This window comes from Antechinus flavipes, chromosome 1 (genome assembly GCF_016432865.1).
Source record: "Antechinus flavipes isolate AdamAnt ecotype Samford, QLD, Australia chromosome 1, AdamAnt_v2, whole genome shotgun sequence".
In the NCBI taxonomy this organism is placed as follows: domain Eukaryota; kingdom Metazoa; phylum Chordata; class Mammalia; order Dasyuromorphia; family Dasyuridae; genus Antechinus; species Antechinus flavipes.
The window spans coordinates 502,774,479-503,351,194 of record NC_067398.1 but is presented as its reverse complement, the minus strand read 5'-3'; the positions used below and the strand labels follow the sequence as shown (position 1 = coordinate 503,351,194).

At 33.8% G+C, this 576,716-nt stretch overlaps 1 long non-coding RNA gene across 1 annotated transcript; it reads left to right on the top strand.

Moving 5' to 3' along the window:
- Window positions 1-137,187: 137,187 nt before the first annotated feature.
- LOC127543998 (uncharacterized) lies at window positions 137,188-442,960 on the top strand. The gene is made up of 6 exons (XR_007949356.1): window positions 137,188-137,514; window positions 164,158-164,294; window positions 167,866-167,966; window positions 438,146-438,251; window positions 440,706-440,757; window positions 442,877-442,960. It is a non-coding gene; the product is annotated as an uncharacterized LOC127543998 (long non-coding RNA).
- The last annotated feature ends 133,756 nt before the right edge of the window (window positions 442,961-576,716 follow it).

Genomic DNA, 576,716 nt, shown 5'->3' with positions numbered 1-576,716 from the left:
AACTCTCTTTTAAGATCTTTTTTGAATTCTCCCAATAGAGCCTTGTGAAATGATGACCAATTCATATCACCCTTTGGAGCTTTATCTAGAGACAATTTGCTTTTAGTGACGTCAGAGTTTGAGACCTGTTCTTCTCTTTCTTCATAAAAGCTATCTGTGGTTTTTGCTTTTTTGCTCATTTTTTAAAAAGTTGAAGTCTGCTCTTTGGGCAAAGAGGAGCTTGTTCCATACTTCCTCTACCGGTGACAATGGCTTTTCACTGCCTTGGGTCTATTCTGCTGACTTCCTTCCTGTGCTGGGTGAACATGGCCAAGTCCCATGTTATTATTCTGAATTTCAGAGGCTCACTATTTGCCTTTTGTATTTGTATTGGATGTCTCACAGCTAATCTGCTGATCCACTGGCTTCCAAACCAGGAGAGTAGTCCATGGTGTTATATTTTGGCTAAGAGCCTCCTGGTAGATTCCTCAGCATGCATAGTTATACTATCCTGGTTTACTGTTCTGCAGTGAGCTCAGCCACCTCCCCTTCTCCCACTGCCCAATTTAAACAGACCTTTTCTGAAGTTCTTCCAAAATATCTTCTGCTGGGAATTTGTTATATTCAAAAGTATGTCTTAACTTTTCTGAAAGTATCCAGGATATTAACTTGGTCCTCACACATGGGTAATTTTTCAACAGTGACCCTGGTAAAACCTTTTGTTCTAAATTTTCCCGTTCTTTCCCCCACCTCCTCCCCTAGCTAGAAGGTAGTCCAATATATGTTAAATATGTTAAAATATATGTTAAATCCAATATATGTATACATATTTATACAGTTATCTTGCTGCACAAGAAAAATCAGATCAAGAAGGAAGAAAAACAGAAAGAAAACAAAATGCAAGCAAATAACAGCAGACAAAGTGAGAATGCTATATTGTGGTCCACACTCAGTTCCCCTGGTCTTCTCTCTGTGTGTAGATGGCTCTCTTCATCACTGAACAAGTGGCACAAGTAGTGCTAGTTTGAATTATCTCATTGTTGAAGAGAGCCATGTCCATCAGAATTGATTGTTGTAAAGTCTTGTTGTCATGTACAATGATCTGGTTCAGCTCATTTCACTTAGCGTCAATTCAGAGCATCAGAGTAAGTCTCTCCAGACCTCTCTGAAATCATCCTGGTGGTCGTTTCTACTACAAAAAGGGCTGCCACAAACATTTTTGCACATGTGGGTCCTTTTTCCTCCTTTAAGATCTCTTTGGGATATAATCCCAATAAAAACATTGCTGGATGAAAGGGTAGGCACAGTTTGATAACTTTCTGAGTATAGTTCCAAATTGTTCTCCAAAATGGTTGGATCCATTCATAGTTCTACCAACAATGTATCAGTGTCCCAGTTTTCCCTCATCCCCTCCAACATGTGTCATAATTGTTTTCTGTCATCTTAGCTAACTCACAGGTATGTAGTGGTATCTCAGAGTTGTCTTAATTTGCATTTCTCTGATCAATATGATTTGGAGCACCTTTTCATATGACTACAGTTTCAATTTCTTCATTTGAAAATTGTCTATTCATTTCCTTTGACCATTTTTCAATTGGAGAATGACTTGAACTAGTATAAATTTGAGTCAATTCTCTATATATTTTAGAAATGAGGCCTTTATCAGAACCTTCGAATGTAAAAAATGTTTTCTCAGTTTATTGTTTTCCTTCTAATCTTGTCTGCATTAGTTTTGTTTGTACAAAAACTTTTAAACTTAATATAATCAAAATTATCTATTTTATGATCAATAATGATCTCTAGTTTAAATGTAGGTCAATGCCTAGTTTCAGCCATACTAGTTTCCAATTTTCCCAGGAGTTTTTTTTTGGTCAAATAGTGAATTCTTATCCCAAAAGCTGGGGTCTTTGGGTTTGTCAAATACTAGGTTGCTATAGTCATTGACTATTTTGTTCTTTGAACCTAACCTATTCCACTGATCAACTGCTCTATTTCTTAGCCAGTACCAAATGGTTTTGATGACTGCTGTTTTATAATATAATATAATATAATATAATATAATATATATAATATAATATAACATAACATAATATAATACAATGTAATGTAATATAACATAACATAATATAATATATTTTTAGATCTGGTACAGCTAGGCCACCTTCATTTGCTTTTCTTTTTGTTAATTCCCTTGAAATTCTTAACTTTTTCTTCTTCCAGATGAATTTTATTTTATTTTTTTCTAGGTAAGTAAAATAATTTCTTGGGAGTTATAATGTTCGGGCTATCTCCCAGGAAGGCCTCAGGATCAGAGTCAGGATAAATCAAAGTCCTTGGTTTTTAAAGAGAGAAGTGAAGGAGGCAGGCAAGCTGCCACGCAGTTTGCCAAAGATGTATCCTGGATTCTGGAGTCTGGATTCTCCAACCTCTCTCCTCCTTGTCCTGCAGTCAAGTGAGACTGACCTCTCTCCCTCAGCCCTCCTATCCTTGCCTATGATTACCTCACTAACACCCATTTATCAGGTGCCAATCATGAGGAAAGCCATCACATTACCATATCATCTAAATATATATGTATAGAGCCATTATTTTACATCCAATTTACTTTATTTTCAATATGTGGGATAAAGCACCACAATTTTAGGAAGGATATTGCTTAGCTGGAAAGTGTTCAAGAGGATGACCAGATGGTCAAAGACTTTTAGATCATGGATAAAAGAACTAGTAATATTTATCATGGAAAAGAGCAGAGTTAAGGAGAAAATGATAAGTGTATTTAAAGGTGAGAAGGGTTGCAAAGTAGAAGGAGGAATAGATATATTTTAATTGGTCATGGAGGCATATGAGTGAGAATTGCCAAGAGGCAGATTAACATTTGCCACAATAAAAATCTTCCCAATAATTAGAGCTTCCTGAAATGGAAGAAATTATTTCTGATGATATTGTATCCTTCATTCAAGTTCTATAAGCAAAAGGCAGATGACTACTTATTAGATTAGTTGTATAATATAATTCATTGACTATATGATATCTAATGCACTTTCTATTCTTGATATTCTATGATTTTGTGTTACTTCTTCCACTCTCCCTTATTCAGTATATTCTTCATAATGTTGCAATCCCTATATTTCTTGTCTATAGATTCTTCTAATCTTCACTGGATATGGCCCATGGAGTAAAATTCAAAATAATTTGTCAAAGATTCAAAACTTTCCATAATCTGTCACCAGCCTGCCTTCTCAGAATTATCTTATATTACATATTACCCTAGTATTCAATTGAGACTACTTTCTTTAAAGATATTAATGGTCTATTTGCCAAATACACTGATTCCCTCCTCATTTCCTCAACATTTATGATTTCTCTGTAGCATTTGAGATTATTGACCATCCTCTTTTCCTGGACACCATCTCTTTAGTTTTGTACAACACTTCTCTTTCTTGATTCTCCAAAATCTCTGACTATTCCAATATTTGCTGGATTATCATTCAATTGTAGTTGTACCTCAAATCTATGTTTTGCATATTATCTGTCTCTATTTGTCTGTTTCTCGCTTCTGTTTTTTTCTCTCTTAGTGTCCTTATCAACTACCATGGGTTCAATGGACATCTCTTCATAGATGGATGCCATTTCCATCTATAGTTTTTCTCCTTAGTTCCAAGTCCATGTGAAAACTTGCCTGTTGATCACTTCTAATTTGATGTCCCATAGACAATCAATATGTCTAAAAGTGAGCTTATTTTCATTTTCTCCTAACTTCTCCTTCCAAACCACCCTGATTCTATTTAAGGAACTGCCATACAGGCACTAGGTTTTGTTCATTCTATTTTCACAACATCTCACATCTGTCCCTTTCTTTCCCCAGGTATCCCCAAGGACTGCCATCCTACTTTAAGCTCCCATTAACCCTTTACTATATAAATAGCATCCTAATTGTTCTTCTATCCTTAACTTTCTCCAGTTTAATATTCTTTCTACACAGCTGCTGAAGTTATATTCCTAAAATGCAAATCTACCTTGTTACCCCCTAACTTTCAATAAATTTCAATGATTCCCTATACTTGATTACAGTTTAAATTTCTAAGTTACAGCATGAATTCCTATTTGACGTTTAAAGCCTTTTACAATGTATTTCCAACTTCCTCCCCATCCTGATCATACATTATTCCTTTTTACATAATATATAATCCAGTCAAACCGGTATTCCTGGAATTTCTTACACATTTTTTTACATCTTCTTTATTCATTCCCCTGTATGATTCTTCTCAGTGTTGGTATATTCCCTCTTGATTTCTGCTACTTTAAATAGACTCCAAGATTTAGCTCAGATGCTATCTCCTCATGTGATACTTTATCCCCTCAAATTCTAGCTCCTACTACCAAAATGATGTTTTATACACAAACACACAAGTGTAGATATAATATATGTACATATGTTTTTATTTATATATAACACAAAACAAAATATGGATCAATTCTCTGCTGCTTGTGCTAATTTTGTCCTAACAATTAACACCCAGAAGACAGAGGTACCCCAACAGTCAACACTACATACTCCATATGTAGAAGCATTGGTTACCGCAAATGGAGAAATTTTGAATGCTGCAGTTAAGTTTTCTTTTTTTGACAGTGCATATGTTCCAATATCTACATTAATAATAAGGTTGACACATATATTGCCAGAACTAGCTCTGTATTTGAGAAGTTCTGAAATAAAAATCAGGATAGAAAAGGTATTAGACTGACTACTAAACTGAAGGTCCACAGAGCCAATATGCTGACCTCATTGTTGTATGTCTATGAAAACTGGACAGTATAACAACACTATTCTAGAAAACTTTATCACTTCCATTTGAATTAATTTAGGAAGATTCTGAAGATCATCTAGCAGGATAAGATACCAGATAATGAGGTTATTTTTTGAACTAAACTGCCAACCATTTAAACTTTACTGCAGAGAGAGCAACTCCATTAGGCTGGCTATATTGTTTGAATGCCAAATGTACATTTGCCAAAAAAGACTATTTTATGAAGAAGTCCCACAGGGCAAGGGTTCATAAAGTGGTCAGAAAAAGCAATACAAGAACATGCTCAAGGTCTCCCTCCCTCTCTCCTTCCTTTTCTCTCTTTCTCTCTCTCTCTCTCTCTCTCTCTCTCTCTCTCTCTCTCTCTCTCTCTCTTTCTCTCTCTCTCTCTCTCTTTTTCTCTCTCTCTCTCTGTCTCTCTTTCTCTGTCTTTGTCTCTCTGTCTCTCTCTGTCTCTATCTCACTCTTTCTCTCTCTGTGTCTCTCTCTTTCTCTCTCTCTCTTTCTTTCTTTACTTTCAAGGAGCTTGCAATTAATTGGACATGGTTAGTTTGAAATAAAGGCAAAACATCCAAGTGAAAATGATTAACTCTTAGTTAATTAGTGAAGTAGAAAGTTAGATTTTCATAACTGAGATTTCATTTTGCTTCCTAGAAAAAGAACTGAGCAATAAAAATTGAAATTTCTTTTCTTTTCTCTTTATTATTTCTTTTTTTTTTTTACTTTTCCTTTTCTTCTAATTACCATTATTATTATCACTGATGGGTATCAATATTATGCAACAATTTTTTAACATTTCTTTTTAAAACTTTGAATTCCAGATTCTCTCCTTTTCCCCCAATCCCAGTCTCTCTTAAGAAAGCACATCTGAAGTTATGCAAACCATTTTCATAAGTCATGTGAAAGAAAATACAGATCTCCCTCCTAAATATACCTTCAAAAATTAGAGAGAGAGAGAGAAAGAGAGAGAGAGAATGCTTCAGTTTGTATTCAGACACAATCAGTTTTTTCTCTGATATGATTAGGATTTTTCATCATAATTCCTTCATAATAGCTACAAATCATTGTATTTCTAAGAATAATAGTCATTCACAGCTGATCATCCCAGAACATTGCTATGCTTTGAATACGTACATTTCACTTTGCAATTCATGGAGGCCTTTTCAAGTTTTTAATGAGGGCATCTTGTTCACCATTTCCCCAGTCTCTCCTAAGAAACTTAGAATTGATTACATGACATGGGAGACACTGGCACATGACCACCCAGAATGGTGTGCCCTCATCAGAGAAGGTGCTGTGCTGTGAGCAAAGCAAAACTGAAGTAGCTGAGAAGAAATATGCGTTGTTTAACTAGAGAATCCAGCCTAAAGTTCATATGGACTATTTGTGTTCAAGCTGTGGCAGGTCATTCTGAACTCATCTTAGTCTGATCAGCCACAGGCAGACACATTTTGTCTTGCCTCTAACATAGTGATGTCATTTTGTTCCTCTTTGAGAATGAAGGATAACAGCCACATACATTCATACATACATACATACATAGATGTATATTGTGCATGGATACAAATGCATCATCTTCTCTCAATAGAGTGTAAATTCCTAGAGGCAAAGATTTGTTATTTATGTCTTTGTGTCCCCTGCACTTAGTATGAGAACTTGCATAGAATACAATAAATAACTAGTAAATGTTGATTGGTTCATTAGTGGTCTTTCTTGTTCACCAAAAAAATGAAATTTATACTAAATTTGTTCTTCTTCTGTAAGGGGAAATAAACCCCAATTCTTCCTTATCACACCAGTCTACAAAAGAGAATCTGTTATTCTAATAGTCTTTGAAATTAAATTGCTACGTTTTGGAGTACTTAGGAGAAGAGTTGAGTCTAGAAAATATTTGGAATGTGAATCTATAAAGAATATAAGCTTTTAAAATATGTTTCTGATACATAAAGTACTTTACATATGGCATTTTATTTAGGTTTTACAATAATGACACGAGGAAGGAAATATAAATATTATTGTTTCCATTTTATAGGTTGATAATCTGAGGGTTAGAAAGTACACAAATGTTAAGTTATATAGCTAGGGACTGTGCAAAGTTACATAGATAATAAGTTTTACAGCTAAGACTCAACTCCAGGTTTTCTAATCCCAAATTTAAAAAGTACCACAGCTGCTTCTCAATCAACTCCCTGGACCCAGCAGTTGCCATCTTACATCCTGCCACTGATATTTTGGATCTTCTGAAGTTTGGGATAGAAGTTCTAGGGTAGAAAGCTTTTAAAACAAATCTCCAGCTGAATACTCATCTGGTGCAGGTTCTCAAATGACAACTCTTCCCTAAAGATTTATGACCCACAGATGTTCATGCTGTGTTCATCAAGGACACAACTCTGTGTCATGTTAAATTGTTGGCATCCTATCATTGATTCATTCATAGAGTGTAGGAGAATTTGAAATAACCCAGAAACAGAGGGCTTAAGGTCCTGAATCCTTCCCTGTAACTGCAGGAAAGGCAGTAGCAAGATACAATAAGGAAATCACTGCTCTGGTAGTCAGAGGCTATAGGTTCAAATATTTTTTTAATGCTTACAATATGCCTGATCTTCCTGGAATTCAGTTTCCTCTTCTTTAAAATGAAGGTATTGAATTATCTAACGATATCCCTTCTAGATCTTGATCTATGATCCTTGGCTACTTGGGTGAGCTCTTATTTTAGTCCTAGACTTAGTAACAGAGGACTTGCTTTGGTAATAAGTAGGAGCAAGGGCTTTAAGAAAGGAGGAGGAAACAAAGAAGAGAAATCTTTAGGAATCACATTTGCATATGTGTCACCAGCTCTAGCAATGAGACCAAAAGAGATTTCTACCCTTTGGTTTCTGAGTTCTTGAAACCTGATGAAGGGTAGCAAGTGGGAGTGGGAGGAAGCTTGAAATAGCCCTTGATGGGCAAAAAATAGTGGTGATACTTTTCATTAGTGTTCTAATTCAGAACAAACAGTCCTTTTTACAGCTTACTTTATAAAATTTGTGCCTGATTAGTCACCAAAGGTCAGATGAATCATCTCTTGCTAAAAAAAAAAAAAAAAAGTCTTCTTTTCCTTTTGGGCACTATTATGGTCATCTGTGTTTAAGCTGGAGGAAGCTGAGAGTAATGAAATTTTCTTTTAAATTTGGTGTCTCAAACTTAAAATAAAGAACAGAACTGAAGATACTTGGGGTTCCAGTAAGGAGAAAAAGGAAGAATATGCTAGAATAGATGGGAGCATTTTCTGAAGACTCAATAAAAATTATGAAACTTTCAAAATTGTGAATATGTCATTTCTTGCTTCCTGTCTTGACTGATGATAAAACTTACTCATATTAGATAAGCTTCTTGAGGGTAGGGTCTGCATTGTTCTCCAACTTTATTTTCCCATTTTAGGTGACTGCATTACCCATACTGCACTAAACTTTTGTGTAATTGAATTGAATTAAATAGATATGCTCAGGCATTGTCAAGAAGAGAGTTTTTAACATATAATACTCCTGACTTCAACAGAGCCAGATTAAAATGTAATTGGGAAATATTTAACAAAATAAGCAAAAATACTGTGAAATATAAATAATAGTACATTAAAAAAACTTTCAATATGTTCTTTGCAGGGATACTTATGTATTGGATTAGTAGTCTTGTCGACCCCATTGGTACAGGGTCTTTGCCTCATTGATAAGGGTTTCATTCTAAATCTGATGACGTCTATATACATAAGGTATAAAGTCTTATAATAGTAGCTCTATGGACAATATATTTCTATTATGAAAGGAATGTTGTTATTAATCCACCAGTGGTGCCGATTAAGAGAACAATTTATACAATAATAGCATCATTGGTAAGAAGAACTACTTTAAACAACATAAGAACTCTGATCAATGTGATCTGATTATAAGGGGACAATTTACTTACGATATTATCCTTTATGTCTAAGTTATGTTTGATTAGGAGCTTGTCTTGGTATATAGTGTGAGATATGGTCTACATCTAATTTCTATTTAGACTACTTCCAGTTTTCCTAGGGCTTTTAATTGCATTTTTATTCCAGTACTTGTGGTTTATATAGGTTTATCAAACATGATGCTACTTCAGCAGCTCCAAAATGCTTATTATGTAAAGAGCGAGAGAATTCCAGAATATTAGAGCTGTCAGAGGCAGTGGTGATGATTTAGTCCAACATTTTCATTTTACAAGTAAAGAAACTGAAACCCAGAAAGTGGAAGTAATTTGCCTCAGGTCATCCAGAGCTGGTAAATGTCTAACAACGCATTCTCTGGGGTAAATAGTATGTAAGATACATTCTTAGGTTTAATCTGCATTATTAACATTTTCTTCATCACTTTCTTAGTCCAGACAATAAAAATCAAATCAAATCAAATCAAATTCTGGTTTGCAGCAGCCGCCAATTTCTAAACACTAAAAAGAGAACATGACAGACAGTGTGTTCTTAAGGAAATTAATAAAATAAGAGTATCTGGTGATGTGATAATTCCTGCCAAAGGACATAATTGTTATCATGGAAAAATATTTCCACTCAAAGACCAGGATAGACTTTAGAAAAACACTTATCCCCTGGCAATTTCTACAACTTTAGGTGGCCTGTTATATGGAAGGACATTATTGCCTCAGTATTTTGGCAAGTTTTTTGTCGGGAGAAGCATCAGAGAAGAGATTGCCTCAGATGTTTCCAAGCTAAGAAAATGCTGTCAGAGACTCCTGCTTATCCACTGATCAAACTCCACTTGGAACCACTGGAGATGCTTGTGTTAGTCTAAGTAGAAGCACATATGCCCAGAAGGGCAATTCAAACAGACAGAATGCTTTCTTTACAAATCCACACACTACTCAACATTTGTTCATCAGGAGAAAAACATGGGGCATGCCTGGAAAATGTCAGCAGTGTGTAGCTCAGCAGAGCACATTGGGATTCGTGGTGAGGTGCAGGGAAACAGAGCAGAAGATAGGTCAGCAAACACCCTCCAGCCAGAGGCAGTCAAACAAGCAGCTATCATCCCAAGCTGTCCAACTTACAGCCGCCTCAGTGAGGACCTCAATTAACTCCCTCATTGCTGAATGTTGATCTAAGAGTAATAAAGAAGTCAGAAAGAAGTCAGTATTTTGTCTTTGGACTCATTTAACAATAACCCTAAAAGGGCCTATATTTATACAAGTTTAGAGTACAGAGGGAAAAGAACCACAATGAAATTTGTTACCATTTCAACCCTAAATATACTATCCTTCTTTTTACTCCTTTGCCCCACCTTACACCTGGCCCACTCTGTACTACAGATGTAGCTTGCTTCAGCTCTGCTAATCTTTGGTCTTTTAACTTGATTTCTAAGGCCTCAGCTTCCTCACTTGTAAAAATGGAAATGTTGGATTAGATGACTTCAAGGTTCTGAGTAACTATATCAGTTACTTCTCAAAATTCTTCAATGCACTTCCATTGCTTCTAAATAAATTACATAAGTCTCAGCATGGGATACAAAATTCTTTAATCTATAACCCCAATTGATTTTTCCTTATTTATTTCACATTACTCCCTGTATAGTCTTTGCTTCAATCAAAATAGCCTGCTAGATGTTTCTAGGATACAAGTATATCATCATTCGTTTTCATGCCTTTGTATTTATAAGTCTCCCATGTCCAAAATGTGCTCCTTTACTTCTCCTTCTTAGACTTCCAAAAATATGGTGGAGATAGGATAACATATGCAGAGATGGGAAGGGTCTTACAGACCAGTACTAATTTTCTCAATGAGAGAATTGAGGCAGAAAAAGATTTTTTACTCAGGGTACACAGTTAAACACAGATATTCCTATCTCCAAATCCAAAGCTCTACACAATTGTTTGAATATGTGCAATGAGAGTGAGTCAAGGATAACACTGGGTGAGATTATGAATCTGAGGGACTTGAATTGATGGTGCTTTCAACAATAATAGGAAAGTTCAGAAGAGGAGGGAGTTGGGAACAAAGTGGGGAAGAGAATGAGTTCTGTTTTGGATATTTCACATTGAAGATACCTATAATATATGTTTTTCAAATGTTCAACAGGTATTTGATGATGCAGAGAGTAGGTTTAGGTATAGATGCATGCAGATTATCTGCAGAGAGATAATAACTGAATCTGTGGAAGTTGATCCAAGTAAGAACATGTAGAGAGACAAGAGAAGAAGGCATTGGACAGAACTTAGCAGCATACTCCTATTACTTATATGTCATATATGACAATCCAACAAAGAACTTCAAGATGGAGTAGCTTAAAAAGTAAAATGACCCAAAGAAAGCAATGTCATAAAAAGCCAGAGAGGTATGCAGGAGGATTGACTGCCCTAAAAAATCAAGAAGAAAGAGGACTGAGAAAGATTTTGGTGATTAAAAGATTCTTTCTCAATTTGAAGAGAGTTGTTTCTATTGAGGGGTAAGGTTGGAAGCTCCATGGTTAAGACTTAAAAAAAGGAGAGGGGAGGAAGTACTGAATATATCTAACTTTTTCTAGGGACTTGCCTAGAGACATAGAACAATAGAAATGTGAAATACAGAACACAGAACAGTAGAACAATGGTAGCATCTAGTGACGTTTTCTTTCTTTCTTTCTTTCTTTTTTTTTCTTAAGATATGAGAAATTTGGGCACACATGAAGGCTGCAGGGAAAGAAGTATATATTAGGGAAAGAATAAATGGGGGAGAGATAGAAAGGAAAAGAGAGAGAAAGAAAGAGAAAAAAGAGAGAGAAAGAGAGAGAGAGAGACAGAGAGAAGGGGGAGAGAGAGAGAAGAGACAAAGAGAGAGGAGAGGGAGAGAGAGAGACAGAGAGAGACAGAGAGGGAGGTAAGAAGGGAGGGAGGGAGAGAGACAGAGACAGAGACAGAGGCAGAGACAGAGGAGACAGAGACAGACAAACACACAGATATAAATTTGCTGGAGAATAATTGGTTACATGCCTGAATACCTATAAAAGAAGTTTGTAACTTATGTGAACTAATGGTATTTGAATAATTAGACAAAACCCTACAATTGTTCATTTTATTAGAGTCTAATTATGGGATTGAATAGAGATGTGTTTCCCCCTTTGCTCCATCTTCTTTTTTAAAATACCCTTTTGTAAAGACTATTAATCTCATTTCCATATAAAAGAAAATCTTATCAGAAAGAACAAAATAAAGTTTTTATGCTAGCTTCTTTGGTGAACCCAAAGCCAAATGAGTGGTCACTAAGTCTTACTTAATGACAAACTGTTTTACATTTAAACAAAGCCCCAACTCTTGATTCAAGCATCCAAATTGAGAGAGAAAAAGCAAACATGAGGGTAAAAAAAAAAGGCAGATATATTAATGTGAGGCTTTTTCTATGTCTGTTATTGCTTTTGAATAGCCTCATTTTACACCCCCTCTGGTTTTAAATAGAGCCAACCCACCATCTCTGTCTCTGTCTCTCTCTGTCTCTGTCTCTCTTTCTCTGTCTCTGACTTTCTCTGTGTCTGTCTTTCTGTCTCTTACTGTCTCTGTGTTTTTGTCTATCTCTCTGTCTCTGTCTTTGTCTCTCTGTCTCTTTCTGTCTCTGTCTCTCTGTGTGTCTGTCTGTCTCTCACTGTCTCTGTCTCTCTCTTCTCTCTCTGTCTCTCTGTGTTTGTGTCTATCTCTCTGTCTCTCTCTTTTTCTCTCTCGCAGGAGGTGTATGGTGCTATCTTCCTGGTTTGTGAATGATGAGCTCATATGTGATTCTGTGTTCTAGACATAATGGGATGGTGCTTTATGGCTTTTCCATGAAGAAAAACCATGATATAATATTTTTGGTACTGTTAGTCCCAGAGATGCCATTGTCCAGAGCTAACATTCAGAAGAGACACTTATAAATTATTAACCCTGGGCCTATATTTCCCTGAATTGGGTGGTTGCTGAGAAAACAAGAGATCTCTTCAATAGTGAATCAGTGTGGGGTTCAGTCTTTAAAGCATAACACTGACCAAAAAAAAAAAAAAATAGATCCAGGAATTCTTTCTTTCTTCCTTTAAAAAAATTTTTTTTTATTTCTTAAAGGACATTATCTTTAAAGGCAAGGACTGAGTTGTAAATTGAGACAGATTGAGACTACAGGACAAGAGTTTGAACAAAAAACAGAAGACCCACGTTGCAGTCTTTGCTTAGTTAATTAACTAGCTGAGTGACCTTGTGCAAATCACACAACTTTTCTGGAACTCAGTTTTCCCATCTGTAAATTGGATTTAATGACCTGGAAGTTCCTTCTAATTCTAATAGTTTATGAGTAATATTCATAAGATTATTCCTAAGAAGCCCAAGATGACCAATTTCTCAGGAACACAGGATTTCAGAAATAGGAGTGATCTTTCAACCAATCTGATCCATACAATCAATTATCTGGTCTCTGATTGAGGAATGAGGAGGAATCCACACCAAGCCCCCAGTTAGGATGTTTTTCTTAACCTCAAGCTTTAATTTTACTTTTATTTACCAGGAACTATGTTTATTTCCTTCCTATTTCCTACTCATAATGACTTATTGGCATTTTGATTTCATATATGTATATGACACACACACACACACACACATTCACTCTTTCTCACACACACAAACCTACAAAAAAGATAGAAATTAAATCACATTCAAAAGACATTCTGGGTGAGCAATGAGATATAGTGGCAAAGAACACTGGCCCTGGAGGCAGAAAGCTTTCCTGCCACTGAACTTTACTCCATTTGTGACTTTGAATGTGAAATAATCTCTCCCTGAGCCTTATTTTCCTCATCTGTAAAATTATAGGGCCAGACTAGGTGATTTCTAAAGAGCTTCCAACTTTAATATATGACCTATGATCCTTGATTGATAGCAGAAGGAAAGTTAAAATAGCGAAAGAGCAAAGATACACCAATTTTCCTTAGGACCTAGGCTTTTAAGCAGTTGGCTTGGTTACTAAAATGCAATCAAGGGAAGTCTATCACTATGAAGTACGATGCTGTCACCTGGTGACCAGATCCTGAATTACAAGAACATTGCCTTTTTCATTTCCACTGTGATCTTTTGGAAGAAGACTTGGACAAGAACCACAGAAGACGAGAAATCATGGATAGGAGTACCCACAATGATGAGACTGAAGATTTGTTGCAATATTCACATTTTAAGACATTTAGAGATGCTAGAGGGAAAGAGATTCTAGAACTTATCTCATTCTACTCTTTCACTTTAGGGAAGATCTTAGAGATGTAAAATGAATTTATTCAAATGTTATTATAAACTGAGATGGCAAAAAAACAAAGAGTAGAATGTACATTTCAGGTGGTCTAAATTGGGTTGCTTTCCTTAATTGCACCATTCTTCCCATGCATTTGGTTGGAGGTTAAACAACCAAGGACTCACTGATTATAGTCTGAAAATAACTTAACACCTAAACTGGGATTTGCCTCAGAACTTAATTTCTGGCCCTTTAGTTTTCATATTTCAGTAATTCTTGCCAACTTAACCTATGGTCAAATAGGCTTCTGGGAGGGATTGTAAGAGAGTCAAGGGAAATAAATCTTTTACTTACTTGGATTACTTCTGTTTTGATTCAAATGTCTTTATTTTTATTATATTGCCTTTGTTTCATAATATATCCCTTCCTTTTATTTTACCCAGAGATAATCAACATTTATAAAAACAAGTTAAAAAGTAAGGGAAAAAATAGCAATCTAGCAAAATTAAGTTAAATATCAACTAATTTTGACAGTGTATTCAGTGTTCTATATCCATAGAGATTCCTTTATACAAAGACACGTATACTCTTGTATACACTGTGACACAGTGAAACAAACCTCTTGGCTGGTCCATGAACAAGACATTTCATCTTTTAGTTCCAGACATTTTCTCTTTATGTTCCTTATGCCTCAAAAGCTATTTTTTTTCACTCTGCCGATTGACTTCCCTGGGTTCTTTTAAATCTCAACTAAAATCCCTCTTATTATAGGAAAACTTTCCCAATCCTTCTTAGTTCTAGTACTTTCCCTCTGTTAATTAATTATTTATTCTGTATATAGCTTGCTTTGTATAAATTTGCTTGCATGGTGCCTCTCCTATTAGATTGCAGCTCTTTGAGGTAAGGAATCATCTTTTACCTTTTTTTTTTTTTTTTTTTTTTTTTTTTTTGTATCCTCAGAACTTAGCACAATACCTGATATATAGTAGGAACTTAATAAATATTGATTGATTGTTGGGTCTTTGTTTCCTTATTTGTGAAAGGTGAAGTCTGGGCTAGATAAGGTCACTTTTAGCTCTAAATCTATGGCCCTACAGTCTTAAACTGTTAGTTATCTTTTCATATTTTGACATCTTCCATTGAAATACACAGGAAGCTCCTGGAAGACAGGGAAAGAATCCTCTATCTTTATATTCTCCTATAGAAACAGGACAGTGTCTTAGAAGTAATAGATAACTCAGAATTTTTTGTAAATGAAGCAGGTAAGTGCCTGCTCTCTAACAGCATGACAAAATGTTTAATGTATGTTTGAATGCATTTATAAGATTATGTTTGCCTGACTTATCCCATAAGCTCCTTGGAGAAGACACTTGCATTCTGCATAAATGTGAAATAAATTGTGTGAATACAAGCAGCAGCTCCCATTTTTGTTCAAGTACTTGGAAGTCAATAGTCCCTGCCATGTTGCCTTTCCTTTTTCTGCTCCCCACTGGTATGAATGTGTGGAGATGTAAGGAAAACTCTCTTTCTCAGAGAATTGGTTATGGATCTACAAAAAGCAACAATTTTGGCAAGATAGGAATAACAGAGTTATCTCTCTGTTCCTTCTCTGTTAATGCATTCAGATGACTTTAGGTCACCATCACTGTCATTTTTACCCTAATTTTTGGACTCTAGAAAGATAGAAAAAAAAAAAGAGGACATAGGTCAGAACTTTAGGGAAGATTCACATTCCCATATTTAGAAGCACAATATGAATGTTGAGTCAGCAAAGGAAGCTGAGGAGAGGTCATATAGTTAGTAAATGACCTACTATACTATTAAGTACTCTCTCCTTTAGTAATTAGTGTGTTTAGGTGGAAACAAAAACATTATTCAGAAAAGAGGAATGGTCTTTTGTTCTTTAGGGAGATGCTAGATATACTCATGAAATCATATGTGTATTTCAACTCATTTATCTCTTTCTCTTTCTGTCTCTGTTTCTCTCTTTCTTTCTGTCTGTCCCTATGTTCTGCCTCCATCGTACTGTCATAAATGAAGGAAATGCCCTCCATTTGGAAGGCTGTCTTACCACTTGTTTGATTTAAATTCTCTAGTGCCTTTTCAGAAGTTGTGCACACACACAAAAAAATCTCATAGGTAAAAAAAAAAATCCAAAAAATGCACCTCTTGCCAATAGTTCCTTTTTTTTTTTTTTTTTAAATAGAAGCTCTGAAATACATTTAAAATTGGCTATGGATAAAGGGCATCAATCTTCTTCCTGTTGCATCCTTTTGATTAGGAAGTGTGGGAGTGAATAGTTGGTGTTGGCGCTTGTGACCATGATTCCGATGAGTGCTGATGTTGGTTTCATAAATCATCAAACCTTCGAGCTCCATTGATTTCTACGGGCAATGTAATATACATTCAGCACTTAAAGGCTTCATGCTTTAACTAGATTCAGGCTGGTGAATCATCAATGTCTCTTCACATTCCCATAGGATATATGAATTTGATAAATAATTCACATCCTTTAATATGCTAATAACAGCATATTAAAATTTACAAAAAATCTTAATAACCTAGGAGATAGGTATTTAAAATATTACTGTACCCATATTATAGATGCAGTCACTGAGGCACTAAAGGGTTAAGTGATAGGATCATAGATTTGGAGGTCATCTAGTCAAACATCTAATCAAAGTTCCAGAGAGGCTGGGAGTCTTGCCCAACAATACATAAGCACTGTCAGTCAGTCAATATACATTTATTAAGCATCTACTATGTGCCAGGCAGTGTAGTAAGCACTTGGTGGCAAAGCCAGGATTCAAACCCATATCTTTTGGCTCCAAATCTAGCCCTTTCCACCATGTTATGCTGCCTTTCCTAACTTGTTGGAGTTCACAAAATAGTAAATGATAAGAGTTAGATAGTGGGTAGCATTGTTTAATTCATATCCCAAACTGATGTGTTCTATACTGTGATATTCCATCTTTCCTCTTATCCCCTGTAATGTCCTTTTGCTCAGATTCATTCCTGGACAGCTACTACAATATCCATCATTTACAACTTTGGACTTAGTTATCTTCAGCTAAAAGAGTCTGGTGCTTTGTTAGGAAAAGGCATTGACCCATATCCTAAAGTTTACTTTTCCAATTCTGTTTCTCTGCAAGATTCTCTGCAAAAATGTACTTTTTTTTGGCAAGGCAATTGGCGTTAAGTGACTTTTCCGGAGTCACACAACTAGGAAGTGTTAAGTACCTGAGGTCAGATTTGCATTCAGGTTCTCCTAAATCCAAGGCCAGTGCTCTATCTATTGCATCATCCTAGCTGCCCACCTGATCATAACTTCTTTTGCTAAATTTGATTTCAAGGGTTGATACTTTCTCAATGGAACATGCAGCAAAAAAAAATTAATCCTATAATAGGAGTGCTGAAAACCCATCTGGCTCATTTCCTTGCCTCGAGGTGTATACAATTTACTTGACCTAGATTTTGATTCAATTTAATGAACATATATTAAGCCAATATTACATGCAATATATCAGAGAAAGTATTGTGTGTGTGTATTTGCACACACATACATATATAATCACACACATATATGTTATATATATACATACACACATTTATATACACATGTATATGTTTTATGTATTTATATATATATATATATACACATATACATGTATACACACAATATTCCCTGTATTAAAAGGATTTATATTTTACTTTTTAAATACTTTCTTCTATTTTGAAAGACTAGTAAGGCAATTCCCCAAAATCCACAAATTAATATCCATAGAAAAGGCTTTAGATGGTTAATGATTGACATATATAATAAAAGTTTATATAGACAAAAACGTTAGACTTTCAGACTGCTAACTTCTCAATGTCATTATTGTTATTCAGTTGTTTTCAGTTGTGTATGATTCTTTGTGATCCCATTTGGGGTTATCTTGGCAAAGATACTGGTGTTGTTTGCCATTTTCTTCTCCAGCTCATTTTACAAATGGGGAAAGAATCAGAAAGAGTTAAATAGAATCACACAGTATTTGTATTTGAAGTCAGATTTGAACCCTGAAAGATGAATCTTTCTTATTCTAAGTCTGACATCTCATGATTGTCACCTAGCTGCTCCAACTTCTAGATACTTAGTTTGGTACTAGTAGAAGTTGATACCTAGTGGATGGTTATATCTTGATTATGTTCTTTCTCAAGGTTTTGGACAATTAGTATTATCACAGTTATTTATTTCTTTTATTCATTGAACATATATTTATTTAGTGCTTACTAGATAATCTTGCTATGTACATAATCAATAAATGGATAAGGAGGTGACCCTTGGCAGGGTCTTAGAATTTTAAAAGAGGTGATTGTTTAATTGATTCTTGCTAGGGGTCCTATTTTCAGATAGTGGTAGCCTATTTGCATATGGCAAAATATAGAGCATTGGAATAAATGCACTACGGAGTTTGTTTCAGTGATTTGTACTGAAGAATTTGAGAACTTTTAGGTTAATTATTGGGAAAATCTAGAATTGTATGAATGTAGGGTAAATGGATAGCATAAATCTGATTATAGATGGAAGATTAGAATTTGGAAGGGATCATTTATAGAGAAGACTCAGCTGCTAAATCAAGAAAAGATTATGGGAGAAAGAAATACAGAAATGAATTCTTTGGAAGTGATATCACTTATTATTGGGGCAGATTAGCCCAAGGAGAGTCCATCATCTTCTCTTCTATCACCTGTTGCTGAGAAAAAAGAAATAGAGAAAATAAACTCTGATTATGATGACAATGATGATGAAGATGATATTGTTGTTGTTTTTGTTTTGTCATCAGGCATGTCTAACTCTTTGTGACCTCATTTGGGGTTTTCTTGACAAAGATACTGGAATAATTTGCCATTTGTTGCCAAAAAGATAGACAATCATTTTTCTGCATTGTTGCCTGTTGTCTCTAAGTTGTAGAAAAGAAAAAGAATCTTGCAGAGAAACAGAATTGGAAAAGTGAACTTTAGGATATGGGTCAATGCCTTTTCCTAACAAAGCACCAGACTCTTTTAGCTGAAGATAACTAAGTCCAAAGTTGGAAATGATGGATATTGTAGTAGCTGTCCAGGAATGAATCTAACTGAGCAAAGGAACAGCTTGGAAACAAAATCAGAGAAATGCAGATGAGCCATTAGTTCAGCTGAGATTTTGGGTCCACTGAAGAGTTAGTCTCAAGTATAGCTTAGGTTAAAAGTGGAGGAACTTGTTCCATATAGAGGATCATCAGATCTGGGAACTTTAAGGATAATTCATCAGAAAATACTGGCCTACAATTCCAAAGTTGTGAGCTGCTCAGGCTACATGTGTTTTCTACATGTGTTTAATTTTAGGTGTGTCATCATCTTCCCTATTATGTTGTGCATTGGTGGAAGAATGCAATTGACCTTTATGTATGTGATGTTATATAAATATTGTGTAGTCAATTTGAATTTTGAATGCTGTAAATGATTTGGTTAGGATTATTTGCCAGTGACTGATAGGTACTATTGTTGGGAATACTCACCTGCAAGAAGTATCCCTAAGATCCTGAGAGTCGAGTAGTAGCCAGAAAACCATCTCTTTAGAGAACAACTGACTGACTGGCGTGGCTAAAATCAAGAGAAGAGTGCCAAATCCAGGCCAAAGAAAGAAAGAGTCTGGGGAGAATTAGAGATTTTTGCCATACCTGGGCTTTAAATATATATAAATACATATATAAATGGCTCACTCTCCTATTTCTCTTCTACCTGTCTGATTACTTATTCTTAATTTTCTGTGCTGAATCACCACCCTGCTCTGAACCACTAAGTAGGGAGAGTAAGGATTTAATCTCATCAGCTGTCATGGGTTGTTATCATTTCCATGCAAATGCTGCCCAAATCAAAATATTTTGCTGAAATCTCTCTTGATCTCCAATTCTGTATCATAGTACACCCAATGGACACTTGCCCTTTTATGTTTGTATATAGCTCCTTGACAATATGTCCATAGGAGTGTTCATTATCCTCCCATCTCCTTAAACCATTCCTCTTCTCCAAACTTCGTTATTTCTGGTGAGGACACCATCATCCTTCCAATCATTCATATTAAATACCAACTTTTTAGCATTCTTATTCCTTAGGTGCAATTGATTTTCTAGTTTTTCAATTCTACCTTTACAAGATCTCTTTCACTGATTCTCTCCTCCAGCCCCACTCAGTTTCAGTACCTCCTTCCCTTTCATCTATAATATTAGTGCTTCATTTCCTATGTCCCTCTTTTTCTATTGATCTTCTAAACAGCTGCAACATTATTTTTCTAAGGCACAAACATAACCACAATACTCCCCTTTTCAAAAGTCCCTAGTAGTGCCTTATTAGCTCTTAGATAAAGTACAAACTCCTAAATGGCATTTTTTTTAAATCATATTTTATTTTCACCCAGTTATGGGTAAAGATATTTTTTGACCTTCATTAAATTTTTTTTGAGTTTCAAATTTTATCTCTTCTTCTCTCAATTGCTTCTCAAAGGTAAGCAATTTAATATAGATTACATATGTTCAATCATGCAAAACATATTTGGAACTGAGTCTCCCTGCCTTAAATTGTATTCTTCACCTTCAAAGTAACTCTCAGTCTTTCAAGAATTGCTAAAGCTGCTTTTCTCTTGTGTTTTAATCTCATTGCTCGGATATTTTCCTTCAGGATTGTGAAAGTTGTGTAGCATTAGATTGAGGAGAGAAACTATTCCAAGTAGTTGCTAGTTTATGCTCTCTATTAATTGGAAATTATGAGTCCTGATGTTAAACAGTCTAATACTAGTCATTCTTATTATAATCCTAATTAAATCCAGTAGAGAACCTTTTCAATAGCACTTACAAAAATATACCTCAAAGGTGAAGGCAAGGGGAAAACATTGATGTGATTTCTCTATAGCAGCAAAAGCTGGGCAGGAACCATGCAAATTAAGCCCAATGAGATGCAATCTAATTAATTCAGATGTGGATTGTGATCATTCCCACTGTGATTGGGCTGGTTTTCCTTTGCTATCAATTTGTTTGAGCAAATCACATTTTCATAAAGGAAACAAGCCTGTCTTTAGGAAGACTCTTTTCCTTCACGATCATTTAATCATACAAGTCATGAGGTATTTACAAATCACTCTTACCTATTTCTTAAAGCAGGTTCCCTAAGAATTTCTATTAGGGAAGACAATGTTATCATTATTTGTTTGTGGGATTGAAACTCCTTTGCTTTGACAATATCCTATTCTTATAGAACTTTTGCTATTTTTCTTTTAATTAGTATAGTAGTGAGGTTTACTGTATTCATGGAAAAGTGGATTTGAGAAAATATTGATACATGTATATAGTATGACATGAGTCATTGCCTAGAAAACATGAACAATGTTTTCTTCCTCAAAAATGATGTGTTTTACTTTAATTAGTGCCAGACATTTAGAAGTAGTAGGTGGTGTAGAGAATATAGAACTGAACTAGGAAGGAGTCAGAAGAAAGATATGTTTGAATTCTACCTTAATTTAGATAGATAACATCTGTGGTATCCTGGGCAAATTACTTAAACTCTTGCAGTCTCACTTTCTCAGCTATAAAATTAGGTGATTAGACTCAATGACCTCTGAGGTTCTTTCCAGATCTGCCTGTCATCCCATGACTTCAATTCAATTACCTCCTTATGTCCTACTATTTCAAAAAGTCCTCTTTGAAAAAGGATCTTCTTGAGGGAAGATTGAGTGTTGTTGTTTTGTACTTTGTTTTTTTAGAGGACCAATGACATCACTGGGTGATGTCTTGACTCTTGTAGTAATTAAATGAGGCAAAGTTATCAGCCTCATTGTCTCTTCCCAGAGTCACCAAAGTCCAATGGCAAGATAAAAGTCAGGAAAACAGGCAATGGCCTGGGATTTAGTGGATGACCTTGGTGTCTGTGATATCTGATTAAACTCTAAGCCCTCCACAATGCCTGCTTCAGCTGCCTTTATGACCACTGTACAAATTGTTCTCAATTACCCATTCTTCAGGGAAAGTCTTCACACGCTTGAAGCTGACATCTTCTAATCCACTGATGGTTAAGGTTAAGTGTATGATTTCTGCTAGTAACTTTATTTTGTGCTTTAAGGCTCACACAGTTCCTTACATGTAATATCTCATTGGAGTTTTACAATAAGCCTATGATGCAGGTGCTATTATTTTCTCCATTTCACAGATGAGAAAAGTGAGGCTGAAAGAGATTAAAATACTTGTTCAGAAGTCCACAAGTTTCAAGCATCCAAGGTAGGATTTAAATTCAGGGCTTCTTGATTTGTATCATGTCCATTAAGCTCTCTAGTTACATTTAGTTTTGTATGCTAACTGAGCAAGCCTTGGTCAGGAGCAAACTATTCTTTTAGGGTTTGATCTCTTGATGTATGGCCAATTATGGCACATGTCTATGTCTTTAACCTCAGCACCGCAATTGCACATTAATCCAGCACAGTATGGTATCCATTAGCACTATTATCAATCCATCTATCCCTGTTTTTGGCATGAACCAACTTGGCAATCATCCAGTATATGTGGGTTAGAACTCTTATTATCTTATTATTATGAGATGAAAAATGACCTTTGTCTCATAAATCTTTCATAGTTAGAACCAAAATGTTATTATTATATATTTTTGTGCATACAAGGGAAGAGATGCAATATGATTAAATAATGTACTCTATAATAAAGGGTCTTTTAAAATCTTCCAAAGCCTTTTCTTTCATTTCTTTTCTCATTCCTTGGTATAAAATTGCTAGGACTGACAAATATATGCTTCTGGCCTCTCCCCATATTGTTAAATAACAACATAGTTCAGTTTTTAGAAATTTTTGTCCATGAGTGGGGACAGATCCAGTCATATTTCAGGAATAATGCCAGATTCTTAGCACAGTATTAATTGAGATTGATTATATTTACTATACTTATCAATTTTTCAGATAACAAATAGATGAGATAGTACACAGTATTATAGAGTCAGAATTAAAAAAAAAATCTTGATAATTCAGATTAAATAGTTCTCATAATGTTGCTCAGAGATCCTTTACATGGGGTCCACTAGTCCAGTTACTTTTATAATAATACTAATAAGATATTTTAATTCCTAATATTGTGAATATTGTATATAAAACGGATATGGCACATATAAATAAGGTATTTTATTTTTAAGAGTTTAAAATGGTCTAAAATCTGGTCTCAGACACTTAATACCTCCTAGCTATGTGACTCTGGGCAAGTTAATTAATCCCAATTACCTTACCAAAAAATGGTTTTGAGACCCCCCAAAATTGGTTTTGAGACCAAAAAGTTTGAGAACCATTGGGTATTATGGGCCAGAACTTGAAACAAGATACTCTAGATTAGCATGGTTCAGTATGATTGATTTAATCTTACAACAAATAATGGTTTCCTAGTGATATAATGATTGGTTTATACTCAGTGTGGAGCATATAAACAGGGACTGAGAGCCACAAAGGAGAAGCTGACAGAGGCAGAGAAGACAAAGGACTGGAGGCAGAGAAGACAAAGGACTGGAGGCAGGAGCTTAAGCTCTCAGAACCAAGGGGAGAAATTCAATTTGATCTTTGATCTTCCTGGTGACTGGCACTTCCCCACTGAGACCAAGGTCAAACTGAAAGGTTCTCCAGAAAGCTGCCCAGCATCAGGCAAGGAGACAATAAAGGATTTGGACTTTAACATCTGGCTGCTCTTGTGGTGAGTACTGTAAGTGAAATGAAAGCTGCCTCCAGAGACCCCCAAGGAAATCCACCAAAGAACATTACAATTGGGCTAGACATGAGGCTGCATCCAATAAGATAAATATGATTAGGGATAAATATAAGCATTGCAGTTGGGATCAGATATTAACTTCAGAAGTATAATATAGTGGAGGAATGATTAGAAAATAATTTATTTGAAGAAGATCTGTTTTTTAGTGGGCTAAAAAAGTCTTCTTAAATTGTGGGTCATGTCCCTACAATGGATCACATGTTTGAACGTGGAGGTTGTGAAAAATTTGGCAACAGTAAAAAGTATCAAATAGTTCCTCCAAGATTTAATTTTTTATGAAAAATAAACAGGAACATCCATCTTATTGGTATACAAATCTTCATCTTTCATAAATAGTAAAATTATGTATATACCAAATAATTGTTTTAAAATACATTTCTTTATAATTTATTATCAGTAAATGTTTGATTTGTATGCTTATTTTATACACTTCTATACCTTGGTTTTATAAAAATTTCTTCAGCAAAAAAAGGATTATGAATGAAAAAAGTTTAAAAATCTCTGGGCCTGAAGACCAATATAAGACAATGGTGTGACAAGGAAGCTAAAAAAAAAAAATGTAATTTCAGGTGTCATTGAGAGGCATCATGTTCAGGAGACGGGATAAGCTAGCTCTTCTCTATTATGCTATGTTCCAACCATACCTAAATTAAATGGTACAGTGGATAAAGCAGCACTAGATCTAAAGTCAAGAACATCTGAGTTCAAACTTGATCTCAAACATTTACTAGATGTGAAATCCTGAACAAGTCACTCAATCTCTATTTGCCTCAGTTTGGGCATATATAAAATGGAGAAAATAAAAGCATCTCCCCACCAGGATTATTTTGATAAGCAAATGAAATCATGATTACAAAGTGCTTAGGACAGCGGCTGAAACATGGTAACTGCTGTATAAATGTTAGCAATTATTTATTTATTTATTGTTACTATTATTAGCTCCATGTCTTAGAATTAGATTGAGAAGATGAAAAATGTTCAGAGAAGGCAATCATACTTAGCTGTCCCTAAGCTAGACCAGACTAAACCCTGCATTACATTCCTTCTTGACATCTGACTTAGCACATCTATTTCTTTGTTTCTCGGCAGGAAAACTAGCACTCTGAGTATGAAATTTCCAGATAACATGCCCTCAGTCTTTGAGGATATTACTAGGATGTTTTACTACTCCTGCCCTGAAATTTAGCTATATTAAATAGTGAATAAACAGGTGAAAACTTGCATAGGCTGCAATGCAATATCTAGCCCACACTTCCCATCCTACCCAGGTACTCACCAAGACCATGTTGTCATCTTTTGTGCTATTACAGAAGTACTCTTCCCCTTTTAGTTTTTCACAACTTCCCACCTTTTGCTCTGAATGCAGACAAATGATGTCATTGCTTTTGGAAAGCAATGTCAATTAACTGTCCTATAGCTCAATTAAACATTTCTGTGAGTCTCAAGATGAAAAGTCCCTTCCCTAAGCCACTACTTCCACATGTGTTCCATATCCTTAAAGAATTGTCTCACTGTCACTGTATACTAGTGCTGAGTACTGTGTCTGTCACATAGTATCCATTTAAGAATGTATGTACACTTTTTCATTTATTCATTCAATGAGGAATTGGAAGAACTATGAGGTTCTTCCTCATAGAAGAACTATACTATATGAATTATGAGGTTCTTATGTAATAAAAGGATAGCTAGTTTTGACAAGGGAAAAAAAAAACCCTAAAGGAAACATGATAGCTGTCTTTAAGTATTTCCCATGTGGAAGACAGACAGATTTTCTGTTTTAGAGGGCAATCAATGTGAACAATGAGGAAAAATAGCGAAGGGGCCGTTTTCTTTGATGTTAAGAAAAAACAAACAAAAGTAGAATGAGTTACCTTAAGTGAATAGTGGAAGGGGAATGTCATGTGTTCCTTCTTCATTGGAAGTCTTCAGATATAGGTCATTTCTCAGATATATTACAGAGGAGATTCTTGTTCAGGGACTTGTTAGATGGCCTTTGGGGATCCTTTTAATCCTGAGAATCTATGTAATACATTTTAATATTATCATCAAACAGTTTTTAAGAAGCTTGAAGCAAGTCACCAAACTATTCCTCAGGTTACTCTCTGGTGATAAGTAGGTCATAGTTTTATATGTAATAAATTTAGAGAATGGAGTGACCTTAGAAGTCTTTCCTGCAACCCTTTTATTTTACAGATTTAAAAAAATGAGGCTCAGGGAGGGTTTCACTGCTTGAATCTGATATATTATCATTTTCAATTAGTATCCATTGAATACTCATTAAGTAGCATAGTCAGCAATCCTTTTTAAGTATGCAGAAGCTAAACCAGAACACTACAAGTGTGTATATTCCTTCAGGTAAATATAAAATCAATTAAGTTACCTTCTGATTTAGATTGTTATAACTAGAAAGATCTTTAGAGATCATCTCATCTACTTTCTTCACTTTATTGATGAAAGAACTGAGGTCCAAGTATTAAATGACTTACTTGCTGTCATGGCTCTTATTAATGGCAATTCCTTGACCTTTTGACTCCCAGTTTGTTTCTTTACCTTCCTGAATTGGCTCTGTGTTTAGTTATCTCTCTATCTCATATCTATCATCTAAGTATCTATCTGTCTGTCCATCCATCTACCTATTTACAATCTATCTATTCTATTTATTCTATCCATTCATCTATCCATCTATCTAAGGAGGAAAAGTAATATATATGTATTAACCTACTTCCCAGTAGAATAAAAATAATTGGATGAAACTCACATAGAATTCCAGCTCATGAAAAATTATTCCACTTGAATTAAATACAGTCTCTTTGTAGGTAAAAAAAATAATAGTGTGGAAACAAAACCACAGAGGCTAGAATTTCCTTTTTTAAAAAATTAAAGGAAGAAGATAATAGGTAAGACTCAAAAGAAAATATTTACTGCTTTAAAGAAAAGGAAGAAATTCTTGCTATTAATTTTAAGATCATGCTCATTATTGTGTTTCAGTTTCATAGTGAGTACCTGTTCTTTATAAATCTGGAATACAACTTTAATGAGATAAATGTCAACTATAGATTTCAATTGTATGATCCAAGGGTTCTGATAAGGGCCTCATTTCTAAAATATATAGAAAATTGACTCAAATTTATAAGATTACAAGCCATTCTGCAATTGATAAATGGTCAAAGGGTATAAACAGTTTTCAAATGAAGAAATTAAAGCTATTTTTAGTCATGTGAAAAAATGTTCTGAATCACTCTTGATTAGAGAATTGCAAATTAAGACAACTCTGAGGTACCACTTCACACCTCTCAGATTGGATAAGATGACAGGAAAAGATAATGATAAATGTTGGAGGGGATGTGAGAAAACTGGGACACTGATACATTATTGGTAGAGCTGTGAATTGATCCAACCATTCTGGAGAGCAATTTGGAACTATGTGCAAAGAGCTATAATGCACTTTGATCCAGGAGTGTCTCTCCTGAGTCTGTATCTCAAAGAGATCAATAAAAAATGGAAAAGGCCCCACATGTGCAAAAATGTTTGTGGCAGCCCTCATTGTATTGGCAAGGAACTGGAAACGGAGTGGATGCCTATCGGTTGGGGAATAGCTGAATAAGTTATAGTATATTCGTGTAATGGAATATTATTGTTCCATAAGAAACAATCAGCAGTATGATTTCAGAAAGGTCTTAAGAGACTTACAGAGATTTACAGATAAGAGACAGACAGGATACTAAGTAAAGTGGGAAGAACCAAGAGAACATTGTTCACAGCAGCAATAAAATTATGTGATGATCAATTGTGATGAACTTGAATCTTTTCAACAATGAAGTGATTCAGGCCAATTCTAATAGACTTGTGATGGAGACAGTCATCTGCATCTATAGAGAGAATTATCCATAGAGAGACTGAATGTGAATCACAACATAGTATTTTCACCTTTGTTGCTGTTATTTTTGTTTGCTTGCTTGTTTTTTCTTTATAATTTTTCTCTTTTTAATCTGATTTTTCTTGTGCAGCATGATAAATGTAGAAATATGTTTAGAAGAATTGCACATATTTATCCTATATTAGATTGCTTGCTATCTAAGGAAGGGGGAAATGGGAAAGGAGGGAGAAAAATTTGGAACACAAGGTTTTGCAAAGGTGAATGTTGAAAACTATCCTTGAGTGTATTTTGAAAAATAAAAAAATATTATTGAAAAATGCAACTGTTTAGTTCTTTCTTTGAAAAACTGGCTTTAAGGTTTGGGATCATAATTAAGGTTGGAATTAAGTTTGTATTCTAAATACAGCTCCAGGAAGATACTGAATGACCTACATACAACATTACTTATTCTTGCTTTGTTGGGCAGAGCTATATTACAGAGCATTTTCCATTGTAAGATGGGTTTAGAAACTCTATAAGATTGAAAATTTATATGAGGTTAGAGAATATCAATGAATTATATGGTTTCTTGCCCCAATCTGAACTTATGATTTTGGGGGGATAGATAACTCCCCTTATTAGGAACTATTAATGCAGATCAGAAACTGATCATTAATTGGGAACACTGATAGGTCATACTTTGTCTTGAATGACATAAATTGTTGGCATCAGAAGAATTTGAAAAAGAAGTCTATCTGAATCTAAAGCCTGCTCTCTATCCACCACAAGCTATACCTCAACTTTTTATTTATTAGAATAAAAAAGATTTTATTACAATTATAGGCTCCACAATGATTACTATTTTCTCTAGCTGGAATCTATCCATTTTTGAACAGAGAAATTTATTTTGTGATGCTTAATTCTCTATTATGTTTCTTTGTGGATGGAGCATAAGATAAATTATGTTAATAGTGTCAATTTGGAAAAAGATGAGGGGAAAAGAGGAATGAAATTCTAACCTAAAATCCATAAATTGAATAGTGAAGGATTTTTAAGTGTTTCTCATTAATAAAATGCAGCTAAATAACAGGAAAACAATTCTTTTAGAATTTCATAATGATTTAAGATCGCATAGTGTGGTGGGTAGAATATTAGATATGGAGTCAAGAAGTTTAAATAACATATTTCATATACATAGAATTATAGATCTAGTGATAAAATACGATCTATTTTGCACATGTCTCTTTTTAAAGATGAACAAACTGAGGCCAAAGGAGGTTAAATAACTTGCTTGAGGTCACATGGGTAACGAGCATCAGAGATAAGAGCTGATGTTCTCTCTTCTGATTCCAGAGTTATTACTCTTTTTTGTAGTTTCAAATAATAGGAAATTGAAGAGATGCTCACCAAATAAGGAATGGCTAAACAAATTGTGGCATATGATTGTAATGGGATGCTGCTGTATTATAAGACATATTGAGCAGGCTGATTTCAGAAAAACCTGAAAAGATGTAAATGAACCAATGAAAAGTGAAGTGAGCAGAATTAGAATATTGTGATGGTTATAACGGAACAGTAGTATTGCATGATGACTTAGCTATACTCAATACTACACTGATTCAAGATTCTGAAGGACTTAGGATGTAAATGCTATCAACATCCAGAAAAAGAACTGATGGAATCTGAATTCAGATGGAATCAAGCAATTTTTCATTTTCTACTTTTTAATGTATTTTTTCCATTTGGGTCGTATCTTCTTTTACAATATAACTAATATAATAGAATGATTTATGTGACTGAATGTATATAACCTATATAAAATTGCTTATTGTCTCAAGGAATCATTAAGGAGAATAGCAGGAGTCATCAAAGAGAGATAAAATATCAGAAAACAAGAGACTTGTAGAAATGGTCAAGGGTATAAACAGTTTTCAAATGAAGAAATTAAAGCTATTTTTAGTCATGTGAAAAAATGTTCTGAATCACTCTTGATTAGAGAATTGCAAATTAAGACAACTCTGAGGTACCACTTCACACCTCTCAGATTGGATAAGATGACAGGAAAAGATAATGATAAATGTTGGAGGGGATGTGAGAAAACTGGGACACTGATACATTATTGGTAGAGCTGTGAATTGATCCAACCATTCTGGAGAGCAATTTGGAACTATGTGCAAAGAGCTATAATGCACTTTGATCCAGGAGTGTCTCTCCTGAGTCTGTATCTCAAAGAGATCAATAAAAAATGGAAAAGGCCCCACATGTGCAAAAATGTTTGTGGCAGCCCTCATTGTATTGGCAAGGAACTGGAAACGGAGTGGATGCCTATCGGTTGGGGAATAGCTGAATAAGTTATAGTATATTCGTGTAATGGAATATTATTGTTCCATAAGAAACAATCAGCAGTATGATTTCAGAAAGGTCTTAAGAGACTTACAGAGATTTACAGATAAGAGACAGACAGGATACTAAGTAAAGTGGGAAGAACCAAGAGAACATTGTTCACAGCAGCAATAAAATTATGTGATGATCAATTGTGATGAACTTGAATCTTTTCAACAATGAAGTGATTCAGGCCAATTCTAATAGACTTGTGATGGAGACAGTCATCTGCATCTATAGAGAGAATTATCCATAGAGAGACTGAATGTGAATCACAACATAGTATTTTCACCTTTGTTGCTGTTATTTTTGTTTGCTTGCTTGTTTTTTCTTTATAATTTTTCTCTTTTTAATCTGATTTTTCTTGTGCAGCATGATAAATGTAGAAATATGTTTAGAAGAATTGCACATATTTATCCTATATTAGATTGCTTGCTATCTAAGGAAGGGGGAAATGGGAAAGGAGGGAGAAAAATTTGGAACACAAGGTTTTGCAAAGGTGAATGTTGAAAACTATCCTTGAGTGTATTTTGAAAAATAAAAAAATATTATTGAAAAATGCAACTGTTTAGTTCTTTCTTTGAAAAACTGGCTTTAAGGTTTGGGATCATAATTAAGGTCGGAATTAAGTTTGTATTCTAAATACAGCTCCAGGAAGATACTGAATGACCTACATACAACATTACTTATTCTTGCTTTGTTGGGCAGAGCTATATTACAGAGCATTTTCCATTGTAAGATGGGTTTAGAAACTCTATAAGATTGAAAATTTCTATGAGGTTAGAGAATATCAATGAATTATATGGTTTCTTGCCCCAATCTGAACTTATGATTTTGGGGGGATAGATAACTCCCCTTATTAGGAACTATTAATGCAGATCAGAAACTGATCATTAATTGGGAACACTGATAGGTCATACTTTGTCTTGAATGACATAAATTGTTGGCATCAGAAGAATTTGAAAAAGAAGTCTATCTGAATCTAAAGCCTGCTCTCTATCCACCACAAGCTATACCTCAACTTTTTATTTATTAGAATAAAAAAGATTTTATTACAATTATAGGCTCCACAATGATTACTATTTTCTCTAGCTGGAATCTATCCATTTTTGAACAGAGAAATTTATTTTGTGATGCTTAATTCTCTATTATGTTTCTTTGTGGATGGAGCATAAGATAAATTATGTTAATAGTGTCAATTTGGAAAAAGATGAGGGGAAAAGAGGAATGAAATTCTAACCTAAAATCCATAAATTGAATAGTGAAGGATTTTTAAGTGTTTCTCATTAATAAAATGCAGCTAAATAACAGGAAAACAATTCTTTTAGAATTTCATAATGATTTAAGATCGCATAGTGTGGTGGGTAGAATATTGGATATGGAGTCAAGAAGTTTAAATAACATATTTCATATACATAGAATTATAGATCTAGTGATAAAATACGATCTATTTTGCACATGTCTCTTTTTAAAGATGAACAAACTGAGGCCAAAGGAGGTTAAATAACTTTAATTTTATTTAACAACAGGGAAAAATCTTGTCTCTCCTGTAATCAGAGATAAGAGCTGAGGTTCTCTCTTCTGATTCCAGAGTTATTACTCTTTTTTGTAGTTTCAAATAATAGGAAATTGAAGAGATGCTCACCAAATAAGGAATGGCTAAACAAATTGTGGCATATGATTGTAATGGGATGCTGCTGTATTATAAGACATATTGAGCAGGCTGATTTCAGAAAAACCTGAAAAGATGTAAATGAACCAATGAAAAGTGAAGTGAGCAGAATTAGAATATTGTGATGGTTATAACGGAACAGTAGTATTGCATGACGACTTAGCTATACTCAATACTACACTGATTCAAGATAATTCTGAAGGACTTAGGATGAAAATGCTATCAACATCCAGAAAAAGAACTGATGGAATCTGAATTCAGATGGAATCAAGCAATTTTTCATTTTCTACTTTTTAATGTATTTTTTCCATTTGGGTTGTATCTTCTTTTACAATATAACTAATATAATAGAATGATTTATGTGACTGAATGTATATAACCTATATAAAATTGCTTACTGTCTCAAGGAATCATTAAGGAGAATAGCAGGAGTCATCAAAGAGAGATAAAATATCAGAAAACAAGAGACTTGTAGAAATGGTCATGTTTGGGTTTCTGCCACAAATGATCAATACCTTTTTGAAGTTGAGTCCATTAAATCATGTCCAATTCTTTATTGATCCCATTTGAGACTTTCTTGGCTACTGAAATGATTTGCAAATATTCTAGAGTGATTCATTGTTTCCTTCTCCAGATAATTTAAAGATGAGGAAACTGAGGCAAACAGTGTTGGTGACTTCCTGGAGTTACATAGCTACTAAGCATCTGAGGCAAGATTTGAGCTCAGATAAGTCTTCTGACTCCAGGCCTGATACTCTTATTAACTCAACTTTTGTCACTTGAGTGACTGTCAACTTTAAATTGTTTGGGGATCCTGGAATTCTGTGACTTATAGTGAAATTGTATGAAGAGGAAATGATATTAAAAAGATGAGCCTTTTTTTCAGAAAGAAAGAAGAATGGTATCATTAGTTGTGTAATTGTGTAATTTCCCAAAGTTAATTTGTCCCATTTAACTCCTTACCAATTCTGGGTCTATTTCATTATCCAACATATATATTATAATGAACTTTAGATATTATATTATCCATAAAATTCAGGTTGATCTTATGAACAGGACAAGGTGCTTTTGTTCTGTTCACCTAAATTTATCTGAAATCATGAATAGTTTTGCTTGATGCATGATAGAAAATTTGAGGTTTCTCTGTGAAGATGAAGATTAGGGTCAGTTAGATCTGAGAGAGACTTCAAATGTCATCTAATTAAATCTATCATTTAAAAAAGGAAACAACATTTAAATGATTTTCTCAAAGTCACCAAGGGAGTAAAAGGAAGAATCGATTTTGAACACAGAAATGCAAAGCCAATGCTCCTTTTGAGAGAGGTCAGGATTGTGACAATGATTTTGTGGAAGATAGAGGCAAGATAGAGTAGTGGAATGTGTGTTAAATTTTCTATCAAAGAGACCCAGTTTTAATTCTTACCTTAAAATTTGTACTAATTGAGTGGTCCTGGGCAAGTAATTTTCCTTGATGTACCTCGGTTTTTAAAGTTGTAAAATCGGAGCACTATCTAAAGAACCTAGTTCATAAAGTTATTGTAAGGAACAATTGGGATAATGCATTTAAAATAGTTTTTGCATCTTTTTCAGTTGTTCGGTAGTCATGGCTGTATTTGAAATTTTTTTGGCAAAAATTCTGAAGTAATTTGCCATTTCCTTCTCCAGCTCATTTTTACAGATAAAGAAACTGAGGAAAACAGGGTTAAGTAACTTACCCAAGATCACATACCTAGTAAGTGTCTGAGGCCAGATTTGAACTTAGGAAGATGCATATTCTTGATTCCAGACTCGGCTTTCTATCCACTGTCCCACTTAACTGCTCTTTTGTGACTGAAAACAGAGCTTCTTAAACTTTTTTTCCACTTGTTTTTGCCTGAGGAATTTTTATATGACCCCAGATATATAGGTATATAAAATAGGTATACAAATTAAATATTTCATGATAATAATTCATAATATTATGAGGCCCACATTCAGTTATGAGATCTCATGTAAGTTCATGAATCGCAGTTTAAGGTGAAAGATTTATATGATCTGAAAAGAAACCAGACTATATGAACCACAGTTTAAGAAGATGTGACTTAAAAGAACTAAAGAAATGGCATCTATTATTACCTCCTAGTACCCTGCTTACACTATTTCATCTGTTCTCCTTGCCTCAAGACACTGACAGATATGGGAAAAAAGAAACACTGATAGTCATTGAGGAGGGATATGTATACCTTAGCCCTTTTCTCCCAGGAGCTGAGGTAAAAGTAAGTGCAAATGTTCAGTTTTTTTTGGCAAATGAAGAGTACATCTTGGTGGACTACACTGCAAAGTCTCAAGCCCCTAATTAATATCTAGAGTTTCCTAATGTCTACTGTAAATTTGATATTTAAGAGAAGCATCACTTAACATCTCTTCCCTTTTAGCTGGAAAGTGAGCTTTACCTTTCTCATGGGATGATTTATGTATTAATTCTTGTTTGTATAATCACATGAATTATGTACTACAGCATGGTGGAATATTATTATTGGGTTGAAAAAATTAGACCCAATTTTCCTTCAGGCATCTTAAATTATCAGCTATTTTGATATATTCCTTCCATCAGAACTCAATCTCAATCCTTTAATCTTTCAGGTACCCCCTGATTTATAGCAGAAATGGTGATTTTCTTTTCAAAGGATGAATTTTCTTGCCATCAGAGTTATGCACAATAACCATTTATTATTTTTTTATTGTAGCTGTGCCATGAAGAATAAATAATTTTTTTTAAAGAAAGGAGGTATGATCTGTGGATATTATTTAGGGCATAGTGTTGCCTCTTACAAATAACATTATTTTCAAATGGAATTTGTAACACTCCCTTTCTGGAGAATGAAATTTTTTTGGGAAGGACAACTATGATAAACTTTAAGATCTGGCTTGAAGGGATTGGCATCTTCAAATGACTATCACCTCAAGTTTTACTTATTAAATGCTCGACCAGTAAAATGGGAAATAGCTAATATTTTTAAGATTTGTAAGACACTATATTTATGTATATATATACACATACATACATACACATATGCATCTATATTTGTCCCATCGTCCCTCCATCCATCCATCCATCTATCTATCTGTTTATCTATCTCACTTGATGCTTTTAACAACCCTGTGACAGACTAGTAGGCTTTCTAAATAACAATACTTAATTGCTTCAAAAACTACTTTGGGCTAACTGTATCAAGCAACCATTGGGTACCAAAAGGAGCTAAACTGGAGCTCATAAGGAGCAAAACCACTAGCATTGCAGTACAGTGCCCCCAGGCATACATAATATTAAGGAACTTATTATGGAGTTTGAGGATCTATGAGCCCTGTGCTTTGCTTTTCTTTCACTCAATCCTCCTCTTTGGCCACTTAAAGGCAATTAACACTTCCAATGGAAGAAGAGAAGATGAAACTCAAACCAGTTAATTGACCACTTGTTAGCTCTGATAAAAGGTTTTATTGGGAAAGGAGTTTGAAACTGCTAGATAAGATATTTGTGGATTTCAATTTTCTGTAGTATTGCAGTCCCCAAATGCCACGTATAATTGTTTGCTGAGCTTCAAGTCCACTGTAGTTTGCTTTGATTGTTATTAAATGAACAAGGAATGAGAACAGGGTCAGACTTAGATGCACATGAAATAGGATTAAGGAAGACACTTTAGTTCATTTAACTCTTTTATTTTATAGAGGCTCAGAAGGATTAATCATCTTGACTAAAGTTACTTCAGATGATTTCATTAGTATAGGTACTCCACAATTTCAGAATGGAACTCCACATTACAAGGTGTTTGAGGGATTTTGTGCCTGAAGACCAACCTATAGTTTAAAACCCATAATAACTTAGCTCCGTTCTAACTTCCCAGGTCTATTATAAATACTTCTCCTTCACATCCTCTCTTAGTCCAGCTAAACTGCCTTTCTTGTTTTCCCCACAAGATGCTCTGTCTGCTAATTGTGCCTTTGCACAAGGTTTTCCCTCATGCTGAGTATATACTTTCTCTTAACCAATTCCCCTTAGAATCCCTTTTCAAATACTTAGCTTAAACACACACACACACACACACACACACACACACACACACACACATACCACATACACATTTGTGTCAGTGGTAGCCATAGGATGGAAAGTGAAAAAAAAAAAAGAAAAAAATTTACATAACTTTACTATATATTTAATAATAATAGCAAGTTGCACATAATAAAGTTGCAGTTTCATGTGTAATCATCTTTTTATTGTACTATGTTATGGAAATGCTTTTTTATTCCATAAATTTAAAATAAAAAAATCAAAGCAAAAAATAGAATAAAGAATACCTAGTTTCCTTCAAAGCTTTGCTTTTCCTGAACTCTCTGACTGTTTATTTTTGCTCCCAAATTAACTTTTACTTATATAGAAGTACAGATTTTGTCCTTTGAAACGATGATAGGAATTTTAGTTTTTGCATTTATAGTCCTAGCCTTTAGCTAATTTCTTGGCATGTCCTAGGTGCTTAATAAACGTTTGTGACTAATCTATGAGATCTTCTAAGTTAGTCCTCAGATGACATACATCTGGCCCAAAGGCAAAGCAACTTAGCTTGCTTAAATCTACCACAGTTTATCTTCACCATAATAATTCTTGGAACTCTAGGGTATCATAGGTTCCAGAAAGAACCTATAGAAGAAAATTGTCTATAATCCTAAAGATGTTGGGAATTACCTCTTACTCATTTTAAAAAAGAAAACAAAGAAGATTCCCCTCTACCAATCCTTTTATAGGACATGACCTAAAATCCATTTTTGTTTACTTTTTTGATTTTTAATGAATGCATTTTTTGAATGAAAACATTTTTCTCTGTTTCTTCCTTTTCTTCCTCCAAACAGGGAATGAAAAACCCATTCCTTATAAGAAATACATATAGTTGCACAAAACAAATTCTCACATATCCAAAATATTTATATTTCATTTTCTACTAAGTGTAGAGAACACTGTATTTAACCTTTTGATTTTGAAGGCTGCTATGGGAATGTAAATCTTTGTTGATGAAGGTAACATAGTAATCAGATTTGTTGGCTAATATATTCCTTGTGATTCTTTGATGTATGTCTCCATTGTTTATGCTCCTATACAATACAATTATCATCCAGGAAAATTTTAAGCAACTACCCAGTCTTTGTTACTCTGCGATGGACTTAATATTTACAACGTCTCTATCATTTCACCTGGTGAACTGGGGTGTCCAACGTACAAGGATACATGAATGTCCCTTTTTATTATTCTCTATTGACCTCTTTGAGAGTCAAAAAAGCCAAATTCCTACTTTTCCCTCTTACCAAAGACACATTTTTTCATTTGAAACTGATCCATGATCCCTTACTTCTCTTACCAAAATCTACACCAATCCTTCTCTTTTTTCCCCACCTCCACCCATTCCTATTAAGTCTTAACTACACTTCTCAAACTTGAGCTTTTTCTCTAGATTTTTTTCCCTATTGTGGGTCCCTTCCCCAAGAAGATGACATTGGGAAGTAAAGAGGGATCCATATTATTCTTTCCATATGACTTTCTATTCTAAGCCAAATGAAAAACAGTGGTCTCCATGAAGCTACTTGTAGGAATTATATCTGAACCTCCCTGACTAGTGAAGAGAAATTTAATGGGAGGCTTGAAGGAATAAAGAAGAGGTCCAGAAGTTGGTCTCCTTTAGATTTGCCTTTTCCTCACTTTCCATTTAGAAGTGAGAAACCATTGCACTAAGCTTAGCATTATATAAAAGGAAAGAACAGACAGATGAGAGAAATTAAACAGATAACATCATGGTAATTTTCACAGTTTTGACTAACACCTCGTGGAAGGCCTGCCACGAGCACTGACAGATGCTGCAGACTCTATGATAGAGGAAACATTTGCAAAGGGAGCAGCCTTCATAATGCTCACAGGAACCTCTAGTGCCCAGCTTATCACCCAGTCTGCAGAAAGTAAGCCAAAAGAACCCCACAGCTAGGTTGATGAAATTAGCCCACATGGGTTTTATTTAATCAACTGCCAGTCAAATTTTATTCAGGTTGGCCAAATTTATGCCTAGTGAAGTGAAAAATTTATTAATATTTACAAAACTTTGGCCTTTAAAAATCACATTTTGGCCACAAAATAGAGTAATATTTTTTAAATGACTGATCTATGCTTACAATTTCCTTTAGCCTAAGGAATTTGTTCTCTCAGTGACATACAAGGTAATAGTCACTAAAAGAAAAAAGAAAGACTTATGTTGGCCCTTGGAGAATAAATTAGGTATTTGTCTGAACCACTCAGCTCTCTGAATTTAAAGGCATAAGTGCTTAATGTTTGCTTTCTCCCTTGCAGGAATGTAGATTCCTATAAAAACGAATGATTAAGAATTGATGTCCTACGGGATCTCTGGAAAATGCTGTTTTTCATAGTGATTGTAACAGACTCTGGCAAAGTGTATTTGTTTATGATAACACTCTGTTGAAAGAAAAAGATTAGAAATTGGGAAAAGTCAGTAGATTAACTCCTTTTAAGATCTCTATCAGTCTCTCTTTTCTTTCTTTGCTATTTCCTTTAAATATCTTCATCACAATGCTAATGATTCTCAGAACTACTTAGCAACCTAACCTTTTAGTTGACCTCCAGTTTCACATTTCCAACTGTCTGTTATACATCTTGAGCTGAATTTCCCATATACATCTTACAATCAACATGTCCAAAACTAAACTAATCATTCTTTTCCCCAAATTCCCCCCTTTCGAACTTCTTTATTACACCATCTTCTCGGTTTCTCAGACTTGCCCCCTCAATTCCTCACTATCTTTTATTCTTACTCCAACCCATATCCAATCTGTTATCAACACAAGTTAATTTTACCTTTTCAACAACTCTCCAATATGCTCTCTTCTCTTCTTGGTTATTTCTGCCTCTTTGGTTCAGGCTCTTAGTTCCTCAAGCCTGTACTATTGCAGTGGCCTAATGGATTTTGTTTGTTTGTTTGTTTGTTTTTTGGCCCTGAACCAGTCCTCTCAGCCATCAAAGGTTGGCTCTTCTTAAAGTACATTTTCAATGATCTCACCCTTCTATTCAATGAATTCTAGTGCCTCTCTCACCTCCAGAATAAAATATTAAATCCTTTGCTTGTCATTTAAAGTCCTTCATAACACTGGGAAACAAATGTGAACTATTTGCATTTCTGTTTTTCTTCCCGGGTTATTTTTACCTTCTGAATCCAATTCTCCCTGTGCAACAAGAGAACTGTTGGGTTCTGCACACATATATTGTATCTAGGATATACTGCAACATATCTAACATATATAGGACTGCTTGCCATCTAGGGGAGGGGGTGGAAGGAGGGAGGGAGGGGAAAAATCGGAACAGAAGCGAGTGCAAGGGATAATGTTGTAAAAAAATTACCCTTGCACGAACTCTGTCAGTATAAAGTTATTATAAAATAAAATAAAAAAATAAAATAAAGTCCTTCATAACCTACCTTCCTACCAGTTTTTCAGTCTTCTTATACTTTATACCTCCCCACACTCTGTGCATTTTTCTATCTAGTGTTACTAGTCCCCTTTGCATTCTTTAAATGAGATGCTCCCCCTCCTGACTTCAGGCATTTCTCCTAGTTCTTGCCTATGCTTGAAGTGCTTTTTTTTCCTCAGCTTGGTCTTCTGGCTTCCCTGGATTCCTTCAGTTCTTAGTTGAAATCTCACCTTCTATAAGAACTCTTTCTCACTTCCTCTTTATTCTAGTGTCTTCTTGCTTTTGATTATTTGTTATTTTTCTTGTATATAGTTTACTTGTGCATAGTTGTTTGTATATTATTTCCTCCATTAGACTGTGAACTCCTTGAAGGCAGGGATTCCCACCTCCCCACCTTTGTATTTCTAGTCCTTAACATAATTCCTGGGATAAAGTAGGTACTTAATAAATTGCTATTGACTTATTGATCTATATTTATCATCTCTCTCTCTTGTCTGTCTCTGTCTCTCTCTCCACACACACACACACACACACACACACACACACACATACATTTATGTATGTTATCTATGTTGCTAGGTGGAGTGATGGGTATGGTGCTGAATCTAGAGTAAGAAAAACCTTAGTTCAAATCCAGCCTCAAATACTTATTAGGTGAAACCCTAGGCAAATCACTTAACTTCTTTGTGCTTCAGTTCCCATAACTGTAAAATGGGGACAATAGTATCACTTATATAATATAGTCATTGTGAGGATGAAATGAGATAATATTTATAATGGAATAAGAGCTTAAGAAATAGTTGTTTCCTTCCTTCCTTATTTCCTATATAAATTTCAAACAAGTATAAGGTCAGTGTGAGAATGTGACTTACCTTATTTGTATTTCTGACTTGGTGCATTGGAAAGAGCAATAGATTAATGTCAGAGAACTGGGTTCAAACTGGACTTTGGCATTTACTATGTAACCTTTGATAAGTTACTTTTACCTCAATGAGTTTGGATTCAGTGATTTCTGAAGTCCCTTTCAACCCAAAACTCATGATCTTATGACTTGGCAGGATAATAATTACAATCAAAACTTTAAAAGTAAGTCATGCGGAAGAAGTATTAACCTTAGACTAATAGATATTACAGGGGAGCAGAGTTGATCCAAAATGAGGAAAGACTTTCCATTTATGAAAATTATCTAAACATGGAACATATGTCTTCAAAAAGTAATTTACTTCCAATACTAGAGATTTGGAGTCTGGGTGATCTCTTTTAGAGAACACTATAGATCGACTCATGATTCATGTAGGTCATTGGGTAAGAGACCATGTGAGGTAGTAGAAAGAACATTGGATTTGGGGATCAAAGGATTTAGGTTCTCTTCCCCATTGACTTGGAAATTCTCTCCTATTTCTTCTGTCTGAGTTTTCATTTCTTCAAGGTATAGAACCAAATATCCAAAACTTAATTGTGTGAGACTATCCTTATTGATGGAAATTGATTATTCATTGCTCTGGGATTTAGGATTAGATATCCTGAGAGAAGAGAGATCTTTGGTCCTTTGGTTTCCAGTTTTGAAAAGGAAGATATAGTTTGAGAGATTCCTGAAAAGAGAGAAAGACTTTGGGAAGAAGCTGTTGTGTAGAGGATCCAGCATCTTGATCATTTTCCTAACCCCAGTTGAGTCCTCTAGAAACTTTAAGGAATTTCTCCTTGCATTAGATCTCACTCTTGGTTGAACTCCCAGTGGGAGTATACTCTTTTCTGCACACTATTTTGTTTTCTGTTTTCTATTGACATAAATTGTCTTTTTAAAAGTTATTCACCAAAGAGATCATAAAAAAGGAAAGAGAATTTACATGTGCAAAAATGTTTGTAGCAACTCTTTTAGTAATAGCAAGGAATTGGAAATTGAGTGGATGCCTGTCAGTTGGGAAATGACTAAATATAATGGAATCTTATCAATCCATACAAAATTATGAGCAAGCTGATTTCAGAAAATCATGGAAAGACTAATATGAATTGATGGTGAATGAAGTAAGCAAAATCAGAAAAACACTGTACACAGTAATAGCAAGATTATGTGATGATCAAATGTATTTGACTTGGGTCTTTTCAGCAATGTGGTGATACAAAAAAATTCCAATAGACTTGGGATGGAAAATGTTACCTGTATTCAATGAGAGAAATATAGAGATTGAATGTAGATCAAAGCATAGTATTTTTACCTTTTGTTTCTTTGCCTTTTCTTTCTCATGTTTTTTCCCCTTTTGATCTGGTTTGTCTTGTATAATATGACAAATAAGAAAATAAAAAGGATTGTACATGTTTAACCTATATCAGCTTGCTTGTTATCTTGGGGAGGGGGAAAATAAGGGAAGAAGGGAGAAAAATTTGGAACACAAAATCTTGCAGAAATGAATTTTGGACAAAGCCCAGCAGCAAGAGATAAAGAAATTTCATTTAAAATAACTATATGAACACAATTACAAAATACTTTTAAACAACTAGCAAAATATAAATTGCTCATGATAGGATGAGCTAATATAATAAAAAAACTTAACACTTACTAGCTGTGTGACCCTGGGTAAGTCATTTAACTTCAACTGCCTCACCAAATTAAAAAAAAAAAAGCGAGCTTATTAAGAAAATTAATGGGGAAAAATGCAAACGATGGTGGCCTAACTGTACCATACCTAAAACTTTATTATAAAGTAGCAGACATCAAAACCATCTAGTACTGGCTAAGAAATAGAGTAGTAGATTAATGGAATAGGTTAGATTCACATGACAAAACTATGGTAATCTGCTGTTTGATAAACCCAAATACTCTAGCTTCTGGGATAAGAACTCACTATTTGACAAAAATTGCTGGGAACACTGGAACATAATATGTCAGAAACTCAGCAGGGACCTACATCTCACACCCCCAAACAAAATAAGATCAAAATGTGTATACAATTTAGACATAAAGGTTGATACTATAAACAAAATAGGAGAGCAAAGGATAGTTTATTTATCAGATTTTTGGAAAAGGGAGAAATTTATAGCCAAAGAAGATCTAGAGAACATTATGAAACACAAAATGGATAATTTTAATTGCATTAAATTAAAAATTTTCTGTACCAATACAGCCAAGAAGCAGAAAGCTGGGGAAATTTTTTAAAAATCTTTTTTATTTTTAAAACATATGCATAGTTTTCAACATTCACCTTTGCAAAATCTTGTGTTCCAAATTTTTTTCTCTCTCCTTTCCCACGACTCCATCCTAGAGGGCAAGTAATACAATATATATTAAACATGTACAATTCTCCTACATATGTGGGAAAATTTTTTTATAGCCAGTGTTTTTGATAAAGGTCTCATTTCTAAAACATATAGTGAATTGACTCAAATTTACAAGTCATTTCACAACTGATAAATGATCAAAGGATACGAACAGGCAACTTTCAGATGAAGAAATTAAAATCATCTATAGTCATATAGAAAAAATGCTCTAAATCACTATTAATTAGAAAAATTAAAATTAAAACTATTTTGAGTTACTACCTCATACCTATCAGATTGGCTAAGATGACAGGAAAAAATAATGATAAATATTGAAGGGGATGTGAGAAACCTGGGACACAATGCATTGTTGATGGAGTTGTGAAATGATCCAACAATTATGGAGAACAATTTGGAACTATGTCAAAGGGCTATAAAACTCTGCATACCCTTTGATCCAGATACCATTACTGGGTCTGTATCACAAAAAATTGTAAAAAAGGGACAAAGATCAACATGTGCAAAAATGTTTCTAGCAGCTCTTTTTGTGGTAGGAAGAAACTGGAAAATGAGTAGATGCCCATTAATTGGAAATGGCTGAATAAGTTATGGTATAAGAAAGTAATGAAATATTATTGTTTTATAAAAATGATGAACAGGCTGATTTTAGAAAAGCCTAGAAAGATTTACATGAACTGATGCTGAGTGAAGCAAGCAGAACTAGGAAAACATAGCAAGACTTTGTGATGATCAACTATGACAGACTTAGCACTTTATCACTCCTTTTGCCATATGTACTCTCTAATTGCCCTAACTCTATAGAACTTTATAGACATGTCACATACTTTTGAGGTAATATTTTGTACCCATTGTTCTTAATGTAACACCTTAATAATTTATTCCTCTCTAAAGGTACTTAAGATTGGTGGAGTAAACTATTCTCAAGAAGGGAAAACACCAGTGAGGGCTTGAGGAAGTCACTTATGACTTCATAAGGTTTCCTTGTAGAAACCAAAGAGAAGAGATGTATCTGACTTAGCTCTCTAGGAGCTTGATTAGTCAATGGAAATGAGAGCTGGGATAAGCATCTTCAAAGCTTACATGGATCACATTTTATATTTCACTAGTTTTGCATAATAGCATCAACTTCTTAAAGAAAGAGACCATGTCTGATACCTTTTCTGTATCCTTTGAAACTCTGAACACAATGTTGAGCAAATAGAAGATACACAGTAAATACTTGTTATTTGATTGTAAAGAAAAATTGAGTGCATTTGCTGCCAGAAGCAATATTCTTAGACCTTTTTTTTATTTTTTATTTTCTCACAAGCAGCAAGAAGAAAAGTTAGGAATAATATGAAACAGATAAGAAAGAACAAATTCTGTGTGTGTGTATGTCTTCAAACAAGTGTGCTAACCAATATCATTTATATTTCATAGCTTTGGGGAGGAAATACTAAAAACAGCTTATTAAGATAGACTTATTCTTCAAAAAAACTACTTTCACATATTGCTTTCTGTATCATCTTTACAGCCATGGAAGTTGAGGAAGAATACGGTTTTAACCTCATCAATATTGTCCATTAAATTTCTACCCTGGTGGATGTTTCAGGATGGATGTAGAGGTGATTTAGATGATCAAAAGCTCTTCCAGGAGATCCCAAATTCTGACAGTTCCTAACAATTTGAAAAGGGCTCACATAGGGAGCCAATAAAGGACTCTGAGACTAGTCAATCAACTTTCCGATTTTGCTTTTTTTTTTTTTTTAATTAATTAATTTAATAAGGAATTCCAGATGTTATCTTGCAAGCAAGGAAGATGTTTGGAATGTTGGGGAAGCAGAAATGATAACTAAGCCTTTTCTTTATGCTTAAATTTTTACATGCTGTAAAATTGGCTACTCTGAAGAAGTACTTTTTAAAAAGTTAAATGTATTTAGTTTTAAATTTATTTTAATACATTAAAAATTATTTATTTACTCTTTCCCCTCAGTTACGTTATATGTAAGACAATTTTTTCATTTGTTTTTAAAATTTTTGTTTTAGAGTGCTAGAACATGAGGGGAAAGGAAAAGTGGGAAAAAAATCCCTAGACCACTATCCACAGATTCTGCAAGGAAAACACATAGGAATATTATAGCTAAAATTTGAAACCCCCAGATCAAAGAGAAAATATTATGAGAAACAAAAAACAATTCAAATATGCTGAAGTCACAATTAGAATTGTACAGCTTTTATTGGAAGCTACCATAAAAGACCACAGGTCCTGGAATAATATATATTGACAATATAAAAAAGTAGGTTTGTGGCCAAAAGTATCAATATTTTTTTTTCATGAATTCTCTTAATACTCTTGACCTTTTGTTCTTCCAGATCAATTTTGTTATTATTTTTTCTTGTTACAGGGGTCCTCAAACTATGAACTGCGGGCCAGATGTGGCAGGTGAGGACATTTATCCTCCTCACCCAGGGCTATGAGGTTTCTTTATTCAAGGCCCACAAAACAAAGTTTTTGTTTTTACTATAGTCCAGCCCTCCAACAGTCTGAGGGACAGTGAACTGGCCCCCTACTTAAAAAGTTTGAGGACCCCTGTAAAAAATAATTTTGGCAGTTTTCTTGTTACATAACTGAATAAGTACCAAAAATCTGCAAAGGAAAATGCTTTTGCCATGCTAAACCTAAAATTATATTATAAAGCATCAGTCATCAAAGCTATTTGGTACTAAACTTAGTTAATTAGTAGCAAATAGAAATAAAGTGGTGAATCAGTATGTGTGGAATGGAGAGATAGAGTGAAGAACTTACAGGAATGTTTAAATTCTTTTTCTGTATTTTTTTTATTATTTCTATGTCTCTATGACCTGCATAAGTACAGTGTGTGCAAGCCAATATTTACTTAAAACTTTAGATATATTTACTTAACCAGAAATGATGACATTTATCCTTGTTCAATGTTATCAATATTTAGATTATTAAATGCCGTCAGCTCAGTAATCTGAAGTTTGAAGGTTTGACTGATGATTCCTCTGGGAATCAGGGAAACAAAGCATTCTGTTCTAATCTGCCTTTGGCACTCATGTTTAACATTCAATTAGGGGAGAGGGCACCTATTTCTCAATGCTCCCCAACCTATGATGTAATCCTTTGTAACCAAACCTATAAAAACTGTTTATCGTTCCTAAATCTTTAGCCCTTCTACTGCAAGCTTTCTCTCTTTCCCTACTCACAGTGGGATTGCTCATTCTCATGAGAATTTGTTAATAAATAACTTTTCTGCTTTCTACTGAGTGATCTCTGAGTAGTCATTTTGGGTAAGGATCTTCTTCATCCCTCACAAGTGGAATAGATTAAGTATACAAGATACAATAGTAAATGACTTTAATAATCTGCTACTTGATAAATTCAAAGATTCCAGCTTCTGGGATAATAACTCACTATTTGACAAAAACTGCTTGGAAAACTGGAAAGTAGTATGGCAGAAACTAGGAATAGATCAACATCTCATATCCTATACCAAAATAATGTTGAAATGGGTACATAATTTAGACATAAAGGATGAATCTACAAACAAATTAGTAGAGCAAAGGATAGTTTACCTGTCAGATCTTTGGAGAAGGGAGGAATTTTGGACCAAATAAGAATTAGAGAACATTATAAAATGCAAAGTGTATAATTTTTATTACATTAAAGTTTTTTTTTTTTTGCACAAATAAAACCAATGCAGGCAACATTATAAAGGAAGTAGAAAACAGGAAACATTTTTATATGTAGTATTTCTGATAAAGACCTCATTCCCAAAATATAAAGAGAATTGAGTCAAATCTATGAGAATACAAGATACTCCCCAATTATAAATGGGGGATTATCAAAGGATATGAACAGACAACTTTTGGATGAAGAAATTAAAACTATCTAGTAGCTCTAAATCTTGCTTAGAGAAATTAAAATGTAAAAATCTGTATGGGATCACTTCAAACCTATCAGATTGGCTAAGATGATAGGAAAAGATAATGATATGGGTTGGAAAGAATGTGGGACATAAATGCATTGTTGGTAGAGTTGTGAACTGATTCAGCCATTCTAGAGAGCAATTTAGAACTATGCCCGAAGATCCAGCAAACTGTGTTTATTCTTTTGATTCAGCAGTGCTACTACTGGGTCTGTGTCCCAAAGAAATCATAAAAGAGGGAAAAGAACCCAAATGTGCAAAAATAATTGTAGCACCTCTTTTTGTCATAGCAAGGAATTGGAAGTTGGGTGGATGCCCAATAATCAGGGAATGGCTAAATATGTTATGATTTATGAATGTAATGGAGCATTGTTGTTCTATAAGAAATGATGAGCAAGCTGATTTCAGAAAAGCTCAGAATGATTTATATGAATTGATAAGTTTTAAAGTGAGCAGAACTAGGATAACATTGTGTGTAGTAAAAGCAAGATTATGTGATGATCAATTGTGATGAACTTAGCTCTTTTCAGCAATGCAATGATCTAAGACAATTTCAATAGATTTGGGATGGAAAATGCCATCCACGTGCCGAGAGAGCTATGGAGATTGCACATAGATCAAAAAAAACTATTTTCAACTTTTTTTGGCTTGCTTGCTTTTTTCTTTGTGGATTTTCCTCTTTTGTTCTGATTTTTCCTTTACAACATGACGAATGTGTTTAATTTAATTTTATATTTTAATTTTAACTTTATAATTTAAATTTATATACATTTAAAATTATATAAATTTATAATCTATATCAAATTGCTTGCTGTCTTGGTAGGGGGAGGTAAAAGAGAGTGTGAAAAAATCTGGAATTCAAAAATCTTATAAAAATGAATGTTGAAAATCCTCTTTATGTGTAACTGGAAAAATAAAATACTATTGAGAAAAATGTATTTAAATATTGTATGTAAATACTTTAGTATCATGAAATGGAACAAAATACTAAATATGCAAAAAACAATTTAAAGAATAACAATAACCTAAAATGGACAGTTTTGAAAGACATAAAAACTATGATCTACAAAAACAATGCCATAATTCCAGAGAATTGATAATGTCCACTTCCTAATAGAGAGGGAGTAATCTAAATATATTGAATAAGATATTCATTCTGGGACATACTTAATTCATTAGCTCCTATACTGTTATGTGGTTCATTATGGGGTGAAGCTGACCTTGATTTCTCAAAGGCAATGCCAACAAAATACAAGTTGTGTTCTTTAAAGAATATTCATTTAAATTTTAATTTATGGAATTTATTTATGTTGTGTTCTGCCAAGTTGGAAAAGTCTTAGAATTGATTATTTCAATATTGGTTTATATCTATGTGGCTTGACAACAAGCCTAGATAAATTTGCTAAATCTATCACAATATAGGTGATATATAAAGAATATCAATTTTTTTATTATAGCTTTTTATTTACAAGACATATGCATAGGTAATTTTTCAGCATTGACAGTTGCAAATCCTTTGTTCCAACTTTTTCCCTCCTTCTCCCCACCTTTTCCCCCAGATGGCTGGTTGACCAATACATATTAAATATGTTAAAGTATAAGTTAAATACAATATATGTATACATGTCCAAATAGTTATTTTGCTGTATAAAAAGAATTGGATTTTGAAAAAGTGTACAATTAGGCTGTGAAGGAAATAAAAAATGCAGGCAGACAAAAATAGAAGGATTGGGAATTCTATGTAGTGGTTCATAGTTATCTCCCAGAGTTCTTTTTCTGGGTGTAGCTGGTTCAGTTCATTACTGTTCTATTGGAACTGATTTGAAGAACATCAATTCTTAAAATCCATCTCCAAAATCTTGGAGAGGTTCTGATCTGCACAAAGGGAACATATACTCATACCAAAGAAATCACAACTCCTTGAAGTCTTGAAAAAGTAATAGAATATAAATTTAATCATCAATGAAGAATGGAAGAAGCATCTCTGGGTTGTAGAAAAACAATTAATTTCCTCACTGGAGGTAATCATGATCTGAGGAAGCCAATTATTAGTAAGGTTTTGATTTTCATTTTAAATTGCTCAAAAATAAATTTTAGAGTAAAGTAAAGCAGAGTAAAGTAGAGGCATAGCAGTTGTTAGGATTCTAAATTTGGAGTCATGAAAATTTGAGTTTAAATCTCCCTTCTAACATTGAATAGTTGTGTGATCCTGGGAAAGACACAATCTCTATGTGTCCCAGGCAACTCCCTAAGCCCTGATTGCATTTATAATGTCAATATCAATAAATATTTATTAGATGCCTGCTATTTGCCAGTTACTGGGCTAAGTGCTAGGAATACATATATACATATATGAAAGCTCCTGCTTTTGAGGAATTTATAAAGCATTGGGGAAAGACAATACACACAAAAAAGATAAAAGTGGGTAAAAGGAGGGACATGAAGTGATAGAAAAATTATTGCAGTTATAAAAATGAAAAAAAAAACCTTAAAATGAGTGCAGCTGGGTGGGAAATGAGGAGGGAAATGAAGAGATGAGTGTGGTATGACAGAAAGATGCTTCGATCTTGCAGAAGGATGAGATTTCTCATTGGTGGCGTTCTAGGGGCATGGGGGGGAAGTCAAAGAAGTTCAAAATGAGTGTGGCTAGAATAATTAAGATATGGAATCTTTTAGTTAGAGAAATCATAGATCTCTTGTTCCTACAGTCTTCAATAGTTGCATAAAGGCTATGATAGTCATGGTGAGTGATCTCAAGATTTTAAGTTTTCATTTTTAATTTATTCAACTTAGATATTGCTGGACATGATGGCTAGAGAACCAGACTCAGACTCAGTCCTACTTTTTGTTCCATATTAGCTGTGGGAAGCCATCCATGGACAATTTATTTAATATCTCAATGTACCCAGGCAACTCCTTAAGACTATAAACTCCAGACATGTCTCAGTCTGCATTGGTAGAGGAAATTATTTTTTTAATAGGAGCTCATGAATTTTTTACACATGTGAAATCATGGGTTGGTCAAATTTCAAGACAAAAAAATTGATTCTCAATAGTGTCCTGTTTTGATTACTACAGTTTACTGAGAGGTACCATGGTATAGTAGAAAGGAAGACCTAAATCCAAGACACATCGTGACTTTGTGTTCCTGGACAAGTCATTTAATTTCTCAATGTCCCAGACATTGCTCAAAGACTATAAATTGCAGAGCAGTTATGGATATGTATGAGGAAAGAGATTTCTCCATCAGAGATTCTATCTACTAATGAATCCACTTAAAAAAATTCTAATATTTAACAAAAAATGTATTTCCCTATAAGTGATCATAGTAAACATTTTTAATGACAAATACTAAATTGTAAGTTCCTTGAGGGTAGAAATATCATCATATGTATAGTCTCTTGAGTTTTGCTCACAGTAGATTCTCAATAAATATCTATAGTATTCAGTTAAAATTCATTCCTAGGTTTGAAATTTAAAACTGCCAAGGAAGAAGCATGCCAAGTTGTAATTTAAAATGATTAAAGAAAATAGCTAGACTTGAAGCTTCTAACATATCAACGCTTGGAAAGCTTTTGCAGACATTAACCATTCCGTAAGTAATGTGATGGAAGAGTAATGTAATGATGTAGGTATTGCACTGAATGAAAATTATTGGCCATGTTTACTGGGAATATTAAAGACAATTATATCAGCAATCAAAATTTCTGAATTTCCCAGCCAAATTTTCCTCTAGAATCACTTGGCAACACTCAACAAAATGATGTAGGTAGAAAATAGACTGAAATTAAGCTTTGTTTTGATGATAATCAAATTATCCTGTAATTCTCATTCCACACCCCTCTCCCAGTATCACCTCCCTAGAAAATGTTGGCAAGTCAGTTGTATCCACATTGATAGTTATGTTCTTGGAGCCTTAGCCAGGAGGTGGAATAGGCAGCCATCTAGGTTGTATGATCAGCCCTGGAAACTATAACACAATATCAGAGAGATGCTCTTTAACTGGCTAGTCATCTCTAGCAGTAGCAGCAACATTACTCTTTCATCCAGGAAAATCTGAAGAATTATTATATAGGTGATGTAATGTCTCGACACTGATTCTGTTGAGAAAAATGGATCTGATCTAATTGCATCTTTTTGTATTACTAAATGACATCATAGCATTCTTATGACTATAAACTGATACATACATCCACATGTGTATTTGTGTATTTATGGTGGCATTAGATCACCTAAGAACAGATACCAGTCCTAATAGAGGGAGGATAACGTCAGTTTTAATCATGCTAATTTTAACCTGGCAAGTTCTCCCATTCCTCTGGTAATTCTATTTGTAATGTATGTACTCATCATAGACTCTAGATCCTTTTCTTCACTCTCCCTCTGCCTTCTAATTACTTCTTAGAAATCTCATTTTTAGCAGCAGAAACTGCATGTAGTTCATTCCAGTGCTTCATCACCTTTGCAAATTGTTCTGTTTCCCAAAAGGCTCATTTAAACCAAACAAAAACAGAATCATCATTGAAAGAGAACTCAAGGGTTGGGTACAGCCACATTGAAATTGTGAAATGTTTGTGAAATCACTTTGTGAGCTCTAACATAATATTGAAATGTGGTAGTTGATTGTCATAATTAGTGTTGTATCAAGATCTTAATATCTCTCTTGACAGAGAGACAACATGGTCAAAGACAAAAATCACTGGATCTGAAAGCAGAGGACTTTTGATGTTTACTGCTTGCGTGACTTTGGACAAATCCCTTAGCCTACCTGAGCCTTGGTTTACTTATTTGTAAAATGATGAGATTGGGTATCAATAACTTCTGAACTAGTCCTGTTCAGAACTAATCTGATGTTCCTATGATCATAATATCATTTATTATAGCTTTTTATTTACAAGACATATGCATAGGTAATTTTTCAGCATTGACAGTTGCAAATCCTTTGTTCCAACTTTTTCCCTCCTTCTCCCCACCTCTTCCTCCAGATGGCTGATTGACCAATACATGTTAAATATGTTAAAGTATAAGTTAAATACAATATATGTATACATGTCCAAATAGTTATTTTGCTGTATAAAAAGAGTTGGATTTTGAAAAAGTGTACAATTAGGCTGTGAAGGAAATAAAAAATGCAGGCGGACAAAAATAGAAGGATTGGGAATTCTATGTAGTGGTTCATAGTTATCTCCCAGAGTTCTTTTTCTGGGTGTAGCTGGTTCAGTTCATTACTGTTCTATTGGAACTGATTTGAAGAACATCAATTCTTAAAATCCATCTCCAAAATCTTGGAGAGGTTCTGATCTGCACAAAGGGAACATATACTCATACCAAAGAAATCACAACTCCTTGAAGTCTTGAAAAAGTAATAGAATATAAATTTAATCATCAATGAAGAATGGAAGAAGCATCTCTGGGTTGTAGAAAAACAATTAATTTCCTCACTGGAGGTAATCATGATCTGAGGAAGCCAATTATTAGTAAGGTTTTGATTTTCATTTTAAATTGCTCAAAAATAAATTTTAGAGTAAAGTAAAGCAGAGTAAAGTAGAGGCATAGCAGTTGTTAGGATTCTAAATTTGGAGTCATGAAAATTTGAGTTTAAATCTCCCTTCTAACATTGAATAGTTGTGTGATCCTGGGAAAGACACAATCTCTATGTGTCCCAGGCAACTCCCTAAGCCCTGATTGCATTTATAATGTCAATATCAATAAATATTTATTAGATGCCTGCTATTTGCCAGTTACTGGGCTAAGTGCTAGGAATACATATATACATATATGAAAGCTCCTGCTTTTGAGGAATTTATAAAGCATTGGGGAAAGACAATACACACAAAAAAGATAAAAGTGGGTAAAAGGAGGGACATGAAGTGATAGAAAAATTATTGCAGTTATAAAAATGAAAAAAAAAAAACACCTTAAAATGAGTGCAGCTGGGTGGGAAATGAGGAAGGAAATGAAGAGATGAGTGTGGTATGACAGAAAGATGCTTCGATCTTGCAGAAGGATGAGATTTCTCATCGGTGGCGTTCTAGGGGCATGGTGGGGAAGTCAAAGAAGTTCAAAATGAGTGTGGCTAGAATAATTAAGATATGGAATCTTTTAGTTAGAGAAATCATAGATCTCTTGTTCCTACAGTCTTCAATAGTTGCATAAAGGCTATGATAGTCATGGTGAGTGATCTCAAGATTTTAAGTTTTCATTTTTAATTTATTCAACTTAGATATTGCTAGACATGATGGCTAGAGAACCAGACTCAGACTCAGTCCTACTTTTTGTTCCATATTAGCTGTGGGAAGCCATCCATGGACAATTTATTTAATATCTCAATGTATCCAGGCAACTCCTTAAGACTATAAACTCCAGACATGTCTCAGTCTGCATTGGTAGAGGAAATTATTTTTTTAATAGGAGCTCATGAATTTTTTACATATGTGAAATCATGGGTTGGTCAAATTTCAAGACAAAAAAATTGATTCTCAATAGTGTCCTGTTTTGATTACTACAGTTTACTGAGAGGTACCATGGTATAGTAGAAAGGAAGACCTAAATCCAAGACACATCGTGACTTTGTGTTCCTGGACAAGTCATTTAATTTCTCAATGTCCCAGACATTGCTCAAAGACTATAAATTGCAGAGCAGTTATGGATATGTATGAGGAAAGAGATTTTCTCCATCAGAGATTCTATCTACTAATGAATCCACTTAAAAAAAATTCTAATATTTTACAAAAAATGTATTTCCCTATAAGTGATCATAGTAAACATTTTTAATGACAAATACTAAATTGTAAGTTCCTTGAGGGTAGAAATATCATCATATGTATAGTCTCTTGAGTTTTGCTCACAGTAGATTCTCAATAAATATCTATAGTATTCAGTTAAAATTCATTCCTAGGTTTGAAATTTAAAACTGCCAAGGAAGAAGCATGCCAAGTTGTAATTTAAAATGATTAAAGAAAATAGCTAGACTTGAAGCTTCTAACATATCAACGCTTGGAAAGCTTTTGCAGACATTAACCATTCCGTAAGTAATGTGATGGAAGAGTAATGTAATGATGTAGGTATTGCACTGAATGAAAATTATTGGCCATGTTTACTGGGAATATTAAAGACAATTATATCAGCAATCAAAATTTCTGAATTTCCCAGCCAAATTTTCCTCTAGAATCACTTGGCAACACTCAACAAAATGATGTAGGTAGAAAATAGACTGAAATTAAGCTTTGTTTTGATGATAATCAAATTATCCTGTAATTCTCATTCCACACCCCTCTCCCAGTATCACCTCCCTACAAAATGTTGGCAAGTCAGTTGTATCCACATTGATAGTTATGTTCTTGGAGCCTTAGGTGGAATAGGCAGCCATCTAGGTTGTATGATCAGCCCTGGAAACTATAACACAATATCAGAGAGATGCTCTTTAACTGGCTAGTCATCTCTAGCAGTAGCAGCAACATTACTCTTTCATCCTGGAAAATTTGAAGAATTATCATATAGGTGATGTAATATCTCGACCCTGATTCTGTTGAGAAAAATGGATCTGATCTAATTGCATCTTTTTGTATTACTAAATGACATCATAGCATTCTTATGACTATAAACTGATACATACATCCACATGTGTATATGTGTATTTATGGTGGCATTAGATCACCTAAGAACAGATACCAGTCCTAATAGAGGGAGGATAACGTCAGTTTTAATCATGCTAATTTTAACCTGGCAAGTTCTCCCATTCCTCTGGTAATTCTATTTGTAATGTATGTACTCATCATAGACTCTAGATCCTTTTCTTCACTCTCCCTCTGCCTTCTAATTACTTCTTAGAAATCTCATTTTTAGCAGCAGAAACTGCATGTAGTTCATTCCAGTGCTTCATCACCTTTGCAAATTGTTCTGTTTCCCAAAAGGCTCGTTTAAACCAAACAAAAACAGAATCATCATTGAAAGAGAACTCAAGGGTTGGGTACATCCACATTGAAATTGTGAAATGTTTGTGAAATCACTTTGTGAGCTCTAACATAATATTGAAATGTGGTAGTTGATTGTCATAATTAGTGTTGTATCAAGATCTTAACATCTCTCTTGACAGAGAGACAACATGGTCAAAGACAAAAATCACTGCATCTGAAAGCAGAGGACTTTTGATGTTTACTGCTTGCGTGACTTTGGACAAATCCCTTAGCCTACCTGAGCCTTGGTTTACTTATTTGTAAAATGATGAGATTGGGTATCAATAACTTCTGAACTAGTCCTGTTCAGAACTAATCTGATGTTCCTATGATCATAATATCATTTATTCTTAGTTTTTCATTTATAAAATAAAAGGAATTGGGTTTAGTGATCTCGAAGATTTTTTTTTTTTTTCTAGTCTCAACCTATCATCCTATGAACAGTATTGTCACCTGGAATAATTGTTGCCTTTCATTATCTCAGTTCTATAAGATTGATGAGGGGAAAAGTGGAATCTTATTTTCTTTTTTTAAATGTGTGGAAATGGGAGCCCAGAGGGATTAAACAAATGACTTCTAGGTTGTATTCCCAGTATCAGAAAGTGTTAATGCTCTCTGATGGCCTGCTGGCTTATTTTACTTTGTGTCACGGGATTCTGTTGTGGATTTTTCAAAGTCCCAAATCCATTTGAAATTTAGATTTGGATTGGTGAAATGAAAAGGAGGCTAATTGATGGAAGAGAGATTTCCAATTCTCGTTGATAGTGGATGGGGAAGGGTGCCTTAAAAATGACATAAAAGATCAGGAGGTTTTCAAAGTCCCTTCAGAGGACTTTTTGAGACTTTTAAACATCAAATGGTTCTCATGAAAAGAATATAATTTGAAGCTGAAGGTTAGAGAAAGGAGAGTGAAAAACAAGAACTATTGCCAGAGGCCTCTTCTATAAAAATGTAGAAGAGCATGTGATTAGAAGCCTGAATTACTTTAGAATGTTTTAATCCACACTTTAAAATATTTATATGGTAACCTTTTGTTTTTTCCTTAAGGTGGTTTAAAAAATTGAAACTACCCAGTTCTTGTTTCCTGAGTGCATGTATAAGTTATGCATGTATAAGAACAATAATGTTCATTTATATAGCACTTATCCTAGGATAACTCTGAAAGAGTTATCCACAAAGAAGCCTGAAGTTATGTACTTGTATATAACTTAAAAGTCATACAATTAGAAAATGTCAAGGCCAAGAATGAAATCTATATCTTACTTAAAATCTAGTGCTTTCCCCCATTATATTATGTTGAATTTAATGTTGGCATCAGATCACAATTCAACATTGCTTTAATTATAAAAGGTGCCTTTCAATCCTCCTAGACAAATATTGTTCCCTCCTCTCTCATTTTACAGATTAAAAAAAAGGAGGGCAAAGTGACTTTCCTAGAATCACAAAGCATATGCTAGATCAGTAACTTGAACTTTGAACATCTGAATCCAAGACTTTCTCTTCTTGTTGTCATTTTTCAATCATGTCCCACTCTTTGTTACCCCATTTAGGATTTTTTTTTTAAGTCAGTTTTAAACTTTTTTTTTTTTATAATCACTTTTTATTGACAGAATCCATGCCAGGGTAATTTTTTTTTTTTTACAACATTATCCCTTGCACTCACTTCTATTCCGATTTTTCCCCTCCCTCCCTCCACCCCCTTCCCTAGATGGCAAGCAGTCCCATTTAGGATTTTCTTGACTGGAGTAATTTGCTTTTGCCTTCTCCAGCTCATTCCACAGATAAGAAAACTGAGGCTAATGGAACTAAATGACTTGCCCAGTGTCACACAGCTAGTATCTGAAACATAATTTGAACTCAGGTCTTCCTTCCTAGAGATTAAGTTGTATCCATAAGTCCACCTCACTCTTCACTACAACCAATTAAAACCACTAAAAATACCATTTAAATATTACTGACTTTTTAGAAATTTCATTTTACTGGGTCATAGCCTTACCAAGTAAGCTTATTTTCTTCTAGTTAATATGTGACTATAAATTAAGATAGCCTATTATTGAGATTCTATTAAGTCTTCTAGATTTCACCAACATATAGCTAAATGAAAAACACAGAGGTATACATGGAATCAAGGTGCTTTCTCTCATAAAAAATCCATTTTAAAATTGTTATGCCAAGCCATTAAATAAAAAAAAAATTATCCATTTCTTTATCCATGCATTCATTGTAAGTTTTATTGTTGCTTTTTGTTTTTATCAATGCCTTTTGTCTGTCACTTCTGAATATCCCAGAGAACCTTTCCTTATCACAAAGAAAAACAGTTCAGCAAAGTCAGCCTACATGTGACCATGCCTAACAGGGTATATAATATGAGAAACCTATACCTCCTTCTTTCTTAAGAAGATGGAAGATTTGTATACATCTTTCTTTCATTCATTCATTTATTCATTTTTAATACACATTGCTTTATGAATCATGCTGGAAAAGAAAAATCAGAACAGAAGGGAAAAATGATGGGAGAGGGAAAAAAAAAAACAGAAAAAAGAAGCAAACGTAGCATATGTTGATTTACATTCAATCTTCATAGTTCTTTTTTTTTTTGGAAGCAGATGGCATTTTCAGTCCAAAGACAACTGGAATTGTTTTGGATCACAGAACCACTGAGAAGAACCAAGTCTTTCATAGCTGATCATCACACATTCTTGCTGTTATTGTGTACAATGTATTCTTGGTTCTGCTTGTTTTTCTCAATATCATTTGGTTGCCTATTCTTGTTATCAGCAATAGCACTAGGATTGCAATCCCTTTCCTCTCCTCTCCTTCCCTCTCAATATATGTAACTATTATCCTTTAGAGAAAACAATCTCAGATTCAAGCTACTCTGGGAGTCAAAGCTACTCAAATCATAGCTTATAAAGTCATAGTCATCCATTTATATCTACAAGCCATCTAGAGAACACGAAGAATTCAAAGTTACATTTAATTAAATAGCAAACTGAGAAAAGTAGCAATAGTACATTTTTGAAACCAAAATTAAAAAAAAAAATAGCAGACTCGCCTAAAGCAGACTTATGCTGCTCCTCCTTTCACCTTCTACTTTATTTTATCCTTTTTCTACCTCTTTGGAGGTATCAGTCTTGACCTCAGTGTGAAAGGCTCATTGAGGCGCCTTTGGAGGTTTCAATCTTGACCTCAGTGTGAAAGGCTCATTGAGGAGTATCCCTCCTTGTTTCCACTACTTGCTGTCTTGAATATCTCTAGTTAGTCCCTTTGGTCTGCTTTTTTGAACCTTCTTTTAAATTTCCCAGATAAAACAATGTTGGGTTTTTGTGCTGACTAGCTCATCTGAAGACTTTTGTGAAGCCCTTTAATTTTTGTAGCAGAACATGAAACAGTGATTTTGAAAAAAGCAGCTAAGTCACATTACTGATTACTAAATCATTATGGTTGTTAGAATTGGTTGGTTTATTTACTTATCCAAATCAAGGGGCAAATATTTTATTATAATGGTTATGTTATAGCAATTAACAAAGGGGAAGACTAGTTCCCTAGCAATAATCAGGAATAAGATACCATAAGGTGGGATTATACCATTGACTTATGGGTTAAATTCATAGAGAAGTTTATTGAAGATCTACAATAAGAGCAGATCTTTTATAGGAGAAATATAATCCTGGACCTTTCACATAATAATTTGGCTTTCTGACTAGATATAGTAAAGGTACGGTTTCTAAAGACCTCCACCTGGGGTGGGACTGTACAATATGTTGATTTAAAAATCATAAACTGTTGATTTGAATTAGTGTCTAGTCATTGACTGATGAAGGTTGGCAAAGGTGAAATGAGTTTCTTCCTAATACTTGTAAGTCAGATTGAATTGGTCTATTTGGTGACATTGAGAATATAGGAAGGAAAGAGAAATCGTTAATAAAAGTTGGTATTTTCTTTGCAGTCCCAGAATGTTGCTTGGTACCAAGGATATAAACATGTGCAACATAACTGATGATTAAATAAAAAATTGACCAATGTTCTGAGCCTGCAGCAAATATCTTGCTTGTCATTTATTCCTTCCATTCAGGGGTTTCATTTTGATGCTATAGCCCAAATATTCATCTTCGTGTTTTGGGAAAAAAGGAGTCACTGATTTCTTAAACCACATCATACTATCCTTTTTTGAGGCAAACTAAAGGTGGATATATTTAAAACAAACAGAACACCTCAGTCTTTGAAAGAATTTCTTGACTACTTAGTTATTTTTAGCTAGAATTGAGATATTAAATATTTGTTCATTTAGTACTGTAGTGCTGATCTTCTAAGACTGAGTAAGTACGAATAGAATGCCATCATCCATGAGAGACCTATGCAATTGAAAGGTCTCTAGCTGGAAAAGAAAATTGCATCTTAATAACAGATATATTTGTGTTACATCTTAAAGAGGATCTCCTTGACACTGAGGAAATTAAGGAAAAGGGTTAGAATGAATGTTAAATGGGGAGATTTGCATGAATTGATGGAGAATGGGATAATAGAATTGGAAAAACAATATACACAATGACTACAATAATGTAAACAGAAAAGATGACTAGAAGGATGTGCAATTCTGATTAATTTAAAAAAAAGCAATTTGGGGCTTGGGGAACAGATAATGAAACGTATTTCCTTCCTCTTGGCATAATTTTGCATGTTATGTCAGAAATAAATATTCACTGTGTTTGTTTTCACTTAACCATTCTTTTGTTTATGAGGGAAATTCAATTCTGTGGTATGAAGGGCAAGAGTAGAGGTTGAAATAGGCCCAAAGACTGTGTGACATAAAAACAAAGGACTTTTAGAAAGCATTAAAAAAATCCCCCAGTATGAAATGTTCAAGAAATATCATCAGACATTCTGGCAGACCAAGGGATTGCAGTGGGGTGGAATATGCTTATAAGGAGGGAGGATAAGAAGGAAATCAAAAAAATCTTAAAGGTGACTCTTTAGTTAGGGATGTTACTGTTTTGCACATAAACCTTAAGCAGCAGAAGTAAGAGTTATAAGTTACCTTGTCCTTGATGTTAAAGACTAAATCCTTTCCCTTAAGGTTTCTTATTTATTTCTTTCCCTGTTGCTACTAGTCTACTTCAGATTTCTGAGGGAATTTAAATATGCTCTTTGAATCTTGGGCAAAATGCGATTCATTCTTCTCACTGCAATTCAACTGAGAAATGCCCAGGTTTAGAAACTTTGCTAAGGAATTAAGGGAAAATAAAAAATGAAATAAAATTATACATAGAAGCATAGAATCCTCAAGTTACAAATATATAGAAAACCTCCCTTTGTTTTACTTCTAGCTATAACATCTGCTTTGCTTCCTCAGCCCATAGTTTTGGAGCATACTCTCTAGGCACAGATAAGAATGACTTATCACTTAGGTAAAGGTTAGCTACTTTACTGCTAAATAGTGTGACAGCCTAAGATATATTCAGTCAATGCGGCCTAAAAACTATTTTTCTGTTCAGGCTTTTATGTAGTACTTTGTCCTGTGGACAAAGTTTCCATACCTTTCCTCTTCCCACAGATTGTGGAGATCAAAATTGACTCCTTTCTTTTCTAATATTTTATCTCTGAAGCACCCTAAACTTGCATGTGAATCCTTTAAACAAGAGTACCCTAAGTTCAATCTTTCCAAAACAACTCAAAACTAAAGCTTCTGAGCCCTGCTGATAGATTTTCTTTCATTAGTTAGCCAGAGCAGTGGTGTCAAATTCAAAGAGAAACATTGACCATTCATCTATGCATATGGTGTCATATTGGTGTAATTTAAAAATGTAATGTTATCAATATTTGATTGCATTTTTATTTATTTTTGTTCACTATTTCCTAATTACTTTTTAATCCAGTGCTGGCAGCACTTGGGAGTATTGTGGTCTACTTTTGACTACAGGGAGAAAGAAAGGGTGGGAATGAGCATTTATAGTTCCTACTATGTTCCAAGTACTGTGCTAGGCATTTTATAAAGATTATCTATGAGTGGTAAGTATGCATTTAATGACATATCCTAATTAGAACTACAGCAACAAAACATTTTCTCCATTAAGCTGAGGAAATATTTTATTTTTTCCCCTATTTAATAATCTCATTTATTTAGTATTTTATTTTCCCTTAGATGTAAAACAATTTTTAACATTTATTTAAAATTATTTGAATTCCGAATTTCATCCATCCCTCCTTCCCTCATTAGTTAGTTATATTGTGAAAAAAAACATAGATGAAAAACCCCAAGAAAAATAAAGTAAAACAAGTATGTTTCTATCTGTATTCAGGCTCTATCAGTTCTTTCTCTGGGGGTGGATAACGTTTTTCATAAGTCCTTCAGAGTCGTTTTGGATCTTTGGGGAAATACTTTCATTGAGATACTTTCTGAGGGAAGAGAGATTATGTATATTGAAGTTACTCACATAAGGACACATGTGCCCAAAGCATAAACAGAGTGAGCAGGAGGAAGCACGTGCACACTTGTGGAGGGGCAAGTCATGTCTCTGCTGTTGTAAGGCCACGGATGCTTTTAGAGACATAACCACACTGTCCAGTGGGCAGCTCACTAGTCCTCTCAGATGGTAGGTATCCCCACCAGATGCACAGCTATTGCCTGATGCATTCTCTCTTTTTGAGTGTTGCTCTGTGATAGCCTTTAGGGGCTGTTGCACAGTCGTTCTGCTGAGTTCTATAGTTGCTACTGCTTGCTGCCAGGCTGAGCTTCACTGGTATGTTTTTATGCTGCTTCTCTCTACCAATTTCTGGCTTCAGTTAGAGTCCTTGCCTAGGATGATGTCATTACTCCTAAAAGGCTGGATGGGCTTTTCTATATTCTTTTATATTAAAGCCTCGAGGCTTTCTTTGACAAAACTCTACTAGAAAGAAGAAAATAGTTCCATTTACCTGATCACTGCATTAAGAAAAAGTAAGTAAACAAAACCTTCTTAGGCCAGAAAAGCCTTGTCTTTTTCTTCCTTCAAATATAAGTCTATAGCTTTCTCAAGAGCTTTGATTAGAAGATGTTTTCCTCTCCAGGACAGTCTTTGCCACAAGGACTAACACAAGCACACAGAGCAAATTAAAAAATTAAAAAGCCTTTGTACAAACAGAACGAATGCAAACAAGATTAGTAGGGAAGTAACAAACTGGGAAAACATCTTTACAGTTAAAAGTTCTGATAAAGGCCTCATTTCCAAAATATATAGAGAACTGACTCAAATTTATAAGAAATCAAGCCATTCTCCAATTGATAAATGGTCAAAGGATATGAACAGACAATTTTCAGATGATGAAATTGAAACTATTACCACTCACAATGAAAGAGTGTTCCAAATCATTATTGATCAGAGAAATTCAAATTAAGACAACTCTGAGATGCCACTACACACCTGTCAGATTGGCTAAGATGACAGGAAAGAATAATGATGAATGTTGGAGGGGATGCGGGAAAACTGGGACACTAATGCATTGTTGGTGGAACTGTGAACGAATCCAACCATTCTGGAGAGCAATCTGGAATTATGCCCAAAAAGTTATCAAACTGTGCATACCCTTTGATCCAGCAGTGTTTCTATTGGGCTTATATCCCAAAGAAATACTAAAGAAGGGAAAGGGACCTGTTTGTGCCAAAATGTTTGTAGCAGCCCTGTTTGTAGTGGCTAGAAACTGGAAAATGAATGGATGCCCATCAACTGGAGAATGGCTGGGTAAATTGTGGTATATGAATGTTATGGAATATTATTGTTCTGTAAGGAATGAATAGCAGGATGAATACAGAGAGGCTTGGAGAGACTTACATGAACTGATGCTAAGTGAAATGAGCAGAACCAGGAGATCATTATACACTTCGACAACGAAACTGTATGAGGATGTATTCTGATGGAAGTGGATTTCTTTGACAAAGAGACCTGAGTTTCAGTTGATAAATGATGGACAGAAGCAGCTACACCCAAAGAAAGAACACTGGGAAACGAATGTGAACTATCTGCATTTTTGTTTTTCTTCCCGGGTTATTTATACCTTCTGAATCCAATTCTCCCTGTGCAACAAGAGAACTGTTTGGTTCTGCATACATATATTGTATCTAGGATATACTGCAACATATCTAACATATATAGGACTGCTTGCCATCTAGGGGAGAGGGTGGAGGGAGGGAGGGGAAAAATCGGAACAGAAATGAGTGCAAGGGATAATGTTGTAAAAAAAATTACCCTGGCATGGATTCTGTCAATATAAAGTTATTATTAAATAAAATAAAATATAAAAAAAAAAAAGAAAAAAGAAAGGAGTAAAAAGAGAAGGCTGGAATTAGCATGGGGATCCTGACAAGTGTAATTGATCTATTTTGTGATCATGAAAGATAAAAGTGTGTTGGAACAAATTCTTTGGAATCGTCTAAATATCTCAGTCTGGAACAAATCCCTTAGTCATTCTTCCTAAGTTACTTACATCTTTGTAATTATCTCTAGGTTATAATTTTTCAAAAATTTCTGTTTTCATATTCTTCCATCAAATTCTTTTATATTACCCCCTCCCTCTTTACCTTCTCTGGTCTTTGTGAAGAGGATGAAAGTGGAGAAAGAGAAGTATTATGATCAGTACTTTTATTCTGTAATTGAACTGATGCGCTGTTATTCTTCTGACCCTCCTCTATTCACTTAGCCCAAACCTAATCTGTTGGCTATTATATATTTTTCTTTTTTTAATAAAAACACTGTTCTTTCTTTATAATTTGCTTGCCAAAGTTGAAGTTTGTTTTGGTTTCAGTTTATTATCAGACTGTTGAAACAAATACATTTCTCTCCCATTCTTATTTATGTGTTATTTTATTTTCTCTAGTTACATATGAAAATAATTTTCAATATTCATTTTAAAAATTGAGTTCCAAATTCTCTTTCTCCTCCTCCCCCCTTTGAAAAGGTGAAGCAATTTGATCTATAATATACATGTGGAGGCATGCAAGACATATTTTCATATTAATCATGTTGTAAAAGAAATATAGACCAAAATTAAAAACTCAATAAAGTTGAAAAACAGTATGTTTTTATCTATATTAAGATCCCACAAGATGTGACTCTTTCCAACAATGGGATGATTTAAGCCAGTTCCAATGATCTTGTGATGAAGAGAGTCATCTACGCCCAGAGAGAGGACTGTGGGAACTGAACGTGGATCACAATACAAGATTTTCACTCTTTTTGTGTTTGCTCGCATTTTGTTTTCTTACTCATTTTTTTCTTTTTGATCTGACTTTTCTTGTGCAGCAAAATTATTATAGAAATTGTATTTAACATATATTTTAACATGTTTAACATATATTGGATTACTTGACAACTAGAAGGGGGAAGAAGGGGAAAATTTGGAACACAAGGGTGTTTTGAAAAAAAAAACCTTAATAAAAATATTTTTAAAAGAACTCATTAGTTCTTTCTCTGGGGATGGATAATATTTTCATCATAAGTCCTTCAGAGTTGTCTTGGAGCATTGTATTACTGAAAATCACCAAATCATTCAGAGTTTATTGTCTTGGTATATGGTGTTCATATTGTCTTACTCATTTCATGTCAGTTTATGTAAGTTTTTCCAGGTTTTTCTGAGCACATATAACTTATCATTTCTAATAGCACAATAATATTGTATCACATTTATATATAACAACTTGTTCAACCATTCCCCAATTAGTGCGTATTCCCTCAATTTATGATTCATTGTAATCAGAAAAGAGCTGCAGCAAATATTTTTACATGCACACGTCCTTTCCTTTTTGTTTTATCTCTTTGAGGAATACAAACCTAGTAGTAATGTTGTTAGATCAAAAAGTATGTATGATATTATAAGCCCTTGGGCACAGTTCCAAATTGCTCTATGTAATGGTTGAATCTGGAACAGAGAAATTTTAGTAGCAATTAATACTAATGACTTTCTCTAGGCTTAAAGATCCTTTTCTTGGAATTGGTAGTAAAGCCATCCTTATTGTTTTTCCCTTGCTTCTATCATTCATTCTCCATGGTCAGGGAACTATGACAGCATGAGGACTTGGAAATAGTAAAAACAACCTGCTAATGCTCCAAGAAATATGTGTCCAAAGCCTGTTTTATAACAATACAAATCTTGTTTTGTAAAATTTTTGCTGCTAAACTGCTACTATATGGCATCCTCGATTTCACTATCACACTGTCACTTAGCAACAACATATTCTCTACCACTACTTCTGGAAGCCCTACCCAGAGTTCAGTGTTCCAGCATCCTGGAGTCGAGGCTGATCATGTACAACTCTTTCTCATACACTTTGGACTTTAATTCTACATTTGCCCCCTTCCTTCCACCTCCTCACCTCCATGGTTGGAATGCTCTTCTTCTAGTTGTCTTTGGAACCTCTGGCTCCCTCCAAAGCTTAATACAAGTATTATCTCCTTTAAGAATGATGATTTGGTGATTCTCCTAGTGATTAATTGTCCCTCAATTCTCAAATCATTTTTTGTATAGATTCTGTTTTTATTTCGTTGTGAGCATGTTGTATTGTTTCCAGTGAACTGTAAGGTCCCTGAACTTAAGGACTTTTAGCTATGTGTCTCCAGAGCTGTGTGTGCTGCACAGTAGATAATTAATAATTGTTGATTGATTAGCTAGGCAGAGGCAGTTCAACCTTATGAAAAATTAGCAAAGATAAAGGTTGAGAGAGAGAGAAAAAAGACTGTTTAATGGTTTATATTAAATAAAAGGACCCTGGTCATTTTGACTCATCACAGAGCATTCATTTATTAGAAACCTAATTGTGTTAGGGTTTATATGGAGAATTACACAGTTCCATTTAGGAATTTAATAACATAGATATAGACAAATATACAAAAGATGTAATGACAATATGAAAATATTAAAGTAATTCATCAAAATGCAGGAGAGTTCTCATAGCCTATATAGACCAGGGATTAATATATTTTCAACAAAACAAGCATTTATTAAACACTTATTTTGTATAAGTCACAACACAAGAAGGCAAGGGGCCCACAAAATCAGAAACAAAAGAATTTTTGCTTCCATTTGGCAAAAAGGGTGCCGTAGGTAAACGGAAAAAAATGCAAACAAAATTCAGAAAGGAAAGAGCATTAGTAATCTTGGGGATCAGGAAAGCATGAGATAAATCCTCAAATGGTAGACATCAGAGTTAAATGTGACCTTAGAAAAAAGTATTTAGAATATCTTTCCACATTTGGTATCCACCTGCCTTCCAATTCTCACCTGTGGCTCCAAGAAGTTATAATATGTGCATCAGTCACAGTTTGGCAATTGTTTTGGCAGATGGGCTAAACCAGATTGAGGGTAACTGATGGGTCTCATCATAGCCATTGGTGAGTTAGGTAGGTATCTATCACAAGGATGGGAAGATGTTCTTTGATAGAACAATGGATATGAATAATTTGTTTCAATGGCCATGAAGATGTCAGAAGCAACTGCTGTGGGTTACTAGGAACTTGGTTAGTGTTATGGGCCAGAACTCTGAACTTGAAATAATGGGTTCTCACAAGGTACTAAGTCAGTGGAATTGATAGAGACAATAGTTATCTAATTTAGCATGATTCAGTATGATTGATTTAATCCTACAAGGAGATGTTATGGGCCAGAACTTGAAATTAAGTGGAATTGAGGAAACAATGGTTAAATCTAGTTTAACATTGATTTAATCCTACAACAAATAATGGTTTCCTAATGATATAATGATTAGTGTATACTCAGTGGGGCATATAAGCAAGAAGCTCTCAGGGCCAGAGTAGACAAGTGCACTAGGAGCTCTTGGAGCCTCAGCCAGGATTCAGTCAGGGAGATTCAGAAGCCAGAGGAGGCAGGCAGGAGCTCAAGCTCTCAGAACCAAGGCCAGACTGAAAGGCTCTCCAGAAAGCTGGGCTGGGCAGAAAGGAGATAATAAAGGATTTGGATTATAAGAAAGCTAATTGGGCTGCAGGAAAGGAGACAAGACTTGGAAAGAGACAATAAAGGATTTGGACCTTAATCCCTGGCTGCATTTGGGGTGATTAATGAACTAAAAGGAAGGCTGCCTCCAGAGACTGGAAGAAAACCCCAACAAGAGAATATTATATTTTAGAGAGAATAATACAGGTTAGAATCAAAGTTGCCAAGGTCATCCCTTGCATTCTGAGCCATCAGCAATTGCACTGACTTTTGTCTTGCTATTAGACTCTGATGAATCTGAGGGAAAGAATGGGGCCAAGTTGGAACAACTCTGACTCACTTAAATCCAGTTTGTGTACAAATCAAAAGCCAATACCCATACCATTTTACCATTTTTATCTACTTCAGAGTCCTGTGGTGACAGACAAATGACAAAAGAGCAGGTGTGGACACATTGGGAGTTACAGTAAAAACCATGCACACTGGTAGCCCAAGCAATAGGTCACCTTCTTAATGGACCATAGGAGCAGCAGGCTTCTCAGCTCCCTGGATGTCTGAGCATCCATCTTAAAGGCTGCACTGCTCCCCTCTTGGTGGGAGGAAGGAGTTAGAAAAAGAGCCCTAAGTATCTGCTTCACTTAACCTGATTTTGGCTTGATTACTCTGGGAGGTGTACATCCTACTTCAAGGCTAAAATATACACACAAAATAATACTTATGAAGATGATTTACTCACCACTGATACATGGAATGTGTATATACTTAAGGAAAACAAAAAATTCAGTAGGCTTTGAAAGATGAACAGCTCTTGTTGTGAAAGTGATTCCACTCACCACTGATACATGGAATGTGTATATACTTATGAAAACAAGAAATTCAGTAGGCTTTAAAAGATAAACAGCTCTTGTTGTGAAAGAATTCAGCAGGTATCACATATAAATAGCATTTATGAGTGAAACAAGGCTGGAAAATGAAAGTTAGCTTAGTAAAATCAGAGCTAGATCCATATTTTTCTGTAGTGCCTGTTGTGATGGAGAATGCCATGAGGCTGGCAAAGATTTCACAACTAAAAATGATCTAGTCAATGAAATATATATTTTAAAAAGTTTATATTTTAAACTTGAAATATATTGATGGGACTAATAAAAATAGATCATAGAGATTTGGAAATACTCCTAAGATAAAGTAGGATGAGGGAAATTTAGGAGTAGAGTAGAAAAGATTTAATCTATTTTCCTGGAGAAAATTATTGCTTATAATAAAAGCTTTGGATATAACGTTTTGTATTCAGTATTTTGTATTTAAAAAAGCAGCAAATTTTGGCCTACCAAAAGGAGTAAACAACAAGCTCATGACAGTGCAATTGCCACTTGCAGGAAAATGTCATACTACCATTACTATTGCATATGCTCCCACCGTGATAAACTCTTGTGAGGTCAAAGAAAAATTTTATGGAAACCTAGAGATTTTCATCACCAATGTGCCAAAAGAAGATAAGCTTGTACTTCTAGGTGACTTTGATTCCAGAACGACTACAGATATGGCAGGGAGAAATGGAGTTGGAAATAGCAATAACAATAGTCATGAACTACTGCAGACTTGTGCATCTCGTGATCTACTCACTAGTTGGTCCTTGGGTCAGTGCAGTAGCTTTTCCCTACAATTTCTACCCTGATCACTTGTCTGTCAACTGAATTTATGATCTTGCTCTGGAAGAAAAAAAAATGACCCATTTTTCTCTCTTGGCATTTCTGGAGCAGTTCTAAGAGGATGTGATTTTACAGTTTCCTCCAACTCTGACATCTGTGTTGTTTCCTGTTTAAATTTTCTTTAAAGCCTTTACTTCTATAGCTTACTAACCTGTCTCTATGAGATATTCAGAATAATATAGGATCATAAAGTTAAGAGCATGAAAAAATTTTTAGATGATCTACTTCAACCATTCATTTTATGGGAGGAAGGTTTAGGTATAAGTAGTAATTGACAAAATGGATAATGGATCCCAGGTCCTCTGATTTCAGAGCCAATTCTTTTTACAAGATACCATCTTGTGTTGCTTTTTAAGTTATTGTCTAAACACAAAAGTGGTTATCAGCACAGATTTTCTAAGGACACACTCACAGAAAGACACACACACACATACAGGAACAGAGAGAGTCAGAAAAAGAGAATCAGAGAGACAGAGACAGAGACAAAAAGACAGAGAGAGATACAGAGAGAGACAGAGACAGAGAGTCAAAGATAAACAGAGAAACATAAAGAGAAGCACACACACACATACAGAGACAGAGAGAGAAAAGTAATTAAACTACATGAACTAATCATTGTATTCAGAACTCTACAAGTGAGGTTATCCTATTTTTCATGTCCTGTACTAGTTCATTTGACAGAAATATCTCTGGACTAGATCAGGGAAATGGATCTAACTACCTTGGATTGATGGAAACTTCCTTTAAGACAGTTTTTCCGAAAGTAATTTGGCCACAGAACACTTTTAAACTTGAAATATATTGATAGGACTAATAAAAATGGATTTGAGAGATTTGGGAATACTCCTAAAATAAAAATGGGATAAGGGAAATTTAGGAGTAGAATAGAAAATATTGAATCTATTTTCCTAGAAAAAATTGTTGCTTATAATAAGTGCTTTGAATAAAACTGTTTTATATTCAGTAAAAAGGCAGCAAAATTTTCTCATCAAAATTCTATCCACCTTGTCTTTTCTCCAAGTATTTTCATAGTTTGAGAAATATTGCTTGTCCTAATAATAATAATGCCTTAATATATCAAAGGTCCATAATTTTATTGGTGTCATGAGTGTCATTGGCGCGAAAATTTCTTTTACTAAAGTATATTGTAATCAATCAGTGAGCAAGCATTTATTAAGCACTTATTACATCTCAGTCCCTGAAATATCTTTTAATCCATCAGCATGTGGTTTAATCAGTTATTATGGCCAAGAATATTTGTCAGTTTGTCAATTTTTGGGTAACAATCTTCTGAAATAAGTTAAGCAAGTCTTTGGAAAACATAGAGCCCACTTCTGAGCTTTGTACTTGCCAGAGTGGTACAATCTTCTTAAACAAAGGAAGCCTTCTTGGACTTGTTTTTAAGAAGGATCTACATTATGATAAGGTACAAATGATATGGTACTTTAGTACATTAGGTAGAAATGGTTGGTGACAGAACAAAACGGAGCCAGAACCAGAACCCAACCTTCCCCAGGGGTCCTCAAAATTTTTAAATAGGGGGTCATTCACTGTCCCTCAGACTGTTGGAGGGCCAGACTATAGTAAAAACAAAAACTTTGTTTTGTCGTCCTTTAAATAAAGAAACTTCATAGCTCTGGGTGAGGGGGATAAACGTCCTCAGCTGCTGCATCTGACCTGCGGCTGTAGTTTGAGGACTCCTGTCCCAAACCATAACCAAAACTTTAGGAACCATAAGGGCTTATTGAGTTTGTCAGCAAGGGAGCCATGTACCATGGGCAGAATCTCTGAAGGAACAAAAGGACAAAGCTTATATAAGCTTCAATTTAGGTGGGAAGTAAATTGAGTGTGGGATATTTCAAGATTGGACAAGTTCTGTTGTTGGGGATTTAGGAATAGGTGATATGGTTGGTATCCCCTGATTGGACAGAGCCTGGTGCTGAGGCTAGGAATAGGAAATACTCTTTTTCAGGTTAGTTATCTCTTGTAACCTCATCCTAATAAGTGGGACTGTTTTTGCTGCTTCAGCAATAAGGAAGGAGAGTCACCAACAAAGTGGGGGTTGTGATACAAGCAGGGTCAGGGACAAGATAGAGAAAATGAAGACAAAATAGTGTTAGTTTAGCTTTCTCTTCTATCCACTGGAGTAATAATGAACATCATCAACTATTATAGTAACTATTATTCCTTTTCTTTTTGGACAGGGATGTTTATGAATTCATGGAACCTCTTGATGTCAACTTCTACACAACTACAGTATCAGCTCTTATTCTGCAATATATTCTCTTAGAGAATTTTTTCTCAGTTAAATAGATTTGTCCACAGTTTTACAGCCATTATCTATCAAAGGTAGTAACTGAGACCATGTCTTCTTCATTCCAAAATGCTCTTTTTATCTTTTATCACACAGTTTCTTTATCACTGTTATTAATTCTAGGAGGATTACTAGCAGATGATGATGATGGTGGTGGTGGTGGTGGTGGTAGCAAGTAGGTGGTGAGTACCTGGACTTGGAGTCAGGAAGAACTGAATTAAAATATGGTCTCAGAGGCTTATTAGCTGTGACCCTGGGCCTGTCGTTTAACCTTGATTTGTCTTAGTTTCCTCATCTGTAAAATGGGAATGGTAATAGTATCTATCTCTCAGGGTAGTAATGAGGATCAAATGAAGATTTCAAAAACTTATCACAGTTCTTGGCATCTAATAAGTGCTAAAAATTGTTAGCTATTATAGTATTATTATCATTATTATTAACTTATGGTTCTTTCCTCACAAGAACCATATGACACAGAGAGGCAGTGTGTTATAGGGCTGGACTTAGAATCTAAATTTTTAAAAAATTAATTTAATTTTTTTTGTTGTTGTAGTAAGTTTATTTAATTTTAATGCCCATTGCTTTGTGAATCATGCTGGGAAAGAAAAATCAGAGTAACAGGGAAAAAACATGGGAGTGATAAAAGAACAGGAATAAAAAAAAAAGAATTGAACATAGCATATGTTGATTTACATTCAGTCTCCTTAGATCTTTTTTTGGTTGTAGATGAAATTTTCTGTCCCAAGTCTATTGGGATTGCACTGAATCACTGAGAAAAACTGAGTCTTTCATAGTTGATCATCATACATTCTTGCTGTTCTTGTGTACAATGTATTCCTGGTTCTGCTTGTTTCACTCAGCATCAGTTCATGTAAATCTTTCTATAATCAGCTTGTTCATCATTTTTATAGAACAATAATATTCCATTACCTTCATGAACCACAGTTTGTTCAGCTATTCCCCAATTGATGGGCGTCCATTCCTTTTCCAATTCTTTGCTACTATAAAAAGAGCTGCTACAAACATTTTTGCACATGAAGGTCATATTCCTTCCTTTATGATTTCTTTGGGATACAGATCTATATTAATGATACTGCTTGGATCTAGTTACAGATTGCTCTCCAGAATGGTTGGATTGAATTAAATTTTTAAAATTCATTAGTTTCTGACAATTATTTTTATAAGATTTGATTTTCATTCTTTTCTCCCTTCCTGCACTTCCCCTTCTTCTTCTCCTTCCCCAAGACTGCAATCAATATGATATAGATTATACACATACAATCATATTAAACATATTTTCACATTAGCCATATTGTGAAAGAAGAATCAGAATTTTTTCCCTTCCTGACCAGATTCAGGCTTTATTTTTTTCCTGCAACACAGTAATGGGGATTGTACAAATATTGTTCTCTCCATTTTGCAAATGGCGAACTGAAATTCAAAGTGACCCACAAAATCACCCATGAGAATAGAGGCTGCTCTTGTCTTAATATTCCCAGCTTTTAGCATAGAACTGTACACTTAGTGGGTTCTTAATAAATAGAATTAAATGACTAACCATCAAATTACACAGCTAGCAAATATTAGATTAGTCTATATTTTTTGAATGCAGCATCCAGTGCTCTTTACATTATCTGAGTGATGATAGACTAGTGTGATAAAGTGAGTTATAAAGAGCTTTGAAAAATTTGTTGTTTAGTCGTGTTCAACTCTTCATGAGTCCATTTGGGATTTTCTTAGCAAAAAATCCTGGAGTAGTCTGCCATTTCTTTTTCCAGCTCATTTTACAGATGGGGAAACTGAAGCACCCAGGATTAAGTGAGGGACTCAGGGTCATAGAGATAGTGCATGAGTATCTGAAGCCACATTTAAACTCAGTCTTCCTGATTCCAAGCCTGACACTCTCACTGCACCCCTTTGCTGTCCTTGAAAACCTTAAAGAACTTGATGATAATGTCACAAATTCTCTAAAACTCAATTTATCTCATCTATAAAATGAGAACAAGTACTTGTGTGATCTTTGCTTTGTAAATCTTAAGGTGTTGTGGGATTATGAATTGTTCTAGTTATTTACACTGCACTGCCCCTTATTTTGATTGGAAACATAAATTAAACTTCTTGAAGATCAATTCCAGATATGACTTTTTTTGGGGAAAGCTGTTTGGCAGCTCTGGTACAATGTTAAATTAATTCTCACTAAAGAGGCCTTGAATCTGAAAGGTGGGGTAGACCTGCTCAGTTTAAACCTGGTCATTATGCAAATACGTGGGATTTGCAATGTGAAATGACAACAGCTTTTTGAGAGGGAAGAATGAGCAGAATATAGATACCGAACTGTCTTGGTCAATGTAGATGTTCAAAATGCGCTCTCTGGAAGAAATGAAATCTCTATACAAGTTGTAGTGTTGTTTAGTAGTTGAAGAAATCTGTTTTGTTCATGGAAGATTCCAAAAGAAGCTATTAGAGTAATAGACCACAATTTATAGGGCAATCCCTCAAAGGGTCCATACATAGGCAATTTCTCAGATACTTCTACCAGCCCCATTTTCCTCAATTTACTGGCGGGGCCAAGAGGGATGCTCAAATACATGAGAGATTTTTGTGTCTGGATGGTCCATTTATAGTACTATAGCATTGTTGAAGGACTCGGGAAATAGGCAGTACATGAACCAGGGCATTACCACCAAACTCCCAAGTTATTTCCAAGTCAGTTAGTCCCTTTCTACTATAAATTGAACATACAAAAACTGAAAATCTGACTAATGATCGTCTAAGAGGAACCTTTTTTTAGAGTATCTCTTTCTAATAACTTTTCCCTATTTTTCTTTTATCCAAAACACTCAAATAACCTCATTATATGAGTAGAATACCATGTTCCCATGACTTTTGACACTGGAATAACAGAGAGAATTGGAAATGACTTTAAAAAAAAAACACTTTCAACTACACAGTAATTGCTGATTTTGTGGGACATATTAATCACTGCCAAAATTTTTCATGGTCTTGGTACCTGAAACATTATAGACTCTAAGTCTATCACACACAAAAAAAGTTCCAAAGACTTTCATAATCCCAGGGAATACAAGGATACCCATGGACAAAAAGGATACAGAAACATCCAGGAAAAGCCCTCCTAGCACACTAAAGCCTTACTGCTCTGCAAAAATAAAATAAAATAAAATAAAAATTCTGGTTTAGCTTGTTTTCTCTCTCCAATCATTCAGAACGAAACAGTTCTATAACCAAAATAAAATGGGCTATTCCAGAATACCAGCCTAAAAGTTTTGCTGCTTCTTATTTTTATTAGTTTTAGCTGGTAGCTAGAGTCAGCCCTAGTGTGGGAGAGAAAATGGTGCCCTTATTATGGCTATTGGCAGCAGCTGTTGCTTTCTTGATCTGTGTTTTTTCTTATTGTGATTATTAAGAGAAATATCAGGCTACATCCCTGGTTCCCCAAACAATGAGTCCCAAATAAAAGACAAGCTGGTTTTTGGTGCTGAGTGCAGCGCCTGGGAGAATTAAATAAACATAAACGCTTTAGCTGCTTTCTCCTCTCCCTTTCACTTGTCTCTTAATTTCTGTAACAATTTCTTATATAGAAATTATGACAGACAATCTAATTTTTTTTGTTTGAAGGTTCCACTACAGATAAATATATTCCTTAATTATATGAACCAGCCTATGGGACATGAGGTTGGGGCTAGAAGGCTACTTGGTGATGAGCCTCTGTGAATTTAGTTAGTCTAGTGTTCAATCATAAGTTATAGATTCAAAAGGTTTTCCCTCTTGGTAGGACTTTAGTGATCTGTCAGTGGAGTATTTGGCAAACTGAAGAGAAGGAGAAACTAGAGATTGGGATTGGATATAGGGGGAATAGGGATGGATAAATGGGTATAGAGCTAGGCAAGGCAAAAAAAAAAACACAAGTCATGTTAAAAAGCATTTATTTTTTTATTTTTATTTTTTAAAATAACTTTTTATTGATAGAACTCATGCCAGGGTAATTTTTACAACATTATCCCTTGCATTCACTTCTGTTCCTATTTTTCCCCTCCCTCCCTCCACCCCCTCCCCCAGATGGCAAGCAGTCCTTTACAGTAGGACTAGGTTACAGTATAGCCTAGATACAATATACATGTGCAGAACCGAACAGTTCTCTTGTTGCACAGGGAGAATTGGATTCAGAAGGTATACATAACCTGGGAAGAAAAACAAAAATGCAAGCAGTTTATATTCATTTCCCAGTGTCCTTTATTTGGGTGTAGCTGCTTCTGTCCATCTTTGATCAATTGAAACTGAGTTAGTTTCACTTCCATCAGAATACATCCTCATAAGTATCATTGTTGAGGTATATAATGATCTCCTGGTTCTGCTCATTTCACTTAGCACAGTTCATGTAAGTCTCGCCAGTCCTCTCTGTATTCATCCCGCTGGTCATTCCTTACAGAACAATAATATTCCATAACATTCATATACTACAATTTACCCAACCATTCTCCAATTGATGGGCATCCATTCATTTTCCAGTTTCTAGCCTCTACAAACAGGGCTGCCACAAACATTTTGGCACATACAGGTCCCTTTCCTTTCTTTAGTATCTCTTTGGGATATAAGCTCAGTAGAAACACTGCTGGATCAAAGGGTATGCACAGTTTGATAACTTTTTGAGCATAGTTCCAAATTGAAAAAGCATTTATTTCTAAAGTATATACATGGTAGAAAATAGGATGATGGGAAATACAGAGCTGGTAATCATAACTGTGAATGTGATTGGAATGAACTCTCTTATAAAACAGAAGTGAAAAGCAGAATGGATAAAACAACAGAATCCTACACTATATTGTTTCAAGAACCACATTTGCACAGAAAGAGACACATACAGAGTAAAGGTAAAAGGCTGAAACAGAATTTGTTATGCTTCAGCTGAAGTAAGAAACACAGGGGTAGCAATTCTGATCTTAGATAAAATAAAAGGAAAAATAAATCTTATTAAAAGAGATAAGGAAGGAAAGTACATCTTGATAAAGAATACAGTAAATAATGAAGTAGTAAGGATACTAAATGTGTATGTACCAAATAGTGGAGCAGCCAAATTCCTAGAGAAGATTTTAAGTCAGTTGCAAGAAGAAATAGATAACAAAACTATATTAGTGGGGGTATCTCAACCTTCCTCTCTCAGAATCATACAAATCTAAGCGCAAAATAAGCAAGAAAGAAACTAAGAAGGTTAATAGAATCTTAGAAAAACTAGATAAGATAGGCCTCTGGAGAAAATTGAGTAGGGACAGAAAGGAGTGCACCTTTTTCTTGGAGTACATGGCACCTTCAAAAAAATATGATTATGTATTAAAAGCCTCAGAATCAAATGCAAAAAGGCAGAAATAGTAAATGCTTTCTTTTCAGAACACAAGGCAATAAAAATTATATTCAAGCAGGGAAAGACAGACTAAAAACAAATTGGGATTTAAATAATCTAATTCTAAAAAAAAAAGTGAATCAAACAACAAATCACAGAAACCATCTATAATTTCATCCAAAAGAATGACACCAATGACCAAAACCTATAGGATGCAGCCAAAGCAGTTCTTAGGGGAAATTTTATGTCTCTAAATAGCTACATAAATAAAATAGATAAATAAGAGATCAACGATTTGGGCATGCAACTAAAAAAGCTAGAAAAAGAACAAATTAATCCCCCCAACTAAATACCAAATTACAAATTCTGAAACTCCAAGACAGATTAATAAAACTGAAACTAAGAAAACTATTGAACTGATAAATAAAATTAAGAATTGGTTGTATGAAAAAAACAAGAAAATAGATAAACATTTGGTTAGAAAAAGGAAAGGGAAAAAAAACCAAATCACCAGTATCAAAAATGAAAAGAGTAAATTTACCACCAATGACAAAAGAAATTAAAGCAATAATTAGAAGCTATTTTGCCCAACTGCATGGCAGTAAGTCTGACAATCTAACCAAAATAGATGAATATTTACAAAAATCTAAATTGCCCAGATTAACAGAAGAGAAAATAACTGATTTATATAATCCCATATTAGAACAGGAAATTGAACAAGTCATTAATGAATTCCCTAAGAAAAAAATCAACAGGGCCATATGGATTCACAAGTGAATTTTAGCAAACATTTAAAGAACTATTAATTCCAATACTATGTAAACTATTTGGAAAAAAATTAGGTAAAGAAGTGGTTCTGCCAAATTCCTTCTATGCCAAAAATATGGTACCAATGGCTAAACCAAGGAAGAGCCAAAACAGAGAAAGAAATTCATAGACCAATCTTCTTAATGAGTATTGATGCAAAAAATTTAAATAAAATATTAACAAAGAGGCTACAGCAACTTATGAACAGGATAATACACTATGACCAAGTGGGATTTACACCAGAAATGCAGCGCTGGTTCAATATCAGGAAAACTATTACTATCATTGACCATATTGATAATAAAACCAACAGAAATCATATAATAATCTCTTCATATGCAGAAAAAGCATTTGACAAAATACAGCACCCATTCTTAAAATGCTAGAGATCATAAAGATAGAGCTTTCCTTAAAATAATAAGTAGTATCACCCATTATCACTAGTATCATTCAATGTTGTACTAGAAATGTTGGTTTAGTAATAAGAACAGAAAAAGAAATTAAAGGAATTAGAATATGCAATGAGGAAATAAAACTATTAGTCTTTGCAGATGATATAACGATATATTATATATTATATAAAATGATATATTTAAGAGAATCCTAGAAAATCATCCAAGAACTTACCAGAAACAATTCACAGCTTGCAAATATTGCAGAATATTAAATAAACCCACACAAATCATCAGCATTTCTATATATTATTAACAAAGCCTATCAACATGAGATAGAAAGAGAAATTCCATTTAAAATTATTGTAGACAAAATAAAACACCTGAGGGTCTATCTGCCAAGACAAATGTAACAATATGAACACAATTACAAAACTGTTCTCACACAAATAAAGTCAGACCTAAACAATTGGGAAAATATCAATTGCTCATGGGTAGGCTGAGCTAATATAATAAAAAATGACAATTCTGCCTAAATTGTTCTACTTTTTCAGTGTCATAACACTCAAACTCCAAAAAATTATTTTATAGAACTAGAAAAAATAATAACAAAATTCATCTGGAAGAACAAAAGATCAGGGATATCAAGGGAATTAATGAAAACAATACAAAGAACAGTGGCTTAGCAGTACCAAATCTCTAACTATATTATAAAGCAGCAGTCATCAATATCATTTGGTACTGGCTAAGAAATTGAGTGGTGGATCATTGGAATAGATTAGATATCTATTACACAGTAGGAAAGGCCTATAGTAATTTAGTATTTGATAACCCCCCAAACTTTAGTTTCTGGAATAAGAATTCTCTATTTGACAAAATTTGCTGGGGAAACCAGTAAATAATGCCGGAAATTCAGCATAGAACTACATCTCACACCCTATATCAAAACAAAATCAAAATGAGTACATGATTTGGGCATAAAGGATGATATCAGAAATAAATTAGGAAAGCAAGAGATAATGTACCTATCAGATCTTTGGAGAAGGGAGAAAGGAGAAAGAAGAACTAGAGAACATTACAAAAGGCAAAATGGATAACTTTGATTACATTACATTAAAAAGTTTTTGTTCAAACAAAACCAATAGAAACAAGATTAAAAAAGAAGTACTAAGCTGGAAAAATCTTTACTGTCAGTGTTTCTAATTCTAAAATAAATAATTGTGTCAAATTTATAAGAATACAAATCATTCCCCAATTGATAAATGTTCAAAGGATATGAACAATCTTCAGATGATAAAATTAAAGCCATCTATAGTTATATGAAAAATGCTCTAAATCACTATTGATTAGAGAAATACAAATTAAAACAACTTTTACATTTCACACCTTTCAGATTGGCTAAAATGACAGGAAAAGATAAGGATAAATGTTGGAGGGGATGTCAGAAAACTGAGACAGTAATGTATTGTGTTATTGTTGGAATTGTGAAATGATCCAATTGCTCTGCAGACAATCTGGAGCTATGCCCAAAGGACTATAAAATGGCATACCTTTTGACCCAGAAGTACCAAGACTGGGTCTGTATCCCAAGGAAATTTTAAAAGAGAGAAAAGGACCCACATGTGCAAAAATGTTTGTAGCAACTCTTTTTGTGGTAGCAAAGAATTGGAAAATGAGTAGATGCCCAACAATTGGGGAATGGCAGAATAATTCATTGTATGTGAAGATAATAGAATATTATTTTTCTATAAAAATGAACAAACTAATTTTAGAAAAACCTGGAAATATTTATATAAATTGATGCTGAGTGAAATAAATGGGATGAGAAATACATTGTACACAATAACAGCAAGAATTTGCAATAATTCAACTATGAAAAATGATTCTTCTCAGTGTTTCAGTGTTCCAAAGCAATCCCAATAACTTTTGGACAGAAAATGCCATCTCCATCCAAAAAAAGAACAAAGGAGACTGAATGTAAATTGACACATGCTATGTTCACTTCTTCTTTTCTGGTTTTTAAGAAAAATCTCTCCCATGGTTTTTCCATTTTGCTCTTATTTTTTTCTCCCCACATGATTCATAAAGTAATGTGTATTAAAAATAAATAAATTTACTAGGAAAAAAAAAAGAAAATGGTTTTATGTGGAGGAGGATTAGCTAGGAGGCAGTTGATTGAATCTGTAGATATACATCTCATGATTGGCCAATTCTACCTTGGTGTTTATGTGTCCAAATAAGCTGCTTGGTTCTGTCTACAGACATAAATCATGAGCTAGGAAAATGTATCTAAGCAGCTCCTGAGATACTGCCTTTAGTTGAGATATGCTGCAGTAGAAAGAAAAAGATAATGAGATAAATAGATCTGAGCCTGTCTAGACTTCTGTTGCAATGGTGACTCATTGTATTGGAGATGCTTCCCCATTCTTTGATTTCTGTATAATCTTTAGCTTGTAGTTTCTGAATGATGGGTAGTTCTAGAAACACCTGTGACTCCTCAACTTCAGGCTCTCTCTTTGAGCTGGATAATTATATCTCAGCAGGTAACAGTAGGTGGGCTTCCTGGAGCAGAGACTGCATCCTTCAGTACCCTATTGCTACAACTTTAGACCTGCTCTTTTCACTGCTTCTGACTTTAGCTTCAGTTGTTTAGTCAAACAACAAATCACAGAAACCATGTATAATTTCATCCAAGAGAATGACACCAATGACCAAAACCTATAGGATGCAGCCAAAGCAGTTCTTAGGGGAAATTTTATGTCTCTAAATAGCTACATAAATAAAATAGATAAATAGGAGATCAATAAATTGGGCATGCAACTAAAAAAGCTAGAAAAAGAACAAATTAATCCCCCCAACTAAATACCAAATTACAAATTCTGAAACTTCAAGACAGATTAATAAAACTGAAACTAAGAAAAGTATTGAACTGATAAATAAAATTAAGAATTGGTTGTATGAAAAAAAAAAAAAACAAGAAAATAGATAAACATTTGGTTAGAAAAAGGAAAGGAAAAAAAAAACCAAATCACCAGTATCAAAAATGAAAAGGGTAAACTTACCACCAATGACAAAAGAAATTAAAGCAATAATTAGAAGCTATTTTGCCCAACTGCATGGCAGCAAGTCTGACAATCTAATCAAAATAGATGAATATTTACAAAAATATAAATTGCCCAGATTAACAGAAGAGGAAATAACTGATTTATATAATCCCAAATTAGAACAGGAAATTGAACAAATCATTAATGAATTCCCTAAGAAAAAAATCTACAGGGCCATATGGATTCACAAGTGAATTTTAGCAAACATTTAAAGAACAATTAATTCCAATCCTATGTAAACTATTTGGAAAAAAATTAGGTAAAGAAGTGGTTCTGCCAAATTCCTTCTATGCCAAAAATATGGTACCAATGGCTAAACCAAGGAAGAGCCAAAACAGAGAAAGAAATTCATAGACCAATCTTCTTAATGAGTATTGATGCAAAAAATTTAAATAAAATATTAACAAAGAGGCTACAGCAACTTATGAACAGGATAATACACTATGACCAAGTGGGATTTACACCAGAAATGCAGCACTGGTTCAATATCAGGAAAACTATTACTATCATTGACCCTATTGATAATAAAACCAACAGAAATCATATAATAATCTCTTCATATGCAGAAAAAGCATTTGACAAAATACAGCACCCATACTTAAAATGCTAGAGATCATAAAAATAGAGCTTTCCTTAAAATAATAAGTAGTATCACCCATTATCACTACTATCATTCAACGTTGTACTAGAAATGTTGGTTTAATAATAAGAACAGAAAAAGAAATTAAAGGAATTAGGATATGCAATGAGGAAATAAAACTATTAGTCTTTGCAGATGATATAATGATATATTATATATTATATAAAATGATATATTTAAGAGAATCCTAGAAAATCATCCAAGAACCTACCAGAAACAATTCACAGCTTGCAAATATTGCAGAATATTAAATAAACCCACACAAATCATCAGCATTTCTATATATTATTAACAAAGCCTATCAACATGAGATAGAAAGAGAAATTCCATTTAAAATTATTGTAGACAAAATAAAACACCTGAGGGTCTATCTGCCAAGACAAATGTAACAATATGAACACAATTACAAAACTGTTCTCACACAAATAAAGTCAGACCTAAACAATTGGGAAAATATCAATTGCTCATGGGTAGGCTGAGCTAATATAATAAAAAATGACAATTCTGCCTAAATTGGTCTACTTTTTCAGTGTCATAACAATCAAACTACCAAAAAATTATTTTATAGAACTAGAAAAAATAATAACAAAATTCATCTGGAAGAACAAAAGATCAGGGATATCAAGGGAATTAATGAAAACAATACAAAGAACAGTGGCTTAGCAGTACCAAATCTCTAACTATATTGTAAAGCAGCAGTCATCAATATCATTTGGTACTGGCTAAGAAATTGAGTGGTGGATCATTGGAATAGATTAGATATCTATTACACAGTAGGAAAGGCCTATAGTAATTTAGTATTTGATAACCCCCCAAACTTTAGTTTCTGGAATAAGAATTCTCTATTTGACAAAATTTGCTGGGGAAACCAGTAAATAATGCCGGAAATTCAGCATAGAACTACATCTCACACCCTGTATCAAAACAAAATCAAAATGAGTACATGATTTGGGCATAAAGGATGATATCAGAAATAAATGAGGAAAGCAAGAGATAATGTACCTATCAGATCTTTGGAGAAAGGAGAAAGGAGAAAGAAGAACTAGAGAACATTACGAAAGGCAAAATGGATAACTTTGATTACATTACATTAAAAAGTTTTTGTTCAAACAAAACCAATAGAAACAAGATTAAAAGAGAAGTACTAAGCTGGAAAAATCTTTACTGTCAGTGTTTCTAATTCTAAAATAAATAATTGTGTCAAATTTATAAGAATACAAATCATTCCCCAATTGATAAATGTTCAAAGGATATGAACAATCTTCAGATGATAAAATTAAAGCCATCTATAGTTATATGAAAAATGCTCTAAATCACTATTGATTAGAGAAATACAAATTAAAACAACTTTTACATTTCACACCTTTCAGATTGGCTAAAATGACAGGAAAAGATAAGGATAAATGTTGGAGGGGATGTCAGAAAACTGAGAAAGTAATGTATTGTGTTATTGTTGGAATTGTGAAATGATCCAATTGCTCTGCAGACAATCTGGAGCTATGCCCAAAGGACTATAAAATGGCATACCTTTTGACCCAGCAGTACCAAGACTGGGTCTGTATCCCAAGGAAATTTTAAAAGAGAGAAAAGGACCCACATGTGCAAAAATGTTTGTAGCAGCTCTTTTTGTGGTAGCAAAGAATTGGAAAATGAGTAGATGCCCAACAACTGGGGAATGGCAGAATAATTCATTGTATGTGAAGATAATAGAATATTATTTTTCTATAAAAATGAACAAACTAATTTTAGAAAAACCTGGAAAGATTTATATAAATTGATGCTGAGTGAAATAAATGGGATGATACATTGTACACAATAACAGCAAGAATTTGCAATAATTCAACTATGAAAAATGATTCTTCTCAGTGTTTCAGTGTTCCAAAGCAATCCCAATAACTTTTGGACAGAAACTGCATCCTTCAGTACCCTATTGCTACAACTTTAGACCTGCTCTTTTCACTGCTTCTGACTTTAGCTTCAGTTGTTTAGTTTTGTTTTAAAGGCCCAACCTTTACCCTACCACAGGGAAATTTTATCTATTTTTTAAGGTTGCATCTATTAAAAACATAAAGCTGAGACCTTAGTTCTAGAAAAGAATGATAAAATTAAGATTCTATGATGCTGATCCAATTTATCACCAAAGATGTCCTGAACCTTGAGTCAGGAAGACCTTGAGTCAAATCCAATCTTAGATCCTTAGCATTATGACCCTAGATACCCTTCAGGGCTGTTATAAGGATCAAATGTAATATTTTTAAAGCACTTGCCACATAGGAGACGGTATATAAATGCTCATTTCTTTCTCTTCCTCAAAGAAGGAATTGAAGTTCAATGCTCTGGATTTAGAGGATTTGAGTTCAAATTCTATCACTCATATTTGATACCTATGAAACCTTTGGTAGATAATATAATCTGCCTGTGCTCCAGTTTCCTCATCTTTAAAATGAAAGAATTATTTTTGTTGTTGTTCAGTTACTTTTCAGTTGAATCTGATTTTTTGTGATCCCAGTTGGGGTTTTCTTGGTAAAAATACCAGAGTGTTTTGCTATTTCCTTCTCTAGCTTTTTTTTTTAATAGATGAAAAAACTGAAGAAAATAGGGCCAAGTGACTTACCCAAGATCACATAGTTAGTGTGCACAGAACTCAGGAAGATGAATCTTCCATGCTGCAGTCCTTGCACTCTGTACACTGCACCACCTGGTTGCTTAGAGAGTTGTACACAAATAGTTTCAAAGTTGTTTTCCAATTCTAGCTCAATGAGCTTATGGTTGCTTGAGCTGGACATTGATGAATAGAATGTTTGAGGTAGCACACAAAGATGTATATTTAAATCCCTAAGTAGAAAGATAATAATAAGACTGGGAAGAAATACTGAGTCAGGTGTTGAGCTCTGTGAGATGGAAGGGAACTTAGAGTCATGACCAGTATCTATCTATCTATCTATCAATGGATAGTATAGATATAGATCATATATATATTGATAGATATAGCTATCTATTGATAGTATATATATAGATATTAATAGATAGTTTAGATATAGCACATATATATATATCTAGAGAGAGAGAGAGAGAGAGAGAGAGAGAGAGAGAGAGAAGAGAGAGAGGAAGAGAGAGAGAAGAGAGAGGAAGAGAGAGAGAGAAAAAGAGAGAGAAGAAGAGAAGAAGGGAGGGAGGGAAAGAAGAAAGGAGGGAGGGAGGGAGGAAGGGAAGGAGAGAGAGAGAGAGAAAGAGATTAAATAATACATCTAGATGGAATGTACAAAAATCTTTCCCCTGAAATGTGCTGATTTGCAGTGTGACTACCTAAATCACTTACAGGGATGGCTATGCTTTTGATTTCAACATCATGGATAACTTGTCAGCATTCCTGGTCCAGAACACTTTCTTTCAGAACCTTCCCAAATTTTTCTTTCAGATCATAAGCTCTTCTCCTTCCATCTTCTCCTATTTTTTCTTTCCTCCCTCCTTCCTTTCCCTTCCTATCTTTCTTTTTCCTTTCATTCTCAGTCCATTATTGCCACTCTGGCCTCATCTCACTGCAGAATATGACCCTTTAATTATCTTATTCATTGTTACACAGCCCTGTGCCTTTCAGTCTTTTGCCCCTTTCCTAATCATCTCTCTTGCCTTTTTAAACATTAAAATTTGGATCATCCTCACTATGGTCTATTCTGTTCCTACTTAACATGTTTCTGAATGACAGTAAAAGTTATGCTTGTATTATCAATATATTTTATTTATTCTTATAGAATGATTGATAGTATCCTGGATTTGGAAGTAGTGAACACTTCAGGTCCTTCACCAATGCCCCTCATTCTTATGAAACAATTCTCATAGGACCAATTTGAACTAAGGCCTTTCAAAGGCAGTCAGATATTTCCACTATCTCATGTTGCTTCCTTAACTGGATCTCCATAGCTGCATTACAACATATGAATCTCTTAAGACTAACTACTTGTATATTCCCTATAACAACTGTTCCAAACTGTCTCCTCTCCATAATTTATCTATGCTTTTCCCCTCATTCTCATAAGAGATTTTTACCTCATACAAACAAAAGGATTAAATATGGCAAGAAGAGGATCTTTCTCAAAAAAGGAGGAAATAATAGATATTCTCACAAGTTTTGAGATAAAATTATGGAGAAGATGAGGCTCAAGATTCTTGGCTTTTATTTGCTCAGTAAAGTATGAAATAAGGTCCTGTATTGAGGAGGGGGAAAGGTGGTAAGTGTCTTGAGAGATAATAAGGTTTAGAACAGCTCCTTTGGAGAGAGGCAATCTGCAAAGGCTAAAGGTTGTTAGGGACCACTTGGACCCAGTCAATATGACTCAAAGACTTCCTTCAGTGACTTTCAGGACTAGTGGATTAGACACAGGGAAGGGTGATGTTGGGAAGGCTTGGATTTGCAAACAAACAAGCTGTAATAAGACAAGGGAGCAGAGGACCATGAAGCTGAACTATTTAACTAAAATCAAGATCTTGAGAAAGGCCATCCCCCCTGCTGTGGCTTTCTTTTCCTATGAAAACAGGGAATGGTAGAATTATCAGAGGAGCTGCTATTTTTCTTCTTCTCTAGACTCTGATCCTGACTCTCAGACTTTTTCTGCTATGCCATTGCATTCTCATGTTGGAAGTTTATTTTCCCCCTACTAAGATGATCTTGATGAATGGAGGGGTTAATTCTGATAGGAAGAGAGTGAAAAAAAAGTGTTGATTTTTTTTTTTTTTGTCATTCTTCCCCCCACATCCCAGGGTTGATGAAAGGGAGGACATACTTGGGAAAAGCACATTAAAAAACTTGGCCCTTTGAGCAGGGATGTGTGTTCCAAACAAAGGTATTTTTTTGATCTGTGGAGCAAACTCTTAGAAAAATTTTATCTTTTAGATTGAAAAATATATTTTAAAAAATATCAAAAATATGTTTAGCTCTTAGGGAGAGGAGGAAAAGGAAGAAGAAGGACAATACAAATGCTGTATTCACTAGAATGAGGCATCTAAGTCAATCACCATTGATTCTGGACACTCTGTTTGCATATCCTGTCTTTAAAACAAGAGAGAAACCTCTCCGTATTCTCATTTTTCTCCATGCTAGGAATTTTTCCAGCTAAGAATCCTTCAAGCTGACATCCTGAAGGACAAAGTATGTGTGAGACACAGTGGGAAGCACAGAAACCAGATCATATTCTGTGTAACCTACTCTAAATCAGAGGACACAAATATCCCATGCACTGGTTCATGGCAATGACTTCTCTGCATAAGAAGATCCAGGCCGAGCTGGAAAACCATGAACAGACTTTTGGACACTGCTGGGGAGAGACCTCTGGCAGGAGTTGTGGTATGGAGGGACCATGAAGATATATCCCAAAAATATTTGAGGGAAAAATTCAGGAATTAGTGAAATATATGAGGATGGAGAGGGACACTAAGAAAGAAAAAGTCTTTACTTACTCTGATGAAGACCAGTTAATCAATAAACAGTGTCTACCATGAACCAGGTACTCTACTAGGGGTTGGGGATATAAAATGATAGTCTCTGTGCTCAAAGAACTCATATTCCAATGTGAATGTGAGTCTTAGGTGAATAAGAAGATAAATGAGATGTATTCTGGGCCAAGAGAGGTAATGTTCCCTTACTCCCCAGCAAAAAAAAATAATAATAATAAAATAAAATAAAATAAAGAAATAATCAGCAAAAGAAGGAGTTGTGGGTATATGTTAGGGCATGATTTCTTCATAGAACAGAATGATGCAAATGATTACTGACCTTGGAAAAAAGAGACAAACTAAATGCAGAACTGCTGTAGAACTTGACAGACAGATTGGAAAGGAATTATCCAATTCAGAGTCTAAATCTTTAACTTATTCTGAAAATGGATAGATTTTATGTGACTGTGACAACCAAACTGTCTCAAAAATCTGGACTGTTACAAAGCTGTGATTCCTATGGACTCTTTGAAGCTAAAAAGAGAACCATGACATCTGTACCTGGCTGCTCTGGTGAGACATATGGTGTTTACATTATAGAGAATATTCAAGCTGATGTTGCCCAGGTAAGAATATTCATACTAAGAACTTGGTCCCAGTATAGAATTTTTTTAAAGTTAGTTTTGCTTTATTTTTAGCTCTATACTCTCTCATTCTCACTCCCTTTGAGAAAGTATGGAAAACAAAACCCCTTACAAATATATGTGATTAAGCAATACAAATTCCCACCTTGGACATACTGAAAAACAAATGCCTCAGTCTGCACTCTGAGTCAATCACTTCTCTATCTGGAAATAGATAATGTGCTTTATCATGAGTTCTTTGGAATTATGCTGGGTAATTGTATTGAGCAAAATGATCAAAAAAAATTTTTTTAAAGTTTTTTTGTTTTTAAAATATAGAAATTGTATTCTGGGTTCTGCTCACCTCACTGTGCATTAGTTCATGTGATCTTACTACGTTTCTCCAAAACTATCTCTGTTATTGTTTTTTACAGCAAAATGGCATTCCATAACACTCAAAAATCATAACTTATTCATTCATTATTCAATTAACATGTTTCCCTATCAATTTCCAAATCTTTGTCATTACAGAAAGAGCTGCTATAAATATTTTTTGTATATGTGAGTTCTTTTTCTCTTTCTTTGGTATCTTTGGGGTATGGGATATAGGAACAGGATTGTATCACAGTTTAATAGCTTTTCACAAATAGCTCAAAAACAATTCCCAGAATTGCTGGATTTGTTCACACTTCTGCTAACAGTGTGAATGTACCTGTTTTTCCATAGCTCTGCCAACAATTGTCATTTTCCTTTTTTTTTTGGTCAACTTTGTCCATCTGATGGAAGTTGTTTAATCTGCATTTCTCTAATTCTTAGTGATTCAGAGTACTTTTTCATATGCCTAATGATGGCTTGGATTTCTTCCTCTAAAAACTCTGTTGATATCTTTTGACCATTTATCATTTGAAAAATGGCTCTAATTCTTATATATAATTAAATTAATTTAAGTAATATTGTCATTTTTATTGCATTGGCTCAGTCTCCCCATGAGCAATTAGAATAATTTGTATTCATGCTCATGTATTTCCTGTGTCTTAGCAAATGAACTCCCAAGTAGTTTAAACTTTTTATTGTTGATTTAAGGGAGATTCCTCTCTCTCTCTCTATCTCTAGGATTCTCTAAGTGAAATATCATTTCATCTTCAAAAAAAAAAAACCAATTTTGTTTCCTCTTTGCCTATACTTAACTCTTAATTTATTTTTATTATTTTATTGCTGTAGCTAGTATTTTTAGTATTGTATTGAATAATAATGGTGACAATAAACATGCCTATTTTATTTTTGCTCTTAAAGCTTCTTGTGTGTTCCCATGATAGATAATGCTGGTTCTTGGTTTTAGATAGATACTACTTATCATGCTAAGAAAAAATTTCATTTATTTCTATGGTTTCTAGTTGTTGTTGTTGTTTTTTTAAATCTTGTCCTATTCATCTCCCAGTCTAAGTGGGGCATTAGGCTATGTGCTCCTGGGCAGACCTCATCTTCAGTATTCCTTGTCAGACCCTGTTAGAGTTCAAATGTTGGAGTTTGTTCTTCTCAAAGCACAGCCGGTTTAGAGGCTTGGAGCCCTTCGGATGTCTCCAAATCCAAAGGTTCTGTCCTTCAGCCTCTGACTCTGCTTTCTTCTGCCTCCAACCAAGACAGAGATGGAAGGTCTCTCTTATCTCCTTCTGGGGAGCCCAGCCACCAACTTGCCGCGGAGAGAGGGCTTCTGGCGTAGCTCCACTGAAATCCGTCAAAGTGTTCTCTGCACCAGAGTCGTTCCTCTCGAGTCCAGCGCGATCAGCCAGCCAAGAGGAAAAAATGTATTCTGCCATAGATCTCTCATCGCTGGCTTTTTATCTGCCTCTTCTGAGAGAATGGGATTATGGGTTTTCTCCCATAGTGCTCTCTGGCCCAATGACTTTAAGGGAGGTGTGAACTCTCTTGAAGTTAGAAAGTGTACTTTGTGAAGCTAGCATACTTGTGGTCTCCAATGAGTAAAGGTGTGAACACAAGCCTTGTCTTAATTAGTTCTACTTAGTACCTTGTTTCAGGTTCTGGCCAAAACATCTTCTTGTAAGATTAGATCAACTCTAATTACTTAGCAGTTAGTAAGGATTCCAACAAGACCCCATCTGCCTGTTTTGATCCAACAATCTAGATTGGGGAAAACAAATTACTTACTGATTTAAATTTTTTTTTCTTGTAAAGATTTGGTCTAGTACATTTTCCAGATTTTTGTGGAAGAATTATGGTAAGGAAGCCTTGGCCATCATAATTATTTACTTTGTTCCCCAGGTTAGAATTTTTGAAGAGGAAGTATACTAAGGAATATTCATCAACTTTAAAATTGCCATTTTTTGAAGTGCAAATTACCTTTTAACCATCTTTGTCACCATTAGAAAGAGAGGATGACCAAACAGAGTGTACCATGGATCATGAGTTTTTCTGGATGATTTTGGAACTCTTCTATTTTATAGTCTTCAAATCTTTTCAGATACTCATGTGTAGTTTTTTTCATCTTGGGCAGATCATAAGGTCATATGATTTAATAGGATAATAAATCTAAAGCCATGAAGATTAGAGAAGATTTTAAGAAAGTGGATGACAACAGGAAAGCATTTATTTACTTCTTAATGTTTCTTTATAGATATTGTTTAAATGCCAGACTTGTGTACTTCTTTACTCCGCTGGATTCATTAAATATGATATCCTAGATTATTTTATTTGATATAGAATCCAATATGTTTAGCCTAACCAAGAAATATTCCTGATGCTCTATAGTTCCCTAAATTGTTACCCTGAATGGTAGAAAGTTATTTTCAAAGCACAAATTATATGATTATCAGGTTGTTTGAGAACTCATTTTCTTATGGAGAGGCCATCTTATATATAAATTAAGATTTATATATACCTTAATCATTGAAAATTCACTCCTCCAATTTTCACAGTCCAGAATCTGTTTAAATTTGGTCCCAGGGTAATAACTGAAGACCAGTATTTCACTGATCTCAGTGGAAATATACCAACTACATGAGAAAGGTTTGTATAGAAAAAAAAAAACTGAACCAAACCAAACCAAACCAAACCAAATAAACAACAAAAAACAACAACTCTGAACTTGGAGTCAAGGAAAAATCCATATTCAACCCCTAATGCCAAGATTTAGTAGATTCTATAATCCAGGATAAATCCTGGGTCCTGATTTCCTGCTCTTACATTTTCATGAAGTTTGAGATATTTACCTCCATTTTCTGCACTACTTCATACATAAAAGATACTTCACTATGTCAACTTGTTGATCTGAAAATGGAGATAGGCCAGCACTATTTTCATTTTTTCTAACACAAATATATATATATATATATACACACACATATATATATTCTTATATATAGACATGGATATATGCATATGTAGTTGTTATTCAGTTGTTTTAATCATGCTCATCTCTTTGTGGCCATATTTGGTGTTTTCTTGGCAAAGCCACTGAAGTAGTTTGCCATTTCCTTCTTCAGATCACTTTACAGATGAGGAAACTAAATCTAACAGGGTTAAGTGACTGGTTCAAGGTAAATATTTGAGTAAATGGCAGATTTGATCTTAGGCATCCTGACCTCAAACTTGGTGCTCTATCCATTGTACCATATAGCTGCCATATTGATATATCTATGACCACACATGTATATGTATGTTGATATGTATATTGTATATATATTGATGTATTAACACATACATGTATATATATATATATATACTTATATCTATTCATATACATACACACATAAATGAGACATAAGGGAAAGACATTGTAATTAGATCTATCAATAGTGTCTAAAAGAAGAATTCAGCCTGATACCCATTTTATTTCACTTGTGTAGGTTGAGGAATTTGCCTTTGCAAGGAGAAGGGTCATCTTTTCATATGTGGGAAAGAGGTTATAGTGTAAAAGGTGAAGCAAAGTGTTTAGTTGGATGTAAGGGAAATGGAGAAGGTATGAGTGATTTGAGAAGGGATGAAAAGAGGTGGAAAAGTGTTTTTTATTAGCAAAGCATAAAGCATTGTCTTGTTGCAATGTGGGACCAGTTGAGATTATGTAACATAAATCTGAAGTAAATTCAGACAAAATGGTTTTATTATTTGTCTTCCTTGTCATTCAGAAACACATTAGTAGAAGAAAAGATGGTGAGAGTAATCCAAGAGTGGGTGGGGTTTGACAGAGCAAAATTGGTCTCTGAGATGTGAAGGCAGGTGGCTTTAGAGAAAAGATTAGTATAGAACTTCACTGTTTTACTAACAGGTCAATATGGAACAAGAATAAGAAACAAGAATTTTTCTAAGAAAATAAACTGCAAAAATGCCTCATTAGACTTTTTACTATGTAAAGGTTAGGTGGCAATTGACCAAAGATGTGTAATCTGTAAAGAATCTAAATGGTCATCTTGTTAAATTTCTTATTAAATTATTTCTGCAAGAGTCCCAGAAAATAATCATCCTACTTCTTGAATACTACAAGGAATTGTAGTTTCACTACTTTTTATATGAACCTATTCTTTTTTTTTTCTCAGAAAAAATCCAATTGTTAGAAAGATTTTCCTCATAGTGAAATGAAATTTTCTTCCCAATATTTATTGCCCTTGTACATTTGTTCCTCCAATTAGTGTTAAGCAAAATAAGCCTAAATCCACTTTTAGATGTGATTCTTATAATATTCCAAGGTAGTAATAATGTACTATATGCATCATCTCTTTTCCAAGCTAAACATGCCCAATTCCTTGAGTCAATATTCTAATAACAAAGCTATGTACATGTTCTATGTACAATAGAGCGTGGGCTCCCTGGGGAAAGGAACTCTTCTTGCTTTGGCTTTGTGTAACCAGTACACGGGAGGGACAAATTCATATTCATCTCTTTTGCCCTAACATTTATACCAGAGCAGGGAAAGTGTTTATTTGATGCACATCACACTTTAGCTGAAACGGCATTTCTCAGATGTGCTGAGTTTGTTGAACGGCACAGGCCTCCTAAGCAAGGGTGAGCAGCAGATGCTACTTGCTAATTTTTTTTTCCTTTCTCCTGGTGAACCTGGATTATATCTCATTATAGAACAGCTTGTTGAGATTCTGTTAAATCCCCATTATTACCCCTTCCCCCTTATTGGAAGCTAAATCATGCTCATATTCCTATATAAGAGGAGGCATTTAAAACCAATTCAGCTCTATTCTTAGTAGTAAAATCCCACTTAATTAACTCAGAATATTAAAAAAGGAATCTCCCCCCCAGCTATATAAAGTACAATGTTATGTTGATAGTGTTCCTATTAATGGCTAAAAGCATTAAGTAAAAGGGATAACTATCACTTCTAGTCTTTATCCTATCTAATCCATATTCTTAGGATTTTCCCTTTTGTTCTGTACCTCACATGATTTCACATCTGACCTATGAAAGTCAATGAATAAAGGTCAGACTTAAGCTAGGTTTCTGAAAGTATTTACTATACCAGTCACTTTAATTGCTGTTATTGTATTATTGGAAGCTTCCCAGTATAATCTAGTTTTCTCATGATTGATCTAGGAAGCTCTAGGAAGGAATGATATCTAATGATATCCAACTGGTACTGGGGGCAATGGAAACTTATTGAGTTTTTCTTGAGAGGGAAATGAACTACAATCTTAATTTCTTTGTTGAAAAGTGTTGTCTGAGGAAAAAAAAATGGGGTTTACTTAGTTTGTCATTGTCAGAGCTGCTTACTTGGAAAGGGGAAAGAAAGAAAGAATGGTGTTTCTTTGCTATCAAAGAAATTTTTATGATTGCCTTTTCTATCTGAAAGTGTTTGGAAACCCATTTTGGGGGCAAGGATGTAGCTTATGTTACTGTGACAAGTCAAATGTTTGATTTATTCTGTTCACCTGTGTCTTCTGTCAGATTAAGTATCTAGTTCCTAAACTATACTCAATGGATTAGTTAGGTTTCATGTTGGTCTATTTTACTTGTCACTTTTTGACCCTTTGAGATTCTCTTCAATATACAAAGTGCATTTCCTTTGAGTTATTTGGCTTTCCCTTGTCCTTCATTTATCACATTGGAATTCCAGTCACATTCAGGTGATTTCTTAGAATCACCTTCCTCAGCATGAGTATCATTAAGAAGGAACCATTTTTCCAAATCTTGAATAATTTTTTAAAAAGAAGTTACAATCCATTAGATTTGTTCCTTTTAATTGTACAGGTTCCAAGTCATTAGAGTATTAATGTCTGCAATGGAAAGTGTTCTGTGGGCTTTGCCAACATGGACTTTTGGTTGTTAGATGATTGAATGACAAGGACTGTTAGGTAACTGATTTTTCAAGGTTAAAACCTAACTTTTGACTTCCTTTGATGTTCAGTGAGATATTTATGTTTATTGATGGTTCACAGACCACCATTTCCTATTTCTCTCTGAATTAGTTATTCATGCTAGTCTTATCCCTTGGATATTCCTACCAAATTTTCCTGCTCCTCTTGTTATGACTCTAGAATGTCCTTTCTAATGTTAATTGCTCTTGATTTTAAACTTATATTCTCCTCCTAGAATTTCTCTCTCTCTCTCTCTCTATGTGTGTGTGTATGCACATATATATTATATTTTAAAATATATTTTATTTATTGTTTATATTTATTCATTTTATATATATATATACATATACATATGTAATCTATTTTTATGTGTATATTATGTTTTCTCCCATAAAATACTTCTTCACTTCTTGTTGATGACAAAGACATTGATTATGTCTTTGTAACCCTAATACCCAGAATGGTTCTTGAAATATGGTAGAGACTTTAAATGCTTGATGAATCAGCATTGTACAATGAAAAGTTAAATGAAAATAACTAGCTTCAAATCCTAGTTTTGCCATTTACTCTGTATATATCTCAGGTGGGTCTGTTTGTATACCTGAACTTCACTTCTCTGCACCTCAGTTTACTTGTTTGTAAGATAAGAGGGTTGTGTTTGAAGACCTTTGAAATTCTGTTAGCTGGGAATAAAATATTTTTACTAAATAAAGACATCCTATTTAAGCCTTTGAAACACACCAATTGCTTTGACCGCAGCTACTTTTTATAGTCCAGAGGGGAGCCAGCATTCACAGCTGTGGAAACTGAGATACACTCACAGATTTAACACTCATTTGGATGTTCCCTCTCTCTTTACAGTGACTTCCTAATTTCTGTCACCTTTTACCTCAGTTCAATCTCATACATTTCCTGGCTGATTCTATACATTTACCATCTGGCCAAAGATTGAAGTTTCTGTCTGGTACTAAACAAAGTTTCTTTCCATTTCTATGCTTTGTCATCACCATCCAGGACAGAATTTTTCTTTGATTTTCCTTTACATTGCCCTTCAAAGATTTTCAGTCCTGGGAATGATTGCTCCTGGCTACTCTAATATCTTAAAACTCCATCCTTTCATTCCTTCCTTAATTAATTCTAAAGCATAGCAATGGGATTTGCCTTATGAAAGTGACCTGGTCAATCGTTTTTAATTTTACCTTCTCTCTTGTCTTGGAAGGAGCAGTATAACTGTCATTTTAGTATAACCTCCATTAGCCTTCCTTGGTTTAACAGAGTACTGAGTAAATTGAAAGGATCAGGTCAAAGATTAGAAGACAAATGGAGAGTTTCCCATCTCTGTTTTCCTTACTCCCAGGGATGTAACACTTTTCATACTCCTGGGAACCTGTTTTTGACACGTAAGGCTTTCTTACTTTTCAGGTGTCACAGGAAGAATAGCCAGCTCACTGAGTTTTTATCCATCTTTATCCCCTTTCTCTTGGCTCATCAGTCATCATTTATTTTCACCAATGAAGGTTCTGAACTATTTTGTACTCTGTGTGTGTTTAAACAAGGAGAATTATTTTCTCTCTCCCTCTTTTGCAACATTTATTAAATGTTTTCCCAGTGGCAGACATGCTGCGAGTATAGTGAGATTTCCTGGCTTATTCTAGCACAGATTCCCACCTTTCCCTTCCTAATTCCCATCCTCTTTTCTTATGACAATAAACACTTTCTAAAAGCTGGAAAGTATGAGTTAATTCACCCAAACCCAACATGATAGTTATCTTCACTTATTGTCTGAACTCTACTTTGAAAGAATTAAAAAATGAATGAAAAAAAGTTTGTAAATTATTACTAATGAATAAAGTACTGAACCTAGCCCTGGTAATACAAATATACAAGGGAAAAAAATCCTGCCCTTAAAAAGTTTATATTTTTTAAAAAATATTAGAAATTCCTTTTTTAAAAATTATTACCTAGAGAACAATATACTTCAGTGAAGGAAACTGAGTCAGCATAACAATGATAGAACTTATTCTAACAAAGGAGATCATAAATATAAGAGAATAATGGTTAGGGAAGGATATTTTGAATTAGCAAGTCACAAAGAGAAGAGTTAAGTGGAGGCACCAAATGTAGATAGTTATCTTAAAAGAATTTTTCTGGAAGATATAAAATTGATTACTACCAGACATGGTGGGTTAAAATGAAATTATTTTTTTTAGTGATTTCTGTGGGTGATTTTGCTTTTCTTTATCAGAACTGAAAGAGCAGGTAGATGAGATAAAAAAAAAAAAAGAGTAGGAATGTAAAAGAAGGGAGAGTGAGTGAAGATAATTTGTTGGAAAAAAGGAGGAGGTATAATCAAGGGTGCATATGGAGGTATTCACTTTGGCAAAGAGAACCTCCACCTCTTCAAGATAAGAATAAAGAATGAAGTGGAGGGGGGTGGTGGTGGCTGAGTGATTTGAGATGAGGAAGGAAGATGGAAGAGCTCTTAGTGAATGCTTTATTTTTTCATGGAAGTATAAGACAATGTCCTCAACTTAAGAAGATATGGTTGGGAATCCTGTGAGAAGCATGAAGAAATAGGAAAAAGTTTGGAACAGTAGTTATGGAGAGTGTGATCATGAACTGATTAGAGGAGAATGATTTCCTTATTGCAGTGAGGGCAACTGAGATTAAATAATATAAATTTGTGATGAACCTAGTCAGCAGGACTTCAAAATTCCCTTTAGTTCGTTCAGCAGCATATGAATAAGAGAAGAAATTAAATGAGAAAAGTAATCCAGGAATAAATTCCTGCCTCCCTTCCTTCCTTCCTTTCTCTCTTCCTTCCTTTCTTCCTTCCTTCTTTCTCTCCTTTCTTCCTTCCTTCTTTCTCTTTCTTCCTTCCTTCTTTCCCTCCTTTCTTCCTCCTCTACATGAATTGATTTTGATGAATGAGGCAATTATTTTCATGTTGGCTTATTTATTTGTTTGATTTAATTTTGTGAATTCAATTTAACTTTCTAAAGATTACCTGCAAGCCATCCTTTTATTTATCTAGAACTTCCTTCTGGTTTTTGTTTGGTACACTAATGTCAAAAATGGAATGATACAGCTCTTCCAAAAACATTTCCATTTATTGGTAATTGGACAACGCTCTTCCTTTTTAGGTTTTTGTTCAGTACTTTTTCAGTGTCATTCAACTCTTCGTGACATTATTTGTGGTATTATTGGCAAAGATTTCTCTTGGTGTGATTTCTCTTTCTTTCTCCAACTCATTTTATAGATGATAAAGTTGATGCAAACAGAATTAAGTGACTTGCCTAGGGTTACACTCAGAATGTATCTGAGGCCAGGTTTGAACTCAGTAAGGCTTAGGAACAGGATTCTATTCACTATTAGTTTTCAAGTACAAGCAGTCAAATTAAAATATTTTGACAGTCTGCAGGGTATCTGCTTCTTAGCCATTTGCTGTGCCTTTTCCCACTATACTATCATCATCACTTCAATGATGGAAGCAGAATTCATAGGACTGAGGACTACTTTTTAAGTTTTTGCTATATTTGCTAAGTATTGCTGTAAAGAAATAGAGAAACTGAGCAAGACAGAGATAAAATCAATAGTTTATTAAATGGAGAGAGATACTGGGACCAATGGATCCATGCTTGGTCCCAAGGCTGGAGGAGACTATCATCTCAGAATCCAGCCCTAAGTATCACAGAGCAAGCTCTTTTATAGGATAACAAGAACAATGACATAATGGGGGAGGTACCTGGGATGACACAATGGAGGGAGGTACTGGAGAAGCTCCTGATATTCTAATGATGTCTAAAATGGATAATAAACCTTTATCCTGCCAAAGATTAAGAAGGAATGTCTATAACCTAAAGATATAAAACCTTTATCTCATCAACCATTTAAGAGGGAATGATTATAGCCTGGGGTTTTGGAGCAGAGCAACTGAGATAGACCTTTATCTCATCAAACATTAAGAGGGAAAGGTTATAATCTGAGGCAGAATAACTAAATAGGATAATTAGGGAAACTAGGTCAGGACATTGCTATAGCCAAAAAATGTTTCAACACGACATGGCCAACCTACTGACAATATACTTCTCTTATTAGTTAGGTTGATACTAGGAAAAAAGAACATTCAATCTAATCCAGGCACCAGACTCAAAGTTTTCACAAGATGGTAGAATTTCACTTCACTTAGTTAATATAACCTTCAAGAAGCAATGGTCACCTCCATGCCAAAATTAGGTATTGGAGTGGAACTTTTTGGAGGCACACAATAGGTATTTTTAATGTATGTATAACAGGTAAAGGTTTGTTGACTGATTTATAGATTGACTAAAGTTCCTCCAGAAATGAGTGGAGTGTACAGGGTATGTGCTCCCCCATGAGGCACCTCTAAGCTGCTTTTCACAGATTCTATTTCATTGGATTATATTCACATGTGCTTCATGTGCTGGATATAGCCAGGAAAACTTGGAATAGAAGCTATGTGTACAAACACTTGTAAAGAAAGCCACAATATTTAGCTCATTACCTAAATAAACACATTATTAGTATTTTTGCTCAGGAAAAGAAAAACAGTAATCTTGTTTCTCCACCAAATCTCAGGAAATGTAGCTTAAACTCTTCACATATGGATTTTATTTGAGCTGATTTAAAGTCTTATCTGGGACCAAGGAAATCTAATCAAGGGTTTTCTAAGCATATTTCTACCCCTAATCCAATCCTCCTCCTGATTCAATTAAGAACAAAGAAGAAAAAGGATTGTGAGTTCTTAAAGGAACAATCCACAGGGTGGGAGCAACTCAAACTATTTTGTTGTTCAATCATTTCAGTCCTATCTGACTCTTTATGACCCAATTTAGAGTTTTATTGGCAAAGATGCCGAAGGGCCTGTCATTTCCTTCTCTAGCTCATTCCACATTTGAGGAAACTGAGCTTTAAGTGACTTGCCCAGAGTCATACAACGAAAAAGTGTCTCAAGGCATATTTTTACTCAGGGAGATGAGATGACTGGGAGTCAGGAATCAGTGAATCAGGCATCAGTGAATGTATATTTTCCCCTGGCTTCTCCTGTCTTTCTGGCCTTTAGTAGTAGTGTGATCATCTAGATAGTATAGTAGAGTGGCAGGAATAGCAGACATGGAATGACAAATGCAGGATTTAATTTCCAAATCTCTCAATTAGTTATGGCTTACCCAAGTTTACCCACTTTATGTTTCCCCAAATGAAGTTTTTTTAAAAAAACATTTGACACTAGAAAAGTACTTTACTAAAGTATTATATATAAATTATATATTTATATCATATAATTTATTATATAATATTATGTTATATAATATATTATATAAAATATTATAGAAATTTATTATTCACTGATGTGTTATTATTCATGGATCAGTAAACTCACAGATATTTGTATGATTTTAACTGCCTATAGGTAGGAAGCTGGAAGTAATAGTCTCTAAGATTCCTTCCAAGCCCACAATGATGATGTTAAGACATAAATAAAAATACATTATTAAAAAGGTCAGAAGAATATTGGAAAGTCAAAAGCAAGAACTATTGAATTTCCCTTTTTCTTTCTTATATCACTTTAATTCTAAATAGATTCTTGCTTTTACAATCCAGTTTTTACTTTTTTTTTTAAAAAAGAAAGCATGAAAGAAGGGAAGGGAAAAGAAAGTAGGAAGGAAAGAAAGAAGAAAAAGAAGAGGACAGCAGGAGGAAAAAAATTCATCATTGGCAATGCCTATTAATTTATGCTGTATTCATGGTCTCTCATCTATGCCAAAAAACAAAACAAAACAAAAAACAAACAAACTAGGAAGTGAATTTTCTTATCTCTTCTTTCATTTTGTCAAAATTTTTGTTTATTTTTTATTCATATTGTTGTAATCATTGTATATCTATTATTTTCCTAGTGTTGCTTACTTAACTGCATCAGTTTTATATCTTTTTGTGCTTTTCCAAATCCTTCACATTCATCCCTGTGGTTTATTCATTTATGCTTCAATGGTTCCATGATTATCATGTACCAGTATTCAAGTAGTAATTTCTCATTGATAGACATCTGCTTTGCTTCTAATTTGTTACTAAAATAATTGCTGCTATGAATATTTTTCTGTGTGTAGAGTAAAAGTATTGTATTTCACTATTATATTCAAAGCTATTATTTCATGGATGACAAACAATTCAAGGACTATAAAGGATTATTACCATGACTTCCAATTTCTTTGCTATTAAGCAGACTTCTTTAATGCTTTTATTCCCAAGTCCCACTGGCTGGTTTTCAACATATTTTCAAAGACCAGGAATGGTTCAGTGTCACTTATTTGTTGCATAAGGCCAGGACACTCCAGAAAAGAAAATCCAGAGTGTTTTTTTTTATTGCATTTATGACAGTGTGAAGCAATTGTCATAAAACATTACTCAAGTCTCTGAGCTCATTACTGGGCATCTGCCCATGTGTGCCATTTGGGAGATTCTCTAAGCTGAGCCAGCTGTGACACTGGAGATGTGTCATGTCCTTGCTTGCCAGAGCCGAGAAAAAAAAAAAATGACCCATTTCCACCTTACCAAAGAGTAGCAGCAAATAGGATACAATGATGGCTTGCATTAACAAAGCACATTATGGTTTACCAAGTACTTGGCTTTGTAAGTTAGGGAGTGTAAATATTATCATTTTACAAGAATATTGAACCTCAGAATTTAGAGTTCAGAGTTAGGAAACTCAGGTCCAGGTTTTACCTCTGCCACTAACTAGCTATATGATAAAGGGCAAGTTACTACTCCTTCTCTATTCACACTTCCTTGACTTGTAACCCTTAGTCAGAAAACCCAAGAAGAAACATAAATGTTATCCTTTAGTATACCATTTTACCACCAGGTGGGGCTGTTAGTTACTACCTAGATTCTATTAAAAAGGAAAATTCTGGGAGAAAGATGCTCCAATGCTCGATTTTGTACATTCATTCCACTGGATAGAGGTACTGAGGAAGTTCTGAGTTCTGTATTCATCTGAGAAAAGTCAGCAAACTTTCTCAGCTTCAGCTCTCTCTTTGTCTGCAGGGAGGAATAAATCAGCTCTCAAAGGGAAATAGATTATTGTGCATATACCCAATTAGAAATTAACTCTCCATCCTTCATCTCTGACAAAGCCAACATCTTCTCTGGGCAAAGGATGTTCCTGAGCCATAGTTATGTGACTTTGACCTTACAGAGCTGGGTCACCACAGAAGTAGACAACATGACTGACTTCATCCATATGACGTAGATTTGGTAAGAAAATAAACCACATTTTACACTTATGAAACAATACATTAAAAATGTCTCCTGAGAGTCTATACTCCTGTTGTTCTCTCAGCAGAATTCAGACAATACATAAACTACTTCAAATTTATTAGTTCTAGGAAATGTATATTCAGTTTGCTTAGTGCCCTCAGGCCATTCATCCTGCCAATGGGAAATTTATTATAGAAAATAAAGTACAGTTGCTAACTGACGTTCATCTCACATATGGGGGGCCAGAAGGGTGGGAAGAAGAATAATTTTGAAACATTAGATGATTACTAAATACTTGAAGGATGAAATAAGGAAAGAATGTGAAACTGACAAACATTCCCAAAGTGGATAATGGCAATTGCATAGGGAATTATAGAGGCAATAGAGTCAGGTTGGAAAACAAAGAGTGCATACTAAAAGAAAGAAATACATTGTCAAGCAACAACAACAACCCACCCCTCCCCTCAAAAAAAGACAAAGTCCACCACCATATTTTTTATTATGTAATCAATAGCTATATGATACAGTAGATAGAATATATGCTACATATATAATTTCATTTAATTTTTACAACTTTTTCTTGCGATAGGAATTATGGTTGTTATTAGCCTTTACATTTAGTAGAAAAGGAGATTAAAAAATTAGAAAGATTGGATGGTTTGCCCTTATCATACAACCAGTATGTAACACACATAAGATTAAACCCAGATTTGAATAATTCCAAGTCTAAGGCTACACTGCTTGTGATCATCATTTTCTTAGCCATCTAAACTCAAACCTTAGATATTTAATGAACTCCTTCCTCTCTTTTGACTTTATCTCTCATTAGTCTTATATTAAATTTTCCTTTTCAGTATCTTTTATTTCTTTTTCTATTTCTTTCTTTCTTTGTTTCTTTTTTCCAGTTACATTTAAAACAATTTTGTTGTTGTTCTTAAAACCTTGAGTTTCAGATTCTTTCCTCTCTCTTCCATGCCACCCATTAAGAAGGCACACATAAAGTTATGCAAAATATTTCTATAAAAGTCATGCTGTAAAAGAAAACATAGATCTCCACCTGCCCCACTTCCCCCAAAAAAACCCTCAAGAAAAATAAAGTTAAAAAAAAAATCATGCTTCAATCTATATTTAGACACAATCAGTTCTTTCTCTGGGCATAGATAGCATTTTTCATTATAAGTTCTTCAGAGTAGTAATGGATCAGTTGTATTGCTGAAAATAGGAATGTCATTCACAGCTGATCATCCTACAACATTGCTGTTACTTTATATGCAGTACATTTTACTTTGCTTGAGTTATGGAGAACTTTCCAGGTTTTTCTGAGAGCATCATTTTCCATAAAATATTATTCCATCATAATTACATACCACAATTTATTCAGACATTCCCTGATTGAGGGCATCACCCTCAATTTTCAATTTTTTTTTTTTTTTTGCCAAAAAGAGAGCAGTTTAAATATTTTTGTATACCACTTTTTAAAAAAAATCTCTTTTGGGATTCATGACTAGTGATGGTACTTTTAGGTCAAGTGATATACATGATTTTATAGTCCTTTGGACATAGTTCATATCTTTTAATCATTTATGAATTGGAGAATGGCTTATTTTTTTTAGTTATAAATTTACCTCAATTCCTTTTACATTTGAGAAATGAGGCCTTCATGAGAGAGAAACTTGCTTCAAAAAATTATTTTATCAATTACTATTGCTAACTCTATTTCCCCCCCTGTTTATTCTATTCTCTCTTTCCTTTCACCCTAATCTTCCTCAAAAGTCTTTTGTTGCTAATCCCTCCCCAATATATTCTCTCTTCTATCACCTTCTCTCTTCCTGTATCCCCTTTCCCTCCAACTTTCTGTAGGGTAAGAGATTTCTATACTCATATTAAGTCTGTATGTTATTTCCTCTTTGAGCCAATTCTGAGGAGAATGACTCACTCATTCCTTTTCCTCTTCCTCTTCCCCTTCCCCTTCACTGAAAAAGTTTTTCCTTGCTTCTTTTATGGCAGATAATTTTTACCATTACCCTTCTCCCTTTCCCTTTCTTCTAGTACATCCCTCTCTTGCCTCTTAATTTTATTTTTAAAGATATTATCCCTTCATATTTAACTCACATCTGTGCCTTCTGTCTATATATACTTTCTAACTGCCATAATAATGAGAAAGTTCTTATGTGTTACAAATATTATCCTCTCATGTAGGAATGTAAAGAGATAAATCTTATTAAGATCCTTATGATATTCCTTTCCTGATTTCTCCTTATGCTTCTTCTGAGTTCTGTATTTGAAAATCAAAATTGCTGTTCATCTCTGGTCTTTTCATCACAAATGATTGAAAGTCCTTTATTTCATTGAATTCTATCTTTCCTCCTGAGGGATTATACTCTGTTTTGCTGGTTAGGTGATTCTTGATCATAATTCTAGCTCCATTGCTCTCTAAAATATCAGATTCCAAGCCCTCCTGTCCTTTAATGTAGATGCTGCAAAATCTTGTGTTATGTTTATTGTGACTCCATTATCCTTGAATTGCTTTGCAATGCTTGCAATATTTTCTCTTTGATGTGGGAGTTTTGGAATCTGGTTATGATATTCCTCAAAGTTTTCATCTCAGGATCTCTTTCAATAGGTGATTTGTGGATTCTTTCAATTTCTATTTTAACCTCTGGTTCTAGAATATCAGAACAGTTTTCCTCGATAATGACTTGAAAGATGATGTCCAGGTTCTTTTTTTCTTTCTTTTTTTTTTTTTTTGATATGACTTTCAGGTAGACCAATATATATATTTTTATTTACAAGTTACATGCATGGATAATTTTACAGCATTGACAATTGCCAAACCTTTTGTTTCATTTTTTCCTCTCCTTCCCCCCACTTCCTCCTCTAGATGGCAGGCTGACCAGTAGATGTTAAATATATTAAAGTATAAATTAAATACAAAATAAGTATACATGACCAAACTGTTATTTTGCTGTACAAAAAGAATCAGACTCTGAAATATTGTACAATTAGCCTGTGAAGGAAATCCAAAATGTGGGCAGGCAAAATATAGGGATTGGGAATTCAATGTAATGGTTCTTAGTCATCTCCCAGAGTTCTTTCGCTGGGTGTAGCTGGTTCAGTTCATTGCTGCTCCATTGGAACTGATTTGGTCATCTTATTGCTGAAGATGGCCAGGTCCATCAGAATTGATCATCATATAGTATTGTTGTTGAAGTATGTAATGATCTCTTGGCCCTGCTTGTTTCACTCAGCATCAGTTCGTGTAAATCTCTCCAGGCCTTTCTGAAATCATCCTGTTGTAGACCAATAATTTTAAAATGATCTCTCCTGGATCTATTTTCCAGATCAGTTGTTTTTCCAATGAGATATTTCACATTGTTTTCTATTTTTTCATTCTTTTGTTTTTGTTTTATTGTTTCCTTATTTGTCCCTAAGTCATTTTCAAGGAATTATTTTCCTCAGTGAGCTTTTGTACTTCCTTTACCATTTGGCCAATTTTTCTTTTTAAGGTATTCTTCTCATTAGCTTTTTGTATTTCCCTTTGCCCCACTCTCAATTTTCTTCCTAATTTTTCTATTAATTCTCTTAATTGATTTTCAAAATTCATTTTTCCCTCTTCCATGGCCTGAGTCCAATTCTTATTTTTCTTGGAAGGTTTGAATGTAAGAGTTTTGACTTTGTAATCTTCTGAGTGTGTGTTTTGATCTTTTTGGCCACCACAGTAACTTTCTATAGTCTATGGTCTATGGTTTCTATTGTCGGCTCATTTTCCTAGCCTATATCTTGGCTTTTAACTTTTCGTTAAAGTAGGGCTCTGTTCCCAGGGTGGAGGGTGCGCTGTCTCAAGCTTCAGCTGTTTTCAGAGATTCTTCTAGAAATCTGACCACAAGTGCTCTTTTCTGCTCTGGAACTATGAGGAAGGTCCTCACCCTTCTGTAGTTGCAAGATCTAGTGTGGTAAAGAATTTTTCCTCACTGCTGGTAAAGAGATTTCATGTGGGCTGAAGCCTCCAGAAGCTGCAGTTGCCACCAGTGCTCATGCCCACTCCTGGTTTGCTGATGTCCCAACACCCTTTCAACCTACTCTCCAACCTTTCCTGCTGACCTTTCCAAGTCTTTGGTGCCTCTGGGCTGAGAAGTCTGGAAAACTCCAGTGCTGTTGCTGATTCATGGGTCCCTAAGCCTGGTCCAGCTTTTCTGCTGCTGGAGCTGGGCCCCAGACCAGGGTTTCAGTTTGATGGCTGAACCAGGACTGCTTGTTGGGCTTCCTTCCTGGTGCCCCCAATCTTTTTTGTTGACCTTCTAAGTTGTCTTCAGCTGGAAAATGTTCTAATTAATTTTTTAATTTGTTCGGACACTCTAAAATTTATTTAAAGTCATTATTTAAAGGAATTAGGAGCAATTAGAAAAAGAAATCAATGAATGCCTACCTTTATTCTGCCATCTTGGGTCTGTCTCCCCTTCCTTTTCTGTATCTTTATGAATCATTTGTTGTGAATTCACAATCACCTAGTATCTAACTATTGCAAAAAAAAAAAAAAAAAAACCCTCCTAATTCTATTGGAGGAACCATTATCCAGAGTTGGTGTTGGCAAACATTTTTCTTACTCAAATCTTTCTATGTTGATCCTATGTTCAAAGCCTAATGTGACCTAGTGATTAGACAGATGCCTTTAGAGTGAGGGAAACCGGGGTGGCCAAGGGTACATGGTTTAATCTCGCAGTGTCCCAGATAACTCCCTAAAATTGTAAGTTACTTTCTAAGGCTCCTTTGGGGCTCCCTGTACTTATGATATGGCAAGATTGACTAAGAAAAATTATTAAGTTCAAAATTTTCATATGCTTTGGTGCAGAACTCATAGGGAGAAACAGATTCAGAGCTTTAAAAATATCTTAAGAGTTTAGTGTTTTGAAGAATATAATTTTAATTTTAATATAATTCAAATTCAGTTTCTTTTAAAAACTAGAAAAACATGTTGGGGAGGAGTGCAATTTCAAAACAAAATAGAACATTAATAAAACAAGGAAGAAACAGAAAGGTGCTTTTTTAAGCCTGATGATGATTGCTATTTTTGTACAAATGATTTTAAATTAATAAAATCATTTTTCCAGTATCTTATTAGCAAAATCAGAGATCTCGAACCTTGAGTCATCTCTGAAGATTCAATAACAGATGTCAGTTTTTCACCCAAGATGAAAAGTAATTCCATCACATATAGCAATTTAGAGTGTCTAAAAAAAACAAAAACCTTAACACAATTTGCACTTCTTTTATATTTCCTAATAGAATCCTAACATTTTAAACCCAAAAGGGGCACTAGCAATTAGTTCAATTCAATTTCAAAAGATTTTACTAAATGCCTGTGATAGAAAATATATTTATCAGATTTTTGCCTATTCTTTATTCCCTTCCTCCCTGTTCCCTGGAAATGTGAGAAAGCCAGGTAGGAGAAGGGTAAAGCTTAATCTCCCTAGATGCTATATTGATCATGGCCTCCTGGTCCCTCATGGCATAAAAGTTCTAAGATACTTGTTTTATGGACTTTTCAATATGGTGAATTGTCTGATAATCATTTAGCTCATCATTCCTTACCCTGCTGGACAGACTTGTTTCCATATACAGATGAAAGGTGCTACATCTATAAGAATTAAATGCCACTATTAATGTGGCATACCCTTACTATGTTAAGCCTCATTAATTTTTCTTTTGTTAATTATTCAGTGATTTATGATTGCTTCATTTTGTCCCAACATTAAACAGGAACTAATAGGGTGTTAACTTGTATCAGGTACTCCCCTAAGATTATTTTTTCTTTTTGTTTTAGCTTTTTATTTTCAAAATATATGCAAAGATAGTTTATAATATTTGCCCTTGCAAAACCTTGTGTTCCAATTTTTTTCTCCCTCTCTCCCCACTCCCTCACTTAGACAGCAAGTAATCCAATATATGTTAAATATATTTCTTCTTCTATACATATTTCTACAATCATGCTGCACAAGAAAAATCAGATCAAAAGAAAAAAAAAGAGAAATAAAACAAAAGACAAGCAAACATTCACAAAAAAGGTGAAAATACTGTGTTATGATCCACATTCAGTCCCCATAGTACTTTCTTAGAATGCAGATGGAGTTTTCCATCATAAGTTTATTGAAATTGACCTTTTTAAGAGTCACGTCCATCAGAATTGATCATCACATAAGTGAAATTATTTCTGCAAAATAGTAGGCTATGTTCAGGACACAAAGACAAAAATAAAATAATACTTAACTTTTGGAGTTTGAATTCACTCTAGAGTATAAAAGGATATTAGAGGATTAGAGTATAATATGGGGATCATCAATTAATGGTAAAACAAACACAATGTTTTTGTGAGATGGTAGGGAGTACAGCCATAACAACAATCCGGAGAGTGGGATTCTGGGAATGAGAACCATGATCAGGATTCAACTGGCCAACTGGACCAGCATATATCAATGATGTATATGAGGATGTATCCTTAACATGTCCTTGTCAAATAACTCAGCTGTGTGGAGATCCATTCATAATCTTATTATATGACTCAACTGTGTGAGTAATTCAACTACCTGAAATGTCTAATGGTTGTTTCTTCTAGTAGGGAACACTTCTGGGAAGCCTATGGGGATACCTGTACTTAAGAGTCTTCAAAGGTTTTTGGTAAAATTCTCCAGATTGAGAAAATTTCAACTTCCAGGGGAGGTTAACACCAATATTCTAATAGCTATGTAGCTGTGATTAGCTGATGCAAGGTGTTAGCTTGTTATTCCCATATCTTGTAAGAAAGGAGTAATAAAAAAAAAAAATTCTTACCCAGAGATATTTGAAGAGAAAATCATTTAGTATTGGAGTATCCAGTGAAATCCTACAACAGTGTGATAGAAATAGCTGGTGGACAGATTTGGAATAAACACTGTGTATTTTCATAGAGAACAACTCAGGGAAGAATAAAAAAGATTGTCATACTCCATTGAAAATCCAGCTGAGACTAGATAGCATAAATATATAAGGGACCTTTTCCCTCATATCTAGTGACATATGCATAGAAACACAACAGTTAAATGGTAGAGATAATACATTGCTGGGGCCACTATTACTGATGAGGAATATAGTTTGTTATAGAAATTATGACAAATGTTCTATTTTCCATTTGGAGCTCACAAGTCAATTCCATTTATAGATATTCTAGAGATGAGCTGTCATAACACTTGGCTCTCATTTCAAACTTTTTGTGAGCTTCTTTTAATCTCTATTTCTTTCTTCTGTTTCAGAATACAATGTTGATCAAGATCTTTTACCTCTATCTTCATAGTGTTTAATGAGTATATTTTGAACTGGTATCACCTTAGGCTCTTACCTCTTAGCTTGACAAACTCAAATATTAAAGTATTGTGTTGAATTCAGGATTCTGTTGTTCAAAAAGTACACTAATAAACTGGAAATTGTTTCAATAAGAGACACCAGGATGATGAATGGGCCTTTGAGATCATGTTATATGAGCATTAAGTTGAAGGAACTAAGTTAGTTTAAACTAGTGAAGTGGGTTTTCTCCTCATTATTTTAAATGTACTTAGTTTGTTCCTAGCTATCATTTTTTGAGCATTTAAATGACTGTTGTATGAAGAGATTAGTATTTCATTTGGACTTAAAGGGCAGAATCAAGAGCAATATAGTTGCAAAAAGACAAATTCAGGCTTGATGTTTGAGAAGGGAAAATGTCTTAATTAAGGCTATCCTTCATCTCTTCCTCTCTTCCACTACTGGATATTTTCAAAAGAGATTGGACAACTACTTTATAAATATGTCGAAGTTAACATTTCTTTCTATATTCTATATTTCTATAGTCTATTGGACTAAATGGCTGCTGAAATGCCTTTCATCTTTCAAATTCTGTGATTCTGTGAAATATTTACTGGTTCCACATTTGCCATCATCTTATATCTTCCTTATAACTGCTTATTTGAATCAATTAAACTTCTGTAGAAGATCATGATAAGCAAAGTTCATGTCTTTACTTCTTTCCATTTCCTAATTTTCAACATCAAAACTTTTCAAATAGGTAAGGTTGAAACGGTTGCATTTGTTTACAATGTCTTTTTCCTGTCTTTGATTTTTGCTCTAATCACAATCTATTCCATTGATGCCTTTTACATCAGTTACTAATCATTTCCTGTCTGTAAGATATAGTCAGTTCAATTTTAATGTGTATATGTTTCTGTTCAGTACTCCTAATGTCCAGCACCTTCTAATTCTCTTTTTGAAATGTTCTCCTTCCTCTTTCTCAGAAATTTAGAAATAAATTATATAAATTTTGTTTCCTGAGAAGTTAGCCCAGTATTTGGATCAGAGGAACCATTTAATAATTGAATATTTTCTTTCAGTATCTGAAGAGCAATGTCTGAGAACTTGAACCTTGAATTATCTCTGAAAATTCAATAAAAGATGTCAATGTTGGTTTTTCTTCCAAAGTGAAAAATGATTCCATCAATGAAGCTTTTAATTCTATTAAAAAGATAAAATTACATAAAGAAAATTATGTAAAAGAAAAAAAATGTGTGGCTAGTAAATATCTTCCCCCAAAATTATCCAAAGCAAGAAACATACATGCATGTTCACTGTAATATTATTTGTGATGCTAGAAACAATAAAATGTACCTGATAATTAAGAAAAGGCTAAAACATATGTTGTATATGTATGCAATGAAATGCATTCAATGTACAGTAGTACAATAAAAAATGACAAATAAGAATAATTTAAAAATTTGGGAAAACTAGTGTGAATTTATAGAGAGTAAAAAAAAAATAGAACCAAAAGAACAATGTAGACTAAATATACATATAATAAGTTAATTGGGGGAAAATTCACAAATCTCTGATCAAATATAAAGGTTAATACTAATAATAGCATTGGTAAAAAATTAATACACCTGTCCTTTCCTCCTATGTATAATCAATAAACTAATTGATTTTTACAGAAAATTTATTGGGAAATGTCTGTTGTAAAAACCAAAATGTAACAGTAAATTTAACAAAAAATAATTAAAGTAGCTCACATTTTCTCAATACCTAAAGTACAGAATAATTTATTTGGTTAACAGGAGGTTGATTTTATTTTTTTATTTGAGGAGAAAAGGACACCAAGAATCATAGTTTTTAGATAATTTAGAATCATTACCTATTAAACTATAAACATGACATTTCCCTCCCGAATTATGTGACACAATTAGAAGAATTGAATCACATCAAGATTGATGCCTTTTCAAGAAATTAAGTTAAAAAACAATGTAGGGATAGTTTGTAAATTCTCCTTATAAAGTCAAAGAAGTTGCTTGAATTATTTTATTATGTATCTAAAAATCAATCTTTAAATAATTTTTAGTTTATTTAATAAACAAATCATTTCATGGGATATCTAGTCATTTTCCCTTGCATTAATCATAAGTATTTAAGTAAAAGGACTATGCTGTGATATCACAATTATAGTTCATGTATCAACATCTGTTTTAGAGGATGACATTTTTTGAAGAAAAATTAATCAATTAGTATTTGTTAAACACCTACTAGATCCATATACATATATAAATACAACAAATGAAACAATCTCAACTTATAAGGAAGTGGTTTACATACTTAAAATCATTAATAGCTAAGACTTTATTAAGAATTGCAAGGTCCTTTAAATATATTATCTCTTTTCATCTTCACAACAATCCCATGACATAGATGGTATTGCTCACCCCCCCTTTTCCTGGCTAGAAAATGGAAGATGATTAAATGTGACTTGTCTGGGGTCACATAGCTAATGTCTATGAAAGGATCTGAATTAAGTTTTTCAAAATCCAAGTTCAGTATTCTATCTACTGTACATCTGTTTCCTGCAAAGAACTTTAGTATGTATTTGGATTCTTCAATTTGATTGTGTGTATAAAGAATAGTAGCATTTTTTTTTTTTTAGAAAATATGGCTTTTCACAGTAAAAATAGTTTTCTAAAGAAGAAATACACACTATCCACAACCATCTGAAAAAATGTTCAAATTCACTACTAATTGGAAAAAAAAAAGATGACTTAAAGGGATCACTTCACATGCATAAAGCTAAAAATGTAAAGATGAAAAAAGATGAAAAAACTTGTTGGATATCTATTTAAATACTGGAGAATGGCATGAATTCCTTCCTGGTGAAATTCATTATATAATTTTAAAAAATTAGTATTTATAAAGAAAGTTACTAAGGGCCAATATATCCAAGAGATTATTAATAAAAAGAACCCACAAAAATTATACATATATAAACATGTAAGATCTTTCCATATTTCCCTGAGTTATTATTTTTTATGCTTTAAATTACAACAGTCCATTTTATTCACATAGAATATATCATTCAGCCTTTCCTTGATTGTTAGATACATTTTCTATTTGTTTTTAGCTTGTTATTATCAGTAAAATCAAAACAACAATGTGGACTTCTTACTTTGGTTAATTTTTCAGGGATATAGTATCAAAGTTTATAATTCTATTTTTTAAAACAATTAATTATCAGTAAGGAATTAGTATTTTGTTTTTAGTTTTTAAATGGAAATTCAATGATGATTTTCCCCATCTTTTAGCATCTTTACCTTTTTAACTTTATGGGTATAAATTGATACCTCAAAGTCATCTTTATTTGTACTTTTCTTACTGGTAATGATATTGAACATTTTGCAGATGGCTGTTGAAAGTGTGATTTTCTCCTTTAAAAACTGTTACCATTTTTATGTTTCTACTGAAGAATGATTTATAATTTTGCATCAATTTCCTATAGAATTTGGATGACATGCTTCCATCAGAGTATTTGATATAAAAATATTTCCCAAGTCATATAATTTCTTCTCATTTTAGTAGCATTAATTTTATTTTCACACCGTTTTAAATATCACATGCTCAATATGATGGCTCTGAAAGTGATAATTGATGGGCACATAGACAACCTGCAATGATATTCTATGGAAACCAAAATACAGCTTTTCTTGTATATTAGACAGAATCCTTGGTTGAAATATTGTAAGGACATGGATGAATATAACCAAAAAATGGCCAAGTATAGATGGGTCACAATCTGTATCATCTGAGGGAATACCTATGAGGGAATCCATACACAATTTTGCCTTTTTTAAATCTTTTTTTTTAATTACATATCTGACTTGGAGTTCTTGTTACCATTCCATTCTGCTTTTCTAGTATATTCTAGGTATAATAAATATAGAATTATGCTCTTCTTTTTATTGTAATTTTAGAATCCTAGAGCTAAAATGAGCCTCACTATTCTGTCAATTAACATGCATTTATTAATTGCTTACTGTGTGACAGGCACAGTGCTAACTACTTGGATGAAAATATATAACTTATTTATGTAATATATTAACTATATTCTCCCACATATGTTAACTATTAATAGTATCAATAAAGATGCACACACAATTTCTTTGTTATAGCAGGTTTTTTGTTTGCACATTGATTTAATCTCTCTACTTTTTTCCCCTCTGGAAATTCCCTTATGGGGATTTCTTTTCTTTCTCCTCTTTTAGTTATTCCAATTTATTTGACATATTTCTACTTATTTCAAAGTAATGATGTAAAGTTGGATTTATATATACCCCTTTCTCTAGTCAGTTCATCAGAGTATCTCTAAGCTTCTTTAAAAATAATCCCTGGTATATTATTAAGGGTAAAATCTATGTATTTTGTGAATCATAATTTCTCTGTCTGCTCTGTCTTCAGACAAACTCAGTTGTTTTTAGCTTCTCTTCTCCTTTTTTTTCTCCTCTCTATGCTGGAATTAGGTGATTCATTGTATTCCCATATGGGCAAGCCAAATCCCACCTCAGGTGTGATCTGATGGCTTGTAACTTATCTTCACATATAATGCATGTGTTTTCTAATTAAGGGAAAAACTACAAGCCCCAGAAGATATAACATATAAGATATAAGAAAAACAGTAAAGCTAGCTCATAAATGGTAATATTGTACAAATGCATATATCTTTGGAACTGTTTTTTAGAATCATAGAGTTAAAATAAATTCAGAATCTGTCAATCAATATACATTTATTAAGCAATTACTATGTGTCAGGCACTATGCTACCACTAGGAATACAATGGAAAGCAAAATCGTAGTTTCTGTTCTGAAGGAACTCTCATTTCAATGGAAGAAATAACATAAATAACTATTTACCAACACAATATAAACAGTGTGAATGGAAGATAATCTTAAAAAAAGTCACAGGATTCTGAAAAGTCTGTCTTCCTCCTCTTGGTTATATTGAAGGAGGAGATAGTGGAAATCTTATGAGAACCAAGAATTGTGCAAATGTGCTGAGGGGTGGATATCAAGAAGTCCAGAAGTATCTGAACAATTATCAAAGAGTTTAACTGATACTGAAGTTAGCTACTGGGGGAAGGAGGGTAAAGTGTTCTAAGAAATTGAACTTAGTGCCAAGGAAAAGGTGATTATGTGATATCAAAACAGAGACTGGGTAATGCCTACTTTTATATCCTTAATTTTTCATTTTCATATTTTCAAGGGAGAGACAAACTGTTTCCAAATCTTTGCTCCTTAAGAATGTCTTCTTTCTGTCCCATTCCCCCTTTCTCCCCTTCCCTCCCTTGGGAGCCCTTTTCCTGCACGTTTTTACAAAAACCAGTTTGTCCAAACTAATGTGCTTATTTATTTTTTTATTTGGCTAGCTTGTGCATGTGTGTTTCTTTTGGAATTGAATAGAGAAGAGAGGAAACAGGGAGTCAATTGAATAGAATAAAAAGATACCTAAAAGGCATAATGATTAAAGTTAGAAGGTATTCTCTGGCATAATATGGGGGCTCATAACTATATTGAAAAGAGGTATTACTGATCCATATTTTAAAATATCTCAACAACAGAGGAAAAGCCAAACTATAAACCCAGGCAGAGTCTGAACCCAAAGCAGCCTGTTTTGTTTAAAACAAAGCAGAACTAAATCACCTCTTCAGAGACCAGTTGCTTTAGGCATGTTAAGTACTTGTCTCTCCTTCCACACATTGTTTCCCTCTACACTGAGAGCCTTGGGTTTTGGCTAATAATATAGAAACATTAGAAACTAGGACTTCTACTTCTGTCTGTTTTGATTATATATATATATATATATATATATATATATATATATATATATATATATATATGTATATATATATATGTAAGTATGTATGTATGTGTATATATACATATGTATGTGTATGTATGTATATATACATATGTATGTGTATATGTATATATGTATATATATATGTCTGTATGTATATATTGTCTTTACTTCTCTGTGTCCTTATTATATTATCATCCCCATAAATATTCCCAAGGAATATGAGCTCTTTGAAGACAAAATTTGTTTATTTGCTTTTGGTATTTCCAGCACCTTTAATACAAGTTCATATAATTGAACTGAATTAGTTGCTGCTTATTTTTCTGGCACTTCTAACCAGCTAGAAGGCTCTCTAAGATGAAACTCTTAGTTTGAGTTCCTTCTCCTGTTACTCAATTGCAAGCCTCAAATGAGCTGGGGTCTGAGTTGGAGACTCTGCTCTGAAGTCAGAGCTAAACAGCTGCCATTCACTTCTGCTCTTGTCACAAGTCCATTAAGCAGCCTCAGAACCATTCACCATTGCTCATTGCCCTGTTACTCTAAGGGACAGGTTCAATTTTTAATCCACAGTTTATCTGTATGCCAGCTCTTATGTGTATGTACAACAAAGTTATCAGCGGGATCTTATTCATTCTCCCTGCACAGCTGGATTTGGGACCTCTTTCTGCCTAGGGCACAGAAGCAGGTTTCAGTTGAATTCCCATGCAGGAATACTCATGTGTTTAGTGCCCTTATGGCAGAAATAATATAAGACCTTCTGTCTTTTGTTTGTTGACTACAAAAAAGTTGTAGATTCGAGAGAGAAAAATGTCATCTTAAATACTCTCCTTAAAGAATAAGACAACAATAACTAAAGGACAGGTCCACAAACAATGTTTTTGAAGAGTCGTTTTTTATATATTGAAATGTTTACATTTATTGATGGTGTTCAAATTACTAATACAAATAAAATTTTTCTAAAGATATCACTTCTCTTGTATATGTTAACACAAAAATCCTTGATAAATGCAAGAATGATACTCTAAAACATGTGTTCTTAACCTTTCTTTTGCATCACAATTCCCCTTTGGCCATTTAAATGAAGACCCCTTTTCGGAATATTATTACTAAATGAATAAAATAAAATGTACAGAATATTAAGACAATAAAAATAAGTAGTTCATATACCCAAAGTTAAAAATCCTTGTTCTAAAGTAAAGCCTAAAGCAGGGTAGGCAAAACAGTAAGAGGAAGTGTTCTCCATTGTCTCAGAAAAAGTCTTGCTCAGAGTATCAATGGAAGATGAATATTTTTTAAAATAGATAATAAGTTTCTCCATATGATCTCAATTGTATCCAATATTGAAGGAATTGCTTCAGACTGATAATAATACAGGGCTTCCTCAAGGGAATGCATGGCTCCTCGACAGAGTCCATGTAGGACAATCAAATGGATAAACTATTTATTTTCCAATTATGACATTCAGTTATATAACTAGTCTTTTAAATTAGTATATCAATGCATAAATCCAGGACAGGTAAAGAAGGAACAAGAAAGAAAGATGAAAAAAAGAAAGAAAAAAAGTGTTAAGGATCACACCTAAGTGTGAAGGGGCAGGTCAATTCTCCAAAAGCCCCCAGAGCTGTAAATTATAATACACTTGAGGGAATTGAAAATCAGACTTTACTGACACAGATGTTGCTTGTGAATTGGGAATGAAATAAATCGGAGGCAAGATGGAAAAGGAGAGAGGTCAGAGAATGCAACTACTTCTCAGTCTCCTTGTATCGTTACCATCCTCTCACATGAAGGGATCTATCTTGCTGGTCAGAATTAGATACCCAGCAGCCACTAGCAGGTTGCTCCCATAACAAAAAAGGGAAATAGCTTGCTTCAGGTTTTATTCAGACAGTATGAGTTCTTTCTCTGGAGGCAGATAATGTTTCATCATTAGTTCTCTGGGATTATTTTGGATCATTGTGTCGCTGAGAATAGCTAAATCAAACAATACTGCCACATTGTTTACAGTGTACTGTTTCTTCTCACCTCACTTTGCATTAGTTCAAAGTCTTTGCAAGTTTTTTGAAATAATTCTGCTTGACATTTTTTATAACATATTATTCCATCACAAATATATGGTTTATTAAGCCATTTCCCAACTCAAGGGCAACTTCTCAATTTCCAAATCTTAAGCCATCGCAAAAAAGAGCTACTATGAATATTTTTTGTACAAAAATTTTTCTTTTTTTTAATCTATTTATATCCTTTGATCATTTATCAATTGGAAAATGACTTCTATTCTGATAGATTTTAGGCAATCCTCTATATAGTTTAGAAATGAGGCTTTTATCAGAACCCTTGGATGCAAACTTTTCCCCCAGGTTTTTTTTTTTTTTTTTTTTTTTTGCTTCCCTTCTAATCTTGGCTACATTGGTATTGTTTGTACAACCCCTTTTTGATTTAATATAATAAAAAATTATCCAGTTTTCATTTCATAATCTTCTCTAGTTCTTCATTGACTATAAATTCCTTCCTTTTCCACAGATCTGAGAGGAAGACCATCCCTTGCTCTCCTAATTTGCTTATAGTACTACTCTTTATGTTTAAATAATGAACCTTATTTTGATATAGGGTGTCAGGTGTTGGTCAATGCCTAGCTTCTGCCATACTATTTTTCTAATTTTCCCAGCAATTTTTGTGAAATAGTGAGTTCTTATCCCAGAAGCTGAAATCTTTGGGTTTATCAAACACTAGATTAGTATAGTCATTGACTATTCTATCTTATGAACCTAACCTGATCTACTATTCTGTTTCTTAGGCAATACTAAATTGTTTTGATGACTGCTTTATAATATAGTTTTAGATGTGTGGTATGATCAGTTCACCTTTGTTTGCATTTTTTTTCACTAATTCCCTTGAAATTCTTGACCTTTTGTTCTTCCAGATGAATTAAAAAATTTTTTTTCTAGCTCTATAAAGTAATTTATTCACAGTTTGATTGGTAAGTATCTAAAATACTTTAGATTTATTTAGGAGAATTGGCCTTTCAATGAACATTGATATTCTTCTACTTGTTTAGATCTAACTTTACTTGTGTAAAAAGTGTTTTGTAATTGTACTCATATAGTTCTTGGCCTTGTCTTGGGAGATAGACTTCCAAATATTTTATATTATCCACAGTTATGTTATTTTATTTCAGTATTTTATTTTATTTTTTTAATAGCTTTTTATTTACAAGATATATGCATGGGTAATTTTACAGCATTGACAACTGCCAAACCTTTTGTTCCAATTTTTCCCCCTCCTTCCCCCCATCCCCTCCCCTAGATGGCAGGATGACCAATACATGTTAAATATACTAAAGTATAAATTAAATACAAAATAAGTATACATGACCAAACTGTTATTTTGCTGTACAAAAAGAATCGGACTCTGAAATATTGTACAATTAGCCTGTGAAGGAAATAAAAAATGCAGGCAGGCAAAAATATAGGGATTGCAAATTCAATGTAATGGTTCTTAGTCATCTCCCAGAGTTCTTTCACTGGGTGTAGCTGGTTCAGTTCATTACTGCTCCATTGAAAAAGAAATAATGCTTCAATCTATTCAGACAAAATCAATTCCTTGTCTGGATATGGATAGGATTTTTCATTATAAGTGCTTCAGAGTAGTGGTGGATGATTATACTACTGAGAATAGCAAAGTCATTCACACCTGGTCATCCCAGAATATTGCTATTTCTTTGTATATAGCATATTTCACTTTACTTGTGTTTGTGGAGGACTTCCCAGGTCTTTTCTCCCCTGAGAGCATCCTGCTCTTCATTTCCCATAGAACAATAATATTTTATCATTAAGATATACCCCAATTTATTGAGCCATTCAACAACTGAAGTGCATTCTTACAATTTCTAATTTTTTTTTTGCCCTGAGAAGAGAGTTGCTATGAATATTTTTTGCATATATAAGTCATTTTCCTTTTTGTCAAATCTCTTTTGGTATTCATGCCAAGTAGTGGGGCTATTAGATCAAAGGATATGCATGAATTTATAGCCCTTTGGGCACAGATCATATCTTTTGGTCACTTATCATTTGGGGAATGATTCTTATTTTTATAAATTTGATTTAGTTCCCTCTGTTTGAGAAATGAGGCCTCATCAAAGAGCCTTTGAAATTCCTCAAAAGTGGTCAAAAGACCATTTCCTCCCCCAATGTCCATCTTCCTTTCTTCCCATATCACATTCCCCTTCTATTTTCCTGTAGGGTAAGATAGGTTTTTATACCCCTAGTGAGTATGTGTTATTTCCTCTTTGAGACAATTCCGAGGAGAGTAAGGTTCATTCTCTCACCCTCTCCTCCAGTGTAAAGGCTTTTTTGCCTCTTTTTTTATGGCAGATAATTTGTGCCATTCCATTTCTGTCTTTTCCTTTTTCCCAGCATATTCTTCTCTCATCCTTAATTTCATCATTTAAAAAAAGATATTATCTCTTCATATTTAACTCACACCTGTGCCCTCTGTCTATATATACTCCTTCTAAATGCCACAGTAATGAGAAAGTTCTAATGAGTTAAAATTGTCATGTTCCCATGTAGGACTGTAAACAGATAAACATTATTTACTCCCTTATGACAACCCATTTCCTGATGATTTCCTTATGCTTCTCCAGAGTCCTGTATTTGAAAACCAAATTTTCTATTCAGCTCTGCTCTTTTCATCACAAATGTTTGAAAATCTATTTCAATGAAAGTCTACCTTTTCCTCTGAAAGATCATACTATACTCAGCTTTTCTGATTCTTGGTTCTAATCCCAGCTCCATTGCTCTCTGGAATATCATATTCCAAGCTTATCAGTCCTTTAATGTAGAAGCTGTGAAATCTTGTGTTATCCTGACTGTGACTCCACTATATTTGAATTGTTTCTCTCTGAATGCTTGCAATATTTTCTCTTTGATCTGGGAGTACTGAAATTTGGCTATAATGCTCCTGGGAGTTATCATTTTGGTATCTTTTTCAGGAGGGGATTGGTGGATTTTTTCTAATTTCTATTTACTCTCTGGTTCTAGAATATCAAGACAGTTTTCCTTGATAATTTTTTTTTTAATGATGTCCAGGATTTTTTTATCTTGTCTTTCAGGTAGAACAATAATTTTAAAATTATCTCTCCTGGAACTATTTTCCAGGTTAGTTGTTTTTCCAATGAAATATTTCACATTTTTTCTATTTTTTTCATTTTTTGGTTTTGCTTTATTGTGTCTTGATTTCTTATAAAGTCATTAACTTCCATTTGCTCAATTCTATTTTTAAATTTTATCAAAACTTTCTATTTTTAAAACATGCATGGATAATTTCTCAACATTGATCCTTGCAAAATCCTGTGCTCCAAATTATCCCCCACTTACTTCCCTCTTACCTAGATAGCAAGTAATCCAATATATGTTAAACATGTGCAATTCTTCTATGCATATTTCCACAATTATAGTGTTTCTATCCATATTTTTACAGCTATCACATCAAAAAGGAAAAAAAATGAGAAAGAAAACAAAATACAAGGAAACAACAACAAAAAGAGTGAAAATGCTATGTTGTGATCCATGGTCAGGTCCCACAGCCTTCTCTCTGAATGTAGATGGCTCTCTTGTTCACAAAATCATTAGAACTGGCCTCAATCATCTCATTGTTGTAAAGAGCCATCCTATCAATCATACCTATCAATCAATTCTATTTTTAAAGGATTTATTTTGCTCAGTGAACTTTTGTACCTCCTTTCCCAATTGGCTAGTTGTGCTTTTTAAGACATTCTTCTCCTCTTTAGCTTTTTGCATCACTCTCAATTCTCTTCCTAATTTTTTCTCTAATTCTTTTACTTGCTTTTAAAAATCTCTTTTTTCCTTCTTCCATGGCCTGAGCCCAATTCTTATTTTTTTTTTGGAGGCTTTGGATGTAGGAGCTTTAACTTTGTTATCATCTCTTGAATGTGTGCTTTGATCTTCCTTGTCACTTTAATAACTTTCAAAGGTCAGAAACTTTATTTTTTAATTGTCTGCTCATTTTTTTCTAGCCTATTGCTTGACTTTTACTTCTTTGTTAAAGTAGGGCTCTCTTCCAGGTGGAGGGTCCATTGTCCCAAGATTCAGAGGATTTGTGTAACTGTTTTCAGAGATCCTTCTAGGAACCTGACCACAAACATTTTCTGCCTTGGCACTATTAGGAGTGTCCCCACTCCATTATAGCTGTAAGATCTAGTGTGATAAATTAGTAGAGTTCTGCTTTGCTGATGCTGGGGTCCCAAGGTTGGGGCTGGGGTTGTGCTGGTGAAGCCTGTACTGAGACTGCACAACAGACTCCCACCCATTGCCATAGACCCTCTCTGCTGACCTTTGAGTTTTCTCTGGTGTTCCCAGCAGAGAAGTCCAAGAGCCTCTAGCATTACTGATAATTTGGAGGCCCTGCCTTGATGATGCTGGGATCTTGACTGGGGGGTCAGGATAGAGCTAGGACTGGCTTTATGGCTGTTTTGGTGAGGTTTGCACTGGGATAGCAATCTGAAATCCCACCTTAGTGTCACAAACATTTTCTACTGATCTTCTAAATTGCCTTTGGCTGAAAAATGTTCTAGCCCATTTTTTTGGATGTTGTGATGCTCTAAAATTTGTTTAGAGTCATTATTAAAAGAATTTGGGCAATTTGGTGGAGAGGTTGGGCCAGTTCCTGCCTTTACTCCACCATCTTGGCTCTTCCCTTTTCTTCAATGCATTTTTAAAGAAGCTGAACTTTCTAATTCCTAGAAACACAAAATAAATACATCCTGCTAAATGCCCATTTATTTTCTTGAATACTGTAAGTTTGATGAAAGATGATTAGGAATGTTACTTGAATGAAAACAAAAACTAGAGAATATCTCAATGCCAGAGTTAAACTGTAGTTTCAAAATCTCTAATGATGTTACTCTCTGAATTATAAACAATTCTAACCTAGGTTCTTCTATTTTAATTTGCTTCTTGTCATTCACTCCTATCCTTGGTCTCAAACCATATATTTCTTCAAAGTCATTCTCTACCACTGTAGTTCAATTTATTTAATACTTTTTGAAAGTTCTCAGTGGATATTCAACAGAATTTTCCTTTTCAAGGTGATGGGAGAAGCTAGGCCTGTTACTTTTCTTTCTTAGGATATTAGGATCCAATTGGATCTAATAAAAATTATATGCCAGAGAAATATATAATCACAGGGAACTGGCATAATGTAATGGAAAGAATGGTAAGCTTGGAATCAGGAGAACTGCTATCTTGATAACTTCCTTCTGTATCAGCTCTATATTCTCTGAATTCATTAAGTTCCTTGTAACTTTCTTTTCTTTTTTTTTTTTTTAATTCTCACTTTCTAGGAACCAAAGATATTTCACTGTATTCAAATACCATGATTTCTTCAGCTATATTCATTTTATTAGCCTTTCATTCTAGTTTTTTACTACAACAAAAAGGTCTGCTTGTAATTATGAAACTTTCCTTATATCCCTAACTTCATTAAGGTCCATATCTAACAAGAGGGAATTATTGTTTAATATTATTTGCCAAAATGGTTAAATAAATTCATAATTCTACCAACGGTGCTCTAATATGCTTACCTTAGCCTATTTCCTCTTTCTTTTTCTCTTTCTCTCCTTCATCTTGATCTCTGAAACCTCCCAAGATATCTTGGGGTTTATGGATGAGATTTCTTTATAAAGGACCATGCCTTAAACCCAAATCACTCTGTCCCTTACGATTGACCAACAATAGATCCAGACCAAGCCCAACTTGGTTACTGTTTGGGTCCCAATCAGCTCAGAATAAGTGTAAATAACAATTGGTTTTGTTTAAGCCAGAAAGTCTGAGGGTCTTCCTCTCCCAGATTGGATTTTTTTTTTTTTGGACTATGTAAAAAGAGGCCATTTTCTGCCTCATTTCTTACCCAGCCTTAATCACTAATAGGTATTGCCTCAGTTAAAGTGAGACCTGATAAAGACCTAATCTTAAAACAGCCAATGTTTCCCACTGCATCCAGGGCCATCTCTAGCCATCCTGATCTTGCTGCTGGACCCAGATAACTCTAGAGGAGAAAGTGATACTGGGGACTTTGCATAGCTTTCCCTCACTTAAATATAATTCACTTGCCTGTTATAAATCACCTTCCTGAAGTTATGGTCGTTCTCTTCAAAATTGAAGGATAAACAACAAACAATAATCCCATCTCCCCTGACAATTACTGCTTTCTTCTTCTGACATCTTTGCTATTCTAATAAATGTGAGGTAGATTCTCAGAGCTGTTTTGATCTGCATTTTTGTTATCATTAGTGACATGGAGTTTATTCATATACTTTGATTACTTATCTTCAGGGCAATGGTTATCATTTATATATGTTATATACATACAAATGTAGCATTACATTTATATTTGCATTTGTTCTTTATATATCTTGTTAGCCTTTTATCAGAAAATTAACTGCTTACCATCTGATTCTAACTGAATTGTGAAGTTTTCAATTTCCTTGTGAAATTTTTCAATTTTTGTATTCAAACTGTTCTGATGTCTTTGATCATCTCTATCTTATTTATTTAAGAATTCTCTCCCAGCTTCATTATGAAAGTGGTCTTTCTTTCGTTATCTCTTTTTTGAGGCAGACATTAAGTGTTATAAATTTTTTGAGGTGCCTGATTTATGACTTCATGTGTTTAAGGAATGGCCACTAATTTTCACTTATGCACATTGGCAACTTTACTATCTTAGTGAATTGCCTGGGGAATTGCGAGATTCAAATACATCCTCGTGGTCATAGGGTTAGTACATATCAGAGGCAGGAAACCTGTTCTTCCAGCATGTTTTGTGCTCTCTCTCTTCCTACTTGTTAGCCCTTGGGCAACCTCCTGGGAACTCAGTTTCTTTAAGATGTACCATGAAAGAGTTGAATTGAAAAGTATCTACATTCTAATATCATCTCCTATATCTCATTTTATATAAGTGAAAATGAATATTACAATGACTTTAAGGCCATCTAAAATTAAATTGTTCATACCATAAATGAAATAACTGATTCAGAAACTTTTCCCACATAAGCAATGACAGATGTCTTTTGATGCTCAATTCAGTGAAGAATTTGGCTTTGTGGCTTCCAAAGAAACTCAGAGCTTTTGGTTTTGTCATGGTGTCTTACTGATTGGCTTTTCAACCTCAACTTCTTTCTCTTCAAATTGAGAATTAAATATTCATCAATCAACACTCATAAGTATGTTTGGAATAGTCACTGAGAAGCTGGGACTTTTTGGGAAAATACCTGAACTGGCATCATAGAATCATAAAGCCAGAGCTGCAGAATATTCAGAGGCTATGTAATCCAAATCAATTATTTAAATATGGAAAAACTAAGGCCCAGGGAGGCTGAGTGCACTGTCCAAGGTCACTCAGGTTGTAAGCATCAAAGGTAGGATCCTTTGATCTAAAACTTGAAGTTGAAGGAATTGGCAGTGAAGATTACAAAAGAATGGGACAGAAGGAGGGGAATGGAAGAATAGGATTTTGGATAACCCTCCACTTGGCTACAGAATTTTAACTTATAATATGTTTCTAAGCCTGAAGGTTTTTGTTTTATTTTGTTTTTCAGATGTACAGTGACAACATCTTGAATTTAAGACACATAGATTCTAATAGTTTGCCCCCTAACTCATTGTATGATCATGAGCAAGTTTCTCTCTGAGACTCAGTTTCCTGAGGAAATGAAATGAAATGAAGAAGCTGGATTAAACACTCCCAGAAGGCTCTTTCCAGCTCTAATATCCAGATATTTTCAGAGTTTTGTATTCATTGTGCCTATGAGACTTTCTAGTGGGATTTCAGAATCCTTCCACTAAAGACAGATTTCTGCTTGTTCCCTGATTCATTGTAATGTTGTTTTCCTACATACTGTTAGTGGTATCTATCCCTTTCTAACAATGAATAATAATGATGTCATAAAATCAGGAAGACATTGTACTCCTGGGCAAAGAGACAAGGACTACTAGTACAAGTGCCCGTTCAAGCATATATTCTTCCAGACTTAATTCTGCTTCCTGGGTTCCAGTTATATTTTTACAAGAGAGTCTTTAGAACAAAAACAAAACTAAACTAACAACAAAAGAAGCTGTCTAATGGCTTTGAACCAAAGGTCTCAAAGCTGCTTCCACTCATAATATATATTTCAGATCCAAACGAGAGTATAAATAAACCTGTTCCAAATCAATCTTTGTTATAATCTATAGCTGTATATAATATGAGATTGTATATAATTATGTGGATATATATATCTATAAAGAGATTATATTTGTGTATATATATATATATATATATACACACATACACATACACACACACACACATATATAATATATATCCAAAAGATACTTGCAATGTAAGACAGTGATATCCATCTTCCTACTCAAAACTATGCAGGTAGTCAGCTGGCTCTGGAGCCTGACACTTAATGCATCTCTTTTAGTCACAACTGTTCTGTGTCTAATGGGTTTATTAATATTGAAAGCTGTAGATCATTTTGAACTGAAAGGGAAGAGGCTCAGGCCCTTGGGATGCAGGACCATGAAAGTCAAGGTCAGTAGCAGCAGCTGTGACCATGTGACTTTATTTAGAGCAAGACAAGGGACCCAGAATCTTATTCTGAGGCTAGCCACTAGACCTACTTAGAAACTCTCTGCTGACCATGCTGGCATTTGTCTTCATTCCAGCTATCCTTCTCCCTGTGGTTTTCTTGCCTCAGGATCAATCTTCCAAAATGAACCTTGCTAGTAAGTAAGGATGCTCTGGCAAAAGGATGACTGTACATCCTAATAATTCCAGGCTTTTTTTTTGCATTTGTGATTTCCCCTGAAATAGTACTTTTGACCTGCTGGCTTCCAATACCATTTAATAACAGCTAGTATTTGTGAAGAGCTCACAGCTTTGCAGGCAGTTTTTCATATTCATCATTCCATTTGATTTTTATAACAGCTTTGTGAATTAGACAGGTAATGAAATTAATAGTATTCTCTTTTTTTTTTTTTTTTATAATAAATTTTATTTTTATTTAATAATAACTTCGCATTGACAGAATCCATGCCAGGATAATTTCTACACGACATTATCCCTTGCAATCACTTATGTTTCGTTTTTTCCCCCTCCCTCCCTCCTCCCGCCCCCAGGATGGCAAGCAGTCCTATATATGCTAAACATGTTGCAGTATATCCTAGATACAATACATATTTGCAGAACCAAACAGTTCTCTTGTTGCACAGGGAGAATTGGATTCAGAAGGTAAAAATAACTCGGGAAGAAAATCAAAAATGCAAATAGTTCACATTCATTTCCCAGTATTCCTTCTTTGGGTGTAGCTGTTTCTGTCCATCATTTCTCCAATGAAACTCAGTTAAGTCTCTTTGTCAGAGAAATCCACTTCCATCAGAATACATCCTCATACAATATCGTTGTCGAAGTGTATAATGATCTCCTGGTTCTGCTCATCTCACTTAGCATCAGTCCATGTAGGTCTCTCCAAGCCTCTCTGTATTCATCCTGCTGGTCATTCCTTACAGAGCAATAATATTCCATAACATTCATATACCACAATTTACCCAGCCATTCTCCAATTGATGGGCATCCATTCATTTTCCAGTTTCTAGCCACTACAAACAGGGCTGCTACAAACATTTTGGCACATACAGGTCCCCTTCCCTTTTTTAGTATCTCTTTGGGGTATAAGCCCAATAGAAACACTGTTGGATCAAAGGGTATGCACAGTTTGATAACTTTTTGGGCATAATTCCAGATCGCTCTCCAGAATGGCTGGATTCGTTCACAACTCCACCAACAATGCATCAATGTCCCCGTTTTCCCGCATCCCCTCCAACATTCATCATTGTTTTTTCCTGTCATCTTAGCCAATCTGACAGGAGTGTAGTGATATCTCAGAGTTGTCTTAATTTGCATTTCTCTGATCAATAGTGATTTGGAACACTCTTTCATGTGAGTGGTAATAGTTTCAATTTCTTCATCTGAAAATTGTCTGTTCATATCCTTTGACCATTTATCAATTGGAGAATGGCTTGATTTTTTATAAATTTGAGTCAGTTCTCTATATATTTTGGAAATGAGGCCTTTATCAGAACCTTTAATTGTAAAGATGTTTTCCCAGTTAGTTACTTCCCTACTAATCTTGTTTGCATTCGTTCTGTTTGTACAAAGGCTTTTTAATTTGATATAATCAAAATTTTCTATTTTGTGATTGGTAATGGTCTCTAGTTCATCTTTGGTCACAAATTTCTTTCTCCTCCACAAGTCTGAGAGATAAACTATCCTATGTTCCTCTAATTTATTTATAATCTCGTTCTTTATGCCTAGGTCATGGACCCATTTTGATCTTATCTTGGTATGTGGTGTTAAGTGTGGGTCCTTGCCTAATTTCTGCCATACTAATTTCCAGTTATCCCAGCAGTTTTTATCAAATAATGAAATCTTATCCCAAAATTTAGAATCTTTGGGTTTGTCAAACACTAGATTGCTATAGTTGACTATTCTGTCTTGTGAACCTAACCTTTTCCACTGATCAACTAATCTATTTCTAAGCCAATACCAGATGGTTTTGGTGACTGCTGCTTTATAATATAATTTTAGATCAGGTACAGCTAGACCACCTTCATTTGATTTTTTTTTCATTAATTCCCTTGAGATTCTCGACTTTTTATTGTTCCATATGAATTTTGTTGTTATTTTTTCTAAATCATTAAAATATTTTCTTGGAAGTCTGATTGGTATAGCACTAAATAAATAGATTAGTTTAGGGAGTATTGTCATCTTTATTATATTTGCTCGGCCTATCCAAGAGCACTTAATATTTTTCCAATTATTTAAGTCTGACTTTATTTGTGTGAAAACTTTTTTGTAATTTTGCTCATATAATTCCTGACTTTCCTTTGGTAGGTAGATTCCCAAATATTTTATGCTATCAACAGTTATTTTGAATGGAATTTCTCTTTGTATCTCTTGCTCTTGGATTTTGTTGGTGGTGTATAAGAATGCTGAGGATTTATGGGGATTTATTTTGTATCCTGCTACTTTGCTAAAATTATGAATTATTTCTAATAGCTTTTTAGTAGAATCTCTGGGGTTTTCTAGGTATACCATCATATCATCTGCAAAGAGTGATAGTTTGGTTTCCTCATTGCCTACTCTAATTCTTTAATCTCTTTCTCGACTCTTATTGCAGAGGCCAGTGTTTCTAATACAATATTGAATAATAATGGTGATAGTGGGCAACCTTGCTTCACTCCAGATCTTACCGGGAAAGGTTCCAGTTTTTCCCCATTGCATATGATGCTTACTGAAGGTTTAAAATATATGCTCCTAACTATTTTAAGGAAAAGTCCTTTTATTCCTATGCTCTCAAGTGTTTTTATTAGGAATGGCTGTTGGATTTTATCAAATGCTTTTTCTGCATCTATTGAAATGATCATATGGTTTTTGTTTGGTTGGTTGTTGATATAGTCAATTATGTTAATAGTTTTCCTAATATTGAACCAGCCCTGCATTCCTGGTATAAATCCTACTTGGTCATAGTGTATTATCCTGGGGATGATTTTCTGTAATCTTTTTGCTAATATTTTATTTAAGATTTTAGCATCAATATTCATTAGGGAGATTGGTCTATAATTTTCTTTCTCTGTTTTCAGCCTACCTGGTTTAGGTATCAGTACCATATCTGTGTCATAAAAGGAGTTTGGTAGGACTCCTTCAATCCCTACTTCTTCAAATAGTTTATTTAGCATTGGAGTTAATTGATCTTTAAATGTTTGATAGAATTCAGATGTAAATCCATCTGGTCCTGGGGTTTTTTTCTTAGGGAGTTGATTGATAGTTTGTTCTATTTCTTTTTCTGAGATAGGAGTGTTTAGGATATTTACTTCTTCCTCTGTTAGTTTAGGTAAGCTATATTTTTGGAGGTATTCTTCTATTTCATTTAAGTTGTCGAATTTATTGGCGTAAAGTTGGGCAAAGTAACTCCTAATTATTGCTCTAATTTCCTCTTCGTTAGTGGTGAGTTCTCCCTTTTCATTTTTAAGACTAACAATTTGATTTTCCTCTTTCCTTTTTTTAATCAGATTTACTAAGGGTTTGTCTATTTTGTTGGTTTTTTCATAGAACCAACTCTTAGTTTTATTAATCAATTCAATAGTTTTTTTACTTTCAATTTTATTGATCTCTCCTTTTATTTTTTGAATTTCAAGTTTAGTGTTTGATTGGGGGTTTTTAATTTGTTCCTTTTCTAGCATTTTTAGTTGCAAGCCCAATTCATTGACCTTCTCTTTCTCTATTTTATACAAATAGGCCTCTAGAGATATGAGATTTCCCCTTATTACCGCTTTGGCTGCATCCCATACATTTTGGTATGGTGTCTCATTATTATCATTTTCTTGGATGAAGTTATTAATTATGTCTATAATTTGCTGTTTCACCCAATCATTCTTTAGTATGAGATTATTTAGTTTCCAATTATTTTTTGGTCTACTTTCCTGTGGCTTTTTATTGAATGTAATTTTCAATGCATCATGGTCTGAAAAGGATGCATTCACTATTTCTGCCTTACTGCATTTGAGTTTGAGGTTTTTATGTCCTAATATATGATCAATTTTTGTATAAGTTCCATGAACTGCTGAAAAGAAGGTGTACTCCTTTCTGTCCCCATTACATTTTCTCCAGAGATCTATCATATCTAATTTTTCTAGTATTCTATTTATCTCTTTGACTTCTTTCTTATTTATTTTGTGGTTTGATTTATCTAATTCTGAGAGTGCAAGGTTGAGATCTCCCACTATTATAGTTTTACTGTCTATTTCTTCTTGCAGCTCTCTTAATTTCTCTTTTAGGAATTTAGATGCTACACTACTTGGTGCATATATATTTAATATAGATACTTCTTCATTATTCATTCTACCCTTTAGCAAGATATAGTGCCCTTCCTTATCTCTTTTGATTAGATCAATTTTTGCTTTAGCTTGATCTGAGATCAGGATGGCTACCCCTGCTTTTTTGGCTTCACCTGAAGCATAGTAGATTTTGCTCCAACCTTTTACCTTTAACCTGCATGTATCACCCCGCTTCAGGTGTGTTTCCTGTATACAACATATTGTAGGATTCTGGCTTTTAATCCATTCTGCTAACCGCTTCCTCTTTATAGAGGAGTTTACCCCGTTCACATTTATGGTTAAAATGACCAATTCTGTATTACTTGCCATCTTGTTAACCCCGGTTTATGCTTTTCTCCCTTCTTACTCCCTTACCCCCTCCCTTACCCCCTTCCCAGTATTAAGCTTGTGAGCTCCCCTTGCTTCTCACAGCCCTCCCTTTTTCAGTATCCCCCCCCCCCTTAGAGTTCCCCCCCCCCAACTTACCCCTTTCCCTCCCAGTTACCGTATTCCCTTCCACTTAGCTTATTCCTTCCTTTTTCACTTTTCCCTTCTCACTTTTCAATGAGGTGGGAGAAGTTTCACCATAGATTGAATATGTCTAAAATTCTTCTCTTACTGCCAATTCTGAAAGCAGTAAAATACTCACTATTTTCATTCCTCTCCATTCTTTCTCTCAGATTTACTAGGTTTTCTTTGCCTCTTCATGAAATGTAGTACCCCCACTTTCCCTTTTTTCTAGTACAATGTCCTTTCCACAACTAGTTTCTAGAACAAGGTATACATGTATTCTTTATACATCTTTATAGCCGAAATATAGTTCCCAAGATTAATCTTTACCTTTTTAGATTTCTCTTGAGTTCTGTGCTTGTAGATCAAACTTTTTGTTAAGTTCTGGTTTTTTCATCAGAAATAGATGAAATTCGCTTACTTCGTTGAATGTCCATCTTCTTCCCTGGAAAAAGATGCTCATTCTCGCTGGGTAAGTTATTTTTGGTTGCATACCAAGTTCCTTAGCCTTTCGGAATATCATATTCCAGGCCCTTCGATCCTTTAATGTGGATGCTGCCAGATCCTGGGTGATCCTTATTGTGGCTCCTTGATACTTGAATTGGGTTTTTCTAGCCGCTTGCAGTATTTTTTCCTTTGCCTGAGGGTTCTGGCATTTGGCCACTATATTCCTTGGTGTTTTGATTTTAGGATCCCTTTCAGTAGGGGATCGATGAATTCTTTCAATGTCTATTTTACCTTCTGTTTCTATGACTTCTGGGCAGTTCTCTTTGATAATTTCCTGGAAGATAGTGTTCAGGCTTTTTTTTTCATCATACTTTTCTGGAAGTCCGATGATTCTCAGGTTGTCTCTCCTGGATCTGTTTTCCAGGTCTGTTGTCTTCCCCAGAAGGTATTTCACATCCTTTTCCATTGTTTGATTTTTTTGGATTTGCTTGACTGATTCTTCTTGTCTCCTCGAGTCATTCAATTCCAATTGTTCGACCCTGATTTTCAGTGAGGTATTTTCTTCACTCACTTTTTTAAGATCTTTTTCTAATTGTCCAATTGAGTTCTTTTGTTCTGTGGAATTTTTTTCCATTTCGCCAATTTTGTTTTTTAGAGAGCTGTTTTCTGTTTCCAGTTCACTAATCCTATTTTTCAAGGATTTGGTTTCTTTATCCACTCTCTCTTTAACTGACTTCTCCAGGCTCTTTTGCCAAGCCTCCCTCTCCTTTTGCAGAGCCTCCCTCTCCTTTTCCCATTTTTCTTCTAGCTCCCTTGTGAGAGCCTTTTTAATTTCCTCCATGAGATTCATCTGTGCTGAGGACATAAGGTCTCTTCCTTCGGGGATTCACCTGGGGACTGTTTGTTTTTAGTCTCCTCAGGGTTTGGAGTCTGCTCTTTATCTGTATAAAAGCTGTCCAGGGTTAAATTCTTTTTCAGTTTCTTGCTCATTCTGTCTATTTATCAAAGACAAACTATCAAAGAAACAGAAGGAAAAAAAACCCCTTGAATGGAGGCTGCTTTCTTTGGGGGAGGGGCAGGGTGTTCGTGAGGCACAGGTCCTACTGTGCTATGGCGCCTGCGCACTGAGATCCGAGCGGGCTAAGACACTGTGGGGGAGGGGTGGCCAGGTCCCGAGAAACTCCAGCTGTTTGGGATTGTATTCTTCACTCCCGGTGTTTTTAGCTTCTCTGCTGGGCTGCTGACTTGCTCCTATAGCAAAGCTCTCGCCGCAGAGACGGCTGCGATCGCGTCCTACCCCCTTTCCGCTCCACCCGGTTCTGAGCTGCTATCTGTGCTCTGGTTGCCGCTGCTGCCCGCAGACTGCTTCCAAATACCGTCCCCGCCCTCGCGCAAAAACAGACCTTTCTTGACGAGTCTCAAGGATGGTTTCTCTTGGTAAGTAATTGTATGGTTTTTTTTCAGTCGAGCATTAATTCAGAGGCATGAAATGAAATGAATAGTGAGAGAAAAACACGGAGATTACACAGAAGTGTATTTCCTCTCCGCCATCTTGGCCGGAAGTCCAATTAATAGTATTCTCACTTTACATATGAGGTCATGGAGGCTTGGATATATACATAATACATATGTACACACACATACACACACAAATATACAGTGCTGAATAACTAATAAATGATGTGGAACCAGGATTTACAAGCAAGTGCTCTAGCTCCAAGTTCTGTATTCATCCTATCATAACATTATAAGGAAATTGCTTTATCCAATTTTAGATGCAATAATCATAATAGACATTTACATAAGGCTCTAAAGTTTGTAAAACCTTTTGCATGCATTAACTTATTTGAACATCACAGCAATCTTGTGGGTGAGTGCTATTTTTAAGCCCACTGTACAGATAAAAAGGCTGAGGTTTAGAGTGGCTAAGTGGCTTTTTCAGGATCACTCAGCTAATAAGTGCCTGAGGTAGGATATCTGTACTTATTGTCTCCTGTCAGGATGCAAATTCATTGAGAATTGGGATTGTTTTATTCATTGTTTTTTTAAATTTGTTTTTGTTTTTTACTTTCAAACATATGGATGATTCAGAGGAGATCCTTAATTTACTGTTTTAGGATATTTTTCCATAGAAATGTGCATGTCCTGTGACTCAGTTGGTACAGACAGGTACTTTGTGGACCTCTTGCTAAAGAATTTGTGCTACAATTTGAAGAGATGACTGTAGTAAGCACTTATTAATCCCCATGCCTAAGGATTGTATCAAAGAGAAGGGGCTGCTGAATTTCATAGAAAATAGATGCTTGTGTGGGATCCTCTCCTTCAATAGTTTATAAGAAGAACAAGAAGAAAGTGCTTCTAGGTTCTTCCTAATACTTCTTTACGACATTTTTAATGCTTACTCCCTCTTGAACTTCCATCCAGGAGCATGTGTAATGGTAGATAGCTGGAAAGTCTTTTGTTTTCCCCTAGTATTTCTCATATGAATTGGCCTTCTGTTGGATCTGAGATGATCACACACATATAAACAAAAACAAAACAAAACAAAATAAAATATGCATGATAGTGATTCTTTATTCTTAGATGGGGGAATATGTGGAACTGATGAAAATAATTAGTGACAACCTGTGATATCTGTGATGTCTGTGAACCCTTGCTCTTGTGGGATGCTGATGCTGGTGGGTTATTTAAACTCTGGAGATTTGAGGTACAGTAGAATTAAAGCAGATCAGGTGTTCACCATAAAAATGATGTGCTCCCTGGAGTGTATGGGTACCAGGTTGTCTTAAGAGGGATGAACTGGCTCTGGATGGGAAAAGCTTTTGGGAGATGGTCAACATTGGGCAAGTTTGACACAAGATCTCAAGTTTCTGGGAACCTCTTTTATTTTTGTTTCCTGAGCACAGGTTACTGAACAGAGAATCTGAGAAATAGATAGCTCTAGCTTTACAACTTGAGTCTAAGAATTTTTGGATTTCTGAGTTCATGAAAACTGCCAATGGGAAATATTTTGTACAGCCATGCTCTTTCTCCAAGGAGATCATTAAAGAACTGACTGGCCAGAAAATGACTTGCTTACCTTATGATTTACTCAGGACAGGTCTGAGGTGAATATATAACATACATTTCATTGGCCTAGAAAGTTGTTTTTAGCTTGTAAAAAAAAGATAATAGATGTGAAGATTTATCATTTTATCTGCTGAATATTTTTAATGTAGTCTAATGAGTACTTTGTATTTTAAACAATTTTTTTGACTCAGGAAATAGTTGGAGCCATAACTGATGTATATAAAACATGCTATTAATTCCCTTTTGGGAAAATCCTTGATAGGTTATCATCCATAAGTTTTGTTTAATGATTCTTCTCACTCCCAAGTCCCATTCCTTGAATGGGATGTAACAAAATAGAAAAGATAATTAAAAAGCAAATAAATTCTTTTGGGGATTAGGTTTTTTGAACAATTGAACAATAGTCTATATGAATCTAGTGCTTGAGCTCTTGGAAAGGCCCATGGCTGCCAATTAGTTTCAGAGGCCTCTTTGTGCTTTTGCAATTATTTGTTGACTCTCATCAAGATTCTTATTGCTATTATCTATCACTCTCCAGGCCATTCACTTCCCTTTCTCAAGGAATTCTATACTTCAAGCATAGCTTTTCTCTAAACCTAAAAATCCTATTGTCATAATTGGAGACGACAATTATATTGATATGCCTTCAAGTCCCTAACTTCACAGTTCCTTACTCTACTATTTTCCATAGACTTCCCCTCTCCAATCCATCTTCCACTCAGCCAGATCAAATACAAAATGCTCTGGAATTCAAAATCTAGCCCTCTCCTAATTTTTTACTCTTGTTATACTTTATTTCCCGACATGCAGTTCTTCATTCCATGGACACTAGTCTCCTGGCTATTCCATGAGCAAGACATTATACCTTTTGACTCTGGGCATTTTATTTGACTTGGCCCTCATACCTGTAATGTTTTCCCTCGTCAATTCCACCTCCTGACTCCCCTGGCTTCCATTAAATCCTAATTAAAATCAATTTTTTTTGCAGAAAGCCTTTCCTAATTCCTCTTAGTTTTAGGGCTTTCAATCTGTTAGTTATTTCTTATTTATCTGTAGTAGGAAATGTCTTGTTTTGTAAATTTTTGATTTGTAAATTTTTGTTTACATGTTTTCTTCTATACTAGATGGCAACTTTCTTTAGGGTAGCAAATTTCTTTTGATTCTTTTTGTATCCCCAGTGCTTAGCACAGTGTCTAGTGTAGAATAAATAAAGTGTTTAATGTTAAATTGAGTGAATAAACCAATCGTAATTACACATAGAAATGGACACAGCTTTAACAATATTTTCACCCACATATATTCCATTGCTATATTTATGTATTCTTAAATTTATTTATCAGATATGTTCTTTTATTATTAAATCTTTCCCTTTATGACATATATATATCTTGTATTTACATTACTATTTTCATTTCCCCATTAATGTAAGGGCTACCTGAAGACAGGAGACTTTTCTTTATTCTTTCTTTGTATTTGCAGTGTTTGGAGTAATGTCTAACATGTGGTGAGTATTTAACAAATGTTTGTTGACTAAGTGACTGTGGCTCAGCAAGATCCTGACTTCCCCAAAGCCACTTATTTAGCAAACATTAAAGGTAGGATTTGAATTCAAGTCTATTCTGACTCCAAATGCATCTTTCTTTAACTTTATGACATGATTCCTCTTTGAAGAAATCTTTTTAAATGTTTTCATTTTTTTAAAACAACCAAAATATCAAATGAATATTTACATATATTTTCTCTAAGAATATTCCCCTAACATTAATTTTTAAGTGCTCAGCTCAAATGAGATAATATATGTTAAGTGCTTTCCAAAGTTTAATGATATAAATATCAATTCTTGTCATCAACATCATCACCACCATCTCAGTAGGTTCAAAGAAATTATGTTCTGGGGCAACAATAAAAAAACAACTTCCATTTGGAATATTTTAACACAATGACTATTATATTTTTATTGGTAAATATCTGAGTGAGTACAGAAGAGATACATATAGATGTATATTATATAAACACATATGTATATAAGAGAGAGAAGCATTCATGAAGCAAATATTCAAATAATATTAAAAATATATACATATATGTACATACGTAATTCTTTTTAGTATTATAAGTTTTTCTTGGTCATAAGGCCTTTTCCTTTTATCTATTTGACTTTATGTTCTGAGATTTCTTTCATTCAAAATTTTTCCAGCATTATTTGCTATCATTTTAGTCATAGGTCCTAAATACATAAGTTCTTTTTTGCTTTTCTCAGCATTTTTTCTTTAACTATGGAACTATGGATTTTGGCTATATCATTTCTTGGTATTTTCATTTTTTTTCCAGAAGGTGATTGGTTAATTCTGTTTTCACTTTGTGCTCTGGTTTAAAAGAATCTGGTTTGGTTTCTTTTCTGATTTCTTGAAGTATCTAGTTTTTCAATTTCATAATGATTTTCAGGGATTCTGGTGATTCTTAAATTATTTTTCCTTAGTCTGTTTTATAGGGCAGTTGTTTTGGATAGCACATCCCTGACATTTTCTAATTTTTCAGTCTTTTTTATTTTACTCTATTTCTTATAGTCTCATGAAATCTCTAAATTCTTTTTGCTAAAATTGATTTTTCAGGAACTCTTAACTTAGATATGCTTTCCCATCTCTTTTCTTTATTTTTCCTCGAAATATCTAATTTCATCTTTAAAATCTTCTGCTACATTTCTTTTAGTCACTCTCACAATCCTTATGCCTAAATCATTCCTATTTCAAAAGCTTAACTTGTATATGTTTTGGATTTAGATATAATAGCCAATCTAAAAGGTGTGAAGTAGTATCTCAGAGTTGTTTTAATTTGCATTTCTCTAATTAATAATGATTTAGGGAATTTTTATATGACTAGAGAAAGTTTTAATTTCTTTTTCTTTGTTTACATCTTTTGACAATTTATCAATTGGAAAATGACTTTATTTTTATACATTTCACTAAGTTCTTTATATTTTTGAGAAACAAGGCCTTTATCAGAGATACTTGTTCTAGAAATTCCCTTCCTGTTTTCTGCTTTCTTTATAATTTTGATTGCTTTTATTTGTGCAAAAACTTTTCATTTTATCTAATCAAAATTATCTATCTTATATTTTTAAATGCTCTCTATACCTTGTCCTAAATTCTTCCCTTATCCATAAATCTGACAGATGAAATGTTTTATATCTACTTATGGTATCACTTTTTATGTGTAAAATCATGTGCTCATTTTGATCTTTTCTTAAGGAATACAATATGTGATGTTGGTCTATAAATAGTTCTTGCCATACTGTTTTCCACTTTTAATTGCAGTTTTTTTGTCAACTAATGAATTTTTCTTTCAAAAGCTTGTATTGTTGAATTTGCCATATACTAGGTTACTACTTTGATTTACTATATGTGATTTGTATTTAATCGATTCTTCTGACTCACCAATTTATTTCTTAGCCAGTACCAGATTGTTTGGATTATTACTGTTTAATGTAAATTTGAGATCTGCTACAGCTAGACCATTTTCCTTCACATTTTCCTTGATTCATTTTATATTCCTGACCTTTTGTTCTTCCAGATGAATTTACTTATTATTTTTCTAGCCCTTTAAAATGATTTTTTAATAGTTTGATTGTATGGTACCAAATAAATAGATCAGTTTAGATAGGATTATTATCTTTTAGGATTAGGTTATTTAATTTCCAATTAGTTTTTAATCTCTTCTTCCATTTTCCATTATTGAATGCAATTTTTATTTCATTATGATGGGAAAAGGATACATTTAATCTTTCTGTTTTTCTGAATTTGGTTGTGAGGATTTTAGGGGCTTATATACATGGTAAAATTTTTTTAAGGTGCCATGTACTACAGAAAAAGATGTGTATTCTTTTCTATTCCCATTTGGTTTTTTCCAAAGATCAATATATCTAACTTTTCCAGAATTTTATTTATTCTCTTTATTTATTTCTTGTTTATTTTGTTAGATTTATTTTATTCTGAGAGGGGAAAATTCAGGTCTCCCACTAGTATAGTTTTACTATCTATGTCTTAATTCATGTAACTCATTCGACTTCTTCAAAAAATTTAGATGCTATACCATTTGAAGAATATATGTTTGGTATTGATATAACTTCATTGTGTGTGGTTTCTTTCAGTAAGATATCATTTCTTTATATTTTTAATTGAATCTTTTTTTTGCTTTTGCTCTGAAACCATAATTACTATGCCTGCTTTCTTTGCTTCAATTGAAGCATAATAAATCCTGCTCTAACCCCTTACTTTTACCTTGTATGTATCTCTCTTCTTCAAATATGTTTCTTGTAAACAAAATATTGTCGAATTCTGATTTTTGAGCTAACCTTCTATTTACTTCTTTTTAATGTGTGAGTTTATCCCATTCACAGTTATGGTAAATACATATTTCCTTCCATGCTATTTCCCCCTTATTTATTACTATTTTCTTTTACCCTCTCTCCCCCCACTATTTCCTTCCTCACAAACATTTTACTTCTAATCACCACCTTCTTCAATTTATCTTCTCTTTTATCAATCGTCCTTTCCCCTTCTATAATCTCATCCGATTTAGTTGGTTTGTAGAGGGTGGAACTCTGGAGAAGTATACTTGAAACAAGGTGTTAACTCAGTGGAATTGATGAGACAATGGTTATCTAATTTACATATACTTAGTACTTAGCATGGTGATGTAATAGTTGTACAATTGATGCAGTTGTAATAGGGTATTTTAACTGGGGCCAAAGTCAGCCACAGATATTCTATCTTTGACCTTCCTTTTGGTGGCTCTCCTGCTTCCTGCACTAAGATCAGACTGTCAGAATGCTGGCAGAGGAGACTGGGTCAGACTATGACAGATGCAGATTGTGAAGGGGACAATAAAGACTTTGGACTTTATTCCTGACTATTCTCGTGGTGATTATTCTGCTGAGATCAAGGCTGGTCTCAAAGCCCTCCAGAAAGCCAGTGGAACATTACATTGGTTGGTTGTTATCCTTAGTTCTAGAAGAAGAATGAAATGACATCACTATGTTAGAATGGAGTTACAGTATTCGACTGTTGCTGATGAGACCAATAAAAGCTTGGAGTTCTCTGCCACAGGTTGGACACAAATAGTTCATATGAACATATAGGGTGGCTTCTCTAATTTCTTCTGGGATAATGCTTTGCTATTTTTGTTGGCTCTTTCTTACCATAACTCATTTAACTTCTCTGAGAATCTAGATGTTATACTACTTGGTCCATATATGTTTTGTGTTGATATTATTTCATAGTCTATGGTACCTTTTAGCAGGATGTAATTTCCTTCTGTTATCTCTTTTAAATAGATCTATATTTGCTTTTGCTTTGTCCGAGATCAGAATTGCTACCCCCTTCTTTTCTTTTTTTTCTTATTTTTTTTTATTAACTTCAGCTGAAGTATACTAGATTCTGCTCCAGCCTTTTATATTTACTCTGTGTATATCTAACTTCAAATGTGTCTCTTGTAAACACCATATCCTAAGATTGTTTTTTAATCAACTCTGCAATCTACTTCTGTTTTATGGGAGAGTTCATCAAATTCACTTTTACTGTCAGGATTACGTACTTCCATCTTATTTCCTCCCATTTATACTTTTTTCTTTTATCCTATCCTTCCTCACTAGTGTTTTCTTCTGACAACCACTTCCCTTCCTCTGTTCCCCTCCTATTAGCCTCCCTTTCCCTTTCCCTTTCATTTCCCCTTTTCCTACTCACCTGCTTACCTCCCCTGCCTACCTACATGTGCATATTATTCCCTCTTTGAGTCAATTCTAATGGGAGTAAGGTTCAAACAATGTTCATCCCTTTCCTTCTTTCCCTCTATTATCATAAGCCTTTTGGACCTCTTCTCCTTACCTCTTTCCTTTTCTTTCAGTACAATCTTTTTTTATCTCTCCTTTTTAATTTTTTTTATATCATCACATCAAAGAAAACCTATACTTACACCCTTTCTAACTGCTCTAATGAAGATGTAATTCTCAAATTGCAAGTATCATCTTCTCATGTAGGGATGTAAATAGTTTAATCTTATTGAATAACTTTTTTTTTTCCTTTCCTGTTACCTTTTTACATTTCTCTTGAGTCTTGTATTTAAAGATGGAATTTTCTGTTCAGTCCTGTTGTTTTCTCCAAGATAGTCTGAAAGTCCTCTATTTCTTTAAATATTCATCTTTTCACTTGAAATATTTTATTCAGTTTTGCTGGAGATATGATTCTTGGTTGTAATCTAAGCACCTTTGCCTTCTAGAATATCATATTTCAAGCCCTTCAGTCTTTTAATGTAGAACTGCTAAATCCTGTGTAATCCTAATTGTGGCTTCTTGATATTTGAATTGTTTCTTTCTGGCTACTTACAATACTTTCTCTTGACCTGATAAATCTGGAATTTGGCTACAATATTATTTGGAGTTTTCATTTTGGGATCTCTTTCAGTAGGTGATTGGTAGACTCTTTCAGTGACTATATTTTGTTTTTATAGCCTTAGTGACTTAATATGTCATTTTCCTCACTCCTCCCTAGGAAATCATTCCTTATAACAATTGATATTTGAAAAAGCAAGATAAAAACTAGAGCAGTTCAGCAAAATCAACCAACACATTAGTTGAGTCTGACTGTATAGAAAATATTCTACATGTCATCCCCAACCTCTGAAAAGAAGGAAAGAATTTCCCCATCCATTCTCCAGAATAAGTGTGATTATTATAATTACAATGTTCAGACTCATGCACCCTTGATTTTTTTCAACTGCTTCTTTGTATTTTGTGAAGTGATACTGCTCATATTCTTCATATTTTTCTCACATTCTCTATATTATTTTACAAGCAAGTTTGTATTCTTCTCCATTTTGATTGGCTGCCAACTCTTTTCATTTACCATGGGGATCCCATGCTTGCTGGTTAAGCCAGCTTCTAGGCTCCTTTGTTCTCTTTGATAAAGTTGGGCAAAGTTGCTTAGGAAATAGTGACAATCTTTTAATAATTTAATTTTAAAGCCAATAAGTAATTAGCCTTAATTTCATGACAAATTTTGTTATTTTTCTCTTTTATTCCAGCACCAATTTTAATCTCCACTTACATGTGGGTATGGATAGATATCTGAATTTTTACTTTACTTACCTACCTACTTACCTGTCTGATTCAGAAATGGCTCCCACATTGAAAACCAGAAGTTTCCTCTCCATTAATGAATCTGTCTCTCAGTCCCACCCTGACTGAGTTTGTCCCAGCTTACATGCTCTATTCTAATTATATCATCATAGGTGTGAATCTTGTGGAACTATATCATCATAGGTGTGAATCTTGTGGAACTATATTAAGTACTAAGTACATATATTGAACTTGCGAGCTATTAATCACCGTGCTAAACTAGATAAACATTGTCTTATCAATTCCACTGATTTAACACCTTGTAAGAATCCTTGTTTCAGAGGTTTGGCCCATGACAGACAAGGATATCCCATTTATATTATCAATAGTAAAATCCAGGTTTTTTTTTTTTTTTTTTTTTTTTTTTTTTTGTTGTTGTTGTTGTTGTTATATTTAGATATATTATAGAGCATCTGTCCTGGAGTCAGGAAAACCTGATCTGAACCTAATGTCAGATACTTGCTAGTTGTATAATTCTGAGTAAACCACTTAATTTGCTTGCCTCAGTTTCCTCAACTATATAATGTATATAATAATATCTATCTCACTAAGTTGTGAGAATCAAATGGGATATTTGTAAAGTGCTTAGCACAGTGCTTGGGCCATAGAAGATACTTACTAAATGTTCCTTTCCCCCTTACCTGACACTTAGTACTATCTACCCACTTCTGAAATTTTGCTGCAATCATTTCAGAAACAAAAAAGAACTGGATGAAACAGAGAGCCACTTTATTGATTTCTTTGTTTCATAGTTTGCTGTGGACAAAAAATTCGCAACTGATGATCCAATCAATCATTGATAAGCATCTTTATGTTTAATTAGGCTAGACCCTATTTGGAGCATTTCCAAAAGGGCTTCTGAGGATTATATTTAGCAGGTAACTAGATAAGATGAGTTGCTTTTCACTAGGATGAGGTATCAGAATAGAGTACTGAGGGTTATCAGGATGAAAACAAGAGAATGTCAAAGAAGGAGGTATTTTGGAAAGAAACTTACTATAGGGTCATGGGAAGAAAATTAATGTCCAAACAGCATTTATAAAACAGGGAAGAACAAAAGTATTGCAAATACTATGAGGTAAAAGTCTGGTAGAGGAGGCAAGGAATTGGACATGATTATGATTTTAAAGTTAAAAAGTGAAGACAATCCTCTTATTTTACAGACAAGAAAACTGAGATTCAGAGAAATTAATTGACTTGTCATATATAGGTAATTAACACCAAAGGAAGAATTTGAACATGAGTTCTATGAGTGAATTATTATTTTTTTTTTGCATAGTATCATAGTATATGGAATCATATATCATCTCATAGTAAATGGAATCAGACAGAATCTGTCCGAGTTTAGATTGCTGGAAACAGAATAATTTCTTGTAAGACTTAGTCATGGTTGAAATTGGCACTTTCTTTCTTATACTGATTTAGGCTTTCAAGTGTGACCTGTGTGCATACCCTTAACTCCTCAAGTATGTGGCTCACCAACCTTCTCCTTCCAATTCCCAGATTTCAAATCTCTTGTACTTTCAGATCTGCTCCCAGTATTCTCTGCTCTTTACTACTGACCTCAGGAGTCAGGAAAAGCCATTATCACGATTTCCCACATCAGCCCCTGTGACTCCAGTTTTCTTAAATGTCTGCTTCTGGCTTCTCAGTTCCCTGACTTCCTTATAATTGATTTTGTTCATTTGTGGAAGGTTTTAAGTAAACAGAGTGTGACCATTTGCAATAATGCAACCATGCAGGAATAAAAACACTTCTGAGGCACTTGGGACCATGAGGTGCTATAGGAAAGTTTTAATAATGAGAGTGACTCATCTAGGTGAAGTTGAAGCAAAGTAGAGAAACCACACTACACAAACTATTTTCCCTATTTTCTAATGCAAAACTATTACTTATATGCCATACCCTTTCTCCACAACTTGGCACTGCCATTCCCTTTCATAGCTTATGAAAATTGAAGCTATTTGTATATAATTTTTTATATTTATAGAACTTTCTATATGAGAATTTATCAACTTGACTACACCACTCATCAGCATAAAAAATAATCATAGTTTTCAAAATATATTATATTGTTTCTATCCTATCTATCTTCCACCCACCCAATGGATTGGAGACGTTCTCTCATTTTTAAATATTCATTGCATATAAATGTAGCCTTGAGGATATTAAATTGTTCAGAAAGGTAAAAAACACAGGAAATAGAACACCAGACTTGTAGTCAGGCAGGCCTGGGTTCAAAACCTGCTTCAGACACTAACTTTGTGACTGAGGAAATCACTTAATCTCTCTCATTCTCAATTTCTTTATTTGTAAAGTGGGATAATTATAGCAGTTATCATACAAGGTTGTTATGTGGATCAAATAAGATAATAAAAGTAAAATATTTTGCAAACTTTAAAGCACTTTATAAGTTCTAGCTATTATCACTATTACTGTACTGCATGATCAGTCATTGATCAATCTATCAATTAGAATTTATTAAAAGCTTAATTTTTTTTCCAGATGTTAGATGCTGGGAATATTTCCTGTCCTCACTGAAGTGAGAACCAGCTTGCATGTTCCAGCTTGCAAGAAGCAGCATCCCAAAGCCTGAAAGTGAATGCCCACTAGCCATTGCCAATGAATTTGCCTCTCATTCACTTCTACTTTGTCCAGTTTTACCACTGATAGCTAGCAAACCATAACGTTTAATTCTCTCAGTCTCAGGAATACTCAGCTCTAGTTGTTTATGAGTAAAATAGCCCCATCCTAACCATCATGTACCATTAATATTTTAATTTTAAAATTTTTAAATAATAATAATAATAATTTTTTAAAATAATATTTTTATTGACTTCAATCCTACCTTTCTAATGTTCCATTCCAGACCTGCCCATCCTTTACACTCATTGTTTCCATTTCTTCTTTAAGAAACTTCTCAACATTCTAGACTTTTAACTCCTGTGCTATTTCCATATTCTGGCACTCACAGAGAATTGGTCCTTTTCAGATGCCATGGCATCCCTAGCCACCCTTTTCAGTATTTGTTAAATCTTTTTATATGTCCCTCTGACTTATATAGAGGGGAAGCCAATATATTCCCTTCTTCTTACTATAACTTTTAGATTCATCAAAATCCTCCATTCTCCAGCAACAACCTCTCTTCTCTCCCTTTAAGGGGTCATTATCCAAATTTATTGTTAATCTATATCCTTAGAGACAGTTATCTATAGTCCGCCAAGTAGTTTTCCTTCCTTTCTTAATGACTCAATTCCAGGGTAACAATCTTCTTCTCCACCCAAACTTCTCATATTCTGTTGTACACTGCTAAGGTCTTAAACATACACTGATATATTTTCAAAAATCCTAATTTCCTAGTTTCTCAGTCTATTAAATTCACATGAGCTATTCTTCTATCCATTCAGCCACACACAGAGGTGATTAAACCCTTTGTGTTGCCATCAACCACAAATGTTTACTTTTTTTGGTATTCTTTAATCTTATGATAACCCCCTAACATAACATTATTCTTTGCCTTATTCATCCTAAATTTACTCATTACTATCACTCTGACCTCCTTTCTCTTCAACCCTCCATGCTCTAACATTCCTTTTCCAGCTTCACTTCTATTCCTCTCCAGTCTCTTTTCAGGTAACCAAATTTACTTTATGTTATTTTTTATCCTCTATAGAATACAATGGTTCTCAAAAGTGATTCAGGATTCTTTGGAGATTCCTGAAGCCCATTCCAAGTGTCTTTTGTGAAATCAAAAAACTGTTTTCATAATAATATTGCAACATTTAAATTTTTACCCACAATAAATATTGATAGATATAATACACATAAAGAAAAAAAATTTTAGGAGAAACTTAAAAATTTTTTAGTGTAAAGGGATTTCCAAGACCAAAAGGTTTAAAAACTACTACTATAATATCTAACTGTAATGCTCCTTTGTCTTATTATCAATTGCATCTTATGCTTGCCCATTATTGCATATTAAAACATCTTTTTAAAGTAAAATAACATTATTGCAATCTCTAGTTACTTTTCCCACACCTTTTGAAGTGCTACTAAACAGTGCCAAGAGAAGTCTTACACCTGAACCTCACACAAACAAGACTATTGCATTCGCTACCAAATGATGTAACCTATTTGTAAGTGGCCCATCACAGGAGAAAGGAAGTCTTTTTATTCCTTTTCTGATTTTCTATCCCATTTCAAACAACAACTGTTTGAAAACTTTTCTCTTCACAAATCTTTCAAAACATTCCCTTCCCCCAACCATTCAGCTCAACTTCACTAAGGACATAAAGGCACTGGGCTATGAACCCCTTCTCGGTTTCCTTTTTTTCCCCACTTATAACCAATGGAAATAATGCTCCATTTTTCCTCCTGTCCCCAAGTCTTCAAATATAGGTCCTTTATACATCGTCTTATCCTACCTTTTGAATGAAGATAATCTGGATTCTCCAAGATTTGAATTCTCATCTGCCTATGTATTTTACATATATCTATATCTACATCTTATTTTGTCTAACAGAACATAAACTTCTTGAGAGCAATTTAAAAAAAAAATTACCTTTGCCCACAATGCCTGTAATATAGTAGGTACTTAATAAATGACTGGTGATAAATTGATTGACAAACATGAATTAATCTCTGCTCTAAGTAAAAAAGTTAAATATATCCTTCTTAAGTTAAATATATCATAATTATAACTTATACACCATTTCTTGTGAAGAATTTGTTTAGATATGAAGCTCCCTTATGTCAACTGTATTTATCACCCATTGACTTAGTCTAATTTTAAGTTTACTGTCATCGTGCTGTTCCATGATTCTTAAGCAAGAAATATGAAATTAAAAAGATTCTTGATAAATTCTTGTTTATTGCATTAAAAATTAGCTTTTGTGGCACCCAGTCATTTACAATTATTGAAATTGCATCTAATTTTTTGAATATAAATTATCTGATTCCTTCCCCTTCACTTTTATGATTTTCCCCTTGTTTGCCTTTATGTAGTGATACTATATATCAGGGGTCTCTAAACTATAGCCTTTCCCTGCTTTATTTGGAACTAACTGCTAAGAATGGTTTTTACCTTTTAAAATACAATAAAACTTTATTTTAAAAAGTCTAAACTATTCTTAGCTTATTGGCCATGTCAAAACAGATGGCAGGCTGGATTTGGCCCACAGGCTGCAGTTTAATAACCCATTTATAGATGAAATGACTATCCATGCAACTTTGTATTATAGCTTCTGTAATATGCATTCTTTGTTCATGTCATTTATCCCCCTTCCCCTGCCATGGTTGGGCAGACCTATTTTGAGATTTAAAGGTTATCTTTCTTTTTAATCTATTGATAGCTTAGAATTTTTTTAAATTAAAGTCTTTCCTTTATAAAAGATATGCATGGGTAATTTTTCAACATTGATTCCTGCAAAACTTTGTGTTCCAAATTTTTTCCTCCTTCCCTCTATGCCCTCCCCTGTATGGCAGGTAATCCAATATATGTTAAATATGTTAAAATATATGTTAAATTCAATATATGTATACGTATATATGTTTATACAGTTATCTTGATGCACAAGAAAAATCAGCTCAAGAAGGAAATGCAAACAAACAACAACAGAGAAAGAAAATGCTATGTTGTGATCCACACTCAGTTCTCTCAGTCTTCTCTCTAGGTATAGATGGCTCTCTCCATAATAATTTTTTGGAACTGGCCCGAATCATCTCATTATTGATGAGAGCCATGTCAGAATTGATCATCATATAATTTTGCTAATGCTGTGTACAATGATCTTCCCTAGTGAATACTGATGCAAAAATCTTAAATAAAATATTAGCAAAGAGATTATAGCAAGTTATCCCCAGGATAATACACCATGACCAAGTAGGATTCATACCAGAAATGCAGGGCTGCTTCAATATTAGGAAAATTATTAGCATAATTGACTATATAAATAACCAAACTAATAAAAATCACGTGATTATCTTAATGGATGCAGAAAAAACATTTGATAAAATTAACACCCATTTCCATTAGAAAACATTAGAGAGTATAGGAACAAATGGAGTTTTCCTTAAAATGATCTGTTTAAAACAATCAGCAAACATCATATGCAATAGAGACAAACTAGAACCATTCCCAATGTTATTGGGGTGAAACAAGGTGGCCCACTGTCACTATTGCTATTCAATATTTTATTAGAATGTTAGCTTTGGTAACAAGAGAAGAAAAAAGATTAAAGGAATTAGAGTAGGTAATGAGGACACCAAGCTATCATTCTTTGCAGATGATATAAACTACTCGAAACAATTTACAACTTTAGCAGCGTTGTAGGATACAAAATAAATCCATATAAATCATCAGCATTTTTATATATTACCAACAAATTCCAATAGATACAAAGAAAAATTCCATTTAAAATAACTGTAGATAATATAAAATATTTGAGAAGATACCTGCCAAGGCACTATATGGAACTATATGAACACAACTACAAAACACTTTCCCCACAAATAAAGTCAGATGAAATCAATTGGAAAAACATCAAGTGTTCATGGATAGTTCAAGTGAATATAATAACAATGACAATATTACCTAAATTAATCTACCTATTCAATGCCATGCCAATCAAATTTCCAAGAAATTATTTTACAAAGCTAGAAAAAATAATAACAATATTCATCTGGAATAATAAAAGGTAAAGGATTTCAAGAAAATTAATAAAAAAATGCAAATGAAGGTGGTCAGCTATACCAGATCTAAAACTATATTATAAAGCAGCAGTCATCCAAACCATTTGGTACTAAGAAATAGAATAATTGTACCATGGAATGAGTTAGGTTCACAGGACAAAATAGTCAATGATTACAGTAATTTAGTGTTTGGCAAATCCAAAGATCCCAGCTTTTGGGATAAGAACTATTTGACAAAAACTGCTGAGAAAATTGGAAATTAGTATGGCAGAAATTAAGTATTGACTCAACCTTAACACCATTTACTAAGATAAAGTTTAAACTGGTTCATGATTTAGACATAAGGATAGTTTACCTCTCAGGTCTATGGAGAAGGAAGGAATTTGTGGCCAATGAAGAACTGGAGTACATTACTGAATACAAAATAGATACTTTAGGTTATATTAAGTTAAAAAGTTTTTATACAAACAAAACTAAAGTACACAAGATTAGAAGAAAAACAGTAAACTGGGAAGAAATTTTTTACATTCAAAGATTCTGATAAAGGCCTCATTTCTAAAATATAGAGAGAACTGATTCAAATTTATAAGAATTCAAGCATTCTTCAATTGATAAATTGTAGAGGGTCACAGTCAGTGGGCAAATTCTAGGTAAAGTATAAGACCTTTCAGCCCAGAGGGAACCTGCTAACAATATCTAGTTCGGCTCTTTAGCTCCCCAGGTCCCCTAAGGGCTCTTGGCCTTCTTGAGAAGTCAGGGAATAGTGGCAACCTGTGTTGAGATTGAAGCAGAGTGATAGCTGGTGGAAGAATGATACCAGGTGGCAAACTGCGTACAATAGCAAGTTGTTTATGTGGTCCTACATACTCAGAGTTTTTTTTTTTTGTTGTTGTTGTTGTTACATTATAAAAAGGGGAAAGTCCTTATAAATGGACTCCATTTTTCCACCATCCTTGGGAGTCCCACCTCATCACTTCTCCACTAGGAAGGTATATTTAATCACCCTGGTGTGGGGGCTCTAGAAAGCAACAGTATATTTTGTCACTCCAAGTTGGGCTCTAGAAAGCAGGATACACCAATAAATGGTCAAAGAATATGAACAGACAATTTTCAGATGAAGAAATTGAAGTCATTTCTAGTCATATGAAAAGGTGCTCTAAATATTGATCAGAGAAATGTAAAGTAAAACAACTCTGAGGTACCACTACACACCTCATAAATCCTGCAAAAGTTGTAGGATTTGTATCCTGCAACTTTGCTAAAGCTGTGGATTAGTTCTAATACTTTTTAGTTGATTCTCTAAGATTCTCTTGGAACACTATTATATCATGTGTAAAGAGTGATAATTTGGTTTCCTCATTACCTACTCTAATTCCTTTAATCTTTTTTCTTCTCTTGTTGACAAAGCTAACATTTCTAATACAATATTGAATAGTGTTGGTGATAATGGGTAACTTTCTATTATCCCTGATCTTATTGGGAATGCTTCTAGTTTGTCCCCATCACATCTGATGCTTGCTGATGACTTTAAATAGATGCTACTTATCATTTTAAGGAAAAGTCTATTTATTCCTATACTCTCTAGTGTTTTTAATAGGAATGGGTTTTGGATTTTATCAAATGCTTTTTCTGCATCTATTGAGAGAATCATCTGATTTGTTAGTTTGGTTATTGATATAGTCAATTGTGCTAATAGTTTTCCTAATATTAAACTTGCTCTTTTGGTATAAATCCTTTTTGGTCATGGTGTAGTATCTTGGAGATAACTTGCTGTAATCTCTTTGCTAATATTTTATTTAAGATTTTTGCATCAATATTTTTTTTCTGTTTTTATCCTACCTGGTTTAGGAATCAGCACCATGTCTGTATCATAAAAAGAATTTGGTAGCATTCCTTCTTTCTCTATTTTTTCAAATAATTTGCAAAATATTGAAATTCATTGTTCTTTAAATGTTTGGTAAAATTCTCATGTAAATCCATCAGGTCCTGGAGATTTTTCCTTAGGGAGTTGATTAATAACTTGTTCAATTTATTTTTCTAAAATGGGACTATTTAAGTAATTTATTTCCTCCTCTGTACCTCTGTTCTTGAGCAAAAGCTAAAATCAAATAATGACACAAGAATGGGAAGGAGAACTGATTGCCTAGAACAGATAATGGGAAAACCATACTCAAGAACTGAATATCTTGAAATTTAGACTTGGTCAGAAGACATATCAACAAGACAAAAATAGTTAAAACACAATAAACACAATAAAAAATAGTTAACAATTAAAAATAAATAAATAAAACAAGAAAATGTAAGAAAAACAACATGTTTAAATAACCTGAAAAAATAAGTCTAAGAGAGATAAATGAGAATTATTGGACTATCTAGAAATCATGACCTCAAAGAAGATTTTATATCTTATTTCCTTGAACAGAGGGGGACCAAACTTATAATTTCATTAATGTAAGGAGATGGTAGTAGGAAATTCCCTTTATCAGTGTAGGCTGGATGCTTCTCTGCAATTCACAGTCTTAGAAAATTGATGAGATTTGTTTTTTTGATTTTTTTGATTTTTATTATACATTTTTTATTATAGCTTTTTATATGCAAAACATAAGCATGCGTAATTTTTCAGTACTGACCCTTGCAAAAACTTCTGTTTCAACTTTCCCCCTCTTTCCTTCCACCCCTTCCCTAGATGGCAGGTAGTCCCATACATGTTAAATATGTTAAAGTATATGTTAAATACAATATATGTATACATATTTATACAGTTATCTTGTTGCACAAGAAAAATTGGATTTAGAAAGAAGGTAAAAATAACCCGAGAAGAAAAAACAAAAATGCAAACAAACAATAACAGAAAGAGTGGAAATGTTATGTTGTGGTCCATACTCATTTCCCAGTGTTCTTTCTCTGGGTCTAGCTGGTTCTGTTCATCATTGATGAATTGGAACTGGAAATTTAATAGATTAAGTAGTTTTCCTGGGGTCATATGATCAATATATTTAAAAAGTAAGACTTGAACTCAAGGTGTGGTGGCTTTGAAGCTAGTTCTTAACCCACTGTTCTATATTGTCTTTCTCTTTGTACCAACTATGCACTGAACAAATATTTAATGGAACTAAATTGAATCTTTGGTTGCATTTCTAGTGGAATCTGTTAATTATCTTAACATATGTATTAGAGATACTCCTGGATGAGGGCCTTAAAGCTTACATTTTGCTCATATTGAAGCTCATTTTTTATTTTTGTTTTAAATTAGCAAACAACACAGAAGGGTTTTGTATTTTCTTTTTGGCCCCTCTGCAGTAGAGATATTCTTGAATCCCTCTGGAGAACAGGAGAAGGAATGGCATAAATAAAGCATACTATTAGGCCCTGGAGATGCTCAAACTGAAAAGCAGACAGATGTGTGGGAAAGGCAGCACTGACACACAGCTGTCCACAGTTGTTAATTATGTCGGCAAATTCCCTGGTTATTTAGGCATTGTTGTAATGTCTCTATGATGGTTGTGAATGCTGTTTGACAACAAATGCTCATGTTTCCTCTCTTCCTATCTCTCCCCTCATTCTCCATCAGAATGTAAGCTCCTTGAGGGAATTTTTAAAATTGCTTTTTCCTGGTACGCATTAGAAGCCTAATATATGGTATTTAGTTGATTGATGGATAATTATAAAAGATAGACCCCTTGGTTGTGGATTACATAGTATGTGAAAAATATTATTCATAGAGCAATTTAGTATCTTCAGGTTTTAATAGAGGAAAGCAGTAGGAGATAAATCATAGTAGTTTTGAGTGTATTTGTAACTGAAGGGCTCTGAGGTCTAGATATTAGGAGCCTGATGGTTTCTGAGTAAACATGGATCTGGACAAGAGAGAGACTCATATGCCCTCCTGAATTTTGAATATTGAGATTGTGTGTAGCTCTGGGAGCTGGTACTTTATAACAGACATTCATTGTCTGAGAGAAGAGAAGAGTAAGCCTTAAGGGTTCTATTAATAACAGTTAGAACTTGGAGACTGACTGTGAAATATGTGAGTAAAAGTGATCCCATAATGCTTTAGACTCTTCTAAAGGAAGTGCTTGGGTTCCCAGGTGGTTAAACTAGGTAAAGGTTGTAATGAGCAAAGTAGACCTAGATAAGAACTGGCTCATGTCCACAAAAGGTAAAGTCTGAAATTGTACCAGGAAACTTAAAGGGAAATGTTTAAGATATATTCTTCCATCGCCTCCCCAAATTCTCACTTGATTGTATGTGTGGAAACACTGTTTATTTGGGCAAATGAGTTTAAAGAAGAGAAAGAAACTTTGGGAAAAGATAAAGAATTATAGCTCTAATATATGAGACCTGAGGCACCCCTTTCCCTCACGATTTTATGTCAGCTACATTCAGACCCATTTTTCATTTACATTTTATCTTCCATTCTAATCCACAGTTGCAAACTTTCAATGAATTTCACCAGATCAAACTAGAAAAAACATAACTTCAAAGCAAAAAAGTATTTACAATAAAATTCAAATTTGTTAATAAAATAATTTAATATTTTTAATATCGTTCCCAAATCTATTCTTTCTCTATGGATATTGTCAATGGAATACTAACCATTTTGTTTCCCCTGTCCCATAGGAGAGGCATGTATCAGTTTACTTGCAAAAGATGCTAGGGAACTTTGGGATTTTTAGTATAGGGCTATAGGCTAGATCCCAGAGCTTATAGCATTAAAACTAAATGATCACTGAAACTTGGGACCACAGTCAAGATCAAAGTCAAGATGAAAACCTGGAGCTCAAGACATTGGTACTAGTCCCTGTGTGCTAGCTATCCTGAAAAATCAATGTCTCATCAGCTTCTACTTGAGGGATGATCTTAGTCTCTTGCACATTGAAGGCAGCCCTAATCAATTATCACCAAGCTGAGTAAACATCATCATAATGTGGATACTAAAAGCAGTCTGGGGAGAGAATAGAGTCCAGACATTCTCTTAACAAGTGAAGCTTTCACTTATTCCCCAAATCTTCTGGGAATTTTGAAATCCTAGAAAGAAGATACCTAATTATAGATTATAAAATTAATCTTCTGGACTTGGAGACTGAAGTATATTCTTATTCTGTATTCTTTCTGCCTGTGACCAACAAAAAATGATTCTGGGCAAATGATTTCCAAGTTCTAAGAACTTGGGAAGCAATTGAGAGATTCAACAGGAGATCTGTGGTAGGAAGGAAACCAAAGAAGCTGTAACAAGGGTGGGTTTTATATGAATACTATTGTGGGGAATGATTTCTAGGAGGAGAACATTCTTCCTGTTCAATGAAATATTTTAGCCAAACCAGATCGTTTGTGGAGAATGAATGTTTGTTGCCTTTTCTTTTCTTGGTTCTGGCTTCAGAGTATAGAATAATATAGGGATCTGATTTTTTTTTTTTTTTTAGCTACTAGCTAATAGTATGGGAATAAGGTTGCAAAACAAATCATAGTTAAATATTCCATCTCTACTCTTATCCTCTGAAATGCAGAACCCCATATTTATGACAAATTTCCCTCCCTACTCCAGATTATATCTTCAAAGTCCCTTCTCTTAGGCTCCTCCTTAAAATTTATCCAAAGACCCAAGATGTCAACCTTTGTTGTTGAGTTATTAAAATACAGGAACCTAGCATTGTTCTGTACATGATTGGTTGAAGTTTTAGGGGATATACTCCTCTGACATCCTAGTGATAGCCTCAGCATGCTTCTGTATTGATGCTCAGTTCACCTACTCCCTCAGCGTTGACACTTATTTCATCCCTGCATCTTGGATATTCCAATGGCTTTTTAAAGGACAATTTGCCTCATTGTGTCATGCAGTGAGTTTAGTCTGCATCTTCCCTGAGTCTTCAAGCACTATTCATGTCAGCACCTGTATTTCTTGAGATAAAATCCTTGAAAAAAATAATGAGGCTAGAAGTCTTTAAGATAAACCAGAGCTAATGAGGCCAATCTTTAAATACTATAAAGGCTCATCCTTGAACTTGGGCCAACTGCTGCCTAAGCCCTGTCATTCTGATCTTTTCTTGGCTCCTGATTTCTAACCACTTACAAGATTTTCTTTAACTGTTTGGCAGCCATGACAATGTATATAAACAGATTTTTAGAAATATAAGTCAACTTACCCGATCATTTTCAAGAATCTCTAATATTAGGAGCATGAATAGCAGATTTAATAGTATTTATTCATAACATGCATGATGGGTTAAACTTCTGAATAGCCTCTAAGCCTTTGACCCTCTTTATTTCTTAATCTTGAATATATTTTCCATCATATTTTTGAATAGCAGATTTAATATATTTGTTCATAACATGCATTATGGGTTAAACTTCTGAATAGTCTCTAAGCCTTTGACCCTCTTTACTTCTTAATCTTGAATATATTTTCCATCATATCTTTTCATAGTTCATCTCTTTCCTTATCTTTGCATTGAAGCAGCCTAGTAATAGGACACACATTGACATAGTTTTGGGGTAAATTTGTCAGTTTCTTAATAGAATTTCTTTAATTATTTTACTTTAGAAATAGATGTTGAATCATGATGGAATTTCAGCTTATATTCTTCATGAGCCTTACAAGTCATGATGTTCTGGTACTTTCTAAAATGATATTTGTGTTCCCTTTGGGCCTATAATGAAACTAAATCTACCAATTCTATAATTTGCTGCTCTCAGGAGAACCTGTGAAGTGTCCTTCCATTTCGATCTAGCTGTATGCCTTTAGGGTTCATTTAAAGGAACAATATTAATTTAGATGTGATTTAATTCCATTGATAGTGTTTTCACTCATTGCTGGTTGGACAAACATGTCACATTGAGTACCAATGATTAAATTAATGTGTTCAGAAAGTCTTAGAACTGTGATTGTTAGTACCTTCTGCCCAATATTTCACCAATATTTCAATCATTGCAGAAGTAGAAGGTAGATACATGGGATTGAAGTTTACTACTCTTTTTAAATTAAGCATATTTGCATGAGTTTTTAAAAATATTTTAAATTGTTACTTTGGAATGGGGAAGAGAAGGAAGGAGGGGAGAAGAGAAAAGAAGGAGGAAAAGAAAGAGGATGAGGAGAAAGAAAAAGAGGACAGGAAAGAGAGGAGGGAGGGGGAAGGAGAATAAATGTCCATTAATTTAAAAAGGTTTTGCATGTGCATAAATGTGTATGTGCATATATGTGTGTATTCAGAAGATAGAAGCAGGATGAAAGCAGAAGTAGAGGAAGAGAGATAAAGGGAGTCACTGATGCTACTGAATATAGAAATGACAAGTGATTCAGCTTTCATATCTACAAAATTGTTGTTTCTTTCTCTTAGGACTCAGATGAGTTCTCAGAAGACTTAATCTCTGGTAGAATTCTATGTAGCTCTGGAGCTTATTTCTAATGAATTTGCTATTGTCAAACCATCATTGGAGGAAGGGATACTTTTGGAGTTGCCTATATGGTGCTAGTACATCTAACCATCTGCATTCTAAACTTGATATGATCCAGTTATATCTTCTCCAAGGACTCTTATCTTGTGTAAGAAAAAACTAAAACAATGAGTAGATCCAGATAGTGCAGATCTAGAATGTGGTCCTATTTTTCTTGTTCTCAGCTGAGTCCAAATGGAGATGAGTAAGTCCTCATTAGAACTGAAACAAGATTGACTACTGTTTTTGAATGTAGAGTTACATGATTTGAGATTTCAAAACAAAACAAAACAAAATAAAACAAAACCTGGCAAGTCTCATTGGCCAATATTCAAAAACCTATTCAGGGCATCCTTAGCCATCTGTACCCTCCTTTCAGCTTGACCATTGCTGGAAGGGGAAGGCCTGGTTAAGGTTCCTGTGCACATATTGTTTACATTCCACTGAGGCATTTGCAGTCCCATTATCAGAAATGATAGCTTCTGGCGATGAGATGCACGTGTGACAGCTAACTAGGACAGAGCTGTGTGTTTTCTGAAGCTGAGTTTGGGGATAGAAATAGTATTTAGAAATATTTTTGAGAATGTTCTTGCCATCATCAGATTTCCTAGAAGTGTCTTGAAGAGGTAGCATTTAATCATAATTGTTAATTTCTGTATCACAGATTTAAGATTTTCAGAGTTCTATTTTTCAAAGTTCTTTTATTTCATCCTCACAATAATCCATGGAATTAGGTGTTTTTATTATCTTGCTTTAGAGATGAGGAAAATAGATTAGAAAGGTTAGTGACTTTTCCTGGGTTACATAACTAGCAGAAGTCTAAAGAAAGATTTGAACTCAGCTTCCCGTCTACAGGGGCCAGCATTCTGTCACCTGCACCACCTAGCTGCCTCAAGAATATTAGTCATGCTATGAAAAGTATGGGTTTTGGATGAGCTGCCTTAAAATGGCAGCTTCCAATATACTCTGGATAGAATTTCAGATCACCAGACATAGCTTCTGGTTAATTCTTCCATGCACTTTTCAGATGTGCTATTTGTATTCTGGCCAAGACAATGTGACAGCTATAATAATACTGTAATTTTCCCTAACAAAGGCATCTGTTACAAAATAACTTGATTTGATGATTCATGAATAGGTTTAATTATTTAGGCAGTTTCTCTATGAAACACCCCTCCATATGCATTTTAAGACAAGAACTAATATGGGATTTCATGTAGTTGACAATAGGACTAAAAATGTAGGTCAGAAAAGTCTTTTAATTTCTCCATTTCCAATGAAAATAGTGCAACATTATCTGAGAATAGAAGCAGCATGCACTTCATGGCAACTGTATTAGATATCTTCCAGTCTTGTAGACAAAGGTATGATAAACAACAAATAGAAGCTTCTGTGTCTGTATACATGGTAGGCAATTAACATGATGTCCTAAGTCCTTTCCTAGTAGAGCTATGAATTGGCTCAATCATTCTTTTTGAAGTGGAATCAAAAAGACTCATCTTCAAATCTGGCCTCAGACACTTAATAGTTATGTGACCCTGGGCAAGTCACTTAACTCTGTTTGCTTGGTTATTCAACTGTAAAATGAGCTGCCAAAGAAAATGGCAAACCTCTTAATTACCCCTTACAAGAAAACTCTAACTAGGTCATAGAGAGTCAGATGTGATTGAAAAATGACTTAACAACAAAAAATTCTTTTTAAGTGGAATTATGTAAGAAAAGTTACTAAATTGTTCATATATTTTCAGCTATAGAGTCTCTTATAGTCCTGGGAATATATCCCAGGATGATAATTAACAACAAAATAAATGAAAGTGATGAATCAATGAATGAAAAGGCACTATTATGCCTTTTGACATACAAGTACAAAAGAAAGGACAGCCCTCACCCTCAAGGACATTATGGCATTATGTTGTGATGAGAGAGGCAACTCAAGTGGAGTAGTGTCAGGGGGCACATTTTGGCCTAGAAAGTTATAGGACTAGATTGGCAGACCCCTTCCAAGAACAATATAACTTAATTTGATCAGCATTGAAGCAGTCTGTGTATGGGGGGGAGGGTAGGAAGGGATATGGAAATGTAATAGAACTGCAATAGAGTTGACTACACTATTGAAGAGATGACCAGGGATGTTGCATCTGGGACCCTTCCTAATAATGAGCAGGAGAAGAATTCACCTGTCAGAAGAGTGGGGCTCCAGGACACAGACACTACAGGTCAAAAACGTTCTGTACAGAATTTTTCCCCTTAACCAAAAGTGAGAAAATGAATGTGTATCCAATCAATGAGAAATAATTTAATAAATTATATTATTTGAGTATAATAGAATATAAATCATGACATTTTCAAGGAGTTTAAGTCTTTAAATTCTTATAAAAGTACTAATGATAGCTTCTAAACCAAATTAGTCAATACTTACCAATATCCTTTCGAGTACTTAATGATTATAGATTATATTAAACTAGACTTCCACCACAAACAAATGAAATCTTTCTTCAGCTGTATCAAAAGGACATCTGGAGCTGATAAATCCAAAATTCTTAATGCAATTTGAAGCAAAAATTGACTGAAGACTTCTGATTGGAATCCAGATATCACATAGAAACAATGGATAGAAGAAATATGTGATCTTAATGTACACTTTTGGAATTGTAAAATGGACTGCAACAAACATGGAAAACATTCAAACAAAAACACTATATGATATTTAGACAACATAGGTTCATTACTCTGAGGGACACATGGAAAATTAAAGATTTGTCACATAAAAGAAAGAAAAAAGATTAATAGATATTCCAATATCATATTTAAACAAATAAAAAAAAATTACATAACTACTTTAGAATGAGCAAACATTACTATTTCACCAAGCAACAGTAGAAACTGAAAATAGGTACATCCTATTGATTAAACACAAGCAGAATGATTTAGTGTGCTTCTAAAATGATCTATGAAATGGCCAATATCTAAGAATAGAATCAAAAAGCTTTTCATGTACATTTTATGAACTTAGCCAACATCTTGACAAAGAAGAGTTGAACAAAGGGCTGATGCAGTTATTTGTTTATGGGAAAAATTTATGTGGGCAATTTAGAAACATATCATGGGCCACTTGAAATTATTAACTTTTAAAAGTCTAGATGCAATAATCAATAATAGATTATGTAAGCAAAATTAGAAACATATCATTATAGGTTGCAAAGATGTAGCATCTGCCAAAAAATCTAGCAAGATTTTAGACAGAAAAGATGACCGGAATTATTGTATATTAGGAACTTTTATCTATTGTAGACTAGATCCCAAATTCCCATATTATAAATACAAATCTCAAAATATCCTAAAGAAGTCAACCAATAAGCTATTATCATGATCTGTTGCTTACAGAAATCCAGACATAATTTATCCCAAAATGCAAAATTTAAGAACCATTTTAATAGATTTAAATTAAATCCTTAAAATATATAATCTACATGGAGCAAAAAGTTTTGAAACTATAGGGACCCAGAAGATCTCCAAATTAAGAATAGGAATAAATGCATATGATTCCTGTTTTTTTTTTCCTGTTACTAGAATTATAACAAGATGTGTTTAGTGAATCCAGGGGAAATAAATTTGCATCCTACTATTTTGTTCAAATACAAAAAATTATTTTATTAAACTAAAATGTGCAATAATCAATCCATAGAATATTAAATAGAAAAGAATACTAGCAAGATAGCTCAATCCCAGACAATTTCTGTCTGAATTCCATAAAATGATGAAATGAATGAAATAATAGTAATATGCTCATTATGGAGACTCTTAACATCATGTTTTCTATTTTTTAAAAGTGTTTTTATTCTAAGATTTACCCTTTCTGATTTCAGCTTTATTTTTAGAAATAGCTTCATTCCCAACCTTCTTCCATACATGCCTAATTCATGCTCTTAGGACAGGTGGAAGAAGTAATTCCTCTATTGGTAACTATACTACTTATATGTCCTTTAATTTAATCATTAGCCATCTTTACCTAATTTCTAATACTTTGATATTTTTATAGTTTTCTCATGATTGTACTATAAACCAACCTCCTAAGGAATTGTGTGAGGAAGGATTGATCCCCATCTATTGTTTCTCTTTTTATTAATTGAGACATAATTCTTGTAAAAAAGTAAGGTTTTGCCTTTTTAAAGAGAAAGTTGAAGCTAAAAAATATCATTGGAAACACTACTGAGGAGACTTTTTGTTTTCCATCATTGAATCTATCTCATCCTGCAGATTGCTTAACCCCTTCACCACTATAACAAATCAACTATGAAAATATGGAAGCAACACAGAAGAAAATTACAGACTTGGATGACAGATATGATAGAAAAAAACCTTAGAATTTTGATTATAATAACAATTCTAATAGTAGCAAACATTGGAAGGAAATCTGATTAATGTTTTCTAGGAAAATTTTCAAGAACATTTCCCAGAACAATCAAAAATGACATTCTACAAATAAAAAACGAATGGTAGCTCATATTACCCTCACAGCAGAATAAAGAGCAACAGAAGAATGTTACCAGTGATTAAAGTTTATATCTTGGGAATGACTTAACTGAATATGAAGGGCTATTGCCTTCCTGTGGAGGGAAAGTTGGATTTTGGTTATGTTTGCCAAACAAAATTGTTCTTCATTATTTTAATGATTATTATTGAAATTATTTTAGAAACAAGTTTTATTGATTTTTATTGATTTAACATAGGGAGAAGGGAATAAATATTTATTAAATATCTTCTATGTGACAGGCACTATGCTAAGTGCTTTACAAATGATAACTTACATGATTTCATTTGATTTTCACAACCATCCTGTCACTGACATCATCATTGCTAGATGTATGCCTTCTCATACCAGTTCTTGAAATTTAATCCTTCCTTTTTATAAAGTCAAGCAAAAACATTTGCTAAGCAAATATAAACAATACATCGATCAAATATGACAAAAGGGCAACACTTTGACCATGCAACCCATTTCTTCATTTACTTTTTGATACCAACACTAGTTCTTGGAGTTCAATTTCTTCTTAACATTTTCTTAAAATATTATACCATTATAGCATTGTAAATATTTTTCTGGATTTGTTTATATCTCTCTGTAGAGCACATACAGATTTCATTCTCTTGAAAAATTTAAGTTCAATAATATTCTGTTTAATTCATACCATATTTCCTCAGTCATCCCTAAATTGATAAAAAAAAAAGGACCTTTATTTTTACTTCTTTCCAACCACAACAGTGTTGCTATGCATATTTTGGACACAGAGGGCCTTGTTTTCTATTTTCTGATCTTTTGGGAATAAATCAAGCAGAGAAATCTGTAAATCAAAGAGTATGACTAGTTTGAATTTACATATATACCATTGTGGAAAACATTATGGAATTTATAAATAGACATTCATATTTTGAATTATAAATATTACATATGCATATATGGGCATATAAGCATACATACTATATGTGTATATCTATGTATATGTCAATGTAGTTATGTATTGCTTTCTGGAATGATTGGTCCAATTCACAGTTTCTCCAACAATATATTAATATTCCTGTCTTTCCACTGTCCACCAATGTTTCTCTCTTATAAGATGCTTGAGAGTAATAATTTTATTTTTGGTTTTTATATGCTTAGAATAGTGCTTAGTATATATTAGTTTTAGGATGGAACTGTAATTTCATTAGGATAGAGAAATCCCATGTAAGAGATACTTCCTCTACTTGTATAACTCATTACCTTTTCTGAAATTTGAAACATCATCTGAAATTCTGCTCTTTTTGCTTGTATTTATCTCTTGGCTTTCTTGAAGTTGAACCTAAATCTCGCCTTCTCTAGGGAGCCTTTCCCAATCTCTCTTAATTCTAGTACCTTCCCTTGTCAATCACAACAATTTATTCTGTATATAGCTTATTCCAAGTTTTCTCTCATTAACTGTGAGTGCTTTAAGAGCAAGGACTATTCTTTTCCTTTCTTTTATAGCCCCAGCAGTTAGTACAGGGATTGGCACATAGAAAGTGCTTAATAAATTCTTAATGACTGACTGAGTGAACTTATAGTTTTAGTGATTTGCCTATTTAGATCATGAGGAAGTTTAAAAAGTTAAATTGCTCAAATTCATATAGAAAATCATGAGCCCAGATCTTCCTGACTACAACTCAATTGGCTATGTCATTCTCTCAGAAAATGTTTAACAAACAATTCCATTAGACTTGGGAAGGAAAATGACATCCACATCTAGACAGACAAAGCATGCATTTTCACTTTTGTGGTTTACCTTTTTTTTTTCTTCCTTGTGCTTTTTTCCTCTTGTTTTTATTTTTCTTTCACAACATAACTATTATGGAAATATATTTTAAATGATTGTACATGTATAATTTATATCTCATTGCTTGCTATCTGGGAGGGGAGGGAAGGAAGGAGAAAAACATTGGAACTCAAAATCTTTAAGATCAATTTGCTCTTTTATGGTAAAACTTTTAGTTTTTCTTACTGGTTGCCTAGATATTTTATGACATGGATTTCAATCATAGCTCCTTTTCTTTCTTGGCTTATTTTTTTTGTCAACTTTTGAGTATCTTAGATGTTTTCTTTCTTTGATTCTTTCTTTGAAGAGCTTTAATTGTTAAACCCTAAATTAGCCTATTACTTTGATACATTGCTCCCAATTCTACCATCTTAGAGAAACAGAAGCCTAATACACTTACATGTGAGAACACTAGAAAGATTGCTATTGTATACCTTCTAAATCTTTTCTTCCCTAACTAAACACATTCAATTCCTTCAATTGTTCTCATAAGACAAATCCTCAATATTTTTCATCATCCTGGCTACCATGATGTAAACTTACCCTAGTCTGTCAGTGTCCTTTTTAAACTGTGGTACTCACAATTGAACATTCCTCCACATGAGATCTGGAGGAATGGATTATAGTAGAATTTTTATCTATTTATCCTAGAAGCTGTGCTTTCATTAATATAAATCAACTCTATTCTTGGAATTTTTGACTGCTATATCACCTTGTTAACACATTAAATCTGCAGTTCAATAAGATCTCCAGTTCTTTTTCAGAAAAACTTCTAACCATGACTTCTCTTACCTTGTACAGGTCATGCTAAATTGTTATATCCAGATGTAAGGTTTCCTTTTCTACTAAATATATTTATCTTTATGGAATTTCACTTTATTGCATTCAGCCCAGTGTTCAGTTTACTGTCATGTTCTTGTTGACTCTGTCACTCACCATGTTAACTATTCTTATATTTTCCAGCTATGTTTGCAGAAGGAATGAGCATGTCATCTCCTTTTATCAAATCATTGATAAAAAACTATTAAAATATTACCAATATTAACTAGTATAAGATAAAGCACAGTGACCTGAGGTTCTATATTAGAGACATCCTTACATTTGTCATTGAATCACTAGAAATTGCTCTGAAATTCGTTATGTATCCAATTCTAATTGTCTAATTATTATCTTTGAGATTGGTTATGTATCCAATTCTAATTATCTAATTATTATTGGTTTGTTCATATGTCTCCATCTTTTCCATAAGAATAATATAAATAATATAATATTTAATTTAATCATACACAATAAAAATTTTATTAATAAAATAAATAGTATTGCTATTATTGATTATTGTTAATAAAAAGAATAATATGCTAAAATATAGGTAAACTATAGTCACAGCATTCTTTTCATTTACTAGTTTAATAATTATGTCAAAAAATGAAATGAAATCACACTCACTCTTTGTAAATGCTGCTACCTTTTCTAGTGTTCTCTATTGTTCAACAACCATCTCTCGCTTTAATGGTCTGTTCTAGAACTTTCCCAGGGACAAACTATCCTATAGCTTTATAATCTGTTTTTTTATTCTTTCAAAATCTCTGTTTTAAAACCCAGAAGTACTTCCCCTGATTCTTTTTTTTTTTTTTTTCATTGCAGTACTTCCTGAATTTTATCCAATTGAAGAGTCCATGGAGTTGTTTTTCAGGAGATTTTAGCTATTAATTAGTCATTTTCAATATAAGAATTATTTTCCTTTGCAGAGAAAATGGAAGAAAAAATTCAAGAGAGCATTTCTGCTTGCTTTATAATTTCAAGTTATCTTCCAAATATATCTAAAGAAATATTTTTGTTGCCCTTAATTTCTAATCTTAGCTTATTCCAAAAGTTAGTAATCCTGATGCTGTTTTTTATAGGACTATGCAATCCTGTTTAATTAATTCTTAGTTATCTGACCTTACTTTCATATTCTGTATGTTTCTTTTAAAATTTAAATTGGATAGTGAATTCTTTGTGTATCTACATAAGCAACTTCAAACAAACTTTTCCCAAATGAACAGAAATTTTCTTTCCTTCAAACATTTTTCCTCCCCTGTTGAAATTATTTTCCCTTGTATCTTTAGAATTCCTTTCTAGAGCACTTCTTATCTTGTTTTGAGCTAACTTCCTCTTTCACGTATTTGTCCATGTGATCCCACCTGTTTACTTCCATATTTTAAAGTATAAAATGATTATGAAAATAAGAAAAGTTATTTTTGCTCTGCTTTTAGCAAAGAAGATATCAGAATGATTAAATTTTTTTCATCACTACTACTTTTTGCCGCTATGACAAACTTGTGGTACATTTTTCAAACCACTTATCTATTTCTTCTTTCTGATTAAGTGATCTATAACATATTTTAATTACAAAATTATTTCTATTTCTCCCTGCACAAACTCAAATATTCTGCCACATGTTGATGTGGTTCTTATATCTCTTCAAATGAATATATTTTCTTAATATATAATACTATCTCCTATTTTTACCTATTCAGTTAATTTTGAATAAGGTATACTGATCCAAAATCATGAGTTTCATTCCACCAAATCTGAAAGATATCTTTAACGTCAAATTTGCTCTTTTATGGTAAAATTTTTAGTTTCTCTTGTTTGTTACTTAGACATTTGATGCCATGGATTTCATTGAAAGCTTCTTTTCATTCTTGGGATTTTTTTTTTTTTTTGTCCACTTCTGAGTATCTTAGATAATATTCTTCCTTCTTTGCAGTTGTTCTTTATTGTTCCTAACTTGGAAGATATATAAAAGCAGTCTTTTCTCTGACCTAGACCTTATGAGTAAATTTCCAATACACCTAGCCAATACATTCTTACAGACCTTTGTTATTTTATTAAATATACACCAAATCTGCCAGAAATCTATCACTCCTGTATTTCAAATCAAATAATTACACAAGTCCAAATCCTATTCTAAAATACCACCTTCTATCCAACCATTCAATTCCCAAATTATTTTTATGCTCTGGATTCCTTACTCTCAATGAGAAAAACATAACATGGGTCTCTCTGGTCTCCAATTCCTTGCTAAACCTTTTTAAAATCATAATTACTTTTAGTATTATCATTATATTTTTGTGAGTTACCAGAGACAGATAGTTGGCCTCCATTTTGATAACTTGGTAAGTTCTTAAATATGTCTTGAACTGATGCCCTAGGAAGACAGCAAACTTCTCTGGTATTATGAGGTTTAATAAAAAAAAAGTTATTTTAGTATTCCTGGAAATAAATTTCTTTACTAGCAACCCCTTTTTTCTTTTTCTTTTGATTCTTATGGGATGATCTTTCACACGATAGTTACTTTGACAATGTCATTCTTGGGAAGACAAATAGTTTCTTCCAACTCTGACTTGTATAACTTCTTCAGGAAAATCCTTAAATCTGTTTATTTCTTAAGATTTCATTCTATCTTAGGCTTTGCCACCCCCCCCCCCCACATATACTTTCATTCCTTTTTTGGTCACCCTTTTATATTCCATTATCTTTACATGAATTAAGTCTTTTTTCAGATTTTGATTTTTGCCATTAAATACCTATATCTAGTTCCTTTAGAAATAATTAATTTTTCCTAGTGACCCAGATATGAAGAGATATTCTTTGAGTCCTAGGAGAGATATCATCTCTATACTTGGAAGACATAACAATAATTTGGCTATGGCAGAAATATAAATAACAGATACTTATTACAATTCCTTCTATACTTTTCTCTACTTTCCTTAATGATTGAGTTTTTTAGTTTTAAAAATAATCAAATCACTTGGTATCTACAGCTCATCCATAATTATCTAGTTAAAACTTTTACAACCTATGTTTTATATCTCAATAACTTGCCAAATCTACCTGTTGTGAGAATAATATTCTAAAAATCTTTACCATTAGGCTAGTTTATCTGTAAAAGGTATTGGGTCTTGAAGGGAGGGAAAGAATTCCAAGTAGTGAGTTTTGAGTGGGTTGTGGTACTTAATAAATATTCAGTGTCTATCACTGATACTGGCAGCATCCATCTAACTGAAATTTTAAAGTGAGGTAGTTTAATTAATGTCCTTGAGCAACTCACTGATTATAGTAATTATTTCTTCCATTTATAGGAATAAACCTACTGCATAAATTAGGATTGAGAAGGAATAGCCTACCCTGTCAACTATAACACTCATCAGATATAATCAGCTATGTTCTTCCAGTCATTTGGAAACAGCTCCATGGAGTGGCAATCCTAAGGTGGCAGGTAAAGATGTTCACTCTTCAATTTATAAGACATTTTGCTTTGAGTCTCAGTTACTCCTTCATAAAATAAGGATTTAAACAACACAATCATTGATATTGTATAATTTATTTTATTTTAATTTATTGATATTGTATAATTTTATGACTCTTTAAAATGAAATAATAAAAAAAAAATCATGGTTCAAAGAGTGCAGACTGGGCATAAGGAAATCTGGTATCATGACTGATACTTCCTAGCTGCCTGACTATGAAAAACTCGCTGAACCTCAGTTTCCCCAATTGCAAAAAAGGAATGATAATTCTTTTTTTTTTTGCAACATTGTTGCAAAACATAAATTATACTTTTTAAGCATTCAAGTGTTAGAGAAATGTGTCCTTTTTTTTTTAATTGACCTATTCTTAGTTTTTTTATCTTAGCAAAGTTTAAAGTTGACTATTTCAAAGTGAACCATGACCTTGATGTATATCCTTCTGCTGTCTCACTTTTCCTGGATTACAGACTTTCTTCCTCTTCTACCCATCTGCCTCATACAGAGAATGAGGATTCATAATCATAGCAGAGTATACTTAGATTGGTATCAGTATAAATGAAAATATTTCAGTCCGTTCAGCCACTAATTTCTAATTAGATTCCCTCTGACACTCTGAATCAGGAGTATAGTTGTTTTGCTCTTGTGCTGTCCAGGCTAATTAATGAACAGAGTCCTTCATAAGTAGATTAATAGAATTCATCCCATTACCCAAAGTTATTTCCGTCAGGGTTACATTGCACTTCATTAGGGAAGCATGAATTGAGGCAGCTTTCAATTAGAAAACAAAGCTAATATAAGTGTGAGCTTCTGTTTTTCAGAGCTGCTTATTTGTTTTTCTTAAACTTTAAGAAGGGTCTATTGGGTTTTTATGTACTGATTAAATTCCCACATGAAACAAGTTTCTATGAATAATAGTGCTGCAAAAAATAAGGACTCATTTCTATAATATTAAGGAGAGCCTTGAAAGGCAATTTGTTGTGAATTATAGAAATGCTCAGATATGGAAGGTATTATGCATAATGGAGTCAGGAAAATCTGAATTCAAGTGAATGTCTTATATTGGCTTTCTCTCTCAGTATCCCAGCTATAAACAACCTTCTAAGACTAAGAGTTACAGAAATATTGCCCATAATCTTTGGCACAGGGAGTTTCCCCATTGGGGAATCCCCATTGAAATTCTAGGTGCAGTCCAATTTTTAAATGCCATATGCAATTAAATGACCATCAATACATTTATTTTATGCATAGAAAATATATTATCCTAGATCCTCTGGAATAGGTACTGCTGGTCAGGATTGTCCTTGAGTAACTTACATTCTCATTCAGATAAGATAGCTATTTGACAATGGAGATAAAGTTATCCGGTTGTATTTTTATCTTTATATAGACACACGCTGTATTTACATTTTCTTCCTCAATCCAAAAACCAAAGCAGTGTATATATACTGCTGTGTGTGTGTGTGTGCGCGCAGGTGCAAAGCAAGTTTAAGGTTTAAATCACTTTATTTTAAAATAATGCAACTATTCATGCTTATTTCAAGGAGGTGTTTGATCTTCAGAGCTCCCCTCCTTAGACATACACTAAATCTCTAATTTACCTTATTCAATGTTTCATGAAATGGGTTTTTTGAAAGTTTCTATACCCTTGTTGTTAATCTGGAAATTAGCTTCTCAGAACTCAAACAATAGACATTAGAGATAGCTTCCTGGTGTAGTGGATAGATAAATCTTTGAAGACCTATAACACCGAAATTTGGCCTCAGATACTTATTAGTTTTTGTGACTTTGAGCAAGTCACTCAAGCAGGTCTGTTGTCTTCAATTTCATCAGCTAATAATAACATTTACTTATCAGGTTTGGTGTGAGCACTAGATTAGCTAGGTTTTTTTTTTGTTTGTTTGTTTGTTTTTTGTATAGTAACACAATGTCCAGTATATAGTAAGTTTTGCTAGCTTGTAGAGTTGTCACAGCCCACTGATTTAATCTTCAAGAACTTGGACCTACCTCTGTGCCAGGATGTGGTATTGGAGTGGGCCTGCAGCAGAGAGTATCTATTTTTGTACCAATAAAATATATTTAAATAATTTCTGAACAATATATTTTTCAAGGGACAACATTCATTTTCTAAGAAGCTTAATGGGTTGTGGCCAGTCTTTAAAAAGCTTTATGCTTTTTACTGATGGTAGTTACTGAGAAATGAGGGTAACTTCTAACCATGATGAGATATTAGAGTGAGATTTTGTGGACTATTCAGAAATCAGGAAGACAAATGAACCAATGCCTGGACAACTATCACCACACCATAGCACTGTGGATGTCTTATAACTATACAGAGCAAGTTAGACCTGAAAGAGACCTGAAAAAGATCATCTGATTAAACTTACTCATTTTACAGATGTGGAAACTGAGACTCTGAAAGATAAAGTGAATTGATTCAAGAACACACAGCTAGTAAATAACAAGCCTGGACTTCTGAGTCCATTTTCTCATGTAGCATATGTCATTCATATGATGGAGAAATTTTTTTTTCTTTAAATCAGTAACCAATGTTTTTATACTTAACTTTTTGAACTCTAGAAAGGAGAAAAAAGAGATAACATCAATTAATCTCAGTCTGACTCATTTAATTTTATCTTTTCAAGGTCATTTTCAAATAAAATAATCCTTATGCATTAAAACCCTTATGGGTTAAAAAAATTCAAAATAAAATTCCTTCCTTAGCAGAAGCTGAGCCCTTTAAATAAATAAATGGGGGAAAAAAACCTTACTGTGAAAACTCCAGCAGATAAATAATGATAATAGGTTATATGTAACCAGCAAAGTATCTTAGAAAATACTTAGCCCAATAAGATGCTGGCTCATTGCTTTACTCAATTTTCACATAATAATGAAGAATACCCATACTGAGATCACTCCATCCATAATACCAAGGTGAACCTAGTTTTTTGAAACTGCTGTGAGCTAGATGTGCTCTGGTTCAAATGGGAAATGAGCAGTTGTGGTGATTTAGCAGAACTGTAGTTACGCTATTATCAGTGGAGATCACCTTGGGTTCATGGAAAATGATCCAGCCACTTTCAATGCCTGTTAGAAACCTTTCCATTTATTCTAAAATACACTCTGGGTCTCAATGCAGCTTTCTACTGAAAATCTCATCTTATCAGCTTAAGCCATTCTATAGATTGTGCTCACTTTCAACATTCAGGTTTCATCAGCCAGAGAATGAGCTGTTTCAAGCTGCAAGACATTAAAATTCAGGTATTGATGAAAACTAAAAATTGTCTTCAGTGTCTTCGTGTTTGCCCCCACCACATTCTCTTTTATTGACTTACAAGTATAATTCTATTTCAATTTACTAAAGAGCAATAAGAACCGGCTAGCCCTGTTTCTGATATTTTACATTTTTTTAGGGTGCTAGGTTGAAACAAAGGTCTTGTGAGTCTTGAGTGACAGCAAGGGATACAAGAAATCTTGGACAGTGGTGTTGAGCTGGGGAATGCCTAATGGTCCCCATTTTCTCTATGGCTCTGCAACCATCAGGTCTACCTATGTATTTTGCGCTAATCCTAGAATTATTGTTTTGACCTGAGCACCTGCTGAGTAAATTCCTCGTCCTGGGTTTGGGATGCAGAACTGGGAAGGTGAGTAAATACATGATTATTTAAAGTTTCAAGTGCTCTATCCTTTACATGTTCAAGTACTGCTTCCGTCAATATATATAATCTGTGCAATTCTATGTATAGAATGTTATACAAAGAAATTGCATTCCAAGAAAAGTGTGCTAAGACCATGTGTTAAGGACTAAAAATCTGAGGGTGGGGAGAAAGTAGAATGATTATAACCCCCTAACAGAAGGAGGTCTGTTCCATTTAGTTACTACTAACTGAAAATATCCAGACATTTTAAGGATCATGTTCACTCATACAGATGAGAGATGAATGAGGTCTCCTAATAAATATGTTCTTGTCCTATAGCTCTACCCAACTTTGTCTTCAGGAGAAAATGTAATAGGTAACAACTTATACGAGCTATTTGTAATACATTTGTGAAGAATATTCATCATCATTTCATTGTGTGTAATAACTTGCTCTAAAACTTAATGCTATTCTTACTTTTCAATTCATTTAATTCAACAATTTGTGAATGCCTAACAACTTATTATCTTATCATAATATGGATTTCATCTTCAGCTGTTTTGTTTTTCTCTTCATATAACACCTTGTTTTGAATCCTGGCACTCAGCACAGGGCCTGACACCTAGTAAGTGCTTAATAAATGCTTGTTGATTGTTTCAACACTTATTACTGTAACTGTGGGACTCTAGGGAAGTCACAACTTCTCTGAATCTCAGTTTCTTCACTATTACTGTGATTGTCATTAGGCATAGTTGCTGTTGTCAGGGTCATGGGAGCTTTCATTATGAATCAGAAATATCAAGAATTAAAATAATATTAGAGATCAATATATGATCAGAACTAGAACTAGAAAGGGAGATTTGGGGCTTAATAACGTTAGGATCAAATCATTTTTTCAGCTGAAGAAACTGAAGCTTATAATGACTGACTTGAAACCACACAAAATATTTGCAGTAGGCTCCAGATAAGAAGCCCTTTCCAAAATGCATTGTTAAATTTGTTAATTTCTAGATTCTGGAATTCTAACTCAAGGTCTTATGTTTTATTTTTTTCTTCAATATTTAGTAGTCATAATAGCTATGTCAGTAGGAATTTAATGCATTTGTGATAGTATTGCCTTTAATCTAAAATAGTCACAATCACATGAGATTTCAGATATGTGTGTGTTTGTGCATACATTATTAATATATATACTTCACACACATGTTTGTTATATATATGCAGTTAAATTGTATTTATTATTGTAGGGGAGCAATTGCATAAATGATTCAAATGCTATCTAAATCCCAATTTGTGCTATCTTCATATTATCCTTTGTTTAAATTTTGAATGAATTTGTAGTCCCTGAGCACCAATCAGTATGGAGGAGAAGGGAGTGATGGTGTTATAGAAGAATCATTTCCAATTATCCAATGAGTATCTGTTATATACCAAGCAATAGGAGATGCCAAAAAAACATGGACTCTGTTTGAAAGGTACTTATAATTTCATTGGAAAGCTTTTAAAAAATGGCCACAAAGCAATTAATGTCTAAGTATACATGGAATGTTGTTGATTGACATGAATAATGGATGTAACAAGGATTTTAAAAGGGAGAAATCAGTATTAAATAAACTCATTAGGAAATATATCACAGCTGGTTCTGTTGGGCTATAGATTAATGGAAATGGCAAAATCATTAAAAATGATTGATGATCATGATAATGATATCCAGCATTTATAATAGTTTTTAAAGGTTTGCAAAATGCTTTCCATATATTTAATTATTTGTTCCTCACAACAATCCTGTAAGACGAGTGCTGTTATTATTCCAATTTTCTTGATGAAGAAACTGATGCTGACAGAGGTTAAACGACTTGCCCAGAGTCACACATCTAGTAAATATTTGAAACAGGATTCACATTTTAGTCTTCTTGATTTCAGGTTAATTGTTCTAATCAATGCTTATAGATGCTTGGTAACAAGAGTTAGAGAGGGAGTAAAACCAATTCATATCATTAATGAAAGGTTCATATTGAGCTATAGTGGAAGATAAGTCCACCTACTTACCTTATTATAAAAGTAAAAAGAACAGCCTTAGATAGTAATGAGCTTTTCTACTTTAGAAAGCTTTATTTGAAGTCTGTATGACCAATTTACTGAGCATATTGTAGAAGGGATTCCAAGTCAGATATGGATTGGACCAGATGGCCTGTGAGGACCCCTCTAATTTGCAGATTTTTTAATTCTGTGAGCCACAAAACTCGTTTGTGCATATTCTGTGACCACGCCCAAACTATTTCTTGCTCCTTAAGGAAGTATCGTATTCTGCATATAATCTTTCAGGTATTTTACCTTTTTAGAGGTAAAGATTTTACCTTTCAGAAGTAAAAAGAAACGTTTAAGACCATTATAAATAGTGTCACTTAAGGAAGCCTTTAACATTGAATTAAATTTAGAATTGATTCAACAGAAAATGGAGAACAGTTTTTTAAGACTATTCAATCTCTCAATGACCATATATAAATTTTGAAAAATATAATCTTAAAAGTTAAGTGAGAAAATGCCTTATAGGTCACCTAATCTATTGTGCTTATTTTACTACTATGACCTGAACCATCAATTGATATTTCCTATAAACTTTTTTTTTCTTAAGAGACCTACTGCACCATAGGGCTTCACATTGGAAATCTTCCATTGACTTATCACCTTATTCTCCTAGCTTACAGGATTATGCAATTGGAACTGAAAGAGACCTTTGAGTTTATCCTTTCCAAATTTCTCATAGTTTTAGGTGAGAAAACTGTGGTCCAGTGGTTTACTTGAGTTGCCAGTCATATAGATATTCAGTGACAGGGCAGGCTTATAGACCGGAGTCCTCTTTCTTCAGATTCAGTGGCTTTTCCAATATAACCTCAAAGATTTAGGTAAAAAACAAACAAAAACCTTTCAGTTTTATATTGTCAAGTAGAGAAGTATATTATTACTATCATCAACACTAGCACTGGCAGTAATACTAATAATCAAAATAAAAATAACATGATGTTTAAATTTACATTTGAACAAGGAGTTGATTCTTTGAGCTATCTTCAAGAAGACGTATAAAGGCATCTTAGCAAAGTCATTTTCAAAAGTTTCTCCATTGACATCTCTTGGAGCTGCATTATTCAAAAGAGATTTATAATTACCAACACCTTTTACATTAAAATTTTCCTAACTATTTACAAGTGAAGAACTCTAATTATTTCACAATTTCTGCTTATGATATTCAGCAAAAATGCAAAAATTCATCCTTTGCCAATCTCTCAGCAGTCTTTTAGTTCCTGTGATGACTTTGCTAACTACTGACTTTTGTTTTTTTGCAGTTGGGTAGACTCATTATGCAAAGAACTTCTTGGAATATTAATCTCATTTTTATGTATTTTCTGGATAACTTTTGGGTTCATTTTTCCTTGCTATAGGTCAGATGCAATGACTTCACAAACTAGTAATGGTTTCATAGAAACAGCAGGCAAAATTATAATCATCTTGGGTACATTACTTATCTGAAAGAGGTAAGCAATATCCTGGCGTTACAGTAATCATATGCTAATGAAAGACTATTAACCACAGAAAATCAACAATCCTTTATTTCTAAAAATCACATCCACTACAAAGTACAGCATCTAAGGAGGATGCAATCTGAAAAGATGCTCAGGATGACATCCTGAAGAGTGATTATAAAAACTAAAACTATTTTATACATTTATAAAATTATGAACAGATACTAGGGCTCTGCTGAGTCAATTTATAGCTACTATCATTTGTCTGTAGAAATTCCTACTTATTCACATAAAGTTAACATTAGAATCAATCTAATCAAGATTTCAACTTTCAGATAAATTCATTTGTATTCTCCCCCAATCCCTACACCACTCTGAAAAGTTCTTCTAGAAAAAAGTGAAGAAAACAAAATATATTTCAATTATAAAATAGGGAAATATTACTTGAATGAATCTTTCAGGTTTCTGAGTTTTGACTCAACATAAAACATGAAATATTTTTCTTTGCTCATCCACTTAACTTCAATAGGAACATTTTCAAATACCCTACAGATGCTAACATTTTAATGAGGTTCAGTCAAACTTCTCTGGCATCTGGAAAAAAAAATCTTCTCATAGTGTAACTTGGAAGAGAATGTTTACCAAGCACAAATCTAATTAGTTTTTATTTTATTTTTCCCTCATCTGATATTTTCATGTATTAATTGTACCAATGTAACTTTACTCCCTTCTGAAATAAATGACTACCATGTGTACATGTACCTACAGACACTTTCAATATCAATATCTATCTATACATACATATATATGTATGTGTGTAAATAGCTAGATATGTACAAATATACATACACACAACATATATATATATATATATATATATATATATATATAAATATGGAGAAAGAGGCATATACATATACACATACAGAAAGAGAGAGAGAGAGAGAGAGAGAGAGAGAGAGAGAGCAATACAAAACAGATTGGGCACTATTAAAATTCATAGTCATAAAGCCTGTGGTGTTTTGTCATATCCTCATCATATACTAACTGAACTGTCAAGCTATTTTTCAAAAAATTCAAATATCTCAGGAATAGCATATAGGTACAGAATTGCTTGTAGACTGGGAATGACCAGGCTGGGCTGCTAGCTCAGGTTTGATGTTGGAATGGCTCACAAATCATTCAATAGTTGATAAAAGGAAATTTACTTAGTCTTAACATCTAGCAGATATTCATCAGGCTGTAGTACTAAGTTTAGGTAGATGTGGGTGGGACTTGATTCCACACAGAATATGTGAAAAGATATAGTCAGTGAAGGAGGATATAGTGAGTCCTGCAGCCTTGGATTATCTATAAAGTTGAAAGTTCCAAATTCCAAGTGGGCAGACTTCTTGGATATGGCTTGGAATTTCATCTGTTTTTACTTATGGGAAGAGTCACTTCCCAGAATCATAGAACAACTAAGACTGACTAGCACTAAGGATGAACCCCATTTGCACTGCATATTTACATTTTTAATGGAACCAGTGGTCATATTTTACATGTTTACAACTTAAAGTAGTTCAAATTCTAATAAATGAGACCATTGCATAGGATACATTAATGTACCAATCAGGATCTAGCTGTTTTTGAGGATGGGTGAGAATATCTGCAGCATGTAGTCCAATATGTACATTAATGGAATAGAATTTTAAAAAATCCTCTAAATCCTATGATGATGGTGATGATGATGATAACTGTAAGAAATGTTCCAATTTGGATGAAATGATATGAGAAAGAGGGACTTTTTTTTTTCTTTTCTTACTCTTTTTTTTTTTTTTTTTTTTTTTGGCTAAGGCAATTGGGGTTAAGTGACTTGCCCAGGGTCACGCAGCCAGGAAGTGTTAAGTATCTGAGGTTGGATTTGAACTCACATCTTCCTGACTTCAGTGCTCCTCCTACTGTACTACCTAGCTGCCCCAAAAAAGGGACTTCAATAGATGTAGAACAATACTTATCAGATACTCAGCAAGCAATCAATTCCATAGGCATTCATTAAACACTTTTTTTGATGTACCAGACACTGTGTAGTGTTGGAGTTATAGTCAATTCAAGTAAAAAAATATTAAGTGTTTACTATGTACTATGTACTAGCCATTTAACTATGTTAAATGTTAAGGATAGAAAGAAAAGCATCAAAACAAAATAAAACAAAAATACACATTACTTTTAGGAGCTCACAATAAGAGAGAGAGAGAGAGAGAGGGGTGGGGGAAAGGGGAAAAGAGAGAGAGAGAGAGAGAGAGAGAGAGAGAGAGAGAGAGAGAGAGAGAGAGACAAAGACAGAGAGACAGAGACAGTCACAGAGAAATCCAGAAACACATCCAGAGAGACAGAGACAGACATAATGAGAGACAGAGACACATACACAGAGAGACAGACAGACAGATGAAAGAAAGAAAAAGAAAAAAAGAAAGCCCAAAAAATGAAATAAGGAGATATTGAACTTGACCTCAAAAAAGTTATATGTTACTAGGAGAAATTAAGAGATATAATAGAGGATCACAGTGATGGAGACTTTTTTTTCATTTCACTCTCCTCTCTCATTAGAACTCTCTAGAAACCTTTGCATTTAAAATGGAGGATACATGTTTTTAATTCTCCCACTTCCAAGTATTTCCCCCAGTATCCTTCTCTCATGTGTCTTTCCTTTGCTCATCCAATTTGTCACATTTTTTTTCTTTGAACCTGAAGTAAAATTGGATGAGAAAGCACAAAATTATGTGTATTCTATATCTACATGTAGATATAGACTTGCAGGACTAACAAAAATAGAAATTTCATCTATTAAAAATAACCACAGCTGCACCAAATCTCCCTGGCAGAAAGTACTACTTGTACAACAGCAAAATGTCATCATACAAATGTTCCCTTCCACTGTGCAATGATCAGGGTACTCTCTTTCAAGTAAAGCTGACCTTATAAGCAGGCAGAGGAGGTAGCTAACTGTCTGTATGATGTGATGTGAATGCCTTCCTTCCCCTCCCATCTTTCCAACCTTCACTCTCCTCAAAATCTTTTACTAGGTTTTGTCTGGTACCTGAACTTCACATAGCTCTCAAACCTATGGTTTGAGCTATACCCAGTCTCTTTAAAAATATATGCTTGTTAGTTTTTGAGAGACAAAATTCTGGGTCATTGTGATTCACCAATTTTAGTGCAAAATAGTTTCTTACATGACTTCCTAAGAACCAAGGAGGATCCTGAAAAATGGGGACTAAATCAGATAACTTTTTTTAATTGGGAGAATTTGGTTTCCTGGCTAATATGAGAAGACCTGATAAGAGGCTGTCAAAAATCAAGATTTGACTGATTTTATAATTTTGCTCAAGGCTGGCCTGACTTGATTTTATGCATCTTTCAATAGCTTCAGTTTAACATAAAATTCAGTCAGCAACCATAACCTAGATTTGTAAATGCACTCTCCAGAAGATTATGGTCCATAACGTAATTAATGATTCTCAATAATCTACTGCTGATTTTTAAAAACTGTAGCATGTAGTAGAGCTAATTATCTTCCCTGAACAAGGCAGCTGATTAGAATTGAGTAGTTTACATTACAAACATATTCATTTTATTTAACTATTGGAATTTTGAAACTGTTTCTTCTCATAAAAAGACTCTAGCACTTGTGCAATGCAGCAAGGATACCTTCATAAGCCAGACATATTAACAGACATGCAAAATTGGTTTCCTATGTATTCAGGTTTCATCATGTCACCCTTTTTTTCAAAAGTCCTGTTGGCTTCCTGTTCTTATTGAGCCTAATGTGAGTTATTCTGCTATGTCTCATCAAGATTCTGGCCTCCAAAAATCTAATCTTATCTATACAACTTTATTTCTTTTATTTCTCTCCATTCTCGTTCAGTCAGTATGTACAATTAAAACCAATACATATTGATTGAGCTTCTATTGCATAGAAGATAGCGTGCTAAGTGTACAGTATGGAACATGAAGATAAGCAAATATAATACCTACTTTTAATGAGCTTAGAGTGTGGAAAACACAAATAAAACCTCACTGACTAAAATACAAAGCAAACAATAGCCTGTTTTTCAGACATTTCTATTCCCCACACATACATTGAATAATTGTTAATTAAGTCATTCATTTATTTATCATCTATGATAAATTATTTGTAACCTAGTTTTTTATTAAAATTTGCAATGGTTAAATAATGGTGGCTATTTGATATAGTTAAATAGATTTGGGATGGAAAATACCAATCATATCTAGAGAGAGAATTATGGAGACTAAATGTGGATGGAAGCATAATATTTTTATTGTTTTGTTTGCTTTTTTCTTTCTTTTGGCTTTTTCCTCCTTTTGGTCTGATTTTTCTTTCATAACATGTCAGATATGGAAATATGTTTAAAAAAATACATATTTAATCTATATCAGAACTTGGTGTCTTGGGGAGGGAAAGGCAAAGGAGGAAAGGAAGAAAATTTAGAACACAAAGTTTCACAAAAATGTATGTTGAAAATATCTTGCTTGGTCCTCATGACAACTTTGGGAGGTAAGTGCCATTGTTATTCCTACTTTCCTTTTGAGGAAACCGAGGCAAACAGATGTTAAGTGAGTTGCCTATGGTCTTACTTTAAGGTGAAATTTAATTCATGTCTTCCTGACTGGAAGCCCAGTGCTCAATCCAAAGTACCACCTAGCTGCTTTGTATACATAAGTATATAAAAACTCAGTTTTTTTCTGGAACTAAATTAATAATATATTATTTGAAAAAGTATATATTGAGTTCTTATGTAAAAGACACTAAGTGCCATGATATATAATGTCATTTCTACAGTTATTTTTAAACAAAATCTAGAGAATTATAGTTGAAATGAAACAATTTTCATAGATTCTGAATAAATGAATTTATCTTTCAATAAGCATTCACTAAACATTTACTATGTCTCATGAACTGTGCTCTGCCTGTGGAGATATAAGCAGAAATTAAATTCCCTCCTAGAAGGAACTCACACTCAGTTGTGAGAACTGGCATGTATAAATATAAATACATACAAGATATATACAAAGTAAATGCGAGGTAATTGGCTGCTGGGGGAATCATAAAGGACTTTCTATAGAAGGTGGTACTTAAGCTGTTTTTTTTTTTTTTTTAAAGGAAGCTAGTTATTCTAAGAGGTAAATTTGTGAATATAGTACATTTCAAGCTTGGGAAACATACATTTACAGAGACTGGAATTACAATAGGATATGTGACAAATAGCAGTAAAGTCAGTCTAAGCAGACCATAACATGTGGAAAAGGGAATAATGTATAATGAAGCAGGGATCAAGTTGTGAAGGAATAGAAATATCAACTAGAGGTTGATCCTAGAAGCAAGGGAATTATTGGAGTTTATTGAATAAGAAAGTCATGTGATCAGACCCTTGTTTTAGGAAGAGCTCTAGCAGCATTAAATCCTAATCCCATTGAAGCATGTCTAATTTGCTTTATAAAGTTTTAAAGTAATGAGCAATCTGCTCATTTAGTTAAGAGTTAAAAAGCAGGGAGATGATAGATCCAGCTCAAACTGTGTCATTATAAATATTTGTGTTAAAAAATATAGGCACAAAGTTCTGAGCATGATTTCTTTATTAATATAGCTAAAACTGCTAATAAAAGATATCAATGGCCAGAATAAAAGAGATCAGACAGAGATGCTTCTGGTAATTGGAACAACTTTTTATACATTTGGTTACTATGGTTTATACAGTTGCAAACTAAACTAAAACAGTGATTGGTCTATATCAGAAGGAAGAGTGAGCCTGTCTCACAAAAGGGGATCTCTAGGTCCCATGGCAATGGGGAAAACACAGAGCTGTTTAACATCTTCTGGAAAGCCCTATGTGAAGCAATCTCCCTTACTATAGAGTGATCTGATGCTAGACTTATAACCAGGTATAATATCTTATGACCACATTGACTTATCCTCCTTCCTCCCTTCTGGAGTAATAAAGATTGAGTCCAGAGAAATGAGGAAATTAAACTCTTATAAAATCTAATACTTGGGTCTGTAGAATTAAATCTAACTCTAATTCACAAATAGTGATTTTGCTGATTAGATATACTTCTCAATCAGTAATAATAGATTAATAATATAAAATAAACTAGGGTATCAATTTTTAAATTCACAGCTGGAAAGTTGATTGTCACATTTTTCAATGAAAATTGTGGTGAGCTTTTTCTTCTCAAAATGCAGCCAAGTGATAAAAGTTCAGATCTTTTATTATCCCAATATAGCCCGGTTAGCTTAGAGGCCTATCTCTCTGCTTAGTTCCAAGAGCTCTCTCCAAATGTCTTTAAATCCAAAGGTCTGGTCCTTCAGTCTCTGCCTCTGCTGTCTTCAGCCTCCAGCCAGCTCCAGTCTTCATGTCATTCCGGTGAAATCTCGACTTGTAGCTTCTTCCTCTCTGAAGAACACTTCTGCCACCAGCCAGCCAAGTGGAAAATATTCTGCCTTGCCTCGGAGAGAGGGCTTCTGGCGTAACTCTACTGAAATCTGACCGAGAGCTTCTGTCTGTTTCTTTTATCCAAGAGGGAGGAATTGTGGGATACGAGAGAGAGGGATTATGGGTAGTTCTACTTAGTACCTTGTTTCAGGTTCTGCCCAAAACATCTTCTTGTAAGATTAGATCAACTCTAATTACTTAGCAGTTAGTAAGGATTCCAACATCTCCCCCTTTCTTTTGTTTTAAAACATAGGGGGTTTCTGAGGGGTACACATAAATCCATCAATATGGGCCAGAACTTTGTAACAGATATACATGGTATACATAAATCCATCAATATGGGAGGCATTATACATAATTTACAAAAGCACACAGCAATATAACACAGGCTAGTGGTAATGTAACAAATAACATGAATCAACATGAAAATTTAACTACTGCAAAAGTCTCATCAACAATCTCTTAATCTCAGGGTCGTGGGTTCGTGCCCCACGTTGGGCGCCAAAATGTGGTGAGCTTTTTCTTCTCAAAATGCAGCCAAGTGATAAAAGTTCAGATCTTTTATTATCCCAATATAGCCCGGTTAGCTTAGAGGCCTATCTCTCTGCTTAGTTCCAAGAGCTCTCTCCAAATGTCTTTAAATCCAAAGGTCTGGTCCTTCAGTCTCTGCCTCTGCTGTCTTCAGCCTCCAGCCAGCTCCAGTCTTCATGTCATTCCGGTGAAATCTCGACTTGTAGCTTCTTCCTCTCTGAAGAACACTTCTGCCACCAGCCAGCCAAGTGGAAAATATTCTGCCTTGCCTCGGAGAGAGGGCTTCTGGCGTAACTCTACTGAAATCTGACCGAGAGCTTCTGTCTGTTTCTTTTATCCAAGAGGGAGGAATTGTGGGATACGAGAGAGAGGGATTATGGGTAGTTCTACTTAGTACCTTGTTTCAGGTTCTGCCCAAAACATCTTCTTGTAAGATTAGATCAACTCTAATTACTTAGCAGTTAGTAAGGATTCCAACAGAAAATATTTATACCTAAAAAATTAGCAAACCCACTGTAAAACTCGAGGCTTGATTTATTGTTTTATTGATTGTCTAGATTTAAGAAAATAATGGAGAAAATAATAATACAGGTTAAAATTTAAAAGTGTATCACATATTTTTGAAGAATTGGTTGTTAATTTAATTACTAGCACATCGCAAACTCTATGTGAGTACCTCAAAGAAGGCAGTTTTCACATTCTATTATGGAGATTTCAGAGTTAGACTTACATCCTTGTATATCCTTGTACAGGCAAGAAGGTAATTTTGAGTTAGGCATGAAATGCAGCAATGCCTAAAGTAGTCCCTCTTACATCACCCCAGCACTAAATTATGGTGAAATGGCTAAAGACTATGCCATATAAAGAGCAACTGAAAGAATTAGAGAAATAGCCTAAGGAAAAGAAGGTCTAGAGGGGACATGATATAGTTATAGATGGCACATGTTGTTTCCCCAATAGAATGTAAACTCCTTGAGGGAAGGAACTGTTTCATTTTTTTGTCTTTATATACTGCTTAGTATATAATACAAATAAAAAGTATTTTTTTAATTGATGTATTTCAGTGCTTAGTATATAATACAAATAAAAAGTATTTTTAATTGATCTATTTCCTTTGATGAAAGCTATTTTTAAAATATGACTAACTTAAACTTTATAAATTAAGGAATATTTCATGGATATAATTAATGGGTATTGAAAATGCATCACGAAAAACAGTGGTGATTTCAGATTTCTCTAAGAACTTTAATTTTTGCTATTTTTTGGCAGGAAAATTATTAATGAAATATTAAATCTTTTTTTTTTTTGCATTCAAAATCCTTGCTAGTTTATTTTTAAAAGAGAAGGTGGGAAGAACAGAGACTGTACATAGCTATCCACCTCTGCAAAAAAGAGCGGCATGAAACTACAACTACATGACTATCAAAATACTGTTTTTAAAACTCTACAGTTAGAGGAATAATTATATAATTCAGAATGTCCATGGAAACCTCATACTGTGTGACTAAGACCATTCCACCATATTCTTTTACTTTATATGTTGCATTCAAAAAATTGAGTTCTCCCTTTAATGTCATTTGGGAAAAATTGGAATGGGAAAAGTAAAAATTCTGACAGGAATTCTCTTCAGAACTCTATCGATGTATGTGTCTTTTTATGTACAAATTCTTATTATAGAATCCCATGTGATGAATAACAATAACTTACTCTTATTTTTGTGGGGTTTGATTCCTAGAGGACAACTTCTATAAGGCACACTAAAAAGGGAAACATAAAATAAATAAAATATAGTAAACGAAATTTAAATTTTATTGGTTGGCGTGGTTGCCATGATTAATAATTCTGTCCATAAAATTACAGATTTAGAGATGAAAGGATGAGGTCATATACACCAATCCCATCATTTTACATTTGGCTCAAGGAGATTAAATTTCTTGGCCAAGATCACAATGGCAAATCCAGACTTTAAGCTCAAGTTCGTTTGTTCCAAATCCTAGACTCTTCTCACTGTATCAGCATTTAAGGTTGAAAAGAAACTTGACATAGAGCATCTAATTTTAATCTCACAGTTCCCCTGAACATGAGTTGCTACTAATCTACCATTTTACAGAAAAGGAAACTCTGTCTTAGAAAGCTAAATTTACTAGCCCAAGGTAATCCAATTTGCAAGTCTTCAATGTGGGATTTGAAAGTGGGTCTTCCTGACTCCCAGTTTACCACTTTATTAGACTGCTGCCTGTTGAAAGGGGAGGGAGATATGTCAGCACATCAGATTATATATGACAAAACTTTTCCATTTCCTCATTATTTTATATCTAAAGTCCTCAGGGTGATGCATAATTATGCAAGTCTTTTCATTTTTACATGAGTTCAAAACTGGGTAGCTGTTGAAGCAAGAAAACAACAAATGTTGTAAATGTCAAACAAGCATGGTGTTAAGGATGTATTGAATTAGTTGGCTGACTTTAAAGAAAAGATTGTTCTTTATCACTTTATAAAATAATAAAGTTGTTTTCTTTTAAATAAACATTCATCCCATCTTACCTCTGCTTTGTTTCCTTGGCCTCCTTTTTGATTCAGCTCAAATCCCATTTTCTAGTGGCCTTCCCTAGTCTCCAAAGCTACTGATAACTGTTCCTTTGCAATGAGCTTCCATCTACGATGTGTATATTTTGTTTGTATCTGTTTGTTTCTGTATTTTATCACCTATTATTAGAACATGAGTTCCTTATCATTTGATATACAGTATGGTAGAGCTTCCATATTGTAAAGGATAGGGATAAGCATATTCGGTGTAAACCCCAATATAAAAAAGCAAAATGCTGTTGTTTTCAGATTGTGTTTTGTAACCTTAGCTTTATTTGATTACAATTGTATCTATGTTCATAAAAGAAACCTATGTTAGCTGATATAAAGTTACAAATCTTCATTTAAAGCTGACAATTCAATGAAACTTTAAAAGATACAGACTGTTAATTAATAAATAACTACCAAAGAAAAAGATCATTAAAGATTTTTAAATTAAAAAAAAAGTATGTGAGCTCCTTGAGATCAGGACTGGTGTCAACTTTTTTTTTTTGGTATCTTCATACTTAGTACCATACATGACATAGAATAGGTGCTTCATAAATGTTCATTAATTTATTTTTTAAAAAGCTAGACAGTGAGGCATTGTGGTATAATAGAACAGTATAGCAGAAAGTCAGGAGAACTAGGACTTAGTTGTTTTTTTTTTTATTATAGTTTTTTATCTATAAAACACATGCATGGGCAATTTTTCAACATTGACCCTTGCAAAACCTTTTGTTCCAACTTTTCCTCTCCTTTTCTCTCCTCCTTCCCCCCACATCCTCCCCTAGATGGCAGGTAGTCCAACACATGTTAAATATGTTAAAGTATATGTTAAATCCAACATATGCATATATATTTATACAGTTATCTTGCTGCATGAGAAAAATCGGATCTAAAAAGAAAGAAAAAACCTGAAAAGGAAAACAAAAATGCAAGCAACCAATAACAGAAAGAGTGGAAATGGTATGTTGTGGTCATTTTCTTTTAAGGGCTCTGAGAGCCTCCACAGCTGTGGATTATAACATCTGAAGGAGTTGCAAGGCAGCCTTTGCTGACACAGTTGTTGTGGACTGGGAATGAAATAAATTGGAGGCAGAGGGAAGAGGAGAGGGTCAGACAACTCAACAGCCTCTTGGTCGGAGAGGTCAGAGAGCAGCACCTGCTTCTCAGTCTCCTTGTATCATCCTCTCACAATAGAAGATCCATTCTGCAGTTCTGGTTTGGATCTCCAGCAGCCACTGTCAGGTGGCTCCCGTGTATTCCAACAGCTTCTAGTAGCACAACAATTTCCCATAGTTCTCTCTCTGGGTGTAGCTAATTCTCTTCATTACTGAACAATAGAACCAGTATGGAATAACACAGATATAAATATATACACATATATATATATATATAGTTTTTGGCATCTAATGATAGCCATCTCTGTGATGGGGGAGGAGAGAAGAAAAAGAAGTAATTTACATAATAACTGCTTTAAATTTGGAAGGAATAGCAAGTTATATTTGGTAGATTTGCAATTTTTTGTGTAATCATCTTTTTATTGTACTGTCATGAAGATGTTTGTTTTGTTCCCTGAATTAAAAAGTAAAACACAATGCTTATTTTCAAAATAAAAGTTATAGGGTATGACTTGGATAATGAACAAAGTAAAGGAGTGGTCAGATAGGGAGGAAGACAATCAGAGGAGATGAAAACTCAGAGAAAAGAGAGTAGTAGGAGGAGAGGGTTGTCTTCAGTGCCAGATACTACAGTCAAGAAGTGCTAGGTCTCTGAAGAGACAATCAGATTTGACAATTAAGAAATGGTCGGTAACATTGGAAAGAGCAGTTTCAATTGTATGAGGTCAGACAGCAAAGAGCTGAAGAGTAAGGGAGAGGAGAGAAAATGTGGTAAATTTTTCAAGAAATTTTGCTGTAAAAGGAAGGAAAGATAAAAGGAAGCTGGAGAGAAAATGCTACAATCTTGTGACAGCTTTCATTTTAAATAAATGGGAGGATTTGAAGGTAGCATAGAGACTGGCCTCTGCTATTTATCAGGCTTGAGTTAAATTTATTAATTCTTGTTAGAGTCTACACCTTAGTTTGTTTCACTGGAAAATGAAGATGTTGAACTAAATGATCTAAATCTCTAGTCCTTTACACTGTGCACTCTATGATCCAATGGCCTTTAGAATTGAATTATAAGCATATACTTAGTAATTATTGATATTTAATAAGTGTGAGACAAGGCATGCATATAATTATTCAAGTGTCCATTCATTAATTCTTGAGACACGTTGTATGGCAGAACATTGTATGAGAGACACAAAGTTTAGTTAGAAAGTTTTCTTTATTTCATGTAGCTTCGTTGGATCCCAGACACAATACATAAAATCATGGGATGAATAACCAGTTGAACTGGTTCTATTACTGGTGATATTTGCTGTGAGGAATGCCAACACACTATCAGATAATGAAGAGATCCCAAAACATGATTGTAAACATTCAGTTCCACATGGTTGAAGGGGAGTTAACACATGAACATTTAACTGCAAAGTTAAGTTCTACACCACTAGTGCACAGGGACTCCATTACAAATGCATTAGGAATCTCCAAACATGCATCACTCAATTCCCTTCTGACTTTAAGAGTCTATGATAGGAATCTATGATATCAATCAAAGTGGAAATGTGGCCAAAAAACCCCCCAAACAACAACAACAACAACAAAAACCAGGTTTACTATGGCATTTTGGAGACATTGTCCCATCTCAGGATGGTTAAGGCCTCAGCTGGAAATACTCTGTTCCCCAGATTGTCAAGTTTATATGTATTATAGGTGTGGTGTTCTTTTTTTTTTACATAATATAAGATTGTTCTCTCTGTGAGCAGGTTTCTTGGGGAGGTTTTCTGGAGGCAGCCTTAGTTTCAGTTCAACGTAATAATCACTGCAAATACAGCCAGCTGATAAAATCCAAACATTTATTTTCTCCTTCCTTGATCCCAAGAGCTCTTGCAGCTTGTCCTTTGCTTCTGCCTCCGCTTTCTTCAACCTCCAGCCAGCACAAAAGTGGAAGATGGAATGAATCTGATTCCACCTCCAAGAGTAGGCATGTGGGCTTCTGTATCTCACAGAGCACTCTGTGTCTGGCCCTGAGAGCTTCTTGCTTATATGCTGTTCACTGAGTACACACCAATCATTATGTCACTGGGAAACCATTATTTGTTGTATGATTAAATCAATGCTAAACTAGATCTAAACATTGTCTCCTCAATTCCACTTAGTATCTTGTTTCAAGTTCTGGCCCATTACATCTCCTTGTAGGATCAGATCAATCATACTGAACCATGCTAAATTAGATAATTATTGTCTCTATCAACTCTAATGAGTTAACACTTTATAAGGATTCCAACATATAGGCAGGTGTATAAATCAATGAATTATTTAAGGTATACAAGAGGGACCCTATTTATGACCAAAAGCATTATATATTCATATGACATATCATGCAATGGTTAAAAAAAAAAGATAATTGTATTTTAAATGGAAGATAGTTTCCTCTGGAAAGGTGGTGATGGTGATGGGGAAGAAATAGTTATTAAATGCCTATTATGTGCCAGATATTGTACTAAACACAATATTTATAATATTGTACTTAGCTAAATACAAATATTACCTTACTTGGTTGTATATCTATGTATTTAGGCATATATATATACTTTTACACATATATTTATTTGCATATATACACTTATACTTATGCACTTGCATATGTATGCTGGCATATATATGTATACTTACACTTACTTAAACATCTGTATACATGTCTTATTCATACATCTGCATTTGTATATATACTTATACATATAAGTATGTGCATATAAACACTTAAACATGCAGTTGTATATATATTATTGAATACATATATAATATGCATACACTTACATGTCTATATATATACTTTATCTATACATATATATATATTTGCAATATGTTTATATATATAATCATATAAAATAAATGACATATTTGCATTTTCATATACAAATATACAAAAATCCACATAGATGCATGCATGCATATACATGTCTTTTTGGGTCCCTAATATAAATACTTTTATCCTCATAACAATCCTATAAGAAAAGCATTATATGGCATCTTATCTCTATTTTACAGAAGGCAAAACTGGGATTCAGAAATATTGACTTGCCCAGAGAGATATAACAAATAAGTGGATGAATAAAATCCAGATTTTCTTTTTCCCTCCTTCCTTCCCTCCCTCCTTCACTCCTTCCTTCCTTCTTTTTTTCCTTCTTCCTTCCTTCCTTGCTTTCCTCCCTCCCTCCCTCCCTCCCTTCCTTCCTTCCTTCCTTCTTTCCTTGGGCAATTGGGGTTGTGATTTGCCTGGGGTCACCTAGTTAGGAAGTATTAAATGTTTGAAGTTGGATTTAAATTCAGGTCCTCCTGGCTCTAGCACACTGTGGCTTTAATCCATTGTGCCATCTAGTTGCCCAGACTCATATTTTCTTAACTTTATCCATTGTGCGAACACATTTCTTATATAGAGCACATTCTAGTCATGGTAGTCACATGTAGAAGTGTAAGTTTTATAACCACACTGGTCAGATCACTCTTCTGCTCTTTTAAGTTGAGCACATGCCTGCTATATAATATTCTCACCATGTATATCTTTGAAAATGGAATGCATATATGGAATGTTGTACATATGTGCATGTTTGTACACCCTCACACGTCTTGACCACTAAATATTAACCAGGAATGAATAATAGTCTTGATGGACCTATAATTGGCAACCAAAGATATAAACATTTCTCATAGTCATATCCAGTTATAGAAATCTGCTTAGACAAACAGAATATTTCAAAGTTTCATTTTCTCCAGAATAAAGAACTTACAACAATCTATAGTTCCATTAATTATCTTATTCCTTTTTTCAATTGAAGTTTAGAACCTACCTGGCTCTCCATTCTTTTTTTTTTTTAACAACTAAATTAATCCCTTTAAAAATCAAGTTGCTTGTTGATTTCCCCCCTCCCTATTTAGCAAAAAAAGGAATGATACTAGAGTATAAGACATAAGTTTGGACTAACACATATTATTCATACTTCAACTCTCCCAGCACTAATAATTTCATCTGTCTGGGTACTTCCTCCAGTATTTACAAACTATACTTCATGATAAATCCATCATCTAATGACTAACTTGGTGATATGTAAAGGGTTGAAACTATGAAAAGGTGCACTTGAATCAGACAACTGTACACTTAAGGCTAATTACCTATTTGATATAAGACAATGACCCTATTAGCATATGTTTGGGAAAATGGCCCTTCTCACCATTGGTGTTGGCTCAATGTTTGAGGTTAAGATACTTGTAGGCAAGGATTAGAGGGTGGGATGACAGAAGCCAGAGATTCACTTGACTGCAGGACAAGGAGGAAGAAGGTGAAGATTCTGGACTCCAGAAACAAGAGGAGATCTTTGGCTAAACTCCTGGCAGTTTGCCTGCTTCTCCCACTAAAGACCAAGGACTTTTACTTATCCAGATTCTGGCTGATCCTGAGACTTCCAGGGAGCTAGTTTGGACTTAACAGTGATAGACATATTTAGATAACTAAGCTGGTCCTCAAAAACCAGATGATTACTGTGCTCATATTTATAGCCTTTGCCACTTAACATGACCTTCCAGAGCTTCCTCATTGCTGGAATCATCTTTAAGAATAGAGCTTCTTCTGAATTTGAACAAGAGAAAAGATCTATATTTCCTACTCCAATGATTGAGGCTATTTATTGTCAAGAAAAAATAGGAACATATGTACCTCAGCCAGCAGTCAGTCCTGTCTGTCAAACAACCAAAAACTTGCATAAATCATATTATTATTATTATTTTTTCTTTTTCCAATATAACATAGATGAGAAAATAATGGGAATGCTTAGGTAGATGGCTTATTGACACTGTTATAGTTTTTGGTAAATTATAGCTTTCAGCAATGTTACAATGTGATCTTGGGTTTACCTTCAAGAAATCTTTTCTGGCCTTGGCACAGCTTTGGAACCATAGTTTTGAACCACCAGAGAAGTAATCCACAGAAGCATGCATTGCATAAATTTTCAAAGCTGTCTCTAAAATGAGAAATTTCTGGGGCAGCTAGATGAAGCAACGGATAGAGCACTGGCCCTGAAAATCAGGAGGACTTGAGTTTAAATGTGGCCTCAGACACTTAATACTTCCTAGTTGTATGACCCAGCAAGTCACTTAACCCCAATTGCTTCATCAAAATAAATAAATAAATAAAATGAGAAATTTCTGACAATTATATTGCAAAAAAGTTAATAACATCAAATTTATCAAATTTAGCAATTAATGAGAATTTTGAATTTTGAACAAATCAGGTTATAGAATTTTTAGGCAATGATGACATGTATGTATGTTAGAGTTTGAACCCTGATCACAATTTCAAACCAAGCATTCTTTCTTCTAGACTGAATTGCTCTCAGATGAAAAGATAGAGATAGAAAAATAGATGCATGGATAGATAGATAGATGAATGGATCTCTATATCTCTTTTCCACTAAAACGAGTACATGATATAAGTATTATACACATTTATGATATATGTCATATATTATACATATGATTTATAAACAAATTATGCTGGCTTGTTAATAATTACTATTATTGGCAGAAATACAAAGCTTACTGGCCATATTTATATAAATTGTGTGTATGCATACACATGTCTCTGTACACATAGATACACACAAAACATTCTTTTAGTAAATATGACAAAACTGAACAGAGGTTCCGTATGAAGGAGAATCTAAGAATGCTTCTTTTTGTTGTGAAGCATCTACTGGACTAAAGAGGAAAGAGTATTTTCCTCCTAAAAAATATCCAACCCGATAATAAAACAAAGATCTCAACCAGAGGAACCTAAAGCATTTATTACATGTGACTAATCTCCAAAATTTCCAAACAAGAGATGGGAACTATATACATTTCCTTTAGCAACTCCAAACTGTCTCATGTTTGTTATTCAGTCATTTCAGTCACATACAACATTTTTTGTGACCCCATTTGCACTGGGTTTGTCATTTATTTCTCCAGCTTGTTTTATAGATGAGCAAATTGAAACAAATTGGGATAACTGACTTGCCCAGAGTCACCCTGCTCATGTTTCAGGTTAGATTTGAATTAAATTTTCCTGACTCCAGACCCAGCATTTTATCCACTGTGTCACTTTCCTAAGAATTGAAGGACCCAGCTTCTCTCTGGGTCTCTCTGGAATTGAAGACCCAGCTTCACATAACAGCTCTGGACATTAAGGCTCACTTAACCTTCCTGGGCTTCAATTTCATTATCTGTTAAAGGATATGGTTGGACTAAATGACCTCTAAAATCCCTCCCAACTGTGGATCTGTAATCCTCTGTGATCTTGTGGCTCACCTCTTTTGAGTATATGGAGTGAGGAAAAGGAATGATTGGTTTTCTGTTCCTAGAAGAGTCCCATTTGTGAACTGAAGAGGCATTGATTGCCCTTTGTGGATAAGTATTTGCACTAACTTTGTCCACCAAGTTGTGCCCTCATTCTGTCTAAAAGGAGAATCTCCATCCGGTGGGATGACAAAACAGACAAGGCAACATAATTGTACCCTCCACCCTGTGTAATTGCTTCTGTGAGGAGTAATTTGCCACTTTTTACACAGGTGCACATTATTCTTCTTTGAGACACAATTCCCCCAAAGCTGCCAACAAACCCAGGAATACCAAAGGAAAAGCAGAGCATCTCCCTCCCACAGAGCAGTAGAAAGCTTGGGCTTTTGCAGATCCTGTTTCCCTTTCATCACCTGTCAATTTGTTGGAGGCCTAAAGAGACACACCTCCTAACCCTCATTTTCACAACTGCCAAAATAAAAAAGAACAAAGAACATTAGTGATAAAATAATCGGCCAATCCTTCAGAGAGAAAAGGGAAAGAAAATGTACTTTCCTGAGGAAATAAAGTCTCCTATTTGGAGTAAATTGTCATGTGGCCTAAAAAAGGAAATTTACCTCATTTGAACAAGTAATTGACTTTAACTCACTATTTTATTAAGATTTTGGGTGCAATATATTAAGTAAAACTACTCCTGAAATTTTAAAAAGCATAGGATTTGGGATGGGAAAAGAAAGGACAAGACATAGGGAATTGTGATTTTCAATTGTATTTCTTTTAATAATGAGTTTTATAACTTTGGTGAAGACACTTAGCAGCATATCAGGACCTCAGTATCCTCATCAGTAAAAATATGGAAACTGACTTTGCTAATGGCAACTAAATGTATATTTCTCTTGTACTTTTATATTTACAAAATAGTGTATGCTCCAAAATCCTGTGAGGTAAGTAATAGAAATTATAATAATTTTATTTCACAGATGAAGAAACAAACTGAGGCTCAGAGAAAAGAAAGTGTGTTCATGGTAGTCAGAATAGAATTATTGGTCCCTGTCTTTTGATTCCAATCTTGGTACTAGTTGATCTTTAAAGTTTACCTTAATTTGCCTAGAGGCAAATAAAGTTAGAGTACATGGCCAGGACTCTGCAAGATCTGAGTTGGGATTCAGTTTTATAAACTTACTGGGGATTCTGGGTAAGTCACTTAAACTTTGTTTACCTCAGTTTCCTCAATTGTAAAATGAGTATAACAATAATACCTACCTCTCAGGATTGTTGTGAGGATTAAATGAGATTATATTTGTAAAATTCTTGGCATTTCTTGGAACATGGGTACTTAAAAATGCTTGTTTCTTCCCTCCTATTAGCTTTTGAAGTCTGTTTTATCTTCTTTTAGAGAAAATGGGACCAAGATGAGAACTATTCACTCAACCATTTTTGTTGAATTTCATTTTTAAAATACTGAAGTTAGTTCAGATAAGCTTTTCATAAGTGCATATGGTACTGTATCTATACCATATAAAATGGTGTTACATGCTACCATGTAGTAGTTCCATATCAGATGCAATATATCCCTCAGAGTTTGAGAATTCAAATGAGCAATTCATTTTTATTAAAAAATACCTTCAGGTATAATAAGTTCCCAACGCAGTGAAAAAGATAAAAGCAGGTAAAAGCTATTAACAAGATGGGTAAAAGCAATGGACAAATAAGTTTTCTGAGATCTCCCTGCTAGAGTCCTAGAGATGTCTTTATAGTCTCCTTGCCCCAAAGCCCTGAATACCAAATTTGGATACCAGATCAATCAATCTGGGGACAAAGTTTCAAAGTGGCAAATGACTTAAGCTGTGGTAGAAGCCTTAAAGTAGAAGATCACACTGAAACTGCCTCAGGCTTACTCTGTAACTTCTTTGCTCATCACAGTCCTAGCTGATGTTTAGGAGTGTGAAATTAACTCAAGTGTCCCCAGCTCCAGAAATATTTTGATCCACAACACAATATAACTAATATTCACTTGGTTGTTTGATTTCATATTAAAATAGTCTTATTCTTCACTCCTTAAAAGCCTCTACTGTAAGGCTGCTAGATGGTGTAGTGGATAGAGTACCAGAGGACCTGAGTTCAAATCCAGCCTCAGACACTTAACACTAGCTATGTGATCTTGGGGGAGGCATTTAACCTTATTTGCCTTGCCAAAAATAAATGAATAAATAAATAAATATAAGCCTCCTGCCAACTGTAAATGTGTGTGTGGATCTCACTGATTTCAAGAAAATATTTTAGAAACAACCATACTTTCCATTGAATGGATTCCACGATAGTATTGATAAAAGGCAAATAGATAGGAAGTGATAGATTATTATTTGAGATAGATGATGAGATATTTGAAACTAAGCCTGAGAAGATCCTATTTTAGGTACTCTCAAATATTCAAATGGATCTTTGTTTTCACAGATTTAGAAATTCCCTCCAGTAACACTGGTCAGAGAATTTCCCTTCTGCCCATCATGTATTATCCATATATTATTTATGTTTCCATGAATTCATCACAGTGGGCCAATACAATATGCTGGAGACCTCCTATTTCCTTTTGATATTGCAGTTATACCCATGGAGTACAGTGGCCTGTCATCCTTCATCCTTGTCACATGACCAGCATTTCACTGATGACATTTTTATCTTTTGTTCTCTTAAGTTAAATAATGTACACTGCTTATGCTACATATGGCAAATGCATATTGATTCCATACTAAAAAATTGCATCATCATATCAAAATTAGGTGGTTCAGAGTTTTCCTTAAATATAGTCAAGCTTAAGTTTTCTTCTGTAATAACTTGCATATCTCATTGACACTAAATCTATCCAAAATTAAACCTATTCCTCCTTTCAACTTTTCTTTCCTTATTTGTTGTATCAACCATCCTTTTATTCATCTTATTTACACATCAGAAATTAAGTCACTTTGGAGTCTTCTTTCTTTGTTTTTCTCTTCTGTCTTTCAGTCTCTTTGATTTTCTGTCACAATCATTTCTCTGACTCTGTGTCCCTTTTTCTGTCTTTTGGTCTCTATTTCTGACTCCCTGTATATCTCTCTTTATTTCTCTGTCTCTATCTCTCTTTGCCTCTGTTTCCTTTTGTCTCTGTCCCTCTCTCACCTCTAATCCCACCCAGTTAGTAAGTTTCTAGGTTCAATTAATCATATAACCATAACATCACTAATACCCATCTCTTTCTCTCCATTTACATGGTCACTACTCTTATCACATCATCTTATTCTGACTATGGTAACATTAACTAGTCTCTCTCCCAATAACTCTTCTTTTTAACTCATCCTTCACACAGCAACAAAAGAATCATTTTAGTTCACAAGCTTGACCATGCAATTACTGGATCAAAAATTTTCATTACCTTCCCAGTTCTTAGAAGATAAAATAAAATAAAAAGACTCTTTACCCTGAAATTTAGGGTCTTCTTTAATCTGCTTCTAATCTGCCTTTTGAGTTTCATTTCACTATTACTCTCTTGCATTACATTATATATTATAACCAAATTGAACTAGTAACTATTCCCTAAATTAAACATGTTATCTCTTATTTTTGAATATTCCCATGAGCCATATCAGGTTCATTCATATCCCCCTTTATTATCTCCATGAGTCTAAATCCTTTCTTTTTTTCAAGACCCTTCTTAACCTGCATTTTCATGATCTCTTCATCCAAATGTGTTTTCTTTCTTTTCAAATTTTTCTGAGCCATTTCTTCATGTGTTTTATGCCTCTATCACTCCCTAAATTTTATTATACCCACCTATAAGTATTCATATTCCCTTCAATGAAATATAAGCTTCCTGAAACCAAGGACTGTCTTGTATTTTAATATATACAAATGCTAGCACAATGCCTTGTATAAAATTAGCATTTGAGAAGCATTTATTGAATGCATACAATACATGGTAATAGATAAATCATATACATATGTTCATTTGTTGAAAATTTTAAAAAATTTAAATACAGAGTTGAGATTTAAATCAACACACCGGCTTCTCATTTTAACTATGGGTATAATGGCTCATATCAGCCTCAGGGATTATCAACTCCTCTTAGGCAATAATCAACTATCTTAAGAAAGATTGATTTAAAATATGATTTTTAGAGGACCTTTGAAGGTTTCATCTATGTATGTAGTAAATTTATGTTTCTATGGCTACAGTCTGTCTACATCTCTTGAAGAATGATTGAGGAAATCAGAAAACCAGAGACAAATAAATAGCCTTAATTATTAATTTAAAAAAATCTCTATAAGCAATTGAAAAGTATAGTAAGATGACTGAAGAGTTCATATATTTTATACCAACATGACACAGAAATAACTGATTAGGTATGAAATGCTAATTCTAATTATAGTAATGATAACTGAAGATGAAATTCTGAATATTGAATAGCTGGGAGCCTAGTTAATGATACTAAAATTCCGATTGCTTAATTGGTTCATTTTGATTCTAGCATCAGATTTGGACAGTGGCTATTTTAAAAATCAGTCTAGTAAAAAGAGTGTTTAAGTGTTCTATAGCTGTTTCATTTGGAGCTGTCATGATCAAATACACATAAAGCATTCCACCCAGAAATTGATGTACTACATTTTGAGAACTGAAAAAAATCATATTACAGGATTTCCATAAACCTATTGACAAAACTATATTAGAAAGACATTTGTTGCCAAGCAGAAAGTTAATGAAAAATCAAAGCATTTCCCCTCCTCCCCCAGCATTTCATCAGAAGTTTCAGATCTTGCTCTTAATTGCTGCCTTTGCTCTCTCATTTTCATTCTAAGATCCCACACCAATCAACACCCTAAACCAGTGTGCAATCACTAAAAGACTTCAGGGAGTCAGTCTTGACATCACAGGAGGAAACAGCTGACTATATTCATCAACACATGCAATCTACTCCATGAAAATGAAGATAGTGAAATGTCTTCTCATTTTTTTGTGACCTTGTAACTGGTTTTGCATATGTTCTTATGTAGCTTGTTTTAGGCCAGAATGAAATGTTGCTCCTACAAAACATAATTTATTGATATTACCATTTGGAGGACAAAACATGTGCCCTTTTGTTTCAAAGTGATGCATAGTTTAAACTATTACAAAGTGATAGAAGCATTAAAGAAGGAAAACATATTCGATATTTAGATTGTGACTGAAAAAGACATGTAATTTGTCTGTATTTCCTATTTATTTATCTGCATTGTATATATGAAACTTAAACAACAAAAACTACTATGGTAGATGTAACCCATTGACTCACCTGACTTTTTAGTATAATCTGTCAGTGCAATCAAAAAGCTTTTTGTAGAAGGTTCTGTACTGCTTAATGCATTCTCAAAGGCAAAGTAACATTTTTAACACCATCTGTATTCTCCTATCTTCTATTACAATATCATGTATTTTTCATCAGTGATTCCTCTTCCCCCCCGCCAAAAAAAAATCAGTTGCATTCTAGAAGAAATTAGATGGCACAGTGAATAGAGCAGTAGGCCTGGAATCAAGATGTACCCGAGTTCAAATTAACCTCAGATACTTTCTATGTAACCCTGGAGAAGTGATTTACCTTCTGTCTACTTCATTTTCTTCATTTGTAAAATGAGAGTGATAATACCATTGATCTGCCAGAGTTATTTTAAAGATTAAATGAGATGAATTTTCTAAAATTAAAGTGCTACTTAGATGGTAGCTACAATTATTAATGGATTTATTTAAACCTTTTCTTGAACCTATTTATATTTGCTACCTATACTGCCTCTTTGAATAATGAGCAGAATGAGCTAACACTGTTACTGTAACAAGTAATATTGAATTATAAATGTTTGATAAATGTTTAAACAGAAACTCTCCAAAATGTATGCATAACAGACTATCTTGCTGTACAGTCTTTCAGTTGTTCAATCCTATTCCTCATGACCCTATCAGGCTCTTTTATTCTCCACTATCTCTCAAAATCTGTCCAAGTTAATGTTTATTGTTTCATGACAATGTCTGTTCATTTCATCCTCTGCCATTACCTTGTGCTTTTGCCTTCAGTCTTTCCAATGGGTTTTCCCCCCCAAAGTCCTGTCTTCTCATTATGTGGCAAAAGTACTTAAGTCTCGGTTTGAATATTTGCCCTTCCAATGAATTAACTTATTTTAAGTATTGACTGATTTAATTTCCTTGCTGTCCAAGGACCTTTTAAAAGTCTTTTCCAGCACCACAGCTCAGCTTTCCTTATTTGTCAGCAAGGGAATGTCAATGCTTTTTTATACACTTACCAGATTTTTCATAGCTTTCATTCTAAGGAGCTAGTTTCTTTTAATTTCATGCCACAGTTGCTATCTTCAGTGCCTTTTGAGAACAAGAATTTAAAATCTAATGATGCTTCCATTTCTTTTTTCGAAATGATAGAACTGGTTATCAAGATCTTAGTTTTGTTGTTGTTTTTTAATGTTCAGCTTCAAGTCTGCCTTTCAAACTCACCAAGAAGCTTCCTAATTCTTCACTTTCTGCTATTAGAATAGTATTGTCTGTTTATCTGAGATTATTGACATTTCTTCCAGCAACCTTAATTCCAGTTTCTGATTCATCTAACTTGACATTTCAAGTAATGTGCTATGGATAAATTAAATAAATATGGTGATAATATTCAGCCTCATATCCCCTTTTCAATGTTAAACTTATGAATTGTTTCATTTTCAGTTCAAGTCACTACTGCTTCTTAATCTCCATACCTGTCCCTCAGGAAACAAGTAAAATATCTGGTAGTCCCAGCTCTTTTGTTGTGATCAACACAGTAAAAAATTTAGTGTAATTAATGAAGTAGAAGAAGATATTTTTTCTGGAACTCCTTTGTCTTCTTCATAAATTCAGCAAACACTGATAATTTTGTCTCTAGTTCTTCATTCTCTTGGAAAGCCAGATTGCTTTTCTGATAATTCTTGTTTCACATATTGTTGAATACTAGCATAATATTAAACAGAACCTTGTTGGCATGTGGAATTAACATAATTGTTCAGTAATTTGAATTTTCCTTGGCATTGCTGTTCTTTAAGATTGGGACATAAACCAATCTTTTCCAATCTAATGGGCACTGCTGAGTTTTCCAAATATACTGACACAATTGAGTGCAGCATTTTTATTTGTTATTTAAAATTTTTAGAATTCTATTTCTATTTTTTTTAATAAGAGCCCTCTATTTTAAAAATACATGCAAAGATAGCTTTCAAAATTCACCCCTATAAAACTCCATGTTCCAAGATTTTCTTCCTCCTTTCTTTCCACTCCTCCTCTAGACAGCAAGCAATCTGATATATGTTAAACATGTGCAATCCCTCCACACAAACCACCATACCTATCATGCTGCACAAGAAAAATCAGATCAAAAAGGTAAAAAAAAGAAAGAAAAAAGACAAGCAAATAGCAACAAAAAAGGTGGGAACACCATACTGTGATCCACACTCAGTTCCCAATATACTATAACTTATTCAGCCATACCTGACAAATGGGCATCCACTCACTTTCCAGTTCCTTTTGGAACTAGAAAAAGTTCTACAGCAAAAAGGGCTGCTACAAATATTTTTGCACATGTGGGTCTTTTCCCCTTTTTTTGTGATTTCTTTAGGATACAGATCCAGTAGAGACACTGCTGAATCAAAGGATATGCACTGTTTGATAGACCTTTGGGCATAGTTCCAAATTGCTTTCCAGAATGGTTGAATCATTTCACAATTCCACCAACAATAAATTAATGTCCCAATTTTCTCACATCCCCTCCAATATTTATCCTTATCTTTTCCTGCCATCTTAACCATCTTAGCCAATTTGAGATGTGTGTAGTGGTTCTTCAGAGTTGCCCTAATTTAAATTTCTCTAATCAATATAAAGCATTTTTTTCATGACTAGAAATGGTTTTAATTTTTCATCTGAAAATTGTCTGTTCATAGCTTTTGAACATTTATCAATTGAAGAATGGCTTGTGTTCTCATAAATTTGAGTCACCTCTATATATTTTAGAAATGAGGCCTTTATCAGAATCCTTAGATGTAACATTTCCCCCCACCCCCAGTTTTCTTCTTTCCTTCTAATCTTGGCTGCATTGTTTTTGTCTGTATAAAAAAACTTTTAAATTTAGCAGATCAAAACTATCCATTTTAAATGCAACATTTTTAATAGTATTATCTTTTAGAATTTTAAATAGCTCAGCTGGAACTCTATCACTTCCACTAGCCTTATTTATTCTAGAATGTCTAGCTCTTGATCAATGGACCAGGCCATTGTAATTATCAGTAATGTTAAACTCTTTCTTGTATAGGTCATTTGTGTATTCTTGCTACCTCTTCTTAATTTCTTCTGTATCTGTTAAGTCTCTAACACTTTGTCTTTTGTCATGTCCCTTTTTTGAATGAAACATTCCCTTAATATCCCTAATTTTCTTGAAGAAATCTCTTAGCTTTTTCATTAGATTGTTTTCTTCTATTTCTTTGCATTGCTATTTAAGAAAACCTTATCTCTCATTGTTCTTTTCTAAACTTCTGCATTCTATTGATATATCTTTACCTTTCACCCTTCTTTTTTGTTTTCCTTCTTTTCTCAGCTATTTGTAAGGCCTCATCAGATAGCCATTTTTATTTCTTGCTCTTCTTTGTTCTTTAGAATTTTTTGTGTGTGACTACTTCCAATACAATATTGTGAACCCTTGTCCATAATTCTTCATTCTATCTACTACATCTAACCCCTTAAATCTATTCTCTATTTCCACTTTAACTAAATCTTTATATCTTCTTCACCTTTGGCTGCCAAATTTATAATCAGTATCATATCTATATATTACCTTCTGATGATGTTCATATATAGAGTCATCTTTTGGTTGATTGAAAGAGTGTTTGCTATGACCAGTGAATTATGAATGTCTTCCCTACTTTACTTTATATTCCAAGGCTAAACTTGCCTGTTAATACAATAATCTTTTGAATTGCTACTTTAGCACGATAATCCTCTGTTTATGAATGTTTCAAAGTTTTGGTGTTATTTTTAGAAGATGTAGATCTTCACAGAATTGATCAAATTGACCTATCTAGCATGAGTGGTTGGAGCAGAGACTTGTAATAGTGTGATGCTGAATGATTTGCCTTGGATTTAATGAACAAATAGGTGTTATTTGGTCATTTTTGAGATTATATCCCAGTACTGATTTTCTTATTCTTTTATTGGCTATGAAAGCTACTCTACTTCTTCTAAGGGATTCTTGCCCACATTATACACACACACACACACACACACACACACACACACATATATGTAAATGGTTGCTTGAATTAATCTTGCCCATTCATATCTATTTGTTCACTGAAACTCAAAATATCAATGTTTAATATTTCCATTTTCTGTTTGACCATATCTAACTTACCTTAGTTCATAGATCTTAAATTCCATGTTTCATATGCAATATTGTTCTTAGCAGTATTGAAATTTCCTTTTTTCACCAGACATATCCACAAATGAATTTCCTTTTGGCTTTAGCCCAACTGCTTCATTAGTACTGGAGCTATCTCTAGTTGTCCTCCGTTCTTACCTTACAGAGTATTGGACAACTTCTAATCTGAGGGGCTTATCTTCTGATGTCATTTCTTTTCATAATTTTAATATAGTCTATGGGGTTTTCTTGGCAAAGAAACTGGAGTGGTTTGCCATTTCCTTCTCCAGTGGATCATCTTTTATCAGAATTCTCCACTGTGACCTGTCCATTTTTGCATAACCCTGCACAACATAACTCATTGAGACATGCGAATCCCTCTGCCACAACAAGGCAGTAATCCAGGAGAGAATGACATACCATAACTTTCTTTATTATTAACATTTTCTACATCACTTTTCTTAAGTTTAGTCAATCAACAAAATAGTAACTAATTTCCTGATTTATATAGTATTTGACAATTTCTGAGATATAAATGCTCATACTGACAATTAACAACTGGATCTTTTTGAAGCTGACTCTAGCACATCCCTGATTTTAGTATAATTGTATTTGTTGAATTACTCCATGCTTGTATACCCTGTAAGATGTTATAGACTTCAAACATAGCTATTCTCCACTTTCATCTTCCCATACAAAAATTCCCTGATTTAAAATCTGTTATTACCTAGCAGTTTTTTTTTTAATTTTCTGCATCACTTTAGTTGGCCTTTATTTAATTCTATAAATGCCACAAACTTGTAAGAAATTATTATATGTAAAACTACTATATGTACAAAGGTTCCATGACTCTTTTCTCCTCCTAAGACTCTAGAAAATATCTGAGAGAGTACCCTCCAACTTTTATAAGTTGAAGCTAACAGGTTTTTCTCATAGAGTCTGGTGGCCAGAAATGCTCATGGAATTTCAGGTGCACTTCATGCTCATTCAATCTTGCAAGAGATCTTTATTAAAGAACATTGAGACTGTTGGATGATTTCATTTGCACATCATATAAACCGCATCCTGTATTGCATGGTAATATGTAAATATTTCAGATGGAAAACAAAAAAGACTAGTTTCCAAGAGGGCCAGTCAGTCCATCAATAGCTTTGCCACGTGGCACACCAAGAAACAGCTTGAGAACTGGCAACACAGCTGTCTGTAGTACATGCCAAGGAAACAGATGGTGCTAATGCTAGAAGAATGCTTTCCATCACTTGGCATCAGGATCTTGTGCTTGCACGCCAAAGAGAAGAAAGAATAGATAGGCATAAGGATGACTATATGCAGGTCATAACAGAATTTTTTGTCATACTGAATATTTTAAACACAGAGTGATGAAGAACCATTTGTGATCTGTTTACTTCTTTTAAGCAAGTGAAAGGGCCTAACAACTAATGGTCTAGGTGGAAAAATTGAAGAATGAGAAGATGCAGATACAGGATTTTGTGAGAGTCAAATAGGGCCCAAACAAAAGCTTTAACATATTTCCTCTTGTATTAATGTATTTTTCCCTATCTAAAAGAAGTTATCAAAATAGCAAGAAGCAGAACTTGCAGATGTTTTTAAAAGAAGGCCTATTCTTTGTTTACACTTTAAAAGCTATTTAGTCATGGAATTTAAAAAAAATCTGTTTTAATGCTATTTCATTAACATATGATTCAATCTGGTTCAGTTAGTTTTCCATTCAAATTTCTTAAAAGAAGAAACTCTTCTTTCTGTAAAGAAAGAAAAGAAAATTTCTGCAATAGTACAACTTTTTTAAAACTCAGTGACTCAAGTTTTGAATATACTGTCCCTTCTAGACCTCAGAGGAAGGTTCCTTACATCGCCTTCTGAAGGATGGAGGATAAAATATGTTTCTATTTCTATTTGTCCTGGAATCTTTATCAAAGATGCTTTATAATCAACTCCAAAATGATGCTACAAAGGACAAAACTAAATCCATTACCCTGTTACTGATTCCTGGGGAATTTTAAAACAAAGAATGGATGCAGAAGAGGTAGATGGTACAGAATGGGATCTTATATGACAGTTTTTTTGCTACAAATTCAAATTCAGCTAGATAGGACTTAAAAATTGCTTTTCAGCAATGAAACAGCTTGCCTTGTCAATGAACAACCTCTTCATCACTGGAAAGTGAAGATTATTCACTTTATTTATTATTTAAAGAAGATTATTACATGGTACATGATACATAGGAAGATAGATTGGGTCAGAGGTTAGACTAGGTGATGTCTAAATTCTTTTCCAGTTCTAAGATGGATTTTAATAACATGACTTTGAATCCATTGTGAAATCTTGAATTGCACCATTAATCTTGAGGGAAGGAAGAGAAAAATAGTAGCAGAAATCAAATCCTCAAAGGTTGAGTTAGAGGAGTATATAGTGATGTTACTCTCCATTTAAATAGAAAGCTTTTTGAATTTTAATTGTAGCCAATAAAAATAAATACTACCTGTCACTCCAAATAAATCAGAAAAAAAATTTTGAGGGATCCTCATTAATTAGGTTCTGGATATACAAAAAAAAAAAAAAAGAATCCAAGAAAATATTTGGCTCTCCAGTCCAATTCAGTTCAATTAAATAAATGTTTATTAACCACATACTCTCAATAGAACACTTTGCTAAGTTCTGGGAGAGAATGGACACTATGGCTTTATTAAAATAGGCTATTTTTTTCTTTGTTTGACTGCTGTCAGCTGTCAGCTGTCAGCAAAAAGACCCTAGGGTCTTTTTGATAAGACCTATTGTCTAGCCACACCTCTATTATGGTATACTTGTACTGCCCTAGATCAAAATGTTAAACACAAGAAGTTTCAACTCAAAAGATAGGTGAATAGTAAAGGTGGGATGTAGGATTCAAAGCTAAATAGGTTTCAAAAGTACACTTCAACATTTTCTACTCATGCATGTATTTTATACTCATTTAAAGTATATTATTAAAACTGATTAGCTCCTTCATGGTTGATGTTTTTAGACACAATTATTTTCTCATATTTTACTGTGTGCTACTGTAACATGGTTCTTGGACTTCCCAGGGGAAAAGATTTGTACTGTACACAGGAACCAAACAAATCTAGAATGCCAATTAACTACAATTATAAATTATAAGTGTATGTGTATGTACAATTCAACTATGATTTCTAAATTGGGATTTCTAAATGATAGACTATCGCTAATAACTGTAGTGTGGGAATCAATTCTCTCACAGTGATTGAATCTAGTAATTGTCCTCAGTCCTGTTGAGCCTCTCAGTTCTCTATTTAGCCATTCAGCAGTCACTTAAAGGTTACAAAGGCTTGAAAGTGTGAAATTATGTGTCTCTAATTTCTAGAACCATTTTAGATTTAATCTAATATTCAATCCAGATAATAATTTTTCATCTTCTTTGAAGAAAGGAAACAGGAAAAATCATATCATTTAGTTCTCATCCTCTATACACCTATCAGTGGTTGAGTGAATTCATCCAGAAATCATAAGAATGAATCAATTAAGAGGAAGGGGGGGGGGGGAGTAAAAATTACATAGCAGAGAACAAAAGAAAACCAATAAGGAAGCAAAGAAAAGGTGGGCAGCTTTGGAAAAAAAAAATGTATAGTGTTTGTTATAGAGGTTTTCTTGAAATGGGAATTTATTTTATATTGAATTCTTTGTTTTTTTTTTTTTTCTTTTAGTCTTTTCTCATTTTGTATCTAAGTTAAAAAAAAAAACCCTAAAAATAAATAAATAAACACAGTTTTTAAGAAAAATGAACCAACAAGCTATGGTTTATAGTTAATCATAGAAAGAAGCATAGTTAGAGCATGTATTCTTAATATTTTGTCCTAGACCTCTTTGGCAGTCTGAAGATCCTTTCTCAGAAATTTTTAATTAATAATACAAAATACATAAGATTACAAAAAAGTTAATTATATTTAAATAAAAGTCTTTTTAAATCATAAGAAAACTTGACAGAAACTAGTTGAAATCTTAGAGAACATCTAGTTAGCCCTCATTTTTCAGATGAAGAAACTTGGTACAGAGGGGGAAGTTTATCCAAGGACTTAGGTCTTAAATAGGAAACCTGTTCTTCTTTTTCCACATCTAGTGGTGATCTTTCCATTCTGTTATATTGCTTTGACTGATAATTTTATGTGGCAGATTTGTAAAATCTGTATGAAGCAACCAAGCCACTTCACAAGACATTTGAAATATGCTCTAAGAATCTTTTCTCCAGAAACACCTAACTATTGATAAACCTCCCTCCATAGCATGAAGTCTAAAAGCGGTCACAGCTTTCTGCCTGATGGAGCCATCTAAATCTCCTGTGGACAATTGTTCCTACCTTTGGTGTGGTACACAATGGATATGTCATCACAATCATTAACCACCTGAAGACTTTAGTTCAGTTCAAGAAATGTTTACTAAGATGTGCCTTGCACAAAGCCAGATTAAACTTTGTTTATATATTTCCCCCATATATTTTTGAGGAGAAAAACTATTTGCTTTCCCCTTATCATCTCTGCTTACCTCCTGCTCCTCAAATTAACTGTACAATTAAATATTCTTTCATCTGTTTTTGGTGTTCAGAGCACTGTACTAGTCTGGGTCATTGAATGGTCTCAATACCTGGTGGTCAAGAAGTTAATGGCAATAAGAGAGTTGTTAAATATCTCCTTTAAATCAGCTGCTGCTGGTTTAGGAGAGAAAGAATTCACTCATTCCCAAATTATTAGTTGCAAAATGAAAGTTTATTTTTGGATAGAAATCAGTTTACAAGGGACTGATTTCTATAGTGGCAGAGTTCTATTAAGGAAATGGAATTTTGGCATTGAGAATGTTTTCTCAGTGGACAGAAGGGTCCTGGCGGCTGAGCAAGCTACCTAGAGCCATCAGCAAAGACTTTAATTGAGGGAAGCTGTTATATTGGGTATCTTGATGGGGGCTGAGACAGCCCGAGCTGATCAGAGCAAGATTCCTCATTTGAATGAGAATTTAGAATTTCTATGGGAGTTTATTTGCCCCTGAATAGTATTGCATCTCTTATCCTGAAAGGTTTGGGCTCTGTCTCCACTTCTTGGAGCTTGGGAAATCCTGATTAAAGGGGACACAATCTCAGAGTGATAATCTAAAAGGGAACAGTTCCCATCCCCCTTCATGGGGATGATGCAATTTAGATAAAACACAACCCTAGACACCCTGGAGCATATAGAAAGATGACACTAACAAAGAATTGTTAAAGTAACAAATGATATTTGCTTTAGGGAGCTACAGATAAAGTGGGTTGTGAGCTCCAAGGAGGAAAGTCATCAAACAGAAAATCAAAGAAAGCTTCCTGGAGGAAAAAGCATTTGAGTTAAGATAAATTGGCTTTCACTGTGAACTCCAGATATTTGGGTTTTCTAAAGGACTGGCCAGATTTTTGCTTATTATCTTACTGTAGTATCTATGAACTGCACATGCCAAATTCTGCTAATGTTTACCCATTCATATTATTTAGAAAGTTGTTATTTATGTTCTGGCTGCTTTGTAACTTTGAAGACTTTGCTAATAACAGTGGGGTATTTTCTCATTAATCAGCACGGAGGAGCACTGTTCTGCCAAAATTTTTGACATAGCTTGAATTTATGGCAAATGGGTCTTTAAAAGTGATCATGTTCGTTTTCACAGTCTGTGTGTGGGTATGAATATATATGTGTTTTAGAACAGATCTAGCCAACAAATCTTTGAATTTTCCACTAAATAAATAGTGATAGACTTTCGGGAGCAATAAAAATATACTTACCCATATCCTGTTTTCAATGATCTCATAATCAAGGATTTTAGATAAAAAGACATATGTATATGAAAAGTTAAATAACCATTTGTTTAATCATCTTTTTGATCATGTTCAATTCTTTATGACCCATTTTGGGTCATTCTTGGCAAAGATACTGCAGTAATTTGCTATTTCTTTCTCCTGCTCACTTTGCAAAGGGGGAAACTAAGGCAATCAGACAGAGTTTAGTGACTTGCTAAGGGTCACAAAGCTGTTGAAGTGTATGAGACCATATTTGAAGTAATAAAGATTAGTGTTCCTGATTCTGGGTCCAGCACTCTATCCACCCCATCATCTTGCTAGCCAAATAACAGTATAGCCGGATGCTATTTACTCAGTATCTTTGAAGAATACAATTCTCTTATTTAAATCCAAATCATGAGCAAATCAAAACATTGCCCTCATGATGCCATTGTTCCTCTTTGACAGTGAAGGACAAACTACAACTATAAAAATAAAAGGGTGGAAGACAAATACAATATTTTAGATAGTGGAAACATCACATGATGTGCAAATATGCTTTCCTTTATTTTAAAAGTTTTAATGGACATCTAGGAAGAATTACTGAGGCTCTTAATTTCTTTGGCAGAATAGTGCTCCTCTGTGCTGACTAATGAGAAAATACCTCACTGTTATTAGCAAAGTCTTCAAAGTTACAAAGCAGCCAGAATAATAAATAAAAACTTTCTAAATAATATGAATGAGTGAACATTAGCAGAATTTGCACATGCAATTCATAGATACTATAGTAAGATAATAAATAAAAATCTGACCAGTTCTTTAGAGAGCCCAAATACTTGGAGTTCACAGTGAAAGCCGATTTATCTTAACTCATACACATTTTCCTCCAGGAAGCTTTGCTTTTCTGTTTGATGATGACCTTCCTCCTTGAAGCTCACAAGAACGCAGAATATAATGTAAGCATTGTTTGATCACTCAGGTCCATTGTTAGCAACTTAATTAGTGTAAAGAGAACTCTTGGGATCTGTTAAAATGTATAAAGTTACACTACATGGATGATACAAAATCATTTTGCTTTTTGAGTTCCTATAGACTTTTTTTGGGTCTCTTCTACATTTTTCTTCACTCTAACTTTTAGAATCATTACTTTTTTTAGTTAATGTGCTTGCCTTTCACAGTACATCCTTTAATTCAAGTATTAAGCATTGCTGCTTCCCAATGCCATTTGGAATTTGTACTTTCTTATTTACTCTGCCTTTGGAAATGAAATTACCAAACATGCTAGAAGCATATGTAAAGTAATAGTAAACAGGTTCTGAATGAGGCACTTCAATTGTGTTTATGGCTTTAGTGCATGGATTTTGTGTATTTTTTTGTCTGTTAGTGTTAATAATTGTTTATTTCAAGATTTTCATATGTTAATAATTATTGAGGCTCCTAAATAAAAGGCCTCCAGACCAATGAAGTAGGGTTTTACTATGGAAAGGAAATTCATGTCATATACCAAGTGAAATTAAATCAGTAAGCATTTATTAAATACGTAATAGGGACCAGACACTATGTAAAGCTATGGAATTATAAAAACAAGGAAAGATAGTCTCTGCTATCAAGGATCTTACATTCTAATGTGGGAAGACAACACATAAAAGAAAGCTGAAAAGATGGACAAGGGAAGAAATTGAATGGAGGGGATGGAGGTGGAAAAGACCAAAGAATGGCTGGTCAAAGTCCTTTCCCAAAATGGAAATTCTCAAGGAAATTCAATGAGAGAAGGGGACCAAAGGGACATAGAAAGAAGGTATATGAAATATGAATAACCAAATAAAAAGAAGAAAGGAAAATTATGTAGAAACTAAAGGAAAGAAAGAATACTAGTAGCTTATACAATAACTAATAAGAAAATTATATAACATAGTGTAATTGCTTATATTTCAATGTTTTCTCTTTGTTCATTGATATAAGAATAATGGATAATGTAATACATGAATACTAATAAAAATGATTAAGTTTGCCATGTTGTTACAATACTTACTTGTTGTTGTTGACTCATTCCAACTCATGTCTCATTCTCGTGACCCCATTTGGTATTTTCCTGGCAAAAGATATTAACTTTGCCATTTCCTTCTCTAGCTCATTTTACAAATGATGGAATGAGGTAAACAGGGTTAAGTGACTTTCCCAGAGTCATACAACCAGTAAATGTATGAGATGAGATTTGAACGCAAGTCCTCCTGAGTCCAGAGCTAGTGTTCTATCCTCTATACTACTCAGCTTTATACTTTATTTTTCATATTCATACTTTATATTTAAAGGATTAATGCTGTCCCCAGTATGAATTTTCTCTTTCTTAAAACAGCTTTCAATGCTCCTGCATCTTAATAAATCATCTTCATTAGTTACTGTAGGCAGTGATTAGGTAGGAAAATATATAGGTTAGAAAGATAGATAGATGGATGGACGGATGGATGGACAGAGGAATGAGCAAATAATCAAGAAGATAAATAGAAAGATAAACAAATAAATAGTTCATATAGATGGTGACCAACCTTCAGTCACTCAATCACTTGAATCTATCTAGGCTGAATCTTGAACAACTGACACATAGGCAAAATCTAGGACTGTATATATTTTTAAGGGCCTATTAGAACTTGTGCTTCACTAATGTGGCCTTTAAGAAGCCAAAGTTATATCCATGCTAGGATATAACATTGGAGTACTTAGTGGAAAGTCTTTCTAATGTTTAAGAAATAATGCCTAGGAAATAGTTTTTAAAACACACAATCAATGGGCTAATTCTATTCTGTATGAAAAATTGATAGGAATCTATGAGAGTGATCCACATATAATGATTTAACATTTATACAGATAAATTTATATAACATTTATAAACACTTATAATACAGCCTGAAATAATACAGCCAATATGTCCTCTAGCAAAGTCTAGGAGGTGATTATTTCAATTAATCCTTAAATAAGGCAAAAATATATGTTCATCCAAAGTGTTACTATTGAAATGGAAAAGGTTTGTTATTGGCTACAAATGGAAGAGAAATCCCCCATAGATGGTGAGGTTTTCCCAGATATTACTGTTGATGAATAATATTGACCTCGTTGTTGTCACTGATTTCAACAAATCTGGGGAGAGACAGGAAAAGGATTATTCTAGGCAGCCTTTGCTTGATAACACAAATATACAGTTTCCTTATTTTGACATTAAATCTGCATTTTCAAGTAAGTGAGAGTTGATCTTTGATCATCCCACAGCATAGAAAGTCTGGAATGTAACCCTACTAGATACTGATGAAGTGCCAAATCAAATGTAAAGATCTTATTGCTTGACCTAGATAGCACAGTGAACCTAGAGTCAGGAAGACCTGAATTCACATATAGTCTCAAATGTTTACTAATTATGTGACTGTGGGCAAGGCACTTTGTCTCTATTTGCCTCAGTTTGCCCATCTGCAAAACAGGAATAATCAATACCACCTACCTCCCAAGGATGTTGTGAAGATCAATGAAATATTTGTAAAGTGCTTACCACAGGGTCTAGCCTATTGTAAGTACCACATAAATGTTAGTCATCATTCAGTGATCCTCTTATGCGGAATGAACACCTTTTTCGGATCAAAATAATTATGGAATACACTTAATGAGCAAACAAAATAACCATTGCACAGGGCAGGGGGGCTTATAAATCTAAGCCTCGGGGAGATCCCAAAAGACTCCAAGTTGTAGCCAGAAGTGGAGGAAAAACCAGTGGAAGGAAGATATCAGTAGTATCATGGATCCATTGAAGATGCATTGAAGCACAAGATATAATGGACAGAGGCATCTTTCTGATGTTAGAAGCTGATTTTTCATTTGAACTAAGATGGAAGAATCTGCTATTTCTAGATACCTATGTTTTTTCCAGAATGTCTTACCTCAAGTGTCAGAACAAATTGGAACAAAGACCAAGTTGATTTCACCTTTCTACCTCTAGGGCTTTGATTAGTCTGTAGAGGCTTTTCCTTCTTTTTCCTAGATTCCAGCTGGCTCTTTTCATTTTATCTGAAAAAGAGCTGCTTTGCTGAGGCAAGCATACAGTGAAGTGAAGCAGTGAGAAAACACACATCTGCCCAAATATAAAATAAGCTTTGAAAGTCTGAAACATCTACATCTGAAAAATTCTGCATGCATTTATATCTATCTATACATATGTGAATATATATATATAGATAGATAGATAGATAGATAGATACGTATACATATATACACACATACATACAATATGCTATTTCTTGACTAGGATTCATATTCCACAGTTAGACCAATATGTTCATGTGTTTATCTCTTCATATGAATCTATAAACATAAATATACATACACATACACGTTCTCTTTTTAACTAGGACTTTATATTTTGTCTTTTCCCAGAGTATCAAGATGTATAATACTTCAAATCAAGATAACATATTTTTATAACACACTTACCATGTATATTTGCTGTGTAACATTGGGCAAGTCACTTAATATCTCTTTGTCTAGGAGATAGCCAGATGGCCCAATGGATAGAGCTCTGGTCTTACAGTCAGAGTTCACATCCAGCCTCAGGCAAGTCTACCATTGGAGAAGGAAATGACAAAACATTCCTGTGTCTTTGCTAAGCGAAACCCATGAACAGTATGGTCCACAGGGTCATAAAGAGTTGGACATGACTAATCATATGAACAACAACAACAATCCTAGGGATCAGGAATATAAATACAAACAGAAAAATAACCCCCATTCACAAGAACGTCACATTTTAAAGATGAAGATAACATATAAAAGGAATCTGAAAAACAACAGGGTGGGTGATGGGGTGGGCAGAGACATGATAGAGAAAGTCCTGAGAATCAGGAATGCAGCTTTGGAGAAGAATGAAGATATAACTATCCGGAGGTTCTGTGAGGAAACAATGTTAAAGAAAGAGGCTTACAAAGAAGCATCTAAAAAAGAACTGAAACTAATATACACCAGAAACTTTTAGCTAGAAAGGACTTTAGAGATCAAGTTCACTTTACAGAGGAAGGAACAAGCCCAGAGTGTTTATGAGCTGCCGCCAGTCATAGAGCTAACGAGGGGAAGATCCAAGATTACAACCCAGATTTCCTGACCTCCTTTTTCTCATTATTGTCCCCATCAAAGTCCTAAAAGGAAATAAGTCACAAAATCTTTAAATCAGAACTTGAAATGTGTGAAAGCCTTATCAGAGCTTCTCCCTCCCCATTAAAGTAAGTCTTCTGAATATATTATCAGGAGATAAGTTTGGTCTATACCAGGTCTCAAGATACATATGAGAAGAGTGTACCCAAAGGACAAAAGTGATTTTTAATGATTTTATTTTGGGTCACATGCCAATTCAGCCAGTATGATCCTCTCACTTTGTCATTGAAAACATCTTGGTATACTCTTTTTCTTAGGGTCCTAGAATTAGGGTCCTCAATCCCCTTCCTTTTTGCCAGAGCTGTACTGTGTTACAGCAATACCAACATATTGCTTCTGCCTTGCGTAAACGGCATGTTGACTGAAGTGCTGATCGGGCACACATCTTCTGTTCCAGTGATGCCAGAAATATCACAGGAACAGAAGGATGAGCTCTGCCTGTTGCCAAATTTATTTTGTATTTTCTGCATGTTAAAAATGAACACCCACATGACCAGGAGCACTCATTCTTGTGACAGGAAGTGCTGGGAAGGATTGAGCTTGTGGTTGAAAGCAATTAAAAAAAATGTCCTTAGGAGAATAAACTACATTTGGCTTAAATTACTATCTAGATGCAATGTTCTCTCCCAGGACCTCCTACTTTTCCTTTCCCAAAAGGGAGATCAGGGCACAGACAAGTGAGAAATAGAAAGAAGTGTCATTTTTGTTGTTTTTGTTTGGAAAGCAGGAATAAGAAATAAATTAAAGTATGGCAAAGATAATACAAAAATGAAAGTAGAAAGTTGAATTTATTCCTTAGTATGTCTACATTTTTCTTGGAGTATTTTATAGAAGGTAACTGATTAATTCACATAGCATTGCTCAAAATCAGTATGAGCAAAAAATTCCCATTTTGCAGAGTAGCAAAAGGTAGGGTATGATAAGGTCCTCAAGGCAAGGCTCAAAAATCGGGTTGATACCTCAAGGTTCATTGATGAGAGCAGAGAGTATTTGGGGTCATTCAACATGGGAGTGAGAGGAAGACACAGATTCAATGATCCAGATGAAAAAGGGCTGCTTGAGCATGAGAAGGAAGTATCTGAGAAGAGGGTAGGCAAAAAGAATACTAATATGATGAGGACAAGGATCAAATCGTCTTGAGAGTCATAATGAGGCTCTTGTAAGAGGTCAAGATCAAGACAGGCAGACCTTAATGAAGCCTTCTTACAATAAAAAACCTTTTCAAAAAACAAATTAATTGTTTCAAAATATTTAAATATTAAGAAGTTATGAACCAGGCAAATCCACTGAGTTTGTTGCTACTTTGCATCAGAAAGATGATATAATTGATCTAAGGAGAAAAATGCTGAGCACTATGAGTATTAAAAAAGGTAGGACTGGGGTTTGGGGAAGAGAAGTTTCACTTTCCTGAGTCCCTTTTCACAATATGATTTCATCATTTTGCCAAAAGTGCTCCAAGTTTCTCCACTACTGGGTAATAGTTTCAATACTGGTCAAATCAAATGCTTTCTTTCTAAAAGTTTCTAGAACTGACAAAAGCAAGGATCCTGTATTTCATTAGCTTTCCAACTCCTCCAGTGCTTGATATAGTGTTTAGCACATAACAAGAACTTGATAAAATTTTGTTGAATGGGTTGATTGTTGGCTGATTTTACTTGTGTTTCTGTAGCATGAATATGAATATGTACTTATATTTGTAGCTATATTTTGGAGGTTCTCCATAAGGTAATAGAGTGGTCCATGGTGTGTGTCAACAAGCTATTGCATATCATCAATGAAGAATTATATAAGGATTGTGGCTCAAAGGATAAGAATATAAAATAAGAACAGAAAATAGGATAGTGGAAGTAAGGGATGACTAATGGAAAGTTTATGTGTTCCAGTGGTATATACATATATCAGGACATCTAGAGTAAGACCCCCCAGTCAATAATGTAGCTCATACATAGAGAATATATAGAAGAACAGGTGAAAGAGCCACTAAAGATAAAAGGCATGGATAAATTGTAATCTGTAATTCTGGAAGGCATAATTAACTACATTAATGAAATCACAAATCCACATGGCAGAAGAATTTAAATACAGATCATTTAAAATTATTCATGTTAATTTGTGACTGTGAATGTATTTACATATATCCATTATATATATACACATTCCAGTAAAGCATTTTGGTAGATGGAATAAACCATGTTGCGAGTAACTGAGGGGCTACAGATCTATCAGTGAGTTAGTGACTGTGTTTGCCCCAATCATGTAAAGATTTCTACCAGTGGAATGGGCAGATGAGAATAATTTGTTCCAGGGACTATGGAGGCAGCTAAAGTAGGTTCTGTGAAATGCTTGAAGCTTGGTCAAACATTGAAAATGTCAAGGTAATTGCGGTATTCCAGGCCACTGCCATTATCCTGACTTTTGTCTCCAGTGAACTTTGATAATTCTGGAAGAAAGAGTGAGGCTGATGACTGTGCAACTGAGCCTCATTTAAACTAAATTCCACCATGAATTGAGACATTACTATGTGATGCCATTGGTCCTCTTAAAAAATGAAGGACAAACAACAACAATACATATATACATACATATATGTGTGTATGTGTATATGTATGTGTTTGTACATGTGATATATATGGGGATACACAATTCAAAAGATAAATTAAGAGGTCATTATACAAAACTAACATTTTCTAGGCAAGCACCATTTTTCAACTCTTAGAATCTCCAAAGCAGATATAAGTGTCAGAGATATTAAGGGGGATATTGAAAGGTAATTTTGATTTTAAAACTACATTTAAAATTTTAACATATTTTGGAATAAACTAAAAACATCCAATCTTACAAATAAAACAGCTCAAGAAAATGTATGTAGAGTTACTAGTAATTAAGGAGAATTTCTTCTTGACCTCTAAATATTTTTTTAAAATATCTTTTTGGCCAAGTTTGTAATTTCAATACTTCTTAGATTGATAGCATCCTATCCATAATGCTGAGTGTAAACCCAAGCAAGACTTGGATCATAGCAATGGCAGTAACAGAAGCAGAAGCAAGAGCTTATTTGTCCCAATAAGTGGTTCTCCCTCTCTGTTTCTTTCTTCCTCCCTTTCCTTCCCTTCCCCTCTATCCTGTTTCCCTTTCTTTTCCCTCATCTCGCCTCTTTTCTTCTCTTCTCTTCTCTTCTCTCCTCTTCTAGATGAGGCTAGGAGGCAACATAAGTAGATAGATTTAAAATTGTTTAATGACTTAAAAAAAGGTCTTTAATTTTCAACCTGGAATACTGTTTTCTCTTGTCCTTCCCCACCCCCCACCCCCACCTGAGGATCTATTTTCTATAGTTGCTCAACATATCTTTTTACTGACAAAAGAAGGTGTAACTAATATGATTTTGAAATTTTAAGAGAATACAAAGTTAGAGAAGAGAGAGTTTTATACACTGGCCATATTACTGAGCTAGAACCAATACTTCTCTAATCTGATGGCTTTTTTTGACCTCATTTTTCTTGATCTCTGCATTTTTTGACATTCTCACCCAACCTTTCCTGGTGGTTACTCTCTCAAGTTTTCACATTGCTGATTTTCCTTGGTTCCTCCTCTGTCTGTCAAGACCTCCTTAAAGTATTCTTTTCTGGATTATGATCCATACTATGCCCCCTATTTGTTGGTGTGCTCCAAGGTTTTGTGTTGTGCCCTCTTATCTTCTTCATATTCTTCCTTGATTTATTGCATCAGTTCCCTTAAGATGAACTGTGCATTTTGCTTATACAAATGGAGTCCTACAGTTATTTTCCTACCACTCTGCTGTTTCCCAAGCTCATTGCATATCCACTTATTAGACATTTCCAACTAGATGTAATGTATGAATCTCGAATTTAACATCAGCAAAACATATTTTATGTTTTTCCCCCAAACCTCCTATTTTCCAAACTTCCTTTTTTTCTATTGTGACCTACATCTGTTTTTCTAATATTCAGGTTCACTATCAAATAGTCATCCTTGACTCTATTTTTTTTTTTTTGCATTTCCCTGACATTCAATCTGTTGTTATGTCTCATTGTTCTGTCTCCACAATATTTCTCTACTTTCCCTTTTCTGTTTTATCAAAACATTTCTACTCTAATACATTATGTAATCATTTATCACCTGGACTATTTATTGCAATGGCCTGTAGTTTCCTGGCTGCAAAACTCTCCTCTCCAATTAGACCATGATTTCCTTGTAAGTGGGATTTTTTAAAAAACTTTTTTGTATCCTTAGTATTTATCGAGTTGTCTGGCCCACAGTAGGCACTTAATGATTGTTGACTTGACTTTGTTTTTTTTCAATATATCCTCCAAATAGATGCCAGAATGATAACCTTCATATATATCTAATTGTCACTTCAAAACTTCTAAGGACTTTCTATCGCCTTTATAATAAAATACAAACATCATTATTTAACATTTAATATTCTTCATAATATGATTCCAACCTACCTTTTTAGACTTATTATGCATTACTTTCTATTCATAATGTTCTCATTACATAAGCTCTATGTTCCAGTCACACTAGTCTATCAGTTGTTGCATAGGAAACATTCCATCAGGTCTAGATTGTACTCTCTCCTTTGCTTTTACTTTATACAATTTCTAATTGTTTTCAAGATTCAGTTAGAATACCACTTTCTACCCTGATTTTCCTATCCCCATTACTATTGTATTGATTTATCTCCACTCATGTTTTTTCATTTGATAAAATATAAGTTTCTTGAAGACAAAAATTGTTTTGCTTTTGTCTTTGTATCCCCAGTTCTTGGCATACAGTAAGTACTTAATAAATGCTTGTTGGCTGAATAAATAAATATTATAAGGGAGGATTCCTATTCAAGCGTAGGCTTATCTGAATGACGAGAGATCCTTATTCTTCCTAAGAATATGAAAGAGCATGAAAAAGAAAGTTAAGTTCTCTTAACTTTCTCCTGCCATAAAACTTTATAAAAATAAGTTTTACATGTTACATTTGGTTACTTTTCTACTATATTTACTCTAACTTTTAAATAACTGTGCTAATATATAGAAAATACTGTAAATAATACAGAATCATACAAAATTATTATTTGGAATGTATCACATTACATAATTGTTTAATTGTAGCTTTCTACATATGTTTTATGCTGGGTTACCTTTTTAAAATGTTAATTTCCTGGGTGAAGTCACTTAGTTGCTGGGCAAAATATTCCAAAACCAGTTGGAGGAGGATGAAAAACAAATTGTGAAACAAAAGTTTACTACAGATACTCAGTAAACTCTAAAGTCTACCAAATGGGTAAATCAAAGGATTTTTTTCCACAGAGACCAGTTTGGATTTAGTGTCTTCTCCATTATAGTATATATTTGATAAAGAAAGTTTAAGAATATTTTACACCTGAAGACAAGGCATCTAAATACACAAATTATAGACCCCTAACTTGTCATTCTGGTGTCTGTGTCAAACTTCAAAAAAATATAACCAAGGAAAACAGTCTGACAATAGCCCTTGAATCTACTTTTTTTTTTTTTTTTTAAAGCATATTCATTTGGGAATTGAAATAAGAAATATAAGACTTCATTGCATTAGCAAATGCTAAACCAATTGTTGGGATGGGAAGGTGGTGGAAAGTTGGCAGGCAAGACAGAGTCAAGTTTTCCTGATGTACTAATTGTTTTTGTTAAATAGCTGCTCATCTCAGTAGTTTTTGAGATGGCCAAAGAATGAAATTGCTGTCCATGATCTCTGAATTTCAAGGTTCTATAGCAAACCCCTGATTGCCCCACACTAGTTATGGCTGTGCAGCTAAACCATTTGTATTATATGTTTCAATTTTATGAAACTCTTTGTCATTTTCATCTATTTGCCATGATCACCAGTCATTTTATCCCCTTGGTGACATCCCACTCTGTATGAAATATTACCTTGTCCCTTCTACTTTATGACTATAATAATAGTCTGCACTTAGCATCAGAGTTCAATAGAAATAATCAAGAGAACAAGGTTGTTGTTCTGGCTGTCTTATATTGCTTTGAATATGATGATTCTCCTTTGCCTCAGTTTCCCATCAGTAAAATGTAATCAATTCAGCTTTCCTATTTCAATCATAGATATAAACATCTACCAATTAGTCCTTAGAAATTATGGGAGACCTTTAGTAGGTACTCAAAAACTATTAAATTCCATTCTTATGTATCTGTGTGCATGTGTGAACATCTAAGCATGAATTCATTGCAAAATGATAAGAGAACACAATATAATAAAACTCATTCAGACGACAACAGTGTGCAAATATTTAAGTTAATATTCTTGAGCACTTTTTACCCAACAACTTAAAGCACTTTTTATTCCTTGGTATGATTAATCTCATTGTAATTTGTGGAAGAAGACAGTAATGAATGCAATTCTACAAGAGTTTCTTTTTAGAATTGTGTAGAAAAATAATTGGCTTGGAATTTGGGTAAATGTATCTTGGATCAAAAATTCACTACCTAGGCAAAATTAGGCCATCAGGAGGATATAATGAAAGAAAGGACCTTTCTAAAATGAGCACTGTCCCCTCCCCACTTAATTTTCAATGGTATTTTATTTTTCCAAATACATATAAAATACATTTCAACATTTATGCTTGCAATGTTTTATGTTCCATTTTTTTCTTCCTCCCCTCATTACCTCCCCTCCCCAGGAAGTAAACAATCTGATAAAGGTTAAACATATCAAATACTTTTATACATGTTTGTACATATAATATACATTATCCATATTTATCATGTTGTGTGAGAAAATTGAATAAAAAGTGAAAAAAAAAACCCAAGAAAGAAAAAACAAAGAAAGGTGGAAATACTATGCTTTAATCCATATTCAGTCTCCACAGTTCTCTCCCCGGATGTAGATAGCACTTTCCAACCCAAATCTATTGGAATTGCCTTGAATCACTGCATTATTAAGAAGATCCAAGTCCATCACTTTTGATCCTCACATAATTTTGTTGTTACTATGTACTCCATTCTCTTGGTTCTGCTCACTTAATTTGGCATCAGTTCTTGTAAGTCCTTCCAGGCTTTTCTAAAATCAGCTTTCTTATAAGAACAATAGTACTCCATTACATTCATATGCTAGAATTTTTCAGTCATTCTCCAACTAATGGGTATCCACTCAATTTCCAGTTCCTTGCCACTACAAAAAGAGCAATTTTGCACATGTGGGTCTTTTCCCATCTTTTATGATTTCCTTGGGATACAGGCCCAGTAGAGACAGTGCTAGATCAAAGAATATGAATAATTTTATAGTCCTTTGAGCATAGTGCTACATTGCTCTCAAGAATGGTTGGATCAGTTCACAACTCCACCAACAAAGCATTAGTTGTCCCAATTTTTCCACACATCCTTCAACATTTATCATTTTCTTTTCCTATCATTTTAGTCAATCTGAGTAAAGTGGTACCTCAGAGTTGTCTTAATCTGCATGAAATTCAATGTCTGACTAGCAAGTGGTGTTGCTTGGTTGTAAGCAGATTGGAAGGAGCAGGGTGCAAGTAAGAGGAAGCATAGAATAGGTATGTCCAACTAGGATGTAGATAAATAAAGTTGAAAATTGTTGAATGTTGAAGCGGAAAGGAGTGGGGAACTTGGACTGAGGCCTTACATGGTGAAGTGATTTGCTCAAAGTTAAAGAGAGAATTAGTTAACAGAATGGTGACTATAAATCAAGAATTTTAATTCTTCACTGTTCTTTATATTGAGATCAAAGCAAGATCAAAACATGATCCCAACACACTGTTCAAAAATCAAGCAGATACAGAATGGCAGAATGCAGTTGATTTAGGTTTTTGAATCATATTATTATACAAGAATTACATGTTTAGGGATAACAGACAGACATTGGCTAAAAAAATTGCCTCAACAATCCACTGCTCAGAGATATATTTATTTAAAAACTCTCGATTTTCTATTTCCTATTAGGAATAGATTGGTATACTTTTCACATTGGAATGAGGAAGTAGTACATTTTGGATGTGAAAGAAAGAAAGGGCTTCATAGGCCATTTTTTTCCTACAAAGTGAGTCTCAGAGGCCAGATGGCCAAAGTAAGATTCTAGAGGAGTTCTTAGAGACTGATTATCTGAAAACTGAAGGTAATAGTTTAATATGTTTCTGGGTGTTTTTTCCTCTATGGGGGGAGAGACTGAGATATTAAGTGAGAGTAGGGGTTTTGCTTGGGGCCATATCGTACAGTGCATCCTCACTTACATATAGAGAAATTAATATCTCAGTAAATTTTCTTCCCTGGTATGTAGCAAGCTGTTTTAATTATGTTCCTTTAGGCTCTGATGATTAGAAATATGCAACAGAGACAGTCTGGCTTGCTATAGGTATATAACAAAGTGTCTAACAATCTAACAAGCTAAATATCTTCTTTATAATATATGTTATTGTACAGCTTTATACAGCATGGAGTTAAAGGGTTTATAGGACAAAAGACAAACTTATAGAGGAATCAAAAAGCAACTGCTTAATAAAACTTCCTCAGCTTTTTTTTTTTTTTTAACCTTAAATCTGTTTAAAAAGAATGAAGTCATCATGGATGAATGTGTGACTCATGCTCAGATTTTGGTTTGTGAAAAGTTTTTAGTGTTAATGAGAACTGGCCACTCAAAAGAAAAGAAGGAATGAACGGACCTTGGACAGCAACCCCCAGCAGGAGGAAACATGATGAGCCTGACCAGCAAAAGAAGATGGTAGTGATTAAAACCACAGTCAGGATAGATGGTATAAAAAGCAGAACCAAAGAAATCACAAATATTTCTCCCTGAGCATCAAGACTGGTAAAATAAGTGGAGCCCTGCAGGATTTGTTCAGGCTTCTCTTCCAGTAGAGCCTTGCTTCCCTCTTGCTAGAGCTGAACTGTGACAAGAAACAAATAAGCAATGGGTTGAATTGCTGTAGTTGTCATATTTGTGACTATATTTTTCAGACCTCTCAGACCTAACACGTAGGAACCCCAAGGAGGTAAAGGAATATAAAGGAATGATCATATAATTTGAAAAATGAACTTTTTGGCAGAGAGAAGAATGACCTATTTCAGACTTCTGCCCTTTGGGAGGTGGTTTATGCCATGGAACTATGTAGTGTGGAAACTTCAAATACTGGAGCTGGCAGAGACCTAGGAATTCAAGAATCACTTGCTTCCCTTTAGGTATCAAACTGAATTCTAATTCATATAATAACCTTAGCATTCCCCACATTTTTTTTTTTTTTTTATTTACACTAGTTAGCTTCTTCAAGATATTGTCAAGGGAATTCGTCAAAAAAGCTTTTTTTTTTTCATAACAACGTTGCATTTGGGTACATATTGCTCTACTTACATTGTTCCTTGCAGTGATATCCGCCCTTCTCCCCAATCTCTTTGCCAGTCTTTCTCTCAAACACCCCCTTCCACACCCCCACTCTCATTTAAATTTCCCAAGAGCAATGCAAATGCAGACTTTTTCTGAAACTGACATAGGAAAGGGTCCTTCACTTTATCTAATGCTGAGGTATCTAATAATGGTCTTGGGATCTCATATATTTGATTCAAATAAGTGGAATTCATGCTTTCCCAAAGGGTGTGTGCTTTCTGGAATTATTCAAATCATTAATGCTGTTTCAACTGAGACTGTATATCACTTAATACACAAGGAAAATTGCATATCAGAAGATAAGGAAATCAACCAATCAATAAACAGTTATTAAATACCTACCATAGACTCTGGGGATACAATTACAAAAAAAAAAAAAAAAAAGGAACATATATTCTAGCCGAACAATGTCAAGAATGAAAGTCTTGTTGGTATTCATATTGATTGAATTAATTTCCCTCCACTATTTTTAGAAATTTGGTGCTCTTTTGATAAGAGTTGCAAGAATTTCAGAATCAAAATAGTTCCTTCTCTGTCATCAGTCCTTAGGCTACATTGAATTGACCAAAAGAAGAGATGGGGTTTTAACATTTATTTTTAAAAAATTAGAATGTGACCCCAAGAGCAGGAAAAAATACTGCAAGGGAATGGTAGCTGGGCTTAACATTGATTTGAAAGAAGACAAATCAGGTGTTTTAGGATTTATTGTTCATCTCCTAAGCCTTAAAAGGCTGTATCTAGAAGGGATTCCAGAGATTATACAATCCAAATCCCACATTTTAGAGGGGAAGAATCTGAGGCCCAGGGAAATTAAGTGATTTTGCTCAAGGCCTTATAGGTAACAAACATCTGGAAACAGATTTGAACCCAGATTCTTGGATTCCAAAGCACATGATGTAACCCTGTATCATGCTGCCTCCCCTTAGACTATCATCCTCTAATATCAATAATTGCATCAAATGTGTGTGGCTGTTTATGTGTGTTTCTGGGCACAGACTCAATAGACCCATATTTGCATTTCTATAAAACTTTTCTTCCAAATAGCCAATAATGAATGAGGAAGTAAGTATTTTTATCTCAATTTTCCAGAGGATCAAGTGGAATCAGACCAAGATACATACATATATATATATATATATATATATATATATATATATATGTATACACACATGCATCTACATATATGCATATACACATATAGGTTCCCAAGTGTGTGTATGTGTAATGGGCTGAGGCTTGAGTTGATGCACTGAGGTCCCAAGCACATGAGGCTAAATAGTAATTGGACCATACTCTATTAATATATAAGCTTGGAGAAAGAATGGCCCCCACCCACTCTTTGTGCAAGTCCTGATGTGTTGTATAGGAAATGACGATTTTGGTGGGTGGAGGCAGGGGAGTGGAAAAGGAAGGGGAGGAGAGACTTTTGGGATTGCCATTGCCACGGTTGGCTCAGCTCACATCTCTCTCTGTTAGCTGATTTGTTTCTCTTCTTCTTTTTGCTTTTGCTGCTTTCGACAATTTTTTCTGTTTGTTAAGTGTCTGAGGCTGGATTTGAACTCAGGTCCTCTTGACTTCAAGGCTGGTGCTCTATCCACTGAGCCATCTCCTCCCCTTCCTTCAGCTATGTATAATTTGTAGTATCTTAGTGTTTCTATGGTCTTTTGTAGACATGCTTCTAACATTTGTTCCTCAGGTGCACATCCCAATATATCATCCATATAATGTAATAGTATAACTTTTGGAAATGCTTTTCTTATTGGAGCAAGAGCAGCAGCAACATACATTTGACACATAGTGGGGCTGTTTTTCATTCCCTGTGGCAAAACTGTCCATTCATATCTTTTATAAGGCTCAACTAAGTTAACGCTGGGCACTGAAAAGGCAAATCTTTTCATATCCTCCTTATCCAGAGGGATAGAATAGAAACAATCCTTAATATCGATGACCCAAAGAGGCCACTCTCTAGGCAATTGAGTAGGAGATGGAAGTCCAGGCTGAAGAGTTCCCATAGTTTCCATCTGTTCATTTACTTTTCTTAAATCAGTGAGCATCCTCCATTTTCCTGATTTCTTTTTTACAACGAACACTGGGGAATTCCAAGGACTTAGAGAAGGTTGTAAATGTCCTTGTTCAAGCTGTTCCTGTACTATATCTAATAAGGCCTGAATTTTATCGCTACCCAAGGGCCACTGTTCTATCCACACTGGTGTATCAGTTTTCCATTGGATAGGAACAGGTGAAAGTGTTGGCAGGCCTTCAACAGCAGCCCTGCTTAAAAAACCGAAGTTTTTCCACTCCCCTGCCTCCACCCACCAAAATCGTCATTTCCTATACAACACATCAGGACTTGCACAAAAAGTGGGTGGGGGCCATTCTTTCTCCAAGCTTATATATTAATAGAGTATGGTCCAATTACTATTTAGCCTCATGTGCTTGGGACCTCAGTGCATCAACTCAAGCCTCAGCCCATTACATGTATGAATGTATATGTATGTATGTATATATACATTACCTATATAACATAGAGAAATAGATTTACTTAGAGTATCTCTATCTCTCTGCCTACCTACGTTTATACATACATACGCACAAAACAAAATTAGCATAATCAATAAAAATCTGGCTTCTGAGTCATGAATACTTAACTTTAAATTCTGTATTTGCCACATAGTGTCTGGAACCTCTTGGTGCAAGACATTTATATCCTCCCCTTCCCAGCTCTAAGACTATAAATTGCAAGTGGTTGCTTAACTGCCCAATAGAGGGAATTTCCCTACCTCAGTGAAATCATGAATACATAGATTTTTCTGGAGGGTGGGATGGAATCAACAAGTGATGGAGGGGAATCCAAATATAAATATAGCTCTAAAAAGTTTTCATTTTAAATAAATACTCTCTCAGAAATATCATTTTCTTCCATGAAAATATTTTAAAAGTGTGTACTATGTACCTTGGAAATAGTCACCTTTTCATTACATAACATGGAGGGGGTAGTATGATACAGGTACTAGAAAGTGTGCCTCAGAGGAGAGAAAACCCAAATTCAAGTTCTTCTTTTAATACATAATGACTGTATTCATGTGTGTGTACATGTATACAAACATATAATATATATGTTAGATATGCTTATATGCACATCTGTGTATATATTGATAGATATATATTAATGTATATGTGTGTATTTGTACATATGCATGCATATATGTATGTGCATACAGACATGCCTATATCTATAATTATACACTAAGAATAGTAGCACTTATGTATCTCTTTAAAGTTCACAAAGTACTTTATGAATATTATTTTATTTTATGCTCACAACAACCCAGGACGAGAGATAGCATTCTTATCCCCTTTTACAATAGAGTAAATCGAGGCAGAGAGAGGTTAAATGTTTTGCTTAGAGTCATACAGCTAGTAAATACCTGAATTTGAACTAAGGTCTTCTTGACTTCAGGTCCATAGCTATAAACTAGGGTTTATAGGATAAGAATTGGAAGGAAATCCTGGAGCCATCTAGTCTAATTGTTTTACTATACTATTAAGGAAAATTACATATACAACTGTACACATGTATTTATTACATACTCATACATAAATATGTTATATATACATATCCATCTATATACATACAGAGAGACATACACACACAGAGACAGAGACAGAGAGGAGAGACAGACAAACAGACAAAGAGAGCTAGACAGACAGAGATTGAGATTGAAACTGAGAATTCCTCATTCTCAAAGAGCACCAAGGATATCATGAGAATGATGTTTTGACTTTGACTATAAATTGGATTTAAGTGAAGCAAAATTAACAAAATCATCAGATTCACTGAGACACAGACACAGACAGACACACATAGAGAAAGACAGATACAGAGATAAAGAGAGACAGAGAGAGAGAGAGAAGAGAGAGAGAGAGAGAGAGAGAGAGAGAGAGAGAGAGAGAGAGAGGAAACTACCTCTATGAATGAAAGTTTGCCACTGAGATTGTGATTGATATCCTTGGAGAGTTACTCAGAGGCTCTTAGAGATAAAAAAAAAAAAAAGTGTTCATATTCACATAGCTAGTATGTGTTTAAGACTTTATTCAGTAGTAATAAATTACTCTCTTTCTATGTCTCTTCTCTCTTCCTTCACTGCCCTACTGAATGAAAATGAAATATATAGTACAGAATCTTTTTAAACTTTTGCATCTCTATCTCTCTAACTTAAAAGTTTTTTAAAATATGAAAACATTTGCTTTTGTTCATTTTACAAAATAGATCCCAATTCTTATCTGCCTCTTTAAAAACAGAATATTTCCAATTCATATGACTCAAAAGAGTGAATAAATATACTTGGGATCAGAGGAGGAGGTGAGTTCCAGGAAGGAACGAGCTGTAACTATTTTCTCATTACATGGCATCTGGTTAGGAGTGAAGCACATTGATGGAGTGATAATGCAACTTATTAAGAATCCTCAAACTTGAATAAATCTCTGTTTCTCTCTCTTTCTCACACACGTGTATGTATATGTATATGTATATGTATATATACTCATACACATACACTCAGACATATATCATCTGCTGTTATTTCTACAATATAATAATTATTCCATTAGCATCTTTTTTAATTGGCATTTGTTAAGTGCTTACAAGATGAAAAACACTTGTCTAGTCAAGAGATTTATCACACAAAAGATATAACTAGGCTCTCTTCTCCCCTAGAAACTATCCCATAATGAGGAATGCTACAATTTGAAACATATGGAACAGAAAGAATTAGAAACTTTACACAAAGTCTCATCAAAGGGCCACACATGCTGATAAACTAATGGAAACAAAGTGGAATTAAGATAGTGTATTATAGCTGGATTCTTAGGAAAACTTTCTTAAGTAAGGCCCTAAGGGTCATAGCCATATGTTGTCTTCGGAGTAATCTGTCATGATGGAGTATTGTATTTGCTTCCAACTGCTATCTAAAAAGCCTACAACTGCTTTGTAATGAAGAACATTAGCTATCAAAACATATTTTAGTTCAATGCCTTAAAAAGGACATTTATCTTATAGTCATAACACAAAACTGTTTATTTTTGCAATGCTATTTTTTCACAGTCCAAAATACTTTATTGGTCATCTCTAGATAGATATACAGTGTAAGTAGTTTTTGTCCTTCCTACTTCCTCCCTCCCTCCCTCCCTCCCTCCCTCCCTTCCTTCCTTCCTTCCTTCCTTCCTTCCTTCCTTCCTTCCTTCTTTCCTTCCTGCCTGCCTGCCATCTTGCCTTCCTGCTTGCCTTCTTTTCTCCTTTATCTATTACTTGGAAGAAAGAACATGGCACTAAAGGAGTTTGGAAAATATGACCAGGAAAAATGATTCTATGTCATGTGATTAATAGAAGTTTTGACCATTTTTAAAAAATCTTATTATCTAGTAGCAAGACCAGTGATCAGGGAATAATTGATACATTTTTTTCCCAAAGGGGTTGGGCATGAAAGGAACAAATGTATTTATATAAAATGATTTCACTCAAGTATTGTCCTGAATCTTTATGTTCCTTATAAGGCCATTTAAAAAATATTGATTATATCTTTGCAACAAGGTGTGAAGATTGACGTTATGCTAATATGAATTCGTGATTTTTCCTGATTACTTATTGCTCCAGAGACTACAATAGAGATGACACATAGATAATTAATGATTAATGATTGATTAACAGCCAGATCGTGTACCTGATAATGTACCCTTAATTTGTGTATGTGCGTGTGTGTATATGTGTGTGTGTGTGTGTGTGTGTGTGTGTGTGTGTGTAATTTTTTCATGTTGTTGCCTGTAGTAGATCTTGAGTGAATTTTCCATGGACAGGGATGACTTTCTTTGTATCCTTAGTATTTAACAAAATTCCTAGAGTATTGTAAATACTCAGTAAATGTACATTGAATAATGGATTTAATCCTCTCTCACTCTCAGTTTCTTCATTTGTAAAGTTGAAAGTTACTATTAAGACCAAATGAATACTTTGCAGATATTGACTCACCAGGTCAGTGCCAGCTCTTAGTGAGAACTTCCAATACTGAGTTCAGTCCTTGCAGACCCAGAACTTTAGTAATTGGCCAAAGATAACTTTTTTTTTTTTAAATAACTTTTTATTGACAGAACCCTTGCCAGGGTAATTTTTTTTTACATTATCCCTTGCACTCACTTCTTTTCTGATTTTTCCCCTCTCTCCCTCCACCGCCTCCCCCAGATGGCAAGCAGTCCTATACATGTTAAATAGGTTATAGTATATCCTAGATACAATATATGTGTGCAGAACCGAACAGTTCTCTTTTTGCACAGGAAGAATTGGATTCAGGAGGTAAAAATAGCCTGGGAAGAAAAACAAAAATGCAAGCAGTTTACATTCATTTCCCAGTGTTCTTTCTTTGGGTGTAGCTGTTTCTGATTATCTTTGATCAATTGAAACTGAATTAGCTCTCTTTATCGAAGAAATCCACTTCCATCAGAATACATCCTCATACAGTATCATTTTTGAAATATATAATGATCTCCTGGTTCTGCTCATTTCACTTAGCATCAGTCAAAGATAACTTTTTTAAAACAATTTCCATAATAGTACCTTAAAAGCCTAAAAGAGTGAAAACAATATTCAATATCTCTAAGTATTTTCCAGAGTATGATATAGGAAAGAACAAATAATGGTATTCATGGACACACATAAATGCATGTTGTCATCATCATCAGTAAGTACCTTCATTTCTTCAAACTTGCTGTACCTTCCCATTCACTTTCTGCACCTCCCCTCTTATCTCTTTCTCTCCTGTAATGGGCTGAGGCTTGAGTTGATGCACTGAGGTCCCAAGCATGTGAGGCTAAATAGTAATTGGACCATATTCTATTAATATATATGCTTGGAGAAAGAATGGTCCCCGCCCACTCTTTGTGCAAGTCCTGATGTGTTGTATAGGAAATGATGATTTTGGTGGGTGGAGGCAGGGGAGTGGAAAGGGAAGCGGAAGGAGAGACTGCTGGCTGGTTTCTTGTCACAGCTGTTCGCATTGCTATTGCCCTTCACTTTCAATTCTCCTCTGCTAGCTGGCTTCCTGTCTGCCCATATTGCTATCGCAATCCTTCTTCATCTTTACTGAGAATAAAGATTGGAGATTTTCCTCTTAACCTGAATTCCTGACTCCGGCTGATTTTAAATAAATGATCATCACATTTGGTGCCCAAGTGTGGGGACCAAGGACCCTATTTTCACTGAAGAAGTCTCCAATGACTAGGAACTTAGGTGAGTATTCTAATAGACAAACAGGGAACTTATTTTCTTAAAGACTAAACTAGTAACCTTTTTTGGCTGAAATGTGACAGATCCTAGCTAGAGATTCTCCATCCCCACCCCCAGCCCCACCCAGGAGTGGTGCTATAGAAAGCATGCTTAAGCTGATAGAAGATCATATATAACTAGGGAACTGACAGCTAGACTTCTTGGTACATTAAAACGCGCCTCCCCTTGGTTCTTAGAGGAAGAGCAAATCTCTCCAGATAATTGGACATTAATTGGGCAACAGCTCTCCGCATATTACAATGAAAATGGTCCTCATTCAATTTCCATTGAGGCATTCTATTTATACAATATAATACAGTTGGCCTTAAGAAACCGTATAAGTTATAGAAGAAAAGGAAAAAACTCTAGGAATAGCCAAATGGGGAAGCCTGAAATAAAGGAGGAAAACAAAGACCAGATTAATGACCATATCCCCACAGGGCATGGAGACTTAAGTGAGGCTCAAGGGTGTGGTGAATCTGAGGCAGCTTCAGCCCCACCTAAGGAGCAGGTAATTGACTCCCCTCCATCAACTCCACCCTCGGGGATGGAGGGAGGAGGGGTAGTGGGGGAGGCAGTGACAGCACCAGCACCTCCCCCCCAGCATCCAGCCACTCCTATGACTAGATTGCAAAAGGGACAAATTAAGGCCAAAGTGGAAGGGAGAAATGTATTGGAATTTCAACACCACATTTTTCCTGTAATTCAACAGTTTAATTCTTCAGGTCAAGAAAGTAGAAGATGCACTCCTTTTGATATAGAAATCCTCAAAGACCTGAAAAAGGCTTGCACTCTTTATGGGGCTACATCAGCTTATGTTAAGATGTTATTACAGAATTTGGCTTTTGAAATCTTGACCCCTAATGACTGGAAATCTATAGCAAGGATATGCCTAGAACCTGGACAAAACTACTTGTGGCTTTCTGAATATAGTGAGCTCTGTAGGATACAAGCCCAACAAAATAGTCAAAATGGAGTTCATGCTGCAATCACCTGTGATCTACTAACAGGTGTAGGTTCTTTTGCAGACATCACAGTACAGATTAATTATCTTATAGCAGCATATGAGCAAATTGCTACTAATGCTATCAAAGCGTGGGCTTCTCTCCACAATAAAGATGACAAGGATGGGGCCTTCACAAAAAGAACACAAGGGCCAAATGAACTCTTTGCTGACTTTGTGGGACATTTGCAGACAGCTATCACAAGAACAAATGGGGAAAATGCAGTAATAGACATTTTGATAAGGCAACTTGCTAAGGAAAATGCTAATGAGGTTTGCAGAAGAATTATACTAGGACTGCCCAAGGATGCTCCTTTAGAGGAAGACCAGACAAGATATACACCTTTTATACCAATACACAAATTAATGTGTGCTGTGAGACCATCCCAGAGTGGCAAATTTTATTAGCCATGGCTCCAAATTTTACACATGGGTCTCCATTAAAGATAACCAGACTTTTACATAATTGGCAATGGATTCTTGAAGAAAAAGTTTCTAAAGTTCCTCTTAAAGGACCAACTATCTTTACAGATGCATCCAAACATAATATTTGTGCTGTATACTCTCATGACTTAACTATAAAGAGAGTAGTCAGAACTCCTTTTCAGTCCACTCAGCAGAACAAATTAAATGCGATCATGCTAGCTCTCATTTATTACCCAGGAGACATAAATATAATATCTGATTCAGCCTATTAAGTAGGTGTGGTACAAAGAATTGCCACAGCCCAAATAAAATTTGCAGCTTCTAATATATATCAGCTCTTTAAGGAACTTCAAGAGCAAGTGAAAAAGTATCCAGGAAAGATTTATATCTTGCATGTCCACTCACATAGTGGACTTCCAGGTCCTATTTTTGATGGAAATTCAAAGGCAGATAGTCTTCTAACTATGTTAGCCAATATGCCTTTATTTCAGGAGGCCCAAGAATCCCATTCTAAATACCATCAGGCTGCTTGAGCTTTGTGTTTACAATTTGGGATAATGAGAGGAAGCTAGGAACATAGTAAAAAGCTGTACAGCTTGCCTTCCTTTCCACCCTCCTACGCTCCCTCCAGGGAAGAACCCTCGTAGTTTGAGACCCAATGAAATCTGGCAAATGGATGTGACCCATTATAAATGTTTTGCTGCTATATATCTTTTATCCACGTTGTAGTAGACACCTTTTCAGGATTCATTTTTGCAATACCAGCAGCAAAAGAGACAGCCCGAGTGGTCACTGAATTCCTCATTCAAGCATTCGCAATTAGGGGTGCCACAAGAAATATAAACAGATAATGGACCTGCATATACCTCCAAACATTTTGAACACTCTCCCACCTCTTTCTCCTGTCTTTCTCTGTACTTCTGTGTCTCTGTCTCCCTCCTCCCCTCTCTTCCTCTCATTCTTTCTTTCTCTTTGTCTGTCTGTCTGTCTATCTCTCTCTCTCTCATGTACACATACTCTCCCTCTCTATATATACCCACATACATATGTATATACAAATTATTATATATTTATATACTACTTGTATTTATATTTGTATATGCAAATATATATACACATATACACATTTGTATATATATATTTGCATGAAGCTTTAAGGCTTATGAAGTGCTTTGTACCAAGAACCTCATGAAATATATAATTTAAATGTTAGTATCCACATTTACAGGTAAAGAAAAAGCTCAGAGAGGTTCTTAAAGTATTATGTAAATATCAGTGCAGCAACTGATCTGTCAGTCTGTTACTTTTCCTTTTAATTCCATGATTAGTCCACCTCCTTTTCCAGTCTTAAATGTTCTTGGAAATGTCTCTTGTGCCAATTGTGGTAACATTAGGTTATGCTGTTTATCATTCCTTATGGTATGCTTTTAGGCATAGTACACAGGGCTCAAATCTCAAACAACAGATCAATTGCTCTCCACTCCCAATAAGTGTTCCTGTGCAAACTACATCTGGAGTCTGAGCTTCTGTGCTCTCTGTGACTTGTAATTTTCAGCTATCTAATACAAGCAATCTATGCCATTGTAGGGTTTAATCAATGTTGAACCAATATTCAAAACTCTATTGTAGAAAGTGGAAGAAAAAAAAAGCTTATGTTCATATAGTGCTTTGTACTTCCAAGTGCTTTATATAAAATACCTCATTTGATTACAGTTTAAATCTGTGAGGTAAGTGAACTAAGCATTTTCTTGTTTGTTTGCTTTAACAGGGAAGCGATTTAACTTGTATAGGGAACTCCTGATGAGAAAATCCCTTTTCCCAGTGCAAGTTGCCATCTACTCTGCAACTTAAAGTCCAAGACAGAAATGTCAAACTCACAGAAGCTGCAAGCAGCCCACAATGCTTCAAACTATATTAAAATGTAGTATATGTACTATATTTAACATAATTTAAAAAGTAATATTTAAATATCTATAATATTCTAAGATAATATGCAGCTTGTAGGAATATTTATATATGCTTTCATGGCCTTTATTTCTATTTGATTTTGATACCACTGATCTAAGAGAATTGCCTAGACCACTGAAAATAACTTGCATAGTATTGCCCAACTGGTTTATATCAAATGTGAGAAAATCCAGGTTTTCTATGCTTTAAGTTTGGCTCTCTATCTCCTGAAATACTGCCTGCTTCAGAGAACATGCATTATTCTCCCTATTCTATAAATGAAGAAACTGAGGCTCAGAGAGATTAATCAGTTTTTTATTTTCTTCCTTTTTTTTTTTTTTTTTCTTGTGAGGCAATTAGGGTCAAGTGACTTGCCCAGTGTCATACAACTAGAAAGTGTTAAGTGTTTGAGGCCAGATTTAATTCAAGTCCTCCTGATTCCAGGGCTGGTGCTCTATCTACTGCACCAATTAGCTGCCCCTGATAAATCAGTTTTTTTTAAGAGAAGCTGCCTGATTCAATAGGTAACTGGCAATGTGCCAATCACCCTCCTAAATCCTAGGAACATTAATACAAGCAAAAAAAGGAAAAAGGAAAAAAGTAGTTCCTGCACTCAAGTAATTTACATTTTAATGGGGGAAAGACACACAAAAAAGGAGCTGAAAATGTAAGTGGAAGCTTGAAGGTGCTTGCTTGCTTAAGGTCATGATGCTGAAGTTCAGAAAGTCAGAAATACAGTTATATTGGCCAACTTGAGCCCCACTTTAAAATGGAGATTCAATGAGGAATTTACTAAAGGAGGAGGAGAATGACACAGAAACTAGCTACTTTGGGAGAAGAGGCTTCAGGCACTTTGGGAGGTCATCAGGGTGCTCAAGAAGCTTCCCCATAGGCAGGGTATGGCTTTTTTGTGGCTCTATAAATCTGTCTTCGCAAAAATCAGTCTGTTCTTGGATTTCAGTGCCAAGACTGACTCAGGCCATTATAGTCCTCAGGGTACCAAAAACAAGATGGGAAATCCAAAATCCTATGAATCTTCCAAAGTTTCCAAGGTCCTTCTCCAGGCAAGGGGAGAGAGAAGACTGAGACTGAGGCTGAAGAGAGGGTAGTCACCTTCTCATCCTTGAAGTTCTTCCTCTATTGGGGATTTAAAAAAATAATATTCTCCTCTACCAGCATCAATCTAGAAAAACATATTACCTCTAGACCTAGAATAACTTGTGTATTTCCTCACTCCATACCATAGATTCGTAGGGGTGAGAAACAGAGAAGGAAGATAAATAACAAAGCAATACTTCTTGTGCTATAATAAGAATCTAAAAGATAGAATTTTAGATTTGGAAGAGACCTTTGAGGTCCAGCTATTACTTGAAAGAGAAATTATACTTGAATATTCTCTGAAAAGTGCTCATTTAGTCACTGCTTGAAAACCTATAATGATAGTGTCCTAGACCAGGGTTGACACAGACCAGTGGTTTTAGCGGGGGAGTGGAATGAAAGGCATTATCTAGATACCATATAATATTTATCAAAAAATGCTTACTTAGTAATAGCATGGTAAAACTACTCAGTATATTGCGATGTTCCAAGTAGACTGCAATATCTCTTGTCTCAATAATGAAATATATCTGATCAAATTAGTAAATTTAACTATTGGCCTTTTCTTGGAAGAAAATCCTAGACATGTTTTGACTTCAATTCACATCCATTATGTTTTGATTTTTTCAGTTATTTTCAGTCATGTTTGACTTTTGACGATCTATTTGGAATTTTCATGGCAAAGGTACTAGAGTGGTTTGCCATTTTCTTTTCCAGCTTATTTCACAAATGAGGAAATTGAGGCAAACAGGGTTAAGTGGCTTGCCAAAGGTCAGATGGTTAAATGTCTGAGACCAGATTTGAACTGGAGAAAATTCAGTCTTCCTGATTTCAGATTCAGCAATCTATATACCAAACCATTAACTTTATATAGATTGGTCTTTTGTATGTGCTAAATTAATTTTTAACCTGTAATTTGTGTAACAATTTTAAAATGATCTTTTCTTTTTAATTCTACATATATTATTTTATGTTTTTTAAGTAAGTATACTAAGAAAAAAATATGACCACTAAAGTTATAAAATTATTGAAGTTTTCCTCTGATGCAAAAATAATTTGCCTGTGATGAAATACAAATCCCATCTGAGTGTTTCAAATCTTCTGGACCAATGAATTCTTGAGTATAGATTCTTGTTCTTTTAGGTATCTTCTATTCTAGTCTACATGGACCTAATTGATAGTGATTGCAGTATGCAGATAGGGAACACACTGATCCTCAGAAGTAACCCAGGTCATATTTAACAAGCTCTAATATTTAGATACTCACCTTCTAATCTAATATTATAACAATTTGGAAAAAACATTGTGTTATTTGTTCAATGATTTCTCAAGAAAAAACAAATATCAGAAAGACCCATTGGCAATGGAGAAACTTTTCTAATGAGTTTTTCTCCCAGATGAGCTATAATGAATGATCAAAAAAAGGGATTAAAACAAAAGTGAACTGACACATGACATAGACCTATGTATCTGTACAAGCATATCCAGAGAAGTGTAGAGTAAAATGTCATCAAACTAGCTAAATCAGGGATGTTTTAGCAGTGTACATGTGTCTCATAAATCGCCAATAATTTAACAGACATCTAGGAAACACATATGACTATCATAATAGTCAAACAAAAATTCAGGGAAGAGTGATATTGATTTCATCTATATTGAAATTATGGGAAAAATCAGCTCTCCCTAAGCATGCTTACAAAAACTATATTTTGACTAATGACTTTAGGGATTAGAGCTATGAACTTGCTAGACAAACACCATTTTGCTTGCACTTTTTATGATTAAAAAAGATATCAATTATCAGCTTTTTCTCACTTGTTACTAGCAGAATCTATGTAATGATATAATAAGTATTTTGGTAGCAATTTCTTTATTCTTTTTTAAGCTTCTTATTTTCAAAATATATGCATAGATGGCTTTCAACATTCACTCTCGCAAAACCTTGTGTTCCATTTTTTTTTCTCCTTCTTTTCCCCTATCCCCTCCCTTAGACAGCAAATAATCCAATATATGTTAAACATGTGCAAATCTTCTATACATATTTCCACACTTATGCTGCACAAGAAAAAGTAGATCAAAAAGGGGAAGAAAATGAGAAAGAAAACAAAAAGCAGGCAAACAACAACAACAAAATAAAAATAACATGTTGTCATCCATACTCTGTCCCCACAGTCCTCTCTCTGGATGCAAATGGTTCTCTCCATCACAAGTCCACCAGAACTGGCTTGAATCACCTCACTGTTGAGCCATGTCCATCAAAATAATATTCATCATATAATAGTCATTGTATCATATTGTTGTTGCTGTATACAATGATCTCCTGGTTCTGCTCATTTCACTTAGCATCAGTTCATGTAAGTCTCTCCAAGCCTCTCTGAAATCATCCTGCTGGTCATTTCTTATAGAACAATAATATTCCATAACATTCATATACCGTAATTTATTTCACCATTCTCCAAGTGATGGACATCCATTCAGTTTCCAGTTTCTAGCCACTACTAAAAAGGGCTGCCACAAACATTTTTGCACATTTGGGTCCCTTTCCCTCCTTTAAGATCTCTCTGGGATATAAGTCCAGTAAAAACACTGCTGCATCAAAAGGTATGCACAGTTTGATAGCCCTTTAGGCATAGTTCCATATGGTAGCAATTACTTTGAAGAATTATCCAAGAATTGTTTATTATTGGCCAAGTCAAAGATATTCCGTTGCCTGAGAGCTCTCATTTAATTGGCAGAAAGGTTAAATGGAATTAAATTATTCAATTTTATTTCTACAGATTTCACTAATCTAGAGAACATTTTTTTTTTTGTTTCCATATCTTTTTGATCCTGACATAGAAATGCACAAAAGAAAATACTGACACAGGCATCTGGGCAGGCTGAGTTTATTGAGATTTTATCTTTTTAAAGAAATTCTATGTATTCTTAAATTTTCATTCATATGCTATCTCCTTTGGGAAGTCTTCTTGAAAGATCTCTCAGACTTCACAGCCAACTTTATTTTATAATGCTCTAATGCATTTATCATGTAATATAATTTATTATAGCAACTTCCCTATGAAAAATCCTATGTAGATGCTTTATAGGAGGTAGAAAAAGCAGAACTCCAGAATCTTGAAAATGATTCAGAATTTCAAGTAACATATTGACAACAGATAATATCTGATTTCTCAGCAACAATCTAGTTCTTCGTTGTGAGAATCATCACTAACTAGGCTGATCATTTGGTGACAAATTCTCAGAGGGTGATAAGCCATGAAACAAAGAAAAATAATACTTCCTTTACTCCTCCAAAGTCTATTTCTGATTCTATAAAGATGGTACAAACTGACGGGAAAGGAGACAGAATATGCTAAGCATCCTAAAGTTCTTTTAAATCACACATAATCATTAACTTATAACTATTTGTATTATAAGTGTGAATCTCTTGCTCAGTTACATAGTGGATATATTACAGGATAAATTGAATCATATTGATATTGATGTTGATGTGCATTAGGTATTGTTCTAGTTAATATTTTAACAATGACTTACATAAAATTGTATATGATATAGCTATTAAATTTGTATACGCCAAGAAGTTGAAATGAATTGTTAAAATTCAATGAGATCATAACAGGCATTGGAATGAATCTAATAAAATGTAGCCAATAGGGATAAATATAAAATTTTGCACTTGACTATGAAAAATCAGTTTCATAAGTATAAGACAAGAGAGCTATGACTAGATAGATGTTCCTTTGAAAAAGGCCTCTTTGGTATTAGTAAACTCCAAGATAAATAAGTAAGCAGTTCATGATAGCAAAAACAAAGAAAAAAAAAACAAACAAAAATTCTTTAATATATCTTTGGCTGAATTAAGAGGCTTTCACACAGTTTCTGTACTTTGCATGTCTCTCTATTCTAGGTCTCATCTGATCTCATCTAGAGCAAAGCTTTCTAAACTGCATGTTGTGACCTCATATGGGATCATGTAACTCAAAGTGGGAGCCATAAAATTATGACTTATCAGTAAATATGTGATTTGTATACTTCTATATTCAGAGTTGTGTAAAAATTTATTGGACAAAAAGGGGTCAAGAGAGGAAAAAGTGGAAGCCCTTGTCTAGAGTATTGCGTTCAGTTCTGAGCATCACAATTTAGGGGAAATAAGCTGGAAAATGTGTAGCAAATGGCAGCAAGCTTGGTTAGAGGACCTTCTATTTATTTCATATTACTTGAAGAAATGGGCAATGTTTAGCTTTGAGAAGCAACATTTCAGAGGGAGCATGAAAGCCATATTTAAGTATTTGAAGAATTGTCATAAGGAAGAAAAATTAAAATTAGGGTTAGAGTTTTGCCTCAAAGGGCAAAACCAGAAATGATAGGCAGAAGTTGCAAAGGGTCAAATTTAGGAGCAGATTATATTAAATTAACAAAAACTGTTGTTACAAGTCCCTCCTTTGCAAACTAGAGACCAGTGAGTGCTAATGACTGCAAACACAGAGGAAGAATTTAGAGATGTGGAAAAATGGTCATTTTAGGACAACTTTAGGGAATGAGATTCTGCATGACAAAGAAGTGTTATTTGTGTTCCCTAGAAAGGCTTCAATCCTAACAGCCCATCAGAAAGCTATTTCTAAAAGGAGTTTTGTGAAAACTTTAGAAAGGAGGAAAAAAAGACTTTCTAAGAACTGGGTGTTGTGAGTTTGGCTTTTGACCATATATGTAATTCACTATTATTTTATTTTTAAGTTTGAGCCTGCCTTACACAGGTATCTCATTTGTGCATTAGGATAGTCTATATTTAATTTAGGGGTATTCGTTTATATAAATTATTCTTGCTATATCTTTTCAGCAAATCCTTTGCTAAAAGTTAGTTATTACTACCTGCTGATAATCAAAAGGAAGCAAAAATACTAGAAAACTATACCCTTAGGGCTATCCCCATATATCTGAATACAGTGTTAGTCACTTATCTTCTGGGTACTCAACCTGCAAGTTCAAGGTCAGATTGGGGCAGTGGGCCCTGAGAGAAGTCCTATATCTCTGAAAATAAGATACTAAATGTTTGACATCTTCAAAAGGTGGATGAGGCATTATTCTGAGAAATAAAAAGAGTCTGCTTGCTGAATATTGTTTAATGAAATTTTATAAGCCTGCTAACTTGCCTCTAACACAGATTGATGTTATTTTAGTTGGGCCCTAATTGCTGCATACAAGTTCTTTTGCTCTTCTCTCATTGATGTTATAAATAAGTCTCACACTGTTCCAGACCTTCTGGGGCATTGGAAAAAGTCCTGAATTTGGACTTAGAGAACCTGAGTTTAAATCCAGACTCCTGCCACATACTACCTTAATGATCTTAGGAAAGTAATTTTATCCTTAGGGTTTGTTTATTTATCTGTTAAATAAGGGGGATGTTCCACTATCGTTTCAAAATAAATACATGATATCAATATGAAAGGACATATCAATAAAAAATATCCAAGATCTGATCCTTTTACAGCTCCAGTGAGGAGAACATTACTAACTAAGCATGGGATAAATATGATCACAAAAGAAAAAGAGGTAACTTCAATTTTTTTGAAATCATGAAACTTTTACACAGACAAAACAGCATATTTGGTATAGGAAGGGAAGCTATTGATTGGGAATGGAATTTCTCCATTCAATATCTCTGATAAGGATATTATAATGAAAACATATAACAATACAAATATGAAATACAAAAACCATTTCCAGTGGATAAAAGATCAGGAAAAGTCAAATCAAGAATTATGTATAAAATGACATAGCTTCTAGGCTTTATACTAAGTACCAAAAAATGCAAAAAAGGGCTAAAATGGTCCCTTTTTTTCTTCATGGAGCTTGCAATATAATAAAAGATGATATACATAGGACTATGCACAAATATAACATAATATAGAATAAACTGGAGATAATGAGCTAGCATTAAGTGGAGTAGAGCAATGTAGAGGGCAGAACTTTGGAGAAATATACTTTGAAAGAAGTATACTTGAAACAAGGTGTTAACTCAGTGGAATTGATGTGACAATGGGTTATCTTGTTTACATATACTTAGTATTTAGCATGGTGATGTAATAGTTCTACAATTGATGTAATTGTAATAGGGTATTTAAACTGAGGACAAAGTCAGCCACAGAGATTCTACCGTTGACTATCCTCCTGGTGGCTCTCCTGTCTCTCCTGCATGATGAGGGAGACTGGCAGACTGGCAGACTGCTGGAAGAAAGAAACTGGGGACAGTCAATCAGATTGTGAATCAGACTGCTGGAAGAGACTGTGGAGTAGACTGACTGGGAGACTGAAGAAGACAATAAGGACTCTGGACTTTATTCCTGATTATTCTCATGGTGATTATTCTGCTGAGACCAAAGCTGGTCGGAAGGACCTCCCGAAAGCCAGTGGAACATTACAGAGCAAGAAACTGATTTTTGTATGTTTATTTTTTTGTAGGCGGAATTTTAGCTTAACACAAAGAAAGCAGGGAAAGCCAGAGAGAAGAAATTAGGGGAAAAGAGTTCCAGATAAAATGGGTGTTGAGATCAAAGGATATGAACAAAGAATTCTCAAAAATGGGATTGCATAATTGTAGCAGTCATATAAAATATTTTTCTTATTCATAAATACAAAAAGACAAATCAAAGAAACTAAGAATTCACCTCATACTCAGAAATTGTTACAGTTGATAAAAGATAAAAGAAGACAGGCAAACTTATACTCCATTGATGGAACAGTAAATTGTTTAACCATTCTGAAAAAACAATTTGGAATTAAACTAAGAAAGTGATAAAATGTCCTTGTCATTCATTTGAGAGTTTCCATTTCTAACGATATAGCTCAAGGAGGTGAAATACAACAAGAAATAGCAAAATATTAATAACAGTGTTTTTGTGGAAACAATGAATTAAAAAAAAAGTTCATCAATTGGGGATGGCTAAAAAATTCTTGGTATGTTTATATCATAGACAAAATACAATCTATATGAAGAATTTAGAGATACTTGAGAAAATTTCTATAAATTCATTGAAATTTATCTTAGCAGAACCAGGAAAATAACATATAATAAAACACTAAAATATGTAAAAGACAAGAACAAAAAGAAAATTGATTTAAAGTTGTATAATTATAATGACCAAATTTGACCACAAAGAAAAGGTATCTTACTTTCTCCTTTGCAAAAGAGGTGAACAATGAATACACCATAGTTGGTTGTTGTGTTATATGGTTTTAATGAACCTTTTCCTCATTTTGTTATTAATTACAAGGGTTGGACAATGGAGGGAGGGGGGCTATCAATGTAGAAATGAAAGTGAAGTGAAAACAAAAGATATCAGTAAAGATTTTCATAATATATTAGGATGGGAGCCTTACCAAACTAAGACATCAAATCAAAAATTACTCTTATTTGCTGTGAAGTGAGGTAGTTAGGTGATACTGTAACAAGAGTGCTGGATCAACAGTCAAGAAGTCCTATCCAGTCTCAGATTCTTACTTGCTGTGTGTGAACCTGAGCAAGTCACTTAATATTTGTTTGCTTCAGTTTCTTTAGTCATAAAATGGAGATAACAATAGCACCTAGTTCTAAGGGTTATTAAAACTATCAAATAAGGGTAGCTAGGTAGTACATATCTAGAGAATCAGCCCTGAAGTCAGGAGGGCCTGAGTTCAAATGTAACCTCAGATACTAAATAATTCCTAGTTGTGTGACTCTGGGCAAATCACTTAACTCCAATTGTTTCAGCCAAAAAAAAAAAAAATAATTGAACTTCTGTGTATTAACCTTCTCTATCTCTGTATTTGTTGTTTAGATCTTCTAAAGCGTACTACATTCTTTATACATACTAATCTTATTATTTTTTACCCTAAGTTATAATTAGTTAATAACATTTTTCAATGCCCATTGTTCCCAAAACTTTAATGGGTGCTGTCAGAGACATAACCAAAATATAGTCTTCCAATTCTGTGATTATTATTTGACTTTTTAAAAGAATAACACCTCTTCATTTTACCATAAATTTCTGTTTTTTTAAACTTATTCTCACAAGATGAACTTGATGGACAATTTTAGGACAACCCAAGCCAAGCCATAAAAGGTCTCGAAGGGGTGAGTAAAATTGCTGCAAAGAGAAAAGAAGAAAGAAAGGCAAAAGTCAGAGGTCAGTTATATGTCAAAAGTGTCAGAAAGGTCCTGAGAAAAAAGCAATTATGAAATAAAAAAAAAAAAAACTGCTATTAGTGTAGCACTGATCTTGGCACATAAGGAATGTGTTTGCTATATTTTCAATGTCAAAATTCTTGCTAATTTTGGATTTTTCCACCTGAAGTTAAATTGTACTTTATGCCAAATTCCAGTCTCATACCCTTTGCCCAAGAGAGGAAAGTGAAACTGTTACATCTGATTAGCACTGCATAATATACTTCTCAGGTTGTCAAGGATATCAGCTTAGAGAAGCAAAATCTGCCTGATTTATCATCGGGCAGGTATACAACAAATATAAAATCTGTTTACTTAGTATTCCTATTGTAGATTGGTAAGGTGGAAACTGTGTGTTCAACTATTTTGGAACTTAGACTGTCCTTGACTAAAGAAGGCCAAAGGATTAGAGACTTGTACCTTTATAGGTCACTGAGTACAAACTACTCATTTTATAGATAAGAAATTAAAATCACAGAAAGATTAAGTGACTTACCCAGGAATGAATATATATATATATATATATATATATATATATATATATATATATATATATATATATATATATCAAGACTGAGTCTTGATAAAAAAAAAATAGGAGGAAAAGATGAACCACAAATAAATAATTAATCATTATATGATAGTATAATATTAATATCTCTAATTCCTCCTTCGATATACCGAGAGACACTGTTTACTGTATGAATCACTAATTGGTATGACAAATACTTCATCAAAGGTTTTTATAGTTTACCTGTCAAATCTATTGAGGAAGGAAGAATTTAGGACAAAACAAGAAATAGAGAGCATTACAAAACACAAAATGAATAATTGCTACTATTAAATTCAAAATGCTTTGCACAAATAAAATCAAAACATCCAAATTAGAAAGAAAGCAGAAAACTGGGGAGAAATTTTACAGCAACTATCTCTGATAAATTTCTCAATTTCTCAAATTATAGAGATTTGGACTGAGGCCAATTTATAAAAATACAAGTCATTCCTTGTAGAGGGTTACAGATAATGAGGGAATTCTGGGTGAGGTATAAGACTCTCCAGTCCAGCAAGGGAACCTGCTGACATGTCTAATTTGGCTCCCCATTCCTTCTAGGGGTGGTTCAGCCTTCTTGTGAAGTCAGGGGGTGTGACAATCTATGTTGTAATTAAAGCAGAATTATACTAAAGTGGCAAGGAGACATCTACACACAATAGCAAATTGTTTATGTGCTCCCTATCGTTAGCACATATGCAGTGAGCTATAGTTTCGTAAGAGTATTAAGGTATATAAGGCTGAGAGAATTTTGAATAAATGAATTCCTATTTGAGCATCTTCAAGAATTCTGCTCCTTCACTCCTCATCCATAATCAGGATTCTGGAAGGTACCAAAATCCTTTAGTGAGCAGGTCTGGACAATTCTCCAAATAACAAATGGGTTAAAAGATATGAACAGTTTTTAGACAAAGAAATCAAAGCTATCAGTAGACACATAAAAATCTTCTAAATCATTATTAATTAGAGAAATGAGAAATAAACCTGAGATACTACCTCACACCAATTAGATTGACTGATTTGATAGAAAAGGAAAATGATAACTTTTTGAGAGAAAACTGGGATATTAATGCACTAATATAGAGTTGTGAACTGATCTAATCATTGATTCAATCATTTTGAAAAGTGATTTGGAATTTTGCCCAGAAGGCCAGAAAAACTGCATACCCTTTGATCTAATAATACCAACCTTAGGTCTGTATCCAAAGAGATTAAAAAAAAAGAGAGAAAAAAAAAGAAAAGAAAAGAAAAGAAAGGAAAAAAAAAAACCTGTTGATACAGAACTATTTAGAGAAGTTTTTTTGGGGGGAGCGGGGCTAAGAATTGAACATTTAGAGGTTGCTCATCAATTGAGGATAGCTGAACAAACTATGGTATATGATGTAATGAAATTTTGTTGTGTTTTAAGGAATGACAAGCAGAATGACAAGTAAAACTCATAAAGTCTTAGATGAACTGATGTAGAGTAAAGGAAGTAAAAAACATTGTACATAGTAAAAGAAATATTGAATCATGAACAACTGTGAATGACTTAACAATTCTTAGCAATACAATGATTCAGACAATCCCAAAGTACTCATGATGGAAAATACTGTTTTTCTCCAGAGGAAAAAAAAAATGATGGTGTTTGAATGCAGACTGAAGAATATTATTTTTTCCTTTTAAAAATTTTGGAGGTTTGAGTTTTCTTCCATAAAAATGACTAATCTGGAAAGATGTTTTACATAATTGCAAATGTATAACCTATATCATATTGCTTACCCTCTAGGGTAGGAGTAAAGGAGTGAGGGAAGGATAGACTTTGGAACTCAAAACTTTTTGTTAATTGGACACATGCTGCTTCTTTTCTTTTTAAAAAGCTTTTTATTTTCAATACATATGCATAGTTTTCAATATTCACTTTTGCAAAATCTTATGTTCCAAATTTTTTCTTCCTCCTTTTCCCCCACAGCCTCCCCTAGACAGCAAGTGATCCAATATATATATTAAACATGTGCAATTTCTCTATACATGTTTTCACAATTGTTATTCTGCACAAAAAAACAGATCAAAAAGGAAAAAAAAACTGAGAAAAAAACCCAAAATGTAAGCAAACAACAACAAAAGTGAAAATACTATGTTGAGATCTACACTCAGTCCCACAGTCCTTTTTCTGGGTACAGATGACTCTCTTCAGCACAAGATCATTGGAATGGGCCTGAATTAACTTGTGGTTGCAAAGAGTTGTGTCCATCAGAATTGATCATCACATAATTTTGTTGTTGTGTACTTAATTCTTTTTATTCTACTCACTTCACTTAGCATCAGGAACTTAAATTTTTTTTTTTTTTTCTTTTTGGCTGAGGCAATTGGAGTTAAGTTACTTGCCCAGGGTCACAGAGCTAGGAAGTGTTAAGTAGCAAAAACTTTTAAAAAATGGTAAAAAGGCTTTTATATGTAATTGGGCAGAAATGAAATACTATTTTTAAAAAAGGTTTCTAACTGTGAGGCTAAGAGTTTTAATATAATAGGAAATAATGTGAGGAGAAGAGGGAGAGAGATTGGCAGAAATATTGATAGGAGCCACTGAAGCCAGTATCCTTCAGCTACCACTCCTTACAAATAAAAAGCTTACATGGAGAAGAAGAGAAAGGGAATGGCAAACAATCTTTTACTCAGTAACCCACTCTTATTGTCCATTTCATCATTTTATCATATCTAAGAGATAAAATGTCTCATACAGCTTTCTGGTTTCTGAGAGTATCTCCTAATGCAGTTGTCTGCCTTTTTGGAATTCTCTTGAGCATTCTGAAACGGGTGGGGTTTCAGTGCAGCTTCTTCTAGTTGATCTGCTTCTTATTTCAGGTCACCTGGAGACATTTTTTTTTCTTATAAAATCTCTTGCAAAATAGATCTTAATAAAATTCAAACTAATAACTTCAAGTTTGCCTTGCCAATAATCAGGTCATGTAGTAAGAGCAAACTCAACCATATGGCTCTAATAAGAACATCAAATTAGGAACCACTGGACCACAGAATTTACATTTTTCCATATTCCTTGCTGCTCCTGTCCTTATCTAAACTAAATACTTGATTAGATGCAACCCACAACCAGCTGAAGGAAGAATGTAAAAGAATCTAAGAGGATCTGACTTGGGAAAGAGCCTTTTTAGTTATGGATTTGATATTTACCTATGTAGTTATATAGGCTAAGATCAAAAGGGCTTTTTGAATTGATATTTATTCTATCACTATAACTTACAGTATTTATCTTTTTTTCTTGATTCACCACATATTTAAGTCTGATAAAGGTATAAAACTTTAGTTTATTACCTATGTAGTCTTGCGATGTAAAGTAACTAATTGTCATATAGATATATTTGGGGAATTCAAATAACAAAGGAAAAATCAGATGATTCTGAACTCAATTTTTATATTTGACACATGTAATTATCTAACCTTATTATTTCTTAAATAAATTTTCACCAAAAGCAAAATTTTAATCCTAGCTTTTTTATCTCATTATTTATTCTAGTTATTTACTTTTTACTGCTGATTTCCCCACTTAGCTTCAAAATAAAATTCTGGTCCTATAGAGGAGTACAAAGGTAACAACCCTCTCTATGAGTCACTAACAAATGAGACATTGTTGTAACCAGTTGTAACCAAAAGGTGTGATGGGGTGTATTCCAAATTATATCAAAAGAGCTGCCTATCGTAAAACATGTTTAGCTACTATCTTCAAATGAATTAGGTATTACTCTAACATAGATCCCTACATAGATGCTCTCAAATATTCTTTAGAGTCTTGTGTAATTCACTTGCATTCCACAGCATGCTCTCTATATAAATCTTAGTACCATATTAAATAATAGTCCAGAGTAAAATTGGATATCTTTTTAAGATAACAAAAGACAAAAGTCCTTGACCCTTTAGATAGCATAAAAGTGGGGTTCAAGTTACTCCCAAATCCCATTAATAGATTACATAAAGGCTTGACTGCCTACTTAATACATTTTTTTTGAAAAATGTTTTTCAAATAAAAATCATATTCATCCTCCTTTTTATTCTGCTTCTTTTTACAAACCAGGAAATTTAGATGAACAGAGATAAAATAATAGCTAATATATTTCTGCAACTTAAACTGCTACTTGGGGAGGAAGAAAAGAGACAAAAATTGGCTTGCACTTTACTAACAAAAATATATCTGTAGAAAGGAAAGAGAAAAAAATGCTTGGACTATATAAATCTGCTTCTTTCCTTTCTTAGCTCTAAAACAATAAATCTGCCTGTAAGTTATGTAGTTGTTTTTTTTTTTTTTTTTTTTTTTTTACTTTCTAAAACAAATTTCAAAATGTGATAATTTGGGATTCACTACAATAATTAACCATGCAACACATAATTTAGAGAAACCTCACTAATTTTCCATCAGTTTATGATGTGTCAAATTTCTATAAATTGGAGAAAATATCCCCTTCTCTGTCTTTTTATTTTGGCCACAATCAAAAGGCAAAAAGAATCTTTTTAAAGTTTTCTCTTTATTTCTCCTTTAGAGAAAGAGGAAAAAACTTATTATAAATAACATGAGAAAAGAAATGCAGAAATGCCTTTTGGCAAAGTCTTGCTGGTCAAAGTGGTTTAAGACTCTTCTCTATATCTAGTACAAATGAAGCCATACAGAAACACATACCAGCAATTGGGACTGATCTTCAAGTTTTACACTATAGGCACACAGAAAGAAAAAGAAAGAACACATTCAGAGATACCAAGTCTCAGTGAATAAAACTAAAAATTACTTTTCCTAATTAATTCTTTTGTTCAAGGAAGAATTTTACACACAGTTGTCTATTTGGTCAGAACCATTGTTGACCATTGTTATTGGTTGTGATGGTTTTGTCTTATTAGGCTTTGTGCTGAAGTACTTAATCTGACAAGAATCTACAGGGAGACCTATTATCTGACTCAGATTAATTGATTTAAAGTAATTTAAAAGTTTTTTATAGACTTCCTTGTGAAGGCCCATATTTTTCACAGATCGGCAGCTCACTGTTATGCAGCTTGTAGTTCATAGACAGAACCTCACAAAAAATCAAATACTGATGTGGTTAGAGATTCTACTTTATCTCCCTGGTCTTCTTCTGAAGATCTTCATCACTGAGAATATATTTAATTGATGAACACTTTGCGAGAATAGCTAGTTATTAAAACCTGTAGCATAGAGAAAACTCAGAATAGACACAGAACACATACTTCTCAAAAGAAGATCTAACAGTTGAGAACAGTGAGAGAATGGATCTACAATCATAACACAAAGTCCCTCCTCCCTTCCCACCGTGGACAATTTTCCAATGGGCCCAAAAAGATATGGTAGACTTTTCTGAGGAGCATCTGAGGTACAGAGTACAGATACCTTTGTTAGTTGCCAAACTATAATAAAATCCAGAGAGAAAGAGTTTGCAAGTAATTAATAATCAATGTATTCATCAGGTTAGCCAATAATCAATAAATTTATGGTTAGTAGTTTTTCTCTTTAACCAAAGACACCAAAGGAGACTCTGAAACACCTAAAATCAGGTGTATGTCTTCTGAAAAAGATCCTGTCCCCACTCAAAGTGAAACTCAATTCTGATTGGTGTATATTTAATGAGTAAATGAGCTAAAAATCTTCAACTTCTACTGAGAACATGTTTTTATCATGAGACTCATTTTCCTGAAGGCAGTGGACATGGAAGCCATTTTCATCTGGACCTTTCTGCTAATTTTCTCCTTCATGAGCTGGGTCACTTTAAACTTTAATGGAGGGGCTCAAGGACAAGGAGAGGGGAAATTTATCTGAATAAATAAAAAAACAAAACAAAAGAACTAACTAGCAAGAAAAAGGGTCTCAACTCTTAAAATAAAAGCAAGTGTACCTGCTCAGGGAGACAGTATAAATCTGAGATTACCTTATTCAGTTACAACTTTTAGAGATTGAGTGACCTTTTTAGGAGAGAGGTCTTAACAAAATAACAGAAAAAGGATGTCACAAATTAATAGTTATTAAATGATAGTATGTTTTAAATTTTTCTTAATATATAACATTTATACATTTAACACATATAATACACACACACACACACACACGTATATTTGTATATATACCTTTGGGTACATATTTCTGTATTTGAGTGTGTGTGTGTATGTGAGAAATGCTCACATATATGTGTATATGTCTGTATTTTGGACAGATAGACTATTTCTGTGAGCCATATGAAAATAATAAATGGATAACCATTTTGTGAATTCCAGAGAAAGAAATTATTACCATATTTGAAGCCTTTTAGGGTTCTCATATCTTTAGGTAATAAGCAAAATTCCCCCCTTCTGCAAACTGATTCAGGATTTATAATTATATCTTGTAGAAGTTAATATGCATTTCTCTCAAGCCAGTAATGGAGCAGGTGGTCCAATCAAGGGAAGTATCCTTTGGTATGTAAAGTAGAAGTTCCTCATTCTTTTCCAAAGTACCTTTCATAGCCCAAAGGATTTCCAAGGGGACCTCTTCCAAATTCTCTTCTAATTCTAATGATATTTGTTGCAGTTTTTGGACTTGTGACAATTTGTTCTTAATCTTCTTGAGTTTTTTGCCAGGATGATAATGAATTCCTAGTCCAGTTTTTGCAGGTGTAGATTTTCTTCCTCCCACAAGAACTGATGTATTTTCTCATATTCGGATATTATTAACTGTTTAAAAACATGTGAACCTCCTCATACTTTGCCTCTCTTTCTCTCTCATATTCCAATTTGACTTTAAATTCCTCTTCTTTTCTCTGTAATATATTCAATGTTTCCTGGAGCTTCTCCTAGTACTTGGCAGCAATAGTTTCCAAGTGAAGTAGTTGGAGATCCTTGTGCTCTGGGACCGATAATAAGACTCACAAAGGAGTCTCTAGTCTTCCTCACAGAAAAACTTCTTTTTTTTTTTTTTTTAACTTAATTTTATTTAATAATAACTTTGTATTGACAGAATCCATGCCAGGATAATTTTTACACAACATTATCCCTTGCAATCACTTATGTTTCGTTTTTTCCCCTTCCTCCCTCCTCCCCTCCCCCCCAAGATGGCAAGCAGTCCTATATATGTTAAATATGTTGCAGTATATCCTAGATACAATACATATTTGCAGAACCGAACAGTTCTCTTGTTGCACAGGGAGAATTGGATTCAGAAGGTAAAAATAACTCGGGAAGAAAATCAAAAATGCAAATAGTTCACATTCATTTCCCAGTAGTCCTTCTTTGGGTGTAGCTGTTTCTGCCCATCATTTATCCAATGAAACTCAGTTAAGTCTCTTTGTCAGAGAAATCTACTTCCGTCAGAATACATTCTCATACAATATCGTTGTCGAAGTGTATAATGATCTCCTGGTTCTGCTCATCTCACTTAGCATCAGTCCATGTAGGTCTCTCCAAGCCTCTCTGTATTCATCCTGCTGGTCATTCCTTACAGAGCAATAATATTCCATAACATTCATATACCACAATTTACCCAGCCATTCTCCAGTTGATGGGCATCCATTCATTTTCCAGTTTCTAGCCGCTACAAACAGGGCTGCTACAAACATTTTGGCACATACAGGTCCCTTTCCCTTTTTTAGTATCTCTTTGGGGTATAAGCCCAATAGAAACACTGCTGGATCAAAGGGTATGCACAGTTTGATAACTTTTTGGGCATAATTCCAGATTGCTCTCCAGAATGGCTGGATTCGTTCACAACTCCACCAACAATGCATCAGTGTCCCCGTTTTCCCGCATCCCCTCCAACATTCATCATTATTTTTTCCTGTCATCTTAGCCAATCTGACAGGTGTGTAGTGATATCTCAGAGTTGTCTTAATTTGCATTTCTCTGATCAATAGTGATTTGGAACACTCTTTCATGTGAGTGGTAATAGTTTCAATTTCTTCATCTGAAAATTGTCTGTTCATATCCTTTGACTATTTATCAATTGGAGAATGGCTTGATTTTTTATAAATTTGAGTCAGTTCTCTATATATTTTGGAAATGAGGCCTTTATCAGAACCTTTAATTGTAAAGATGTTTTCCCAGTTTGTTGCTTCCCTACTAATCTTGTTTGCATTCGTTCTGTTTGTACAAAGGCTTTTTAATTTGATATAATCAAAATTTTCTATTTTGTGATCGGTAATGGTCTCTAGTTCATCTTTGGTCACAAATTTCTTTCTCCTCCACAAGTCTGAGAGATAAACTATCCTATGTTCCTCTAATTTATTTATAATCTCGTTCTTTATGCCTAGGTCATGGACCCATTTTGATCTTATGTGGTACAGAAAAACTTTTTTTCTCCATGTTGATCAGCGTGGTCAGTGTTGATCCAGGTGGTCAACACTATCATGTTCTGCAGAAAATGAGGTCTGAGTGTTTTGCCAGGAAAAGATTCTGCAGGTTTCTGTTGAGCACCAAATTGCTGTATTTGATGAAACCTCTGTACTTTGGGCAGGTTAATGTTGCAACAACTCACTCCCTCTGATTCCTTCCTTCCCAGATAGTCTTCTCAAGACAGGATAATAATGCTAGCTCTTTCCCTTGAGTTCTTCTATCAAAAGCATTTAGCACTGAGTTGTTCTGGCTCTTTAAAGGATTTCTTTTTTGATCTCCCCCCTTTCTCTGCCCACAAATGTTGTGAACACCTATGTCCTTAGAGGCTTTCAGTCTCTGCCCTGGAACTGAATTGTCACCTTTCTACTTAAGGGCACAAGTGACAATAATGTATAGTCTAGGTACTTTAGACAAGAATTGTCTTACCCCTTATTTCATCTAGTCAATGGGGCCTAGGTGCCAATGATTCAAGTTTCATTATAGACACTGTTTACAATATGGGCATTATTTTTCTTCCCTGCTTCCCTTATTTGTTTATTTACTTTTAAAATTTTATTTTATTTAAAAAACAGAATAAGAAAATAGAAAAACAGAAAAGGAATACAAAACGAAGTGAAACATAAAAAAAGAGAACATGGTCATGTGCCCAGCAGAACATCAAGATGGATTCAAAATATGTAACAACAAATTTCCAATTCATAAAAGTATATATATATATACATATTAGTAGAAGAAATTATATTTATGTGTCCATCTTTTCTTCCTTGCAAATTGTTCTTTTTTTTACTTTATTCTTTCCCCCCTTTTTCATGTGTACTCCCTCAGAGACTATAGTTAAGAAAGGATATATTTCTGCATACATATATAAATAAATACATATCCATACATACTCTCCTCCATACACACATATCTTTCCTATACCTGCTGACCTTTTGTTTAAATTTTGGTCCTAATTAGCCTTGCTATTACTTAACCTCTCCCCACCTATGGATCTCTGCTTTGTCTTCTTCCCTCACCTTTTTGCTTCCCTGTCTGCCCTTCCCCCCACCCGCACCCCCTTATTTCTTCACAGATTTTGGAGGATGCTATTCACTTCATGGCATATATATAGTGTTGCCTATTTAACCCATTCCCAATGTAAATAGGTTTTCAGAACTACAAGCTTTCTTCCCCTTCTAATGCCTCTGTGTCTATTCTTCCTCTTCACCTCATTTATATAACACAATTATAATTTTGACCTTAATTTTACCCCAATCTTTCTTTTGAGCTGCCCTATTGCTAATGTCAATCTTAAACATATGGTATATATTTCCCATGTATAAAAACTAATTTATCCATATTGAGTTCTTTGAAATTGATCTTTGATTTGGCTCTTATGTGTTAAATTTTCTAATAAGTTCAGGTTTGGTTTATAGATAGTCTTGAAAATTTGCAAGTTTCTTGAATGTCCATTTTTAAAAATCATTCAATCTTATAGATAATTTTGCTGGATATAATATTTTTGCCACAAGTCTAATTCTTTTGATAATCAGTAGATATGATTCTAGGACCTGTGATCTTTTATTGTGACTGCTGGTAAATCCTGTACAATTCTAATTGCAGCTCCACTGTATTTGAATTGTTTTTCTTGTCCTTGCAAAATGTTCTCTTTGTTCTGGGGATTTTGAAATTTGGCAATGATGTTCCTATATGTTTTCCACAAAGGATCTTGTTGAGAGATGATGGGTAGATTTTTTCTATTTCTACTTTCCCCTTATCTTCTATCACTCCAGGAAAATTTTCTTGGATTATTTCTTCCATTATTGTGTCAAGGTTCTTTTATTTGAGGCAATTCAATTATTCTTATATGTTCTCTTCCTGATGTCCTACAGATTTGTCTTTTTTCTTATGTTTCACATTCTGTTCTATTTTTTCATTCTTCATTATCTGTTTTATTATTTCTTGATCTCTCATAGCTTTACTGGCTTCCGCTTGCCCAATTCTAATTTTCAACAAATTATTTTCATCTTTGAGACTCTGTATCTCTTTTTCTAATTATTTAGCTTTTTTTATAATCTTGTTTTTCTTGGATGGTTTTAATTTTTTTTTATTCATTCATTCATTCATTTATTCATTCATTTATTTATTCATTCATGTATTTATTTGTTTGTTTATCTATCTATCTATCTATTTATTTATTTATTTTAGTTTTTCCTCGATCTCTTATTTGATTATAAATTCTTTTTTTGAGTTCTATAAATTCTCTCTGGGCAGGGAGCCATTTCACATTACTCATTGGGGTAGAACCCCCTTTTTAAAACTAGTGTCCTCCTCTGAACATGAACCCCAGTCTTCCTGTTCCCATAGTAAGTTTCTATGATGGGGCTCTTCTTTGCTGATTTATTTTTTTAATGAGAGGAATATAAGCACTTCTAATCCTGGGGTGATGGGAAGTTGGTGCCTCTGGCTTTACTTCAGCTTTCTCCTCTGAGCAATTCCAAACCAAGAGGTTCCCTCTCCAGCAAGTATCCACAGCCAGCAGCATCCCTACTCCATCCCTCTGCACTCACCTAGTCTGCTGGTTCCTTCCTGCCCAGAGCCAAGTCCCTGGAGCTCAGTGTGGGGCTGGTGTTTCTAATCAGCTGCTAAGGATCACTCAGTCTTCCTGCACTCAGACCTCAACTTCATATACTGTCTCTAGGAGGGGAAAGTTTCTGTAGTTCCTGCAGAAGCTTCAGCTGTCCCTACTTTTCTGGAGAACTAGCCCAGAGACATTTGTAACTTTACACACATTAATCCAAGGCAGGAGATCTGGTCTTCTTGTTTGTATCGGGAGGATCCCTGTTGTGCCCCAAGTCTTTTTGATTTTTCACTAGTCTATGTTCACTGTGAGGAACAATTTGTTCTATTTGTGGGGGAAATCTGGAAAGCCTGAAATTTACCAACTTACTCCACCATCTTCCCAGAATTCTCCTATAGGCATTATTTTAAAATGCCTTCTTTGATTTAATAGCTCTCTGGAAAAAAAGAAAGGGATGTCTATATGAGAACAGGAGTATAAAAACAGAAAGTAGCAATAAAAAAATTATTTTCAACAATATCTTTCTTCAGTCTATTTCTTTTGCACTTTCCTGTTTCCTTGCTTGTATTTATCATTTATTTATTAGTTTATTCATTTATGTGTTTGCTTATTCACTTTATCCAACATCATTATTAGGTGGTCAGTGCAACAATGCCAAACTAAACAATAGTATTAGTAAAAGAAGTCCATCCAATTGCAGCTCTAAACTTCAATGTAAACTTCAATGTCTCTGTTATTACCTGCCTGCAGACAGCTCCAATATTACAATGGGGTCAGGCCTTCCCAGCTAGTTTTTGGGGCCTAGAAGAATTCAGTACTTTCTCACTCAAGAGTGGAAAATTTTCTATTTCTTCTTCTTTTTTAAAGATAGTATTTTTTCCAGTTACATGTAAACAATTTTTAACATTCATTTTAGAAAATCGAGTTCTAAATTTTTCTTTCTCTCTCCTTTCCTTCCTCACTCTCTAAATTGGTAAGGTAATATATGTTGCACATCTTAATTAATATAGCCTATTTATTAATAAAATATTTTTCTGTGGTAGTAGGACTTCATTGTGACTAGTATGGTCTTCTAACAGTTCTTCAATCTGGATATAAATCTTAAGAAATGCTGTTGAATGGAATCCATTTCAATATTAATTGAATTTGACTGTTCTAGTGCCTAGTACTCTGATCAGCTTTTCAGAAAGGGAATGGGATACAAGTTCAAGGCAGTCTTCTGAGTGATAGAGAACTGTTGGCTTTTTGTCATGGCTTCAGCAAACTCTGTGAAGTTCTGGGCAACTATTACAATAATCAAATTTCTATGAGTGGTGAGGGTAGTGCTGCAGGACATGGACATAAAGTCCCCTAAAGTCATAAGGTAAAATAAGATGGGAAATGTTTCAGATTCCAGAATTATATCACTTTAAACAAAACTGCCCAGAAAGGGTTTTATTCTTTTTCATAATTCAAGGAATTCCTGTCCTCATGGAGCTTTTAATCTGTCAGAGGAGACTTGAGACAAACATTACATAAGAAATAGAGTACAGCATGCTACACATTAAGCACACAAAAAAGTTATACTTATAGATGAGAAGGAAAAGGAAGGGAAGTGCACTTCCAGGAAGAAAGAACAATCTGAAAGATATGGACAGAAATAAAAAGGAAGAAACAAAGAAATGAATGAAGAAAGATAGATAGAGAAGGGGTGAGAGAGGGGGAGGAAGAAAGAAAAAAGGAAAGAAAGGAGAAAGAAATAAAGAAAAGAAAAATTGGAGAAAGGGGAATAAGGAATAAAGTAAAAGAAAAGAAAGAAGAAGCAGAGAGAAAGAGGACAAGAGATAGAGAGGGAAGTAGAAAAGTCACTAAGAATTTTACAATTATTTTCTCATTTGACCCTCAGAAAAACCCTAAGAAGTAGATGCTATTATTATCTGAATTTTAGCAATAAGGATACTGAGACAAACATAATTTTAGGACTTTCCAAGAGTTACAAAACTAGTAAATTCCCAAGATTGCATTTAAACTCAAGTCTTTCTGTCTATGACTTCGACCTCTATGCACTGTCCTCCAGGAAGATTTGATTCCATGTGTTTTCCCTCTCCAGTACCTTATATGCTTCTCTAAGACTGTAAGTTTCAAAGAAATTGCTGACTTGCTGTGGTAGGAGTCCCTCACTTGAGAATTCTCTCCTCCAAGGAAATTGTAGATCCAGTTCCCCTTGCTCTCTGTTTCCCTGTCCCCATACCCATTCTAATGCCAATTTAATCTGAACTATACATTTTTTAATCCATAATACTTTGGGTCACATTGGACACTTATGGTCACACTGTCCTACAGATGGGAGAAAACCCACACTAGTATTACCAGTGAACAGACGAAGCACCTTGAAAATTGCCTGTGTGTGGTTCATTTGAAAAAGAATGTTGTTAAATAAGCTACAAGCTAAATCCAAGTCAATTGTGTGTTTTATCTTTCTGACAATCACTAATTCAGTTTTGGGCTTCAATAATAAAAATATTATTTCCAGAATAAAGGTGGCAATGTCCCATCATAGTTTTTCCTGGTCAGGTAACATCTGGTGCATAGTTTCTGATGCTGAATTATATTTGTGATGTTAAACCAGAGAACATGTGGAAAATGGTGATGGGCTTCAAGACCACATGAATGGCTATCATTGAAATAAACTATGTCTATTAAGCCTGAAGAAAACATGGTTGGGCAAAGGAAAGGAAAGTAGAGTGCATGATAACTGTCTTTAAAATATTTAAATATCTTAATAATTAGAGCTGTCCAAAAAAAGAAATTGGCAGCCTCAGGCAATAAAGAGTCCTCTTTAATGGAAACATTAAAACAGGCTGGATGACCATTTGTCAGGGATATTATAATTTATGTTTCATGCCAGAACTGAATTAAGTGATCTCTAAGGCTTCCTTCACACCCTGGGATTTATGATATTATGAGTAATAGTGGTATTTGCATATGATACAGACTTAGGAAGACTAATAGATATGACAAATGATAGAATTTGGCTTCAAAAAGATCTTGACAGGATAGAGCACAGGAACAAATGGAAAAAAAAGATAAAAATGTATAGTCAAAAATCAATTTCACAAGGAAATAATTAGAGAAGACAAGGCTAGATAGCAACTGATCAAAGTAGAATTTAGGATTTTAATGAACAGCAAAGTCAACTGAGAGTCAATAATGAAATATAGCACCCAAGTAGACTAACAATATCTTCTAGTTAGTGTCATGGGATAAGGAGACAATAGTCCCAATGTTTATACCACATATAGATTTTTTGGGAGTTTTTGATTTTATTTTTTGGTTTATTTTTTTTTGGGGGTAAACATATAGAATGTTTAAGAAGGATATTGACAAGCTGGAAGATAATCAAAATGGTGATGAATTGACAGAATGTGACAAATGAGAGTAGATTAAAACAGGAAACATTTGATTTGAAAAAGCCATTGCTAAGAAGTACATGATATCTGTCTTCAACCATTTGAAGGGTGATTATGTGGAAAACAAGATTAGACATATTCCATAAATATTCTTCCATTTCACATAAGTTGTTAAAATTATTGGTACACAAAAGGACAAAATAAAATCCTTATAATTGCTTTAATTTCATGTTTATTAGTGGTATGTTCACTCTTTTCATTTTTGATATCAGTGATTTGCTTTTCTTTTCTCTTTTTAAAATCAAATTAACAAATTATTTATTTTTTTTCCAGAAAAATAACTCTTAGGATTTTTTATTAATTTAATGGATTTATTACACTCAATTTTATTAATCTCACCTTTAATTTTTGGATTTCCAATTTAGTGTTTAATTGCTTGGTGTCAAAATTAGAGCAAGAAGCAATGTGTACAATTTGTAGGTAACACACTTACAGTAGCTTCAAGAAAACAAATAAAATTTCTAGAATTAGTGGTGTCCAAATATGGAATGCATTGCTTTAGGTAAATGATAAATTTTTCCTCATTGGGACATCTTCAAGCAAAACTGAGTGAATTAACACTTGTCAGATATAGGGACTTTAGTACAGATAGGATGCTTTGTTTGCTTGAGGGTTGCTTAGGCTAGGTGGCCACTGAGATTTTCAACTCTTAAATTTTCTATGAAATTTCAAGTTCTGTTACCTGTGGCAGGTTAATAAAGAAAACCCTATCATGTATGTAGTCATCTAATTTTGTCATCTGTTGTGAGCTAGCTGAAGAACAACAATGTTTTGCTTACCAATAATTGTAGTCACATAAAGGTTACAAAGTCAGGCCATATTTTTATGGCCTAGGAATAATATAAAGAGTTGGTATTAAATAACTTCTACTTTCCTTACGCAGTACAATCTCTTGGGAGAAACCATGAAGAATTACACAATAAGAATTAGAAAAGCTATTCTGCCTTTGTGTAATCTATCATTAGGGCTATATCCTAAGGTTGGTATAAAAAAAGGGATAAAAATCCATTCATACAGTGCTTTTCATTGCACAAAACTGGAGAGGAAAAGGGGAAGTGCAATATACCAATGTGATGGAATATTGTGGTAATGTAAGAAATGACAATTCCAAAGAAAAACAGACATATGGAGAGATGTTTATAAAGGGTTGTGGAATGGAAAAAGCAGACTCAGGAAAAAAAAAATCCTAAAACAATGAATACTCAGTACAACTGAAAACCAATAATAATTACAACAATGAAGTTTGAAAAGAATTCAGACAAAAACAATATTAGAATGTAGATCCAAATCCAGTGTTGGCATTATTTCTTAAAACAAATTGTAAATAGTTCAAGGTTTATAGTTTTATATATGATCTTGTTTTTGAAAATATTTATTTCTTTTTTCTTGGTAACTACATAATTTCCCTCTCTTTTCTCTCTACCAGTGATTAAATGATCCTTTAAATGCCATTTTGAAGAAATAGATTCTTTCAAAAAATTTGAATAAAGTGATCATCAGCTCGTTTATGACTTATATATAGCATTCTGATTATGACACCTTCCATCCCAACTTCTCAAAAGTGCTGAGATATAAAATTTCCTCTAGGGGTTCTTAACCACCATAAGAACTTATTGTTTCTCAATATTTTATAACTATTTCAACACACTTTTTTGGTAATCCTCTATATTTTATCTTATAGATTTAAAACTTATTCTGAATAGGTGTCCAAAGACTTCACTAGACCACCAAAGTGGTCCATTTCTTCCTCTTTAAAGTTATGGTTTTGAAAACTGTTAGTGACTCTCCCTATCCACATGTCCAAACTTACTATTTCCTTCTATCTAGTCTGTGTCCTGAATGGGCTTATTTAAGTGGCCTTCTCATTAAAATATATGATCTTGGTAGACAGAACATTTTAAAATTTGCTTTTGTCTTCCCACTTGGTAGCTGCATTTCTCCCTCTCTTCTCCCTTCCCCCTTGCCCAAGGCAGCAGTCTGACAGAGATTAAACATGTTCAATTCTTCTAAATGTATTTCCATATTCATCCTGCTATGCAAGAAAAGTCAGATCAAAAGGAAAAAAAAAATCCAAGCAAACAACAGCAAGAACAAAGGTGAAAATACCATGCTTTGATCCACATTCAGTCTCCATAATGCTCTCTCTGGATGGGAATGACACTATCCATGACAAATCTATTATAATTGCTTTGAATCACTCCATTGTTGAAAAGAGTCAAGTCCATCACAGTTGATCATCATATAATCTTGTTACTGTGTGCAATGTACTCTTGGTTCTACTCATTTCACTTAGCATTAGTTCAGGTAAGTCTTTCCAGGCTTTTCTGAAATACTATTGACTTAAAAAAATTTTTCATGGATACCAATCAGGCTTGAGACTGGCCATCTATTATACTTCTTCCTCTCCACATGAAAAGCCTCTATTTTTGTGGTCATATATACCAATGATACTTTTTACTTCATTTCTTGCATGCAAATCATGCTTGGTAATCTGTTGGCATCCTACTCATATTTTTTTATTTTTTGATTACTTGTGATTATGATTCCCTTCAGATCATGGAGTTCCATAGTTGATAAGTATATATTATCACCAGGAAGGAGTTGGTTTAAAAAAAAAGGCTTTGGTGGAGCCATGCCAATATAATTAAAATGATGTTAATAACTAAATTAATTTAGATTTAGTGCTATCTCAATTAAATAACCAAAGGGATACTAAGTAGAACTGAACAAAATTCTTTAATAAAAAATAAAATAATTAGTATGGAAAAAATAATGTAAAAAAGTAAGAATGAGAGGGAATAGATCTTCCATATCAACTTTACTTTTACTTCACCATTTGAAGAAAGGAAAGGAGGAAGGGGGGGAAGGGAGAAAGCAAGTAAGGAAAGAAAAAAGAAAGAAAGAAACAGAAAAGAAAGAAAAGAGGGAAAGAAAGAAAGAAAGAAGGAAAGAAAAGGAAAGAAGGAAAGAAAGAAAGGGAAAGGGAAAGGGAAAAATGGAAATGGAAAGGGAAAGGGAAGGAAGAAAGTTAGAGAGCAGACATAATTAAACTCAATAAGCGACTGTTTCATTAACCTAAGAACACAAATTACTTGGGAAAGAAATGGCACTTGAAATGGATTGCTGAAGTTTGGAAGAAATTAAATTTAGTTAGACATTTACCACATTAAGCTCAAAATGGATATGTGAATTTTAAAGGTCATCTCATGAAAAAGAAGTTGAAGTGAACTATGTCAAATACCTCCTACATCTGTGAGTAAGGAGAGGATTATTAGGCAAACAAGGGATAGAGGCACTCACAAAAGAAAAAAAATAGGTGATTTCAATTGCATGAAGTAGAAAAGATTTTGCATGAGCAAAACTAATACAATTGGAAGTGATTAGGAAAAAAAAAATCACTGGAAGAGAAACAAAGACCTAAACAAGACCTATTTGCATCAAATATCTCTGACACTATAGTCTGATATCTGAGATATATAAACAAGCAAAAGAAAAATAGAAGACCAAAAGTCATTCTCCAGAGGATAAAAAGTAGAAGGATGAAGAAATAATTTTCAATACAATTTCAAACTATTAACAAATAAAAGATGAATCCAAATCACTAATGATAATGACAATTCATAAAATTCTGAGGATTCATCTGATCCCAGTGAATTGGCCAAATATAAAAAAAAATGAGAATAGCTAATATTGGAGTATTTGAAGAAAGATAGATAGATATATGTGTATGCTGTTGTTGGAGCCCTGAATTAATTCAACATTTTTGAAGAGCAACTTGGAATTTATTTTTTATTAAATTTTATTTTCATTATAGTATTTATTTATCCAAATGCATGCAAAGATTGTTTTTAACTTTCACCTTTGCAAATCCTTGTGTTCCATTTTTTTTTTTTCCTTTTCCCCATCTTCCTCCCCTCCAATACAGTAAACTATCTTACATAGGTTAAATACGCACAATTCTTCTAAACATTTCCATATTCCTCATGCTGCACAAGAAAAATAAGATTAAAAGAGAAAAACAAACAAACACAATAAAAAGGTGAAAATCCTATGCTTTTATCCACATTCAGTCTCCATAGTTCTCTCTCTGGATGTGGATGGCTCTTTTTTATCACAAGACTATTGGAACTGCCTTGAATCACCACATTGTTGAGAAGAGTCAAGTTCATTCCAGTTGATCATGACATAATCTTGTTACTGTACAATATTTCACTTGATTCTGCTCAGTTAGCATCAGTTCATGTAAGTCCAAGCTTTTCTGAAATCAGCTTGCTCATCATTTCTTATAGAATAATAATATTCCATTATATTCATATTCAGTCATTCCCCAAATGATGGACATTCACTCAATTTCCAGTTCTTTGCTACCATAAAAAGGGCTTCTATAAACATTTTTGCACATGTATGTCTTTTTTCCTCTTTTATGATATCTTTAGGATACAGTCCCAGTTGAGACACTGCTAGATCAAAGGATATGCACAATTATATAGCCCTTTGGGCTTAATTCCAGTGATTTGAAATTTAAATGTTGTTATTATTGTTATTACAATTGTTAATATTTACATAGTATCTTGAGGTTTACAAAACATTTTGCATTTGATGCTTAAAATAGCCCAATGAATCAGGTGATATTATTATACTTGTTTTACAAATGAGGAAACTGAGCAGAACTATATAACTAGTATTTGTCTGAGGAAGGATTTGAATTCAGATCTTCCTGACACCAAATCCTCCATTCTTTCTACTATGCCTCTTATCTGCCTCTAATTATGCTAAGAAAATGATAGGAATTTCCCTACCTTTTGTTGCAGAGATGCCTCTGCTAGGATAATAATAATATTTTAAAGTTTACCAAGCATTTTAAAAATATTTCCTCAACTTATTTACACATTTATCCTCACAATGACTCTAGAAAATTGGGGTTATTATTATCTCTATTTTACAGTGGAGAAAATTGATGCAGAGAGTTTGTGTGACTAGCATAGCATCACACAGATAGTAAATATCAAAGGCAGGTTTTAAACTCAGTTTTTTCCTGACTCCTATTTGCAGTATTAACATTCACTGATCTATCTAGCAAACCATACCTCAGGATGGTCACAGAAAGGGCCCACAGACACCAACTATAGTAGCATTTTTTGTTGCAACAAAGAATTAGAAATAAAGCAGATGCCATTAAATGGGGAAAAGCTCATCCAATTGAGGTACATGAATGTAATTGACAACTATTGCACTTGACAACTATTGCACTAAATAAATTATGCATATGAAAATTTCAGGGAGGAATGGGAAGACTTAAATGATGCAAAATGAATGAGCAGAGCCAGGAAAACTATGTACCTAATGACTACATGAAGAAATGGAATGAATAAAAACAACAAAGTAATTATAATTGAACGAAAATTTGGTAAGTAGGTTTTTCCCCAAAGAAGAGAAAATCTTCTTTGCAGATATGGTGTGTGTGTGTGTGTGTGTGTGTGTGTGTGTGTGTGTGTGTAGGGAGGGAGAGAACTATGAGAGTGAAACAGCATAAAATGTTGGAGTAGGTTGATTTGTTGGTGGATTTTGCTGAATTGTTTCTTCCTTTTTAAAAAAAAAATCTTTTTGTAAGAGATGGCTGTCTGAGAAGAGGAAAGGAGAAGGATATATAGGAATATAGGTTATAAAAATAAAAGCTGTAATGCCAGAGAAACTGAGGCAAGATAGAGATTAGAGAGTTTTTAATATTTTATTTGGATTTCTAAGAGGGAGAGATTTTCTGCGACCAAATGATCCATTTTGGACCCAGCATTGAATTAGACTTTTGTCTCAAAGAATCCAGCATCAAATGTGAAATTCCAGAAATTCTTCTTAGGGTTTTAGTGATAAAGAAGAACAATGACAGAAAGGGGGGAGGCAGAGTGAGCACTGGTCATTCTGATAAGTTGGGAAGGTTTGGAGTCATGATGTCTAAGATAGAAAGTCTTCCTCCTTATCTGGAATTAAACATTTACAGTCTATAACCTTAGAGTAGCCAGCCCTGAGTTATATCAGTCCTAATGGTCAGGAGGGAGGGTGTTGCAACCAAGGGGACTGAGGCAGAACAGGGAAATTGAGTTAGAACAATTGGGGAAACTGAGGTAGAACAATCAAAGGAAACTGTGGCATAACAAAGCTATCATAAAAAAATTAGATGGGCTTAATGACCAGGAGTAGCTTTGGATCATCGAAAACCCACATCACTTCCCAAATGTGATCTATTCCATTCTTAGATTACAGCCCTCACTCACCTGATCATCTTCAGTGCCTACTCAAGGTACTTTTGCTAATGGATTAAATCAATAGGCTTTACAGATCCTGTCATTGACTGGATAATACACATTTTTATTCAATATTTTTCTCTTACTAGATTAGTTTCTTTTGCTCAACCATAAATTTTCATTCAGCTCCATGGGTCAGGATCCTACTCTAATCTTCCTGAGTTCAAATATGGCCTTAGACACTTACTATGTGATTCCGGGCAAATCACTTAATTTTGGTTGCCTCAGTTTCCTCATCTATAAAATGATCTGGAGAAGGAAATGGTAAACCACTCCAGTATCTTTGCCATCAAAACCGAATTGAGGACCCAAAGTCAGATTTGACTGAAATGATTCAACAACAATAAAAACTCAACTTATTGACTGGACTCTTTGTTATTGGACTGATGTAGTTAGCATAATGACATATGCAATAAAGAATTCCAAGAAAACAATGCCATTTCTAGGAAGTACTCTTTGGATTTTATATAGGACACCATTCATGTTAGGGATAAACATTACTGTCTGTCTCCCTGGATATTCATTTGTTTTTAATAATAAATTGTTTTAGTCATGTTCAACTCTGGCAAATATATTGGAGTAGTTTTCTTCTCCAGTTCATTTTACAGATTAGGAAGCTAAAGCAAATAAGGTTATGTGATTTGCCCAAAATTGCACAGGTAGTTAAGGTCTGAGGCTAGATTTCAACTCAAGAAAATGAGCCTTTTGAGTAAATTGTGGTATATGAATGTTATGGAATATTATTGTTCTGTAAGAAATGACCAGCAGGATGAATACAGAGAGGACTGGCGAGACTTACATGAACTGATGCTGAGTGAAATGAGCAGAACCAGGAGATCATTATATACCTCAACAATGATACTCTTTGAGGATGTATTCTGATGGAAGTGGATCTCTTCGATAAAGAGAACTAATTCAGTTTCAATTGATCAAGGATGGACAGAAGCAGCTGCACCCAAAGAAAGAACACTAGGAAATGAATATAAACTGCTTGCATTTTTGTTTTTCTTCCTGGGTTATTTATACCTTCTGAATCCAATTCTCCCTGTGCAACAAGAGAACTGTTCGGTTCTGCACATGTGTCTAGGATATACTGTAACCTATTTAACATGTAAAGGACTGCTTGCCATCTGGGGGAGGGGGTCGAGGGAGGGAGGGGAAAAATTGGAACAGAAGTGAGTGCAAGGGATAATGTTGTAAAAAATTACCCTGGCATGGGTTCTGTCAATAAAAAATTATTTTAAAAAAATAATAAAATAAAATTAAAAAAAAAAAAAAAAAGAAAATGAGCCTGTTGACAAGGCTTGGTACTCTATGTACTATGTCACCTGGCTGTCTCAGATATTGATTAACAGAAATAATATTTTTTAAAAAGTTATTCCATAGAAGAGAGAAAATTTATCTCTCAGTAAGTCAGTGAGTAAATAAGCATTTTAAAGCATCCAGCATGTGTCAGGCCTGTGTTAAGCATTGGGGATACAAAGAAAGTCAGAAAAAGTGTCTGCCCTAGAGGGCAGGTTTTTCCTCCATTATAAAACATTCTGTTTTATAAGAGATGTCTGAATGGGTGGGAACACATTTGGAATATTGGAAAGCTATATATAGTGAAATAAAAATTATATAAAAAAGAAAATATAAATCTGAAGAGGCCTTGTGAAAGACTGGGCTGGGGCACTCAAATTGAGCCCATTCTAGTGACTCCCAGTTTCAGGTCTATTGCCAAATGAATTTTAACAATTAGAAGTTCCTCGTTAATCCTTGTATGTCACCTTCATTAGGGGTTCTATCGAAGATGATTGGTAAATTTGGTAAATTGCCTTTTTACCTGGGCGGGAAGAATCACCTACTCAATGGACTTTAAAAGATGAAACAATTTCTAGTCTCATTCTCTCTTCCTATCTTTTGAACAACATATTTTGGTATTCTAGCAACTTTCCCTTGGACTTCCTGAAAGTCAAAAGGAAGTTTCTCTTTCTTACTATTTACTTATCTTACCATTAACTCCTAAGGTTGCTATGCACAAATGAGAGTGTGTACATGTTCTTGTCTAGGTAAGCCTGATACTGGATCTCAGGTCATTAGCTGACTCTTATTTTGTGTGTTTCTTTATCTGAGTATAAATGATGGAACAGTGACCCTGAGATTGCTCTTCCTAACCCTGATGGCTATGCCATCAGTTCCAGTGCGTGGTAGTTTCCCAGGTTGTGAATGAAGTCTGTAGGTGCTTTCCGCAAATATATTCATCAACAGAAGGATGGGCCAAGCAGACTTGGTTGGCCATATGATTTGGACCTGTATTTGCTGTCCAGACAGTATAGACTGAGAGGAATGAGAAGTCTGTTTGGAGTTAACACAAGCCTCCTGAGGGTTTTTATTTCTTGGGAGTCCATAATACAGGTGAAGAGATGATGTCTTTCGGTAATGATTTCTGGATTTCTGTGAGTGCTTTGGAACATAATTCTCTTAAAAGTCTTTTCTATCTTCAGCACTTCAAAAATTCTGGATTTTTTTGGTGTGGGTACTCACTTCATTAATAAAAATCTTCAACTCTCTAGATCACAAAACATTCTGTGAACTAAGACAGTAAAAATTTGTAACCTTGCAACCAATCTAATGATAAGCCTCTTATAATTGCATTCAGGAATGGTGTAAGAAACAAATAAGAAAAAAATCCTTTGTGTGCTATTGTTCATGATAACCATTCTCATAAAGGAGATTATTTGATTTCTCAGTTAAATCAGTATTTAAGAAAGAGAAAGAAAGAAAGAAAGAAAGAGAGAGAAAATGAAAGAAAGAAAGAAAGAAAGAAAGAAAGAAAAAGAAAGGAAGGAAGGAAGGAAGAAGGAAGAAAAGAAGAAAGAAAGGAAGGAAGGAAAGAAGGAAGAAAGAAAAAAAATCTAAGATGTCTATATGGTATCTCCTTCCAGTTTCTTTTACTAGTTAACTCCCTCTTTCTGGGAATGAAATTTAAATATCCAGAACTCCCGAGGGGAAAGACTCCCCTTGAGTAAAAAGGTCTAATATAAGACAAAAGTCTATGATATAAGAAAGACTAAACTAAAAGGCAGAATAGGTCCAAACAAAATTCACCTTGAATTTCAAGTGCAACAGATAAATAAATAAAATAGGTTGGAAACAAATAAAACAGAGATACACATAAAGCCAAGGATGTTAGCTCAGAGTCAAAGAACATACTACAAAGGGGACCACAATGATTCTGAAATGTTGCTTTTTTTTTTTTTTTTTTTTTTTTTTACTAATATTACTGTTGGGAATATTAAAAAGGCAAAAAACAGTCCCTAACGTCTAAGAATTTACAAATATATACATACACACACACAACAACAACAACAACAACAACAACAACAACAAGCTGTATATAGGACAAAAATGAAATAACTAACAGAGGGGAAGACCTGGAAAAGTATGGCAAGTAGAAGAAAAAAAAATAAAAGGTTGAAAAATTGTTATGGCAAGAAAACCTTTTAAAAACAGAAAATTGCACAGCACTAACCTATAGTACCTGCAAAGAGTAATAATATACAGACCTAGAATCACAAAATTAGTATTCCCTAAGCATAACAGTGAGAAATTATGGTACAGAAAAAAAAAAAAAAACAAAAAAAACAAACAAACAAACAAACAAACAAAAAAAAACCAAAGCTGGTTCTTTAGTTAGATAATCTGGGCTCAAGTTTTGGTTGCCCACCTCTAGTTTGGATCAGTCATTTGCCTTTACTGGGTCTTAGTTTTCTCATCTGCAAAATAGAAGGATCCAATTTAAATGCTCTACTTCTCAATCTATGAGGGATCCTATAAATAATGCAATGGATAAAGACTGTCCTGGGGTAGAGAAGATCTAAATTCAAATACAATCTTAGACATTTTTTAGTTGTATGATCCTGGACAAGTCACTTACTCCTGGTTCACCTCAATTCCTCATCTGTAACATGGGAATACACTAAAGAATAAAATGGTAAATCATTCTAGTATATTTGTCAAGAAAACTCTGTGGACTTGTCTAGAGGGTCAATGGAGTGAGAAAGACTTAACAATAAATAAACTTTCAACAGCTAAGGATCCAAAATAATGAACTCCCACTCATTAGCTACCTTTAAGCCCTAGTTAATTAGGGACAATTCTTTGGCATAATACAGAGAGTTTTCTTTTGTTTTAACACAAATATATGTGAACCAGCACGGGTTGCTCCTTTCTCCTAATCCTACTGACTTCCTTTCTAGGACATAGCCTGTCCACTCCTTGCACTCCATGTTATTTACTTCAGTGGGTGGAATTTGTAGCAAGGTCTCCCTGTTAATCTTTGTCTGATAGAATTTTTCTTCCCAACAATTTTCTGTGCAAAGTGCTTTTAGTTTTAAAAGGGATAGGTGATAGACAAATGTCTGTGAAGTTTGTATGAGCTCCAGCTACAATTCAAAGTCATCATGGTCAGTTTGAGAATGTATTACTTAATGTGCTGTCCCTGATCACAAGGTCATCCCCTTAATACAGCTATGATTTTGTGATACTCACCAAGATAATGAGAAAGGTATCTGTCTCATCTCACCTTTGTCCTTTAGAATGACAGGATCTTAGAAACTTAAGGTGGAAAAAAACTCTCAAAATTCATCCAAGCTAAGCCCTACCTGATACAGGAGTCTCCCATATCCCATTCCTATCAAATGTCCACATCCTCTTCAGGAAACATATAGTTTCCAATAGTAACTATGAGGAAGAAAGCTAGATTTAATAGATAACTTGTTTCAAGACAGCTGTCAATAGTTGTACTTTTTGCAATCACTTTTTTTTCTTTAGAAAAAAGAGCCATATATATATCACATAAAACTTACCAGTCATAAACTAAAAAAACTATATTCATAATACCAGAATAAGCTAGTGAGAAGTGACCTACCTGTTAATAAAACTGTTCAAATAGAAGTTGTTAATTTGAACTCATGGATCTGCAAGTAAATAAATTCAATCTGAATTTATTTTTAACTTTAAATATTTGTATTTTAATTTCCAGATTCTTTTCCTCCCCCATACATTACAAAGGCATGAAATAATAATGTCCATTTTATAATAAAGGCATGCAAATTTCCATATTAGCCATGCTGCAAATAAACAAATAAATGACAATAAAGTGAAAACAAATATGCTTTAATCTGAATTCAGAGTTGATCAGTTCTCTGCCTGCCACTGAGTAATGTTTTTCATCATGAGTCTTATGGAATTATTTTTCACAGATGATTATCATTACAATATTGCTGTTTATTGTGTAAAATGTTCTAGTTTTTATTTCACTTTGCATCAGTTTGTATGAATCTTCCTAGATTTTTCTGAAACTATTCCTCTTGTTATTTCTTATACATTAGTATTGCATCATATTTATATACCACGTTTTGTTTAACGATCTCCCAGTTAATGGGCATCCCCTAAAATTCCAATTCCTTGCTGCTACAAAAAAAGAGCTACTATACATGTAGTACATGTAGGTTCTTTTTCCCTTTATATCTTTGTTTTCACTAAGACATCACAGTTAACTTTTGAAAGGGCAATTCTAGTTGACTGGTGGACCTTGAAACTAGATTAACAGAGATTAGCATGTAAATGGAAGGTAAGAAAATGGAAGCAATGAATGTAGGTGACCTTTTCTCCTCCTAGGAACTTTAGATGAAGTCTAGAATTCCCTCCCCTTATTTAAATACATTCTGAAAAGGGGTCCATCGAATTTATGAGACTGTCAAGTTGTCCATGGCACAAAATAGAGTAAGAATCCATGAATTAAGGATGATCTTACATCAGGGATATTATAGGAGGGAATTCTTTTATATGAGGGCAGGAATGGACAGGAGTGAATCTCAACAATAAGACTATTATTCTTGATTCTAAGGCTTAAATGACTGGGCCTCCTTTTAAAAATTTCTCTAAGATACTACTGTCACAGTCTTTCTCCCCTGCTCCCAAATTAAAAAATATTTTTTCATAATCCCTATTGCCTCTTCCTTTGCTCCAGTAGTTAAAAAAACAAACAAACAAACAAACAAACAACAACAAGAGGGGAGCATTCTACTTGCCAAGGTAATCCCCTTGCAATATCATCTTGATTCCATTTTCATTTATCTCCTTTGGTACTTTCCACTTTGAAAACACATTTCCTGGCACAGAGTAGGTACTAAAAATGTTTGCTGTTTGATCATCCCCTCTCTTTCTTTTAGTCACTTTCTCTTTCCTTTTCACTTACAAATATATCCAGGCATCCTCCATCCTTAAAGAAATTTTATTTGATTCCAATAGTGTTTTCGGTTGTCATTTTATAACTCTTCTCTTTTTCACAGTCAAATTCCTGGGGGGGAAAAGGTCATCTGGACTCATTAATTCCATTTTCTTGCTTTCCATTTACATGTCAGTAATCTAGCTTCAGGCTCCACTATTCAATTGGAAGTGCCCTTTCCGAAGTTACCAAAGATTACTTAATTGTTAAATCCTATTAATTTTTTTGAAGTCTTCATTCTACTCAACCAATCAACAAGCATTTATTAAGCATTTAGTATGGCAAGGTATTATACAAGATTGTTGTTGTTGTTATTTGGCCTTAGTTCTGGAAGAGGATCATACCATCAGGCGGAGATGCTGTGACATACAAGTAAGACTGGACTGTGCAAGGTCACTTGCCTCACTTTTCCCACCAGAACCATGTGAGTCCAGTGACCAGATATATCTCAAGAGGACTGGAGATAGCCCTGGATGCAATGAGAGACCTCAGCCTTTTTAAGTTAAGGTCTTAGGCAGGTCTCAGTTTGACTGAGGTTGCACCCATTCAGTGATTAAGGCTAGATAGCAATTGAAGCAAAGAATATCCTCCTACAGCTAGCCAGAAAAAATCTATATAAATAAAAAAATTCGATGTTCAAGCAAAAAAATTGAAAAAAGAAACTTATTATCAAAAGGCTTCTTTTTGGTTTACATTCTAATGAGATTGTTAAATACATATTACAGACACACACACACACACATATATATATATGATATGTCTACAAATATATATGGGCAGCTAAGTTGCTTAGTGATTAGAACACCAGACCTGAAGTCAAGTAGACTTGAGGCTCAAATCCAGCCTCAGACAATAGCTGTGTGATCCTGGGCAAGTCACTTAATCCTGTTTGCCTCAGTTTCCTCATATACTAGAGAACTGATCAACTCTGAATAAAATAATTGAAGAAGGAAATGGCAAACTGCTCCAGTATCTCTAGAAGAAAGCCCCAAATGGGTCACAAAGACTCCAACACACCTGAAATAAATGAGTAATAGCAATACACATGTATACATACATATGTATGTATTTACATATATATACATTCATATATATGTATATATCATTTATAAAGTTAAACAAATATGAATATTTATAAAATGATAATTAAATTAAATATAATTAGGGTGGGAGGGCACCAGCAATTGAAATAAGGACAAGGAATGGTTCATACAGAAGATGATGATTTATCTTCATCTTAAAAAAAGAGAGGTAGTCTATGATGTGTAAGTAAAGACGATGGTATATTTTATTCTAGATGCAAGAGCAAGTAAGTCACATGATTAGATTTGGGTTTAAGGCAAATTGACAAAAAAAAAAATGAACTGGAATGAGGAGATACCTGAAGTAGTAAGACCAATTTAGGAGGCTATTGCAATAATCTGGATGGGAGTTGGTAAAGGTCTGAACTAAAATGGGAGCTGAAGTGAAGAAAAAAGGAAGTTGTATTGAGAAATGTGAAGGTAACAATGACTATCAAGAATTAATTTTATACAAATAGACACAGTCACTGTGGGCCCTGACATGGTAGCTCAATCAGTGGTATGATCCAAATTCCCCTTGTATGAGTAGTGGTACCTAATGATAAATAGCTGGGTGTATATGGATTTTATATGGGACTACCATCCTACTTTCTGAATTACCCACTGTTCCCTAGAACATGGAAAGTTTTATGCTCCCCAAAGAGCTAAGTGGAAAATATTGGCACTGCCTTTATATTGAGACAATCTGGCACAAAGTTCTTAAGGAGAAAAAAAGATTAGCAGGAAGGGTTGTGAGAGAAATTATTTATCTTGGGGTCATAGCATTATAGATTTAGAACCAGAAATAACATTAGAGATCATCAAGCACAAACCTTTCATGTTACAGAAAATTTTGAGGCACTGGGAATTTCAAAAACTTAGCTAGAATCCTATAGTTCATAGGATCATAGATAAAAAAAGGAGAAGGGACCAGATTCTTCATTTAACAAATGAAGAAACTGAGGCATAAAAGGCTCATAACTATTTAAGGTAAAATTTGAACCCAGATATTCCTGATTGTAAACCCTATGCCCTATCCATTACACCATTCTGTTTCTCACTATGCTCTAGTAGATAAGTTTGTAAGAGTCAAAGTTCTTGTATGTAGTAACTTAAGCAGAAAAGCAAAGTAAAGTAAGATAAAAATGAAAGAAGAGAAGAGAAAAGATCAAAGGAAAAAAAAAAACAACAAAACTCTCAAAACATGACTATGTGCCTATCATCAAGTAGAAGATTAGCCAAAAAAAATCTAATTTTATCTCCTCCACAAATTCTAAAAAATTAGAATTCAAAATAATCTTGAAAGGCTATAAAACTAAGTGAAAACTAATGAAGGAAAGCTTAACAGAAATAAATGCAAAGTCCTCCCCTTGTATCCAAACATTCAACTGCACAAGTGCAGCATGGGGAACATGTGGCGGGAAAGCTCTTTGTAGGAACTGTAAGCTAATGGCAGTCAGAAGAGCTTGCATGATTCAGACTGCTTTAACAGAAGTTGTACCTGCTCTATTATGTCTTGACCAGAACATATCTAAAGAGTTATGTTCTATTTAACATGTATTGGTCTACCTGCCATCTTGGGGAGGGAGTGAGGGGAAGGAGGGGAAAAATTAGAACAAAAGGTCAATGTTGAAAAATTATCCATGCATATATCTTGTAAATAAAAAGCTATAATAAAAAAATAAATAAAAGAAAAGAAAAAAAAGAGTTATATTCAATTGATGTTTTAGGATATACTGGAGTACATGACAATGGAACTGACCCCAGTAGTGAGGGAACTAATAAGTATGCCATGCTAATGTTATTTAAAGAAAATAGCTTGTATTTACATATTCACAATATCATCTTCAAATATTTAAAGGATTGTCTAATGAAAGGCAGAATCTGTATGCTTAAACCCAGAGAGAGGAATGTAAGTAAATGTGATAGGAAAACTGATTTCAGCTCAGTATAAGAAATTTTTGTCTCAACAATTAGACCTGTCTAGAAGTTGAGTGGACTCACTCAAGGATTATTGATCCCCTTATAACTAAAAATATTCATTGAAAAACTAAATGATCAGTTGTCAGGGATTCATGCCTTATAGGAAGATTCAAATAGAGAACTTCTGAGATGTCTTCCACCCTTATGATTCTATGATTGTAGCCCTAGCATATGAGATGCTCAAACTCTGGAGAGCTTCCTGAAAAATGATATATGATTTGTTTCTCTATGTGTCTCTAGAATCAATTTTCCCTTTCCACTTATAATCATTTAGTACACTTCCATCTGCCATTCACATCTTTTCATAGTACCTATATGGTAGATGAGATTTTCTTAAAGGATATATGACAGTTGAAATCTGCAATTGCATTAGGCATTCAACTTCCAGCATAAAATTTAATGACCAAGCAGATGAGCAAAGAGATGATTTTGTTAGAATAAAGCACATAGGCGCTCACATCCTAATTGCACAGCCTACTGTACAGCATAAGCAATTCATACAAACCAGCTGCTCAAAGCAGAGCCAAGGATGCTTCTCTGATGCCTCTGGTTATCAAGTGCTTTGTGCTAACAATTATCCATCAATACACACTTGATTTTGATTGAGATCTTCTGAATACATCGTTTGATAGGACACTTGGCACTATCACACTTTATCCTTTCAAAATGCATTATGTTTGTTGATTGATCAAATTACATCTGTCTCTTCCCTACTGCAAGAGTAGATCTCAATTTTACAGATGTAGCAAGTAAGGGAGAGACTGAACTTAAGTCATACAATAAGCTGGTACCAAAACTAGAATTATAGCCAGGGAATGAAGTGGAAAATATTTACTGTGGGAGCCCTGATATAATTATCATTAAATTGCTCATGTGAGGCTAATGCTACATTTGGCACTTCCGTTTACCAACCCCTGACCCACATATTGGCCTGGAAAAAGCAATGCGGAGAGACATGAGGCAGCAGGAAAGGGAATCAACCAAGTGTGTTAGCAAAGGAAATAAGCCAAACCACCACCACGATGAAGAAAAATCTGTTCAAATGTTTTCAGAGCACACATATATTTTAAAAGTAGATACAAGTAATTTGTGGTACCATAATAAAAGGGAATATTATAATGTAATTTAAATAGACAAGTATAAGGAAATCTGGAAAGATGTGGTTGAAATAATCCTAAAGAACAGAATGAAAAGAAAGGAGTCATGTGAATTAAGTTTGCAAGAATGAAAACAGAATCCCTATGGGAACAGAAACTGAAAAAACATCATAGTACTTGAGTTGAAGTTAGGTAATTTAAATAGGAATAGTTACTAAGCAAGCTTAGCTATTTGTGCTCATTTTCATAAAACATTATATATCTAATAAGTAAAAATCTAGTGATTGAGTGTTTTTAAAGATTAGTAGAATGAAATTGGTTGGCACAGAAGGAAGCTCTACAAAACAACTAGATATTATAATAACCTCATCAGCACTATTTTTCTGATTATTCAGGATTTCCAGCGTCAATGGCATCCTCAGTCCCTCACTCTTATTAATCTTTCAAACAAGTTGGTTTGAAACTAGTTAATTTGGTAACTAGTTGGTTTCCAAATCTTTTCTGCTTCTACAATATCACTTGAATGTATCTTTCTCTCTCTACTAACAGAGTCACTACTCTAGTTCTCATCACATTTTGCCTGGGCAAAATTTAAATTTCTTTTCTCTAAAACACTTCTCCCTCACAGGAAAAAAATGATTTTTAAAAAGTTCAGATATCAAATCCAGCAACTTATTATTTTTAGTTTATAGCTTCTCTGTTTGGAATTTGAAACTCCTCACAACTTGGTCCCACTCTAAAGAATACTCATTATTCTTTTCTATTGCTCTTCTCCCACTCCATAACTCAGCTCTACCAGCTCTTCCATGTTCCTTACACACGGTGCTCTATATCCTATCTCATTACCAATGTACTGGCTGTTCTCTATACTTGAAATGTTCTTCCTCCTCACCTGTCTCACTTGGAATATTGGATTTGTTTCAAACTTGGCCACTATTTGGGACCACTTTTTATATGGGCTATTTGTGGTTGGTAGATAATAACTACCAGAGTCTTGATTGGATTCACCTCTATTCCTGAGTGATAGGTAGAACAGGAAGAATCTGGAAGAAACAATAGGGAACATAGTTAAAATATAACCTCTACTGGAAAGAGTGATCGGGAATACCAGGTCATCAAGAGGGAATCAGTTCATAATAAAAGCCAGATGTAGTGAATGAGAAAAGATAAATTTTAATATGAAGGCAAGTAACTGATAATTTGAGAAGCTTTTGAACTAAAAAAGATCTCCAGAGCACTGGAGAAGGACCTGAATCAAAGTTGAAGGCCAGACTCAGGCAGTTTGGATAGGAGATTGACTTCAGAGTGAAGGGGGTCACAGTCCAGAGGCCTGGATCCAGAGCTTATGTAGGAGTACAGGAAATAACAATATTCTTTCTCCCATCGGTACCTGGCTTAAAATCTCTATTCAAGTTCATTCTAGGGGCTTCAATATACATATTGATAATTTCTCAAATACCCTAATTTCTTGATTCCAAAATCTATTTAGTTCCAGTGGCTTGCTCTTTTTTTTTGTAATTGAAGCTTGTTTGTAATTTTTTTCTTTATTTCTTCTTATTTTATTTATTTTAATTTTAAAAGCTTTTTGTTTTCAAAATATATGCATAGTTTTAAACACTCATCTTTGCAAAACCTTGTGCTGCAATTTTTTCTCCTTTCCTTACCTCCAACCCCTTCCATGGATTCTCAGTCTGATATATGTTATACATGTGCAATTCCTCTATACATATTTCCACAATTATCAGGCTGCATAAGAAAAAGCAAGTCAAAAGAGGGGGGAAAAAAGGAGAATGAAAACAAAAGGCAAGCAAATAACGAAAAAGGTGAAAATACCATGTTGCAATCCGCACTCAGTCTCTAGAGGCCTCTCTCTGGGTGCAGTTGGTTCTGTCCATCACAAGTTCCAATGGCCTATTCTTATAATCTACCTTAACCACACATAGAAATTATCATATTCTTGATTTTCTGTCATCCATAAGAATTCCATTTCCTTGTTCATGAAATCCCACATTCTTTTATCTGATCAGCACTTTCTATTATTTCATCTTTTCCTTTGCCTCAAGACTTATAACTTTCTTCTTTGTCCTCAATATGACTTCAAGTCTCTCTGTCCCATGATTCTTTCCCAAATCATCACCCCTACCATGTCTACACTTTCTTGTTCTCTTTCAATGTTTGAGGAAATGACATTGCCAGATATGTGATTTAAGAAGATTACTTCATAGCTGAGTGAACAATGGACTAGAGCTGGGAGAGACTTAATTCAGGGAGACCTACTACATAATAACAGTAGGCCAATAGTAAAATAATGAGGATCCAAGAGTTTGACAATGGAACTTGTGTGAGTAAAAAGAAGGGGATGTATAGTAGAGATCCTATGAAAATAGAAATGACAAGATATAACAATAGACTAGAAATGAGGGGTGACTGAAATAAAGGCATCCAAAAAATTGGTATTGCCACTAAATACCTCATTTTGAGCTTTAACTTCCTCAACTATAATCATTTTGTAACTCTTTGACTTCTATACCTCTGGATATCTCATAATCCTGCAATATCCAATCCACACTGATACTCTTAATTCATCAGGATAAAACTAATCTCTATTTAAGGGGGGATCCTGGGAGAGACAACTCATTTCATTCCTTGTTGCACTCATTTTGAACTTCTTTGACTTTTCTGGCTGCACTTATTTGGGTTTTCTTTGTCTTTTCCACAATGCCCTAGTAATATATTTTCTCCCCTATTATGCCCTTTCAACTGTATTTTTAAAATTTTCTTTTCGTTTGCATTGTCTTTACTCGTTAACATTGTAAGTTCCTTATTTCTAACATTTGTGTTCTTACTATTAACCACAATGCCCAGCACATAATAGGTACTTAATAAATGTTTATTGACTGACACTAATCTCTTGGTGAATCACATCAAATTTACATTATCCTCTACACATAAGTCTCTTGTGCACTTGACAACCTTAACCTTGGGTTACTCCTATGGTTCTTCACAGTTATTATAAAACCTTTAATCCCTCTACAACCCTCATATAGCACCCTTCAACTTCTCAGCTAAAGATTTTGTCTCAGACTTCACTAAAAAAATTAAGGCAATTTTCCAAGCACTTTTTCTTTTCTTCACATCAAATCATTCAATTAATTTTCTTTTCTCAGCAGCCTACATGCATCCTTGATTCCATTAGACTCAACAGATTACCATCTTTATTATCCCAACTCTCTTACTAATCTTCAATCTCTCCCTACCTAGTAGCTGCTTTCTTTCTGCCCATAAACATATCCATGTTTCTTCCACCCTTAAAACACCTTTACTTGATACCATTACTTCCATTTGTTTCATCTTACATCTTTTCTCTCTTTAATCACTAAACTCTTTGAGGAAGTCTTCTGTAGTTCCACATCCTCTTCACTTATTCTTTTCTAAATCTCTGTATTCTGACTTCCAATTTCATCTTTCAGCTATAAATACTCTTTTCAAATCATTTAGACATGGGGGGATGGCCAATAAAAAGACACAAGAGAGTGGAGATGGGGTTCAATGAATAGTCAGATGGCTAATATTGCTGGATCACAAAGTGTGTCAAAAGGAATAAAATCTAAAAAGTTTGCAAAGTTCTGAAGGGACCAAGTTCTGAAGGACTTCAAAATCCAAATTTCTAGTTGATCCTGAAACCACTGGATGGTAACAGGGTACCACTGGGAGTTTATTGAATGAGATAACAATATTGGAGGGGATGCTATTGTCAGATCTGCATTTTAGAAAGATTATCTTGAAAGCTGAGGTAACAATAAACTAGAATTGGGAGAGACTCAAGTAGAAGGTTATAATAGTAAGCCAAGAGTAAAGTAATAAGGGCCCACAAGAGATTCACAGTGGAAGTTATGTGAGTAGAAGGAGATATATAGAAGGGATACTATGAAAGTAGAAGTGACGAAATGTGAGGACAGATTAGAAATGAGGTATGACTGAGCTAGAGACATTGGGGAAGACACTGGGGATTATAAACTCAGAAAACCGGAATGGTGGTGACTCCTTCTTCAATAATACAGAAGCTTCTAAGGAAAAAGGGCTTGGGAGGCAAAGACAATGCCAAGATTTCATATAGCTATTAATTAGGAAATGCTATTACTGTCAAGGTGAATTTATGTCAATGTGAATTATAATCTTATCATAGGGAGAAAATAAAAAGGAGATACCAAGAATATGATTATGATGAAGCAATCAGGCTGTAGGTCATCTTAGTTCCATTTTTGTGAATGTGTGTGTGTGTATATGTATATACACACACATATATATAAATATATATATATATATATATAAAAGGCAATGTGTTTTTTGAAATACACTGATCTCTTTGGGATGTAAGTCAGGAAAATAAATAGTATGTATATTCTCCACCCCCCAAGGGTAATTAGATGGTATAGATAGAGTGCTGGCCCTATAGTCAGGAACTCCTGAATTCATATCCAGCCTCAAAAACTTTATAGCTGTAAAAGTCATTTAATCTTATGTAGTTCAGTTTCTTCATCTGTAAAATGAGCAGTAGGGAAATGGCAAACCACTTCAGTATCTTTGCCAAAAAAAAACCCAAATGGGGTTACAAAGAGTCAGACATGACTAATCAACAAAACAACAACAATGAAATATCCTCCCTCAATACAGATTGTTTCGTGTGTATATGACTGAGTTTACATGTCTCTCTGAGGTCTTCTCTAGAGTTTGGGCACAGTCAGTGGCAGACATTTAACAATTGTTTGTGATAATATGCTCCAGGTTCAATATAAGTTTCTTACCTATTAGAGCTATCTGATAATATTCTTGCCAGTGAAGAAAACTCAAAAGTGCTGAGAGCAGGGCTGCTGTCTACATGCACCCTTCATCCCATTAAATCCAACAGATTACCACGTTTATTATCCCGATTCGCTTACTAATCTTCAGTGTCTCCCTGTCTACAGCTACTTCCCTTCTGCTCATAAACATATCCATGTCTCTCTCATCCTTAAAGCATCTTTTGAGACTCCTCTGAACTAGGATGTCCCCCAGCAATCCCGGACCTCTTGGGATGTTGTCCCAGGCTAATTCCATGCTCAAAATGGTATCTAGATCCAATTTCACCTGAATTTCTGCATTCTAGTTTTCTGTTAGAGCAGCAACTAGCAATTTTTGCACTTGAGGTAAGTTCAACAGAGATGCGACCACTCTGGGGAGGAAGCCTGCCTTGGGATGTCATGAGCTTTGCAAGCTGCTAAAAGTAGCAAATGACTTTCTCGGTATATAGCCTAAGTGACATTGGAAATGAGGGACATTTGAAGGATGGAAAGAAAAGTGATGCTGCACTCTAAAGGAAATAACATTGTCTTAGAAGTCAAGAAAATAATTCTAAACTAGCTGTAAAAATAGCTGTCACTCAAGAGGGTAAAGTGATGAGGGTCAGTTTCCCTATCTATGAAACAACACAAGAGCTGACATTTCTATCTTGCAACTGAGATCTATCCCTCAGAAGTAGGGCCTTTAGAATAGCAGCCCCGGATTCAAAATATTTCATGACTCCACATTCAGCTAGCTAGCCCCTACCATATATTTGGGTTTTTCTAGAATTAATCATATAATATAATTAGTTCAAGGTTTTTTAATGAAATAGCATAATAATAACAGAAGCAAAGAACAGCTTTCCTTCTGTAAACCTGGAGACACGTTCACATGGACAAGAGTGGGTACACATGGACATATCCCATAGAGAAAGATGTGACTTGTTACAGCTCTGGAAAGGAACTCACGCTTCTGATTGTTGGGAAGTCACTAGTATCTTTTGGAGATGTCACAAGTTTTCTTGATTGACTTGCTTCCTACTAGATATGAATTCTCCATTGGAGGTATTGTTCTACTGGCCCTGTTAAATGAGAGCAATTACTGCCCTCATAGTCTCACCTGAATTGTTCTCTCCTAATTTTAGATGGTCTTGTATTAGCCCAGCATCTGTTCTCCACGGGGCATTGACTTCAGAGACCAAAGTGTATTAATCTTTATCTTGATGGTGATTGAATTTTAATTCTTTAGGAATATCTGCCAGTCATCCTGGGTTCAGTCATCCAGTGTATATCTACTCTGTCTATATCTACATATATGTTTCTGTATAGAGAGATATATAGGTATAAATATGTATTATATGTACATATATTTATATATATACCTGTGTATGTATGTGTTATATATACAGGATATGTATATGTGTTGTACCCTATTTATACAGTTATATATACACATAAAAGTTTATAGCATATATATTGTTTATATCTATGAATATGTATGCATTTGTATGCATACACATGTGTACCATAAGTAGACATTACTTATATGTATATTCATGTATTTATGTGTATACACAGACATATACATATATGCATATGTACATATACATAAATACGCATATATGATAGGCTAGTCATAAAACTTTTCACCACTAGAAGGCTAGTAATTCTTGGATTGTACCTTCTAAATCTAGCTAACAAAAAAACAGATTAAGTCAGAATAAGATTAAGTATTTTCTTTTCATCTCTATATATGGGGAAAAATAATAATCTTTTGTCTGACACAGTCTGTTTCAAAACCAACCAGAAAATTCCAAGGCCCACTCATGAATTTGAGGGCAGCTAGTTGATGCAATGGATAAAGTAGAGCAGGAGTCAGGAATGCTCCGTTTCCTGAGTTGAAAATCTGGCCTCAGACAATTACTAGCTATTTGACTATAGACAAGTCACTTAACCCTTTAGAAGTTGATGGAGATCTTGACAATTGGGAAAATAGATTGTTGTTTGTTTGTCCTTTGTTCTTAAAGAAGACCAATGACATCACAAGAGTGATGACTTGACTTTAGAGTGGATTGGATTTAAGTTAGGCAGAATTGCTCAAAGTCATCAGGCTCTTCTGCAGAGTCATTGGATTCCAATGGCAACACAAAAGTCAAGACTACTGATGATGCCCTAGGATGTAATGGGCAACCATGGCCTTTTTAAATTGAGGGCTTTGGGAAAGTAATAGAAAATGATTCTAGACCAATATATCTAAACTTTAGTAACTTTCTCTTGGTGTGGACACATATAAGCCCATATACACAAAGCTATGATATACAAAATATACATCAGAGAGAAACATAATGCTTCCCTTCCACATGAGCAGAGTATAGAATACTTTTGGCAGACAGAATTCTAATGATTCTACTGACTTTTTAAAAAGTGATTCATAAATAAACAAGCAGAAAATAATAGAGAGTTAGTAGCTGTAGCTGATGAAATCCAGCCAACTGTGTTATATCACCATAGCAACCATACATCCTAAATCTGTACTGGAAATAGCTGAATTGTCTTGGATATGAAACGTCAATTCTTTTTTTAAACCATCAAATTAGAGAAATTGGAATATGTTCCTTTTATAAAAGAGGAGGGAGAAATTCTATATTTTATTGATGTAAATCCTTAAATTAATAGTTATTTTGTGATTTTTGTATATGTAATTAGCTTATTACTAAGATAACCAAATAAAGGATTAATATGATAATATCTATGAAGAATTATTTTTTAAAAATGACATTGTTTTTTCAAAGAAAAGGTATATTTAGACAATGTTTTCTGTTATTTGTCAAGACAAATGACAATTACAAACCATGTACTGTTTCCCTAGATAATTTTATTAAAAATCTAAGTACAATTGAGAACAACATTTAAGTTCTGTTCTGTAGGACAGAAATGGTGTCGATTTATCTTTTGTAAGAGTCATAGAGATCCGTGATATTTACAGTTTGATAAGTGAAATTGATGAGAAGCTTGGGATTTTAAATGAAGCATGTTTTCAGAAACAATTGTCCAAATTGTTATACTGTTTATTGGTTGATGGTTATATAGGGATGAGAGAAAGAGAAATTGGCAGCTCTTTTATACTATGTTTGCCATTTGGATGTCCCCTGAGTATCCCCCAAGGAGAATACATTATATAATATTCTATTGTCTGTTAATTTTTAATAATGAATGCATTGATTTGATGAATCAGAATTGAAAGATAAATTAAACAATTAAAAAAAAAAACATTCACAGCATCTTGAAGTTAGAGTTAATGATCCTTAAGAGTCCAACAAGTCTTAAACTCTTTCTTTACAGGTAAAGAAACTGAGGAGCAAAGAAATTATATAACTTGTCCAGGGTCATACAATTTGTAAGTTTCTGAGATGAGATTTAAGTCAAGTTATGATGTCTCATAGATTACAATAAAGAAATTGAATTGTTTTTGATTAGATCTAGAACAATTTTACAGATTATTCCAAAACTTTATTTTCTACATGAAGAAATAGAAATAAGAAACATTCTTTAGTTAAACTATTTGCTATAATCGTTAATTAGCTGCTTATATTAAGAATGCCTTATGGGTCTGTGGAATTTTAATTTGTTGAAACATTTTTACATCTATTATCTCATTTTTTTCTACATATAATTCTGTGAAATAGGGAAACTATAGAATGTCTCAAAGAGTATTAATGGCTCATGTAGGGATGCACAACTAGGTTTAAAGTTTAGAATTCTTAATTTCCAATTTGAGTTCTTTTCACTGGATCAGATAACTTCTCCATCACAAAAACAGCCACCATATTACTTAGAAGTTTGAAATGATCATTTGTATTTTTCTGGGTAGCTAGGTGGCAAAGTGGATAGTTAGGAAGACTCATCTTCCTGAATTCAAATCTGATTTCAGACTCTTACTATCTGTGTGATACTGGCCAAGTCACTTAAGCATGTTTGTCTTAATGTTCTCATCTGTAAAATGAAGCTGGAGAAGACAATGGCAAACCACTGTGGAATCTTTGCCAAGAAAACCTCAAATGGAGTCATGAAAAGTCAGATACAACTAAAAACAGCTAAACAATAACACACAGACACATGTATATATAAAATAAAATTCACATCCCAGATACAATTCTAAGTTTGTCTTTTGCCTCTTACCCACACTTAGTCTTTTTCTCATTCAGCCTTTAGTCTTCTTTTGGGAGTCTTCCTCAATTCCTTCAGTAAAACCATATTCCTTCCACTACCAAAACTTGCTTCTGGAAAGATTCTTTTTAATATCTTTTTATTAAACATTTATGCAAAACTAGCTTCTTCAGATCTCATTTTCTTAATCTATAAAATGGACTGCATTTAAGAGATTTCTACACCACAAAGACACAAAGACAATATAATGAAGTGGATGGAGTTCTGGACATATGCTCAAAATATAGCTGAATTCAAATTCTACCTCTGATGTGTATAAGTTCCGGCCAAGTTATTTCAACAATTTCCCTTTCCTTGTCTTCTTTTTTAAAAAAATAGGGATAATAATAATAGCACCTTCTTCCCAGAGTTGTTCTTTTGAAGAAAGCCTGAGACAATATTTGTGAAGTGCTTTGTATACTTTAGGATACTATATAAATGCTAACTTTCTTAATCATCATCATCAATAATTAGGACTGTCCAAAAGGAAGATAAACTATGTTGGAACATGGTAAATATCTCTCACAGGTCTTTAAGTAAAGGCTGATTTGGATACTTGTCAAGGATACTATAAAACAGATTTTTTTGCTTGAGAATGACATTGAAATAATATGATATTATATGATTCTGGAACTAGTGAGCCTTCAGGACTTCACAATTTGGGTTTAAAAAAATTATAATGTGAAACTCATTCACAGTATGATTTAAAAGCTGAAAAAGCCTCTAGTTCTATCCTTCCTAGGAGTATTTTCATTTCAATCCAATACAAAGCAATAGTAAAGGCCAAACTGTAGAATCTCAGGCATTGATCAAGGGGAAAGAAATGTTGAATTTTTTGTCTGTTTGTTTTTTATGGTTGGGAGAAGGAATCCTTTCCAATCACATTATCTTTGCATTTTCTTTTTCTGTCCATATAAAAGTATATGTACTGATCTTTAAAGTAAATTTCTCCAATGTCCCATGCCCCTCCTCCACAAGTTTTAATAGGAGGTCTTATTCTTTATCCCAGAATCCTGGGCAACCTTATAAATGGCATTCTTGACCTACTTTATGGGTTAGATCAAGCACATCCTTTTTCTAGTAGTGAACATGCTGAGACGTTAGAAATGGTCTGCCAGATGTGTCCCACTTTGGTAATAAAGCACAACTCTTCCTGCATAGAGTACTGATTGTGCCCAATTAGCACGTGTTAGAAAAAAGAACTTTGAGGGAAATCAAGTACCTCCAGCAAATACTTCTGAATTCATCATTGTCAGTGTAGACATTAGATTTTTTTGGTTGAGAGGAAAGAGTGAATAGATGTAGAGACTTAAAGATCATCAAATTGCTCTTATTTCCTTCAGTCACAAAGATAGAGCTGGGAAACTCTGGTCTGAGATGCTTGAAAGAAATAAGATGGAGAGAGAAAATTTACTCTTTAAATTCATTCATTCCCCTACCTCCCATGCTTTCTTCTCTTACTATAATTCAACCAAGATATCTTTTTATTACTCTGTCTTTAGTTCTCTGAAGTCTGAGTTTTATGGGACAACCATTAGAATATATTTTTGCTGATGATAATAATAACTGATATTTATATAGTGCTTATAAAAATAGGATGTCACTGTGGTGAGAGCATAGAGTACATGAAAAACATAAATATATATTATTTATAAGTGTAGATTGAAAGGAAATAGTGTAAGCCTCTGAATGCTAAGAGTTTAATTATTCAATAGATAATGGGAACCACTATGCTCTTTTGAGTTGAAGGATGACATGACTACAGTCAACTCCAGATTCTAGTGTGGGCTTGATTTAAGTATAGAGTTAAATTCTCTTCCTAAAGTTAGTTTTAGTTTTTCTACCAGAAGATGAATGGGGACATTTGAACTAGGATACTTCTCATGATTGTCAAGCTAATATTGTTTTCTCATTGTTTTAAATCTTAATCAAGGAGAGACAGAGCCAAGATGGTGGAGTAAAGGCAGGAGCCTCTCCCCCAAAGTGTTCCAAATTCCTTTAAATAATGACTCTAAAAATTTTAGAACATCAGAACATCCCAAAAGATGGAGTAGAACATTTTCCAGCCAAAGGCAAATAAGATCAACAGAGACTGTCTGTGACATGAGGGTGGGAGTCCAATGTGCAGTCCGGGTACAGGGTGCAGGCCCCAGCACAGCCCCGGACCCTTCAGCCCCAGCACTGGTCCCTACCTCTGAATCAGCAACAGTCCTGGTGGCTTCCAGATCTCTCAGCCAAGAGACATCAGAGAGGACTTGGAAAATCAACAGAAAAGGGCTGTGGGACCAGAATGGGAGCCCAGTGTACAATTCCAGAGTAGACTGTGCCAGCACAGCCCCAACCCCAAACCCAGTTTGGCCCTGGTCCTGGCCCAGATCGCAGCTCTAGAAGGTGAGACCTCTGCTTTAGCAGCAATGCTGGGGACTTTTGAACCTCTCAGCCTGGGAACACCAGGGAGGATGTGGAAAGTTAGCAAAGAGGGTCTGTGGGAATCCAGTATACAGTTCCAGCCCAGGCTGTGCCATTATAGTTCCTGACCCAATTCTGGTGTTAGCAATTCAGGACTCTGTGACTTCAGCACACTAGAATTTACAGCCACGTAGAGAAGGGGATATTTCTAACAGTTCCAGGGCAAAAAAGAGTGCTTGTGATCAGGTTCCTAGAAGGACCTCTGAAAACAGCTGTACAAAACTCCTGATGTTTGAGACAGGGCACCCTCCACCCTGGAAACAGAGATCTACTTTAACAAAGAGCTAAAAGCTGAGTAATAAGCTAGGAAAATTAGCAGACAACAAAAAAAGTTTCTCACCATTGAAAGTTATTATGGTGACAAGGAAGATCAAAACACAGACTCAGAAAATAACAAAGTCAAAGTTGCTACGCCAAAAGCCTTCAAGAAAAATAAGAATTGATTCAGTCCAAAACCTCAAAAGGGATTCTGAAAATCAAGTAAGAGAGATAGAAGAAAAATTAGGAAAAGAATAGACTGTGATGCAAAGGAAATTCAAAAAGGCTAATGAGAAGAATGCCTTAAAAAGCAAAATTGGCCTAATGGGAAAAAAGGTACAAAAGCTCACTGAAGAAAAAAATTCCTTGAAAAATCTAATTGAGCAAATGGAAGTTAATGACTTTATGAGAAATCAAAATACAATAAAGGAAAACCAAAAAAATGAATAGAAAAAATGTGAAATAACTCATTGGAAAAATAACTGATCTGGAAAATAGATACAAGAGATAATTTTAAAAAATATTGGTATGATTAAAAAAAAAAAAGAGCCTAGACATCTTTCAGAAATTAACAATGAAAACTGTTCTGATATTATAGAACCAGCGGGTGAAATAGAAATCAAAAGAATCCACTGATCACTTCCTGAAATAGACCCCAAAATAAAAACTCCTGGGAATGTTATAATAAATTCCAAAGTTTCCACATCAAGGAGAAAATATTGCAAGCATCCAGAAAGAAATAATTCAAGTATAGTGGAGTCACAGTCAGGATTACACAAGATTTAGCAGTTTCTACATTAAAGATTTGGAATATGATATTCCAGCAATGGAGCTAGGATTATAACCAAGAATCACCTACCCAACAAAAATAAGTATAATCCTTCAGAGAAAAAGGTAGAAATTCAATGATAAAGAGAATTTCCAAGGATTCATAATGAAAAGACCAGAGCTGAAAATGATGGTGGCCTACCATACTAGCCCTAAAACTTTATTATAAAGTAGGAGTCATCAAAATCATTTGGTACTGGCTAAGAAATGAGTAGTTGATCAACAGAACAACTTAGATTCACAAGTCAATGACTATAGTAATCCAGTATTTGATAAACTCAAAGACCCCAGCTTCTGAGATAAGAATGTACTGTTTGACAAAAATTGCTGGGAAAATAGAAAATTATTAGGCATTGACTCACAACTAATACCCTATATCAAAATAAAGTCAAAATGGGTTCATTATTTAGATATAAAGAGTGATATCATAAGCAAATTAGAAGAACAAAGGATAGTCTACCTCTCAGATCTGTTGAGAAGGAAGGAATTTGTGAAAAAGAACTAGTGTATGTTATGGAATACAAAATGGATAATTTTCTTTAAGTTAAAACTTTTTTTTATATATACAAACAAAACTAATGTAGACAAAATTAGAAGGGAAGCAGTAAACTGGGGAAAAAATCATATCCAAGGGGTCTGATAAAGGCTTCTTTTCTAAAATATATAGAGAATAGATTCAATTTTATAAGAATATAAGCTATTCTCTAATTGATAAAAGGATATGAAAAATTTTCAGATAAAAAAAATTAAAAACATTTCTAGTCATATGAAAAAATGCTGTAAATCACTGTTGATCAAAGAAATGCAAATTAAGATAATTCTGACATACCACTATATAACTCTCAGATTGGCTAAAGTGACAGGAAAATATAATGATGAATGTTGGAAGGAATGTGAAAACTGGATCACCAATACATTTTTGGTGGAGTTGTGAACTGATCCAACTGTTCTCAAGAGTAATATGTAACTTTGCCCAAAGGGCTATAAAACTGTCCAGTAGTGTCTTTACTGGACTTGTATCCCAAAGAGAACATAAAAAAGGGAAAAGGACCCACATCTGTAAAGATGTTTGTGGCAGCCCTCTTTGTAATGGCAAGGAACTGGAAACTGAGTAGATGCCCATCAGTTGGAGAATGGCTGAATAAGTAATGGTATATGAATGTTATGGAATATTATTGCTCTGTAAGAAATGACCAGCAGGATGAATACAGAGAGGCTTGGAGAGACTTACATGAACTGATGCTAAGTGAAATGAGCAAAACCAGATCATTGTACATGGCAACAGCAAGATTATATGATTATTTCTGACAGCATGGCTCTATTCAATAGGGAGGTGATTTAGGACAGTTCGTGGCACTTATTAGTTATGTGATATAGCTATATGTGATATAGGGCAAGTCATATAGCCCTGTTTGCCTCATTTTTCCCATTGTAAAATGAGCTAGAGAAGGAAATGGCAAACTTCAATATCTTTGTTGAAACAACTCCATATTAGAGTCACAAAGAGTTAGGTCTAAATGAAACATCTGAATAATAAAAACAACAACAATCCTTTCCAAACTCTTCTTTCTTAGAAATCAGGGAAGAGCCTAGATTTCCCTTTTTATCCCTGTAAATATCTTCACTTTGAAGTTAAAATCTAATTTGGGCTCCTCATTTCTAAGGTCTAAAGCTTGTTTTGCAGCCCATAAGAAAATCTCTAGAAAGAGTTTTTAGTACTCAGTGCAATTATTGGAAGAGCAATAGAAAAAAAGATCATTAGCTGCTATAACTGTTTGAAAGTACCATTCCTACAAAGGCTATCAGTGTGGAGCCCTGAAGGGGATATTTAATAGGATTATTGAGATCTCAGAGGTACTAATTTAGTCTCCATTGTATTTTATTTATTGTGTTAGTACCACCTTGTATGTAGGGAACTCATGTTTAGTAAGGCTGACCTGTTCAGAAAATTATCTCTAATTTAAAATGATAAATGTGAATTAAATTTCTATGATTCCCAAGGAAGCACTGTGAAAGTAAAAGAAAGATCATTAGACTTGGAGTTGGAAAGATCTGAGTTCAAATCCAACTTCTAATGTTTGCCAGCTGCATTACCATAAACAAGTGACTTAATGTCCTTATCTAGAATAGAGGAAAAATAATGTTAGTAATGTGCCATAGTGGAAGGATAGTTAATTTGGAATCAGGAGATCTGGGTTAAATTTTCAACTGTGACATATCATAACTGTGAAAATGTGTACAATTCCTTTGACCAGAAGGTACTTCTGATGATTAGGATTATGCTTTAATAATAATAGTTCCCATTTATGTAGTGCTTCTTCTGTACTAGGAACTATGCTGATTTTTATAATTATTATCTCATTTGGTCTTTGCAACAAAGTAGGTACAATTATTATCCCTGTTTTACAGTTGAGGAAACTGAGGCAAAAAGAGGTTAAGTCATATATCTAAAGCAGTGGTTCTCCAAGGATGGGCCAGAGAATCCTGGGGATCTCTGAAAACTTTTTAGAAGGTCTACAAATTCAAAAATAGTTTTTATTTCCAATATGGTAAATCTCTATAAATATAATCCAAATAAACAAAAACCCTTTGGAGAGATCCTCAATAATTTTTAATAGGATAAAGATACTGAAAACAAAAGTTTGAGAACTACTGCTCTAACGTCTAAGGTCATATATCTAGCAAGTTTCTGGATTTTAACTCAGGTCTGGCACTCTGTCCGTGGCACAGCCCAGCTCCCCCTATTGCAGATGAGTTATTAATCTGCACTGGCAGAGAGAATTTTTTGATAGGGAATTAGTGAAGCTGATGAAATAACAGGTCTACCCCCCCATACACACACACAAACATACACACACATAATCACAGGCACACTCTCAAAAAAGATACCTATTACACATGGGTTTTTGTGAAGAAAAAATGGTATAATATATATGAAGCATTTTATAAATTTTAAGACACTTCTTAAAAACTAGTTATTACCTCTTAGGGGAGAAGCAAAAATGAGTAATAGTAATTCATTTACTTTATTGATATAGTACTTAGGGATTATTAAGCATCTTGTTTACAATGGGCCTATTGAGTGATGAAATTAAATGCTATTTTTCCATTTTCTGGGGCTTAGAAAGGCTAAATGTTTGCCTCTTATCACATAGTTGGTAAGAGGCAGGTACAGGGTTTGAACATGCCTATTGACTTCAGGTATCATATTCTTTCCATTATACCACTGCCTTAGAAAAGCTGCCAATCAAAAAAAGGAGAGAGGTAAGAGACATGGTTATAAATAATATAGTTCCTATTTTAATTTCATTATCTTTTCTACTACAAGAGTTGCTGATCTAAGTTCAATATTTGAAAGGCAATTTAACAATTTCCAGCATCTGGGAAGACCGTATAGCATTCTTATTTTGTATAGTCTGAAAAAGGCTAATATAAGTCATATCTATGAGTAACCAATTTTATGTCAAGTCAGTATTCAACATTTCAAGTGATTTGGTTAGATATTCAAAGTGGTGGAATATTCAAAGAATTGGGATCGAAGGACTCAGACCACTTAGACACGTAGAACATATTTGTTCCAAATGGTTTGTTTTTGTTTTCTTTCTTATTTGGCTGTGGGTATGCAGGCACGTTGCCTAGATTATGGGATGCAATTGCATGGGCAGCTGATTGACTTGAAATATCAACATGTGTCTCTTGAACAGTCATTGTTGATGGATGATGATCTGGATCCTGAATTGGATAGGAGAAGAGGATCAGGCTGAATTGTACTTGGGGTATTCAATAGTATTTTCAGTGATTTATACCTGTTCTGATCAGTAAAAAAACAACTTCTTTAGACAAGTTTTCTCTCAGTGATTCCAAAAGGCTACAAATCATAGAACTTCTGGGAAGAAACACAATTTCAGATGATGCAGAAATGGATTAAAAGATGAGCTGTACTTTTCCCCCTTGTATTTCTAGTAGCTAATAGTTTCAAAACATTGTATTACTTAGGAAAATCAAGTTAAATAAAAGCTTATTGAATGAATGAATGGATGGATGATAGAGTGAATGAATAAGTAATGTTCAAGTAGTGACGTAAAAAATCACCAATAAGGAATGTGTATGATTGGCAAGGGAGAGGAGTGTATCATCTAGTAAGAAAGTATGGACAGTCTTTGTGCTGTACTGGTACTGGTATATGGATCAGAGAAAGTCCTCTATTATACCTAATGGATTGCCAATAGAAAATTTGCAGAAAAGACATGGATAAGATGCTAAGGATGAAAAGATATGAAAAAGTTTAGATATTTATCAATAGAGGAAGTGTTCATATCAATAATATTACAGATTCATTGAAGCATCAAAATTCATACATAGGTAGTAGTCTGAAAAAGAACACAAGGACAAAGTCCATGAGACCACAGAAGGGTATTTTTCAAATAGACCTTGGGAATGGAAAATATGGCATAAAAAGAAAAAGAAATCATTCTGTAATAGGGGTTAACCTTTGAACAGTTCTAGAATACATATCTCAATGTAAAAATCATTGCTATGATCAATTAATTCATTAAAAATATTTATTTTAGCAAAATTGATTTTTCAACATGGCCAAAAGTCTATTACCAGACTTTTGGGCTCATTTGTAGCTTGTCAATATAAATTTCTAGATCTGTTATACATGAACTTGTGTTAAATCACATCTTTCACATCATACAATTTATATCTTTATAACTGAGATATCAACTCAAATTAATGACTTGGGATTTAAATTAAAATTTATGTTTAAGGTTTCCATGTAATCGCATATAATCAATGAGTCTGGCCTGCCATGATGTTTCAGAATTCTGATTTTTTTCCAGACTTTTGGAGCTAAAAGGGAATTTATGTTTCACCTAGTCCAACATTCCTTACTTGGCAGATCCTGAGAAATTTAGTGAGTTGTTCAAGGTCACACAATTAATTAGTATCAAGATCATGACTATAAAACACATTAACTGAATTCCAGGACAATGAAATTTCTAGTATATCAGTTCTACTTGTCAGCTTTGTAACATTAGTACATTTGATAAATGTGTCTTTTTTGTCTTCATCCATCAGAAGTAAAAACTTGAAACAGGACAAGTTTTGAATTGCCACATAACATAAATCTCTTTCTTTAGAATGATGTAAAGCCATTGGTCAATACTCTTTAGTTATAGTTCTTCAATAAACTTTTAAGTTACCAGTTGATATTTCTCCCTTTTGTCAAAAGGAAGTCATGAAAGGCTTTGCCAAATGCCTGGAAAAAATTCAGATGGAGATTTATAGAAGTAGATGAATGTACTAACTAATCTGTAATTCTAGATGAAAATAATAAACAAAGAAATGGTTTTAATTTTGACATGACTTTGTCTTAGTGAACTCAGTGTGGTTCTCAGTAATCAATAAGTTAAGAGACTCAACAAATTTCTCCTTTTACAAAATCATAACATTTACTTATATTCAGTGTTCTGGGATTCAAAACCTCTTCTATTATATAGAGTTCATTTAAAAAAATCACTAGCAGAAGATTAACAACATCTGCAAGTTCTGCCAATATTAAATGATATACTTTTTCTGGGTTTTAAATACTCAATTGATTTTTTTCTAGATATATCTTCTCACAATCTTTTCATAAATATTAGACATATATTCCTTTAAAAAAACTGTATAAAAATCTTTCCTTGATACAGAAAACAAGTAAAATAGAACTCAAATAATTTTACTTTCTCTATTATTAATTAATAGCACATCAAATTGCTCCAAGCCATGATCCTGTCCTTTTATTAGTTATTTTTTTTGCTCCACACAAGATGCAAAAGATTCTCTTAAATTATAAAATTAAAATATTTCAAGTCAATTAAGCATTCATTCATCCGATGAACATTTATTAAATCACTACTGCATACTAAATGCTATGCTAAGTACTTGCAATACAAAGACAAAAATGTTTATTCCAAAAAGAGCTTACATTCTACTATAGGAAGGAAGAAGTAGCATTTGCATAATAAAGAATGTGTGTGTGTGTGTGTGTGTGTGTGTGTGTGTGTGTGTGTGTGTGTGTAAAGCCAAAGGAACTGGATTCAAATATCTCACACTTCTGCTAATGCTGTATAAGCTTAGACAGATCTCTTAATTCCCTTAGAACTCATTTTTCTCATCTGTAAAATAAAAAGACTGGACAAAGGGGTCCCTATGATCCTTTATAGGGGCTAAATCTATAATCCAATGATTTAGTGTCATGTATAAGGCATAGTTTAGGCCATTTTTACTGATACACAGAGTATACAAAGGAGATAATAGAAAGAGAAGATGTAGCCAGATTATGAAAGGCTTCAAATGCCAAATAGAGAAAGGGCATTTGATCCAACAAGCAAAAAGGAACCAAAAGAGATCCTCAAGCAGGAAAATAACATAGCAGCTGGGTAGAGGATGTACTGAAGAGGTAAGAGCCTGGATACAAAAAAGTCCAATTAGAAGCTATTACAACAGCCCAGGAAAAAAGATGATGAGGATCTGATTTAATGCGCTTCTGGTGCAAGGCCTGAGCAAGGACAAATGTGAGAAGTGTACTGTAGAGAAAATTGACAAGAGTTTGCAATTGAATGGATATGGAGAATAAGGGAGAGTGAAAGAATTAAAAATGACTCTGAGGTTGTGGAACTAAGTGAAAGAAAGGGTAGTGATTCTCTTAACAAAAATAGGAAGGGCAAGAAAAAGGGATGAGTTTGTGGGACAGGGTAGAGGGAACAAAAACTAATGAATTCTGCCTTTGAAATTTTATATTTGAGATAAATGCATATGTTCCATCCAACTGGAAATGTCTAATGGGTAGTTGGTGATGATATATTAGAACTGAAGAATGAGGATAGAATGAAGACAATTGAATCTAAATGAGATGGGAAGGAGAAAGAAAAGGAAAAGGAGAAGGAGAAGGAAGGAGAGGGAGAAAGGAAGAAGAATCTTGGACAACATCTTGGAAGATACATAGTATGAGATGTGTGGAAAGGAATGATGATTCAGTAAAACATCATTGGGTGATAGATTTAAAGGTAGATGTCACCTCAGAGGTCACCTATTATAACTCTTTTTACCCCAAATGAATGAAGTGAAGGGAAGGGGGTTATATGACTTATCAGGGTTACACAGTTAATAAGTGATAGAAGCAGGGAGTGAGCAGAAGGGGAGAGAGACAATTCGGATAGAGAGAAGGAGAGAGAAGAGAGGTGGAGGGGAAACTAGAGACATGTCCTAAATCAGTGTGTCCAGGTGTAAAGTAGCATGTCAGCAACAAGAAGGCATGAAGATAGGAGGATCAAAGAGGAATTAGCGAGGTTGAGATCCTGTGCTTCACAAATTGGCAAGTCAGAGGGACCAACAATAGCTACTCCTTCCCCCTGACCTCCAATAATCTGCTGCTATGTTGGGTATTTGTGAGGATGATTCAAAACTGGCTGAATCAGCATTTACAAAGGAGTTCAATAAGGATATACAGTATTTTCACAATTACACAAAATGGTCTTAGGGTTATTCTAGTGCTCTTTGACTGGAAAAAAAAAAACAATTATGATTAACAGCAAACAGTTTATGCATTTGCCTTTTGCAGATTTATATCTTTTTACATGGACTGCCCTGAAGCTCTAAGAAAAGCTTTTGCAGCTGTACAGTACTTTAACTGATTAGCTTAGAGAAGAAATTCTATAAACAAAGATGGATGGACTCTGTGCAGAATATGACATAGAGAGAGAGAGCTTCACACATCTTGGAATTATATCTTATATGTGTATGTTTGTGTTTATCTATATCTATTTATTGTATATTATTGCATATATTGTATATTCTTATAAATGTGTATAACAATATGCATGCATGTATGCATGTATGTATATATGTGTATATATATGTACATATTTGCTTATATATAAATATACAAACCTTAAATGTAACAATAAGGATAGAGAATGGGCCAGATAATTGTTTCTTCCAGAATTATTAAGTTTCACTTTAATCTATTCAATACAAAGTTGATATAGGTCCAGGTATGGATAAATTCCCTTTTCCATTTAGTTCAGAAGTTCATAACCTGAGTCAGTCCATGAATTTTTTAAAAATAAAAAGTTTGGTCACTGAAATTTCATTTATATTTTTATTTTAATATAATCATTTTCTTCACAATTCTATGTAGTTTATTTTATATATTTAAAACATAATTCTGAGAAGTATTTTCCCAGACTGGGAAAGGGTGCCATGACACGAAAAAATTAACAACCCCTAATAGAGATCAGTTTGGAACTTTTCAATTGAATCTTCATAAGGAGACTTAGAAAAGTTTTTAAGATTCAAAAGTATAGAAATAAGTTTGCAGAGAACAGTTTGTTTTATACTCTAAAGTAAAGTGTACGTTTAGATTGCCTTGGCTCACACAACTCATAGGATACCATGGCCCAGTCTATCTTGTCTTGCTTATTAAATAAACCTAGTATAAGGGTTCTAGTGTAAGACAGCTTTAGGTAGAAAGAGTATTGTATGTTGTGGGCAGCAAAGTGGTGCAATCTTCTTGAGTTCAAATCTGGCCTCAGACACTTAATAGCTGTGTGATTCTGGGCAAATAACTTAATTCTATTTATCTCAGTTTCTTTATCTGTAAAATGAGTTGGAGAAGGAAATGATAAACATCTCCTTTATTTGCCAAGAAAATCCCTAATGGGGAAACAAATAATGGGGGATGATTGAACAAGAACAATATTTATGATATGTCCAAACTCTACTTTTTAGTCTTCAGGTAAAGGCTCATAGTGGAGGATACTTATATTTGAATCACAAGTATTTATTTTCTTGACTTCAAGCCATCCTCAATGGACTTTTAAGTTGCCTTTTTTCTCCTATCTGGACATTCTTAAGGCTCTATATCTTGTGAAATTCTGCTCAAGCATCTGGTTGCCTAAATGGAAAAATTGAAATTCTTTACCAATCTGATCCTAGTTTTTTTCTGAGCTTCAAGTCATTGTATACTGACTTTGATGACATAAGTTTCTCTCTTCCTTGATGTCTTTGGGACTTCTGTTCCTGGAAGCCCTAGACTTCCCTCTAATTCTTTAATTTCTATCCTGGACAGTTGTTCTTTTTAAAAAACTGTTTCATCTTCATCAATATACCCCTTCCTCCTCCCTGATCCATCAAGTTATCCCTTTGAGCTAACATGAATCATGTATTTAAAACATAGTCATTTGCTGATTATTAGTGAAATTTAGTTTTTTTGCTTGTTTGTTTGTTTTTTTTACCAGTTGGTCTACTCTAGTCTCTTGATCTGGGCATAGAGTTAGCTGAAAGGCTTTTTCATCTTTGTAACCTGTCTGCAAAAGATTAGTTGTCTCTAATAGTTATCCTTAGCCTGACATATTTTCCTATTCCTGAGCATATGACTTTTAAATTTCCCATAAATTCCTGTTTTTTCTCTGAAAGAATACTTCTAACACCCTGTGATTTACACAACAGTGAAGACTAACATAGCCTGAACCCAATGATTTATCACATCTTTTTTGGTTCAAGTTGCCAGTCCTTTCACTTCTTCTTAACAACTCAATAAGGTACACCATCCTCACTTCTTCCCAACCTCATACAACTAGGGTATTGAATTTTCCTGTTCTAGATGCTTACAATATTTTATCTTAATTATATCATTATAGATGGTTCCCACCAATAGTAAAAGAAGTGGATGCTTATTCTTACAAGCAGAAATGACAAAGTTAAATTATACTAACTAGAATCTCCAACTTCATTAATGATCAGTTATCATTCAGGTCCATTGGTAACTTAGGCTTTACAATGAGAATCAGCCAATCAGTTAAATTTCTCTGTTAGCTACGTGTGATACAGTCTGTGCTGCAAAATCCATATATAGTTTTTAAATTTTGTTTTCACCTTTCAAGAAAAAAGGAACAGCCTGTATCATTGCTGCTATAAACCTTTTTGGAGCAAGCAGCACACTGTGACTGAACAAGAGGAACAGAGCAACACTGGGTGTGCTAATTAGAGTTTTGCCACCAGTGATTGTCACAGCTATCATTAACCCTCTTCTTCCAGGTTGTGGGCAGTGGTCTATTTCAGGGGCATCTGGTAGGATTAGGAAAGAATAATTGGCAACTAGGCTATTTAAGGCACACTGCAGTTTCTGAAGTCTCATTTTAAAAACTATTAATAGGCAGTATTAATAGAAATATTATATCAGCGGGTTAAATTTATGGAATGGGGTAAGACAGAGAATTTTCTTAGTTGGTCTTGTAGTAAGCAAATGCTTCACTGTAGTAATATACAAATTCAGGATACTGATATGGAGTTCAAAATCACTGTGCTAAATAAAGAATTTAACCCTTCAGTCCTGTAGCTTCCTGTCATCATGAAGCCATTTAACAACTGAAAGTCATACTCTGACTAGTTAAGTCTAAGAGGCCATTTTCTCCTTGTTTATATACAGAATGTCCAGGCTCTTAGGAAATACAAGTATGACTGCTGAAATTATCTTGTATTTAAAATAATGTCCTCTCTCCCCATTCCCCAATGATGGTTCATTTTAACTTCTGTTAGGAGATGCTTAGAGAGGAATGTTAAATGTAACAGCCAGAAAGGAAAAAAAAAAAAAGATGAGAGGGGAAGAAAAGGATAGAGACTATTAATGTAATTTGTGATTTATTCTTGATGCCATTTTTATTTTATGGATCAGAATATATTATGTGTTGGTTTTACCCAGATTTATAGGATAAAAAAAAATTAAGGGGAAGGAAGATGCCCAATGAAACTTGCCTTAGGCTTCACATACATCTAAGGATCACTCTGTACATATAAATGTGTCATAACTAACCATTCTGTACCACTCCCCACTTTAGATTTTAAATATTTCCTTCTTTTCTTGTTTTTTTTCCTTTTTTCCCTTATCTCTTTCCTTAATTTTAATTGCTATTTTTAGATTAGACAAGTGTGCCATATTGCATAGCCCATTGCCCATGCTAGAACATACTTGCCTCCTTTCAAAGCTCAGATCAAATGGTATCTTCTATATAAAACTGTTCCTGGTCTCTCTACCTGCTAGTTATTTCTTCCTCCTTCCACAATCATTTCATATTTCTATAACCCATGACTCAGAGTTCTATTTGCATTAAAATCTGCTTATCAGTGGAGATTGATTATTCAGTGTTCCACATATGCATGGTGGGTGGAGTTGGTGAGAAGCAGAGAGAAGAAACATCTTAAGTTCTGGCTTCCAGCTTTGAGAGAGAAAGTGCATGGTTCCAAACTCTCTTCAGGAGCCTGAAAAGAGAGAAGGTTTTAAAAAAATAAGCTGATGTATAGAGAGTTGCCCCCTTTCCATCCTCCCGCTATTCCAATTTCACTATACTAGAAATGTCATGGAATTTTCCCTTGGACTGGATTTTCTCATAGTTGAATTGAGCTATCTCACTCCCAAAAGAAGAGCTACTTCATTCTGTACATTGTCTAGTCTATAGTTGCATATGTATATTTCTCTGATTTCTGTTTTCAAAATGTTAGGATAAATGGACTTATTTGACATTTGCTATGTGTTTTTATTATGGAACTTAGATTTGGTGAGAAAGAATCAACCTTTGCATTTGGAACTTTCCTTTCTTATTAAGGGATAATGATCAGGAGCTCAGCTTGAAACTAAAATTATTTTCCCTAGACTAATAATATTTAAGAAAATAAATACATGTAATTTTAGTCTGGTGCTCCCTTCTCTCTGAGAAAAGTATAATGGAAAAACTCTGGCTCAAATTTCCTGCTTCTTCCCCTGGAAGATATTAAAATGTCCCTTGAAAAAGTTGGGGAATGGGCAAGAGACTCTAGAGATACTATTCTTACCTTTTTATAAGCCATTTTGAGATAATCCCATACACTACTTGAAGAAAACAAAACAGCACATATGCATAACCTACATTTACTCTGTAAATGCTTGTATATGTATGTATTATTTTCCACATTACAATGTGAACTATTTGTGGTCAGGGACTGTTTATTTATTTTCCTTTTCATTAAATTCTTGGCATTTAGCATACTACTTAATATACAGTAGACTGTTAATAAATAATATTTGATTGATAAGTGTCATCACAGAAGCTCTTTCAATGATATTTGAAAGACCTTGTAAAATAAGAGGTGCCATAGGACTTTAGTAGGACAAATATTATCACAATTTTTAGTGAATAGTCTAGTCTGTCAATTATATACCAATAAGAGACACTTTTATTCCTAGAAAGATTCTAGAGAATGTTGTTAAAGATATTGGTGGACATGTAGGAAAAAGTAGTAATCACTAAAAGCCAGTGTAGCTTTATGTTATTAAATAATATTTACATAGAACTTTAATCTTTGTGAAGTATTTTTAATATGTATAATCTCATTTAAGCTTCAAAATTGTCCTGTAAAGTAAATGCTGGAAGTATTAATGTTTGCATTTTACAGATAAGGAAATTAAAGCTCAAAGACATGCAATTCAGTAGTGGTTCTATAACTTGTTACTCTTAGAGCTGAGATTATTATTCAGGTCTTATGTCAAAGTCCTGAACAACATTTTTGAATTTTTTTCCCTGTTGCTCTGTTTCCTTGTACCAATCTTTGAACTGATGTCACTGAGTATCATTACACATGATGATTCACATTTCACAACAAATGTTTATTCACAAGCTGCAATTAGCTTCACTTGTGGTCTTTTACTTGTATTCTTTCAGAGGACTTCAAGACAAAATGAACAACTGTTCCAAAGAATTATATTTCTTGTTTTCTTTATGGACAGGATTACATAAATTCCTTAATTTATCATTTCATTATTCCCTGTCTTTAAGGAGCTTACATATCATAGAGTAATTTAAAAAGATATGTCAGTTTTCTATCACTACCACTACTGCCACAAAAAAATGGGAAGGTAGACATGAGAAATCAGAAAAGTCCTCAAATACAAAGCATAATTAAACTGAACTTTGAAGGAAATTAGGATCTGGGGATGGAAAGATGAAAAAGAAGCACTATAAATATATCCTCTTACATGGCTCTCTTCAACAATGAGATGAACCAAATCAGTTCCAATTGTTCAGTAATGAAGAGAACCAGCTACACCCAGCAAAAAAACTTTGGGAAATGAATATGGACCACACCATAGCATTTCCACTCCTTCTGTTGTTTGCTTGCATTTTTGTTTTTCTTTTCAGGTTATTTTTACCTTCTTTCTAAATCCGATTTTTCTTGTGCAGCAAGATAACTGTATAAATATGTATACATATATTGCATTTAACATATACTTTAACATATTTAACATGTATTGGTCTGTCTGTCATCTGGGGAGGAGGTTGGAGGAAGGAGGGGAAAAGTTGGAACAGAAGGTTTTGCAAATGTCAATGCTGAAAAAATTACCCATGCATATGTCTTGTAAATAAAAATATTTAATAATAACAAAATAAATAAATATGTCCTCTTTCTGAGCTCATTGTCTAAGACACTCTCACAAGCCAGTTTACATTTATTCTTTTAGAGTTCTATTATTGGATTGATCTTAATAAGTTGAATCTTCTACTATTATTGTTCCTAAATCCCCTCTTCAAACCAGTCTACTCAAAGCAATCAATTTACTATCTCCCGAATATCAACTAATTAATTTCAATGAGATCTTACATAAATATGTTGACTGGGAAGGTCTAGTAAGGACAAAAGTAAAAAAAAAATAGTAATAATCAAATGGAGGACATTCTATCTTTTTTTTTTTTTTTTTTTTTTTTTTACTAAGTTTATGGAAGAGGAAAGAAAATTTAAGTATCCACTAAAAGTAGTGAATACAAAATGTTCCACTGCTAAATGAAATTCACAATTCCTCCTGCACATGCAAAAGTCCCTTAGGAAAGTAGATTTATATTTGAAACATAGAGGATACAGAACATGAAAAGAGAATTAACAACTTGTTAAAAGAGACTCCAAAAATATTGAGGAAAACAAAATCTTAAAAAAAAACAGAATTTGCTAAATTGTAAAAAAGGTACAAAAATTCACTGCAGAAAAGAAATTCCTAAAAAGTAAAACTGGCCAAATGAAAGAGGTATAAAAAAGGTCATTGAGAAAATAATATCTCAAAAATTAGAATTGGATAAGTAGAAACTATTGACTATATGAGATATCAAGAAACAACAAAACAAAGTCAAAATAATAAAAGAAGAAAAGAAAATATGAAATATCTTATTGGAAATACAACTGACCAGGAAAATAGAGAAGAGATAATTTAATTATTTATTATTAATTTGATAATTTAATTGGAATGCCTGCAAATGAGCTAGGATTATAACCAAAAACAATCTATTCAGCTAAAACTGAGTATAATTCTTTAGAGGAAAAAAATGGATATTTAATGAAATAGAGAACATCCAAGCATTCTTAACAAAAGACCCAGAAATGAATAAAAAAATTTGACATTCAAACATCAAGTACTAGAGGAGCATAAAAAAGTAAACAAGAAAGAACAATCTTAGGAGCCTCAATAAGTTAAATTATTTACAATTCTATGTGAGAAGATGATATTTGCAACTCCTGAGAACTTTACCATTATTAGAGTAGTTAGAAGGAATCTAAGTAGACAGAGAGGCATTGATTATGTTGGGAAGAAGGAAAAGGGAAAGAAAAATGGGGAAATTATCTCATATAAAAAGTACATAAGGAACAGCTTTTAATGTAGAGGAAAATGGAGGAATTGGCAAAAACAAATAAACTTTAACTTTATGTGAATTGGATAAAACAGGGAAATATTCATATGTGCATCTATATGTATACATGGGTATATACACACAGTTAGATATAGAAATTTATCTTATTCAGTTGGGAAGTAGGGGGAGAAGTACTTACAAGAAAAGGGAAGATGACAATAAAAGGAAAGGTGAATTAAAGGAGACAGTGGTAAGAAGGAAGATAAACTTTTGAGGAGGAACAGGGTAAAAAGAGAAAGAAGACAAAAACAAACAAAAAAAAGAAAATGGGACAGAAGACAGTGTATTGTTAATAATCATAACTGTCAGTGTGAATGGTATGAATTCACCCATAAAATGGAAGCAGATAGCAAAATGAACTAGAAACTAGACTCTCTAACAAGTTGTTTATAAGAAATATAGTTGACAGAAAGAAAAACTCACAGAATTAGAATAAGTTGCTGAAACAGAATCTATTGTACTTCAGCTGAAATAAAAATGAAATGTACTTTCTATTGATACAGCCCTAAATGTTAAGCAAAGTGATGAGTAGAGGGAAAGAGAGCAAGGTGATGGATAAAGGGGAATAAGAAAGGAATCAGGAAATGACAGCTGTAAAGCTTTAAAAACCTTTTTGCATGCAAATGAAAAAAATATGGGTGATTTACAATTTATATGCAAAATTATTACTTACATAACATACTATGTTGTCAGTGGGAAATGAATGATGATTTCCTATGCACGAACACTTTCTCAATTGTTTCGCTTTATTCAAGCTATTTCTGGAGGGAAGATAAGGGTGAATGCTGATTCATTTCCATTTCTAGACTTTTATAGAGATAATAAAATAAAATACCTTTTGAAATTAGTGGAAAGTTCAAATGAGATATTTGGAAAGTTGCTGGTACACAGAGGTGCTTATTAAGTACTTGTTTCCTTCCTTTTTATAACTCATAATTTCCATTATCTTTTCTTTACTAATCACTTAATATAAGCATTATTGTAAAATTGTTTTACTGTTATTATATATTAAAATATAATTAGAATGTAACTTACTTCAGAACTAGTTTTTGCCTTTGTATCTTCATTGATTCTAGCATAATTCTTGAAACATAGTAGACACTTAATAAATATCATACAATAGGACAAATAGAAGACTGAACTTGAAATTAAGAATATCTGAATTCACATCCTGCTCTAAGCAGGAACATGACTATACCATTGATTAGGAGCAATAGGTGTGGTGAGAGGGTGTCTTGTGAAAAGGGAGAGTAAGACAGTGATTGCACACCAAAAAATAAGGAAATTGGGGAACTGGATAGGATTTGATGATGTGATGACAAATTTAATTTTAAACATATTGAGTTTGAGGTATAGGCATAGGCTATCTAGGTAGAAATAGCTTGAAAGCAGCTGGAAATGTAGAACTGTAATTCAAACAATATATCAGGGAAACATCTTCAAAGACTGATAATTTAAACTATGGCAGCAAAGAAGCCTGGGCAAGTAATATAAACATTTTTGCTTTCATTATAGAGATGAGGAAACTGAGACTCATTGTCCCTCATGTTCTCTCTTCAGTAAATAAAAGGATTTGGAATTCTTTTTTTTTTTTAAGCTGGTTTTAGGACACTGGATTTGAGAAAATAGTGACATATTATAGAATCAAAATTCAAAGTAATAAAAACAAAAATTTAAAGGCCTTTAACCTTATTTTTAGCACAGGCATAGATTTGTTCACCCTAAAATTAAATATCTTTAAAAACCACTCAAACATTTCTCACCTGAAAATAATTAGCAATTAAGAAACATTACACTGATGAAACCTGGATCATAGAGGTCACTTTAAAACAAGTAGGGTCAGATTATAAGAAAAGTTCAGCTAAGAGATGGGATATAATTGACTCCAAAAGTGCCTTTTTGACCAATATACAATCTAATAAGAGAGATAACGTGGAAACAAACATAAGCAAAGCAAGATGTGAACAAGATAAATAGGAAACAATTAAAAGTGAAAACATTGGCATTAAGAGGGAATAGAGAAGGTTTCTTTTCAAAAGTGGGATTTTTGTTGGGATTTATAAGAAGCCAAGGAGGTCAGTAGACAGAGCAGAAGAGGAAGAGCATTAGCCAAAGAAAACAGCAGAGCCAAGAAATGGAATGCGTTCATGAAATAACAGGGGGGAGGAGGGGGGGTCAGTTTCACTGTATTGAAGAGTATATGTTGAGGAACAAGGTATAAATGGACTAGACAGGTGGGGAGGAGCTAGGTAATAAAGGATGCCAAACAGAACATTTTGTATTTGCTCCTGAAGGCAAAAGGAAGTCATTGTAGTGTACCAAGTAGGATTACCATGTGATCAGCTGTGTATTTTAGGAAAATCACCTTAGTTGCTGGAGAATGATTTGGAGTACGAAGAAACTTAAGGCTGATAAATCTCCCTAGGAGTTTATTGAAATTATCTATTCATGAGCAATTAAAGCCTGCCCTAGATTGGAGAAAATGTCAAAGGAGAAAAGGTGACATATTTGAAGGGGGAAAATATAAATACTAAATGGATACAGATGGACATGTTATAGAACAGCAGAGGGAAGAAAAGAGACAAGATTGTGGAGTACAATGAGCAATATAGGTGCTTTATTATTTGTTTCTAGTAGATTTAAGTATTTAAAATAAAATCATATGTAAGCTTTTCCTACTAAGGATCTTTCCCCCATACGCCCAAAGCAAGAAATCAAAACAGGAAGATCAGGGAATAATGCAATAAGAAAGAGTAGCAAAGCAATGTTAAATTTTGCTTGCTTAATAATAATCCATGTTTTACATAGTATATTAAAGTTTACAAAGCACTTTATATACATCACAGTGACTATGCTGGTCTCCACAGCCTATAGGCCACATATGTTATGTTTGACTCCTTCTCTTGAGTTCTACAATACTCTTAAGGGATTTGGATAAAATCTAGACTCTGATTGTAGTTCTAGCTCTCAGTGATCATATTGTCCCAACTGTAGGAGTGAGTTCTCTGCATTTCAATTCTATTTAAACATTAACAATGAGATTAGCTTTTACAAAAAAATATTTACTTCAAAATTATAATAATAATTATACAAACACACTCCTCAGCAGCTGAGGACCTCAGTCTCTAGGGAAGGACATGGCATTACGTTCATAGCTTAGTTCAGTTCATAGAATAGTCCTAGTTCCAATTCTAAACACACCTTAGGTTCAAAATCCAAACTATTGGCTCCTCAAGATCTCCCTGCTCAGCTGACTGGCTGCAAGATCCTCCCTGGAGTCTGAGCTCCAATGTTACCATGACTTGGACTTTCAGAACTGGTAAAATTGCTACCTGTACCTGAAACTGGGAAGGACAAATGAAATGTAACAGAGACTCCATGACGTCTCATAGAGTCTCTTAAAGTCACAGGTTAAAAAGCACAGCAAGGGTGCAAAGGCCCTCTCCTCATATTTGCTCTTCAAATTGAACAGAAAGAAAGTGTGTGTCCAAGCTGATGGTAGTAAAGATACAATCTGTTCTGCTGTATAGCCAATTAAAGAGGGCCAGTCCCATCCATGGACAGCTAAGTAATGTTGTAGGTGGAGTACTGGGTCTGAAGTCAGGAAGATTTAGCTTCCTAAATTCAATAACCATAAAACATATGCCCAACCTTGTTTGTTTCAGTTTTCTTATCTATAAAATTAGCTGGAAGAGGAAATAGCAAACTAAGTTTGACAAGAAAACTCCAAATGGGTTCATGAAGAGTTGTATATAATTTCAACAACTGAACAACTTTCTTACTCATGAAGTAGGGAAATAAGAATCAGATCATTCCAAAAGCGGGGTTCCTCCATGTTAGGTGATCCAGGCATATGCAGCCCTTTGCCCCATTATCTCCTTTGACCTTTAGAGAACCCCATGAAGTAGATGCTATTACTATCTGCTTCTTACCGATAAAGGAACTGAGATTCAAAAAGGTTAATTGACATTATCTAAGGTAAAGTTTAAACCTACTTTTTTCTGCTCCAAGTTTCTCTGATCTAGTCTTACTACCTCTTCAAGATCTAAAGATTATCTTGAGTGGTAGTTTATAGATCTCTGGCTAAGCTGCCAATGAAACCATCATTTCCTAATGCCCTTCTAGAAGAATTTAAGAGTAAAAGCCAGATTAATGCAGGTCAAGTTCAAAACTAAGCTTTTTTTATTTGGTGTGTCTTAAAGGCTTCTCACCATCTTGCATACAGTAAGAGATAACAATTTACTGAGATAATTTCTCTCAAACACTCTACTTTATGTCACCCATCTCCTCTTTATGACAATTCAGAAAAACACTAAGTAAAGCAATTAGAAACAAACAGCAGCTGCTTTGGGTATTATAGTGTATCCATTCAAAAGCTATTGTTTTTGTAATTTTCTGCTTTTCATATAAAATTGTTTGTCTGTCTTGCTTTTTCTTTATTCTTCATTTCAGAAATAATCTGCAGTTTGTTTCCTTCAATACATAAGACTCTACTTCCTCTAGACAATATGAGAGTGTTCATAATATATGTAGAGGGCTTTATAAATTATAAAGCTCTTTATACATATTTTATTATTTTTATAATGAAAAATAATGAGATTATTTGTAGGCTAATATGAGTTGTTACAAAGCCACTATAGGTAAAAAAAATTGTGGCTAGACTGGGTATTCCAGACTAGGGGTTCTTAACATGGGGTCACAGAATCCATAGCTAAATAAAGATCAGAGGGTTTATGAATCTGCACAAAAATTTTTTTTATTTTCACTAAATTCTTACTGAGATTTAGCATTTCCTTCCATTTTAATTTGGTAAATACACTATAATTCTGAGGGTCCATCGACTTCACCCAACTGCTCCATGACAACATACCAAATGGTTAAGAACCTCTATTATAGACATAAGTGATGGAGAATCTTCCTAGAACCTGAGCAACTGATTAGGTACTTAATAAATATTTCTTGTTGAATGAATCATAATAAAGACAGAATTTCTTGCCCTCCTCCCCCCACCCCAGTTTCTATGACAATGAAAAGTCTATAAATGTCACTTAATAAACCAAAAACTCTTTGTCCCTACATCAATCCCTGATTGGAAGTTATGGATATGAAAGCTGTATTAATTATTCTGGGACACCAAAAAATAATTTAGTGTGTTGATAGAAAAATATATTAGAAACCACCCTCTGAGATCCTACTAGGATAAAATTCATACTGGTAACAAATGGAGAAATGAGGTGAGACAATATTTGTTGACATAAATACTGGTACATTCCTATTCACAAAGAGCAAATTTATATGTATATATATTCTTCTCTCTCTCTCTCTTTCTCTCTCTCTCTCTCTGTATATATATATATATATATATATATATATATATATATATATATATATATAAACTGAAGAAGGCATTTAGTAAGCAATATTTAGATTTCTCTGTAAGAATTAGCACAACTTTCCCAGACAGGATGCAGTTTAGATACTAGAGACTTCTGGTTTTTTAATATATATATATATAAAATTTATTTTTTTTTACAAAATATCATTTTGATCTAGAGAAGATTCTTCTTCTAGAAGGTTATTTTACTAGAAGGTTAGAGGGATTATAAAACAGTTTCTACATTTTTTTCTCCCTTAATTTCCATTTCTGATCTGTTGGGAACACTAACAGAAAGACAGAAGTAACATTGATCTCACTAACTTTAATCTACCAGCAGTTGTAGGTTCTTTTGTTCCTTGTTCCTTTAATGAATCTCTGATATTCCCAATCAAAAAGGTCTTCTGATATTTTGTTTGCTTAGTTCTTTTTTCTTCACATCTGACTATGCAGATGGGGATATGTTCAATGTGCATTTTGTTGGAATACATTTTCATCAACAGATATACATCTTTTATTCTTTCTTGTCAAAGTTCTCCGTGCTACTAAAAATATATTTTTAGTTTCTTTGGTCCACTCTTGTGGAATTATAACATACTTTGATAGTTCAATGAATCCTAAAGAGTACTAGGAAGTACCATGGATAGAGCTTTGAATTTGGAATTAGGAAATCTGAGTTGCCTTAATACTTCCTGGGTACTTCTGATTGCTCATCTATAAAATGGGGATAATAACAGCATACCTCCCAGGGTTGTCAGGATAGAAGTGTAAAGTACTTTGCAAGCTTGTACTGTGCTATAGCAATACTAGCTATTATTAGTATCTTTTGATATTTATATTTTATATAATATTTATATTTTATGAGTATCTTTTTATATATATCTATAGATTACATTCCATCCATGCCTTTTCCTCCTATACTATATTTTTCCATGTCCTTCCAATATATTCAAGGCCTTAGTTTAAGTCATTAACATGACATGAATTCCAATATAGGGCTTCAGCAGAGTATCTAACTTCCCTCATTCTTACTACACGAGTGGCCACCCTTTTTTTTTTTTGAGCATATATTTCCCTGATAATGTCTTTTATTTTTCTCATATGCAAATTATTATTGATAACATGCCTCAGCCTGTTTATGATCATCAATTATTTCTTCAATGCATATTGAACCATGTTATAACATGCATCTAAAACCAACAAAATGTATTAATGGTAATAGAACTATAAGATAAATGCTGCTGCAATTATTCACTTGAATTCAGGAAGATTGATAGGGAAGGATTCACTTTTCTATAATATCATGGGATTAGAGGTCCAGACCATCATAAAAAGGAAATTAAAAGGGTTTGCTTGAAGTTAAAAATGATGATGTCCAAAAGAAAGAGAAAGGCTTTCACAAGACTATGTGTTCAGAAAAAGAAGATGACATCAGCTCAAAGGTAATAACTACATTGCTTTGTAGCCAACAAGGTTTTAAGAAAAGCAGACTGAAAAACTGAAAAAATCCAGCTCTCTGAGGCACATTGCAAAAGAATTCTGGAGTAAACAACATTTCTAGGGGAATCTGACCAAGAAAAGGTCATTGACCACCTTCATTAAGTTCCCAACTCAATGACATTTCACACAAAGAGCTATATAGCCCATTATGTTGGCCACTACTCAGTAATGGAAATCAACACTGAGAAAAAGCTGCTACCAAGAGCATTGCTAATGATCAGGAGGTGTGGGAAGTTTAACCACCAAAGACATCAGAAGTTGATCTTCTGTTCTATTACTGTTCTATTACTATTCTGTTACTATTGCTGATTAAAGGAAAGGGTTTCAGAATTCAAAAGAACAAATTTGAGGAGTGAACAAATAGTTAAGGTGATGGTGTTTGAGAGAGGAATTTGTATTTCTGAAAGATAGCTTAAAATAATCATAGCTACAGAATTGTAAGATTTGCGAAACACAGGGGCAGCTAGATGGTGCAGTGGATAGAGAGCTTGACTTGAAGTCAGGAGAACCTGAGTTCATATATGGCCTTAGACACTTAACACTTCCTAGCTATGTGATCCTGGGCAACTCTAACCCTCAATTGCCTCAGCAAAAAATAAATTAAAAAAACTTGTAAAACACTTGTATTATCTGGTATGATCTTCACAACAACAATACAAATTAGTTCCTATTATTATTTCCATTTTACAGATGATTAAAATGAGGTAGGTAAACGTGAGCTGATTTGCCCAGGGTCACACAGGTAGTAAGTATCTGAAGCTGGATCTGTACCCAAGTATGGCCCAAGCCTTCTTAACTCCAAGCCAAGCATGCTGTCTTTTGTGACAATAATGTACTCGTAGCCAGGGAAACTCCTAGCTTTCAAGGTGTAATATTGCCTTGTTTATGCAGAATTTTGCCAATCAAATCAATAGTTTTAACCTAAAAATGTAAGGAAAAGGGAAAGAAAATTTCATATATATCAACGAACATAGATAGCATAATAAATAAATGCAATTTAGAAAGAAAAATAAGGAGTAAAGATATATAGGAATCTATGAGACAAAATCCAAATATATGACTATGTGAATGTTTCAAGAATTTGTAATGGGTGATGATGAAAGACTTTTTCATATAAACATTCTGTATGTGGTAAAATTGAAAATCAACATTAACATAAATAATATTAAAATCCCCTTAAAATGTACAAATGCATTTTTTCATGTTTTCATCCAAATTATTTTTCACACTCACTAGCCACTTATTAAGCACTTGCCTTAGTCATAGCTCTGCAGGGGCTATGACTTAAGTGAACAACACCCCACCCTCCCAAAAAATAACTAAGAAAAGTATCAGCACATGTCAAAGATGCTGTTACCAATGACTTTGTGACAATACCATCATTTCTTAGTTTTTTGGTGAAACTTCTGTTTAAGTCGTCTAGCAGCTTTCAGTGAATCTATCACACACTCACAGACACACACACACAATAGTGTCAAGGCTGCTCTCCTTATTGAAAAATAATAGCAAATAAAGGAAATGGGAGCCACGACAGTAACATGTACAAATGGTACATGTCTATAAATCTTTTTTTTTTTTTTTTTGGATAAGGCTCTAATCCCACGTATGTGATCATTTCTAAATGAATATGGGTTTGTACACATACTTACATACAAATGTATGCATGTCTCTGTATGTATGTAGGTATATACACATATATATATATGTGTGTATATATATATATATATATATATATATTTATCTGTGCATGTCATTGATGAATACTGGCCACTAAAATTGAATTTGCTTTTTGTGACTAGAGTTTTGTTCAAATTTAGGTCATTTAGATATATAGGTAGATATACATATATTTGTGCATATATATTATTATATGTATCTTTATATATGTATATATATATAATATATGATATTATTGTGAGGAGTATAACATTGGCAACAGTAGCACCACTATAACTACTGTGTTTGAGTAATTTTAATGAGGAGGAGTAGGGCAAAAGTAAAGAGAAAAAAATCCTTTTCTCCATTAAAGTCATCTACTAATGTTTCATTGAAGTTTAAAAGTGACTTCTCATTCTCTCAACTTATGCTATCAAAACTATGACGTGTCTTACCAGACTGGGAAGCCTTTGAGTATAAGCCCAGTAATAAATTGCATTTCTGTCATTGAGGACCAGCCTAACTGAGCATTCAAAGAAGGTCAGGACCTAAGAGGTAGGACCAGGTGATGAATCAGTAGCACCTCTTGAAGACTATTTAGTAAGGCATACAGATATTATGATCTGCAATTATAGCTATATCCTGGCTCAGAAAATTATGAATCCTTAAAGTATTATAGTATAACATTTCCATAATGAGTATGTTAGCTATAACCTAAATTGTCATTTGCAAATTGTATCTCCATCTTTGGAGGACTAAAGTTCTGCAGCCAAGGAATGTAGCTGGTAGGCATTGAAGTTGTAAATTGGTATGTTGAAGGAACAATATTATTCATGAAAATTGTGCCAGCTGAGCTTCAGAAGTCTCACCAGATCACAGTCTGTAGCTTTTGTTTCTTAGTCAGTGGCCAGATATTTTTGATTAATATGAATACAAATATAGAGCCAAAGACCCTGGAAGAGCAACAAAGAGTTTCTTTGTCAGTCATCCAAACACTCTCTCTGCATTTGCACTTATGAGAGAACAAACATCTTCACTGACCCCCAACAGAGGAGGGAGTGACATCATGACTCCCACCTCCTTAGGCTTCTGACTCCCACAGCAAAATGGAGATTCATTCATTCAAACAATATTTGCTGAACTCATTGCACATAGCATACTGATATACAAAGAGAAAATGGGATGATTCTTAGATGAAAAGGAAAGGGTCTGAATAATGAACATAGCAAACCATTAAAATGTAAATATAAATTATTCTGCTTTGGTCATTCTTCTTGTTCATTTATAATACCCAAGGAAAAACTGAAGTACATGCTTAAATACACACACACACACACACACACACACACACACACATCCATACACACACAGAGAGACACAGAGAACTTTATTTCTGGCTCCCTGGATTGATTACTGAATGTAAGAATAATCACCCAATTGATAACTTTTTCTCTTATGTGGAGGTGTATTTCAGTTATAAAGAAACAAAGCGTAATCTCCAAAGATCAGATTGCTTGAAATGCAGTCCATAAATTTAGTAGAGTCAAAACCTAAAGGAGTAATGTACTTAAAAGCCTCCTTGAGGGAATCAGCAGGCATTTTTATCTTTCCTTTATTCGATAGATTTTTCTTGTGTTTCCACATGTTTATTTCTTCCCTTTCTGGACATTAGGATTAAAATGTCTATTAAAGTTAGACAAATATAATAGACACAAAGGAACATGTAACATACCAGACTTATCCAGAGCAGAGCCTAAAGGAAAAAAAAAGCAATGTAGAAATGTTCTAATAAAACAAATGTTTTAAAATATAATCAGACTATTTCATTCTGGGACCATAAAGCATTCGGTAAGATACTCTTCATCACCATTTCTATGGCTTTGATGATCATATCTATACATCTGATTCCTGATTCAATTAAAAATCATTAAACAGCAATTTTGCACAGCACTCTGAGGGGTATAAATATACAAAGGATACAAACCAAAACTGAAAACAAATCTGCCCTTGAGGAGCTTTTCTTCCTAAGAATGAAATAATTTGGAAAAGCTAGAGAACACTACACATGGTGCATGAGGTAAGTCTTGAAAAAAGATAAAGATTCTGAAAGATGAAGGCAGGAAGGGTATTTTAGTCATGGCAATAGGTTTGTGCCAAAACATAAAATAAGAGGCAGAAAATTCCCTTGAAGGAAATTAAAGATTCAGTTTGATTGGTATAAAGATTATATGAATGTGTGTCATGTGGAATAAAACTGAAAAGAGAGTTCCAGAAAGATGGTTGAGGGAGTGGATATATTTAAGAGATTATCAAATTTCAGTCTAAAAAAAATCTCAGCATTATTGATGTCTTTATAAAAGAGGGCTGAGTACAAAGGATTCATAAATAAATTAAGAAAGGGAGAAATATTAAACACATTATCATAATGGGATACATTATCATAAATAAAAGAAATACAAACAAAAGATATATGGCTAGATAGAGACTAAATAACAATAGCCTTAAATGAAGAATAAGCCAAAGAACAAATCGTGGAAATAATAAATTATTATATCAATAAAGATAACAGTAAGACAACATGATAAAAAATATATGGATTTCAAAGTATTATTTATTAGAACATTTGTTTCTTTAAATAAATACACATTAAATATTAAAGAGAGTTAAGATTTTGAAATATATTTTAAATGGGTAAAACCAACAAAATATGTTAATAACCCATGGATTTATATTCTCTGTAATTTGGGAAACTCTTTCAAACAGTTTAGATCACAGACAATCCATAACTCATAATCTTGTCATAAATAGTCACATGTGTGATTATGTTTCATGTCCTCCCACCAATTTTCCAGAGAAGATGATCTACAAGGTAAGGACCTTTTTGTACTATGTGAATATAAGTTGAGCATATGAATCGATCATTATTTATTCCTTGATCTTCCTATATAACGGCTTACTGTTTTTTGATAATAATCTTTAGGCTGCTTTTCTTCTATAGTTGTCCTAATATGCTGTTGATTATATTTAATTAACCTGAATGTTCTTTTGAAGACCCACAACTTTAATTCTTGAGAAAGCATATTATTCTATAACTCAAAGCCATATCCCCTTTGTAGACTACTGGAAAAAGAGTTGATCTAAATTATCACTAACATTCCTTCCAGCACTAATGTTCTTGGATCAGCTTCTAGCTATAAATTTTGTGATTTTATAGTTATTGGGATAATGTGATATTCTTAAATTTTCTATGACTTCATTAGTGTGGGGAATTCATTTCCATGATATGGAACAAAACTTTTCCATACTATTTTCATCTCAGGAAATTTTTTCCATTGTTTCTATGAATTTTTTTCACAGAAAATCTACCCAATTATATTTCCTCTCATTATTTGAGCATTTTGGCAGTACCAATTTATTACTCGAGTTTTTTTGATTCTTGTTTTTGCTACATGACTGGCATACCTCCTTTTTTTCCACCATGAACATTTTTCAAAATGTAAGTTACTACCAGTAACTTGCTACAGCCAGCTTTATATTCACCATTCATCATTCAAATCACTTCACATCCAGAAACAATTATTTATTAAATGTAAAATGTATCAAGGTACTAGCTGCTAAGCTTCAGAGATTCAAAGACTAAAGGAAATTGCCCTTGTCCTTAAAGAATTTACATCAGTGCATTTGTTCTGAGTTATTTGTAATTTTCATTCTTTTGAGATTGTGTTTTTCCATATTTTGCTGCCAGATAGCATCATTGGGACAATATTAGTGTTGGAGAGATGGGCCTTTTTAGCAATGAGCAGTTTGGGATCATCACAATCACTGTGCACTTTTCCAAAAACATTTTCCAAAAGCTGATTTCTTCTTCCTATTCAATTCTGAGCTCAGCTGATTAGCCATCTGCAATGCTGGTCCAAGATACACCTATTAAACAACTCATTTAATCAACTGCCTATCCAGTTACTTCTCATAATTTAGGCAACACATTTTTAAAATTTACTTGGCTTTTTCAGTACTAGATAGGTAAATAAGAAAGTTAAAACAAATTATGTTCATTAGTAAGCTTCATGCAAATGAGACTGTATATAAAGAATTTATAGTATGATAATTATATTAGTTTCATACTGAGTATTGTTGGGGAGAAAAACAACAAGAACAACAGCAAAAACAACAAAACCTAGAATAGTTTTCAAGACAATATCTGAAATAAAAATAAGATGGTCACAATATAATTATTACAGTCATTTTTAATATCTTAAAATAATCCAAATATTCTGCTCTAATTAGACCATAATAAGCCCCATTGTGAAAACTTGACTTCAGGTACAAGAACATATCCTTCAGTCTAGTTATTCACTTTATAAAAACATGCAATTGATTAAAAAGGGCAAAGCTTAGATTTGGGTTATGCTCTGGTAATGATAGAACATTACAAATTCATGATCATCCCTAAAAACAATGTTCCACAGACTGCACATTTGGATATGAATTCAATTCTATTCCATCTGACAAACACTAGGTACCTTCTATTTGCAAGGCACTATGTTTGTACTGGACATAGAAAGCCAAATCATAATCTCAGCCACCTGCCTCTTGTCTAGTCACCATTTCCCAAACTCATGAAATATAGACCAAAGTGACAGACCTTGCTCAAACTGAGAAGTTTTTATTATTTAATAACTATAATATTAAGAAATCTTATATATTTCCACAGAAGGAAGAAATCACAATACTGGAAGGAATAAAGGTACAATCTTATAACCTTTCTTATACCCTTGAATCTTAATGATTGTGTGATAGATCCTAATTAGAACAAATAATGAATTCTTTGAAGTGATCCCATCATTCAAATTTGTAACTATATCTTCTTATTGGGCTGGAGCCCATTACTATATTTTATGTAATTACAACTTCAGGGAATGTGAATTTGAATATTTAAGGAGATTCTTTATTCACACTAACCAGAACCTAACTATGTTCTTCAATAAGTTCCTCACAATGAATATGTGAGTTGATTACTTACTTGGGTATTCACTTGAATTAGCATGGTACAAATCATTGTCAAATAACCATCTAGTTGATGAGCTTTTATTACTGAATGATGGAGCATGGGTCGGAGAGAATGATCACTTCTCAAGCTTCTGAAATTAGACCTTCAAAAATTATGTGAGAAAGTCTCAAGGAAAATAAAGAACCTAAGTTGAGTCTTGAAGAAGGAATACATAGTTTCTGAAAAGCAAAAATGAGGAAGAAATTTATTCTAAGCTTAGGAAATTGGCTTGTAAGAATGAATAGAAGGAGAATATTAGTTCAGAACATAGTTACCTGAACTATTCAATAGGGCATAGTATTTATTAAATAAAGTAATATGCTATAAACATGGAAAGATAGATGAAGACAAAATTGTGAAAGTTCTTAAATGTCAAGCTAAGGAATTTGTATTTTATCTTACAGGCAATAGGAAACTGTCAAAGTTTTTTAAGCAGGACAGTAGCATTGATAGATGTGCGTTAGGGACATTATTTTGGCAGTCATATGGGGAACAGAAAAGAGACAGAGAGACTTGGAGCTGAGAGACTAATTAGGAAGCTGTTATGATACTCCAGGTACAATATTGTGAAGGCTAACAATAAAGTATTTATTGTGCAAGTGGAGAAAAGGGCATGGATTGTAGAGATGTTATTGTAGTAGAAGTGAAGAGATTTGGCAATTGGTAACATAATGGAGAATAAGAGATAGGAAGTGTTAAGATTACTGTGAAATTACATATTTGGGTAGTGGGGGGCATGCCATCAAAAGAAGGAGGGAAATATAGAAAAATACTAGGAATAGTAGAAGCTCATTTTGTAAGAGATATACAATGGAGAATTGGGAATCAGAATTGTATGGGAAGAATTGATCCTTGAATCTATGGAATCTAATAAGAACACAAGAAAAGAAAACATATGGGAAACAAGTTATTCTGAGAATTATGTTTCTAAAAATCCAATTTGAATAATTTATTATCAAAATATCTGAAATCATAAATATTCTAATTCCTTTCTTTATTCTCTTTCCCCAAAATTTTGTCTCTTTTTTTCTTTATTAAAGTCTTCAGTTTTTCCCGCAAATAGCGTAATTTTGTATATTTCCCCAGTTTTCCCTTTTTCCTAATCTTCATGGTTTTTATCATAAAAATTATTATATGTGCTTAAATATATTTAAATATTTTGCATTCCCCTTTAACCTTTACAGTCAACAAAATTTCTACTAACAACGAAAAAATCTAGGATCCATACTTGAGTCCAACATTCCTAAAAGATGGTTAAACATAAATTTTCTTCTGGAAGTTCTTCAATTATATTGAATATAATTCTCTATAAGGCAATCAAGCCAAAAACAAATCAAATAAGAAAGAAGTTTTTCCTAATATAAAGTCAAAATCTTACTATTTGTAATTTCCATCCATTGTTTCTACTTTTGTCCTCTGGAGTCTACTAAAACAAGGTTAATATTCCCTCCTCATTACACAAGTACATGCTATAGTAGGAAGAGAAAAGGGACTGCAATCAGTAGAACTAAGGTACTTATTTTACCATTTGACAGTTATATGTTCTTAAACAGATCATTTAATTCCTCAAGTTTTTGGTTTTCTGCTCCAACAGATGAAATATTTATCTTTTATTATTTTTAAGATACTTGCTGGTTATAACAATTCTGGAAAATTTCCCACCCAGAAAGTCTCATCTCCAGATTAAACATCCCAATTTCCTTCAATCTATCTTTATAAGAGAAATTCTGTGTTGAAAATTATCTATGCATACATTTTGAAAATAAAAAGCTTTTTAAAAAGTGGTGTTTCTAAGTGAACAAACAGAATCAGTCCAGAGCCACTTATTGCCAAGTACTGTGGAGAATAATAGTTGACATGAAAATTACTTTCAAAGCCTTTCAGCATAATAAACTTCTGGATAAAACCCCTTACAATTACTCCTAGAAATAAAAAGTCATCTCTGCCCCAATAGAACTGCTCTATCTGTGATCTCCTCACTTGGAGAGAAGAAAATACCAAATATTAGACAGTGTCCTACTGTGACATACCTAAATGCATAAAGCCAAATGAAGTAATAAAAGTAATTTTTTTTCTCTTTTTTTCCCACAGATTTAGAGAAGGAAAACAAATTTTTCTGTGAAAAGCAAAATAGAAATTACCAACCTATTAAAAATTCCTACAAAAATGACAAAAAAGAGATTCTGCTCCAGGTCCACCCACTAATTTGTTCTTCCTCCTAGGAATTCAGCTTAATTTTGAGTGACTAAGTCATTTTGAAAATTACAAACCAAATTAACTACAAATGACATATAAATAGATAAATGGAAATATACATAGAATATTTTTACATATATTATACAAATACATATATTTGTGTCTAATGGTAGCAATTTTGGGAGAGAAAGAAAAAAGGGAAAAATCAAAAAGGTTTATTATATATTTTAAAAGAATAGCATTAATGTAATAGATTAGCAATTTCAAATACCATCTTTCCCCTTTCATTTTACTATACTATGATGATGCTTATTTTATTTCTTCAGTGTGGGATTAAATAAATGAAAAACTTTGAATACAGCCTATTTTGTCAAAGTTTTCATCCTAAAATTTCATCCCTAGATATGGATAAAAACTGGATTTTGTGAGAATAAGATAGAAGACATCAAGATTTTAATCTCCTTTTTTCTTCATATAATCCTTATTTGAAAGCACTTCATGAGTCACAATTTAGGCATTTACAGTTTTAGGCCATCTATAGATTTTGACTCAACTTCTGATTCTTTAAATATAAGATATTTGAGCAATAACCAAGTAGATATGATATAGAAAATGAGTCATATTCATGGTAAAATGTTTGTAGTACATGAAACCTAGAAAAATAAAAGAAGTTTCAATTATGAACAGAGATGGCTTGCAGGTTGTCCTTGGAGAGTCAAAAGAATGAGTTGTTATAATTAATTTCAAAGACAACAGGGGATGTTAATTTGTAGAATATTCAAAGATTTCATGTTACAGTACTTGGGACAAAAATCTGCACAAAGATCAATATGAAAATGCATTTATTGCAACTTATGCAACAAATATCTTTTGAATAGAATGAGAGAGAGGAATTTTTTGAAGAATACAGTGTTGTAAGGTCCTTCCAATTAAATGAGTAGAGCAGGCCAATGGCAATGTGGCTAGAATACTAGGCCTGGAATCAGAAAGCCTTATCTTCTTGAATTTATCTGATCTTTGACACTTAGCTCTATGACTGGACACAGAGCTCCTTGCCTTGCCTCCTAGTTGCTTTGTTTCCTCATTTGTAAAATGAGCTGGAGAAGAAAATGGCAAATCATTCTCGTATCTTTGCCAAGAAAAACATGCCAAATAAGGTCATGAAGACTAGGCTATAACTGAAACAACTGAAGAACAATTACTGAATAAACAAATATTTTAATACCTATTGACTTCAGTGGGAATAAATGAATTCTTTACTACCGGTTGACTTCAATGGGACTTCAAGTGAACATGGGAGTATGGTTACAAATGTACTGTGTAACATGTTTCAGGACTTAGAAAGGAGACCTCAAAAACTCATAGACTCTATAAAAGTCTCACATCAATATATCATGAATATTTTTATCTTGTTTCAATAGAGTTGAAAGATGCCAAATGTGGCAAATGTCAAATAATGGCAAAAAACTAAAAACAAAATTAAAAGTGATTTATTTCAATTGAAATAAAATGACTGATAATTGATGGGAATCATTTTTGTGAATGTGTGAAGTCAGACCATTGTATTATTAGGACAAAGGTCTATAATATATTTTTAAAAAGAAGTTATCAGAATTGGTAACTTCTGAGAGTCAAGATGGGGGAATAAGCAGTGAATTAATGTAAAACTCCCATGTTTACCTCTGGGGAACAATAAAATAGTGCCCTAAGACAAGTCCAGGAGTGAAAGATCAGTTAAACAATTGTTTAGCCAAGGAAACTTGGAGGAATTCCCTCTCACTATCAGGAATTCCTGTCACAAAGTCATACAACATAATATTCTAGGAAGCAAAGAGGCTGAGACTGCAACCAAGGATAACTCACCCAACAAAATTAAGCCTAATACTTAAAGGTAGAAAAGGTTTTTAAACAAAGTAGAATGATTTCAAACTTTTGTAAAGAGAAGATCAGAATTAAAACAAAAATTTGACTTCCAATATCGATAGAAGGGTAAAGTGATACAAAGGAAAAGGAAAACATAAGGGATTCAGTGGAGCTAAACTGTTTACATCTCTATACGGAAAAATAAAAATTTTAATTTATAATAATTGTATTATTGATACTATAACCAAAAGGAATACACAAAATTAGAGGGTATGGGTATAAGATGAATTTGGAAGAATGACACAAAAATTAAGTGATGAGAAAGAAGAGTATCTAGTGCAGAAGGAACAGAGAAGTAGAATGGTACAAATTATTTCACATGAAGAAGTCCCCAAAATTGATTACAGTAGAAGGGAAGATGTAAGCATAGGCAATAAGTATCACAAGAATCTCACTCTCATCTGTATTGGCTCAAAGAGGGTTGAATATACACAATCAGTTGAATATGAAAATCTATCTTACTAAACAGGGAAGTAGGAAGGGAGGAGATTAGGTAGGAAAATGGAAGGGGCACTGATAGAAAAAAACACAGGTCAGAAGAGATGGTAGCCAGAAGCAAAACACTGATGTGGATGGAAAGGGTGAAGGAAGTAACTGAATGGAAGCAAAAGGCACATGCAGCATATGATACTTACACAAAAATAGACCAGCTAATAGGACCCAAAACTTCAAAATCAAATGAAAAAGGAAGAAATATAAATGTCTTATTTTCAGATCATAATGCAATACAAATTACATTCAACAAAAGGCAGTGGAAGGATTGATTAAAATTCATTGAAACTAAATAATTTAATCCTAAGAAAAAAATGGGTCAAAGAACAAATCATAGAAAAAAATCATTAGTTTCATTAAAGAAGCAACAATTATTTAACATAGGAATATTTTTATGGAAAAGAAAAAGATAAGTGAATTAGACATGGAACTAAAAAAAAACAAACAAACTTGAATTAGAACACATTAAAAATCCCCAATTGTGCACCAAATTGGAAATAATGTAAAATAAAGGTGAAATTAATAAGATTTGAAGTAAAAACGTTAGAATCCTTACCAAGTGTTAACTCACTGGAATTGATAGAAACAATGCTTAAGTTTACACCTTTAAGAGTTCACACATTGGCTCACACATTAGAGTTCACAAGTCTGGGAGATTCACAAGTCAGGAACCCACAATCCCACTCTCTCAGAGGAGGCGTCAACCTTTGGGTTCATACTTTTAAGAGATCATATATAAGAAGCTCTTAGAGACTCAGTCAGGAGTCAATTGGTGGAAAAGATTCAGAACTAGAGATTCAGAGAGAGCTGAAGCTGAAGCTAGAAGTGACAAAGGACAAGAGCTCTTGGAACCAAGAAGGGAGAGAGGCCTCTAAAAAACTAACCGGGCTATTTTGGAAGAGACAATAAAGGACTGCATTTTAACTCCTGGCTGCATTTGAGGTGATTGAACCTCCCCAAGAAACCTGCTCTACAAAAACAAACAAACAAAAATAAATCTAGGAGTTTGTTGTGCTACTGGCAGCCACCTGACAGTGGCTGCTGGAGATCCAACCCAGCAGAATGGATCCCCTAGTGTAAGAGGATGACACAAGAAGACTAAGAAGCAGTTACTGTTCTCTAACCTCTTGACTGAGAGACCCTTGCATTTTCTGACTTCTCTCCTGCTCCATCTGCCTCCAATTTATCTCATTCCCAGTCTGCAACACCTGTGTCAGCAAAGGCTTCCTTGCAACTCCTTTGGATATTATGATTCACAGCTGTGGAGGGTCTAGGAGAATTGACCTGTCCCTTAACAGGAGCTGACTTTATTTAAAAAAAAAAAAAACAAATAAGATAAAAATTCCATTGATTAATTGGATTTTTAAAAGGAAAAAAAAAAGTTAATTTACAATGTCAAAAATGAGAAGGGTGAAATCACTACCAATGAAGAAGAAATTAAAGCAATCATTAAGAAATATTTTGCCTAATTATTTATGCCAACAAATCTTAAAAAGAGAATGATTTTTTTAAAAAAAAAATAACTCTTTATTGACAGAACCCATGCCAGGGTAATTTTTTACAGCATTATCCCTTGCACTCACTTCGATTCTGATTTTTCCCCTCCCTCCCTTCACCCCCTCCCCAAGATGGCAAGCAGTCCTTTACATGTTAAATAGGTTACAGTATATCCTAGATATGTGTACAGAACCGAACAGTTCTCTTGTTACACAGGGAGAATTGGATTCAGAAGATATAAATAACCTGGGAAGAAAAACAAAAATGCAAGCAGTTTACATTCATTTCCCCATGTTCTTTCTTTGGGTGTAGCTGCTTCTGTCTATCCTTGATCAATTGAAACTGAGTTAGATCTCCACTTCCATCAGAATACATCCTCAAATAGTATCGTTGTTGAGGTATATAATGATCTCCTAGTCCTGCTCATTTCATTTAGCATCAGTTCATGTAAGTCTCGCCAGTCCTCTCTGTATTCATCCTGCTGGTCATTTTTTACAGAACAATAATATTCCATAACATTCATATGCCACAATTTACTCAACCATTCTCCAACTGATGGGCATCCTTTCATTTTCCAGCTTCTAGCCACTACTAACAGGGCTGCCACAAACATTTTGGCACATACAGGTTCCTTTCCCTTCTTTAGTATCTCTTTGGTGTATAAGCCCAGTAGAAACACTGTTGGATCAAAGGGTATGCACAGTTTGATAACTTTCTGAGCATAGTTCCAAATTGCTCTCCAGAATAGCTGGATGTGTTCAAAGAGAATGATTAATGAATATTTATAAAAATATAAATTATCTAGATTAACAGATAAGAAAATAAAAAAAAAACTAATCCCATTTTAGAAAAAGAAATTGTAAAACCATTAACAAACTCCCTGTATGGGGAGAAAAAGAAATGGCCTATAGGCATATTAAGAAATGCTCTAAATCAAAATTTTTATTAGAGAAATATATATTAAGCCAACTCTGAGGTACCACCCCAGACTTATCAAATCGGCTAATATAACTAAAAAGGAAAATTATTTGAGAGGATTAGGAAAAGTGAGACACTATGTACTATTGGTAAAATTGTGAATTGATCCAATCATTCTGGAGAGAAATTTGGAACTATGCCCAAAGAGCTATAAAACTGTGCATACCCTTCTAGGTGTGTATCTCACAGAGATTATTAAAAAAGGGGTAAAGGACCTGCATATGTAAAACTATTTATAGCAACCCTTTTCTTAATGGCAAAATATTGGGAATTGAAGGGATGACCATCATTTGGGGAATAGTTAAATAAGCTGTGGCATATGAATATAATGGAATACAACTATGCAATAAAAATGATGAACAGGTAGATTACAGAAAAACCTGGAAAGACTTATACAAATGAAGCAAAGTGAAATGAGCTGAACCAGGAAAATATTGTATGCAGTATCAGCAACACTATATGATGATTAGCTATGAATTACTCAGATCTTTTCAGTAGCACAAGTCCAAAGGATTCATGGAAGAAAATGCTACTCACATAAAGAACTGGTCAACTCTGAATACAAATCAATGCATATTTTTATAATAATTTGATTTTTGTTTTTTTGTTTCTACTTTCACAATTGTGAATAAAATGGAAATATGTTTAACATGATAGTACATATATAACCCATATGAAATTTCCTGTCATTTTCAGAAATGGGAAGGGAGGCAGGAAAAGAAAAGATGAAATTCAAAAATCTTATAAAAATAAAATGCTAAAAATTGTCTTGACATGTGATTGTGAAAACAATAAAATACTATTAGAAAAAGAAAAAAAAAGGGGGGGGGAACAGATTGTCATGTACAGTTGAAGCAACTCCAACTTGACCTATTTTTAAAAGTTGTTGCTACTGAAAACCGAAAATGGACATAAGAACAGACATCATTTCAGATAATTACTACTTCTACAGAAAGTTTAACCAATGCATATTAATCAATACAATGAAGATAACAAACTATAACTATGAAGCCTTTATCTCCTTGTCAATCTAAAAGTTTTGGTAACCAAAATTGTTTTAGAATATAATTTCATATATAAAATCTAGTTTATATTCATATTTTGATAGAACAATGAAAAATGTAAGCAGAATCAACTTTACAGAAAACTTTGGTAAAAGGTGAAATTAAATCAAATCATTCCAAATTAGAAGGCAAAAAAATGTAAAAAATCACAAATATTTTAATAAATTATTTTACCTATTAAATATTGTTGGTGCAGAATTTTTTTTAGATTATGAAAGCAGAGTACCCAATGTGTTCTCTGTGGATTCACTAATTGTCAGGGGTAAATTTTTGGGAAGCATACAGTACATACAAATATTTGCAATAGTGGTTTTGATGACCTTTTATTTCTTCTTTTTCTTCAGATGCATTGAATATGTTTTTGCACATGAAACTGCAAATCTATCATGTATAATTTGCTATTCCTTTTAAATACACAATAAAATAATTATGTAACTTTCTCCCTTTTTTCTTCCTTCTTCCTGCCCTACAGATGGCTATGTCACATACATTCACACAATCATTATATATATATATATATATATATTTGTATCTATCAATTCTTTCTCTAGTTACAAATAGCATCTTCTTTAATATGCCCTTTGCACTTAATTTAGATATTTATAATAGTCAAAATGAATTGGTTGTTCAAAGTTTTTCCTTATTAATTGATTTTTTGTTTATACATGTATATTTATTTTTAATTACACATTTCTTTATGAATCATATTGCCAGAGAAAAATCAGACAAAGGGGAAAATATAGGAGGGGAAAATAGAAAAAAAGAGATGAACATAGAATGTGTTTATTTATATTCAATCTCCATAGTTCTCTTTCTCATGTTTTCTGTACAAAGTTTATTGAGATTGCCTTGAACCACTGAACCACTTCTCTGAGAAGAATCAAATCTTTCATAATTGATGCATTCTTGCTGTTATGGTGTACAAAGTTTTCCTGGTTCTGCTTGTTTCATTCAGCATTAGTTTATATAAATTTTTCTAAAGATTTCATGTAAATCTGAAATCAGGCTTGTTCATAATTTTTTTACAGAAAAATAATGTCCCATTACCTTCACATACTATTCAATTGATAGGCATCAATTTTTTTCAATTCTTTATTACCACAAAAAAGGCTGTTACAAATATTTTTGTACATGTGGGTCTTATTCTCTCCTTTATAATTTCTTTGGATAGCAGTGGCACTGCTGGGTCAAAAAACATGCATTGTGCTATATAGCCTTTTGTGTATTGTTTCAAATTGCTCTCCAGAATGATTGGGTCTTTCCACTTCACAACTCCACCAACAATGCATTAGTGTCCCAGTTTTCCCATATTCCCTCCAACATTTATCATTATCTTTTCCTGTCATCTTATCCAATCTGAGAGGTGTGAAGGGGCATCTCAAAGTTGTTTTAATTTGCATTTCTCTAATCAATAGATTTAGAGCATTCTCCCATGTGATTACACACGGCTTTAATTTTGTCATTTGAAAATTTTCTATTCATATCATTTGACCATTTATCAATCAAGGAATGACTTGTATTCTTGTAAATTTGGCACCTTTATCAGAAAAATTGACTGTAAACATTACTTCCTAGCTTTGTTACTTCCCTTTTAATCTTGTTTCTTTTGATTTTTTAATTTAATGCAATAAAAGTTGTCCATTTTGTATTTCAAAATGTTTTCTAGTTCTTCTTTGGTCATAAATTTCTCCCTTCTCCAAAAATTTAATAGGTAAATTATGTCTTACAATCCTAATTATTTTATGGTATCTCCCTTTACATCCAAACTGTGTACCCATTTTTGACATGGGATGTGAGGTATAGGTCTGAGTTTCCCGTTTTCCCAGCAATTTTTGTAAAATATTGAGTTCTTATTCTAGAAGCTGGAGCTTGGAGGTTTGTCAAACAGTATATTACTATGGTCATTGATTATCATGTCATGTATATCTAATCTATTCCACTGATCTACCATTCTATTTCTTAGCCAGTACCAAATGGTTTTTATGACTGATGCCTTAAAATATAGTTTTATTTTATTTTATTTATTTATTTTTGCTGAGGCAATTGGGATTAAGTGATTTATTTGCCCAGGATCACAGAGCTAGGAAGTGTTAGTGTCTTAGATCACATTTGAATTCAGGGCTGGTGCTCTATCCATTGCACCATCTAGTTGCCCCTGGTTTTATGCCTGTTACTGTTGGTCTACCATCCTTTGTATTTTTTTCATTAATTCCTTTAATATTCTTGACTTTTGGTTTTTCCAGATAAATTTTGTTATTTTTTTCTAGTCTCATGAAATAATTTTTAAAAGCTTGATTGGTATGACACTGATCAAAAAACCAATTTAGGTAGAATTGTCCTTTCTATTAAATTAGCTCAGCCTGTCCATAAGCAATTTCTCTAATTGTTCAGATCTGACTTTATTTCTGTGAGTATTTTGTAATTGTGTTCATATAGTTCCTATGTTTGTCTTGGCAGGTAGCTATCCAAATATTTTATTTTATCTACAGTTATTTTGGATGGAATTTCTTTTTCTATATCTTATTGCTAGGCTTTGTCAGTAATATATGGAAATGCTGATGATTTTTGTTGATTGTTGATTTGTTTTATATCCTGCAACTTTGCTAAAGCTGTTAATTATTTCAGGTAGGTTTTTGAATAATTTTCTAAGATTCTTTAAGTATATCATCATATCATCTGCAAAGAATGATAGTTTTATCTCCTTATTTCCTATTCTCATTCCTTTGATTTATTTTTCTTTTCTTATTGTGAAAACCAAAATTTCTAATACAATATTGAATAATGGTGATAATGGGCATCCTTGTTCCACCCCTGAGTCAAAGATATTTTAAAAGCAATATCTCTTTTACTGTACACAATGTTCTTTTGATTCTGCTCATTTCATTCTTTATTACTTTGTGCACATCTATCCAAGTTTTTCTACACTCAATATGATCTTTTTTATAGCACAGTAGTATTCCATCACAATCACATACCACAACTTGCTCAGTCATCACCTAATTAATGGACATCCCTGCAATTTTTAGTTCTTTACCACCACAAAGAGAACTACTACAAATATTTTAAATCATATAAATTCTTTTGCTTTTCCCCTAATCATCTTTACTGGGTTTAGAAGTATAGTTAGTTTACAATTTCTTTGCATATAATTCCAGATTGCTCCCCAAAAGGGTTGGATGATTTCACAATTCTACCAATACTGAATCAGAATCCAAAATTTTCCACATTTCTTCCAACATTTGTCACTTTCCTTTTAAATCATTTTAGCTAATCTGATAAGTATAAAATAATATCTTAAGTTTGTCATCATTTGCATTTGTCTGATCAATAATGATTTAGAAGATTTTTTTCATATGATAATAATGATGATTTTTTTCTTCAGAAAACTCCCTGTTCATATCCTTAACCAATTTATTTGAAAATGGCTTTTATTCTTATATAATTCATTATGTTTGTTATATATTTGAGATATGAGACTTTTATCTGACAAACTGTATATAAAATTTCCCTCAAATTTTGTTGTCCTTCTGATCTTGACTACATTTAGTTTATCTGTATAAAATCTTTTAAATTTAATGTAATTAAAATTATCCAATTTTCTATCTCTTCATCCCTCTCTCCCCTCCCCCTTCTCTTTCCTCTCCCCCTCCTTTTCCCTCTCTCCCTCCTTTTCCTCATCTCTACCTCCTTCCCTTCACTCTTCTCTCTCTCTCTCTCTCTCTCTCTCTCTCTCTCTCTCTCTCTCTCTCTCTCTTTTTGCTGAGCCAATAGGGGCTAAATGACTTATCCAGGGTCACACAGCTAGGAAGTGTTACGTGTCTGAGGCCACATTTGAACTCAGGTCCTCCTGACTTCAGGGCTAGTCTTCTATGCATGTGCCACGTAGCTGCCCCCTCCATCTCTTACTTATGCATAAATTGTTTGCCTTTCCATAAGTCTGATAGGTAATATGTTCTATGTTCTTAAAATTTTTGTTATAATGTCTCTCTTTATATGTAGATTATGACTATGTTGGAAAATGTTATTGGTTTATAGATTTTTTTAAATTTTAAAGCATCCAAATGAGGCAATGTGATTCCAAAGCCTTAGGAAACTATCTTTAAACTTATTACCTAATAGAATTCATTTATTTATTTTGCTACAGAGATGTACATTTTTTCCTATCTAAAGAAAAGCTTTATAAAAAATTCTCTTATTTATAATGTCCTTGATGAGGGTACAGGGATAGTTTTCAACATTTTACAGCAGACTACTTCTATGCTGAACACCTAGATGGTACAATGGATAGAGAATCAGGCCTGAGGTGAGGAAGATTCAACTTCCTGAGTTCAAGTCTGGCTTCAGTTACTGGCTATGTGACTCTGGGCAAGACATTTAACCCTGTTTGTGTCAATTCCTCATCTGCAAAATGAGCTAGAGAAGGAATGACAAAACATTCCAGTATCTTTGCCAAGAAAACACCAAATGTGTTCATGAAGAGTCACATGCTACTAAGAAAACAAATTTTTTATTGTCAAAGAGCTGACTAAAAGGTCTAGAGATTAAAGAACATAAGTATGATTATTTTTTGCTGAATTTAAAAGATTGTATTTAATACAGTAAGCACTACCTAATGACTAAACTCCAACTATTTTTATTTGTCAAAATTATGAAAACTATATTGAGCAATATTATAGCAGTAATAATTTTGTTCAACAAACAATAAGTGACGAGTAAAATAGGGATACTAATATATATCAAAGGTATTCTCCCTGTTACAGATTTTGACCAGTATGAAGTCTAAATGAAAGAGAACATTTTTGTCTAGATGGTAAAGTTCTCCTGATCTTCCAGTTTGCAAATGACATTACATTGTTTTCATCAAGTCCTATAACATATGGAAAAATCTACTAAAATACAATTATAATTAATTAATTAGGATAATTTATCCTAAGAGGCCTCTAGAGCCAAGATGGAAGAAAGAAACCAGGAAGTTGCCTGAGTTCTCCCCAGTTTTTCTCAGAAACAAGGTTTCCCGACACTAAGGTCCTTTTTTTGAACTAAACTGCCAAACATTCAAACTGTATTGTGGAGAGTGCAACTCTGTTGGTTTGGCTCCATTGTTTGAATGCCAAATGTAAGCTTGCCAAAAAGACTGTTTTATGAGAATTCACACAAGGCAAATGCTCATTTGGTGGTCAGAAAATGCGATAAAAAGACACTAAAAATCTCACTTAAGAACTTTACAACTGATTTAGTGACAATGGGAGACACTAGCACAGAACTGCCCAGCCTGGTGTGCCCTCATCAAAGAAGGTGCTGTGCTCTGTGAGCAAAGCAAAATTAAAGTAACTTAAAAGAAATCCAAGATGTGCAAAGTTAGACAATCCATTCCACGTGTTCATTTTTGTGCCCTACTTATGGTAGAGCATTCTGAACATGTATTGGTCTATCAGTCACAGTCAAACACAGTGTAACTTGACTCTAACATAGTGAGATCATTTTGGTCCTCTTCAAGAACAAAGAATAACAAGCAATGTGAAAATATGTTTATTATGACTGTATATATATCAAATTGCTTGTTGTCTTGGAAAAGGGAGGGAGAAAAAGGAGGGAGGAAAAAAATGGAAATAAAAATCTTATAAAAGTAAATGTTGAAAACTCACTGGAAAAAATAAAACACTATTAAGTGGGGGTGAGGGGCATTTAAAATTTTTCCTCCCCCCCAAAAGAATAATTTATCCAAATTATTAACATGGGTAAAAAGTAGATGTTATATTCTATATTATGGTATTCATTGGATGGAAAATTGTTAGAAATGGCTCATCAGTCAATGCACCTTGGAAAGATACTGCACATACCAGAATTGCAGGAAGGAGGAGGAAACTAGTCTAAATTATTTGGGGCAAATTGTGTCTTTAATGATTCCAAGTTTCTCTCTGAAACAATGATGCATCTATTTAACAACCATAATCTGGTGATGCTATCTGCCCAAGAGTCTTGGAATGTCATAATGAAATATGATTGCATGTCACCAAAAGGACAATGGAAAGTTTCAGAATGACCATGATACTAATACAAAATATTACCAAAGGAAAAATGTGTAGAAGAAGCGATATAGAGAATTATGTCAGAGAAAATGTATTTTGGTGAAAAACAAACAAACCATAAGAGTCATGTGGAATGAGTGAGACAAAATCAGTGGGCAGCATTTGTGTGAATACAATAATATTCAATATAGTATACAATAATATATTAAGGAGGACTCCCAGTATTGACTTTATCAGAAGATAATAGATAAGAATACCGTTGATAGAAAGGGAGCTTACATAAAAGAATGAAATCACAGATCCATAAAGGTATTAAATATGGAAAGCAAATTAACTTTTTTGGTTGTTGGCTCGCAGTTAGTTTTTTTTTTTTTTAACTAAAATTCCCAGGTGGCCTATTATTTTATTTCTATGTAATTTGTTATTTAGCCACATAAGCTTATTCTGTCCTTGTACAGTTGTTTGCTGGAATCCAAAGAGAAGTAATTCCACTTATTTCTGTTGATTTTTCTTTTATTTGGCCCATTTTACAGGCTTGGCATCGTATTTTGGATTTTAATTCTGTCATCCAATATGATGGCTATCCTTCAAAATTTGTGCCATCTGCAAATTTGACAAGTCCTGCCATCTCTGCCTTTATCCAAGTCATTGATTTAAAAATGTTGAGCAGAACTGGTCCAAGGACAGAATTCTGAGGCATTTCTCTATAGGCCTCCTTCCAGGTTGACAGTGATCCATTAATTATTGTTCTTCAGGGATGGTTATTCAACCAGTTCTGAATCAAACTAACTGTAGTTTCATTTAGCTCACATCTATCCATTTGGTCCTTGAGGAAATCTAGAGAGATTCTGCCAAATGGCTTGTGGAATTCAGTGATGCTATATCTAAAATATTCCCCTGATTTTTATCCTAGTAATTTTATCAAAAAGGAAAATCAGATTAGTCAGTAATGAATTATTTTTGGTGGATTCATAATGGCCCATAATGATGATTTGTTTCATTCCTAGGTGTTCAAAAACCATCTCTGGGATAACATGGTCAAGAATTTTGCCAGGAGATACATACACAAATATATACATACATAAATAGGTAATACAACGTGTGTTTGCATGTGTTTATATGTGTGTACACACACACACGTTTCTCTAGTCTTACATTGTCAGGGAAACTTAACCTGTTTCATCATTCTCTTTCCTGTGTATAATACATTCTTGACAAGTTCTCATAAATTATATGTTCATAGTCTTTGCTCCCATCTCAGAGATACTATTATCATTTCATTCACAATTGTCTTTCCCTCTTTCCTATTAAAATAGAAAGATACAATAAATTCTAAGTAGGTAAAGCTCATCTACTTCCTCCTTTCTCTTACCTATGAACTCAGATAAGTGAAATCTAAAGTTTTTGTTATTCTTGTTGCTGTTTGCTGTATTTTTGTTACTATGAGACTTAATGTTATGATGATTTTTTTTTTTTTTACTAAGGCAATTGGGGTTAAGGAGCTAAATGACTTGCCCAGGATGACACAGCCAGAAAGTATTAAGTATCTGAGGCAAGATTTGAACTCACGTCTTACTGACTTCAGGGCTGGTGCTCCATCCATTTCATCAATTAGCTACCCCATGGTGATTTTTTTTAGTCACTGACCGTACTCAACTTCTACTACTACAGACACTACTATGCCTATCCTGAAATCTTATATTGGTTTCAAAAAGCTTTTTTTTTTAAATGAGAGACTTTTTCTTTGGAATCATCACTTTGTCTTAGTTTTTCTGGTACTGACAGTGTATTCAAAAAATATCAGTCAGTCAATAAACATTTATTAAGCTCCTACAATGTTCTAAGCTCTTTGCTAAATGATGCAGATGCAAAGATAGGCAAAAGACAATCCTTGGCTTTAAAAAACTTACAATCTGATTGGAGAAGGAACACATAATAGGAAACTGAAAGGAGGAAGAAGATACTCAGCATGGGAGGATAAGAATGATGAACAAATCCAGAGGAAAACCACCAGGTGGGAAATGAAGAGATGACTGAAATGAAGAGGCTTCTTTTAATACTTGTTCTGAAATAAGTTCTTCATTCTCCCCTTCTAATAAGAGAAATACTAGGGCCCCAGAGGCTTGGATAGCTGTGCTGATAAGGTGTGATTTCCAGGCCTGAATTGATCTTGCAGAGTGAAGATATTCCTGGGGCATGATAGAGGAGTTCAGAGGAATGCAGCTGGGTGGGAAATGAAAAAGTAGTAATATCCCCCCCCCCCCAAAGCTATCTATTTCTATTTTATAATGATAGTTTTCTAAAAATTTTATCTTTGAAACTCTTCATTTCCTTTTTAGGTCTTTAGTCTTTATGTCCATTCTGCCATCTTTTTCAGAAGTTATTTTTTTCTATTTTTCTCAACCTATTAGTCTTTGTGTCAATTTTTCTGCATAGGTAGGTGAAAGAGAAAGGTGACGCTCCTCCACTGGTTATTATCTTCTGCCTTCTTACTGTTGAAAGACAAACCTATTATACTATCAACAAATTTTAAGTTGATCATGATAATATCTTTAAAGAGTGCCAAGTGCTTTATATGTATTATTTTTTCTGAGTTTCTCAACAATCTTGTAAGATAAATTTGAGGCTGATTATTATCCTCATTTTATAGATGAGTAAATTGAGGTTAAGAAAAGATGAGTGAGTTGTTCATGAACTCTCAAGTACAAATTCTTAAAAGCATGATTTCAATCCAGTTCTTTCTGAAACCAAGGCTAGGACTCTCTCCACTAGGCCAAATTCTTTCCTTTTTTCCTGTGATAGTTATGTGTGTGTGTGTGTTTGTGTGTGTGTGTGTGTAAGAGAGAGAGACAGACAGACAGAGATACACACAGAAAGAGATAGAGACAGAGAAAAGAGAGAACAGAGAAACATAGAGACAGAGACAGAGACAGAGAGAAAGAGAAAGAGGAAGGGAGAGAGATACAGACTCATACAAAGAGAGAAAGATTTACCCTCAGACTAAATGTTTCCCAGTTCTCCGAAGAGCCATGCGAAAAGTACACACCAGTGGCAAAAGAACCTTTTTAATGGAAGCCATACATAAAACATAAGAGAAAACTGGCAATAGAAACTCCTTGTCTACCCACTTCATCACATTATTTAAATAATTTTAAACTATAATTTTACATAAGGTGGTGATCTATTCTTGTGAGGGAAGCAATTTATCTATATATCTATATGTAAATTGATATGGACTATATAATGAACATATACATAGATTTAACATGGTTCAGTTCTTTTATATATATGTATAAATATGTATAAACACATCTATCTATACAGGAGGGGGTAAAAGAAGAAAATCCATGCAGTTTAATAAATTTAGTAAATTATCTGATAATGGAGTTACTCAGATGAGTTACCTAAACAACCTGTTACCATTAGAAGCTATTGGCTATTGGAAAAGGGTAATAATTGGATTGATTGGATGACATACAGAGCAAGCTATTCCCATTCTCAGTACTCAAGACTGAGCTCTAGAAGATGCTTAAAGAATTTTGTCTTTAAGTTTTCTTCTTGCACTTATTGTGTGCAGTGAGAAGAGCAGAAGAATTTCTCTCTTCTTTATCTCCAAAAGCAATGATATCTTAAACCAGTGGTTCTCAAACTTTTGTTTTCAGTATCTTTATCCTATTAAAAATTATTGAGGATCTTGCCAAAGTGTTTTTATCTGGATTATATTTATAGACATTTACCATATTTGAAATAAAAATTATTTTTGAATTTGTAGACCCTCTAAAAGGGTTTCAGAGATCCCCAGGATTCTCTAGACCATACTTTGAGAACCACTGTCTTAAAAAATGGGTACTTGGTAATATTATCCATAAGTTTTATATATTCTCTTAGAGGGAGCTTCTAATATATTGATTCCTGAACTCAAAATTCAATGTTAAAAATGAGAATTTCTGAATTTTTCAGAGGGCATTATCTTCAAATTCAGTTTTTAAGTAAAGAAAGACTATTTCTAGGAAAGTACCAAATTTTAGAGTTGCCATCTTAGTAACTTAAGTTCAAGTGTAAAAAAGCACAGCAGCATCCTGTATGCATGTTTATATCTATAAGATATAAGAATTATATCAAATTATTATATTACTCAAATTGTTAATGAAAATGTTCATTTCCCTTACATGATCACTTTGATTTCCTCATCTTTTATTTTCACTTTCTATAGACTACCAAAGAACAGATGAATTAGCCTAAGTCATAAACAGATTGTTTCAAAACACAAGAAGAATATGTATTGTACTTTCAGCCTAAGTGAACTATGAATACTTAGTTTCAATAAAACAAAACCAAAAAATCTGCCAAAATTTACACTAACCTCTACTGAGTCCCTTTCAAACATTGGAACAGCCATAGTGGAGAGAGCTTTGTCCTTGGCTTCAGAGAGAACTCCGTTAAAAACATGCTTCTAACATTTTGTAGTTGAAAGTTCATGTACAATTATTTTCTCAAAACTCAATTCTTCATCATTAAAATGAGGGTAATACTTATCTTACAGGATTGGTGTGAAACAGAGTAAAAGAATCCTTTCTTAGATATTTTAAATATTATTCTTCTTTCTTTTCTTAATGTCAGAATTATGTCAACAATATATGCTATAACTAGGCTCAACATCTATATTACTCTCTCTTTTGTAGGTTTGATATAACATTTCTTTCAAATTCAGTGCCTTTTCTTTTTTTTCTTTCTTTCTTTCTTTTTTTTTTGTATGAGGCAATTGGGTTCAAGTGATTTGTGCAGTCACATAATTAGTAAGTATTAGGTGTATGAGGCTGGATTTGAATTCAGGTCCTCCTGACTTCAGGATTGGTTCTCTATCCACTTGCTATCTGGCTGCCCCAGTTTTTGTTTTTGTTTTTTATTATGTTAGATAGAGTCTTTATGTTGGACAGCATTACAAATTGAATGAAGCACTGGACTTGGCATGAGGAACTTATATTGAACTCCCATACACCTTAGATAATCAATTTGTGTGATCCTTGACAAATTTTAGAGTTGCCATCTTAGTAACTTAAGATCAAGTGTAAAAAAACCTTTTTTTGCTTCAATTTTCTCATCTATAAGATGGGAGTAATTTGATGACTTCTAAGTTGATGATGTCTTCCAGGTCTAAATAGATACTCCTATGAGTCTTTAGACAATATACATGTGTAGAATGTATCTTTTGTTACATACTAATTTGTCTCTAATTTTTTTTTTTTTAGTTTCAAATGAAGGTTCAAAGAGCACTGTGGAAATTTCATGCATGAAATTTCTGTTTCTGGTAATGATTCTGGTATGGGTTGGCTAAATGGTTTCTATCATTCCTTTCCACTGTCAGTTTCAGTCATTTTTAGATTCTTTCTCATGCTTACATACCTAGTACTGTGCTGATGGGTTCACTTTTTATTTATTTCTTTTGAATACTCTTGTCTTTACATGTTCAAAAAAATAATGGTTAGTCCAATCCATAGGTCAAAAAAACTATTCTCTGCTACCTATTTTTGTATATTCTTACAAGTTAAGAGTTGTTTAATAGCTATTAAAAACCATTGGCCCAATCTAATGCTTCTCTCTGACATAACAAGAACAAGCCTTATCTGTTTATTACTACACAAATTCAGTTTCATTTGCATCTGTCATATGCTCATTTCACTGTGAGGCTCTATGACTTAATATTTCACATGATATATCATATTATGGGGCTATCAACCTTCATAGTCATAGTCTTGTGAGAATATTTGAAAAAGCAATGTTTAGGAATATTAATGACCTCAAATCCTAATCTTCTTCTTCTCTAGTAAAAATAACACTTTTAATAATTCTTGTTTAATTGTGCCATTCCATGTATCTTTTTCTCATATGGTCTTGAAAACTCAGCAAATTTTATAGCTTTGCTCAGCAAATTCATACTTGGACTTCCTGAGTAAGACCTTTAGATCCAAGAACAAACCTGCTCTTCAATGCACTGATCACACAATTTGCTTTTTTATATGTGCTAGAAAGTCTGCTATTAAATTATTATGCTTCCATCCATTGGTAGATGGTCTATCATTAGCCTTTCTGTTCTGTCCTTTTCTTTTTCTTTTTCTTGAAACAGTTCTGTAAAAGTCATTTCCATTATCTGTTGATCTTTTTCATTTGATGCTATCTTCACTTTTTTTTTTTTTTTGGAGTCTACAACCACCTTCTTTTATTCCTTCTTTTCCCTGAGATGTCTGGAACCAATACTTTCCTTCTTCCTTAATCTTTTCTTTTTCTCATCATATTTACTCTATTTATACAAACTTCTTTCATTTGGTCTTGGATTTTCACAATATCTACCCTAACTTCTTCACCTTTCTCTGTCCCTTTGTGTTCTTTTCTATCAATCAATATGCAGTCAGTAGTATTTATTTTGTTCTTTCAAATCCTTGGCATTATTTATTTCCTTAACAGTTTTCTTCATATTGTAATTAATATTCCCCACACTCTCTGACATCTTGAAAGGAAAGATAGGGCTTTCCTGTTTTTTATAGTTCTGTACATGTATAGGTGTATATATCTATGTTTATGTACACTTATACAAGTATATGTGTGTATATACATATCTGCATTTGTATACACATGAATATATATACACACACAAACCTACATATGTAATATGTACGTACTCATTGATAAAAACCCATTTATTCACCACTTACCTTTCAAATTTCCAAGGTTTTGAAAGGAAAAAAAAAACAATTCTTTATGACATAACCAGAAAAACCTGCACCTTTCATTTTAGATTTCATTGGTCTTTCTTGCATATAAATCTAGGCAACTCAAGCAATCTTCTTACCTTTTTTGTGAGTATTCTCCACATATAAATAAGCATCCTTCAATCTTATAATTATTCATTAATTCTCATGTTTTTTTAGTAGGTCATTTTATACTTATTTCCAGACTTTTTCATTCTGCCTTCCTCACCTCCCCAGAGATGCTCTTAAATTCTCTTTGCTTATTTCCTCTAACTATTCTCTCATGCCTGGAATGCACTCCTCTCTTCACCTCAACTGCTCAGAACCCCTAGTTTCCTTCTAATTTTAGTTCAGTAACTGCTTTCTATGTGAAAGCTTCCTTAATCCCCAGAGATTCTAGTGCATCACTTCCCAAATTGCCTTGTACATTCACTTAGCTGTGTAGCAAGGCTCTTAGTCCATTTTCATAGTTACTAGTCACACTAACAAAATAGGTCCCCATACAGAGGGTAATAATTTCTCCCCAAAGAATGCTAGGGGAGATTCCGATAGTTTGTTTTTGATGTGTGATTCCATTAGACTGTGAGGTCCTTAAGAGTATGAATTAGATTTTGCCTTTCTTTGTATCCCTAGCACACAACACAGTGCTTGAAACACAGTAGATGATTAATAAAATCTGATTGACTTATTGACTTGATTTTATAGCTCATAATCTCCCATTGGTGTCCCAATGATAATTGTACCTAACCCACAGGGTTGTTGTAAGGATCAAAGGAAATAATATTTGTTAAACGTTTAGCACAATACTTGGCACATAATAAATACCACAAAAGTGTGTATTCCTTTCTATTACTCTTCATAAAGTTTCCTGTTAGATATAACTTCCAACTATCTCTGTAGTAATTTTTTGGCATTTAATATTTTTTATTTATTACATGTAAAATATTTTTATATGTTAAATGTAAAAGTTACATGTAAAATAATTTTACAATGTTTTTAAAACTTTGAGTTCCAGATTCTCTGCCTTCCTCCCTACCCAACCCTCCAAAAATTATGTTGTGAAAGAAAAATCCCTCAAGAAAAATAAAGTGAAAAGGAGAGTGTATGCTTCAGTCTGTATTCATACACAACCAGTTCTTTTTATGGAAGTGGATAGCATTTTTATCATAAAGTCCTTCAGAGTACTCTTAGATCATTGTATTGCTGAGAATAACAAAGTCATTCACAGCTGATCATCCCACAACAATGGTATTATTTTGTACACAGTACATTTCGTTTTGCTTGAGTTCATGGAGGGCTTTCCAGGTTTTTTCCAAGAGCATACTGCTCATCATTTACCACAGAACAATAATATTCAGTTATAATCACACAATACAATATGTTCAGTCATTCCCCAATTGGTGGGCATACCCTCAATTTCCAATTCCTTATCCTGAGGAGAGATCTGCTATAAACATGTTTGTATATATAGATAATTTTCCTTTTATTTTTTTAAATAGCTTTTGAAATTCATGTCTAGTATTGTTAGGTCAAAGAATATGCATGATTTTATAATCTTTTGGGCATAGTTCATATCTTTTGATCATTTATCAATTAGGGAATGGCACATATATATACATTATATATATGAATTTGACTTAGTTACTTTTATATTTGAGAAATAAGGCCTTCTTCAAAGAAACTTGCTTCAAACTTATTTCCCAATTTACTAACTGTATTTCCCTCCTATTTATTTTGTTCTCTTTCCTTTTTCCCTCTTCCTCAAAAGTGTTTTGCTACTGACCACCATCTCGCTCAATAAGCTCTCTTTTCTATCATCTTTCCACTTCTCATATCGCTTTCCCCCTCCTATTTTGATGCAGGGTGAGATAGGTTTCTACATCCTTGTTGAATATATACATTATTTCTTATTTGAATCAGTTCTGATGAGAGTATGATTCACTTATTCTCTCTCCTTTCTCCCCTTTCCCTCCACTGTAAAAGCTTTTTCTTGCTGCTTTTGTGGCAAATAATTTATACCATTCTATCTCTCCCTAACCCTTTCTCCCAGTACATTCTTCTCTCTCCCCTTAATTTTATTTTTAAACTATTATTTCATCATATTCAACTCATACCTGTGCCTTTTATCTATATACACTCCTATTTGCCATAATAATGAGAAAGTTCTTATGAGTTACAAGTATTATATACTTCCATGTAGGAATGTAAACAGATAAACCTTATTAAGTATTTTTTAAATCCCTTTCCTGATTACCTCCTTATGTTTTTCCTGAGCCCTGTATTTGAAAATCAAATTTTCTATTCAGTTCTGGCCTTTTTATCATGAATGCTGGAAAGTTTTCTTTTTCACTGAATTTTCACCTTTTCCCTTGAAGGAGTATATTTAGTTTTTCGGGGTAGGTGATTCTTAGTTGTAATCCCAGTTCTATTGGTCTCTGGACTATCTTATACCAAGTACTCTGATCCTTCAATGTAGAAGCTGCTAAATCTTGTGACGTCCTGACTGTAGTTCCACTAAACTTGAATTATTTCTTTTTGGATGCTTATAATATTTTTTTTTCCTTGACCTGGGAGCTCTGCAATTTGGCTATAGTATTCCTGGGAGTTTTCATCTTGGGATCCCTTTCAGGAAGTAGATTCTGTCGATTTCTATTTTACCCTCTGGTTTTAGAAGATCAGGACATTTTTCCTTCTGTTTTCAGAGAGACCAATAACTTTTAAATTATCTCTCCTGGATCTTTTTTCTAGTTCAGTTGATTTTCCAATGATATATTTCACATTGTTTTCTATTTTTTCATTATTTTGATTTGGTTTTATTGCTTCTTGATTTCTCATAAAGTCATTTGCTTACATTTGCTTAGTTCCAGTTTTCAAGGAATTATTTTCCTCAATGAGCTTTTGTACCTCTTTTCCTATTAGGCCAATTTTGCATTCTTCTCATTAAGTTTTTGTATTTCCTTTCATATCACTCTCAATTCTCTTCCCACTTTTTCCTCTCTCTCTCTTACTTGCTTTTCAAAATCCCTTTTGAGCTCTTCCCTGGCCTGAGCCTAATTCTTATTTTTATTGGAGGCTTTGGGGGTAGGAACTTTGACTTTATAATCTTCTTAGTTAATGTTTTGATCTTCCTTGACACTATAAGTTTATGTGTTTAGAATCTTTTTTCTGTTGTTTGCTCATTTTCCCAGCCTATTACTCAGCTTTTAATTCTTTGTTAAAGTAGAACTCTGTTTCCCGCAGCTGTTTTCAGATATCCTTCTAGGGACTTGACCACAAGCCCTCTTTTTGATCCTGGAGTTGTTAGCAGTGTCCCTGCCCCACTGTAGCTATGAGATCTAGTGTTCTAAAGCAATAAAGTCCTCCTTCAATATTAGTAAAGAGACTTTCTTTGAGCTGAGGGCTCCAGAAATTGCTACTATCACTACTGCCCATGCCCACTCTTCTATTTGTTGGTTTTCCAAGGCCCTCTCATCTTATTGGCAAGCCTTTCCTGTTGAGCTTCCAAGGTATCTTTGATGTATCTGGACTGAGAGATCTAGAAACCCCCCAGTACTGTCACTGATTCAGAGGCCTAAGGACAGTTGCGGCTTTGTTGGAGGGTCTGGGGCAAGGAAGATTGGGGAATAGGCCTGTGCTGGGGACTTCACCACTATTATACTTGACTTTCATCTTCTTGCCATAGATCTTTCCTGCTGATCTTCCAAGTGGTTTTTGGCTGGAAAATTGTTCTACTCTGTCTTTTCGCATGTTCTCTTGCTCTAAAATTTCTTTAGTCATTATTTAAAGGAATTTGGAGGAGAGCTTGATGAATCCTTGCCTTTACTCCATCATCTTAGCTCTGCTTCCTGAGTAATTTTTTCTTGAGGATATAGATGGAATTACTCCAACAATAGACTGGTTTGCTATTGGAATACTAAACTCCAAAGGAATTGAATCTCTTCAACTAATCCTCATACACTTTGTACATAATAACGCATCATTTCACTCCTTCCAAGTAAGTTAAAGAAATTTTGTTTTTAGTTTATACTTGTTATTAGTACCTCATTTACACATTTTTAAATAATGATTGATTCAGTAAAAATGAAGCACTTTTGCATTCAATCAGGATGAAGTCCCACCATTACACACACACACACACACACACACACACACACACACACACACACAGGTTATTTCTGCCAGTAGACTGTGAGCTTCTTGAATTTTGTACACAGTAACAGCAAGGTGATATGATGATCAGTTCTGACAGACGTGGGTCTTTTCAACAGCGAGGTGATTCAAGTCAGTTTTTGTGATGGAGAGAGCCATCTGCATCTAGAGAGAGAATTGTGGGGACTGAGTGTGGTTCATAACATAGCATTTTCAGTTTTTTGTTGTTGTTTGCTTGCATTTTGTTATCTTTCTCATTTTTTCCCTTTATGATCTGATTTTTTTCTAGTGTAGCATGATACTTGTGGAAGAATTGCACATGTTTAGCATATATTGGATTACTTGCTGTCTAGGGGGGAGGATGGGTGGAAGGGAGGGAAATTTTGCAACACAGGATTTTGCAAGGATGAATGTTGAAAATTATCTGTGCATATGTTTTGAAAATAAAAAGCTTCAATCAAAATAAATAAACATTCAAATGAAAAAAAAAACACAGAATGTGACCTCCTTGAGAGTAGGAACTGTTTCAAAATAAGGCAAAACACTTTTCAAGTCTTAAAATGCTATTTGTTAGTTGGTGGTGATGGTTTTGCTTTGAATGTTTTTACTTTTCTATTTGGCACTTCTATTAGCTATTATCTAGCTTGATAAATGCTCATTGATTAATATTACCTGTTTTTATTACATGCAGAAAAGATATACCATTATTGATCATGTTTTCCCTCTTATGTTTATTGGGGGATATATCCATTCACAAATCTTTTTTTATTGCATCTGCTTTTATTCCTGCAATTCACAAGTGTGATCATTAACCTTCCAACCCAGATGTTTTAGCTTTCAAACATCCATATTATGTGAGTAAAAGAAAAGTCTTAACCCTATATGCCTCTTTTCTCCTTTTGATGGCTGTGAAAAACTCCATCATTTTATATATATAATCAATTTCCTTTTTCAGATCCAGCCTTGTTTCTTGTTCTAAAATTATATCTAGCCTTTTTTCTCTCAGAGCTCCATTGGCTGCATCTCTAGACAGCTGTGTTTTTAGGCTATTTGTATTACATGATCCTACTTTAAGTTCTGCTTTACCCAAATATGTGTGATTTTATTTATTTATAGACTTTGATAGCACTGCATGGGACCTTAGAAATCATCACTTACAACCCAAAAGCATCTTTTGAATTGCCTTTTTCCCCTGTTCCTGGACTTATCACTTACACTTTCTTGTCATCTCATATGTTATTTCTCCCCCTTTTATCCTTTTCTGTCATGGGAATCTTGTTCCATTCAGAAAGGACCTGTTCTTATTTTCTTTGTTCCCCTCATTAATTTCTTAGGATTATCTCCTTATCTCCCAATTTTCTTTTTATCCCTCTATAAATTCTCTTTCTAAATTCAGTTTGTTTCATAAACATTTATTTATGTCCTGGGCATTGGACTCAAAGTTAGGAATATGGGTAACAAGTACAAGTGTGTGTGTGTGTGTGTGCGCGCGTGTGTGTGTCTGTGTGAGACAGGAGACAGATAAACTGACAGATTATGTGTGTATGTATGTGTATATATATGTATATATATATATACATATATATATATACATATATATACACAGAGAGAGAGAGAGAGAGAAAGAATATGAAAGGAGGAAAGGAGGAGAGAGGGAGAGAGGGAGAGAGGGAGATAAAATTAATTTCCAACCAAAGGAAACAGCGAGAACTTTTTAGGTGAAATGGGAACTGAATTTATTCAATAAGAGATGACTTTCAATGGATAGAGAGAGGGTGGGCTAAATTCATCCATAGCTTTTCGAATGAGTTTTAAAAATTATGAAAAAAAGGACAAGGCAGAATGATAACTTTAGATAGTTGTGAGGTATCACAAATAATCCATTTTGGAATATAGAGTCCACGTCTAGAAAGATAAGCCAGATTCATCTTGCAAAGAACTTATTATGCCAACATAAGGATTACATACTTTAATCAGGAGCCAATGGACATTTAGGAATAGAAGAGTGATGTGGGCAGTGTGGCACATGAGGAGCTGAAATTAAGTACATTCTTTCTTTTGATGTATGAGTTATCTTCCACATGTTTACTTATTGAATGACCTTTTCTAAAATGCCCAGATATTGTATCCTTCTCTTTTTTTTTTTTTACCTCAATGTGAACTTATTTATTTATTTTTATTTTCCTCATCTTTTTCTGATGATTTCATGATATTTTCTTTTCTTATGGACTAGAGATATATTTAGTTAAGCAGATGTTTCCAGCTCGGTTGTTTCTCTTCCATTCCTCCTTTCGTTATCTATATCTTGTTGGAAGTTTTCCTTTATATACAAAATGTATTCCTTCATTGTCTCTGCCCTTTAGATCCCCTATCTCTCTTCAAGGCCCAGCTCAGGTACCACTTCCTTTCTTGATCCTTATAGTTGCTTTAGACTTTCCTACCCCAAATTATATTATATTTTCTTTTGAGATACTTATCTATGACATAAAAGAGAAACACAGTAAGCAGGATCTTCATAACAGTACTTAGCCTAATGCCTGACATAATATTTATAAATGCTGGTTGACTTCACTTGTGTCTCTAATGCCTAGCACAGATGCATTCAAAGTGGGGAGTTTATTTAATGCTTGTTGGATGGAATTGACTTCCTCTTTCATTCCAGGGTGCTTGAAGTAGGCTCAGCTGTCTCTGTATCACGTTTGCTATGACATGCTTTCTGGTAGTTTGGATAACTTTGTCCCTTTTCATCATGGAATCAATACTCAGTTCTCCTCAGAATAATTGCTGTATCCTTATTCTTTATCCGTTCACATTCTTGAATCCGAGCTAGAGAATATCTTTGGTTGTCCTCTAAGATCTCTTAACTTGAAGGTCTATAAGCTTGATCAGCATCCCCACACCCATGTTAAGAGATCTTAGAAGACAACTAAAGACCATCTATCCATGCATCCATCTATTTGTCCTACTATCTATCCATCCGTCTATCCATCTAAATATCTGTTTGTCTTCATCATCATCATCTCAATCTGTCTGTATATGTATGTAGATAGATATATACATATATAGTGTACATATATTTCATATACATTTTTTAAACACTCATATATAGGCAGACACATATATACATATATTTGATAATTACTTTTCATTATAATTGGTTTTCTTTTCAATTCTCTACATTTTATATTATTAATTTAAAACATTAGTGTAAGAAGGGGTCCATATGCTTGGACAGCGTGATGATATTGCTAAAGAAGAGCATTTTAGATAACAAAAATCATAATATGTAAATTATATGTTATGTAATAATTATCAAATCATATAATTATAATAATTATTATATTATATATTAAGATTTGCAAAATACTTTATAAATATTAACTTACTATATCTTAGGGTATAGGGAGTATTATTATAACCAATTTATAGATGAGCAAATGGAAGCTGACAGACTAAGCTACTTGTCCAGTGTCACATGACTAGTGTTTGTGATGGGATTTAAACTATGACACAAAGAAGGTCAAGATCCCTGTTCTACACCAACAGTATTTCTCTGTCCACGGTTAGCCTCATCTTCATATTGCCATAATTTTATTTTCTATTGTATCTTGTAGTGAAATTTCAAAAACATTATTTTAGTGGAACTGCCAATAACAACAGAATTTTTAAAGCAAAAGTCACATTGTTTTCAAAATTAAATCAATAAACATATATTCTAGAAGTACTATGTGCCAGATTCTCTGTGAGGCAATGGGTATACAAAGAATGACATTGTATTTGATCTTAAAGATTTATATAAATTCCTTGTTTCCTTGCAGTATAAAATTCATGATGATAGAATAATTAGTTTCATGAAGGAAGGAAAAATTGATGGGCTATGTGACTGGATCAAGGGAATCTATTTTTTTTAATTAATATTTTTCAGTTGATGAAATCTGACTTTACTCTCTTGTCCCACATCATTGCATCCCTTGATTCCCCAACTCCTGCCAAATTGATAAAGAAATAAAAAGAAAGCTTCTATTACAAATTTATAATCAGACAAAACAGATTTCCATATTGACCCTCTCAAAAAAAGTCTTAATTTGCATTCTCAATCAGGAGATGATAATATATTTCATTATCAGTTCTATGAAAACATAGCCTGTCCTTTTACTGATCTCTTTTTTATAAAAGATTAGCCAGGGCCATTTTGATCCCCAGTTATCCTATCCTTTAGCCAAATGATTTAATAACTCTCTTTAATGAAGACCTTAGAATTTGGGATACAGTTTTAATATTTTGCTCCCAGAGTTCTAAAGAGAATTGAATTGATTTCCTTTTCCATGAAATAGCATATCAAAATAATATCATAAGCCATGGAAAAGGATTGTAACTTTAACACCCACAATATGATATTTAATATATAAAACATTAGCTTTTGACACAAATGGGAGCATAAAATGCCAGAAGACAAGCAAAAATCTAAGCTCCTCTATTTTTAAGAATACAGGGGTAGGGTAGGTGTTTTTGAGGATACTAAGCTATAAATTTGGCTTCTCTTTCCTCTTTATAGATTGCTAAAATGAATGCAGTTCTATAATATTTCTTTTTCTTCTCAATGAAAATAAGTAGTGTTCTCTCTCATATCCTATCTTGATTATTCTCACTGCTTAAAAAGGATCCTCTGTAATGCTTTTGGTTCAGAGTTTTAGATCTGGCACGAGATAATTCAATAATATTCTTGCATATAATCCACTAGGTGTTATTGACCACTATTAGTATGATTTGGTTCAGCAAAAAGGATCTGATTTCTGAGAGTTCCATCATTACCCTGGCAACTTGGGTATGATCTATTGGAGAAGAATTACCTTGCTACATTTGTCTGAAAGAGCTCTAGTTCCCCTTACTGTAGGGTAAAATCCATACACTCTAATTTCTATAGCTCCTCCAGAATTATCTTGCCAAGTTCTTGAAAATATTAATTGATTATATTTCTCAGAATAAAACTGCCTAAATGTCAGTATGGCAGCTAGTATATATACATCTTTAATAACCTAAATTTGATTACCTATAAACTAAATAATTTTAGTTAATATGCTCTTATAAAACCCAACAGTTAAATTGAATGTGAGATTTTGTCTTTCTATTTTGAAATTCATGACTACACCAATGGAATGTATATATGTGTGTGTGTGTGTGTGTGTGTGTGTGTGTATACATGTATATGTTTATATAGAGATTGCATTCCACTCCAGTGTTATATGTATAAATGTGCATATATATGTATATTAAAGAACATTCTCAATTTATTATAGCTTTTCATATTTCCTTATCCTTTGCTCTCTTATGATACTAGTATACTTATTGTTCTTCACATGAGTGTCTTGAGATATTTTTGAGAATTTTCATTGCCTATCCCTCATGGCTAGAATTATTTCACTCTTTGTTGCCATCTACTCACTTCATTCAAATCTAGCTAATTTCAATCTTCTTCAAAAAGACTTTGGCTTTCTATATTCTCCTGTTTTTCCCTTTCCTTTTCTTATTTATCTTTTTTAAACGGCTTTTTATTTTGCTCTAGTACTTTAGATTCTTTTCTATCTTCCATTTTATCCCCAAAGTTGACATTTACATACAAACATGATACTCATCATACCCATACCTTTTAGTGGGAGGGAGAGATAAAGTCTCATCAAATGTTAAATCCTAAGGTTTTGTCTTTTTTCTTCATAAAACATTTATAGATCTGAACAAAACTCTTGATATTGTCACTCATGAAAGTGTATAGAAAATTATGTCAAATTTTCATTGTCCAGAGAAATTCATCAGTTATAGAATATCAATTTCATGAGGGGATGCTTGCCCGGGTTCTGGGCAATGGGCAGTGCTTTTGAGCTTTCTCAGTCACCATTGGAGTGAAACATGGCTGTGTGTTTGCTCCCATGCTTTTTAGCATTGTGTTTTCAGTCGTATTGTTAAATGTCTTCAATGAGAACAAACATGGAATCAAAATCAGTTATCACATTGATGGTAAATCCTTCAGCTTGAAAAGGCTACAAGACAAAGCTAAAGCAGGAGGAGTGTGAGTATATGATTTTTTTCTTTGCAAATGACTGTGCATTCTATGCAGCCTCCAAAGCTGATAGGCAGCAAAATATGGTTTAATTCTCTGCTGCTTGTTCTAATTTTTGCCTAACAACACCAAGAAAAAACAGGCATTCCATCAGCCAGCACCATACCATGCATGTGTGAAATCATCAGTTACAACAAATCCAAAGTGCTGTGGATAAGTTCACTTACCTTGACAAGATATTTTCCAGGGTTTTACACCTTGGTATTGAGATTGACACATGCATTGCCAGTGTTTGGGAGACTGAAGGAAAGTGGAGGAGAAGAGAGGGATTAGATTGACCACCAAACTGAAGGTCTACAGAGCCACTGTGCTGACCTTATTGTTGTATATCTGGGAAATCTGGACAGTTTACCAGCACCACGTCAGGAAATCAAATCCCTTCTCTTTGAATTGTCTTAGGAAGATTCTAAAGATCTCCTGACAGGATAAGATCTCAGACACTGAAGTACTTTTTCAAATTAAATTGCCAAGCATTCAAACTATTACAGAGAGGGCAACTCCATGCTACATTGTTTGAACGTCAAATGTATGTTTTCCAAAAAACTATAGAAAACTCACACAGGGCAAATATTCACAAGGTAGTCAGAAATAGAAATACAAGGATACTCTTAAGGTCTCTCTTAAGAGCTTTAGAATTTATTGTATGACATGAGAGACTTTGGCACAAGATTGCCCAGCATGGCGTGCCCTCTTCAAAGAAGGTGCCATGCTCTATGAGAAAAGCAGAATGGAATTAGCCCAGAAGAACACAATGCACAAAAGCTAAAGAAACTACCCCGATTCTTCATAGGGACTATTTGTGTCCAATCTGTGGCAGAGCACTCCGAGCTCCTCTTGACCTAATCATCCACAGTTGGATACAATTTATCTTGCCCGTAACATAATGATATCATTTTGATCTTTTTCAAGAACAACAGACGACAACCAAGCTCCAATTTATTCTATGTGTATCATTTTTGTACATAGTTATCTACATGTTATTTTCCTCATTAGACTATGAACTCCTAGAAACTAGGGACGTTTTTTTTTTCTTTTCTTTTCTTTTCTTTTTTTTTTTTATCATAACTTTTTATTGACAGAACACATGCCAGGGTATTTTTTACAACATTATCCCTTGCACTCACTTCTGTTTTGACTTTTCCCTTCCCTCCCTCCACCCTTTCCCCTAGATGGCAAGCAGTCCTATACATGTTAAATATGTCACAGTATATCCTAGAACCAAGATATGTGTGTAGAACCAAACAATTCTCTTGTTGCACAGGAAGAATTGGATTCAGAAGGTAAAAATAACCTGAGAAGAAAAACAAAAACGCAAACAGTTTACATTCATTTCCCAGTGTTCCTTCTCTGGGTGTAGCTGCTTCTGTCCATCATTGATCAATTGGAACTGAGTTAGATCTTCTCTTTGTTGAAAAAATCCACTTCCATCAGAATACATCTTCATACAGTATCGTTGTTGAAGTATATAACGATCTCCTGGTTCTGCTCATTTCACTTAGCATCAGTTCATGTAAGTCTCTCCAGGCCTCTCTGTATTCATCCTGCTGGTCATTTCTTACAGAACAATAATATTCCATAACATTTATATGATGGTTTTTAAATGTTAATTAATTTTTTTAAATTTTAGTTTTTTAATTAATTTAATTTTTAATTTTTAAAATTTATCCTTTTTTTCCCCTCAGTGCTTTATCACAGTGCCTGGCATAAAATGGCCTTCTTGAAATTATCCATGCATATGCCTGTAAATAAAAAAAAACTTTAATAAAAAAATTGAAAAATTGAAAAAAAATGCTTATTGACTTGACAACTTGATTTGACTCTTTTTATAGTTCCTCTTGCAGTGGTATCTAATGGTTTGTGCCCTACCACATAGTAGGATCTTTTGCCCCTTGGTCTGCTTGCGTATATTTTCTAACATCTGTGATCAGTAATGCAGCAATTTTTAGTACATTTAGATTATGGATACGATGAGAGAACCAGACAGCCTAAGTGCAGAGTCACATCCCGATTCCCTAATCATTATGTGATTAATTCTTTTATTATGGAACTCAAGAAACAAAGGAAATTTTGAAAATTACCCTGGTCTCATGAGGAGCCCTCCCAATCCTTCAATGATGGTGTATGAATGATGGAAAAGAGGGGGGTGAGTTGCCAAGAATCATACAGTTTTGAGCTTATAAATATCACCTTAAGTGTTGGTAATTGATATTTGAAATCCATATAGTGATAATGCAGTAAACGGAGTAATTGAATCAGACCAACAGTGATGTAATCTAGAAGAGTTAGACTAGAAGACAAAAGGAATGTGCAATTAAATGGAATGATGTCATAAGTCTTTGCCAAACAAGTAAATAAAGGAGATGGTGGACTGGGTTTTATTTTGCATCTAAGAAATATTATTTCATGAGAAACTTGATAATCTTCAATTCATTCCTCATGAAAAATGCCTCTAGAGAGATTTTTAGAAGATAAATACAGCTTAGGTATCAACAATTCTTGTAGAGTAGAAAGAAGTAAAGAGATTACATGAAAAATCACAGAAACTGAGTGTTAAAAGGGACTTCAATAGCCACCTTATCCATCCTTGAAGGAATCCCCCAAACATCTGTTTAAAGATCTCCAGTAAAGGGGAACCCACCATCTATAATGGCAATGCATTCCACTTTAGGAGAGTTTTAAATGTTAGGAAGTTATTGAGATCTTTTCTTATATGAGTTCAAATTCACCCTTTTAAACCTTTACTTATTGCTCCTGGTGCTGTCCTTTGTTGCCAAAAAGTATATGTATGTATGTATGTGTCTATTCTTTCAGTTATATGACATTCCAGCAAATACAAGATACAGATTTCCCACATCCCCTTCAAGTCTTCTCTTCTTTATATTAAACATCCCAAGATCCTTTAAATGATATGGAAGTCAGTAAGATCCTACAAATTAAATCTCTCTCTCTTTGTCTCTGTCTCTGTCTCTGTCTCTGTCTCTGTCTCTCTCTCTCTCTCTCTCTCTCTATATATATATATATATGTGTGTGTGTGTGTGTGTGTGTGTGTGTGTGTGTGTGTGTGTGTGTGTGTGTTTGATGACTTCAATACAAATCTACATTTATGGAAAGATGGTACACACACACACACATACACATATATGTTTGTATGTATGTGCAAGTAAGCATATGTATGTGCTTGTGTAGTTGCCAAAAGGTTGAAGACTTTGGGAAAATTTATAACTATATGTAACCAATAAGAAAGTGCCAAGAATAATGTGCATAGCAAGCACCAAATATCATTGCAGAAAAAAAGGAAATTGAATATATCTTAAAAGACAAGAAACTACTGGATAATGGTGTCAGAGTAATTTCTGAATCAACTATGAGGGAAAAAAGTTTCCCTTCTACCTTCCCTACTATCTTATCTTTTCTCATGTCCTTTTGCCTTTCCTTCTCTTCCTCTCTCTGCCTATTTGTACCTGTCATATTCCCTGGCAGTCCCCCGTACATTGCATTGCTTGCTATAGTTTTCTCATTGTTGGTTACATACCTAAGAGTATGTAAGTAGGGATTAAGGTTTCTGGGTCTAATGTTAATTGCCTCCCTTGTTACATCAGGAATCAATAAAAACAAGTAAGGTTTGAGCAAAACTTCTACATGACAGTACTTTATTGCTGTATAAATTCCTCTGGGCTAACTCAATTCTAAAAATTACTGCAGCATTGAACTTCTATAAATAAAACATTATTAGAGCTCAAAAGGAATAAAAACACTAACTGTACTATAACATCCCCTGGAACAACTACAACCTCAGGAGTCCATACTTGGAGTCAGAATCTTAGCTTCCTTTATTCATTCACTTATTGAATCAGTCAAGATCCATTTACAGGCTATGCTGTGTGCTGATTCAGGAAAAATAATGGAGGATCTGGGTTAAAATATTGTGCTAGGAATTGTTTCAGGGTAAGTAGCCAAAGAATTGTCTTTTGTGGAGGAAAAAATCATGCCAGATAACCAAAAGAGAAACTGAGGAAGACCTCTGAGCCAAAACACAGACTTTATTAGGAAGGTCTGGCTCCCCTCCAACAAAACATATCTCAGACCTTCCTCCTGATCTGAAGTCCCAACTTCTTTTAGTGTTTTATTTTTATAGGCTTACCAGTGTACTAAAAATACAATATTTCATTCATTATCATATAATGTATAGGCTAAAATATGAGCATTAGCAGGATCACAAGGTGCAAGATGGTCAGTGCAGGAAATATTTCCATTGACTAAAATAGTCATGAAATGGATGAAACACCCTTTGAGTTGAGCACACAGAGATGGAGCATTCCACTTATCATGATATGGATGAGCCATTTCCTAGATTGGGTAAATGAAGATAACATATCCCCACTTTAGGAGGGAGTTAGGGGCTTTCTATCATACCAACATGGAATGTGGGTTTTGAATGTTTTGGTGCCGAAATTATGCAAATAAGTCCTATGCCTGGTACAAAAATATTCCTTATTATATAAGCATAACATCTATAAAAAGTCTTACTATCACATTTTGTATTCTTATGAAAATTATGAATTCCTTATTCTTATACTTACTATTGGATTAAACACTAGATAATTATTGCTAAATGAATAAGTATTAAAAATCATTACTCCCTAAAAATCAAAATGAGCTTATTAATACTGATTGGAGTTTGAGTAGGGGTCCTTCTTACTTTGTTCCTCTTCTTCCATGTTTCCTGTTGTGATACAGGAGCCACCTGCCAGTGGCTGCTACAGGTCTAACTGTAGAATGGATCTCTTCATGTGAGAGGATGATGATAATAATACAAGGAGACTGAGAGGCAGTTGCTGTTCTCTGGCCTCCCTACTGAGAGGTAATTGCTTTGTCTGATCTCTCTTCTCTTCCCTCTGCCTCCATTTTATTTCATTCCCAGTCCACAAGCAACACCTGTGTCAATAAAGGCTGCTTTGCAATTCCTTCAAGTGTTATGACTTACAACTGTGGAGGCTCTGGGAGAATTGACCTGCTCCTTCACCTAAGCATGGTCCTTAACAATTCCCTGGTTTTTGTTTTATAGATATTTCCCCACCATAGCATGGTCAGTAAGTTTGTGCATTTGCTGTTAACCAAGTCTGCACAGTGAGGAATTCAAGCAGCACTATCACCTTTGGATATTGTAGGATGAAATACTATAGCAGGTATTGATCTTGTGAGATGTTGTGAAGGCATACTTTCAAAAGGAGAAGAGGACTATAGTCAGAATAGGCATTTTAGTTTCTCATCAGTCTTCAAGCTCGGTCCTTTGATGCATTGGCTCATTTAATTACCCTGGACTAAAAAAGTCTTACCAAATCTCTTCTCCCTTTCCTTCTTTGCGGGTTATGAAGGAACTCTGGGAGGATCCTACTCACAAACAGCTCTCAGATACTGCTGCTTCTTATGCCCCACATTGGGCACCATATGTTGTGATATGGGAGCCACCTGCCAGTGGCTGGAAGTCTAACTCAGACCTGTAGAATGAATCTCTTCCTGTAAGAGAATGATGATGATACAAGGAGACTTAAAGGAAGTTGCTGTTCTCTGACTTCTCCACTGAGAGGCAGTTGCATTGTCTGACCTCTCTCCTCTTCTCTCTGCCTCCAATTTATTTCATTCCCAGTCCACAAGCAACGCCTGTGTTAATAAAGGATGCTTTGCAACTCCTTCAGATGTTAAGATTCACAGCTGTGGAGGCTCTTGGAAAATTAATCTGCCCCTTCACCTAGGCATGGTCCTTAATAGTCTCCAACCCTGTTTTGGAGAGTGCATGACATTCTCTATGTGATCACTGAGATAATTTTAATGTTACTAAATTAATCCCTTCTGAATTGGATTATGATCTAGATTTGATTCTTTCCAGTTGTAGAAACTCTAATCTTCCCTGGGTAATTGAATTAACTTGGTTTAAGAGTTCAAGTTGTTTTTTTTTTCTCGGGGACAGAGCCAAGATGGCGGGACAGAGCCAAGATGGCGGAACAGGCACACACGACTCTCTAAGCTCCTCTCATTACCCTCATAACCAACTATTTAATCCAGCCTTAAAAATAACTCTTCACTGCTTAAATTCATGAAGATTAGAAGCACTACATCTTACCAGCTGAAGTCCATCCGGAAGCTCACCTGGAATGGTTTGTCCTGAGGGGCCAGGAACAGACTAGCACAGGCAGTGAGAGGCTAGTGTCCTGAGCAGACCAGGGGCGGGGGATCTCTCTGGCTAGAGAAGTTATAGAGATGACTCTGCTATAGGCTAACTGCTCTGCCTTGATTACAAAACAGTAAACTGGCAGAGAAATTAAAGCCTAAAACAGAGGGTACTCTAAAAAATGCCAGAACCTAACGAGATCTGGCTGTAACCCTTCAAACCCGGAAGTGACTCAGGCAGACTTTACTGCAATCCTGTGGCCACATCCCGCAGTTCGGGGCTTTTGCGGGGACAGTTACTAATCTGCATGACAAGGGGCACAGCCTGGGCAGCCTCTGATCTGCAGAGTGGGGGGCTCAGCCTGGGGCAATAGAACCTCCCCAGCTGACTGTGCTTCCCGGGCAGACACTTCCTGTCCCTGCAAATCCATTCACTGCTCAACTGCTAATACCTATAGCCCCAGGGCAGGGTTTGGCTTGGGGCAGTGAAACTCTCACTGCTAAGTGTCTAGCCCCAGGGCAGTCATTATCTCACACAGCAGGGTTCTTTGCAGGGCACTTTCCCAGTCTGGCCCTGCAGGCCTGAGTTACTTTCGGGTGGGGAACTCTTTCCCAGAGCACTCCAGTACCTCGCTGCTTTTTGTAACCGGTTGGCAGGACAGCTACCCGTCCATATACCTTTCACTGCTCTGTAGAGGAAGCTGGTAACCTCCTGGCTCTGAAGGCAGACCTTACAGGCTTTAACAAAATGAGTAAAAAAATCAAAAGAACGATTGATAGTTTCTACCCAGAAAGAGAACAGCTTTTCAACCCTGAGGAGACTAATAGCAGACAGTCTCCAGACGATTGTTGGTCTCCAGTACAAAAGGCTCTCCTAGAAGAGACTATTAAAAAACTTAAAAGAGAGCTAGAAGAGAAATGGGGAAAGGAAAGAGAAGCTATGCAAGAGAGTACAGAAAAAGCACATAACTCACTAAAAGAAAAATTTGATAAAGTGGAAAAAGAAAACAACTTCCTGAAATGTGAATTGGAAAAAGTAAAAAACTTCCAAGAAGTGCAGGGAAACAGAATTTGCGAATTGGAAAAAGAAAATGAATCACTAAAAAAAAAAAATTAGTGAAATGGAAAAAAATTCCATAGAGCAAAACAACTCAATTGGACATATACAAAAAGAAGTAAAAAAAGCTAATGAAGAAAATAACTCACTAAAAATCAGAACTGAACAAATAGAAATGATTGACTCATTGAGACATCAAGAATCAGTCAAGCAAAACCAAAAAAATGAAAGATTGGATAAAAAATGTCAAATATTTACTTGGATAACAACAGACCTGGAAAATAGATCTAGGAGAGATAACCTAAGGATCATCGGTCTGCCAGAAAATTATGATGAAAAAAAGAGCCTAGATACTATTTTACAGGAAATCATCAAAGAGAACTACCCAGAAGTAATAGAACCAGAAGGGAAAATAGGCGTTGAAAGAATTCATCAAACACCTTCTGAAAAAGACCCTAAAATAAAGACTCCAAGGAATATTGTGGCCAAACTTCAGAATTTTCAGACTAAAGAAAAAATTTTACAAGCAGCCAGGAAAAAACAGTTCAAATACCGAGATGCCACAATAAGGGTCACGCAAGATCTGGCTGCCTCAACATTAAAGGACTGAAGGGCCTGGAATCAGATATTCCAAAAGGCAAAAGAACTTGGAATGCAGCCAAGAATAAACTACCCAGCTAAGCTGAGTATTTTTTTCCACGGAAGAAGATGGACATTTAATGAAATAGAGGAATTCCATCTGTTTCTAAGGAAAAAATCAGACTTAAACAAAAAATTTGATTTTCAACAACAGGAATCAAGAGAAGTAGAAAAAGGTAAAAGGAACTTTTGAGAACTGTATTTCTGTTGTGAATATACATAAAAAAATATATATAATTTGATTTTACCAATATAACATAAAAAAGGGAAATAGAAATGGAAAGGGGATAGCGTCAGAAAAAGGGAAGAAGGGAGATAAAAAGAGGGAAACTACATGCGACAATGAGGCAAAGGAAACCTATCATATATGAGGGAACTTAGAGAGGGAGAGGAACATTGTGTGAATCCTACTCTCATCAGAGTTGGCTCAAAAAGGAAACAATTGACATATTTGTTTTACAGAGATTCTTCTCTCACTTCATTAAAAAGTGGGAGAGGAAAAGGGAGAAGGAAAAAGAGTAATAAGGGAAGGGTACAAAAAAGGGGAAGGAATTCAAAGGGAGGAGGGAGAAGATACTAAAGAGGGAGAGCTGCACGACATTAGTGGGAAAGTTTAATACTAGGGAAGAAGGGAAGGAGGGCAAGAAAAAGAAAAGTATAATCTGGGGATGTTAGGATGGCAGAAAATACAGAATTGGTTATTTTAACTGCAAATGTGAATGGGATGAACTCTCCCATAAAGAGCAGGCAGATAGCAGACTGGATCAAAAGTCAGAACCCTACAATCTGTTGTTTACAGGAAACACATTTAAAACAGGGAGATACATACAGAATAAAGGTAAAAGGCTGGAGCAGAATCTATTATGCTTCAGGTGAAGTCGAAAAAGCAGGGGTAGCCATCCTTATCTCAGATCAAGCAAAAGCAAAGATTGATCTAATTAAAAGAGATAAGGAAGGAAACTATATCTTGCTTAAGGGTACTATAGACAACGAAGCAATATCAGTACTAAACATATATGCACCAAGTGGTATAGCATCTAAGTTCCTTAAAGAGAAGTTAAAAGAGTCGTGAGAAGAAATAGACAGCAAAACTATAATAGTGGGAGATCTCAATCTTGCACTCTCAGATTTAGATAAATCAAATCACAAAACAAATAAGAAAGAAATTAAAGAGGTAAATAGAATATTAGAAAAATTAGGTATGATAAATCTCTGGAGAAAACTGAATGGTGACAGAAAGGAGTATACTTTTTTCTCAGCAGTTCTTGGAACCTACACAAAAATTGACCATATATTAGGACATAAAGACCTCAAAATTAAATGCAGGAAGGCAGAAATAGTAAATGCTTTCTTTTCAGATCACAACGCAATAAAAACTACATTCAACAAAAAGTTAGGTGTAAATAGACCAAAAAGTAATTTGGAAACTAAATAATCTCATCTTAAAGAATGATTGGGTGAAACAGCAAATTATAGACACAATTTATAATTTCACTCAAGATAATGACAACAATGAGACATCATATCAAAATTTATGGGATGCAGCCAAAGCAGTAATAAGGGGAAATTTTATATCCTTAGAGGCTTACTTGAATAAAATAGAAAAAGAGAAGATCAATGAATTGGACCTGGAACTTAAAAAGTTAGAAAAAGACCAAATTAAAAACCCCCAATCAATTTCTAAAATTAAAAGGAGAAATTAATAATATAGAAAGTAAAAAACTATTGAACTAATAAATAAAACTAAGAGTTGGTTTTATGAAAAAAACAATAAAATTGATAAACCTTTGGTAAATCTGATTAGAAAAAGGAGAGAGGGAAATTAAATTAGCAGTCTTAAAAATGATGAAGAGGAAATTAAAGAAATAATAAGGGGTTATTTTGCCCAACTTTATGCCAATAAATGTGATAACCTAAGCGAAATGGATGACTACCTCCAAAAATATAGGCTTCCCAGATTATCAGAGGAGGAAGTAAATTGCTTAAATAGTCCCATTTCAGAAAAAGAAATAGAACAAGCTATTAATCAACTCCCTAAAAAAAAAACCCCGGGTCCAGATGGATTTACATGTGAATTCTACCAAACATTCAAAAACAATTAGCCCCAATGCTTTATAAACTATTTGAAAAAATAGGGAATGAAGGAGTCCTATCAAACTCCTTTTATGATACAGACATGGTACTGATACCTAAACCAGGTAGGTTGAAAACAGAGAAAGAAAATTATAGACCAATCTCCCTAATGAATATTGATGCTAAAATCGTAAATAAGATATTAGCAAAAAGACTACAGAAAATCATCCCCAGGATAATACACCATGATCAAGTAGGATTTATACCAGGAATGCAGAGCTGGTTCAATATTAGGAAAACTATCAATATAATTGGCCATATTTATAGTCAAATTAACAAAAACCATATGATCATCTCAATAGATGCAGAAAAAGCATTTGATAAAATCCAACATCCATTCCTATTAAAAACTCTTGAGAGTATAGGAATAAATGGACTTTTCCTTAAAATAATCAGTAGCATCTATTTAAAACCAGCAGTAAGCATCATATGTAATGGGGACAAACTGCAACCATTCCCAATAAGATCAGGAATAAAACAAGGTTGCCCACTATCACCATTACTATTTAATATTGTATTAGAAATGCTAGCTTTGGCAATAAGAGTTGAGAAAGAGATTAAAGGAATAAGAATAGGCAATGAGGAAACCAAGTTATCACTCTTTGCTGATGATATGATGGTATACTTAGAGAACCCCAGAGATTCTACCAAAAAGTTATTAGAAACAATCCACACATTCAGCAAAGTTGCAGGATATAAAATAAACCCACATAAGTCATCAGCATTCTTATATATCATTAACAAAACCCAACAGTTAGAGTTACAAAAAGAAATTCCATTTAAAATAACTACTGATTGTATAAAATATTTAGGAATCTATCTGCCAAGGGAAAATCAGAAACTGTATGACCAAAACTACAAAACACTTTCCACACAAATTAAGTCTGATCTAACCAATTGGAAAAATATTAAATGCTCTTGGATTGGGCGAGCAAATATAATAAAGATGACAGTACTACCTAAATTAATCTATTAGCGCTATACCAATCAGATTCCCAAAAAACTACTTTGATGAACTAGAAAAAATAACAACAAAGTTCATATGGAAAAACAAAAGGTCAAGAATTTCAAGGGAATTAATGAAAAAAAAAATCAAATGAAGGTGGCCTAGCTGTACCAGATCTAAAATTATATTATAAAGCAGCAGTTACTAAAACCATCTGGTATTGGCTAAGAAATAGACTAGTTGATCAATGGAATAGGTTAGGTTCAAAGGACAAAACAGCCAATAACTTTAATAATATAGTGTTTGACAAACCCAAAGACAACAGTTTCTGGGATAAGAATGCATTATTTGACAAAAATTTCTGGGAAAATTGGAAATCAGTATGGCAGAAACTAGGCATTGACCCACACTTAACACCGTACACCAAGATAAGGTCAAAATGGGTCCCATGACCTAGGCATAAAGAATGAGATTATAAATAAATTGGAAGAGCATAGGATAGTTTACCTCGCAGACCTGTGGAAGAGGGAGGAATTTATGACCAAAGAAGAACTAGAGATCACTATTGACCACAAAATAGAAAATTTTGATTATATCAAATTGAAAAGTTTTTGTATAAACAAAACAAATGCAGACAAGATTAGAAGGGAAACAATAAACTGGGAAAACATTTTTACAATCAAAGGTTCTGATAAAGGCCTCATTTCCAAAATATATAGAGAATTGACTCTAATCTATAAGAAATCAAACCATTCTCCAATTGATAAATCGTCAAAGGATATGAACAGACAATTTTCAGACAAAGAAATTGAAACTATTTATAGACATATGAAAATATGCTCCAAATCATTATTAATCAGAGAAATGCAAATTAAGACAACTTTGAGATACCACTACACACTTGTCAGATTGGCTAGAATGACAGGGAAAGATAATGTGGAATGTTGGAGGGGATGTGGGAAAACAGGAACACTGATACATTGTTGGTGGAATTGTAAACACATCCAGCTATTCTGGAGAGGAATTTGGAACTATGCTCAAAAAGTTATTAAAATGTGCATACCCTTTGATCCAGCAGTGTTTCTACTGGGCTTATACCCCAAAGAGATACTAAAGAAGGGAAAGGGACCTGTATGTGCCAGAATGTTTGTGACAGCTCTGTTAGTAGTGGCTAGAAGCTGAAAATGAAAAGATGCCCATCAATTGGAGAATGGTTGAGTAAATTGTGGTATATGAATGTTATGGAATATTATTGTTCTGTAAGGAACGACCAGCAGGATGAATACAGAGAAGACTGGTGAGACTTACATGAACTGATGCTAAGTGAAACGAGCAGAACCAGGAGATCATTATATATCTCAACAATGATATTGTTTGAGGATGTATTCTGATGGAAGTGGATCTCTTCAATAAAGAGAGCTTTAATTGATCAAAGATGGACAGAAGAAGCTATACCCAAAGAAAGAATGTTGTGAAATGAATATAAACTGCTTGCATTTTTGTTTTTCTTCCCGGGTTATTTCTACCTTCTGAATTCAATTCTCCCTGTGCAACAAGAAAACTGTTGGGTTCTGCACACATATATTGTATCTAAGATATACTGTAACCTATTCAACATGTAAAGGACTGCTTGCCATCTGGGGGAGGCAGTGGAGGGAGGGAGGGGAAAAATCGGAACAGAAGTGAATGCAAGGGATAATGCTGTAAAAAATTACCGTGACGTGTTCTATCAATAAAAAGTTATTAAAAAAAAAAAAAAGAGTTCAAGTTGGGTTTCTTTCACATGGAACTTAAACTTGCTATTAGGTACCTTCTGCCTGGTAGCATTCATTTTATCATTGTTAAGAAAAGAAGAACTATTAGTTCTTGCCCTTCTTATAAATCTATAAATACTTCATGGTGATGATTAAACTTACCCTCATATATTTCTTTATCTTCTAGGCTGTACCATTCTTTCTGGTTTTATACTTAAACCTTTGAGATTCTGGTCTCTGAAATTTAAAATTGACTTGATATATACCTTAAAATTTAAGTTCAACTTTCTTTCCCTGATGTTAAAGAGCCTTAAGAATCTGGCACCAGTTTTTCTAGCTAGTCTTTTATATTATTCCCTTTGAGGACACAGGCAGATAACTTAAGCAATAGAATACTAGTCTGGAGGAAGGAAGATCTGACTTCAAATAAGCTACTTAATACATAGACAACTCATTTCCTTTATCTTTCTCTTCATTTCCGTATCTGGCCTATTGTGAGGATAAAAGGAGATCATATTTGAAAAGTATTTAGCACAATGTTTAGCATATAATAAAAGCTCTAACCCTACATACTAAACTCTGCTAACTGATCTACATTGTTTTTTCTGAATTCTGTTTTTCTGGCATATATTCTTTAACAAATTCAAATTTGAGGATTATTTATTTTGTTTTAATTTGGTTTTTGTCAACTTTAAACATTTTCTCTTTGCCACTCACCCTCCCAAAATTATTATTTGCTTATTTTTTATATATTTTTTTAAATTTTGAGTTCCAAATTATTTTCTTACCTCCAACCCCTCACCCATCCACTGTGAAGACAAACAGAATAATTGCAATTATACAAGGGAAATAATGAAAAAAAAAAACACACTAGTCTGGAGGAAGGAAGTTCTCACTTAAAATAAGCCATTTAATACATGCATAACTCATTTCCTTTATCTTTCTCTCCATTTCCATATTAGCCATATTATTCAAAAAAAATCAAAAAAGAAAAAAAAACTTAGAAAATTTTACTTTAATCTGAATTCAGAGGTCATCCATTTTTGCTCTGAGAATGGAATAATTTTTTTTTCTTTTTTATTATTGCTTTCTATTGACAGAACATATGCATGGGTAATTTTTCAACATTGACCCTTGCAAACACTTCTGTTCCAACTTTTCCCTTCCTACCCTCTACCCCCTCCCCTAGATGGCAGGCAGTCTCATACATGTTAAACATGTTAAAGTTTATATTAAATACAATATATGTGTACATATTTATACAAATATACATTTCTTGTTGCACAAGAAAAATCAGATTTAGAAAGATTAAAAATAACCTAGGAAGAAAAACAAAAATGTAAGCAGTCCACACTCATTTCCCAATGTTCTTTCACTGGATGTAGCTGGTTTTATTCATCACTGATCAATTGGAACTGAATTAGATCCTCTTATTGCTGAAGATAGACTTTTCCATCAGAATTGATCCTCATACAATATTGTTGTTGAAGTGTATAATGATCTCCTGGTTCTACTCATTTCACTTAGCATCAGTTCATGTAAGTCTCTCCAAGGCTCTCTGTATTCATCCCGCTGGTCACTTCTTACAGAACAATAATATTCCATAATATTCATATATCTCAATTTATTCAGCCATTTTCCAATTGATGGCTATCCATTCAATTTCCAGTTTCTAGCCACTGCAAAAAGGTCTGCTACAAACATTTTTGTACATACAGGTCCCTTTCCCTACTTTAATATCTCTTTGGGATATAAGCCCAGTTATAACATTGCTGAATCAAAGACTATGTACAGTTTTATAACTTTTTGAGCATAGTTCCAAATTGCTCTTGAGAAGGGTTGGATCTGTTCACAACTCCATCGACAATGGCATCAGTGTTCAGTTTTCCCTCATTCCCTCCAACATTCATCATTATCTTTTCCTGTCATTTTAGCTAATCTGACAGGTGTATTGTGGAAATCAGAGTTGTTTTAATTTGCATTTCTCTGATCAGTAATGATTTGGAACACCTCGATGAATGATTTTTTCAACTTGATTCTTTCAGAATTGCTTTGAATCATTATATAGATCAGAGTAGTTGAGTTGTTCACAATTGATCATCATTGTAACATTGGTAATACTTTATACAGAGATCTCTTAGGTTTTTGCCTCTTTATTTTGCTTCAATTTATATAGGTATTATCATGTTGTTGTTTCTGAAACTAATACCTTTATTCATCATTTCTTATTTTACAAGAGTAACTCATCACAATCATATGCATAATTTATCCAGCCATTTCCTAATTGATTAGAACTTATTCAATTTCTAATTCTTTGTGGTGACAAAAAGAACTACTGAGGTAGCTAGGTGGAGTAGTGGATAGAGTAGCAGCTCTGAAGTCAGGAGGACCTGAGTTCAAATCTGGTCTCAAACACTTAATATTTCCAAGCTGTGTGATCCTGGGCAAGTCACTTAATTCCACTTGCCTCAGGAAAAAAAAAAAAAAAGAAAACAACTATCATAAATATTCTTGTGCCTAAAAGTGCTTTTCCTTTTTTCTTTGATCACTTTGGGATACAGACAGTATTGGTATTACAGAGCCAAAACAAATATAGTTTTACTGCCCTCCAATTATTCTTCATAATGTTGGACTACTTCACAATTCCACCAGCATTTTGTTAGTATACCTATTTTCCATCATCATTTCTAACATTTCTTAGGTAATACCTCAAAGTTGTTTTAATTTGCATTTCACTAATCAACAACAATTAAGAACATTCTTTTCATGAAAATATAGATCTGAAAATTGCCTGTTCAAATCCATTGACCATTTAGCAATTGGAAAATAGCTTTTATTTTTATGAATTAGACTCAATTCTTTATATATTTGAGAAATAAGACTTTTATCAGAATAACTTGCTTTAAAATATTTTAATGTTATTTCATTGTCATATCTTTTAGCAAAATGTGGTTTCCCTGATTATCTCTTTTAATTAGCTCTATTTTGGCTTTTGCTTTGCCTGAGATCATGATCACTACTTCTTCCTTTTATACTTCAACTAAATATAATGATTCTTCTCCAGCTTTTTCTTTTAAACTCTGTGACTGTCTTTCTATTTCAAATGTCTCTTGTAAACAACATATTGTTGGATTCTGGTTTCAAATCCATTTTTCTTCTATTTTATGGGTGTGTTCATCCCACTTACACTCACAGTAATGATTATTAACTGTGTATTCCACTCCATCTTATTTATTTCTCTTTATCTTTTTCTTTTTGTCATTCACATTAGCCTTTGTCTCATTCTTTTCCCCTCCTATTTTTCTGATCAGGTTTTTCAAATGATATACTTCACATTTTCTTCTCTTTTTTATTATTTTCATTTTGTTTTATTGCTTTTTTCATATCTCATGGAGTCATTAACTTCCATTTGCCCAATTTTGATTTTTAAAGAATTACTTTTATTAGTGAAGAGTATTTCTTTTTCCATTTTTTGAATTCTGCTTTTTAAGAAATTCTTTTATGCAGTGAATTTTTGTGCCTTTTTTACTATATGGATAATTCTATTTTTAAGGTCTTATTGTCTTTAGTACTTTGGTGTCTCTTTTACTAAGTTGTCAATTTTATTTTCATAATTCTTTTCATCACTCTCATTTCTTTTCTTAATATTTCCTCTACCACTCTTATCTCTTTGATTTCTCCAGGAATTTTTGTTGGGCTTGAGTTTAATTAGCATTTTTCTTTGAGGCTTTAGTTTTAGCTATTTTCACATTGTTGTCTTTTTCTAAGTTTGTCTTTGTCTTCCCTGCCATCATAGTAGCTCTTTTGTTTGTTTGTTTGTTTCTTTTTTGCTTTTTGCTGAGGCAATTGGGGTTAAATGATTTGCCCAGGGTCATACAGCTAGGAAGTGTTAAGTATCTGAGGCCAGATTTGAACTCAGGTGCTCTGACTTCAGAGCTGGTACTCTTTCCACTGTGCCACCTAGCTGCCCCCATAGTAGCTTTTTTTATAGTTAAGTTCTTTTGCTGTTGTTGTTGTTGATTTTTTCTCCCCAACCTGCTTCCTCACTTTGAACTTCATATTAAAGTTGGACTTTTCTTGCCTACATAGAGGGAAGCACTGCCCCAAGCTTCAGGCTTTTTGATGCTACTATTTTGAGAACTAGTTCTGGGCTTCTGCAAGTTTTTTGGTACTTCCAAGGTGGTATGATCCAAGGACTGGTGTAGCCAGTATTCTTCTGCTTTGCGCTCTGGTCTGTACCCATGAAGGATCCTGGTCACGTGAAGCTATAAGTTCTAGCTCTCCTTTTGACTCTCACATTGTGACCGGATCTGTTGCTCTCCTGTAGCCACAAATTCAGTGTTCCTCAACTCAGAATTGCAACCAGGGCGTCTGCTTCCTTGTGATCAACCACTTCTGTGCTCTGAAACTGTGACCCAGAATGTGAGCAATATAGTTGCCCAATCATCTCAAGTTGCACCCAATGACAGCAAAGGGGTTCCTATAATTTTCTTTTTGCTAATGGTCTAATTCTTTATCATTATCTCTGGGCCAAAGGCTCTAGAAGCTGCTGCTTCTACTGGTGTAATTGCCTCCATGGTCCACCACTGGTGCTAGTGCTACACTCTGGGCCAGCCCCTATCCTGATGTCATTGTTGTCTAAAGCTGGAAAAAAAAAAAAATTCTCACTCTGATCTTGTATTCCAAAATTTGATTCAAAGAGTTATTTTAAAGATGTTTTGAGGGGTATGTTGTTAGAATTCAGTTGGGTTGCTGCCTGTACTATGCCATCTTTGATCCACCCTCTTTGCCATATGCTTTTATTTCTCTGTGTATTTGCTAATGCTACTTCCTTTCCCTGGAATGTCTATTCTCACTTTCTTTACTCTAACCATTCTTTAAATCTCAGCTTTTATTCCACCTCTTACACGAAGCCTTAGTTGTTCTCCTTTTATGATAATCATTGTTTCCTTTGTTTCCCCAAAACCAGAGTGTTGGATTTAGAGTCAAGATGATTTGAGTTTGAATTCTGTCTCAGACATTCATAGCTATGGAATCCTAGCTAAGTCACTTATATTCTACCTTTGTTTTCTTCATTTGTAAAGTAGCACCTATAGGATTATTATGAAGACATAATGAGATGAGATATATGAACACATTTTTAAATCCTAAAAATAATTATATGTAATATATAATTTTTATACATACACATATATAATATCAGATAGTACATTTCTCTAATGCACTTACTTGTGACATATTGCAGTTACGTATGTGCCTTTATTTCCATACTAGACTATAAATTTCATGTGAATAGAGAATAGGGATTATCTAAATTATATATCTTCAGTAATTGCCTAAGAATTTTATACACAATATAGAACTTAATAAATGTTTGTTAAATAAGTGTGCATGTTTTTCTTCAATTTGTTTATGGTGAAAATTGTACACAGGTATGGGTTAGGAAGAATGGAAATTGGATAGAGAAGGATAAGATTCAGGTTGCAGGTTGCAGACAAAGCTGATAGTCTAAATATCACCATCATTATCACCATTGTTATCATCATCATCATCATCAATCTGTCCCTATAGGATTGTTGTAAAGGATCCTACATACAGGATCCATGGTAGGACAAGCTAATTATTGAGTAAGTATTGAATTGTCTGATTTCCATCAGTTTGTATAGTATAATATCAAGGGCACTGTATGAGAAGTTAAAGACTCTGGGTTCTGCTCTATATTCTGCTATTAATAAATTACAGGTCTTTATGAAAGACAGCTAACCTCTCTTGGACTTCAGAACTTAGAACAATTCTTGGCATATATTAGGTGCTTAAAAAGTGCTTGTTGACATGACTTATTACCTTAATTTCCTCTCTAAAAAATTAAGAGGTATTTGGTATGAAATTATTTTTAAAGTTCTTTCCAACCCTAACATTTTTGTGGTCTCATAAGTAACATGTACACATTCCCATGTGAATATTTATATATTTACCTTCCTTTTAACTATCATTTATTAAATATCAATTAATTTCAAGGAATTTTGCTAAGCATTAGGATATATACAAAGATAACTGAGACAGTCCTTTTCCATCAGTTTATATATATATATATATATATATATAGAGAGAGAGAGAGAGAGAGAGAGCTGATTATCAGTTTTATATATATATGTATATATAACTGATATATAAACTATAATATAATCAATTTTCTATAATATATAAAAACTGATATAAACTGATGGAAAAGGACTATATATTATATATACATATATATACACACACACATTCAGTTTATATCAGTTATATATCTGATATATATATAATATATATTAGTTTATATCAGTTACATATATATCGATTATATAACAGTTAATTCAACAAATAGTTTAAGTTCCTCAAAGTCCTCAAAAGCTTATTTTTTCCTTTTTTTCTTTCGTTTTTTTTTGTATACACAATATATGTTACAATGCATGCTACACAATATCTGCCAAATAAATGCATTGTGAATTGAATTATGCATAAGACACTATATTAGGTATTAATTCTGAGAATACAAAGATGAACTTTTAAAATAAGATTTCAACAGATGAAGTGTAATTATGTCCTAGGCTTAAAGGGTGTCTAGTGTAAATGTACAAAGGCAGAAAAATAAATGAAAATTATAAGGGGGGCATAAAATGGTGGGAATATAAAGTTAATAAGAAAAATATGACATGTCTTGAAACTTAGATACAGATCAATAATGGGGTATCATAAATAACAATCTTTCTATGTTTTTGCCTCCTTCTTCCAATGAGATGCCAGCTTCTCAAAAGCAGGGATTATCTTACTTTCATATTTGTACTCCAAGTAACTGCTATATAGCATGGTGTCTGGTAGATAACAGGATCTTACTAATTATCTTTTCATTCATTTCATTCAAGGATACAACCTAATTTTCACTTTTTTCCCTGATCCACTAGATGTTTATTGAGTACCTAATGTGTGGCAGTGGTCATATTTATAAATTACCAAGTTTATGTTTTTGGTTCCCTGCTCTTTCTAACCTTACAATTTTAAAAAATATTTTTATATTCCCTAGTTATATGTAAAACAATTTTTACATTTGTTTTTAAAACTTTGAGTTCCAGATTCTCTCTCTTTTTCCCCATCCCCATTCCTCATTAAGAAGACACATGTGAAGATATGCAAAACATTTCCATAGAAATCATGTTGCAAAAGAAAACATAGATTCTCCCCCCCCCCCATAAAGAAAAATAGTTTTTTTTTAAAGAATGTTTCAATCTTCTTCTGACACAATCATTTCTTTCTCTGAGGACAATAGCATTTTTTATCCTAAGTCCTTCAGAGTAGTCTTGGATCATTGTATTCCTAAGAATAACAAAGTCATTTATAGCCAATCATCTCACAACATTGTTATTACTTTGTACCCAGTACATTTCACTTTGCTTGAGTTTATGGAGGACTTTCCAGGTTTTTCTGAGAGCATCTTGCTCATCATTTCCCGGAGAGAAATAATATTTTATCATAATCACAAACCACAATTTATTCAACAATTCCCCACTTCATGGGTATCCCCTCAAATTCCACTTCTTTGAGAAAATGCCAGCTATAAATATTTTTATTCATTTAAGTCCTTTACCATTTTTAAAAATCTCTTTTGGGATTCATGCCTGTTAGAGGTATTGTTAAGTCAAAGGATATGTATGCTTTTAAAGCTCTTTGGGAATAGTTCATATCTTTTGATTATTAATCAATTGAGGAATGGCTTTAAAAAAAAATCAATTCAGCTCCCTATACATTTGAAAAAATGAGACCTTCATCAGAGAAACTTGCTTCAAAATTCTTTTTCCCAATATCTATTACTAATTGTATCTTCTCTTTTATTCCATTCTCTCTCTCCTTTCATTCTGACCCTCATGAAAAGTATTTTGCTACTATCCACACTATGCCCTCTCTCCTATCACTCTCTTTTTTTCTCATGTCCTGTTCCCCTTCTACTTTGCTGCAGGAATTACATGACAAAATTACAAAACATTTCTCACACAAAGTTAAATCTAAACAATTGAAAAAATTAATTGCTCATGGGTAGGGTAAGTCAATATGATAAAGATGGCAATCCTACCTTGATTAATTTACTTATTCATTTCCAGATCAATCAAAGTAATAAAAAAATTATGCAGCAAGAAAAAGACATAACAAAACTACAAGAATATCAAGGGAATGAATAAAAATCTGTAAGAAGAAGTAGTCTAGTTGTGTCAGATCTCAAACTACATTAAAAAGTAGTAATTATCAAAGTAATCTGGTACTGGCTAAGAAACAGAGTGATGGATCAGTGGAATAGATTAAGTGCACAATACATTGTAGTAAATGATTTAGTAATCTAGTATTTTATAAATCAAAAAAAAATCAAGCTTTTGGGAGAAAAGCTCTTTATTTGACAAAAATTGATGATAAAACTGTAAAAGAATATGTCAGAAGATAGAGATAGACCAACATCTCACACCATATACCAAGATAAGATCAACATTTTACACAGAAAGAGTGATACTATAAGCAAATTAGAGGAACATGGAATAATTTACCTGTCAAATTTATGAAGAAGGGAATAATTTAGCACCAATCAAGATATAGAGGGCATTAAAAATGTAAAATGGATAATTTTGAAGATATAAAGTTTGAAAGCTTTCATACATACAAAATTAATGCAAGTCAAATGAGAAGGAAAGTAGAAAAGATATTTATTAGAGAAATTCAAATTAAAACAACTCTGGGGTACCACCTCACATATATCAGATTGGCTAATATAATAAAAAGGGAAAATGATAAATGTTGGAAGGTATCTGGGAAAAGTAAAACAATGCATTATTGGGGAAGTTGTAAACTGATCCAACCATTCTGGAAAATAATTTGGATCTATGTCCAAAGGAGTATAAAACTGCAAATTTTTTGATCAAGGAATACCACAGCTAGGTCTTATCCCAAAGAGATTTTTAAAGGGAGAAAAAATATCTATTTATACAAAAATATTCATAGTAGTTCTTTTTGCGGTGGCTTAAGAATTGGAAATTGAGGTAATGTCCATGAATTGGAGAATGCCCAAACAAGTTATGGCAGAAGAATGGAATAGAATATTATTATTCTATAAGAAAACAAACAGGATAATTTCAGGAAAAAAAAAAGGAAAGACTTACATGAGCTGATACACAGTATGGTAAGCAGAACCAGAATAGTATTATACACAGTTACAGCACTATTTTATGAACTGTGAATGACAATTATTCTTAACAATACAATGATCCAGGCAATCCTAAAGATCTCATGATGAAAAATGTTATCTGCCTCCAGAGAAAAAGAACTAATGTTATCTGAATACAGAGGGAAACATACTATTTTCTAATTTTTGTCTTCCTTCCTTCCTTCCTTCCTTCCTTTCTTTCTTTCTTCTTTCTTTCTTTTTTTTTCTTTCTTTCTTTCTTTTTTCTTTCTTTCTTTCTTTCTTTCTTTCTTTCTTTCTTTCTTTCTTTCTTTTTTCTTTCTGATCCTTCCCTTCTTCTTTCCCTTCCTCCCTCCTTCCTGTTCTTTTTTCCCTCATTTGTTTGTTCTTTCCTTCTTTCTTTCCAAACCAGCATCAGGCTTCAAGGTGACTTAATAAGTAGCAGCACTAGTAGTTTCTGAGTAAAAGAATGGATCAACAGATTAGAAGGAAATTTGCAAGGTTTGCAAGGACCAGGAGCAGGAATCTGTTGCATTATCTATTTTTGTATCTGGATCTCAATTCTGGGATTTAGTACTAGTACAAGGAAGAGCATTAATAGAGCAAAGTTTGAAGCCACAGGAGGAGTAGGAATCCTGGTTACAGTTCCATGGTTGAAATGAGTGCTTATGGTTGCTCACAAATCAGTGCATAGTATACAAAAATAGTAAACATATTTCTCCCTAGATTATACCACCTTGGAAGAATAAAAAAAAAACTTATAGTTCTCAGAATTGCCTCTGAAAACAGCTGCATAAAAAAATCTAAAGCTTGAAATGATACTCATTCAACTTATGAAGCAGAGTTCCACTTTTACAAAGAGTGACTATTTAGTCAGTAAATAGCATGGAAAATGAGTGATTAACAGAAAATAATTTTGACCATAGAAAGTTACTAGGGTGACAAGGAAGGTGAAAACACACATTAAGAAGAGGGCAACAAAGATAAAATAGCTGCATCCAAAGCCTCAAAGAAAAATTTGGATTGGTCTTAGGCTATGGAAAAGCTCAAAAAGAATTTTTAAAATCAAGAAAGAGAATTAGAGGAAAAATTTGCAAGAGCAATAACAGTGATGCAAAAAATCATGGGAAAAGAGTCAACAACTGGATAAAGGGAAGCCCAAAAATATAATGAAGAAAATAATACTTTAAAAAACAGAACATAAAAAAACAAAACAAAATAAAAAATACAAAAAAAAAAACCCACCAACAACACAGAACATGTCAAATGGTAAAGGGGGCACAAAAATTCAATAAAGAAAAGAATGATTTGAAAAGTAGAACTGGCCAAATGGATTAAGACATACAACAATTCACTGGAGAAAACCCTTTTAAAAAGTAGGATTGGCCAAATGGAAAAGCTCACTGAAGAAAATAATTTCTGAAAAGTTAGAATTTGGCAAGTGGAAGCTAATGATTTTATGAGATTTCAAGAAAGAAACAAAATCAAAAGAATGAAAAAATAGAAGAAAATGTGAAATATATCATTTAGAAAAACTGATCTGGAAAATAGATCAAGAATTTTTTTTTTTTTTTGCTGAGGTAATTGGGGTTAAGTGACTTGCTCAGGGTCACATAGCTAGGAAGTGTTAAGTGGCTGAGGCCAGATTTGAACCCAGGTCCTCCTGACTACCCACTGCATCACCCAAACTGGCCCAAGAAGAAATAATTTAAGAATTAATGTATTACCTGAAAATCATGATTTAAAAAAAATATAACCTAGACATCACCTTTCAAGAAATTATGGAAAACTTCCCTGATATTCTAGAGAAAGAGTATAAAATAGAAATTGAAAGAATCCACCTATCAACTTCCAGATCAAGGAGGAAACACAATGTGGCTTGGAATGTGATATTCTAGAGGGCAAAAGAGCTATGATTAAAATCAGGAATCAGCTACTTAGCAAAAGTGAGTATGATCTTTCATGGGAAAAATAGATATTCAATGAAATCAAGGCATTTTGAGTATTCCTGATAAAAAGACAAAAGCTGAATAGAACATCTGATTTTCAAATATGAGATGCAAAAGTAGCATAAAAAGTTAACCAGGAAAGATAAGTCATAAAGAAACCAACAAGGTTAAGCTGTTTATACTCATACATAGGAAAATGATACCTATGACCTTTGGGGGTAGAGTCAAGATGGTGGAGAATAGACAGGTCTTTATCTGAACTCCTTCTGGCATCCCTCAGATCAACACCAAATCAAGCTTTTGAACTTTGAAGTGGCAGAACCCACAAATATTTGGAGTAAAACAAATTTCCAGTAGAACATATTTTGGAAGAACTTCAGAAAAGATCTGTTTTAATTGGCATGAGGCAGAGCCAGGCATAGTGCAGGGATACAAGGTGCCAGGGATTTATTTGGAGGCTCTCAGCCAAAATCCAACAGCATTGGCTACTCCCCTGGTTTGGAAACTAGTGGATCACCAGATTAGCTGTGAGATATCCATCACAAATACAAAGAGCAAGTAGTGAGCCTATGAACCCCAGAATAACATGGGACTTGGCTACATCCACCCAGAGCAAGAAAGAAATCAATAGCACAGGCCCAGGGAAGCTGTTGTTACCTGTAGAGGAAGCATGGGACAATTTCCCCTTTGCCCTAAGAGAAGGCTTCAACCTTTAAAAAATGAGCAAAAAACCAAAAAGAACTTTGACTATAGATGGCTCTTATGAAAAAAGAGAAGAACAGATCTCAAATCCTGAGGACACTAAAGTCAAATCATCTCCAGATGAAATCCCAAAGGGTGATATGAGTCGATTTCCATCTCACAAGGCTCTCTTGGAAGAATTCAAAAAGGAGCTTAAAAAGAGAAGAAAATTGAGGAAAGGAAAAGAGAACATTTCAGGAGAATTTGGAAAAGGAAACAAAGAAATTGATTAAAGAAAACTCCTTACAAAATAGATTTAGCTATTTGGAAGAAGCATATATCTCCTCACAAAATAGATTTGAAAAAATAGAAAAGAAAAAAATAATCCTTGAAAAACAGAATTTGTGAAATGGAAAAAAAGCAATTGAACAAAACAACTCACTTAAAAATTCAATTTACCAAATGCAAAATGAGCTAAACAAGCTAACTGAAGGAAATAATTCACGAAAAATTATAATTGAAAAAAATGGAAGAAAAAGATTCATTGAGACTTCAAGAATCAGTCAAATAAGACCAAAAAAATGAAAAAAAATAGAAGAAAATGTAAAATACCTCATTGGAAAAACAACTGACTTGGAAAATAGATATAGGAGAGACAATCTAAGAATTATTGGATTTCCTGAAAACCATGATGAAAAAAGGTGTCTAGACATCATCTTTCAGGAAATCATCAAGGAAAACTGCCCTGATGTTCTAGAATCAGAGTGTAAAATAGCCATTGAAAGAATTCACCAATCACTTTGTGAAAGGGACTGCAAAATGACAACCCCAAGGAATACCATAGCTAAATTTCAGAATTATTGGATCAAGGAGAATATATTGCAAACAGCCAGAAAGAAACAATTCATATACTGAGGTGCCACAATCAGTAATCCCAAGAATGTAGCAGCTCCCATGTTAAAGAATTGAAGGGTCAGGAATCTGATATCCAGCAAAATTAAACATTATCTTTCAGGGAAGAAGATGGACATTCAACAATACAGATAAATTTCAAGTATTATTAAAAGATCAAAGCTGAACCGGAAATTTGATCTTCAGGTACAGAACTCAAGAAAAGCATAAAAAGGTAAAAAAGGAAAGAAAAAAAAATTAACTGTTTCTTTTAAAAGTTAAAAAGCTTGCAACCCCATAAAGAAACATTAATAGGTTTAATTCTTGAGAACTGTATCTCTGTTATGGGCATACTTAGAGAGTACAGGTATAATTTGATGTTATTGTGATAATATAAAAATGAACAAGAGTTAGAAAGGAGATTGGCAGTAAAATTGGGTAAATTGCATCTCATGAAGAGGCACAAAAGAACTATTCCAATTGAGGAAAAGAAGGGAGGGATATGAACACTGTGTGAATCTTTCTCTCATCAGATTTGGTTCAAAGAGAGAATATCAGACACATTTAGCTTCACAGACAAATTTCTCTTACCATATAGGGAAGTAGGAAGGGAAAGAGAAAACGAAAAGGGAAGGACTATAAAAGGGGAGGGTTGTTTGAGGGAGGTACTGGACAGAAGCAAAGTACTGGGTGGAGAGGGAAAAGGGGAAAGAAAAGAGAAAAGTGTAACTTGGGAAAAATAAGATGGTATTAAATACAAAATTAGTGATTTTAACTATGAATGTGAATGGGATGAACCCTCCATTAACACGGAATCAGATAGCAGATTAAATTAAAAGTCCGAATCCTACAATATGTTATTTACAAGAAACACATTTAAAGCAGAGTGAAACATCCAGAGTAAAGGAGAAAGACTGGAACAGAATCAATTATGCTTCAGCTTAAGTATGGGGGAAAAAAAAACAAAAGGTAGCAATCCTGATTTGAGATCAAGCAAAAGCAAAAACAGATCTAATTAAAAGAGATAAGGAAAGAAACTACATCATGCTAAATGGTACCATTGAAAACAAAGTAATATCAGTACTCAACATCTATGCACCAAGTGATGTAGCAACCAGATTCTTAGAGCAGAAGGTAAGAAAGATGCAAGAAGAATTAGACAGCAAAACTACACTAGTGCAGAATCTCACCCTTGCTCTTTCAGAACTAGATAAATTAAACTAAAAACAAATAAGAAACAGATAAAGAGGATTTTAGAAAAGTTAGGTATGGCAGACTTTTGGAGAAAATTGAATAGAGAGAGAAAGGAGTATACTTTGTTGTATCTCGATGATTCTTGGAATCTGCACAAAAACTGATCATGTATTAGGCCATAAAAACCTTATAATCAAATGCAGAAAGGCAGAAAAAGTAAACGCATCTTTTTCAGATCATGATGAAATAAAAATTACATGTAATAAAGGGCCAGGGAAAAATAGACCAAAAATTAATTGGAAATTAAATAATTTGATCCTAAAGAATGAGTGGGTAAAACAAGAAATCATATACATAAATGATAATTTCATCCAAGAGAATGACAATAAAAAGACTAAACTAAAAAAGTTAGAAAAAGAACTAACTAAAAACCCCCAAGTAAATATCAAATTTGAAATTTGAAAATAAAAGGGGAGATTATTAAAATTGAAAGTAAAAAATCTATCAAACTAATAAACAAAACTAAGAGCTGGTTCTATGAAAAAAAAATAGATAAATCTTTAGTTCATTTGATTAGAAAAATGAAAAAAAAATTAAATTGTTAGAATCAAAAATGAAAATTTGAACTTTCCACAATGACAAGGAAATTAGAGCAATAATTAGGAGTTGTTTTGCTCAACTCTATGCCAGTAAATATGATAATCTAAGTGAAATGAATAAATACTTAAAAATATAGATTGCCCAGATTAACAGAGGAGGAAATAAATTACTTAAATAGTCCCAGTTTAGAAAAAATAAACTGAACAAGCTATTAATCAACTTCCTAAGAAAAAATCTCCAGAGCCAGGTGGATTTACTTGTGACTATCAAATATTTAAAGTACAATTAATTCCAATACTATGCTAACTAATTGGAAAAATAAGGGTAAAGGGAATCAAACCAAATTCTTTTTATAACACACACATGATGCTGATATCTACACCAGGTAGGATCAAAACAGAGAAAGAAAATTATAGATCAATTTCCCTAATGAATATTAATGCAAAAATCTTAAATAAAATGTCAACCAAGATACTATACCATGACCAAATAGGATTTATACCAGTAATGCAGGGATAGTTCAATATTAGGAAAACTATTAGCATAATTGACTGTATTAGTAACCAAACTAACAAAAATCATATGATTATCTCAATAGATGCAGAAAAGGCATTTGATAAAATCCAACACCCATTCCTATTAAAAGCACTAGTTTTCTTTAAAATGCTCAATAACATCTATTTAAAACCATCAACAAGTATCATATGTAATGGGGACAAACTAGAACCATTTCCTGTATTGAGCTTTTTAGAGTCCCTAAATTGGGAGGTCAAAATATACCACCCGGACTAGCTTTTTGGAGGATTTCGAGACCAGCTCAAGTCCTTGGTCATAGTGGAGGAGAAAAGAAGGCAGGAAACCTATGAGGCTGGTCAAACATGGAGTCCATTTATACAATTGTATTAGAGATGTTAGCTTTGACAATAAGAGAAGAAAAAAGAGATTAAAGCAATTAGAGTAAGTACTAAGAAAACCAAATTAACACTTTGTAGATGATATGATGATATACTCAGAGAACTCTAGAGAATTAACTAAAAAACTACTAGAAATAATTCACAAGTTTAGCAAAGTTGCAGGATATAAAATAAATTCACACAAATGATCAAAATTTTTATATATTACCCACAAAGTACAACAGCAAGAGACAACAAAGAGAAATTCCACTTAAAATAAATGCTGATAATATAAAATATTTGGGAGTCTATCTGCAAAGGCAAAGTCATGAACTATATGAACACAACTAAAAAACTTTTTCTATGCAAATAAAGTCAGATGTAATCAATTGGAAAAATATCAAGTGCTCATGGGTAGGCTGAGTGAATATAATAAAAATGACAATATTACTTAAATTAATTTACTTATTCAGTGCCATACCAAACTCCCAGGAAAGTATTTTACAGATCTAGAAAAAATAATAACAAAGTTCTTCTGGAAGAACAAAAGATCAAGAATCTCAAGGGAATTAATGAAACAAATGAAGGTGACTGGCTATGCCAGACCTAAAACTATATTATAAAGCAGCAATCATCAAAACCACTTAGTACTAGCTAAAAAATGGAGTAGTCGATCAGTGGAATAGGATTGGTTCACAGGACAAAATAGTCAATGACTATAGTAATCTAGTATTTGACAAACCCAAATGACCCCAGCTTTTGATACAAGAACTCACTATTTGACAAAAACTATTGGGAAAATTGGAAACTAGTGTGGCAGAAACTAGGGATTGACCCACAAAGACTGATATTAAAAGCAAATTAGAAGAACAAAGTATATTTTACCTCTCAGATCTATGGAGAAGGAAGGAATGTTTGGCCAAAGAAGAACTGGAGTACATTATTGAAAACAAAATAGATACTTTTGATTATTTTAAGTTAAAAAGGTTTTATACAAACAAAATCAATGCACACAAGATTAAAAGGAAAACAGTAAACTGGAAAGAAATTTTTTACATTCAAAGATTCTGATAAAGGCTTCATTTATAAAATATAGAGAGAATTGACTCAAATTTATAAGAATTCAAGCATTTTCCAATTCATAAATAGTCAAAGAATATGAACAGACAATTTTCAGATGAAGAAACTGAAGCCATTTCTAGTCACTATTGATCAGAGAAATGCAAATTAAAACAACTCTGAGGTACCACTACACACTTTTCAGATTGGCTAAAATGACAGGAAAAGATAATGATGGAGGAGATGTGGGAAACCTGGGACACTAATACATTATTGGTGGAGTTGTGAATTGATTTAACTATTCTGGAAAGCAATTTGGAACTATGCCCAATGGGCTATCAAACTGCCTACCCTCTTACCTACCAGTGTTTCTACTGGGCTTGTATTTCAAAGAGATCATAAAGGAGATAAAGGGACCTACAAGTGCAAAAATATTTGTAGCAGCCCTTTTTGTAGCATCAAGAAACTGGAAACTGAATGGATGCCCATGAATTGGAGAATGGCTGAATAAGTTATGGTATATGAATGATATGGACTATTACTGTTCTATTAGAAACAATCAGCAAGATGATTTCAGAGGAGCCTGAAGAGACTTACACAAACTGATGCTAAGTGAAGTGAGCAGAACCAGGAGATCATTGTAGATGGCAACAACAAGAATATATGTTGATTAATTCTGATGGACAGGGCTGTTTTCAACAATGGAATAATTGAGGCCAATTCCAATGATTTTGTGTTGAAGAGAGCCATTTGCACTCATCCCACACTCAGGAGTATGGGAACTGAATGTAGATCACAACATAATATTTTCACTCTTTTTGTTGTTCGTTTGCATTGTGTTTTTTCTCATTTTCCCCCTTTTTGATCTGATTTATTTATTATTATTATTATTTATATATTAAGCTTTTTATTTACAAAATATATCCATGGGTAATTTTTCAAAACTGACCCTTGCAAAGCCTTCTATTTCAAATTATCCCCTCCTTCCCCCTACTCCCCAAGATGGTAGATAGTCCAATACATGTTAAATATACTAAATTATATGTTAAATATATATATATATATATATATATTTATTTATACAATTATCTAGCTGCACAAGAAAAATCAGATCAAAAAGGAAGAAAAAAAAACTGAGAAAGAAAACAAAATGCAAGCAAACAACAACAGAAAGAATGAGAATACTATGTTGTGTTCCACACTCTATTGCCACAATCCTCTCTCTGGGTGGAGATGGCTCTCTTCATCACTGAACAATTGGAACTGGTTTTCATCATCTCATTGGTGAAGAAAGCCACGTCCATTAGACTTGATTGTCGTATACTCTTATTGTTGCCGTGTATACTGATCTCCTGGTTCTACTCATTTCACTTAGCATCAGTTCATGTAAGTCATGTAAAAGTTCATAAAAGTCATGTAAAAGTCATTCTGCTGATCATTTCTTATAGAACAATAATATTCCATAACATTCAGATACCATAACTTATTCAGCCATTCTCCAACTGATAGGCATCTACTCAGTTTCCAGTCCCTTGCCACTACAAAAAGGGCTGCCACAAACATTTTTCCACAAGTGGGTCCCTTTCAAAATGGGATCAATTATTGGAAAAAAATTACATTAGATGAGGTAATGGGGGAAATAGGGAAGGATAAGAAAAGAAGAGTGAGTTGATAGAAGAGAGGGCAGTTTGGGGGAGATAAAAAGTCAGAAGAAAACGCTTTTGAGAGTAGGGTAAAAGGAGAAAGAGAGAATAGAATAAGCAGGGGAGAAATAAGATGGAGGGAAATATATAGCTGGTGATCACTACTATGAAAAAAATTGCATTGATTTTTTTCATAAAGATTTCATTTCTCAAACATAGAAAACAATTAAGTTTATGGAGAAAAAAGAGCCATTCTCAATTAATAAATGATCAAATGATATGAATAGGAAGTTTTCAAAGTAATCAAAGCTCTGTATAGTGAAAAGTAAAAGGACCTATGTATACAAAAACATTTATAAGAGCTCTTTTATGGTGGCAAAGAATTGGAAATTGAAGGGATGTCTATCAATTGGGTAGTGATTGAACAAATTGTTGTATATGATTGTGATGGAATACTTCCATACTTTAACCAATGAAGAGCTGGATGCTCTCAGAAAAACATGGAAAGGCTTTTATGAACTGATGCAAAGTTAAATGAGCAGAACCAGGAGAACATTATATACATTAACAGCAATATTGTATGCTTATCTACTATAAAGAATTTAGCTATTCTTTGCAATATAATGAACTAATTTTTTTAGGACTTATGATGAAAAGTGCTATCCATCTCTAGAGAAAGAAGTGATTGAGTTAGATTCCAGATCAAAGACACTTTTTCTTTGCTTTCTATATCTTTCTTAGATTTTTTTGGTTCATGTTTTCTTTTACAGAATGCCTTACATGAATGTGTGTTTTGCATGTCTACATGTGTATAAACTGTCAAATTGCTTGTCCTCTCAATGAAAGAGAGAAGAAAGGAAGGGACAGAATTTGGAATTCCAAATTTAAAAAAAAAGGAGTGTTAAAATTGTTTTTACATGTTATTAGAAACAATTAAGATCAAAAATAAAAAATCATAAATAGGAATTGTCCAGTCATATTAGTCTGAAAGGGCAAAGAAAAAAATCCAGATACATCCACTAGGTACCTCATAAAAGAAACAGCAAAAATTCTCAGGAATTCCAGAGCTAAAATCCAAAGCTTCAGATCAAAGAAAAAATAGTTGAAGGCAGACAGAAAGAGTTATATCATCATGATATGAGAACCATCTGCTTAATTACACTCCCCTTATGAATTCTGATGGTGATAGCATTCAGATGGAGCTCATGTATTATCTTCTCGTATTAGAATGTAAGTAGTTATCTTTTCTAGTCCCACATGGCTATTCATTCATATTTGCTTTTCAATGTTTCTCTTTGCTCTTGTCTTTGAACTTCAAAGTTTCTACACAGCTCTGGTTTTTTCACCAAAAATACTTGAAAGTAGTCTGTAATGTAATTTAGCTATTCTTTGCAATATAATGAACTAATTTTTTTAGGACTTATGATGAAAAGTGCTATCCATCTCTAGAGAAAGAAGTGATTGAGTTAGATTCCAGATCAAAGACACTTTTTCTTTGCTTTCTATATCTTTCTTAGATTTTTTTGGTTCATGTTTTCTTTTACAGAATGCCTTACATGAATGTGTGTTTTGCATGTCTACATGTGTATAAACTGTCAAATTGCTTGTCCTCTCAATGAAAGAGAGAAGAATCTTTTTGAAAAATCAGTAGGAAAATCCTTTACTCACTTCTTCTGGGTAATTCTCGACTATAAGCCCTTATTTGTTATCGTTTGGAATATAGTATCTCAAGCTTTCCATTGTTGGACAATTGGGCCTACGAAATTGTGTCACCCTGAAGGTGGCTCCTTAGTTCTTGAATTATTTCTTTCTAGTTACTTGTAGCATTTTAATGTTGACACAGAAGTTCTTCATTTGGATTATAATGTTGTGGAATGTAATGGGCTGAGGCTTGAATTGATGCACTGAGGTCCCAAGCACATGAGGCTAAATAGTAATTGGACCATACTCTATTAATATATATGCTTGGAGAAAGAATAGCCCCTGCCCACTTTTTGTGCAAGTCCTGATGTGTTGTATAGGAAATGATGTTTTTGGTGGGTGGAGGCAGGGGGTTGGAAAGGGAAGCGGAAAGAGAGACTACTGGCTGGCATCTTGACACAGCTGCTCGCATTGCTATTGCGACTGCCCTTCACTTCCAACCCCCCTCTGCTAGCTGACTTCCTGTCTGCCCATATTGCTATCGCAATCCTTCTTCACCTCTACTGAAAATAAAGATTGAAGATTTTTCCTTTAACCTGAATTCCTGACTCCAGCTGATTTTAAATACGCGGTCATCACATTTGGCGCCCAACATGGGGCTGTTTTTCATTACCTGTGGCAAAACTGTCCATTCATATCTTTTATAAGGCTCAGCTAAATTAACGCTGGGCACTGAAAAGGCAAATCTTTTCAGTTGAAGTTTTCATTTGATATACATTTTTGGCAAGGAGTAATTAAGTGATTCCTTTCTATTTCTACTTTGCTTTCTGATTCTTAGAGATCTGGGCAATTTTAAGATTTCTTGAAATATAATATTTATTGATCCAAAGACATGTGATAGAAAATGCTTTGCACATTCAGGAAAAGAAACAATGATATCTAAATACAAATCAAAACATACTATTTTCACTTTCCTTGTTTTCTTTTGTTCTGTTTCTTCTTTTATAACATGAGTAATGTGGAAATATGTCTTACATCATTACGTATATATGTATACATAGTATATATACATATATACAGACATATATTATATATATGTATATATAAATATATAGATATAAATAGATATAAAACCTATATAGGATTGTTTCCCATCTTGGTGTGAGAAAAGGGGAGAGAATAAGGTAGATTTTGAAAATTGTTTCCACATATCATTAAAAATACAATAATATTTAAGAGATTTAAAAAAAACTATATAATGTCTAGACTTCTTTTCTTAAGTGTGGTATTCAGAGAGTTCAATGAATTTTAACTTTTTATTTTTTTTCCTCCTTAAGCTATTTTCCAAATCAATTTTGTTAGGAGATTATTTATGTTTTCTTCTGCTTTTTTCAGTATTCTGACTTTGTTCTAATATTTCTTGCCATCTTGTGGAGACATTGATTTCTAATTGGTCCATTGTAATTTTCAGTGATTTCTTTTTTGCTTGGGCAGCATTTTATACCTTTTGTGCTATATTATTTCTTTTCAAGGCTTGTCTTCTAAACATCTCATTTTTCACATTTTTCTTCTATTCTCATTTCATTTGCAAAACACTTGAACTTTTTTTTTTTTAATATTGTTCATCTCTTTTAGGATTTATATTTGAATCAGTGCCCAAACTGTATTTTTACTTGACACTTTGCTTATAGATATTTTGGAGTCATTATCTCTGGGGTTTGTGTCTCAAATACCTTGTAACCATAATAATTTTTTATAGTGCAATCCTTATTCTATTTCTTCATTTCTCCAGCTTACTTCCTGATTCAATGTAGGGATTGCCTCTGTGTTATTTGTTAGGAAAGTTTGGACTGGTCCTGTTGATATTTTCATGATGTATTTCATGTTTTGTCACACTAATATCTCATGGATACCTCAGACTTGGGACCTGAAATTTTTCAGTGCTCCAAAAGTAGACTAATCTAGGGACATGTACGATTGCTGCCCATTCCCCTTGTTCTGAGTTCTATTAGTTTCTGAACAAGTTGTGATATATGAATGCAATGGAATACTATTGTTGTATAAGAAGTGATGAGCAGGAGATTTTGCAGAAATATGGAAAGATTTACCTGAACAGATGCTGAGTAAAGAACCAGGATAACAGCAACATTGTGTAAAGATCCACTATAATAGGGACATCTAGATAAAGCACCAGCTCAGGAGTCAGGAGGATCTGACTTGAAATCCAGATTCAGACACCTAACATTTCCTAGTTCTGTGATGCTGAGCAAGGCACTTAATCCCAATTGCCTCACAAAAGAAAAAAAAAAAGACCAACTATAACAGACCTAGCTCTCCTTAGCAATATACTAACTAAGCCAAGGTGTTTCTAAAAGACTATGATGGAAAATGCATCCAGAAAAAAAAAAAGTATGGCCTTTGAATGCAGATTGAAGCTTACTATTTTCATTTTTTTTTCTTGGAGAGGGAAAAGAGAAGGAGGAAAAAAATTGGAACTCAAAATCTTACAGAAATGAAAGTTAAAAACGATCTTTACATGTAATTTGAAAAAAAGTACAGTTAAGTGCAAATACTTTTTTTGAAAGAAAAAAAAGAGGAAAAATAGGAGCAATGTCATTTTTCATCATTAAAGCACAAGTAACTACCAAAGTGTCTTATGTATGGAAGACTCATTAAACTGACTGTTGGGAAATAATGAAAAATAAAGATAAAATAGATAGGGCGCAATTATTGAGGGCTCTTGAAGGCAGAAAGGTTAAGATGGACATGAAACAATCCCCTTTCTTTTATTGGTAGGATGGAGTTTTATAGGTGTATGGGTAGAAATGAGGTTGGGTAAGGGGTCTGAATCAGATTGATTGCAACTATTGTGTAAGGTTCAGAGGGGAAAAGAATAAAACAAATGACCAAGAATTATCTTTCTATTCCCAGGCTTATAACACTTTAGAAACAAAAATTGACAACTCTTAAAGAAGAAAAATGTTTCCCCAAAATATTGCCAATTGGTAATTCCTGTAAAGATTATTTGTATTTTTTATTAAAGCTTTTTATTTTCAAAAATATGCATAGATAATTTTCAACATTCTTTCTTGCAAAACTTTGTGTTCCAAATTTTTCCCCTTCTTCCCCCCACTCCCTCCCCTAGATAGTAATTCAATATTTGTTAAACATGTGTAGTTCTTCTATATATAGTTCCACATTTATCATGCTGCACAAGAAAAATCAGATTTAAAAGGAAAAAATGAGAAAGAAAACAAAATTCAAGCAAACAACAAAAATGTGAAAAAACTATGTTGCAGCACACATTCAGTCCCCACAGTCTTCACTCTGGGTGCAGATGGCTCTCTCCATCACAAGTCTATTGGAATTGGCTTGAATTACCTCACTGTTGAAAAGAAACAAGTCCATCAGAATGGGTCATTGTATAATATTGCTGTTGCTGTGTACCATGATGCCCTGGTTCTACTCACTTCACTCAGCATCAGTTCGTACAAGTCTCTTCAGGCCTCTCTGAAATCATCATACTGACCATTTCTTATAGAACAATAATATTCCATAACATCCATATATCATAACTTATTCAGCCATTCTCCAACTAATAGGCATCCACTGTTTCCAGTAAAGAAAATATATTAAATATAATCAAAATTTTCTCTGTGATACATCCTCTCAGTGACTAAGATGTCCATTCTGTTTCAGGAATTACAGAACATTTTAGCTATGTAAACAATGACAAATCTCGAGTGTGTAGCAACTAATGTAGGTGGCCTGTAACAGCTCAGATCATAATTAGTTATGCATTTTAGATACATTCCTTGGAGGCAATTATGGCAAGGAAGAAACAACTCCTTGGATCTTAATCTTGCTTTTTCTTTAGTCAGTAGACTCTCCACTTAAAGGGCCTAAATCTCCTCTCCAGGGCTCTTATGAGGACTTTTCAGCAGGTGTTGACATTTATTAACTATCTATCCATACTCTTTGTAAAGCAGCCTACACTGTCGGAGCTCCATTTCTCTCTGGTGGATGCTTATTACATTACTGTGGTTGCATAGCAACTAATGTCACCAAAAATGTTTTCACACACACATATATACACACAACAATAACAACTGAAACAACTTCTCACACTTCTGAATAACAGAAACACCAAGTCAGAACACCTCTGCTTTGAGGTAACAGAGGCTTCTGAATTCAAAGATACAGTTGAGTTCAGGAATGTTGGCAGAATACCTAGGGGAAGGGAAAAAGAAGGAAAAGTCACAAGAATGACTTCTCTCTGCTCTCCAAAAAAGTATTTACTCTCCTATTTCTATTTCTTTGCACTAACCTTTTTCCATGATGGTAATGCACCTTCACCTCATAGAACACTCTTCCTTTAAGATACACCTCCAGTACTCCTTTCTATATCAGGGTTTTCCTGACCCCCATCCTCCTTAATTTCTATTGCTCTTTTTTCTTAAACTATCTTGTGTAAATTTACCCTATATTTATTCTCAATGTGGCTATTAAAGATTTAATAGTTTAAACAGGATTTGACTTTTGAGCTATCCTATATATGCAATTGTTGTCGCCTCCATTAGGATATAAGGTCCCTAAAAACTGGGATTATTTTATTAATTTTATTTGTATCTCTAGCACTAAGTACAATGCCTTTATTGATTGAAGGAGAGATTAAAATATTGAAAAAGTTGAAAACAGCAAACAATGGGAATGTTGGAATGACTACTTCCTGTAGTTAACAGGAGATAAAATTATGCATTTTATAATTTCTTTTGATTTATACTACCTTATAATTGAGTGATGATTAGCCCTCATCAGGTTTTCTGCTGAAATACTGTTGTTTTCCTCTCAATTTTCTTTCCTAGTTCATTGGCCTCCTTTTGTCCTCCTTATTGTAAATACACTTGAAGATTCTATTCTCAGTTCCTTTTTATTTCTTAGCAATCTCGTTCATTCCTATGGTTTAACTATTATGTATTCATAATACACCCAATTTTCTATATCCATGATGATACTTTTCATAACCTTATAACCTAGCCCTTCCTCCCTGCTTCCTTGTCAGACTTTCTACACTTTGAGCTCCTACCTGGAGGTCATTAGCTTCCTACTGTTTCTCAAACAAGATGATTCATCTTTCAGCTCAGAGAATTTTCTCTAACTGTCCCCCATATCTGGAACATGCTCCCTCATCATTTCTTCCTCCTGTCTTTTTTTAGTTTCTTCAAAACCCAATTAAAATCTCACTTTTTACATGAAACATTTCCTAGTCTTTCTTAATTCTAATGCCTTCCCTCACTTTCTATTTATCTTGTAGGTAGCTTGTTTGTGTATATCTATTTGTTTTTTTTTTCTCTCTTTTATTAATTTCTGGGATCCTTAAGAGCAGGGACTATTTTTACCTCTTTTTACATGTTCTATGTCTAACCCTTGCATAGCATATAATGGGCACTTAATAAATGTTTATTGATTGATTGAAGATGTCCTTCCAACTTCCTTATTTCCACTGATGACACCATTAAATCCCCATTTACTCAGGTTTTAAACTCTGGAGTCATCTTTGATTTTTTCATCCTCTCTACTCCCACATCACTTAAGAATAAAATCCTCTTGAGTTCACCTCTCTTGACATCTCTCACAACGATCTATTTCTCTCCACTTAAAAGGCCACCATCCTTATAGAAACATTTATAACCTTTTACCTGACCATCACAATCACTTCTAAGGTTTGATAATCTCTGTATCCAGTCTCTTCTTTCTTTAATCCACCCTTCACATAACTACTGAAATATTATTTTAACAGCATACATTTTACCATGAAATTTTCTGGTTAAAAGTCTTTAGTGACTCTCATGTGTCTCAAGGATAAAATACAAATTCCTTTGCCTAGCATTTTAAGACAATTTATCTTCAACTTTATTTCACATTATTCCCATTCATATATTCTATATTTCTGACAAACAAAACTAACAGCTGTTTCCATAATATTATTCTGGCACATAGTAAGCAATTACTAAATGCTTTTTTATTCATTTATTTGTAAGGGAGTCTGAGGCATAAGAAAAACAGTTACTGATTTTAGCCTGCCTTGACAATTTACTTGTCTGAATCATAAGTCTGCTTAAAGTTTTAAGGGGAACAAGTAGTCCAGTTCAGAGTTCTGAGAGAGCAGTTGCTCATTTTGAATGCAACAAGCTGTTGAATATACCGAAGAAAGAAAATATAGAAATATGCTTCATTGATTTATAGATGAAGAAATACATAACTAGAAAAGTTTAAGGCTAATAACAGAAGATATATGGATACCAGAAGTGTTTTGTAATATGTGACAATTATAATATTTTGATTATAGAAAGAAAATAAGAATTTGATTATTTATCATAAGTTAAGGTAAGGTCCCAGAGTCTGAACCTAGAAGTACATTAAAAAAGAGGTGAAAGAACAGATTTTACAACTGCATTAAAAATGTCACAACTTACTGTCTGTACTGTTACTTGTTTAGAGAAATAAATTCACCTTAGTAGAGGAAGTGTTTGGAAGCAGAGAATCAGAGAAATCATCAGATAATCAGTTGGTTTTGGTGAGATGTCAAGCACATTGTGGATCAACTCAGCTTAATAGTGGAATCATCTGTTCAAAACAGAAGGAACTTTTACAAACTGTTCCTGAGACTGAAAGAGGAACCTAATTCCAGAGTTGTGAATTCCCCCAAGCACATGTGTTTTCCTCATTCTGTTTCTTTGGCAGATTTCTATATGTGTGTTCCTGTTCTCCCTCACGGATACTGAGTAAATTGTAGGGAGTCTACGATCCAAGTTTCTGTGTGGACTCTGATTTGTTTATTATTGCTTTATTTGTTTTAATATTTGAATTTCTATTATTATTTCTTTCATTTATTAATAAATAAATGGTTATGCTTTTGTAATCAGGGCTTTGTTTTACACAGCATCTAACGTAAAGGCAACCCTCTTTTGAGAAAAAAAAATGCTGTATTGTCCTACCTTGTAGTTGACAGTTGTCTCTTTTGCTGGGTTCTATAAGCCAGAACTCAGCCATAATAGGCTGTCTTAAAAACAAAAAACACTAACAGCCTGATAGAGTTTCTCTCTCTCTCTCTCTCTCTCTCTCTCTCTCTCTCTCTCTCTCTCTCTCTCTCTCTCTCTGTCTCTGTGTCTGTCTCTCTTTCTCTTCGCTCCATAATTACTGTAGAATCAGGAGGCCAAGCCATAGATGTCAACCCTCCAGGTCATTTTGTGTAACTTTCTGAAGCAAGCAATTAGAGTAGTTAAAATATCTTGCTTTGGGGGACTATAAAAAACTCCCCTTTCCCCTTGTTAATTGCAAGTTCATTAGGAATTTTGCCTGCGTTATGGCATTATAATAAAACTATTAAAACTCTTGAATGGAAGACAGGTTTGAGTCCACAAATTCATTATAAACAGCCCCATGAATTCTTAACTTGTTGAACTTCATCAGCCCCATGAAATGATGTTTGAATTTTCTTTTGGTTTGTTCTCTTTTAGTTCCACTACTCAGTTCTGAGTACAGACGGTGCTATTCCCATTGCTCCTGGAAGTTGCATGGTAATCTTGTAGATAGGATTCTAGATTGGATATATAGCTGGAGAGAAGTCCTGAGAAACTAGGGTAGGGGGATCTCAAGTTCAAGGGATGCCTTTAGATTTGGAGCTTCTTGGAATTGTGCCCTACTGAAAATGAACTAAAGTGTGAACCTAAGTTTCTTTCCCTCCTCCTCCCCAAGGTATGAAATTATGCAGGGGGCATTATGTCCCCAGGTGTTGAGAGGAATGTTAACTCATTTATTCTTACTATACCTTTGAAATAAATGTTCCTTTGTAAAGAGCTAATTTGTTATATTATTAAATGGAAATTGAGAGAATTCCTACAATGAAGGGCAATGTTGATGGAGAGTAGAACCAATGACAGAGACTGGACACTCCCTATTCTTTCTTAAGAGTACTAGAGAAGGGGCAGCTAGGTGGTACAGTGGATAGAGCACCAGCCCTGAAGTCATGTGGACCTGAGTTCAAATCTGGCCTCAGACACTTAATACTTCCTAGCTGTGTGACCCTGGGCAGTCATTTAACCTCAATTTTCTCAGCAAAAAAAGAGTACTGGAGAAACCTAGAAAATGAATGACCTGGCTTTCAGGAAATGAGAGTATGGTGGTCCCTTTTGCATTTAAGATCTAAATGTGTCATTTTGAAAAACTGATTTCGTGTAAATTGAAATATATCAGTGAGATTTGAGAACTAAAGTAGTAAGTGATTATCAAAGAAGAGTCTGAATACCAACAAGAAAGCATATTGTAGTGAAAGAGTCTACACTACACACTCTGTGTAAGAGATACTATGTCCTACAAGATAAATTACCACCTCAAGTAAGGATTAGACATTCATCTTCTTGCTTTTCCTTGCTTATTGAAAACCTTCTTTACCTTACACAGCTGAGTGAAATGGGAAACTGAGGACTTCTCAGAATAATAACCTTGAATAATTCAAGACTGGGCACCAAGGCCATTTAATTATTAAGCTCTGGGAGAAGAGCAAAGATTTGCTCTTCCAGCCCAAAACATTTTAAGACATAACCCCTTGCCCTTTACTCAATTGCTTAAAGAAAAACCTGACTAATTGTTTAATGGCCTAGAGATATCTACCCATCCCTGTCTGATGGATTGAGAAAAGCCTAAAATAGACCAATTCCCCTTAGATACTAGCTCAGTAATTTAGAAACCTTTAACTCCTCTTGCTTAATTGATTACTAACCTTTGAAGCAAAACAGACCCCTTTTTCTTAATAACATTTTGAAACATTTATTGATTAACCAAGATCCTGGTACCACAAAAAGCCCACCTGTGTTCCAAAGACAAATAAGGATCAAGTTGGTCAATGATTTTAAAAGGATTAACAGGAGATGGGTGGGAGAATAGTTTCTTAAACCTTGACTATATAACAGAGAAAATCTCCTTCAACTCTGCCTCAGTGAGGGACCCCACTGAGGGAAACAAGATAAACAGCTTCATTCTGTGTCTAGGTGGGATTGGTTCAGTCCTGAGCTAAGAGAATTCCAACCCTATTCAATTAAGAATCTTCTATTCAATTCAACTCCACCATCAGCTTCATTGGGAGGAGGAGCAGGCCTCCACTTGTAGCCAAAGACATCTTTATAAAAATGGCAATTAAAAACTCATTTCTTTGCAGAGGTTCTGAACATGCCATGCTATGCCATGCCATGCCAAGGAGGCCTCTGTCCACTGGGATAATATTCTTTTCCAGTGTTACCCTTTCTTTACCCTCACTATTATTTCCCTAACAAGACTTTATGCCTCTCTGTCAGGATTTCTAACCTTACTTCCCAATCCCTATAATAAATCTTTTATCAATCTAGGTTTTCAGGTTTGTAAATTCCTTTACAGAGAATCTCTGCGCCACCAGAAGGGGTGCAAAACTCCCTACCCTTGCGCCAGATCCAAGGGGGTGCAGGGGAGCCAAACCTCTCCATTTGGTTCCCTGAACCCTGAACCTGGCACTAGACCTTATCATTTAACTCCCTGACCACCAGAAACCCTAATCTCATTTTGGTTCCCTAAATCTAGACCTTATCATTTGGTTCCCTAGAAAAGGGAACCCCAAAACCTAAACCTCATCAAAGGGACTGCCCCACTTCTCCGAGAATCAAAATTAAGAAACTTTCATTTGTACGTCTTTGAGCAGTCAATTTCAATTGGGATTTTTGCATCCCCCACACACTTATTTCAGAATTTTTTCCTTAACCCCTCAAATATCGACAATAAAATTGATTTCTCATCTGTTTCTGCCTTCTCAAATATCCTTATAGTACTGTCTCTGTGGATCTTCTATTTGCTGTACTTTTTACCTTCTACTTTGTATCATTTTTTTTAAATTGGAGATCACATAGCATATCTTTAGTAACATCCCCAATGATTAATACATAGTAGGAAAACATTTAAATGAAATGATAGCTTGTGATGGTAGTTAGAGTAGTTCCTCTTGCATTTAAGATCTAAATGAATCATTTTGAAAAATTGATTTTGTGTAAATTGAAATACATCAGTGAGATTTGAGAACTAAAATAATGAGTAAGTGATTATCATAGGATCTGGTGGATGTGTCTGAGTATAGGGATCCTTTCCTGGTTACTTAATAAGCTAACATGAGAGCATATTGGAGTGAAAGAGCTAATATAGAATATTTACTTCAATATTCTGTTTAAACAGATTTAATAGATTATAGAAGTCTAGCCATTTTTATGTCATCTTTATCCCTGAATATTCTGCCTACCACACCTGCCTGGACTAAACAAAAAATAAATTAAAAAAAGAAAGAAAGAAAGTGCTTTCCTATTATTTACACTTTAGTGAGAAGTTATGAAATATCACTTTCTTCTTCATATATTATATTCTCTATTTCCACAACCAGTATTGCCAGATGACATTTTAAACTATCCATCAAGCCAAAATTTAAATGCTACCAACTTTATGGAGTATCCAAAATGCAAATTATTTCTTTCTAGTCATATTTCATAAAATTTTAAAATCTTATAATTTTTGGAAAGATTTTGTGATTGTGTTGTTTTTCTCTACTGAACAATAAATACCTTAAAGACAGACTATCTTTTATTTGCCTCACTCCTACATCCATCCATCACCCCAATGTCTCACCTTTGCAGCAACTGGTACACTGGATCATTACAGAAGGTGTTTAATAAATGTCAGTTGCTTGTTTGTCCAATGACTACTGATCTGAGCCTTTGAGTCAAAATTTGCTTGAGTGACCACTTTAGAAATAAGATTATGGGTAGTAAGTAAATGTTTATATCACTCAGTTAATTAACAAGTATTTATTAAGACCTTCCTAGGTTCTAGGATCTGTGCTAAATCTTGGGAATTCAAATCACAAGCAGGAAAAAAATGTCTTGCCCTCAGGGAGTTTAAAATCTAATTAGGAAAGACAACTTTTTAAAGGTAGAATTTTTGTTTTATTTTTAATAATATTTTATTTTCAAAATACATGTAAAGATAGTTTTTAACATTTACTTCTGCAAAATTTTTCCCCTCCCACTCCCACCTGCCTCTTCCTGAAGATATCAAGCAATCTGATAGAGATTCAACATGTGCAATTCTTCTTATACTGTGCAAGAAAAAAACACAAGAAAGAAAAAAAATCAAATAAACAATAATAAAAAGCAAAAATTCAATGCTTCAATCAATTTTCAGTCTCCATAGTTCTCTTTCTGTATACAGATTGTACTTTCCATTAGAAATCCATTGAAATTTCCTTAAATCACTACATATCAAAAAGAGTCAAGTCTGTCATAGTTGATCATCACATAATCTTATTGTTACTGTGTACAATATCTCTTGGTTCTGCTCACTTCACTAAGCATCAGTTTATGTAAGTCTTTTTAGGCTTCTCCAAAATCAGCCAGCTCATTATTTCTTATAGAAAAAACAATAAAGAAAGACAACTTTGGAAACAATCAGCTGGTGATGGCAGAGAAATAAGTAAATAAGAAATGTACTAAGGATAGAAAGAGGGATTCGGTTTTATCTATTTGAGAAGACAATAGAAACAGATAATTACAAAAGGAAAGGTGAAATATTTGATTGAAAATATGAATGACTATGTAACATTAATATGTAATGAAACTTTCATTATTAATAATATAGCTTCATACATACATATGTGGTTCTCCCACATTAAAGGCCTTTAATTTATCTGGCTCACTGTCCCATTTCCAGGCTATCTGGGAACTTCAGCATCTGATAGCCAATAAAGATTTTTAAGTATCTAGTATGTGTCAGATTTTTGTGGTAGGCACTAGGGAAAAAAACATAGGCAAAAGACAGTCCCTTCCCTCAAGTAGTTCACAATTTAAGGTAGGAAACAAGAAGCAAACATATATATGTACATATATATATATATGATATATATTTATATATGTGTGTGTATATATATATATCTACATGGCTGTATAGATGTGTGTGTATAATAAATAAATAAATATGTATATATGTATATATATATATACATACATACATATATATATATATATATATATGTTTATTATACACACACACAAGCTATATAAGGATAAATATGTGAATGGGAAAGGTTCCTGTTAGAGGTAGGATTTTAGATGACATTTAAAGGAAGCTAGGGAAGCCAGGGGGCAAAGATGATGAGGAAGAGCATTCCAGATATTAGGGCAGCCAGAAATGATTCAGAGATTAGGGAAAGATTGTCTTGTTCATAGAACAACAAGGAAACAAGCATTGTTGCATTGTCAAGCCTATGGAAGGGAGCAAGATGTAAGAAGACTGGAAAGTTAGGAAGTTAGCTTATGAAGAACTTTTAAATTTGATCCTGGAGTTGATAAGGAGCCACTGAAGTTCTTTGAAAATAGAGTCTCATGGTCATACCTATGCTTTAGAAAAATCACTTTATTCGCTTAATAAGAGGATGGATTAGAGTGGAGATAGACTTGAGGGAAGCAGAACAACCAAGAGACAGCTAAAATAGTCTGGTCTGCCTCTTTCCCAATGTAGCATCAACCAAGACAGTCAGTCAGTCAGTCAACTACTATTAAGCATCTACAAAGTGCCAAGCTACTAAGCAGCAGACTTTGCAGTAGTAAGCATCATTCTATTCTTTGAGATTTCCAGCTCTTTTCCGTGTTATTCTACTAGCTTTCTCTCTTATCTTATATTTCTTGAGGAAAGCTGAAAAATCTAAGGGATTAGGGAAAAAGCAGTTTGTCCTGATGTGAGCCAAGATTAGATAACTCCACAGTTATAGAGACATTTAGAGACTCTTAATAATCTTCAGAATCTTCCTCAGATAATCCTTCAGCTAGAAGATAGTCAGTTAGTCAAGAGCCAGTATGGCTTCAGAAAAGAAAATTCAGAAAATGGCTTATTGAGCAATGGTGAACATGCTGTTTGCTGCCTGACTATTGTAGGAGAATATTAAAACCTGTGGGACAGCTAAGTGCAAAGTAAACTCACAGGGAAGGAGAGTTATGAGAGAGTCACAAGGCATTTCCGGTCAGAATACTAGAAAGTGATGACGTTCAAGAAGCCAAGAATGCATGGAGGAGTCTGTAATTAATTTAAAGACTCAGACCCCTCTTCTATTCCAGGGGCAAAAAGCTTTATTGTGATACTTAGTAAATGGGCAAAGTTTCTAAAGAACTTGCTGTTAAGAAGGGAAAAGATGCTGTAAGGTGGACAAAGTTGCTAATGAACTCACCATTATCAATGGGAAAGATATCCCTATCTGAACCCTCAATTAACAAGGAAAAGGGAAACCTTATATAATTAAGGAGTAATGTCGGGTATTGACAGCTATATTTTGGCCTCTTGGTTGCATGCAGTAATTGTGGAGTCAGGGTAACCCTGTCAATACAAGGAATTCAACAAGGGCCCACAGCAGCAAAGGCTCTAAATTTAACAAAGGCTAATTCCAGTCAATGTCTCTTCCTATGGCCCATATAGTTACCAGGGACCTATTCTTTTCCTGGAGTCTTATTCACCCCATCAAAAGGTTGTGGTTATTAAGTCATAAATGGTTTCCAAATGGAGTTAAACCATAACATGACAAAATCCATTTTTCCAAAACTTTTCAAACCACTTCGGTGATAAAAAAAAAAAAAAAAATGACCAAAATCAGGCAAATACCAGTGGCAACTGCCCTGAAGTCAGGAGGATTTGAGTTCAAATTAGGTCTCAGACACTTAACACTTTCTAGCTGTGTGACCCTGAATTATATATATATGCAAGCTACCCATCGACCTATTTGATTCAGCCCAGAGGCTTCTATGTATTACATAATTAAAAGGAAAGAACCTGTCATTTTCTGGCCAAAAGTTATTCTTTTTAATAGAACCCTTCTCCCTGAAGACTATTTTTTGACTGACCCTTCATAATGACAATTGCAAAATTAACATCCATTTAATCACTAAGGTTGCAAACAAGAAAAAGCTCCGCCCTTAAAATAGGAATCTTTTCTGCCCTCTTCAATGTCAGTCCACAGCAAGTGTCTTCCATTTTGTTACATATTAGAGAAGAGAAAGATTAGCCTCCTTTTTCTTCTCTTATATTTAGAAGACTAGGATACTCTCTTTCTCTCATAGAAAATGATCTTGTAAGTGTTATGTCTCTGATGCTTAATAACTCTATGACTAGGGACAAATTACATAAAATATCTGAGACTCAGTTTCTTCATCTGTAAAAGAAAGATATTACTTGTCTACCTATCTCTCATCCATGTTAATTATGAAAGAAGTCCTCTTTTGTAAGGCTTAAACAGCTATGTAAATGAGTGTGGCTGCTGATCATATAAGGAGAATAAGTTCTCTGTCTGTCCCTAATAGTCTCTTGTATTTTAGTAGTAGCATTTTACTAAGAGAGGCAGTGGATAGACCTAGCTGTGAATCCAAGAATATCTGAATTTAAATCAAATCAGAAGGAGGAGACTCAGACCAAAAAGACTTCATCTTTCTCCAGACTTTTTTTCCTGACTCATTTCCACAAGATTTTCTCCTTGATCCCTAAGCCTCTTTTCAGTTCCTTTTTCATATTTTTTTTTCCTTTAAAAAGTAAGTCCTTTGACAGAAGGGATGATCTTTCTCTTATCAGTATGGAGAGTAAGTTAACTCTCTAGATATAAATACCATCAGACATTGATAGGGGAAACATGCATCGTAGATCACATTGAGATCTAATAGTTATTTATTTCTCATTTTAAGACTAGCTTCTCATCCTTTAGTGAAATGGATAATATTGAAAACAAAAATTTATATAAAAAACAACAAAACAAAACTCAATCAAGAATATATAACATCTGAGGATATCACTTCCTTCATCTGTGGATCTCTCACATAACCTACTCTAGAGTCAAAATGCTTTGTATGGCCATCTCTCCTCCAAACAAAGCTGACTGATTTCAAATGAAGAATCAGATTTATTAGCCAACCTGACAACAAAATTAGTTTAAAGTAAGGAGATTTGCTGAAATAAGATGTTAGAAAAATAGCAATAAAATATTTATTGAATATTAATAATATTCAATTAATAATTCACCTGAACTATACTCTCCTACAAGTAAGGAAGGAATAAAAAGAGGTCCCCATGTAGGACAAATCCATGGCCTGGATGAATGTGTAGAATGTATACAGCTAAAGAACATTTTGGGATAGTATATACTCCTAGAGGAAGCACATAAGGGACACATGGGCTGGCACACATATAACAACAACTGTCCCTATCGTCCTACCAATGTCTTTGGAATCAAGGAGGTGAAGTACTTAATATAGCACAGGACCTGGATGCAGGGAAACTTGAGTTCAAATCCAGACTTATATGTTTACTAGCTGTGTGCTACAGGGTTCTTGTGAGTTTAAAATAAAATTTGTGTAAAGTGATTTGCAAACCTTAAAACACTATAAAAATGCTAGTATTATTATTGTGAATTCATCACTCTGTTCTCTACTGGTTTCCTCCTACCATGCATGTAGTTTTAGTCCCACACTATCAATGCTGGCTGTATTTGACACAAGAGTATAAAATTTCTCTCCTTCCACTCTGGATTCAGCTAGCATTTTTCTTTAACTTGGATCACTTCCATATAAAAGAACAGATAGATTCTGCCATTTCTCTTTCAATTTGGAATGAAGAAATTTGAACTACAACTTTTTAAGAAGTCAAGACTCTTTTGATTTGGCTTTTCCTCCATATGAGGATAGTCTGTCATTTATCAAGAAAGGATTTTCCTCACCTATGAAGAAGTCTCATAAAACTCAGAAGCAGCCAGCTATTGCTCCACAGATTTTGTCTATTTTTTCACCTCTACTTCTCTCTTACTAAAGGCAGAATTGCTAACAAAACACTTTATCTTATTTAGGGTCAAAATTTTCTTTTACCCATTTTTAGTAATATAGATACTCCATTGAAGCCATTCAACTTTGGTTTTGAGTGTGACCTTCCACACAAACTACTAAATCTTTCAGGTTCTGAAGTACTGCTCCCCTACTTTCAAATTTTCTCAAACTCCAGATTCTTTTTGATTTCACAAAATAGGGAGGTTTTAAGAGGAGAGACAATGAAACTCCTAAGTGGTTAAGCAGACCACTTTCTAATGCATCATCTTCTCATGCAGTCTTGAAAATTCTAACATATTCCCACCTCCCTCAGGTTCCCTTCCCCTCTGACTGGAGAGGGCAGAGGACTAAAATCCTCCCAATACTTTCCTTTGTAGATGGAATAAATTGGGCTTCCAGATCACTCTGTTCCCCACCTCTTCATTCCTCTCAATTCCGTGAAACAAGATTCTCTCTGTGTCTCATACCTTTCCTGCATCCTTTTGTTTACATTTCTTGAGGGCAGGAAGTATCTTTTTCTTATTTGCATCCTCAGGGTTAGCACAGTGCCTGGCACATAGTATGCACCTAAATAAATGTTTAATGAATAAGTGGAATTGTTCCTTTGATTCAAATTCTTGCCTTCATATTATATGTATATATATATATTCACACACACACACACATTCTATGCTTGAGTTCCACCCAAAAGTAGTTAATCAGTCAGTCAATAAACATTTACTAAGGTCTAAATTGGAGCAGCATTGGCCCTGGAGTCAAGAGGACCTTAGTTTATTTATTTATTTTTTAATTTTTATTTAATAATTACTTTATATTGACACTCGTTTCTGTTCCAATTTTTTTTCCCCTCCCTCCCTCCACCCCCTCCCCTAGATGGCAAGCAGTCCTTTATATGTTGGATATGTTGCAGTATATCCTAGATACAATATATGTTTGCAGAACTGAACAGTTCTCTTGTTGCATAGGGAGAATTGGATTCAGAAGGTATAAATAACCCGGGAAGAAAAACAAAAATGCAGATAGTTCACATTCGTTTCCCAGTGTTCTTTCTTTGGGTGTAGCTGCTTTTGTCCGTCATTTATCAATTGAAACTCAGATCTCTTTGTCAAAGAAATCCCCTTCCATCAAAATATGTCCTCATACAATATCGTTGTCGAAGTGTATAATGATCTCCTGGTTCTGCTCATTTCACTCAGCATCAGTTCATGTACATCTCGCCAATTCTCTCTGTATTCATCCTGCTGGTCATTTCTTACAGAACAATAATATTCCATAACATTCATATACCATAATTTACCCAGCCATTCTCCAATTGATGGGCATCCATTCATTTTCCAGTTTCTAGCCACTACAAACAGGGCTGCTACAAACATTTTGGCACATACAGGTCCCTTTCCCTTCTTTAGTATTTCTTTGGGATATAAGCCCAATAGAAACACTGCTGGATCAAAGGGTATGCACAGTTTGATAACTTTTGGGGCATAATTCCAGATTGCTCTCCAGAATGATTGGATTCGTTCACAACTCCACCAACAATGCAATAGTGTCCCAATTTTCCCGCATCCCCTCCAACATTCATCATTATTTTTTCCTGTCATCTTAGCCAATCTGACAGGTGTGTAGTGGTATCTCAGAGTTGTCTTAATTTGCATTTCTCTGATTAATAATGATTTGGAACACTCTTTCATATGAGTGGTAATAGTTTCAATTTCATCCTCTGAGAATTGAGGACCTTAGTTTAAATCCCATCTCAGGCATTTACTAGTTGTGTGACTCTGGGCAAGTTACTTAACTATTTTGCTTCAGTTTCTTCATCTGTAAAATGAACTGGAGACAAAAATGGCAAATCATTCCAGTATCTTTGCCAAGAAAACTCCAAATGGGTCATGAAGAATTAGTCATGACTGAAATAATTCAACAACAACAAAGATGTCTGGTCTAGTGTTAATAGTTATGAAGAAAGGTAAAAGACAGTCCCAAGTTCAAGTAGCTCAGCCTGGCAGAGAAGACAACATGTAAACAAGGAGAAATAATGAACAAATAAAGGATTCACATACTGAGTATGAATCTGGTCATCTCATCTATGGGCTAAGTTAATAATTGGTAAGGTTTTTTGGTACATTTTTTTAAAGAATAAACTATGCATTATTAACCATTAATATATAATATATATAACCATTAATTAAGGTAATTGATATTGCTAGAAAATTGATTTTGAATTTTCCTTCAAAGTCATTTGGGGATCAAAGAACAGAAACAATCCCATTTTATTTAAAGATTAAGTATTTTCTTTTGAGCATAGAGATTTTTAGGGATTTAAGTTTGCAGCTCCCATAACAGCATCCCATAACTTTGCTAGACCTATTAGGTTCACATGGACTGAATGCAGAATAAACTTGCATTTCTGCTCAGCTGCACTGCTTTGACAGATGGGACATATTTACTCACAGCCACTTAGTTCATTTGTAATTTGACATGGTTCATATGGTGTTCAAATGCCACAAAATGGAATCCACTTACAAAGAACAATGTCCATCACCCCTAGTCTCCCCACGTGAATACACTGAGTAGTATCTACACAGACCCTGAGATACAACACATGCCCATCTTGCAATTACTGCTCATTGGCAGGTCCTTCATTCAGGAACCTTATACTTGAAAGTAATTTCTGTTTGCCAAACGTTATTTACGTAGCAAAAGATGTGAAAAATACAAGGTGTAATCAGATTTTACACCTAGTAAAAGCTCAGTCTTTTGCTTATGCCTCTTGGAATTAATGAAAAACAAAAACAAAAACAAAAACAAAAACCTGACTGTGGAAAGAGAAAAAAATAGAACTAATTCAATCAGAAACAATCTACTTTCTCAATCAATATGCAAGATGAACTAGTGGTTACTGAGTCAGTTGAACCTGTTGGGAAATTGTTAATTATGAATTGGTTAATCAATTCTAAAAGAACTAAAAGCAACTTGAGTACTACTTGCCAGAGATACTCATTTATATTGTGAGATGGTCAGGTCACTCACTATTTGGCAACTAAGTATTGTTGTATCCTTAAGTTTTTGATGTAATATTACAGAAGAAAACTGTTCTCTTATCAAATAACCAAACATATCACAGCCATGTTATTATCATGATCATAATCATCAATAATAATAAAAATTAATACTTACATAGCTCTTTCAAATTTCAATGGACTAGTTATCTTTCCTAATTTGGATTTTGTCATTATATTGTGAAGCAGATACCATAGATATTATCTCTGTTTTGCAGATAAAGAAACCAAGGCTCAGAGAGATAAAGCTACTTGTTCATATTCATGTCTGAATATTAGGTTGAATAACCCCCGCACTGATTGAATGTATATAGTACTTTTTAAAAATTTTAATAGCTTTTTATTTACAAGTTATATGCATGGGTAATTTTACAGCATTGTCAATTGCCAAACCTTTTGTTACAATTTTTCCCCTCCTTCCCTCCACCCCCTCCCCTAGATGGCAAGTTGACCAATACATGTCAAATATGTTAAAGTATAAATTAAATACAAAATAAGTATACATGTCCAAACTGTTATTTTCTGTGCAAAAAGAATCGGACTCTGAAATATTGTACAATTAGCCTGAGAAGGAAATAAAAAATGCAGGTGGGCAAAAATATAGGGATTGGGAATTCTATGTAATGGTTCTTAGTCATCTCCAAGAGTTCTTTCGCTGGGTGTAGCTGGTTCAGTTCATTACTGCTCCATTGGAACTGATTTGGTTTATCTCTTTGCCGAAGATGGCCAGGTCCATCAGAATTGATCATCATATAGCATTGTTGTTGAAGTGTATATAGTACTTTTAGAGAGATGGAGAGCAACACTATTACAATTCTTTTAATAAATGGTTATTGTCAGTTAAAAATTACTTATTAGTTGATCCTTCAAAAATATTCAGAGCATTAAAAAGAACCCTTTTTAAAAAACAAAATGTCAGCAGTAAGCTGTTATACTTAGTTATACGTAGTAATTTTCTAGATTTAGGGTTTAAATAGGGCTTCATTAATTGGTAATTGACAATGACAAGTTCTAAGATGCAGAAAGAGGTGGGAGAGAGGAGGTATTCCTTCATTTGGAACAAATGGTTAGAAGGCAGAGAAATTCAGAGGCTAGGCAGCAGCAGAAATAAAACTCCATCTTTTAAATGACTGATTCTTACTGATTAGGACACAATGTAGTCAGACTAAAAGGGACAGGACAGATGCTATCTTCTACAAGTATGAATAACTTAGAAAAGGTCACATGGAGCCCAAAAGTAGGTTTTGCTTTCACAGATGTGAAGTGGAAAGCCACAGTCTTAGCTGATTAGGGCTAAATACCATTATTATAGAGGGAAGTTCTTGTCTGAAACCTAAGACGAGTTGGCAGACAGATGGCTGACCCAGTGTTGGTGTTAGGGACCAAAGGAGACATAAGAATCAAAGTAGCTCTAATAAAAAAAAATCTGTTAAAGCTTCAGAAACATCAATATACAATTACAAATTAAAACTTAGGATTTGCAACAGTTTATGTTTAGTACAGATAGGTTTAGGGTTTTTTTTTTTTTCTATACTTGCTCCAATGGGGGATTTTTCACTTTTAAATTGTAATTATAACCTTGAAAGCTTTTATATCTTGGAGATGAAGTTAGATTTTTGTATTTGTATAGAGAGTAGATATTTTGGGATTATTGGGAGATATTTAAATGTATTCTGGTTGATTCTAAAGAGGAGGACTACAGAAACAATATAAAGAGAATAGGTCCATCTCTATAGAGTGTGACTTAAAAAAGAATCTGAGGGGAAATGTTAAAGCAATTGAATTTCCACAAAGTAATGGCAAAAACTTATTTCCTGATATGTTTGAAATAGTTTTCAATCTTATTAGTTGTTGTACTGTTGTTGTACTGTCACAACTCTGTACTCTTCATGACTCTTCATGACTCTTCATGACAACAAGTTTGATGTTTTCTTGGCAAAGATATTGGAACAGTTTGTCATTTCCTTCTCCAGCTCATTTACAGGTAAGGAAACTGAAGCAAACAGAGTTAAGTGGCTTCAGGCTCACCTAACTAGTAAGTGTTTGAGGCTGGATGTGAACTCATGTTTTCTTGATTTTAGGCCCCAGGACTCTATCCTCTGCACCATCTAGTGATCCAAACCTTATTGAACTTTCCTTTAAAATTTAGATCTTCTGAACAGCTAAATATTCACTTTTAATCGGCAAGTCCTTGACAATAAAGAAAGCTCTTTAGTAATACTCTGAATTTTTCTAATTTCATTTCTTATAGTAAGAGACAAATGGTCTCAGAGTCTGAAAGGAATGAAGTTGAAACCCAGCATCTGATGGGCCTGGTTATTTGACCCTGAGCCAGTTATCTTTATTCATTCATTCACTCATTTATTTATTCATTTGTTTGTTTTTGTGAGCCAATTGGGCTTAAGTGACTTGCCCAGTCTCACACAGATAGTAAGTGTTAAGTGTCCAAGGACAGATTTGAAGTCAGGTATTTCTCAAAAGTCAATGCTCTATCTAATACACCATCTACCTGTGCTTCCCCGACCACCTGTTATTTAATTGTTCAGCCTTATAGGGAACTCCCTAAAACTAAAAGTTAGAGAAAGGAAAGGGAAAGGAAATAAGTATTTGCACTATGTGCTAGACACTATTCTAGTTACTTTGTAAATATTATCTAAATTAATCCCCATAACTCTATAAATTAGGTGATATTATTATTCTCATTTTACCATTGAGGAAACTGAGTCAAAGAGAAGGTAAATGATTTGAACAGCATTATAAAAATAGTAAGTATATGAAGCAATATTTGAAATCAGGTCTTTGTGACTCCAGATTTAGTGTTATCCACAGAGCCATTCAGCTGTGAAAAGAAGGTGCCAACCTGCATAGTAGAAATTCCTAATTGAAATACTGAAAAAAAATTTATCTCTTAGTTCCCAAACCTTACAATATTTATATTATCATTATAAAATAAATAAAGTCCATATTAATGGCCCCACTTAATTGACCACATTGAAGCATGAGACAAATGATTAACCCCAAAATACCAATTATGTGATCTGATATGTTGAACAATGTAGTATGTATCCTGGATCTACTCTCCCAACTACTATTTGCATTGTCATATAAGTCCACCAAATATAGTTGTCCCATCTTCCTTCAGGATTTCAAAAGTAACCCTAAGGGATTTCAAAGTACCTTTCTGCTGCTACTGTGCACAAGCCCTCACTAGTATATTTTCGCTTGTGATTACTGGTTAATAATATTTAGTCACTAAGACATAATTGATTTTTGAAAAGTATTTACTACTCTCCCCCCCCAAAAAAAGTCAGGATTATATTTTCCCATCAATATATAAACAGTCTAGGGGACACTAGAATAGAGATTAGACATCACTTGGCAAAGGAATAACAGTTCCTGGAAACCTTTTTGCTAGAGTCCTGAAGTTATTCCTCTTGCTTACAATTTAGTTTTTCTACTGGTTTCCTTACAGATTCCATATCTCCAGAGATGGAGTCTATCCTCATGATTCCAGTTACTGTTGTTCTGGACAATGCTAGAATACCAAAAAGGAACCATTAAATGGTGCTAAGGACAGAGCACCAGGGCTGGAGTCAGGAAGATATGAGTTCACATCTAACTCCAGACACTTACTAGCTATATGAACCTAGGCAAATCATTTAATTGTTTGCCTAATTTTTCTTAACTTTAAAATGGAGACATTGGAAATGTAGAGGGTTATGTAGAGTCAGACACAACTAAATAACTAAAAAACAATAGTGCAAATTCTTTGGTCCTTCAACATCTATAAACCCTTCCAGCTGATGCTTAAATATTCTCCCCTATTTGCCGCCTTCTACTATTAAAACACTGAATCCCGAAACAAATGGTTCAGAATTGTCTTCTCGATTTTTTTCACATGATTAAGTCCTCCAATCAACATAAATGTTCTTCCTAGAAAAAACACCCTGTTAATTTAATGACTTTCAAACACATCAAAATTTATTAGATATTTTTTTCATACATAGCTTAAAACCAATGCTTGATTTATTCAGTATAAGGATCCAAGCCTTTGCAATCTGCCTGGTTTCAATTCCAGGGAACAAGGCATCCTTTTCAGGTTCTGAACTCACCATCATGCCTTCCTTGATTCCATCTCCCTCAGTCTGTTCTTCCTATTTAGTGGAGGGCTATAAAGCAAAACACCAGACTTTTCCTGATCTTTTCTTTTATACAGGGCAGAAACTAGACTTTCAGTTGAATCCACTTTTCATTTGGTTCTCTACCCAACTTACTCTCCATGGAACAAAATGCCCTTGTGCTAAATACTCAGTCAAGTCCCCATCTCCTCCTCTGATTCCCTGTCTACTTTTTTTTGTTGTCTCATCTTTTAGATTATAAGCTCCTTGAAGGCAAAGACTATCTTTCTTTTTTTATTAATTGAATCCCCAGCACTCACTGAAGTACCTGACACACAGTAGGTGCTCAATACATTTTTTTATCAAGTTGAATTGGATCTAGTCAACAAACAACATGTTTTCTCACCTAGATAAGATATAAGAGCTTATCATCTTGTCATTTACTTTATTTTATTTGGATAGAAGTAATTGTTCAGACTCATTTTCTCACTGACTAATCTTGGTTCTGTTGATATTATCAGACTACAGGCTTCCCTAGTTATTTGAAACCTAATTTTAGCCACTTTATCCTAATTCCTATCCTAATTCCAAATGGATCCTTCATTTTCTTAGAATCTGGGAGTTCAGTTATTTTTAACACAGAAAAGCTTAACTTTTTAAAAAAATTAATTCTATTATTCCCATTGAACATTTATTCTATATTATTCAGTCTGCATCCTTTAATCATCTAAAGAGTTTTAAAGTATACACGAGGCAGCATAACAAACTATCTACAGCTCCATTCATGAACACCTGAGTGTAAGGCCTGCCTCTAACATATACTAAGTGATGCTGAGTTAGTCACTTAAATTCTCTATGAATTAAATAGTTCTTTAAGATTATGAATTGCAAAGAAAGTGCTGAACTACCTAAGTAGAATGAATTTCTCACCTGTAATTTCCCTAAAGAAATAAAATGAGGGCCAGTTCCCATTCCTGAATTGTTTTTTGTAAATTAAAGCATGTTATATAATTGGGCAAAAGATTGAAGATACACTTAGAGAAGATAATTGTACAGAATCAGAAAAGATTTGTTGGGTGTTGACTAGTTCTTACACTTTTAAATGGCAACAGATTGCATTCAGCAATCACTTCAGGAGAATTAGTTTCATTTTAATGCGACAATGACAAGGAGTTTAAAAGACACATCCAGAGAGACTCATTTCACCTGAAGGCTTCTCTAAAGGGTTTTGGAAACAACAGATCTTTGAACTGAATTCTATAGAAAGAGGACCCTTCTTCTTTGCTACATTTTGAACCAAGATGTTTTTAATACTGGATTGCCTCTACTTCTAGCATTAGAAATCCATAATCTTATCTGACAGTAGAGGCATTGCAATCCTAGACAATTGCAGGTTTTCTGAATATATCAGGGGCATATTTACAGTGATATAAATTGAGGGATTTAAAATCAATTCAATTTAAATTTAAATTCGGTTTGGTTTCATTTTTTTCTCCTAACAAAGTGTTGTTACAGGTATCACTTCTTAGAAGCAATAAAAGCATTTTCAGGAAGAGAAAACAGACACTCCTGGGAATACAGTTCAAATAGACCATCCACATAATATTGAGAGTACTAAGCAAGAATAAGATGCTAATTAAATTAGTTTAGCTAAAACATCACAATTCTGAGCCTGATGATGAGACAAATGAAGCTTCAGTGGAAGCACAGGAGAAACATCTCTTCATGATGGGTTTCATTTATTAAATAAATATTTATTTGTGATAAGCATTAGATACTGGTATGATAGAAGGCAGAGGAAATAGAGAAGAGATACTATCCTCTATCTACTCCTTCATTCTATTCTTCTTCCCATTCCCTCTTGCTTTTTGTATGACTCACCTAGAATCACATAGTAAGTGTTAAATGGCTGAAGCCACATTTTTACTGGTCCTCCTGACTTCAGCTCTGGTGCTCTATCCACTGCACCATTTAGCTGACTCTTTCTCTCTCTTGCTTCTTTGGGATACCTTGATCTCTTAAACATCTTCCTGCTTTGCTATTTGCATACAAGCATTGTAAAAATGACTAAATTATTTAAAATAATGCATCTTTTGACTATTCTATCTATCTCCAATTTTTGATGGATTATCATCTTCCTCCTTTCCAGAAAGAGTGGATGTCCTCTAAAGTTGTTTCCTGTGTTCCCTTCTTTTTTTTCTAGATGTTCATGAGATGATAATTGTAGTCACATCAACAAGCATTTATTAAGTGCTCATCATGTGCCAGGAACTGTATTAAGCACTCAGAATACAAAGAAAGGTCAAAAACCAGTTTCTCCTTTTAAGGAACTTACTTCTTTAATACTAATATAGTATTTTGAATAAAGAAGTTGCTTATCAAGTACTGATTGGATTAGATGGGCTCATGAGAATAATTCAGTACACAAGATCTTGACAGATGATGGTTTTACAAATATTTGTGAGCCTTATTATGGTTTTCAAAATGGCTTATCAGTAAAGACTGGTGTGATATGAAAAAATCACAGTAAAAGATAAATGTTGTGTCCTTAATGGGAAAGGAGTGAGAGAATAAGCCTTTATATATAATCTACTATGTGCAAGGTACTATGCTAAATTGTTCTAAATATTATCTCATTTGATCTTCACAATCCTGGAAGATAGATGCTACTATTATCCTTATTTTATGACTGAGGAAACTGAGGTAAACAGAATTAAGCTGCTTTTCTAGAGCTATACAACTAGTAAGTATCTTTGGCCAGAATTAAACTCAGGTCTTTTGGATTGCAGACCAAACACTGAATCACCAGCTATCTCAATGGCAGCTATGTTGGACTCAATGGCAATGAGGGGTTATATTCTAATCACTACTAATTTTTAGACTAATCACACCAAACTTCTTCATTCTCCAATTTTTCTTAGAAACAACAAAAATAGATTACTAATGATTTCTGTATCATTGAGACTGGCATTCAAATCTATTTGGAGAATATTATAGACTACTAATGACTTTGAATACAAGCTACACTGACCTGAACCATGAAATGACATCTGTTTCCATTAATCATTATTCATGTAAAACTGACTTACTGTTTGTGGAAATATCTTCCTGTAACTCATCTGAAAGACTGTTTGCACTGCTATCAGCATAGTGAATCTTAATCAGTCCGTTTGTTCATTTTTTTGTTTGTTTAACAATGAATCAATCCATATTTTAAAATTGAAGAGTGTAATAGTCCAGCCTCCTAATTGGTCTCAGTCTCTATTTCCTTCCTCCTCTACTCTACCCACAGCTGCCAAATTAATATGCCTAAAATATACATTTGGCTATGTTTCTCTGCTCTTTCTCAATAATATGCAATGGTTTCATATTGCTTCTAGGATAAATATAAACTCCACAGGTTGCATTTAAACCTCTGTTATTTGACTTCCAATGGACTTTCCTGTCTTATTTCATATTGCTCACCTTCACATGTTCTGTGTTCTAGACAAACATAACTAATAGTTATCCCTGATCCATTACACCATATCTGCCAATATTTCTTCATTCAATTGTTCCCTTTATGCCTTGTAGATACTTCTTCCTCATCTCTTCCTAACAGAGTTCTCAATCTTCTTTAAAATCACAAATGAAGTGTCCATTCCTGTATGAATTCATTTCCTCATCTCCCCAGTCATTTCCACTATATCCTTTATGAAATTACTTCATATAAACATTTTATCTCTATTTTGTACTTATTTGTGCATACAAATCTGTTTCATCCCTACCACTAGTTTATAAGTACCTTGAGAACCTTATCAATGTCAGAGTAGAGAGAGTTGTTTTAGAAGACATGAAGAGCCAAATTTAAGTCTTTCCTCAACATTGACTGTGAACCTGAGTGGTAGGCAATTGGCAAAGATTACAAATTATAGAAATTTTGCCAAACTTCCTTAGTAGTTATCTCTAGCTTCACAATATTAAAAGAAAGAGTTGGGATAAGAATTAATTATTTGATAAAAACTGCTGGCATAATTGGAAATTAGTATGGCAGAAATTAGGCATGGACCCACACTTAACACCGTATACCAAGATAAGATCAAAATGGGTCCATGATTTAGGCATAAAGAACGAGATTATAAATAAATTAGAGGAACATAGGATAGTTTATCTCTCAGACTTGTGGAGGAGAAAGAAATTTGTGACCAAAGATGAACTAGAGACCATTACTGATCACAAAATAGAAAATTTTGATTATATCAAATTAAAAAGCCTTTGTACAAACAAAACTACTGCAAACAAGATTAGAAGGGAAGCAACAAACTGGGAAAATATCTTCACAGTTTAAAGTTCTGATAAAGGCCTCATTTTCAAAATATATAGAGAATTGACTCTAGTTTATAAGAAATCAAGCAATTCTCCAATTGATAAATGGTCAAAGGATATGAACAGACAATTTTCAGATGATGAAATTGAAACTATTTCCCCTCATATGAGTGTTCCAAATCATTATTGATCAGAGAAATGCAAATTAAGTCAACTCTGAGATACCACTACACACCTGTCACATTGGCTAAGATGACAGGAAAAAACAATAATGAATGTTGGAGGGGATGCGGGAAAATTGGGACACTGGTGCATTGTTGGTGGAGTTGTGGACGAATCCAACCATTCTGGAGAGCAATCTGGAATTATGCCCCAAAAGTTATCAAACTGTGCATACCCTTTGATCCAGCAGTGTTTCTATTGGGCTTATATCCCAAAGAAATATTAAAGAAGGGAAAGGGACCTGTATGTGCCAAAATGTTTGTGGCAGCCCTGTTTGTAGTGGCTAGAAACTAGAAATTGAATGGATGCCCATCAATTGGAGAATGGCTGGGTAAATTGTGGTATATGAATGTTATGGAATATTATTGTTCTGTAAGGAATGACCAGCAGGATGAATACAGAGAGGCTTGGAGAGACTTACATGAACTGATGCTGAGTGAAATGAGCAGAACCAGGAGATCATTATATACCTCAACAATGATACTGTTTGAGGATGTATTCTGATGGAAGTGGATCTCTTTGATAAAGAGAGCTAATTCAGTTTCAATTGATCAAAGATGGGCAGAAGCAGCTACACCCAAAGAAAGAACACTGGAAAATGAATATAAACTGCTTGCATTTTTGTTTTTCTTCCCGGGTTATTTCTACCTTCTGAATTCAATTCTCCCTGTGCAACAAGAAAACCATTCAGTTCTGCACACGTATATTGTATCCAGGATATACTGTAACCTATTCAACATGTAAAGGACTGCTTGCCATCTGGGGTGGGGGTGGAGGGAGGGAGGGGACAAATCAGAACAGAAGTGAATGCAAGGGATAATGTTGTAAAAAATTACCCTGGCATGAGTTCTATCAATAAAAAGTTATTAAAAAAAAAAGCACTAACTAGCTAAAAACAAAAACAAAAAAAAAGTTGTTATTAAAAAAAAAAAGAAAAGCCAATATTCCCTTTGCCAGGTCTAGCTACTATCTTTCATGAATTAATTGAAGTAATTAATACAAAAATAAGGTTTTGGGGGGCCAGGGAGAGGAATTCCATTGGACACAGAGATTCAGTCTTCTCATTATAACAACCATTTTTAAGGGACTTAGATTACTCAGACAATAGAATGTATTTACATTTTAGGCATAGCTAAGGAATTTAGGGTCAGGATAAATAGAGAAGTGGCTTTAAAGTTTAGGCTGAACAGAATTTATGTCTATATAGTTCTATTTAAAAAAAAAAAACTTTGTTCTTATAAAAAAAAAAAGAAAAAAAAAAAGAAAGAGTCAATGATCCTCAAGGTACTGGGTGAATTCACTTCAAATACTAAAGGAGAAAATATGGAAAAGAAGTCCCACAGAACAAGCTAGCATGGATGATTGCAATTATCATTATTAGATAGAAATATCAACATAATTTCCACGACAGAGTCATCTGAGTCCATCATTATCCCTTTTTTCATGATTTTCAGCATATTCTTAAACTGTGGGTCGTGACCCTGTATGGGGTTATGTTACTGAATGTGGGGTTCACAAAATTATTATTTATTATCTGTAAATTTTTATTTGTATACCTATTTTACATACTTATATACCCAGAATTATGTAAAAATATCTTGGGTGAAAAGGGATTGCAAGTGGAAAAATTTTAATAAGCTCTGCGTTACAGGATTTATGAAAAAAATCTGAATCTTTAAAATAATGAAGTGAATAGTGCCTGAAAACAATGTGTGAATGGTCCATGTCTTTTTAAAAAGTTTTTGGTTCCTGATAAAATTCTAAATCATGTGTAAAAGGATTAATCTTCTGATTTGTACAGATAGGTATGGTGAGTGGAACTATAGGGAAGCATTTTGAAACACATGTTCTGGTAAAAATGGCAGTGTTGATTTATTATTGTGTTACATTGGGCAGGGGGATTCACTGTGGTAGCAAGGCTGATGAAGATAAGATGATCAGAAAGAAGGATGAAGGATGATGGAGCCAGACTATATATGATAAACTATGTAAAGCAATTACCAACCAGAGTAACAGATTCCAGAGTCCAAGTTCCCAAGGAAAAAAAGGTAAAATGCTCCAAGACATACTTTCTAGTCCAGAAACCATAGCAAAGGAAGAAAATAAACATTTATGTAGTCCTTCTCACATTTTAGATTCTGTGCTAAGAGCATTTTACAAAAATTATCTCATGTGTTATTATATCCATTTTACAGATGAGGAAACTGAGGCTGAGGAAGGTTAAATATCTTTCAAAGGTTTACACAACTAGTAAGTGTCATAAAATGTATTTGAACCCAAATCTTCCTACCTGTAGGTCCACTAGATTACAGGGGCATAAAGTTGGTGAGAAGAGAACCAAGGAACATTCTCTACTCCCCCTCCCACTATTACATACTTGAAATTGATATATTGTATTAATTTTTTTCTCTATCTGTTTCCTATACATAAGTATATTGTTTCCCTAACCAGATAATAAAACAGTGCTATAATGGAAAGATCTTAGAGTAATAATACCTGAGTAATAATCATGGCATTGTCACTTACTGCCTGGATGATCTCAAGCAAGATATTTAATTATCTTTGGGTTTCATTTTCCTTATCTTTAAAAGCACTGTGTATTAAAGGAGATAACCTTTAATATCCTTTAGCCATATAATTCTATGATCCTTGAGGGTTAAAAATCTTACATTTTTATGCACCAACTTTTTCAATATGTCATATTAAATTATTATCAGTTGGGGACTCATTTATCAGATGAATTTAAACTTTAATAGTTGTGAATCTCTCAGCTGAATTTGAGTTATCAACTTCTTCATTTTGGAAAAAAAAAAGAATTGGACTAGGTAATCTTTAAAGTACCTTTTAAGGTAGATAGGTGAGGTGTTTGATAAGCAATTTGGATCTGGAGTCAGAATGACCTCAGTCCAAAAATGACCTCTGACACTAGTTGTGTGACTCTGAGCAATTTACTTGACCTCAATTTGTCTCAATTTCCTCATCTGTAAAATGAAAATGATAATACCCATCTTCTAGAGTTGCCATGACAATTAAATGAGATAATATTTGTAAATCACTTATAGTGCCTGATACATAGTAGGTGTTTAATAAATGCTTATTTCCTTTTTTTTTCTTTCCACTCAAGATCAATTGAACTACTACTATGTTATTTGTCACTTGAAACAGGTAGAACCAAACCAGCAAGACAGTGATTTAAAACCTGTTCATGTCCTTTGACCATTTATAAATTGGAGAATGGTTCACATTTTTTATTGATTTGGTTCTTATTTGAGAAATAAGATCTTTATGAGAGAAACTTGCTGTAATTTCCCCCCATTTCCTGCTTTTTTTCCTAATATTGTCTATAGTGTTTGTGCAAAGACTTTTTAAAAAAAAATTCTCCATATTAATTAAAATTCCACTTATACTTCCCATAATTGTTTATATCTCTGATTTCATCATAAACTCTTCCCTTATAACTCATATAAATATATATATGTATATGTATACATAGACATACACACACACACACACACACACACACACACACACACACACATATATATACACACACACCCTTTATAGGCTACAATAAGCCCTGGACTTGGAGCTCGAAGACATAGATTTGAATCCTATCTCTTTTTGAAACTTGTTTTCTATGTGATTTTGAATTAGTCATTTAGCTGCTTAACGTCCCATTATCCTCATCTAAGAAATGAAAAGATTGTATAGGATAAGCTCTAAGATCACTTCCTACAAAATAAATATGAAGACATAGACTAAGGATCTTGCTCAAAATCACATACATAGTCCCTGACAAATCCATTTTGGGGCCTTCTTTGGAAATCTAGTGAATCATGGTATCTCCTTTTCAATGTAGCCATATGTCTTCACAACTTCTTAGCCTATAATAAATTATGGATTCTAAATTCTTTGAGTGGATCTAATTATAGCACCAATAGAGAAAGCCTTTCTGTGTCCTTAGGTATATTTCATCTCACCTGTCAAAAAACTATTTCTTCTGAAGATCTAGCTATTTCACCCTGAAATCCTTCTTAAAAGTACACTTTAGACACCTCTGGCATTCATATTTGCTCCTTATTTCATAGTTCTTTTTTACATCAGCCCTAATTCCTCTCTGATAGAATTTTGATGAATAGTAAGAAAGCCAAAAGAAAACCAGAAACGCAGAGGTGTCACATAATGTTGCTTGACTTTAACTATGACTCTATAAAGAGCCTACTTTTCCTTTAGCACAATGGAACCATTATATACCATTCACATTTTAAACATTGAAATAAAGGTGTGTAAAGATCTCAGAATAGAATCAGAAGTATGTTTTTTGAAATGTCTTGAAGTAATTTTCAGACAACCATATAGTCTTTTTTGGAGAAATTAAAGACCCGGAAAGACAGGAAGGAAATACAGATAACTTTGCCTTTCAGACTGAAATATATTGAGTTCCTTGTTTAAAGAAAGTAGCTAAAGTAGTTTCACCTTTTTAAAAATTATTTTTGTTTCATTGAATGTTTCTGAATTACAAGTAAATATAATTAACACTCATTTAAAAAATTCTGAATTCCAAATTCTCTTCTCCCTCCATTCTCCCTTTTTGAGAAGACAAGCAACTTGATATGAATTATGCATAAGAAATAATGCAAAATTTTTCCATATTAGCCTTGTTGTAAAAGAAAACAAATAAGATAAAATAATAAAAACAAAGAATGTAAAAAAAATTAGTTTGCTTTATTCTGCATTCAGAGTTCAACAATTCTGTAACTGGAGGTGCATAGCATCTTTCAACAAAGGTTTTTTGCAAATGTCTTGAATAATTGTCTTGATTAGAGTTGCTAAGACTTTTACAACTGATAATTCTTACAGTATTGTTTTTACTTTTACAATGTTCTCCTGGTTTTGCTCACTTCACTTTTTAAAAGTTTATATCAGTTTATCCAAGTTTTTTATCATTCTTATATCACAATAGTATTCTATCACAATCCCATGCCACAAATTGTTCAGTCATTCCCCAATTGATGGACATCTTCTTCATTTACAATTCTTTATTTTTATAGATCCACCTTTCATTTTTCCAATGATTTTTTGATGTTATTAACCTTTTGTTCTTCTAGATGAATTTTGTTATTATTTTTTCTAGCTCTATAAAATAATTATTTGGCAATTTGATTGGTATGGCACTGAATAGGTAAATTATTTTAGGTATAATTCTCTTTATTTATGTAAAAAGTGCATTGTAAATGTGTTCTTTTAATCTCTGGGTTTATTTTGGCAGAAAGATTCCCAAGTACTTTATATTGTCTGCAGTTTTTTTAATGGAATATCTCTTCCTATTTCTTGCTGAATGTTATTGTTAATATATTGCGATGTTGATGGTTTGCTTGGGTTTGTTTTAGATCATGCAACTTTGGAGTTCTTTTTTTTTTAAATAGTTTTTTAGTTGATTCTCTAGAGTTCTATAAGTATATCATCATATCATCTGTAAGACTGATAATTTTGTTTCTTTATGGTCTGTTTTTATTCTTCTAATTCCTTTTTCTCGACTTGTTGCTATAGCTAGAGTTTCTAATAGAATATTATAATACTGGTGAAAATGGACATTCTTGTTCTACCTGTGAACTTAGTGAGAAGGCTTCTAATTTATCTCCATTATAGATAATGCTGCTCTTGGTCTTAGATAAATACTATTTACCAAATTTAAGAAAAATTCCATTTATTTCTGTGCTTTCTAGAATTTTTAATAGGAATGAATGATGTTTTGTCAAAATATTTTTCCATAACTAAATATAATCATATGATTTTTCTTCTTTTTGTTATTGTTGTGATTGGTTTAGATTATAGTTTTCTTAATACTGAACCAGCTCTAAATTCCTGGTACTGATTCCCCTGGTTCTGATATATTATCTTTGTCATATATTGCTATAATCTTCTTGCTAGTATTTTTATTTAAATTTTTGCATCAATATTCATCAGGGCTATAGTTTTTTTTTTTTTTTTTTTTTTGTTGTTGTTGTTGTTTGCACTTGCTTTCCCTGACTTCAGCATGAAAATCATATTTGTGTCACAAAAGGAATTTGGTAGGGTTTCTTCTTTATCTATGTTTTCAAATACTTTATATAATATTGGGATTGTTGTGAATTTTTTGTCTTAAAAATCTTGTTAATTAGATAGCAGTCAAACCCTGAAAAACATAATTTTGGAATTTGGGGTGTCAAAACTTGTAATTTCATTTTTCTGCCAATGCAGATCAACAATTGTTCTTTTCTTTTATAATCTTAGAGAATTACTCAGGAACTCTAAGGTTAAATGGTTTGTCCAGTGTTATGTAGCTGATATGTGCCAGAGACAAGACTTACTCCCAAGACTTCCTGATTCTCTGGCTAGCACACCATCCACTAGGCCAGACTGCCTCTCCAAAAAATAAAGTTCAGTAATAGTTTCAGTTGAATAATGCCTTTAGCTGCAGGGATCAGCAAATAGACAAGTTCTTCTGCAGGCAATGATGGATCCAGAGTTTATGGGCTGACTCATTGCTGACCAAACATTTTTTAACCTGAGTTAAACCATGGAAGTGCCAGGTTGTTGAGCCCTATTTTTCTGGGCATAAGGACAGAAACACCAGATCAGACAATTCCTCCACATGTTCCACCAATTAGATTTACCTGACTTAATAAGTCATTACCTCTTTTGCATTTCAATTATCTCTTTGGAATGCTAAATTCTTTCTTCTTAGCAACTGAGATCTAAAATCAATGATGTGGCAGGAATGTAATTTTTTGATTGGGTATCAAAAAGAAGTGATAGTGGAGAAAGAGATTGTTTTAGAGCTTGGAGAACTTCCAGACGAGATAAACCTGATTGGAGAGACCCTAGATAGCATTGATTAACCAGAGGAGCAGTGTAAAGTGTCTGGATTCCTGAAACCTGCAACAGAAGCCACATCAGGCAGAGAAAGAGAGAGTACCCAAATTTAATGTGTTGGTTTTATGTACTATTTCACAACTATAAAATGTTAGTAGTGATCCTTAAAGTAGGTATTTTGAGGCAGGCTGCCCCTCTGCTCATAGATGAGCACACTATGAGAATAAATAGTAGCTATGGGCAAATTCCTCTGTGATTAATGAAAAAGAAAAATATAAAAGGAGCAAGATACAGAGCACAATTTCATGGTTTCCAAGTCCTGATTCTAATATTTATTGGCTCTGCAACTTTGGGCAAGTTATCATTTCTTAAAAAGTTTCCTTAATTTATATAGAGGTTTATGATATTCATAATACATATCTATCAGAGTTGCTGTGAGAATCAGCTGAGATAATGTATGTAAATTGCTTTGTAAACTTTAAGGAATTTATATCAATATCAATTATCAAGTACCAATTATATGACTGGATTGTTGGGAAGAACAAAATTGGCAAACTCCAATCACTAAGCATATTTGAAGTGTTATACTATTTCTCTTTGTTTTGAATCATCTGTGAAGTATAACCAGGGAACAGTTGTCACAGGCTTGGTGCTTTGGAAATAGATGGCACCTTTGGAAGGAGGGCAATAAAGCATCATCCTGCATCTGGTGGCCTATATACAAATAGTGTCAGAAAGTACAAAGCTCCTCGCCTGAACTTTGAGATTCCTTTGCTTGATATTTTTGTGTTACTCAAAGTACTTTTAACTATTTTACTTTTAACACCTGCTATTTGTCCTCATGATTCAATAGATGGAAGGTGCTCATAAAGTTTCTCTTAACTAGATTATACTGAGCTGGGATAAGAGGCAACCAGTATAAACTTTCCTAACCTCCACATATTTGTAGATGGACCTATGCTTGATGAAATTTGGGGAGTGGGGAGTGTAGTGAATGTATGATAAAACCAAACAAATGGGAAATGGAGACATTAATTCCACTTTTCAAAAGAATCATATAATAACATAACCCCAAAAAGAATACGCTACAATTTCATAGACTTGAGAATTCTTTCCAACAATACAAATTACAACCCATGTGATCATTCCTTCATCCCTTGAGACTCTTGGACATATCTCCTACTTACCACAAGGAATTCACCTACCTTTTTATTGATTTTCCTAACTTTCTCCTGACTTTACTGGGGGCAGGGAATGAGAAATGGAACATTATGAATGTCCACCTATCAACCTTTGCTTTTGCAATGTCTAGTCTTATTTTCATGTGATATAATTACTTGATGTCTTCCTTTACTCCCCTTATTCTTTGGAGCTTCTCATTAGTTATGTATGTGTCATCCCCGGCTCACACCCACAATGTAGCACTATCTCTTTTTTGCTCTTTGTATGATATACATTTTTACTTCTATGAAGCAGGAGTATTCCATACATTGTTGCTATATAGCATCACAAATGAAATGTAATTGGAAAAGTAGGGTTTTGTTTTTGTGGGAATATTGTAGACATTATTGGAGCATTATGATTTCCTCAAAGATATCTGATTCATTTTGTCTTCTCATTTTAAACCCTGAGTTCAGGTCTTTGTTCATCTGTACCATTTATTTCAGCTATACATACTGCTAGAAAAGATCTATGCTTTTTTAATATCTAAATACATGTTAAGTTTGAGCAGTAGACATTTGTCTTCTTGGGTTTTGCTATATAAAAGGATGGACCAAAATCTTTTGTTGATTAATGTTATCTTCCAACAGACTCCAAAATATTTTTGGACTTGATGCAATCAATACAATTTCATCCCTAATAGAAACATCTGAAATACCTCATCATGCATGGGGAATCCATCATGATTTCTGAGATAAATACAAATTTTGGATTAATTTTGTACTCTATAGATGGCAATTTAATCATTCCTAGGTAATTATTTTTTTAAGTTGGAGATAGAAAAAGACTGTGAGTCTTCAAAATCGTATCTATTAGACTATTTTTATTGGTTAATTCAGGTTGAATTAAGGGACCACAATCTGGCTGCCTGAGGAGAATCCACAAGGCAAATATGCATCTAAAATGCCATGTGTGATTTGGAAACATCTGGTTCCAAAATCTTTCCAGTGAACATCAGCTTGTTAATTTCTTGTCCTTTGTGTTAGTGTTAAATTCTGTTCACTGACTCTCCATGGAGGTCAAGGAACATGGGATATCCCTCTGTTCCTTTTATATTTTCCCTTTTAGTTAAATAATCACAGAGGTTACTGCCAATAACTACTAATTATTCTCAGAGTGTCTGTTCATCAGTCAGTGCAATTGGTCAAGGTTTTGTACAATTTGGCAATTGGTACTATCATTTCATGCTGTTTTTCTTGCATGGAAAAAGTTGACTTATGCCAAGCATCATTACATCTTCTGCAATTAAGGATTGCCTGTAGTTGTAGTCCTACTTTTGGAGCAGTCCAACTAAGTAGCTGAATAGGAGAGAGAGAATTTTACTCAAAAAGCAAGAGAATCTTGTAAGAAAGAAATTGAATAAAATAATTTCTTCAAAAGAGTGTATGAGAGCACCCTAGAATAAGATTTAGATATATAATGGGAAGACTTGACAGGTTACTTGACAAGTAATAATGCCCAAAGTTGAACACAGGTGACATAGGATATCAGTATTCTTGATGTTCTTTTTAGATGCATAATATTGCAGTAAATTTTCTAGATTAGGAAAAAGACTGAAGCAATGAAATTGAAGTTATAGGGCCAATGAAGTGATTGTCTCCAATCCTGAGGACAGATGACATAAACTATGGTTATTATGTTTTTCTTTTTTCAGTCTCTCAAATTTACAATATTCATAAGAACTAAAGGGGAAGCTTATTGTGTAGCACATATGAGCATCTGTTCAGGGTTTGAATTGTTTAACAATTTGTCTTGGCCAGGGTCTTTAGAAATCATTTGGACAAAATCAACCATAAATTATTGACATATATTTTCCTATGTGATTATGAAACTGTGTTTATAAATATGTACAAAAGAACTTTGTGACAAACATAATATAGTATGTAGGTATATTCTTAAAAAACTCTCCTAAACTATCTTTTTAAAAAATTACAAATTGCAATATATTTGAAATTGAGCCTAGATAGAAAATAAAATGAATTCATTAAATCTATTCATTGAGCCTATTCTTACCCCTGTGACCACAATACAAAGAGTGATTTCTTCTCATTTTGTAGCTAGGGAAATTAAGACATGGAGAATTGAATTGGCTGTGAAATGAGCCAAGGAAAACAGAAATAAACAGAGGGGAACTGACTCTTTACTCATTGCTCTGACTGTGTAGGATTTTATCTGTCGTCCTACTTCTACTCCTGGTAGAGAAATTAGAAAAGTTATGATAACTCCCATTTATAAAATATGTTAAAGTCTACCAAGTATTTTTTCTCCTTACAGCTACATAAGTCAGATAATAAAAATATTTTTATACCCATTTTACAGATGATCACAAATTGAGGCTTCTGGGATTTAGGTGTTTTAGCTAGGATTACCGAGTGAGTAAACATCAAATTCTAGATGTGAACCCAGATCTTTTCTGATTTCAAATCAAAGAACTCAAGAATTCATATCAAAGAGATATTCTCAGACCATTGGACATCTCTCTCGGACTGAAAGGTAAAGGACTCCTCCCAGAAATTCCATTTTAGGAAGGCACACAGGTTTGGTTTGTTTTTTTTTCCCCAGACTCCATTCTTCTGGACTGCTTCAAAATGCTCCTGTAACAGATATTATCTACACTTTTCAGCTTCCTTTTATGTAAACTTCCTGAAGGCAGATAATATCTTTCTTATCATTTCTATTTGTATTCCCATCAATTACACATAATAATTGCTTAATAGAGGCTTATTGACTGACATCGCTAAATAGATTAGAGGGGGGTAGACAAACTAAAAGAAAGCTACTTTGGAAAGGATACCTGTAGCAAATTAGTAGAGCAAGGCATAGTTTACCGTCTGTTCTTTGGAAAAGGGAGAAATTTATAACCAAACAGGAAATGGACAGTATCATGAAAACAAAAATGGATTACATTCAATTAAAAATGTTTTTTCCCAAACAAAACCAATGCAGCCAAGATTGGAGGGAAACAAAAAGCTGAAAAAAATTTACACTTAAAGTTTTTGATAAAAGCTTTATTTCTTTTTTTTTTAATTAAAGCTTATTTTCAAAACATATACATAGATAATTTTTCAACATTAACCTTACAAAACCTTGGGTTCCAAATTTTGCCCTCTTTCCCTTCCTAGATGGCAAGTAATCCAATATATGTTAAACGTGTTAAAATATATGTTAAATCAAAAATATGTATATATATTTATACAATAATCTTTCTGCACAAGAAATATCAGATCAAAAAGGGAAAAAGTGAGAAAGAAAACAAAATATAAGTAAACAACAACAAAAAGAGTGAAAATGCTATGTCATGATCCAGACTCAGTTCCCACAGTCCTCGCTGGGTGTAGATGACTCTCTTCATCACAAGATCATTGGAAATGGTCTCAATCATCTCATTGTTGAAAAGAGCCATGTCCATCAGAATTGATCATAGTATAATCTTGTTGTTGCCATGCACAATGATCTCCTGATTCTGCTCATTTCACTTAGCATCAGTTCATGGAAGTCTCTCCAGGCCTTTCTAAAATCATCCTGCTGATAGTTTCTTGTAGAACAATAATATTCCATAACATTCATATACCATAACTTATTCAGTCATTCTCTACCTGATGGGCATCCATTCAGTTTCCAGTTTCTTCTGTCTACAAAAAGGGCTGCCACAAATACTTTTTTGCACATGTGGGTCTCTTTCCCTCTAAAGGCTTTATTTCAAAAATATATAAAGAACTGAGTCAAATTTATAAGAATACAAATTATTCCTCAATTGATAAATAGTCAAAAGATATGAACAGACAATTTTCAGAGAAAAATATTAAAATCAAATTTTAAAAAATGCCATAAATAAGTATTGATTAGAGAAATGCAAATTAAAACATCTATGTGACATCATGTTGGAGAGGATGTGGGAAAACTGGGACACTAATGCAGTGTTGGTGGAGTTGTAAACTGATCCATCCATTCTGGAATACAATTTGGAAATATGCCCAAAGTGCTAAATAATTGTGCATCCCTTTTGAAGCAGCAGTGTCACAACTGGATCAATATCCCACAGAGATCATAAGAGGGAGAAAAGACCCACATTGTACTCTTTTTGTGGTGACATAGAATTGGAAATTGAGTAGATGCCCATCAATTGGTGAATGGCTAAATAAAATTATGGTATATGAATGTAATGGAATATTATTGTTCTATAAGAAAAGATGAACAGACTGATTTCAGAAAAGCCTGAAGACTTATATAAACTGATGCTGAGTGAAGTGAGCAGAACTAGAAAGAACATTGTATACAGAAATAGCAAGAGTGTCTGATGATTAACTATGATAGACTTAACTCTTCTCAGCAATGCAGTGTTTCAAAACAATTCCCAAAGATTTTGAATGGAAAATGCCATCAGTATCCAGAGAGAACTATTGCTACAGAATACAAATCAAAGCATATATTTTCACCTGTTCACTTTTTCATTTATATGGATTGTCCCTTTTATTATAGTTCAGTTAATATTTACATTAACCCAGATACAGTAATTTTATTCCAACCTGTAGGGTGGCAGTTAGACACTAGATGTGGAATCAGGAAAACCAGGATTTGAATTTTTCTTCATCTGCTTACTAGCTGTGTGACACCATGCAAATCACCTAATCTCTCTGTGTCTCAGCTACTTCATCTGAAAATTAGGGAATTAAACTCAATGAACTCTATGATCCTTTCAAGCTCTATATTTGTAATCCTATCATCTTTCACTTATCATATTCTCCTTGCTTAGGATGTCCACCTCTGTATCTATTCAAAACCTAGTTATCATTCAAATTATGCCGTCTTTTCTGGCTGGTCAAAATCTCATTGATCTCTCTATTAACCACAATTTTCAGCCAAGTGCTGCACAATTTATTTTTTACAGCAGATATATATTTTCATTGTATAGAGAATTCATGAAAGAGAATAAATGCACATCAGCAACTGTTCTAGAATAAATGATAGAGTATTCGACTGAGCCAAACTCAACATTGAGAGATTATATGAATTTCCCAGGGTTGCACAGTCAATATGTGTCAGAGGTAATATTTGATTCAAGATTTCTTCCATTATGGCTACCTTTCTATCCTGTTTCTCACCAAATAATTAAGTACATGATTATATCCTATATTCTTGAATATTCATGTTAATATTTTTCATTCTTTTTTATAAATAGCTTTTTATTTTTCCAAATATGTACAAAGATAGTTTTCAACAATTACTTTTTCAAAACCTTTGTTTCAAAAATTTCTTCCTCTGTTCCTTTTCCTCCCCTAGACAGCAAGCAATCCAATATAGGCTAAATATGTGCAATTCTTCTAAACATATTTCCATATTTGTCATGCTGTGCAAGAAAAATCAGATTAAAAAGGGAAAAAAATGAGAAAGAAAAAAAAAACAAGCAAGCAAACAAAACAACAACAAAAAAGTGAAGATACTATGTTTTGATCCATATTCAGTGTACATAGTCTTTTCTCTCTCCATCACAAGCCTATTGGAATTGCCTTGAATTACCTCCTTGTCAAAAAGAGCCAACACCATCATAGTTGATTATCACATAATCTTGTTACTGTGTATAGTGTTCTCTTGGTCCTACTCATTTCATTTAGCATCAGTTCATGTAAATCTTTCCAAAAATTTTTTGACATCAGCCTGGTCGTTATTTCTTATAGAACAATGATATTCCATTACATTCATATACCATAATTTATTTAGCCATTCTCCAACTCATGGGGATCCACTCAATCTCCAGTTGCTTGCCACTACAAGAATGGCTTGTTACAAATATTTTTGCACATATAGGTCCTTTTCCCTCTTTTATAATCTCTTTGTGATACAGACCCTATAGAGACACTGCTGCATCATAGGATATGCACAGTTTGATAGACTTTGGGGCATAATTCCAAATTAGTCTCTGGAATGGTTGGATCAGTTCACAATTCCATCAACAATGTATCAGTGTCACATCCCTTCCAACATTCATCATTATCTTGATGACTTTATAATGAATAGTTTTAAATTCTTTGTTTTATTTCATTCTTACAGCAAATAGTTACAGTTCTCTTTAGCACCAAACTAGACAGAGGGCTATATAAAGTTTAGATAAGACATGAACGTGCCTATAATCTAAGAGGTGATGAAAACATGATACACAGTATCACCTACTAAATTCATTAATGAGATACAAATAAAATGTTTTGTAGAGAAAAGATAGTGACTGGATGGGAGAATCAAATATCCTGGAAATGATATCTGAGTTAGATTGTAAAGGATAGATAAGAATTCAATAGGTGAGAACAGGAAGAAATGGCAATACAGGCATAGGGGACTTTCTAAGCAAAAGTAATGAAGTAAAATATTGTTCTCAGTGCAGCAAGGAACAAGTAGTTTGGAAAGTACTAAAGACAATTCTTTCAGGAGTAAATGAGGTTATCAAAGATAGTATTGTGGAGGAAGAAAATTTCATAATTGACTGGGATAATTCAAGAAAATTTCATGCAATATGTGGGACTGAAACTATCTTTAGAACTGGGTTTGTCTCCTATAAGATGCAGCATATAGTCAATGCAAAGAATTCCTGAGAAGAGGTTGAAATCCACCACTTAATTTCAAAATTGAAATTATATTAGTCTCAAATTAGCTATTAAACAAACCAAGCAATTTGTTATCCTTAATCACTTGCAACTAGGAGGAAGTCATGCAAAGTGACAAACATGATAAAACCAGCATACGATCATAACAGTTGGAAATTCATTTCTTCCTGATTTTGATCCTTGAAATTCAAACCTTTGCTTCCTTCCCTACCATGTAGAATATGGGCCCACTTAGGAACTTCCATGTAAAATCAGGTTCTGATTATGATGTGGACTGGTAGCAACTAATCCTGAGACTATTTACTGTGGCACCATTCTTTTATGGCTTTTGTCAAAAAGAGAAACTTGTTGGCATCAGTTTAGGCAAAATGACAAGGATATTCATGGTATTTCCTCAGCCAAACAAGGAGATTTTGAAGTCTATATTCCTATATGCCAGGTCTGTGAAGGGTGAATCAGAGCAAAGCACTGATACCAAATCAGGTTATTAGAATTTAGAGAGCTGAGTCTACACTGGATAGAGAGTCAAATCAGATTTCAAAAATCTCAGTTGCCAATGAGTCAGCTAGATAGTCTTTCCAAACTATTTGCATCTCTTCTTGAGCTTCCCTTACTTTCCATTGCTCCAAAAGGAAGTCTTAGACCAATGCTTCTTAAACTTTTTCCATTTGCAAATCCTTTTTTCCCCAAAGATTTTTACATGATTCTGGGTATATAGGTATATAAAATAGACATACAAATTAAATGTTGCTGATAAAACAAATTCATAATTTTGTGACTCCCACATTGTTACAAGAGCCCATATGGGATTGTGATTCATAGTTTAAGAAACTGGGTCCTAGACAAGTAATACCAGCCTTAATCCTTCAGTGAACATTAAGAACTGCTAGATTGGTATCATACTAGAAAGAACTAGATCAAAAGTTGCTGTTTAATCATTTCAGCCAAGTTCAGGTCTTCACAATCTGTTTTGGGATTCTCTTAAGAAGGATATTGGTATGGTTTGCCATTTCCTTCTCCAGCTTCATTTTTTGAGTTAAATAGAGGTTAAATAACTTGTCCAGGTTCATACAATATCTAAGTCCAAGTTTGAACTTAAGTCTTCCGAGCTCCATATCTACCCAGATGCCATGTAGCTATCTTTTGATCAAAAGACCTTCAACCAACTGACTTCCTTCCAGCTCATGTGAGGAAATAATGGAGACAAAGTAACAGATAACAGAGTGAAGAACTAAGACTTTTAAATGAAGTGAAAAAAAGAAAGGCTGGAGGTTTGTTGCCATTGTTGTTGTTTTTTGTTTTACCCCTCTATAGGGTTTTTTTTTTTAAGTTCTTCAAACTTAGAATTAGAGGGAGGCTAGCTTTTAGTGGTCAATGGATCAGCAATGCCCTTATTAGCTCCCTTATTCTTTGAATTTGTAATCCCACGTTAAATGTACATTCACATCCTTGAAACCTACTTATTGTGCCTAATTCTGCTTTCTGGTATCAAAAAGAATAAGTCTAGTTTTCTTTATACATGACAATCTTTAAAACATTTAAAATGTGTCTACAATGTGCCAATTGTCTTCTTTTCTTTAGGCTAATCATTCACCACTTCTTTCAGTACAGTTCTAAATGATTTCCAGTCCTATCAACATCTTGTGAATATATTCTTACTCATCAGTCCCTTCTAAAATATGGTACCCAGAAATAACCATTGTGTTTTTAATATCTGACCAGGAAATACAGTACAGAAAAAATATCTCCTCTCTTATTCTGATTGCTAGAATGAAGCCTAAAACTATATTTGTTTTGTTGTTGTTGTTGTTTTATGTCACTATCGTATGTGCTGACCTAGATTTTTTTCTATAGACTGATACCTCTGTGGGTTTTTCCTCTCATTCATCTCTTCCCCATAAAAAAATGACAAGTCTTTTCAATAAATGATGGGCTTAGTTTTCTCTGTTCTAGTTAAATGTTTTTCTCAACACTTCTACAAATTTCTGTACTTTCTGTTTGAAAATGGTACCGCTGCTGCTGCCTTTGTTATTATTACTTCCTCCCAGAGCAGCAAGAATTATGTTTTCTGTTTGGGCAGAAGTATTGTTGTTATTCTAACATCCACATATTCTTACCCTTGTCCCAATGGCCACAAAATATGCCTATCCATTAGACACTATTTTATCTCCAAATGTTTTATTTTCTTTATACCAAAAGAATGGGGCAGTCTTCTTTCACTTTTCTGTATATAGCAATAAAACACAAAGAAAAACATTCAGTGACTGAGCCAGGATTTTTACTTTCTTAGATATAGCCCATATATTTGTTATGAAGAGATAGTCTCTTTGCCAAGAAATAAAAGTGTCTGAGAAACATGGATATGCTATATTGGTTTTTTTTTTCAAATTTGAAAGGAATCAAAGATAATTATAATTATTATCTCAAATCTTTGGGATTCTGGATTTTTTTTATTGCCTAAACCAAAGTCATTTTTTCTTGTTGTGTAATTATGATAATCACCAGAGGAATCTTGAGATGAAAATTCCTAGAGAAGTTATGCAACATTTTCAATGTATTCATTTATGTTTTCCATGATCATATTCAGCAATAAAATAATTGTCTTGAAAAGTATTAGCAGATGTCCCTTTGCCCAAGATAATATACCATAAGAGGGGATTTTGCACTATTGTTGGAAGAAGTACAAATATCCTACAAGAATTTGCTTCCAAATCTAAGACCCTCTATGGCATATTCCAGTTGCAGATCTCATAGAATATTCATCAATGCTTGTGAAGTAATTTGAAAAAAAATCATAAAATGCTGTATGTTATTAATGTTATAAGAAGCATCCAAAGTAGTCCTATACAGTCATTCTTGTCTCTGCCTTTGCTCTTACTGTTCTGCCTACCTTACAATTGCACTTCCTAGAAAATCCTTTTGTGCTCTCTGTCTTTACTAAGGATTTTCTGAATTTTCATAAGGCCACAGTGATCTTTCTCTTCTTCCAGTTTCCATTATATCTAGAATACATACAATATATTCCATTTTTTAGATTGTGTATTACATAGCAAAACTGTATAGCTATTTTTGGTAAGTTTAGTCAATAAACTATCTATTATGAATCAGGCATAATGCTAATGAAACAATCTCTGCCCTTGAGAAGCTTACACTTAGTAAGAGGAAATTATTTATACACATAGTTAGATGTATAAATATACTATGTAAATACCTACAAAAACTCAATATGCATATAAATAGGATCATATAAATAATATTTATCTGATATATGTACAAACACAAATTATATACATGTATATACGTACAAATATATTATATAAGTATGAATATACATATATCACATTGCTATACAGCAAACAACACCAAAGAGAATAGACACCAAAGTCAACAAGAAGAATATAAAAAATGAACAACTCTGTTATTGCCAAACCTCACCACCAATACCTTAATCACATGCATTCTCTCTGTAATGTTCTATAGATGTGATCTTTTTATGTATCCACTCTACCAGTTAAAGTTTGTATGTTTGTGGGAAATTATGTCATATGTTTGGGAGTGATATTTTAATGTTATTTTTCTTACTAACCTGTTTGTTTAAGATCTTTTATTTGAGCTGTGTTCTTTGGCTAACTATAAAAACCACATTGATGGAGATTTATGAGCTATGTGGTCTTAGGGTACAAATATAGAGAATATCTTAATACTGAGATGACTGTCTTCAAGAATTCAACTTGTGAGTTGAGAGGATATCTCAGGGTAGTAAATAAATGCAAAATAATTGGTAAGGGTGGAGAGAAGCTGTAGTCTCCAGAAAACCATTAAGAGTCTCATTTAGCAGGTGTGTTTGAGCTGAATTTTGAAAGAAATTAGTCATTGTGAGAAGTAGAAACAAAGAACGAATACATTCCATGCATAAGACTATTAGAGAAATGGGAGAGAAATTCCTCACATATGAGGAATATAGAGTAAATCAGTTTGACTATCCTAGACAGTCCTAGAACATAGGATGTGAAAAGAAGAACAATGTATAATAAGCCTGAAAATCATGTTGGAGTCATGTTGTAAGAAATGTAAATGCCAAATAAAAATTTATTTCATCTTATAGGTAAGATAGAACCATTCGAATTTATTAAGCAGAGAAACCTTGCAGTCAGAGCTGGTCTTTAGAAATATCACTTTAGTATTCATTTGGAAAGTTGAATGGACTGGACTCTGGAAAGAACAGAAGCAGAAAAACTAATTCTGACATTTTTTAAAAAGAATTTAGGCCAGGTGCCAAAGATGGGAATTAGGATAGTATCTGTGTGAGGTGAATAAAGATAGATATGAGAATCATTATTAATGCAGAATTTAAAAATTTTTCAATTGAAACTGATTGCCTAAGATTACAAAGTTTACTAGAAGAATTGTTGTGCCCTTAAAAGAGATAGGGAACTGCGTAAGAGAATTGGATGTAGAAGATAATGAGTTCTCTTGGGATATATGGAATTTGAGATGCCTATGTTACATTCAACATGAAATGAATTTAGAAGAGAGAAGTCTAAATATTGTATATCTGTGAGTCCTCTTCATCTAAATGATAAGTGAACATGGTTAACTGGTAAGATCACCAAAAGAGAGTCTGAAGAAAGAAGAGAGGAGCACCCAAGACAGAACCTTGGGGGTTTACTGTCAGGTAAGATACAGGCTTTGTAGTATGATCTAATAAAGAAGGCAATGAAGTAGTTAGAAGTGGATGAGCAGAACAAGTATGCACAATGTCATAAAACTCATGAGGGAATATCTAGGAATTGCTACCAGTGTTGAAAGCTTCTAAGATATCAAGAATAATAAGTTATGAGAAGTCACCAAATTTTAAATAAGAGATCACTGGTAACTTTTGAAGAAATTCTTTCAATTGAGTTATTAGGGGGGCAATTATAAGAAAATGAGAAATAAATAAAAGGACAAAAGAGGAATGATTAATATAATCAACTTTTTCAAGGATCATGGACAAGGGGGGAGAACACAGGACAATATGCAGTAAAGTTATTTTTTTAGCATGTGAGAAAATGGGGCATGTTTGTAGGCAAGAAGAAATGAGCCAATAAATATAAAAAGATGGAAGATAAGAGGGAGAGGAAAATATATCAGTATGTAGTATATAGTTAGTTGTTGTCCTTCCTTCTTGAAGAGAACCAAAGTGACAACACTATGTTTGAGTTGAGTTAGTATGTCCAACTGTGGCTGATCAGACCAATTCGAGCTTGGAGTGCTCTGCCGCAAGTTAGATACAAATAGTCCATATGAATATTTGGGGTAGCTTCTTAACTTTGAGCATCTCACAGTTCTTCTGAGTTAATTCGATTCTGCTTTGCTCATAGAGCACAAAACCTTCCCTGAAGAGGGCATACCATGCACCTGAGCTAGTGTCTCCCATGTCATACAATCAATTCTAAATTATTTAAGAGAGACCTTGAGAATGTTTTTTTATCACTTTTTTCTGGCCACCTGTGAGCACTTGCCCTGTCTGAATTCTCCATAAAACAATATTTTTGAAAAATGTACATTTGGCATTCAAACAGCGTGGCCAGCCCAATGGAATTGTGTTCTCTGCAGTAGAATGCCTGGCAGTTTAGTTTGAAAAAGGTCCTAATTGTCTGATTATCCTGCCAGGTGATTTTCAGAATCTTCCTAAAACAATTTAAATGGAAGTGATTCAGTTTCCTCACATGGCGCTGGTATATTGTCCAGATTTCAAAGGCATACAATAATGAGATTAGTACAATGGCTCCATAGATCTTCAGTGTGGTAGTCAGCCTAATACCCCTGCTCTCTCTTATTTTCCTTCTGAGCCTCCCAAACACCGACTTAGCTCTGGCAATACATGTTCAATATTATCAGTATTGACATCCCTAGAAAGTATACTGCCAAGGTAAGAGAATTTATTCATAACATTTATTGTAACTGATGGTTCCACATATGGATGGTGTGGTTTGTAATACATACATAAATATAGGTGTATATATATGCCCACACACACACACATACACTCATATATATATATATATATATATATATATAATATATATATATATATGAGTGTGTGTGTGTGTGTGTGTGTGTGTGTTTATATATAGTACAGACATATGACTGGAGTCATAGATCTCAAACTGCAATGAATTACAGAGACCATCTAGATCTAACATCCAATAAGGAAATAGAGGCTCATAGTTGGAAATAAGAAAAACTGTCTGTTCAAGAGAGACTAGAACAAAGGAGAATAGAATCATCTCTCCAACTAGATTATAAATTCCTAAAATTAAGAGTCACACCTTTCCTATTAATATTCTCCATAGGCATCATGTTGGACACATGATAAATGATGAAAAAAGACTTTATGATTTGGTTTGACCTGATCTGATCCATGAACTTGACTATTGACCTTAATGTTGCTCCATCAAAAAAAAAAGTTAAAAATAAATGGAAAAGCTCATTATAAAAGGTATTCTCTACAGAACAGATAGTCTTGAAATAGCAGATAATTCAGTTTGTATAACAGATGAAAGAACTAAACCAGTCAGCTCCTAATGATTCAGAAACGCCATACATAATCAGGGTCTGTAATCTCTTTGCTAATTATTTTTGAATGAAAATACAAAGGCAAATGATATTTATAAAAGTAGATTTGAATGAGCAAGCCTGCTAATATAGATTAATCTCAGTGAGACACAGGGTTCAACACAGAGGCCTTTCCATCAGCTCTCTGAAATAGAATGCTAAATCTCTGCAGGAAAAGATAAAATGTCTTTACCAAACAAAGAGGTTATGGGCTTTAAATGTTTTTTTGTAATAACAATATGACAACTAGATGTGACACATCTATAATGCAATAATCACACTTCTCAGAGGTGTGAAGTGTTCTGATCCTTAAGTGAAATCACAAGCTAACTCCCCTGCTTTGCTGATAAATATGTAAGAAGAACAATGCTAGATTAATTTAATTCAATTGAATGAAATGACATATAATATTCACAAAAGACCCAAAGAACCTTAATCTTAAGGAAGAAAGATGCTCTTCATTGTTTGTAGAATGATTGTATATCAAGAAATCTAAGCTAGTGATCATTTTGTTTCTCATGCAAAGCTATAGATCACCTTCATTATAAACCACAATTTATTACAAATAGCATAAGAAGCCAAGGTTGTCTTAGGGAGATGTGATAGCAAAGATTTGAAAATACTATCATATGGAAGAGGCAGTAGATTTGCGCTCTAGCTTCAAAGGACAATAGATGGGAACAATTAATGAAAGCTACAAAGAGGCAGATTTAAGTTAAGTATAGACCAATAAGTGGCTCTGCAAATTCATAGTTATTAGTGACAATAACATTCAATAAGGAACATAAAGAGAGAACCTTTCTAACAATCAGAGCCATCTAAAATTGGTGAGCAGCACTACATTATCACCAGAAATATACCAGTGCACTTTTGGTTAGCTCTCATTTTTAGAAAACATTTTTGTTACATGAAATCACTTCTCAGTTTTTACCTGTTATTCCTGGTTATGGCTTCTAAGGCCAAGTATAATAAATTGAATCCCTTTTGGGAGGGGGTGAAAAGGAAATATGGGTAAGCATCTCGTGCTTATTTTAGAATCATCCTTCACGTCTCTTATTTATGTAAAGATGAAAAATTTAGAAGCAGCTATTATAAAGTATCTATGGAAGATATGATCAGAGACTGAAATTATCAACCTTGAATATATATATAATAGCAAATTCAGAAAACAGATTAGGAGCCTGTGGCTTGAGTTTGAATGGGGTCCCTCTACCTGAATCTTGTGTAACCTTGGTCACTAGGCTTCTCTGGTCTGCATTTCCTTTCTTTATTAAACAAGGAAGTTAGACAAGATGATCTCTAACATTTTTGTTGTTCAGTCATTTTGGTCATGTCAAACCCATTTGACTTTTCTTGACAAAGATACTGGTATAGCTTGCCATTACCTTATTGGAATTCATTTTATAGAGGAAGAAATGAAGCAAAATTAAGTGAAATGTCCAAGGTCACACAACTAGAAAGTATATAGGCTTAAGAAGGTGAATCTTCGACAGGAGGATTCTGGAAAGAGAGTGGAGTTGATCTCCAGATTTTCTCCACAGATATAACAAATTTGTATTTCAATGTGAACATAAACTGGTGAACAACAAAGAAGACAGGGCAAAATAGGGGTCCTCCAAGAACAACTTGAGAAAACCTGAAGAAAGACTACAGGATCAGGATTAATTCCTGTGACATGTAAAAATCCCAGGCATGTAAAAAGCCAGTGGAGAGGCCTAGAGCTAGCTGAGTTTGGATAGAATCTCAAACCACAAGACCTTCAGCCCTTAGATTGCAAGGAGAGTTGGGATTTGAATTCTGGAAGACTAAAGGAACCTCTGCCAATTAGGAATGCCAGGCCCAGATGTGCTGCAAAGTAGTTGCCAGAGTCAAGGAGCAACCAGCATACCTGGTGAGTGCAGAAGCAGTGGGGTACAGATGCTGCTAGCACTTGTAGGAAAGCAGAGCTTTTGGTTTGGGATTCTAGTTAAGAGGAGAGAGCTGAAGTGAAACATCCCTCAGAATTATAAATGCTTACATTAAAAGTTCTCATTTAAAAAAAAAAATAAAAGATCAGGAAAAGAAGAAAGAATCCAAGAAGAGAAACTTACTATGGAAAAAGAGAAATGGGAGCTCATCTTTGAAGTTAAAAAAAAAAAAAAAGCCTCTTCTATTCCAAATATCTACCTATCCAGAAAGAATTTATAGAAGAACTCAAAAAAGACTTCAAAAATCAAATGAGATAGATTAAGGAAAAACTAAAAGAAAGAAATAAGAAAAGAAAGATTATAGGGAAAAGTTAAGCAGCTAGAAAAGGAGATAGAATCTTAAAAAAGAAAATTTTTTTTGGTTGTTGTTTTGTTTTGTTTTTGAAATTAGAATTGGTCAAAGGGAAGCCAACGAAAATCTAATATACCAAGAAATAACAAAACAAAATATAAAGAATGAAAAAATAGGACAGAATGTGAAACATCTTATAAGAAAAACAAGAGATCGGGAGAACAAATCAAGAAAAGAAAACATAAGAATAATTGGACTACTTGAAAGCTGTGATTAATTAATAAAAAAAAAACTTTGATACAATAATGCAAGAAATAATCAAAGAAAATTGACCTGAAGTGTTAAAAGATGAGAGGAAGGTAGAAAAAAATCCATTGATCACTATTTCAATGAGATCTCTGTGGAAAATACATAGGAGTATTGTTGCCAAATTTCAAAACACCAAGATCAAAGAGAAAAACTTGTAACAAACAAACAAAAAACAATTGGAGCTACAATTAGAATTGTAGAGTATTTATCTACAACTACAATTAAAGATCACAGGTCCTGAAATAATATATATCAGCAAGCAAAGAATTGGGCCTGTGGCCAGAAATATCATATCCAGAAAAATTATAATATTAAGTGAAAAAATGGATATTCAATGAAATTGCAGATTTTCAGGATGTCATCTCAACCATATCCATACTTTACTAGAAAATTTAACATAAAATATCAGAAACAAAAGATTAATTTTAAGGGACTTAACACAGACAAATTGTTTATCCTTTATGCATGTATGTATATACTATATGTTGATAATTGACCTCAGAGGACAGCTAGTGGTACAGTGGATAGAGCACTAGTCCTGAAATCAGGAGGACCTGAATTCAAATCTGACTTCAGATACTTAACACTTCCTAGTTGTGTGACCCTGAGCAAGTCACTTAACCCCAGTTGCCTGGGTGCCTTTGGGGGTGATGGTGGAGAAAGATTGACAGCAGAAATTGAATAGCTCTAAAGAAAGACTTGAATCTGTGTTGAGTATGATCTGATTCTAAAAAGCTAAATTGTCTAGGAAAAGGTAAAAATAGTAATTATGTTATGCAAATAAGATACAGAGGAAGAAAAGACACAGAAACATTAGAGGGGAGAAAAGGGCTGATAGTTCTGAAAATCTACTCACATCAGAAATGGGTAAAATAGGGACTACTACAAAAATATACCATGAAGGTAACATATTCTCTAAAATCTATAAAGAAATAAGGAGAGAGGGAATAGGATAAGGTGGGATATAGAAGGATGTGTAGATGTATGGCAATGGAACAAGGTGGGTAGATTAATGGGTAAGGGATAAAGAGGAGGAGAAAGGGTGGTATAGCATATGATAGGGTATAAAACAGATTAAGGGAGTGGGTTAAAGAGGGAGGGAAATGGTGGTGGGTGAAGATAAGGGAGGGATCCATGACTAAGTAATAGCAAAGCAAGGTAAATAAAATTAAAGTAGGAAAGTTAGCAGAGATAGGAAATAAGACATATACAAATGCTACAATAAGGATCAGGAGTAAAATTTATTAGAAATAAAAAGTAAGGCTAATCAGGCAAAGTCAAACTTAAAGATTCATTCAAGAGAGAAATCTACATTTTATGTCAGCCATATTGTTTTAGATGCATATTTAAATATATGTAAATGAATATATACATATATGAATTGTATATATGTATATGTAAGTATATATATGTGTGTATATAGATTCATGTGTGTGTGTGTGTGTGTGTGTAAATATATATATGGTTAACTGTAGCTTAGCTGGGAGAGGTGGGGGGTGGTAAAAGGGAAAAAATTATAAAGTAAAAAGTGCACAACATGGAACAAAAGAATAACCTCCAAGGAAGTACAGAAGAAATGAATGGTCATGAATATAATCTATTATTACGTATACTTTCTTGAAAGGGAAATCTATTTTTACGTATTTTAAATCCTCTGATATTTTGCTGAGCATATGACAATGTTTTGTTTTGTTTTTTATTTTCCTTTTATCTTTCTTTTTTATTTTGTTTTTTTTTCTTATTTTGTATTTAGTTTTAAATAAATAAATATTAAAAGAATAAAAGAAGATGGATCTTCCTGACTTCATACCAGGTACTTTATCCACTGCACCATCCAGCTACCCTTGATTTCAAAAAACACTTTGAACATGAAAATGTACGATGAAAAGAGATAAAGCTTTTGTTTTCAAATTTCCCATGTCACTGACACTTTTACATGTACATAGTCCCAGCAGCTAGACTCATCTCCTGCAGTACATTGGGTTACCATCTCAACCAAAACATTAGAACAAGTCAACTATACAAAGTAGCACAGAAGTAATCATTTACTAAATAGCTCTCTTGGGTCCTCAAAGAATTAATGCAGCATCTAAAGTACCTCAAACCTTGGTCAGAATTCAGCTCAATCTGACATAGAAAAAAAAATGGGATCATGCCATGTGATTTGTTTCACTTAATGCTCTAGAACTATTTAAGGGAAAGTATCTAAGGTCTGTCGTGGACACCTTGGGTAGTCTGATGTAGTCCAATGAGCTTATAAACTTCTTCCCAGAATACTGTTTAGAAATGAAGCAAAATACGTAAGGTTATGAAGGAAAACAATTATATTGACATTGAGATGTAATTTTTCCTATCTAAGACTCCCAAGGGATCAGTATACCCCAGATTTAATATTTGATCTGTTACAAGGCAAGAAGCTTATTGCCTTGTTTTATTCAAATAAGAGGATTCCTATGTGGGTCCCTTAAGGAATTTTCAAAGATAAATTTGACTGGATGCTGCTTTTGACTAAACTAACTTTAGAATCTTCCCCTAAGATTCCCTCCCCTTCCTGGCCAGATGTGACTCTACTATCCATTCTACAATTTCTCAAAGGACTCATTACTATCCACTATTCTATTATTTAGTAGAAGGAGCTTAGGAGTCATTATTTCATCTCAATGCTTTCCTCTATGGTTCCTCTATCAGTTTCCATAGATGTCACTACTTCTTATTGCAACTCCTTTCAATATCCTATATTGGTCTATCTGTATCCCTTCTACTCCCAATAAAGTATCAGTTTCTAGTCGCGACTAGGTCCTATTGAATTCACTATTTTAACTATGATACATGTCCCCTATCATTTTATTCTGTCTTGGAAAAAAATAATTGCTTTCCTATCTCAGGCAATCAGGTATTCATATTCAACCTCTCTGGCCCATCTTTATCAATATTCAAAAGCAAAGAATGTTTCTGTTTTGTGATTCCCAGGATCCAAAGGTTTCACATACAGAAAAGTTTCCATGCATTGGAAGAACCACATGCAACTTAGAAGAAAATTATTTCTCCCAGTTTAATGTTAGCTTATAGTATCTTGTCACTGGTTGATTTCCTCTTACCCCCCCCCCCCACCACCACATATAAAGTGTATTTCTGCTTTTGTCAGCACTTCCCACAGATGCAGAGACTCCAGTAAATTGTCTTAATTCTTATTCATGTTTCAGTTTCTTTTGATTTGCCCTGAGGTCCAGGCTAGGTTATTTAGATTATCCTCCTCGAGCCCCAAATTTATTCTGATATTTATATTTCTTCAGAGAAGATTATGAATCTTTCTGTTTCTGACACGGATTGTAATGTCCAGGCTAGCTTTCTGGAGGTCCTCTGGATGGGCCTTTGTCTCAGCAAGATAGTCACCACAAGGATGGTCAGAAATAGAGTCTAAAATCCTTATTGTGTCCTTCACAGTCTGTTCGCTCTGACTGACTGTGTCCCCAGTTCTCTCAGCCCTTCAATACCCTATTACAATTACATCACTATACTATACTATGTGTGAACTAGAGAACTATTACATCATCATACTAAGTACTAAGTATATATAAATTAGAGAACCATCATCTCATCCATCACACTGAGTTAACACCTTGTTGTAAGTATTCTTGTTTCAAGTATACTTCTCCAGAGTTCCAGCCTTCTACAATGAACCAAATATTTGTCTCAATAAGGAAAGTTGCTTGTTCTAATAGATTTTTATGTATTTCTTCAACTTTTTCCCAAACCACATACCATGTAACCAACAGTCCTTTAAAATACTTTCATAAAAATCGGATCACAAAATAAATAAGAAAGAAGGAAAGGAGATAAATAGAATCCTAGAAAAGTTAGGGATTGTAATGTTCTCTCTAAAATATAATGTTCTTTTGTTGGGTTTCCTTGGAGGTCTCTGGAAGTAGCCTTCCTTTCAGTTCAGTAATCACCACAAGTACAGCCAGGTGTTAAAGTCCAAATCCTTTATTGTCTTCAAAGTTTTGTCTCCTTTCCTGGAGCCCGGCTGGCATTCTTAGAGGCCTATCTCTCTCGTTGGTTCCAAGAGCTTGAGCTCCTGCCTACTTCTCTGCCCTCTGAATCTCTCCAAATCCAAAGGTTTGTTCTTCAGCCTCCAGTCACCACAAAAGTGGACGATGGAATGAATTTGTCTCAGCCTCCAAGAGCTTCTAGTGCACTTGTCCTTTTTGGCCCTGAGAGCTTCTAGCTTATATGCCCCACACTGAGTATACACCAATCATTATATCACTAGGAAACCATTATTTGTTGTAGGATTAAATCAATGCTAAACTAGATTTAACCATTGTCTCCTCAATTCCACTTAGTTCCTTGTTTCAAGTTCTGGCCCATAACATCTCCTTGTAGGATTAAATCAATCATACTGAACCATGCTAAATTAGATAACTATTGTCTCTATCAATTCCACTGACTTAGTACTTTGTAAAAATCCTTTGTTTTAAGTTCAGATTTCTGGCCCATAACAAGGAATGATAAACCTTTGGAAAAATTTGAATGGAGACAGAAAGGAATATGCTTTTTTCTTGGAATACTTGTTTCATGGAACCTATGCAATAAGTAAGCATATATTAGGGCATAAAAACCTCAAAATTAAATGCAGAAAGGCCAAAATAATAAATGCATTGTTTTCAGATCATGATGCAATAAAAATACATGCAATAAAAGACCAGTGAAAATAGACAAAAATTAATTAGAAACTAAATCATCTAATGCTAAAGAATGAGTGAGTGAAACAACGAATCATAGTCACAATCAATAATTTCATCCAAAAGGATGACAATAATGAGACAACATACCAAAATTTGTGGGATGCAGCCAAAGCAGTTATTAGGGGAAACTTTATATCTCTGTAAAATAGAGAAAGAGAACATCAATAATTTGGTCTTGCAACTAAAAAAGCTAGAAAAAGGAACAAATTAAAAGCCCTCAATTAAATACCAAATTTAAAATTCTGAAAACAAAAAGAAAGATTAATAAAATTAAAAGTAAAAATTAATAAATTGAATTAATAAATTAAAATGAGTTGGTTTTATGATAAAAACAGCAAAATAAACAGTTAATTTGATTTAAAAAAGGAAAGAAAAAAATCAAATTGTTTGGTATCAAAAATGAAAAGGCTGAACTCTCCACCAATGACAAGGAAATTAGAGCAATAATTGCCCAATTATACATCAATAAATTTGAAAATCTAAGTGAAATGGAGGAATACCTACAAAAATATAGATTGCCCAGATTAACAGAAGAAGAAATAAATTACTTAAATATTCCCATTTTAGAAAAAGAATTAGAACAAGTTATTAATAAACTCCCTAAGAAAAAATCTCCAGGGCCAGATAGATTTATATGTGAATTTTACCAAACATTCAAAGAACAATTAAGTCCAATACTATGCAAACTATTTGAAAAAAATAGGGAAAGAAGGAGTTCTACTCAAATTTCTTTCATGATACAGATATGGTGCTGACACCTTAACTAGTTAGTATGAAAAGTGAGAAAGAAAATTATAGACCAATTTCCCTAATCAATATTGATTAAAAATCTTAAATAAAATATTAGCAAAGAAATTACAGAAAATCATCCCCAGGATAATACACCATAAACAAGTAGGAATTATATCTATTATATAGGGCTGGTTCAATGTTAGGAAAACAATTAGCATAACTGACTGTATCAATAACCAAACTAACAAAAATCATATGATTATCTCAATAGATGCAGAAAAGACATTTGATAAAATCCAACACTCATTTCTATTAAAACACTAAAGAGTGTAGGAAGAAATGATATATTCCTTAAAATGATATGTTGTATCTATTTAAAATCATCTGCAAGCATCATATGTAATGGGGACAAACTAGAACTATTCCCAATAAGATCAGAGGTGAAACAAGGTTCCCCATTATCACCATTACTATACAATATTGTATTAGAAATGTTAGCTTTGACAAGAAAAGAAGAAAAAAAGATTAAAGGAATTAGAGTAGGTAATAAAAAAAAATTATCACTCTTTGCAAATGATAAGATGATATACTCAGAGAACCCTAGAGAATCAACTAGAACACTACTAGAAATAATTCACAACTTTAGCAAAGTTGCAGGATACGAAATAAACCCACACAGATCATCAGCATTTCTATATATTACCCACAGAGCACAACAGCAAGAGATACAAAGAGCAATTCCATTTAAAATAAGTGACAATAATTTAAACTATTTGGGAATCTATCTGCAAAGGTAGTCATGAACTGTATGAACACAACTAAAAAGCACTTTCCCCACAAATAAAGTCAGATGTAATCAATCAGAAAAATATCAAATGCTCATTGGTAGGCTGAGTAAATATAATAAAAATGACAATACTACCTAAATTAATCTACTTATTTAATGCCATACCAAACTCCCATGAAAGTAATTTACAGATCTACCAAAAAAAAAAAAAATAAAGTTCTTCTGGAAGAACAAAAGGTCTAGAATCTTAAGGGAATTAATGAAAAACAAAAAGCAAATGAAGGTAGCCTGGCTGTGCTAGACCTAAAACTATATTATAAAGCAGCAGTCATCAAAAATCATTTAGTACTAGCTAAGAAATGGAGTAGTCATCACTGGAATAGGTTAGGTTCGTAGGACAAAAGAGTCAATGATTATAGTAAGCTAGTATTTGACATCCCAACTTTTAGTATAAGAACTCACTATTTGACAAAAACTTTTGGGAAAGTTGGAAACTAGTATGGCATAAACTAGGGATTGACCCACATCTAACACTGTATATATACCAAGATAAGGTTCAAATGGGTTCATGATTTAGACATAAAGAGTGATATTATAAGCAAATTAGAAGAGCAAAGGACAGTTTCCCTCTCAGATCTGTGAAGAAGGATGGAATTTGTGGCCAAAGGAGAAATTCAATACAAAATAAATAATTTTTATCATATTAAGTTAAAAAGTTTTTGTACCAACAAAACTAATGCAGACAGGATTAGAAGGAAAGGAATAACTTGTGAAAACATTTTTATATTCAAGAGTTCTGATAAAGGCCTCATTTCTAAAATATGTAGAGAATTGGCTCAAATTTATAATAGGTCAAGCCATTCTCCAATTAATATATGGTCAAAATTATGAACAGACTATTTTCAGATGAAGAAATTGAAATTATTTCTAGTCATATGAAAAGGTGCTCCAAATCATTATTGATAAGATAAATGCAAATTAAAATAACTTTAAGATACCACTACACATCTCTCAGATTGGCTAAGATAACAAGAAAAGATAATTATGAATGTTGGAGGGAATGTGGAAAAACTGGGACACTGATACATTGTTGGTGGAGTTGTAACTGTTCCAACCATTCTAGAGAGCAATTTGGAATTATGTCCACAGGGTTATCAAACTGTGCATACCCTTTCATCCAGCAGTGTTTCTACTGCGATCCCAAAGTGATCATAAAGGAGGGAAAGGGACCTTTGGCAGCCCTTTTTGTAGTGGCAGATGCCCATCAGTTGGAGAATGGCTGAATAAATTGTGGTATATGAATGTGATGAATTATTATTGTTCTGTAAGAAACAATCAGCAGGATGAATACAGAGAGTCCTGGGAAGACTGACATGAACTGATGCTGAGTGAAATGAGCAGGACCAACAGATCATTGTACATGGCAAGAAGAAGACTATACAATGATCAATTATGATGGATGTGGCTCTCTTCAACAATGAAATGATTCAAGCTAGTTCCAATGGTCTTGTGATGAAGAGAACCATCTGCACCCAGAGAGAGGATTATGGGAATGTGGATCACAACATAGAATTTTCATTCTTTTTGTTGTTGTTTGCCTGCACTTTATTTTTTTTTCTTATTTTTCTACCTTTTTGATCTGATTTTTCTTTTCAGGAAGATAATTGTATAAATATGTATGCATACATTGGATTTAACATATATTTTTACCACGTTTAGCATATATTGGATTACTTGTCATCTAGGGAGAGGGAGTTGGGAAGAAGGGGTGTAATTGGAATACAAGGTTTTGCAAGGGTCAATGGTGAAAAATTATCCATACATATTTTTTTTTCTTGCTGAGGCAATTGGAATTAAGTGACTTGCCTAGAGTCACACAGCTAGGAAATGTTAAGTGTCTGAGACCAGACCAGAGTTCAGGTCCTCCTGACTTCAGGGCTGATGCTCTATCTACCACGACACCTAACTGCCTTCATTTTGAAAATAAAAAGCTTTAATTAAAAATATTTAATACTATAAGCAAAATAAAATAAACCATTTTCATAGTCATTCATAGGTATCAGATTAACTTATTTGCTGATGCAAAAGTTTCTACTGTTTCAAAGTTTTTATTTTAAGAGTCTAGGATTGTTAACTTTTGTAAAGAGACTTTCTCTTCCAAGTTAATAGCTTAAAGATATTTACTGTTGGTCCTGCTAGTGTTTTCTATGATATAAAATTTGTAAAGCATTTAGCATAGTATCTGGCACATAGCAAGTGCTTAATAAAACTTATTTTCTTCTCTTCACCTTCTGACTTCAAGGCATGCATTAACAATACCTGTAAATACCTGTAAGAAAGTAAAAATGGCAATAGTGAAGCTGCCTGTTTAAGGACAGCAGCTTTCTCCTATCTCAGAAAGAGTATGCCAGGTTAAGTCAGATGTAAAAGTTTGATAGACAGGTTCACTTGGCAGCTCCTTCATCACCTAAGAAGAGGGCTTTAATGCCACGAAAGAATCCACAGACAGGTGATATCTTTTCTTGGTTCCTCTAGCAAAATAGGATAAGGGGGCTGTCTCCAAAGCCTAAAGTTCCAAGATGCCCTTTACACCAATCATTCCCTATGTGGTAAGTTTCTGCTTTGGCTTTCCCAATTTCTTCAATAGTTAATAAATTAAATTGGAGCTTGCATTTACTCCAAGCAATAGAGTTTCTCAAGAAGAAGAACAGTCTTTATTAGCACATATGAAAACAGACTCTTCAAACAGATAATGGCAATGAGGAGAAAAACTCTTTAGGTCTTAGGAGTTATGTTTGAAAATGACAAACTTAGCATTTTTCTAATCCTTCTAAATTTGGTCTTTTTTTCTCAGTTATTTTCATATTCTGCTTTAGGAATAAGGGAGGCAGAAAAGCCCAATTTATTTTGTATAGCATAATTAAGAAAGTAGAATTGTGGAAACAAATGATCAGTTTTCCATTTTTCCTGTAGTTGAAATAGTTGTAATCATCATTTACACTCTGAAAATATAGAAAGCAAAAGGGGGAAATGAAGTTATGGGCATATTGGATATTTTAAATCCCAAAAGTTTTGTTACTGGGCACACATGCATAATAAAAGCAAGAAATTAAAGAGAATATCAGAGTAAAGGTAAATGAATCAATGAGACTTGAGTTTCTTTTTTCTTGAATTTTGTCTGTTTCATTTGCATAAGAAACCAAAGAATTTTGTGAGGATGAGGATTTCAGGAAAAATCAGGGAGACTCAGGCCCAGACATTCCTTATCATTTTTTTTATTATAACCAATAAAAATGGTTCCCCTATTTTTAAAAATCAGTTTAAGAAATCCATAAAAAATTAAGTGACAGTTACACAGAATTTCTTTTTTTCTTTTTCTTTTTTTTGCTGAGGCAATTTGGTTTAAGTGACTTGCCCAAGGTCACACAGCTATGAAGTATTAAGTGTCTGAGATCAAATTTGAACTCAGGTCCTCCTGGCTTCAGAATAGTACTCTATCCATTACACCAACTATCTGCCCCTGATTGCACAGAATTTCAAATTGTAAATTATAGAGTGGGGTAACCATTATTCAAAACCAGAAACATGGGATTAGGACCAATAAAATTCTTTTTGGAGAGAAAAATTGCCCATAGCTGACACTGGGAACGAATAGATTCTCCCTTAGAGAGCAAAAGCAGTTGAAGATTTTTCCTACTCTGATGTTGGGTGTGTAAATGCCTCCTTCTCTTACTAAAAGAGATAAAACTGAAGCTCCTGAATTCTCAGGTAAATGAGAGAAAAGTGTCCACTATTTTATTTAGCACAAATGCATGATTATAGCACTAGAAGATACAGATAGCCCTGCAGGGTCAAGTGGAATAATTTATTTTTTTTCTGCAAATATACCCAAGTCAAATGTGTTTCTTTCATCTCTGCTATGTACATATGTACATATTTACAATAGATTTCCATTCATGTATATATTTTCACAAAAATTTCCTAAATATTTCCTTCCCACCAATCCCATTTTTAAACAGGTCTCCACTATTATCATGACTCCAGGAAACCTTATCACTGGAAAATTCATAATCATGCAATATTTTATCAGCTTGCTTCTCAAACCTCATCAGTACCCTCAGTGCGCTTTACTTCTGATCTTCTGATTTGAAGTTGGAGCAAAGCACTCCTAAAATTCCCATTTAAATAGTGCTCCAAGGCTGTATCATTTCCCACTGATTGCACTTCTTGAACTAGACTCTACTTGTAGGTACCTTCTTTCACTACTCCTTTTTATCTTGATGTTATATTTTGTCTTCCCCCTTCATAGTGTTCAAAGAGGACAGTATTTCTTTTTCTCTTGTATCCACAATTTCTTTTGTATCCCCAGTTCCTACCACGTAGTAGGTGCTTAATAATTATTTTACAGCTCACTTCTTCCCACTGATGAGAAATATTTTTTGTTGAAAAATATGTTCCAGGTTTATAATAGAAATGTTCTATTATTATTTTTATTACTGTGTTGTTTTATTCAATGAGTTTTTACTTAATTGCATCATCTAGCTGAGTTGGAAAAGTTAGCACTTGCAAGGAGCTTATAAGTTATGATTTTCCTCTGAAATTATGGACATGATTTTCCTCTGAAATTATAGACATATAGTTACAATGTCATATCAACTTCATATCACATTGGCAAAAGAAAGCCAACAATTCTGAAATAATGAAGAATATTTTTTCTGAATAAACAAAAAAATCTGTTTTATGAAATGCAAACATGCAGAGTAAGAGTTTCAGAAAACCAATCTGTGATTACAATTTACAATGTTCACATCATTATTATAATTATAATAATAATATTTAAGTGGGAAATTAAATATCTCATTGTATACCATGGTAGGAAAAGCAAAAGATCTAATTAAGATTTTTGAAAAAAAGCTAAATATGAGAAAATATTTTTATAAACCAATTTTAAAACATGATATTTAGGTCTTTATTGCAAATATTTCAAGTATGAAGCCCCCTTTTCTCTCAAAAATGTTGCAAACTACTACTTCCCAGTATGACTAGATGTATACTCCCTTCTCTTAAGTATGCAAAATTGAGTATAGGGAGAAAGAAAGGCTTTCAAGTAGAAATTTATTTTTGCTATTATAAATGTAAAAAAAAACTGCTGTTTTTGAAGTCATATTCTTTAAAACTTTTAAATAATTAATTAAGCATCTGCTAGGTTTGATTTTGATTTGGTTTTTCATTGTAGCAAAAAGGAAAAGAATATGAATTTGGAGTCAGAGCACCCTGATTGGGACAGTTAAATAAATATTTTGTAAGTACCTCATTATTGCATTGTCCAAGTTATTTAGAAGGACCAAATGACCTTTCAGTTGAGCATGTATCTCCTTAGTTCTTCAGTTTCAGGATCTTCCTGATACTGGTGTTCTTCTCCTTCTGAAAAGTATGTGTTCGCCAAAATCAATTCTTTCTGGGTGTCTGGCACCTAATTCAGTAATTGAGGGACTTTGAATTTATGAAGCAGCTGACTAGGTCAAACTCATGTGATGGACAAATTACATTGCTAATAAAAGCACAAGTTTAAGGAGCTTAGATTTTTAAAATAGAGACATACCCTAAGCTAGCATTCTTTCCCATGAATAGCCTAGATAATAGCAGTGAACAGTAACTCAAGACTAATGGAATGAAGAAGTCAGCTATGAAGGGATATTTGAGAGCTAGCTCCCATAAACTAGGGAGAGCCAAACTATTAAATTTTCAGTAAGACACCTTATATAGCTCAGAAATCAGCAAACACTACATATCATGACAAGATGTATTCTTTTGTAGGTTACCTAGCCTTAAGGGAATGATAGAGAAAATATTAATAATGTGGATTAAACTGAAAAGTGTGTTACAAATATGGTTTTTCCTTTTGCAGAGTCAGGATATGGCTACTTGAAAGTGTCAGCTACATCACAGAATGTGTGTGACTTTAAGGGAAGGTGGTAAAAAGAAAGAAGATTGGAAATCTAAGGAAGGATCAGGTAATGGGGTGTTTTAAAAGCCAAATAATGGACTTTTCATTTGATCCTGGAGCAGTAGGGAGTAACTAGTATTGATAACTTGAATGAGAGGAGGGAGATCATCATATTATACTTTAGGAAGATCAATTTGACAACTGAATGGAGAATAGAGTGAAGTGGGGAGAAACTTGAGACAAGACATCAACTAGCAAGCTACTAGAATAGGCAGGTATGAAGTTATAAGGGCCTAAATCAGGCTGGTGGAACTATGAGAGGAAAGAAAAGAAAATATATGTTGTGAAAGTAGAAACAAGTATCCTCAAGCTTTAGAAATGTGCTGGGTAAGATTTCTGCCAGTTTCTTTATGGGCAATACACCCTCTTGTGTCTTTTAAATCTTCACTTTTAAAAAATTTTGCCACATCAGAGGAGTTTAATGGCATTCAAAACCACTTTTTCAGTTGAAATCTTGACTAGAGAGGGATTGATTTCAACCTGAAGTAAATGGTCAATGGCTTCAGCATTTGTTGATGATGATCTCAACACAAGGGAATTGTACTGCTCACCTCATCAGGATCATGTTTTTATCAATTATCAGCATGGCTCCATCAGCATTGAGTAGTTGAGATGAATCAAAGGTCTTGGCCCATAAACAGTATTTGGGACATCAAAAAAAATTATGTTTTGTTTGTTACTGAGCTTAAAAGAGAATTTTTTTTCTTAATGAGGTAAAATCCTTCATATCTCTGTCCTTTGATTATATTTTACTTTTGATGTGGTTAAATACTGCCTTTTGAAAAGTCCATGAACTTATGAAAAAGCGTTCCAAATCATTATTGATCAGAGAAATGTAAATGAAGACAACTCTGAGATACTACTATACACCTTTCAGATTGGCTAAGAGGAAAAGATAATGACAAATGTTGGAGGGAATGTGGGGAAACTGGAACACTGATATATTGCTGGTGGAACTATGAACACATCCAGCCATTCTGGAAAGCAATTTGAAACTATATTCAAAAAGTTATCAAACTGTGCATATCCTTTGATCCAGCGGTGCTACTACTGGGCTTGTATCCCAAAGAGATACTAAAGAAGGGAAAGGGACCTGTATGTGCCAAAATGTTTGTGGCAGCCCTTTTTGTGATGACCAAAAACTGAAAAATGAATGGATGCCCATCAATTGGAGAATGGCTGGGTAAATTGTGCTATATGAATGTTATGGAATATTCTTATTCTGTAAGAAGTGACCAGCAGGATGAATACAGAGAGGCTTAGAGAGACTTACATGAACTGATGCTGAGTGAAATGAGCAGAACCAGGAGATCATTATACACTTCAACAACAACACTATATGATGATCAATTCTGATGGACGTGGATATTTTCAACAAAGAGAAGTCCTAATTCAGTTCTAATTGATCAGTGTTGGACAGAATCAGCTACACCCAGAGAAGGAACACTGGGAAATGACTACTTGCATTTTTGTTTATCTTCCCAGGTTATTTATACTTTCTGAACCCAATTTTTCTTGTGCAACAAGAGAACTGTACTGATCTGCACACATATATTGTATCTAGGATATACTTTAACATGTTTAACATGTATAAGACTGCTTGCCATCTAGGGGAGGAGGTGGAAGGAGGGAAGGGAAAAGTCAGAACAGAAGTGAGTGCAAGGGACAGTGTTGTAAAAATTACCCATGCATATGTTCTATCAACAAAAAGCTATAATTAAAAAAAAAAAAACATGAACTATTCTGCTTATAGATCCTATAAAGTTCTCATTTTTCCTTTAGCAGCTTCTGAACTTCCCATCATTTTCATCAAACCAATCCTGTTATATGCAAGTTTTCTGCTGCAGATGAATAAATGCAGTACTGTACCTCAAAACTCTGAAAACTGCCTACTCCTTTTCTGTGCTACAGTTAGCAACACTGTTTTGGCTCAGTTTTCCCCTCAAGTCAGTAATAACCATTTGCAAAGAGAAACATTCTAATCTATTGATGTTGAGTTTTCTGATTATACCTTGAGGCTACTGCTTTTGTTGAACGTGCTTGGAAAGGCTGAACTCGGCACCACATATTGCCTCTGTCAAGAACATAAAAAGTGCTTAATAAGTGCTTGTTGACTTGATGGTGGGTATGAACAAGAGGAGATGAAAGAAAACTTGGCCATTGTGATAGAATGAATTAATGTTTTATGATTCCTTCAAAAATATTTGACCTTATAATGCTGTTATTGTATAAATTGCTTTCTTGGTTTTGCTTACTTCTCTCTGTATCAGTTCATACAACTATTCCCAGGTTTCTTTGATACAGTTATTTTCATCATTCCCTCACGTTCCTTCACATTTATTTACCATAATTTGTTTTTATTGATGTTCACTTGTTTCTGTCTTATCCAATGCTTTGTCTATGTGGGGTTTTCTTGGCAAAGATACTGAAGTGGTTTGTCATTTTCTTCTTCATTTTACAGATGAAGAAATTGAGGCAAAAAGTTAAGTGATTTACTCAGATGAACACAGCCAGTAAGTATCTTTGGCCAGATTTGAACTTATGAAGATGAGTCTTCCTGACTTTTAAGGCTGATATCCTACTGTGGCACCTAGCTACTGATAGTTTATCCACCCATTCTCTAATTGATAAGTGTCCCCTTAGTTTATAATTCTTTTCCTTAAGACTCTGATTACCAGCAGTAATTCTAGAGAATCAATGATGCATCATGTTACCTCCCTATTGAAAGAGAGATAATGGACTGAAAGTGCAGTCCGTTGTTTGGAGACATACATTGTTTGGACATAACAAATATAAAAAATTGGTTTTGCATCACTATACCTCTTTGTTATAAGATTTTTAGGTTTTATTTTATTTTTTCAATATGTACTGGGGAGTTGGGAGATGGAAGAGAAATAGTTTTTTTAATTGAACAAAATAAGTTAATGTAATTAAGCTTGCAAAAGTTTGAGTTAAATATAATATATTACAACTTTGATTTTTGGGAAGTTTTGGAAGACATTTTTATTTTATTGTTTTTGCTTTCCTACTTTCTCAATAGCAAATTCCTCTCTTTAAAATCTGGTAACATAAAATGATTTCCTATAATTTAGTAGCATAGACTTAAATAGTCCAGAAAAAATATTTTTAAACATTTATGTCAATTTAAGACTTTCTTAGGACTAAATTTTCAGTCAAGTGTGAAAGACGATGGGGGGAAAACAAAGGGTAGCATTATTCTGTTCAAGTGGGGAAATGCCTTTTTTTCATTATCATTTTTTTTTTGTTCACACTAGAGTGCCTTGACTACATAAAGATAAGGTTGAATACCTTTAGCTTATTGCAATAATTTGTAATCATTTACAAAGTTGCTGAGTAATAATTTTATTATTGTTGTTGGGAGATGAGATCATTAGGATACACAATAACTGACAACTGTTCCTCCCTTATAGCCCAAGAGAATAAAAACATCAATCAGATCTTAATTGGTAATTCTATAGCATTATATTAGATATAGCATATTATTGTTCAAAGTCACTTTTTAAAAATTTTTACCAATTGCAGTCATGAAAAGATTATTGTTTTTTTACAGGATGTGTCTTTTTCAGTTCTCTAGAACTCTGAAAATCATAAAATTAAAGAATCTTAGAGTTGAAAGGGACTGACTTCAACTCATAGAGACAAACCTGTAACTGAGCAAGGATCTTCTCTATAACATCTTTCCAAAAGAATCATCCATCTCTTTATTTGAGAACCTTATTTAAGCTGCTCATACATTTAATAAACTTATTGCTTCTGAAGCATTTTAATGACACTCTTTTTTCTCTTGGATTTAGAGATAGATTTGTCCTATTTATTACTCAATAAAACCAAGGGCTCTAAAACTGCCTTCTTAATACAGATTATATTTTTAAGTAGAATATATCTTTTATTTATGTTTTTCAAAAGCTGATTGGACTGAGTTGTTTCTATAATGTGAAGATGATTATCTATAAGCATGTAATCCAATTGAAAAAACCAGTAGCTGTGGCCTAAGAGTAAGGAAAACTGAGACTTAACTTATTTGCTAATCTCTGAAATATTGAACATATCTTCTAGATTGTCTTCGCTTTCTTCATTTCTAAAATGGATATAGGGATGACCTTAGATGATATATTTCCATTGATAAAGTGAATTTTATGTGTGTATGTACATATACACACACATATATACACATGCTATGTAAACAAGATATTTAATACATTGTGTAGCAAGTGGACACCTAACAAAATTGGATTATAGATGTAGGTATGGACACGGACTGAAGGTGCCTCAAAGGATCCAGCTTGACTTAAGATATACACAGGATTCTTTGTATTAGACTTTTCCTCTGGGAAAGAACCAACAATATTGCTTTTCCTTGTATTATAAGCATATCTGGCCCACACACACCTATATGATTATTTGATTTGACCAACAACACTAATCAAAAAGGAGTCTAATCCATTGCGTGAGTAGTTATAGCCTGGGGAAGAAATTGTTTTCTCATAAAAATTTAACTTAAGTAGCATGTATTTGTTCACTGTATTTTTTTTTGAGCAATGACAAAGAAATATTCCTATTTTATAACATTTCAATGAACTTAATATAAATGTTGATAATAATTTTCTTTAGCAATAAAGTCAATGGAAGCAGATCCAAATACGAAAATCCTATGACAATGTGACCTTCAAAATGAAAAATAAACTACTTACAGAGGTGAGAGTTTTTCCCCTTTCATCCCTGCCAAATTTTTCCAAAAATATCATTGGTGGCCTGAATAATTAGTCACCATCAGTTTCACCAGTAATGATTTAAACTGGATATTATAGTATGTTGACGGGCCTCACATTGATTAGTAAGTCAGCAATTCAGTGATAAAAGATGTTGGAACCTCTCTCTCCCTTTTGCTGATTCGTCACAAGAGAAACAGGTCCCAAGCAACAGTATGAAATTGAAAATGAAGTATGCCCTAGAAGCATCAGAACAATAGTAGACATTGCTTATTTTTTATATATAATTGGAAATAAATGAATGGAGCTGAGTCCAACATCCTCTGCTGGCCAAAAGACTATAATGGTCCAGAATGGTTATGACCCTAAGCTTAAATATTTATCACTTGGTTGTTGTAAAGATCAAATGAGATCATTTCAAAGTGCTTAGTACAATGCCTGATAATACCTAAATGTTAGTTATTACTATTAATCTCATTGCTATTACTATTAATATTACTGCCATTATTTGGTATAAAAAGCATATTGCTTTCTATATAGAAGAAAACAAGTTAGGTGTATAGTGGGGTTTGAGTATGGATTAGGAGTCAGAATGTTGGATTCTAGTTATTTCTGGTCATGATTCTGTCCCTTCCTAGCCTTGTGACCTTAGAGAATCTTTCTGGAATCACTTTTCTAATCAGCAAAATGAAGAGAATTTGGACAATAAAATCTCTAAGGAAATTCCCTGATAGCATTGATATTTCATGGCATTCCATCAAAGCTGACTCAAAGTTTAGTAGAAGTCTCTTTTTGATTTATTTCTCTTTTTTAGGGTTTTATGTAATAACAGTCTACAATTTGAAACAAATGGAATTTTGTCAGTTTTCCACTAAATTATGGAGTCAGACTGCTTGTAAATTTCACTTTATCACCTGTGTACAAGAATGGAGTTGATAAATAGAGCAAAGAAAAAAAATAGGGTGGTAGGAAAAAAGCAATTACATAACAAAAACAACCACCCTTACAAACAAAACCAAAAGTGGTCCTAGGTTTTGAAGATAAATGTTAGTAAATTCTGTTCTTACTAAACCTTCTCAAGAATTGTTCTTTTGAAAAACTAATTGATATTAATTGATTAAATTGAGCCAAATGTCATTAACACTGGGGAGAATGCCCCAGAAAAACAATTTGAGATGTTACCATTAGAAAATTGTCCCAACTCCTTTAACTTGAGAGGATGTACTTAGCCTCTCTGGGAACATGACAAATATAAACTGCTCTTTTAGTCTATGACAAAATTTGGTGGAATATGTCATGCTGATTTAGGTATAACACTAGTTATCAAGAGTCTAGATATTTTGCTGGATCAACATATATTCTAGTAGAAATGGAATAAAGGGGAAAAATAGGAAAACATAGAAAAATAACAATTCCCAGCCCAGTGCCATAAAATAATAGATCTTGACAGGTTCTTTATTCATTTTAGGGGGAGTCATTAGCAATTAGGGGATCATGAAAGACTCCATGTAGAAGGTTCTACCTGACCTGATCATTAAAAGAAACCAGAGATTTTAGGAGCCACATATAAAAAGGAAAGAGTTTTGTTTTGTATCGTTTTGTTTATTTTTTGTTTTCTCAATATGAGGGACAACTTTTGTAAAAGTTCAGAGACAAATATATGGAATATCTTCTCTAAGGAATAGTTTAGCAAAAATGTAGAACCTTGCCTTAAAGGGAAGATTTTTATAACAATATTGAAAGGATTGCTTGGAACCATGACAATTAAGACAGAGTACTGAGTTAAACCTAACAAGAAATTCCCTCAATTCAAGAAGTCTGTCTTTTCTCAACCATTGAAGTCTAGCCTAATTCTGATCTTAAGTCTGTCCTTTACTTTCTACTTAAGCCTGAAGATTTATGACACTCAAACTCAGATGTCTTATTCATAAGTCTGCTTTCTTTTGTTTTTTTTTTTATTTTTTTCCTTCTATTTTGTTTTGTTTTCTTCCTCCTTCTCTCCCTCCCTTCCTCCTTCCCTCCCTCCTCCCTTCCCTTCCTTCTTTCTTCCCTCCTTCCTTCCCTTCCTTCTTTCCTTCTCTCCTTCCTTCTTTCTTTCCTTCCTTCCTTCTTCCTTCTTTCCTTCCTTTCTTCTCTCCTTCCTTCCTTCCTTCCTCCTTCCTTCCTCCTTCCCTCCCTCCTTCCTTCCTTCTTCCTTCTTTCCTTCCTTCCTTCTTCTTTTCTTCCTTCCATCTTCCCTCCTTCCCTCCCTTCCACCCCTTTCCCTTCCTTCCTTCCTTTCTTCTTTTCTTCCTTCCTTTTTTCCTCCCTTCCTTCCATTTTTCCTTCCTTCCATCTTTCCTTCTTTCTTTCCTTCCTTCTTCCCTTCCTGTCTTTTTGTCTTTGTCTTTCTCTTTCTTTCTCTTTTTTCTTCCTTCCTTCCTTTCTTTTTTCTTTCTCTTTCTCCCCTTCATTTCCTTCCTTTTCCCTTCATTCCTCCCTCATCTTTCTTCCTTTCTCTTTACTTCCCTCACTCCTCCCTTCTTTCCTTTTTTCCCCTCCTTTTCTTCTTTTCCTCTCTCCCTCACCTTTCTCCTTTCCTCTCTAGTTTCCATCTTCCTTTCTTTCCTCATTCCCTCCCTTCGTCTTTCCCTTCCTTCCTCCTTTTATCTTTTTATTTTATAGAGACAGGTCTCTATAACTTTATAACTCTGCAGTTTTTTCTTCAAGAATTTAATATTTAGCTACTTAATGTATCTCCCATTAAGACCGGAAAGCTTAAATATCAGTGTACTTAAAATTTTTAAATGTTGGATTCTCTTCAGGACCTCCCCAGATGCCCTTAGACTAAAAATTCTATTCTTACTATGTCGTTCAAACCAGAGGACTTGGTAGCTAACATTCTCTAATTACCCAAGCATTAGAAAGAACACATCTTGACCCACTTTAATCATCCAATTTTAAATTTGGCTGAGGATTCACAAGTTTTCTGGTCTATAGTTCCTGAAATACCTTTTTTTTCTATTTAGAGTTAAAAGATTTGGTTTCAAATCATACTTCTATCACTTACTGATAGCTCTAAACCTTGACTACATTATGTTATTTATCTGGTTCTCAAAGTTTTCATTTATAAAATATTTGATTTCTAATGATTCTTCTGTCTCTGATTTCTATGATCTTCTTTTCTAGAGTTAGGGCATTAATTCCTGGCTTTTCTCTCCGTGATCATGATTTTTTTCTGTGATGACAGCATTTAGCACCCAGGGTATTTTAAAATCAGCCAGAGTCAGGATAAGTGAAAGTCCTTGATCTTTATTCTTTGTAAGGGTGAAGGGGAATGGCAATACACAGTGAGAGCAATGGCTACACGAATCCCGCCACCAGTTCCTCTGGCTCTCACACTCAACCCACCAAATCCTCTACCCAACCTCCTATACACCACATCAAACTTGCACAGAGTGGGCAGTTCCATTCTTTCTTCAATCATATATTAATAGAGTATTGTCCAATTGGTAATTAGCCATAAGTTCTCGGACTGGAGAACTCAGTGCATCTGCTCAGCTTCAGCCCATTACATTTTTTAATAATAACCAAGAGTTGTTTCATGATTAAATAGTCAAGTTTTTCTAATGCCTCTAAATGGGCATCATCTGGAGTACAGATATGAACTCATTTAATGTAGGATCAGGCTTTCTTGGGTGCTAGATGATGCAGGAAATAAGAGAACTGGGCGTGAAGTCAAAAGGCCAGGAAGACCAGTGTTCAAATTTGAACTCAGAAACTTACTAGTGTGTGACCCTGGAGAAGTCACTAACTCCTGCCTGCATAAAACTGGAGAAAGAAATGTCAAATAACTCTAGTATTTTTGCCAATAAAATCCTGTGGACCGTTGGTCCATGGGGTCATAAGGAGTTGGACATAACTGAATGACTAAACAACACAGCATACTTTCTTGGTGTCTTCTCTACAACCTTGACTTCAATTCCCTCTTGATAATGTTTGTTTTGTACTAGTCTTGTTGAAAATTGTTTTCAGTGGAAAAAGCCAAATGGGTAATGTGTAGTTCAGATTTTATTTTTTCTCTTCTTTTAATATTTCACCATCTATATAAAAACTGAACCTATCTTACTTTTATGTTCTGAACATAATTTAAAAGATAAATGTACATGCAATTTCAATCACATTTTTTAGCATTTTTGCACACCTCATCTCATTCTTCAGATTTAACATTTCTAAAATTCAGACAGATTCATTTAATTTTTCTGAACTCCATAGCAATGGAATGAACTCTTTCCACCTTTTGTACTTATGTTTTGAAATTTGTGATTTTTGGAGACATTGTATGTGGTTACCTTGGTTTTTTTTTAAATGACCCCCCTTCTCTTCTACAGTAAGATTACTTAAAACCATGATCAAATATACACATATAAATGTATATAAAGTCCTCCACAAAGCTGAAAGATCTCTATAAATGCCAGTTAGCATCATCATAATCATCATCATTCATCATCACATATCACTTATTCTACTTCAACCATTAAAATATTTGTATTAAATCCTAAATAAAAACGAGCATTTACCATAGAAAATATGTGTGACATTACACTACAACCTATTTTGCTTGTCAAGTCATTCATAAACCTCTCTAATTACCTAGAATCAATAGGAAATTTAATTGTGTTCCACATCTTTAGATACTGTGGAATTGTTCTTACCTCTGTAAAAGAACCCATTTCCCAAGTAATTATGTAACTAAAACTCAAATTAAATGAGCTGGTTGCTTAGATAAATATACAGGTTTGTATGTTGATATCTAGTACTCCTTCTATTACGTAATGCTAATATGTGAGCTGGGCAGCTGGATGGCACAGTGGATAATGTTCTAAAGCTAGAAGTCTGAAAGACTCATCTTCATGAGTTCAAATCTGGCTCAAACATTTATTAGCTGGATGGCCCTGGGCAAATAACTTAACCCTATCTGCCTCAGTTTCCTCATCTAAAAATTGAGCTGGAGAAAGGATGGCAAACCACTTGTGTATCTGCCAAAAACAAAACAAAACAAAAACAAACAAATGCGGCCATAAAGAGTTGGGCACAACTAAACAACAATATGTGAGCTTTGTGTGTGTGTGTGTATGTATTTTAATTTATTTAAATTTAAATAATTTTTAAAATATACATATAGTTCCTTCTTGACTATCCAGGGATAAACAGCAACAGTAACAAAAAGAATATTACCATTTCTAGACAATTTGTGTTTCAATGGATCACTCAATGAGTTCCACAGAACCCACCTCCTTACATGTGACTAATATATCCTGTTTCACTTTCATTTAGCTTTATAATTTCCATTAAGTTTAAAGAAAATTCCTTAGCAGTGGGTAATGATATAGTATAATACAGTCTAGTAAAATTGAAATTAGTATAGGGCCTTTACAAATATGGATATAAATTGTTTGCATATGTTTTACTGTATCATAGGTGCTTTCTGAAAGCAGAAAAAAACCTTGAAAATATAGAGTAAATATTGAGCATTTGCCTGAAAGTTGCCATATTTGCTATGTAAACCTTGATGATTCTCATTCTAGACTTTCTTCCTGGCATCTGTTTCAGCTTCTCAGATGGCTTTTCTGAAGCACACGCCTTCCTGCGGCTGCTCTGGTGGTATTTATTGCTTTCCTCTGATGAAGGTCACACTGGTACATTGTCCTGCATTGTTCTTCTCCAGAGGGCAGTCATGCCCCAGTGCCTGTGAGTTTTTCTTCCAGAGATCACCAAACCTAACCAGATACTGTGAGAGTTATCATTAAAAAAACAGGAAATTCTTTCCTTCTTTATACTTTATTGTTATTTACAGAATATCTGGACTAAGGCTTGCACATTTTCTTTTTTAATGCTCTATCTTTTTATTAAAGCTTTTCATTATCAAAACATATGCATGAATAATTTTTCAATATTACCCCTTGCAAAAGCTTGTGTTTCAAATTTTCTCCCCTTCTCCCCATCCCCTCCTCTAGATGGCCAGTATTCCAATATATGTTAAACAATCTGATTATATATTAAACAATTCAATATATGTTAAATACATTTTTGGATAAATATATAAGAATTTTACCATGGGGGTAATGTTTGACTTGCTTGTGAATTTAAGTGGGATATTAAATGTCAACCTCATTCTTTTATCTAGTAGCAAGCAAGACAAAAATCAGGATGACTGGCCATGGCCCTTGGCTTCTATGTCTTACTAAGCTCTAAATGCTTTACAAGGCCTGCCTCAGCTGCCTCCACGGTCTTTGGAAAGAATTGTTCTCATTTGCCCATTCTATGGGTGTAAAGGGCTGAAACTTGTAAGTTGATGCACTGGAGTCAGACCACCAATCACTTAAGACTAATTACCGATTGGACAATATACTCTATTAGCATATGCTTGGAAAATGACTCTTCCCACTATCCTGTGGTGGTTTGATCTTTTGGTGTATACAGAGAATTGTAGAAGGGACTAGGGGGTGGAGTAAGACAAGCCAGAGTCACTTTAGCGGTAGACAAGGGAGAAAGAAGGTTGTGGAGATTCTGCTTCCATCCAATTCACTTCTATCCCTAAAGACCAAGAATAAAGACCAAGGACTTTTGCTTATCCTGACTCCGGCTGATTCTAAGGCATCCAGGGTGCTAACTCAGTCTTCACATATGGGGTAGTTTTCCCATGCTAGGGTAGACATCCCCTTAACTAACAAGATTTGAGACCTGTCAATCACCCTTAACTTGCTTTAACCTGTCTACTGAAAGTTTACCTGGTTAAGGCTGCTGTCCACGCTACAGTTTTTGAGCCACAGGTGAGCCTTGGGTGGCCAGTTGGACTCCAAAGGTGAAGGAGCAGCCATGAAAGGAGCTCAACAAGCCCTCACATCAGAGGTATTAGTCCTCCCTTAATACCCCATACACTCCAATGAAAATAACTATAAAGTTCTAAAAGAGCAATGATGAATCATACTCTGCAGTAGAGAACTGATTCATACTTTCATGGATTAGCTTTATCTGGACTGTAGTTTTCAAAGGTCTATCTGGAATTTAAACATAGTCTGAAGACAAGGAAGATAACTATTACTTGCATAAGGAATGATGGCTAATTGAAGAGTTTCAAATAGCATCATATCTGGTAGAAATTAGGGCCAGGAGAGAAAGAAAAGAAAGCAAATTAGAATTGCAGTTTTTCCTCACAGACTGTTTGCCACCTCTCCCCCAAAAAGCAATGCTGAGATGTCATATTTCAGGACTTAATTGCATCCTTAGATCACCTAAAATGAAGAGAATCAAGTGGGAGATGCTGGATACCTGATCTGGGAAAAAGATACACAAGTAAATGTAGCTTCCTACAAAATGAATGGAAGCAGACTTTTTTCCATTGGCTGTACAGCTAGAATACACTGTGTCTATAAATCTTCCTGCATTTCAAGGAAGTGGGGAAGCGATAAAATTAAGAATTAAATATTTTTAAATGAATGTTAAAAATTATCTTCATTTTAAATTGGAAAAATATATTTTAAAATGTTATTTTAAAAATTGCCGTGGCAAATAACTTGGAATCCAGATGTACAAGCAAAAATGTGTGTGATATAGCACAATGCCTGCATTGGAAAAGGAGTGTTTTCAAATGTGACCAAATATAGAACGTCAGCCCTCAGGTGTGTGATCTAAATAATCAGTTTTTGTTTTGTTTTGTTTTTTTGAATAATTAGTGAATGAAAAGTTAATATTTTAACCCAAGTCTCAAAACTCTATCTGGGAATCTATATTCTCCCATTCCCTTCCCTTATCACTTAATACAGGTTTTAAAAATGCAGTTCAGCAGATGGCTCCTTGAGCTAATCTTTTCCAGCCTCTGATCTTTATTTTACTTTATTTAATAAGCTTATTACTCTATTTCTTGATTCTTCACATTTCCTTGGTTCTATTGCAATTTTCGAAGTAGGCCAGGATATCTGTTCCTGGGAAATTTTACTAGGCAATAAAAACAATGCTCCTAAGACAGTAATGGTCAGGGACTAAAAATGAAATTTACTATGACAACTTTCAGAGCTTATCAATGGAGTCTGCAGATATGAATATTTTAAGGAGACCCTTTTGGTCTCCTTTATTTTGGGACTTAGAATTAAGCTTGTTTCTTCATTAGCGTAGGTTTACTCCCAAAGTGGAAATCCACATCCAATGGAAATCAACACTTACTCTGCAACTTGTTCAATCAGTGGTCATTTATTATGCACCTAATGTGTGTTGTGCATTGTACTAAGAGTTGGAAATACAAGTACAAGAAATTAAATAGTTCTTCACTCAAAGACCTTGCATCTCAACTAGGAGAAAAGTACATATGTAGATATATATAAAATAAAAATGGAAAGAATAAGATAAAGTATAAAAATTTTTTAAATATTCACGCATACACACACACACATACACACACACACACACACACACACATACATACCAGTATTTGACTTGTAATTGTTTTGAGCCATTATTCTAATATTGTTTGGAGGAGAATTTGAGAGAACCCCAGGAAGTCTGTCTTTTCTCCACTATCTTGACTCTGCCCTCTTATATTAAACTTTAAGAACTATTTTGACAAATGGAAACTACATTTAAATGATTTGAAATTTCTCCAAAAGTTCATGCAAAGTTTTATATTTTTACATATTTAAAGTCACCGTTATTTATCATTTGTCTTTTTTTATTTTATTTCATTTTTAATTATGAGTTGTTTCCATCCCAACTCCCATACTTCACACTTCTTCCCTAGCTCCCGCTGCTTGATAAGACAAGAAAAAAATTAATTGTTATTTGCTACATAGGAAGATCTTGGTATTTATATACTTTTTTTTTGGTGATGAATTCAAAACTATCATTTTATTTCTCTGTCATCTGGATGTGGCTCTTTTCAACAGTAAGGTGATTCAGGCCAGTTCCAATGGTCTTGTGATGGAGAGAGCCATCTGCACCCAGAGAGAGGATTGTGGGAATTTTTTTATTGTTTACTTGTTTTTTGTTTTCTTTCTCATTTTTTTCCTTTTTGATCTATTTTTTTTTCTTTTGCAGCATGATAATTGTGAAAATATATACAAAACAATTGAACATGTATTGGATTATTTATCTGCTAGGGTAGAGTGTGGGAGGGGAGGGAGAAAAAATTTGGAACAAAAGTTTGCAAGGATGAATATTGAAAAATATCTATGTATATGTTTTGCAAAAGAAAAGCTTTAAAATTTTTCTCTATCATCTACTGTTATTCAGTAATGTGAATTATTTTATACATTATTAAAAAAGTAGTAACAAAATATAATTTTATTCAGAAAGTCTGAGGATATGGGAGAGATAGTAAGAAGGCCTTATTTCATTTGTTCTTGAGCACTGTTTGAAATTTCAGGGATATTCAGGATATGTTGGGGGAAATCTTTTTACATGTTCAACAATGAAACCACTTATAGCAATATGTTTTTCCAGGTATGTGCCTAGTGTCTATTGGTGAGGATCATTATTGTTTGTAAAACTGTTTTCTCAATAGTTCTGTACTTTGCTGCTGTACATTGCTTAATTTCTCAGTAGGCTCCTAAGTGGGCCAACCATCCTAATAAGTTTGCTTCTCAAATATGTTGATCTAAATTGTATCAGTCAGCATCAGAGACAAAGCCTTACTTCTCTAACAAAGATATCACATGATCTCTATTTGATTGTAAAATAGGTGATTAGGATTAGGAGTGAACCCCTTGTACCTGGCCAGTTACATAGATCTCATCATGGATTTGTTGAATTAGATTAAAAAGAACATGATTGGTCAAATCGTATACAAGAATGTATGTACTTTTATATGCATAAATGTGTTATATGTGGAAATTTGTAAATATTAGCTACATATACTGTATTTATATATATATGAATATGCATATGAATACATGCATACAATACACATATACATACATAGAAACACAATATACACATATGCAACACACATGGATATATACACACATGTGTGAAGTATGTACATATAAATATAATGTGTGTATATTTACATTTATATGAACTTCAGTATGACTGAAGAAATTAAAAAAGTAATAAGTTCCTATTTGAAATAACCTGTCTGCCCTGTGTTCCTCATTAATTTCTCAAGCAGACTCAAATGACTATATTAGTGATCTTAATTTATCAAAAGAAATTAGCTAAGGTTTTAGCTTTGAAATTAAAAGGACACTTGCAAGAGGACATATCTGTGGGTATTTGAAAGCAATTGAATTTTAACTAGGATTGTGACATAAATATAACAAATAATGCTGCTATATTCATGAATTAGTCAGGACAAAGAGAAAAAAGGTTATTATATTACTTCTTCAAAGAAAAGAACAGATTCGGGAAAGAGAAAAAAATGTGAAAAGCCAATCATTACATAATCCTGATTTCTTTTTCTTACCTCTTTGTTAAATAAAACTTGTTATTAAAAATTTTGAAAGGTGATAGATCGAAAAGGTACATGTTTTTCTTGTCTGCAAAACACAAGTAGAAAAATCAGTAAAACTAAAATCAAAGAATTTATGTTTGTGGGTCTTCAAATATGATACAATGATCATGAAGTGAAGAATTGATTAAGATAAACATTCTGAAAAATAAATGGTCTTGTATAAGTATGCAGAGATCATTTTTATAAGTGATCTAAAACTTTGGGAAACTACAAGGCAGAAAGTTACTAGTAAATTATCAAAGATCTTGACAAAGATTATAAGGTTGGGAGATGTAGCATGACCTCAACAAGCTTGCCATCTGTCCTTTCACTATGCACATTTTTTTCCTCTTCCCACTTCTGGCTCTGGTATAGTAATCAAATCAATATTACAATTGGTTCTAAAAAGAGAATCTCAATCAAATGGTTCTTGAAGGAAGAGACTATCAATTTTATATTTGTAGCCTTATCACTTAGCCCATTAACTCTCATCTTGGAAGCATTTTTTTTTCCCATTTATCCCTCCTGCTGTTGTTCAGTTAATTTTTGTCATATCTGACTCTTGGTTTTTCTTGGCAAAATACTAGAGTGGTTTGCCATTTTCTTCTCTAACTCATTTAACAGATGATAAAATTGAGGCAAACAGTGTTAAGGAATTTGCCAAGGGTCACACAGCTGTTAAGTGTGTGTGGCCAGATTTAAACTCAAGAAGAGGAGTCTTCCTGACTCCAAAGCCAGCACTCTGTCCACTGTACCATCTATCTGCCTCTATCTGCTCCTAACTTTTACTATAGTGATTGGGGAATATATTTGCATTACATTCTCCAATCACCCCAGGCCAATAGATTTTCATCTCCTTGAAGGTTATTATATAACCTCCTATTCAGATAGAACTTAGCATACTATATTTCAGTGACCATTTATTGAGTTAAACTGACATTGAAATCTTGAGTTATGGTGTCCTAACACATGGAAGCTTTAATACTAAAAGAAGAGCCAAAATTATAATGTGAGGTGTTAAAAATTATTTGAAATTTACATTGAAGGTACTGTGGTATATTAATCAATGAGGTATATGATAGTTTAAAATACTCAATAAATGGTATTACAATTTCTTATTCCTCTTCTTCATTGTCCATTAAAGAAGCTGTTGCTTAAAGAAGGAACAAACCTAACAGGAAGGTAAGTAGAGCACAATACTAAAGACTTCTGAAGATAAGTCAGGTTCAGGCTGATATCTTACAGTTACTCCCATGGAACCTGATAGAACAAATAGCTGAGCTTGATGGTTGATTGGGTTATGATAGGAAAGGTGGCATCAAATTTAGGTTATTCTGTAATTTGGGACTCTTTTGTGCTAATTCTTTAGCTTCATTCAAGAAATTCTGTTCTTTTTATTCTAAACTAATTTGTATAACTATTCCCTTAACCCAATGACAACCTCGCCATATAGTTCATGACATATTTTTGTGCACTCCTTATGATGTCAGAGTTTTCCAATAGCTAATCCTCTCTTGGACAGATATGGAGGATAAAGCACTAAACCCAGAATCAAGAAGACCTGAATTAAGTCAGCCTCTAATAGTTATTAGCTGTGTAAACTTGAGCAAGTCATTTCACCCTGTTTGCCTCAGTTTCCTCATCTGTAAAATAAGTTGGAAAAGGAAATGACAAACTACTCCAGTATCTTTCCCAAGAAAATGCCAAATGGGATCATAAAAAGTTGTATAGGATTGAATAACTGCTGAATAACAACAAAAACCATCTCTTGCCCTGTGCATTATGCAAAGAGAGGACATATGTAGCAAAGTTCTCTGCATGCTGCATATCTTTGTAAAGACCCAGAGATTCTGAAAAGGCAAAAAGGAAGGGCCTTTTCTCTCCTAGAGTTGTTGTGAAAAGGATCATGACATCAGGGAAATGATGTCATAGCAAACAAGTGAACTGGATTTAAGTGAGGGAGGGTTGTGCAAGGTCACCTGCCTCCCTTTCCCTCCAGAGCCATCTGGGTCCAGTGGCTAACTATAGAGCAGGATGACTGGAGATAGCCCTGGATGGAATGGGAAATCTTGTATATTCTAATTGTATGCTGTATAATCATATGTAAAAGCCATAAAATACATGAATAGATGAACTCCTTTCTCATTTCGGGTAGTAAGCAAAGCATGAAATACTTTAAGTCTTTAGGCTAGGAGTTAGTATGGTGGAAGGTATAATGGTCTGGCTTCTGCCACCAGCTGCCTTCTCTCCTCCCCAGACTGCCATGTCTCTGTCTATTCATGGTGCCTTTGCTACTTATTTTTCTGCTGTTTATTCTTTCCTGTTCTTAGGATAATGAGTGTTAGAAATTGAAGAAACCAGGTTATGCCTTTGTGAGCTTCAAAACATTTGGGAGAGTCACCAACCTTCCCCTCAGTTATTAAAGTTCATAGCATCAGTCATCAGATCTGGTGAAGTTTCAATTTTGAAGATGTGATTAACCCATATCAGCAGGAAAACTTCCTGAATGCCAGGAAATTGTAAACTATAGGCAAGGGAGAAATACATTTTTCAGCTTAGTCACACCAAAAATGAAATTGATAGAGGAATATTATTTGGAAGTCATTGTAAAGGGGGCAGCTAGATGGCACAGTGGATAGAGCATCAGTCCTGAAGTAAGAAGGACTGGAGTTCAAATCTGGACTCAGACACTTACTGCTTTCTAGCTGTCACTTAACCCCAATTGCCTCAGTTTAAAAAAAGAGAGAGAGAGAAAAGGAAAGAAAAAGGAAGTCACTGTAAATTTGGATCCATTTTTTACATAAAACAGAAGTGTGTAATGGGGAGGCATGTATGTATGGGGGGATTGAATGTAGGTTTGGGAAATTCCAATTGTTATTCCTTTTGAGTAAATATTCCTCACTAAAAGCTAATTAATATTAATTGGTTCATCAGTATTAGAAAGATGGGAATTGTTCAATTGATGCTAAGGGAACACTAGGAATGATGGCTCATGACAAATTGTATAAAAGTTTTTTAAGTTCTTCAAGATTATCCCTAGGAGTGGATAAGTACCAATTGGTCTTTGGAGAGTCAATCTATCAGACAAGTTGGAGAGAGGAAATCCAGACCTTATAGGTTATAATTATAAATAATTATAAATTTATCTTTAAACTCCTTTTAAGTTAGGACAGGAGACCAAACATTGATAAAAATTCTCTTCCATAATATATATAATATAAAATATAGTGCATACATTTAAAAAATAAAACCAGTTTCCACTGGATTTAATTATCAGGGAGTTTCCTCGATAAGAGACAGATGAAACTTTTGCTAGAAGCACCATTTCATGGAATTTTGATGAACTGAAAGGACTATATTAAATCTGAGAGACACCATGGTAGAGGTAATATTGAATTTGAAGTCAAACGAACCTAATTTACATCTCAGTTCTGCTCTTTAGGAGCTTTACTATCTTAGACAAGTCTGTCTATTTGTCTGTCTGTCTTTTTGTCTCTCTCTCTGTCTCTCTCTAGTCTCTCTGTTTCTCTATATATTCCCTTCAGTTTTATGGGAGAGTTCATCCCATTCACATTCACAGTTATGATTAACAGCTATGTATTTCCCTCCATCGTATTTTATCTCCTATATGTACTTTTGTTCTCTCTTTCCACTCTGTCCTTAGTCATGTATTTTTTTTACTCACCCTACCCATTACCTTATCTTTCATCACCCCTCCCCTCTTCTCTTACTATTGTTTTTTAACCTACTCCACTCCACTACTTTATCTTCTATCAATCTTCCTCCCTTCTCTTATCTTTTCCCTTAGTGTTTCTGCCCTCCCTTCTATCTTGTCCCTTCCTTTTCTTTCCTCTTTCTCCTCTTACTTTCTTGCAGGGTTGGATAAATTTCTATACCTAATTGAATGATTAAGTTATTTTCTCTTAGAGTCAAGACTGATGAGATCAAGCTTCAGCCAATGCTCATTCCCTTCTCTTCTTTCTCTTGATTGTGATAGATCTTTTGTACTTCTTCATGTGAACTAATTTTCCCATTATACTTCCCCTTTCCTCTTTTTCCAATACAAATCTTTTTTCCATCCCTTAGTGTCTTTTTCTTTGATGTCATCAAATCAAAGTCCATTCACATACATACCCTCAATTCATATGATGTTCTCCCTCTGTTTGCCCCAGTGACAGATATACAGATACAAGAGAAGCAGATATCATTTTTCTATCTAGGGATGAAAATGGTTTAACCTTTAAATAATATATATTTCTCCCATATTTACCTTCCTATGCTTCTCTTGAGTCTTGTGTTTGTAGATTAAATTTTCTGTTTAATTCTGTTTTTTTGTTTGTTTGTTTTTTGTTTTTTCAATAGAAATGATTGAAAGTCTCTTACTTCATTGAAGCTCCATCACCTCCTTTGAAAGATGATGCTGAGATTTGCTGGGTAGTTAATTTTGATTGTAACCCTAGGTCCTTTGCCTTCAAGAATATGCTATTCCAGGTCCTCTGATCCTTTATTGTAGAAGTCTGCCAAATCCTGGGTAATTCTGACTGCTGCTCCCTAATACTTGAATTATTTTTGTCTGGAAGCTTACAGTAATTTTTCCTTAAGATTGTAGTTTTAGAGTTTCTCAGCAATGTTCCTTGGTGTTTTCCTTGTGGGATTTCTTTCCTAAGGTGATGGATGGATTTTTTGAATTATTTTTTCCCCCTCTCTTTCTAGAATAGTGGGACACTTTTCCTTAATGATCTCTTCTAGAATTCCATATAGGCTCTTTTTTAGATCATATCCTTCAGGTAGGGCAATAATTTTTAAATTGTCTCTTCTGGATCTATTTTCCAGGTTAGCTGTTTTTCCAGTGAAGTATTTCACATTTTCTTCCATTTTTTTCATTCTTTTTAGTTTATTTGATTCTTGCTGTCTCATAAAGTCATTAGTTTCCATTTGCCCTGCTCTACTTTTTAATGCATTCTTTTCTTCAGCTAGCTTTTCTATATCTTTTTCCCCCCATTTGGTTAATTCCACTGTTTAAAGAATTGTTTTCTTCAGACAATTATTTTTCTTTTCTTTTCCAAACTTCTGACTCTTTCATGCATACTTCTCATTTCCTTTCTCATTTTTTCTTCTACCTCTCTCATTTGCCTTTTAAAGTCTTCTATGAACATTTTCAAGAAACCTCTTTGGTCTTGAGACCAAGTCATATCACTGTTTGAGAGTTCCTCTGAGAGAGAGTTCTATCCTCATCTGAATTTATATTTTGGTCTGCTCTGTCATAATAGTAGCTTTTTGTGATCAAGGTTCTTTTGTTCTCTTGCTCATTTTTTTTTCCTTTTCTTTTGATATATATATATATATATATTTTTGCCTACTTTTAAGGTGGAGTCTGCTCCTAAGGTAAAAGGTTTGCTATACCAAGCCTGTGCATCAATGAGCCAAGGCTCATTTTGAGCATAGGGGTCCCTTGTGTTTGCAGTGGGGAGCTTTGCCTGCTCTGTTCAGGAAACAGCCTGGTTTCCCAGAGTTTGCCTTCTGAGATATGACTGGAAGCTGTGCTCCTAATTTGCTCCTCAACTGAATTAGCACTGAGAGTCTTAGCTGCTGATTTGCTGGGATTAAGACCCTCTCACTGACTTTCCCTAAGTTTTTCTGTGCTGCACTGAACACCCTTCTCACTTCCAGTCTATCCTGAGCTGGAGAGAGGTTTCATTCCATCAGACTCTGTTCAGAAGCTTGGTTTCGAGAGAAACTGAGAGAACTTGAGCAACTTCCTGGCTTTACTCTGTATTTTGGCTCTATCCTCAGAAGTCTGTCTGTCTTTATATATATATATATATATATATATATATATATATATATATATATATATATGTATATATATATATATATATATATACACACATGTATATATATACATATATTATACATACATATACACAATATACACAATCATATAAAATATTTTTATATTAGTTATGTTTTTAAAAAAATAGACCAAAAAATAAAAATAATATGCTTTAATCTGCACTGAGAGGACATCAGTTCTTTTTCTGTATGTGAGTAATATTTTCTTTCATGGGTTCTTTGGAATTATCTTGGATCATTGTATTGATGAGAAGAGCTAAGTGATTCAGAGTTGTTCATCACATAATGATGCTGCCATTGTTTTCCTAGTTTGGCTCATTTTACTTTATATCAATTCATGTCTTTTTTTTCCGTAAGTGTACCTATTTGTCATTTCTTATACCATAATAGCATTCCATTACATTCATGTATCACAGCTTGTTCAGTCATTTTCTAATTATTGAGCATCCCTTCATTTTCCTTCTTTTTCATCATCACAAAAAGAGCTACTAAAAATACTTATGGAGGCCTTTTCTTGAACTTTTAAAAGAAAGATTACCCTCTTTTCTTTATCTGTATCTTTAGCACTTAGAAGAGTTCTTGGCATATTAAAAAGCATATAATGAATGACTTTTCACTCATTTCTGTATTCATGGACATTATTGTCTAACAAGGAACAACAACACAGATATAAGTATGGTAGATAGAGAAGGATGTTTTGATCAAGAGACAAAAGGTTGGTGAATGAAATAGTAGAACTGTCAAATTGAGACACCATTTCTAGAAGCAAGGAAAATGTTGATTTAATGAAGTTCCCAGAGGAAGAAGTACAAATTGGAAAAAGGAAAAAATGTCTATAAATGCCAGAAAATGATTGGAATAGAAGATCATGGTCAGTTTGGGGCCTGGCTAGAACATACTGAGGTTTCACCAATGAAGACAGCCTAATCCCAGGCTGCTCATTCCAAAGTTCCTCCTGGGTAAAGGGGAACTTCCGTAGAGGTCCCCTAGATGATACTTCAGGACAACAGCAGCACGTTGGAAAAGACCCAGAAAACCTCCACAAAAAGCTTCCTTTCAGTTTGAAACACAAATTTAAAATGTAAAATTCTTCCTGTAATTCTGCTTAAAACAATTTGATTACCCCTATTATACTCTACCTTGTCTGTGTACTAATGTATATGTAAACATGTCATAATCTCTTTATCTCAGTAGATTTCAGTCTCCTTGAGAGGGATAGTCATATTCATCTTAATATTTCCATTTCCTAATATAGTGCCCTGTACATGGTTGATTTACAAATATTTGTTTATTTGAATTTCACTGAATCAAGAGTACAAAGTTGATGGCCTTCCCAAGGTTGTCTGTGGTTTTCCTTTTTTTCTAAATCACACCTTCTAACTATTGTAGAATTATCTCTTAAAATTTGTTTTAGTTTATATGAATGAAATTGGTTACCTATAGATGTTATTCTTCCCCCCCTAGTTTTCAGTTCCTTTTTTTTTGAACCAGAGCCTCAATGTGAGTAAATATTCTATCTGAAATGGTCTTTCTACTCTTTGGATCACCATCACAATTCCCACTTTGTGTCCTATACAATTTCTGCTTCTTTTACCATTGTGAATTCTTCTGACACAAGGGAACTCTCTAAGAATCATGGACTTCCAACATTACCTTAATAAGTAAGATAGCCAACAGTCAGATCCTGCTTTCTGAGAAATTATTGGGTTAATCTTGCCCTGAACCAGTGAGTTGAGCCCCAAAAATGGGCATATGGAACTCACCCCAGGGAAAGAAGTGATTGGTAGGGTTAATGTTCTTTAGGCCTTATGCTCTACAAGTTCACTTTGAACTCAATATCTGAATTTGTTGAATTACCTCACGGTGCTAAGATGGCCGAAGAGATAGCAAAGTAGAATGGAACGGGAATTTTGAGTGAGAATTATTGGTCTGACCACTTACTAATTGTGTGATGTTAAATGAGTCACTTGACCCCTTAGCCTATAATTCTTCAAAGATAAAATGTCAAAATTGAGCTAGAAAGTCCTAAGGTCCCTTTTATGATTCAATGAGTACATTAAAATACAAGGGACATTAACTAACAATTGGGAAGGCTTTTATTATTCCACTAGGCTTTAATGGTAGATGAAGCTACTCTGCTGGAAACCTGGCTTCTGCAATATCCTGTTCTAGTTCCTACCCAATGTTAGTCCAAGGAGTTAATTTTAAGGAGCATGAGGTTTAATTAGATCCTTTAATTGAAAGATGCATGTATTCCTATAATAACAGAGTAAGTTAGGAACATGGGAAGGACCTTAAAATGTTTCATTATTTTCTTAGAGTTTATCAAGAAGTGGCTGAACAGCCATTACTGGGGAGCATAGGTGGTTCTAATCTACCTAGTTTCCTGAGCATATTGAGAGCAAGAATTGTGTTTTGACCATCTTTGTATCTCAAGATTAGCACATTGCCTAACACAAAGTACATGCTTAATCAATGTTGACTAATAAACCTTACCAGGTATAAGTCTTTATCCACTCCACTGTATTTAGCAAGTCGGGTCCCATCTTTTGTTGGTTCACATATTTTATGACCTTTTTACTAATATTAAATTGACCAATAATAAGTAGTAAACTGGTCATCTTTACCAGTATGTCTGTTATTATCTTGAGTAGAGTGAATGTTATCTTAATTTTTGAAACATTTTAAGAAAGCTTTATAGTTTATATTGAAACCTCTGTATTCCCAATGAATAATATAATTTTGCTAACAATAGACATTCATAAATGTTTGTTTAATTAAATTTTTATGAATTTATGAATTTTTTTCCAACCTTGACTATCCCAAGAAAATCAAACATGTTTTCTTGCACAGAATGATGCAATCCTACAAAGGAAGTGGATGTCATCACCATCATTCCCTAGAATTGTATATTTCAATGAAGAAATATCTCGCTAGAAATTGTTCTCTATTTCCAGTAGCTTAGTATTCACTTACAAAGAAGGCTTGCTAGTGAAAAGCAAAGAGACTTTAAAGATAAAAATAGAAATGTTCATTGTGTCTTATTACATATAGTTGGAGGCTTAATTTAAACTGGCAAAGCTCTTCAGTATGTCAATGAAATATAATGAATAAATTTATATAATATTACAGACGTCAAAATGATGTTTCATCTAAAGAAAAAAGGAAACTATTCTATAATAAACTATCAGAAAAGAAGATTGATAACTCTATGCTCATTAGAACAATTTAAAATGCACTTGCCAAATTTCAAGAACCTAGTTTGTAGACACAAGTATGTTTTCCAAAGCCTTGGAATCATAAAAAAAAAAAAAGAAAGAAAGAAAAAGAAACCAGATCTAACACAGACGAAGAAAAAAAAAATCCAGTGTTTACATAACTTTAAAATGTTCAAAATTCAATTTTCACTTGTGTTTATATTTCTTGAAATATACTAATGATGTCTTTTAGCATATTGATCTCCATAGTCCTTAAGAAGTTTTTCTTGTCCTTTCATTTGTAATGCTGAAGAAACTGAGACAAGATAAAGATTAGAAAGTTTTTAATATTTTATTTATTGAAGAGCTTAATTGAATGACTGGATTGGACTCTCATCTCAAAGTATCCAGTATTAAATGTTAGACTCCAAGGATCTTTTTAGGACTTCAGTGAGAAGAGATATAAAGGCAGAAGGCAGAGACTGGGAATTTTCGGGGAAGGACCATAAATTCAGTTCTGACAGGTTGGGGGTAAGAACTATAAATTCTTACAAATTGGGAGTTAAAGAGGTAGTCAAACTAGAGCCAGGAAGTCTGGAGAGACAGAGGTAGAGGATGCCAATCAGACATCTGAGGTAGGACATCTGGAGTCTTTATCTTTTGGAATGTCAGAGTGGCCAGATCTGAACAGCCCTAATTATCTCAGCCTTAATGAACAGAAAAGGAGGAGGCATAACACACTAACTCAGGGAAATTGAGATATTATAATTCAGGGAAATTAATGCAGGGAAACTGAGGTAGAACAATTCAAGGAGACTGTGGCATGACACATTGAGTATTTATCTAGTGCTATTGACTAAATAACCTTTTTGCTCTTTCTGTGAGTGTCTAGACAATAAATATTGGGATATTTGAATGTCAAATGTGTATTCAAGTTTCCAGAGAACATAGCAAACACAATTGTATATTTAAATCAGAATTTATTTAATTAAAAGGATGTATCTTATAGTTTTTTCTTTATTAATGCAAGTTTTGCATTCATTAGTTTTCATTATTCTGAAAAATAATGCAGCAAAAGGGTGACTGACTTCTGAAATCTGCAACTCAGGATGCTTCTTTGCAAATAGAAGGCAGAGACCCTAAACCTTTTTTATCAAGTGACTCATCTTTTTAGATTTGGCGCAGCTTAATTCACCTGTCAGTTTTTGTAGGTTAATGCCCATGACTTCTTTTCATCCTTGGTTTGTCACTGATGTAATGATCTCAGAGAATCAGACTCTTATTTATCAAATGAATGGAAAAGATGTATTAGAAAAGTTATATGAAAATGCATTTGATATTTGGCCTATGTACCTTGTAGTGTTATTTCTAGCTTTATGTTTATGTCTTTGCAGCTAGATTTTAAGGTCTGCTCAGGGACAGTAGGCGATATACGATTCTCCTTTGCTTCACTAGCACTTAGCACATGGCCCTGCATATAGAAGCCATATAATAAATACTTGTTGATGGATTCACTGATAGATTTTTATTGATTCAAGATATCAATGAAAAATGATATAGAAATTTTGCTATCTGCCCTGATATTCCATTTTAACCATATAAGGGCAAGGTGGAAACTATGCCCCACCCCAATTAATGCCATCACACAAAACTCATTCAACTTTATTGAGGGACTTTCAAAGAGCAGGGATGGTGATTTTACCTTTTGGACACTTACACACTTTAAATTTGATCTTCCTATAGAGCTGGTGTATGTAAGGAAAGAATTTGATTCTGAAGTAGGAGGAATAATTAATTCATTCTCCTTGCTATTTCTGTTTAACAAATAGATTTTCATAAAGATAATTATATCTGGATGACAATCAATGATAGCAGTGAGGGACTTATAAATAGCATTTCTAGTTTAACAGTACCTAAAAGTCAATCATATTATATTTTGCCCCTCCTTCAGGATTCTTTAGTAACATTAAGCAATCTGTCTCCTAAGGCACAGTCATTTCTTTGGGTCCTAAAGATGATGTATTGAGAATGGTTTTATGGAGTTCTGGCATTAAGATTGAATCTCCTAATAGAGAGTAAAGTACTTCTCTCTGAATGTGGATGAGTATCTTACATATCTTACTTGATCCCAAAGTGAAAGTGAATTTCAAAAAAGTGCTACTTTCAGGGATTTCTAGTAAAAATAGTGACATGAAATTAAGTCACACTCCTTTTACTCAAAATATTAAAAACAGGTGATCAACAAAATAAATCTACATTAAAGTGATCCTGAATGATGCAGGGGGAGAAAACAAAACAACAAAATATCAAGTTATTGGCCTGAATTATTAATGATTTTGCTAATGCCAAAAGGAAAGATAAATGGTTTCCTTTGCTTTGATTCTCACCAAAATGCTTCCAGTAATCACCAGGAGGAAAGGGTGGGCTTTCAATAAAGAACTTGACCCCAGGTTTGAGATCCACCAAGTCTCTAAAAGGGAACTCATAGAGGTGAAGGGTCAAGAAATTTTTGTTACTTGCTCTGTTCTTGGTTGAAGACTCAGATGTCTGCAGAGATATAAACCCTTTCCCTTCCTCCCCAAATCCTGTTCAGTGAGATCAGTATGTAAGTAATGCTAGTGACCAGAGATTTAAGGGAAAAACAGAAGAAATAATAAGGGGTGGAAGTAGACCATTACCAGTCATACCTATGGAAGAGATTGAGGAAATTATCATACCTTCGAAAATCCCAATTCAATGAAGACTTCCTTCAGGTTAAGAGAATTCCAGAATAAATTTCAAAAGAAATTAAAAGATTAGCAGTAATTTTAAAGGGTATACTAAGAATTGGAAGGGAGAAGAGAATGAATTGGCTACAAGGAATATAAGACAGTTTGGAAGATCTACTAAAAGTCATTTGTAGGCTTAGAGATTTTAAGAGATGAAGATCAGAAGGAAGTACATTTAAAATAAGAGAGAAAACCCATGCAAAGCTACAGAAATGGGAGATAAAAAGTTATATATAACCAACAGCCAAGTTTTCTATAATATAGTATGAAAAATAATATTAGCCTAGAAATGTAAGTCACAATCACTGGAAATGCCAAAAAGAGTAGTTTTTATTTGACATTAGCTGCAATAGGGAGTCCCTTGAGTTTATTGAGCTGAAAAATGACATAGTCAGAAAAATGTTTAATGTTGTGAATTTTGCTGTGTGGGGGATATATTGGAGTGTGAAGAGAATAGAATCAGTTGAGCCAATTAATTATTACAATAGATTGGCTTGAAGTGATGAAGAATTTTGGGTTGGTATAAATGGAAAAATGGGGATATATGCTATAAATGTAGGTAATAAGATGCCAATTCATTGGATATGTTGGAGAATTAACGAGGAGTTGACAATTCCTCTGGAGATGTGATACTAGGTGACTGTAATTATAGTGGTGCCTTCAAAAAAGAAGCTCAAAGAGAAAAGGGTGATTTGGGGGAAAAGATAAAAGAATAAGTTTCATAAAGATGATAATTGAACTCTTAGAAACTGACATAGTCCCCAAAAGAGAGTAGAAATGGAAGACTGAGATGAGTGTATTATAGTCTTAGATTATAACCCACAATTAGTTGATGAAATAAGTATGATGATCCAACAGAGGAGACTGATGGGAAAATGCAAGAATTGATAGTTACTACATCCAAAGAGGAGTATATCCAGAAGAAGAAAATGGTCAACAATGTCATGTACTCTGGAAAGACCAAGATGATAAAAATTGAAAAAAAATATATTATTTGGCAACTAAGGGATCATTGGTGGGATTTTAGATGGCTACTTCAGTTGGGTGATGAGACAAAACAAGGGGCTAACTGGGAATATACAAGAACTAAAGGCAATTAAAAAAAAATATTCGAAGGATAATTTTCCAGTTAGTAAGTTGTCACAGTATATAAACAGAAAATTTTTGAGAGAAGAAATATAAACTGTCAACAACCAGAGGAATAAATGCCCTAAATCATTAATAATAACAGGAATATAAATTAAAACAAATCTGATTTTGATTAGTAGACATTTGATTAGCAAAATGATAAAATATATAAAAAGCCAATATTAAAAAACTATGGGAATATTAGCACACGGGGAATATTCTAGTAAAAGAAAAGGAAGAAAGAAAATGAATTTTACTTAAAAATCCAATTAACTTTATATACTTTTTGACAGTAATAGCACCACAGAACACATATTCTAAGATAAAGAATGAAGAAAGGTGTGTAGTGTGTATTTAAAACTATTTGTAGCAGTTTTTTTAAAGACCTAGAAACAAATTGGGTGACCAGTGATTGCAGAATAAATAAAATATTAATATGATGGAACTTATTTTACCATAAAAATGATTTATAAAGAATTAAAGGGAAGACTTGTATGACTTGGATACAAAGTAAAGTGGTCAGAATCAGGAGAACATAACATCATAACATAAAATAACATCAAAAGACTTCAGATCAACACAATAACTAATTGTGACTTCAGTAGATTGTTAACATAATATGATTCTTTTCCTTTGAAAGAGAATTATTGGACTATAAGTACAGAATGTGATTTATTTTGTTTACTGATACCTTTTTGCAAGGAAGATTATGCTGGCTTTGAAGTGACTAGAAAGTGGCAGTGATATTTCCAAAAGCATCAATAAAACATTATTTTTTTTTAAATCTTTGAATCTTTATAGCTTTATATAATTTTTATAGCAAATTGATGCCTTTAGTTGACTTTTCAATGTGTTTTTATTACTAATTTAGATGTCAATTTTTTTCAAAAAAGGAATATTTGCTAAAAGTACATAGTGATCAGTTTTGGTTTATGGATCTCTTCTGAAAAGGAGCTTTGAAAAATCTACAAAGGCTTATATTTCCTCTTACATTAATAATTTACATTTATATAGTTCTTTGGAACTTAAAAATGTGCATTTCTCACAAGAATCTCACATAATAAGTTGCCCAAATACTTATGCCGACTTCATAGAAAAAGAAGTTGAGACTCAGATAGATTAAATGACTTGCCCAGTTCACAAAGATAATGTATAATTAAGCCCAAGTCTTTTAACAATATCATTAGTGATCTTTCCACTACCATATACATAAACACACACACACACACACACACACACACACACACACACAAAACACTCCCATGCATTTTCCTTTTCCCTTAGTTCTTGAGATTTCCCTTATGGCAGGAGATAACTAGAAGAGAATTATGAGTACACAGGATTTTCAGAATACTGGCTCTGAAGAAATTCCTCTTAAACACATGTAGATATGCTCTTACATTTGCTTCCCAAGAGCTTCAGAATATCAGCTCCTTAGTGCCTGTTATGTACCATCCTCCACATCCACAGAATAACAAACATGAATAGAATATATGTGAAGTTAGCTCATGTAAGAGAAGTGATTTGAGATTACTTTTCAAATTAGGTTTATTTCACATTAAACTTTGAAGCTATTTATGCAAATGAACTAGAATAATTTTTTTTATCTTCTTATCCTCCCTTACCTCACACAGTTATAGATATATCAAGAAAATATAAGGCAAGCTGAGAGGAATTCTAAAATTTTTTGTAATTCTTTAGTCAATAAGTGAAATAAACATGTATTAGTATGTGTCTGTTAGGGACTGTAAAGAATTATAAATAAAACAGTAAAGGGGATCATAATATCCTGTTTTTAATGCATTTTAGCTTTATCTGAGATAAAGGATTTTTTTTTCCTATCTCATACGGTTTGGGTCCAATTAAAACTGCATTATCATCTTCATAAACAACAAATGTTTATGCATGCTTGCTTATTGCAGTGCAGTTGTATCCAAAGATATCTTCTTTCTAACTCTGACTAAAAATGTATGCCTACTTAGGATAGAATCACTTATTCCTGTGATCAAATGATTGGAGAAAATAAAGACATTTTCTTCTTCACCAGAAAGCACAAAATATTCCAACAGAAGTTCCATACCGCAACTCAGGAGCTGATGAGAAATAGAGACCATATGGAAGAGAGCCAGCTAGAGAGTTAGAAAAATCTGGGTTCTATTTTTATAATATTCTATAGTTGTGTGAACATGGTTACTCAAGTAATTTACTCTTGTAATATTATAACATATTGACAGAACATTTTATTATTCTAGGAAGTACTCTAAAATGACATGTTGCACACTTGCCAGGAGTGCCATACAATGATGAAACCACAAATTAGAACTGTATGATAACTCTATTGCAATAATTTATTATTAAATATTTGTTATCTTAAATACATTATCCAATTTTAGCTTTAGGCCCCTGGTCAAGTTTTCCTTAGATAAATATCTAGCTCATCACAACTTCAACTTACAAGGGATTTTTTTCATTCTCTCCCTGCTTCCTACTCCTTCCTTTTCCTCCCTCCTTCCTCATTCTCTCTCTCTTTCTCCCTTTCCTGCCTTCCCTCCCTTTCCTCTTTCCTTTCCTTGCTTCTCCACTCCCTCCTTTCCTTCCTTCCTTCCTTCCTTCCTTCCTTTCACCTCCCCTCTTTTTCTTCCTTCATCCATCACTCCTTCCCTTCCTGTCTCCCTCTCTTCTTCTTTTTTCTTTCTCTCCTTCCTTTTCTCCCTCTCTCTTTCCTTTCCTACCTACCTCCTTCCCTTTGTTATTTTCTCTCTCCCTTCCTATGTTCCTTCCTCTTCCCTTCCCACTCTTCCTTTTCCCTCTCCAGAAGAAGCCTGTTTTATTGAAGGTAGAAAATTGAAGGCTTGAAATAAATGGTCTTCAAAGAAGAATACATTGAAGGGACAGTTATATCAATACATTTTAAATAATCTTGAAAATAGATAGGTAGACAGACAGACAGACAGATAGATGTATGGATTTGTATAATTTCATGAAGGAAAATATTTTTGTTGTTGTTTTTTTTTTATATAAACCCTTAACATTCTACAGGAAAACTTTACAATCTTTCTCTTAATTTCAGTGCCTTCCCCCTGTTGATTATTTCTAGTTTATTCTGCATATAGCTTGCCTATACAGACTTATTTGAATGTTGTCTTCCCCATTAGACTGTGAATTCCTTAAAAATAGGGGCTATCTTGTACACTAAAAAAAAAAAAAACCTAGCAATTAGCAAAGTGTCTGGAATGTTTACTGACTAACTGGCACTATAACATTAATTCAATTTATACATATGATTGATGTGAGAGTCCTATAATTCTAAAATATTTTTAGAGTCTTGCCATGAAATTCACCTTTAGAATATAAGACTCTTATTATTATTATTATCTTATTATAATTACAAATGCAATTACCATGCTGTACATTCCCTTGTTGTTTAATTGATTAGTCACATCCAATGCTTCATGAACCATTTTGGAATTTTCTTGGCAAAAAAATCGGAATGCTTTGCCATTTCCTTCTCCAGCTCATTTTATAGAAGAGGAAACTGAAGCAAACTGGGTTAAGTGATTTATTTAGTCAAAGAACTCCAAAGTGTTCTGAGGTCATATTTGAACTCAGATCTTATTGACTACAGCCCTGGTATTCCTTCCCTTATTACTTGTACAGCACCACCTACATTCTCAACTACTTTTAATTCAATCAATTAATCAAATAAATACATTGTTAAGTGCTACGTACCCAGTATTGTTCTAGGCATTGCAGTTGGAAAGACAAAAAATGAAAGAGTATTCAATCAATGATCAAAGATGGACAGAAGCAGCTACACCCAGAGAAAGAACACTGGGAAATGAATATAAACTGCTTGCATTTTTGTTTTTCTTCCCGGGTTATTTATACCTTCTGAATTCAATTCTCCCTGTGCAACAAGAAAACTGTTCGGTTCTGCACACATATATTGTATCTAGGATATACTGCAACCCATTCAACATGTAAAGGACTGCTTGCCATCTGGGGGAAGGGGTGGAGGGAGGGAGGGGAAAAATCGAAAAAGAAGTGAATGCAAGGGATAATGCTGTAAAAAGTTACCCTGGCATGCGTTCTATCAATAAAAAGATATTAAAAAAAAAAAAAAGAAAAAAAAGAAAAACATGATATGCATGGTCACCAAATAAATGAAAAAAGGAAGTGAAAAAAAATATTCAATCAAGAAGCTTAATAACTTTACCAAGGGAAATGCATGTGTACATATAAATAAGTACAAAATTAATATAAAGTCATTTATAAGGGAGGGGCACTAGCAGCTTTTGTAGGGGCACGGTGTGATCAGTAAAGGACTAATGTAGGAGATAACATTTAACCTGAAATTTGAAGGGAAGAAGGGATTCTAAAAGATAAAGATTGAGATAAAGTCAAATTGCTTTCCAGGTATTATGGTCAGCCTGCATAAAGGCATAAAGAACAGATCAAATCACTTCTTCATGCTAGCTATATATATAAAATCACATTGCCCATATGTCACATATGCATGTAAGAAGAGACTTTTCTAGAGAAGGCTCACTTGTGGTAAGAGTTGTCGTGTTACTGGAAAAGAAATATCTGACTTCCTCTTCCCTTACCATTCTCCAAGGGATTCTTTAATTTCTTCCAGGAGGGAAAGTAAGAAGTTGCTCAGTATTCAAAGTCCTTGAGAACTTGGTTCTATTTTTAAAAAGTTATAAAGTGTCCAGAAGATTGATGCTAACACTTGAATTCATGCCATGAGAAAGTCAGTTATTGGAATTGGAGATGGTTAGCCTGAAGATGAAAAGACTCAAGGGGTTCATGAAAGCTGTCTTCAAGGATTATCAGATTGATTAAAGTTTAGCATTGTCTTATTTGGACTCCAAAGTTAAGAACCAGAAAAAAAAAATGGGTTGAAGTTGCAAAGAGAGAAATATGGGTTGATAAGAAGAGAAAGAACAGCTTCCTAAAAATTAGAGCTATTCTAAAATACTTTAGAATATTTTAGGCCTTTTTTCCTTAATGGAAGGACCAAAGGCTAGATTTTCAAGTGTATAATCAGCTACACTGTAGAAATATGTTTTTTTCAATTATGAGTTAGAAAAGATGACCACCTATATCACTTAACTATAAAATTATGTCATGTCTTTCAAGCCTCATCTATTTTGTTTCAGACACTGTATATATTAACTGAACTCAAATACTCTCCTTTCCAAACACAACCCATGCTTTTTCTGTACATCCTTTGAGGTACTCATTATATTCTCTCTTCTCTTTTACTCATTATAGATTATTAAAATTCTACCTGTCCTGTGTGGTTCAGTTCAAATTTTCTTTCTTCCATGGGGTAATGACTTCATTTTTCCTCTTGAAAGAGTAAAGTGAGTGAACGCTTCCATCTGAATTTGGAGTCTGTCAGTTCTTTATCTGGTTACAGAGAGCATTTTTCTTTGAGTTTTTTGTATTTGTCTTGGATCCATTGCATTGCTGAGAAGAGCTGAATCAATCATAACTGATCATTACACAATGTTGCTGATACTGTATACAATGTTTTTCTAGCTCTGCTCATTTAATTTTGCATCAGTTTCTATAAATCTTTCCAGGTTTTTGTGAAATCTGCCTGTTCATCATTTCTTATTGCACAATGGTATTCCATTACATTCATATGCCACAACTTATTCAACCATTCTCCAATTGATGGACATCCCCTCAATTTCCAATATTACTACTATGAAAAGGGCTACTACAAATATTTTTGCACAGTGAGGTTTTTTTTTTTTTTTCATTTTATGTGATCTCTTTAGGGTGCAAATCTAGTAGTGGTATTGCTGGTACAATTTGGTTGTCCTTTAGGTATAGCTCCCAATTGCTCTCCAGAATAGTTGATAACCCCAACCAACTCCACTAAAAGGGCATCAGCAGCCAAATTCTCTCCAGCATTTATCATTTTTCTTTTTTGTCATATTAGTCAAACTGATAGGGGTGAGGTAATATCTCAGAATTGTTTAATTAGCATTTCTCTTATCAAAGGTAATTTAGAGCAGTTATTCATATGTCCATAGATAGCTGTGATTTCTTTATCTGAATCCTGTCTGTTCAATTTGTCCTGTCCTGTCACTTTGACCATTTATCTACTGGGGAATGGCTTGTGTGCCTATAAATTTGACTCAGTTCTGTCTTTATTTTTAAAAATAAGGCCTTTTTAGGAGACTTTTGCTTTAAAGGTTGTTTCCCTGCTTTCTGCTTTCATTTTAATCTTGATTGCAGTGGTTTTGTTTGTACAAAAACTTTTAAAGTTTAATATAATAAAAATATCTATTTTGCATTTTACAATGCTCTTTTTTGTGATCAAAATTCCCCTTCGATAGGTCTGCTAGGGAGACTATTCCTTGTTCTTCTGATTTGCTTTTGATGTCACCTTTTATGTCTAACTTACGCACCTATTTAGATCTTATCTTAGTATATGGTATGAGATGTTGGTGTGTACCTTATTTGTGTCTTAATTGTTTCTTAGTCTCCTCAGGAGTTTTTGACAAATAGTGAGTTCTTATTCCCAAACACTAGATTCTTTGCGTTTATTAAAAATTAGAATACTTTTTTCATTGCCTTCTGTGTCTTGTGTAACTAATTTAGTCCACTGATCCACCTCTCTTATTTTGAGGGCTACTGTTTTATACTATATTTTGAGCATAGTATTGCTGGGCTAAATTCCTTTGCATTTTTTTCATCAGTTCCCTTGATATCCTTGATTATTTTGTTCTTCTAGATGAATTTTGTCGAGTTTTTTCCTATCTGTATCAGATAGTTTTTTCTTAGTTTGATTTGTCTGGCACTGAAGAACCAAATTATTTTAAGTAGAATTGTCGTTTTTGTAATATTGGCTCAGCCAACCAATGAGCAATTGATATTCTTCCAATTGTTTATATCTGATTTTATTTGAGTGAAAAGTATTTTAGTTGTGTTCTTAAAGTTCCTAGTTTTGTTTGATAGGTAGACTGCTAACTCTTCCATATTATTTAATTATTTTAAATATAATTTTTCTTTTTATCTCTTGCTACTGGGCTTGCTTGGTTATATAAAGAAACACTGATGATTTACATGGCTCTATCCTATATCATGCAACTTTGTTAAAGTTGTTAATTCAAGTAAATTTTTAATTGATGATTTAGGGTTCTCTAACTATACTATTATATAATCTGAAAATAGTAATAATATTATTTCCTCATTGCCTATTCTAATTTCTTTCTCTCCTCTTATTGCTAAAGCTGATATTTTTTTAATACTATAGAGAATAATAGCAGTGATAAGAGGAATTTTTCCTTTAGCCCTGGATTTTATTAGAAAGGCTTCTAGCTTATCTCCATCACAGATAATGCTAACTACTGGTTTTTGATAAAAACTGTTTATCATTTTAAGTTTATCCTTTTTTATCCCTATACTCTCTAATTTTTTAAAATATAAATTGGTCTTATATTTTATCACAAGCTTTATTACAAACTATATTTTATCACAATCTATTAAAATAATCATGATTTCTTTTGGTTTTCTTACTGACATAGTCAATTACATTGATGGTTTTTTAATATTGAACCAACCCTGCATTCCTATATAAATCCCATCTAATTATGGTGTATAATTATTGTGATATGTTAACAGCTGCAATGGTTTTACTAATATTTTGTTAAAAAATTTTGCATTGATGTTCATTAGGGAAATTAGGCTGTGATTTTCTTTCTTTGTTATGGCTTTTCCTGATTTAGCAATCAGCACAATATTTGTATCATAAAAAGCATTTGGTAGGGCTTCTTCTTTGTCTATTTTCCCAAATTCTTTATATGGTATGGGATTAATTGTTTCTTAAATGTTTGGTAGAATTCATTTGTGAATCCATCTAGTCCTGAGGATTTTTTCCCTGAGGATTTTGTTAACGGCTTCTTTAATTTATTTTTTTTTCCTAAAATGGAATTATTTAGGCTTTCTCTTTCTGGATATGTTTAGATAATTGGTATTTTCATAAATATTCATCAAATTTCCTCAGATAGTCAGATTTTTTGGTATATAATTGGGCAAAATGTTTCTTAATGATTGCTTTAATTTATTCTTTATTGGTGGTGATTTTGCTCTTTTCATTTTTGATGATGGATATTTGATTTTCTTCTTTCTTTTTAAAAATCCTCACCATAAAAGCAAATCCTAGATTTGTTATGTAGTTCCTTATAGAATTTTTTCTTGTTTATTTTGGTTGGATTTATCAAGTTCTGAGAGGGGACAGTTGAGGTCCCTCACAAATATAGTTTTTTAATTCATTTAACTTCTTTAAGAATTTGGATGCTATTCCACTTGATTAATATGTTTGATTTTAATATTGCTTTATTGTCTAGCACACATTTTAGGAAGATGTTAATATCATCATTTATCTTGTTTGATTAGGACTATTTTTGTTTTTGCTTTATCTGAAATCAGGATTGCTACTCCTCCCCCCAAACTTTTTTTTTTTTTAATGTCAGTTTATAAGCATAATAGATTCTGCTCCAGGTCCTTACTTTTATTCTCTCTCTCTGCTTCAAGGATGTTTCTTATAAACAACATAACGTAGGATTCTGACATTTGATCCACTGTCATCCACCTCAGTTTTATAGGAGAGTTCATACCATTCACATTCACATTATGATTGCTACCTATGTATTTACCTCCATTCTATTCTTCTTCCTGCTTGTCTTCTTTCTTCTATCACCTTTTCCCTCTTCACTACTGTTTTGTTCCTATTTACCAACTCCACTGATCTATCCTCCCTTCTATCAATCTCACTCTTTACACTCCTATATTTAATCTCTTCTCCCCCTACTTCCCTGTCCAATAACATAGATTTCTATATTCAACTTATTGTGTATATTATTTCCTCTTTGAGCCAATATACAGGAGAGTGAGGTATAAGTGATGCTCCTTGTCTACCCTCACATCTTCCATTCCACCACAATAGGTTTTTCGTACCTCTTCATATGAAATAATTTATACCATTCTACCTCTCCCTGTCTTCTGCCTGCAGTATACTTTTTTCTCATCACTTAATTTTTATGTCATTCCCTCAAAAGCACCTTATACTCATACTCTCACTCTGTATTCCTTCTAGTTGTACTATTGATGACACAATTATTAAGGATTACAAGAATCATTTTCCCATGTATGGATATAAAAGTTTAACTCTATTGAATCCCTTATGTTTTTCTTTCCATTTCTACCTATTTATGCTTCTCTTGATATTATAGGTCAATTTTTTAATTTAATTCTGTTCTTCCATTTATGAAAGCTTGAAATCCTATTTTGTTTGAATGACCATCATTTTCCCTAAAATATTATGGTTAATTTGGTTGTAGTCCTAGATGCTTTGCCATCTGGGAATATCACATTCCATAACCTTGGTCCTTTTGTATTACAACTGCCATGTCCTGGGTAATCCTAATTGTGACTTCCCAACATTTCTGGCCATTTGTAGTGTTTTCTTTTGACTGAAATTTGGTTATTATATTTTTTGGAGTCCTTCTCTTGAAATCTCTTTGCTAAAGTGATTGGAAGATAAATGACTATTTTTTGCCCTTTGATTCTAGGACATCAAAGCAGTTTTTGTTATTTCTTGGTATTGTCTAGGTTCTCCTTTTGATTGCAGTTTTCAGATAGTCCAATTATTCTGGAGTTCTAAGCGCTTTCACAATTCTCTTACATCACCCTAATTTATTTTCCCAATCTCTCTTCTAACTCTTTTATGTGATTTTTAAGCTGCTTTTTTGAATTCTTCTTTCTGTGTTTAATATCATTTCCTGTTTATCTTAGGAGTTTTGCCCATAGGTGTTTTGACATTATTGTCCTCTTCTGAATTTGTATCTTGGTCCTTCCTGTCACTATAATAATTTTCTATAGTAACTTTCCAGATTATTTTTTTATTGTTTGTTTTACTTCTCTCTCACTCACTCTCATCCTCTCTTTCTCACCTACTCTCTCTCATCTTTTCCCTTTCTTTTAAATTTGATCTCTACTCTCCTGGTGGAAGGAGTACTGTTTTAGGTTTCTTAGGCCAGTAGCTATAGCTTTTGGATGTTTACCTGGTGCTGTACTGATGGTGCCATAAGCACAAGAAGGACTTTCTTGTCTGGTACTGGCTGAGGGGATGGGGTATGGCTAGCAGTGCTGAAAGCTGTAGGGGTCTGGCAGCTTACTTGTTATTGTGTTGGGGTTCTAGTAGCAATCTGGCTTGTTCTGTAACCAGGTGGAATATTTCTGTATTTTCCCCAGGACAACACTAAAGTCTTATTGTTCTGGCCACTGGAGGATTTCCTATTGCCTAGGCCTGTGCTGAAGCTCCTGGAGATCTGGATGTTGAAAGATGACTAACTGCCTGGGGATGCCTAGAAAAAGTGGTGATTGCAGGAGTCAGAGTCTGCAGGCTCCCTTGGTTTTGGCAAGGGATGGAGTCTTGGTGTTGGCATTCATTTGTTTCACAACCCTGGGGCTCAGGATATCCTGCTTCTTTGTTTCTGTGGTTCTTGCTGCAGGTCAGTTGGGAGTTTCATGTCTTGGACTGAAACCCTTTAACCCCTTACCAAAGTGAGAGGGGAACCTTCCTGCCCATTTTCCAAGGCTAAAAAATTGTTTCAACCTGTCTCCTTGCTGATTCTGCTCTTTGACCCTCTTTCTTGAGATGTAATTCATGGTAAACATGGCATTGTTATAGCAATTCACAATTTACTTTGCCACTTTGGTAAACATAGATGGGTTACTTTGCCACCTTGGTTCCTGGAAGTTGAAGACTAAGATTCAATATTGAAAACTCTGTCCAGCTCTTTGAGAAAAGTCATTGGTATACTAAGGATTTAAGGGTGTATAATATATTTAATAAAGGGATAAGATGCTATCATATATGCAAATTGGAAGGAAAAAATAAGCAGTTTTAATTTGAGAAAGTAGCATTGGTGAATACAATTGATGTTTCAAAATAATTGAGTTTCATGTTGAAGAAGGAAAGAAGAGAAGGAAATAAACTTTTATTAAGAATTCACTATATATCAAGTACTTTGCTAAGCACTGAAAGAAGAATTACTTACTTTGCTTAGATCCCAGGGGAAAAAAGGTAGTATCAATAAATATATGATATATAGCAAATGACATTGGCTCAATATAAAGAAAAACTTTCTAAAACTTAGAACTACATAAAAATGCAGTGCACTGTCTCAGTAGGTAGTTTCTTCTATATCTTTGGAGGTTTGATAAGAGACTGGATAGGCTTCTTAAAGAATTTGTCAAAGGAATCTATGTTTCAGAGGTGAATCATTAGGTGACTTCTAAAGTTCTTTGAAATTCAAATCACCTCAATAAAGATAAGATAAAGTAGTATGCATACTAGTTATGGATATCAAAAAGAGTCAGTGATTGTTGAGAAATGGTGATAGGATAGTGATTTAGATATTTAATTACAATAGGAAGTCTGACTGCTGCTTCTCATTCCAAGAATGGGGAAGAATAGAAGCAGTGGATTTAAAGGGTTTCTGGACATATGAGAAAATCAAGATGTGTAATGAATCAAGTTAAGAATACATTATATGCCAGCATTATACTAAGCACCGAGTATACAATTATAAGCAAAGAAAAAGATAGTTCTTGCCCTTAATGAACTTACTTTCCAATGGAAGAATATACCACATATATAGGGGGTTTCTTTTTTTTAATCTCTATAAGAAAAAATGGTGGAGGTAGCTAGATGGTGCAGTGAATAGAGCATTGGCCCTAAAATCAGGAGGGACTGAGCTCCAATCCATCCTCGGGGCACTTAACACATACTAGCTATGTGGCATGACCAATGTCACTTAACCCCCAATTGCCTTGGGGAAGGCACACAGAGGTGGGAAAAAGGGGCTTAGAGGGACACTAGGAGGAAGGGAAAAAGAGAAGGTAGAAAGAAGGGATGGAGAAAAGGAAAGAAAGAAAGGAAGGAATAGAAAGAGGAAGAAGAAAGTGTGGGAGGAAAGAATAAAAGTAGGGAAGGAAGAAAGGAAGAAAAAAGAAAAGAAGGGAAGGTAAAAAGAAAGGAAATGGGGGAAAGAAGGAAGAAATAGGAGAAGGGAGGAAGGAAATGAAAGAGGAAGAAAGGATGGAGGTAAGGAAGAAGAAAAGAAAGGAAAGAAAGAAGAAAAAGAGGAAAGGAAAGAAAGAAGGAAGAAAGGGAGGCAGGGAGGGAGGGAAGAAGGAAGGAAGGAAGGAAGGAAGGAAGAAAGGAAGAAAAAAGAAAAGAAGGAAGGAAGGGAGAAAGGAAGGAATAGAAAGAGGAAGAAAGAAGAAAAAGAGGAAAGGAAAGAAAGAAGGAAGAAAGGGAGGCAGGGAGGGAGGAAAGAAGAAAGAAGGGAGGAAGGAAGGAAGGAAAGAAGGAAGGAAGGGAGAAAGGAAGGAAGGAAGGGAGAGAGAGAGGGAGAATGGAAGAAAGGAAGGAAGGAGGGAGAGTGGGAGGAAGGAAGGAAGAAAGGAAGGAAGGAAGGAAGGAGGGAGAATGGAAGAAGGAAGGAAGGAAGGAAGGAAGGAAGGAAGGAAGGAACGAAGCAAGGAAAGAAGGAAGGAAGGAAAAGAAAAATGTACTTTTCATCCTGCAAATGAGAGAACCAAACAGGATCATCAAACTACTTATCCTAAATGTCTGAGATCAGATTTTTGAACTCATGTCCTCCTGACTCCAGGGCTGGTGCTCTGTGCACTGCGCCATCTAGCTGACCATTGTAATAAAATGAATCCTAAGCAAGGAAATAAGATGTGCTTCAATATTTTATGTGCAAGGAGTAGTAGTGCTATGGATAGCTCACCAGCCCTGAAATCAGAAGGACCTGAATTAAAACATGACTCAGACACTTAAAATTTCCTAGCTTTGTGACCCTGGGCAAATCACTTAACCGCAATTGCCTCAGCAAAATTAAAAAAAAAGAGAAAAAAGAAAAAAAATGTTTTACATACAAAATACCAAAATCATTTCTAAGTGAATTTCAACATACTGGCATGCATCCATAGGGAAGAGTAAGTCCTTCAGACAACACTTAAAGTGACTCTATGGCTTTATCCCAATAGTGAGACATTTTCAATGAAGAAGTAAATCTATAATTTAAGATAATCTGAACTCATAATTTTTATAATATAATGTTTGGTTTGATTATATTAAGAATATTGATGAAAGTTAAGCATCCAGAAAATAAATTTCAAAAATACCTCTGAGACAAGACACCTCTGATCTCATTGTTAAAGAAGTAGCAATTAATGATGCAGGAGAAAATCAAATTTACTATCATTCCTAACTCCCTGATTGTGTTAGGTACTGAGATCAGCACATTCTTCCTTTCCATAAGTAGGGCAACCTTCTATGGAATTTAATAATCCTATGTTTATCCTTAATATTAATATTTCATTTTTGAGAAAGAAATGAACCATCTGGACTTAAATAAGAAATTTTATATATTTTAATCACATATATATACAGTAGAGTAAATTAACTTTGAAGGATAAAATTAATTACAATTAAATTTAACTAATCAAATTAATCATTTCTAATAGCATTATATCATAAGGTTCAAGATAAGAAAATAAATAAAGTTGTGAATATGATTATTAGGAGTCCCATCCACCCTTTAAAGTCTAATTTAAAGTGCTTCTCCTTCATAGAGCCTTCTTTAGGATATCTGGTCAGAACTGACTTTTCCCTTTTCATTTCACAACCTTTGCAACTTTCTAAATCTCTTTTCATTTATAATAGTTATCTATGCTTATTTTTATCCATGTCAGACTGAAAAGCTCTCAGGACAAGGAATGTCTCTTATTTATCTGTTTTGTCTACCACATGGCCTAGGATAGTACTCTACACAAAACTAGGCTATGATAAATATTGGATGAATGGATGGATGGATGGAAGAAAGAAAAGAGGACTGGGTAAGTGATTGTTAAAAACAATATCTCAAAAATCAGTAATTGCTCTTAATGTTTCATCTTTTTTTCATATTGATACTAGGGAAAAACAGTATTCTGTGTTTTAAAGGAATATCCTTATTAGTCTTAATCTGTTCTAGTATTAGGTGGTATAGTAGATAATGATTGAGCCTAGAAACAGGAACATCTGAGTTCAAATGAAGATAGTAGCCACAGATGTAGTAATAGTAGCGTTAGTAGGAGTAGCAGCAGCAGTAATAGTTGCTTTTTTTTTTTTTTTTTTTTTTGGTGCTTCCACATTTAGTATTTTTTCCCCTTCTCTTTTTTTAAAAATTATTATAGCTTTTTATTTACAAGATATATGTATAGGTAATTTTTCAGCATTGACAGTTGCAAATCCTTTTGTTCCAACGTCTTCCCTCCTTCCCTCACTCTTTCCTCTAGATGGCAGGTTGACCAATACATGTTAAATATGTTAAAGTTTAAGTTAAATACAATATATGTATACATGTCCATACAGTTATTTTGCTGCACAAGAAGAATAGGACTTTGAAATATTGTACAATAAGCCTGTGAAGGAAATACAAAATGCAGGCAGGCGAAAATATAGTGATTAGGAATTCAATGTAATGGTTCTTAGTCATCTCCCAGAGTTCTTTTGCTGGGTATAGCTGGTTCAATTCATTACTGCTCTGTTGGAACTGATTTGGTTCATCTCATTGTTGGAGAAGGAAGGAAGGAAGAAAGGAAGAAGGGAGCAGGGAAGGAAGAAAAGAAGAGAGAGAGAGGGAGGAAAGAAGAAAGAAGGGAGGAAGGGAGGAAGGAAGGAAGGAAGGAAAAGAAGGAGGCAGGGAGGGAGGAAAGAAGGAAGGAAGGGAGAAAGGAAGGAAGGAAGGGAGAGAGAGAGGGAGAATGGAAGAAAGGAAGGAAGGAGGGAGAGTGGGAGGAAGGAAGGAAGGAAGGAAGGAAGGAAGGAAGGAGGGAGAATGGGAAGAAGGAAGGAAGGAAGGAAGGAAGGAACGAAGGAACGAAGGAACGAAGCAAGGAAAGAAGGAAGGAAGGAAAAGAAAAATGTACTTTTCATCCTGCAAATGAGAGAACCAAACAGGATCATCAAACTACTTATCCTAAATGTCTGAGATCAGATTTTTGAACTCATGTCCTCCTGACTCCAGGGCTGGTGCTCTGTGCACTGCGCCATCTAGCTGACCATTGTAATAAAATGAATCCTAAGCAAGGAAATAAGATGTGCTTCAATATTTTATGTGCAAGGAGTAGTAGTGCTATGGATAGCTCACCAGCCCTGAAATCAGAAGGACCTGAATTAAAACATGACTCAGACACTTAAAATTTCCTAGCTTTGTGACCCTGGGCAAATCACTTAACCGCAATTGCCTCAGCAAAATTAAAAAAAAGAGAAAAAAGAAAAAAAATGTTTTACATACAAAATACCAAAATCATTTCTAAGTGAATTTCAACATACTGGCATGCATCCATAGGGAAGAGTAAGTCCTTCAGACAACACTTAAAGTGACTCTATGGCTTTATCCCAATAGTGAGACATTTTCAATGAAGAAGTAAATCTATAATTTAAGATAATCTGAACTCATAATTTTTATAATATAATGTTTGGTTTGATTATATTAAGAATATTGATGAAAGTTAAGCATCCAGAAAATAAATTTCAAAAATACCTCTGAGACAAGACACCTCTGATCTCATTGTTAAAGAAGTAGCAATTAATGATGCAGGAGAAAATCAAATTTACTATCATTCCTAACTCCCTGATTGTGTTAGGTACTGAGATCAGCACATTCTTCCTTTCCATAAGTAGGGCAACCTTCTATGGAATTTAATAATCCTATGTTTATCCCTAATATTAATATTTCATTTTTGAGAAAGAAATGAACCATCTGGACTTAAATAAGAAATTTTATATATTTTAATCACATATATATACAGTAGAGTAAATTAACTTTGAAGGATAAAATTAATTACAATTAAATTTAACTAATCAAATTAATCATTTCTAATAGCATTATATCATAAGGTTCAAGATAAGAAAATAAATAAAGTTGTGAATATGATTATTAGGAGTCCCATCCACCCTTTAAAGTCTAATTTAAAGTGCTTCTCCTTCATAGAGCCTTCTTTAGGATATCTGGTCAGAACTGACTTTTCCCTTTTCATTTCACAACCTTTGCAACTTTCTAAATCTCTTTTCATTTATAATAGTTATCTATGCTTATTTTTACCCATGTCAGACTGAAAAGCTCCCAGGACAAGGAATGTCTCTTATTTATCTGTTTTGTCTACCACATGGCCTAGGATAGTACTCTACACAAAACTAGGCTATGATAAATATTGGATGAATGGATGGATGGATGGAAGAAAGAAAAGAGGACTGGGTAAGTGATTGTTAAAAACAATATCTCAAAAATCAGTAATTGCTCTTAATGTTTCATCTTTTTTTCATATTGATACTAGGGAAAAACAGTATTCTGTGTTTTAAAGGAATATCCTTATTAGTCTTAATCTGTTCTAGTATTAGGTGGTATAGTAGATAATGATTGAGCCTAGAAACAGGAACATCTGAGTTCAAATGAAGATAGTAGCCACAGATGTAGTAATAGTAGCGGTAGTAGGAGTAGCAGCAGCAGTAATAGTTGCTTTTTTTTTTTTTTTTTTTGGTGCTTCCACATTTAATATTTTTTCCCCTTCTCTTTTTTTAAAAATTATTATAGCTTTTTATTTACAAGATATATGTATAGGTAATTTTTCAGCATTGACAGTTGCAAATCCTTTTGTTCCAATGTCTTCCCTCCTTCCCTCACTCTTTCCTCTAGATGGCAGGTTGACCAATACATGTTAAATATGTTAAAGTTTAAGTTAAATACAATATATGTATACATGTCCATACAGTTATTTTGCTGCACAAGAAGAATCGGACTTTGAAATATTGTACAATTAGCCTGTGAAGGAAATCCAAAATGCAGGCAGGCGAAAATATAGTGATTAGGAATTCAATGTAATGGTTCTTAGTCATCTCCCAGAGTTCTTTTGCTGGGTATAGCTGGTTCAATTCATTACTGCTCTGTTGGAACTGATTTGGTTCATCTCATTGTTGGAGATGGCCACGTCCATCAGAACTGATCATCATATAGTGCTGTTGTTGAAGTATATAATGATCTCCCCGTCCTGCTCATTTCACTCAGCATCAGTTCATGCAAGTCTCTCCAAGCCTCTCTGTATTCATCCTGTTGGTCATTTCTTACAGAACAATAATATTCCATAACATTCATATACCATAATTTATTCAGCCATTCTCCAATTAATGGTCATCCACTCAGTTTCCAGTTTCTGGCTACTACAAAGAGGGCTGCACATACAGATCCCTTTCCCTTCTTTAAAATCTCTTTGGGGCGAGATACTAAAAAAGGGAAAAGGACCTGTATATGCCAAAATGTTTGTAGCAGCCCTGTTTGTAGTGGCTAGAAACTGGAAAATGAAAGGATGTCCATCAATTGGAGAATGGCTGGGTAAATTGTGGTATATGAATGTTATGGAATATTATTGCTCTGTAAGGAATGACCAGCAGGAGGAATACAGAGAGGCTTGGAGAGACCTACATGGACTGATGCTAAGTGAGATGAGCAGAACCAGGAGATCATTATACACTTTGACAACGATATTGTATGAGGATGTATTCTGATGGAAGTGGATTTCTCTGACAAAGAGACTTAACTGAGTTTCATTGGAAAAATGATGGACAGAAACAGCTACACCCAAAGAAGGAACACTGGGAAATGAATGTGAACTATTTGCATTTTTGAGTTTCTTCCCGAGTTATTCTTACCTTCTGAATCCAATTCTCCCTGTGTAACAGGAGAACTGTTCGGTTCTGCAAATATGTATTGTATCCAGGATATACTGCAACATATTTAACATATATAGGACTTCTTGCCATCTTGGGGGGGGGTGGAGGGAGGGAGGGGAAAAAAAACGAAACATAAGCGAGTGCAAGGGATAATGTTGTAAAAAATTACCCTGGCATGGATTCTGTCAATACAAAGTTATTATTAAATAAAATAAAATTTAAATTAAAAAAAATAAAAAATAAAATCTCTTTGGGGTATAAGCCCAGTAGAAACACTGCTGGGTCAAAGGGTATGCACAGTTTGATAGCTTTTTAAGCATAGTTCCAAATTATAGCTGCTAATTTTATGTAGTACTTACTAAATGCCAGATACTAATTTAGTCTTCACAACAACTCTGGGAGACAGGTGTATTATTATCTTCATTTTAGAGATGAGGAAACTGAGGCAAATAGAGATTAAGTAACTTGACCAAGATCACACAGCTAGTAAATATTTGAAGCCAAATTTGACTTCTATCTCCTTGATTTTAGATTCTGTACTCTATTCACTCTGAAACCTAGCTAGTTTACCAGCTGCATGATCCTGGGCAACCTGCTTAACTCCGACTCATTTCTTCACCTATAAAATGGGGGTCAAAGTTGTACCTATCTCCCAGAATTGTTGAGAGCATCAAATGATGATATATTTGTTTTTGGTAGTTTTTTGGGTTTTTTAGATTAAATATGTGCAACTCTTTTAAACATGTTTTCATATTTGTCATGTCATTCATGAAAAAAATCATATCAAAAGGTGAAAACCATGAGAAAGAAAAAACAACAATAAGGTGAAAACACTATGCTTCCATTAACATTCAATCTCCATAGTTATCTCTTTAGATTTGAATGACATTTTCCATCCCAAGTTCATTGGAATTGCCTTGAATGAGATTATATTTGTAAATCACTTAACATAATGCCTAGCATACAATAGGCGATTAATAATTACTCATTCCTTTCTCTTCCACCACTGCTCCAAACTATGAAGTATGCTAGTAAGAATGATTCGGCTTAATTTATCAGTTAAGATTTATTGGAGCAAATATAATGATGTTGGACTGCAAGGTGGGAAGACAAAATTGTGCAGTGTCAGCCAAGTAGAGCTTAGGAAAAAATAGATCTTTTGGAAGTTGGCCCCAGAGAGCTCTAACAGTTCTGCTTAAAACACCCCACATCTCTTCTAAGGAACTTGTGGGCAGAGCCTGTGAAAACAGGCAAGCTGAGATGATTTAAAACTAGTTGTTGGTGCCACATACTGCTCTAATTTATTTGGGAACTAACAGCTTTATTCATTCCCTTGTGCCTCCAAGAAGTCACTTAATCATATAAGGATTTGATTTCTTTGTCAAAATTGTAAGGAGATTTGTATTTTCTTGCTACCACATTTAAAAAGCAGTGATCTCAATAAGCTTTCTGTGTTAACATTTTGGACAAGGTCAATGGGGAAATCTAAGAAACATAACCTTCAGAACAGTTACAAACATTGGGCCAAGTTGCTCTTAACTGAGCTAAATTGTATTAACTTGGGTTCACATCTCTATATTTGTGTAAGGGGAGAGGTTAGCAGGTTGTGACAAATAGTGGAACATGGATTTAAAGAGAAGGAAAAGTAGATTTTGACTCCTAGACTTTTGAAGCAATTGTGTCCCTGATTTCCACAATTCAATGCAGTTAGATAATATTTCCAAGACATATTGTACAAAGCTATGGGGACACAAAGATACAAATGAAATGATTACTGCCCTTAAGAAGGTACATTATAATAAAATATTTTTCAGAAATGTGTGGTATGTATGACATGCATATTTTATAAATATATGTATGTGTGTGTATATATAACATATATATATATACATATAATTATGTATAAATGTAATTCAACCAATCAATCATTAAACATGTATAAAAACCTAGTATGTGCCAGGCACTATATTAAGCATTGGAGATACAAAAAGAAACAAAAGACCTTCCCTGCCCTCAAGGAGCTTACTATCTAATGGAGAACACAAGATGCAAACATGAATATACAAAGGAAAAATATATCCAAGATAAATTTTTTAAAAAATAATTAACTGAGGGAAAGCACTGGATTTTAAAGGGATTAGTGAAAGTATTTGGAGAAGGTATGATTTTAGTTGGAACTTAAAGGAAGTAGGGAGTGAAGGTTCAATAACCAAAACGAAGGAATTAAAATATCCCAGTCATATTGGACAGGCAAAAAGAATGCCAGGAGTTAAGAGATGGAGTGTTTTGTTTGTAGAACAGCTAGGAGGCCATTGGAGAGAAGATTACTTGTCAGGAATCAAATGTAAGAATTCCAGAAAGGTAGAAGGGGGCTAGGTTATAAAGGCTTTGATTGCCAAACAGAGAATTTTATATTTGCTATTGGAAGTAAAAGAAAACCACTGAACTTTGTGTGTGTGAATGTGTGATATGATCATATCTGAGTTTTAGGAAAATCACATCAGTGGCTGAATGGAGGATAGATTGTTGAAGGAAGAAAATAAAAGTAAGCACTCAGACAACAGATTCTTGCAATAATCCATTCATGAGAAGATGAAGGCTTACACTAAACTAATGGGAATGTAGAGAATGTCCTAAATTGCATTGAGAGTTTCCTCAACCAAGAATTCCCTAGCAAAGAAATCAGGTCAAGCTCCTATTCCTAGTGCAATGTTTACCTTTTCCCCTCCTCTAGCTGATCTTCTTTTCATATTTTATTTAATTCTGTAAAACAATCCCTTGCAAGTTGATTATATGATACCACATCCATAAAATAATTTGTGTATTATGGTCATTTTTATTATATTCAAGTTGTCTAACTATGGACAATGTTGAACTATTTGTCTTTATTTCTCTTTTCAAATTATTTATATCTTTTCTTTCTATATATTGTTAATTTCCAACAATTTATATATCTTATTTTTGCATTGAGTCCTGTAAACATATTTAATATTTATTTTCCATCATTTGTTTATGAGTTATTTATGCCATAACACAGTCGATTTTTTAAAATGTGACAAAAAGCCATGCCTAGTGTTGCCTTGTTTGATATCATGATTGACTAGAACTTTTCTAGAATCAGCCAAGGTATTTTTACTTTGCAACTGCTCATTTTCAACTCAACATAAATCTTTACCTTTAAGTGAATTTCTTATAAACAAAACATCAGGTAGATTTTTTTAGGTTACTTTGTCATCTTATTCCATTTTGTGGATGAGTTCATTCCACTTGCATTGTAATTATGATTATTAGATTCATTTTTTGCCTACATCATATCATACTTCAGCTGCCCACCATCATCACAGTCCCTCTTTTAACACAGAAAAAAAATGGGAAAGGCAGGAGAATTTCATTCATACTAATAATATATGAGTGAAATGTTCTTATGCCTCCCCTTCACTTTACTTGTTCATGAAATCCTGCACTGTATCATTGGGTTTCATCTTTATCTCTTTTTACTTCTAGCTTCTTATCAGCCCTCTTCAATTGAAGGTGATTTTGTTTAACACTCTTAATTCCCCAAATCTACCATATGTTTTAATACCTCCTTTCCACTATCCCTCTCATTGTCCATTTTTGTTTATTTTATTGTATTTTTCTAATAATGATAACTAATAACAACTGACATTTAGTTAGCGCTTTAGGGTTTGCAAAGTACTTTACTTATGTTCTCTCACTGAAGAACAGATACTATTGCTATCCCCATTTTATAAATGAGGAAACTAAGGCTCAAAGAGGTTAAATGAGATTAAGCTATGGAGTATCTGAGGAGGAATTTGAGCTCAGGTTATCATGATTTAGCATTCAATGCACTACATCAACTATGAAGAAAATATCATTAAGTAATAAGTAACAATTGTATAATGTTTTAAGGCTCACAAAACACTTTACATATGTGAACTTTTTCTTTCCTCACAATGATCCTGAGAAGATGGTATTAATATTATTCTTATTGTATAGAAGAGGAAACTTAGTCCCATAGAATTTCAGTGAGTATTAGTAGTAACTAATTTACTAGTAGTAGTAGTAGTAGTAACTAATTTAAGTGAGTATATACATAGTAACTACCTGAGACAGGATTTGAATTTAGGTGTCCTATACTCTATCTAGTGCACCATTTCAATGTCTATCTTGCTCAAATAAAGGCAAGCTTAATGAGATTTCAGTCTGTTTCTATTCCTATTATCATAGTCATTTCCATCATCTCCTGTCATTCCTAACTCATTCCTTTCTTATTCTATTTCTTTTATCCACCTCCTCCACCCATACCTTTTCTTTACTCTTAAGAAAGCAACAACCCTTACTCAGGCCCCAAATTTAAACTTTTTGTTCTTCCTTTTCCCTTTAAAGAGAGCAGGACCTTCCCATCACCACTTTATTTTCTAGAGGGATTTAAATTCATCACTAGTATTTCAGTCATATTGATACTCCACTTTAAAATCAAAATTTCAAGTTATAGAGCAGTTTTTGAGAGCGTTAGACTAGTCAAACCATTCGTGTTGCTATTCTTGCTGGAAATCATCATTGACTTCTGAGGACAGCAAAAGAATAAAAATAAAAAATAGAGAAAGATCCCATATCCTGGGATTCATTTGGAAGAAGTGGTTGTAAAGCACAGATTTTAAAAATCTACGAAAACATAGTCTTCAGCTACTCATTCTTTCTTTTTAGAGATAGCATTTCTAGTGTCATACTTCAAATCTTTTTTCCACTTTTGCCAGATTCTCCATTCTTCTCAGAGATACACTTAATAAAGGTTGGTTAGTGTAGAGTTTAGGGGTGAGTTAGAGAGGGATAAGGGAGTCAGTTTTTATTTACTTCATCTGTGATGCTTACCAAAATTAAGGACATGAGAGAATTGAATAAGCCTACTCTGCAGTGAACATTTATATCTCTTTTGTCATTTAGCTGAGTCTATTTTTTTTTGAAATGTTGTCCTCAGATTTTTTTTTGTGACTCTTTTACCAAGCTGTTGAATTGTAATTTTTTTTTTGCATCGCTCCCACTTCTTTTCTCAATTTTTCTTTCTTTTGTTGGATTTTTTATAATTCTTTTTGAATTCTACTGGGAATTTTTATTGGGCTTGTGCCCAATTTACAAATTTATTTTTTGAGGCTTTGCTTGTAGCTGTTTTGATATTATTTTCTTTTTTCTGAATTTGTGTCTTAATCTTCTCTGTCACCATATTACATTTTTATGATTAACTTCTTTTTGTTATTGGATTTTCTGCTTATTTTTAAAATCTATTTATTGACTTTTAAATTTGTAATAAAGTTAGCCTCTACTTCCAGATTAAAGGAAGCTGTGCCACAAGCTTCATATTTTTCATATTATTTTCAAAGTTCTAGGGGTCCATAATTTTTTGGTGCTTGCTAAATGATATGATCTAAGGAAAGATAGTCACTGCTTTCCTGACCTGTGATCTGGTCTTTAGCCAGGAAAAGACTTTGTTCCCCTTTATCTGAAAGTTCTGGTGCTCATCTTGATCATAGAACTATTACTAGCAGGTCTTCTACTCTCCTGCAACCACAAGTTCTATGACTTCTTTCTGCTCTAGGACGAGGGTCCCTATTCTCTTCTGAGTGACCACAAGCACTCTTCTCCTCCTTAGAACTGTGGTCAGAAGTCTGCATCTCTGTAGTCACAAGTATTTGTGTTCCTGTCCCTTTGAAACTGTGACCAGACAAAGGATATGAACAGACAATTTTTAGATGAAGAAATTGAAACCATTTCTAGTCATATGAAAAATCACTATTGATCAGAGAAATGAAAATTAAGACATCTCTGAGATACCATTATACATCTGTTGGATTGGCTAAGATGACAGGAAACGATAATGATGAATGTTGGAAGGGGAGGTAGGAAAATTGGGACACTGATGCATTGTTGGTGGATTTGTGAACATATCCAACTATCCTGGAGAGTAATTTGGAACTTTGCTCAAAAAGTTATCAAACTGTGCATACCCTTTGATCCAGCAGTGTTTCCACTGGGATTATATTCCAAAGAGATCTTAAAGGAGGGAAAGGGACCTGTATGTGCCAAAATGTTTGTGGCAGCCCTTTTTGTAGTGGCTAGAAGCTGGAAACTGAGTGGATGCCCATCAATTGGAGAATGACTGAATAAATTGTGGTATATGAATGTTACGGAATATTATTGTTCTATAAGAAATGGCCAGCAGGATGAATACAGAGAGGCTTGGAGAGACTTACATGAACTGATGCTGAATGAAATGAGCAGAACCAGGAGACCACCATATTCAGAAACAGCAATTCTATACAATGATCAATTCTGATAGATGTGGCTCTCTTCAATAATGAGATGATTAAAACCAATTCCAATTGTTCAGTGATGAAGAGAATCATCTACACCCAGAGAGAGGACTGTGGGAGCTGAGTGTAGACCACAACATAGCATTCTCGCTCTTTTTGTTGTTGTTTGCTTGACTTTTATTATCTTTTTCATTTTTTCTGGTTTGATTTGATTTTTCTTGTACAGTACAACAATTGTATAAATACATATGTATATATTGGATTTAACATATAGTTCTACCATGTTTAACATATATTGGACTACTTGACATCTAGTGGAGGGGAGTGGGGGAAGAGGGAGGAATTGGAACACAAGGTTTTGCAAGAGCTAATGTTGAAGAATTGTCCACACATATGATTTGGAAAAATAAAAAGCTTTAATAAAGAAAAAAAAAAGAAACTGTGACCAGAAACTGTGCATGGACAATGCAACAATGTTCTTCTTTTAGTGCCAGCAAAGGATCCCTTGTAATCTCTTTCTGATAATTTTATCATTTGAGGGCTGAGAGCTAAGCTGTAGTTACATCTCCTTCCAAGGCCTGCTCTTGGCATTACTATGGTTTGACCTATACTACACTCTAAGCTTGACCAGCTCTGTGATAAACTCTTTCTGTTGACCTCCTAAGATTTTATAGGGTGGAAGATTGTTGCAATCCAGGTTGTTTTTTTTCTTTTGTTTTGTTTTGTTTTGTTTTTTGTCTCTGCCATTCCAGAAGTCAATTTAAGACATTTGAAGGGGAATTTGGGAGAGTTCAGATAAGTTCCTATCTTTACTCTGCCTCATTGGTCTGAATAAGCCTACTTTTTTTACAGTGTACTGCTTGTAACCTTCCTTCCAACATGATAAAACTGTCTTAGATAAAAGAAAGTAACTCTGGTATCATGTGTGTGTGAGGACTGAATGTTTTAGGGGAATAGGGAATAAATGTGAAGAAACATTAAAGTTGTAAGTATTGAGGTACTAGAGTGACATTTAGTGTACACTAAAAAATACAATTTCACAGATTAAAATATATGATAGAAATCACTAATTAATTTTAATCATGTAACATTTTCCATTTTTGTCATATTAGCCAATCTAATAGTTATGAAGTAGTACCTCTGAGTTGTTTCAATTTTCTGTTTTTCCTATCAGAAGTGATTTGTAGCATTTTTATTACATAAAAATTTTTATGTAATAATAGATATTGTTGATTGTCTGAAAACTGCTTCTTCATATCCTTTGAGTATTTATCAACTGGATAATGATGAACATTCCTACAAATTTGATTTGAGTTCTCTGAAATGAAGCATTTATCAAGAAAACTTACTGTCAATTTTTCTCCCAGTTTTCTGCTTTCCTTTTAATCATGGTCACATTGCTTTTGTTTGTGCAAAAATTTTATTTAATATAAAGTAATTAAAGTTATACATTTTATATCATATAATTTTTTTCTGTCTTTTCTTTGGTAATAAATTCTTCACTCATCTATAAATCTGATAGTATTCTATGCTTCCCCAATTTGCTTATAATATTTTCCTTTCTTTTAAATTATGTACTATTTTGACTGTGTAAGATATTGCTTTATATCTAATTTGATAAACTGCTTTCCAGTTTTCCCAGCAATTTGTTTTTATCAAGCAATGATAGCATTTTTGCCCTAAAATCTTTGCTCTTTGATTTTGTCAAATACTAGATTATGCTAGTCATTTACTACTGTGCATTGTCACTAATTTATGTCACTGACCCGGCACTTTATTTCTTAGCCAATACCAGATTGTTTTGAAGATTATCATTTTATGATAGTTTGAGATCTTATATTGTTTAAGCTACTTTATTTCATATTTTTCATATTATTTTCAAAGCTCTAGGGGTCTATAATTTTTTGGTGCTTGCTAAATGATATGATCTAAGGAAAGATAGTCACTGCTTTCCTGACCTGTGATCTGGTCTTTAGCCAGGAAAAGACTTTGTTCCCCTTTATCTGAAAGTTCTGGTGCTCATCTTGATCATAGAACTATTACTAGCAGGTCTTCTACTCTCCTGCAACCACAAGTTCTATGACTTCTTTCTGCTCTAGGACGAGGGTCCCTATTCTCTTCTGAGTGACCACAAGCACTCTTCTCCTCCTTAGAACTGTGGTCAGAAGTCTGCATCTCTGTAGTCACAAGTATTTGTGTTCCTGTCCCTTTGAAACTGTGACCAGACAAAGGATATGAACAGACAATTTTTAGATGAAGAAATTGAAACCATTTCTAGTCATATGAAAAATCTATTCATTTGATCAGAGAAATGAAAATTGATCAGAAAATGAAAGACATCTCTGAGATACCATTATACATCTGTTGGATTGGCTAAGATGACAGGAAACGATAATGATGAATGTTGGAAGGGGAGGTAGGAAAATTGGGACACTGATGCATTGTTAGTGGATTTGTGAACATATCCAACTATCCTGGAGAGTAATTTGGAACTTTGCTCAAAAAGTTATCAAACTGTGCATACCCTTTGATCCAGCAGTGTTTCCACTGGGATTATATTCCAAAGAGATCTTAAAGGAGGGAAAGGGACCTGTATGTGCCAAAATGTTTGTAGCAGCCCTTTTTGTAGTGGCTAGAAGCTGGAAACTGAGTGGATGCCCATCAATTGGAGAATGACTGAATAAATTGTGGTATATGAATGTTACGGAATATTATTGTTCTATAAGAAATGGCCAGCAGGATGAATACAGAGAGGCTTGGAGAGACTTACATGAACTGATGCTGAATGAAATGAGCAGAACCAGAAGACCACCATATTCAGAAACAGCAATTCTATACAATGATCAATTCTGATAGATGTGGCTCTCTTCAATAATGAGATGATTAAAACCAATTCCAATTGTTCAGTGATGAAGAGAATCATCTACACCCAGAGAGAGGACTGTGGGAGCTGAGTGTAGACCACAACATAGCATTCTCGCTCTTTTTGTTGTTGTTTGCTTGACTTTTATTATCTTTTTCATTTTTTCTGGTTTGATTTGATTTTTCTTGTACAGTACAACAATTGTATAAATACATATGTATATATTGGATTTAACATATAGTTCTACCATGTTTAACATATATTGGACTACTTGACATCTAGTGGAGGGGAGTGGGGGAAGAGGGAGGAATTGGAACACAAGGTTTTGCAAGAGCTAATGTTGAAGAATTGTCCACACATATGATTTGGAAAAATAAAAAGCTTTAATAAAGAAAAAAAAAAGAAACTGTGACCAGAAACTGTGCATGGACAATGCAACAATGTTCTTCTTTTAGTGCCAGCAAAGGATCCCTTGTAATCTCTTTCTGATAATTTTATCATTTGAGGGCTGAGAGCTAAGCTGTAGTTACATCTCCTTCCAAGGCCTGCTCTTGGCATTACTATGGTTTGACCTATACTACACTCTAAGCTTGACCAGCTCTGTGATAAACTCTTTCTGTTGACCTCCTAAGTTTTTATAGGGTGGAAGATTGTTGCAATCCAGGTTGTTTTTTTTCTTTTGTTTTGTTTTGTTTTGTTTTTTGTCTCTGCCATTCCAGAAGTCAATTTAAGACATTTGAAGGGGAATTTGGGAGCGTTCAGATAAGTTCCTATCTTTACTCTGCCTCATTGGTCTGAATAAGCCTACTTTTTTTACAGTGTACTGCTTGTAACCTTCCTTCCAACATGATAAAACTGTCTTAGATAAAAGAAAGTAACTCTGGTATCATGTGTGTGTGAGGACTGAATGTTTTAGGGGAATAGGGAATAAATGTGAAGAAACATTAAAGTTGTAAGTATTGAGGTACTAGAGTGACATTTAGTGTACACTAAAAAATACAATTTCACAGATTAAAATATATGATAGAAATCACTAATTAATTTTAATCATGTAACATTTTCCATTTTTGTCATATTAGCCAATCTAATAGTTATGAAGTAGTACCTCTGAGTTGTTTCAATTTTCTGTTTTTCCTATCAGAAGTGATTTGTAGCATTTTTATTACATAAAAATTTTTATGTAATAATAGATATTGTTGATTGTCTGAAAACTGCTTCTTCATATCCTTTGAGTATTTATCAACTGGATAATGATGAACATTCCTATAAATTTGATTTGAGTTCTCTGAAATGAAGCATTTATCAGGAAAACTTACTGTCAATTTTTCTCCCAGTTTTCTGCTTTCCTTTTAATCATGGTCACATTGCTTTTGTTTGTGCAAAAATTTTATTTAATATAAAGTAATTAAAGTTATACATTTTATATCATATAATTTTTTTCTGTCTTTTCTTTGGTAATAAATTCTTCACTCATCTATAAATCTGATAGTATTCTATGCTTCCCCAATTTGCTTATAATATTTTCCTTTCTTTTAAATTATGTACTATTTTGACTGTGTAAGATATTGCTTTATATCTAATTTGATAAACTGCTTTCCAGTTTTCCCAGCAATTTGTTTTTATCAAGCAATGATAGCATTTTTGCCCTAAAATCTTTGCTCTTTGATTTTGTCAAATACTAGATTACGCTAGTCATTTACTACTGTGCATTGTCACTAATTTATGTCACTGACCCGGCACTTTATTTCTTAGCCAATACCAGATTGTTTTGAAGATTATCATTTTATGATAGTTTGAGATCTTATATTGTTTAAGCTACTTTATTTCATATTTTTCATTAATTCTCTTGATATTCTTGACATCTTTTCTTCCAGTTGAATTTTGTTATTATTTTTCTACTTCTATAAAATAATTTTTGATAATTTGATTGGCATGGCATTGATTCAGTAAATTAATTTAAGTGAAAATGTCATTTTTGTTATATTGATTCAGGTTAGCCATGAGAAATTTTATTTTTTCAATTATTTAGATCTGACGTTATTTGTGTAAAAACGTTTTGTAATAGTATTTATATAATTTCTAGGTTTATCTTGCAAGTAGCTTCCCAAGCATTTTATATTATCTGAAGTTATTTTAAATTGAATTTTTTTCTTATTTCTTGCTATTGAGTTTGTTGTTAATAGATAGGAAAGCTAATCACTTATTTAGGTTTATTGTATGTCCTGCATCTGTGCTGAAGTTGTTAATGATTTAACCAAATATTTTAGTTGATTCTCTAAAAATTGCCAAGTATATCACCATGTCATCTGCAAAGAGTAATTGTTTTGTTTTCTCATTGCCTATTTTAATTTCTTCAATTTCCTTTTCTTCTTTCTTGCTATCATTATCATTTCTATAAAAATACCAAGTAATAGAAGTAGTGATATAGGGCAATATTTCTTCACCCCTGATTTTTTTGGAAAAGCTTCTAATTCCCATTACAGTATGCTCTTTAAACAGATAATACTTATTACTGTAAAGAGAGCTCATTCTATTCCTATGCTTTCTTTTCATAGGAATGAGTGTCAACTTATGAAAAGCTTTTTCTGCATCTACTGAGACAATCAAATAATTTTTGTGGTTTTGTTATTGATATGATCAATAATGCCAATATTTCCTAAATTTTCCTAAAACTGTATCAGCTTTGCATTCCTAGTATAAATTTTATCGGGTTATAGTCTTTGGGCTTCTTTTTGATATATTGCCATAACCTCTTTGCTAGTGTTTTGTTTAATTCTTTTGCATCAATATTCATTTGGAAACCAGTCTGTAGTTTTCTTTTTTCTGTTACTGCTCTTCCTGGTTTAGATATCAGTGGCATATTTGTGTTGTAAAGAAAATTTGATAGGACTTCTTTTTCTATTTTTTCTAAAGTTTTAATATTGTATTGAAATTCATTATTATTGTTTTTGGTAGTATTTTTAATAGTATTCACTTTTGAGTCTATCTGGTCCAGGGAATTTTTTCTTAGGGAACACATTGATGGCTTGTTCAGCTCTATAGCTTGATTTGTTTTTCATTCCACATAGCCTGCAGAATATGAGCATTAACTGTTGATGATATTTATTAAAATGTAATTCTTAAGTTTTTTATTGATTGCTATGTATGATGATTTGAGATATCAGTGTGATCTGTGATATGTACTCCACTTTCACTGCAACTTAGTGATTGAGTTTTCTTTCTTTCTTTTTTTTTTTAAATAACTTTTTATTGACAGAACCCACACTAGGGTAATTTTTTACAACATTATCCCTTGCACTCACTTCTGTTCTGATTTTTCCCTTTCCTCTCTCCACCCCCTCCCCCAGATGGCAAGCAGTCCTTTACATGTTAAATAGGTTACAGTATACCCTAGATACAATATATGTGTGCAGAACTGACCAGTTTTCTTGTTGCACAGGGAGAATTGGATTCAGAAGGTATAAATAACCTGGGAAGAAAAACAAAAATGCAAGCAATTTATATTCATTTCCCAGTGTTCTTTTTTTGGGTGTAGCTGCTTCTGTCCATCCTTGATCAGTTGAAACTGAATTAAATCTCTTTATCGAAGAAATCCACTTCCATCAGAATACATCCTCATACAATATCATTGTTGAGGTATATAATGATCTCCTGGTTCTGCTCATTTCACTTAGCATCAGTTCATGTAAGTCTCGCCAGTCCTCTCTGTATTCATCCTGCTGTTCATTTCTTACAGAACAATAATATTCCATAATGTTCATATACCACAATTTACTCAACCATTCTCCAATTGATGGGCATCCATTCATTTTCCAGCTTCTAGCCACTACAAACAGGGCTGCCACAGTGATTGAGTTTTCCAAAACATTTTAAGACTATATTTTTAGTATAGGAATTTGTCATCTATCAGTCCATGAAAGATTCTGATGTATTATTCTAGCCACCCAGATCTTGTGATTCTTACTAGATATTCAGTAAGTACTAATTTATTGCCAACTATGGTAATGTATTACATAGTTTTTGCTATTTCTTGGCAAACATTGCCATAATCTCTAATACTTTTGAAATTTCTGATGGTGAAGACATGGTCTTCAAATACTATTATAAACTCTTCCATTTCCCTAAAAAAATATGCATCATCTAACAGCCTAATAGTCACCCCATACTTGGAATATTGAGAATGATTCTGTGGACTATGTTTATAGAAGGTATCATAAACTGAAACATAGCAGGTAAACCAAAATTATTTGATAGCTAAATGTCATCACATACAGATCAGTTAAAAGAAATTAGAATGTCTTAATTTAGAAGAAAAAATATTTAGAAGAATGCACAGGGAATGTCCAATTATTCAAAAGATTATTATATGTAAATAAGATTTGAATCATTCTACTTCAACTTAATATGAAGAATTAGAAACAATAGTAGAAATTATGGAAAAGAAAAATTTCAGATCACTATATGGAAAAACTTCCTTAAAACTAGAACTTTCTAAAATTGAAATAGGTTTTCTAAAGCAGAGACTTAATGTTAAATGTATTAAGGAAAGAACAAGTACTGTTCGTGTATATACACAATGATGATTCCTGAGGTTCTTTCAAATACTGAGATTTTGTAACCATGCTTTAAAATTTCTTTGGGTCATTTAGTGTGATCCATAATATTTAACTTTTTATTTCAAAAGTATCCTTCAGAGGTCCAAATTCCATGGAAAAGTCATGATAAATGACAAGTATTGAATGGAATCAGCTAAGCTATTTTGAGCAACCTTTTTTGCCAGAAGCACAATAGCTTGTCCAACACTAGATTGACTTGAAAGTCACCTGTCACATGTAACTAAGAGTGGGTGAGTTGCAGAACCCAGTAGTACACACATCACTATCCCCTTTATTTATTGTCTCTTTTTTCCCTTCCCCAGTAGAAATGGAACTAACATCTGATATGAGCATATGTTTCTGCACAAGAATGCCCATGGCAAAATTTGATCCAGCAGCAACTATAAATTGGGTAATTTTATGTAAAATGTATGACTGACATAGACAATGTAAAACTTATCTTACAGGGGCCAGAATTCATCTAATCAGAAAGAACGAAAGTACAAAGTATTCATATCCCATTCTCCACTAAAAAATTCCAGAATTCAAAATGAATATATTATATCTCTCATATCTCAATTCAGTAAATTAAGAGATGTCAATACCCTCTTGTTCTGAAACTGTGCTGAAAATCGATATTCTTATATTTTGCATTTCTTAAATATTATAAATAGAAATCCAAACTCTAATGTCGTTTATAACAGTCCTTAATTTGAATAGATTAAAAAGCTTAAATGCTTTCATGTGTATGTTTAACTTAATGCCATTTATTTTATAATTAATACTATCCATCTTTAGTTTTAGCAATGTTCTTAAATGTTCAATTTAAAATTAGAATAGATGACATCTCATTCAAAGATTCCACTCTGTATTACTGCCTGAAACCATTTGACTAAATTCTATCAAATCACGAATATCTCTTTTTTCTCCTGCAGAGATTTGTATTAATTGGGGTGACATTGCATTATTTTTGCCTTTTATATTATTGTCTGGAATTTTACTTTTGACAAATTTCTTTATCATCTTGTCATCACCAAGGTGGCTTTTGGTTTGTGGGAGCTTGTGGGTAAAATACCGGAACAAATGACTTCCTTACTAGTACTTCACAATGCTTGACATTCTTATTCTAGCTAAAGTGAACATAAAGTGTAATGACACCAAACTTTATGATGTATATACAATGAAAGGAGCTTGCCACACTAAAGCTGATAGGGATTACTAGATAATCTTTGTAGCACAGTGGATAGAGCAGTGGGTCTGGAGTCAGAAAGACTCATCTTCTTAAGTTCAAATCTGCCCTCAGATACTTAGTAGCTTATTAAATCACTTAACCCTATTTGCCTCAGTTTCTTCATCTATAAAATAAGCTAGGGAAGGAAAAAGGCAAACTGCTCTAGGGTCTTTGCCATGAAAACTTCACCTGAGGTCACAAAGATTTGAACATGACTGAACAACAATAAATAAAAAATTTTAAATGTCCCAAATCTCTTTGGGGTTTTCTATTATAATAATTAGCTAAGATGAAAATGAAAAAAAACATATATTGCTTCCTGAAACTGTTCCCAAAGTAGTATATTTATTTTTATCTTATTAATCATTTTTAAATGTAAATTAGCTAGTCCAATATGACAAATATAAAACATTGAAATAATTATAAATTATTGTAAAAAAAAGCAGCTATGTTTTTAAAAAATGACATGACTCAGTCATATTCTGTAATAATCAGGATTGATTACACATGCTTTCATTTCACAGTCTACATTGTTCAATGATCTTGTTTTTTTTCCAACTACATGTATGTTATGCTTCCATACACTATGGCCTTACTGGTATAGCTGGGTCAGGAGAAGACACATTGGATAGGTCTAGGCTGACTATGGAGTTGTAGAGGTACTATAAAACTCCTTAAAAGGGTCAAATGAACTCAGAATATTAGGTACTCCACTGTCTTCTCCCTTTGAATCTGGAAATAATTGACTATCTCTATTTCAATCTTCTTTCTCAAAAAATAGCCTACTGATTTCATCATAGTCCCTTGGATTTTGACACTGAAGAAAAACCAGCACCAACTTGGTCTGATATTTTCATTTATGATCTATTAGACAGAAGGTATTGTGACCAAAACAAGTGCAATGCACCAGACATCTTGTTATGAGTGAGATAAGGTGAACCTTAAATGGAGAACATTTTCTACCAAGATACTGCAGATAGTAAGGAAGACTCAGGGATTAGAAATTGGATTCTACTATCCTCAGTTCAATGTTCTCTCCTCCATATTAAACTATCTCTAAGAAAACATCTTTTTAAAGAAAATGAAAGAACAGATTAGCTTACTTAACTGTCTGTGTTTGAGATTTTAAAAGAATTGGCTAATTGTAAATTTGAAGAGAAATCATCCAAGTCGTCAATGAAAGAAAAATTGAGTAGTTATGATTGGAAGAATCATGATGTGTGGAATCTTGGGAGGCATTTATTATACAATAGCTAAGTTGTGGTGATCAACAACTATTTTCTTTTTTTGCTAGAGAGCAGCCAACAACTAGTAAAGTGTATCAACCAAAAGAAGGAAGCCTCCTTCAATTCAGAAGAAAGCCCTGATCTGGGATCAACAGCTAAACATGAGTTATTCTATAGGAATTATATTTATTCCAATTCTTGATAAACTCTTCCAAATTCCCCAACTATCTCCTTATCCCCCATTTGATTTTAGAAAGCTGACATATTTTTTTTTTATTTGTTCTACTTTGAGCCTTCTTGTTCAGTTTTAATTTATTTGCAATTCTGGAGAATGGTTTGACCCAACAATTACGATTGCATTTTAAAAACAGTATTTCTTTCCTGACTTTAAATTCAAAATACTAACCTTGGATCATTTATGTAGGCTACATATATTATGGTTTTTTTTTAACCAACTTGTAATTCTTATAAATTTTGGTTCCATCTCATCTTGGATTCTAAATCTTACTATCTTTCTTATCATTTGTGACTCAGGTTCATCCATGTTTCTGTACTGAAAGTATACAGAACAAACAGTTAAGTAAGCTAATCTGTTCTTTCATTTTCTTTAAGAAGATGTTTTCTTAGAGATAGTTTAATGTGGATGAGAGAACATTGAGCTGAGGATAGTAGATAGTAGTTGGTTTATTAACAACCTCTCTTCCTCCCACCCGTGCTAGATTCCCTATTGCAGTTGCGCACAACTGGTAGTTGCCCAGTATTTTTTATTTATTTGTTTGATTTTGTTCAATGACATCTCTTGTATCATTTTTAGTGTGGATTCCCAGTTTCCCTCAGTTATTTCGACCGCAAGATTCATAACTCTTCAGATAAAGATTTCATTTTTCAATACCATGTGAACCGAATACACAAACAGATCCTTGAACCATATATCTGTCACTACACCAACATAGTCTGTGAGATTTCTGGGGTCAAAGGCCACCCAGACTGTCTGGTAATGTCTTATATATAGCAGTGAAAACAGAATACAAAAAAGGCATTCACTACCATCGGCCATTTCAATCCCCCTCCATAGTACATGAGTATAGTCAGCCAGTCAATAAACATTTATTGAACATCTAATATGTATCAGGCATTGTGCTAAGTTTTAGCAACACAAAGAAAGGTAATATAGTTTGTGCCTTCAATGAGCTCACAGTCTGAGAGTCAACATATAAACAATTATGTAAAGGCAAGTTATATAAAAAGTGAATTGTAAATAAATAAGAAAACAAAGGGTCTAGAATTAAGAAGAATCAGAAAAAATACTGGTGGAAGTTTAGCTTTTATCTGGGATATGAAATGAAAACAGGTAAATCAGGAAAAAGAAATGAGAAAGGAGAATATTCTAAGAATGGGAAATTTGAAGGATGTTGATATTTTCAAGAGTAATCAGGAAGTTTAGAATGGTGTAGGATTTGGGGGAAAGATAATGCATTATATTTTGGTCATGTTGAATTTAAGAAGTCTATGGACAACCAGTTTGAAGTTTATAATAAGCGATTGGAAATGTGAGTTTGGAAGTCAACAGAAAGGTTAGGGATAGATACATAGATATAAAAATTATCAGTATAGAGAGATGTACATTAAATATATGTGATGAGATGAAATCACCATGTGAAATAATAAATAAGAAAAGAAAACAGACCATGTCTGAGTCCTATGGAGCACACATAGTTTGGGAGCAAGAAGTGGATAAAGATCCTAGGAAATCTGAAACAGATCAGATAGGTATGTAAGAAAGGAACCAGATACATTAATATGCCAAAAATCTAGAATGAAGAAAGTAGCAAGAAGAAGGTTGCAGTCAATAGTGTCAAAGTCTGCAGAGAGTTCAAGGAGAATGAAGAATTAGAAAATATATTAGAATTGGTAGTTAAGTGATAGTAAATTTTGAGACATAAATTTTGAGTGTAAAATTAGTTCATATGTCCAAAGGGTTGTAAATTTGTACATATCTTTTGATTTAGCAATGTATCCCAAAGAAATCAAAAAAGAATAAAAAGGACCCACATATAAAAAAATGCTTGTAGCAGCTCTTTTTTGTTATGGAAAGGAACTGGAAATTGAATGGATTCCCATTAATTGGGGGATATTTGAAAATTTATGATAAATGAATGGAATGGAATATTGTTGTTCTATAAGAAGTGATGAGCAGGCTGGAAGCTTGGAAAGACTTACTTGAACTGATGCTGAGTGAAGCAAGCAGAACCAAAAGAATATCGTATACAGTAATAAGATTATGTGATGATCAACTATAATGGACTTGTGTCTTCTCAACATTATAGTGATTAAATGTATTTCTAATAGACCTGGGATAGAAAATGCATTTAGGAAAAGGAATATATAGGCTGAATATGGATTGAAGTATAATATTTTCATCTTTTTTGTTTATGTTTTTCTTTCTCATATTTTTTCCCTTTGAGCCTGATTTTTTCTTGCACATTACAAATGTGGAAATATATTTGAAAGAATTGCACATATTTAACCTAGATCAGATTATTTGCTGAATTAAGGAGGGAGAAATTAGACAAAGAGAGAAAAATTCAGAATATAAAATCTTACAAAAATGAATTGAAAATTACATTTACATGTATTTGGAAAAAATAAAATGCTATTGAAAATTTAAACAAGAAGTAAAAATTAGTTCAGATGTTGGATTGAAGTGAGTTAGGAACAGAGTGAAAGGAAGGGAATTTGAGACAGTTACTGGAGACCATCTTCTTTAACAGTTTAGCTACAAAAAAAGAGAGAGTTGAGATTATATTTAACAAAGATGTTAGATTACATTGGCATTTTTGACTACAGAGGACATTGGGCATATTTATAGACAGCTAATAGCCAGTAGACAGGGAATGATTGAAAATAAATGAGAGAGTCAGAATGATAGAGGGGGTGATCTGCTGAAGAAGATGAAATGAAATAAATTGTACATATAGAGGAATTTGCTTTTTCAAAGAGACGACCACCTTTTCTTGTGAGATGGGTAAAAGAACAGAGAATGGCAGAAGACATCTGGAGGATATAAAATAAAGAGGAAAGGAAAAGAGCAAACTCTTGGAAAATGGCCTCATTTGCCCCTCACTCCCTCTTCCTGAAATACATAAGGCAAGGTTCTCAATTGAAAAAGAGTGGGGAGGAAGAGCTACTGTAGGTTTGAAGGGACATTGAAAAAGTATGCAAGAGCCATTGTAGCTAGATCTGACCGTCTTAACATGATCTTTTGTGTAAAAGAATAGAGGGACCATAATGATTTTATGTCTTCAGAATTCATGAAGACATTCTCTGAGGAGCAAGGTATTAGAACCCCAGAGTCTTATTCATGTGATAAAGTCTGAAGGAAATACAGTAGATACAGAGTCTGATCAAGAAAACATACTAATGTAGAACATGAGAAGGAAATCGATGCAATCAAAACAAAAGACCTAAGCTGGGGAGAGTCAGATTGGATAAAATGATGATAAAACATTCTTTTAATCTTGCCACCTGATCTATTTGTAATCTCCCTAATTTGAATCTCTCTTCCTATAACCAATTTGTTATTTCTTTCTCTGTCCTATGAATGGTAGCATGGCAAAAAAGAAAATCCCACAAAGAAGATATTCTTTGATCTTTCAGTTTATATTTCTTGAAATCTGAGTCAGATTCCATCCAATCTTCTCTCAGAGGCCAGTGTCCTTACAAGTTTTTGTCATGTTGCCATACAGTAAGAATTGTGTTCTCACAGAAATTTAGTGAGCTCAAAAGTCCTTCTAAAAATGATCAACTATATTGAAGCAGAATTAGATTGTCCTAAATGAATATTCTCTAGAGTTCATCCTCTGAGGAATGGAATAACAAAAATAACAGGTGTTTTCTGTCATTTTAAGTAGGGAACTATTTGCCAGATATTCATATATATGCTTCTTTTTAGGGAAAATGTTAGACTTAAAACTTTTTGTGCAAATGTCATAAAATTTTGTTATTGAAAGTGACCAGTACATTAAATCCTGCAAACAACAAGGTGAAATTGAAATGTTGGCCTAATCTGAGCTATTAACAATATTTAATTCAAAGTTTCCCTTCTGTTCTTTTCATTACAAGCCAAGTTGCTGTGACATTAAAACAGAAGGAGCGAACACCACTGAAAGGATAGCTTTCAGCAAATATATTCCAAGTAAATAATTACCTGCTACATGAAAGCTGTATATAGAGAAACTATTCTTGGTTCTCATAATTTTCCTTATCTCCCACTCACGATTTGTCGTACTGAACTGGTGTCCATGGTAACAATCATTCCTACCAAGTAGATTACTACCAAAGTCCTGCCACTCCTAGTTACTTTTCCTTATATCCAACTGAAGCTATCTCTAATTTTCCACCTTTTATTTCTCTCAGTAAAGTGTAGATATCAGGTAATTAATGAGGCCGAAAGCAACATTAGGAATATATTGAATAAACATGAAGATTTGTAATCATAAATATTTTATCACATTGAGGAAATTTCATTAAGGTTATAGCATTTGTATAAGTAGTTTGGTTTTTAAAAAAGAAAAAATGCTTTTAGCTTATGGTCATTTGAAATTGATGGATTTGCATGTATCAAATTAAATAAGATGACATATATATATTCACAAGTTTCACTCTCACAATTTTAACAAGTATGTTCTCTATTTTAAGTATCATGAAATTATTTCAATAATCACAGTCATAGATAATATTAATAGTTTACATTTATGTAGTTCTTCAAAGTTTACAAAGTTCTTTGCATAGACAATCTTATGGCCAATAATGAATTGGAGCAGAAATTAAGAATCAGGGATTTTCTTCAAAGAGTTTAGAATTTAGACATTTTTCTCCTTGGTCTAAGATGGCAAGACTATGAACAATGGGTGAAAATTTAAGAAAATCAGGTTTAGAATCAATTAAAGGAAATTTTTCCAACAGTTAACTATTTCACCAAATGAAATGAGTTGACTTGTAAGGTACTAAAGCCTTTAATCAAAATTTTGGACGTTCCATCTTTCATGGCAGATGAAAGATGAAATGTCTGAAGAAACAAATGTTCAAGCTTCTGAGCATTTGAATATATTAAGCAATGCATGTCAATTACCCAACAAACCAGGACATAACTTCTTCAGCTTAAGCTGTATCCCAAATATAGGAGAGTTAGACTTTTCTACATTAAAAACAGTTAAATAAGACCAGTTGATTAAAAAAGAAACAATACAGCATGAGGTACTCAATTTTCTAATTGAAGTAAAGATTATGGACTTTTTAAATAGGGAGGGAGAGAGTAAATAGGTCTAATTCCCTGAAATCATAAAAAGAGATTCTCTATGATCCCCAAATGTCTGTGAACATTCAAAGGAACATGAAAACAATTGGGGCCAGTTTTCAGGTAAGACATATGGATTGCTTGAGATATACAATGGTGAGAAAATTCCATGCATCAATCTTTAATTCTTAACTGAGTTTCTACTCAGCATAACCTGCATCTTTAGTTAGGGTCTCTAAGCAAAAAGTGGGGGGAGGAGACAGCTTCCCAGGGCTTGGTTCAAACAATACAATAAGATTTTTTTTCATTTTCTATAACTGAATAATTTTCTCATGTGATAGAAATTGGACTAAATGCCTACATAATTAAATAGAAAGGGAACTCACATCAAGAATTGAATCTCAAGATGGAATCAGTGTGGTTTACTCAGTTACCACAATTAATCACTTGCTATTCTAATCATCCCAGTTCTCTCACTTTCTTCCCCCTCCTCCTCCTCCTCCTTCTCTTCCTCTATAGAACTTTGATCAATTTAATGATCAGCTATGATACCCAGGAATAAAAAAATGAATGTTCCTCAATACTTGACAGAGAAGTGATCCATCAAATATGCAGAAGACATAGATTTGAGGCAAGGACAATGTAGGTATTATTTGACTATGTGAACTATTATAACATTTGCATTTATTTTTTCTAGTGATGGTAAGGTAGCAAAAGAGAGAATAAAAATTCTTGTTGGCTAGAAAAAAATAAAAAATGTATGATATTAATAGTTTCTACAATTTCAGTTCTATGCATTCATACCCTCAGAGTTCAGCACCCTCTTGTAAATTTGCTGATGTTTTTTAAGCTGACTTGGCTGAAAAAAAACATCCATAAATATCCAATGTGGTTATAAGACTCTGAATGCTTAATGAGCCACTGCTACCTGGTCCATTTTTTGAAGTCTTTCTGGTTTGGTTAGAACTCCCAAAGGCATTCAAGGTCTTTTCCATTTCTCTATGAATCATTAGAATAGATTGTCAGGATGAGAAAATTAATAATGAAATATAATTATTTTTGTTAAATCATTTTAGGATAAGGTTTTGTTTGAAACATTGCTCAGTGTATTTTTATTGTTTAATATTTTTCATAAATGATACTATTGGAATATTAAGTAAAACAATATTACAAATGTTTATGAAATCATGTTGAAAAGATAGTATACCACATTCCCAAAAATAATTTACACGTATAATTTATCTTAACATTCACTTGCTTAATTGAGATATAATTAACTCCAAGAATATTCTCCTTCACCAAAATTCACCCTTTACCCATTGGTCACTGAGCAAGGAATTATGCCATTAAAATACTTCTTTGGGATTAGGAGCAGTGAAAATATTGCCATCTACAGTTATCTTCTTTTAAAGCTCAAGGATTTCTTTGAGCAATGATACATTAATCTCTTATTAGTCACTGATTCACTACTGTGAATTATTTCATTATATTGTTGTTTTTAGATGACTTCTGGGTAAAAGAAGGAAGCTAGAAACTAGTAATTTTCAAGGATAATGAAGAAGAAATAATTATTTTTTTAAATATTAAAATGTGTATGGACATGGTAAACTTGAATAGATGGCTTCAAAAAGGGTATCTGTAAAACCTTGGTACAAGAACTCTGAATAGTAAAGATATGAGGAATAGGTCCATAAGGAGCAAGGGGAATTAATATAGGGAAGCTAAGGGGTTATAAAAGACAATACAAATTTTACAATTTTTACATGGGTCAGTCTTTTCAGTTCTCCTGTTTATATAAATTAGGTCATCAATAATTCCTCAATAAGCTTGCCCTTTAAAATTGTTCCAAGGAAGTGAATATAATGAGAGTTTTCAGAATCTACTATAAATTTATAAAATGTTAAGAGTCAGGAAAGACCTTAGAGCTGTTCTAATCGAATGTCTCAGTTTTTAAAAGGAAAAACTCAAGTCCCAGAGCTGAAATGAATCACATAAGGTCATACCACTCATTGATAATAAAACTTGAAATGAGGTGTTTGACTTTTAGTATGTTTTTTTTTTCAGTACTCCACTGTACTCAATTAGAACTTGTCCAAGTTTATCTGTTAATATGACCACATGATCTATCTTTATAATACCCTTTTAATACACTGCTCCCAATTTAGAAAGCCCTTTCATTTTGTTTGGGCATCTAGGTTTTAATTGCAGAAGCAGGTATCTGTGCATCTGTTAATCTCCCCATAATCTGCAGAAGCAGGTATCTATACATCTGTTAATCTTCCCATAATGTTTCCCCACAAGGATTGATGTATCTACTTATCTATTGTTTTCACTTTCTATTTTCTTTGGGGTTGCAAAAATAATTAACTTTTAATTAGAAACAACTCTTTGGAGTAAATATATATATTTCCTTTGGGAAATACCTGAAATGGGTAATGTTTATGGATGATGGTCTCATACTTGTCTTTTATTTTTACTTTTAATAATTTTCTAGCATTTTTATTTTTTCAAATTACATATAAAATCAATATTTAACATTCATTTTTAAAACGTGGAGTTCCAAATTCTCTCCTATCACCCATTCTCAACATACTTCACTTAAGAAGGCAAGCAATCCATATAGATTATGCATATGTAGACTTGCAAAACATTTCCTTAATAGTTATGTTGTAAAAGAAAACCTAACCACCCCCCCAAAAAAACCCTTCAAGAATAATAAAGAAAACAAAACACATGTATGTGTAAATCTGTGTTCAGATACCAGAAGTTCTTTCTCTGAATATGGATAGCATTTTTCATCAAAAATCTTTCATAGTTGTCTTAAATCATTGTATTGCTGGGAATAGCTAAGCCATTCACAACTGATCATCTTAACAATACTGTAAGATTGTTCTTACTTTGTACACAGTACATTTCACTTTGCATGAGCTCATGTAAGTTTTTCCAGATTTTTTTGAGAGCATTATGCTTATCATTTCTCACAACACAATAGTACAGCATCGTAATCATATACCACAATTTGTTCAGATATCCCCAATTGATAGGTATCCCCTTATTTTTCAATTCTTTGCCCCCAGCAAAGAGCTGTTATAAATATTTTTGTACATATAGATCCTTTCCCCTTTTAAAAAAAAATCTCTTTTGGGATATAGACCTAGTGGTAGTATTGCTGGGTCAAATGGTATGCATGGTTTTACAGTTCTTTGGGCATAGTTCCAAATTGCTCTTCAGATTGATTGATCAATTCAAAACTTCACCAACAGTACATTAATGTCTCATTTTCCCCATATCCTCCCACCACCAGTTGTCATTTTTCTTTTCTGTTCTGTCAGTCAAGCTAATAGGTATGAAGTAGTACTTCAGGATTGTTTTAATTTGCATTTCTTAAATCAATAGTAAACTAGAGCATTTTTTATCTGTATGGTTATAGCTAACTGATTACTTCCTATGAAAACTATTCATATTTCTTATCATTTGTCCATTTAAAATGCTTTTATTTCTTATGAATTTGATTTAGATTTGATATATTTGAGAAATAAGATCTTTATCAGAGAAATTTGCTTCAATTTCTTTTCAGTTACTAATGCTAATTTGTATTTCCCTCCATCCTATTTTTCCACCCTTCCATTCTCTCTCTCTCTCTGTCCCTTCTTAAAAGTATTGTGCTTCTTATTACCTCTCCCAAAATCTGCCATCCCTTCTATTCTACCCTCTCTTTTTTTATTTCCTTCCCGCCTACTTTTCTGTAGGGTAAGATAGATTTCCATATCCAACTGATTGTGTATGTAATTCCCTCTTTGAACCAATTCAGATGAGATTAATGTTCACTCACTCCCTGTTATCTCCCCCATCTTTCCCTCTACTGTTAAAGCTTTTTACTTTTCTCTTTTATGTGAGATAATTTACTCCCTTTTACCTTTTTCCCTTTCTTTCAGTCCATTTGTCTCTCATCCCTTAATTGTACTCTTTTAGGTATCATCCCTTTATATTCAACTCATATCTGTGTGTGTGTGTGTGTGTGTGTGTGTGCATGTGTGTGTGTGTGTGTGTGTGTGTGTGTACTACTAACTACCCTAATAATGAGAAAGTATCATCTTTCCATGTAGAAAGTAAAGAGTTTAACCTTATTAAATCCCTTATGATTTCCCTTTTTGGTTTATCTTTTTATGTTGATCTTGACTCTTATATGTGAAAGTCAATTTATCTCTTTGGCTCTGGTCTTTTTATCAAGAATTCTTAAAAATCCTTTATTCCTATTTTTTTCTCCTGAAGGTTTATACTCAGTTTTTCTGGGTAAAAGATCCTTGGTTATAATTCTAGCTCCTTTGCCCCCTGGAATGTCATATTTTAAACTCTCCAATCCTTTAAGGTAGAAGCAGCTTAATTTTATGTCATCCTTACTGTAGCTCTACCAAACTTGAATCATTTCTTTCTGACTGGTTGCAATATTTTCCCCTTGACCTGGAGCTCTGGAATTTGACTATAATATTTCTTGGAATTTTCATTTTGGAATCTCATTTAAGAGGTGATCAATGGATTCTTTCCATCCTCTGGATAAATATCAGGGCAGGTTTTCCTTGATAATTTTTTGAAAGATGATTCAAAACTCTTTTTTTTTTAATTATGAATTTCAGGTAGTTCAATAATTTTAAATGATCCTTCCTGGATCTATTTTCCAGGTCAGTTGTTTTTCTAATAAGATTTTTACATTGTCTTTTATTTTTTATTGTTTTGGCTTTATATTATAGTTTTTAGATTTCTCATAAAGTTGTTAGTTTCCATTTGCTCAATTCTAATGTTAAGGAATTATTTTATTCAGTAATCCTTTGTACCTCTTTTTTCCATTTGTCCAATTCTACTTTTTAAAGAGTTATTTTCTTCAATGAATTTTTATACGTCTCTTACTTGGCTAATGCTTCTTTTTAAGGCATTCTTCTCCTCATTGGCTCTTTGTATCTCTTTTATCATTTGGTCTAGATTGTTTTTAAGATATTCTTTTCTTCAATATTTTTGTGCTTCCTTTATTAAGCTGTTGACCTTTTTTCATGATATTTTTGAATCACTCTCATGTCTTTTCCTAATTTTTTCTCTGCCTTATTTAATTTTCAAAATCCTCATTTAAGCTCTTTCATAGCCTGAGACTAATTCATATTTTTTGGAGGCTTTGGTTGTGAGATCTTTGATTTTGATATCTTCTGAGTTCATGTTTTGATCTTCCTTACCACCATAACAACTTCCTATGGCCAGAATTTTTTTTTCCTGTTGTTTGCTCATTTCTCAGTCTGTTACTTGATTTTTAACTCTGTTCAGTAGGGCTCTGCTTTCAGTGTAGAAGATTTACTGCCCTAAGCTTCTGGGTTTTTGTGTAGCTGTTTTCAGAGATACTTTGAGGAACCTATAAGTTTTCAGTTAATTCAAGATGGCCTGTGTTCTGGTCTGTGAATGACCACAATCACTCTTTCTCTGCCCTGGAACTGTGAGGTGAGTTCCCACTCTACTATAATCACAAGCTCTGATGTGCTGGTTCTATTCCTCACCCTAGGATTGCCATCTGGGTCTGTGGCTGGATCTACTATGGGCAAATAGCAGAGTCCTGTCTCAGTGCTAGCAAAGAGACTCCTACAGTCTACTTCTGACCAGCTTTTAAGACCCCTTTATTATCCATGGACTGAGAGCTCTAGAAACAGCTGCTACAACTGATTCAGTAGCTCCCAAACTTTGCCACTGATTTCTGGGCATGGACTATGCTGACCCAGCCTGAAGTTTACTTCACTTCAGTCTTACCCTGGTACAACAGACTTTTCTTGCTGATCCTCTAAATTGTCTTGGGCTGGAAAATTGTTTCACTCTATTTTTTTTTTGTTGGGTTCTACCACTCTAGATTTTGTCTGGAATGATTGTTTAAAGGTTTTGGAGGGGATTGGGGGAGGGCTCAATTGAGTTCTTGTCTTTATTCTGCCATTTTGGCTTGAGGCAAACAACTTCCTTACACCTGTGTTTCCAACTGTGTTTGCTTACATTGAAAAAAAAAAATAGTACAACCAGAAACAGCATAAGTCTCATACTTGTAAACAGTTTGCTTTGCATCTTTATTTCCCCTGTGTAAGCTTGATACTTTGGGACCAGAGGTTTTTTGCTGGTTTTTTTTTTTTTTTGTCATAAACTGTATAAATTGGGTTTAATTATCCAATCGATAAACATTTATTAAGTGCCTACTATGTACCATGCTCTGTGCTAAACTCTAGGATTACAAAAAGAGACAAAAGACAGTTTGATCTCCAGGAGTTTACAATCTAATAGGGAAACAAACATATAAACAAATACCTACAAAACAGACTATATACATAACAAACAGGAAATAATTAAAAGAGGAAAAGAGCTGGAATTAAGAGGACCTTGTGAAAACTTCCTGCACAAGGTAAAAGTTTAATTGGGATGGAAAGACAGCCAGAGATATTAGCATTTGGAGGAGAGCAGGGAGAGTGTTACAGGCAGAGGAGAGAGTCAGAAAAAATTCCAGAGCCAAGAGAAGAGTGTTTTATTTGAGGAAAAGTCAGGAGACCACCATCAGCAGATTGAAGTATATGTGTTGAGGAGTCAGGTGTAAGAAGACTGTGAAATAAGGAGGAATCTAGATTATGATGGGTGCAAGAAATGTTGAAAATAAATGTTAGTTGCTACAAAAGCATATTTATTTTTTCTTTTGCCAATACCTATGATTTTATTGGTATAGGATACCCTTGTGAGGAAGTTTCCTTTACTAAGTTGAAGAGATGGGCAACTCTCCTGAAACTTAGAGCTTTAGAGGATTGTCTACATCACTAAGAATTATCAGAACACTAATAATTGACTCTCTGATCTAAATCTCATGGGTATCTTCATTTATAAAATTAATATTGATATGTAAACTAATATTGATATGTAAAATTGATATGCAGACCAATGCAAGTGTTATAGTTTGTAACTGCAGGAGTAAATTGACACATACCCACTTATAAAACACATGTGTGTATATGTGAGTATGAAAATTATATATTCCAAGCATCTCCAAGAGTTTCTAAGTATTAACTTTAGCTATTTGGACTGGCTCACTTATTTGCTTTATTTAATTATGTTCAATGCCACTTCAGGTCTTATTTATAAATAGGAGGGAATAAGTTTCAGGAAATTTCAAAGCTATTTTATAGTTGTTTTGAGAAATAAAGCACATTATTTTCTTATGAATAATTAAATTATTATCATTTACATGTTTCAGTTCTGCTGTATCCAAAAGATATTTTCTTCTAGCTTTTTTTTTTATTTTAAGTGCCTCTGAAATGTCCTAAATAGGATTTGACAATGTGTCTAAAACTAGTTTGATTGCCTTTGCTATTTTTATCTGTGGGATGCCTATAATATTTTTAGTATGACATGAAATATTCTAGTAATTTTTAAAAAATGTTCCAAAATGACCAAAAAGCTATTTTCTTGATAAAGTCATTCAAATTTTCATATATATGCCTGTATTATGCATCCTTTTAAAAAAATGATTTATTGCCAGATTTTTGCTGTCCAGTTGAAAATATGACTAAATAGTAAACCCTGGCCACAGAATAATAGTAACTTTACACAAATCATTCTGATTTAAATATCCATAATTTATAATTAAACATATCAAATTCTAAATTATCAAAATATACCAAAATATATCAAAATAATTAAATATATCAAATTCCATTCCTACTAAACTTTAAAAAAAATATTTTTTCTTTCTTCTTGGCCTTATATTATTTACATCTTTTAGAATCACACATATGATTAAGTGTCATTTCCATGAATAGAGAACATTTTAATGTACAACAATATATTTTCACATTGTATAAATTATAATTTATCAGAGAAAAATATTCATCCTTGCAATAATTTTGAATGCTTATTTAACTATGTGTTCATATCTATTTTGCATTGTGAATAATTTTTTGCATATTAAATATGTATACTATTCAAGAGAAGCCTTTTGAATTATACAGCATTATTTAGTTTGAAACACTCTAAGACATCCATTTTATTTCAGTTAGAGGGAATTACAACAAAGTGAAGAATAGAACATTTTAGAATAAGTAAAATGGTGCTCCTACCCACAGTAAGCATTAGATTAGATAGGATCAGTAGAAGATATTCTACAATGCTATGCATTTCATGGAGCAGAAAAGAATCCAATGCCCTTTAAAAATCTTCCTCTGACCATTGAGTGCCATATTTCATGGGACTTCATTCCAGTGAGGCATGACGTGCAAAGCTTTTTATCAGTCATTTACCTTTTAGTGAAAATGAAGGAACAGAGGATAGGCAGGAAAAGGAATATAGTATATGAGGACACTATGAAGATGATAGTAAATATGAAATAGTCAATAAAATTATTAAGAGGGAAAGGGGTTTGAGGAAGGGAGGGATAAACTTCAAAGGCATAAAATGAGCCAATGGCTTGGTTTGGTTTTCCTCTAAAATTGGTTGTTAATGTTTTGCTTTAACAGGACTGGGGGCAGCCCTTACTCTAATCATTCTTGCAGTTCAGATTTTCCATAAAATGTAATTTACTGAATTTCTGTAATATATTAGCACCATGGGGGCAAGATAGAAGAGAAAAGGCGGCAACTCAGTTGAACTCTTCCAACATTCCTTTCCAAACACCTTTAAAATAACACCTCAAATTGAATTCTCAAGTGGCAGAGCCAAAAAAAAAAGATCAGAGTAAGACAATTTTCCATCCCCAAACAGCTTAAGAGATCAGTAGGAGAGATCTGTAACAACGGATGATGGCCCAGATTGCAGTTCAGGCAATGGCGAAAACTCAATGGCAATGCTAGTACCAAACAGATCTTGGAAGCAGCTGCAACAGTAGTAGCAGCATCTTTAGGAGCTCTCAGCCCACAGGGGATGGGACAATTTGTCAGAGATTACAGGGGACCCTGTGCTGATACCAGGTATAGGACCATATTGTACTACTGACATACAGTTCAAGGTTACACTTCCCTGTGGGAAGAGGAACACTAGTACTTGTGACTGGAGAGCAGCAGCTCTAATTTCACTTTCACATCAGAGAAGAATACTCTTCTTCTTTGGGGTCCTGGTCTCAGTTCTAAGGCAAAAAGGAGCACTAGTGTTTGTAACTTCAGAAAAACAAGGGTCACAGGTGCAGGGCCAAGGCAAACGCTAGTTCTTATGAATGCAGGAGATCAAGGGCTTTTACTGGGTAAAGGTCACATCAGAGGCCAGAAGAGCAGTGAATTCATCCCTCCTTTGATTATACCACATTGGAAACACTAAAATTTATAGAATAACAGAACTAGCTCTAAAAATCCTAAAGCATGGGAAAGCACTACTTATAGAAATGAGAGTAGAAAAAGAAATTGACAGAATAAAAATAGGCATTGAGAAAATAAAACCACTCTGCAGACAATATAATGCTGTTGTTAAAGGATCTTAAAGAATACACTGAAAAATGAATTTAAAATAATCACTAACTTCAGTAAAGTTGCAGGATATAAAATACACTTATTAAATTATCATCATTTTTATATATTGACAACAAAACCCAGAAGCAAGAGATACAGAAATTCTATTTAAAATAATTGCAGATATTATAAAATGCATGAGAATTTATTTGAAAAGATGAATCCAGGGACTATATGAATACAGTTATAAAAACATTTTCATATCATAAAGTCAAATCTAAACAAATGAAGAAATATTAATTATTTATGGAGAGAACAAGCTAATATAAAAAAATACAATCCTACCCAAATTAATTTCCTGTAGTGCAGTTCCAATAAACCAAAAAAACAATTGTTTTATAGAGCTAGCAAAAGACATAAGAAAATCCATCTGGAACAACAAAAGATAAAGGATATCAAGATATTCAATGAAAAAAAATGTGAAGGTGACTTAGCAGTATGAAATTTCAAACTATTACAAAATGATAATCGTCACATGATCTAGTACTGGCTAAGAACGAAGAGTGTTGGGTTTGTAGAATAGATTAGGTATACAACATATAGTAGTAAATGATTATAGTAATCTATTGTTTGGTAAACAATACTTAAGACAAGGACTCACTCTTTGGCAAGACTTGAAAAACTAGAAAGAACTTTGGTGGAAAGTGGGCATAGATCAACATATCACACCATATACCAGCATAAAATCAAAATAGATACATGATTTAGACATAAACTGTAGTATAAGCAAATTAGGGAAGCATAGATATTTTTACTTGTCAAATCTATGGATAAGAGGAGAATTTGTACCAAGCAGAAGATAAAGAAGATCAAAGGACATAAAACAGATAATTTTATGATATTAAATTTAGAAGTTTTTGCAAAAACAAAATTAATTCAGTCATTGATCAGAAGGAAAGCAGGAAACTGGGGAAATAACCTTTACAGCAATTTCTCTAATAAAGTCCTCATTTCTCAAATATGTAGAGTATTGAGTTAGGTTTATAAGAATATGAATCATTCTTCAATTGGTAAATGTTCAAAGGATATGAAAAGACAGTTTTCAGATGAAGAAACCGATGCTATTTATAGTCATTTGAAGAAATGTTCCAGATGACTATTGGCAAGAGAAATTCAAATTAAAACAACTCTGAGGTACCATTTCACACTTATCAGATTGACTATTATTACTGAAAAATATTTGGAGGGACACATATATTGTTGTTGGTTGTGAATTGATCTAATCATTCTGAAGAGCAATTAGAAACTACAGCCAAAAGAGTATAAAACTATGCTTTGACCCAGAAATACCATTACTAGGCCTGAATTTACAAGAAATCAAAGAGAAAGGGAAGGAATCTACATATATAAAAAATATTTATAGCAGCTCTTTTTGTAATGGCAAAGAATTAGAAATTGAGGGAATACTTATCATTTAGGAGAATGGTTTAACAAATTGTGGTATATGATTGGGATGGAATACTATCACATTGAAAAGAATGATGAATAGAGGCAGCTAGGTGGCACAATAAATAGAGTACCAGCCCTGAAGTCAGGAAGACCTGAGTTCAAATCTGGCCTCAGACACTTAACACTTCCTGGCTGTATGACTCTGGGCAAGTCACTTAACCCCAACTGCCTCAGCATAAAATAAATAAATAAATAATGAAACTCGTGGATATTTTTAAGTTTTAGGTAAACAGCTGTATCTCCAATCAAAATTTGTTGAGCTTATCCTTTCTCTCTTTTATTGCTGTAATAATTTAGCGATATAAATTTTCTCACAAGTAGTATTTTGACTGTTTCACATAAGTTTTTATGGTGTCTCATTAATTTCATCATTTTAATGAAATTATTGTGTCTATGATTTGTTATTTGATTCTACCATTTTTTAGAATTATATTGTAAAGTTTTTAATTAACTTTTTTTAATCTATACTTCTTTGAAATATAGATTTAATGATTCTAATCTTTATTTTGAAAATTGAACATTTACTATCTATGCTTTTCTGCATTTGTTTTGGAGGTTATTATGCCACAATACCTGATCAATATTTCTGAGAGTGCCATACACTGCTGAAAATAAAATATACTTTTTTCTAATTTCATTTAGTATTCTTTAGAGGTCTATCATATTTAAGTTTTCTAAAGTTCTATTCATTTCCTTAACTGTTTTCTTAATTATTTTATCATTAGAGTTATCTAGCTTTGATAGAGGAAAATTGAGGACATCACTAATGTCATACTATCCATTTCTCCTATTATTTATTTAATTTTTTCTGCAAGAATTTGAATGCTCTGTCATTTGGTGAATCTTTGTTCAGTTATTTCATTTATGGTTGATTTTGTTTTCAAATCTATTTTGCTATCCTCTTCAGTTTTATGAGTGAATTTATCATATTCAAATTAAAGTTATAATTGTTAATTCTATATCTTCCTCTGTGCCTATTTTCTTCTCTTTCTCCTTTACTTTTTTCACTCTGTTTATCCCTTAAAAGTATGTTTTGCTTCTGAATTTTTACTTCCTTTAATCTACTCTCCCTCTTACAATCTATGTTTTCTTCAGCCTCATTCCTTCCTACTGCCTCATTCACCAAGATGAATTTCATATCATGATCAAAATGTAACATACTCCAAACACCATTAATAATTGCAGTATAAAATAATGCTTTGTACATATCTTTTATGTTTGATCATTTCACCCATTCATTTTTTTCCATTTTCCTTCTTCCAACTGCATCCTTCTTTCTTACTCTTTCATTCTTCCTTTGAGATTATCCCAACATAACAGATTCATACCCATGGTCTCTGTTCAAACAGGATCCTTCCAACTGCTCTAATGATGATACTGTTATCAAGGTTCACATGTCCTGTTAACCCTCTCTGTAATCTCCTTTGGGCAGTTAACTATCAATTCTTATCTAGTCAAGATCCATAGCCCCTCTCATATAAGTCTACTAGTGGATATTATTATAGACATGAAAAAAGAAAGGCCTGAGTTCAAATTCAACATCAGATAACCACTATGTGTCTGTAGGCAAATAATTTAACTTCTATTTGCCTTAGTTTTGTATCCTGTAAAATAAAAATAACAATAGCACATACTTTGAGAGTTATGTGAGAAACAAATGAAATAAAACACTTATTCTGGTTTTTGCCTTTTCTTTTAACCACTTAAGTGGCTACCATTCTTGTTCATGTCCTCATTAAATCTTGCCCAGATTGTTATAATGGATTCCTAATTCATTTTCCTGCTATCGGTCTTTTTTTTTTTTCCCCAACCCATCCTCCACACAAATGCCAAATTAGTATTTCTATGACATAATTTTGATCATGTTATCTCCCTGATTTAAAAAAAAAACTTTAGTTACTATATTAGTCATAGAATAAAATAATCCTTGTCCACATTTTAACCAAACTGGCCTTTTAACTACTCCCAAAACTTGAAATTCCACTTTCTGTCTCCATGTTGCCAGAATGCTGTTTTCCATGCTTAGAATAAACCCATTTTTCACTTCTGTCTCTTAGAATTCTTACTTAACTTCCAAGTGTTACATCTAATGACTTTTTATAGGATATTTTTTATTCCAGGCCTCTTTTCTCCTCCCTAAGTTGTTAGTGCTCTTTCCTGCCTTAAATTATTTTATAAATGTTTATTTATGTATGTATGTATTATATACCTCACTACAATTAAATTGAAAGGAAGATCTTTGAGATCATGGACGATTTTATATTTCCCTTTGTATCCCCAGTGCCTTGCATATAATATACATTTAATACATGTTTGCTGAACGTAATACAATTTTATTTCTGTGAGTTTTCTGACCCTTCACATGATTTATATCGATTTTCCCTAATATTTTACTATTGTCATATACTTCCTGAAGACCTTTAATGGAAGAAATCTCTGAAATGAAATAGATTCATTGTCATTAAATATTCATCTGAGAGGATGACAGGTCATAAAATCATAACATTCTTTTTTTATTCATAAAAAAAATATATAAGTGTCATGTCTGCAAGCAGATATGCAAATAGAGCTGTGCTATATTTTGGCCTATCACTTCCTGGCAAACATGTTCAACTTGATAAGCTGCTTGTTAATACAGGGGACATTTGTGAGCATAGTCATGTTGCATGGCTTTGTTTTGCTTTAACTGCTGCAAACTTAAAAGATCTACAACATTGGCAAGTAAGGATTGTTTCATACTAACAAGATATGGAGGAGAGAAATATCATGATAGGATGGCTTCAATGGTTGGCTTTTTTGCTATATCTTCCAAACATAGCACTTTGTCAAGTATAAGGAACATGGCAAAACGCAAAAATGTCTTCAGAATTCTACTGTTTTGTGGAGTAACAGAGGAAATTACAGATATATATGATCCTTTGTGTAGTTTTATTTTATTTTGTTGGTTTTGAGAATGGAAAGAAATGTCCCAAAAGAATACACTAAGAAGGAGAAATGATCAGAAAGATATAAGAACTTGCCAATTTAAAAATAATTAAATTAATATAATAAAAATAAGAAATAATGATTTTAAAATACCTAAAACAAGCTCATATAAATATGAAGGAAAATATAGCTGGACCAGGTATCTCATGAGCGACATTCACAGGTAAAACCAGAAAAGGCAAAAGGAATACGTTAATACTAAGCATTTGGTATACATTAAACTCAGTGGGAAAACAGGGAGGGATAGAGAGAAGATGGGGAGATGGAAAGTAGAATTTGAAAAGTGAAGTCATTAGCAAAAACATTATAAATTTCAGAGATCTAGAAGTATCACTAAATGTTAGAATTCAATGGACAGAGGAATGTCCAAAAAATACTTTATATTTTTCAAGAGAAAACCCTCATTCACACACTGCACTTTTTTTCAAGCTTTTTATTTTCAAAACATATGCATAGATAACTTTTCAACATTGACCCTTGCAAGGTCTTGTATTTCAGATTTTCCCCTCCTTTCCCACAGTCCCTCCCCTAGATGGCAAGTGATCCAGTGTACATACTTATACAATTCTCTTATTGCACAAGAAAAATCAGATCAAAACAGACAGAAAATGAATAAGAAAACAAAATGCAAGCAAAAAAATCAAACAGAGAATGTTTTGTTGTGGTCCACATTCTATTCCCACAGTCCTCTCCCTGAATGTAGATGGCTCTCTTCATCATAAGATCATTGGAACTGCCATCAATCATCTCATTATTGGAAAGAATCATGTTCATCAGACTTGTTCACCATGTAATATTTTTATTATAGTTTTTTTTTTTGGTGTAACAAACATGGATCGTATACACAAGTAACAGTATAGCAAACAATATAAATCAACATTGTGTTGTAAAAAGATTGCCAGAAGTCCTAGAAGGAGAGTATGTAAACAACAGTCACACATACACCTTCTTCAGCAGCCAAGAGATAGTCCAAAACCAATCTATTGTCCATTGCTTCACATGTCAGGGAATCCAATGATCCCCCCAAGTTTTTGAAGTCTTGCAAAAGTCTTTTTATATGTTAGGCAATCCAATGATTAAGCAGATTTTGAAGTCCTGTAACAGTCTTATCATTTCTCAAAAAATCCAATGATTCCTGAGGGCTTTCAAGTCTTATGTCTCAGAGAATCCAATGATTCCTGAGGGTTTTCAAGTCCTACAACAATCTTATCATGTCTCAGAGAATCCAATGATTCCTGAGCATTTTCAAGTCCAACAATTTTCTATGTCCATGAGTCAAACACCATAATTGCCATGCTCTTTCTTTTTTTTATTTAATTTTTATTTAATAATTACTTTATATTGACAGAATCCATGCCAGGGTAATTTTTTTTTGCAACATTATCCCTTGCACTCGTTTCTGTTCCGATTTTTCCCCTCCCTCCCACCACCCCCTCCCCTAGAAGGCAAGCAGTCCTATATATGTTGGATATGTTGCAGTATATCCTAGATACAATATATGTTTGCAGAACCGAACAGTTCTCTTGTTGCATAGGGAGAATTGGATTCAGAAGGTATAAATAACCCGGGAAGAAAAACAAAAATGCAGATAGTTCACATTCGTTTCCCATTGTTCTTTCTTTGGGTGTAGCTGCTTCTGTCCGTCATTTATCAATTGAAACTCAGGTCTCTTTGTCAAAGAAATCCACTTCCATCAAAATATGTCCTCATACAATATCGTTGTCGAAGTGTATAATGATCTCCTGGTTCTGCTCATTTCACTTAGCATCAGTTCATGTAAGTCTCGCCAGTCCTCTCTGTATTCATCCTGCTGGTCATTTCTTACAGAACAATAATATTCCATAACATTCATATACCACAATTTACCCAGCCATTCTCCAATTGATGGGCATCCATTCATTTTCCAGTTTCTAGCCACTACAAACAGGGCTGCCACAAACATTTTGGCACATACAGGTCCCTTTCCCTTCTTTAGTATCTCTTTGGGATATAAACCTAATAGTAACACTGCTGGATCAAAGGGTATGCACAGTTTGATAACTTTTTGAGCATAGTTCCAAATTGCTCTTCAGAATGGTTGGATCCGTTCACAGTTCCACCAACAATGTATCAATGTCCCAGTTTTCCCGCATCCCCTCGAACATTTGACATTATCTTTTCCTGTCATCTTAACAAATCTGAGGGGTGTGTAGTATCTCTGAGTTGTCTTAATTTGCATTTCTCTGATGAACAACATCATGTAATTTTGATGTTGACCACACACTACAATTTTTTTTCCTTCTTCTGTAAAGTCTAGAATTTAGATAAATACTAGTGGACAGTGATGTCTTGGGTATAGTCTTGTGGCTTGAATGGATAGGCTTTATGGGTATGGTTAAATGAATCAAATAAATGATGACATTCTGTTCTATTTTCTCAAATAACTAGCTCCTTTACCTAATGGTAATAATACTGTTAACAACAACAGCAGAGAAAATAATTCCCTTAAATAAATATATATATACATACACACACACACACACACACACACACACACACACACACACATATATATATATATATATATATATATATATTATATATATATATATAGACCTTGGGGGAACAGAGAAGAAAAAAGCTATTTTATATTGTTATGATCAACCACATTCATTGTGCTCCTTTTGACTGAAAAGCACCCTGTCAGGTATTGTAAGTACAAAGAAGTGAGACACTTATAATTTGTATTCCTTCAATCTGTGGCATTTTTCCCATGGTATTTTATGGTTAGCTATTTAAAAATATTTTGAATATATTACCATATGAGAATATCCCTGCAGACTATTCAAAAGTTTAAATGGAATAAAAATATGGTGTCATTTATTTATAAGTATAGATTGAACTTTCAAGTACTTTTTGGAAACATAATACCATAGAGAATTCCTCTATTCAGGAACAGAATATTCTTGCTCTCCTCATGTGCTCCTTGGGGAATAAATACTGATTACCCACATTCACATAGGCTGTGGGACAAATAGTCCAATAGTGCCTTCTTCACATGGCCAAATGTTGAGGATGCTAGAAAAGGTAATCAAAACATTTGTTAAGCTTTTACTATGTGTCAAGTACTGTGCTAAGCAATGATAGTTCTTGTGGTGTTCTCTTGTTTTTTATAATATGAAAGTTCTCTCTGGGAGCAGCTTTCTTGCGGAGGTAGCCCTAGTATCAGTTCAGATCAATAATCGCCCCAAATGCAGCCAGGGATTAAAATACAGTCTTTTATTGTCTCTTCCAAAATCTTATCTCCTTCAATTGGGGCTTGGCTAGTTTTCTGGAGGCCTTCTCTCTCCTTGGTTCCAAGAGCTCCTGTCGCTAGTCCTTTGCCTCTGCTCCCTTCAACCTCCAGCCATCACAAAGGTGGAAGACAGAATGAATCTGTCTTGCTTCCAAGAGAGAAGGCATCTGCTGAACTGACTCCAACTGGCCCACTGAAGCTCTATTTATGCTGGGTATAAAAGGTTGACACCTCCTCCAAGGGAGGGATCAAGGGAGGTGTGAATTCACAAAGTTACCAAGTTTACTTTGTGAATCTCCCATACTTGTGAACTCCAATGAGTACTTAAATACTTCTTGCTTATATGAGCTCTCTAAAGGTGTGAACACAAGCATTGTATCAATTCCATTGAGTTAACACTAAGATTCTAACATCTCCCTTGAGTTATCACCTTGTTTCAAGTTGAATTAACACTAGGATTCAAACAAGTTCTGAAGGAGAAAGTGAGACTGGTGACCTTGAACAGAACTCCCCTTTAAATCCAATTCACTTACATATCATGACATCACTTCCCCTATGACATACATAGTCATTTTTGATAATGAAGAGGAAACCACCACCACAACAGCAGCAAGAAATGAGGCTACAAAGTAGGGCCAAAATGTGATAATTACTCTCAGAGAGATCACAATACAACGGGGGATACAGCATGCAAAAAACTAAATATATGTAAGAGACATATAAATACATAAATAGAAGGTAGTTTCAGAGAGAAAACACTAGTGGTGGGGAGGACTGGAAAAGACCTACAAAGATGGGATAAAATTTGAGTCCAAAAATAAATGAGAATATTAAAATATTCGGGAAAATCAATATAAACCAAAGCTAGGAAATCTAAGAAAGGGGGACAAGAAGAGGGATCATTCCAGGAAGAGAAAATAGTCATGGAAAAAGAATGCAATTGGAAGTTGGAATATTTTCCCAGAAGATCACATCCTCCAATATAGTTGAATATAAAATGCATGAAGTAGAAGAAGGGGCCTACATATGGCATTTAGAATGCCAAACAGAACATTTTATATTTGATCATAGAGGTAATAAGGAACTACTTGAGTTTATTGAGTGGGAACGATTTGACATAATCAGAATTATATTTAAGGAAAATCAGTCTCTTTGCTGAATATAAGATAGATTAGAGCAGATAGAGAATTGAAGCCAGGAGAAAAAATGAAAGATATCACAATACTTAAAGTAAGAGGTGATGTAGGCTTGTATTCACTTTGTGAGCAGAAGGAAGACGAGGAATAGAGGAGATAATGAAGAAAGGAACAAGGCTTAGCACATGATTGCTTAGAGGCAAGGTTGAGAGGCTGTCAATATCTGTGTATAAGAGCTAAAGAATTTGCAGATGACAGTTATTTCTCAGGTGGACTTCCCAGGGAGTAGGCTAAATCCTGCCATGACTTATTAGAAATAGTCCTAAGTATGATGATCAGAATGACTGATTTGGTAAATGAAGTGAAAGGACAATACTGTGAATGAAAGACACTTTTGCCTGAGAGGGACTCAGTAAATATGGCAGAGTAGTGCTTGAGGGATCTTGAAAGCCCAGGTAGAAAATAAATTCTGGGTGAGAGGATTCCAATTGCATATACATGCAATGGATACTGACTGAGTGAGATGATGAGTTTTAGATCAACTGCAAAACTCACACACCTATATATGTGTTATAGTCCAAAACAACTATGTGTGAGAATCCTGTTCTTAATGTTACTTTCTCCATATATAGTATTTGTATGAGTCTAGAAAAAAAAACAGTTTTGAGAAGCTGTTAATCAGATTTGATTTGTGTCACTCATTTTGAATAAAGCTTCTTCTGGGCCTCCTAAATCTGCTTTGGAAGAGAGTACATGATATGAGAGAGAAGCAAACTAACCTAAGACATAGGGTATGCATTACTTTGAATGACTTTCATGTCAGATATCCTCAAAGAAAGTATAAGGCAAGGGCTTCTGGAAAGATTCCAGTTTTGATGTTATTGCAGTTATTGTTGCTATTGTTGTTTTTATCCACAATGGAAATTATAGGATGAATATGACTAAATGATCAGGCCCTACTTCATGGATAATTTATAAAATAATTTAAATATTAAGCAAAAGAGTAAAATCCTGAGTATCATTTATTTTAGAGATCAATCTAGGAAGCTACTGTTTGAGAATATATGATGAATCAGATGAAAATATTTTCTCCCTGATCTTCCTTGCTTTAGTACAGATATCTCACTTATAGAGTAGGAGGCAGGAGACATGGCTTTTTTACATAATTTTCCCTCTCAGTTATCATACCCTAAAAATTAGTCAGGAATTTCTGAGCCATCAAATGTGTGAACATTAATATAAGACAAGGGATAATGTCTGAATTCAAACAAGTACTAAAACATAAGGAAGAAGTCCCTTAATTTTTGCTTGTCCTTTGCTCTAGAAGAAGACCAAAATGATATCACAATGTCAGGATCAATGTACAGTATATCCAGCTGTGCCTTATCATACCAGGACAAGATCAGAGATTGGGCACAAATAGTCTATATGACCATTTAAGAGGGAGATATCCTTAAATTTGTGCAACTCATGTCTTTTGAGCTATTGTAATCTTTTTTGATACAAACATCCCATCCTGGATGATCCCATGTCATTGTCTTCCATATCTCACAATCTATCAAATTCTTTAAAGAGATTTTAAGGATATCCTTGTTTGCTTCTTCTGATTATGAATGCCTGTCTTGTGAATTCTCTGTAAAACTGATTTTTAAGCAAACACACATTTGACATTTAAATAATGGGGACAATCCATCAGAGTTTTACTCTCTGCAATAGTATTTGAATCCTTGGCAATTACGCTTAAGAAAGGACTCAAAGTTCAGTACATTGATGATCTTCAGAATCTTCCTAAGGAAATTCAAATGTAACTGGTTTAATTTTCTATTAGACTGTTCAGGTTTCATAGCCATAAAACAAAGAGATCAGCACAACAGTTCTGTAGTCCTTCAGCATGATAAATAGTCTAATATCTCTGCTTATATTATTCTGGAGCCTCCCAAATGCTACTGTAGTACTGACAATGCATGTGAAAACCTTAGTATCTATGTGTATATCCATAGAAAGTATCACTGATAAAGTAAGTGAATTTATTCACAGCATTCAAAATGTTTCTCAGTTATTTTAATCAATAGTTCCATGTATGGATGATGTGATGCTGGCTAGTGGAAAATCTGTATTTTCTTCATGTTAATTGTTTGTCACAAGAGGCAAAGAATCAACTTGGACTTTTTTTCATTTAATCCTCAAACTCACAAACCAACTCTCCCTCCCCTTTAGTCTAGGCTTATAATCTTTATAAGTTAAATAATTTACCATTAGTGTGAAAATTAGCTTTAGTCCTATTTTCATCTTCTTGGAAAGCACCTAATAATATCACTGAAAACCTCATGCTAAGAAGCATGGGAGCTAACATAGAGCCCTGCTTAATCTAATAAAACTTTGTGGATGCACCCTCCATTGGGCTTTAATAGACTATGTTATTGTAAGGAGAAGTTTTAATGTGTTGAGGTAAATGGAATGGAGCTAAGATCATGAGACACACAAGTTTTCAATAGTTATTGACCATTCCTGTTGCTATTTCTATCTAGATTCCTCTCACAGACTCCCTGCCATGTCTGATAGTTTGTACCTGCTCTGGCATTAAATTTACCCAGAATTACAAATGTGTCCTCTTTCAGCATATTGATGATGAGGGTCTTCATAAATTGTTTTCCTTTGACCTCATCAAGGTTCATCATACTGGAAACAAATACACTGATGATGGTGGCAAAGAACTTTCCTACAAGTGATAATCACATTGTCAAGAGTCTATTGTTCCCTCCTTTGGAAAGGCATAAAAATATGTTACTAAATTAGATTTGATTGTGAAAACTACACCAGCTTAATGGATTCTCCATCACAATAGTCACTCCAGAAAAAAAAAATTATGTATCTAGCTCTGACTTTAGCAAACTGTCCTTTACATGCCAGTCTTTCTTAATTTAGGGCTTCTGTTAAGATCTAGTATCTGTTGAATTTTTGTATAATATGAGCTGTTCATCCATACTAGAATTTCCTATTGTCCATAAGCATGCACACATTTTAAGTATCAATGGTGAGTGTAATCATCATTAAAACAATTTTGTACATATTTTTGTGTTTTGATTATGGGATAGAATTCCTGCCTGCTAAGTGAGCAAATCAGGATTAAGTGAAGTAGACTATTTTTAGGGCACCTTTTATAATCCCTTTCTCACACTCACTTCCTAGTGTGATTCTTAAGAAGTCTGCTCAGACACCAAGGGGATCACCAAATGCCACTTCTGCTTCAGTCAGGTGACAAGACAATCCTATAATCTGGGTTGTCAGTGTTCAAGGTTGTGAAGATAACTTCCAGTATGTCCACCCTTGTTGCTTTGTCACTAACTCATAACTGCAGGACTTCAAGGTAGCTTAAATAGTAACCTAGTAAAATAATAAACTAGTAAAGTAGTTGAATAATAGAATAATAACATTGTTAAATTATTAACTAATAAAATAATAACATAGTGAAATGATATAGATGATGCTTTTAACTCACAAATAAATTGGATTCAAGTGTACAAAATTGTCAACCTCACTGTCAATTCCAGAATCATTGGATCCTAGTGGCAAGACAAAAGTCAAAATGACTGGTGATGGTTTTGGAAATAGTGGATGATCTTAAGTATTTTTGGTGTCTGATCAAAGTCTGCTTCCATTGCCTCTGTGGTCCATGCAACCAAAAAGTTCACATCTATGTTTTCCACTGAGGAAACTTTCACATACTTGAGATGGACAGCCCCTCCCAATTCACTGGTGAATTTGAATCCCCTGGATTACCCTCAACCAAGTTTAGTCCATATGTTGAGGTTTTACCAGGGTGGGTACATGCTCCAACTTCTTGGAGCCACAGGTGAGAGCTGGGTGGCAGATGGATGACAAAAGTGAATAAATGACCCTGATCAGCACTCCATAGTCCTCCCACCAGAGATATTAATCTTCTCTGAGCACCCCATATATTCAATTTAATTCTTACCATTAAAAGGAAAAAAAACACTTTAGCTTAAAAGAAAAAAAAAGTTATTTAAGAAATTTTGCTCCAAATGCTAGGAAAGTGATTTATTTACTATTTTAAAAAGAAAACCAAAGTAACCAAAACATTTAATCTAGCAACTGAAGAATACCTGCGCCAAAACTCCAACATGGAAAAGCTTTTATCTCTAGTTCCTACTGTGAGTTATACTCAATAGAAGTTAGTGATTCCAATCAATTTCTTTCCCCATAGGAGCCTTGTGAAGAAAAAGATTCTGTGGATGAGCCACAGTATGGAACATTTTTAAAAGTTAACATAAGAATTACTCGATGAGAGGTACTCTAATAAATCTTTTTTATTTCCTCACTTCCAGAACAGTATAAAAATATTTATGCTAATTACTTTGATCTTTAAAATTTGAAATTTTAAAGATCTAAAATAATTCTTTGGCTTTGGTTTTTCTGGTTTGTTTTAATATTATTAATCAGAATCCTATAGCTAACACAGAATCTTAGAGATCCATTCAAGGTAGAACCTCTTCTTCATGCTATCATCAAGTTTCTCCTAGGAGCATGAAGCTTCCTACCTCATATGGCTGCCCACTTGGGAATAGCTAAATTGTTAAAATACATCTCCTTTATTGATCCAACAGCTACCTCCATTTAATTATGCAACCCTTCCCCCTATTTGTCATTTATGTGCTTATCAGTACAGCAATCTCTACTATCCACTTAAGTATTTGAAGATAGGCCTTGTATGTTCATTAAGGCTTATTTCTCCAAGTTGAATTTCCCAAATTCCCTCAATCAATTCATATATGGCATAGTTTCAATATCCATTATCATACTAATAACTGCATATTTGTTGTCCTTAAACTTATTAATATCCTTCTTTAAATATTCCCACTATTTCAATTGAGGAAAATTTTTATTACAAATCTGACAAAGCTATACTTGGAATCCATTGATCAAGTAGAATTTATTCAATACCTACTCAATTGCACATACTATACTAGTTTCTGAATATATAAAAAGTAAAACTGATCATCCTTAGGAACTTACATTCTCTTAGATTAAAACAAACAAAGCAAACTCTCTCTAACAAATTTTCAATTGATATTAATATCTTGTAGTCGAAAGAATTACAACCTTTTAAAAATACTATGAAATATTGTTCCAAATCACTCAATTTGCACTAACTCTCCTCACGCCTGGAACACTCTCTATCCTTAACTCTTCCTCTTGGGTTCCCTGGTTTTCTTTAGACCACAGCTAAAAGCCCACCTTTTGCAAGAAGCCTTTCCCATTTCTTATTAATGCTGTGACTTATGTAATACCCTGATTTTAAAATTGTAAGTGAGAAGAGGATAATAGATGATTTGGGAGAGGTAAAGCATCAAATAGACCAGCACTTATTATCAATGATGACCAGTGAATTTCTTACCAAATTGTCTTTGGACAATTAATGACTATTCCAAGCTACTTAAATAGATCTGAATGTATCCAATTGAACTCTCATATAGATATCAGTCTCCAAAATAATCAAGGTCAATTAACCAGATGATAAACATTTATTAAATATATGCTATGTACCCACTGTTAAGTGCTGGGGATAGAAAGAAAGATAAAAGAAAGTTCCTAATCTCAAGGAGTTCACATCGTAATAGGAAGACTATATCAAAACAACCATGTTTAAACAAGACATATAGAAGATAATTTAGAAATAATCAAAAAGAGAGAAGGCTCTAGATTTAAGATTATTGTGGAAAATTCTTAAAGAATGCGAGGTTGTTGCTGGATCTTGGAGGAAACCAGTACTCAGAGATGAGGAGGTAGAGACTTCTAAACATGGAGAAGAGTGAGGAAAAATTATCAGATTTAGGAGATGGAGTGTCTGCATGAGAATAGCAAGGAGTTCAGAATCACTGCATTACAAAGTATGTAGAGCTGAATAACAAGATTGAAAATGGGGGAGCAGATTTTGAAGACTTTTAAACTCCAAAAAGATGTATGTTTGATCCATTAAGTGATAGTGAGTCATTCATTTAATGAGTATAGCATATCTGTGATTTAACTGTCAAAAATAATTTTTGACAGTTAATTCAGAGTTAACAGGAGTGTGTCATGGAGACCAACAAGAAGTCTATTGCAAAAGTCCAAATATGAGATGCTGAGAAGCTTCAACAGAGTGGTGTCAACACCAGGGGAAAGAAGAGAAGCATACAGTACAAATGAGACAAAAATGACAGGAACTGGCAATAGATTAGATAAAGGTGAGGGAGAGTGGGGAATTGAGTGATTAAGTGACTAGGAGAATAGGACTGTCTTTGGCAGTAATATATAAATTGGGAAGAGGGAAAGGCTTAGAATAAAAGATAATGACTTTGTTGTTGTGCATGTTGAGTTTGACTTGTTTGCAGGACACTCATTTTTAAATATCAAGTCGTCATCTGGAGACTTGAGCATTTCAAGTAGAGATATTAAGACTAGATCAGTAGACTTAAGAATCATTTGCATAAAGTATTAATTAAACCAATGGAAAATGATGAGCTCACAAATTGAAATGGTACAAAAAGATATAACAACAGGACTCAGGATAGTGAATATGGGGGTCATGTTTACTACCTATGCTCTGAAGAAAAAATTAAAAAGAAGAGTGAGAGGAATCAAATGATCAGCTAACTATGAGGAAAATGGAATATTAAAGATATTATCAAGGAGAAGAAATATCAAAGATTGCAAAGAGATCAAGAAAGATGAGGACCATCAAAACCTCAAGGTAAATTGTGTTTATAAAAATGTGTAAAAGATGAAAGTCAAGCAGTGCTAGTACCCAAAACTCTCTTAAAATTCAGTAACCATCAAAATAATTTGGTACTGGTAGATAGAAAAGTTGATCAATGAAAAAAAAAAAAAATAGGGACCCAAGAAACAAAAGAAACCACACAAAACAGCAGAGAATTTGAGAAACACAAGTATAAAAACCCTTGGTATAAGAAAAATTGCTAGAAAAGCAATCCTGACCCCAAAATATCTTTCCCACCATATTTGAAATCAATCCTTCTGATCCAAACAAGTTGGCTTTTTCTGTTTCTCAGCACAGAACTTCCTCTCCCTTCTCTTTGTTTTTACGCTAGCAGTTCCCTATACTTGAAATGTGCTTTTTCTTCATTTTTGCTTCATAGAATTGAAGATATCTCAAATAACAGCTTTTAGATGAAACCACTTTTCCTGTTCTTCCCACAAGGCTGTGTCCTCCACTCTAACTCACTTTGCATTTATTTACATTTATTCTCTTATTATTGTGCATATGCTTATGCAAAAAAAAAATGTTTATACCTTTGTTGAACATAAGCTCCTGTAAGGCATGAATTTTTTTCCTTCTTTGTATGTATATCTCTGTAACTAAACACAGTGCAGTACATAGTAGGTGCTTCCTAAATGCTTGTTTATTGACTGTGGTTAGACAAGCATATTCATGCACTTTCAGTGGTGCAGCTCTTATTTAGAACTTCCTTTCTTGAGAACATTTATAAAACAAATCACAAAACATTGTGGATGGGGAGTTATAATGATAAGGCAAGGAAACAGAGAAGGGAAGAAAGAAATGCCCATTTATCTTTCAGGGGTCCTCAAACTACGGCCCGTGGGCCATATGCAGCAGCTGAGGATGTTTATCCCCCTCACCCAGGGTTATGAAGTTTCTTAATTTAAAGGCCCACAAAACAAAAGTTTTTGTTTTTACTATAGTCCAGCCCCTCAACAGTCTGAGGTATAGTGAACTGTCCCCCTATTTAAAAGTTTGAGGACCCCTGAATTCATTGTAGAGAGATCAAAAGAAAGTTTCAAAGAGAATACATACAAGTATAGCAATGTTGGTACTATCATGTTTAATGCGTACTTTTAATAAGCTTTATTTAACATGCCATTATTGCTTTTATTTGTTGATTATGAAAAATCATTCAACTCAGTAAAATAAAGTGTTATCTTACAGGCTCTTACAACCAGATTTCTGACATCAGTACATCAAAAATATTCAGCATTCCTTAGAAAACGGAATAACAAATAACATTGTTCAATTAAACTCTGATAAAAACAACAGCAACATAAATCAAAACTTAAAATGAAAAATCTTTGCTTGTCAAAGTCATTGGCCACTGGAGTGGAATAAATACATTTTGGAGATTGTGCAGAATACTTTGTGGATGGTAAGGTCTTCTAGACTCTGTTTTGTGGATGACATTGTGCTGATTATATCAAACTTCAAGGAACTGTAGAGCCTCCCGGACAATATCCATAATCACTCAAAGGAGCTGGTATGCCATCAATAACGGGAAAGACAAAGGAAATGAGAAATGTTATTACTCAGATTTCAATATACCTTTGAATAGGCATCCTATAAAGCTTATCTAACAATATGTACATATGGAACAACCAGTACAGATGGAAAACGAGTTGGGCCCAGAGATAAAATGAGGAGAACAGGCCAGATTGCTTATGGGAAACATTTCCCCCCTCATGCCAAGCTTCTCTTGGAAGCAAAGGCCGAACTTTTCAATTCTAACATTTTATCAGTGTTACAATATGGCAGTAAATTTTGAAGACATAACATTCTATGAAGAATTAAAAATGAGAAAGCTATGGCAAAGTACATGGCAGGTGTGAGCAGGCCATATATAATAGATGAGCAACCCTAAATATCAAGAGTAAAGGACATCATCAAGGGTCACTCATTACACAGAATTATAAGAATATAAAAGGTAGCCAACCACTAATCTTTTTGCAATATGGATAGAAATCGAGAAAGTCCTGTATCCTGTGGAATAGACTCCCTGTGGTAAAGATCAAGAGAATGTGGCATTTACATAGCACTTTAAGGTTTGCAAAACAATTTACAAAAATTATAAAATATTTGTAAGAAAGAGGGGGGGGGAGACAGGGAGAGAGGGAAGGAGAGAAGGGGAAGAGCAGGAGGGAGATGGGGGAATCTCTTTACATCTTTACACATCTTTAAAGTGTACATATAATATACATTACAAAGAGAATTATTTTTCCAGATAAAAAGTCATTTTAATAAAAAAAAATTCAAAGTTTTTCAAAATTCCACCTAAGAAATCAAATGTATTTTGAGTACTAGGCAAAGTTTTTCATGGTATTACTAAGTATAAAAAGTCTCATTAATTTTGAGAAACATTGGTGCACCCTGCAGCTGTTGATATAGTTAAAACAACACTTAGTGAGTCATATGTAAAGTAGCTTCAAATGGTTCCACTTTCAGATTAATGGGGAGGAAAAATACTCACAATTTTAAGATTTTTGCATTCGATTAATTGAGAAACTAAAATCTTCCTATTTTGCATGGCAATGAAGAAAAACAATAGATGTAGTTAAAGGCATTCCTTTGATTATATATGTATGATTTTTGTTGCAACTAATGCTAGTGAATATTTGTTACTTCATTACCTAGTCATAATATAGCAATGCTATATTAAGAAAAAAATCAGAATAAATGATCTTTAATAAAAAACAATATCATTCTAGAGAATTGTATTAGATTGAAAAAGTTCAATCAATATTGAGATGATACAAAGAGCTAAAAAAATTAGCTTAAAATATGATCTCTTAATTTGGATGCATTGTATGATTCACAATCAATAATGTCAAAAATATGAGGAGATGCATATAGTTTTAAAAGTTTCTATACAAGAGTTATCAATTTTAATATAAAAACTAGCCCATTAAAAGGAAGAACTTTGGCAAAACAGGGTTGGAAACAGATTGTAGGACACATCTATATGTTTGCAAAGCAGGCTAGATTTCTTCTGTCAAGTACTTATAGTATTAAAAGAAGACATTTTAATTTTTCTTAGTGACAATAAAGATAAAGGAAATTCATTTCAAAAAATTATCCTGAAATTTAATAAATGCATTTTTAAAGGAAACAGAATTCTAACAAAATGAATGTAAGATCTTAAAATTCATATTATGACCCAAACATTCATAATGGCTATATTTGTGAAATCGTTAAAACTAACAATGATAACTTTACAAAGTAAGTTTATATATGGATGCTGTTTGTTCTTCTTGAAGAGGACCATGACATCAGGGAGGTGATACCATGACATGCAAGTGAATTGGATTTAAGTGAGGGAGGGCTATGCAAGGTCACCTGCCTCAGTTTTCCCTCCAGAGTTATCTGAGTCCAGGGACAAGGTATAAATCAAGAGGACTGGACTTCCGGTTAAGATGGCGGAGAGGAGGCTCACAGTTGCATAAGCTCCGCGCTTTCTCTCACTATCCACTTCATTACAAGCCTCTGAATCAATGCTTGACTGAAAAAAACCCACAAATAGTTACCAAGAGAAGCCATCCTTGAGATCTTTACTGGAGGGCTGGGGCGGTTTTAGATCGGGCGCAGGCGGCGGGCAGCGGCAGTGAGGGCACAGGAGCAGACTGGAGAGGGGGTGGGGAGTGATCGCAGCCGTCTCTGCGGGGAGAGCTTCGCTACAGGTTTGGAACCTGCAGCAAGTCAGCAGCCCAGCAGAGAAGCTAAAAACACCGGGGCTGAAGAATACAACCCCAAACAGCTGGAGTCTCTCAGGACCTGGCCGCCCCCCCCCTTCCCCCCCCTCAGTGACTCAGCACGCTTTGGGATCTCAGAGCGCAGGCGCAACACAGTCCTGCTAGTGCCTCACTGCTGCCCCCTGCAGTCTGTAGAGGAAGCTCGATAACACACCCAGCCCCCCCCAAAGAAAGACTCCAGTTTTTTCTGTTTTTCTTTGGTAGTTTGTCTCTGATTAATAGACAGAATGAGCAAGAAGCTGAAGAGGACTTTAACCCTTGACAGCTTCTATACAGATAGAGAGCAGACTCTAAATCCTGAGGAGACTAAAAACAGGCAGTCCCCAGGTGATTCCCCAAAGGAGGAGATTGTCTGTTCCTCAGCACAGATGAACCTCATAGAAGTGATTAAAAAGGCTCTCACAAGGAAGCTAGAAGAAAAATGGGGAAAGCAGAGTGAGGCTTGGCAAAAGGAGAAGGAAACTTGGGAAAAGGAGAGGGAGGCTTGGCAAAAGAGCCTGGAGAAGTCAGTTAAAGAGAGAGTGGATAAAGAAGTAAAATCCTTGAAAAATAGGATTAGTGAACTGGAAACAGAAAACAGCTCTCTAAAAAACAAAATTGGCGAAATGGAAAAAAATTCCACAGAACAAAAGAACTCAATTGGACAATTAGAGAAAGATTTTAAAAAAGTGAGTGAAGAGAATACTTCACTGAAAATCAGAATTGAACAAGTGGAATTGAATGACTCGAGGAGACAAGAAGAATCAGTCAAGCAAATCCAAAAAAATCAAACAATGGAGAAAAATGTGAAATACCTTCTGGGGAAGACAACAGACCTGGAAAACAGATCCAGGAGAGACAATCTGAGAATCATTGGACTCCCAGAAAAACATGATGAAAAAAAGAGCCTGGACACTGTCTTCCAGGAAATTATCAAAGAGAACTGCCCAGAAGTCATAGGAACAGAGGAAAAAATAAACATTGAAAGGATTCATCGATCACCCACTGAAAGGGATCCTAAAATCAAAACACCAAGGAATATAGTGGCCAAATGCCAGAACCCTCAGATGAAAGAAAAAATATTGCAAGCGGCTAGAAAAACCCAATTCAAGTATCAAGGAGCCACAATAAGGATCACCCAGGATCTGGCAGCATCCACATTAAAAGATCGAAGGGCCTGGAATATGATATTCCGAAAGGCTAAGGAACTTGGTATGCAACCAAAAATAACTTACCCAGCGAGAATGAGCATCTTTTTCCAGGGAAGAAGATGGACATTCAACGAAGTAAGCGAATTTCATCTATTTCTGATGAAAAAACCAGAACTTAACAAAAAGTTTGATCTACAAATATAGAACTCAAGAGAAATCTAAAAAGGTAAAGATTAATCTTGGGAACTATATTTTGACTATATAGATGTATAAAGAATACATGTATACCTTGTTCTAGAAATTGATGTGGAAAGGACATTGTACCAGAAAAAGGGTAAAGTGGGGGTAGTACATCTCATGAAGAGGCATAGGAAACCTATTATATCTGAGAGAAAGAATGGAGGGGGATGAATATAGTGGGTATCTTACTGCCTTCAGAATTGGCTTTAAGTGAAAAATCTTAAGACATATTCAATCTATGGTGAAACTTCTCCCATCTCATTGAAAAGTGAGAAGGGAAAAGTGGAAAGGGAAGGAATAAGCTAAGCGGAAGGGAATACGGGAACTGGGAGGGAAAGGGGTAAGATAGGGGGAGGAACTCTAAGGCGGGGGGAGGGACACTAAAAAGGGAGGGCTGTGAGAAGCAAGGGGTGCTCACAAGCTTAATACTGGGAAGGGGGGAAAGGGGAAAGAAGGGAGGAAAGCATAAACCGGGGTTAACAAGATGGCAAGTAATACAGAATTGGTCATTCTAACCATAAATGTGAACGGGGTAAACTCCCCCATAAAGAGGAAGCAGTTAGCAGAATGGATTAAAAGCCAGAATCCTACAATATGTTGTTTACAGGAAACACACCTGAAGCGGGGAGATACATGCAGGTTAAAGGTAAAAGGTTGGAGCAAAATCTACTATGCTTCAGGTGAAGTCAAAAAAGCAGGGGTAGCCATCCTGATCTCAGATCAAGCTAAAGCAAAAATTGACCTAATTAAAAGAGATAAGGAAGGACACTATATCTTGCTAAAGGGTAGCATGGATAATGAAGCACTATCTATATTAAACATATATGCACCAAGTGGGGTAGCATCTAAATTCTTAAAAGAGAAACTAAGAGAGCTGCAAGAAGAAATAGACAGTAAAACTATAATAGTGGGAGATCTTAACCTTGCACTCTCAGAATTAGATAAATCAAACCAGAAAATAAATAAGAAAGAAGTCAAAGAGGTAAACAGAATACTAGAAAAGCTAGATATGATAGATCTCTGGAGAAAATGTAATGGAGACAGAAAGGAATACACTTTCTTTTCAGCAGTTCATGGAACCTATACAAAAATTGACCATATATTAGGACATAAAAACCTCAAACTCAAATGTAGTAAGGCAGAAATAGTAAATGCATCCTTTTCAGACCACGATGCAATGAAAATTACATTCAACAAAAAAGCAGGGGGAAGTAGACCAAAAAATAATTGGAAACTAAATAATCTCATACTAAAGAATGATTGGGTGAAACAGCAAATCATAGACATAATTAATAACTTCACCCAAGAAAACGATAATAATGAGACATCATACCAAAATGTATGGGATGCAGCCAAAGCGGTAATAAGGGGAAATTTCATATCTCTAGAGGCCTATTTGTATAAAATAGAGAAAGAGAAGGTCAATGAATTGGGTTTGCAATTAAAAATGCTAGAAAAGGAACAAATTAAAAACCCCCAGTCAAACACTAAACTTGAAATTCTAAAAGTAAAAGGTGAGATCAATAAAATTGAAAGTAAAAAAACTATTGAATTGATTAATAAAACTAAGAGTTGGTTCTATGAAAAAACCAACAAAATAGACAAACCCTTAGTAAATCTGATTAAAAAAAGGAAAGAGGAAAATCAAATTGTTAGTCTTAAAAATGAAAAGGGAGAACTCACCACTAACGAAGAGGAAATTAGAGCAATAATTAGGAGTTACTTTGCCCAACTTTATGCCAATAAATTCGACAACTTAAATGAAATAGAAAAATACCTCCAAAAATACAGCTTGCCCAAACTAACAGAGGAAGAAGTAAATATCCTAAACAGTCCCATCTCAGAAAAAGAAATAGAACAAACTATCAATCAACTCCCTAAGAAAAAATCCCCAGGACCAGATGGATTTACATGTGAATTCTACCAAACATTTAAAAAACAATTAACTCCAATGTTATATAAACTATTTGAAAAAATAGGGATTGAAGGAGTCCTACCAAACTCCTTTTATGACACAGATATGGTACTGATACCTAAACCAGGTAGGCTGAAAACAGAGAAAGAAAATTATAGACCAATCTCCCTAATGAATATTGATGCTAAAATCTTAAATAAAATATTAGCAAAAAGATTACAGAAAATTGTCACCAGGATAATACACTATGACCAAGTAGGATTTATACCAGGAATGCAGGGCTGGTTCAATATTAGGAAAACTATTAGCATAATTGACTATATCAATAACCAAACAAACAAAAACCACATGATCATCTCAATAGATGCAGAAAAAGCATTTGATAAAATCCAACATCCATTCCTAATAAAAACACTTGAGAGCATAGGAATAAATGGACTTTTCCTTAAAATAGTCAGGAGCATATATTTAAAACCATCAGTAAGCATCATATGCAATGGGGAAAAACTGGAACCTTTCCCAGTAAGATCTGGAGTGAAGCAAGGTTGCCCACTATCACCATTATTATTTAATATCGTATTAGAAACACTAGCCTCGGCAATAAGAGTCGAGAAAGATATAAAAGGAATTAGAGTAGGCAATGAGGAAACCAAACTATCACTCTTTGCAGATGATATGATGGTATACCTAGAGAACCCCAGAGATTCTACCAAAAAGCTATTGGAAATAATTCATAATTTTAGCAAAGTAGCTGGCTACAAAATAAATCCCCATAAATCCTCAGCATTTTTATACATCACCAACAAAACCCAACAGCAAGAGATACAAAGAGAAATTCCATTCAGAATAACTGTTGATACCATAAAATATTTGGGAATCTATCTACCAAAGGAAAGTCAGGAATTATATGAGCAAAATTATAAAAAAGTCTCCACACAAATAAAGTCAGACTTAAATAATTGGAAAAATATTAAGTGCTCTTGGATCGGCCGAGCGAACATAATAAAGATGACAATACTCCCTAAACTAATCTATTTATTTAGTGCTATACCAATCAGACTTCCAAGAAAATATTTTATTGATCTAGAAAAAATAACAACAAAATTCATATGGAACAATAAAAAGTCGAGAATCTCAAGGGAACTAATGAAAAAAAAATCAAATGAAGGTGGCCTAGCTGTACCTGATCTAAAATTATATTATAAAGCAGCAGTCACCAAAACCATTTGGTATTGGCTAAGAAATAGATTAGTGGATCAGTGGAAAAGGCTAGGCTCACAAGACAGAATAGTCAATTATAGCAATCTAGTGTTTGACAAACCCAAAGCCCCTAACTTCTGGGAAAAGAATTCATTATTTGATAAAAACTGCTGGGATAATTGGAAATTAGTATGGCAGAAATTAGGCATGGACCCACACTTAACACCATATACCAAGATAAGATCAAAATGGGTCTATGACCTAGGCATAAAGAACGAGATTATAAATAAATTAGAGGAACATAGAATAGTTTATCTCTCAGACTTGTGGAGGAGAAAGAAATTTGTGACCAAAGATGAACTAGAGACCATTACTGATCACAGAATAGAAAATTTCGATTACATCAAATTAAAAAGCCTTTGTACAAATAAAACTAATGCAAACAAGATTAGAAGGGAAGCAACAAACTGGGAAAACATTTTCACAGTTAAAGGTTCTGATAAAGGCCTCATTTCCAAAATATATAGAGAACTGACTCAAATTTATAAGAAATCAAGCCATTCTCCAATTGATAAATGGTCAAAGGATATGAACAGACAATTTTCAGAGGATGAGATTGAAACTATTACCACTCATATGAAAGAGTGTTCCAAATCATTATTGATCAGAGAAATGCAAATTAAGACAACTCTGAGATACCACTACACACCTGTCAGATTGGCTAAGATGACAGGAAAAAATAATGATGAATGTTGGAGGGGATGCGGGAAAACTGGGACACTAATGCATTGTTGGTGGAGTTGTGAACGAATCCAACCATTCTGGAGAGCAATCTGGAATTATGCCCAAAAAATTATCAAAATGTGCATATCCTTTGATCCAGCAGTGTTTCTATTGGGCTTATATCCCAAAGAAATACTAAAGAAGGGAAAGGGACCTGTATGTGCCAAAATGTTTGTAGCAGCCCTGTTTGTAGTGGCTAGAAACTGGAAAATGAATGGATGCCCATCAATTGGAGAATGGCTGGGTAAATTGTGGTATATGAATGTTATGGAATATTATTGTTCTGTAAGAAATGACCAGCAGGATGAATACAGAGAGGCTTGGAGAGACCTACATGAACTGATGCTAAGTGAAATGAGCAGAACCAGGAGATCATTATACACTTCGACAACGATATTGTATGAGGACATATTTTGATGGAAGTGGATTTCTTTGACAAAGAGACCTGAGTTTCAATTGATAAATGACGGACAAAAGCAGCTACACCCAAAGAAAGAACACTGGGAAACGAATGTGAACTATCTGCATTTTTGTTTTTCTTCCCGGATTATTTATACCTTCTGAATCCAATTCTCCCTACGCAACAAGAGAACTGTTCGGTTCTGCAAACATATATTGTATCTAGGATATACTGCAACATATCCAACATATAAAGGACTGCTTGCCATCTAGGGGAGGGGTGGAGGGAGGGAGGGGAAAAAAAATCGGAACAGAAATGAGTGTCAATATAATGTAATTATTAAATAAAAAATTTAAAAAAAAAAAAAAAGAGGACTGGAAATAGTCCTGGATGCAGTGGGAGTTCTTGGCCTTTTTCAGCTAAATCTTCAACAGGTACTTAGTTTGACAGAGGGCACACCCATTCAGTGATTAAGGCTAAGTAACAATTGAGCAAGGAGTCTCCTTGTTAGTTTAGGAATAACTACCCTGCAAATAATATTAAATACAAAATTCTTATTAAAAATCACATGACTATCTGAAAATAATTCTCATTTTATTGTTGTTATAGTTGTTGTTATTGTTGTTTTGCAAGGCAATTAGAATTAAGTAAATTGCCCAGGGTCACACAGCTAGTAAGAGTTAGATGCCTGCGGCTGGATTTGAAATTAGATCCTCCTGACTCCAGGGCTAGTACTCTATTTACTATGCCATTAAGCTTTCTCTCATTTAATTTTAAAGATTTAGATATTTCTAAATAGGAATAAATAAGAAATTCATTTACCCACTTAATATATTAGTTCATATGACATATGCACAAAAAATATAATAGATGTATCTTGTGAAAGTATATTACAACAAAATTTAAAATTGAAATGTTTATTACTTTTAGCAATGGGTATATAAAGAGTTCTCTGAAACAAGAAATTTGAAAAAAAAATTTCTATGTGAAACAGGGTTTTCTTCTCTATTATACAGAAAACAATATTGATCTCAATAATGACTAATGTATACACCCACACATATGGTTATATATACATACTCATATATACATATACACACATATATTGATATATCTATAGCTATTTCTATATTTATATCTATTTTATATTTACATATTCTTATATCTATATCTATATTTTAAACTATATACATGTACTTGAAATGGATTTTTTCTTCTTTACTTTATAGATCAACATTTTATTTTCCTCATAAAGGCATTTGAATGGATTATGTAGAGTTTGAAACAATATGTAGAATATGAGATGCTTTTTTTAAAAGTTTGTTGGAATTCATTTGTAAAATCATCCACTCAATTGTCTTTTAATAGGGCAATTCTTTAAAAGATACCCAATAATATTTATTTAAATTTTATTTTTTTTCTTTTCTTTTTTTTTTTATTTTGTATATGTAATTACATCTTTTTGAAGATCAAGTTTATCTATGGGGGGTCAGAATAAATTCAGGGATTTGCCTGAAATTTCCCATAGTTCCCTATTACCAATATTAAAATAATGCCTCAAAATGAATCCCAGAATTCTGGAATGGCAGAGAGACAATTTAGAAGGAAAGCATGAAATGTATTTCTCCTTGGAGTGAGAGTGCAGTGCAGTCTAGTTCTGACCAAACAATTCAGCAGCAGGCCTTGGGGAAAATGAATTGCCCTTGCATCTGTCAGGCCACAAAAAGTCAAGGAGTCAGACAACTGGTCAGAAGGAAATTGCAAAAAACTCTTTACTTGCACTGAATGAAAGACTCTGTTGCATAATCCACATATGGTTCTGAATCACAGTCCTAAAAGGAAGAGGAGTGCTGGCAGGAACAGACACCTTGGTTTTAGTGGCAGAGTACAAAAGAGTGCTTGAAAAAGCTCATTGTAAAAAATTATTCTTTGACTATTAGAACTGGGTAAGTGGAAGCTAATAACTCCATGAGACAACAAGAAATAATCAAACAAAGTCAAAAGAATGAAAAGTAGAAGAAAATGTCAAATAAATATCTCATTAGAAAAATAACTAGTCTGGAAAATAAAATGAGGAGAGAGAATTTAAGCATTATTGGATTACCTAAAAGCCATGATAAAAACAGCCTAAGCATTATATTTTTTTAAAAAAATTATCAAGGAAAACTACCTTTGATATTCAAAAACCAGAGGATAAAAGAGAAATTGAATTTTTTTAAAAAAATCAATCACTTCTGATAAGAGCTCTCAAAAGAAAATTTTCAGGAATATTATGGCCAAATTTCAAAGGGTTCAGGTCAAGGAGAAAATATTACAAGCAGCCAAAAAGAAATAAATTAAATATTATGGAACTATAGTTGTGGGATCACAGAAGATTTATCAAATGTTAAATTAAAGAATCTGAAGGATAGAAATATGATGTTTCTGAAGGCAAAGGATCTAGAATTGGAAGCAAGAATTACCTACTCAGAGTAACTAAATATTATACTTAATGGAGGAAAATGGATATTTATTAAAATTAGTTATCTCACATAAAAGAGGTCTGAATGAACTTTTATATGGGAGAAATATGATGCCTGAACCTTACTTTCATTGGAATTGGTTCAAAGAAAGAATAACAAACAACACACACACACACAACACACACACACACACACACACACACAACACACATACATATGTTACCCTACAGAGAAATAGAAGGGAAGAAAACAAGAAATGGAATTTTGATAGAAGGGAAGGTAAATTAGGGGAGATTGTAATCAGAAGTGAACCAGATTTTCAAGGAGGGATAATGTGGAGAAATTGAGAGGGGAGGAGGGAGGGAAAGAAAGGGGAGGGGCATAAAAAGGAGAGGGGGGGAGAGGAGGGAGAGGAAACAGGGAAAAGTGAGAGAGGGAGAAGGGGAAACAGGGAGAGAAGTAGAGACAAAAAGGGGAGGGAGACGGGGGAAAGGAAGGAGGAAGAGGGGAAGAGAGGGAGGATAAATTGAAGGGAAATAAGATGAAAAAATGTATAATGAGTGATCATCATGGTGAATGAGAATGGACTAACCCACCCATATAATGGAAATGGATAACAGAGTAGATTAAAAAATCAGAATTCTACAACATATTATAAGAAATATACGAAGCAGAGTCACACAGAGTAAGGACGTGGGACTGTAACAGAATTCCTTTTACTTCAGCTGAAGCAAAAATAGCAGAGATATCAATCATAATCTCATGCAAAGGAAAAGCAAAAATAAGTCTGATTAAGAGAGCTAAGCAGGTTAACTACATCTTGCAAAGTTACTATAGAAAATGAAGTAATGTTAACAATAAACCCATGAGCACCAAGTGATGTAGTATCCAAATTGTTAATAGAAAAGTTAAGTCAATTACAAGAGGAAATAACAAAAACGGTTCTATCAGGGAATTTTCTCCTCTCAGAACTAGATAAATCTAACCATAAAATAATTAATAAAGAAGTTAAGGAGGTGAATAGAATTCTAGAAAAGTTAGAGATGATAGACTCTGGGGAAATTTTAATGGCAATAGAAAAATTAGGTTCCCTTTTTCTTAGTAGTATATGGCCCCTCTTCAAAAATTGACCATGTATTAGAGCATAAAAAACTAAAACTCAAATACAGAAAAGTAGAGTTATTAAAGGTATCCTTTTCAGATTATAATGATTAAATAAAATTACAGTCAATATAAAGGACCATGGAAAGATTGGTTAAAATTAATGGTGAACTAAATAACCAAATTCTAAAGAATGAATGGGTCAAAGGATAAATCATTTTAAAAAATGGAGAATTTCATGAAAGAGAATGGCAATAAGAAACCAACTTTACCAAAATTTATGGAATGCAGCCAAAACAGTACTTCAGAGAAAATTCACATTTCTAAATGTTTACATCAATAAAATAGAAAAAAAAAGTTTGATGAATTAGATATGCAACTATTAAAATACTAGAAAAAACTAAAATCCATGACTAAACATCAAATTGGAAACCTTGAAAATCAATGGAGAGATTAATAAAATTGAAAGTAAGAAAATCATTGAACTAATAAATAAAACTGGAAGCTGGTCTTATAAAAAGAATGATAAAATAAATAAATCATTATTAATTTCAATGTAAAAAAACAAATTACCAATATCAAAAATAAAAAGAATGACTTCCACATCAATAGAATAAATTAAAACAAATGTTAGTAGATCTTTTGTCCAATCATATGACAATAAATCTGACAATCTAATTAAAATAGATAAATATTTACAAAACCACAAATTACCCAGATGAAGAATTACATGTTTAAATAACCCTATCTTATGAAAAGAAATTGAACATGTCATCAATATGTTCTCTAAAAAAATCCCCAGGACCAGATGGAGTCACAAATGAATTCTACCAAGAAAGTAAAGAAAAATGAATTAAAATGCTATGTAAACTATTTTTTAAAATGGCAGAGGAGTCCTATCAAAACTATCATTTGACACAAATATGGTGCTGATACCTAAACTAGGAAAAACAAAATCAGAGAAAGAATACAATTTAAATTAAAACAACTTTGAGATACTACCTCACCTTTCTCAGATTGACTGATATGATAGAAAAGTAACAAATGCAGAGGATATGGGAAAATAGAGACACTAATGCATTGTTGGTGGAGCTGTATCCTGACTCAACAATTCTGTAGAACAATTTGGAATTATTCTAAAGGGTTATAAAATCATATATATATACCATTTAACTCAGAAATACCACTACTAAGTGTATCCCAAAGAGATTTTTAAACAGTAAAAGGATGCACATGTCCCAAAATAATTATAACAGTTTTTTGTGGTAGAAAAAAATTAGAAATTAAGAGAATGCCCAACAATTGGGGAATGGTTGAACAAGTTGTCATATATAATTGTAATGGAATAGGATAAGAAATAATGAGCAGGATGGTTTCAAAAAATCTTGGAAGACTAATATGAACTGATACAAAGTAAAATTAGCAGAACTAGAAGAACATTGTACATAATACTGTACAATATTGTACAGCAACTTTGTGCAATGATCAACACTGAATGGCTCAGCTATTCTAAGCAAATCAATGATTTAAGACAATTCTGATGGATATCATGGAAAATTCCATCCATCTCCAGAGAAAGAGTTGATGGAATCAGTGTAAATATAGATTAAAGCATCCCTTTTATAGATAGATAGATAGGTAGATAGATAGACAGATAGATAATAGATAGATAGATAGATAGATAGATAGATGTGTTTATTGATAATGTGCTTTATTTCACAACCTCACTAAGAAGAGAGTATGCTTTGCAAGACTGTACATGTGTGACCTTATATCAAATAAGTTGCCTTCTCAATCAGTATGGTAAGAAGAAAGGAGAAAATTGGGAACACAATTTACACACACACACACACACACACACACACACACACTGTTTTACATGTTATTCGAAACAAAATGTTTTTAAATTTCTCTGCAAAAAATTTATGTAATAATTTGATAATCCCTCTGGATGGTCTCTTACTTGGATGAAAATAATTGGAAGATTGAAGAAAAAATTTATTTCTGCTGCATTTTTTTTTTCTTTTTTGAGGCAAGTGGGGTTAAGTGACTCAACCAGGGTCACACAGCTTCTAAGTGTCTGAGGCTAGATTTGAAGTCAGGTCCTACTGATTCCAGGCCTGCACACAGTGCTCTATCCAATTCATCATCTAGTTGCATCTAGCTGTTATGTTTTTTTCAATAAATTCTATGTATTTTGTCATATTTATTGAGGACAATTTTTTGGAAGAGATCCTTTGAAGAAACATTTTTCTCAATGAATCAAAAATTTTTTCTATAATCAACTACAATTAAGCACAATGAATTTTTGTATTGACTACACTTCTAGTCAATTGTATTATATAAATTATGTATTGCTCTGATTGGATTTCACATTTTTTCCCTCTAGTATCTACATTGTCTTTATCTGTAAGACAAATTTACTATATTTTATAATTTATATATTTATACTTTCATCATTCATAGATTGTTATATTTTCTTTTTAATTTCCAAAAGGAGGAATACCTTTAATTTATTATATCTTTCTTTAGTAAAGGTTTTTTATGTTAGAATATAATATATAGGATATTAATATGACAAATCTCTTCTTTATGTAATATGCTTTCTTTGAGGTCCAGTATAATTTTTTTTTAAGTTTACTTCAGTGAATAATGGGCCAAAAAGATTTATTCCTTCCTTTGTCCATTAAGTTCTGCCTGTACATTAAGTCTGATTTCTTTAATAGTTTTTTTTTTTTTTACTCTGTGTTCTTTTAATTATTCATCCTTTTGTGGATCATATTTTGGAGGGTAACAATTATAAATATTTCTAACTTTTACTTATTTTTGAAACTGAGATTTTCTCTTTTGTATAATTATTTGATGAGTGATTATTAGTTGACATATTAAGACTGATATAATGTAAGTTTGTGTAGTATATTTTAGCATGATAAAATGTCTTGATTAAATTCTTATTTTATGTTAAATTCAATTTTATCCAATAACATTGGTATCACTCAAAATTTAAATGATTTGGGGTAGAAAAAAAAACATAGACAGTTATTTCATTTTGAATGTATTTAGATAATCCTGAATTTTTAAGCAACATATTGTTGGATTCTAATTTTTAATTAATTCTAATTGTCATTTTATTTTTAGTAATGTAAATTTAACACAACCACTGTAAGCAAAGCTTCTTTTTCTTATATTAATAACTATTTTGGTTACTTTAACTTGGACTTCTAATTTATTAAAGAAAGAAGTTTAAAAATGGGATTTTCCTGACTTATTATCTCTTGCCCCCTGGGTCTATTCTTTCTTTTTCCTTCTCTGTCTCTAAAACATGTTTATGAGACTACTGATAATTTAGCCAATTTAAGAATTGGAAGTTCTCATATTTTGCCAGTGACTCTTTTACCTTGTTTATTTAAAGAATTTATCTTCTTGGTTGGGATACCTGTTAGTTTTTTGAAGATTTACTTGAAGTTTAATATCAAATATCACTCTTTGAATTCTGTGACATCAATTAGTTTTTCAAATATCCACCTTGTAAACAAACTAGATTTGGTCAATTATGATTTCTTTTTTTTTCCTTTGTGAATACATCTAAGCAATCTAACATTGTTTTGTTGTTGTTGTTTTTTTCCCAGCATAATTTCTGATATTTGAGTTAGTTCATTCAATAAGTCTAAACATATTTTAATCATATTAGTATTTTTTTGTATTGCTCACATAAGAGAGGTACTGGCTAATAAGAATCAAGGTCTCAGAACATGCATGTTTGGTGACACTACTTTATTAAATTCATCATGATAGATGGAAGGGTATAGCTTTTTTATGGTAATAGTTTTCCTGATATTGAACCAGCCCTGCATTCTTGCTATAAATCCCACTAGCTCATGGTGTATTATCTTGCTCAAAAGTCTCTGTAATCTCTTTGCTAATATTTTATTTAAATTTTTGCATCAATACAGGGATATTGTTCTGTAATTTTCTTTCTCTGTTTTGGCTCTTCCTGATTTAGATATTAATACCCTTTTTGTGTCATAGAAGGAATTTGGCAATACTCCTTTGTTAGCTATTTTTTTTCCAAGTAGTTTACATAGTATTTTTTTTATTTTTATGCATGTATTTATTTTCAATACCATAAAATTCTGTTCTCTATACAGATGAGTATTTATTTTGTGATAAATCAAATTGCATGTGTGATCATGAAGGCTTAATGCCTCTTGTTTTTTTTTAATATTTTATTTTATTTTATAATAACTTTATATTGACAGAATTCATGCCAGGGTAATTTTTTTTTTACAACATTATCCCTTGCGCTCACTTCTGTTCCGATTTTTCCCCTCCCTCCCTCCACCCCCTCCCCTAGATGGCAAGCAGTCCTATATATGTTAAATATGTTGCAGTATATCCTAGATACAATATATGTGTGCAGAACCGAGCATTTCTCTTGTTGCACAGGGAGAATTGGATTCAGAAGGTAAAAAACAACTCGGAAAGAAAAACAAAAATGCAAATAGTTCACATTCATTTCCCAGTGTTCTTTCTTTGGGCGTAGCTGCTTCTGTCCATCATTTATCAATTGAAATTGAGTCATTGTCAAAGAAATCCACTTCCATCAGAATACATCCTCATACAATATCGTTGTCGAAGTATAAAGTGATCTCCTGGTTCTCCTCATTTCACTTAGCATCAGTTCATGTAAGTCTCTCCAAGCCTCTCTGCATTCATCCTGCTGGTCATTTCTTACAGAACAATAATATTCCATAACATTCATATACCACAATTTACCCAGCCATTCTCCAATTGATGGGCATCCATTCAATTTCCAGTTTCTAGCCACTACAAACAGGGCTGCCACAAACATTTTAGCACATACAGGTCCCTTTCCCTTCTTTAGTATTTCTTTGGGATATAAGCCCAATAGAAACACTGCTGGATCAAAGGGTATGCACAATTTGGTAACTTTTTGGGCATAATTCCAGATTGCTCTCCAGAATGTTTGGATTCGTTCACAGTTCCACCAACAATGCATCAGTGTCCCAGTTTTCCTGCATCCTCTCCAACATTCATCATTATTTTTTCCTGTCATCTTAGCCAATCTGACAGGTGTGTAGTGGTATCTCAGAGTTGTCTTAATTTGCATTTCTCTGATCAATAATGATTTGGAACACTCTTTCATATGAGTGGTAATAGTTTCAATTTCATCATCTGAAAATTGTCTGTTCATATCCTTTGACCATTTATCAATTGGAGAATGGCTTGATTTCTTATAAATTTGAGTCAGTTCTCTATATATTTTGGAAATGAGGCCTTTATCAGAACCTTTAACTGTGAAGATGTTTTCCCAGTTTGTTGCTTCCCTTCTAATCTTGTTTGCATTAGTTTTGTTTCTACAAACGCTTTTTAATTTGATATAATCAAAATTTTCAATTTTGTGATCAGTAATAGTCTCTAGTTCATCTTTGGTCACAAATTTCTTTCTCCTCCACAAGTCTGAGAGATAAACTATCTTATGTTCCTCCAATTTATTTATAATCTCGTTCTTTATGCCTAAATCATGCACCCATTTTGATCTTATCTTGGTATATGGTATTAAGTGTGGGTCCATGCCTAATTTCTGCCATACTAATTTCCAGTTATCCCAGTAGTTTTTATCGAATAATGAATTCTTATCCCAAAAGTTAGGATCTTTGGGTTTGTCGAACACTAGATAGCTATAGTTGACTATTCTGTCTTGTGAACCTAACCTTTTCCACTGATCAACTAATCTATTTCTTAGCCAATACCGAATGGTTTTGGTGACTGCTGCTTTATAATATAATTTTAGATCAGGTACAGCTATGCCACCTTCATTTGATTTTTTTTTCATTAATTCCCTTTAGAGTCTCAACTTTTTATTGTTTCATATGAATTTTGTTGTTATTTTTTCTAGATCATTAAAACATTTTTGGAAGTCTGATTGGTATAGCACTAAATAAATAGATTAGTTTAGGGAGTATTGTCATCTTTATTATATTCGCTCAGCCTATCCAAGAGCACTTAATATTTTTCCAATTATTTAAGTCTGACTTTATTTGTGTGGAAACTTTTTTGTAATTTTGTTCATATAATTCCTGACTTTCCTTTGGTAGATAGATTCCCAAATATTTTATGGTATCAACAGTTATTCTGAATGGAATTTCTCTTTGTATCTCTTGCTGTTGGATTTTGTTGGTGATGTATAAAAATGCTGAGGATTTATGGGGATTTATTTTGTATCCAGCTACTTTGCTAAAATTGTGAATTATTTCCAATAGCTTTTTGGTAGAATCTCTGGGGTTCTCTAGGTATACCATCATATCATCTGCAAAGAGTGATAGTTTGGTTTCCTCATTGCCTACTCTAATGCCTTTAATATCTTTCTCGACTCTTATTGCAGAGGCTAGTGTTTCTAATATGATATTGAATAATAATGGTGATAGTGGGCAACCTTGCTTCACTCCAGATCTTACTGGGAAGGATTCCAGTTTTTCCCCATTGCATATAATGCTTACTGATGGTTTTAAATATATGCTCCTGACTATTTTAAGAAAAAGTCCATTTATTCCTATGCTCTCAAGTGTTTTTATTAGGAATGGATGTTGAATTTTATCAAATGCTTTTTCTGCATCTATTGAGATGATCATATGGTTTTTCTTGGGTTGGTTATTGATATAGTCAATTATGCTAATAGTTTTCCTAATATTGAACCAGCCCTGCATTCCTGGTATAAATTCTACTTGGTCATAGTGTATTATCCTGGTGACGATTTTCTGTAATCTTTTTGCTAATATTTTATTTAAGATTTTAGCATCAATATTCATTAGGGAGATTGGTCTATAATTTTCTTTCTCTGTTTTCAACCTACCTGGTTTAGGTATCAGTACCATGTCTCTGTCATAAAAGGAGTTTGGTAGGACTCCTTCAATCCCTATTTTTTCAAATAGTTTATTTAGCATTGGAGTTAATTGTTCTTTAAATGTTTGGTAGAATTCACATGTAAATCCATCTGTCCTGGGGATTTTTTCTTAGGGAGTTGGTTGATAGTTTGTTCTATTTCTTTTTCTGAGATGGGACTGTTTAGGATATTTACTTCTTCCTCTGTTAGTTTGGGCAAGCTATATTTTTGGAGGTATTCTTCTATTTCATTTAAGTTGTCAAATTTATTGGCATAAAGTTGGGCAAAGTAACTCCTAATTATTGCTCTAATTTCCTCTTCATTAGTGGCGAGTTCTCCCTTTTCATTTTTAAGACTAACAATTTGCTTTTCCTCTTTCCTTTTTTTAATCAGATTTACTAAGGGTTTGTCTATTTTATTGGTTTTTTCATAGAACCAACTCTTAATTTTATTCATTAATTCAATTGTTTTTTTACTTTCAATTTTATTGATCTCTCCTTTTATTTTTAGAATTTCAAGTTAATCATTTGACTGGGGGTTTTTAATTTGTTCCTTTTCTAGCATTTTTAGTTGCAAGCCCAATTCATCGAGCTTCTCTTTCTCTATTTTATGCAAATAGGCCTCTAGAGATATGAAATTCCCCCTTATTACCGCTTTGGCTGTATCCCATACATTTTGGTATGATGTCTCATTATTATCGTTTTCTTGGATGAAATTATTAATTATGTCTATGATTTGTTGTTTCACCCAATCATTCTTTAGTATAAGATTATTTAGTTTCCAATTATGTTTTGGTCTACTTTCCCCTGGCTTTTTGTTGAATGTAATTTTCATTGCATCGTGGTCTGAAAAAGATGCATTTATTATTTCTGCCTTACTGCATTTGAATTTGAGGTTTTTATGTCCTAATATATGGTCAATTTTTGTATAGGTTCCATGAACTGCTGAAAAGAAAGTGTACTCCTTTCTGTCTCCATTACATTTTCTCCAGAGATCTATCATATCTAACTTTTCTAGTATTCTATTTACCTCTTTGACTTCTTTCTTATTTATTTTGTGGTTTGATTTATCTAATTCTGAGAGTGCAAGGTTGAGATCTCCCACTGTTATAGTTTTGCTGTCTATTTCTTCTTGCAGCTCTCTTAATTTTTCTTTTAAGAAATTAGATGCTACACCACTTGGCACATATATGTTTAATAGTGATATTGCTTCATTATCCATGCTACCCTTTAGCAAGATATAGTGCCCTTACTTTTCTCTTTTAATTAGATCAATTTTTTTGCTTTAGCTTGATCTGAGATCAGGATGGCTACCCCTGCTTTTTTGACTTCACCTGAAGCATAGTAGATTTTGCTCCAACCTTTTACCTTTAACCTGCATGTATCTCCCTGCTTCAGGTGTGTTTCCTGTAAACAACATATTGTAGGATTCTGGCTTTTAATCCATTCTGCTAACCGCTTCCTCTTTATGGGGGAGTTTACCCCGTTCACATTTATGGTTAAAATGACCAATTCTGTATTACTTGCCATCTTGTTAACCCCTGTTTATGCTTTTCTCCCTTCTTTCCCCCTTACCCCTCTTCCCAGTATTAAGCTTGTGAGCACCACTTGCTTCTCACACCCCTCCCTTTTTAGTACCCCCCCTTGCCTTAGATTTCCTCCCCCTATCTTACCCCTTTCCCTCCCCATTTCCGTATTCCCTTCTGCTTAGCTTATTCCTTCCCTTTTCACTTTTCCCTTCTCACTTCTCAATGAGGTGGGAGAAGTTTCACCATAAATGAAATATGTCTAAAACTTTTCTCTTAAAGCCAATTCTGAAGGTAGTAAGATACCCACTATATTCATCCCCCTCCCTTCTTTCTCTCAGATATAATAGGTTTCCTTTGCCTCTTCATGAGATGTAGTACTCCCACTTTACCCTTTTTTCTGGTGCAATGTCCTTTCCACATCTACTGTCTAGAACAAGGTATACATGTATTCTTTATACAGCTTTATATCAGAAATATAGTTCCCAAGATTAATCTTTACCTTTTTAGATTTCTCTTGAGTTCTATATTTGTAGATCAAACTTTTTGTTAAATTCTGGCTTTTTCATCAAAAATAGGTGAAATTCACTTACTTCGTTGAATGTCCATCTTCTTCCCTGGAAAAAGATGCTCATTCTAGCTGGGTAAGTTATTTTTGGTTGCATACCAAGTTCTTTAGCCTTTCAGAATATCATATTCCAGGCCCTTCGATCCTTTAATGTGGATGCTGCCAGATCCTGGGTGATCCTTATTGTGGCTCCTCGATACTTGAATTGGGTTTTTCTAGCTGCTTGCAATATTTTTTCCTTCATCTGAGGGTTCTGGCATTTGGCCACTATATTCCTTGGTGTTTTGATTTTAGAATCCCTTTCAGTGGGTGATCGATGAATTCTTTCAATGTCTATTTTATCCTCTGTTCCTATGACTTCTGGGCAGTTCTCTTTGATAATTTCCTGGAAAATAGTGTCCAGGCTCTTTTTTTCATCATGCTTTTCTGGGAGTCCAATGATTCTCAGATTGTCTCTCCTGGATCTGTTTTCCAGGTCTGTTGTCTTCCCCAGAAGGTATTTCACATTCTTTTCCATTATTTGATTTTTTTGGATTTGCTTGACTGATTCTTCTTGTCTCCTCGAGTCATTCAATTCCAATTGTTCGATTCTGATTTTTAATGAAGTGTTTTCTTCACTCACTCTTTTAAAATCTTTTTCTAATTGTCCCATTGAATTCTTTTGTTCTGTGGAATTTTTTTCCATTTCGCCAATTTTGTTTTTTAGAGAGCTGTTTTCTGTTTCCAGTTCACTAATCCTATTTTTCAAGGATTTTATTTCTTTATCCAGTCTCTCTTTAACTGAGTGGGATGACTTCTCCAGACTCTCTTGCCAAGCCTCCCTCTCCTTTTCCCATTTTTCTTCTAGCTCCCTTGTGAGAGCCTTTTAAATTACTTCTATGAACTTCATCTGTGCTGAGGAACAGATGATCTCCTCCTTTGGGGATTCACCTGGGTACTGTCTGTTTTTAGTCTCCTCAGGATTTGGAGTCTGCTCTCTTTCTGTATAGAAGCTGTCAAGGGTTAAAGTCCTCTCCAGTTTTTTGCTCATTATGTCAAAGAATCAAAGACAAACTAGCAAAAAGAGAAAAAGAAATCACCCCTAATTTGGAGTCTGCTTTTTGGGGGGAGGGGCTGGGTGGCATTACCGAGCTTCCTCTACAGACTGTGGGGGCAGCACCGAGGCACTATCCCTACTGTGCTGTGCCTGCGCTCTGAGATCCCAGAGCGTGCTGAGTCACTGTGGTGGGGAGGTGGGGGTGGGGAGGATTGGCCAGGTCCCGAGAGACTCCAGCTGTTTGGGGTTGTATTTTTTTTCATTCTTTTTAGTTTGTTTGATTAGTTTAGTTTGACTGATTCTTCAGGTCTCATAGCATGCTTAGCTTCCATTTGCCCCATCCTAGTATTCAATATGTGATTTTCTTCAATTAGCTTTTGTATCTCTTTTTCTATTTGGTTAATTCTACTTTTGAGGATGTTGTTTTCTTCACTGGATTTTTTTTTTTTTTTTTTTTTGCATTTAGACAATTGTATATTTTAAGGCATTGCCTTCCTTTCAAAGTTGCTGACTCTCTCTTCATACCTATCATTTCTTTTCTCAAGTTTCTTCTACCTTTCTTATTTGCCTGTTAAAGTCTTTTATGAGCTCTTCTAAAAAGCCTCTTTGGACTTGAGACCAAATAATATAACTCTTTAAGCTTTCTTCTTTGGACACTTTGTCCTCATCTGAGTTGGAGTTCTGTTCTTCCCTATCACCACAGTAGCTTTCTGTGGTCAGGGTTCTTTTCTGTTCCTTGTTCATTTTTTTTTCATTTTTTTTTCTTTTCTTTTCTTTTTTTTTTTTTTTTAACTTTTATGGTTGAACTCTGCTCCTCTAGTATAAGAGGCATTGTCCCAAACTTTCTGTGCAATTCTGAGCCTTGGCTTTGAACACAGGGGCTCCTTGTGTTTGAAGGGAGTAGCTTTAACTTCTCTTTTCAGGAAACAGCCTGATTTTCAGAATTTGCTTCTGAGCTGGGAGTGGAACCTGCCCCACTGATTTGCTCCTTGAGTGAATCAAGGCTGAAGGTCTTAGTTGCTGATTTGCTATGATTAAGCTCCTCTCTAAGATTTTCCCAAAGTCTATCTGAGCTGGGCTGAGTCCACTCCAGTGAGACTGACTGCTTGACATTTTTTCCAGGCTATCTTGACCTGAAAAGTGGTTTTATTATGTCACAATCTGTTCAAAAGCTTGATTTCATATGGTTTTCAAAGGAAATTGAAAGAGCCCTAACAGCTTCCTAATTTAACTCTGCCATCTTGACTCAACCCCTAGAAGTAAATTATAAACATTCTAATAAACTCAGTTTTTAAATGTTTGCCCATGGTTTTAAAACTGTTTTTATTCTTTTGGGGACTAGTTTTTAGGAGCAGAAAACGATATGAGGAACTTGGCTACTTTTGACCACTTCATTCCACTATCTTTGATCAGACTAATTCTCTTGCTTATAAAGGCATTCCTTTGATGTTGCCCTATAAACCCTACTAGTAATGGTAGAAGTTACATAATGCTCTACTTTAAAATCTCAACCCCAATCATTTTGGACCAATTCCCTTACATTTGTCAAATCCACATTTCCATCACATAACCTGGTCATATGCATGATTTTTAATTTTATATTTTATGGTAAGGCTCTTATACTTTTGTCTAATTTCATTCCCAAATCTATTCAGTAACTCTTTCAGTAAATGTTTATGAAGCACTTATGCAAATCATTTTGCTAGCCAATAGTAATACAGATGCAGAAACAAAAATCCTACCCCCTCCCCACTTTGAAACATTTACATAACATTATCTTGGTGACAACTAAAAAACATTTGAAGCCCAGTATTTTGAAAAATGAATTATATGTCTTGGCTTCTATATTTCCTGCCATATGTTATTGATATCATTTTGACATATAATAATAATTGTCTTTTAGACTGAAAAATCTGCTGGCCATCTTCGACTCTGTCCTGCATTTGGCAACTCATAACAATTTAATATCTACTTTTTGCTACACTGTATTTATAACTAACATTTCTTTTTATCTAAGTTTGATAAATATCCATTCAGTTGCTGAGTTTAAAACCAACCACTATGTTCTAAAATTGATATATGGAAGATTGTAGCATATGGATGATCTCACCTCTATGTAGTAGTCATCTTCACCACCAAATAGCAGTCACTATATGGCATAATCATATTTGTGTATCTTGGTGCCGATATTCTTTTTCCCCCTTTTACTATAGTATTGATTTATATTTAGATGAAGGGACACTTTGGCATTATGTATTTTATTTGATGACTATTCAAATTAGTATTTACATATTTCATGTTTTGGTAAATGCCATATTCCTCTTTGCCTTTGGTCTTTCTTAATATACACTCTGCTTATTGTCATTCCTCTTCCTTGTATTTCTGTTCTCCAGAGGCATTTGCAAGGTAAAAAATTGGTTTAAAACCCTTTCAGCCTAAAATTTATGGCAATCTGATATGGATAATACATACTCTTCCAAAAAGAAATAGGTTTTAAAATGAATTTGGTTATGCCACAATGGGGAAATTTATGTAATTCTCCCATTCAGTCATTAAAAAGTGAGATGGCTTGGGTGAGGTTTTGAATAGAACCTGTAAGAATGTGATAGAATCAATCTATCTTAGAACTGGAAGGGATTCCACAGACCAGATAGTCCAAATTCCTCTTTAACCTCAAGGAAAATTTTACTAATTCTTGAAAATTTTAAATATTTGGACATTCTTCAAAATAGTAAGTTAATTTTATCTTCTTTGATTTCTACCCATAAAAGAATTAGATGGCACAATAGAGAAAACACAGTTTTAAAATCAGGAAAATCTGAGTTCAAATCTGAACCCAGACACATCCTAACTGTGTGACCCTAACACATAGACCCCAATAGTGAACGAAAAATTTTTCCTACTAATTCTATGTCTGTCTCGCAGATGAAGCAGATTAGCCTTCCTCTTTTGTTAACTTGTTGTTTTTATTTGTTGTGCTATATCACTCACTTTCCAATAAATACCACCCCTTGTAACATATGTAACTTTCCATTGATCTTAGTTTACCTAAGTTTTAAAAGAAAAGAAGAGTTCTTAAAAATGTCATATAGAACCAACATTAGCTATTGTACCTAATCTGAGTTCTATGATCTTTAAATGTTGTTTTAAATTGTAGTTATTATGTGCAAAATTCTTTAAGTTGGGGAATCTACAGAAGGGACCTCAGTAGCCATATAGAAAAAAACAGATTAGGAAAAGACTCCCTTCTAAAATATTCCTGAAGACTATCTTCAGCTTTGTTATCTAGGCTTTCCTTCTAGACCTACAATGAATACTAACCAATTACCTCTAAGGAAACTTTTGTATAATGATAATTACTAGAAAGGTTGTACAGTGATAATTATTTTGAATTATTTTTATCTCAACCCTAAATTTGCCTCTGTTTAACTTCCGTGCAGATAAGTTGAATGAATATTTTATTTACATTGTTGTAGTTTCAATGTGTATTGGGTTTTTTTTAAATTATTATTATTTCTACTTCACTTTGCAGCAGTTCAAAAAGATGAGACCATATTCTACTCAGTGTGAAAGTATACGATCTACTTCTCTTCTAATATTTTTATTTATGATCTCTAATATTAAATCCATGTATCAATGTGGAAAGTATTTTGGAATATAATGTAAAATGTTAGTCTAAATCTAATTTCTACTAGAATGTGTTCCAATTTTCTCAGTAGTTTTTTTTTTTTTTTTACCAAGTAAGTAATTTTTCCTAGATGATTATGTTTCCCATTTTATCAAAAACTGGATTGCTGAATTTATATTTTTATTCTCCATTATCTTGTCTTTTGCATTAATTTTTATCATTAAACAATACCAAATGGTTTTGATGCTATTTAAGAACTATTATTTCCTCCTCCATCCTTACCTTTTTCATTATTTCTCTTAGTACTACATCTTTGCTTTCCAAATAATTTTTTAACCATTTGGTCTAGTTCTATAAATCATTCTCTTGATAGTTTGATTGGCATAACATTAAAAGTGTAAATAATTTTGGTAGTATTTTCATTTTTATTATATTGACATGGTCTACTCATGTACAAAGAAAATTCCTCCAGCTATTTAAGTTATTCTTTACTTCTTTAAGGAACACTTTGCATTTGAATCTATACATGACTTTTTGTATACTTTGATGGGTTAATCTGCTTATTTTTATGTGTTGTATAGTCATTTGGAATGGAATTTCCCTATTATTGTTTCTTATGATTTATTATTAACATATAGAAAAGCTTCAGATATTTGAGTATTTATTTTGTAATCTGCAACTTCACTGATGCTATTAATTATCTCAGTTTCTAACTTTGCTGATTCCCTCTAATTTTAGAAATATAGAATTATATCATCAGCAAAGAGGGATTGCATTTATAGCAGAAAAGATTATTTCTGATATTGGTTTGTGGACTATAGTTCCTTTGAGCATAACATAGTTATCTTCTTTGTTTGAATAGTTGTTTGTTCTTTACCAGATAACACGATTCTGGCATCATTTTTTTTTTTTTAATTCACTTGAATCATGGTAAAAAAAATTTCCAACCTTTTGGTTTCATTTTTATGCCTTTTTAATTTATATTTTCTTTTCCCCAACATGTAAAAACAATTTTAACATGCATTTAACAATTTTTGAGTTCCAAATTTTCTCTTCCTCTTTGCCTTATCACTCCCAATTGAGAAGACAAACAATTTGACATAGATTATACATGTACAGTTATGCAATACAAATTTCCAAATCATATTTTTTAAGAAAACATGAAAAAAAAACAAGAAAAATAGAGAAAGCTAAAGAAACATTTTTTTTTACCTGCATTCAGACCTTTATCAGTCCTTTTTTTCATCATAAGTCTTTCGGAATTGTCTTGGATTGTTGTATTGCTGAGAATAGCTAAATCATTCACATCCATCATACTTATTACTGTATACAATATACCCCTGGTATTTTTATTTCACTTTGCATCAATTCATGTAAATCTGGCAAGATTTTTCTGAGAGCATCTTGCTCATCATTTCTTATACCATAAAAATATTCCATCACAATCATAGGCAACAATTTGATTAGCTATTCCCACAATATCAAATATCCCCTCAATTCCCAATTCTTTGCCACCACAAAAAGAGCTGCTATAGATATTTATGTACATATAATCTTTTTTCTTTTTGTTTCTTATCTCTTTGTGATACAGATCTAGTAGTGATATTGCTTGGTCAAAGGTTATGCCTAATTTTATAGCCTTTTAGGCATATTTCCAAATTGTTTTTCAGAATGATTGTATAAACAACAATACAGTATACAACGCCACAAATAGTGCATTAGTTTTTATATTTTCCATATCTCCTCAAACATTTGTAATTTTTCCCTGTAAACATTGACCAATATAACAGGATCTAGTGATAGCTCAGTTGTTTAATTTGTATTTCTCTGATGAAAAGTCACTTAGAGTATATTTTATATAACTATATATAGCTTTAGCATCTACCTTTGATCATTTTTCAATTAGAGAATGGTATTTATTTCTATAATTTTGACTCAGTTATCTATATATTTGAATATTCATGGAGCAACTTGATATAAAATATTTTCCACCGTTATTTTACCATATATTTCCTTGCATCCAATTTCCCCCATTTATCCTACTCTTTCTCTCCTTTCACCCTGTTCATTCTCAAAAGTTTTTTCACTGACTTTTTATCTCTCCCATTCTATCCTTCCTTTTATTAGCCCTACTTCCTTCTTTGATCCTCTTACCTTACTACTTTCCTGTTATGGTAAGATAGATTTCTCTACCCAAATTAATTAATTGGGGGCCTATTCTGAGGAGAGAAAGGTTCACACACTCCACCCTCCACTCCCCAAACTTCCTCTTTAGCAAAAAAAAAAAAAAAAAACCAAAAAAAAAAAAAAAAACTCTTTTGCTTCCCTTTTATGTGAAATAATTTATCTCGTTCCAATTTTTCCTTTTCCTATCTCTTAGTGTATCTGTCTTTCACACCCTTTGATTTTTTTTTAGATAACCAAACCATCATATTTAAAACATATCTATGTTGTCTGTCTATGTATACTCCTTCTAACTGACCTAATAAAAGAAAGTTTTCAGGAGTTCCAAGCATAATTTTCCATAATTGGAATGAAACAGTTTATACTAATTGAATTCTTTATGATTTCTTTTTCCTGTGTACCTTTTTATTCTTCTCTTAAGTCTTTTATGTGAAAGTTAAATTTTCTATTCAGCTTTGGTCTTTTCATCAGAAATGCTTAAAAGTCCTCTTTTTCATTAAATATTCCTCTACCTCCTGAAGGATTATATACAATTTAGCTGTGTTGGTGATTCTTGGTTTTATTGCCTCTGAAATGATATTCAGTGCTCTCTTATCCATTAATGTAGAACTGATAAATCTTGTGTTATTCAGATTGTGACTCCATGATATTTGAACTGTTTCATCTTGGCTGCTTGCAATATTTTTTTTTCCTTGACCTGAGAGCTCTGGAATATTGTTATAATATTCCTAAGATTTTCATTTGGGGAAACTCTTTCAGAAGGTGATTGATGATATTTAAAATTTTTATTTTGCTCTCTTATTCTAGAATATAAAAGTTTTTCCTGATAATTTCTTGAAAGATGATGTCTACCCCACCTTTTTTATTATGATTTTCAGGTAGTGTAATGTCCAGGCTAGCTGTCTGGAGGGTCTCAGTAGAGGCCTTGCTCTTTAGATGGAGAACTAATGAAAGCAGGAGTTACCACAAGGCTGGTCAAAAATGGAGTCCCAAATCTTCTCTGTGTCTGTGTCTGAGACTCTTCTGTGTGAGACTTCCTTAAATTCCTCAGTTTGATTATATCACTGCAGCACACTGAGCATGTGTAACCATTACATCACCATCACCTTAAGCAGGGAACCATTATCTCACACTGTGTAGGTGCTTAACTATAACTACCCTGTTGCCCTTGATTCAAGTATACCTTTTCAGAGTTCCAGCCCTCAATATGGTAGTCCAATAATTCTTAAATTTCTTTCCTCAATCTGTTTTCTAGCTCAATTGTTTTTTCCAATGAAATATTTTACATCTTCTTCTTCATTTTTCATTTTGTTTTAATGTTTCTTGATTTCTCAAAAAGAGAAAGCCACTTGTCCAATTCCAATGTTTAAGGAATTATTTTCTTCAATGAGCTTTTATAACTCCTTTTCCATTTGACCAGTTCTACTTTTTAAGGAGTCATTTTTATCAATGAAGTTTTGTACCTCTTTTCACATTTGGCCAGTTCCCCCCACACACACCCCCACTTAATAGTATTTTTTTTTCCAATTACACATAAATATAGTTTTCAAAATTCATTTTTCTAAGGTTTGAAGTTCCAAATTTTTCTATTTTCCTGTCATAGCAAACAATCTGTTATAAGTTATACATGTACAATCATGTTAAATGTATTTCCACATTAGTCATATTGAGAAAAAATAATCAGAACAAAATAGTAAAGCCATGAGGGGGAAAAGTGAAAATACTGTGCCTCAATCTGCATTCAGACTGCATAGTTATTTCTCTGGATGTGGATAGCATTTTCCATCACACGCCTTTTGGAATTGTCTTGCATCATTATATTGCTGGAAAGAGTTAAGTTTATCATGTTGATAATCACATAATCTTGCTGTTACTATGTATAATTTTTTCCTGGTTCTGCTCACTTCACACAGCATTAATTTATTTAAGTCCAAGTTTTTCTGAAATCTGAAATTTCTTATAGAGCAATAGTATTCTATTATATTCCACATATATTTCATTCTATTCTATTATACCTGGTTCATCTATTCCTCAATTCATGGACATCCCCTTAATTTCTAATTCTTTTCCACTACAAAATAAGTTGTTATAAATATTTGTATACATCTTTTCCTATTCCTATTATTATCCTTTTATTCCTATTATCTTTTTATGTTCTCTTTGGGATACAGACCTAGTAGTGGTATTGCTGGATCAAAGGATAAGCATGGTTTTATAGCCATTTGTTCATATTTCCAAATTGTTCTTCAAAATAATTGGTTCAGTTCACAAACTCCACCAACAATGAATTACGGTTCCAATTTCCCCACATTTTCCTCAACATTTATCATTTCCTTTTTCTGTCATGTTACCAATCTGATAAGTGTGAGGTGGCACATTAGCATTTCTTTAATAAATAGTGATTTAGAACATTTTTTTCATATGACTGTACAAGACTTCAATTTCTTCATCAGTAATTATACTGCCAATTAATATCCTTTGACCATTTATCAATTGGTGAATAACTTGTATTCTTATAAATTAGACTCAGTTCTTGGAATATTTGAGGAATAAAGGCCTTTATAAGAGATATGGGCTGTAAAAATTGTTTCCCAACTTTCTGATTTCCTTTTAATCTTGATCAAGCATGTGTCCAAAATTTGTTTAATATGATCAAAATTATCTATTTTACATTTTATAATGCTCCCTATCTCTTATTTGATGATAAATCCTTCTCTTCTCCATAGATCTGATAGGTTAAACTATTCCTTATTCTCCTAATTTGCTTATGGTATCACTCTTTATGTCTAAATCATGTACCCATTCTGACCTTATCTTGATATGTGGTATGAGATGTTGGTCCAAGGTTAATTTCTGCCATACTATTTTTCAGTTTTCCCAGAATTTTCATCACTGAGTGAGTTCTTATCACAGAAACTGGAATCTTTTGGTTTATTTTGCTATACTCACTTACTACTGTGTCTTGTATATCTAACCTATTCCACTGAACCATCCCTCTGTTTCTTAGCCAATATCAAATAGTTTTGCTGATTGCTACCATATAAGGTAGTATTAGATCTGTTATGAGTAGACCACCCTTTTTTGCTTTTTTTCCCATTAATTTCCATCAGAATTGATCTCCATGTTGCTATTGCCATGTACAATGATCTCCTGGTTCTCCTCATTTCACTTAGCATCAGTTCATATAAGTCTCTCTAAACCTCTCTAAAATCATCTTCCTGACTATTTCTTATATAACAACAATATTCCATAACATTCATAAACCATAACTTATTAAGCCATTCTTCAACTAATGGGCATCCACTTAGTTTCCAGTTTCTTGTCACTATGAAAAGGGATGCCACAAACATTTCTGGACATGTGGGTCCCTTTCCCTCCTTTAAGATCTCTCTGGGATAGAAGCCCAATAGATTGTTAATTATTTCTTTTTTATTATTATTATAGTCTTTGTCTACAAAACATAAGCATGGGTAATTTTTTAACACTGACCCTTGCAAAAATTCTGTTCCAAATTTTCCCCTCTTCCCCCCCCCCCCAGGGGGCAGGTAGTCCAACACATGTTAAAATATATGTTAAATCCAATATATGTATACATATCCATACAGTTATCTTGCTGCACAAGAAATATTGGATCTAAAAAGAAAAAAAAAACTTGAGAAGGAAAACAAAATGCAAGCAAACAACATCAGAAAGAGTGAAAATGCTATATTGTGGTTCACACTCAGTTCCTACAGACCTTTCTCTGGATGTAGATGGCTCTCTCTATTACTGAACAATTGAAACTGGTCTGAATCAATTCATTGGTGAAGAAAGCCACATCCATCAGAATTGATCATTGTATAGTCTTGTTATTACCATGTACAAAGATCTCCTGGTTCTGCTCATTTCACTTAGCATCAGTTCATATAAGTCCCTTCAGGTCACTCTGAAATCATCCTGTTGTATAATGGGCTGAGTCTTGAGTTGATGCACTGAGGTCCCAAGCACGTGAGGCTAAATAGTAATTGGACCATACTCTATTAATATATATGCTTGGAGAAAAAATGGCCCCCACCCACTCTTTGTGCAAGTCCTGATGTGTTGTATAGGAAATAACGTTTTTGGTGGGTGGAGGCAAGGGAGTGGAAAGGGAAGTGGAAGGAGACACTGCTGGCTGGCATCTTGTCACAGCTGCTTGCATTGCTATCGCGGCAGCCCTTCATCTCCAATCCCCCTCTGCTAGCTGGCTTCCTGTCGTAGCTGCCCATATTGCTATTGCAATCCTTCTTGTCCATATTGCTATCGCAATCCTTTTTCACCTCTTCACTTCAATAAAGATGGAAGATTTTCCCTTAACCTGAATTCCTGACTCCGGCTGATTTTAAATACATGGTCATCACACTGTTGGTCATTTCTTACAGAACAATAATATTCCATAACATTCATATACCATAATTTATTCAGCCATTCTCCAATTGATGGGCTTCCATTCAGTTTCCAGTTTCTGCCACTATGAAAAGGGCTGCCACAAACATTTTTGCATGTGTGGGTCCCTTTCCTTTTTTAAAGATCTCTTTGAGATATAAGTCCAGTGGTAACACTGCTGGGTCAAAGGGTATGCACAGTTTGATAACTTTTTGAGCATAGCTTCAAATTGCTTTCCGGAATGGTTAGATTCATTCACCGTTCCACCAACAATGTATTAGTGTCCCAATTTTCCCATATCCCCTCCAAAAGTTGTCATTATCTTTTCCTGTCATCTTAGCCAATCTGAGAGATGAGTAGTGGTATCTCAGAGTTGTCTTAATTTGCATTTCTCTGATCAATAGTGATTTGGAGAAACTTTTCATGTGGCAATAGAGTTTCAATTTCTTCATCTGAAAATTTTTCATATTCTTTGACCATTTATCAATTGGATAATGGCTTGGACTATTATAAATTAAAGTGAATTTTCTTTATATTTCTATATATTTTGGAAATGAGGCCTTTTTCAGAATGTTAAAAATGTTTTTGCAGTTTATTCCTTTCCTTCTTGTCTGCATTAGTTTTATTTGTACAAAAAATTTAACTTAATATAATCAAAATTATCTATTTTGTGATCAATAATGATCTCTAGTTCTTCTTTGGTCGCAAATCCCATCCTCTTTGACAAGTCTGAGAGGTAAAATATCCTATGTTCTTCTAATTTCTTTATGCCTAGATCATGAACTCATTTTGACCTTATCTTGGTATATGGTGTTAAGTGTGGGTCAATGCCTAGTTTCTACCATTCTAATTTATAACTTTCCCAACAATTTTTGTCAAATAGTGAATTCTTATCCCCAAATCTGAGGTTTTGGGGTTTGTCAAACACTAGATTGCTATAGTTACTAATTATTTTGTCCTGTGAACCTAATCTATTCCACTGATAAACTAGTCTATTTCTTAGCCAGTAGGAAATTGTTTTGATGATCACTGCTTTATAATATACTTTTAGATCTGGTACAGCCAGGTCATTTTATTTGATTTATTTTTCATTAATTCCCTTGAAATTCTTGACCTTTTCTTCTTCCAATTGAATTTTGTTGTTATGTTTTCAGTCAGTAAAATAGTTTCTTGGAAGTTTGATTGATATAGCACTAAATTAATAGACTAGTTTAGGTAGTATTGTCATCTTTATTATATTCACTCGACCTATCCAAGAGCATTTGATATTTTTCCAATTGCTTAGATCTGACTTTATTTGTGTGGAAAGTGTCTTGTAGTTTTGCTCATATTGTTACTGATTTTCCCTTAGCAGATAGATTCCCAAATATTTTATACTATCAATGGTTGTTTTAAATGGAATTACTCTTTGTAGCTCTTGCTGTTGGATTTTGTTAGTGATGTATAAAAATGCTGATGATTTGTGTGGATTTGTTTTATATCCTGCAACTTTGCTAAAGTTGTGGATTATTTCTAATAGTTTTTTAGTTGATTCTCTGGGGTTCTCTAATTATACCATCATATCATCTGCAGAGTGATAATTTGATTTCTTCATTACCTACTCTAATTTCTTTAATCTCTTTTTCATCTCTTATTGTCAAAGCTAGCATTTCTGATACAATATTGAATAGTAATGGTGATAGTGGGCAACCTTGTTTCACCCCTGATCTTATTGAGAATGGTTCCAGTTTACCCCCATTACATATGATGCTTACTGGTGGTTTTAAATAGATGCTATTTACTATTTTATGGAAAAGTACACTAATTTTATATTCTCTAGTGTTTTTAATGGGAATAGGTGTTGGATTTTATCAAATGATTTTTCTGCATCTATTGAGATAATCATATTTTTTTACTTTAATTATTGATATTGTCAATTATGCTAATAGTTTTTCTAACATTGAACCAGCCCTACAATCCTGGTGTAAATCTTACTTGGTCATGATATATTATTCTATGATTTTCTGTAATTTCTTTGATAATATTTTATTTAAGATTTTTGCATCAATATTTATTAGGGAGATTGGTCTATAATTTTCTTTCTCTGTTTTTGTCCTACCTCATTTAGTTATCAGTACCATGTCTGTGTCATGAAAGGAATTTGTTAGGAGTTCTTCATTCCCTATTTTTTCAGATAGTTTATATACTATTAGAGTTAATTATTCTTTAAATGTTTGGTAGAATTCACACGTACACCCATCTGCTCCTGGGGATTTTTTCTTAGGGAGTTGATTAATAACTTGTTCTATTTCTTTTTCTAAAATGGGACTCTTTAACCAATTTACTTCTTCCTCTGCTAATCTGGGCAACCTATATTTTTGAAGGTATTCATCCATTTCATTTAAATTATCAAATTTATTGGCATAAAGTTGGACAAAGTAACTCCTAATTATTGCTCTAATTTCCTCTTCATTGGCAGAAAGTTCTTCCTTTTCATTTTTAAGACTAAAAATTTGATTTTCTTTTTCCTATTTCTAATCAAATTTACTAAAGATTTATCTATTTTGTTGGTTTTTTCATGAAACTAATTCTTAGTTTTATTTATTAATTCAATAGGTTTTTTTAGTTTCAATTTTATTAATCTCTCCTTTTATTTTTAGAATTTCAAGTTTGGTATTTGATTTGTGGTTTTTAATTTGCTATTTTTCTAGATTTTTTAGTTGTAAGCCCAATTCATTGATCTTCTCCTTCTCTGTTTTATGCAAGTAAGTATCTAGAAATATAAAATTACCACTTTGGCAATCCCATTTGGTTTGTTATCTCATTATTGTCATCATTCTCTTGGATAAAATTATTAATTGTGTCTATGACTTGCTGTTTCACCAATTCATTCTTTAGGATGAGATTGTTTAGTTTCCAATTACTTTTTTGTCTATTTTCCCCTGGCTTTTTATTGAATGTAATTTTTATTGCATCATGATCTGAAAAAAATGCATTTATTATTTCTGCCTTTCTGAATTTGATTCTGAGGTCTTTATGTCCTAATATATGGTCAATTTTTGTATGAACTGCCAAGAAGAAAGTGTACTCCTTTCTGCCTCTATTCAATTTTCTCCAAAACTTCTTATTTATTTTGTGATTTGATTTATTTAGTTCGGAGAGAGCAAGGTTGAGATCTCCCACTATTATAGTTTTATTGTCTATTTCTGTTTACAGCTCTCTTAACTTCTCCTTTAGGAATTTCCATGCTAAACCATTTGGTGCATATATATTCAGTATTGTTATTGCTTCATTATCTATGGTACCCTTTAGCAAAATATAGTTTCCTTCCTTATCTCTTTTAATTAGATCAATATTTGCTTTTGCTTGATCTGAGATCAGTATGGCTACCTCTGCTTTTTTTACTTCATCTGAAGCATTATAGATTCTGCTCCAGCTTTTTACCTTTACTCTGTATGTATCTCTCTGCTTTAAATGTGTTTCCTGTAAACAACATATTCTAGGATTGTGGCTTTTAATCCAGTCTATTATCCATTTAGCTTTATAGGGAAGTTCACCCCATTCACATTTATTTCACATTTATAAAACTACTAATTCTGCCTTTCCTGCCATCTTATTATCTCCAAACTATACTTTTCTCTTTCCTTTTCCCCTTTCCCTCCTACTCTGTATTTTACTTAAGTGCACCATTTGTCTCAAGCAGTCCTACCCCTTATAGACCCTCCCCCTTTAGAGTCACTCCCTCTTTCTTATGCTTTCACCCTACTATTTCTGTTTTCCCTTCTAGTTAGCTTATCCCTTTCCTTTTCACACTTTCTCTTCCCACTTTTCAATAAAGTATGAGAAGATTTTCTATAGACCAAATATGTCTAATATTTTCTCTTTGCACCAAATCTGATGAGAGTGAGATTCACACAATATTCATCACCATCTCTTCTTTCCCTCGGTTATAATGAATTTTCTTTGCCTCTTCCTGAGATGTAATTTTTTTGTTATTGATACGATCAATTATGCCAATAGTTTTTTTTTTTTTCCTAATATTGAACTAGCCCTGCATTCCTGATATAAACCTCACCTGGTTGTAGTATATCATTCTCATAAATTGTTGTAATCACTTTGCTAATATTTTACTTATAATTTTGTATCAATATTCATAAGTGAAATTGGTCTATAGTTTTCTTTCTCTGTTTTGGTTCTTCCTAGCTGAAGTATCAGAACCATACTTATGTCATAAAGGAAATTTGCCTTTTATATATTTATATATCTATATTGATCCATTTCACTTAGATTGTCAGATTTGTTGGCATATAGTTAGCCAAAATACCTTCTAACTATTGCTTTAATTTCCTCTTCTCTGGTGATGGATTCACCCTTTTTATTTTTTATTTATTTATTTTTTTGGTACTGGTAATTTGTCTTTTTTCTTTTTTAAATCAAAGATTTTTAATCAAAGATTCATCTATACTATTTTTTTTCCATAAAACTAACTCTTGGTTTTATTAGTTCAATGGATTTCTTACTTTCAATTTTATTAATCTTTTATTTGTTTTTTTTTTAAATTTTCCATTTGGTTTTTTATTGTGGAGGGAGGTGTTAATTTGCTCTTTTTCTAACTTTTAAAAAATTGTGTGCCTAATTCACTTATCTCTTTCCTTTCCTCATTTCATAAGTTGAGCTCGGCTTTTGGACTACAAGGGGCCCTGTTTCAGTTTTTTTCTGCACTGGAGACCAGGGGTCTAGTCACTGGAATTCTGCAATGAGATCTCTGGGGCTGGTAGCTTGCCCACTTTGCTAGGGTGACTGGAGTTATTTGTACCTATTGTACTGCACTGGGACTAGAGCCCTCACAGCTGGCTTGCGGTGCCACTGTTCTGCAAAGGCTGATCTGTGATGCAGTTAAGAGCCTTCTGCTGGGTTGTCTGGATACCTACTGTGTTAGGTTTTACTCCCCATTTACCCATGTAAGACATCTTTCCCAGGAGCCTTCTAAATTATTTTAAGCTAGAAAATTGTTTCACTCCATCTTTTTTCTGGTTTTTGTTACTACAGAATCCATTTAGAGGCTTGATTTAACATTGTTTCTGAGGGAAACTGAGAAGAGATCAGGTACTTTCTGGCTTTTGTCCACCATTTTGTCTTCTCCTCCCAGTTCCACATTGCAAGATATTTCTTTTCATTGGATTTTTATGCCTCTTTAATATTTTGAGCTATCCTGTTTTTAAGGTGCTTTTTTTCAGTATTGTTTGTGTTCTTTTTTTGCCAAACTACTGATTTTTTTCATGATGTTCTTGAATCATTTCATTTCTCATTCCAAGGGTTTTTCTTACTTGATTTAAAAAAAGAAACAAGTTTTAGCTCTTCCATGGCTTGAGACCAATTCATGTTTTTCTTGAAGGCTTTCGATATAGAAGTTTTAACTTTGTTTTCTTATACAGAATTTGTTTTGAGCTTTCTTGTCATCATAGAAACTTTATATAGTGAGGATCTTTTTCTGCTGTTTGCTCATTTTCCCAGCATATTTCCTGACTTTTAAGACTATGCTAAAGTGGAGTTCTTTTTCCGTATTAAGGAGACACTGTCTCAAATTTCAGAATTTTTGTATAGCTATATTCAGAAACAATTCTGGGACCTGTAACTTTTTGCTTCTTCCAAGATGGTATGATCATAAGGAGAAGTAAGTTTACTACTCTCCTGGAGTATGTTCCAGTACAATCACAAACAATCTTTTCATTCCTAGAATTTTTTCACCATGATCACAGTTCTCTTGTGGCTCCAACCTTCAGTGTGATAGTGTTCTTTCTTGCCCTGGAACTGAGACCTAGAACTACAATTCAGATCCAAGTATGCATAATGCAATGAAATCCTGCCCCCCATTGCTAGCAAAAAAAGGATCTCTATAACCTCCTCCTAACCAGTTGCCTGACCTTCTTACCATCTGTGAACTGAAAATTCTGAAAATCACAACAGTTACCAATGATTCCACCTAAAGACTACTATTGGTTTGTTGGGGTGCAGGCTGTGATGTACTGCATTATACTCTCACCACAAGGCAACAGAATTTTTCTGCTGATTTTCTAAGTTGCCCAGACCTGAAAGTAAATTGTTTCACTCTTCCTTTTATGTATTCTGTTAGTTCATAATTTGTTTTGATGCACTGTTTAACATTGCTAGAATGCTTTTCAGGGAGAATAAGTCAAGTTTCTGCTCTTTCTTTGTCAACTTGGCTTTGCCTCCTGTCTCATAGTTTTAAAAAATATGTTTCTTGTAAGCAACAAATAGAGTTTTTTTTTTTCATTCAATATCTCTCTTTTTCACTTTAGTCTATTTTTTAATCCATTGACATTTATAGCTGCAAGTTAGACTTATATATTCCTCCATCTGCCTGTAATATTGGTTTTGTTATGATTTTTCTTTCCTAATTTGCTTAATCTAATCTACCTTAATCTTGCACCCCTTTCCAAAAATGGTTTCTCTTATTCTCTTCATTATACAATCCCCCTTTCTAAGAAAAACCCTATTCTCTCCCATGATCCTAATAATTATCTATCTAACTCTCTCTCTCTCTGTCTCTCTGTCTCTCTCTCTCTCTCTCTCTCTCTCTTTCTATTTTGCCATCTCTCTCCTTCCCTGTCTCCATCCTCTGTATTCCTCATGATTTCAAAATTTTCATATTATTAATTCTGGCTCTTCCTTCTAGACATTTTCTGCCATTGTCCCATCAAGCTTGTTCCATGGAATTAGTAAGGGTCAGAGGAGGAAGAGTCATGTACAGTGCAATTAGAAATAAATAGGCTTTGCCTGAGCCTTTCAGAAGAGGGTCTGCTGTAAACTAGTAGGTATCACCTCGTGGGCAGGAACTCTGGTCGCATTGAGATCCGCATCATTAACAGGAAGTGTCTCCTTCTCTGATTGGCTATGCGTGTGACCTCATAGACCCTATTTAAGTTGTAGGAATGAGGAAGTGGTCCTTTTTTACTATGAGCTCTGCTGGGAGGAGTAAGAGTGTGCAGGAGGTCAGAGGATAGGATTTGAATAAAGATCCTGTGCTTGCATACAATTGCTCTCCAGCGCTCTATCTAAACCATTGTTCTTATGAAATGGTGGCCAGAGATCTCTGAAGACCTCAGACCAAGGTAAGCTTAGTAAAATTGGTTTAAACACTGCAAAAGACAGTGACCAGATATTTCTCTGAGGGTCTGGGAATTGGGAGAGACTGGCAGTAGTGAATGCAGAGTGAGCATTCACAGATTTCTCTTTTCCATTTTGCTTCCATCACAGAGCAGTGTCAATTATTGAATGTGTCAGAGAAGATACAATCCAATGTTAGGGCCCCTTCTATATTAAATCTCTGGTTAGCAATCTACAACTAATCTATATCCTTGTTGGGTAAGTTTTTCCCTCACTTTCCTCAAAATTTCTTCTCCTAGATCCATGCTTTCACCTTCACCCAGGTGCTTATGGTTCACAGGAATTTCTGCTTTCCCTTCTCCAGAGGTAGGGAAAATTGATTTTTTTAAAGCACTAAATCACTCAGAAACCATGCAATTTAAAGTCCTTCCCTCTTTTCCCAGACGAAAAGAATTTTTATAGGGCAACCTTCCAGGACCCAAGGAAAGCCTCCTTTCTTTTCTCCTTTTTTAAATCCTTCTCTCCTTTCCTCACTCAATCCATTTAATCTCTTCTCTTGTTAAGATAAGAGGAATCATCTATTTATTGCTGGCTCTTTATTTTACCTGAATATCTCACATATTCTTCCATGTTCCATCAATCCCTTTTGAATACTCTGTCATGTGGAAATGTAGTCATCTAAAAACAATGATTCATCTATAAGCAGGGTATCACCAGGTTCCATGTATAATGTCACTGGTTGCTTTTCATCATTACCTCCATTAAACTTTTTTCCTTTACCTCTGTTTCCTTGTGAATATTTATACTAACATTTCTGTTATCATTTTGTTGCTATTACTATTGTTGTTCTTGATCATTGTATTTTTTTCATTCCTGTATTTCTGTAATTTATTGTATTTGAGAAGCAATGATTCAGATACAGATTTTTTTCTAAAACTCTCAATAGTTTTTATTATTAAATTTCTATCGCTTTTCTTTTATAATTAAGAACTGATTTTCAGGACACCATCTTGGGCTGCATTCTGAGCTCCATTGCTCTTCAGAACACATTATTCCATTACCTCCCACATTTTATGGTGGGCACAGAGTAGTCTTGCATTATTCAAATTTCCCTTCTGCTCTATCTGAAAATATTTCCCTTGATTGCTTACAGAATTTATCATTTCTGAATTGAATAGCTAAATTTAATTGACATGGGATTTGAAATTTGGTAAGGTATTTTTGGAGAGTCTATGAATCCTTTTTTTTTTTTTCCTGAGGCAATTGGGGCTAAGTGACTTGCTCAGGGTCATACAGCCAGTATGTCTGAGACCAGATTTGAATTAAGGTCCTCCTGACTACAGGACTGGGGCTCTACTCCCTGCACCACTTGTCTACCCTTAGTCTATGGATTCTTTTCACTTGTATTTCACTTTCTATGTTCAAATTTTCTTGGCAGTTATCTTCTATTACGTTCTACATCATGGTGTTAAGGTTCTTTGGCCTGTTCTGTTCTTTTGGGAGACCTTTTACCTTTAAGTTGTTTTTAAGCTTCCTGTCTTCAAAACCAGTAGGTTTTCCTTCTAGAGTAAGCTTATTTTCTTTTAATGTTTTTTGCTTCTCTTTTAGATTATCTTTCATTGCATTTTTTTTTTTTTTGCTTTTCAATACATGAGGTTACATGAGAAGACTAGCAGATTACATTTGACTTCAACCAAAATATAAATTAATGACAAAATGCAGTTTCTAAAAAACTAACTTTAGGAGGGGCAGAGCCAAGACAGGAGAGAGTAGACAGGACTTTACCTGATCTCTTTCTGGCTTCGCTCAGAATCAACACTAGATCAAGCCTCCGAACAGATTTTGGAGTAACAGAATCCATAAATATTTGGAGTGTAACAAATTTCTAGCAGAAGATATCAGGAAAAATCTGTCTCAATCAGGTAGGGCTGAGGTGGGGAAAAATGCAGCCCACCACAGGTACAGCACAGGGAGACCCAGGGCTCTGCACCCTGAGGGAGACTAGAGGGAGGCTCTTTTTTTTTTTTTTAAATTTAATTTTTATTTAATAATTACTTTATATTGACACTCGTTTCTGTTCCGATTTTTTTTTCCCTCCCTCCCTCCCTCCGCCCCCTCCCCTAGATGGCAAGCAGTCCTTTATATGTTGGATATGTTGCAGTATATCCTAGATACAATATATGTTTGCAGAACCAAACAGTTCTCTTGTTGCATAGGGAGAATTGGATTCAGAAGGTATAAATAACCCGGGAAGAAAAACAAAAATGCAGATAGTTCACATTCGTTTCCCAGTGTTCTTTCTTTGGGTGTAGCTGCTTTTGTCCGTCATTTATCAATTGAAACTCAGGTCTCTTTGTCAAAGAAATCCACTTCCATCAAAATATGTCCTCATACAATATCGTTGTCGAAGTGTATAATGATCTCCTGGTTCTGCTCATTTCACTTAGCATCAGTTCATGTAAGTCTCGCCAGTCCTCTCTGTATTCATCCTGCTGGTCATTTCTTACAGAACAATAATATTCCATAACATTCATATACCACAATTTACCCAGCCATTCTCCAATTGATGGGCATCCATTCATTTTCCAGTTTCTAGCCACTACAAACAGGGCTGCTACAAACATTTTGGCACATACAGGTCCCTTTCCCTTCTTTAGTATTTCTTTGGGATATAAGCCCAATAGAAACACTGCTGGATCAAAGGGTATGCACAATTTGATAATTTTTTGGGCATAATTCCAGATTGCTCTCCAGAATGGTTGGATTCGTTCACAACTCCACCAACAATGCATTAGTGTCCCAGTTTTCCCGCATCCCCTCCAACATTCATCATTATTTTTTCCTGTCATTTTAGCCAATCTGACAGGTGTGTAGTGGTATCTCAGAGTTGTCTTAATTTGCATTTCTCTGATCAATAATGATTTGGAACACTCTTTCATATGAGTGGTAATAGTTTCAATTTCATCTAGAGGGAGGCTCTTAACTAAAATAAAGCAGCATTAGCTACTGCATCCTGGTTCAGAACACCAACTGTGAGATCTCCAACACAACTATAGAAGGCAAATAATGAGCTCCTGAACCCCAGCATAACAGGCAGGACTTGCCCAGGCACACCCAGCCTGGGGAGGCAGGCTACAGCCCCTTCAGCCCTGGGGCTGTGTAAAACTCCTGTCATTCAGTACAGGAAGCTTTGGGTCAATCTCCCCTCTGCCCTACGAGCAGATCTCAACCTTTAAAAATGAGCAAAAACACAAAAAGAGCTCTGATCATAGATAGATTTTATGGGGACAGAGAAGAACAGACCTCAAACCTTCAGGACACTAAAGGCAAACTGCTTCCAGATAAAACCTCAAAGGAGTAGATATGAACTAGTCTCCAACTCAAAGAGCTCACTTGGAAAAACTCAAAAAGGATCTTAAAAGAGAGTTAGAAGAAAAATGGAGAAAGGAAATGAAAGCTTTGCAGGAGAATTTGGAAAAAGAAACAGAAATTGTCTGAAGAAAACCATGCTTTAAGAATACATCTGTGTGTGTGTGTGTGTGTGTGTGTGTGTGTGTGTGTGTGTACATACTGGAGAAAACTAGTTAAAATAGATTTGGCAAAATGGAAAAAAAAACCAATTCCTTGAAAAATAGATTTGATAAAATGGAAAAAGAGAACAACTCCATAAAAACTGAATTGGTGAAATGGAAAAAAAAATCCAATGAACAAAACAACTCTTTAAAATTTCAATCAGCCAAATGTAAAAGGAGATAAAAAAGTAAACTAAAGAAAATAATTCACAAAAGTTAGAATTGGACAATGAGTCAATGTGACATCAATAATCAGTCAAACAAAAATTTAAAAAGTGAAAAAATAGAAGAAAATATAAAACACCTCTTTGGAAAAACAATTGATTGGCTAAGACCCTCTTACTAGTTTTCCCCAGCATGCAGGGGCCTCTCTACCCTGAATCTCCCTGTGCAGTGTTGCCCACACACCCTACCTTATTTAGACAGACCTTTCCTGAAGTTCTTCCATGATGTCTTCTGTTAGAAATTTGTTATGCTCTAACTGTGATGGACTTGGCACTTTTCAACAATGAAGTGATTCAGGACAGTACAATAGATTTATGATGGAGAGAGCCATCTACATCCAGAGAGAGGCCTAAAGGGCTGAACATAGTATTTCACCGTTTTTGTGGTTGTTGTTTTACTTTTTTCCCTCTTGGTTTTTTTTTTTTTCCTTTTTTTGGTCTGATTTTTATTGTGCAGCATGATAAATGTGGAAATATAATTAGAAGAATTGCACGTGCTTAATTCAAATTGGATTACTTTCTGTCAAAGGAAGAGTGGAGGGAAGGAAGGGAGAAAAAATTGGTACAAGGTTTTGCAAGGGTAAATGTTGAAATATATTTTGAATGTTTGTATTTTGAATATTTGAATGCATGTATTTTGAAAATAAAGGCTATTATTAATTTTTAATTAAAAATAAATCTAACCTCATTTAAAACTGTATAAGTATGTTATGTGATAGTTTAATCAAATTTGGATTCTTATGTTCATTTAGCACAATTAGGAATTATCAATAAAGAGAATAAGCTCAATTTGAAATTAGACCTAAGAAGATCAGTTTTATGAATTTAGAATGAAGATGATAGAATTTAGAAGACTTCAAATATTTAAAGGGCAATAAAAATGTAAGTGGTAATACTCTAGGGGCCAGAACTGGATCAAAGTATAGATGTTCTAAAGGTAGAGTTCAACTCATCATAAGGAAAACTTGACTAAGCATTCCAGCTATTCAAAAATATCATCTACTTTATGAAATGTTTAAGTAGACACTAGATGTCATGAATTCATGCATTAGAAAGTTGGTTAGAATAGATGATGCCTAATGTCCCTTCTAATACTGAGAGTCTTCTCTAATACTGATTTGTTTGTTTAATTCTAAACAAACAAACAAAATACCCTGCTTTTTCATCTATACAATCAGAAAGTTGGACTACATTATGTTTAAAGTTCCCTAAAACTCTTCTATGATTCTGGATTACACCAATGTCATTAGCCATTAAATGTGAATTATTTTGTTCATACCTTATATAATTGCAAATATCATGTGTCATTCATATGATTTTCTTTTTAAATGCCCTCTTCAAAGCTCCCTTCAGAGATGTTGCCATGGAGACCAGGTGTGCTAAAAGGAGTACATTACCCAGAATATCAAATGTCTTTAGGCACTTTTGTTCTTAGAAACTTCTCCACATAGGCTATACTACAAAGATGATGAAATTGAAAAAAAAAAAAAGAGGAAGGTTATGAACTGCAATTAGTCCTTATAATTCTTCTACTAAACTAGCAAGGAATTGTTGAAGAACAAGAAGGAAAGAAGTGCCTGTTGCTTCCTATGAGATAATATGTAAATGTAATGCAAAAACAAAATAAATCAATTTTTTTAAAAGAAGCAGCAAAAGTAGGTTGAGATTTGTAATTGGGAAGATATCCCATAGAGAAGCAGAACATCTCGAAATGAAATTTCA